Raw genomic sequence first — 568,173 nt, forward strand, 5'->3', positions numbered from 1 at the left:
ATCCCTGTTTAACGAAGTTTGTTGTGTCATCGCTCTTTTTTTATCTTTGACTTTGACAGTTGCTCAAGTTTCATACTGATCATGAAATAAGAAAGTCCCTTCTTTTTTTTTGAACCACAGAAGTCTTCCTCATACCAGTAGAGGCTGGTGCACGATAACTCAGTCTTATCAGACATGCCAGTGTTTATGCACAGCATCACGCCAGCCATCATTCAGTCTGAATTTCCCCACATGTCATTGGATGTCAGGAACATCATGCATTTCCCCCTTCATTCAGTACCCCAGCATCAAAAAAGTGTTACTGCAGTGACTTGTGAATTTGAAGGATTGCCTTGTAAAATGTCTGGATAGCAAGTCTTCACTTTCTCACTAAATGTCAAGTATCATTTGATATCTTTTGAAGAGCTGTCTTCTTTCGGTCTCATGGGGTGTATTCAGACGTCGTATCTTGTATCTGGAGACGTCCAGATTGTAGTTTGCAGAGGCATCTTGCCTCAACTGCATCTTGCATCACAGCCTGAGATCACACTTTGATTTTAACTGCAGTGTGGCAAAGTGGATTGGAGACTCTGTTTGCACACTGGAGGAAAACTGAGCAACAAGTAAACACGACAATCCTCATAGAGAAAGTCTCACTCAGAGACTCTGATTGTCTCTGCTCTTAACCGCAACCTGACGGAAATGTTCAGGACAAAACCGACTCCGCAGAAGCACCAATTGTGCTTAATAACTACCTGCTAAATGCTTAAGTTGCATAGTGACTGTTTATTTGTTGTCCCAGCAACAAAGGGCTAGTGGTCGACAGACAAGAAGAGAGGAGGAGGAGGAGGAAGAAGACGACGAAGAGAACGAAGACGAATCTGAAGAGGAGGAGGATGAAGAGGAGGACACAGATGATGAAATATAATGGGGAGGGTTTGCCTCTATGGAACAAAGAGGTTATCAGAAGGTGTATTACTGTTTTACAATCTGAAAGAAAAGCCGTGTCATTGCCAAAATCACCTGACACAGGTGGTCTGAGCAGTATTGTAGTGCAAGTGTGTTGTAGTTGAGTGATGCTTTGTTTTGTCCTTGAAATTCCAGCTTGGTGTTGTCTTAGCTATATTTTTATAAAACACACAATGCCAAATGTACATTACATATTCACTAGTATTGTATTATTAGTGAATGCAATTGTGCGGCGTTATTCATCTTTATAAGTAAAATAAATCCTTTTTCACATTTTGCATCGCTCCAGTGAGATGCTAATCTATAATAAGCACATGGTGTACCCTCAGTCACTTTGCATAGAAATGCCAGCAGAGAGGTTGATTGTTATTTTAGAAATTGTTCAGAGTGTGAATCAGTCTAAGTGACAGTAGTTACGTGACGACTGCAGTTGAAAGTGACTCATCTCTTCCACAGACAAGCAGACAAGTGGTACAAATGAAGCCGGGGACATTTTGCACCACGCTGTCTGTGTTTTTCATGACATACGTATATGTACGCGTGTTACAGTATGCTTGTGTTGTCTGTCACTGTGGAGGCTGCTGCTGCTGCTGCCACTGTGTCAGCTGATGGCTCCTATGTCTCTCTTGCATGAGTCATTCAACACATTTATCATTCCTCGGCTGCCCATGTCATGATGAATTCTTTTCCGCGTCTGGGCTTCTACAGACAAACATATTACAGGTTTATATCAGTATCTTTTTAAATATACGCATGTTTACACACATGCACAAATGGAATTCATTCAATCATTGTGCAAGCAGCAGCAAGATTTTCATTTTTTTGGCACAACAAATATTAGGGCTACCAAAACCTCCCTTGCAGCAACACTGATTATCTCAGTGACTATGAGATAAAAGCTGTGTAGGTGGTGTGTCATCAGCCCTCTGCACAACAACACCTTAATGCATATAAAGGTTAATGTGTATGCAAACACAGTCACGCTAACACGCACTCACATACCAGTTTGACTTTGGTGCGCTGTGGATCTGAATGGCCTATGTTGCGATGAGTCATCACCTATAAAGTGTGTTTGTGTGAGTGAGTCAGACAGTTTTTCCAATCACAGATATACCTAAAGGCTCCACTCCCTGATCACGAAGTCGAAGAAGGGATGGTTGCCGGTGAGAGGAAAGAGGTCTGAAAGAAACAAAAAGAAAGAATCGTGTGAGGTGAAAGCGACGTTGGGCAAGAGTCAAAGGTACAAAAGGAGGCAAGGTTTACTCATGAGTCATTGACTGTAAAACACAAAGGCCGAAAAACAAACAAGGATACCCATGCAAAGAACCAGATGTGAAAGAAAAGGATGAGGCGTATGAGGGGAAAAAGAGGGACAGAGGAGGGGAGAGGTCAGCCATAACCTCAGGTCCTTATCGTTGACTCTGACTCATTGCCCCTTAGCGTCACGCCACTCATATCAAATCCATCACCCACGGCACATGTCAGCCTCTGCACAGCCTCATGCAGCTGCTTTCATATGCAGTACCTTTCCCCTTGAGCCTTATGCCACTGATCTTACTTTGCCAGAAGCCTCTCGTGTGCCACAGGTTTGTCTCCCTTAAACATCAAACCAAACTGTGAGTTTCTTCAAGTATACTTCTGCAGATGTCTCCCGTAACCACCGATAAGTGCAAGTTTTTGCACCTGGAATCACCACAATGAAAGTAAAAAGCAAACCAATGAATAATTCTTTCTCCTGGGACTGAGACAACTTGTCTTTGAACTGCTGGTGACAGACTGTACACTTCCGCTAAGCCGCCACCAGAGGGCGATCTTTAAAAGTTTTCTTACCTGGGCTGTTTAATTTGGGAAACTGTGATATGGAGACATGGTGTTCTTTTCAACCTGTAGGTAGCTCCAGTGTTTGTGTGTGTGTCTGTGTGTCGTCTGTTATCAGTTACCTCTCGACAGAAGCAGGCTGATTGCATTTTGAAAGCCTCAAAACTGAGCTTTGAACTGCGAGACAAAAACATCCGGATATGTAATATACTTCTGGCATCTTAAAACTTGACTTAATGGCTGAATCATTCTGGCCTGGGTTGATTCCACCAGTGCATGCAAGTTGGTCAGTCCTTTTGATCCATACTTGGCATCCACCATGCTGTACCAGCTAATGTTTTGTGTCTGCTTTCCCAGTTTAGCACTGTCAAACAGGTGGGCATTCAATATCTCCCTTCATAGTCTCACATAGATCTAAAAACATGTCTTGATGTGACATTTTAAGAACACACATTTCTATATTTTCCTGCTAAAGCTGCAAACAGTCTCCTGTGAGAATGAGTAGGGGAATCATTTATTGGTCAAGTCTAATGGAGTCAATATGTGTGGTGCAGAACCCTATGATTAGCTCTTCTATAGATGGAGATAAGAATTCCCTCCTCTCCTCTTCTGACTCATCTGCAGTCATTCCCAATGGCGAGTGTGTGTATGTGTGTGTGTGTGTGTGTGTATGTATGTGTGTGATTGAATGAAGGGGAAAAGGCATGAAAGTGAGTGTGTTCTTTCTATACCTGAATATAACTCCTCAATCGTATTTGTGCAGGCATGTTTGGCTTAAGGAAATATTGTGTCTTTGCATGTGTGTCAAAGTATGAACAGTACATCCATACGTTAATATATGTGCATGCGTGCCACAGAGCCCTACAGTACAGTTGTTTGGAATATTAAATACAGTGCCGTGCTGGCGGCTGTTATAAAATCGAGAGGCAGCATAGCCGGAGTGTGACTCACACACTGACTCACTGACAGCGCTGCCGTGGCGTGTGTATGTTGCTGTGCATGTGTGTCTGTGTGTCTCACTCTCTGTGGTTCCTCTGGCAGACCCGCCGTGTGTTGCTGGTGTTCTAAGAACTCTGAACCCTGCCACAATCCCTGGATTTCACACCAGCAAACAAGGTTACGTGTGTGTGTCTGACTGAATGTGTGTGTCTTCCCTCCTTTTGTAGCATATGTGTTGTGCATGTGCCACCGTCAGACAAAAGATCCACTCGCAGGCATTGTCAAATAAAGATCACAAAGCAGAACAAGCAATATAGGCAGAAACACCCCATCACACATGCGGTTGTGATATGCTATCTACGCTCAGACTGGACCAATCAAAGCAGAGCTGAATACCACTGTCTGATACCCCCATACAGGGCACAAAACGTGCCTCTGTTGAAAGAGCAAAGTAGAAAAACACATTAAATCTAATACATTACAAAGATTCAGAGAAATGCAATGTGTGAATCACATAAACTATTCAGTGAGCATAGAAACTGCTATGTAGAAAATCCAGCAAACAGGGAAATGAACAAAGAACAGAGGAGAATAAAAGAGGGGGATGCATCAACAGATATTAACTCCTGGGAAAGGCAATCAAATTATATCCATATGTATAAAGGAGGAGGAAGATCTGTTAATCACGCTTACAAAAAATGTTTCTTCCAGCAAGACACATTTAAAAAAGTTTAAACCCTTAGGTGAGAGTGTGTTTAGGGTAAAGATATAGAATTCCTCCCACTCGCCTTCTGGTTTATGATTAATGTTGCTGCAGGACCATAACTGCAACTGACCAGTCATGTTTTTGAGATGCTATAGCTTTGCAACTTGCATTGGTGCAGGCTGAATTCTCCCTTGTGCTTATTTTCCACTCTTTTAGCCCTCACCATGACCTCACAAAGACATGATTGCTTAGTTAGTTTTGATGGAACAGCACCACCATGGCAATATCAGCTCATGCCTCCTCTTATGTTTTTTGCATGTGTGCATTTTAACAAGATCGCATGTTTCCTTGCGAAACTGCTGAAACTTCCGTGCCACTGCTCTGTATGTGCTTCCAGTCACGTGTTTGCTGTTACCAAGATAGGAGACCTGGAGCTGCTCGGGAATGTCTTCCCACCATATATACAGCCACTGCTCATCCTCCCAATTCCCTGATTTATGCACCAACACGACAGGCACTGTACCTGCTGTCAAACGCTGTAAGTCATAACAGTTATTGTACAGTATCTGTCCCGCATTCCAGGATCACAGGTACAAACGTAAATCAAGGGATGCCTGCGCTTTAAACAAGCGTACAGTACTGTAAATCTGTATGTGTGGTGTGTGTCAACCTTGTGCCGGTGAGCTCTGCTCCACTATATCATCTGATGATGATAAAGCAGAAAGTGGCTTCTTATTTACTTTCCAGCGGCTGATGGTGGCGTCACTTGGATATCCCCGTTCAGCATAAATCAGCGTTTGCAGAGGATAAGAGGGAAGTGAGAAACCTGGTGTGTGTGTGTGTGGGTGTGTGTGTGTTCTCTACCGGCTCATTTTGATGTAAGGTGCACAGTAAATCAAGTCATATACGTCCTCATGGAAACAAAATAAAAGGCCAACCATGCTTGTAAAAATGGTTATTTATCCAGTTGGAGTCTGTCTGTCAGTGTGATTATGAGGTTTAATGTCACATTCATAGTTAGTTGCAGAAGCACACAGTATGTCTGAGAGCATGTGTGTCTCTGGAAAACAAGTGCATTTTGTGTGTGTTCATTCATGACATGTGCTTCAGATTTGTGTGTGTGTGTGTGTGTGTGTATGCTTTGCGAGTATCTACTGTACGCGCTGGACCTGATATCCAACTTTGGCCTCATACTCTACCTGATTATCTACCCCCTCCACCCTCTGCCCCACGGCTGTTGTTAGTGATTTCGAAATCAACCGCTTTCAAAGCAATGGGAAGCGGCGAGAGAAAGGGAGAGCGCTCGCATCTATGTGTTGCGCAAAAGGCTTATCAGGCAGAGCCGTGTTGTGATCAGCGAGGGCGGCCTTGGCTCCTGCCTGATCGGGGACTCGCTGTCGCTACAACCTTGGTGTGTAGCTCCATGCGTGCATGTGTGTGTCCGTGTCTGCCTTGTTTTTCTGTCCCATGCCTCTCATCAGCCCAGTATCAGCGGCTAAGGCTGCCAGGTGAGCAGCGAGCGTGTTAACAGTCAACCACTTCCTAGTATAACACTACACTCCTGTCAGCCATAAACTGCAACCTATTAGCATTACTGTATCTCTGCTACAGTCTATTATAATATCAAAGCTATTTTGTGAACCTCGTTATGTGAGCCCTTTTGCCTGCTGATTAAGAAAAAACAACAATTAAAATTACTAGATGAGAATTCACTCCATAAAGCATCCCAGCATTGCTGAAAAGAATAGCTCAAGCTCGTCTTCGCCACCTGCTCCGTCCTTCGCGCCATACTTAAAATGTGCATTTATTTAAAGTAGTTTTGATCGCAGCCACCTGGTGTTTGTTGCCCACTCGCTAACAGATCCTCCTGTGAGTCAGGAGCCGAAGATGTGAAGCAGAAAGACAAACAGACAGGCTGAACACACGGTGACTCTTCTTTGTCGTTCATCTTATGTTCATAGTAGAGCCGAGACCCACACAGGGACGAGATACCATGAATACAGTTGTACTAGAGACATATATTATTCAGAATTAAAGAATATAGAGTAGGAATTATTCAGATAGAGGCCTGGTTCTTACAGGCTAATACACTGAGGTAATATTGTCTTTTCTCTGCAAACAGAAGGCAGCTACAGTCTTCGTGTCTCAGGTAAGTTACAATTCACAAGAAAGTGCGAAGTGGCTGAATGTGCACACCGGGTCATGAGGAATGGAAAAAAAATATTTGTCTGCCTTCTTGCACAACAAAGACAGCATTCTCCTTCCACATTTTGAAAAATCAGAACAGAGTGTTTCCCTTGAACACCGCCCACCGCCCCCCCTCCTCTCACTCTCCCCGGGCCGAAAAATAAAGTGAAACCAAAGACAAAATGTGACATGAGAAGCTGTCAGGCCCAGCTCGGGTCAACCGCAGGGGGTCAAATCTATGTCTGGAACCACAGAGTCACTGAGTGATGTGTTAAGTGTCTCTCAGGGACACTTTAGCACATGACAGCGTGGTAAAAGGAGAGGACGGAGAGAGAGTGTGTGTGTGTGGGTGTGCGTGGACCATTTTTTTACTCATGTTGTGGGGACATAAAGCTGTTTACACAGTCACATTGTGCTGACCGTGCTTCACCTTCCTAATGGGGACAAAACGCAAGTCCCCATAAGATAAATTAAATTTTATCTTAATAATTTTAAATTTTAGGGAAGACATCTTGGATTGGTCGGGGTTTGCATTAGGCAAGTAGTAGTTGTTATTAGGTTGAGTAAATGACGGCAAGCCTATGTAATGCCCCCATAAGTGATGGATACGTGTGTGTGTGTGTGTGCATTTACGATTACTGCAAGGTTGTCCATCAAGCAATCTAGCCCCTTGAGTATATTTCATCCCCTTGCAGGCTTTACTGACCTCCCCATGGTCCCTTACCGAGCGTCACACATGTCAGAGCACAGGCAGGAGGCCGGCTTCAGCCGTCTGACCTGTCTTTTGAAACCACACACAAACACGGGACACAATAGGAGCTTCACGAAAATGACAAACAGAGAGGAAGACACACGGAGATTCTCATAAACAGCCACAAGAGGACAAAAAAAATGTGTGAACTTGTAAACAAGTGCTTTCACCTACACACACAGAGAGAGAGAGAGAGAGACACACACACACTGTAGCAGTGGCTATGAGACAGCCTGGGAACAGCTAGTCCACTAATGAGGTCTATCCCATGAGGATTTAGTACTGCACAGAGGAATGCAGGCTCTCCGCTCTCATGACTGACCTGCCCTAACGCACACACACACACACACACACACACACACACACAGATGGAGCTGCTTTACTCTCCGAGCGCTGCCCCCTTACACATGTATGAGAACTGATAGAGGTCATCCAAGAATAGGACACTTGCAGTTTGGTAGGTACTGCATTAGAAACAAACATAACAAGCACACTGGGGAATTTGACACTGCTTTGAGACGAGAGCGAGTGGAGGCAGGAGGAAGGGGGAAACGGGCTGAGAAAACAGAATGAGAAGGAGGAATAAATAAACAAGGGCACAGAGGGGTCAGAGACAGAAAGCAGCACAGTCAGAGAGAGAGACTCTGACTTATGAGGGTATGAATCTCAGAGTTTTATTTGCACTTAACATTTGTTCTCTGGGATTGGCTCGCGCTTCGGATGCGAGAGCCAACTTTAGTGAGTTTACTCGAACAGATCTGGTGTCTGAGGCAGACAGAGCCCGCGGCTGGTGGCCTGTTGGCGCCTGCTGCTAGCTGATAGACGGACAGCACGGGTGTCCATCTCTGTCACGACTCTCTCCGAGAACTCACAAAGGACTGCTCCGCCGTCGAGATGAATTGGTTTATTGGATCGCCAGCAGTTACGTGGCCAACCCGAACAACTTAGAGTGTGAATCCATCAACCAAAAGTACACAAACTCTACTGCGTCCAAATATGAGTATAAACAACACGAAATGTTAATGCTTAGATTAAGCGAGTTAAAAACATTATTCATTTGAGACAACAATGGACATTTTTGGTTTTATTGTTTGAAAATCATTTGTTTGCTTCTATTATTGTCTCATGACTTCGTGTTAGCATCTACAGCCATGCTAGCGGCTCTATGAGGCTGTGTTCAGGCACAGCAGTGCTTGGGGCTAAATGCTAACATCAACATGCTTACCAAGCTTACGGAGGCGATACGAACATGCTGACATCTAACAGGCATGTTTGCCATGGTCATCATCTTAGTTTAGCGTATATAAGCCTAGTAACATTTGCTGGTCCCACCTAAACACAAAGTACAGCTGAGACTGATGGGAATGTCATTACCTCCGAAAGTATTTAGTAAAAAAAAAATTCAGATAATTTACTGAGCAAGTGAAACATTTTGACATGCTGGTGACGCTGGATGAAAAATCAAGTCTTATGAATTTGCCCTCAGTTCTGCATGAATGTCTGTACAGAATCTATCCAGTAGTGGTTGAGATGTGGCGTAAAAAAGGGTATACGCTATAATTTAGGTCCCTCTGTTCATCACAGTGGCCTGGTTATTGTTAATTACGACATGTTTTATTAATGTTATACAGCATGCTCTGTGTGCTGATGACTACCCTAAAAATGACAGTATGCCACCACGGTGCACCCGTCCCTAGAAATAAGCAGAGGGCCGCTGCTAATCGTCCCTGTGTCAGCCATGCGTAACACCATGTCACAGCCGCCGCGCATTCTGAATGCCTCGCGGGCCTTTGTTTTGGAAAATGTTGCAGGGGTTGCCATGGAGCATGTGTTTGATCTATTGTAATTAAGCGAGCCCATTGATTGCACAATGCTTCCCCCTGGCTCGTCTCCATCAGCGGGCAGCCCTGACTGGACGTCTCATCGAGCACCACGTAAACCACCGTTTATTCAGCCGCCTCCCCACAATGATTTGTCCTTACATGGCCCAACAGGGATGAAAGGAGCACAGGAAGTGGAGGGAAGGCAGGGCAGTAAGGATCATGTTTGAAATGCGGTTTGATTCTGAACTCAAGAGAACTGATAAGTGCTAGGTGATTAATGTTGATTACACTCTGTGTGTGTGTGTGTGTGTGTGTGTGTGTGTGTGGGAAGGCTAGTGACAGTAAAGTTGGGTCACAAACTAAACTTGTGGAGCAAAATCATCATTTTGCTTTTTATCCAATTTTACTTATGATATAATCTTATTAGGATTATTATTATAATATTTATTTTAATCTTATCTTGCAGGCAAAATAAGAGCCTGCTCCCTCTGTAGATACAAAGAGCTCAGGTAATGAAAATGTGCCGATTCTTTTTTCAGGTGATTACTCTAATGAAAACATAATTAGGAATATTATATTATATTATATTATATATATACACGCTGGACCTGTAAAGCCACAGACGTTTTCATAAATATGTTTGTTTGCTTTCCTGATGAGAGTTCCAAGCGACGATCAGTACCACTCTGATACTCACATGCTATATACATCCATTAGCTTAGCATAAACACAGCAAGGCCTTTTCCCAGCAGGAGAAAAATCAGCATACAAGCACATTTAAAGCTGAAAGTCTGGCACATATCTCCCTTACAAACACAACTTGTTTTTATCATTTTGTTGTACGTACAAAACAAAGTGACACATAACGCCTTCATTTGTGAGCTGTATGCTAATGCTAGACAGACTTTGTCACATTTGGACAGAGCTAGGCTAGCTGTTTCTCCTTGCTTCCAGTCTTTATGATAAGCTAACTATCACCTGGATGTAGCATTTGCATTGTAGTGAACTCTAACTCAGAGAGCTATTTCCCAATATGTCAAATATGTCTTTCAGTTGCATATTGGTGGACTTTCTTGCTAATTCCTGGTACGATTTAAATATAACCTTTAGTTGTATTTTAATCTTCCTGTAGACACAGTGTAATATCATGGCTCTAATTCCTCTGAAATTCAGTCAGGTTATATACTGAGGAAGTTCTGGTGACCACATCCCTCTGTAAATGTGTCCTTTGTCCCTTGTAGTCCAGTCACTGTGTCCTGATGCGTGTCATGCAGCCTGGTTTAAAGTCAATTAGCCCTGCCTCCGAACCCCAGGGGTGACAATCTGTGGCTCACATGTCCCGTCAGGGCTGACCTTCACATGAGGGACTGAGCCAACATTCACATATGGCCAAGCCCTGGGGTGGGAAACTGCCTCCTCTGGCCAAGGGCAGGACTGTGCGTGAAGGGTGGAGGGATGGATATGAGAGCAAGCGTGTAATCTCTAGACAGCACACTGATATGGCAACTCTCCTTTGTTTTATATTTTTTTTAACATACGAGTGGAATCAAAAGTGTAAAAGACATAAAAGCTAAATTCACACAGTAAGATTATGTTTTTTACTTTTTGATCTGCTACAAGTGAAAGTGTGGGGGTTTCCAGTTGAATTCCTACTACATCTGGGCTTGTTCTTTGAACCTGCTTGTAGTGTGGTGCAATAACCCAGCCGCTAAATTTATATCATAGCTGTTATTAAAGCCATTATGTGGAATCTAGACTACGTAGACAGTAGGCCCCATGACTGGAGTCTGGACTTTCCCAGAGCCGCTGCAAAAGCAACTTCACTTTTTTTCATTTCTTTCTTTGTAATCCAAGGTAGATCAGGAGGGGTGTATCCCCTGAAGCTACAACTAAGATCAGCTCCATGAATCTGAAGACTGGGCATTAAATATGGAACAGAGGACCACCCATCATTAAGCTACTAGACACGAGGGGGTCCACCCAATGCAGCTAATCTGGACCAGATTTTCACAAATGCATATTTCAGGATGAATAACAGGATCTAAAAGCGGTTTATCCTCCAGAGGAGATTCCTGTGATGTAAGATGCAAACAAAGTTAAGATGCATAAGCCGCAATACATTTTCACAAGCTTTGGTGGGGTCAGTAAGCAGAGACTTCTTATGAAACTTCTCCTGCTGGTGCAGTTCAATAAAAGCATGGGAATAGGTGTGTGAGATGGCTCAGTGCAGTAAAACAAGGTGTTTCTAATTTGAGGGTCTGTTAACTGAACTGAGTGGAAAAACAGTCCTGTAATGCAGCTAATTGCCTCGGCTAGCTTTTCCCAACAGCATTTACTGCACTTTGTGTGTGTGCATGTGCGTGTGTGTGTGAAATGAAGCACTGGTGGCTGCACAGTTGTGCAACAGCAGCCCATTTGCCTAAAGCAAATAGCAACATTCTAAGAAAGAGGAAAGGGGGGTTGTGCTTTAGCAAAGTTTTTCACATGTTTTGTTCTTTATATTTTCCACCAATGTCATTCGCGTTTATAATCTGGAGGACTTGCACAATTTTCTGTTACATTTGTTGTTGAGCAACACATTGATAAAGGTCACAAACAGTCGTGGCACTCCTTTTTTAAAAACACCTCATCAAAATGCACTGCGGCACGGATATGAGTCCTGCGCAGAACCTTTTCAATAGTGTTTAATCATACTCCATAATGACAGGCTACCAGTGGTTCTCGGGATATGTGAAAAGGTCATCTGTTTTGCACAAATGCCTTGCTAAATAGGTGTTGGCTCAACTTGTAAGAGCCTGTAAGTCTGCTTGCATTCCTGCATAACCATAACCTCCAGAAGCCACAGGTTTCCAGGTGAAAGCCTCAAGCTTTAGTCAGCTCACAGGTCTGAAAAGTAAAAACATAAGCTATAGATCAAAATGACATGTGACGTGAATTTGCACATTTACAAAATGTTGACCTGTGCAAAATAATGTAGATGCATTAAAATGATCAAAATTAAATGCTTAACTGAACTAGAACAACAAAACTCTAAAAGTCTATTTCTGATCTAGTTTGCTAATTCCGCAGAAACAGAAAAGGGCTTTATCTGCAAGGCAAAAAAATCTCAAAAGCAATAAACCTGCATGACACGACTGTGAATTAGATTTATTTTAACCTGCAGTAAAACCTGACTCAACCACAGCAAACAGGAAAGCGGAACACCTGTGTCGAAAGACAAATATGAAGGGTGATGAAACAGATGTTTCAGTAACAAGGTAACCCTGTCACCACAGAAATCAACAATGAACTGTGCACAAGCGTATGTGTATCATGACAGGGTGATATCCTCTAAGACTTCCTGGTAAATCTGTGTTTACCGACAGGACTGCAGTCAAAGGCATTTTACCAGAAAGCTAATGGAAGGAGGCGTGTGCAGGAGCGTTGGGGAATACCAACCAGATTCTGATTTCAGATGACTTTTTCAATTTCCACTCCAGCTGTGGAAACTTGGTGAGGGCAAGCTGACTTCAGATCTGTGTCAAGCGGTGACATTTTCCCCCCTGAGCCACTGTAACTGTTATTACCTCGGCCAGTGGGAATCCTGTGTTTACTGACCACACAAACACCAGCCAGCGCCTGGTACCAAGATTGCTTACAGTCACTAAGCATACATATGTCAGCCTGTTAGTCAGTGCACTTCCCCATGCGGTGACATACGGATGTCTGCTCCTCCTATAATCAGGATGTTAGTCGGTCATCTGTTCAGTGCCTCTCGTTCTGCCCAGTCTAATGCTGTTTGAAAGTCACACTGTTTAGTCGTCACGTGTCCGTAATTATTGTCCCGTGGTGACAAATAAGAATGGCTTCAAGAGGGAAGAAGTGCAGAAATGAGCGATAGTGGTTTTGCAGTGTAATTATAGAATCTGGCTTTGAAACCAGCGCTCACTTCCACTTGCACGACATGAAGCCTAATGTTTGTTATGAGGAAAAGCACAGTTTTGTGTCTGAAAGGTTGAACGGTTAAAATTCTTGTAAACTGAAGAATGAGTTCCTTCTCATTTATACACATCAGCTGAAACGTGTTGCTGGCATCAAATGCAGAATGAGCATACAACATTACATTTATTGTCTTTGAACTGTTTTCAGTTGAGTATATGTCAAAAAGGATTGGCAAATTATCACAACGTCCCAAATGGAATCAGGGTTCTAGTTATTGTGTAAATGTGCTCAACAGCATGAGTCCTTCATCGCATTGTTTGCATTTGTATGTGTGTTTATGATTGTTTACATTGTGCCCTTTTCCTTACCTTTCATAAATTCCCTTTGCTTTCATGTTATGCTAATTGTTTTTGCAAGTAGCTCATCTCAACTCAGGGTCACACGCCACATTTCCAATTATTCAACATGTGATGCAAAATATGTCTCATATGTAACCCGTTCCAACAGCTGAAACCCAAGGTCACATTTTAATTGGCTGTAGCATAGCTCTGATACTCTCATATTCCCAGTAATGATGGGTTTCCAAGCTGAGCGAATTCCTAACCACCCGATTGTCACTTGAGTCATCTCGGCCTGTGCAATCCTTTGTCTGCCAGCCCTGTGCAAGGCATAGCCCACAGACAGTGGGGCTTTTGAAATGCAGCAAATTTGAAATGTAAAAATGTTCCTTTTTTGTGTGTTTGATTAATGCCCGAGACCACACACTGTGTGGGGGAGCGGTGGAATGTTTCTCCTTAATAAGCATGTTTCAGGTCAAAACAGGCTGCTTTCCTTTCATTCATATTCATGTTGCAGTGTCTGTGAAAACAGACATGTCTGAATCATCACAGCACATCACAAGGCAACTGTGCATGGGTAGTTACTTCAAAGTGGATGTCATTTACCTCCCGACATCAAAATCACGGAAAATTACATTCATTATCTGACTGTAAGGAGCGCTGGGTTTTCTGAAGCTTCATTACGCCGCCATGAGGAATTATTCCTTTGGTTTGTAGTTACAGTTCACGCAAATCTGTAGCTCAAAACTTTTCTGAGTAACACCAGAAAACCAGACCATCATTTCCCACATAGCTAAATGAACACTTCCCCATGAATAAAACAAGGTTTTAGTCTTAAAGGCATCCTTTCACCAATAAAAGCATCAGCTATGCAGCACCAACGAGACTTTTTTCTTTTCTTTTTCTGGTCGGTCTCTCTCCAGCTCAAACACCTCTGCCATGACTCTTGGACAATGAACTGACAGTCTGTGCAAAGAAATATTACCACTGGACAGCATGCTCATCACTTGAATTACACACTTCACTTTCAGGTATCTTATCTGGACAGATGTGCCATTGCTAGCATTTTTCTGACAACTCCAGCCTATATTAGGGATGGAATGCTGGCCTGTATACAGCAGGCAAGATGAAAGAGACACAGATTTTAAAGCGTTTAAACAATAGACGGTTGCAGCTCACCAACAGCTGGCTTAAAGCGGGGGGCCACGGGACTCCTGCAGGGGCCACACTGACACCAGAGAGGTTTCCGTTGCAGTGGTACTTGCTTCTTCGTATTTGTATGCACTGTGTTTGGCAATATATTATTAACAGCTAGCCCTTCCACTATCACTGAAAAACTTCTGTTGTAGAACTCTGGATGATCAATGATTGTGTTTACTTAGGACGTGAAAGGATATGTTCATGTTTGCCTTTTTCCACCAGAAGTGCCTTGCTCATGGACACTTCAGCCTTTCCTCTGAGCATTTCCCACACAACACCACGTATGAAAGTGATGAATTTTGTTTTAAAAAAGGTGCGAGTGATCTATTTCAGATATCTGCTCCTCTATTTTCATGGCCTAACACTTCTAAAAATACACATTTGCCTCAATCTGCTAAAAAAGAAAAGAAAAGAGAAAAAGTCGAGTGCAGGTATCTCCTCAATTTCCACATTAGGAGGTAAATAGATCCAATGCTGAGTCAATATCTATTCAGAGTGACAAAATGGGTGAATAAATCACTAGAATCTCCACATGAAACCACGAAAACACTTACTTTGATCACTGCAATCATTGGTTTCAATCTGCTAACTGCTCCTATTCCTGCTGTGAGAACAGATACAGTACTTTAAAGTATTACACAGCGAGTCCTCTCTGGGGTTATATGAGGAAACATCAAGGCTGGATTAAAGTCATGATTTGTTGGAGGCCTTTTCTGTGACAATCTGAATCTTATAAAACTCTCAGACCAACAGCGTAGCCTCTACAGCTAGTTAAACCATTTAGGCTAAAGATTTTTTGCAGGTGATGTCCCCACACACTTTGCATTAGTACTTTAGCTTGGATGAGTGCAGCCATTACTTCACTCTTGCCTTTATTGTCTCCTCAATAATGCAACACTATACTATGGCTCGGATTCTGAAGGGAGGTGCGTGCGTTTGATCTATGGCTGCTTGGAACATGTTCTGTCTACTCAAGGTTAGATTGTTTCATTACACCCCATCAATCATTCAGTGATGTAAACATCCCCTGAGCACAACGTTTTGCCAAATGCCCTTTACCGAGCGAGCTAGCGGAAGGAAGAGAGGCAGGAGGAACGAGAGAAGAAATGCACGAGGAAGAGGGAAGACAGATGACAAGCAGAGAGAGAGACAGATGGAGTGAGCAAGAGAGAGACACTGAGTCAGAATGAAATATCCTGAATGAGAAGTATGAAGAGATTTGCAGAGTATCCTGTTCTCACAGTGAGGGACAATTTGTTTGGGCTGGTCAGGATGCGGGGGGTGGGCGGGTACATCTGGAAGGCTCAATCCAAAATACATGTACAGCATCTCTTTCCCCCCACTGTGTGGGACATGGAGTACTTTCCTCCAGAGACAGTCGACTCTGCAACCACAGCTTCACCATCTAGTGAATGTCTTTATCCTTACGCTAGAATTTGAGGTAGAATTTACTTTTATACATATATTGCACTTTGACCACCCTTCCTATCATTAATAACATTATCTTCACAAAATAAATTGCTGACAACTTTGCTAAAACAAATATGGCAAAGCAAGAATCATGAGCAGTTAGACGATCAGACAGCAAAATTATTACCTTAACTGTTTGTTGCAAGCATGCCTCACATTTTACACAACTTACTGTCCACAAGCAACGTTTTTCTGTGCGACAAGATATTATTATCAACATATCAGGCAGAGCTGACACCAGAGGAAAATAAGTGGATCGGCATGGTGTGAGCACATTTTCCTACTTTTCATGGTGTGAGCACATTTTCCTACTTTTTCAATAATGACACAGCAAACGCCGCGCTCGTACGTGTGACTGACAGTAAAATTAGCCACTTTGTCATTTGTGGAGAAACAGCAAATGGGACTCAACAACATGAACACATTGACTCTCCTATCAGAGAATGAAAGAGAGTCAAAAGCCGCAAGTGAGAACGGCACAGCAACAAATAGTCACAGCGTTATAGAATCTGCTATTTATTTATTTATTTATATAAAAAATATTATGTGCAACTAAACCAGCTACAAACATTAACACGTCAGACTGAGCAGTTATTCCTTAAACGAGTCTGAGGTTTATTCATTCTCACATGGCAGACATCTCATGCCCCTCAACTTGAAAAACGGGCAGTTAATAACTTTGTTTTTGTGATAAAACAAGTGGAGGCCCATTGGCTCTGTGGGCAGCAGCCCATTCACCCCTGGTCAACATCTGCACAGGTCAAAGAGAAAAGTAAAGAAAAGGAAAAATTGTTGCACAGTTGCATCTTTACAACCTTTTAGCCATATTATGTTGACCACTCGTTCTTTTGCCACATTGGGCATCATTGTAGTAATGTTGTGTTCCAAGGTCTCAGCAATTCTGTTGGTGAGTCATTAACGACGGGAAGCAACTAATAAAAAAAAGGATCTATTGCTGAGTGAAATAAAGGTCAGCACGATAGCATCAGCTATCTCTTATTTGCTTGTTTTCTCTGCAAAAATCATGTTCATTTAACTTCATTTCTCTCCATACTTTTCCACTAATCGCCCCCCAATTTGAGAAGCGCTTGTCACAAGTCCAATTTCTACCACAGTAGACATTAAATGATACTGTAATGGGACACAAGTTGCAGTAATCTGGAGTTAAAACCTCCCATGCAGTACTGTAGCCATTTGTTTGAATAATTTACTGTGTGTATTAAAGGCCGGCAAACCATAATGTTATTGGAAGAACTCATGACATGAGCTTAGTTTAAGGTTGAGTTCACTCACACAGGACTGGACGTGTCAAAATGCTTGTAAAACTTAAAATAATAATAATAATAAGGGGAATGTTAACGTGAGCAAAGCCTGTGGAGGTAAAATGAGAGATCACGGTGGTCTTGTTTGTGATACTGTTCTCGTATCTTTATGAAGTCGGCGCTTGAAAATCATCTGGAGAACGTCGTTTCTCCGTCGGTGTTTCTCTCCTTCCCCTCAGTCCGGCTGTTTCCAGTTACCTTTCAACCGGTGCAAAATATTTACTCCTGAAAATGAAGAGGATAACTTTCCATCTCCGACGTTGTTCCAGCAGACATCTGGCTTGTGTTAGAGGAGCTTCGGTGTGTGTGTGCGTGCATGCCTGCGTGCGTGTGTGTGTATGTGTGTGTGTGTGTGTCATGGAGAATGATAATCATAAGAGAAGTGTATTGTTTCACTGTCTGTGCTCTCCCACAGGGGAAGTCAGCTGCAGTGCATTCCACACGCACACAAGCCACAAAGTATCCCAACAAACAGCAGAGGAGCACACACACACACACACACACACACACACACACAATGGACCTCCCCGGTGTGTGTGTACTGTGTGTGTAGGAGGAGGTTCTTGTTATACTTCCTCCTCTCTTATGAATGTGCATACACACTTACATGCAGGGAGGATCCTGCCGGTGGAAAACCTCCCATTCATACGTATACCACCAACCTCTGTGGTTAAACGCGATGTGTGTTCCTCTTACTTGCACTGGGGAACTGGCTCCGATCCTTCCCTTGTCTGCCCAGTCAGCCTCTGGTATACGAAACCCAACCTTCGGACCATGAACCAGCTCACAGTGTAAACCACATGCTTGAGTAAGTCATAGTGTTGACAGCTTTCAAATAAACAGAAAGTCCAGCGCTGTTAATGATCTGATCGTCCTCTCCAAGGATTCACATGGTGTGTTTATGGTGATCTTTAGTGACACAGATGTGATCTGTTCATTGGTTTGTAATCGTAAAAATAATAAACTTTCAAGATTTTCATAGCCATGATTGTAACAGTCAAAATTCCTAAAAAAAAAAAAAAAAAGAGTAAGGTTTAGATATGGCATTGCTCCAGGGAGACTGAGTTGAGAAGGGTGATAAATAGCAACAGTGTGCCAGGGTTTTATAAGGCTATTTAAAGGTTTTACATAGACCATCATGCCTTGCTGCCACGTGCCAGCAGTAGTGTCCTGAGCAGGTGGTGGGGTTGCCAGTTTGGCACAACGTGCACACATATCAGAGTCCAGTCAGATGAGAGGTTTGATACCACTTTGTCTGTTGAAAATTCAGCTGGAGCCAGGAGACAGTTAGCTTATCTTAACTTAGCTTATAGCTAAGCATAAAGGCTGGAAACCGCTCACCTGGTTCTTTACAAAGGTAACAAAAAGTGCCGGCAGATTCTAAGATTTCTAAAGTGATTAACACAGTATATTTCATTTATTTAATCCGTACAAAAACTGAAGGGTAAAAACAACCGTTTGATAGCTGCCAGGCAACCGGCAGAGACGCCAGGAAATTACTGGTCCCTGCCAAGAAATCTTCCAATAATGTGCTGGACTGATATGCTTTATAGCTTTTCAGCTGGTTCCATCTGATGCCAGTCTTTATGCTAAGCTAAGCTAACCCACGTCTGGTGGAACCTTCATATTTACTGTACAAGAGGAAGCGTGGTATCAATCTTCTCATCCAGCTCTTAGCAATGAAGTCAATCAATGCATTTCCCAAAATGTGTAAGTATTACCTGGCAACCTCATAATAACAACAAGACTCCATGAAATCGCTGTGCCCGTCCAAGAAATAGTCAGGCATTTAACTCCCTGCAGAACCAACTTGTCTCTTTTATACATCGGGTCTTTGTACACCTGTGAACTGTTCAGTCCTCCTGTGCTCCACACCGTGAATGCATCACCAATCTTTTCTTAGCAGGCCTCCACACTTTCGTTTAGGCTTTTATAGCTGCTGGTATATGGATTTTTTCCCTCTTTGGACAGAGCCAGACTAGTTATTACCCTTGTTTCCAGGCCTTGCGCTAAGATAAGATAACCTCCTGCTGACTGTAGCTTCATATTTACCATACAGGTGTGAGAGAAGTATCAATTTTCTTGTGTAACACAGAAAGAAAGTGAAACAAGCCTATTTCCCTATATGTCAAACTATTCATTTAAGAGAAAGACATTTCTCAGCAAGAAGTTGAAAGAACACTATATTCTGTTTAGCTGATTTCTTTCTTGCATGTCAGTATTTTTTGTTTTGTTTTTTTATGACAATCTCACCTTCTTTCTTTGTTTTGTTTTTTTGTGGTAGCACCAATTTGGAACTTGCCACAGCCACTACTGCTGGCAAGTCATCAGTAGACATAATGGACTAAAAGCACCACATTTTTCAATCCAGTACAATTATGCTAATTTAATGAAAACTCAAGATTACTAAGGATTACTACAGTCACTATCGACTCTCAGGTCTTTGCAAACTGTAACTAGGCAGAGATACATAGCTTCCTCTTTCACATGTTGCAGGCACCACAGCTGGAAATCAATTTATTTGGATTGGAGGTAGAGCTGTTTATGCTTCTGAAACATTAGATTGACTGGTAGCCTTCAGAGACCTCAGCAGCTACCAGTGAGGTGCAAAAATCCCTAAAGAGAGCGGTTCCCTCCTCCTCCTCCTTCTCTCCACACCGTGAATACTTCCCCCATCTTTTCCAGGCAAGCCTCCACGCAGGTTTTCGCTGTTTTCTCAGATGCACAGCCAGGCGCGGTAAAGAATAATAACATGTCAAAGACGCTCACAGCGGCACAGACCACAGAAAATGGAACACGCCTGAGGGTGGAAAAACACTTCAAGATTTCTTGCACCGCTCTTGAATTCATTAAGTGCCAAGACCTCTACCTACTGTTCAGGATCAGGGGACAACAAGTAGAAAAAAAAGCCCCACAGAGGCAAGACTTCCACGATGACCTAGTTATGCCCATTAGTTAGTTAACAGGACCAGAAGGAGTGTCATTATCTCAGCATTATTGCATTAAAACTTTTGAAAAAAACATATTTTACTGTTGTCTAACACCATAAAAAGAAACATCTGAATTGCATCTACATTTTTTCATTTTTCCAAAGAATCTGTTTTTCATCTCACAGAACAGAACAGAAAATTACAGATGATGTATTTGCTGCAGGTAGTGGCTACCTTGCTGATACTCACTGTCAGATTTGACAACAAAACTAAGAACAAACTTAACAATTCATTTGTCTTATACAGCATTATTGACAATGTCACTGGAATAAAACATGCATAGTTTAATCTTGCAGTAATGTGTATGTATCATCGGAATTGCTTTCATTTGTAGCTAATTTGAAACCAGATTCTTGCACCTTTTTTCCGGTGGAGTTTGGTTTGGTCAGTCAAATGTGAAAACAACTTTCTCTAAGCCCACAAAAGTCTCTTGTTCCATTTATTATACCATCACTCAGCCTGGATTTAAAAGGACCGGATCAACCTAACCCTTTCAGAATTTACCCAGAGGGAAAATGACATAACACTAAACACTGAGGGAAAATCAAAACTAAACACTGAGTCACAGCCTGGTAACTTGCCTAACACCTAAGCCCTGTCTCAACACTGTAGCACAAACAAGCCTGGCTCCTCTTCAGTCCACCGAGCCACGAATAGAACATTTCTGTCCTTGTTTGTGTGACGGCCCTGTCACGACTACACTCAGACTGTCCCTTGCAACGTGCCTTTGTTGTAGTTTGAATGGCAAAAATGACCTTGCGAAACAAAGCAAGATAGTATCAGAAATGGAGCACATACTAAAATACATGCGTTCTCAGTTTCACGACACAAAAGCAGTCGCAGATGCATGCATAAAAATAAACACAGCGCATACGGTATATCTGTAGTGTGATTCTTTTTGTCAGAGGAAGCAACTTGCACAAAAACACACGAGAAACACACGCACACACACCCCAGGGCTGTTAAAGCGGCCGGGCATGACAGATCACGTTGCCTCTCCATTATTACGTCGTGTTACGATTAATAATGCATGTTTCCTGACACCTTAATTACCTCCGCCCACACCCTACAAACACACACAAATACACATATACAAAGCTTCAGTCAGCGCCAGCTCTATCACATCAACACACATGCACACACACTCTCCCCCTGTGGAGGGAACACATCAACAGCACCCATAGCTCTGGATGTGGTACGAGAAGTAACTGCAGCTGTCTGTCCCTGAACACACACTGCAGGACGTGCTGTTCACTCAGCTGTCACGCACCCATAGTGATCCCGTCACACTGACTCAGCGCTCACTGAAATGTGCAGCTCTGAAGACAAAACCTGTTTCCTGCAGGTCTGACTGACTGGGTTAAATTTGGTGCAATGAATCACCATTCAACAAAACTACGTATGACTATAATCTCAATGGGGACTTTTGACCTGGAGGTTGAGATGTACGATGAAGGTCTGTATACTGCAGAGGTGCATAATGATGGCAGCTTCCCAGTTTGACAACCCTCACTAAATGATTGTGAACACTTTACTTCTGCAGGTCCAGGAACCACCAGGGAGCCCAACATTATACTTAAAGATCCAAGACTGACTGATATTATACCCGTTAGATGCAATCCATATGTACCTTTACACTTTATCTTGTGTAACTGATAGCGTTGATGAATTGACAGTAAGTGATGAGAACTTGAGAGACTTCTCACTTCCTAAATCAACATTATGCAAGAATTGGTAGCTTTTGCAGTTTGGCAGCCTGATTTCTTAGTGCAATTCATTCATGCATCACTGTTGTAAGTATGGACAGCTGTACACAAGCATTTGTTATGAGTGCATTTCTTCTGATCAAAAACTACAAAGTACAACTTTGCTACTTCAGCCAAACATCAAGCAAGACAAAAACACAAGACATAACTTAGCAAGCCAGCTAACAATACTTAAAGCAACAGCAAGAAGGCTAGCTCTCTGTTTCTCCTCTTATGCTAGCAGCTACAGCTAGCTTTAAATTAGCAAGTACAGTAAAGCTTTCTATCCACTACAAAACTAAACTGAAAATAGTTGATACAGAGCAGCTGGAGGACATCAGAGAGAAAACCAGACAACCTTTTGTGCAATCCAGATCCAATATGATCCAGTTTCACCAAAATGACACATTACGCACTTCTCGCGGGAGATCATACCTCCCGCCCAAGTTATGCTAATAGTTCTTAGCAAGAACCGGCATTCAGGGCACAGAGTGGGATAGAGTGGTGACACCATTCTCCCTATTATGAGTCAGTGTACCATCAAAATACGTTTGAAACTGTTATTTTAAGGTAAAATAATCACATAATGTTGCTTCAAGCTCTACTTATGTTTAAAACGAGTTCGTACAACATGTTAACCAACCATATCTTGAGCTACGTTGTAGCTGAGGCCTTTATTTACCGTAATAAATGGAAGTGAATACAGTTTTATTTGCTCTTCCTCAGGGTGTGTTTTTTTGCAGGCTTTTTACCTGAAGATAATGCTGAAAACTATTCACAGTAAAGCCCGCAGAATATGTTATGTAACCTGGGCACTTTTTAGGAAGATACGTCACTGTTGTGATTGTCAGATGTTAGTTTTCACTGGTCTGACCACCACAAACAAAAGCCCTTTTATATCCACTGTATTGGGTTAGTGACCAAGTCTCAGCAGCAGAGATCTCTCTGCGATATCACCAAGCATAAGCAGAAAACTATTTAAAAAATTTTGAGTGAACTTCTCCTCACAGATCCGGTGCACAGATAGATGATGCACTGTTCAAACAGACCACAGGAAAAGATGTCTTGCAAAACGTCTTCAAATATTTGAACAAGTTCTGGATCAACAGTCTCAAGCTTTTGAACAGTTCAAGATGTTTTTGAGAAATAGTTTGCCACATTCTTGGTCTACTATCTCCCTTTAATTAGGAAGTTGTACCATCAAGATTCACCAGGGACAAGCGCCAATGAATGAATTCCTTTGAAAGATTTTAGTGCCTGTTTCAATAACATCATGTGTACTCCTTTATGATGACATTCTGCCATCGAAACTCAAACACAAACTTCATGAATGTTAACCCACATTTTCAACATCCTTCAAAACTGATGAAACGCCAAGAAACGCGGGGCCTAATTTTCGGCAGCCACCGAGTCTGCAGTTAATGGAGCAACACTCTGCTTTCATCTTTCTCCCGTGAGTTGTAATGCAATCATATCATTAAAAGCTCCGCGTTAGGTAATTTGTGAAGAGTGACAGGTTGTTGTTGCTGGCTGAATAGTGAGTGTGTATGTGTACACACAAACACTTTCTTGTCTTTTCCTCCTGCTCCTCGCTTCCTCTTTCTCCCGCTGGCCTAGCCCTGGTTCAGGCAGTGTGTTCCAATGCATGGGAAATAATTGGTCATCCCTTTCATCATGGGATTATGAGAATAAATCTCCTTTTGGAGCGGAGCAGCGCTAACAGTCATTGAAATCCTGTTACATGGGGTATTATCCTGCAATTAATTGCTTTTTCCAAACGCTAAGCTCTTCTCTCCCTCTCGTGTTTGCACACTTTGATAAATTTACTACTGGTTGACTCACTCTGGAACGAGGTTGGGGGTTATGGGACTTGTAGAGGGGATTGGTAACAAATAAGTTTTTTTTCCTCTGCAGATCTGTCGCACGCTCTCACTAGACGTGTCATTAATGATGATCCAGCCTCTTATGTTTGGGCTGGAGGATGTACTTTGTGTCCTCGCTCACTGAGATGAAGAGGAACTGAGGACCTGCTCACTTCAGAATTTAATTTAGTGTAGGTATGTCAAACGCGGATGCCCCTTTTGAACAGCAGCTGTAGCTTATCTTTCATCAAGCAGCACAGAGAAGATTAATGTTGGATGACACTTTCATGTGTCACCCTCTAAGGCACTGTTTGTCAAAGAATACTTTTAATGGCGCAGATCAAATAAATCAAAGGAAGCGACACCGGGGGAAATTATGTCAGAGAGAACATTAAGTGGAGAGAAAACTGGAAATGCAAGTGTGAAAAGCTGTTGTGCATTTTTAGCCATGCCACTTATAGATGAAAATGTCAGCCAGTGGATCCATCACTCTGTTTCAGACTGAAATATCTCAACATTTGGTATTTGAGGTTCCCAGACCCAGATGATGTATCATGATGATTCTGGTGATCACCTGACTTTTCCTCCTGCGTCACCGTGGAGATCACTTTTGGGTTCAAGTGCAATGTCTTGATAACTCTTGCCATTAAATTTCATGCAGATCTTCATGTTCCACTCACGTCAAAGTTTTACTTTCGATTTATATTTGAACATGATTCCTGATCAGATGAAAGCTTAAATTTGTCCAGTAAATTGCCAAAAGCGCTAATCAGCTAATGTTCGCATGCTACAGTGAACATGGGAAAAAAAAACTTTACCTGCTACACTTCAGCATTTTAGCACTGCCACTGTGAGCATGTTAGCATTTAGCTCAAAGCACCACTGTATCTAAGTAGAGCCTCGCAGAGCACAGGTGGCTAGCACTAGCATGGCTACAAGCTCAGTCCTGTACTTTTTTGTGAATTATTTACAACTTTTCACAGCATCATCCATCAAAGCAGCTGGACTCATGATTCACAATTTTGATGTTATATCTTTCTCCCATATATTTTCTAAAAAAAGGTGAATGGTCACCAGAACCTCTTGTTTTGCTTTTCTCAATCGATGTTTTCTCATTCCACTGAGGGTGACATCATGGGCTAGGCCTGGCCGAGCGGAGACAGCTTGTGTAATCTCACTGATGAGCTGGTGACAGTATGGTAGTGACGTGTGTGTGCACACATGCAGACACAATTGCCATCCACTTCCCATTAGCAACAGGAAACCCCTTGAGTCATCCTGGAGTGAAGCTCTGAGTGTAAGGCGAACTATTTCAGTGAAATCATGTGTTGGTGTGTGACGGATAAACACAGAGTTATGAAATGGTGTTCTTAGGACATGAAGGGAAGTGAGTTGATCTTTTCAAGTGAAATTCTGCTGAGGACAGTTTGAGGATACCTGGTATATAAATGAACTCTCAGTGAAATGGTGTCATTCCTTTTTTTCTACTTTTTCACTTTGAGTTTCGTGGATAAAACTGCATTTCCTTATTCTGCTGCAATACAATAGAATAGCCTAACGTTCATCTCATCAGAGAGCATCTTCAGGCTAGTCATAGTCGTAGTTGTGCAGGGTTTGTCTGGTGTTTTTGTTTGTGTTGTCAATGTGTTCGAGGAAGGCCGTCCTCACCAGATAAGCGGCCACATACTGTACGCCGTCTGTGTAGGTAGCTTATTACAACTCGTTTTATGCTTACTGTTAGGCTGCGGCCTCTCATGGCTGTAGTAATTATGAGGAGGAGGAAAGGAGGAAGTCACATGACGAAGTATGAATAGCGAGAAAGTGTGAATATGGAGGAGGTGGGGCGTATGATTGGATTAGGACTTTTACACAAGAGACCACTCTTCATGTCTGCAAAACCAACAGACAACTTTGACTTATTCTAACGTATTTAACATACTTAAACCAAACCAGGATCTTTTCCTAAAGCTAACCCTAACCAAACCGCAACCATTTCACAACGTTACTCATGTGACGATGAAGGCCCTGTACGCCTGTCCGCACTGGCAGTTGACCTCATCGTTTAGGTCACTTAGGTGTGAGGACATGTTGGTTAGAGGGCCACAATGTAAACTGTGTTTTTATGTGTGAAGCAGTGCTGAATAATTTCATCCAATAAAAGCAATGATTGAACTGGCTATTTCAGGTAAATCATGTGTTTGTGGTATTAATAGAGGTTGGGTTACATAACTGGTTGTGTCATTATAAACATGTTTTCAGGACATGTGTAATAAGTGGAAAAACATAATGAATGTAGATGTTTCCATACAGGGAACTGTATGATGTGAATCATATGCTATGACCTTCACAGTCACTTGATCTCAACCCAAGATGAACACCTACAGGAGATTATATTGTAAACCAAATTATGGGACAGCACTCCCCCCCACTATAACTATAACTATAGTAATAACACTAAAAGAGGGAATATCCTTTGGAATAATGGTCTAGAGACTTGTAGAATCTATGGCAAGAATCTTTATGTCGGGGGTGGGCAAAGAACAGTTCATTACCAGGTACTGCCAAGGCCAGAATCATCAATATTGATACCAATACAGATGCATGCGCTTAAAAACGCAATCTAACATAAGAAGGACTCTTGTGTTAACCTGCAGGGCAGTAAAGGAGCTGCTCCTCCCTACCTCCACACCACGGTCAAACCCTGCACCCTGCTGCAGCCACTGCTGACCTCTGTCCCTGCACGATTGGCCGCCCCATCTCTCCGTGGACTTTGCAGTCACCCATCTTGGTCAAAACTGTTTTCTAATCTGGCCCCTCAGTGTGGGAATGAACTCCCAACTAAAGGACAGCCCCCACCTCTCTGAGGTGGGTCTATATGGGAGTTTGGGGGTTTTGATGACATCCAGCTTGTGTTCCTATTGGATATAAATGGAATCAATGTAATTCCCTTTGGACAAAAGGGTCTGCAAAGTGAATGTAATATAATGGTGGTTTTTCTCTTGGTTGGTGTCCAGATTGGACTATTTGGGTAAAATTGTACAATTCAGTTTTGAAGGAGAAATTGATTCCTAAAAATATATATATATTTCTAAAGATCAATGAAAAACATTTAAAGGATCAATTTTTGATCTGAATGTGGTCATCAACCTATCAGGTAATGGCATCGTGAATTATTTCTGAAGTGTGACAGCATTGGCATCATCAATAGGACCCAATATTTGATTCTTAATTTTATTTTATTTGCATTTGTCAAAATATTAATATTGGTTATTCTTCTAAAGAGAAATTGATTAGTCTTTCAGTAATAAAGGCAACATCTCCACCCACAGTAAATGCATTGTTATCAGTGTGTCACCACATTCCACCATTATTCATGGATACTAAGGAATTTCAGCTTTAGATAGTATACTCTTTCTTTGGTTGCAATGAAGGCTGACAGGTAATTCTATGAAACAGCTGTGAGCTCTCAGGATGGCCACTCAAACGAACACAATGTTGATGATAGATGAAGAATTTTACTTTCAGCAAAACCTTTACAAGTTCTGAGAAGACCTTTAGGGAAGTCTTTGTGCTGAGTATGTGCAAACATGACAACTCCCCTGTGTGTGAAAAAAAAATGCTTCCAATCAATGGGGAACCATGTGAACTCGAGCTCGCGTTCCCATGTAAAAACAATTAGCGGTCATGTGCTGTAAAATCTGAGCACCACACATCGTGAAATTTAAAAGTATGTATTGAACTATGTCTTGAATTGCACAAACCGCTTGTGTTGCCAAGAATCCGGACTCTCTAATCTAACTAAGCCTGACTCAACTGAACAGATCAAAGAAATCGTGATTGACAGATGGGGATGACTACAAGAGGAAGGCAGACATTTTGGCCAGACTACAGTCTGGAGTCCATCCACATGAAACAATCCCCCATTTCAGCTCCTGGTTTGATTGATTGTCCTTGAGGTCAGCCAGGGTTGTGAAAATATAAAGTATATTCAGCGGAGTTGGTTAAAGTGGGCTGATGACTAATTTTGGATGAGACCTCAACACTTGAGTTCATTAGGTTCATAGTGACTATGTTGCGTGCACAAAATATTCCCGTTTTGCCCTTTTACTACTAAGCTGTTTGCATAGCTAACGAACATGAAAATTCCACTAATATAGGTGGAGCTGACCGTAAACAGGCAAGAGGCACATGTTCCAAGTGCGATTTATACATGTCCAAAGAATGCTTCTAAAACCCAAATAATATTGGCATATCCCACATGTCTTAATCGGAAAATGCTCCATTCCTAATAAGGCCTAATTTGGAAAATCCAACTACGATGTGCTCTTTACCCCTACGAAATTTGGAAATGATAGTGGAATATTAGTCTGCATGGAAACAGTGTCTATGAGATGTACATTATAAGACATTTTTATTTGTTCTAAAGGCAGGCTTTACACCCTGACAGACAAGAAATTCAGCCATTTTCATTGCTAACATATAGCCGAATATCCAATGGCCCATTTCCATCTCCCACACTCTACTTCTACATTCATAGCAAATTGTCAGCTGTCCAAAGACACAATGGTAATGGCAGACGACCAGACATTTGCAGGAAACAAGTTCTACTTTACAAAATTCATGAAAGGGAAAGTGGCAGCAGTCAGTGTAATACCAATAGAGGAAGATGACGGACCTGGACAAAGACTACTGTTGCATACGGTATCTTTACTTCCTTCTATCTTGAAGTGATCTGCTCAGAAATGGGGTCAAACTTCAGCTGTAGTTATCTTCCAGTAAACATCTTCAGGATAATCATTAATCAGTGTGATTTAATTCTAATAATTAAACAATAGGACATTACATACAGCAGCTATGAACCTGATATATGACTGGTCTCTGTGTGGCCAATGTGCTCCTGAGGACATAAGTGAGGACTATTCGTTCTGAAAGAGCAACAGCCAGTAGGGAAAATCCACCACTTGACTGACCAATGGTGCAACTTCACTGCTCACAGACTTTCACATTTATAGGGCTCACCCTGCTTTGCTGCAGTCCAGCCAAAAATACAGAAGCATCAATAATCCAAAATGGCTGCTAAGCCTTCATCACTGACAGTTACAGCTAAACAAAATACAACATTAGATCAAATACAACCGATTCAGCTACTTAAAGGATAACTTTCGTTTTTTACAACCTGGACTTTATTTGTAGCATTAATTACGACCATTTAGACACCCCGACAGCCCCAGAGGAGCGGCGCGTATATCCGTATAATGCGAGTTATCGGGGCACCCGTGCGTAGCCTCTATAAACGCATAATCTGCAGCGAAACTCGTTCATATTCCAATATTTTGATAAGATATGCTGGTGCTATTCCCCTCTGAGCCCGTGGTGGCATGCTATCAACATCCAGTGTCTCTAGACAACTACTTCTGACATGGATGACGTCATTTTCGAGCGCCACGCGCTGCGAGCAGCCAGCCGCAATACGGCTAAAGTGAACTGGAAGACCCAGCCAAAGCCTGCAGGACCTAATGGGCACCTTTCGATTGAGTAAGTAGCTTACACACATGTATAGGTTGTTTATTTGCCTTGGTTTTGTTTGCCAGAAGTTTATCATTGCGCGGAAATCCTCCAGTGTTGTGATACAGACATTTATTGACACATCCAGATGCGTATCTCCTGGCCGCAAGTCCCACTCTGAGCAACAGAGGCATTCCTCCTCAGTTGTCATCGATGAACATTGTCCACAAGAACACCACCAGTTACCGTCTACTCGTGGACGCGCAGCCGTTTGTTGTTGTTTGGCCAGCTGTTCCTCTCTCTGCCTCCTCGTCCGTGTACTCTAGCTCAAAACGGTAAGGACGTCCATCGTAAACAAAGTCATCGTCCACCATCTCAGAGTCGGAAAAATATTCATCCATTTTGTGAAAAATAACAGTCGCGAACTACAGCTAAACTAGCCGACTGCCGCAGAGTTAGCCGTGTTGTGGCTGGCTGCTCACAGCGCGTGGCGCTCGAAAATGACGTCATCCACGTCAGAAGTAGTTGTCTAGAGACACTGGATGTTGATAACATGCCACCACGGGCTCAGAGGAGAATAGCACCAGCATATCATAACAAAATATTGGAATATGAACGAGTTTCGCTGCAGATTATGCGTTTATAGAGGCTACGCACGGGTGCCCCGATAACTCGCATTATACGGATATACGCGCCGCTCCTCTGGGGCTAATTTCTTCAAAACGACTTCAAATGCCACCAAAGTTGTCTGGGTGTCTAAATGGTCGTAATTAATGCTACAAATAAAGTCCAGGTTGTAAAAAACGAAAGTTATCCTTTAAAAAGAAGCTGTACCATTTTAGCAACAAGCTTTTCCCACTATGACATGAAAAAAGGCCCACTGATCAATCCACACAGGTGAATTTAAAGGACCAGAGAGTGGGATTTAGCGGCATCTAGCAGTGAAGGTGCAGATTGCAACCAAATGAATACCCCTCGCTTCACAAAGCACCTCACAAAGGTGCCATGTGGAGTGAGTGTTCGGTTTGTCCTTTCTGGGCTACTGTAGAAACATGCCAGTGCAATATGGTGGATTTTTTTCCTTCTGTAGACATAAAGAGCTCATTCTGAGGTAACAAAAACACAATGATTCGTAATTTCTGGTGACTCTACACTAACTAAAACATAAATATGAATATTATATTCTATTTCTGCCCATAGATTGCCTCGAATCTCACACACTGGTCCTTTAACAGCTGTACTAGCCCGGCCTGGTTTATAAAGTATTGTCAAGGTTTCATCACTGTTGCTTATTTAGATCAATCCCAGAAGTGAAACTCTTTATTCTTCTATTTTAAAGGGCATCCATCATCATCTTCAGTATATTAGAAAAAAAAAAGCAGGAGCACACATATGAAAAGCTGTTCGCTGCTTTCTTTTAGCCAACTGGAACAGCAGGCAGTATTTTTTTGTGGGAACATGTACTGTTCTTTCTTATTTGCTTGGTTCATCTCATCATAAGGCATCCATCTATCACATTATCCAATATCTTCTCCAGGAAAACAGACAAAGCGTGAGGCTAATCTCGGCCCGTGGTCAGGATCACCGGCAAGTAATTTCACTCTTTCGAAACTAATCAAGATTTGACTTTCCAGTCAAGTCTTGAGGCGGCAGTCAAGTTGCAAATGTGTACGTCTGACTCGAGTCACAAGTCTGCAGCTCTGTTCAGAGCCGCTCAAATGAAGAATAATTAACAGCGATGGCTGGCTGTCAGCCAGATCAGATTGAACTATTCTCAGAGCAGATCAATTCCCAGCCTCTCTTTACCGCTGCTGGTGGTGAGTGACTCAGCTAATTATAACAAGGGAGAGCATGCCCTGAATACTGTGTTCTCTTCTAGCTCACTGGCATGGGGATGCAGCCACACTCCTACACAGACACTGTATACACACGCATAACACACACCCACATACAGCATGAGGTACACACTGATTGACCGGCTACGTAATGCTACAACCTGCAGCCCAGCAACATAAACTATCTTGTATAAGAGCAACATGCGGCCTACATATGTCGTCTGGCGTGACCTTGTGTGTACTGATTCCAGCTTAATTACTCTGGAGCAAACTGTCATATCACACACACGCATGCAGGCATGATGTGTTTATCGCAGCCAACACAAATAAGTCAGTGTTTCCAGTGTATATCCAAACGCTGTATCACAAGTAAACAAGCTACAAACGTGCATCATCACTTTGATGCACTGACACACCAGGTCAGGGCTATTGTCAGATAACAATAAACCTTTTGGCCTTCCCCCGCTCTGCCACCCATTCCCACACTGACTGTTCATCCTGCTTTTTGAACTTCGTAAAGAGAGAGAGAGAGAGAGAGAGAGAGAGGAAACCTGTTCCTGTGCCTGCTCGACGGCATGACAAACACACTTGCTCACAGGGACGCACACGCATCAATCAGTTGGTGAGTCACCTTATTCATAGGACGACCACTGCACAAAGAAAGACTGCGAGGCCTAAAAATAACAGCCCATCATTCCTATGGAATCCGCAGCTCATCCATGTTTGGACGGCGTGTGGAGACAGGTTCACGTGACCTTTCTGAGTCAAGCTGAGCCGGGCTGCTGTGACCTGGTTAAGCGTGTGACCTCTTGTGGAAGGAACTGTGTTGCAAATGTGAAAAGAAATGGTTTGGAACGGCATGCTTCTGTTTGGCAGGAGGGATTGTGCAAAAGAGGGGCGATAGTGTGTACACACACACACACACGCAGACACACACAGGCCAGCTGGTGCTCTGTGTTTTAGTGAACGCTCGCTAAGCCTTGACTGCAGCCACCACGCTTGCTCGACATAAAGCAGTGGAAAAAGGAGAACTCTTGCGCAACACACACACACACACACACACACAGTAGTGCGTGTGAGCGCAGCGACAAACACACACAAACATGCACATTCATAATTACCTCACACCGTCAGCTCATATCGACACTCATCATCACAGGAATGTTTTTCAAACTGACTTTATACTGTACTTCACCCTTCAATTTCTGGTTCCTGCATTCTTAAGTAACAGTCCATAGTTCACTGATTATACTTTTTTTCAAGAATATTGCATAATTTTCACACAGATTGCACAGTATTGGCCTGCTTGTTTGTGGTAATTGGGTATACAAGCAGTTTCAGCCTGGGATCAGTGTCTGTCTCTGGGAGCCCAGCTGCTATGATGTTGTTTATGGAGCCGCGCTGGCATATTTTATGTGAATGCTTATAGCCCAGCACCACTAAGGCTTTATGGGGGTGAGTCATATCCACATAACAAACAGGCTCCGCATGGGAAAATATCGTGGCGATGTTAAAGCCAGAGTTAAGGCTCACACACTGGAGCTCTGTGCTGGCCAGTTCACACCTGAGGCACAACATTTGGAGAGCAAACACTTCAGGTGCCATGTAGTGGAGGTCTGTGGGGAGATTGTTGCAACCGGTAATAAACGGCAACAAGAGCTGAACATGGAGGAAGAAGTGAGTCAGAGAGGGAGTTTTAAAGATTGTTAATTATTGTCTAAAAGCATGTGCATGCTTGATGAGGCAGCCATGATAAGTAGCAGATGATTTCTTCATTCCTCTCACATGTTTTTTTTTTCTTTTTCAGTGAAATCTCAGAGCAGGGATTCAAGACACCCTGACAAACACGTGAAAAAAATAACGTTAATGTTTGCACCATATGCTCACGCAGCCCTCTGTGAAAGGTAATAGCAGGCAGTTTCATCAGAGCCGAGCTGAGCTGGAGTCGGTGCCGTTACAGGATTGCTCAATGGTTGTGTCACCAGGAGGCTGGACTGGTCGGGCGGAGTGTTTGAGCTCTGATCTCAACATCACCGGCGCTCACTCACACTGTGCCTCTCTCCCACTGCGAGGCGGTCTCTCTTTCTCTCTCTCCCTCTCTCTCTCTCTCTCTCCCCCCTCTCTCTGACTTTCTTTCTCTGTCTCTCTCCCAGTCTGGACTCTGAGGGATCGGGATTTTCTCACCAAAAAGTACACAGAGCCACGAGCATCCGCTCTCCAGAAGGACGTGGCTTGGATTATTACCAAAAACTCGCCGTTACTGAAGTTTCATTTGTATGTCAGATGTGATGAGTCTCACACGGAGAAATGGAGCGCGCATTTTGTAGTTTATTTTAACCATCAAAGTACACATCCTAAACAAGTCAAGGGTCTCTGTATTTTTTTAAAGCTTTAAATCGGTCTGTCAGGATGAACTTGCAGTGGAGCAGCCCGGCACCCTGCATCCGCACCGGGAGAGTCGCGCACAAGCGGCTGGACTCAGACGACCAGCCGCCGGCGAAGTGCGCCAGGCTGAGCGCCGAGGCGGGGGACACACAGGGACTCCTCGGCGCCTCTCCCGGGTCCCCGGTCAGCCCCGTTTCAAACCCCGTCCCGGCGACCCACCAGGGGCCATCCAGGATAGGACCGTTTCTGCTTCTACCTCTGGCAGACCGGGAGAGCGTGCACAGCGCGATGAACACCGACACCGGCGATGAGCTACTGTGCAAGGTATGCGCAACCCCGTCATTGTGCAATTTCTTTGAATGAATGGTGTTTCAAGACGGCGCGTTGCTCAATGCGCTTGTCTGACATGTCATCAGTATTCAGCCGACTTTTTCACCCAGTGTCGCTCTCACGTGAAATGTGGCGCCCTTTGCGCAACAGCAGCAGTGTTGCTCCATGATTTTTAAATCATACACAGGACTCTGCGATCATTTCAAATCTGTTTACAAATACGCCAAAAGAGCAGGCAGCCCCATACCCAGCGCCGCGTTGTGGAAATGCAGCCTCGCCGATCCGAGCCCACCTATCCTCGGCTTCACACCGTGTCTGTCAGCTCGGCTCATTTGCATACACGTCACTGCAATACGCCACGGCGTGACACACACACAAAAAAAATGCAAACATGTGAGACAAAGAGAGACTATCATGATAAGCATCTGCCGTGATAACGACCGGGCCTCGCGCTGCTCCTCGTCCGTGTGTTTATTTTGCACGGTAGACCTGCAGGCGTTTGGCTTTTGTTGATTAATAAAGTTAATCGCTTCACGCTTTGGGGATTCATTCGTCACGCTCATATAAAAGCGCCGTATTGAGCTGGAATCAAAGCGAATCCCACGCCTCTTTTAGACCGGCAGCCAAATTTGCATGGTTGTTTCCTCAGATGATCATTAAGAACACATTGACCCATCGCCCCCCCCTCACACGCTCTCCCTCCCTAACTCCCATCCTTCGTCCTCCTCTGCTCTCTCCTCTCTCCTAGGTCTTTGATATGGGGGTGTACCAGGAAAAGATCAGACCCTACGGGATCCTGCCAGCCCACAGGAACGTGGCCGGCATCAGGGACATCATCCTCGGCGAACGCAAGGCCTACGTGTTCCTGGACAAGGACTTTGGGGACATGCACACCTTGGTGAAGAGCTGTCGCAGGCTGGACGAGGAGCACGCCTGCAGGCTCTTCCGTCAGGTGGCCCTGGCCGTGGCGCACTGCCACCAGGCCGGCATCGTGCTAGGCGACCTCAAGCTGCGCAAGTTCGTCTTCGCCGACGAGAAAAGGTGAGAGGCGCTTTCGAGGAATCAGGCTGAAAATCAGATGACACCTGAAAAGCTTCTCCCAATGCACCTGGTCGGCGTCACATTCCACTCAGCCAGTTTCATCTAATAGTGTCAGTTAACTTTCTTCGGAGGCTCTCAGACTTAAATGCATGCAGTGTAGTAGGACGTGCCAGTGAAGGCACAGAGCAAACATGGCAGCAGCTGATACACACAGGCCATGTGTGCAGATATTGATGTGGGCACAGATAGAGTAGGAGGTTCTGTACTTGTGGAGGCAGACTGCATTGCTTCCCAGATTTTCGCCCTCTCTGTCTGTCTCCCTTTCTCACTCTCTGGATGTGTCTCTTTGTACTCCTGTTGTGTGTTTGTTTTGCATGTGTGTGTGTGTGTGCGTGTGCATGTGTGAATGCAGTGGGTGGTAGTTTGGCAGAGCTGCTAGACGAGGCTGGTGAATGAGACAATCATCCCCCTTCTGCGGTCTATATCTTAGAATATATTTATTACTCATTATTTATTAATAAATTACATCATAACTATGCTGCAGAATAACTGATGCTTCCAACAAGGATTCATTCAAATACACTTTCATCCACAAAGGACCAGTTCAAAGCGTTTTGCTTTGAACTGGCTCCCACACACACCCACACACACACACGCACACACACACACATGCCTTAATGTCTGCATCTCCGAGTACTGCATTCTGTTCAGGAAGACACACAAAACCCCTGCTTACAAAACTATTTGTCGCCTCTTTGCCCTTGCGTCACTGTCTTTCCTGTAAGGGCCTGCTCATGCCACACACACCACCCGCCCCCGCCCCCTCCGGCTTTCCAAAGGCCCTTTTTCATGGAGACATTTCAACAGTAACATTCTCCAGCCGTGACCTCTGGGTTTGCAGGGTCACACTGGACGAATGAGAGCAGACAGCCTGTGAGAGAAGTTGAAGTTGGTTGTGTCCCTCTGATAGCTATACGGCTGCAGAGCGATGAGTCACAGTGTATATGTGCAGAGGGGAGGAGGAGGAGGGGGGGCTGCGTAGCTCATTTTCCGTCTTTGTGTGCGTGTCCATACGTGCATGTTTGTATGTGTGCCGATCACACATACGGAGCTCTTGCAAGCCTTTTTGCCTGTATTTCAGCATTTTGTTAGCTGGTTGACAACATTGCGACACTAATGCTGGTAGACTGACCCACAAGACACACTTGACCCCGGATGTTCTTTTTTAAGACTGACTTCTCCTTATGCTTTGCCTGGCGACATCCTATAGTGCCGCTACGAATGATCGCGCCGTGATGTGACAAAGCTGCAGATTCTGCTGATAGCGTTAGATGGCTGTGTGACATCATGGAATTTGTTTTTTCATGTCCAGGGAGTGTGGCGTGAGACTGCCGCCTCTGTCCAATTACAGACAGACTTTTTCGGCGTTCATCTCCTCGAAATGTTGCGACTCTGCATGACCTCATTTGTTCTGTCATACAATCCTCCGAATTCACAATCAGGCATCTTTCAAACCCCAACAATCACGCTGTGATGCAATGGACCCGGCCAACAATGCAGCAGCCGAGCCAGCGACAGAGAAAGTCACAACAATTTGACAAATGAAATCTCCATTCAAACACACACACACACACACACACACACAAACACTGTGCTGTTGGAAAAGCCAGTTTAGGGAAGGTGACTAGCACTATGAAGCATGCAGAGCTTCACTGCTGGGCCAGCCTTCCCGTGCGTCACTGATGTGGCAACAGCCATTTGAGGGTAATTATGGGATGGCTGGCGCCGTGAGTGTGGGACCCAGGTGCAGATAGCCTCTGCTCGAGAGAGAGAGAGAGAGAGAGAGAGAGAGAGAGAGAGAGAGAGAGAGAGAGAGGGGAGAGAAGATATGTACTCTCAACAGAAGGATGAGTCACTCTCTCCACCCCTCTAACTCTCTCTGTTCTGTTTCCTTTTCTGTCTCCAGCTCTCGTTCTCCTCTCCTGACTTATCTCCTCCACTATCTTGGTGTTTAAATATCTGTTGCTTTCTATCTTGGTCCTTTTGGCCGCCTCTCTTTTCATCCTCTCCCCGGCTGTCTGTTTCTCTCCCTCCAGTCTCTCCGCCTGACAACTGAAGTGTCTCACCGAGTCGACCCTCTGAATGTGAGCTAGAACAGCACCCTCTCATGTGCGTTTGACTTCAATCGCAGAGCAGATCTCGAGGGGCACAAATAGATTTTTAATTAAAAACACAGCACGTCTGCCGCTGTGGAGAATGAGCCACTCTTGAAATTATTTGTCGATTTTTTCCGGCCACCCAGAACAGCAAAAGTTTCCCATCCTGCGCTCTTTATCTTTGTCCAATCAATCATTTGGAGTGTGAGTGGTAAAAGTCTCCTTCCACAAATTCACTCTCTCACAGTCTTAAATGTATGTCCTGTCATTAACATGGTTAAATATAGCAGCGTGTGTGTGAGTAGGGGAGGAGGGAGCTCGAGTTGTGTATTTATACGCGTGTTTATGTGACCATGTGTGTGCCAGGAAGTGACTGGAAATTTGCTTAGGCAGCTCTGCTTCTCGAACGGGATTCACTGTTGTGCACTTAGGTCAGAGTAAGTTCACTGGCGTCTGGTGCGTGTGTGTGTGTGTGTGTGTGTGTGTGTGTGTGTGTGTGTGTGTGTGTGTGTGTGTGTGTGTGTGCGCGTGTGCGTGCGTGTCCATCTGTCTGTCTCCTGTGCTCACTGCTTACTGTAAGGCTAAAAGAAGAACGGTTGTTTTTCCATGATGCAATCAATGACTTACATTTAACAGATCTCTGAAATGTTTGACATTGACTCATTTGACATGAGACTCTCCCTCACACACACGCACACGCACACACACACACACACACACAGTAGTATACTAGATGAAGGAGTGACATGTGCTTTAAATATTCTTTTAAATGGAGACTCTGAGAACATAATTTCCAACAACAACATGACATTCTGCAAAAAATATTCTCCTTGTGAAATGTGGATTTGGATGGGTGGGATGAACATTAAGTTCTTAGGTTTCGCCACAGTGTGTGAAGCTGCTTTCTGTGTGAGATACTATCATGACTGTCACATCTCTCAGCTAAAGGATTCTCCTGTCCTTTAAACAAAACATGTTTCAGTATTTTCTAAGCGTCTTTAAATGTCCTGACCTCATTTGACTTTTTCTCCCCAGGACACAGGTGAGACTAGAAAGCCTCGAGGACTGCCGTGTCCTAGAGGACCCCAACGACGACTCCATGTCAGACACCCACGGCTGCCCCGCCTACGTCAGCCCAGAGATCCTCAGCAGCTCGGCGCCTTACTCCGGCAAGATGGCCGACATGTGGAGCCTCGGGGTCATGCTGTACACCATGCTGGTCGGCCGCTACCCCTTCCACGACCCCGACCCGGCCACGCTGTTTTCCAAAATCCGCAGAGGCCAGTGCTGCTTGCCAGAGGGCCTGACGCCCAAGGCCAAGTGTCTGCTCCAGAGCCTGCTGAGGAAAGAACCCTGGGAGAGACTCACGGCGACGGAGCTGTTCGCTCACCCGTGGTTCCACCAGCCGCCGTCGTCGCAGGAAGTGGCGCCGGGTGAACAGGAAGTGAGCTCGGCAGAACAGATGGTGCCATCCTTTGACGTGGAAGAGGATGATGATCTGTTCTGCTGACGGACTCAATTCAGCTGAATCTGGCTGAGGGACCAAAACAAAACTTGCTATGAGGGACACATTGTTGTCGTGTTTTGTTTTTTTTTTGTTCTTGTTTTTTTTACATTGGCACTTTTTAGAAACCCATTTGTGTACTGTCAAGTGTACATACACCCTCAAGCTTTCTACAAAAACTTACTGTACTGTATTTTGTTGTCGTATGTGTTACTTGCTAAGGGCATTTTTCACAATGATCATTCATTGTGTTTCTTTATGTGCATTTTTTTTAAATAATTCGGTGCTAAAAGAATAACAAGGACTCAGATTTTTTGCCAGATCATGTTCACAAAATAATCTCTGCAGGCTACTACGAGTATATCACAGAAAATTAATGCATGGCAAACAGCAGACGCCAATGCGTGCTCTCAGCCAGGGCTCACGAGGCTTCAGAAGGCATTAGATGGAGCCTGAGCGGGAGGTGAGGAGAGCGGGATGTTGTTCCTCTCACTCTCTGACCAGGCTGGAGGCTTCGCCGGCTGACTCACCGGCCGGCTCGAGGAAGGCCTAGTACAAGCTTGACGTCTCGCAGCAGGCGGTGTCACAGAGTGAGAAAGATGGCTAGCAGAAGACTGATGTGTCACCCTCAGCGGGGACGCTACGAAGGTGTTTTGCTGCCAATCTGGCAGTGTCTCAGCAAGCGGAGAGCATTTACAAATCTCACACCATGCGCAGAAGGTTGAGAAAAGCAGGGTGTTACTGATGTAAGACTCACAGACAGAAGAGTTTGTCACACACACACACACTCAACAATAAGGCACTGGGCTAACACGAGTCTTTGTATATGGCTAACAGAGAAAGATACATCTTAGTAATTTTCTCATTTTTGACTGTCGAAGCTAAAACATTTACCCTTTGTAAACACATGAGCAAAGCTGAATATATCAGATAAATATGAGATATCAGTTGCATCCGGACAGGAAGTGTCTGTTCACAGGGTCTGACCTCGCAGATTTGTCTGCGATCAATCCGTTCGGCTCCACTGAAACGCTGCATGTGCAATTAGCCGCAGCTAAACCCAACACTAATGCCTCTGTTTAAAACGCTGGAAGGAACTGGTTTTAAATATGTGGTCACATGCCTTCGCAGCAGCAGAGATGTTTGGATAATTCTCACGCCCGGAGGCATGCTACAGCAGGATTTCAGCAGAAAAAGTCAAAATACAGAGTTCAGCTGTACATCTGACTGACGCAGCATGAATCCTCCCTCAATCCAACTGCGTTTGTTCTTGAGAAATGTGTCAAATATCCAGTTAAAGAGACGTCAAATCAGGAAGAAACACATTTCAGAAAAATGAAGATTTTCTCAGTTGAGCAGTTGAACCTGTTTTGTTCATTTCTGTCGGAACATTATGTCAAACCGTGTTGCTTTAACAAAGCTGAGCTGTGCTGAGTGTTGTGCCCGTATCACTGTGTTTCATAAACTGAATGGCTCTGAATCAGTCGCAGTCGGGCGATATTTGATGTTGGTTGTCTGATGATGACTCAACACTTGAGCGCGTCTGTGGAGAATGGTCCTGACCTTGGCTGGAAGAATCTGTTCTGACTGTTTCACCTCTTTAATGGTACTTTTTTTTCCCTTCCTTTCAATTTTTTGCCGTTGAAAGCTGTGGATCCGTGGAGACTAGGCGTCATATTCAGCGACATGATGTGCCATGTTCTGAAAGATGTTTTGTCTTGGACTGGGACAGGAGGATGCAGCGCTTCAGTGACGTTTGGCCTTACAGGCTACTGTGGTTCTGCAGCCAGCTATTTCACTCTGGCAATTGTTTTGACAACGGTACTAAATCTGACCATATCTGAGAAGCGCTGTGCATTAAAGTTTTGGGTCACCCAGTAGGAATAATAAAACATCTGTTGCAGTTCTTTAATTTTTTTTATCTCATCTGCTTGAGATACCAGATGGGAGCAGACTTGTGACAATCTGAATTGTGTCTTGCAAAAACAATTAATTTAAGAGATCTATGGTTTTGTTTCTGGTTCATACATGTAGAGTGAGTCACACATTCACGTGACATGTAGAATAAACTGACACGGGTGCACGAACTTCATATTGCACTGTGAATTATGTATTTGTGACACAACCTCAAGGCTATTCGTCCAGACAGGTTACACAAAAGAGATATATTCATTGTACAAAAGATGTAAATATGTATATTTGAAATATGTGTGGAGATGTTGAATAAAGATCACATTTTTTCATATTCACATGGCTTGTTTTGTTCATTACTGCTGCTTGTCTTCCTCACACACACACACACACACACACATCCACGCAAAACACCTGCACATTACACAGCTTGACTGCATGCCTCGAAGGTTTTCCTGCAAGAACTCTCTCCGCACGGCTCTTCATCACTGTGAGAGAAAACAATACACAGTCTCATTTTCCTCTGCGCTTTCAATTTCATCCTTGCAAGGGGGAAAAACTCTCCCTCGCTCTCCATCTCTGCCTCCAACCGTTTACTCTTCTCTGACCTTTGCGTAATGTAACATTTAACTCCTCAAACACACAAATGTCAATAGTGGGTCAGTGTCTTTTCCTGGAATACACAAGGGGGAGCATATACAGCGTCCTTTTATCCTCAGCTTCAGCGGTAACCGGTGGAACAGAAGGTCAACTCATCAAACAATGAACACCGGCGCTGTGTGAACCCAAATACATGCACTCTTTTTCATCCAATCCACTTTTGCTTATGAATCATTGTTTGACCTATAAGAGCTTGGCATGTCTCCCATCTGTGTGTTATGACTACCCCAGGCACGGCTGGCCGGGGCTTGCGTAAGAGTCGTGTGTGTGTTCATGCACATACCTGCCTGCATGTCTACATTGGTGTGTGAGCACAGGAGTCAGATTAGGTATCAGCAGGGTAGCTGGAGTGTCTCAGCTGCTGGGATGCTGCCAAACCAATGATCACCCAACACGTCAGAGCTGGGCTTCTCCGGGGATGACAGCAGGGCCCCGAAAAGTAGGCCCGTAGCAGGGCAAGTAATATCTGGAGAAATGTCTGCGTGTGTGGGAAAGGGTGTGTTTGAGAAGGGAGGTGGCTGCGGGAAGGTGTGTGAGGAAGTTGGTTTTGTGTACATGACGAGCTCCGTCATTCAGGGCTTACACGATTAAATGATAAAGAAAAAGACATCTTTATGCGCTGCTTATTCACTGTCTTATAGCCAGTACGATGACATGATTGATACGTTTTTCATGAGAGTGCGCTTAATAAGAAGCCAGTTAGCTTAGTTTAGCAAGCATTAAAGCTAGAAACAGGGGGAGCAGAGAGTCCAAATGGCACGGAGTCTGCCACATGGCTCCCTGGAAAACCACAACATGTTGTTTTTACAACTACAGGCACCCGACTCACACACAGACTCAACTCTTTTGTTGAGCTGTGATTTTTAGCCCACGGAGGTCGAGGGTTTGTGGGAAATGGGGTTTGTTTAAGGCCAACTACTGAATTCGTCTAAGTACTGAAAAAACAACATTTTTCTTTTTAAATTTATTTTACCATGCTAGCAGTTCCCCCCTGTTTCAAGTCTTTGTGCTAAGCTAAGCTAACTGGCTGCTAGCAGTAGCTTCATATTTAATGTACGATCATGGCAGCGGTATCAATCTTCTCATCTAACTCTCAGCAAGAAAGTGAATAAGCATCTTTTCCAAAAAGTCATGTTAGCTGAAAGTTATCGTGAAGAGTCAAAGAGAAGCGCGTAATGGTGAGTGGTAAAATGAGATTAGGTGGCAGAAAATGTACTCAGGTAGACTGTGCGTCTGTGTGATCTCATCCTGTCCCGTGGCCACAAGTGTAAACTTTATCCTTCCTTGTGATCCAGGATCATTAAAGTTTCCCAACCACATAAAGCTTTAAACAACAGACCTCACAAACTTCCTCCTGGGTGGATGTCACACACACACACACAGATACACACACACACCAGAGCGTCATCAGATATTTCCTTGATCCTCCATGACCTCATTTGATAAAGTAGAAATGACAAAGGAGAGTATTTGGTGGTATTTTAGGGGATGTTTCTGACGTTTGGTGCTATTTTAAGGATAGTGTAATGCTACAGACACATATGGAAACATCGCTGAGGAATTTAAACTCCTCAGATGAAAACTATGTGGTTTATGACAACCAGTGTGGACCATAAAGGAAAAGGGTGTAACATATGTGTCACTGCCCTGTTTTTCCCCTCACAGGCCAAACATGGAAGCGAGGAAGCAGGTCTGATTTGACAGCAAAGCACCTGCTTCAGTCTCTGATCTGAGATGATGTTAAGAATTGTGCGTCTTCCTGGAACTCTTTGGCGCTGGCGAGCGCTGATGCCCCTGATGCAATGGAAACTGTTTAAAAGACTCTCTGACTGGATTTATTTGATAAAACAAACCCCCGAAGGAATGTGAGGTATTGTGTTGATCGTAGTTGAGTGAGTGAGTTTGAATGCTTGCAATAAGGTTGGTATTTTCAACTGTCATCTTCCACCACAAAGGCATACCTGGAATTCATGTGACTGAAGTCATGTTATGATCTCTGCTGCACCCTTGTGGAGTTACAACTAACTGCAGCTTTGGAGGTGGTAATGTTCTCCACTGAAATACACACTCTTGTAGGGTTCACTGCTGTAATAATCCTACTTAGTTTTAAAAGAAAACACTTCATAATCTAACATCTGAGAATAGCAACTTATTAACATTACAATTCCAGACTTGATGGATCATTCTAGTAGAAGAGCCCTTTAATAATCAATTACTCACAGTTAAAATGCTTTTTAAGGTGAGAAACAAGTGGAGAGGAGGTCATGTGGCTAAATACAGATGTACATTTGTAATTTGTGAAATTAGGCTGCAAAAATGAAATTGTGACATGAGCCTTTATTGATGTAGACAGTCACTAATGTTCATTTTGTTAATTCCAGTCAGAATGGTCTGCATCTCTTCTGAGTAAGAGCCCACCACAAAAGACAAGGGAGTTATTATGAAAGAAAGATACACATCAACCAAGGAGGTACAGAGCTTGGAATCCTACATGTTGTTCTTATTAATTGTTTTTACAGATCTGTTAAGACTTATTGTTGATTTCTTTTTTAAATGGCTATATATAGAGTCATTAGTTTCAAAGCCATAAAGTATGAATGCTTTATAATAAGTAACTTACTGATAAGTATAAGTAATTTTCTAATTAAGGATGCCTTATTGGTTAATTAGATACTATTATCTAATGATGCATAATTTGTTACTTCTTAATATTAGCGTGCTAAGAAGTATTCCTTATGAGTCAGTGCTTCAGATATTTTCACATATATGACAATTCTCTCATTTTTTAAAATGTAGTCAGTAATCAATTAGTCGACAGAAAATGTATCAACTATTTTGATCATCAATTCATCAACAGAGATTTTTATTTAAGCAGAAACAACAAACATTTTCTGGTTCCTGCTTCTGAAATGGAAGCAATGGCTAACTTTCTCTGTTTTATATTATGGTGAATTACATATATTTCAGTTTCAGACTGTTGGACGGAGAAATCAAAACACCTGAAGCTGTCAGTCCTCTTCTGCACAGCCTTTTTGATTCATTGTTTCGCTTCTTTGCACGTCAACGCCACCTGTCGACTGATTGAACAGTGTGCGCCACTGACAGGAATGTGCGCTGGGTGAGCCGCGTGCTCGTGTGCGTGCACGAGAACAAACAAAACAGGGAGCCTCTCATGAAAATGTTGTTTTGTGGGATTACTAGTGTTCAAAAACTCCTTGGGGCGCCTTTAAATGAGAAAATAATCATCAGATTAATCAGCAATGAAAACAATCGTTAGTGCAGCCGTAGTGAAATGCACGTTCCAAAAAAACATGTAGAATAATCACGTTTCTCAGACAGCATGGGTCCCCGCCGGAGGTAAACGAGAGTCTTGAATGTTGTCTGGGTCAACAGGCTCTTAAGCACAGACAGGAGGGGGATGAAGAGCATTTCTCTGATGAGGTTTCAAGCAAAGCAGCCCCTCTGTGTTATCATCATGACTATTTTCTATTCAGACAAATAAAGTGAAACAGAAAAACATTGTTAACATATTCAGATATGCTGATGACGTGGCCCTAGGTGGCCTGATTTACAGGACTTGTTTATCATGGCTTCTCTGACTGATGGAAAAGCGTTTGTTCACAAAGACAAGAAAAGAAATCAGTTTTATCTGCCATCTGTCATCTGCCCTCCTATTGATAGATGCGCTGAATCTTTTAAGGCAAGAATTCTCTCTCACTGCGACTCCACAGGCAACAACTTGTGCTCTATAATGTCGATCATTTTGATAATTGGCGTAAAGTCCTTCCAGCTCCAAAGTCAGAACAACTGATTCACCATCTGTGAAACCTTTGCTCGCTGCATGGCAAGGTCACCTGTTTCTGATCCCCAAATCCTGAAATATAAGTGCCGTACTGGCGCAAGCTTGTTCCTCTCACACAAACATTAAACTACGTGTAAGCTTACTTTATCTTGTGTTTCATGGACAACAGATCATGACAACCAAAGCCCAGGAGAGGGCAGTGTTTTCATTCACCTGCCCAGGTTACTCTCCTTCTTTGTGATGAAACTATCCTCTTTCAAGGAACAGGTGGATCATCAGTCTTTCTGTATGACGGTACAGGATTGAGCATCAAGAAGAACATTTGTCTTTTTCACAGATTCACAATGCTTCTTATAAAGTCCACAAAACATTTCTGATCGCTGAGGTTTCCATCATGATGTACCATTTGGCTTCGTTGTTGCCTAAACAACAGACAGACCCATACTCATGCATTCCCACTCATATTTCCACTTTAGGAGAGCAACATGAAACAACCTCACATTCGGGTTTTTATGAGGTCTTAAACAGCAGCAGACCAAAATTGTTTAAATTGTTTGGTAGTAAAATCGTCCATCTGCCTGTGAAACCAATCAGCCTTTCCTGGCCTGAACTCAGACTGTTAAAGATGTCGCCAAATTAGCCAATCAGAGCAAAAACACCCGTTAGCTCATAAAACTTGAAACGTGAAGCACTGGGATTATCCTAAGTGGCAACTAAAAGCGTTGTGCTGCACAGAAACCTGCACTGTGAGGATGTAAGGATGATTGTTATAAGAACATCCACAGATCTTATGGTACAATGTTGCTTTGCAGTATTTGATTAGCAGTTCCTCAGCTTAGCCTTGACAAACACTCAAATGTCAGATGAGTTGATTCATTTTTATTATTATGAATAATCACTATGAATTTTCTATGAGATTTTACCTTAACTGACTTGATATTTACTGTATCAAACTGAGGGTTTGACTTGAACTTCTAACATCTGTGCAACAAGCATCTGCTCTACAATTACAATCACTGAATGGAACAAATCTGAATTGTGCCCTCAAAGGGTTTGTCATATTCTCAACAAGAAAAACTCTCCGTCTGCCATTCCAATGATTATATTATCTGTATTATTCAGTTGATTTCTCGGATATGAAAGGGCACTGATGACTGCGCTGGTTTGATTAAGATAAGTGTCTCTCCTCCAGTGATCTATACAGCATGTGCTCCACAAGCTCACCATTACATCCATTTATCTCTGATGGCTGCAGCAGAACAGGAGATAGGCTGCATGTCATTTCATCCATGAGTTCCACTGTATGTTTTTGCTGCGGCTTCCTAGAAATGTGCTATTCCGCCACCGGCTTTGTGCACTCAGGCTGCAGTGTTAACACTGACATCACTGACTCACGGCTGCTGCTAATGGGGCCAATGGAGCGAACCGGAGCGTTCTCTGAAAGCTTTGTGTCATTCATGAGACCCCATCGAGAGTTCTGAATAGTCTGGATTTTTAATTCAGACGTGCTGTATTGACAGCGGCAGTTCTGAATATTTCTGGTCAGAGTCATCAGGGGCTTGAGCCTCATCCCAGCATGCACCAGGCAGAAGGCGAGGAAGCATCATAAAGAAGCTGCAAGACCATCACAAGACCAGACCAGATATACAATCTTACATACTCTAATCTGGCTAAATCTTTCAGCTGTCAGAGAAGCTCTGGTGCAAAAAAAGAACAAAAAGCATTCAAACTTCCCACAGGAAATACCAAGATCACAATCTTTGTTACAGTGAAGCTTACAGCTGTGATGCCATATTTTCCTATTTTCCAAAAGGAAATAAGTATATATATAGTATAGTATATATACTGAGTCTTACATGTTTATTTTAGTGAAATAAAGACAAATTAAGACATATATCAACAAGGCAAAAACAAAACGTTCTAGTCCTCACCTGTCCTACAGTACATTTGATTTTTGTCTTCTGGGAAATATTGAAATGGAGCAGTACTTTGCTGTCACGGTGAGTGTTTCCACTCAAAAAACACCCTCTCTTGCATGTCACTCATGCTTCAAGGGGCATGCGGTAGCTTGTGCTTTCAGGGCTGCCTTGTTCAAAAGGCACAGTGTCAACCTACCTAATTCCTGACTTTTTAGTTTCCCCCTACAGACCTGAGTGCTTGAACACAATCACCGCCAGCCTCCCTGCAATAGACCCGCGTCTGTGAGGAGAATAGAAATTAGGCGACTTTGTGTTTTTCATCATCCATGGTAGGAGCTGGAATTTGGCCAAGCCAGGAGTTGATTGTTTCTTGCTGGAATGTAAAAAGATCATCCAAAAAATATAAAGGTCATGATGAAGAAAACCAAACACTGATCTACACAAATACTAAACCAGTAAGGGAGACCTGACATTTGTATTGTTAGGTGTGGGTGTACAGTATATACATGTATAAGCAGCTTAATTCCTAACCCCCTCTGAAATGATAAATCAGCACTTTTCCTTACCGATGGCAGAGAAGAAAGTGGTGCCAAAGAGATTAGCTGAAAATTAAACAAAGGGCACAGTGTAAGGGGATTTGCTCTGCCACACGGGGCCATGTTGACGTAAATGAGTATACAGTGGCTGTGGCTGCAGCCTTTGTGGTCTTTCATGCCACTGAGCTTTGTAATGATTCTTATTCTCCAAAAGTGCTCATTAGCCAGCTTGGTGCTCACTTCAGGCCCGTGGATAAGATGTTGAGTACATAGGTCCCATTGTCCAGCAGAGAACATGCACAGATCAGCTGGACCCAGCAGCAGCATTAACCCTTGTCCTGCATGTGTGCTGGCATCCAAAACTGCCCACTAGAGAGAAAAAGAGCTGTATTTCACACATATCTTAATCTTATGCTGCTTTATTGTACTTCTACGATGTAGCATTTCAGAGGGAAATCAACTTTTTTCTGCACCACAGTTTAGGGGGCCAACCAACACTAATTATTATCACCTTCTACAGCTGATATGGTGAACGTGTTGGCAAACAGTTGTCCATTAACACATTCAACATCTACAAAGCAACATTAGCCATTCATTCATTGGAGTCATGTTTCTGGCCGACTGACAAATGTAAATCCCTTTTAGCTCTGTAAGTACACTTTGCTGTTAATATTTATATACTTTAAGTACATAAAGTATCTGAAGACTTCGTTCACCAGTGTACATCATTGCTGCATGCGCTCGCACTTCCAACAATGTGCCAAGCATGTTGTGTCTAATTGGACTGAACCTCACTCATCCTCAAGGGAGGGATCAAACAAACACGTTCTCCTGACGCCCTGTCTGCACTCACCGCTGATGCTTGTTCTGTTGGCTCATCACCATGCCATGTCCCCGCTCACTGGCCGGTCAGCTTGTCGCTGAGTTGGAGAAATTCTAAGCAGTTGCTCCTAAAACATCCTGTCATTAGTTACAGCACAAGCACACACGCGCACGAGTCCGTGTACAGCGTCTGAGCTGTGCCAAACATCAAAAGTTGAAGACGGGATTAAGTCACCAATCCACATAGTTGCACAATGGCCTCCTCCCTTTTTCTCCATTTACTCTGAGCTCCCCACAGGAGAGCCAGGGGGTTATGAACAGGGGAGCAGCGAAAGGGGTAATCTTTCACTCCTTTGCATAGCATAAAGGCTTAGCCAGAGATAAGCTCACACTCTGCGGCACGGCAAGTAATATTAGATAGACGCCGCTCGCTTTAAAAGGAAAGTTGGTCACAGTCACACATCTGCGAGATCTGAGAGGATGTAGATGAGCCAATGAATTATACATGCAGGGAAACAGGAAAACACATACAAGAGATGTAAAGAATATAAAGTCTTTACTTTGTGTTGGAGCTACAAAAGTATTTAGACAGTAGCAAAATGACTTACAAAAGTGCACTGTCAAAGAAAAGCTGCAGGTGAAGTCGCTCTGCTCTGGAACAAGCTTGTGTGCAAGCATGCATGTGTGTGTGTATGTGTAAGAGTGTATGTGCCTGTGTGTGTTGGCACTGGGTGGAGGGATGCTGTGGTCCATTCATTCACTGCTTTTCACATAACAGATAGCTGCTGCGTTCATGAGTCAGTGGGTGATGGATGGAGAGGAGTAAAAAAACACTCATAGGTTGGAGGATTGATGGACAGATTGAGAGAGAAGCAAGACAGGGGTTTGGGGGGGTAGCTAAGGGTCAGGGAGGAGGTAACAGAAATAAATGCAGCTGCAGGATGTGAGAGAAAAAGAAAACAAGAATGGGGGAGAGAAAAGGAGAGGGAGAATAATAGAACTGTGAGAAGTCAAGAAGGGGTGCCACTGCAGGCTGGAAGTGCAGTTTGCATGGCTCCACTCTGCGGGTGACTTTAATTACTTTTCAGCGCCACTGCCTCTCCTGGTCATGAGCTGCATGCTCCGATCACCAGCCTCTGATTATTAGGCCTTTGTGAGGGCCTCTGCCTGCTGTCAGGCTGTAATTACGTTTGTGCTGGTGAGCATCTCTGCATGTCAGAAAGCTTACAAAGCCATTATCCAAGTGCTCTCCTTCCCTCTGGGCTTGAACTGCATGGTGCAGTGGAACTCATAGGTTAAGGTCAGTACATACATAAATTGTGTGAAATTATGTTATTAGTGGAGTTAATTTGTACTTATTCGTGTTTCCACGTATTCACCGCGGGTTAAGGTTAATAGCGGGTCAGTGTTCAGGCTGGCCCGCAGACATAAGGATAAACAAAAATACAGGAACTGATTGCGAAAATAAGCGTGATGGTTCATAATGAGACAGCACAATAAAGCACCCAATCACCCAGTCATTGTGAAACGCTTAACTACACTTCAAGCTTCTTCTAACAAAGGGAAGCACTGACTCACACACACACCCAGCTTCCTCCGCTGGGTAAGCAATGTAGTGGTGACATGATGAATAACAGCTTTGGAGGTGAGAATAAAGCACTTGCTTCCCGTTAAACACAGCTGTCCCCATGGTCACAGTGACTGGGCCGCATGGACGCAAGGCGTTGATCTGTTTCCCAGGTGCTGCACTGTGACTCCCCAACCTTCCTCTCATCCCACCTTTTAGAAACCTCTTCACTTTCTCTTTTATCTGCCAGTCCAGGTTCTGTCTGTCTTTCTCTTTCCCGACCTCATTCAAGCATGCTGTCATTCAACCTGAGACTGCGTGTAATGCAATAACTTGCAGCCAGTCGAAAAATTGTCTTTTCACATCTTTTCATATCCCAACAGAATTCTGGACAAATTCCAGACAGGTTTTGGGATGCAGCACAGTACTGGGTCAGCTCTTCTAATGGTAACACATGACCTACTACTGTCTTTAATTCAGTTGGTTGATTGATACAGCCAACCATTCCATACTGCTAAATCATCTGAAAAGTGTGGTAGGCATTCATAGGCACTCTGTTTTTAGAAAATACAACATAGCTAGTTGATGCTACGCTGATGACACACAGCTATATTTCTCCTTAAAGCTGCAGTTTATTCATGCCTTTGTCACCTAGCTCACAATGCAGCTGTGAGACTCACTTGTGCAGAGAAGAGAGATCATGTCTCTGAATCTAATGACTTCCGTGATCCGCTGACTTTTCCTGTAGCACCACATTTTTGGTTTTTATTTGAATATCTGGACTTTCGGAATGGATCATTTCTGTTTGCCCAATACTTTGGTTTATGACCAAATACCTGTAAAACTGATAGCCTTCCCATCAGCGTCAGCATGCTACACCATAAACTAAGATGAACATTATAACTACTAAGTTCAACATGTTAGCATGCCGACATTAGCATTTAGCTCAAACCGCCTCACAGAGGTGAGCTGCTGATGCTTAGTCTTATTTAAATGTGGCATCCATAAATAAATGACTTGTCCTGAGTGTCACTCCTGTCCTTTGTCCTGCCTGTTTTTAGTCTGTCTAACATTTCTTCTTCTTTTTTTGCTCCATCTCTGTCCCTACATCTGCGATGTCTGCAATCTTTGTTTCTCCCCTTTTTTCCCCCCATCTCCCCAACGTTGCCCTCCCTCTCTCCCCTGCAATCACTCTCCACTGAACCAAAAAAGAGGGAATGAGATGGCATGAAGAGAGAGCTGCAGGTGTCTTTTGATGTGTTGTCCAGTCAGGCAGCCCACCTCCAAGCATCCACATCCCACAAGCCCACCGTTGCCTGCATTTGTCTGAAGGTCGCATCTCTCCGAGCCATCGCACGCAGCTGCTCCGGGCCTCTGAGCCCCATTCTCATTTGCAGTCCATTTCCTGCCTGCTGAGAAAAATCAAAAGAGCTGGGACAAACCTTCAATTGCACCAAAGTCAAAAGATTCTGGGCTCGTTGTGCATCTGTCAAGAGCGGAGTTAAGGAACATCTCTGCAGGGCACTGACCAACCTGATATCTTTCTGAGATGCTTTTTTGTCTTCTTTTTCACTCACTATACCTCAAGTTAATAAGAAAGAAAGATTACAAGCAAAGGAAAGTAGAAAATCTTTTGCAGAACCTGACAGAGAGAGGACCACAGGAATATACACTATCTGCCGGGTTATGACACTCTGACATTGCTCCATCTGAAAGGAAAGCAGAGTGTGGAAACTCCCCTAATACTACTATAGCTACTGTGTCAGATGCTTGAGATTCAGCATTAAGTGAGAAAAAAGTAAATCATTGCTTTCAAATGTCAGTGGCGACTTTTCATATGTTTGCATTTATACACAATTCACCAGCTTCAGGCCTTTGGGCCTATAGCCGGCTCAGTAACTAGCTCTTTAAGTCCGCCTGCAGGCGCCACACTCTCTCTGGGAGACAGCGGGGATGTGATGATGGACACTGACAAGACCTTAGATTCGTTCTGCCAGCCAAGACCCCCCTGCTATGAGATAAAGATGAGGTCGGCCTTTAATTAACAGAGTTACAACTTCAAGGTTTTGTACCGTAGGACAGAGAGTCTTTGTAGGTCAGTCACTACTTTATAAAGAGAGCTTGCATTCCCTTTATGGCAGCTTTAAAGGGGACGGAGGAATGTGAGTCTCTCCATGCACATTGAGGCCATTTAATCCCGGAGCAAACACCGCTGTGAGTATTAAAAGGTCTAAACTAAGCAGAGGTCCAGGTAAGGCTGGGTTATTATTAAAGTAGACAATATTTCCAAGCAGTTGTAGACACTAACTTTTGCACAAGTATGTCTTGCTGTCGACTAAATGAGATGTGAGAAAACATTTATGATATTAAAAGTAAAATTTATGCAGCATTAATAGTTTTTTTTACCCATCAGGTACAGCAAAACAAGCTGAAAACACAAAATTACCATATAAAGTCGTCCTCCAACAGTTCAGTCGGCAATTCAGGTGTGACATCTTAGTAGTGGCTAATTTAGCCTTGAGCGGCTAGCCTCAAGCAGAGAAGATGTGAGGTCCTCAGAGGACTAATCTGACATATCAAAAAGGTAACAGGCTTTACAATAAAAATTGTCCTCACCAAACCAACTTTCCACCACATCTTAAGAAAATTAGTTTCAAATATGTCCGGCTAACTGACAAGGAAGCAAACAGACAAAAGCGACAGGAGGCATGACCTCCTTGCAGGAGTTAAAACAGGAGAATTAGAAGGAAGGTGGTTAACTACCTCCCTGTTTCCACTGCTCGGCTCAGCTGTCTGTTCATGAAGCCTGAGTGGAACCACTTCCTTGCGTGAAGGTCTGTATCCTGGCAACCATAGAATTGGCCTTGAAATGTGATTGGAAGTTATCCATGGCCTGGAGCTAAAACATCTCCAGGGGAGATTTCTAAGACACAAATATGTCACATTTCAAACCATCTATTCAGTCATACATATCCATTGTTAACAGCAATAAAACTCCCGGCCTGGCCTTCCCTTAAACACTCTTCATTATACCTACAATTTACACCACAGCTGTTGACTTCTCTGGGCACTTGGGCGGCAGATAAAAGCTTCTTGTACGACGTAGTTAAATCAACCGAAGCAAATATCGTCAGCAGCCTTTGATCACTGCTGCGCCTGATCGGAAATCAATCCCTTTCATGTGCTGTCACGTTCAGCGTGTGTGCTTGCTTTTCAGAGTGGCCAGCCATCAGAGGAGCGAGAGCCTGCGCTCCCCGAACAAACCTTCCTGACACATGGCAAGATTTTCGTCTCCTAGAAGGCAGCGATGCTACCAATTACCTCCACAGAGCCAGCCAGCCGTCTCGCTAGTTTGACAGATGACTTTGACCTCAGCAAACACGAGGACCTTCTCCTGGTTGACACATGCGCCTGCTGTTGAAGAGGTTGATGGGTTGAGGTACGGAGGATGCAAGGCTTTTTCTCCGACTGCATCCTGTACAGTACAAGCCTCGGGCAGGCAAGGACAGGCAAATTACCTTGATGGCATCGTTCTGCGCGACCCCTACGAATGCACCTCCACGCACGCGTATGCACGGTGACATTTCCCCCCAAATGATGGGGTTCATAACTTGCTTCCTGCTGAGGCCGGGTGCTCGGCCGTACTCTCGGTGGGCTGTGAGCTGTGAATGCAGCTTCCTGCGATAAGAGGCGCTGAATGCGAAGACCGACTTAGATGTCGACAATGGCCACAATGATAATACAACGAAAATGATGTTTATTTATATGGCAGCGCTCATGAAAACAAAAACTGCAAACTGCTTCTCATAAAACTGAAGCAAAATTACAGGAATAAAACCAGAAAGGCTCCAATATCAACAAAGCAAACAATAACAGGACATTTCCTTTTTGCTTCCAAACAATTTAGATGTCTGTGTGGCTAACTGCGCAGCCTCGCAGGCTCCCTTGGGCCTTTTGATTAAGCAGATATGACTCCGCAAACGTGAGAGCTTCAGTATATCACTTTAATATCAACATTAATGTGCAGCTGGTGCCAATCATAGTGGAACATGTAACATCAAAGTAAACTCATGTGAATTACATGCACTTGTGTAACTGAAGCACATTCTTGTTGTTTTTTTAATCGTGGCACTGCGTGACTCTTCACACCGTTATTAACATTCCCTCCTATATCACACGCTGCTGAAACACCACTGTGTTAATCAGAGTAAGGCTCTCGAGCCTTACGCCCCCCACGCAACTGACTTGATCCTTTGTTTTCTGCCGTTATTATCGTAATCAAGCCTCTTGCAGCAGTGGAATTTCCTCTGCTTTGCCTGACCCACCACCAGGCAGAGGGTGATGAAAATGCACCTCATGAGTGTGAGCTCATTATTCTCGGCTTTACACACACTGTGAATACAAATACGGAGCGGGCGTACCTGGGTACCCCACCTCTGGTAAATACCAAAGTGAGTTATTGTTGATTTTCCGGGTTGCTGAGGTTATTTGGTTTTGCTCACTTTCCGGAGGATGACAGCGAAATCACAATGTGATTTACATGGCTTTTCTCCTTATTTACCACTGTTTTCTAATACCATCTTAAATTCACCACTGGCACCGTTTCTGCTGCAAACACAGAACCTTTTCAAATCCTGGATATCTGAACACATGATTTTAAATTAATAGTGTCCTCACAACAGCAAAATAGTTAACATACTAACATACTGAACTCATGCTCTCTTTTCCTTTTCAGGTTTGTTCACAGGAGCACAGAAGGAAAGAAACCTTCCATGAAAAAACTTCTGACAGTCTCGCTCTCATGGTTTCAGACATTGTCTCAGTAATATTTCATCCTGAATATTGGATTACTTGACTGTCTTTTAATACCTCTAAATTTGGGTTTTAGCTCGTAATTTCCTTTCATCTGTTACATTATTATTTCAGCAGTGACCTGCAGATATTGATGTTTTTTCCAGGTTAAGTATGATTGTCAGACTCATTTCCTCCATCATACCTGCCTTGGGTGAATGGTGTATTTCAAAGTCAGGATTTGAAAAGGTGTCTGCGCCTGCCTGTCAGCAGCTGCAGTGCAGGCATCGAACCACATGGTAAGCACCAGAGGCACGAATCTGAAAGTGTCTCTGACAATTTATCCTCTACCCTCTCTTTTTACACAGTTTGGATTAGGAAATAATGAGGTTCACCCCTCTCATTTCACCCAGCGATGTTTGAAAGAGATTTAAAGCTGCAATAACAGATTTTTGGGCCAATTGGGAGCAGCAGAAACAAGCTGTGAACACCACTCTGTTGTGTTGTCACCTTTTGGATCGACCTGGCAACCTTACGGTTGCCTATTTACACATCCAGTGGTCACACAGCAACACTTGCATTCATGTGGAGTTGTGTTTCTGGCCACCTGACAATATAAGTGCAATATTCACTCTCTTTTAGCTCTGTTTTTGGTCTCTACCAACTCCTGCTGGAAATATCTGGCTCTTCATGTCTGTGAAGCCTGTGAGTCTTCCAGGATGTGGCTGAGACTGATTCAACCCTCCTGGATCAGGCTCTTTAGCTGCTAAATGCTCCACTATGTTCATCAGCCAGCCACCAACTTTATCTACAGTTTGCTGCTGGACAGGTTGTTTTTGTGGGCATTTGGATGCTTTTTGTTGAAAACCTGCCTGCTGCATATGAAAACGACATATTGAGAAGGTTGAGGGTGAACCACAACAGTAGTGTGGGTAAGTTGTGTGCAGAATCGGGTGCTGACTCTCTAAAAAAAATAGATTGATTGACAGATAGCGGCTTTTAAGTAAGGGATTTGAAAAAATGGATTTACGACACAGAGACACTGAGTTGGAGCCACAGCGGAGGTCACAGTTCACTCACTCGTGCTGGAGAGGTGGCACATCCAGCTGTTAGCCCTGTTAGCCTCATTCCTGGCATCTGGAAGCAACACATTTATGCAAATGAGCAGCAATTAGTACGTGGATACTCATTTGGCCTAATGTGTTCCCCAGACACGACCTGATCAAGGAAGACAGCGTCGAAGGGTCTAGAACGGAGAGGGCAAAATTTCATGAATACTGATGTGTCATGCGACGCGCTGGCTGACCTCCCTGCAGTGAAGCTCTGCAGAATTATGTACCACACCAGAGGAGTCAATTCTCTCTTCTGGCAAAGCGGTTAGTGGCAGCACCTGGACCGCCTGTGGAATCATTAGGAGAAGAGGCTCAGCACACTGACACTCTATCTGAACAAATGGCCTCTCTGAAGAGACAGGTAAGGCAAAGCCCTTAACTCTGTGGAGGGAGACCAGGCCGCTAGCTCCGGAAGCTGATTAAGTCACCAGGGGCGCCTGAGTCCTGGGTGATTATCAAGTCCAGAATTCAAATTCTCCTCTCTCTGTGCACCATCAGTCTCGGGTTTCGGGTCACCTCAGCTTCCATGAATCCAGACCTCAACTGCTGAAGTGAGAAATGAAAAACAACCCGACATCGGCTTCTGAGTGTGATCGATTGCCATGCTGCTACAATGAAGATGACAGTGACACGCATTTGGAGCAACACCTTGGTCCCCAGATCTCCAGACAGATGGTATGTGCCAGCTCGAGCGTGCCCTCAGCTGTTTGCAGCAGCCGGCCAGAGAGGGGCTGTCACTCGGCAATCTACACCCCATCCACCATCAAAATTATATGACCAATATGCTCCGTTTCGGCGGATGCTCGGGAGAATATGCCATTATGGCCTATTTGCATCATGTGCTCTTCCAATCTAGTAAAACAGAATGTCTGAAAAGCAGGATAATAACCTTGAAAAACACAAGATGAATGTTATGCTATTAGGAGTGTGTACTATTCCTGATATCTGTTGTTCTATCAGTCTCAACAGACATCCCTCATCACTGCAAATAGCGAGAAGCCAGCTGATGTAACTAGAAGTCACTCAGCTGAACTCCAAAAATTACCTTTTGTCTGAAAATAACTGCAAGTGAGTAGATGACAGTCGATACAAAGTCTCACACACATTCATAACTAATATGAAAATTGGCAATGTGGCGCAGTATAATTTTCTGTGCTTTCAAAAGCATCGAACTTTGAACACTTAATTACTCAGGCAGCCTCATGAAACTTGCTGTTAATTTATTTGCTAAGGGGAAATTGTAGCAGCGCCAGGAGGAGAGGCAGAATGCAAATCGATTTTGGAGTACCTCCTTCCTTCTCATTACCCTTTCTTCTAAGTTTTTCTTTTCTTTTAACGGCCTCTGAAGGCTCTCAAAAAGGCTGATTATTTTAGACAGTGGAACAACCGTGGCCAGGAGGGATTCAAACCAACACAGCCTGTGCAGGCGCCGTCACATAATGAGGATGTTAATGCAGGGATGGAGCCGGAGCAGCATAGTTCAGCTGTAATATGTCCCCAAGATCTGGCAGACGCGCTAACATATTGCATATTTATATATGATTCACACATAGATAACTGTTCTGATCTCAGAGGTTTTTATCTGTAAGCAGGGTAGACACATCACGCTCGGTGTGCCTTTGCTTCACACAGTCTGGAACTTATGCAAAGCATTGGTTAATGACTCAGAGATTTGATTCATCTTAGGTGCTGTTCAGCACCAGCAGCATGTAAATGTTTCAGTTTGGACTTGACGCTTATACTGCATGAGCACATATCAGCAAACAAATTACCAGCTCATGTTTGTCTGAAACATATCACACAAGGCTTGACAGAACTAAAGAGACATTTTGAGTGAATGTAGGACTCTGCAAACAAGGATAATTAGATATAAGGTGAGTATTTTTTTTATTTTTATTTTATTTACTTTACTAATCCCAAACTGGGAAATCATTCTCTGCATTTAACCCATCACTGGTTTACTGAAACACACACATGCACCATGCAACATGCAGTGAAACACACAGGAGCAGTGGGCTGCATTCAAGCATCCGGGGAGCATATTGGAGGGTTAAGTGCCTTGCTCAAGGGTACATCAGCCGGCTAATGGAGGGGGAGAGGATACTCCACCACACCCAATTTTTTTCTGCCAGTCCAAATGATGTGAGCATCCAGATGTTCAGAGAGGAGCTGTTACTACGTGTAAACAGATGAGGGAGCAATGAAGAAGTTGTTGGGCGTACTTGGGCTCACACGCTCTGCTCGAGTGCCCTCATATTTAGCAGCTTTATGGTGCGTCAACACTGAGGAGCAAAGCCTCCGCCGCTGGGTTACAGTATGTAAATTTGCTTTTGATTTCCCTGCCTCATGTCATATAGCAAAGTGTTCCATAACATGACTGAATGTAACTGCTGCGAGACATAACATGTAACACTGACGCAGCTACAGCTCATGTTTGTCGAAGGCGTGCGGCGTTCACAGACCTGTTTGCTAAAAGCTTTATATAAACATGACTGTAATAGCTCGTGTTTGCTTAGCTGACGCAAATGACCTCGAAGCCAATTGGGATCATTTAACACGACTCAATAGATGTGACTTGGGTGCCCCCCAGCAAAAGCGAAGCCCTGTCATCTCAAAAATGACCAGTTCAGAGAGCCACAGCCAGCGAGCGCTGCCATGGGAGGGAGCAGAACAACAGCGGAGGTAAACAAAGCCCGGGCAAACAATGAAGCCACCTGCCTCTTCGGCATTTCCAGCCACTCAGCTGTGCCACTCGGCTGTGGGCCTCAAATGAAAGAGCACAGCCTCGGGCAACATTTTGGGCAAAGTACTCAGGCAGCCTTACCGGTAATGGGAAATGGAAAAGTTTAGAGGAAGACAAATCGAACCCAAGAAAGCGTTGTCAGTGCATCAGAGGCTACAGGCGGCTCATTGGTGAAAATGTATTGCAAGCGCTTTAATGAATCCTAAAATTGATGCCTGGAGACACCGTAGCTCAAAATTAATGCATGGAGAAAAAAAAACAAATAAAAATGTTGGTGGACAGTCGTAGAAGAAATGATCATTGTCTCTCATATTTCACTAAATCTTAAAATTTAGCTTTAAAGCAAGACTATGTTAGCGAATTTTACATATCAGTTTAAGTCAGGTCACTGACTTTTTGCTGTTTGTGCTACTGTTACACTATGTTTTAGCTTTCATCCTGTAACTGTTGTGGACACACTGGCTGCTCTTCAGCAAAGATCTTCCTCAAAGTGTACTTTGGATCCATATCAGAATGACCACCTCATTATTCACCATGTCAGTGATTAATCCTCTAGTTTTGCGTCACTGCATTTCAACGTTGTCATTTTTGTTGATTTTTTCCCCCAACTGCTTAGTCATTCCTTCTTTTTAAAGCGTTTCACATCATCCGACCAGGACAAGTATGGCATCACACCATAATAACTGTCCTCGAGGCACTGGGGAACCTTCTTGGCATCTCTGCCACACAAAGAGAGGCTGCGGTGCTATTGTGGGTGGCTATTACTCACCCCCAGCATGGCAGGTGTAATCACCCAACATCCTCGCTGTTCAGGCAGGTCATGCCACGAGGAGAGCGCGACTTGAATCCTGAAATCCTGCGCACGCAGCTGAAACTTTTTTAATGAGCTTACTCACTCTTGATTACTTGCGGGGAAGAAATGGGCCTCCATGTTGTGCCCTTCCTGCAGAAGTATGAGTTTGTTTATATGTGTGTGTGTACTTTTGTCATTAATTAACTGGGATGTAGTTGTAAGGTTGCAACATAACTTTGATTTTATGGTAACAAAACAAATTAAAACAAAGTTGAGCTAATAACAATAGCATTACTTTATTACAGTCTGGCATGATTAATAATTTTTCTTGACCATTAGAGGAATAGTTCAGAATTTTATGAAATAAGCTTATTCACTTTTTAGCCAAGAGTTAGATCAGAATATCAGTATAACTCTCATATATACATAATAAATATGAAGCTAGAGCGAGCAACCAGATAGCTTAGTTTAGCATTAAGAATGGAAACAATACAAACCAAAGCATAAAAGCAATGATATGCCATGTTACACAGGGTAATGTGCTGGGACTGGCTCCAGCCTCATATTACATACAGATAAGAGCGGTATCGATCGTCTCATCTAACTCTCAGCAAGAAAACAAATAACTGTGTCTCCCAAAATGTTGAACTTTATCTTTATGTGACTGAAAACAATGTCATTAATACAGCATAAAGCCAGGCTATGTATATGGCTCCGTCTTACTGATGGAGAGGGATGGAGCAGATTTTCTTTCCACACCACAGTGGACATTAACTGAACCGACAGAGAAAACCCTGAGCTCAAATGCTGACAAAAAATGAACTCTGTATTGTCTTAAAAAGCCTTTTCGGGGCTTTTCGTGAGGAAGCATCTGAAGTATTATGCTACATTGGTCTCTAATGGTGTGCTGAGTGTTTTGTTAGTGTTTGGATAACAGACTAGAAAATTTGAGCATCTCCCTTTTTCCCAGAATCACCCCTGTGTGGTGAGAATTAGAAAGAGGCCGCCTGAAGAGGAGCCTCTCAAACAGGCGACCGTGTGTATAAAATTTTGAAAACAAAGCTTGTTGAACCGTTGCCTTCTAGTCCTCATCCACTGCGTTCCAGCACAACTGGAAGTGAATTCTCACTCTCTTACTACGCGACTAATCTCATTATTTCATCAACATCCTACGGAAACAAAACCTACACAGCCACAGCAGCAGGCTGAGGTACCAGTAGGCGAGCGCTGACAGTTGATTATAATTGGGTTGCCTCTGCTATGTCTGAGCTTTCACATCCCATCAAGAGGAGTGGCCTGGGAGACACTTAATGCTGGATTGCTGCTGCTTTTTCACTGCAAGAGCACAACACACCCTCCGAATATACTAATGAGTAAAGGTATGCATAAAAATAAAATGCAGTTACTGACATTAACTTAGTGGGTGTGCAGGTCATACAGCCTATTCCAGCATGCAGCAGGAGGCAGGGAAGCAACCAGGATGTGTCTGTCCCCGGGACAAACTGCAAATGTCACTCATACAGTCATACCAGTGTGCTATTTAGTCCCCTACCTGCCTGACTTACAGGTTTTGAGGAAGTTTACTTTACACAGCTTTCCATGTCATAAGTGTCACAAGTGCTTCCCAAGTCACTAAAAACAAAACACACAAGAGCAAGAAACACACACATACACACAACATCCATGAAAGGCCTGTCTGTACAGATGGTATTTAAAACTTTGACACTGCTGGCTGACCTTAACTCTGAAAAGGCCACACGCAGCAGAACAGTTTCAGTTTGAGTGTTGACAGTGTGGTACGTGCCATCAGAAAGTCTCAGTCAGATGACTTCAGTGTGCTGCTTGTTAGCAAATAGCTGCTTATTCAAACACCCAGCAGTCATATTATCATTCATTTTTGGTCGTGTTTCTGGCCAGCTGAGGCAGTCAAGTCCAGTAGTCAGTGTCTTTGGCTCTGTTTGGCTTCGTCTTTATTCTTGTTTCTATTGAAACTGACTGAAACTCTCACTGTACCTGAAGATATTTTTTGACTTGTTTTAGGAAAATGTGTTTTTTGGATTTTATTATAGCCAGAAATGCCTTGATAAGATGATTGATGAGAAATTTAAATGCTGATGTGAAAGTGAAAAACAAAATTATGTTCAAATGATCTGCCTTTTTTCTTGTCACACACTGGATACTTGAACCTCCTCAGGCCTTTAAACATCTGAGGAAGGAAGCGGCTCACAGCTCATATCTGCACTGAGGACAGAACCTGTGACGAGGGGTTGCAAACAGACATGGCTTCATTTTAAGGGGCTAACAGGTTGGGCAACACAGCGTTATTGTATCCGGAAGAGAAAACCAAGTTGAGGGAACAAACAAACACAATCCACACAGACAGGACCAGGCGCTAATCTGGCCTCCCCACACTCGAGTTCATCTTTCACAAAGTTCAAATTAAACCTCGAGAACAAAGTCAGCTCAACTATCTGCACTGCACCTCACATGCAGGATGCTCCTAGATTCACACACCAGAGGATACAGCTACAGCAGTAACATCTGCACAGCTGCCCTCCTGTCTTGTTAAATTACTCTTGGTTCAATATAAAATTGTCTAACAGACTTAGGAAAGGCTGAATTTGACAAGACCCCAGGGAAGACTCACCATGTCTTAATTTGATTACAGTGCTGAGAGGAACATTAAAGTAGCTGCTGGGAAAATGCAGGACACAGGGGCTAAAGCAGGGTATCATACTGTATGGACTGTACCATTTATAGCCTGTCTGACGGCTCCCTGTGGTCATTATGAAAGGATATTCATAGATTTGACAGACTGGTCGTAGGCAAGGCAGGTTAAATAATCTGATTTCTTTGGAACTGTATGTTGGGCAGTTACAGGTTTCAAGCTGTGGCTTTTCTGTATCTTCATGTTTGCAATTCAGTGCAAAACTAATCGTTGTTTGAACAGTGGCGGATGTGAGTCCTCCGCATCACAGTCACATACACATTATCGACATTCTCCTCACGAGTCACCACACCGCATTTCACTCTGACTGTACCTTATATGTCCACATGTGACAAACAAACTCGACTGACACAATGAAGTTTTATTCCTTTGTAGGTAAAGTGAAAATATCTGCACGATTTTCCCCATTACTTAACAATTAGAATGAATGAAGGTGAGAAAAACAAGACATAACAGTTAGAAGCAACAGTTTCTGATGCTTTGAGGGAATTACTGGTGGAGCGGTGCAGACAGTGGCCTCTGCAACTACAGCTGCATAAGCTTATCACTGCCATCATCAGGGCACAATGAGCATTCTTTCCACTGATTCAATGTTGTTTCATCACACTGAGGATGTAAAAACACTCTGCATAGCGATGTTCCCTCGAGTTCTTCAGGGATACAGTGGAAACAACACACTGTCTGGAAACCTGCAAAAACGATGCAGCGGAATTTATATGCAACAACAAATTTAGTTTATTGCCGTTATGCTCAACTGGCCACCTGCTACTTGTTTGAAGACCTGGTTTTAATACTCAAGGGTGCAGATGGTTTAAAAATGCTGCAAACATTAGTGTTTCTGTCTTTCTGTATAACGTTTTTTCGTCCATTAATTCAGCAGGCTATTTTTTCCTTTATGACTTGTCACTTTTAACTGAATGCAGTAATTTTGTCCATGTCTGGATCCTGTAAGCAGGGCTGCACCTAGGAGCTGTGGGTCTCTCAAAAATCAACTAAATATGGCAACAGAATATGAAGAAATAACAGTTTTGACATTATGTCAAAGACATATATGTGTTGTGTGTTGCAGAGGTATCTAGTGAACGCAGCATGCTAACCAGGTAGCCCATCCTGTCTCGTGATACCACTTTGTACCTCAAGAAGTGGCAGCATCCAATCCGCCTTCAGTCCGACATGACAGGATGAAGAAGTCGTGCTGCCCTGAGGCACTGCCCCCGGTTAGTCAATGAACTGAACAGTAAACATGACGATGACTGAAGCTCTTGGCAAGCGACCGTCACCCTCAACCGCTCCCAAAATATTTGCTCAGGAACCAAAGATCTATGGGAGGGGCTGTGCGGTTCCTGGATTCTTACGACAGGGGTGAACACCCCAACTTCCTGGTGATATGCTGCCTGCACTTTGCATTGCATTTGAAGAATAAAAGGTGGGCAAGTCTGACACAAAGAACAAATTGCATATAGCATGCAATCTGCATGTCTCTCTCCAGATGTTGGCCCCTGGAATCATCGCAATCTCTTACCCAATGACAGTGACGGACTGTGGGATTACATATGGCTGCACCTATCCATTATTTTCACTATTGAGTCATCTAATCATTATTTTTTAATTAATTGATTAGCGGTTTAGTCTAATAAATGTCAGAAAATAGTGGGAAAAAAGCCCATCAGTCCTTCAGAAATCAAGGTGACAAAAAACATCCATTTAACAATGATATAAAACAGAAAAGCAGAAAATCCTGAAAAAGATTGGTGAAGTTTTTCACATTTTTTCTTAAATGCCTAAAGCGGTTGGCGATTATCAAAATAGTTGTCAAATCATGCTTCTGTCTATCGACCAATCGATTAGTCGACCTGTTGTTTAAGCTCCGCAGTAGAACTAGCCACTCTGTTCCTTCAGAGAGTTGACTGATGAGGAGGCGGGTGTTCAGGAGTGAGCAGCACTTTGTTTCTTTGGTAAAAGTCAGACAAATGAAAGGAGAAGAAAAATCAACCAATCACTTACTTCAATAGAGCAAATAATTAAAATCTTATTTCCTCTGTTTTGACTGCAATTAAGAAATGTGTCTTCTGCAGCAGGTCAAAACAATTAACCTCTCAAACCCATCAAATTATACTCATTTCTAAGACACACATGAAGACGACAGGAGGAGCATTTTAAATCCACAGATGATCCGCATTAAATGACCACACAAAAATGGTGTATTCAGCTAAATCTTATTCTTGGGCATGTAAGTTAAAACAACGTGACAGAGGACTCGTTTCAAAAAAGAGACACGGACGGTTTACTTGACCTTTGGGTACAGTTAAGACAGACTTTGATCAGTGTAGCACAGACCAGCTAAACATCATTTTCTTCAGACGTGCTGGTGTGAGAATTAGCCTCAAAGGCGGACAGAAATCCTTCTCGTACGCGGCGAGCAGCCCTGATGCTCTGCTGTCTGCGTGAGCTGAGGGATGAAGTTAAACCACACAAGGATCGAGTAACAGGACACGCTATGAATAAAGAAACGTTCACTCTGCTTGCAGAGTCGTGACACTTTAAGACAGGCGGGCAAAGCTTTCATAAAAAACTATACATTCTGGGCGGAGGGGCTGGTGGAGCTACAAACAATTCAGCCTGATACAATCGACTCCATGTCTCTCAGATAATTGAATTCATAATTGCTAAGGCCATTGAGCATCAGAGGATGTTGAGGGTTGTGGCTTTAAGGCAATAACGTTGTTATAGACTCATGAAAACATGAACCATAATTAAAGTAGAAAGGGTGACATGTGGGCTCCAATTTAAACTAAAAGGACGGAGTGGAGGCTTGCTATAGATTAAAGCAGGGTGTAACAGTTTGTTTGGTAAAGGCTACTCTACTTGCAAAGCAGTTATTTTGAAGAGCATCAAAAGGGGGCAGCCATCAGTCAGCGCCAGGCTCACTTTTGATCTCCTCCACGCTGCTGAAGTGAGTGGCCAGCTCCTGCAACACGGCTGTCCTGCCCAGGTGGTCGTTCCTCCTCTTCTCCATGATCATGTCCTCCAAACTCTGAAACTCCAGCACGTGCGCATGCCTGTCGGACATGAATATTTTCAGCCTGTAGGGCTGCTTGCCTATCCGTATCTCCCCACCCATTTTGAACTCCCTCTTGCCGAACATGCACCAGGCTGCGAAGCACTCGGAGTTCCTCCAGCTCAGCTCCCGGTCCTTTAAGCCCACTTGCTCCATCGCGTTCTGCACCACCATGTCCGGACCCAGGGGTTTGAATTTGTAAAAGTCGTTCACGATCCGGCACCTCCTCCCTTGACTTGCATCCGTCAGAAAGCTGTTTTTCACCTCAGCCCTGTGCAGGTGCACCACCTGGAAGTCCCCCACGTACACAGCCCAGTGCGGGTACTGACCCGTGGCCACAAACTCCACCAAGTCGCCCGCTTTACATTTGTTGAGCAGATTCTCCGGGGAGTAAACCTCCAGGCTGGCTGACTTGACGCTCTTCTCGTAAATGCATTCGTCTCTGTTGTAGACGGCGCACTCCACCTCGTCGCGCTGGTCGTAGTGCTTCTCTTCCTGATTCGGGTCCCTGTCTGTGCCATCGACCGCACAGCCGTCCTCCAGCTCGTCGTCGTCGTTCGAAAATATGTAAGAGACCCCGATCCGCGGACCGTCCTCCGTGTCCACGCCGTTCGGGTCCACTGTCGGAACTTCCGCGTAACTTAAATGTGACAGCTTGTCCATCTGGTTCCCCATGCCGCTGCTCACCTGGTAGCAGCCTGTGTAATGCGATCTGATGCCGAGAGCCGTTACCGGCCGCCAAACATCACCGCCATCTGCCACAAAGCCTCACAGGTTAAAACTTCGTCCTCCCTGCCGGCGGACAGGGGGTTTTATCCAAATTACGCATAAGAATATCTCCGGGGTGTGACTAGTGGGACAGCCTGTCCGTGGCCCATCAACAAGTGGAGTTACAAAGTGGCTTGAGAATTATCCCCCAGGTGCAGCCTCGTCGACTCACCTGCTGTTTAGCTGCGTAAAGTTCCGTCCGCCGGCTGCCACACAGCAAACAACGAGAGTTCAAATATCCAGATCCTTCACGCTCAGGAGCGCTCACACGTTCGTCTGCACCGCAGAGACTGCGCACTGTGCAGCAGAGATCCGGCCGGCGGCGAGCTGAAGGCAGATCTGTGGCTCGGCATCGCCTCAGCTTCTCTCCAGCTACACACACACACACACACACACACACACACACACACACACACACACACACACACACACACAGAGCTCTGCCCGTAAAGCGGAAGTGCGCGTAATTTTCATCACCACACCTTTGATATCCGCCCCTCATCTCCAGACAACTTTAACGCTGTTTGACATGATTGTTGTGCTTTTGTCTGGATGCTTTTGATCGGAATCATTTTTTCTGCTGGATGCTCCGACTGTCAGTCTGTCTTTAATTAAAATGAAATACAAACTGAAAAACATTCACTGTTTGATAAAAAAAACAAGCTTTTCTTTGTTTGCTATAACGTATACAGGTGGCCTATAGGTTATATATATGTATAAATTATTCAATATTAAATTTAATTTTACCAATTATTGTTGTTATTTTATTGTACTGTAATTTACAGAGTTAAGTATATTTGTTGGATTTTATTTATTTATTTGTCAGTAAGTTAGCTAAATTTTCTGGTTAATATTCTTGTTATTTGTTCTTTATTTTATCTTACTGGGTTTTTTGTTTGTTTGTTTTATTGTTTTTTATTTGTAGTCACTTTTATTGTATTTCATTGTATTGATTATTTTTATTTATTTATTATATTGGTTGCTGTTCACTTTGTTGGTTATTATTAATTGTATTTATTGATGTATCTATGTTTTAATTTTCATTTAGTGTGTTGTATTTATTGTACTTCGTTTTGTTTCATTCATTTTATTTATTTATTTATTTCATTTTCGTTTTGTTTGTGCCTTTTGAGTAGATTATATTATTTGATTATATTTTCATTCTCTGATCAGAGGCTCACTGTACAGCAAAAAAGCAGAGTAGGCAAACATCTGTCCTGGTTTTAGTGGCTGACTGTGACCACAGTGAGGAGGACTGTGAGGGGTCCAGCATCTCTCGATCTTTTACTGTTTTGACCACCTGTCTGTCCTTGAATGAACTGAAGCTGTGCAGTCATTTGCTCCCTCTCCATCTCCTGGTGGGACTATAATGTCTCCATTATGTTTGTAGTGGCTTGTGGCCTGCCTAGACTCGCTCTCAGTTATGGGCTATTTTCTCGCCCGTGTATCCCACAGGCAAGGGGAATGTGCTCAGTATGCCCCAAAAATGGCACATGCTGCAGCAGCCACTGTGTGAAAACACCTGTCCTCGGCTGCGAGTGAGAAACTGAGAGCGATGCAAAGGGGTGTGAGCGTGTTTGACAGGCTGTAAAGGGAAACAAACGTTCGACTATGTGAAAAAAAAAAGAGACACAGACACAGACTTTAACAGAGGGGATGAGCCTGAGTTTGACCCCAGCACTGAGCTGGATATCCACAGGAGAGACCGATTACAAACTGACTGCAAAGTCATCCAGTGCAGTAGATACAACAGAGGACACATCTCTACAGAGAAGTACTCTCTTTCTTATCCTAGTTTAAGGAGGCAGAATGGCCTCATTGGCCACAGTGGACTCAGCAGATTAGCATGGAGGCCTTTGGAAAGCACTCTGTAAGACTATCAGGTTAATTAAGAGACAGATTTCCTCAAGCTGCACAGGATCACACCGTGTGATTTCCAATCCTGTGTAATCCAGATTGAGCGTTTTCCCTCGTTAGCTCGGTTCAGCCTGGGTCACAAGGCTCAAATCACATTTCTCCATGCAGGTTTGCAGGTCAAGAGGAAGCCACTGCTAAACCATTTTAGCCACACTGGCATCACGGCACTGTGGCAAGATCTGTCTGTTCGTCCACAGCTATTATATGGATAACCATGAAATTTTGAGGAGGCATTCATGGTCCCCAGAGGATGAACCCTAATGACTAAACTTGATCTTACTCACTGAAAATTCGCCACTCATTTCATCTACAAGCATAAACTCTTGTACGGACATTCACGGTACCCAGATGATGCATCCTAATGGCTTTTCCTCTAGCACCAACATAAGGTTGACATTTGTGGAGTTCAATTTCTATCGGATGGATTTGCATGAATTTGGAACACACAGTCACGTTTCCCTCAGGATGAATTATAATAACTAATTAACTATAATAACTTTTTAACAAGCACAATCCTCTGGTCCAAAAGTTTAACACTCTGGTTGACTACATACATGCAAAATTATTCACACGCCCCTCAGCTGCACTTTATGATTACTGCTAATTAGCAGATGTTCCTGTGCTAACACACTAAAAGATGGTGAACATGGCGTACCTGCTACGCCTCAGAGAGCTCCTAGACTGGCTGTAGACTCGTAGTCTTGTTAAATTTAATACAAAAGCAGGTATGACAGTCAAGAAGGATCAACTGTGGCAGCTGTACCACTTTCACTTGAAATGAGGTAAAGATAATAAAGCATGCAGTGTGCAAGAGGCCGGTATAATTTTGCCATCTCACTCACTGACCTTTCATCAGCTTCGGCTGAAGTTTCTGCATGTGCTGTGTATGTGCACAACCATGCACACAAAATCTTTTTTCTATTTCAGGCCATTTTAGCCCGAAGCCTTGCAGCCGTCTCAGCTTGACAACTCATATGATGGAAGTCAAAAATAACAAATCTGCAGAATGAATTCAGCAGATGTATTACACCTTTCCCAAGCATCAGTGCAGGGCTGAGGGTGTTAGGAGAGAAATGAACTGTTAGAGTGGTGACATGCAGCCCATTTGACCGCATCTTGGAGCTTCTTATCCTCGGGTGGCATGACCCAGTTTACGCCCCTGGTGCCCCCCTGGTGAAACACTGTAATTTGTGGTGCTGGGAAATTACTGGAGCAGGGAGGCCTGGGAGACATAGTCAATTAGGCGGGGCTCCACCTGTCCGGTGGGGGCACTGCCAGCCACTGACTGACACCTTAAGCTTCGTCCCAAAAATGTGGGTTTTTCATAGCTTTTCAAAGGCTCCACTTCCACGTATCAGACATTGTTTTTCAGCTCAGCGTCCATTTAAATCTACAAGGATAGGTGAACAAGTGCGTACTTGAGGCAGATGGACACAGCATCCGGACCGCTGCGTCTTGCGCACCATCTGTTCCACCTGGCTAGGAAAACATCCACCGAGGACGGCTTAATATCGTGCAATGTGATTGGCCACAACTCAGAGCCGGGAGGGGCTGGAATCAGTGATACGAAACCACAAAGTATGATCAGGAAAAACAACACCGGGAGACATTTTAAGGGAGGAAAAAGTTATTACATATTTATTTATATTTTGATATACTTTTTACATATTTATTTGTAATTATAATATGTATCCGGAGCAGAGGGGAGGAGGAGCGAGGATGGAAGAAGGGCATGTTGAAGGAATGTCACTTGTTTTGTTTTTTTTTAACCCATTTAATTACAAGAGCATCATCATTATTAACTCAGTCAATGATATTCACAGTCCCATTAAACGAGCTACAACAAATATTTCCTAAAATATAGGCTGACATATAAAAGTAGCATTTTTTTAAACACTGTGGCGGATGTATACCTGGGGGAGGATGGGAGATGTCTGGGATGACTGAGTACTGCAACTATATAACAGACAGGCAGGATCAGGGGGAGGATTCTTATTGTGAAAGGTAGGCGTGTAAGAAAACACACCGAGAGTGAGGTGTACAATACACACGCATACACAACACACGCACAACAGTTTCTACACAGTCATCATGCTTCAACAGGACCTCATGTTAAGTCTTTTTTCGTCTATTTCAGCATCACATTATTAGAAACAACAACCACAAGTGGGTCAAAAACTGCAGAAGGCAGATTCCTTCAAAAAAAAAAAAGAAAAGCAATGAAACTCAGCAAAATGGGTTATCACTCTAAATGTAATAAAAAGTATTCTTGGAGCCACAGTGAAAATTCACGACAGACTTCATACACTTTTTGGGCCATCATCTCTCTGAGACGCTGGGCAAAGCATTAGCATTCCCATCCCATGGGTCTGTCACAGCCTTCGCAGCGAAAGTTGCCTCCTTCTCTCTAGACTACAAACCCCATTTTTCAAAACATGGTGTAAACAGAATCCCATGGAGAGTGTGCTGTTCTGGCCAAGAGTGCACGGCACTGCATACAAACTGGAGTCGATCCAGGGAGAGATACTGGCAGGCAACAGTGGCAACAGGCCTGGGTCAAACACACAGACCTGACTGTTCCCGTTCTATGCAATTAGGTACACTTGGTTAATCTTGTTGAATTCTTGAACAGAGTTTGGTAGTTTGTGACCCAGTGTTGTTGCTTTTATTGGTTACATACACGCATTCAAATGCACATAAATCATTTGAAATTACCATTTGTAAAATCTAAAAAAGGCAAAAAGAACTAAACAAAAGCAAATCAAATCCAGAGATTTGATCAAAGACCTGGTAGTTTGTGATTGGCTAACAGCAATAAGGCAGCAAAATAAAAGGAAGGACACTAAAACAGATTAAGAGCGAAAGACTCATTGTACAGGAAAAGAAAATGGTCTTTGGTGTTCTCTTGTGTAGAGAAAGAATGATAACAAATGATTTTTTAAAAAAACAGCAGTTTCTCTGATGCCCAGTCAATTTGTAACCCGTCTGAGTTTCCAAGAGGAAACACTTTCTTGTGGTAAACGTGAGCTAAGATCATGTGCACACTATGAATAATCCAACGTTTGAAAAAAAAAAAAAAAAAAAAAAAGTACATGACATTACTTCATCCACAGGTTGAAGAAATCCTGCACAGTGCAAATAATAAATGCCCCCAATATTGACTACAAGTAAAGAGGAAAGTTGTTTTTTTTTCATGGTTGTGCGACAGTATCATGCATCAGATCACCTAACATGAGACGACACAGGGAGGCAGCAGGGCTCTGTGTTTGGACTCCAAAGACTTGGTCCTTGAATATGCATACTGTAAAATGTTTCCTGAAGAAGTCTGCCAAACGCTTTGTCTATTTTGTGGGTCGTTTTTAGAACATCTGTAAGATATCAACCACTTAACACTCCGCTCTCGAGGATCACAAAACAGCCACTGATTGAAGGGTTGGGCAGGGGGGGGCTAGTCAATGGAGAACAGTGCTTGTGTTTCCAGTTAAATGGTGTTCCAGGTTATATGCTGTTTGCCTGCATCACTGTTATATACTGTGATAATAGCACCACTCCAACAGATAACACTGCCTTGATACGAATACGAGTAATCACAGAGGGTAACAGCGCGGGGGGTTGGGGGGCAGAGGTTGAACTAGTGTTGGCGACACTGTCAGAAGGACGATTCCTCATACAGTAGGTAAATGACAAAGTGCTGGCGAGGCTAATTCTTCCATGAGTGGACACTGATGGACAAGAGGACGAGGCTTCTGAGCGAGTGTTTCCTTGTGATCGGACATGAAGATGCGGGGCTGGACCTTGAATAAGAATTTCCTTGTGACCAAATCTGGAAGTTTTGGGGGCTTATGTGGGTTGGTCCTTCTGCAGAGCTGAGATGTCCAGGGGAGGAGGGGCCCGCCCGCTCCACTCCTTCAGCTGCCCGTCCTTGAAGAGGAGGTTGAGGGCGGGCAGGGGGACACCGGACTCGGCCGGGGGCTGACTGAGAGGGTTCGACACGCCGCTGTCCAGGTCAGAGGGCTGGATGCCGTCCTGCCAACACAGGGGCAAATGTCACAGAGCAGAACGCCAGGCAGAGCAGATGCTATGTGGTACAAGGATACACTTCTCTGGGAGATGTATATAAAAAAGGTCGGGAAAGGCGAAAAAATGGTAGATTTACAGTCTGAAAACATCCAAACACTAAATCCTGTAGCTGAGAATTTGTGTATAAAACATTCAGACAGGGGCAGAAATTTTATCTAAAACTACATATTTACCATGCCCTTTCACTTTCAATTAAATTGTTTTTTTGCAAATCAACACAATACCTCATTTTTATCTCAACCCCTCTCTCACATAACCTCGAGTTACTGCACTGAATTCCAACTGTGATAACTGCTTGTTTTGCATGTTTTTTCCTCACGTGTCATTCTCTGGTTTCTCCTTTCAGTAAAACACACACGCCTTTATGCTTTGTATGTTGATGCTCTGTGCTTCATCGTTCAATTAAATAAAACACTTTACTCCTCATATTCACCCTCCATTAGAAGCCTATTCTTCTGTGGCTCATCTCATGCTAACGGTATCTTTATGGGGTTGACAAATTTATTAAGATGCCTTCTACAGAAGCATTAACTGACTGGTGCAACAATAGTTTACTGTATTATCTAATCACAAAACAAAAGGTTTAATGAAAGAGCTGCCAGGAGCTGATAATTGTTTTAAGCTCATTATGTCAAAATCATGACTTTGTTATCTCATTATCTCAAGAGAAAAAATACACTTTAGTGCTGCTTGTATTTATAATTACACTGTTTTCTCATGTGAAGCAATATGTCCTAAAGATCACAGTTTAAATATCTCATTAAGTGAGCAAATTTATGTTTTTTTCCCCGCATTGGACTTCTCATTTTGACTAAAACCGACAAGTCCTGCCCAAAATCTCACAACACCAAACTGCACACGCTGTTGTGTCTAAACCAAATTAAACCAATAATTCTGATTTAATATGTTTCTAAATTATTCAGCAGTCTTGATGTTGAGTACTTCTAACAGACTCAATCTGTAAATTTAAACTGCTGATATTTTCACTGGACATTGGTATTCGTCTTTTCTGTGAGTATTCTCAAGTGGCGACTTGAAGAGACAGCAGAGCGTTTTTACCTGGAATGACTGAACGAAGCTCAGCACCTTCAGCGATAGCTTCCGGCTTGAGTGAAGCAGCTCTTGAAGGCTGGAAAAAAAAAAATGAATAAATAACAACAAAGCTAAAGTCTTGCACTGCTACAACACTTTTCTCCATGTTTTCAACAGAAGTGCCATTTTTGAGGTTGCTGGGTGGGTTCTTCTTTTCTTTCTTTACCTTTCATTGCTGCACAGTTTGTGCGAAGCGATTTTTCGACACACTTTGCGGTTGAGCTCGGAGCTGAAGAGGGGCATGCCGAAGCACAGTTCAAGAGGCACCCACTCATCTTCAGACGACAGAGCTGAAAGAAAGAGATTGTAACATACATTACAACATGAAACACATACCATTAACACAAACATGCTGGTTTTGAACCTGACGTGGGAGTTTGGTCACAATTTCCTAACCTCTTTCCCATCTTTACCAGGCCTTCAAACTCTAAAACAACTCTTCAAAGGTACTTGAAGATAAAAAGTAGACATACTATCTGTCTTTGCTTTGCCTTCCCCGTTGTTGTCTTCTGTCACAAGCTCAAAGGACTCAGTGCTGCCGTTGGTGTCCAGGCCTGCACCTAAATGGGTATCCCCTAGAAGAAAAGCGGCAAATGTTCATCAGCATTCAGGTTGTTTCTGGGAGACTGATCACAGCTGGATTACAGCTTGAATGCCCTTCAGTTAAAAGGCTTCATTCAACTTTTTAAAGAATTCTGAATAGATATCAGAAGTCTGTCAATTTAAATCAGCTGTTCACTGCTCTGTGGATGAATATCTAAGCAAAAATCTGTGATCGCTTACGTCAGCAAGATTCAATCAGTGAATCTCAAAGTAAAGGCTAACACTGTTCGATCCACGCCCATTAGCAAAAGGCTATCACAATGAGGGACACAATTATGCGGACAAACGGCATAATTAAACTGGACTGTGAGCAATCTTTATCTAATTTGCACCATTAGCGCCAATGGCCATCAGAGGCAAGGGCATTGTGACTAATTCAACTAAAGGTCCTGTCTCTCGAAATGCTCACGTACACACATTAGATTTAGCTCCCCTACCTCTGCACTCAGCACTGTCGCTGGCCCTGCGACGGTGCCTGTTGTTGGAGTTGAGCATGGTGACGTAGCCGCACTGGTGCTCCAGGTCCACCTGCTCCTTCAGCTTCTGCAGCGCCTTGTGCGTACACATGTTGGAGTAGGAGAACTCTGCGCAGGGAGGAGAGACACGACACAAGCGATGGGAGTGATGCCTCGAGTGCAGCACATGGATACTTCTATGACTATCTGCATAGCACAGCATTCATACAAAATGTGTTTCTCCAGAGGATGTGACATTCTGAAAGCAAATGTATTAAGGGGATGAGACTTAGGTGTTAAGCTTGACACACAAATTCACAAAGAAAAGGATTTCATAGGATTCGAGTCCTTTTTATGATGTTTGACGAGTTAAAACCCTCAAAGCCAAAAACTGAACATTTGAGTCACTGGAGAAAGCAGCACAGCTTGACTGAGGTTATGTTAATCATTTACGTACAACATGGCAGTGACAATGTACTAATATTGACATTACTAGTGTATGATTACAGTATAATCAGTTAATAAGTGAATCCTGTTCAGTGAAATAACGTTCCTCATAAGTCTTTGCATATTAAATCATTTACATCGGCTTTTCATGAGGACATGCATTTGCAAAACATATAGCGTGTGTGAATAATGTGAATTTACAGCTTTATCCACATATAATAACTCACCTGCTTTCAGATCTTCCTCATCAAAGGGGAACGGGATGTGAACTGTTTCTCCATGACCATGCATACCATGACCCTAAGGGTTACAAACACACACACACACACACACACACACACACACACACACACACACACACACACACACACGCACACATTTTACTTAATATGATACAGTTTATATATCCACACAGTGAGACTGAAAACACAGGAAGAGCAGATACATAACATTAAATGATGCAGTGTTCACAAGTGTGAGTGTGTTTACCTGGATTAGTACTGCAGAGTGTGTGAGGGCGTCGTTGAGCATGGTCAGCACGTTGGATGTAGGGACGACTCCGGGGTCGTGACCCCAGGAGGTGATCAACAACCTGTCGTAGACCTGAGCAGAGAAAAACAACACGTCAGCGAAGGATTCTTCCACAGCTGCTAATCACTGAATCCATCAGGACTCTGGTGTGATGGTGAACAGCATCAGCAGCTCATCACTCACCATACAGCAATGATGAACAATAAGGATGCTTTTCATATACTGTATATAGAGCTCCGAAAAGGAGGAATCAGCACCACACAAGTACAAAGAAATGCTTCAGTACCTCTGTCCGCTACAACAGTAATATCATTTATAAGTTTTTATACGTTATACATGATCTCAACAGCACTATTTATATTCGTTGTGGTTTAATCCAGCAAGTGGAAAGCAAAATTGAAGGAGAGGAAACGTCATTCAGACTGACATGCCGACTTGCTCACCTTCTGCCTCTCTGCTGCTGATTTAGTCACGACGATAAAAATGTTTTTCCCTACTGAGTCAGAGCTTTTCGGTGGAATTAAGGTGTTATTCTTTTCCGTTTTGTCATTTCTTTTCAGCTCTGAAAGTGCCCAAGGAGTTACCAGTGTGTTGTTACTACAGTTCGCTGTGAAGCAAAACGGTTTAAATGAATAAAATGAGAAGTAGACGACAAGTAGAAAAATATATGCTGCTATCTAAGTGACCCATTTACATGATATTATCCATCCTCCCCTGAAAACGTACTGCGTCAAACTCTCTTTTGTCCCGTCTCACATTCCCAGGATAGTTTAAAAATTCCAAGACCCCTGGGAAGCTTTTGAGGAGGAAAATGCAGGTGCACAGTGTGGCGTGACTGTGATTGTGATGCACCAGGTGCTTTGTCGAGAAATGAAGGCTGACGAGGGAAACGGCTTTGAATTTTACCTCCAGTGCACTGATTACCTGTTCCTCAAACTGAAGGGCAAGGGCAAAGTTTCAAAAGGGCAGGTGTCGAAGCAGAACGAACGGTCCAATCACTTCGAGCTCAAAGTATTGTTTTTCTTTTCACATGTGGGACTCTTCTTATCTGATTTCAAAGACATTTCTTTGCCTGTACAGTGTCTGTATTAACACACATTGACTTACTCAACCGTGTGCCTAAACTTGATTAATTATTACTTTGGACAAACCTGGAATATGTCCGGCAATTTGCGGAGCCTGGAGCCTTTGGAGAGCAGCAGAGACGGCGGGCCTTGGCCGGTCACATGGTACAGGTAAAGCTTGAACCAGATGGAGCTCACCTCGGGGATGGCCGGGCCAATGTGCTGCAGGGCAGCAACAAGCATGTACATATATGTAAGTGCACAGGAGCAGAACTAATGCATGCACATGTACAAATTCACAGGCGAGTTTCCCCCATTTAGTTTCTTACATAAACACACACACACATAAAAGTGACACATAACAGAGACAAAGGAGAAGAACTGTGTCTGTGTTGTTCTTCTGCTCGAGAAGCCAAAATTGAAGCTGCTATTAGAGATGTGAGCAGCAAACAAAGAAAGGAATTCACTGAATTCCACTTCACTGAGTCCCAGCAGTGTGCGAATAAACAGCAGCGTGAACGGCACAACAAGAGTTTAACTTCTTTCCCTCCGTCTCTCTGAGCTCAGCTAGAAGGCTGGACTGTGGCCAGCCAGAAGAATTACTCATGAGCCTTGCCTCCCTTCCTCTCTCTCCCTTTCCCTCCCTCTCTCTTTGTGTAGTTTTGTTGTCGGGGGCAACTGCAGGCTGGGCGCGCACAAAGCATTCGCACACAGTCCCAAATCACCCTGGGCGCACAAGTGTGTAGACACAGCAAGCAGGCAAACACGACCAAACATGGCACACACACATAAACTGTTGATGAAAATACAAACACACAACTCAAACACAGGCAACACTTAATCCAACATCCCACCAGGCTATATAGTATCCCCCTCTGTTCTCCCTCCCTCCAGACGTCATACCTGAGGCGTGCAGCTGCTGATGGGTCTGATCTCGTTGCTGAGCGGCGCCATCGAGACCAGCAGCTTGTAGTTCTTGTTGAGGACGCGGCTGCAGGTGGCCTGGTCCAGACCTAGCAGGCTCTCACAGCGCAACATATCCAACGGGAAACCTAGTTGAGGAGAAAAACAGGAACGATCACAACCTCCAGGAAAAATAGGCCAGAACAAAGTGTGATTCGGTGCATGCATGCAGTTCGCATTCTTGTGTCTTCTGTCACGTGACTGAATTATCCTCAAAGAAAAGTATATATCTCTTGAAGCAATAGCACAATATTTTGGCTCACTGTTTTGAGTCTGTATGCTAAGCTAAGATAACCAGCTGCTGGATACAGCCTTAGCGTAAATTTACAACACAGACATGAAAGTGGCATCGATCGTTCCATCTGACTCTCAGCAAAAAAGTGAATAAGCTTATATCCCCAAATGACCAACAATTCTTTTAAAAGAAGTTCATCTGCCAAGTGTGGATGAATCAGTAACTTGGTTGAAGAGCACTGGATCACATCCAGGAAGCACAGTAAAGATTCCCTCTGTCTTTATAGCCGTGGTGTTAAGAAGAGTGCTCTCTCCTAGGTGACTTGTAAAGGCCGTCCTCTCAAAGGACACAAGCGTCAACTTGCCCCCTAAATATAAATCTAAGAAGCAAGAAGTGAGAATGATTTGAGCACAATAAGCAGTGAGAAGAATGTTTTGTACAGAAGATTTGGATGTTAACTTTTATAATCTGATTATAATTTACCTGCATACTTTGCATCACAGTATGCCATTAACTCTCTAAGAGTCTAGTGTTCAGTGACGACCGAAAGCATTTATCAGTCGACATGCTGTCAATCAGAATTCAGCTGCCTGTTATCATGTGGTGCTGCACCGAAGAGTTGCAGCAAAGAAGAGTCTAGTCTGCTGAGAGATTTGTTGGCAAGATCAATTTTCCTCACTTCCTAAATGAACAATCATCAGGATCACCACTAGACTCTTGTATCATTGTGGGCTTAGTTTAGCTTCTGCCAGCAGGCTCTCAGTGCGCTCGCTCCTCAGCAGAGGCCTGGAGCAGCAGCTGAGGAGGAGGACTGAGAGATAAGACAATCAGAAGTGAGGCGCGCAGCCAAAACAAACAAACGGCATCTGGTGGCACAACGGTGGCTACATGGAAACCCAGAGCTTTGCTTTATAGTCATTCGAGGAATCGCTCTCTGCTGCTCCCCCTGGAGACACAAGTAGAACACTGCAGCTTTACTCTCACAGTAGGCCTGTGAATCAAGAAATATGTGCCCAAACTCAAGAGAAATATTCAGACACTGGCGAAACAGAGAGCCAAGAGCGACACAGAGATTTGCTAAAAGCAGCACAAATAGAAGATCCACTTCCTCTCTGTTGCTTCAATAAGATTTTCCAGCCGTATCCAGAACTTTTAGATGAAAATAACTTTCAATGGCCTCATTAATTATTGATTTTGCAAGACCACAGAACAAGTTTGAGTAGCTGCATGGGAGTCGTTTACACGCAGCTGTTTGCCCCAGCTGTGGTAGTGATAGCTCAGAATATCTTTTCAGAGATAGTGTGCAGATGCTTTTGTGCAGTCGAAAACAAAAGCGTTAAAGAGCTGCTGATTTACTGAAAATTATGCTCGGTTAACCCTCATCCGCCATTACTATTTTTTCACCTGAATCTCACACTGTTTTTAATGCTTACACAAACAGATACATTTCTCTTTTTCACTGGAAATAATGAACCATTTGTGCTTGGAATCATACACACATTAACACACACACACACACACCTTCCATCACGTTCACTCTGCACCGACACCTCCCCGCTCTCTTGAATTTCTGTCTGACTGATATTTGCAACTTTGAAAATGTTCTTGAAACAACGACTAGAAAACGTCAGCTGCATTTTTATCAGTGATGATGTCAGACAAAAACATGAGCTTCTATTCTATTAGTTTCCCCCTGAGGATGGGAAGGAACTTAAAACCAAAATCACATGGCAGCTATGTAATAATAGACAAAAACAAATCTCTTCTCTCCATGTATAGACATGTACAGGTGTATGACATCTTTATCTTGCATGTAGTTACAAATAAAGGGAATTACAAAGAAGGTGAAACTGTATATTTACCTATATTTGGGATATCAGGTCCCTGGTCCTGAGTGAGTTCTTTGTTGTAGCGCAGGAAAAGGATGGTATTTTTGAGGGTCAGAGCGTGGTCAAAGTAACGCTGAGCCTCACCCTCTGCTGTGCTCTCCACCTGGAGACGAAGAAACCAGGATAGATTAGAGTGTTAAAAATAAAATAATAAAATAAATCACGTTCTACGTGGATTTTGTATCCTTTGGTGTTTCGTGACAGAAGCTTTACTAAAAACTCTAGTAAATCTTTATTTTCTTTGTTTCCTCTGCCGGTCTCACCTTCTCCAACTCAGCCAGGAAGCTGTCCAGAGTCTCATCCGACAGCTTACCCACCTCAAACATGGTCACTGCATGACTCTTCAGATTCTGACAGAAGGACAAAGACACAGAAGAATCAAGTTGTACAGTCGATGTTTAATTTTTATTGTGATTAAGAGAATTCCATCTCTATTAAGCCTTTTAACACAGAGAATCTCTGTGTTCACATCCAGTTACTAACCGGAGACAGGTTGCCCATCATGAGGAAGGCTGTAAGGGTGGAGTCGAAGAGGAAGGCAATCCTCTTTGTGGGTGCAGCTGGGATGCTCAGGCTGCTTATGCTGGCTGTGTCTGCTACAGAGAAGTTACAGAACGTTAATGTATGTAACAGCACAACTGCCTTGCTGCATCATTCTTAAGTTTAGGATGTGAGCTTTTGAGTTTCTGAAAAATAAATGTATTTACAAGGACAAGCCCAAACCACGTCTCTTTCTCTTTTAATTTTAATTGATTATTAGCATGCAATTGTGGCTGATGAACAGCCACTTTGAAAATTTGATAGTCTTAACATGCATGACGAAGTTAAAATTAGACCAAAAATTAGACCATTTTAGACAAACGTTATTAATGTGAGAGTGACTTGTGGGTGGGTGTGTGTGTGTGTGTGTGTGTGTGTGGGGAAGAGGGACCTTGGTCTTCCAGACTGGTGGTGTCTGTGTCGGTGGCTGAGGAGCCTCCCTCCATGACAGGACTGCCCTGCTCCCAGGACAGCAGCATTTTCTGAGGGTCCATGGTGCTCCTACCGCAGACGACACAGTGATTGAAACAAAGAGCAGACTCACCACATCGAACCAAATGTAGTGGTTTATTAAGATCTGAGATTAGTTAATTTCAAGATTTTGAGAAATTTATTTTTCCTGATGAGGCAGATTTTGGACACCCCAAGAAAAATTACTCCCCAGATGAGAGTAGGTATCCTAAAATGTATATAGAAGGTTGAATCACTAAAAAAAAGCTTCCTTCAGTGTCCATTGTAAACTGAATTGGGAAGAAAATGCTTCTAAAAACATAAAATAATGCAAGTTAATGGGAGGGACAAGCATGGTTCAACACATGACAACACTGCCATGACAGGATGGAGGATGGTTGCTGCCCGCACAGCCAGCACATACTTGAGTCTGTTGACAGATGGGGCGTTCTTCCAGGTTGGGTGGAGCTGGTCCGAGCTGAACACCTGACCTTTCTTAACAGCGAAGCCGAGGCGGCAGTACATGGAAACTGCATTCTGATAAAACACAGTAAAAACACAAGACGTTGGATCCATCTCTGACATCATTAGTCTGACACTGTTCTACATCCTCAAACTGTGACCTGTTGGCAACAGACGACTTCCTGTATGATTGCCGCTGTAACATCAACTGAAAATGGCGATGGCTGCTCTTGCGTTCAAAAAGTCGATGCCCAAACCTTATGCTTACTGCGGACATTTCTATCACAGATTTTTGTTCTCCTTCAGAACTCCTGCAGTGAAAATAACTGTGTGTACAGGAATTTTAAATAAATACATTACAATACAAAATACATGCCCATGTTTTGAACGTTTTATTTATTGTGAGGGTCGAAACGAGCCTAAAATCTACCCGAATGCTCTTTTGGGTGATGCTCTTTTAATGCCCAACAGGATCTACAATACAGCCATTACTCCATGTGTGGTGACTCAAACTGACAAAAAAGATAGAAAAAAAGTAACACTGTGTATTTTCCACGAAACTGCTGGCTGTTTTTTTCATTACTTACTATTAATTTATACAGTCATCAACTTGCTATGCCATTAAATCTTTTATTCAGACTGAACAGGTCGCCTCAGTTAAGTATGGAGAGCTTGATTGCTTTCTAAACTTTAATGCCCCGGTAGTGCAAGCTGAGGTCAACTCTCAGCCACCCTCTTATCATATCAAAAGAATTTTTTTTTTCAAGTTACTGAGGCCATGAGGTAGTCATTACACAAGAGATAGTTAAACTCAAGCCACAATGGGAAAAGTTCTACACAAAGGAGACCTCTCAGACATCTCAATCATCTCTGAAGTTGCAGGGTTTTCTCCTGGAGAATCGCTGCCTTCAGCCGCTTCTCTTAAGTGCTGCTTTTCAGCGGCGAGAATGAGATGAGACCGAGGAACAGGGGGAGTTCAGCTCTTCACACTGGAGGTCATAACACTGAGATGGAGTTTGGCTCCGTGTCGGATCGAGAGTGAATAGGAAACTGGGGAAAACTGGGTCAAACGTGAGCACCGATTCAACTGGAATGGTGCTGCTCAGCCCTCTGATAGAGTCATGGGGCATGATGAATATAATCTGAAACAACTGAGTGTGTGTGTGTGTGTGTGTGTCACAGTCTACCTCTCAGGTGTGCGCCTGTGTGAGGAAGTATCTAGAATGAAACTGTGCAGAAATATCTACTTGCTAGGCCACATAATATCTTTGCTTCTCTCTCAATTTGCACACCATTTCATTGGAAATGCCTACAAAAACAACAACAAACAGCAATGCCAATAAGTAAAATCCATATATATATATAACACATTTCCAGCACAAAAAATGAATAACAACGTAACTTTGGAAAGCAAATTCAAAGAAACAAGGAATATTATTGAAAAATAGTTTTAATTTCTCAGATGTGATGTCAAACTTAAATCTCAATATTCCAAAACGTACATTCGCAAAAAAAAATATTTTTTGTTTTCTCTTTCTACTGCTACACTGTGTGCCTTCAAGCATACAGAGAGGGCAAATAGCATGTCTCAAAACCACAGAAAATTACCTCCCAGTGTGTCAGCATCAATTCTGAAAGGGGGGCCTCATTTCCCAGATCTACCATTTTTCCTCCCTCTTGTGAAAAACAATACTTTAGTCTATACATTACAATTGGACATTCTGCAGCAAGTGGATACTCACCTTCACTAAGTCCAAGTCGATCTCCAACACATTTGCCAGCTGGGAGGCACAGGGGGAGGAAGGATGAGGAGTGGAGGGAGAAAAGAAAACAGGACTTGGTTAAAAAGTTGATCTACAAATACACACAGGCATATTACACTCAATGAAAAAAGCAGGCGAGGACAGTAAAACACATATCTAAAGGTTACCTCTGCTACGTTTGTCTGCTCATCAATGGACACAAAGATTTTGTAGAGAAGCGTTTCAAAGTAATCGCCCTGGACGCGGTTCATGACAAAGCCTTCCAGCGGGGGGACTGCAAGACAAAAAAAGTGAGGAATTAATGTGAACATATTCCCTCAGACATTTAATTTGGGTTTTTTTTGCAATCAATTATTTATCACTACCTTCTTTTTAAATACTGTATGTATATGTAATGACACTCGAAGGCATTGTTTTAGATCAGGCCATTACCCATAATGCTCGCTTACAGTGTTTTGTCAAGGTAATCGCTGAGGGGACGATAACAGCAGCATGTTTAAACACACACACGCACACATGCGTGCACACACACACATGCACAGATGTACCTGAGATGCAGCTGTCATCAGATATGGGAACATCCAAGTAGATGAAGCCCCGGTTGTACAAGCCTGGAATACAAAACAAACACACAGTAATAAAGAATAACTGACATAATTGGCATAATATCCATTAATATCGTAGTTGCCACGTTCACAAAAACAAATCTTATGATGCGAACTATCTTGTTATTAAACTACTTCTGTGTAGAACAGAAAATTGTACATACGAGAGCGGCAGAAAAAATTCAAGCCAATCAAATGTCATTTAAACAGCTACTTGTATTCAAATTGCTCTGCGTCTCTTGCATTTAATTGCATTTGTTCCCACTCAGTCAGCAGCACTCCAGAGGCAGAGGTTCATCACTGTCAAACTGTGCTCTAATTAACATTTAAACTGCATGGACACATCCTCATTCCCTGTGCTTCATCTTTGAAATTCAAACCAGCACGTTGATGAAAGACATTAGTGTCAGCATCCATGTTCTTCCACGTTTCTTGTGTTCTATATTAAAATCCCATTACTATAAAGCTTTGTAGGTTAGTTCATGCTTTACCAGTAGGCAGATATAAAACAGTGTTTCCCATACATTGATGTATTTGCGGCGGCCCGACTGTTGTTTTACGACTGGCAGAATTCCTGAATAGAATCAATCTGGAGTTGATGAATGGTTAGTCTCAACATCCGGACCCAACTCTTCAAATAAGTTATTGGCAAGCATGTAAGGAGCCTAGCTACTATGGATAACTGTGGTTAAGTGAGCCATCATTTGCAAAGGCCAGATTTTGACGGGTGTCAAAGACAAAAGACTCACACTTATTTGACACAAAGTGAAGCAATGGAGCACTTCATGTATTTTGTAATTTTTATGACACAAATATATTCAATAATAGTAGATCTACTGATGCTGTTGCCATAAGGAAACAGCCCTGGAGGCAACCTGTATCCGTAATTCCTGTTGAAACAGGATTGAAAAGTAGGACAAAATGCAAGAGGAGACTAGACCAGAATCCATTCTGAAAGGATTTGTGCACACACTGGGTCGGGGGTTGGACACCCAAGATGCAATGTTCCACTTTAAAGCATTTGGATAGCACTTTTTTTTATAACAGCTCTGGGGGGTCAAACCGCCAACTCTGCAATTAGTGGACAACCTGCTCTACCTCCTGAGCGACAGCCACCCCATAACGATGTGAAAGTAAAGGTCTTTCATTCAGACCTGCTGTTTTCAAACGTTTAGACCACCTCAATTTACATACAGGATGGGGACGGAATATTCTAAACATCTAAAAAGGCAATAAACAGGTATTAAAGAAATAAACATGTTATTATTTCGATTAATAGAAAATAGGATGTTAGCATCGTTTATAATTTGATGCATGCAGAAACTGTTGCTTTCAAAGGGAACATAACATGTGACGCACAGTATACTCACTTAAGACCACATTGTACTCCACTGATCCAGCCAGCTGTGGACCAGAATCTATCATCTTGTCAATGGCTTTCTTCTCTGCTGGAGAACAGATCTGTAATCGCACAAATCAAGCACACACGTACATGTGGGTTTGTTTCCATGCATGTCAAAACAGTAGTAAGTCCATTCTCTGGGAGAATGAATACATTTGCATATAATACTGTGTGTTTTTTCGTGTGGAAGGGAGAAGAAGTGCTGGGAATTTGGCACGCACTTATTTTTAGTCAGGTGAAATCTCCATGTGCAGTGCAGGGGCTCATGGGATGAACAATTGTAGCTTTGTGGGTAACGTGCATGAATTTCAATGACAGCTCAGGGTAAAAAAAAATAAATAAAAATCACGCTGACACATACCATTCTCTCACTTATTTTGAGGGTAAATGATACACGCAGTGTACATAAAAGGCTTTTTGACAAAAAAGTTTCCCCTGTCCTCTCTCCTCCCACCGTGTCCGTATGATCCATCCCAGCCCGCAGCCACTAACTAGAATTATCTCCTTGCAGTTGTGTGTCTCTGCCAGCCAGTCAAATTGCGTTTAACAGCCATGCCATGACTCATATGCGTAGAGAAGCTGACCTTTGGCCTTTTGGATATAAAATGTCATCACTTCAAATGTGTTTTGTGAGGTCACAGTGAACTTTGACCACCAAAAAGAGTTAATTCTTGAGTCCAAGTAAACATTTGTCCCACTCTGAACTGAAATGTGGAAAAGCAAAGCTCTTTTCTCACCCTGATGTCGTCCTCGGTGATGTAGCCTGTCTGTGCCACCCACCACGGCTCAACAGAGATTTCCACTGGTTTGGCGGGCAGCAGGTCCCGCGCCGACTTCCTCCGGAAGAATTTCTGACAAAGTAGACAGACGGGGAGGCAGGTGAGGTGCGATCAAGTGACTAAAATCTAATAAAGATTACTGCTATGTGCTGATATTGTGATTTTGAAGGGAATGATGGAGAATATTTCCAAAATATGCAGAACATTATCTGTTAGTGGTGTTTCAGCTTGAGTGTGCAACATTTTATGGCTATTATGGTTGCATTTATGAGGATGTGTCCGCATACTGAGTACTGCTATGCAGTTTGTTGTTGGCTGGTCTGAAGGAGATAAAGCTGGAATAAATATTCAGTTTTCACATTAAATGTACGAACATGAACACATCTATGAACTTAATGATTGAGGTTTTGATCATTTCAAAAATAAGGAACAAGTCTTACTTTGGAAGACCTGCACTGGTTCATCAGGTCAATGTACTGGTTTCTCCCAATGCCAAGCAGCCGCAGGCCTGTGAGAAGATGAGAAATTAGCAAGTAAAACTCAATCATGCCTGAGTAACTGACCATGAACTTATAATCACTGCACATTAACGCTGCGGCAAATATATCTGCAGCTGCAAAAGCGTCTCTGCCATTTTTCAATTACAGCCTCTGAGGCTTTACAAACTAGAATTACCACCTTGCGGTCGTATGCCTCCGCCAACCAGTCAAGTTGCAGTTTACATGCATGTCTGTCCAGAGTCATATAATAATCACGGGTGCGGAGGCATAAAAAAATGAGAGACAATTACAGCAAGAGGGAAAGTTTGAGAACTACTTTTTCCTGTATATTTCCAACTTCATATTGGAGAGATACTTCAGAGTAAGAAAAACCTTAAGAAGAGGTAACAGTGACTCATCCAAACTCTGCTGAGGGAGTAAGTCCACACAAATACCCAAACACCTTCTCTGAGACAATCCTCTGACACACACACACAAAAGCGAAAGCACTACTAAACCATCTACACAGGCTTCTCTGAGAATACACGTATACACGTAATTAAATTGACATTTATATACTGGGCCTTACAGCAACTTGGCCTTTACAGTGGAAAGGTATGTAAATTTGGGCTCCAAATCACACCGTGTCACCTCCTCTAGCCTATGATGCACTGGTCTGGAAGGGCCAAAGCAAAATGTGCCAGGACGGCTGCCAATTCAAACAGGGACCAGTAGGGGATGTTCACATTTTGGCCTCCTAACGCAGCAGAAACCTGCACACGCATCATGCCGTTACACCGAGACACAGACACAACACACAAACATCCTCCCATGTAAAACTCTGTCTCACCGACTCTCCATCCACCCACTTCTGCATGACACACTTCCAAAGCTCCTCCAGGGAGATTAGAGGAGAGAGGCCCCTGCGAGCACGGCGGCCTGCCGGCAGCCTTCTGCCTCCTCAGCATGGAGGTCCTGTACTGCCAGGACTCAGTCACTCACAAGCCAACACCAAAGCCTGTTTCACAAAGAATGCCACAACTACCCCGACACTCTGGCTGCTTTGATGCAAACTTAATCTGCTTTTGCAATAATAGCTGAAGGAGACAGCTCTTCAGTGATTCAGTAACACACTGGAAAAGACGCTGTTTTGTTTTTGCAGAATTTTGATTTACTATGAAGTGGGATTTATAACAGTCAATCCAAAAACCACTTGGCCAGTGCTCTGTTTGGGTTATGGGAATACAAAGAAATGCTCTATGTTTATTAGTAATGCTACTCAGCGTCTTTTGAAAACATTTGAAGCATGAAAACATCTCATCAAACATCGAAACCAGTGCGGGATTTGGTTGTTATTCAAGAGAAGGAGTAGTGGGCTTTCCTCGCATCCCTTCAGTATTTGAAAACGACAAAACAGAAACAAATCAGAAACACTTGGAAAAAAACAGATTCATCTGTTAAGAAATCTGGATAAACAACAGACATCCACAACACCTGCCAAAAGGCTTCATCAACACAAACAAAGAACTTCTCGAACTTCCTAAAAACCATTTAGACACATTTGAACTTATGTTTTAATCAATTATTTTGCCAAAGCTTCAGATTGCTTGTTTTGTCTGACCAACAGTCCAAAACCCAACGATTTTCATTTTTATAGTGATATGAAACACAGAAAAGCAGAGAATCCTCACAGCGGAGAAGCTCGAACCAGTAAATGTAAAAGTGTAAACAACTGATCAAAACCGTTGCCAGTTAACTTTGTCAATCGAATAATCTATTGTTTCAGATCTAGTTTCATTAAAGTGTTGAAAAACTGATGTGCACAATGAATAATACAACAATGTCATATGTCCCTTAAAGACATTCAGTTTAAAGTTTAAAGTGTCCCTCCAATGACTTCATGACCCTAATTCAAATCCCTTAGCTTCCTGAGAAAAACTTTGCATCTTCACAGTGTTACTGTTCTAGCACCACATATACTGTCAGGCCTTTAAAAACAAGAAACAGAGAGAGAGAGACCAGAGAGGCAGAGAAAGCAGGAGTGGGAGGTACACAGAACCCCAGTAAAGTTGTTTCAACAGTGTGGGAGGGATGGGGGGGTAAAAACAAAACAAAAAAAGAAAAACTCACAGTCGGCAGCAGTGAAGTTGGGCAAGGAATCGTAACTCTTCTCACTGTTCATAATATCCTGGAGGTGCAAAAAAGAAAGGAGAAAGGGAAAAGAAGAATTAAACTCATTTTTCCTCTCACCATTTCTACATCCCCCTGCCTCTGATTAATAACAGGATTAGCAGATCTGGGCGGCCGTGCTAATTTCTACTCCCCATTTTCATTAAGTTCTTAAAACGGATTATCAGAATGTGACATAGCCTTTGGCAATTTAGCGGCCACAATTAAAGCTCAGTTAGGTTTGGTTTAGCATGCATAGGAAAGAGGGTGAAGCCTTTTTAAGTGTGAGCTGAAAACTAAATGCTTTGTCTTTATTCACGTTTATATGTTAAGTCCTAAAAAAAGAACACTGGGCACATTAGTCATGTCTGTTCTGATGAAATGGGAAGTATGCTAAATGTGGAGCAATCAAATGTGGCACCCAGCATCTGTGCTGTAGCAGTAATGCAAATACATCTGAGGGCATCATGCAAAGAAATTACACAATCAATATATCTGTAATCAGCTTCAAGTGCAACAAAACAGATTACAGGTGCATTACTTTCATTTAGAAATCAGAATTATTATACGTAGTATGGATTACTTTTCAGAAGCAATGCTCCCAGCCATGAAAAGTCACAGGCTCAGTAACCTAATTGAGAATGTCAGAAGTCAAGGAGAACCCAGCTGTTCAAAGTCTCCCGACAGACTGGTTCTCCGTGAGCCCGGATGTGCCAGCCTCAAACAACACACTGAGCTTTATCGGCGAGAGCGAGCCGTCACGCAGACCAAGCCCAAACTGACTGCAGAGCAAACAGCAAAGATTTTCTCTGGCTGTGTTCGTCCTGTGATCAGTCCTTCGTGTCTCCCTGAGCTGGTACACGAGGCTTCAGCAGACACTGACTGACACCTAGTGCCTGACTGATGGTGAATCCATCAGCAGAAGAAAACACATTCCACCACGTGATCTTCTAAAACCACATAATATTTTATACACTAACTGAATATATCTTGTATTTAAATGCACTCACTCCATGGTGAGGTAATGTATGCCATGTCACTATCATTTCCCTCTCTGTTTATCACATGCAAGTGAGATGTAAGTTCAAGTGCATGACTCACTCATGCTGGCGAGTGACACACACAGGTTGGTGTAGCTAAACAAAAGAGTATATTTTTAGTAGATCCCCTCAGGTGCACCATATAATAATGAAAATTTACATTATCCACGTAAGAAAGAACACATTACACGTGACAGCGCTCCGATCCTTCTTATTATATAGGGTTCTTGGACTGCCTGTTTTGTCGGAAACTGTTGTTTCTGCAGTGGTTTCCAGGGATGCTAAAATTGAAGACATTGTTCAATTTTAAATTAAGAGAGACATTTCCAAACCAATTAGAGAATCTTTGCCGCCGCACAATAAGAATTCCTGCTCTGCGCCTTTGAGTCTGCCCAGCTCATTGTTCCGAAGGCACAGATGAAATTACGAAATCACCATGTTATTGTCTTGGGTTTAGGACGGTTGCGATGCTACACATCTGAATCAAGCTGAGCTTTTCAGATAGATGCTCAGGTGTATGAGAAGCTGCTTACTGAGATAGAATGATAAAAGAAAATAGGGCGAAGCTTAGCCTTCCCACTCGAAATGCTGCATCTTCCCTATTCTGTTGTGCAGTGCAGCAGAAGTTGCTTACCTCCATGATTCCGATGTAATACGAGAATGGAGTGACCCGCAGCCCTTTGACCATGATGTCTGACAGGTGGTAGGGGTACAGCATCAGGTGGTCCCTGCTGTACTTCAGGAGCTCCTCATAATACTTGCGCTCATCCTTTCTCACGTGGCGCACTGCTCATAAAACACACACAGCAGTCAGGTCACAGCCAGAGGTGACTGTTCATACAGGAACACTTCTTAAATCTATACCAGATCAATCAAGGTTAAAAAGGGAGTACTAATCCTGAACAAGCTCCAGGAGCTCACAAACGTGGTTATTATTTCACAGCTATTTAGAGATAATTCAGCACTACTTTTAGTGCCATATTAACTAACTGGTAATACAATCACTTTCTTGATTACTGAAGACAGGTAGGCCTCAGGATAGTGTCAGTATCACTAAATCTGCTTTACCTGTTCATGCACAGTGTACCAATCAAGTATTACTGTAATCTCAGCAGAACCATGTACCAGAGATTCAATATGTTAGTTGCAGGCTGACCTGGCCTGGTGAAGCTACAATTCACACTGAACTACCAAGTTTCTGACAGACCTAGCTAAAGCTAACACTGTCAAAATAATTAGATTTATTTGACCATTGACCAAAACAGGATGCATTGCTACGCTGTTGTACTAGAATGCACTCCTTTTAGCTAAATGATAAACTGCACACCGAGCGTGCTTTCAGCCAGTCCTGAGACATACTGACACATCTTATTCTTGAGCTATAAAATGCAAGAGGATTGATCCGCCCTTTGTCTTTAAATCTCGCACCTCATCGTGATATGCCCTAGAGTGCCAGGTGTGTGTTTAGCACTGGTGTGAGGAAAGAAAACTTGCTCACCTAGGTTATTGCGGAATCGCAGCTGGTTGCGGATGCTGTACAGCAGGACATGCTTCTCATACTCGCGCTGAGAGTTCCCCAAACTCTGCAGAGGAAAAAATACAGAACACAGGTGAGGACCATGGCTGGATTAACCTGCGAGGTGGCAAAATGAGCTACTGGGCCCCATTTAATCCCACTTTCCTCTGACTGATTGGGCAATATGTATCATTTGTGAGTGCTGCAACTCTACTCTTGATATTGTGCTATTTCCAAACAAATCTTCTAAGAATGCACAGATTGAACACATCAGATGGGTGCCAGCACCAATACTGACCTTACCAGAAGGATCAGGTACATTAAGTTCAGTCTCTTTATCAGTGTCATTATAAAATTCACTGTTTTTGCCATCAGTTACTGCATATTTATTCAGTGACAGCAGGCCACGGTCTCAGTTTTCAGCCCCACAGCAGTCTCTGTCTACTGGAACTTACATGCACACAGTGAGGAATATAGAGTTTCATTTCAAGAGGAAACAACACTGATACCAGATCTACATTACAAAGAAAAACTTGGAAACGTGGTACATCCCTTCGATTTTAAAATTACATTAGCACAAGCCAACTGACACACAATAATTGTGGAGATCTGGGGCCCCTGGTCGGTTGCCCACTTTTTGTGGTTGGTAATCCACCTTTGGTGACGATGCACTGGGATGCAGGCAGCTTAAAACAGCAGCACAAAGCTACTGTAGAGACATACACCCGCCTCCACTTCACCACGACATGTTGGCGTAAAGGTTTATGCAAGAGGACGGATTTATGTAGACTATTAAAAGTCAAACAGCCTTTTTTCGACACTGTATGTCTATCACACATCGTGCACAAAGGTGTGAATGCAATATCTGCAGGTGACATCCACGCGCTAAGATCATGTGGCGCCATTTATCAAACAATCAGTCATGTGATGCCAGTGAAGTTAAGCTGAGGCAGCGTCGCTTCTATGGCTGTAATGTAACGACGGTCCGTTATGGCTTCGGCTCAGCGGTGGGAGCCCTGCAGAGGAGGTTAGCGAGCTGTGCGACCCTGACAGCTGCCTACATGACAGAGAGCACGGCGGTGACATTGACCGCTTCGCCCCCACAGGACACAGCGGTGCTTCCTTCTCAACCTGCCCCACGGACACGTCAAGACACAGTACCTGTTTGACATTAGCTGGGAGCTTGTTCCACGGATAATTCTGCCTGATGTGAAATTCCACGTCCGTGTTCATCGCTAGCTAGCTAGCTGGCTACAAGCAGAATCCCTCGAGACGATCGGAAACGGGCTCTCGGGCAAGTCCACGGTGACTTTACCCCCCCGACACCCAACAACCGAGCGAGGCGTCCCCCGGTTTGAAGAGATGTTTTATCCGGTGATTATTTTCCTTTGCAAGAAACGGACACTTCCTTGTTGTATTTTCGAACAAGCCGTTCGTCACGCTCGTGGCCACATTCGTCACTTCCTGTCGAGGCGTGACCGTGGATGTGAATGGAGCTCGAGAGCGAGGAGACAAATCAGAAGTGATGGGATTATAATAAACCTCATCAGTGTCATGGGGAATAATGTCCCGCCTCAGATAATTGCGTTTATTGTTATAATTATCATTATTATTATTATTATCAAGACACGCACAGGCATCCACAGCGTACAGAGCAGTCACAGGAGGATTAACCTGCTTCTGGCCCACAGGGCAACAATGAGCTGCAGGGCAAGCAGACGGATGTATGATATGATGTGTTTTTTCTTATTATCAATAAATATAATGGAAAGACAACGGTGTGTTAGCCCATGTGCTCAGAGGAATAACATATTGTATATCAGGCTTTGGATTATTTGTTCAGTTTGTCTGGAGTGATATTAACCTGGCCCCCAATTTATTGTGTTATTATTTGATTGAACCAAAAATGTATTTAGGAATGCAAAAAGGAATTTCCAGTTTATGTAGGAATTGCTAATATAGAGATTATTTTTGAAACTTTCAAGGTCAGTTTCAAGTTCATCTTTATTTCTTCACTGACAACACATGATTATGATCACGATCATAATAAAGTCTGTAATAAAGCTATATTGAAATAAATCTTTAAAGAAATGTTTTTGTGGAATCTCAGTTATTATTGCTACACAATACCAAAGCAAACATAAACCATTCACAGTCCTGCAGAACAGAAATGTATTTTTCATTTGGTTTCTCAAATAGCTTTCACTTTCAGGCCTGAGCTATGGGTGGATTTAAATAAAAGCCCCCAAAGCCATGATTAGATTTCCTGCAGTCAGAGTATCACTGGATCAAGAAAGTGAGGTTTTTACATGGTAAGGTAAACTGAGAGTGGGAAATTCTAATCTTCATGCCTCACCTCAACCTCAATGTTTTTTTTTAAGAAACTGACATTTGTCAGATTTTTAGCTTTGCCCCCTGAAGGAGCCTGTCGTGCACACCGTGACCTATGAGCATGTAGCTGTCACTTGGTAACTGGCAACAGAGTGTAGGATTTCACTGTGTGACAAAGTCCATCAAAGCTTCGTGTGCTCACATGTCATGATGTCTTACTTGCTGACAGCTCACCTTCTTGCAGCTATGTTATTCAATCTGTCCAGATGTAACCCCAGTTCCTTGTCATGTGCTGCAAAACAAACATGACAATATTTCATCTCACTGCCTCAAGAGCTGCAAGAAGTGTAAGTATGTAATAAGGCCACCCTGTGAGATAAAGCTATGACAACTTACACATATCAACTGTGAGGAAAAGGAGTCTTTAAATGCCTCAGAACCATATCTGTCTCCAGGTTCCACTTTATCATTCAGCAAGGTATGAGGATCTGTTGCTTGTTGTTAAATCCTGCAAACTCTGAAAGGAGAATTCAGTAATTTTCTACAAATGACTGTCTGTGTGCTGGAAACAACAAAAAAGAACTCAAGTCACCGCTTATAATGAAGAAAAACTTGACTTCTATAAAATACAAAACATATTGAAATACACTGAAAGTTAAATAGAAATATTCTCACTGCACTTTTTTCTCTTGTTCATAAAGACAGACTTTACAAATATACAGTGTAAAGGCCCCACCTCCATTGCCACACACACACACACACACACACACACACACACACACACAGGGCATGACCAAGCACGCTTGCTCCAGCATATGCGGACACACACACTAATATAGAGCCAAATAAATACTTCAGCACACAGTGGGCTTCATGACATGTGAGAAACAAACTCTACATCAGCACTGTAATCAACTAATCAATATACTGCACCATACAAGTATTATATATAGCCCTATATATTATCAGAGTTCTATTAAGTTACTGAATTAATAATGCTTATGCAAACTAAACATTTCCTCTAGCTGCTAGTTTATATTAGCTACTGGTGAAACATGGGTTTAACTCCAGTTACCGCATTCAGCATGGGGGGTCTTGTCCGACCCACAGGGTGGGAACCACTCCTCTATATCAGCCAAAGAGTTCTGAGTTGTGCTATTCCTTTTTGATGTTGTATTGTTTTTTTTTTTTTTTTTTTTTAAGTATTGGTGGAGTAAAAATACTATTAAACTAAAAATCTATGGATCATCAATCCATTAATGGACTCATCAGAAACTAGATTTCATCAGGCCAAATATGCTATGCCACTGAGACCACAGTACACACAGTATATCTCCACTACATCCAGGACTGAAGGTCACGGATGCTATATGACAATATGAGACACACATCGCTACAAGGTAACTGGAGCAGCGACAGCAGCCATCTCCAGTTGTGCACACTCACAAACAACACAGTGAAACCCCGCCACACCTTGAGGCAGACTGAGCTCAGTTCTTACAGCTGTTTCTCCTGATCAAGCTGGCCCATCAGCGCCGCTCTATATTTACCTTCATCCCGGGTTACACGCATGAGGGAGGAGGAGGAGGACTTAAACAGCACAGGAAGATAGACAAGGGTTAGCAGCTCGGGGACACTTTGATTAAACACCGGCCTGGGTGGGCTCAATGGCTGAGTCAGGACCCTGCGATGATTCTCCCTCCCCTGGCTATTGTAAACACTCTCTCCACTGGACCCTGGCAGAGCTGTTAAGCCGGCAACTGGGTACCAAACAGCTCTGTGTCACATGAGAGGCCTGGCTGGAGTCACAGTGGCCCAGGATACTATTCTTAGCGGCAGGAATGTATACAGTGGCCTCATGGCGAGCTCCACAGAGCCTAACTGGAGAGCCTCGTCGTTTCTCTGTGTCATGCTCCTTTTCTCTCCCTGACCACACCACCCACTTTCTCTACGGATAATGTTTTGGTTCTCGTTTGATTGGAACTGATATTTGTCCTGACCAGACCGACCAGACATTTTGGATGTTATTGATTTTCTGAAGGCAGGAGGTAAGGATTCACTCACTCACAGATGGCAACAGGTTCATCAGACACACATTTTGACACACGTATAATATTTATGTTCTTCAGTATTAAGTTTTTGTGGTGTAACAGCACAATTTGATTTGCTGAGCAGTAGCTTCAATAGCTGCGTCAGTCGTATCCTCTTCTTAATCGATTTGATCATGCATGCTTTCTTTCAGGTGTCAGGGAGTCAGACAGCACTGATAAGATCCAGCTGTGCCTCATTTTCAATTACCTGAATGATTATCAGTGTAATTCTTCTATAATGTATTTAGAAATCTGCTTTGGCATGTGGTTACAGTATTAAGAGTTTTAAAATATAAATTCTATTAAAACATAATCACAAATGAGCAGACAAAGCCATATTGGTTGCATGATAGATGTTCAGAAGCATTACTGATGACCAACTAGGAGTTAAAGTGATTGAATACAATCTATATAATGTATGAATGATGAATGATGTCGCAAGTTTCAACTTCTGATTCAATTCATCATAAGGAGCTCTTGGTCTCTTGTTTAAGATCTGAGGAAAAACTGTGAGTTGTGAAAAGTTGCTCACAGTCGCTGTCATTTCATAATAATGATCAGAGGCCAAAATATATCAGACAGGCTGGGCCACATTAGTGGGAGTAAATCAGTAGCTGTCGCAGGGGTGATTAGAAGACTTAGTGTTGCTAATAAGGCAATGAAGGTCCAGCTCTTTAAATGGCAGGATCATCGCAATCCCAGCCCAGCCCGGGAGGGACGGGCTGAGACCACGAAAGAGGAGGAATCAGGTGGAGGGAAAAACATAATATACAGAAAAAACACCAGAAATGGCGAGGGGGAGTGATGTCCAGGGAGAGATATTCAGGGTGATGGAGAGACAAACACAGATGGCCTGTTGACACAGTTCCGTTAATGTTAGCAGTGATGGGCTGCCTGATAAGGGACATGTGGCCTAATGCTACATGGATGCATCAAGATAATTTAGAAGGCGTAAAAATAGAAATCTGTGAGTCAGTAATGGTCAAATTAAAGACAGCTGCTCTGCATGAGTTTTGGTGGGCTAATAAATTAAAGAGTCTGCTATCAGATGATCATAGTTAGTCTGAGGGAAAAGGTGTAAACCACGTTACAAAGAAACCCTGTATTATTAAGTCATTCTCCAGTACATGCTGCGTTGTTGTAAAGATATATTTTTAAAGTATACAGATTTAACTAAGAGATTTCTGTTATGTATTCAGTCAGAATTTGCTGCAAAATACTGTGACAACACAATTTAAAACAGTCAGCCTTACCTGCATGAATGTAGCCCTTAATATCATCTTTGGAAACCATGGAAGTTTGTAATGGAGCACAAACTGCAAGGTGTGCCACCCAAGTTTCAGATGGAAAGTAGCATTTTGGTTAAATTAGCCTTTGGTGGCTTATTGGTAGGTGCAAGTCTTTCTGTAGAAACGTCAGGATCTACTTTTGGACCTTGAAGGAGTAGTTTGAAATTTTGGTGACTTCCTGGAACCTCTGCCGTTTGCCTGGAAACCTCAGGCTGAGACTCCACGAGGTCACTTTGCCTGGACAAGAAAGAGTCCAGCACACAGCGTCCCGTGAAGCCACAGCATATATATATGCATATTCATGCTCTGCTCTTTGTGTATATTAAATAAATTACATATAATTTGTTAATTAGTGAGCTTTACAAGTGCAGGTTTGAAGATTTATTACATTTGGACAGAGTATTGCTAGCAGTTTCCCCCTGTTTCTAGTCTTTATGCTAAGCTAAGCTAACTGTCTGCTAGATGTTGCATCATATTTAACTTACAGACATGGGAGTGGTGTGAATCTCTTGCTCCAACTTTTATGGTAACTTAACTTCAACAAAATACCACCATGTTTTTCTCTAAATTATCAGGTTATCACTTTAATAGAGCTGTGTAATGTCCGCGTATAGTCATCAGTACCCATGTTTTGGCCAACCATTTCTTTCTGCTGTACAATAGAAATGCAGCACTATGATCATGGAGTCTCTCTACATGCTTTCCACAGAATGGCATCTAGACCACGAGAAGTTTTCTCCTTCAAAGACTCAGAACTTCCCTCCCACCTACTTGCCCAGCTCAACATCCTCCGGCAGGAGCGCATCCTGACAGATGTCTTCCTCTGCACGGACCACCAGGAGATCCCCTGCCACCGCAACGTCCTGGTGTCCAGCAGCCCGTACTTCCGTGCCATGTTTTGCAGCAACTTTCTGGAGAGCAGTCAGGCCCGAGTGAATCTGAAGGGAATCTCTTCAAATGTCCTCAGTGGCATCGTGGACTATGTCTACACTGGCTGCATCACCATCACCATGGAGATTGTGCTCCCGCTCATGCAGGCAGCGTCCATGCTTCACTATGGAGGTCTCTTTGAGGCCTGCTCCATGTTCCTCCAGGAGCAGCTGAGTCCAGAGAACTGTCTGAGCATGATCCGACTCTCTGAGATCCTTCACTGTGAGAGTTTGAGGGAGAGGGCAAAGGAGATGGCTGTTCGGTGTTTCTCTGATGTTGCTGCTACAGAGGACTTCTGTGAGTTGTCGCTCCCTGAGCTCATGTGTTACCTGGAAGACGACCGACTTTGTGCTGAGGAGGAACAAGTGTTTGAGACCCTCCTGGCATGGATCCACCATGACCCGTTCTCACGACGCGGTGCCATCCACGATCTCTTCAAGAAAGTCCGTCTTCGCTACATCCATCCGACTTACCTCTTCCAGTTTATTGCCAATGACCCACTGGTGCAGTCCTCCACCCTCTGTACTGAGATAATCGAGTCGGTGCGTCGCCTCATGCTTACAGTCAGCACAAAGTGTAGCAGAGAGCTCAAGCCTCTTTGGACCACACCACGACGTTACACCTGCAGAGAGACACTGGTGGTGGTTGGAGGACGCAAAAACAATGAACAGACCTCACGAGAAGCCCTGCTGTATGACGAAAGGACTCATCGCTGGCAGTGGTTGGCCAAGCTCCCCCTGCGCCTCTACAAAGCTGCATATGTGTGTATTCATAGCATCCTCTATGTGCTTGGCGGGCTCAGCCTCTGCATGGCATCAGGTGACAGCTCAGTCAGCGCTACAGTTTACACGCTCTCCCTTAAGACCAACCAGTGGCGAACTGCTGAGCCCATGTTGGAGCCCCGATACGCCCACCAAAGTGTATCCTATCTGCATTTCATTTTTGTGTTAGGAGGCATTGGGGTACACAAGAGAATTTCCCAGTCAGTAGAGAGGTATAACAGTATGTTTAATCAATGGGAGGCCATGGCACCAATGCCCACAGCGGTGCTGCATCCAGCTGTGGCAGCCAGTGATCAGAGGATCTATGTTTTCGGAGGGGAGGACGCCATGCAGAATCCAGTCAGGCTGATCCAGGTAAAGAAGACTTTATTTTAGCAGTATCAAATGAAAAGATCTGCAGAAACAATAAGATGTCACACAAGCAGACAGCAAACCACAGTCTTTCATGCTGTAGGAAACAGGCTGACTGTTCATGTCCGCGGTTTGTCAACAGGTGTATCACATCTCTCGCAACCTGTGGTCCAGGCTGGAGACGAGGACAGTGAAAAATGTTTGTGCTCCCGCCGCCGTCATTGAAGACAAGATCTACATCATAGGAGGTGAGCTCAGCGAATGGCTGCCAAATAAGTCCCCAGCTGTAACAGTTTTGGATTAAAAATGTAGCCAAGAACATCTTGTCAGTAGCCATGACTTTTAATTGATTTTTAGATCAAGCAGGATGTGCATCATTGAAGGATAAGGCTGGTAATTTACATATATTTTTCTTCCTTTCAACAAATCCCATGGAAAGACTAAAACCAACAATGTGTTAGTCTGTCTCTCTACTTTATAGCTTCCTGTGGCTCTCAACCACAAGACCCAGTTCCTGCTGAAGATCTAAAGATCTAAATCTTAAAGAAAAAAAAACACTTAACAGTTATATAGTTAGTTTTTCAAAGGGGTCAGTAATTTCCTAAAACAGCTGGGAACTGTAGCTTTTAGCAAATGTTGCTCAAACAGGAATAAACAGAGCATTTGTTTGGGACTATTTTCAGCTGCAGATTAATTCACATTTGTTGCACTAGTGAGTATTTGCAGCAGTGGGGAGGATGTACATGGGAGTGACTCTAAAAGAAATACAGAGCCCAAGTTCACTGTAATGAAAGAAAATGTCTCCCAGTGCAGCTGTGTGGCTCAGTGATGTGTCTTTAGTATCTTTCAGACAACTATGGAGCTCTATGGCACAGAAGAATTAAGCTAAATCAGGCTTAACATACACAGATAATACAATTTATTGTTAGTTTTGGTCTTTTTGTGTGAAATATAATCTACCACAAGACTTACTCTTTAAAGTTGGCTCAATGAAGGTCTAATTTGCAGGATACACCAGGCGAATGATCGCCTACGACACCAAGGCCAACAAATTTGTCAAGTGTGAGAACCTGAAGGAGCGGCGGATGCATCACAGCGCTACAGTGATCAACAACAAGCTCTATGTCACCGGTGGACGCATCCTCAACGGCCACGACGTCATCGAGGACTCGGACTGCTTCGAGTGTTACGATCCGAAGACAGACGTTTGGACCTCCAAAGGTTCTTTGCCGTACAAGCTATTTGACCACGGCTCACTGCCGCTGGTCTGTGTTTCCAACAGACCCAACCCACCATGACCCACCATCCAAGCAGCCACTTGGCCGGATGCTGTGCTACATGTTCCTCACCTCCCCTTTGCCATGATTTATTGGCCTCTGTCTACACAAATGGGAAACCATTTCAAACTGAGTGCATTCCTTCACGCAGCTCAGTCTCTGCAACAACTTAACAGCATTTTAGCCCAGGCTGACTTCATCTGAATCAAAGGAGAGCTCAGCTGACAAGCAGAGGTGTCATGTCTGAGGCACCTGAGGGGAAACTGAAACCAAGAGATGACGAGAGGCAGAAAATACTTATGCAACAAGCAGCTGTTCAGACGCATATGTAATCCAGAAAGCTCTCTCAGCAGGTGGCTGCACTTGTTTGATGGTGACTAAAAGTGTTAATGCTTTAATTTCCCAGACATTTATAGCCTACACAGCATATCAGTGCCTGGCAGCTGTAGTTGACTTCCCTGTAACAATTAAATGCATAGGGTGTCACATGTCTGGCTGCTTGTTAACTCTATGAGCTCTGCTTGTCTTGCAAAATTAAAAATGAGAGAGCAGAAAGCAAATAAATTTGCACTTTATAGAATATACATTCCTCATTGACCCGCATGCTTCTATCAGAGCGCACTTGCTGACATGGACGATTGCGACAAAACGTGGACAAACTCCCCGTGCAAAGCACACTACTATATCACTAAAGTGTTGATGAGAAGCAGAATTATGCTTAAATGAAATGATCTGGGCCAACTTTATTCCAGTTCAGTTGCCTTGATCCATGACTTCGAGAACTGCTCCTGCAACCTGCAACAAAGCGTGTTCTGCATTGATTCATGAATGTTTTCACTTGCAACATATGTAGTGTATGCAATAAAAAAACGTGATGTTTCAGATTGACTAAAGCACTGAAAACACAAAGTTGAAGTCATTCAGAGGTGCAGAAAGCTGCTGTTGATGTAAGGACATGTGACAATGCTGCCTTTGAGGGACAGTACGGGGGTAGGGATGCACTGACCTGCTAAGGTCAACTATGACTGGAAATGCTGATGGGGAGATTTTCAGGGTTTGCAGGCAACAGCGGGCTCATGAACACATGTAACCTGCAGGTGGTTTCTCACAAACGTGTCCACTGATCTGAAATCTGTTCATCCGAGAGAAAGAGAACAGAAGCTGCAATGTATCGCAAAAAGATGTAGGACAATGAGGCTGTGGAACATCTCTTGCCACCACTACGCCTCTGTCTTGGCTCTGTAGCCCCCTTGACCCTTAACGAGCATAAAGTCACTGTTGTGCTCCAGCTCCTGGCAACAATTGCCATGGCAACCCTATCATCACCCCATCGGATCATCCATAGTATGCATCCCTGTAGTGAGTCTATCTATTTAAGACTGCATCACTGATCCAATGCAACATATGTTGCTGCTACTTGCACAGTCGACTTTCTCTTGCATTTTTTCTTTAAAATGTTTTATTTCTGATTATTTTATTTTCATTATTATGTACAATGTGCTTAAACAGTATTTTGTATATTAATTTCCCTGTTTCTGACTTGATTTATAAAGGAACACAGTTATGAATGTGTATGTATGTGGTGACACTGCAAAGAAAATTCAATTTCTAATTCGATGCTTTGAATTTCTCTGCACACAAGAACAAATAATGGAATCAGTTTTGGACAATGGTACAGGTTTGGTTTTTCTGGTACTGGGCTGTCTTTGGTTGAGCGTGGCGCAGATTTAAATGGTTCTCAATTTGTCTGCGGACTGGCTGAGTCATGCTCCCTTCATATTCAAGGGAACATTGTTGACACGGACACAGAAACATGTTCACTGGCTATCAGGTGACACATTTGTTCTCCATACATTGTTAAGCACCACTGCAACGTCCACAGAAATACTGCATTAGATTCAACTTTGTGTAATATTATGAGAGATGATAAAAAGCCAAATCAGCTTGTCCAGCATGAAATGAATACCTACATTGTTTTATGTAACAGTATGACTGGCATGTGCCAACCTCTTGACCCTTCAGACATTCTCATCATAAAGTGCGTCTGGTAAGAGGAGCTCCGTAAGTAGGCTAAATATCTCGTTACCAGTTTCCCCCTGAGAGGCACTCTGTTTGTATGGTATGGCCTACTCATATGCAGCAATCCCCTGAAGTTGGGAATAGGGGAAGTGACGCGCGATCAGATTTCACTCTTACGTTTTAATCCCTGCCCATTAGTGGGGAAACATTGAAACCTGCCCAGGAGCAGTGACCAAAAGGGACATTTCATTACACTCTACATTAGCATAGCCGGACTGTCACTGAATTAAATTGCTCCTTGTTAGCCTGGTACCTCCGAATGCCTCACAGTAACCCTCTGTGCATGTGTCTGTGTGTGGATTCAATACCTGATGCCTGATGATGATTTGTTATCAAGACGCACATGCATGCATGAATGCATAACACCCAGGAGACTGTCTCAATCTGTAATCCATCAGCAAAGACTGTTAAGAATAATTTGGCAGACGACATATGCTTGACTCAGTTAGCCAGAGCCTTTTCAGAACAACACCCTGTGAAACGTTTTATTGAGCTGCTGCTAAATACACAGCCTGTTCAGACTGTTTATTGACTGTGTGTTTGCTTGCTGCCTTTCCATAGAAACCAGTGTGTGAGGGTCACCCTTCAGGGAGGCTGTGGCCTGGCAGGTTATTTTCAGTGTCTGTTACTAACCCATCAAGGGATAGCATTACATTGCTTGTCCATTCTGTGTGCATGTGCACACATGCAAACGTAATGTACAGCAACTGTGGTTAGAAAAACTACATACACGTATAGGGCTAAGTCTGACTTATCCATCAAGTCATACACAGTGCCCGTACTTCTGTGTGTTCTAAGGATCAAAAATCTAAAGTATAACCTAAAATCAATCTGTCCTTTTTCAAGCTTTGAAGACGCTTCAGTTCATGATTACAGAGTCAGATCTGAATAACCTGAAATATACAAATGAGAGCTTGTTGTTTATTGTTTGAAAGAAACAACATCCTGCCACACCAACTACAAGTAGTTTTAAACACTAATTGAGGGGTTTCCCTGAGAGGGCCTGTTGCCAGTCTGTAACTCTACCCCCCCTGTGTTAATGTGATGGACAGGGGGATTAAGAAAGTTCACACTTATACAGTCAGAGGTGCCCTTTTCTTTAACCATACCAAGCTGAGACACATCAGCCTCTTCAGATAAAGTATGACTCAAGCACAAGCTACAAGCTGAAGTTTTTTGTTTGATATAGTTTAGGCTGTAATGCTAAAGATGCTAGATGAAATATAAAGTGGCGTTTTACTGAAGATATGCAATTTCTAAGCACATGAGAAGAATTGAATGCATTTCTATCATTTCTGATAACTACTGCAGCTGGTCAGTCCTAAAGCCAGTGTTTGCATGACAAGACCCCTTCATGGTACACTACTCAATCAGCACAATCACATGTATCAAAGAATATTTCAAAGCAATATAACCTGACATGCCTGCAGTACACACATTCCACCACCTGATGTCCCTACAACCACACGGTGATCATTGCACCTCTGTTCAGCTGGAATATGACTTGTGGGCTCTGTTACATTGCGCACGCACTAAACACCAGGCTTCAGATTCTGTAATAGAAGCTCACCGAGTCAAACTTAAGAATCATGATGATTTTATTGTAGTTTCTTTGATAAAAACAAACAGATCACAGTACAGCATGCATACATTCTTTACAGAGGTCTAAATTAAAACTGGTCAGATGTATGTTTCACTGGAACATGGCATCAGTATTTAACAGGCTGGTTGCGCTTCTTGCTCATTTGGTAACAACTGTCACAAAACAGACTAGATGAATGTGTGTCTGTGTGAGTGTGTGTGTGTGTGTGTGTAAGTCTTGAAAGGGAATAAAAGTTCATAAAGCATATTCAATTAAGTTATACACTTAAAAATGCCTACATTCAATTAAATGGAGTGCTTTGTTTTGCTTCGCCATTATTCCATTGTTACAAACAACCTGCAGCCATTCACACTTACTTTCATTCATGAGGAACCCTGGGAAATGGCACTATGGAGCCCCCAAGAGGAGAAAAACAAAGATTTTAATAATTATTATTAAGACAAAAACCCAACATAAACAATAACTTGGTCCAGTAAAAGTGCGATTTGCAATTTAGACGAGTATCTTAACACTGAGGAGTTTATAAACTATACAACAGAAATAAAATCTTAATATTACATTGACACAAACATAACACTAATAATAAAGGTTTCAGAGAAGAATTTCAAATAAAGACACTCCAGAGGCAGAAATCTTAAAACATGGTGAATTATACTTCTACTTAGTTAAGTTTTTTTTATATTAAATTCAAATTTGGAACAATTAAGATATACAGCATGTACACATTTGTAATCCGACATTTCTGTGCTTCTTCTGCCCGGCTTGGAACGTGGTAGGGCAAGAAACCAAATTTTGGATTACTCTCATATGTCTCCCATTGAGTCTATCACACATATGTACAATAGGTCCGGAACTACAAAGGCATTCAAAGAAAGAAATTACATTTTGGCACCAGGCACAGATTTGAATATACATTACAACTAATAGCCAAAACCCACCCAGAAAAAAATAATCTGACTATTCTCACCCCTCAATGTCTCGTCCCTAAAACATGAGAGAACAGCAAATATGCATTTAAACTGGCTAAAAAAAATTAATGTAACATTTGGCATAATTGTTGCTGGAAGAATAAGAGAGGGGCAGAGGGGAGTGGCAGAGATCTACCCCAACAGACCTGACAGCAGGATCTACAGTGCATTTCTGTCAAAAGACAATCTGTTGTTCTTCCTGAGTGCTAGAAGTAAACAGGAACTGGAAAACGTATTCAGAGCTAATATCAGGGATGGGCCTTTTTACTATTTACACATCATTGCTGCAGCTTTTGGCTTTCTGTATCATCTTTCCCCGCTCTAATGTCAAACATACATTCTCTTACCTGGTTCACAATCGCAACATCAGCGGCTCAATCTATCCATTCAACCCACCGTGTCCAGAAATATCACTGACTTACAGAAACATGGCTCTCCTTTGTTATCTGGCAGCTACTCTCAAGTCCTGACCAGTCATGACCAATCATAGCGTACCAACTTCCTGAGACGGGCTAAGGTATAAGAACCTTTACTAACTTTGGGGTGGGATGGACTGGATTCATCATCACAGTGAACCAGTCCAGGTCAAAGCTAGACTCAGATTTTTATCTATTTTCTTTTTTTTATTGAATGATTAAGATCTGGGAGAGGCGTGAACAGAAGTGCCCAAGGTGGTCCCACTTCCTACACCTCGTTGATGGTGCGCTCAGAGGGCCTGAAGTTGACCGAGTTAGATGATGACATGTAGAAGGATTGGGTTTTGCGATTGAGGCGGGCGCGCTTGGTGGCCACGCACAGGCTGCGCTTGCTGGAGGAGATGATCTCCGTGATGAACTTCTTGCAATCTACGCAGATCTCCATGGTGACCCAGTCCTCAGTAAGCTCCTTGGGAAGCTCCGGCTCATCCTGTGACCGGCCATCTTTGCTGCTGCTACTACTGCTGTGCTTAGACAACCTAAGGACAGAGAGAAATATTGAATAAACTCATGTAACAAAGCATGACATTTTGACCGCAGTTTCCTCAGTACAGAAAACGAAACGAGAGTTTGACAGTGACATACTTGTAAACACTTCTACGCAGGCTGTGTCGGCTATGTCCAGACCCAAATGGATGCTTCTCTGGCTCAGCAGGGGCAGACGATCCGCATGCCTCTTCTTTAGCCACAGCACTGGGGCCCAAAGAATAGATGGGCAAGGTGGAGTAGGGCTTAGATGGCAGCCGCATCTTAGATAAAACGATATACAAAATTCAGTACATGCAGTTTATGGAGTACCTGTTGGCATGCATGGAACAGCAGACAGGTGACAAGAGGGCCAAAGAATTTCTAGAGTGAGTGTTCAAAAGTAAGTGAAATATAAGTCAACAGCCTCCTACCTTTTTCGAGCACTGGGAACACACAGGCCTGGAGAGGATAAAAATGAACTGTTAAGTTGAACATTACTGAGCAGATGCTAGGCTTAAAAGAGTACGCCACTGATTTAGCATTGCATTCCTATAACGCTGTTGGACTCACAATGGACAATTTCAAACAAAAAGGATAAAAACTGAGGCAGCAGAAAAAGATATTGTCTTATTTATTCCATGCATTCATCTTCCTTATCAAAGTCTGGCACCCACATTAACCACAATGCAACAATTCGACTACAGACAGCTGGGTCAGAGATTCGGGTGTGTATGCTCGTATCTAGTGCAGCCTTGAGTCGCTAGCCTCAAGCAGAGATGAGGAGCGGGGTAAAGCTCACTTCTTTCTAACTTCACACCTGCAGACGTATTTCACTTCAAACTTGTAGTTTAGACCCAACTGATGTCGACTCAAGTGACTCACTTCAGGAAATCAACCAGATTTCACACAGCTCCTTCTGAAGCCACTTTATTCATCATTATGCACAACTACTGCCCAGTAATCAGACTATAAGGGGTTCCCCTTTAAGTTCAGTAGTTCCAGTAATAGTGATTTACATGAATTTACCTTTTGCAGAACTGGCAGGTGTAGGACCACGTAAAGAGGGAGAACTTCTTGGTCCGACATGAAAAGCAAAGCTAGAGAGGAAAACATGAGGTGAGGTGAAGAAGGTATAAATTTAAATGATGACTGAGTTATCACTGTGAAGTCATGAGGCGCCTACCTTTCCTTTCTTGAGAGCGGTGTAGACATCTTTGTACTGCTGAAACTTCTCCAGCTCAGCCTTGACCAGAACCTGCCGGATGTGCATCACCTCCTCCACCGTCAGAGCCAGACACTCCACTGGGTAGCAGAACTCCTCCTGGAGGAAAAACCCACACACCACGTCAACAAACCAACACGTACGGAGATCAGGAAACAGACGGCCCAAAACAGTGCAACAGCAAGACGTGATGGGATCTGCTGCCGATGACACCAACACCGTGTTAATGTGGCTAAATGCACAATCCGAGCAATGGAGTCATACTGATTCCACCAAACTAAAAACAGGCACTGCGCACCACTTTTCCAGAAGACCAAGCATGCGATGAGGTGGTGAAGGTGAAAACACCAGTCTTCTTCACTCTATGTGAACCCACAAATGATGCTTGTACTGACATGACAGTGTGACAATGAAGAGAAATACAAAGCATCCTGGTGACGTTACACACCCGTCATGGTGGTGGTCCACGGCTTTTGGCAGTCAGTTTATCTTCAGTGATTCTCTTACCAAATGTAGGCACCATATGCTTTATTTTAACATCACTCAATGGACTTATAACTATACTATGACTGTTTTCCATATACATTTTTGATTGGTTTCCTTGAAAAAAAATTTGCAAGTGGACCCCCATCATGGTGCAATCTGTGGTCGCCAGGACATCTGTGACATACTTGAGAGTCTATTCACCACTTTCAACATACTAATCTCTTTTTTTTTCCTCATCTGAATAGCTAAATGCGAAACTCCACAGGAGTGAAAATTGCTCAGGGAAATTCCTCACCGATCATTTACTTCTACTTTCATTTGGCTTGGATTAGAAAATGTGAGCGGTGGATGTTTACAGATCATTTCTCAACTCTTGTCTATTTCCTTTTTAACTCTCCCTGAGCTATTTTCACTATGCCACAGATCTCCCGTTCACACAAATGGTCCCATTCATCTAAAACAAGTCTATTGAATTATACGGTTTTCTGGATCGGCTCCCTACACAGTGTTATGTGCCTTTGATAATGTGCAGTAACAGTGACATACCGTGCCCTGAGCACCACTGGCAGCTTCCACCTGACCAGCAGACAGAGGGAACAAGACATTCAAACAGAAGCAGGTCTTTACATTTCGACAAGCTAATCACATACAAGAACTACATGAATCTCTATTCTCTTTCACACGTAGCTACCGCTAAATTACTGGGATGAAGACGCTTGGGATTCATCAGAGGGATGTAACCCTTTTCATGTTTGTCCCTGCAACGTTGCTGCTTTCATTCACAATACAGCCATACCGGCATGTTTCCTGAAATGTTGCTTATATATCAATCTCTGCTCCCATTCACACATGAACCCATGCAGAAAATTCCTAAACATTTCAGGAATGAACCTGAGAGGGAGAGGCTCCCAATTACATTATTATCTGAAGCCTACTTTGATAAAGATATTAGAACAACAGAACAAAAAAACAAGTGTTTCGTGTAGTTTTGTAAGAGTCCCAAGCATTCATACATTATTTCACAATCTTATCTTTTTGCATCATCTTATGACATTAAATCAACTGTTATTTCAACTCATGTGTGGTATGAAATTCAATTTCATATGAACGTCTTAACAGAAAGTCCCATGACTGGAAAATCATCTGATAGGATCCGACTCAAGAGGAGGAGATGGAAACTTTCTTCATCTCATGATTTCGTTCTGTCTGCTGCTTCATCAACACCAAGGATCACAGCTGGGGTCTACTGGTGCTGCAGACCTACATCTTACACATTCTTGCTTCGCCTGTCCCGCTCTCCGGTTTTCTACTGTTCCAATATAGAAAAAAATGCTACTATGAACCAAAAATTTCAAAATGGGCTGATGGTGACAGGTATACAGAAGGTTGACCATGTTACCTTGGCACTAGGGTCCTTTATGAGCTGCGGCATTTAATAAAACAGGAAATGACTGTGAGTCAGTCTTTGGAATAAGACAGCTGACCAGTGTAAACATTTTAATGAGTTCTAACATGAATACCAGAAGGGGCAGGGAACTGCAACAAGGATCTTATTGTTTTACATCGACTCGGGAGGCTGAGCTGCGAGTATCTATGCGACGGCAAAGCATGTTTGAGCATGTGCGTGTTTGTAATAAAGAGAGAAAAGGGAAAAAACATGATTTATGGTGAAAGAAATTACTTTGTATCATGAAAAGGAGGACTAGAAAACTGTAAATGTGTGGCTTTTGACTGCCTTAATCTATCACAAAGAAGTTTAATTATTAATTTACAAGGCAAGATGGCAGGAAGTCATCACTAACATGAAAAGCATAAAGGTTAAAAAAAAAAAAAAAGAAGAAAGAAATACTGAAATGGTGTGATGTGTCCCCAAGAGAGCCATCTCCTCAAGGGCTTTAAGAGTATTTCTTCTGATTTGATGATCTTTGGGTAGGGCCTCTGGTTTGGCGCCAGATGTCTGCCATTAAACTAGCGAGTGGTGAGAATGAACCATTTCCAACTACATCCCCTCCATACAGTGGCCTGTCCTGTGGTTTCAATTACATCCATCAACCTCACTGGAATCATACGACCGACACAGAGTCACCCAGAGAGCCAATGATCTCACTGCAAACAAATCACCAGTCACTGGACGGGACCAGCTTCAACAGATATAGAATTGTATGACCACTGTTGGCAGATTAAACCAGAGTTCATTCACATTGTGATCTCCACGTGTATGATTTGTTATTCCACAAACTCTGCAATTCACATGTTTGTACTTATATCACCCTCTTCATTCTGTCAAATTTTATTATTGTGCAAACTGATTTACATTTGACTGATTAGAAATCCTGACAGCAGTGACATTTAAGGAAAATAATCTTAGTTGTACAACCAAGAATGTGATATACCATCTTAGTTTAATCACCTAACGTTGGTATATTTATAATTGACGTAGCAAAATCTGTTATGTTTGTAATGCAACGTTTGTTAAACCAGGTGGGATGTTACAGATCTGTCATTGAGCTTAGAGGCTTTCGTTCATCCATCTATACAGCCCTCTATAAAGAATCCAGAATAGCTTCTATAGCTGACATACCAAAGACTTGGAGGTCTGTTTGGACGGAGGTGCAAAGGGGTGGACACTGGTGGGTGCCTCCTTCTCGATGGAGTGCCGCCTCTGTGGCGACTGACGCTTGTCCGGCTGTGGGGTGGCGGACATGGGCAGGAACTTTGGAGGAGCTGGAGACACAGGACAAAAAAAGAACAGCACGTGAAGACAGCTTAAACATTCTGAAAAGCTGACTACTCAAAGTTTTATGTGAACAACTTAGATATGTTTGCAGTGGTCGACTGATATATGGCAACATGTTCCAGGCATGCGCTTACCCTTCTTGCCTATGACAGACTCGGGTGACGTGTCATCGATCAAAGACGTGGACATACTGGAGCTGCTCCGTGTGGGCTCCTCCTGTCAATCAGAACACATTAAGTTACATGATACTGACAGCATTCAATGACTTTGAACATTGCTGGGCAAAACAAAATCCAGTTCAGTTCCCTTAGACATAGAAAAGCCTGTTTCAAAAAAAAAAAGACAATTAAAGCGAATTCAATTAACATATTTTGAATATTTGGTTAATGATTTTTGGGCTGATGTAACAGAACTGAATCATGTTTTTGGAAATAAAAAGCTTTACTTGAGTTATTGCGATGTGTCATTTTTCTACCTTTTGCTAAGCTAACTAGCTGTGCTGATTGTGAGCTGCAAGATTCTGCACAAACATTTTTCAAGTTGCTAAACTGGAACTGGATCAAGAATCATTTTATGATCAGAGCCAACAAGAGTCAGACATCTTACATCAGATTCAGAGCTGTCCAGCTCGGCCAGTGTGGGCGCTCTAAGCAGCCTCTTCCTCTGGCTAAGGGGCTGCACTCCACCTTGATTGGGTCCCGTGGTGCCACTGGCCAGAGACTGCGTACTGACAGCCAACTTCCTGGGTGCATCAGGAGTGTCTGCAGGGAAAAGATTTTGGTTATGAGCAGTGTTGTATGGTGTGCACCATAAATTCTCATGACCTATTTCCTTATCTTTACAGGCGGTCATCATGCCTCCTATGTAAACTATGGGTGTCTTTGTTTTGTTACTGCTGGATACCACAGAATCAGTATACACAGACCACATGGTGAAAATAAACCCCAACCATATGCTTATGTTACAGATTTTGAAGGAAACTAGACTGAAAACACCTTCATGACAAAGGCCAATACAAAGGATCATACCAGTGTTGCTGGCTTCATACCCACGAGACATCGCTTCATGAGTGCTTTACCTGAGCTGCGGAACAAGTCCTGGGGCGTGCTGATGCTTTTCCCTGCACCTGTAAATGAATTAAGGGAATATAACCTTCAGGAGCACCACACACATTGATATTTCCATCCCTGACAACAGATTGGTACCACAAAGAGGATTTGACAACAACAAGCATCTGTCAGGCCAGGTGTGAATTGAGGGGATTCTGTGTGATACATTCACACATAAATAAGGGACAGTAAGGGAAGGGAAGTGCCAGGAAAGCAGAGAAAGACGATGAGTGCAGCCACAGTGCAAAAGGTTATTACCGTACATCCATGTGGATTATGGTCATCCGATGAGACGGCAGTGCTACATTCAGACTGTGATCTGCCATTCAGCTATTTATCTGAGATAGGCTGCTGATACGAGTGTTATGTAATTTCTTCATATTCCACAGTGAGAGCAGATTAGGGCAACAAGCAGGGCAGAGTGATGATATGTAATCTCACCCTACTGGCTCTAACTGTGGCTATCCCTCATCACCTAGACCACAGACAGCCCCTGTCAGTAACTACCATATACAGGCCATACTGGTAATTTATATCATAACATGCCTTAAATGTAGATTTTCTGCTCTGAAGCAGTTTTTATTTTACATCCCATTAAGACCTTGCAAAACTGAATAAATACTAAGATGTTCATGCAGCCTAAGATAAGGTTGCACTGTGTTGACCCATTTCTTCCTCAGGTACAGGTGTCTGTTTGACAACAGCCAGTAAAACACAGTAGTGTGTCACAGGGATGGAAAAAAAGAGGGTGTGTGTATTTCAATCAGGAGCCAAACCTAGAATAGCCTGGAATGAAACACAACGTTCAACAAATCAAGAAACACAATAGGTGATGTGAAACTTTACCTGATGAATCAAAACTGTAAGACATGCTAAGAGGTCGCATGACTGACAGATATGCCCATGGTTGTAAGGGGAAAAAAAGGAAATGGAAGCAAATAGGAGAAAAAAGAAATCCACAAGAGTTAAAATGGATGATGAACTGAATGAATCATCCAAGTTTAAAAAACATTCTGAAAATCTAAGATTATAAAGGACCATATTATTTTCAGCAACAGTTTAAGACAACCCCTACAGCTGTCCATATGTGTGATTATGCAACTGCTCCATGTAACACTGTTAAGTCCCCTAACAAAAGGTGTCGATTAAACAGCAATGTATGGTATAGACTGACAACATATTTAGTTTTGATTTGATTAAAGCTTTAAATGGTTTGAAACTTAAGATCCAATTGGCCAATTATGACGTCTGCATAGCAGAAAGATTATCCACCTCTTGTGACCATGAAGAGCAGCGTTACATTGCTAGAATTACATTGACTGGAATTACAACTTATCAGTAACCACAATTACTGCAGCACTGCAAGCTTAGCAAACAAATGAAGGCGCACAGCTGCAGTCCAAGTGATCCTTGTTTAAACACTTCGACACTTCTGACAACTTGAGAGATCGATGTAGGAAGAGGGCTGTTAGAGTAATCATCATGGATGTGGTTAAAAATGATCAAGTCATGGTTAATGTTTGTTTTTTTTTCCCTGGTAGGGCTCATAAAGAGCAGCCATGCAGAAAGTCATTGGAAGGATTCCTTCCAATAAAACAAAAAGGTTTAGGTTTGATAGTTTGAACAAAACGTCCAATAATTTGTTTAAGTTATACTCAGGTGTTGCAAAAAATCCATTAATCTTTAGCCACTTGTGCATGCATGTCAGCATATAAACATCAGTATATCTTTCATCAGCTGTTAGTGGCTTACCCAGGCGGCTTCGGCGGATCATGTCCGGTGAGACCGGCCTGAGCTTCCTTTCAGCTTTGATGTCCTCCAGCAGTCGCTCGTGGAGGCTCCGGGGACGTGGCGGGTGGGGTTTCAGTTTACGGGCTGAGACCTGACATGACAACCGCACAAGTGAGCAATCGATGGCCATCTCCGTGGAAACCGAACAGAGATTTAACCCTCACACCTCAAGAGAAAGAGTGCATGTTTTGACATTGCATTACGTCATCTAACTACAGCATTCTGTTCGTCATCACATGGTGGTGTGTGTGTGTGTGCATGTCACATCATGTTCCCCGTCCTTCACACCCAGTCATTTGGTATTTACAGTGAATGTCAATGTAATTGAATAATAAGAGACAACAAAATATTGTTTTGACAACCAGGTTAAATATGGAAGATATTTATCATATCAGTCATTTCTAGTCATTCTCTTCACAGGTGAGAGTTTCATGATTGGGTATAAAAGGAGCATCCTCGAAAGACCCAGTCCTTCACAAGCAAGGATGGAGCGAGGTTCACCACTTTGTGAACACATGATTGTATAAAGGATGTTTCTACATAAGCTCAGGGACATTTCATTAAACTGTTGTCAGTAAATACAGTTTGTTTGCAAATTAGCATACTCTTTTTTTATTCATGTCTAACACAGTGTTGCAACTTTTTTGGAATCAGAGACTGTCCAGTTTGTTCTCCACATCTCTGTTTCATGTCAGGTTGTTTTCCATCATTAATAAATGAATAATAAATAAACTTCACTGTTACTGCTGATCTGATGACTGTATACTGACATACTGCATGGGGTAAAACTAACATTATTCTGTACTTCTTTAAGATTGCAGGCTTAATTACGCAACAATGAAGAATGTATCCTGTATCCTGATGGATTACTGGCACCATGTTGTGTGTAACTCACAGGGTTGAGAGGTGGTCGAGACCTGATGAATTCAAGAATGATCTCATGTGCGCTCTTCTTTAACCTTGGTGGGATGTCCCCATTCACCTGGAATGACATAGTCAAACTTGATGTAGCTCATGTTTTTGTATTTTTTAAAACTGCACTGAAGAGGCTAGGGTTAGCGGGAACATACTATGAAGACATGCAGCTTATGAAAATGTAGGAACATGTATTCCAGCCTTGGTTTATTCACAAACACAGAGGTAATAGATAAATATAAATATCTGCTCAAAGTGGGCCTGAAGGTTAATAAAACTCCTTACCATGACCTTCCGCAGCTTGTAGCGTTTGGAGCGGATGTCGTCCATCAGCATTTCGTAAGGTGTGAGCTGGTATTCAATGGGCAGTGGGTTATACTGACGTTCCTGAACCTTCTTCAACTTAACGCCATCCCGTAGATCTCGCATCACCTGCACCCAGAACCGTGCCTGGTGGAGACAAAAAAAGATGTAATGTCATATTTAATGCAGTTGAGGTCAGAAAACATGTGCACAGAAGTTATGTGATTACCAACACATGGTCACAGTGTTAAATCTAGTGGTGTAGTTAGTACACTAACACTTACCCAGTCTGCATTTTGCAGCTCATTGAGGTCTTTAACAGGTTCCTGAGTCTCACCCTCCATTTTCCGAAGGTTCTAGACAAAATAAAGACATTAAAAATGTTGTCATGATTTTCAGTTGGTGCACCACTGCATTCACAGCACTGGGGTTAAGTATAGGTCAATGGCTAATTGCCCATATTTTTTAAAGTATTCTGGTTAATTCATCAATGGATGTTGTTTCACATGAGCATGTCGATATCCATCCAATATTGGCAGTGTTCCAGAGGGAAATGAAGAAGCCAATAGTCAACTACTGGCTGCTGTTACTGTTTGCCTACTGAACAGTCAGTGCACAAGCTAGTTAGTGAAATTTCTGGGTGACTAGTTCAAATGTCAAACTGAGTAAGGCTAAGGATCACCCTCCTTGTTGACATATTAAAGATGTGCATCCTTTTTCATAAAGCTTACTCTAAATCAGCTGCATGTAGCAAATATTGTACTCACAATAAATACAAATCTAAGAGGCTCGAGTTAAGTTCTGGTTTATCGAGTTGTGTCAGGGCAGATGCATCTAACATGTCAAATGATATGGCTCTGAGATTAAACACAGTACCTAAAAGCTCCTGCTGACAGCTACTTTCCTTTTTATCTCCACATCTATTCATCACACCCTTGTTTACTGCTCAAACACCTTCCTTCTTCCTAATCTTTTTTCAAATAATCTGAACTAGTTCTTTTCTTATATCCAAATGCAATCCTGGTGCCAATTTATCTTCCACCTATTCTTACCCAAGACCCAACATTTAACATCTCGCTGACGATTTTCGGTTTATTGCTAGACTGGCAGATAAGATGGGGGGAATCCAATGACAGGAAGCTAACACACACTGACAGGGAAGAGAGAAACATAAAAACAGTGAAACACACTGAAAGAGAGACTCACTGACCAACCTCCTAATTTGTAAGCATGTGTGATGAATGGTACTGTGTATGGTTACTCATTAGCAATTATCCAGTAACATTCAGCTCAAGGAAGTGCAAAGCAGCCCCTTTGGCCTGGTAGTCCCCCTCCTGTAATCTTCTTAAATTGCCGTAATGAGGTTAAACTTGATTCTATAACCATATGTTACATAAGATTGTTTGCATGAATCATAATTCCTGCAGAACTCACAGCCAGCATGTATCCTGTGAGTGTACGTACTCTACGGTAAAGCTACGCTGTCTGACAAGCTATGTAATAAGTCATGTGGCTACATCTTCTCTCCACTCAACTCAGAGAACACAAAAAAGTAGAAAGATTTGTCATTTGATGTCTATCTTGAATGCTTGCATGGGGTAGGGCATGGATGTGTAGCAACCAGCTCTATACTGCACTTTTTAGAAAGACTTTATTAAGAAAGACTTCATAAGAAGGAAGAATGCATACATTTTAAAGGACTATTATTAATGTCAGGTGCACATTATAAGGATAACAGGACATTTCTTATCAAGAAATTGTGCAGTCATTTTAAGAATGGAGGCCATGGGTTGTATTTTGTGTCAATAATTGCTAAAACAAATTGCATTAACACTACTTTCTTAATTGAAAATATACACTGATCTATAATATCTGGGTCTGCTCAAGCTGCTTGCCACATCTTACATGGTGTATTTCTATCATGGTATTATTATCTTTATTATTATTATCATTAGTATTATCATGCTAACATTTTCAATGAATTATTTCAGTTAAAAAAAAAAGTGAATTCCAGCATATCTTGGTTGACGGTTGGTTAACCGTTAACATTCTGTCTCTAAGAAGTTCAATGGGGAATCCCTCACTAATCGTACTCTATTACTGCAACACCAATGCTCCACTTAACAGAAGTAAATCTGCCAATTTGCTAGTATACCCACATGAGAAACCAGATGCCAAATCACATCCATGCAGAATTAAGATCATGCCAAGTGTTGAGTTCTCGGCTGGCCTGACCAGGGGGTTAGACAGGGACACCAACACAGTCTCCATCTTCTGGACCATTAGGACTTTGTGGGCTGCTTTGTTGCTATTGTGCATTTTCTGGGCACCACTCTGGTATTTTCTATTCCCAGCTTTAGAGGGCCTCTTGGCCTAACTGATCCTAATTCAACCAACTGAATTGTACACAGTAAATCCACGTATCAAAGCGTGTGGTAAACCCCGGGGACAAGACAGTTTGGTTCTTTCTCATATCCTCTTATCTGATCTATGTCTCTGAGCACAGTTTTCCCCATCCCTTGCGTTCATATTTTGATAGGCTTGTGATGTGCAAATGAATCAGATGATTTGAGTTATGACTCATGGACAAAAGTATGTGACTTTGGAAATGGGAATTCTTTTTGAAATAGGTTTAGGTGACTCACTTCATACGTAAGTTTATCAAGAACTCGCTGAAGTCATATGCTACAGTCTTACCTCCTTGGCACTCTTGATTTTCTCCAGAAAGGTGTGTAGTTCCCTTGTCTCGGCATAGAGAGCACGACACACAGCCTGGTAATGGTTGGGGGCATCTGATGGGCTGGGCAGGTGGGAAGAACATAGCTGTAGGGGAGATAAAGGAAGGAATGTGTTTTATATATTAAATGTTTTTTTGTTGTTGTTGTTTTTGATTGCATATATAAAATCGAAAGTCCAACAGGTTGACATTGCTATCCATAGGGCCATGGTGTGTCTAAAAACATGAAAATGTGTAAACAACAACTATCAACATGAACCTGATTATCCAGTGGGCGTGACGTCGCCTGACTAGCATTGCTTCTGCACCATTTAAAGCTCTGACCCTTGTGGTATTTGACTGATTGTGATGATAATAGAGGCTGCCTGTCGGAATAATGGATGAGCTGTCAAATTATCTCCAGTGACAAAGGAGGAAACCAGATCAATGACATATTTCCATGTTCTTCTGATGGGCTTGGCTCACCACAGGAATGTCAAAAAGAGTCTCTTTCCTCATCCGCTTAAGAGAAATTCACAGGTAAGATGACACCTGAGCAGTGAGTGTTTACTGGCATGCTTAAAATACAGCTGCATCGGTGGTTTCCACTGTTTCTGCTCAAAACAATGATGTGTATCAGACTCAAAACTTTATCTCTTGCAGAACCTGAAAGAGAGCTGTATGTATTTATGCATGTATGTATGTATGTCACAGTTTGGAGATTTGGTGTAAAATACAACAATCCAAACCTCCAGAATGACAGGTTAGGTAACAGGATGACAGCTAACGTAGCCACTCCTCACTTGATGACACCCATTCAGTGCATTCAACGTCTAACTATTCCTGTCTTAGTGGGATGTTTCACTAGCAAGTTCTTTCATCTTCTCGTCTCAGTGAGCCCTTACCGACCCAGCCTACCTCTGCCTGACAAAACAGCAAAATAAAAGTAAAGGAAGGTGGTCAGTCAGGAATGTGTAGTTATCCAATCTAGCCATGTCATACCAACGTATAGCAGTTTACGCTCAAGAGAATGATTGTTGGAGGAATTAGGGGCCAGGCTAGACACGCACTGGGCAGCAAACAGACCTAATATTTGTGTTCTACACCAGGTTCATTATATGGAAGGAACAGGCTGTGAAAGTTTCTAAGCCTATTCCCCAAATACCAGTGTGTTTACATAGCTATAATTACCAGCCTCATATTTCAGAGGCTGCTTGGGGAATTTACAGTATGATGGCCCCTATCAGGGGAGTTTGTTTGGAGCAGGAGTGATGATGGTGAGTGGATGAGCTGCTCTGTTGATGTAAAAATGTGGGAGGAAAAAACAAAAATGTGCAAACACCTAATGCAGAATAAAGGAAGGAATATTCAAAGCAAAGGAACAATCTGTGCATTTAACAGGCCTATGATAACTTCAATAATTCGCTGTGCCACTTCAATCCGGCATGGCTCTTCATCAGCCTGATCCCTCAAACCATGACTGATCAAACTGCTGCAGAAAATTATTATTGGTGTATGACAGAGAGTGACGATTCTACTTTTGCCATCTGCACTGATCACCTGCAGCTAAGCACTGTGTGTCTTCAACCAGCATCTATAGAAAAACAGAAATCAAGCATTTATGAAATGCTCCGCAATCCCTCCAACGACCTACCGTGACGATGTCTCGATAGCTGCGAATTCTAACTGAGCTGGTGGTGGTAGCAGAGACGGGCTCCTCCTCCTCCTCTTCTTCTTCTTCACACTCGTCCTCCTCCTCTGTGGCCTCATAGCCCTCGTCGGGACAGGGATCGCTCTCAGTGTCTTCGGTGTTGGTCATCATGTCGATCAGGCGCTCCAGCGGCGGGCTGAGTTCACGCTCCTCGTTTTCTTTGAGGCCATAGTCCAGAGCTTTGTAGATCATGACACCCAGCGAGTCAATAATCTGTGGGACAATGGACAAATGGGATGAAAATTTCATTGCTTTGCTTCGGAAAAAAATAATAATGTAGGATGAGTTTAGTTTTTACAGGTGAATTTTATCATAGTTACAGTCTCAAAGGATTCATTTATCAAGTTAAGACCGACAGCCAATGCCTTTGATAAGATCAGATCTTTTACTGAAATGAAAGGCAGGAGGAATAAACAGAATATGAATATTATTACAGCAATCATACACTCCAATACCTGCTCAGTGCTACATTTTGTTATTGCTGATTTTGGTGCACACATGGTGAATTGAGTCAAATTATGAATTCATAAATATCATTCAGGTGTACACATGACATTAAATGTTCATCAGCTTGACAATTAAGTAAACATATTTGTCCCAGCTGGAGGGACATTTCTAATTTAGCTAAGGTATTAAAATTATTTTTTTCCTGTCCATTGACATTTTGTTTACTTCCTGTTATGTGTGCCAAAATTGTGTTCCTTGCAGCTGACAGACTACACTCCATTTCATGTTCTCTCTGCCCCTGCTGCTTTATAATTAATGCACACCAGCACATCCTCATGGATGAGACCCAATTTCATTGCACCCCTGTCTCAGATAAACAACTATCCACAACAAGCTCAATTCACCTGAGCAGACAAGAAGACAGTTCATGTCCTCAAACCAGATGTGAAACAAGGCCACAGTGTTCATCCAAACAGGATGATTATTACCAGAATCTGGGGATGATTTCATTTCATCACTGCTTCCCCTCATTAATAAACAGAGTATGACCTTTTTTTCCAACTCATCTTAATGTCTCAAACCATCACCGGGCTAAGACGAGGCAAAGTTGTTTTTTCACTGCAGCATGCCCAGTTGGCAAGTCCTCTACATGGCACAGCAGAGCCAGACAACTTAATCCAACCAGTTCTCTCAGATCAACAAGAGTTTGGAAGCAAGATGAACCAAAAAGCACTAAATGCAGATTCTGGATAACACCTTTAAAATATGAATCCAGAGGGCAGGGGTCACCAACCTTTTTGAAACCGAGAGCTACTTCCTGGCTACTGATTAATGCGAAGGGCTACCAGTTAGATACACACTTCTGAAATAGCCGATTTGCTCAATTTACCTTTAACTATATGTTATTATTAATAATTATTGATACCAGAACAATGATTTAACAAGATAGGAAACAGATAAATGTCAATATGCAACACTTTATTTCTATATTTTCTTCAAGTGCAAGTGTTTTTCCAAATTTAACTCTGCAATCTGTAATTTTATGTGAATTGAGTAATTTAGTCAGGAGCAATAACTGGAAATGATAACTGACATCACAATAACTAAGGAAGTTTGTTTTTGTCTGTGACCCCAACATTAGTTATGTAATGTTCAGCACCTGCTACCACCTGTAATATTTGTATTTTCCAGCCTATAATACAATAGCTCCACATTGCACTCTCAGCCTGAAAGAAATATATAAATATATGCAAGGGACATGTGTCAGTCTGCTGTGGCTGCAAGGTTTGCACAGGATTTCAATGTGGATTTGTGCATTTGTCTGTGTCACTGTGTGGTGGACTAAGTGTCTGTGTTTGCAATGTGTAACAGGCTTCAGTTCTTTAACAGAGCACAATAGAGCATGTCCACAGAACAATGCAATGGTTTGCAAAAAACAAAGGATCGAAATTCACTCAGAATTACTTCATACAACAGCCAATGCTGTTCCATTCAAGAAATGTCATTATTAGCCCTAATAGCAATTCCAGCATATCTTTAATTATGAGAAATCATTTGAATACAATTCAAATTTCAATTAATTTGGCAGCTTTGGAACTGCATTCTGTCATCTTTATAATTACATGGCAGCGCTGCAGGTCTAAACGTGGCAACAACAAGCAATACCTCAAAGCTATTTTGAAATGGCTTTGTTAAGGTAGCAAAATGATCAGCTCACTGTTAAGTATGCTATCAAGTGGTGCATACTGTGAGCCAGTACTGTACTGTGTGTTCCTATCCAGACAGGGATGGAGTGGCATTGTTGAAAAAGGGAGTTGTCCATATAAAGCAGAGAGTCGATATGGGTGAAGCAGGTACTGATGGGCATGGCTGGTTGTGGTCGGGAGCGGTGCCAGGAACAGCACCTGGCTGTCGTGTCTGGGAGTGTAGCGCACAGAAGGGAAGGGTGTTGATTGAGCATGTTTGGGCCCATTGACTTCAGCAACTGAGGTGAAAAACCATTACAGACATAATATAACTGGCATGCCACATAAACTTGAAGCACTTACGTTTGGACTAAATTCACTAAGATGTTTCCCTAGTTTCAATAGTTTTTTGCCACTGATCTCTCTGAGAAGCATGGTGTCACTGTCCTATGAAAATCAGTTATCAGTTATAGTTTTTGGAGCCTAAGACTGATTTCAGCAAAAATGTGGGGCTATTCCATTCAAAAGTTCGATTTAGATTTCTTCTTCAAATCCCTGGACTGTCATTTTAACTCTATTCAATGTCTTTCTATCAATAAAAATATGAGTCCTTAAAACACCATGAACGTAGCAACAATCTCTATTCTAAATTTTCCAGTACTAACCTATTGATCCCATTCTTTCCTGGAGAGAGATTGGTTTTGTTGTGTTGTACCACTATCATTCATCAACCATCTCTGTGTGTAGCTGAAAATCCTGGTCCAGGGCTAAAATAAATACTCTATTCCTTGGTGTTTTATTATGTAACCTTATAATCCATCTGTAGGACAACATGCGCCACAGTGGGCAGAGATATGAGGGAATGCTGGAGCGACAGACAGCAGAGGGGGGTCTTATTCATGGGCCACAGGGATGCAAAGGTTTACACTGGACTATGTATAGTAAACTAACATCAACAGTCCTCTTGAAAATCCTCTTGTATCCATGTATAGTCTAAGCAGTTGCATTAAACTAGATTTTTAAATGAGGGACATTTGCCACACTGGCAAGGCAAGGTTAGCCAACAGTTACTGTTCAAATCCATTTTATCCCTGCCAACAAAAAATGGCTTGTGATAATTAACTGACCAGTGGTTCAACAGTAGCTAGTGCAGAAAGAGCCTGCTCAATACATCATTAATTAAACCACTCTGTATAATTATCTGGTTTACTATCTAAGCTGTCTAGCTTGGACTCAATTTGCCAAATATGCCCAGACATAAATGGCTTGAAAAACATACAATTGAAGGCTGTAGTCACTGAATGAAGGCCAAGATGAGTTTACTGTTTGTCAGATGGAACAGGGAAGAGGCATCTTAAGGATCAACAGCCAGAACCCAGGCTGAGCGAGGGGCAGGACAGGAAAGAGGAAGAAAAACAGCTAGGTCTTGTAATTGCCCATCACTATCTCATTTGAAGACTTGTGACTCAGAGGAACGAGGCAATGAGGCAGGGCAGAGGAGCAGGAATGAGGAAGAAGGAGGAGCAAGTATGCGGATAAAAAGTTGGAAAAGATGGACAGAAAATCCCCCCGTGGATTTCTGGCACGAGCAGGAATGTTTGGTAGCAAACCACTAATTGAAACCAGGCTCTACCCAGGATAGGTGGATGACTGCCATGGTGGATGAAACACACATATGTTCCAATAGCTGCGGTCTTAGCCGACCACAGGTAATGCAGCAAACTGCCTACATTTTCAAATGTTTCTTGAGGAAATGCAGCGCGATGAGTCAGATGGGTGTAAAAGGAAAAAAAAGGTTTCGCTGAGATTAAATCTGGCTTTAGTGTTGTGCATCACTAACATGGACTCAATACTTACTGTTAACTAAATACACAATTATCACAACCAGTGTGTAACATAAAAACTGTACTGACGATCCATCCAGAATATACTCCATCCTCCCTCACAGGCAATTTTTCTCACACTCCACAAACAAATAGTGATACTCAGCTCCTGCATGACATCACTGCCCGGGGTAAGAAGTGCTTCGGGCTTATGTTTTCCAACAATGAGCTGTTTTATACTAGAGGCTTCTCCAATGAAGACCAGTGTCTGAGGCATCATCTTGAGAATCAGTGACAAATGCGAAGTGAATTTTTTACTCATGGTAACCTTTGTCTGCTGAGGGAAATCGAGAAGTTCATTGACAGAGCTAGTTCCCGACAAGCAGAAAATAGCAAACATATTATATGACAGTAAGACTTCAGAGGCTGGATAAAAATCCTACAAGCTGATACTGAAAGAAAATCTTCATGTATGAAATGGACCTTTTTTCTCCAAACAAGGTTTGTGCCCACTCAGCAAAATTAAGACTAATTTTTCCACTTAACCAGTTAAAATGGGTAAAGCTGTACACTTAGCAAACACTTGCCTTTTGATGAGGAAAATAAAATTAAAAAGGGGCACATAATTTAAAGCATCTGCTTGGTCTCCTTTCGGGCCAAACGGCTCAGACAGGCAAGGGAGGGAGTTCACTCATGAGTATAAATTCTTCCTCTGGTGATGCTAAAACTCATGCGACCTTTGGCCCCAAGGCTGTGCTTTCTTGACCAGAACTTGTTAGGAAAGGTGATTCATCCTAAATGTGACCACCCCTGGTTAGATGACGGTTAAATAAATGAAGTAAAATAGCACTTTTACCTTCTTTTGCTATTTACCTCATATCAGGGAAACTGTAACCAGTCAGACAAATAATCCTAAAAGACGAGACTGGGTTGAAAAATGGACATATGCATATTCTTAGCTGTACAAGAGGAGCATCCATGATGGGGAAAGCATCAGTGAGTCAGCCAGTACGCAGACGGGCAAAGAATGAGTGGATTGTGTCAAGGAGCACCACTAACACTCACACAAACCCACGAGAAAGGAAAAAGTCAGGCTTATGTGCTGCTGAGTGTTTTCGCACACAGTCAGTCAGTCATTATCAGTTGTCAAGTTGATGTCTATGGATATGCCAATATATAAATAAAATAAAATAATAGAACAATATAATGTAATATTATAATATTCAATTATTTCTAATATAATAGTCTGTATTGTTTGTGGTCTGACATGATTTCTGGGTGTGAGTTGACACATTCGCACTCTTGCCTTTGTAGTTGCGGCCCAAGGCATCACTGTGGCCATCACAGAGTTCACAGAGCAGTCAGCTAAGAAGCCTTCAGCATTTGCTGCAGGAGTAGAGCAAAGCTACCACAACACAGACAGTTACATAACCGGAGCAAAAAATCCAGAGGAGCGGATGCTCAGCCTGCTGCAGTCTGCAGCTTCATTCATTCACTACCGTAGTTCATAGTGGGACAGAACACGATGCTGCTCTTTCATATCCGCTGGTCAAATACTGTTGAGCTTGCACTCATCTGTGAAGCCGGCCGGAAAATTGCTGAAGACTGAGAAAACGTCCCTCTGGATCGAACAGCCATCACTGACATCATACGTGCTCATCTCAAGCCATCAGGGTGACGGACATAAAAGCTGACAGTGAAGATGCAAGTAGGATAGAGATTTGTTCTTTAAAACAAAATATATCTCCACATTGGCTGCCTTCCAAAGACTGAGAACACTATTAAGAATTAGTGTTTCAGGGCTAAACAGCCTTATGGTCCAGACGGCAGTTATTGCATGTGCCAAAAACAAACCTACAGAGTTTGGTGTATTTCACATCAGCTGCAAGCTTCTTCCTGCTGAGTTTGACCTAAAATGTTGACACAGTCCCCACAGTGGCCCTAAACACTACACAAATGTGATTGGCAGCTTCTAAGAGAGAGGAAAAAACAACTCTGCACACAAACCCCATTTGTCTCATTCCAAAAACTGCACAGGACTTTTTAACAGCCACTGGAAAGCATCTGCGACAAAAGATCTGACAGCTTCATAAAGCTGACGGACTGAAGAGGAAACACAAACCATCTCTCAGGCCTGACTAGACCAGAAAAAAAACGAGAAAAAGATTTCCTCTGTGATGGATATAAATAGAATACCCTGACTACTCAATAAATTGCATTTTGTGGCTTTGTGCTTGCTGTGAATATCCCTGTATAGGCAGAAATGTAACCTTGGGGGGTGTAATATGAGCTGCATGTGTGCTTTTAAGTAAAGCTGTCAATGTCATAAAATCAATTGATTAGGATAAAAGCAGGATGTAACAATGAGGTCACTGGTAAATTTCAGTCATACAGGGATCATAATGGGTGGCTATCACTCCAGGGAACATGTCTGAACTCAAAAGCCACAGACGACTGACCCAATAAAATCTATGCTTGTTTGTTACTGAATACACGGCTACTTCTTTGTATCAAATAAGACACATATATTCTAAACAATCATACCAAAATTATACAGCCATCACTGTTTACATGCAAAAATACTCCACTGGATCTGAGCCTGCCAAATACATGTAACCTCTAACCATCTGGAGAGAGGATAAGTGAGAACACACAGGAGGACACACAGGTCTGTGAGTGAACAGCATAGAACATGATGGGTCCAGATTATATGGAGAAGAATGAGAAAATAACCAGTATTTAACTGCGATTTGTGACTACGTAACTGACAACCAAAACAAAATCTATTAGGATCCATTTCAAAATCCAAGGCTTTTCATTTTGCATGATGCTAATAAACTGTCTTGGGCCAAAGCTGAGCTACGGGGACCTGAGCAGACCTGGCAAACTGGAGAACCTGCCTGTAATAGGATACTACAACTAATCTCACCTTAATCTTCAACTGATGACAAAGTGGGTTAAGCTTGTCCTAAAGGCCACAGCAGAAGGTTCAGGTCTGTCTTACACCAATTATTTTCCTAGAAGAAATAGTCAGTACTGACTGTGTAGATGACAGAAGAGCACCACAAGAGAAGGGTCAATTCATGACCAGTTTTAATGTAAAGTAGCACATCATTATCTTGTTTGACATCACAGAAGATCATCCTAGCTCAGCTGCTATGGAGTGAGTGAGCGAAAGTGGGTCAACTCAGCACAAGCTGCAGATAAACTCCAAAAGACTCAAGTGTATAGAAGCAGAGATGGGCATGAAAGAGTTGTACAGGCTGATTGGCTGACTCACTCACACAAGGGACTGAGACACAAGACGAGATGCACGCACACACACACAAGTGCACACACACACAAGGCCAAAACATGAGGAACACCAGACTATGGCCAAAAAGTGTGAGAGCATTGCCCTGTCTTATCAGTTAAAATGGTACGTTAAATCAATTGATCCCTAATGCTCTGAAGATAATTAGGTCAACTGGAAGAGGCAGGTTGAACTGATAGTTCTTGTTAATGAATGTTGTTAAAGAGACTCAGAACATAAAATTGCATTAAGAAGCAACATTCAACAAATCAAACAGGGCAGTTGTTGCAGGACTAAAGTTTAGATCTATGCTACGTCCAGGGCTGCAAACTGCAGTTCCTTCAATGGCCACTTCAATCTCAGTAGACTCCCATACTCAAATGCCCATCTTTATAGCAGAAGTAAGTTTACAACATAGGAGAAAGCACAGTTTTGCTCTCTATAGCTAATTTCTCCATTCATGACAACTGTACAGGCAGTGAATTGTGTATATAACACACTCGTTTAAATTATATTAAGGCTTTAAGTTATGCATAATTGTGGGCATGGCCACTTTGATTGACAGCTTGCCACTAGGTTTCAGCAACCAGGCTTCATTTGGTCTGCCTCAGCTCCACCCACACTCCACCTATTTGCCTATTTTTGGATTAGCAGGGAGTTTGTCAGAGTCAGGCACTGCCAAGATGGCGACGGCCAGAAGCAGTGTCACTTAACTTCACAATGCCTCTTCAGAAAACTATGAGTAACGTCATGGAGACTACGCCCATTGTTTTATACAGGCAATAGCTGTGACGCTCCTCTTTAAGACAACTGCGCTTTGAGCTAAATACTAACTTAGGCATGCTGAGATGTTCACAATGACAATGCTGACATGCTTACTTTTAGCAGGTATAATGCTTGCCATGTTTGCAATCTTAGTTTAGTATGTTAGCAATGCTTACATTAACTAATCAGCACCAAACAAAAAGTACAACTGAGGCTGATGCAAACTTCAGTTTTGCAGCTATTTGGTCATAAACTATTTTGGCTGACGGTGGTGCATTATTACAAATAGTCCTGATGTGGACATGAATGTCTGGACAAGGTTTCATAGCAATCCATACATTTCAGTCTGGACAACCTGGTGGACTGACATTGTCATTTTACTGGCTCTAACAAAGAGCTCACACAAATGACAAGTGATTATATCTGTGTTTAACCTATCAATCAATGAGATTCAAAAATAAATAAATACATTTTCTTTCAAACAAGGTGTGCCTTTAAGGTTCAGCCAAAGATGTTACGTATTACCAAAGAACCGAACACACCCTGCATATTCGTAGTAATGCAGTATAAGCAAAGGCTTATGCTTAGATTTAGACTGGGCAGCCCAAAGCTTACCCATGTTCTGACAGTCAGCTGAGGGCGAGGAATTCTATTTCTACCTAAGCCATGCAAAAACACACACACATACTGTGCATTCCTGTGATCACATGCACTACAAGACAAACAAGGACGATCAGACTGCTCGGACAGAGTTGACAGAGAACTCTCTGTGTAATTAGTCTGTGTACACGTTATCAAGCTCTGAGGGAGGCTTCTCCTACTCCCAGTGTTATACAATGTACCTTGCTTGGCAAAACACACGCTGGCACCATGTCACATGGTTTTGTTGATGAGTGTGTAATAGTATAAAAAGTTATGCATTTATGAATAAAAAGAAAAGAAGACCAAAGATGTGCTCTCTTTTAAGTGCTCTTCTGCATTAGCCTGCAGCACACACAATAACTACAGAATAAAGTAACGGGCACCTTTTGTACAGAGCTCACTCCCACTCACTCATAGTAAGTGCATTACTGGCCAGGGCTCAATCTCTGGGACGAACAATTGGAAGGATGCAATGCATGTTGTTATATTTGGACGAGTAAAAACATTTTTTATGGATACAACTTAATGTGCAGGAACTGGGATCATGTTCTTTTCGAGTAAGGGGTAAGTTTATTTTGTGCGTGCATGTCTACACAGAGGTAAAATCAGAGAAAGCGCATCCTGTTTCCATCTGCGGGCCATATCCACGTTTTGTGAAGAAAATACCACCACTTTTCACCAGCGCTGATAATCAGTTCATGTTAATCTCAAATGTCTCCCTTCATTGGCTCGATGTAGAGGATGTTTTTCTCAAGGCCAAAGCCAACAATATTGCAACACAGTGGCCGCATCACCATGTGGTGTAGTTCCTCGCTAATATCATCATTGGTGGGCAAGCTGTGAAAACAGATTCTGGAATTGTTTTGTCTGTTAAGATGACAAGTGAACTAAAAAAAAAGAGAGAGACTTGGAATGAATTTGATGACTGAATGACCCATACTTAAAAAAAAAACAACATTCTATTTTAAGGGTATTAGAATTGCAGGAACTTGGAGTAACGTGGGAGACTGTGATGTGAAACTCACCTCTAATGACGTCGGAGCTGATCCATATTTATCTACAATGACAGAACAGAGAGAGAGTCATTCACACTAAAATACTGTTGTTATTAATTGTGCAAGTGGTAATTTGGCTACCAGCAAAACAAACACACCCTCTGAATCATTAATGTGCATGTGTTGTACAGTTATGTAACACATTTTGAAAACCTATACCTCACACAGTGTTACGGAACATAAAATATTAAACTTCACGCGTTATTGAGTCAAGAGTAAACATAGTGGGAGCTGAAAAGCACAGTGCTAAACATGACTGTAGAACTAGTGAGTGAATAAATTATGTTTTCTCTGCAGTCAGTGCCTGAAGCAATTCGAGCTGTCAAAACCAGCCACTGGGGGCTGGTTATAGTAAAATGACTGTTAATTCAAACCACTGCACCTATTCATTTCCATAATGGAAAGCTTTTCTAACAAAAACAAAAACTGAACTTTCTCTTTTGCTTATTGGACAAAAGGTAAAGTAAACATGAAAGCTTTGACAGTCTTATCTGTTCTCATACTGGTTTTCCAACACACCTGTACTTTCAAGATTTTCATGTATGAGCTCAAATGTACACATCATGAGTCTCTTTCCCACACTGAATAATCTGCATTCCCCAATTGAACAATATTACATTTGTTACATTCAGATTCCACTTTCACTTTTGACAGTTAGTCACTTGCAAATAGTGACTGAAATACAGGGTAAGTGCAGGTTAAAAGTAACAGTCAGGGGTGAAAGTACAAACAGAGCAACACATCTGCGGACTTTAACACAAGTCCAGACTGTAGTATTAGGTCACTGCATTTAAATGAGACACTTAGTTCGGACACGTCATCTCTCCTAATGCTTATATAAATGCCATTTTAGTTGAAATTCCATTAACTGAGGAAGTAAACTTTCGATTAAAAGTGGGAGCTGGAAAATACTTGTTTCATAGTGTAGCTCGTTTCCACATATGCCACCATAAATTACAGCAAACAGACGGGAGGAAAAAAAAAACAGTCATCCACCAACGCTCATCTAAGAAACACTAGATCCTCTGTTTGTCCAAGCCAAGAGGAGATGACTTTGCCAGTGCCCTTGTCTCTCCTAGGGAAAGTAAGCCACAGAGGACATATCTGGAGCAGGGTGCAGTGTCACCCGGACTATCCCAGTCACAGAAATACCAACCTCTGAGCTGCTGAAAGGGTTTCACAGAGAGTGGGGTGGGAAGATGTTTTTCCTCTATTATAATGAATAAAGGCAGAGGAGGTGTTATATTCCTTATTTCAACCCATTCAATGATACAATTAACCAGATCAACTGTGTGAATACCATTCAAGTTAAAATACTGCATGCACCAAATTCCTCTGTACCACTGTACTGTGCTGTAGGCATGAATCATTGAAAATCTTGGGGTAAATAAGTGTCTCATCTTGATGCAGCACTCCGGCTTGGCCCTTCTCTAGGCAACGCAGAGTGGGAGTGAACATGTACTTCCCCATGCGCCATGTGAATTGATCTGACGGCAGCAGGAGCAGTGTGCATCTCACATCAATCTAGCCAAATCTATTCCAACTTCGTGCTGCTTATTTAGCCTGATTGTGCTAACTGTGCATCACAAAAATACACACTTGTGAGCCCCTGCTAGCTGACCACAGCAGCAGTTTATGAGTCCAGACAACAGATCCATGCATCTTTTCACAGACTCATATGAAGGATATAGCAAGATTGCGTAAGAACTGATTTTCTGCTGGGGGAGTAACCTCTTAAACTAGCCGCTGAGCTTCCGAAAGCTTAATAGGTCTCACGTAGCTCTCATTGCCAGGCCTAATAAGAATCAGGACAGCTGTCCCAAAATACCCCAGCCACCAGCCAGAGGAGCAGCAAAGGACTCTTCACCATAATCTCCAAACTCATCTGCAGTCAGATGTCTAAAGTCTGTGCATCTAATCATCACGTTTATTCTATTTCTGGCAGTGCCAAGACTCACAGCAGCACTGGCTGAATGTGTTTTTAGCAAGTGTGTAATTTTCCACACACAGCAAACACTACTGGCTGGTTACATATGCTGCTGAAATGAAGGAGAGTTGGACTGAGGGGTTAGCTCGAGAGAGCAATCGGGGGGGAGGGTATAAACAGGGGAGAGGGAATAAGAAGAGAGGTGGCTAATAAGTTCCCAGGAGAGACAGGAAATAACCACAGTGCCTAAGGCAGTGCTGACAGCCACGCCTCCTCCTACCACACCCAACTTTATCCCTCACATATTAATGGAATGCAGTTAAAAAGCATACAAGGCTTTGAGACACTCTGTACATGTACTCAGTTGTAGTTCTTAGTACACAGAGCTGTGGTGGTTTTCCAGTGTTGACATCTAATCTGGAAATATTTTACCCCAGAGTTACCAGGTGATCCTTGAGACCCAGGTGCAATGTTTTTCCAGTACCTGACTGCTTTCAACTTGCATCCCAAATGTAAATCTATGTTCAAAAATACTGACAGACAGCAGGGTCTACGTCATCTGGACTGGAATTATTTAATATAGTCAATCAACTGCCTACTCCTGTCCACGATGCCAGACAGCTAACCTGTTGTCACGTAGATTAGGGGGGAAACAGACACGTGAATTCATTGTTTGGACTATAAAATGTCAGAATATAGCGGAAAACCTGAGGCGACGTCTTTATATTGCCTGTTTTGTTCCAGTAACAGTACAACAGTCAATGTCATTCAACTTCACATCGTAGAAAATGATCAAAATAAGCAAATGTTCACATTTGAGAAGTAGGTAGAGGTGGAATGTCAGCATTTTTACTTAAGAAAATTGTAACAAGGCTCAATGAAATTGTCAATCAACTAATCAATTACACTATGAATTGTTTCAGCTATGAGTCAAGGTGGAAAATAAATCTGCAGGAAAGTGGACCTCATTGACCACAGCTGAGTGGATCTGCTGCATGCTGGAAGTGAATACAAGCTTCCACCTTACCATTTTTAACATGTTTCCATTGTGTTTAAAATCTCCCTCTGGTGCATGCTGCCCGCACAAAGCACCTGCACTGATCCTCCCACCCCCACCCATTTAATTTGTGCCTTTAACTAAATGTCATAACACAAATAATGGGGCTGTTAGCAGAAATGTGAGTCATCTGCGTCTGGCTTTTTGCCACTTATTCACTGTAGCCGTGATGCTGGCTATATAGCTCTGCTCTGGACTGGACCCAAGGTGCTCTGCAGTTTGAATGCATCACATGGTTCATTGTTTACTGTAGCTAACCGACCACTGCAGGAGCAGAATTTCTAACACAAACCCAAGGCCACTCTGAATCAGCCCTGCTAACACACCCGTTTGACTGAGGCAAGAATATGAAGCACGTTTATAATGTAAATACTAGATTCTGTTGTGAGAACAAACCCTGTCTGTCTTAATAATTGATAATACAGCTTCATTCTTTGATCCCCAGCAGCTATGCGGTGATCCGTCATGTATTATTAACAGCCGCACTGGGCGTCTGTAAACAAATTCACCACATGGCTGGAAGCAGGCAGCCACAACAATATGGCCTCTTTATGAGGATGCTCCATTGGTTAGGCCTGCGAGTGATGAGAAGGAAAACGCTTCACTGTTGACAGCCTGTTGAGGTGCCACTTCTTGTCGTCTAGTTTGGCTGCGCAGTTACTCAAACCAGACAAATGTTTGAGAGGATCCAGACACCTGGCTGCTGTCGGTTCGTTTACCTGTGCTGCCTTCAAAGTGCAGTCCGATAGTCCCGTCTCGCCAAATCATCACATCCCTGGGTCCCTCAATCCTCCTCGGGTAGTCGACAGCCGACGCACCGGCAGACGTGGAGCTTTTCCTCCGATGTTTTTGCGCTAAAGTCCGACAACACTGATAACACACCGCCCATGCCTGTTCCTCGTTTATCGGCTGACCGTACAATTTCAGGATATCTTCCAAGGAGACCTCGGCGGCTCCGTCGCCGCAGTCCATGTTCACGTCCCCGGCGTTCAAATCGTCTGCGAAATCCCGAAGAACGGTCGGCGAAGTCACCATCGCGTCGTCAGTCCCCGGTCGTTTGGCCATCCTCACTTCATTATAACCACATAACTAAAGACGAAACAAAACGAAAGGGGATTGTCACTTAATATTCCAGAGCCACTCAGCTACACAGACACACACTTTAACCTCTCAATCAACTGTTTAATCTCCAGTGAGAACGAAGAGCACCAACGGCAGAGAGCAACTAGCTGACAGCACGTTCCGCTTGGTCTCAGTGTCCGCCGGTTATACGCGCGTGGCTGAATTGTCCAGTCAATTTAAACTGCACGCGGAAATCGTCATTTTATATACCACAGAGCTTCCGCCATCAGGTGTGGAGGCCAAACTCCATACAAAAAAATCCCCAAAATAATACAGCACCTACATCTGGAGGATGCCATCAGTTCATATTTGAGAATACCGATGGAATATCTTACATACAGATTGAAATCTAAACTAGATTTTTTATCTTTTTACATTTGGCATTTTTTAAAAATACTGACTTAATAAAAATTGTATTAAAAGGTATGGAAAATTCCAGTAATGAAAATGGGTGCATCGACATTTTTGGATTGTGGTGGGATATTTATTTGTTCATTGATTTATTCTTTTATATGCTGTTTTTTTTTTTCAAAAACAAATTAAAATTATTATTCATTTTCCCTTCTCTCGCTCTTCAGATTAATTACGAAGAGAATAAATATAGTAATACAACATTCTGACAGGGAAAGGGGCAATTCTTCACAATATGGAGCAGAATTTTGCTTTTGAAACTTTAACTGTTACCACCAAGTTTTAAATGCACTTTTATTTGGTATTGAGAATATTATTTACTACAATATTGCTCTGTTTAAGTAATTAAAGGATCCTTATACTTCTTCTATCATTGCCAATTATTAATATCAAGCTGTGCTCCTCACTTTGGAAAGTGGGGTGTTTCCTGTACTTTTCATCTAGCTACACACATTTTCTTTACCAGAGCTCCATCTCCTGCTGACTGTGTATAGCTCACATGTGATTATCAAGATTTGTATGCCAGTGTATTGAACAAAATTGTCATCAGCTATTCATCTTATCATATTACATTATCAGTCAGAGCCTACAGACAAATGGCTGCTATGTAATGACTGATAGATCCAATTGAGACCCCAAATTATTAATATTTTACTGGCAACAATTTAAAGAATATTATTATGTAAGGGTTAGAATAGCACAAAGGTGATGTAAGGTGACATATTTCATTAAATGGGGAAAATACTATTATATACTATACTCTTGTTTTTGCCATTTGTCAAATGTCGACATGTTTTCTGAAGGGATTTAGGTCCAACCTACAATGAATAAATAAATCCATACTAATTTAACTGATTTTGTTTTTCTTGCTTTAAAATGACCATATTCATGCTTTTTATACAAAAAAAAGAGATGATCAAATAGATTCGTTGTGTTTTGTTCTTATAGTAGACCTATTAGCAGTGATAGCAAACAGATATAACTACTGTAATCAACTCACAATAAGATCATATCTAAAAGTATTTAACTAGGTTTTTAAGGCATATAGAAATACATCCATGAATAAACAGAAAATAACATAAAGCAAGATACTGGTCTATTCATGTAGGCTGATTAATTCTGCTGTAAGATGATGAGAAATGACTGCATACATCACTCCTTCCTTCACAACTTAGGAAGCTGACAGCAATTTTAATTCAAACAAGAAAAACGTGGCAGATTCTGTGTCATAAATTGTTGTTTCCATCATAAACGTTGGCCTGTACACATTTCAACTCCTGACAAGCAACAGTCATCACAAGCATAAAGGTTAGGTCAGAGTCTAAAGTCAATATATTTAATATAGATTGCCTTTCAATTAGTCTCCAGCAAAGCTGACCTCTATTAAACGATCGGTTTTCTTAAAGTGGTTGTTGTCATGAGCAATCCCCCTGAGGCCTTCAATTAGTAAGATCCCAGCTGATCAACAGCGCCATCTGCTGGCCATGAATCTCACTGTCCTGATGTCCCATCCTGAATCACTTGAATTTATGTGTAGTTTTTCTATTTCCATGTGTACCAGATAGGCAAAATGCTTTATTTCAGATAGCTTGATTGCTAGAATGTTGGAGATGTTGGAGACATTTTGTCACCAATGCTGAATTAGTCTGAGATGGATCATACATGCAGATCAGCTTAAGCCACATAAAAGATACATCATAATAAAGGGCAATATCATATAACACAAAAGAAGATAACACAACAGAACACGTGATACTGAATAAAGTTAAAAAGAAAAAAACAGAAAGAGAAAGAGAAAACAGGAGCAGTTCAGATCAAGATGAATTGTAGGCACATGCGGGTGTTTCTTTATCTTGCAGAGGCTGGAAAAGACAGTCTTTAGCCTTCAAGCTTCAAACCTCCAATTTCTGCATTTCTAAACAGCACTTCAGGGTCTTCTGAAAAGAACATTATTTACAGCATTGACTGAGATTCAACAGCATCGTCATTGGTTCCCACACTAATGTTTTTCATCCACAAGAAAAGGAATATACTTGCACAAAGAACTGAAGCAGATTCTTTAGGAAGGCCCCACACAGAAAACATTTGATGTGCAGATTGTGATTATCATGTGCATATGGGACAGTCTGTTCTTGTTTTCTTAAAACTGGCTTAGCACAGTGACACATTCCCTGACTGGCACCGTAAGCATGGGAGAAAAGCATGGTGGAGGGCGGGAACACTGTTTCTCACCCACTCTCTGCTTCACACATGCATTTGCAATGGCACGACAAAGATGCAGCATCCCGAGATCTTTGGATGGAGACATATGCAGGTGCTTATGTTGTAACGCACTGACATCGACGGCCGAGATCTTGCAAAAGTCACTCGCGAACATCATCCGCACACTTTCAGTAAATCACCATCCCATCTTCTGGTGAACGTCCATCTTTCTCTTCGCAAAGTCTTGGCTCGTCTTCATCTTTCATCACACGCATTCCCAGGTTCAGCGTCTCCACTGCTGCTGATATTGACAGGCTGCCCATCCTTAGCCAAAGCACTGGCCTCTTTTGATGCCCTCCTTTTGGAGTCGCGAGTGGTTTGCTGTGGAAAGATGCAAGATTTTCGAATGTCAAGTCATTTAAATGTCAGCACACTGGACACACAGCGAGTGGACATAGACGTCCAACTGAGACCTGAGTCACTGAAGCTCTGCCCATGAGTGGAAGGTTAAAGAAATAAAACACAATGGTCGTTCCTGAGTTGCTGAAATGAGCTTTGTAAGGAACAAAAGAAACATTTGCAACTCAGTCCTCAATTACAATTTAAAATAAGTGTCCACACAGTGTCATCTGTCTGTCTCTATGTGCTATTCATCATCATTAAAGCCCGTGAATTTGCATTCATAACAGTGTCTGCACTCAAGCTTTAACGCAATTAGCTCTTAAGATAAAAGATTAGGCGAACAGAGAGTTGCAAGAAAACATTATGGTAGACCATGTTCCTAAGAATCCAGAACATTTGGGTACAATTTATTGTTCTCAGTGCTGTTTGTCACTGTTTGGACTGTTTGGACTGTTTGGACAGGACTCAAATATTTAAAATATCAAGGAAAATTGTCAGACTTTTCTATAATAAACATACTCTATCCATCATTGAATGCACACAAGACTAATTATTTTCATTATCAATGAATTTTATTCTCTAAATTGCTATTTTTTTTATATAAAATGTAAGATAGATAGATAAGGTACCTACCCATTAGAATTTCCTAGCTTTTAATTCCTTTTTTTGTCCGATCATCAGCCCAAATTAATTAGACATTCACTTGAGTTTACTGAAATTTAACCATTTATTCAATAAAATGACAAAAAATAGTGAATCAGAAGTTCCAAGACCCCAGGGTGACGCCTTTGATTTGCTCCCTTTGCTTGATTAACAGCCCAAAACCAGATATATTCAGCTTCCCGTCATATATGACAAAGAAAAGCAGCAAATCCACACATTTCATCAAAATTCCTACTCCACAGTCTGCATGTAGCATACAGTGACACTGACATGTATATGCTGTAGATGCAATATGGTTTTAGTCCAGCTCTAGCCTGTGAATAAAACTGTTGCTCATCTTTTGGCTGGGCATGTCTATATTTGCATCTTCCTAAAAATGTTGCCTGTAGATTTATTAAGCCATTCTGGGCAAACTTCAATCATACCTCTGCAAACGTGTTTCACAGAGTTCATCTTGCAACCATCACGTCAGATTTTAAGACATATACCTGCCGTTCGTCCTTCCTTGCCTGAAGCCTTTGTGTTTTCTGCAGCAGTCACCTGTACTTGCCTGGCCTTATCTTGATTTGTATTGCGTGCAACTTTTTATGCTGCCATCTTGGCTGCATCTTTCTTGGAACAGAGGTTTCCAACTCCATTTGAACTTACTACCTGCTCAAATAACGGTGCACTCGGTATATATACACTGAAAGCTACTGAGAAGCAGAGTCATATGAAGCTGATTCGTATTCTGCAGAGCAAACCTGACTGCACATGAGATGCAACATCCTGTATGTCACAATGTGTGCAAAGGCAGAAGCTGTCGGTGTTCATATTTAACAGTCGGACACAGCAATACCTGCTACCAGTGACACCTACATCGCTCAGGGAGCGTCTGGGTCTCCTCTGGTGGTTGGAGCCAGTGGATGTGAGGGCCTGCTTCCCACACTGAGTGCCTGTGTTCACCATCCTCTTCTCCCTCAGACTGGCCTCCAGTGCTTTACCTTTGGACAACAGTTACGAGCTTTAGTGTTCACCTGAAACACAACCAGATTCTTGTCCTGGCTTCTTCCTACATGACGACAATGACAGAGATGGTATGAAACTGATATGTGAGGGAGTTGACAGCTGGTTTTTGTGTTCTGAGTGGTTCATTAGCTTTCTTGTGAACCCTATTTGCACATCTTATCATTTTTGCCATTAAAGGAGCTTGTATTTTGAATGTAACGTGGCCCTTGGGACATGCAATGAGGAATCTTGTATTTTCTGGCTAAAACAGACCAAAATAAAGACGGCGAAGGTTCTTACTGTTGGCTACTGGCAAAGAGGTCTCAACGTCCGTGTTGGTGAGCCACGTCGATTCCGTTTCTCTGGTCCAGCTCTCATGATACCTCGGCTCGATGATCGCGTCCGCCCGACTCCCTCCACAACCCATCGGGACAATCATCCACGGTGGGCGCAGCTGACACGGCTCGACTTGTCTCACAGCAGCCGCAGCATCCTCCCCGGATCTCTACTGCAGCTCCGTCCGCGTTTCCGTTTCCATCGTCAGCCCGTGCTGCTGCTGCTGCTGCTGGTGGAGGTGGAGGTTGATGCTTTCTCTCCACAGACAGCAGCTGACCAGCAGCAACACACACCGGAGATATCTGCGTCATCCAGAGAGGAGGAGAGGGGAGTCAAAACTGCATCCAGTCTGACCGCTGATTGGCTGTGAGGGAAGTCAGCTCCAGCTACTGTCACCATCATCATCATGCAAATATGCACTAATAGGCCACCAATCAAAATCATCATCATGGGAACTTTTTACTTTAAATTCCCCCGTTAAACATTTAGAAGCAGTATATTAGCACTGAATAACCAGCAACAGTAAAGATGTTTTTAAATGTTTATTAAAGCACAGTATTTTGTCAACAGTTATAACTTATCCTATGACAATGCATTTTATATTATTACAACTTTCACTTATTTATTGACTTAATTAATTATTCACTTAAGTAAAAGTGCATGTAAAAGTTCTGCCCTCACAACCATATTCAGGCAAAAGTATGCAAGTATCATCAACAAAATGCAAAATGTAAGTTATCACTATGCAGCAAAATGTTCCCAGTCAGTGTGTTACTATTATATCTGATGCTTTATTTATATTACAGCTGCATTAATGAGGGTGTTGCCTTTCACTGCTCTATGTTTCTCTCTATGTTTCATGTTGCTACTACTGTATATACTGTTGGGTAGTTTAATCTACAGTGATGCATCATATTCATTAAGATCATCATATGCTATGTTTCCTGTGACAACCACATATCTCAAAAAAACAGCCCTGTTTTCAGTTTTGTGACAATGCATTTTCCATCTAATCCAAGAGGGGTTTAAAATACTGTATACATCTTTAGAATTAGGGGGATTTTGGCAGCTCATAAATGAACAGTTAATCCTTCAGTTTATAAAAAAAATAAAAACAATCTAAATTCTACATCATTTGGAGATACATGGTTTCACCAGAGAGGAAGTGTATGAAAAATTGCATTCGGAAAGTAACTAAAGCTGTCAGGTAAACAGTGAATTAAAAAGCAGGCTACAGTATTTCCCAGTGAGGTGAGGTGTGTAGAGTGTAGTTGCATAAAATCGAAACACTCGAGTTAAGTACAAGTGCCTCAAGTTTGTTCTTAAGTAGAGTACTTGAGTAAAAGTACTTACAGTTACATTCCACCACTGCTTATGGGGGACGACAAGAGGAGTTATAGCTGTTGACAAATTACAAACATTAATAAACCCTTGCATTTGCTTATAATTAAATTATAGTGTGTTCATTGTAGTCATTGATTAAATGTTATTTATTAAATGTTTATATGGTCTTATAAGTGCTTCATAGAGTTACTTAAACACTTAAAGTGTTTATGTTTTCAAAATGTTTTTTATAATGCAAAAAAGTTATACCACTCACTAAAAGGCACTCTTCATACATTATTTATAAAATAGCAATTACTGGCTCTATTAATGGTTACATACATAATGGTTGCATTAATAGATGTATAGATTAAGTTCACATCAATTCACTAAAATAAAATTTCCAATTGCCAGGTTATGAAAAATCCCTTTGCAGGGTAGTCATCCATCTAATTGGTAATAATGCAGTTCTAAATGTTGGTAAATCCATTAATTAAGGATCAGGAGTTTTTCCCTTTTTAATTAGCCACAATATCTGCTGTCATAAAATGTTAATAGCCTAAGTTATTAAGATTAATTATATATCAAGGATAATAGTAAAGTTTATTTATACAGCACTTATCAAAATCAATGATTACACAGTGCTTTACAGAAGCCAAACATATAACGATAAAAAATAATAAGAAAAATCAAGTCAACAATGAAAATTTAGGCCAAATCACAAGAACAAAGCTTTATTGCTTTATTAGAAAGGAGTACCATTTACTAAGTATTTAATGGAGGAATACTGTCAAAAAGAATATGAAAAGAGATATAGAGTCTAGGAAAAAAATGATTTCACATTCCTTTTAAATTAAAAGCCTTATATCTCTATGAGCATACATGGCACTGATAATGATTTTGATGCTGGTTTATATGAGCCTGAGAAGGTTTGCAACCTTGATACTGCAGTTAAAAAGCACAGTGAGCCAAAGTGAAGTATATTCCATATAGAGTATTTATTTTTCACATTTATTTTAAATATGTGGTTCAATTTTCAGTTGCACTGATGATACAGTATTTGCACATAGACCTATAATTATTTTTTCTCAAACTGCTTAATATACAGATATTATAGAAGCATACAATCAGTAAACATATTGCTTCTTTAGACTGTAAAATGACCTTGTCTCAGTATTTCACAGAATTAGAGCTTGAGTGGGGTCAACATCTACTTGTAAACAGACATTCCTCACAAGGAGCTAAAACCACATCACTTTCAAAAACTGAACAAACAAAAACATGTTCACTGATTTGAGAGGCCTTAAATAAATACTGTATTTAACATACATTAAGTTTTCTCCCCGTTTCCCCCGTCATGTGTGCCGTTTTCGCTGCTTTAAATAAAGTTTGGTGACAGGAGAAATAAACAACAATAAAAATGTAGCATTTTTACATGTCCTTTGACACCATGAAAGAATGTCAACCATTTTGGTGGGAGCAAACTGGGTATCGACTCACTTTTACAGCTTGGTACAACGAGGAAGTAACGACAAAGACGACGGCCCATATTTAGTCTCAGGACAAAAGTTCAACAACTTATTCCGTATGGACCCAGGAATGTATCAGGACCAGGAGCGAGGAAAAGAGGACGAGAACACAGAAGATGGAAAAAAACAGGAAATAAATTAAAGCTTGGGGATGTGAACGTGTCACACCACGACACTACCGCACACAATGAGAGTGAGATGATGATGGCAATGTATCTAGACTTTGAAGTCCAGCAGGTTGCAGTCGATCTTGTAGTAAACATAGGGGTAGTACTCCTGCTGGCTCAAGTTCAGCCCTGGGATGTCCATAGAGGCCTGGAGGCACAGCAGAGAGACAGAATTACACACACACAATTCTTGCTTGTATCCATGTCAGTATCCTTTGATGTACCAAATAAAGAATGGATTTACAAGCCTACAAGGCTTCTTTGTTTCCCTTGCATGATGACTGAGCCAGGTTTTCTGGCCTTCTGAAAGAAACCTCATATTTTCAATTTCACGGACATCTGTTTACAAAAAGCACTTGGCATGCCTGACCCAAAACAGGAAATAATAAGTTGCAGAGAATCAATCAAAATCAGAGTGGGATCAGTCAGTCAGCAATGGGAACGAGGGGTGGTTTAGTCCCTTCGTCCTGATGCGATGATCAGGACAGGCCAGAATAGGATTATAAGAAGTGTCACAGAGCTGGACGTCCTCCACTAATCTTAGACTCACATCAATGATGGCAGCGCTGCTGTCCAGGTGTTTGTACAGGTCGTACAGCACCTCCCTCAGCTTCTTCATGTTCTTCTTGTTGGGCTGGAGAAGCATGGCCTGGAAGTTCACTGGCAGCCCATATCTATGAGACACAACAAGTCTGTCAGGCCTGCTTTAAGACATTAAATAAACAATATATTAAAGCTCCTCTCCTGGCATCGATTACACTCATAACCAACATGTTTGAGACTGTCATTGGTCCACTTCAGTTCCAAGGTGGAAATGCTCAACTATGGCGTCAGACTAGTTCTCTTCTGATATGTCTTGCTGAACAACATCCCATGGACATGTTAACAAGATTACAACCCTGATTTTCATCCAAGAAGGTCTTTAAAAGGAATTATGGATGAATGTGCAAACGATTGAAAAACAAAAAAGTAGTTGTTGCCAAAGGACAGAGAGAGTAGCAGGCTGATGAACTCTCTGCTGGGTCTTCACTTGCTCACCTCAGTACTGATTCCACGAACACACGCAGAGCTTTTATGTGAATCCACGCGATGAAGGCTTCACTGAAATTCACTTTCAGCCATCGGACCAAAGGCCCCTGGGTGGACAGACACAGCATTTTAATCAGTTCTAATATTGACATGTCAACTTGCTGAAATAGAGCATTCCTATTGTGGGTGTTTGTTTGTATTTATTCAGTTTCCTTATGAATTATCAGTGAGCATAATGATAATACAAACGCTCACAGGTTTCAGTCTTTCAGCCATTATTTAAGATGAGTTCCTGCGGCGTGTGTGGTCAAATTAAACACTGAATAACAAAATAAACATACATCTGAAGCCAAATATCCATTACGTGTTGCATTTTTAGCTCTTTAACCCCCCACACAGTGAGCTCTTCATCCTTCCCCGCTTAGTCAGTATCATGATTTGTGAGGAAAACAGTCGTACAAACTGTTTCTTCTTGTCAGTGGACAAACGTGTCATCTCTTCTTTGTCTGCCTTCATCTCCTCCTCGTTGTACTGGAAATCACGCACTGTAAACCTAGGGCAGGACACACAGCAGAGGCCTGGCAATCAGCTGTCAGCAAACACACACATGCACGCACACACACACACACTCAAGTGCACTCCTGAATATGGGCCACATGCAAACACACATTCACACACACACATATATATAAATAAACACACACAATGAGATCCCTCTGTCACGCTATTAGAGTGACTGTCGAGGGTCAACAAAATTAGGTCTGTTACAGAATCTTTTTTTAGAGCTTAACAAGCCAGTTCCTTTTTTTTTTTTTTTTTTTTACAGTCAAACTGAGAGGGAGTAATGTACTTGTTTTCTCTGGCCTTGTGCTTGAAGTCGTCTATGGCCTTCCTGAAGAGAGTGACACTGAACAGGCCGCTGTCGTTGTCTTCAAACAGCAGCCTGGAGGAGACACGAGACAACCAATCAGCACGAGAGCTGGAGACACACACATACTGTATAAGCACAGTATTACCTTCTACCTGATCCTTTTTACTGCACTACAACTATTTGACAGCTTTTATTTCTGGTTACTTTACTGATTCAGGTTATTAATACAAAATATAATCAGCCAGTGAATTACGATGTATTGATTAAGCTACCCAGCAGTACACAAGGCAGTTAAAATTAGCCCCACCGTTACCACCTGCAACATTAGTGATGCACATTTATGCATTAATAAATATAAACCAATGATCCAATGTATGCTATTTTAAAATGGGCTATTCTGCTAGATGGTGAGACAAGGCTAACGCTTACTCCATTTTGGAGTCTCCAGACCTCTCTGCTTCCCCCCATCAACACTGTGAAGATGCTTGCGGATTGGTCAGTAGCCCAACCTGCAATTGTCCGCCAAAGATAAACTCTACGCAAAATCCCTGCGCAAATTTCACCTCCACAAACAAATCCACTGTTCACGCAGATTCCACTGAAAATGAAGTGATTTCCTTCAACACATGGCGTCACCAGCTCCTTCTTCAGACACTAATGCGGCAAAAAAATGACAAGATCCCTCACTGGCTTCCCAGTCAGAGAGCATCTGCACATTAAGGATCAATTCTGCAATACCAAAGCACTCGATCTGTTGCGGGCTTTGAATGCAGCTGCTGACAATGAAATTCAATCACACAAAAAAAATCTCAGTTAAGGACAGTCTCCTCTGTCCAGGTGGCTCCAACATACGATGCTTCCTATGTCCCAGTCACCGGAACAGACGACGCTCCGTATCCCTTCTGGAAACACAGGTTGCTAGGTTACCACACTGAGCCGTGTCCGTCCAAAAGCCCGGACATAATGCCTCAAATCATCTGGCCTCATTGGCAAAAGGTCAGTTGCCTTCTACAGGTCAACCAAATAATGTTTTCTATTCTAATAAGAGTCAATTGCTTTTTACAGGTCAACCATGAAATGCTTCCGGTTCTGATCAGTCAAGCAAGAGGCTAAACCATCTGCAGAGGACACACGGTTGACAAAGTGAGAGTGCAAAGTGAGATGCTTTTCAAGAAAATATAAGTGTTCAAAAGTTAAACCTGTTATATTGATGCTTTTCCTTCCTGTATGGCTATTTTAACAATGATAAACATTTTGGCCCCAAAAGAAGAACAATTTAATGATTAAAACTTTTTTCCCCAAAATACCCTTTAATTGCCCCCTGCTTTTCTTTGGCCCCTCTGCAGTCTACTCAGTGGTTAGATTGAATAGCTTCAAACTGTGGTGTAATCTTACTTAGTGGAGCGTGGCACCACCATTTCGGCCAGGGTTTCATACGTCTTCTGCCAGTCCGCGTAGCCTGTCCTGGTCAGAGTGGAAAGGGAAGGATTACAGCAATGTGTTTTACATCTAAAAATGAAATTTTAAAGCTGATTCCAAAGCAGATGCATTGAAATATAATTCCTGACAATTTGACCATTCCTATGGCTAGAACGTATGGAGTTATGAGGGTGATGGAGCTGCTGGGACGCCACACCACAGCACAGAGGAAGTGAAACTCAACTGAACAACAACTACACATGTAGCGCTCATTGCACCTTAAAGAAATGTACTTTTAATAAATACATTATTAAAACAAGATGACTGAGGGAAACATTTCTATCTGCCATGGACACAATAACTTACAGATACTGATGTAGGCGAACTTACTTTGGTACAACCACCAGCATGGTAATCAGGTACTCTGAGTCCAGTACAAAGTCCTCTTTCTTCACTATGTCAGCCAAACTCCTGGTCAACAAGCTCCCCCTAAAGGATGACACATGCAGTTCAGATTGTCAGACTTGAGTCCAACTACGCGACACAACACAGAACTTCTGTACAAACTAAACCAAACTGCTACTAATTCAATCCCATCTTCCTTAGTGATACACAGAGTTGTGATGTTATGCAAAGAAGGCTGCAAATATCTATATTTTGGTAAGAACTAGTGTCAAAACTCTGGAAGCACCAGCAGGATATACACGTAAAGACCATTTTCTTCAGTGGTGTCAGCATTATATTACTCACGCATTCTTCCTCTCCAGGTTCTGCAGGTTTCCCTTCAGGTTGTTGTAGGCTGAAGCTCGGGCCTTCAGGTCGTTGTCTATCTGAGTGGCTTGCTAAAAACCGTTTAGGAGAAGATGAACACTACAGATTGCTTCTTTCTTGCACCAAACACATATAATTATCCCTGTTGGATCAGTGGTGTGGGCAAAATCAAAGTATGCCCATATGTGATTGTAAATTCTGGTATAAATGATCACATTTAAATGATCAAATGATCTCGCCTGATTAAAACAAAAATCATATATATATATATATATATATATATATATATAAGCAGGTCAATAATCAAACAACAGATTTTCCAACATACCTTTGAGATGATCTCAGAGATGTTTTTCAGCGACTGTTTGATTGGATACTTGGCCATGTCCCACTGAAATCTGGTGATATAGGTGACCAGGTCAACTGTAGAAAGTAAAAAAAAACAAAAAACAGATTTGAGTCATCAGCATTAGTCGCCCTCATTTCCATAGGCTTTGTCTTGTATGACGATTGTATATCTGACCACATCAGGTCTTTCTTAGAAGACTTATCAACAGCTTCACGCTGGCTTTTGTTTTGGACCACCTCCTCCACCTCGTGTCTGTGAGCTATTGAAGAGAGCGACTGTCTGCTGAATAACGGTGATTACCTCCATTAGCAAGCAGATTCTCCTGGACTTTGTCTCGGCTGTCCTCCAGAACATCGGCCATGTACTGAGCGACCTTTTTCACCACACTGAAACGCAACGCGGGGTGAGGAGAGGCGTTAAGAGACCAACATGAAAGCAAAAACAGAGGTGCACATTTTACAAACTCAACTGAGAAATAACATGCAGATCTTGGGAACTGCAAAGTTCACCTTTCCACAAAAGTGTCCAGTTTAGCGAGTTCATCCGACAGCCCCACTAAGACGTCTAGTGTTCCGACCTGTAGGAGACAAAACACACGAAATATTAACTACAACGACTGCTCGTGGGTGGATTCCCTGTGGTGGGGCATACAGATGACGGTTTAACCTTGAGATCAGGGATGTTGAACTTGTTGTTAGTGGACAGGTTGTTGGTGCGTGTGGTGGCCACCATCAGCTTGTCCCAAGTCTGCTGGCACGTCTTCTCCCCCGGAGCAGAGATCAACCAGAATTCTGTCATGGCTGCTGGTAAGAGGTTTGTCCACTGGGCCTCTAATGTAAGGAAGTCACTGAGGGGACAGAGAAAGGGTACAGCTCTATTGTGACTGCAGATAAGATTAGATAGTTTTAGGGATGGGTGAGGATGACAGACACTGTGAGACAATAAAAACTGTCAGCCATCAGAAATATTGCTGTATCATTTATACAATGGTAAATATTCATTAAACATCTATAAGTGTGTTAGGTAATTGTAGGCAATATTCAAAATCACTCCTTCTAAAATGGCTGGTATAAATAATTCAACAATATCATATATATGATGCTGTAAAACCTTGAAAGGAACGATTTTGCATAATGATTACTTTCACTTTTGATATTTAAGTTCATTTTAGTGATGTTCCTGTTTCCAAAAAAGTTGGGACACAGTGCAAAAAGTAAATAGAAACAGAATGTGATTTGCAAAACACTGAAACTCCTTATTTAATTAAAAACAGCACAAAGACAACATATCAAATGTTGAAACCTGAGCAATTTCACTGTTTTTGAAAATGACATCCTCATTTAGAATTTGATGCCAGCAAAACATTTGAAAAAAGCTGGGACAGGGTCATGTTTACCGCTCTGCTGCATCACCTCTTCTTTTACCATCACTCTGGTTTGGGAACTGAGGAGAACAACTGCTGCCATTTTGAAAGTGGAATGTTTTCTCATTCGTGCTTGATGTACGATTTCAGTTGCTCAACAGTTCGGGGTCTCCTTTGTCATAGTTCACGTTTAAACATTTTCAATGGGTGACACGTCAGGACTGCAGACAGTTCAGTTTAGCAGCCAGAGTCTTTCACTTCGAAGCCGAGCTGTTGAATACGTGCAGAATGTGGTTTGCATTGTCTTGCTGAAATGACCAAGACCTTCCCTGAAAAAGAAGTTGTCTACTTGGCAACATATGTTGCTAAAAACCTGTATATTTCAGCATTAAAGGTGCCTTCACAAATGTGCAGGTTAGCCATGCCATGTGCACTAATGCACCCCCACGCCATCAGCTGTGCTGGCTTTTGAACTGTGTGCTGAAAACAAGCCGGCTGGTCCCTCTCCTCTTTAGCCCAGAGGATGCGGCGCCCATGATTTCCAGAAAGAATTTGACACTTCGACTTGTCAGACTTCAGGATAGTTTTCTTCTTCGCCTCAGTCCATCTTAAATGATCTCGGGACCAGAGAAGGTGGCAGTGTTTCGGATCTGGTTCATATACGGTTTCCTCTTTGCATGGTAGAGTTTCAGCTTGCATTTGTGGATGCAGCGATGAACTGCATACACAGATGATGGTTGGTGGGCGTGTTCATGAGCCCATGCAGTGATGTCCACTACAAAATCGTGTCTATTTTCAGTACAGTGCCGTCTGAGGGCCTGAAGGTCACGGCCAGCCAGTATTAGTTTTCAGCCTTGTCCCTTGTGAACAGAGATTTCTTCAGATTCTCTTTATCTTTTAATGACATTATGTACTATAGACAATGAAATACCAATTTTACATTGGGAAACGTTATTCTGAAATTGTTGCACTATTTGCCAGCGCAGTCTGCCACAGTGTGGTGAAGCCCTCCCCATCTTTGGTTGCACTATTTGCCAGCGCAGTCTGCCACAGTGTGGTGAAGCCCTCCCCATCTTTACTTCAGAGACTCAGCTGCTCTGGATGCTCTTTTTATACCCAATCATGTTACTAATATGTTGCCTGTTAACCTAATTAACTGTGAGATGTTCCACCAGCTGTTTTCCATTTCACAACTTTTCCAGTCTTTTGACGACAATGTCCCAATTTTTTTAAACGTGTTGCCAGCATCAAATTCTAAATGAGGATACAATTTTTAAAACAAACAACCAAACAAAAAAAAAAAAAACATTACATTTCTCAGCTCCATATGATATGTTGTCTTTCTGCTATTTTCAATTAAATATCGGGTTTGTAAATTTTGTCACATTTGTTTCTATTGATACACAGTTTCCCAACTTTGTTGGAATGGAGTTGTTCTTACACTTTTACATTATGCCATTACTAATACTGCTAAAGGGTATGAGTACTTTTCCACTGCTGCATAAAGAAGACTAAGCTATACAGAGGAGTAAGTATGCCTACATGAATAAGAGTCATATTATGTAGCCATTTGTTCCTCTTTTGAGTTCTATTTTGCCTCTGATTCATGCACTTCCTCACATTTCCCAATAGCTGTAATATGGACAAACACATAGACACACACTGGTTGATTGCATCAGTAAAGCACAGTAGAGACAGACTGGTCCCCATGTCTGCTGATTGACTGTCATATGATCAGTTTCTGTTCTGTAGAAGACATGCTTAATACTGATCCTCCTCCTCACTAAACACCAAGAACATGATATGATTACGAGCTACTGCTTTCTGATTTGGTGATCATTCTTTAATAAAAACCACTGACAGACGGCAAAATCAACCTGGTTCAGACATGGTTAAATTATGTTAGCTTGCTGCTGACACTAGCTTGTTTGCATTGCAGTCCCACGCTGTCACGACGCCAATAATCGGTGTATTTTCGTACTTACCGATGTGTCTAATGGCTTGAGTATTTGGTCCACAGGTCCACACAGTGTAATTCAGTTAAGTATTCGCAGCTTCCCATACATAGCGTATATAATAGCAGGTTTTCGACTCAATGGTCCTTCAACAGAGCATCTCACTCAGTCAGCTGATCAGGGCAATAGTTGTGCGCCTGCGTAAAGGTTGCTGCGCAGTATAGTCCTCGTTACGTTCAGTGTCTCAGTATGAAGTCAGAAATAGCAACAGTTACTGGGGGATCGTTTTAACCGTGGATTAATGAAATACTTTGCTAGAAGTAATGGATATATGGTTAACATAGCTAAAAGTAATATTAATTGATACATTGTTTAAATATGTGGCTAAAAGTAATGAAGTAATTGCTACAATATTAGCTAAAATTCTGGATAAATAGTTAATCTTCATCCCACAGCAGTACCATTACAGCAGTCGTGGGATGGAGAAGAGAAAATATGTTGTATTAATTTCTTACATTTATAATGTCTCGATAGGTTTTTATCACCTGCTATTTGCTTTCTTGCCCTTCACCTGGTACAATTCTCCCGTATTCCTATTTATTTCAGCTGCATAATTTTTTGATAAATTAGTAATTTTAGTATTTCCGATACTACGCGAAGGTAGCATGGTTGTTTGTTTCGGTAGCTCAGTCATTACTTCTCAATATTGACCTCTTCTGGTAATATGTAACTACTACATTACTTAACAGCAGTGAACCAGTGTACATAAACCCAAACATTTCATTACACGGGACTGTTTTAGTCGTTTTTTTGGGAGTTTATCTGAACTATCCCTGTCCACTTTCCTGATATGAAGGGCAAAGTTAATAAGGGTCTAATATCCTTTACACTTACATAAATTGCCATACCAACGCTTCACAGTTTCAACATTTCTATTTCAGATTTATGGGAATGCTGGGGGTATTGAGAATCGCTTATATATGCTGTTGTTTTTTTTATATATTTTACTTCTATCTGCAAATGTTACTAAAAAAATGTAATTTTTTTCTACCTTCTTGGACCCTGATGAGAACCTTGAAACATACTTTACTTTATTACTTAGCTTTATACTTTACACTTTGTCGCAAACTGTGAACATATTAAAGACAACATGATATCTAATTTGACTTAACTTAAACTTAAATTTTCTTTATTTTTTAAAGTCTCCATTACTATATTTATAATACATAATCCAAAACTCTTATCTGTTAACTATAACTGGAAAGAATGCAAGCATGACATTATGATATTTAATGATAAACATCATGTTATAGACAGAGTATGAATTCTTAGCTCATTTTAACGCACTCCTTGTTTGTTTTGTAATCTGTTGGTTTATGGCTCTGTTTAGCACTTTATCTTGGATCTTATGTTGCACACAACTACTTTACAAATAAACACTGATTTGACTATCCCACTAGTCCCAAATAGATTTAGAAGCCAGATAGAACTTAGCAAGAAGTGCATTTTTTCTCAGAAACGACAAGGTTAAGGCCCAATTTGATTAGCTATTCCTTTAGTTTGAACCTCAGGGCCATTAGCGTGACTGTACAGCATGAATCCATATGTTTAATCCAGTCACTTGGTTTCTAAACATAGTAAAGAAGGCCAGACAGCTGAGAGCCTTCAAAATATCTGTGTCAGAGTGCTTCCATATAGGACTTTCCTTGTTGTTTAGAAGCCAGTATTTTCAGTGCCAAGTTGTTTTGTGAACACAGTGTCCTTTGGTGTGTCTGCCATAAAACAGAGATAAGAGCAACAGGACATTGAGACAGCTATAGACACACAGAAGCCATGCAGCATGTTGTTCCAGTGCTCCAGTCCTCCAACACAAGTCATACGACTAAGTGGCTGCAGGCTGATCTGTTTTGCTCATCTTGCCAGTCATTCAGTGGTGTACAGAACTCCTGACCACCACGCTTAATGACATTAATTTTGCAAAACATTTTTTTTTCCTGAATTGCATAAAACAATAAACTTTCAGAGTTGAAATGGGACTAGAAGTGAGTGTGACAAAGGCTTAAGGATTAATCAACAAAATATTCAATAAGCTCTTGAATCTTAATAATCCCCCAGATTTGAGAAACAAACAGGAACACAGTGAGTGTCAAAATAACCTGGATAGAGGCCTATTTTGTATGTTTTCTGTTTGACCAAGTTTGTCAGTGCCACACCATTGTTTTGAAATTGATCAAGAGAGTTCAGCAAGGCTGTGAAAACAGAAATAACATGTAATTAACTGTGATTGTTGTAATTAGAAGGCTTTTGACTCACTGACTTTCTCAGCCTCAAAAATTTCCCAGCCTGTGCTTATACTCACAAATGTCTTCCGTGCTCATGAATACTGTTTGAAAAAAAAAAGCAGGAATGAAAATGTTGGTTTTGCGTGTCTATGAAAAGTATTGAATGACTTATTAACATCACAGTGGGCATAGGGCCATATTATCCTAGATGAAACAGCTGCTGCCAGCATGTGACTTAAAGCATGTTAATGGTCTTTTAGCAATCTCAGACAGTTTTGGAGAAAAGGAAAATACATAAACCCTCAAACCATCCAAGAAGGTGATTTTCAAGGATCTTTATTTGTTTTATATTTATTGGTGGTCAAAGATCATGGAAAAATAAACACCCATCGCACTAAACTGAACGAGAACTCCTGTGTTGGTAAAAAGAATGGAACAAAGAGAGCACAGATAAAATGGAAAAGGAAAAAAAGATGAATAATTACCGAGTAAACGAGAAAATAAATAAGTTTGAAAATAATTCTAGATCAAAGAAACCAAACTAACTAAATAAAACATATATGAAATATAAAACAAATGAATGAATACATGACCGGATTTCCGGTAGTGGAGTGTTGCTGCTGGGCTTCTACCACAACAAGCATATCTGATTTGTCCCATATAAACAAAGAGCTGTGGAGGTCTTGGCCTGGTTGACCAAGGCGAATGGCCATCTACGGAAAGTTTATGGTTATGTAATACGCCATATCTACTGGGGCCAGTGTGGTACTCGGAAGTACGTATTTGGTGTGGTCTCAAAAATGCTGAAAGCTCATTGGTGGAAATGAACATGAAGCCCCACCCACGGGCCGTTGATTACCTTTTCCACTTACCCCTACTCGGCTTCGGTAGTTCTCCACCCAGCAGCGGATAGAGAAGACGCAGTCAGACCGACGCTCGTCCCCTCATCTAAGCATATGGCAAAAACAGCCCTCTTTCTTTCTTATATCGTTGTGCCCACTACTCTTTAAAAATTCCGCCGAAAAAGAGAAGACGATTTTCCAAAACATTCTGGCCGTTATCTCACGTAAGTAAAGCGAAATACTTCGGTTGAGTTCCTTGGGTTCAGCAGGCGGACGTAACATGGCGGGCTGGTCTTTCTGCATTCTTGCCGCACATGACAGACCGATTCATTTAATTCTGAGTTTTTGCCATGTATGTACGTTAGATTAAACCGTATCAGTAATTTTGTAAGCTACCTTAACACTTTAGTTTGGTGTTTGACCCCGTGTTGTATTGGTTTTGGGGTTTGTTTGGGCGTTATTAGCAAAATACAGAGCTAACATGAGCTTCTTCCTTCGACGTTCAGTCGGCAGACAGCTCAACGTTAGCAGCTCTTTCGCTGCCAGCAGTCTCTCAGCGACGAGTTTCCTCGCAATGGCGTTCCCTATGTCCCCTGCAGCTGCATTTCTACATTTTAAATATACTTAATGACATTCGTGTGCTACAGGGGTTTATGTTTTGTTTTGGTGATGAATCGCAGTAATAATATCTCATTTGTTAGGTAGCGACACGCCGCTTGCTCAGTCGTTATGTTTTCTCTCGCCTAACGTGGCCTAATTGTGTTTAGAATAAGGCGTCTGAGATGAGGATTTGGTCAGACTTAATATACTGGGTGTTTATTGGGTTAAAAAAAAAAACAACCCACGTAAACGGGCGCGAGGGTTGCTGAACGTATCGATTGTGTCGGTGAAATTTTGACCACAGTGACAACGAATCCATAGGTGCGAGCGGTAAACTTTTTAATGCTATAATATCATAGTGACTGGCTAGCCAAGCCGTGGACGTTGCATCTCATGTGATTTCGCTAGTGGTTACGACAATAGTGGACGACTTCCTTTTTCCGATGTCTTTTTCATATATATTCCTATCTAATGTTATTTGTGTCTGTCCACCAGGGCTCCCCTGTCTCTGCACAGGTGTATGAGCGCTACCCAGAGGGCCTAGGGGCGGCTCTTTACCGGGAGCACTTTGACTTCAACGCTGAGCCACCTTGGGATCCTAGCTGATAGCGGGACAGGTCCATCTCCTGACTTGTCCATGTGAGTGACCCCCCCCCCCACCCCCACCACCACCACACACACACACACACACACACACACACAAAAGGCAAAGTCCAGGATCACTGTGTTCTGGATAGACTTTGACATATAATACATGGTTTGATCATTAAACAAGTTTGTATTGAGATGGAAGTTCTTTATTTTTTATCGCAGGTCAGTGGGCTTATATAAAATATCAAAGATGTGTCTGGAATATATAAGAGTTGTTTATTTTTTGTTTGTATGTGTTGGGTTTAGACACTGTAACTGCTCTATGTAGAAGTTCATCAGCGCTGAGCCTGTGTGTTACATTACCCTGATTAAATTTGTCTCTCCCTCTTTTTTCCCAGTTTGTTGCATACCGGCAGGACCCCATTGGCTCAGTGGTGACCCCTTGACTTGCTTATCTGTTCTTTATGATTGTCGGCTTAGCGGAATACGGTTGAGATGAAAGGACTCGCTGACAAACCCAGCTACGTTATTGAACTCCTGGAGGGAGGAGTAACCCTTGAAGATGTCATCAACGGACACATCTGCGAGCAGGCTCTGGTCAGTTAGGCTTGCAGGCCTTTTAATAGCTGCAGGTTGCAATGGCAGAAGTTCCTAAGATGTTTCAAATCGCTTTCATAACACTGTCATTAGCACTGGACTATTGTCCATATCTGTTAGCTAGGTGTGTTTTTGACCAGGTGCATTCAGTGTAGCTGTTGCCTCGTCTTGTGTTTCCAGGTGGAGAAGAATGCATTTGTGGTGGGGGACCTTGGTGCCCTGATGCGGCAGCATGTGTGCTGGCAGAACGTAGTACCACAGCTGCAGCCCTACTACCCAGTCAAGTGCAACAGCAGCCCGGCAGTCATCGAAGTACTTGCCTCCTTGGGACTGGGCTTCGTTTGTGCTAACAAGGTAAGCATTGGAAGTTCACAGAATCAAATTCTGGTAACTCTGATTGTGGTTATATTTTTAAACTGCACAGTGCTTCATCCTCTTATGAAGGCACTTGACATTTTGGGGCAATTACATTACAAGCACTCCATTTATTACTAGTCAGCTGATGACTGTGATCCTTTTGTTTTATGCAACATACTTGGTGCCTTTTTCATTGTTTTGATGGGAGCTTTTGTACTTTGTTGCATTAATTTCTCAAACGTGTATATCATCTTTCCTCCAGGCTGAAGTAAGCCTGGTGCTGGAGCACGGCGTGCTACCAGAAAACATCATTCTGTCGGGCGTTTGCAAGCAGCTGGCACACATCAAGCACGCTGCCAAGAACAACATCCAGCATCTTGTGTGCGAAAGCGAGGCAGAGTTGTCCAAAATTTCCCGCCTGCACCCTAATGCAAAGTAAGAGGTCAAATTAAACAGCAAACCATTTTCCACATCTGTAAAAAGAAAGTACATTAACTTTGTCTTTGGGTTGAAAATAAAGATAAAATTGGGAAAGCCTTCCTTAATGTTTTGATAACTGGCTGATGTTTTTTTTGTTTTTGTTTTAATCTCTCCTAGGTTGCTGCTGCAGCTGACCACCCAGGCCCATGCAGCTGAGACCAGCATGTCGTTCGGCTTCTCTTTGAAGAGCTGCCGGCACCTGCTGGAAGCAGCCAAGGAGCTGGGAGTCCAGGTGGTGGGGGTGACGTTCCACATCCCCAGCTCCTGCCAAGATCTGCAAGAAGCCTACACTCATGCATTATCAGATGCCCGCTGTGTGTTTGACATGGGGGTAGGAAAATGCCTTTAATTCTAAAATGATGATTTGGTAGGAATTCTGTCAACTCAAGATTTATTTTAAAATATATCCTCAATGCCCTTTTATCTCTTATATGTTCTCTTTCATTAAGGATAACACCTGAGTGTTTGTTCTTTCTGTTCAGGTGGATCTGGGCTTTAACATGAACATCCTGGACATTGGTGGTGGATTCACTGGCTCAGAGTTTCAGCTTAAACAGGTAAGTGGGAAAGAGTTGTGATATGAAAGTGCTATAGTTGCGTGCTGCTTTTTTTTCTCTGTAGCCGTCAACAGATTAGTAAAGATATGAACAGTTTACTGAAGGACATCAGTCGCCTCTCACTAACATCTTGTGTAAAGTAATGGATTTCAGCTTTAAGATCCATTAATGCCCGAAACCTGGAAACGTTCTCAGAGTGCGTATTCGCTCCAACTTTGTGTGCGCAGGTTGAGTCTGCAGTCAGGCCACTGCTGGATGCTTACTTCAGCCCACTGTCCGGGGTGCAAGTGTTTGCCCAGCCAGGCAACTTCTACGTGGCCTCAGCTTTCAGCCTGGCTGTCAACGTGATCGGCAAAAAGGTGGTGACGGACCACTGGGACAGCCTAGCTCAAGGTGAGTTACTTAATTCTCACAGAGGCTCTCTTTGTCCTCTGTAGCCCATTTTATTCTGACCGTAATATCTTTGTCTACTACCTGATTGTCAATATGTGCAGGCAGCATGGTTTCTGTTCTAATATTTCTTGTGTCGGGATTTTTTTTGCACTTGGGTGTTGCATAATCTTAAAAAGCCATCACAACCACGTCCCACTCTGTGTCCCCAATTTGTAGATAGTGCAGTAGATAATGCAGTGTGTTCTATATATCTGACATGATCACCCACTGCTTTTACACAGATGAGAACAATGAAGATACTGAGTTCCTGTACTACATGAATGAGGGTGTTTATGGGCCTTTCAGCCGCAAGCTGCTGGGAAACTCCATTGCTGCCCCATCAGTTCATAAGGTTAGTAGGCCTCCACCCAAGAGAGTCAACCCCATTCAGGACTGAATGAAGCATCTGATAGCAGCCCTAGTTGAGAAGGGAAAAGGGGTCATGCATTATGAGTTATTAAGTAAGCAGGATCGGAACTGCTGTAGTGACTTAGCCAACATACAGTGTTTAAACATACAGTATTCACTCGAGGTGTGACATTAATCAAAAAGGTTAATTAGTTAATGATGGGCTTCCTCTCCTGTGCTGTGTTTGTCACAATCAGAAAATAACTAAAAGTGTTACTACACAACATAAAGTAAAACTGGAGCTGTAGTTAACTCTTAATGTAACAATTGATTAACGACAGTCGGGATAAGAGAAACAAACATGAAAATTGATGTAGAGATTGTATTCTTGTAATTCAGGGCTATTGGAATTCATTCCAAACAACCCAGATCCCTGTTGCTAACAGTTCTAGGCTGTGAACTTACATTAGTCAGTTGATAGTGGTTATCCATTGTTAGTTTGCTTCTTTGCTAATTAAAAAAGGATTATAGGTTGGAGATATCATTTCTGCCAATCCATGACATTTCTACTGTTCCCTCCCCAGCATGTGCTGTGTGCTGAGGAGGCAGTGTATCCTAGCAGCCTGTGGGGCCCATCACTGGACCAGCTGGACCATGTGGTGGAGCGCTGCCTGCTCCCTGAGCTCAGTGTAGGAGACTGGCTTCTCTTCTCCAACATGGGAGGGTGCAGCCTGGAAGAGTTCAACTCGTCCCGGCTGCCCATCTACTACACTGTCTCCACCTCTGACTGGTGAGTATGGAGTGAGTTAGCATGTGGAAGTCGTAAGTATATGATACATTTAGTGAGAGCTGACTCTGACACTCGGTGTTGTCTCCAGGTACGAAATGCAGGAGGCCGGTGTGGCACTGGACAGTGCCGTGAAGAATTTCTCCATGGTCCAGTACAGTGCGTAACTACCCTCTGCCCCTGTCCCTTATTATATTGCACAGATCCTCCTTAGCCTCTGCTCTCACAATGTGAGAGTAGCGGTCAGTGAGGTATTCGGGACAAGGGGCTAAATGTGGTCAACATTCCAGCCACCTTGGAAAATGCAGTGTCCTATTATTTCTTCCAGGAATTTGACTTTTTTTTTTTACGTCTCAACATTGAAAAATTGGTTTGTTCGATACCTCAGTAGTCTGAAATTTAATCTTGAAGGTCTTCAGTTTTGCTCCTCCCTCTGATGGACTCTATGAATCTGTCAGCTAAAAGAACTGCAGCCCAGGCTCAAATGACATTATGCAACAAAATGGACGACTCTTTGGAGATGGGACCCCCCAGACACGTTTGGGGCGGTTTGTTTCCTAAATCAAATCCAGTTTACAAAATGTACAATTGATTTAAAACATCTTCTCTATTAATTACCTGTTGACAGTCTTGTAAATGCTTTGTCTGTTCAACACCAATACATTCTGTCTGTAGATGATTTTTGAAGTGTTTCAAAGGATCTTTGCCTCATGTGGATTCTGTACTTAAGACCCCTCACTTTGCATAGTTTAAATTAAATTACAACAATGATGTAACCTCTTTCTTTATTGCAGCTCACCTCAATGCATTTTTATTTATTGGATTCAGATATTACTGGGGCATATTTTAAGCTCCATCTTTAAGTGTGTTTTGCCCAGGTATTATGCTGTGGCCCATCTAACAGTGTTTTCCTGATAAGATATTGATGTGTTTTTTAACACTACATGGATTAAGTGTGCTGTGATTGCCATTTGTGACCTCGGTGGTTTCCCTTTACTCGAAAGGCATGATACACCTTAACGCACTCCTTGCCTCTAATAGAAAGAGGTTCATCTGGTTTTAATGTGCACAAATCTTTTGTAGGTTAAAGAAATACTGTGACATTTAACAATGCAGCCCTGATTTTTCAGATCTTCAAATTGTATTGTCAAGGGATTGGTCCTTGTTGTCCTAGATCTGAAAAACCAGCAAAGGAACTATTTCTAAATAGTCTCAAACATAAATTATCTGTAAGTGGCAGATGTGGACTTAGCATGTCTTTCAAGTGAAAGACATGCTAGTTGTACACAGCCCTCTCTGAGGCAGTGCAAATGACATGCCAGACTTTTCCTCATGCCTCTCTATAGTTATGAGGTAAATAATGCACAGTCTTATGTAAAGTTCAATGTCTCATGTCAAACAACATTAAAGATGACCTGACTTAACTGCAGTTTTTAAAGAATCCTGCCCTCGTGTGTTACAAATGACTAATGTGTTAATTACTTGCTTGTCTAAGGCACTAATGGACCATAGCCTGTTTTTGACTGTAAATTGTGCTTGTTAAAGTAATGAAAGTGATTAATTTAATACATTTCTGACTGAAATCATCCGTCCTGTGTATGTGTGATCTTTGGAACCATTTAGATTTCAACATGTGTTCTTCATAAAATATTTAATGTTGGCCAAAATAATTGGAAACCATATGTTTCTGATCTGCTGTGGGTCTACTGTGTGTTCTGGTTGTACAGTAGTTAAATGTTCTGGAAACAATCTGTAATCCAGATTGAGGGCTGCCAGGAATGAGATCCTGCTTCCTGCTGTAACAAGTGAAAATAGTAAACGTCATGTGCAAATGTTTGCAGTCTATTACTACTTCTACATCACAGCCATTAAAGTAAGGTGATGTTATTTCTATAGCCTTTTTACTTTGACACTCCAATATAATCGTATTAACAAAGCTCACAGTGCAGAAATAAAATATAAAACATTTTCTGTGTTGATGGTGCTGGTGAATACTTCAGATGTTTCAACTTTGATGGATGTTCAGTTGTAATGGCTTTTAATTCAGCTTGCCTTTACACTGGTATACTGGTGGAGTTTTTTAATGATGTTTTGATTTGAAGTACAATTGCCCAAAAGAGAAAATTAAACCCACTTTGTAATATACATCAGTTTAGATGGATATATTACATTACAGCATTAGAAGAGAACATTTAATCAGTCAAATCATCTGCTGTTTTCTTGTAATGAATGAGTATGTCCTCCACCTCTTTGCCACTGTGCATTATGTGATAACTTATATCTACGGTCCTGATGCCCTTTTCAAACTAATCAGACATCTTTAAATTCACTAACTAAAGAAATTTAGAAGTGAAAATTTAGAACAGGTTGCTAGGGCAGCTTGCTGGCTAGAGAGTAAAAGGGACATTTTGGCCATTTCCAGTCCATGTCCTATCTGTCCCCCTGAACAAGACACTCAACTCTCACCTGCTTGTGTGGCTCCCAAAAAGATCCTTCCCAATTGTTTGATCTAGTGCGATTTGTTGCTAATATTTATATTTTACCAATGGCAAATATTGTTGCGGTTAGCTTTAGCCATTGCTCACTGAGCCTCAACATTAGAACACCACGGAAAGATGAATGTATACACGTCTGATGTGAAGCTGTTGATTTCCGCTGGAGAAATTTGTTTCAAAATCAATTATGGCTACTGAAACATTTCTTTGGTGTTGTATGTGAGAGCGGGCACCAACGGAAGGGAACCACTGAGTCATTACAGCTCCAATAAGTGTCCAAGTATGTGTCTCATGTTAAAAAGTTGAGTAGAGGTGAGGCACATCCATAAGATTAAAAGCAAGACAAATAGATCAGTGGAGCGTTCGCACACTTTTTGTTTGCCACTTGCTGCATGTCAGCGTGGTCAGAGAGTGGGTTACACGGTGTATTTGAGAGTGGTGCTGATGATAGTAACAACATAGCAGACAATTTACTAGTCTGCCAGGAACAAAGCACACACTTCTGAATGCACAGCATGACACAGCATACACACAGACCGACTTTGCAATTACAAGGTTACAACACAGAGGTGATATGTTTGAAGTTACATGACTGATGAGTAACCCTCTTGAGTCACAGCCTGTTCAGTATGACTGAGTGAGCATGAATGAACTCTAAGTGGTTGGTTCTGATTGGTGGATCGCTGATTGGTTTAATCGAATAACCTTGTATTGGCTTGACAAGAACGAATCTCCCAGTGAAAAATCCCCTTCGCTTTCTTCTCTAATGGGTTTAGAGATTATGTCATCTAACTTGGTTGTCATTCAGCAGTTTTGCTTTGGGATGGCAATGCTCCAGTGCAATCAGCTACAGAGCAGCCATCATGGATGTTGGCGCTTTACTGTCTTATGGTTTTTCCTCTGTTTTGCCAAGGAAATGAGATCATCCAGTTTGCATTGTTTGACCAGAGGCCTCAATGGTAGATGGTATTTTAATGAAGCTGTTAAATCATCCTAACACCAAACTCATCCATGCTACAGAATTTCGAAAATATTTCCATTGGTCAAGTATATTATTTATAATATTTGACAGATGAGGAAGGTGTTATCTGTGAGGGAGTTGTAATGGCCAATTACAGCATTAATTTGTGTGGATGCAGGATGGTATAAACATCTGGGCTCGTGGTACTGTGTAATAACTGATCAAATGATTCAGTGTTAAAAAATGGTACACTAGATTGGTGATGGCAAGAAATAATACGTCACAAGTTAACAGCGAAGAAGCTTTGGACTGGAGTAATGTCACATTGACACTTCGATGAATTGTTAGTTTGTTTCCAACTTTTGTTCGTAAAGGTGACTTGATGGGCCTAATTCAGACAGGTGACTCGGGTTTTACTCGACTCATGTGAGCGTGAACAAAAGTCAATCATAAAATTGTTAATCTGAAAAAGATTTGAATCGACTTTTACTAGCAGGCATCACTTAGCATAAAAATCAAAAATGAAGCTTCGTTATTGGTACCAATTACTATGCAGTGATAGCTAGCCATTTTGTTTTTTGCAATCGTTAAACATATCAAAAATTCCTATCACTTTATGCTATGCTAGCTAAAAGACATCCAACCTATCAATTTCACTTCCTCTCCTAACAAAATGATGGTTTAAGTTAATTGGTTAAAAAAAGTAGCATGATATGATGTCACACCACAAGCTCCACCCATTTAGCTCATTTTCTCGACAGCTCATTGGTTAGCCTTACTCGTGTACCACGTGACGGCTGGGGGGGGTCGCAGTAGCCACGCCCCCAACCTAGCTATCTGTTGTAAAACACAAAAGTGTAATTAACAGTCAGTTATTGCATGTCATTCAAAAACATAATTATAAAATGCACCACCTGGACACTCTGGAACAATGGCTGACAGTCTTGTTAAAAGAAAAAAAAGTTTTTCAGTTTTTAGGCTGGGAAGCCTCCTATTGGTCAATTTGTGCAGTATGCAAATAAGGATGGCTACGTCAGATCCTGAACTTGAGCGCCATTTTTTCCTCAACAGGGGAAGAAAGGGACAAAAGCTAGACCAAAAATAACTTCTCTTCGGAGAGGGCTCGCAAACGTCACTTTTAATATTTGACTACATTCTTCATACCGCGCTGTGTGCAGACAGAGGATGCTGCTCGGATGAGTGTGTGTGTGCAGCACCGGGAGCAGACGCAGCTTACCGACACACACAGTTGAGGGCCGGTGGAAGTGGAAAACGTTAGCCCTGTCGGAAGGTGGCACAGCGACAACTAACGTTAACCTACACTGAAAATCGGACGAGGTAAATATCTGTGAGGAAGCTGTGGGCATCCTCTCGTAGGAGGAAGCGGCGTGGCCCGCTTAGTGACCCGGCTTATCGCTTTCAGCGTGCTGCCAGCGGCTTTTTAATGACCAGTGTGGCCAGCGCACACAGCAGTTTTAGCACGGATGACAATTGTGTGAAGGGACAGGTTTTAGTTTTAAGTGGTTCAAATGAAAATGCGCACTTAAAACTCGCAAAGTTTTCCTTGTCCAGCCGTAAACGGCTGATAATCGTGTTTTATTCATGTGGAGACTTGCAGTGTGAGAGACTCAAAGTGAAATCAGCTGTTGCACAGTGACTGTTGTGACTGTGTGATGCTTCACAGACATAATGTCCATGTGCAGTCCCCCTGTGCTTTCCATCCTGCCATGTCATACAGCAAAGTGTCATTCAAGGCGAGGGGTGTTACCTTCATGCTGCAGTTTATTGTGCTACTACTTCATTCTTATTACAATATGTTCATCATTCATTCTTTATGCAAGTTTTGCTCTTTTTTATGCAGCATGACTTTATCAAATTACACACCTCCGCCGTTTAAGAACTTTATTTGTCCACAGAATCAGTTGATAGGCTGGTTGAAATGTATGTTGGCTTGTTTGTATGGGTATTGCACATCCTACCTGGCCACAGGGAAGAAGCACTGATTGTGTTTGCTTTGGCCGTTCTTACCTACATGTGCTTTTTTTACTGTTGGCTTTTCTCCATTCATGCGGTCCCACTTCACCGAACAGGGCTGCAATAGAAAGGGGAACCCTGCAAAACCATTTCTGTCATATTTGATCAACAACATCAACAATTACCTGAAAAACCTATTGTATACAATCTGACACATGTTAACTGCCCTCTAGTGGATTGTCAGTGCAATGCAGGAGGCAGTCCTTATTTACCAAATTCAAAATGGCTGCTTCCATGTTTAGACTCACATGATTTACCAATCTACTACGTCTCTACTGCTTATCTGCTCATTTAGCTAATTTGCTAGTTAGGTTAGTATTAAAATATATATTTTTACAAATTATTCTAATATGATGTTTAAAAGACCTGTGTTACGATACAGTAGGTATTTTAGGTCATTTTCAATGTAAATATGTAAATAATCATTATGCACTTGTTATAGTCTTAATGTCACACGCTTGTAGGTATTTAAGTACAGCAATCAAAAATTCAGCAAAGACAAAAAAGGTTTATATATATGTATTAACCTTCTCTGTCATAACTACAGAAAGTAGTGACATAAAAAGTGAAAAGGAAAGAGTAAAGGTGGAATAAAGTAGAATTTGACACTATTGTAAGCAAGAACACAAGCACGAGTGACACAACTCACAGCTTTATGCAGATACAACACACAATAAAGAATAAGTTGTATTTCTTTATATATGTGTAATATAAATATAGTATCTACATGCAGATATATACTGCATGCATAATATATACACTATAATTAAAAAAGATAAATAAATGAGATGTAATTCATTCATTCAACCTTTATTTAAATCTGGAAGAACTAGTGAGTGCACGTCTCATTTCCAATGACATTCAGAGTGCAGTTCAATAAACACACGCAGGATGATTTAAGAGACAGCAAACAACAGAACACGGTGAAATATGCTTACATTCAAGAGCACAGTAGTTGTAGTCATGGCTCTTAAGTTGACCTGTAGGTACGTTTCAATGAGTTTCATAAAATGTTCCAAGAGTGTGCAGCACAAAAACTGTAAGCAGTTTCAGTGGAACAGAGCAACTGATGACTGTTGGACCAGTTTGATAAGGAAGTGATGTACAGCTATGATGGCCTGTTGCCATCGAGGGTTCTCTAAATATATATTAAGCAAACCTGTCACGTCTTACTGTGAGAGATGCCTATCCAACTTTTTCATACAGGATAAAATGACGAGCGAGTGATTAAAAATTTAAATTTTTGTTTCTATAAAACAAAAACAACAACAGAAAACAATTGAGATCAATAAATTGGCATAAAAACCAGACAGATCTGGTGGATGGAATTGAAATTTGATGTTTCTCCTATTCTGTCAAAAGGGTCAGGCTTTAGAGGGTTATAGTATTTTACTCAAACAGTGATTACTGTGGCTGGGAAATGTGATGTCCATTTGATTGTGCTCTAAATGCATAGAATAAAAAGTCAATGATATTTCTCATATCTTTAGAATAATTATGTGTGTTAATGCTCCATAACATTAGTACTTGTTTTTCTTTTTAGAAGGCTTGTGAGGAATAATGTATCAGGTTCCAGTTGGAAACATTGAGAAAATCCGAAAGGCTCGTAAGGCAGTGAAAAGCATCTTAACTGAGATCGGCCTGGAAGACTGCCAACACCTGCTGGAGGTATGTTTGATCCTGTCATATAATTGAAGATGCCTTTCAGATTTGGGTCTGACCTAAAACTAGCGTAAAAGTGTAATTAACACTTGGCTTAAAATAGACCCATCACGTTAATAAGCCGCTCACTTTTTCACAATCGCTCAAAAAGTTGCAAACATTATGCTCGTTCTATTACATCTGCACAGACTCTGACAGAATTGGTCGACATATTCTCAACTGAAAACAACAAATAAGATATATTTCATGTTTTATCTCATATACCTGAATTTGCTGCAGCAACACGTTTCAAACTAGTTGAGACAGGAGCAACAAGAGAGTGTGAAAGTTGTGGAACGCTACAAAAACACCTGTTTGGATCATTCCACAGGTAAACAGGTTGATTGGTAACAGGTGATAGTATCATGATTGGGATCCTGGAAAGGCTCAGTCGTTCACAAGCAAGGATGGAGCGAGCTGCACCACTTTGTGAACACACGATTGGACAAAGGATGTCACTACATGGGCTCAGAAACACTTTGTAAAGTCATTGTAGGTAACCAGTTTGTTTGCTAATGATTGCATTCTGTTTTAATTTTTAATTACACAGCGTCCCAACTTTTTTGGGAGTTCTATTAGTCCCACCATTGTAATAATAAAAGCAGTTTAGGTTTACAATTTAAGAATAACAAATGTGTAAAACACGGGTCAAGAATTTTATACATCATTAACTGATCACTGGTCATTTGGCTTAATAGATGCTTAATACTCATTAAAGGTAATAACATTAGTCATGTTTCCACATTGTGATGATTTGGCAATTAATGCTGATTAATGTAATCTCTCTACAGCCTCACAGTTTTAAAGTGATGTCATTCAGTCTGTGGTTAAAGTCGTGGTAAAGACATTTCAATACACCAGAAACATTAAAATCAGACTTGAATGTGATGTGATGGTTCACATTGGAAGAGTGACATTTAGAGGGTTTTTTTTTCTGTGGTTGTTATGGCAACAAGTGAAGTTGGATGATATGACATCATGTCTGCTGATTTTCTGTGGTATGAGGATAATGTATGTTGCAAATGAGAAGGGCTGCTTTACGGACGTGTTGCATCGGCAGGATTATTCCAGCAGTATGAGGACGTACCTTCATTTGTCAGATATTTTCATACATTTTGGATATCCACGACTCCGCCTCCACCCATAGCAACAAGTTAGGAGACAGATGGCCCGTTAACCACAGCAGGGCTTGGCTTGTTTAGACAAGACTGTGGAAGCTTGTGGCACTATTACTACTAAAATCACCTGTGTCAAGTGTTTAATTAAGACCACTGTTACTATGACTATGATTACTAATTTTAACAATAATAACGAAATACAGTGTTGAGGTGGTGGTGCTTGATTATTTTTTCCATTTTGTGTGCCTTTATACTTCTACACTTCAAAAGGAAACACTCTCTTTTTACTCCGCAGTAATTTATCTGATGGCTGTAACTTTTCAGATGAAACTTTTATGAGATATGCCCTCAGTTGTCAGTTAAGTGTGTCCATTCAACTACATGTAAAACTAATGCAATTAATCCTGAAGCTGTTATAGAGCGATGTTGATTCAACTTTAACTGCTATAAAATAGTATTGCATGATACAGAGAGGCGTTTTTACTTCACACTCAACGATACAAGCAGATAAAATATTAGAAACATCTCTCAGCATAATCCAATACAGTTCAACACAGACTGCAGCCTCCAAAATGACCATACAGTTGAATCAGCACCTTTCTAAACCAGTTGCATAACCTTCATGATGAGTTATTACTGTCTTTTTTAAATTATACCGCGATCATTTTAGCTTGCTGCACATTCTGAACTGGCAGCTGCATGTATGATTCATTCATACTGTATGACGCCTTACCATTTTGCACACTCAGTTCTTCTGCTTATCTTTATTTACTGTGAAACAACCTTCAATGTAGGGCCTTGAATGAACGCGCTTTACGTCATGGCGCTGCTTCAGATAGTTATGATTTGTTTGGTTGTGTGTTCACTGTACAGGATCTCAAAGAAAACTCGGAGAAAAACTCAGAAGAAGACGAGGCCTTTCGGGAAACTGAGTGGGTTGATTTCACATATGGATACAATGGCAGACATCAGAAAAAGGTGAGTATGACACTTAACTCCTCTTGACAACTTGAAATGATCAACATCTATCAACAAAAAAAGGTTGTTTGCTAGTTTGAGTGTTTGATAAATAATTAAAAATGTTTTCCTTCTTTCTTTTCAGTGGCCCTATCGGTCTCGATCTCTGTGCTGTACCCTGTGCAAGTACTCTTCACAAAACATCTACAACTTCAGGAGCCACGTCTCTCGCTGCCATGGGTATGTGCAGTCATTCTGTGCGCTGGCACCCTGTTCGAAGTGCCTCTTCATCGGCCACCCCAAGGTCGTCAAGAAGCACATGCTGTTCTTCCATTCCAAGCTCACCACACATATACAACCTCCAAGGGAAGTGTCTTTACCCACCCATCACGGAAATGAGAGGTATCAGTGTCGAAGATGTGGATTTCCAAACTCGTCTATCTTTGCGATGAAAAAGCACATCATTCTCAAGCACCTGGAGAGTTTGGCAGAACAGTTTATTGGTTACAGATTAAACCTTCAAGGCACCACGTCTGTAAAGGTCTACTGCTGCAAGGTGTGCAGGGTGAACACTGGAAACCTAGACCAAATGTTGCATCACATGCTGGTTGAGCCATCACACTATTCAGTCAGCACACAAGTGCAGAGTATGATTTATGAGAACAAGAACTACACCATTAAATCAACACCCAATGGGAATGGCCTGTTTGTGACATTCCCAAGTATTGCTCCTAAACCACAGCAACCTCAGTTGTTCAACAGTAAGTCCTTGGTTTTACCTAGTAATGGCCAACCTGCTGGGACTGTGGTGGCATTACAGCAGTTACAAGGAACTACAAACAGTACTACTCTGATCTGTGCCCCCGGAACCAACCAAGCTTTTCTTCCCCCTCAAGCGTCAGCGCTAGTGCAGCTCGCTAGTGCTGAGGCTAAAGGTTTGCTCCAGCCTGGTGCCACGATTGCCCTCCGAAGTGCTTTGCCCCAAGGACCATCCATGGTCCAACTTCCCACGGTGTCTAATGTGTCTCTGAAACAGGCACCAGTGACTTTAACTCCCACTTCTGTTCAACCACAACAGACTCAACAAGCGCAGCAAATTCTTCTTCCGTCAGGACTGCAGGCCAATATGGCAGCTGGACCTGGGACTATTTCTAAGCCTGCCATGATTACACAAAATGTATCAACGAACCAGATCACCCTACAAGGGACCATGCTGACTTCACAGTCTCTGCTGAGTCACCTGATCCCGACTGGCAACAAGATGAACGGCATGCCGACATACACTTTTGCTCCCCTGCAAGTAGCAATGCCCGTCTCTCAGAGTACTCCTCTCAAGACTGTTGAGCAAACTAGTAACTCCTCACCACAAACTAAGAAATGGATTACCTGTCCCCTCTGCAATGAACTTTTCCCTTCCAATGTCTTTGACATGCACACAGAGGTCGCTCACCAGACCAAATCCAATACAAACAAGTCAGAAAGTGTGGCAGCACGAGCAGCGTTCCTGAAGAAAATGCCTGACAAAACTGTCAAATGTCTATCGTGCAAAATGCTACTATCAGAAAAAAGTGTCTTCCAGCACCTGCTGCATGGCCTGAATTGTTTGTACTGCTCGGCTTTGTTCTTTTCAATCAAACAGCTCGCTGAGCACGTTAAGCAGCACAATCCCACGAGCAAGGCATACTGTGATTTTTTGAGGCAGAAGTACAGGGTCTACTCGAAAGGTGTCGGAGGAATCCTGTTCCCTTACTTTGACGTCCACACCACGGCGCCAAAAGAGGTCCTAGGAGAGACCGAGGTCAACCTCGCCCTGGTCACAAATTCCCTCGACTTGATCTTCTTTAAGTTGCAGCCCAGCAGCCAGCCAGAAATCTGCCCGGCACCTGTGAAAATCAACAGCTCGTACTGTCCTTTCTGTGACGAAAAGTTTCCCAATGAATCCAAACACCTGGAGCACCTGAAACAAAAGCACTTTGTTGCGCCCACCATCCATGCCATCCTCAAGACGGAGGCTTTCAAGTGCATATACTGCAATGGAGTGTACACAGGAAAGGTCACCCAGCAGGCGGTGATGCTCCACATTCAGCGATGCCGGTGTTCACCAAAACAACCACAGCCCCCCAAAGCAATAGGACCACCACAGCAGCCACCAAAACCAGCTCAGCAGCTCAATCAGCCCCCTGGACTCTACTTTATTCAGGTGCCACAAGGGCTGACTATGAAACAAACTATAGCTCCAGCTCGCGTGACTCCGGCTGCACCCACCCCACGGCCTCCAGAATCCGAAGCAGAGCTGCAGTCTAAGAAGAGGCTGGAGGCTGCATGGAAGGAGGTCCTCGAGGCCAACAAACGAGAGCGGGAAAAAAGGGCCGCCATACGAAAGAAGCGAGAACAGGAAAAGTTGTTGCCTCCGCCGGAGCCCGTGGTTCAGAGCGACCCCGCTGTGAAGCTGCTGCTGGAGCCCACCCCTGTGGAGCGCCGCTGTGGCGAGGAGCGCAGAGACTTCATATCCAAATATTTCAACCTGAACCCCTACGTCACCAAAGTGGAGGCTGACGAGCTGTGCAGGAGGCTGTCCCTCACCAAAGCAGAGTTGGCAGCCCACTTCAGCAAGAAGCGCAGCAAGTGCATGAAGAGTCTGAAGAGGAACACGGCCGCCATTCTCCTCGGCTTCAACATGACAGAACTGAGCAAAGTCAAGCACAATCTCTTCATCCCAGATCAGCAGTCCGGCGACACTGCAGAGCAGGCGCCCGCTGATTCCACAGAGCAGATGGACGGTGAGGATGCACCGGAACCGATGGATCAAAGTGGAAATGAGAATGCGACGGGTGGGAATGAGTTCAGAAATGTGTGAACAATGTGAAAACATCAAATTAGGCAAATGCAGATGTCCCTGATTTAAAAAGAGAATAAAACACAGATACTTTAATGTTGGCCTTTTGTGTTAACAGTTACTGGAGAAGGTCATCGTGCAGTGCATAAAATGTATTTCCTAACATACCAGTGAGGGCAGTTTCTTAATGTAGCCTTCATTAATAGTGCTTCATTTGACTTCAGTATGTTGTCAGTGGTCCATATTCTGATTTCCACATTAATGCAGAGCCTTGTTGTGCCGCTCCTGTAGAACATATTAATAAAGATACAGATGTATTGTCTGTGAGATATTCTGGTCTCAGACTGTTGAGTTGTAACAGTATTTAGCTTGTTACAATTTCTCTGTCAATAATGGCTACTGACTTCACTTTAAGCACTGATTTGCTCTTGGTAGCTGCTTTCTTTCTCTTCTCCACTCCTTATTTAAGCCCATTTGTACAAAATAGCAATTCCTACATTGCCTGTCTGCTAATATCAAGACTTCAGTGCACCCTTCAACACAGACTTGATTAAATTAAGATTGTATTAAAGGGTGCTGAAGTTATGAATATAATAAGTTTTTTATTATTATATTATGCTTTGTTTTATAAATTGATGTTTGTTTTACATATTTGGACCTATTTCTGTCATGTACACAGCTTTGTTTTTTTTTTATCAGCTAAAAAATGTGTTCACATTACTCCCTCCTCTACAGTTAAACAGTTTAAGGGGAAAACGTGTCTTGGTCGTCAGCTCCTGCAGATTGCCTCCGTGAATCAGTTTTGAAGCCAAATTCTCAAGAATGTACAATGATCGAGTTGTCTGGTTTGCTGAATTCCCAGAGTTGATGAACAGTCGGTTATTACAAATCTCTGCCCATGTTGCTTGCACGAGCCTTTGTTTTTTTGTCAGATGAAACTATGATTTGTGCCATTGTGAAGAATTTGCATAGACTTGTATAAATTTACTTCAGCATGCAAAAGTCTGAGCACCCCTGGTCAAAATCTCTGTTACTGTGAATAGCTAAGTGAATAAAAGATGATCTGATTTCCAAAAGGCACACAGTTAAAGATGACACATTTCTTTAAGATTTTAAGCAAGATTATGCTTTTATTTCTGTCTTTTACAGTTTCTAAATAACAAGAAGGAAAAGGCACTGAAGCCAAAGTTTGAGCTCCCTGCATGGTTAGTATTCAGTAACTCACTCTATGGCAAGTATCACAGCTCTCACCCATTCCTCCCTGCAGAACGCTTCTAGTTGTGCGAGATTTTTGGGCTGTCTTGCAGGCACTGCTTATCTGAGGTCTATCCACAGCGTTTCAATGATGTTTAGGTTGGGGGAGTGGGAGGGCCATGGCCCTAAGCCCAAAGCATGATCGATCCAACTGTGTTTTCATGACATTACACACCCTTTTCTCTCCAGACAAAAAAGTTATAGTCCACACAAATTCTTTCCAAAATGCATCAGGCTGGTCTAGATGTGTCTCTGCAAACTACTGATGCTGAATTTTGTGGCGAGGACACAGGAAAGGTTGTCTGACTCCTCCATGACGCTCATATTTGTGCTGGTGATACTGCACAGTAGAACAGTGTCTGTTAAATCCACGCGAGGAGCTTTGATTTGCCTTAAAAGCTCTGAGCAATGTTAGCGACCTAACAAGCTAATTAAACGCTATCTGAGAGATCAAATAGTTTGAGGGGACAAAACAAAATAATACACTAATCCTGCTTAAAATGTTAGAGAATGTTTCATCGCTATTTTTATTACTTTCAGATCATCTTCTAGTCTAGTCTAGATTTTTCATAACAGAAATTTCGACCAGAGATGGGCAAACTTTTTAATGCCACAGAACCTAGAGATTCAACAAAACATAAAACATGTTATGGGGGGGGTCAACATCTATCTTATGTTCTCCTGAGAACTTTTTTTTTGTACTATACATGTATTTTCTATAAGTCCGAGTGGATCAAGAATGTTGGGAGAGGTACAAATTCTCATTCTGTTCAAGGCCACTGTGTTGTAAAGAATAAAGTGGTTTCCTTTTACGTAAATGATCATTTTTATTTTTCCATTTGGTAATAAAAAGTGACATTTTTAATCAAGCATCATGAAAGCACCCCAAGGTATATTTCTTTAATAATAACCTGTAAAATCAGTCAAAACCTCAGGCTTCTCTTTCTTCCTTTGTCAACAGGGACAGATCATAATAGTTAGTCATAACAAAGGCAGTGCAATAAAGGTCTTACGGGTGTTTCATCAGTGTTCAATATTCCCCTGAGAAATTCTGGAATTAAATAATTTTCTTCCTGCAATGCACATGTTCAATTGTGATGCTCTGAAATTAAATACATTTGTCAATATACCTCAAATCACAACTCAATTAAGTGCAACAGTCGTATTGCAGGAGCTGCAAGTTTTTGATGAAGGTCAAATTTGTCACAGCGTACCATTTTAAAATAAGTCCCAGCCTACAAATCATTTCCTCCAGACAGAAAGGGACCATGCTTGTTTGCATGAAAAAGGACATTTTTGTGTTTTTTTTTCAGTGAAAATGAAAAATGCAATGACTATACACACTAATCGTGACTTATTGCAGTACCTGTCAATATAATAGCAATATGACTTTTACATATTGTTCAGCCCTAATAATGTCTCTGTTGGGGCCAGCCGAACGTTTCATTGTGAAGTGCATGCACTATTAACTAATGGGCACACAGTGGTGCCAATTCAGTTTCATAACTGAGTATCAGTCCTTCAGCCTTCACTTGTTACTAGCTTTTTACACATTCTGTTCTGTTCATAAAGTCTCAGTCTTGAACTTTGGATCTCTACTTCAAAACTGGTCTGATTTGATCAAGAATTGAGGGGCCACTGTAGTTGTTGGTCTGAATGGCCTCCAGCCTCTTCAGGTACTCCATGGGGAGCCCATTCTGCTCTGCACCCAGACACACCACCTTACATGCAACACAGAGAGAAAGATGTTGATTTAGCAGCAATAACATGCTAAACAGGAAGCAGCTTGTCTATAAGTTGAAATGTGTCATCTATTTTTTTTTTTTTTTTTTACAGCTTTCATAGCAGAAGTGTGCGTCTTTGTTCCAGTGTTTGTGCTTACATGAACACACCTGTTTGTACTGAGGAGAGGGAGGACAGGCATGGAAATTGTTCATCTGGTAAGTCCTGCAGAGCATCATTCCTTTATCAGTCTCCACTGAAACCTCCAGGGGGGAGTACTTTCCCAGGTTCACCCCTTCCTGGCTGAAGACACAGAGAGGTGACCCCCGCCATGCTGGTTAAAATGACAAATATAAACTGCCGATCTGAGAAACAGCCCATGCATTCATGTGTCTCACTTGTCGAGGCTCTCCAGGTTTTCGATGCTCAAAGTCCAGACCACCCCCCACACTTCTGCCCCTGGATGGCACTCAATGGTGGCGACTCCACCATGCCAAGTGTTGTCTGCATGTTTCTCCCACAGGCCAAAATTCAGCTCATAGTCCTGCACACGCACATAGGCAGACACAAACGAGGGGATGGTGATGGGGTAAGGGCTGTAGGACAAAAGGCTGTGAACAGTGGAGAGGCACTGTGTATTTTAAACAAAATGCCTTTTATTTCACCGTGACGTAAAGAGGGTGTTTGTATTTTCAGCGGTGTCCCCAGTGAGCCTGCTTGTTGTTGGTCATCCGAGCATGGCCAGGCCACACTGCACTCTGTTGTTACAGCTGGTTCTTTAGTAATTTAGTGGGACTAGTGAAAGAAAATAACGGACGAGGTCGTTAACTCACTTGTTTTCAATAGTGGGACGGCGTAAAGTGCATTATAAGGCCACTTTATCAAGAGGAAGACGCGTCGTGTACGTCAGTTTTTGGCTAGGTTCAGAGACGAGACGGCGCACTTCCGAATCGCTTCCTGTATCTGTGTCACGTGGGTTTCCTTCCTGCCCCGGCACCTGTCAAAAAAAACCCGAATATAATCCCTGGCCAAGTAACCACAATTATCTTTTAATATAGGTGGTTACAACGATCTTACGACCTGTAGTCGGTAGTGGTAACGTTAGTCACTTTCCCTTGGTGACACTATGGTACATTCACGGGTATTAAGATAACTAAGCGAGCAATGCAATGCTGCGTTCACGTAACGTTAGGTGAACGGCCGTCATGGTCTCGACTCAAAAGAGCTTATACTGTCGGACATGTAACGTTAAGATAAGCGTTGACTAATTAATATAACTAATAGTTAGTTAATAGCCATTTAGCTAATCTGCACATATAAGATGAGCGGGACAGACGATATACAACGGGAGCTCATCATCTCTTGGGCGTTTGGTAGTTCTATATGTCACGAGCTTGATATTGGTAGTAGGGAAAACTACACAATAAATCTGTTTTACTCTAAAAACAGATAAGTTACCTTCAGTCGGCCAGTAGTGCAGAATGTCGCCGAGGGGTTTGCCAGTTGCAGTCTTTCCTTCAACAAGTTGCTTCCAAAAGCGAAATACATGAAGCGACCGTTTTCAGCACCAGACATCTTTTGTTCTTCGTGGATTTCTGCCGGCTGGACGACACGTGGGAGCAGAGCAAAACTCGATATTTACAGGGCTGTCAGCGTCGACATGCTTCCCACAGACTGTCTTTGTGTCACTGTCGTCGGGGCAGAGATTGGCCGGCTGGCTGTTAATCAACATCCAGTGAGCAACTTGGTCTGCTGTCGCTCGTTTGCGGCAGCGCTCTTAGTTGAAAGCGGAAAGGCCGGACATTAATCAGAGCAATATATTAACCTGCCGAGCATTTTGCCCACTATAACTATAATATGCACCGCGAGGAAATATATATGGGTTGCAAATTGTTTTTAGCCATTTCATTTGCAATATTTTTCTGGATCATCTTGATTTACTTCCGGGTCAGACACGGATCTTTAGCGCCCCCTCTGGAAGTTTAGTGCTTAACACAGCAACCCATACATCTTTGAATTTTTTCTCCTAACGAAAAAGGTCACCTGTTTAGGCTCAGTAAGCTTTTATAGAATTACAAAAACGTTTTTAACCAAACTGTGCGTTTCGTGGTTCTCTTAAAGAGACTGCCATTTAAGGGAGGTGAAATGACTGCTGTCCTGGATGTAATTTGATCATTCTAAATAATTCAGTTCCTAAGTTCCCATAGAAATAATAATTATCTCTTAATAAAAACATGTTGTTCAGTGATTCTACTCATGCTGATTTGTCAAATTCCAGTATCAGTCACCTTATGTTTGGATCACTTTATTTTTAGAGGGCCCCTATACTAAAACAAAGCAATAACTTTCTAATTAGCGCATTTCAATGCAAAGATACTTTATTCAGCCATGTAATTTAAACATAACATTCAGTAAACAAAGTGACACACAAATAAACCCCATCTCCAACATGGCAATAATACACAGAGTCAAATGTATCCTTTTCATAAGGATTTTAATGTACAAAATAAGGGGGAAAAAACTTGGACAAAAACACATGGAAATTCACAAAATGTTTCCTCTGACAAAAGAAAAAAAAATCCTGTACAAACAGTGGGGTGGTGGCCAGCAAACGTGCGGCCTGGTGATCATCTCCTCGGACCGCCGCGGCCTCGTCCCCTTCCTCTACCACGTCCTCGTCCTCTGCCTCGTCCTCGTCCAGCCACTGAAAAGACACAGATGATTGATGGTCAGCAACATTTGTCAAACATTCACTGGTATGTTGAGTATCACAGTATCTGGGCCACTCAACGTTTAGACAGTTCAACCAACTTGGGAATTATCAACTCACCACTTTCTAAAAGTACACAAATCCCTGCTGGGCATGAAGGTAAGGAAACAATTTGCCTCACCTTCAAGTGTATAATTTTACAGCTAAAGTACACTAAAATAAGTTCCTGAAAACTTTTTAGGTGAGAAATAGGCCATGCAGACGTCTTGATTCATACTTAATCAGCACTACCTAGTTTGACAGATGCAATAAATCTTTTTTGGTTCCATGGTAGTTGTGTTTCTTGTATTTCACGCATGTTGAACAAAACATTGTAAACAGCTTTCAGTGCAACGCTACAGTGGCCAAGAAAGCGTAATATACTAACACTTAAGAAAACACGCTCATCACCTCCATTACTTTGAGTGTAAATCCATAAATAACGTGTTAAATCCATATAAATAACTTGCAGAGAAAGATTCTTCTAGAAACTTCAAAAGTCAATTAAAAATGTAAAATTTTTATACCAAAAGTACAGAATGTAATTATTTTGGTGTCCTAATGAGGTAAAAAAAAAAAACAACACTGATGCTAGCCTTCTGGTAGTCTCTCTGCTGAACGTTTCGATCATGTTTCAACATTTCTCACCTGCTTCCCTCTTCTTGGACTTGATCTTTGGCTCAATGTCAACGAGCAAGGTGTCCAATGGGAGGCTGTCGGGAAGGATAAAGTAGCGAATATTGTTGCCACGGATACTCAGAGATTCCAGCTGAGTGGGCTCCCTGTTTTTCAGGGTCATTTTCACCGCCTTCAGGTGGGTGTTCATGCTCACATCAACACCTAAATGAGAAAGAAACGGGGGTGAAAAACTTGAACACATACGAGCCAACATTTATTCTAGTTCACAAAGCTGAAAGGGAACCAAGACAAATAGGATGGCTGACAAGCCCATCCAAAAAAAAACTTCTACAGGTGCTGGATCCAATATCAAACTAAAGGCAAGACAATTATCTCTACCCTGTACTAGTAGCACCCAGCAATTTTAATTGATCAATGTGTCAAATCTTCATCACAAAGCAGAACACGCAATTTGAAGACAAAAACACATTCACCACTCGGATGATGCATCAGTGTCAATCTACTTTCAAGCTGGACCAATCAGAGCAGAGCTGGACAACACTAATGGGAGACAGAGCATGCCCCCATGAAGAGGGAAAAGCCAACTGGAGACATCAAGCTCAATACTACACAGACACAAACTAAATCAACACATCAAAAGTGAAGCCAAATACACATTAAGAATTATGGAACTGAGACCAGAGGTTGATAATGTCCATACGATAAGATGGCTAAATTTTAAATTATTTCCTTGCTGGTTCAGCCTCTAATCCTCGCTAAACCAATGTTGGCACAACAGAAAATGGGAGCATTTCCAGAACTTTCAGCCCCATCTTTCAAAATATTGCCTTTTCTACAGATTTTGGCTTTTTATGCACACACAAATACTTTTAGGTCACTGAATATGGTACTTTGTCGAAATCCTTCCAGAGAGAAGATATTCAGAAACTTTGGCAGCAAACCTGTAGGTTGGCGTGCTCTTGACAGCACTACAATTTCCAATTTACATTTGGATGGAGCTGGACTAAACCTTAGTATAGACAAGCAAGAATTAACTTCTAGAAGTGGTGACACAGCCGTGGCCAGGAGCTGTGTGGCAGCAAAACCTAATAACTTAACACAAACCAACACTCAACACTTAAAAAAAACCCCTTTCAATAACAACAGAAAATTATAACCTATATGAAGGCAGAATTCAGAGCTGCAATGATTAATTGATTACTTGTGCAACTCCCGACTCATTGTTACAATGCACCGGCTGTTCCTTACCTGTGATGGTGCCGTGGACCTGGGTGCCATTCTTCAGTTCAATGGTGACCGTCTCATGGCTGAGTTTCATCAAAAACCTGCGAATATCGAACAAAATTACAGTGTAAACACATCTGTATTTGAGCTCAACCTCTTCAATTCTACACAAACATTAATTCTGCAGTGTGCATCAGTTGAAGTTGAGATTAGCCTGACGTTCTCTACGTAGCCAACGTTAGCAACTGTCTGTGCAGCTTTTAACACCAAAACAAAAGTCACGTAACTCTGGCGAGGGGTGTTAATGTAAAAGTCGACCCATTTAATTTAAGAAGTAATAAGGCAATGAACATACTTCTGGCTACGACTAGTTTTTAAAACTAAGTCGCTAAATACTAACGTTAACTGAACTTTGCAGAGATGAGCAAAACACAGATCGGGCCTGTGAATAAGCTAACATTCATTGTCGATACGTTTGCAGAAGCTACTTAGCAAACATTGCGGCTACAAAACGTGCGTGAGTTTACAGCTTAGTCATATTTAAACAATCAATAAGAACACGACGCGTGTACATGTTAGTAGGGTTATTTCAGAGACTGGCGCCCGTTATTGTAACACCGCCAAGATTTCATTAAGTTCATTCATCGCTTCCCGCCTCATCTCCGTCTCTCGGTTTACATCTAAATCCATCCATCAGGACTGCATTGATTTTATCATCTCATATCACAGCACTCAATAAACGACGACTTTTCACGACTACTTACCTGACTAGTTTCATGATGGTGACGGATTGTAGAGACAAATCCCCCACCAAAGAGAAAAATTACAGCGCTCAAGTGCTAACACAGGCCGCTGTTGTACGCTTTACGTTTCAGTCGCGCCGATAAGACGTCACTAAATGAGCTACAGCAAAGAAGAAACGCTACTAATGACGACACCGCCGCCTATCGGTGGAGTAACGAACCGCCAGTACCGTCAGTAAGTAAATATCAAAGTGGGAGATGCAGTCCTTTTCAGTAATATTCAGTAAAACTGTACAGGTATAGCAAACACCTCTTACTGTGTATCTGGAGTGCTGTATGACTTCAGGTGGAAAAGTAAACATATATATGGGAAATATCAATACAGAATTTGCTTTCAAATGACATTAAGATCGAGGAAAACACTCGTTTATGGCATTGTAGTTTCCACTGGAGATGTTGCTAAAGAGTCATTTAACTTGAAAAACAACTTCATAGCGACACGCTTTCAGCTCTTTTTATTGAGAGTAAACTTTGCACTGACACTTTCATTTACAGTTTTGGCCACACATCAAACCTCTCTTATGGACCAACTGGGAATGTATCAAGTATAATCTATGAGAGTGCAATTTCACTTTTGAACTCTGAAGTGGTTGGTTGAGGGATCGTTAATATATAAACATTATATGTGGAGTACAAAATGGCACAGGACCATTCCCTTGACACCAATTCTAAATCAAGAAAACAAAAAAATATAATAATAATAATAATAATAATAATAATAATAAAAAGCCGCACTCATCAGTCCCCCATATCTTGCCTGACAGCACTCCGTTTGTTTAACACATTTACAGCATGTTTGTGCAAATTAAAAGACCCTGGACTCAGTGCTTCCATTGTGTTGCAACCATGCAACCTAAAAGAAATGTGTGCAGTCGTGTTAAACAAGCCATTCCTCAGGAGAAAAATGTCTGAAATGTTATGGGCGTTACCAGCTGCCCTCACATCTCAGCAGGCTTTATGAAATGTCTTCATCAGCACCTACAAACTGTCTAGCACCTTCACAGTTTAATGTTCAATACGGGGAGGAAAAGGTGTCATTTTAGGTGGAGCACTCCAGACCTCACACTTTTAAACAAGCTTCAAACTCAAACTATCAATTTTAAGTAATGCAGTTTCGATTGCATATCACTTTCTATATAACTCTCGTAAATTAGAGGGAAATTTCAACTAAGAATTTGCTCTTGGACAGGATATCTTTATAATTTTCTGGCCCGCCATGAAAGTATGATGAAGCACTCTACAATTATCATTTCAGTCTCAAAAGCACCCAATCGTATCTCACAGCAGGCAGCGTTTAAATCTCTTGTAAACATTATAGTTGGGCAATGAAGTTTGAAGATAAAGCTGAATGACAACCAAGGATCGAGGTTCAAGATCCTAAAATAATAATAACAAAAAAACAAAACAAAGGCCAAATACGTTGAACAACTTTCTGATAAAGTGGTCGTTAATTATAGTGGAAACTCTAACAAACAATTGCCCAATTATTTCACATAGCTTCAAGCTGTTTTCAGTAAATTAAAGTGGTCAAAACTTCTCTGGGGATAAGATAAAGTAGGAAACACCTGGGCTGTAAGGACAGACGGTGCTAATGTGCATCAAGAACTTCAGTGTATGGTGGCGTGTTTTCCAATGTCGTTCATTAGCATGTTTAAAAAGCAATGACACTAATAAATACCAACAAACATACAAATATGATCCAAACAAAAAGGCACACAGACCCAACAACTCTGGTCGCAACTTGAAGAAATTTCTTCTCTATAATAGGAAATCAATTTAAAAAAGGATAAATTACAGTTTAAATCCCAACCCATCTCTCATCTATAAAAAGCACACTGTGCTAGCCGTCAGTAGTGGAACAGATATGATTCAAATGAAAGAGTGTTTCCATTTACAGTATTGTCTGATTGCTTTGGCTCAGTTTTCACAACAGTTTTAATGTGCAAAGAGACAAACACTTAAACTCGACCCTCAGAATACAGACACATCATTTTAGAACAGGTTTTAATTCTCTTTACTAAGCACACAGACTTCTGAATGAGTGTGTTTGCAAACATTTCTGCAACAAAACTGCTCTGCAAAGAGGAGAACAAGGAAGTCGAATGTCAAAATGTCGCCATGTATTGAGTTATAGTCATGTAATTTGTGGTTAATGTTGTGCGTTTCCAGCATTACAGTCGCGTACTGATGACAGAATTTGTCCGAAAGCTTTATTTTAAAATTTTAAATTTCAGCAACAAACACAATATTGTGATGCTCTGATACCTGATTTGATAAAGATGTTTTCAATGTCAATTTTGTGTCCAAAATTCTTAATATAGCAGTTAGTGTTAAGATGGTTGTTGTGAAAAGTGAGCAAAAGCAAGTGCAAAATACAGCAATGTGGGTGAAGGCTCATCTCTGATAAACTGTTTGGAATGGGTGGCAGGGTGGTGCAGTAAGCAGGAAGAATAGAGGGTTCAATTCAACAAGCACCCATGTTGCAGAGTTCCTGCCGACTCTTAAGGGCTCCGCTCTGTGGCTGAAACTGACCTCTGACCTGCCTTTGCAGAAGGACAAGACCATTTCTCTTCTGTGGAGATTTACAAAAGAGTTATTACAGTCATAAAACCCAGATGAGCATGTTGTACTGGCATGACATTTTGAGCAGACAGGAGTACTGTCCGTCTTTACAGCCTACCAAAAGTCAAGATCAGTAGTGCGTTGGGCTCTCTAACAAAGCAGGCACAGTGTGCGTGAAGGTCCAAAAATCAGAATTAGGCCCTCTGATTGTACAGTACGCTAAACGAGCTCCGTGGTTACAGCTATCATCATATTTGGCTCTAGGAGCTCAGAACAGGCTCGTGGTTGGGTCAGTGTGTTGATAAAGTGTGGTTATACGAGGCAAGTCTGGATTCCAGCATGGTCAGCACCAAAACTTTCACCCCGGACAAACGTCTGTCCAAGCTAGAAGACAAATACAGGAGGTGGGGAATAAATAAAATAAAATTAAAAAAAAAAACAGAAACATGTGCAGCATTTGATGTGTTATGATATCAGTAGCTTTCCATTGATGTACTCTGTTTTAAACACTCATTTGTTTCAAAGAATGGTTTGTCTGTTTTTACAGCAGACAAAAAAGCACTTAAAAAAAATCAAACTGCGTATGACATCATCTTTACTGGACAAAGTCCGCAGGGGTTTGTGTCCTCTCTAGATACAGTATAATACACACAGTAAACACTCAACTCCCAAAGACCTACATCTTTCATTGAGGCATCACTGTTATATCTTTTACTTTTCCATCAGTGCTTCTCTCTAGTCTTCCTCATGTTTGATTTTCTTTCCTCTTTCACTTCCATCTCTCTCCTCTCTCTTCCTGTACGTGGCTCAGCCTTCTCTCTTTCTCCACATCGTTCAGTCACACCAGGTGTACTTGCTCCTCCCACTCCTCAGGTGATTGGTCCCCCTCTAACTGAAGGATGAGGTCTAAGTCTCTCTCTGTGGCCGAGGCAGTGTGTGCAGGGCTGTTACCGTGTTGGGAGTGTGAGCACGGGTGTGTGCGCGCTTCGTCCAGCGACAGGTCAGCCACACACCCTGCGTCCACTCCCTCCTCGCCAGCCTCTCTGTTTTCCAGGGCCAGAGTGCTGGGCCTCGACGTCTTTGGACCCTCCGCGCCAGCAGCACCTACACGGGGGCTCGCCGACCCTCTGCACGCTTCCAGCTCACCCTCCAGGGGCTGCCAGATCGGGGCAGGGGTCACGTCTCTGGAGGTCTGGCTCTCGGACTCAGTCTCAGTGTGTGTGTCAGGGGAGGAGTCGGTTTCTGTGGTGGGTGGGGAGGGGATGAGGGCCAGGCTCTGGGGATTGTTCTGGGGGTTGATGTTGTTGTTAAACCAGGCCATGATGTTGTCCAGCAGCTGGGCACTGGCTGTGGGGTCCAGGGGCTCCAGACTCTGAGGGTCGCTGGGGGTGAAAGGGCCCCCCGGCGGGATCACCGGTGAAAGCAGCAGCTCCGGCTCGAGCTCTGGAGATGGGAGGCACAACTGGGCAGGGGGCTGGGGGTCTGATTTGGGTGGCCGTTCAAGAGCGTAGGCGGCAGGACGCTCCTGAGTGTAAGAGCTACTGTGTTCTGGGCAGGGGCTGTAAGAGCTGTCTGGTTTCGGGGTGCTGTCGTACGAGGCTGCGTGTTCCCGGTTATACGAACTAGGATGGGCCGGGTTTTGGGTGCGTTCAAGTGCGCAGGAGGCAGTGTGTTCAGCCTCAGCCAAATAACCACTCGAGTGGCAGTAACTCTGCTCTTTGCCATCATAGCGAGGATCTGTGATGGTGATGTGGTCGAGCATATATGGAGCGGTCAGTGCATTCTGGTCTTGTCTATGGCTGCAGTCGCTGTAAGCAGGTTCAGTGGTGTAGGGAGCAGTGAGTGTACTGTGGTTGTATGTGTGGCGGGAGCAGAGCTGCTCCTGTGTGTGTGTGTCCAGGTCATAAGGAGTGGTTATGCTCCCTAGTTTCATAAGGCTGTCTCCCAGCTCCAGCAGCTCTGCACTGAGGGAGGGAGGTGGGGGAGGGAGGGGGAGGGAGCCAGACATGGGAGGCTGGGAGGTGGAGTCTGTCCTGTTAGGGGGACGAGGAGGATCGAGGAGAGAAGTGGGGAAGGAGGAGCCTCTGGCTCCCGGAGGACCGTCTGTGTTGAGAGAGTGCAAAGCGACATCACCCAGGTCTCCCACGGGACCTGGCCTCCTCTCCTGTCCTCTGTCCAGTCCACGTTCCAGCTCCACTCTGCCCTCCAGCCCTCTCTCCAGGTCTCCCTCCAGGCCCCGCTCTCTGCGGGACTCCTGAAGGGACAGCTGGATGGCCAGCAGGATGTTTGGGTCATCTTCATCCAGCGAGCCCAGCGCTCTTCTGCGGCCCTCACCTCTCTCTGGAGCTTCTGGAACACAAAATGTCGCATTAAGACAAGGACTGCTTTGTATGGCTTCATTGTAAATTGATCTCTGTGACCAATGCGTCTGTGTGCTTCGACCAGCCAAGATTCATGGGGCAATAACTTAAAATCTCATTTACTGGTTGTCTGGTGTAGTGACAAGTCAAAATTTATTGATGGAGGCAAAGAATGGAGGTGATATAGGATCCAGAGTTTGGGCTAATACATCGGCATATACATAAACATTCTATTGTTTATAGTGTTCAAATGAAAATGGTGCAAAATTTAGTTCATTTCCAAACTGCCCCACACTGTATACACCTTTTTTCCTTTTGCATAATCTTTTATTGAAATAAAGGGCTTTGCATACAGTACATTACAGACCTGTGTTGTCACTCCTCCTGCTGGTCTCTGGCGTGTTGCTGCTGCTTCTAAGGCTGTGCAGACTCAGCATGTCTCCTCTGCGCCGTGGCCTGTGTCTGCGACGGTACTGGATGTCAGCATAATCCTGCGAAAAGCGATTCAAGCTGGGTTATTACACAACCAACTCTAAAAGCCGTGCTGTAAGTCGATTTGGTGTTGAGTAGGTTTGCAGTTTTAGGCAAAGAAAATAGAATTTAGCCCATGCATTTGTGCAAAATGCCAGGAACTGTTGTACGTTACCTGTGACTGTCTATCTCGTTCTCCTGCGGCCAGTACAGAGTGACGACTCCCCATCTTAACACACACAAGCAAACTCAGTCAGCTGCAGCCGTAGTCATGCATTAGGTCACTAAGTGCAGGTTTAGGGAAAAGCATTAGCTGGGCATAGACCACAAAATTGGCTAAACAAAAAAGGCAGTGTCTCAGTGTCTGGTGTTGCAGGAGGAGTTTCTGTTTACCTCAGGGGAGGCAAAGCCAAGGTACTCCCAGTCCCACGATCCTCCAGGGTAACTGAAACAAAAGCAAACACAAGAATATTTGATAACACTGACACACATGAAGCAGATAACTTCACTTCAACATTCAGTTGCTGTGTAGTTTGTCACCAGATGCTTATACCTTTACATTGTCTTCTTCATCCCTGCAAATGGAGAAGAAGCAAACAAAACCAGGAACTGTGAGTGTTTGTCCTTACTTCCTGCGTGGTGGTTCAGGAGAGTCGTTGGGAGCGACGCCACGAGCCACCGACGCCAGGAATTCTTGCCTCTTCTGCTGCACCAGACGGGCCGCGCTGATTATCTTGTGGCAGGGCGTCCTCAGGTACGGCCGATTGACCTTCTGGGCCAGATCCTCCACTACCATCTCCAGGTCCGTCTGGGAAGAAACGTAAGACAACATGTTAACTTTCATCGGCTCAAAGACTGAAATTATAATTTATGAATGGATTTGTAACAAATATTTAACTCCTGATATGAGCTGAGTATATTCTGAGTATTCTTTGTCTCACAGGAGACCTTATCACATTTTAAGCCTGTTCAAGTGTCTGAAAAACAGACGAAATGGATCTCTGGTGGTGCCAATGCTTCCTCTCTGCTTAACCGTACTTAATATCAATCACCGCAATCTCAGCCTCTTGTATGACTAAATGAAGCATTATCCCAAAAACCCTTAAAGATATCTTACAAACACACATTAAAAAACATGCTGTTTCCTTCACAATGTTGCAAATTAGATTAGTTATTTAAAATGCAAATAGAACACATTAGCAAATAAACAAAAGCCATGCATTTCATTTTGAAGTTTGTTATTTTAGAAATACGAAACCTTACAGGCAGATTACGACAGGAATTTATGAACAGTACTTTGTTTGAACCAGTTTTAAAGAGCACAGCAGTCTTTTGGGATCACTTGAGGGGTTTTAAAGTTGTTAGTCTTGTTCTTGCAGAGGATAGATAAATGTCACAGATATATATTAGATTACCTGCATGAGTTCAAATATCTCCTTCTGGGTGCTTCCTTGTTGCAAGAAGAAGCCGTATGGGTAAGAGCACTTCAGGACACGTCGCGTCTTCAGCAGCTCACACACACCGTCCTCAATGAACCGTGTGTCTGGAGGAGTGCCTTCACCTGGACCACATGAGAGGGCAAACGCACACAAAGTTAGCTGTGCGAAGATTGTGTATTTTTATTTTATTTTAATGACAATCCCAATCTCCTCCTTTGTCAAGAATAATACAGTCTGGTGCAGTCTATTAGAGTCTCTGCATTTCCTGTAGCACTAAGGCTAGGTGCTAACAAAACAAAATTCTCCAAACACCTCGTATCAGCTGAACAGACTAAAGTAGATCACAAGCAGCTAACTCAAAATCCATTCTGGTGCAGATCTTCCCAACAACATGCGGGGCTCAGTATGACAGAGACTTACGACAAATGAAGGCTCTGCTCAGCTGCTCCATCTTCTCTTTAGCTGTTTTCAGCAGTTTCTGCTCCAACTAACACGGGAGAACAGAGAATGCACATGATCATCAGATTGTGACGTGTGTCTCAAGAAGCACTGTAGAAATTCATGCCAGCTTTGCACTGTTATTAATGTGTGTGCATGTGTCAAGGATGTATTACCTTATAGCTGTGTTCATGGTTCTTGAAGCGAGTATAATAGTGCATGAAACGATCCAGCTCCTGAAAACTTTTGTGCTTCTTTTCTGCCTGTAACAAAATGGAACTCGATTCAATTTAGATGGCTTTTGTGTGAATATACTTTAAGCACATGTTTATATCAGTGAGAGCTTGTGTGTGTGTGTGTGTGTGTGTGTGTTTGTGTTCATACCTCTACAGTCATCTCCTTGGACTGCTCCTCTAGCTGTTGGATGACCTCATAGCGAGTACAGCGATAGTAGCCTCCTGTTGATGAGCTGTGCTTCTTCCACTCCTCCAGACAGATCCAACAGAAATCATACTTACACTACAGAGACAGAGAGAGAGCAGAGTTTATGCAGTAAATAGTTGAATAAAAAAATAGAATTATTAATACTCATTATCTATATAAATGATGACACACAGTTGAGAGATTAATGCGTATACCTTGGCACACTGCATATGGTTGCAGCCCTCATTCTTCTGAATGGGTGACTTGCAGTTGGCACACGGTTTAGAGTTGGTCAACAGCCACAGGCAGTTAGCAGCATCCTCATAGGCCTCACTCACACCTGCCACTGTGAAAAGTACACACAAACAAACAGACACACACACACAAGTTTTAGCAGCATCTCAGCTGTCCAACAGCTGCCCTGTAGATGCACCCTCCAGCACATTTGCCAAATATATCAATTACCTGAACACCTGCCTTTACCTTATAAAAATACATTAGACACATTCTGGTAGGCTGTCCTGACAGCTGCTGTCAACTGGCTTACTGAGGTGCAGCTAAAATGATCCCTGGTAACACTGAAAAAACGGGAACACAAACACAGAAACAGACTCACACTCCTCAGGCTTCATCTCTGTGACTTTCTGGAGCCAGTTCCTCCACATCTGACAGTCACATGGCTCATGGGCCTCGCCAAGGCACTCCCTGGAGACAGGGAGGGTGATACACAGAGGATTAGGTGCAGTAAAATACAATGAGACAAAAACAACATAACTTGTTACTCATTCGTAGAAAGAGGAGTAGGAAGAGAAGAGCAGGGAAAAGGCACAGACTTACTGTAAGTTTCTGAAAAAATAAATATTTTGCTGGCCTAGAAAAAAAAAACTACAAACTTTTTAGGCTAATTGTGTGCTGTAATAAATAAAACTGGCTTTTGTTTTCAAACAATATTAGTTAATACTCTCAAGCACTGAGTGAAAAATAATGTTGTTCAACACAGTGGCCTCTTGTTCCAGCTGTGGAGGCAGATAGTGTGCAGTTTAAACACTACACTGGCCTACACTTGAACAAGGGACATCTGTGTCTGAGTAAAATATGACTCTAGATTTGCTAAATGATAATGTCAGCAACAACATCAGTGAAACACATTTGTTTTTTGATTGTGAGAGGTGCATAATTGTTTGTGTGTATACAGCTGATGAATCATAAAGTGTACCAGCAGAAGAGGTGACCCTTGCCACAATCGACAGCTGGGGAGGGCAGCAGGGGGAAACTCTGTGGGTCACTGTCCCCGGGGCCTGGTCGGGTGAGCCGCACCGCTCGCTCACACCGTGCTGCGGGACACCAGCGGATGGCAGGATTGTTCTCCACAAACGCCTGCATCAGGGAGGGAGGAAAGGGGAGAGGGGAGAGAGGGATAGGACACAGATTAATGATAGAGCTTATAGCGGCAGCGGAGGAAAATAGAACACAAATGCAGAAGTGATTGGGAAATGCCAGAAAACAGGAAACAAAGAATATTTCATAAAAGTACCCAGCAAGAAAACAGACAAGGGGAAAAGACTCACACAACATAAATTTACAGTCGTAAGAAAAGCATTTCTTTATCTGTATTGAGCTTTAATGAGAACATGAACACCTATATCTGTATGAATGTATGGTGTGTGTTTTTTTTACCTTGATGTCAAACTGTAGATATCGCTGGTCCATTTCTCTGGAAACCACACTCTCAATCACATGCACTGGCACCAACTGGTAGCACTCATAGGCCGGGCAGAAGATATTGTGTGCGTCACCCTCCTGTATCTTAACATTGAGGAACCTGAGAAACACACGGGTATGCACACAGGAGAACTGATACCTAAATACTCAAACAGACAGAAGCATGATGCATGTGTGCACAAACTGCACAGGTCCCTACCCTTCCCAGCATGCTCTGCAGAATTCATGTCCACAGGACATGTCCACTGGATCCTCAAACACTGAGATACTGCAGAGACAGATTCCACACTGCCGAGAGACAGAAGGCAAACACATCGCACGGTATTCAGATGTTATCTGACATTTAACACAGTGCACATTCCATTAACTTGAGGTTGAATACTTGTTGCTGTGTTGTCTTGTGAAGATTACAATGTTTAGTTGAACTTAGTCCATTTTGAGGCCAAATTTTGAGGTTGCTTCAAAGTTTAATATGATATTATCACCAACATCTTACAAATTGAAGCTTAGCCAGGATTTGCAGGCAGACCAGTACCAGTTGTGTTAATACACCTGCCTCGACAGCAACAGTGGACAAGAGGCTGATGCTTATGTGCAACTACAAAGAGCTGAAACACAAATCACTGTTAGGCAGATGGACCATGACCTCCTTTGTTCTAGTAAGATTGAACATTAACCTGCAATAATCAAACCCATGAAACACTTGGCAGTGTGTCAAATATACAACTAGAATAACCTTGTTTTATGTAGGACAAGTTTGCAATATACACAGTCCATTCATTCATGTCATCCGGGTCCTATAATGTTTCACATTTCGATTGAGAGATCAAACAGGACATTGAAAACTATATTATTCACTACACATGGCTCCTAAGGGAAATATCTCTATTATTTTCAGTCATCTTGTCACCTCAAACTACCTAGTAATCTCTCACTAATCAGCTATATAATTCCATTCACAGATGTAGGTTTAAAAAAAAAAACAGATATGCTGCATCTTCAAAAGTTAATCAAAGGAAAAAGTCATCTCACTGTAGACAGGCCCTCCTCTCCAGGTGTGAGGCAGCTGTCGGTCGGGGAGGTGAGAGTGAGTGTGAGGGGTGAGCGCGGGGTCCTGGGCGTGCGAGGTGAGGGAAGGGTGTCCCAGGCGTTGTAGCCGCTGGGCGGTGGGGTGGGCATGGCCACGCCTGAGCGCTGGCAGCAGCCCTCAGCATCTGACATCCAGGCTTCTAGAAGCTTTTCTCTGTCCCAGTCTGAAAGAGGTTACACAAACAAGTTTAGGGGGAAAATTGTGTAATTTCTTGTGAATGTTGGCATCACAATGACAGTATTGTGAGGATTTGTGAAGGTCTCATGAATGTCAGCTTTCTCCAGTAGACAAACACACACCATGTGCTCGGAGCAGGGCCTCAGCAGTGAAGAGGGGGGCTTGCAGCATGTCCGCCGTCTCTACGATCAACATGTCCTTCAGCCTGCGCAAGTCCTGAAGCTTCAGTCCTTCATAAGGCTGAAAGGACAGAGTGGGAGAAATGTTAGTGACGTACAGAGATGAATAAAGGAAAAGGAGGAAGAAATGAAAGTGAGAAAAGAGGCAGCAATGGGGAGAAATGGGAGGTGAGGGCAAGAAATCTCAAGACAGAAACAGGAGAAAGTTCTTCAACAAGAAACAAGAAAAATATCAGCTTGAGATGTGTTTAAGGAAGTGAAAAGACAGCGTGAGAAAAAGTAAAAAGGACAGGGATGTGGGGCAGTGGGGTTGGGGTGGCGGTGGTGGGAAAGAGAGATTATGTATTAGCATAGATTTGGCTGCAGGAAGGAAGATCAAACTGCTATCAGCTGGCAGCAGCTGCTGCTAGAAGACTGTGCTGGTGCCCTCTGTGTAACTGGGACCCTGAGAAACATGAGGCGAGGTGTGTGCATGTGCGTGTGTATACTTGTATTACTAGACTTGTAAAATCCAGTGTAAACTGCAACCTATGAAGACAGAACTTTGTGAGAAAAAGAAGGTATTTTGGTGACAAATTAGTGACATTTGAAGGTGAGTGGTGAGATTCTGTAACAAGCACTGTGCAGCCATTCAATGCAGGTAAGTGAGACATTTAATCTGCTGTTTGTCCACTAAGCACTAAGATGGACAGAGAACACAAAAAAAGCTTGGTTAATGTACTGTTCAACATTTCTTGGCTGAACTCAGCAAAAGTACATCCCATCTTGGATTAAGTTGAATGAGTGATATTCATCTGAAACATCTTGAAAATATTGATCACACAAATCTTTTGTTGTAATGTACACAGAATTGTAACCACGTCACCAGTCCTAACCCTGAATGTTACAATCTTGGATCCTTGTAGAGGGTTTTCCTCTCTGTATGTGTGTTTAAGAAAAGGCAGTTGTTCATTGTGTTAATGGTGTGTCCATTATCACAATTCCCTCTGTAAGCACAAGCTGACTTATGGCACACATATTTTTTTTATTACTACATCAATATCACACACTATTAGGGATTAAAGTTAAAAAGAATCTGCATGATGAAGTGACATTGTATAACCAACAAGGGAAAAATCATTCCACGTTGAACCACAAAATGAATCACAAATTAACAGGAGAACACTGGACTCAATGTCTCCCACCACTGTAAGGACATTCCCTGTGAAGTGAAATTATCAAAGTTGCAACACTGACTTACTAAGATCTGTGACCTTAAAATCATAAAAATAACACATTCGTTTTACAATAAGCCAGCAGGAAACCCCCAGATCTCATAACTGTGGTCTCACCTCCTTGTATTGCAGCAGATTCGTTTCACCATGTGTGTCTGTGTTTGACTGCTGAGCTGAAGAGGAGGAGAAAACCATCTGTGACTCCAGGCTGAGGGCCAGCTCGGTGTGGTGATGCCGCTCGGCATGGTCACATGGCGTCAACTTGTCCTCATCCTCCACAAAAAGGTCCGCCTCGCTCTGGATTAGCAGCTACAGGGAGGGACGGGGAGGAAGAAAGGACAGAACAAAAGGAATGGGAGGAAAAGGAGAGAAGTGGATAATGGCGGGGAAGAAGAAATTGAAGGGACTTGCAACAAAAGAGAACAAAGAAAGCAAGAGGCGAGAGCAAGTGGAGCAGACAAAGAGAAAACAGGAGGAAGGGGAGAAGAGAGAAAGAGACAACAAAGATGTGATTGTAGAAAACAAGAAATGGAAGTAGGCAGTGAATATATAAAGGGAGGAGAGGGAAGGCACAAAGTCAGAGGGAGCAAATACAGTTTATGAAAGAGGTGAATAAAAGTGGAAAGAAGACAGGGAATGCAGTGGTGAAGAGAAATGTGTTCAAAACTTTATCTTAAAGGATAATATCTGGGTTATTTTTCCCCAGGCTGCCCATATCAGAATTGAGCTCAATTTTCTTTTAAGTCTGGAAGTGCTTTTTCTTCCTAATTCAAAGGCTGTAAAATCTTGAAAAAAACAAAGGAGGAAGCACTACTTGGATGTGGCAGTAATGAAACACAAAGCAGATGCTCCTGGATGCAAGGACTGGCATAATACTGTCAGACAGATTTTACTGGCTGTAAAATCTTTGCCAGATCCAATCACACAGAGCACAGACAGATCTGCCACACAGAAAGTACAGCTCATCCTAATGTGAGATTGGTGGCCCACACACTTTCTCTCACCTCCACACAGCTCTTCATGCCTGCAGCGGCAGCATAGTGCAGACAGGTGCTGTGGTGATTGTCGGTGGCGTTGACATTAGCCTTCTCGTACTGGCCTCCCTCCAGCCTGGCCCCAGTCCAGCTCAGGATCATCTGGCAGTGGGGTAACCCACAAATACACACACAACATTATTCACATGTCAACTTTGTCGAAAGCAATGACTTTATACGATACAATTTTTCCAACCGACACTAAATTCAACTTAGCCTGTTTGTACCTGCAGGCAGTCGGCGCGACGCTGCTCGTCCCTCTGGGGTCGGGCCAGTCGAGGTGACAGTGCTCCCTCTGACAGCAGCAGGATCTGTGGGCCTTGGCACAGCACATGGAGGCACGTCTCATTGTGCACATTACGCTTGTTGGGGTTCCCCTCTTTACTGAACAGGAAGGACCTATGTATATGATGCAGGCAACAAAGATGGGATTAAATAAAACTGAAGAAAGCTTAAGGATAAAACAAGTTCAGGATGTTCAGAGGCGGGGTGGAAAGAGGAGAAAGAATGGACATAAACAGGAAGAAGGCTTAAATCAGACGGAGATGAGGAAGGTGGAAGAGAAAAGTAAAGCATACTTAGAGAGATTGGAGAGAGGGGAAGATGGAGGGATGGGTGGAGATGACTTAAGGATAATGTTCAATAGTGAGATGGACTGTGAGATGGGTGTTGGTGGGTAAGAAGGGCAGCAAAGAGAGGGGGGAGAAGAAAGATGGCAGAATATTGACTATTTCTGTTTAACATCTCTGAGATAATGGACATGCTGGCTGGCGGGTGCACACGCACACATACAGAGACGATGATGGATGTGCCAGTTGCGCCGGGAGCCAGGCTGTGGTTGCAGTTCTGTTTAGTAAATAGTATTTCTCTGCTCTTGTCAAATCCTCCATTTACTGATTAGCTTTCCACTCTTTCATTTGGCTCCACCTGTTCTGCTTTTTCCTCTTCCAGTTTTTTTCTGCATTTCCATCATTTTGATGAACTTCTTTCATGTTTCCTTTTCAATCCTATACTTGCTCCTTTCTCCTCTGTGATGCCCCTTTCCATTGTCGTTCTTCCATTTCACATCCTATACTGACTGTTTAACTGTAGAGAAAAACCTGTTTCTCTAGCAGTGGTACAACATGAATAGTGGTGCATTTGAAAAGACCTTCTCACTAATGCAAATTCAACAAAAGAGAAGAAAATGACAGGATGTCATTGGAGTTCCACTGGTTGAGTACATACAAAAAATGCTGCAATATCTCTCCCTCTCTGCTTTGGAGGACAGATTTGGACACAGCAGCAGCAGGAGTCACTATTGAATTACTGTTTGAATGTTTCCTTATTGTGCAGCCTTTCAGCCTATTCTTCCACTGCTGTCCTGCTCTTCCACTTTTGACCTTCTTATCCTGTCAACTACAAGCCCCTGCAGCCTCCCCTAATGACAGTGCATTGCCAATTCACCCACACAGCAATAATTACTAATTATTCCCCTCTCAACTACAACCCAACCCCTCCTCCACATTCGCAGGGTATAGGATGTCCAGGATAAATGGCCCTGATATCAGTCTAGTAGAAACAACAGGCCGGAGGACGTCACGTTTTGCTGCACTTGTCGAGCACCAAAGCTGTAGACCGTACAGTAATTTAGTGGAGAGCAGAAACCTCAGGGGTGAGTTAAAACAAGACAATTCACACTGAAATTACGAATTAGTGTGCAGTGCATGACCAAAAAGGAACTAAACATGTCCTACAGCTTGAACACACACACACAAAAATAAAAAGGGAAGTTATTGGGAAGTTACTGTATGTCTTGGCTGTCTTCAAACAACAGGAAATCAATTGTTCACAATGAGCAACCGAGCCACTGTTGTTATTTGTATATTTCTAAGACTGTGTTCTCAGTTGTTTTGGAGGAAGGGTTACACTTCCTGAACTACACCCATTTTACAGTAATAGGTCTACTTGAGACTTTCCACTTTGCACATCTCATGGGAGTACTAGCCAATCCAACCCTCTAGAAAACTAGAGAGCAAATAAACATGGAGCAGATACATGTTAAAAATAATCTAAAAAACATTCTCCACATCTACCAGCCCACGCTTGTCCTCTATGACTCTATATTTTGTCTGAGATTTCTTGGCCGTCTATTTGCCTGCCTCTGTCCAATCGAGCTCCTGGAACAAAGAAGCATTTCCTCTGATACTTATCAGGGGCAGAGAGCTGCATTCAGCACGCCTCTCTGGTCCATTATAGGTTAGTAGGAAAAGACACAAATAGCACACCATGATTCACTGTGTTATATTCACAGACTCGGACACATTAAGCAGTTGTGGAGTCACAGTTTCCCCCTCAAAACACACGCACGCACGTGTGCACACATGCAGATGTACAGATAATCGACTGGTCTTTTCAAACAGCTTCCTCTGAGCACCCCACCCCCCATAATCATGGAAAGAAAGGGCAAGAGAGAGGAAGAGTGCGAGGTGAGGATGGCTATTGAGTCACTGAATCAGCTGTCTCGGTCATGGCCTGCAGCCTCATTATCCCTGCAGGGGGTAAGAAGACCCACCGGTGTCTTGCTCTCTGTATGTTTTTTAGTTTGACCCCTTTTTTTAGGTTGTGTTAGATTCAGTGACTCCCCTTTATTGTTTCTCTTGAAGGAGGGTATGTTGGTGTGTAAACACATGTTTCAAACAAGTATATGTACAAGGAAGCAATAACCATGGAGTAAATTCAAATCTGTTAACACTTTTGCAGGTGCCACTTAGCTTAAACACTGCACTTTCATTATGCTGGGGGTCACAAGAAACAGATTAAAAAGCATCTCGGTCAACATCTACTCTAAAGAGACAAGTTCCAGTGCAACTAGTGTTTCTTTCCTCCTCCCCAATTTGAAACACATGTACTCTTCATGATGAGTACGTTCAACTTCATGAGTAAAACTGGTGCCCCTCTCATGTTTGCTTTTTGTTGAGACCCTCATAGTTTCTCATTCTAGTAATTGGTCCTTCTTGAGGCTGTAGTTTGCAGTTTTGTTAAATCAGTGTTGGTGTTTCTCACGGCTGATACACCTTTCCTGTGTCTGACATTTGTCACTATGACTTTTGAGACTTTGTAGCCCGTAATATAATTTCATATGCGACTGGCATCTTTGGACTTCAGTACTCGCAGAAATCATTGAAAGCTGACATACAGCAAATTGTTATCCAATATTAATATGACTCACTTACATAACTGCCTTTGTAACTGCACTGGATAACTGCTCAACAACATTACAAGCGGCAGCCTCAAAAATGACCATTACATTCAATCAGTGCTTCTGCCATTCTCAACCAAATTCAGACCAGAAAAAAAAAAAAAAAAGTTTTTTTTTTTTTTTACCTGAGCAGACGAGTCATGGCATGACGGCAGACGTAGTGCAGGGGCGTGTTGTGCTGGTACTGCTCTCCATACGACGCATTTGGGTCCAGGCCGTCCCTGAACTGAGGGTTGCCCTCATACAGCTGCCAGGCCAGGGCCTCGTCACCACCCACCAGGGCCTTGCGGAACTTGGTGGCTGTGTTGCCCATGGCTTCAAGCTTGATTAGGGCTGCCTAAAGGGAGCTGCAGCAGATGCCTGTCCGTCTTCCTACCTGCCTAGACCTCCCTACTCCTCCTCCTCTTCCTCCTCCCCCTTTCACCACAGGTCACAACTTAGAGCAACATGGTTCAGTGTTTTCCTACCCTGTAAGTAAACGAGAGAGAGAGAGGAGGAGTGATTAAAGTAAATTGATGGTGGGAAGAGAGAGATATGGGAAGAGGAAAGAATTAGAATAAGACAAGACAGAAATTGGAAAGTGAAGAAGTAGTGAGATGGAAAGGGGGAGACAGAGAGAACAGCTCAATCAAAGTCCATCCATCGATCAGCTGATGTGCTGCCACGAGAATGTTATCTTACCGGAAATAGAGGGGGAAACGGAGGGACAGAAGAAAGAAGCTAGACAGAGATAATTATAAAGAGGGCCGACGAGAGGGGAAGGTTAATGATATCCAAGCCATCGATTTGTTTGTCAGTTGATGAAAGGCACAGTCAATATTACCACAGCTGGACACTGTGAGTCCAGTTAGCTTGCGTTTGTGATGAATTTGTATATTTTAGGCTGTTTACATGCGTGTCTGTCACTGGAGAGACGAGAGTCTGAGTGTGTGTTAAACCATGCAGGGCTAACACACTGGGTCAAAACCAGTTTTACTTTGCCTCGCAGGCACTAAACCAAAGAATCACAAGGAGAAAAGCTATGGCCACAACAGCTGTGTTTATCAGCAACAGCTTCTAAACCTCCTGTAGAGTTACAAGCTATCATTATCTTCCTGTCACTTTAAAATTAACTTTACTCGTATGACAAGCATTTTAATACCACAAAAACAACACTACAACATGCAAAACAAAAGTAATAACAGCGTGCTGAAAAGGAACATATATGAAAAACAAACCCACACTCCTCATCACATTTTGTACATAATCACTATTTTTATCGATGTGTTCTACTTCATTTCCTTCCCCCATCACTCCCTTTCTTTCTCTCTCTCACACACACACAAACACATACGCAGTTTATCCTGTCTTTAGCACCCAAAAACACACACAATTGCATCCTGTAATGAGTGGAGTTGGTATGTGAGTGCATGTGTCTGTGTGTTGGGCCGTTGAGGGTATCATTACAGTCTTCATTCTATGGCCATCTGTCTGGCCCTCACAAAGAGCCTCTTTTAGCCCGGCTACAGTTGGCTGCTGGCTGGCCGGGCTCTGGAACATTTGAATAACGTGGCTGGCTGCCTCCCCTCTTCTGCCTCCCATTTCTATGCAGTGACAGACAGGGACACAGTCAGGGAAAACACACACTGACAGATGGAGACATACAGGCCGCACAGAAGCTGCTACCACTGGCGAATAATAGCCAACATCTTGTAAGTTGTGCTCCTGTGATGCATTCAGAAGGCTGGGAGTTGTGTGTCTGTGTGTGTATATCTGGAGGGGTGGTAGTGGTGGTGGTGGGGAGTTACTATAGTTAATAGGTCAGTCTGTCTGCTTGGCTCTCTGTTTTGTGCACACTGGTTTACTTCCAGTTCACTTCACTCCGCTGTGTATCTCTGCCAGTCTCTCTCTGTCTCTCATACTAAATAAGGACGGGAAGTCGGGACATGGAGGAACTTTGGAATTCCAGAGATCGCAAGTCCTGCTATTTGCACTTGGCAGCGACAGCGCAATTATGCACTATTACGAAAGCTCTTTGAGCCAACACGTCATTCGGTGGTCGGGTGGAGTGAGCCTGAGGGAAGTGTTTCACTCCTTGTTGACTTGACACTTGTCCTATTAGCCTGAAATCCAACCAGGAACAAATCGTATCTGAATTATGTTCGAAAATGAGCAACTTTATGTTACACTCATACCGCAGGCCTACACAGAACAGGCTTCTAGCACATATGGTATTTCCCATTTTAGGCAATGTGATAATCGAGACTTAATGACTCATAAACTCAAAAATCCTGAACACATGAATCTTGTCTGGTGATTCCTGCTGACAGGAAATCAAGTGATGGCACTCTTGGTTTGCTGAAAACCCAGCCAGCAATGCACACATTTAGACAAAGTGAAACATCACAAGGTTTTACAAGCAATATTGCAATTTATGGTGATATTTTGGGTGTGACTGTCTTTGTGCTTTTCATATATGCTGTATACACACTATTGTATATTCTGTATACAATATATTCAGTTAGACCTGAATAAGTTGGTCAATAAATTGATCAACACAATCTGCAACTATTCAAAAACTTTCCAAGCAAAAACACACAGAATTCTCTTGTGCCAACTTTAAACGTGTGAACATCTGGTTCACTTAAAACTGATCATTCAGTTTTAGACTGCTGGTTGAACAAAACAAGGCATTTGAAGGCTGAAGAAAATTGTCTGGGGCAGTATTATCTGGCATTCTATTGACTAAATGAATAATTGATTAATCAATAAAATAGATTTAGTCAGATTAGTGCTGTAAAAAGTCTTGCTCTGCTGGACCACCAGTCCAAAAACCCCACAGATCTTCAGCTGAATGATATGAAACAGAGAAGAGCTATGATACATTTTAACAGTCCTGCTATGATCAGCTAAATCAAAAACGAACACCTTAAAGTCAAATATACTGTTGTTATTTGACTTTATATAATGTTACTCTCACTGTTCCATGTCTTTAAAAAAATGGTGCCATTACAGTTTTCAAAACTTGCTGTCAGCTGATACACATCAACTCATAACACCTCAGTCCAAGTATGGGTGGATCAAGCTGCTGCGCACACTGACAGTCAGGTTGTCAGAAGAGATATAAAACTTACATGAGGGAGCCAAAGTCTGGCAAGAGCTGCATAGTTACTTCAACAGCACCCCAGCATTTACCAAAATTAGCTGGGTCACCGTGTATCAGCTAAATATTCAGGTCAGACCTCGTGTGGTTACCCCTGAAGAAGTGTGTCAGCATGAAATGGAGCACAAAACAAACAGCAGCCGACTTCTCTCTCTGTTTCTGTCCATGCGGCCCCTCGGTTAAAGCTCCTTTGTTCAACACACTGACAGTCTGTGTGAATTACTAGCCCAGCTGGAAAGCGAGTGTTAGGTGTAGGTTGCCCGAAATGCTGCCGACAAAACGTGTTAGCTTGGGTGTTAACGTTTTCCCTCGGCTGCCTGGGAAAACGTTAACACCCAAAGCAGCCTACCTTCGTGCCGCTACCGAAGCTAGCAAACCGCCTGTTCCAGGTTTACGTTAGCGCGTTAACGTTATGTTAGCCTCAACTACCTTCCCCACAGCAGGACATCAATTCTCCGCCGTTTTACTTACACGGTCGTTTCACTTGGTCACCAGGCGCACATTCGGGAACCTTCGTAAATCGAAGGCCATTATCTTATCACTGTCATTCGCATCCCCGGCTGCTTTTGGGCTGAACCATCCTCTCTGACACCGGACCCGGCGGGGACGACGATGATGCTGCTGAGAGCGGAGGGGCGAGACTGACTGGGTCTCTTCAGTATGTTGTTGTGGCTGCCAAAGAGAAAAGCGTACTGCGCATGCTCCGCGCCAACTGTCACACGGAGGGCTCGCAGGCTCTCACCTGATTGGTCGGTTGTGTGGTTTCTCTGGTTGGTTTTGTTTGGCGTATTGTGTATTAACGGATTACCTTTCTAACAGGTAACACTGTAAAACTGCAGTTATAACAATATAGCTTTGCAGCTATAACAGGTGTGTTTTAGTTTTTATATCTATGAACATGAACTGAATAACTGAGAACTTGCAGAAAATAATGCAGTCAGTCAAAAGTTTGGACACACCTTCTCATTCATGTTTTTTTCTTTATTATTATTATTTTCTGCATTATAGATTAATACTGAAAAAATCAAAACCATGGAATAACACATATGAAATTATGTGGTAATCAATAAAATGTAAACACAGCTTTTTTTTATAATTTAGCTTGCAATTTAGCCACCTTGTTCTTTGATGATATCTTTGCACACTGTTGGCATCATCTCAGCCAGCTTCATCAGATAATATTAGTATAATATTTAATATTATTATATCACCTGGAATGCTTTTCTAACAGTCTTGAAGGGATTCACACCGATGCTCAGCACTTGTTTTGCTGCTTTTCCTTCATTCTACAGTCCAACTCATCCCAAATCATCTCGACTGAGTTCACATCAGGTGATTGCGGAGGCCAGGTCATCTAATGCAGCACTCCATCACTCTCCATGTTGCTCAGGGAGCCCATACACAGACTGCAGGTGTGCTTTGGATTATTGTCTTGTTGAAAAACAAATTATGGTTCCACAAAGCACAAACCAGACTGGACGGCATGTCGCTGCACAACGCTGTGGTAGCCATGTTGGTTAAGTGTGCCTTGAATTTTGAATAAATGGCCAACAGTGTCACCAGCAAAGTACCTCTACACCCTCACACCTCTTCCTCCAGGTAGGAACGACACATGCAGAACCCATCCATTCACCTTCTCTGCATCTCACAAACCAAAAATCTCAAATTTGAATTTACAGCCCAAAGTACAGATTTCCACAGGCTTTAATGTCCGTTTCTTGTGTTTCATGGCTTAAACAATTCTCTTCTTTTTGTTGGTCTCCTTCAATAGTAATTTCTTTTCAGCATTACGACCATGAAAGCCTTATTCATGCAGTCTCCTCGCAGTCCTTGATGTTGAGATGTGCCTATTGCTGTCTTGTACAGCTTTTATTTTGGCACTAATCTGTTGTGCTGTTAACTAGCAGTTCCTGAAGCTGGTAACTGTAATGAACTTCTTCTCTGAAGCACACTACTCTCGGTCTTCCATTCCTGTGGCGGTTCTCATGAGAGCCAGTTTCACCATAGCGTTTGATGGTTTTTGTGACTGCACTTCAAGATACATTCATACATCCCACATATTTAATATTATATTCATCATCTGTTTTCCATGGAAAAGTAAGGAGCCACTACAGCTATCAAATAATGTAAAATATTTGCATCTGAAATGTAGAAGTATAAAGTAGTATAAACTGTGGGTAAAGTAGTTGCGTAAATGTACTTCGTTACATTCCACCACTTGTCCTCCACACGCCAAGAAATAATCATGACCAAAAATCAAAGAGTGGTCAGACTTTATTAGTAGCCACAAAAATACAAAAAATTATACAAACTGATTTACATACTATAACAATCGCTTTATTGGTCCTGACAGTATATAATTTTCATAACACACAGTTAACCTAGCACAATAACATAATGAATCAACCAACAAAATCAGGAATATCAGGAAAAAAAGTGTAAGTGCAAACGGCCCAGGAGCATCTCAACCAGCACAAAACTGTCAGTCTGTCTCTCTCACTCACACACACACATAAACACTGTTCTGTCCTTGTGAGGACACTCACTGACATAGTGCAATCCCTAGCTCCTTACTAAGGGTAACCTTAATCGCAACTAAATGCTTAACTTCAAGCCTGGGAGTGAGGACTGGCCAAAGTGTCCTCACTTTCCAAAAATGTCCCCCTCTACAAATATAGCTGTACAAGTATACATACACACACACAAAACCCTTACCCAGGTCTTCATCAAAAAATTTTATGATTTATATTATGAGGACTAGCATTATGTCCCCATAAGGAAGGCGAGTCCCCAAATCTGACAGTGGAAACAGGTGTATGTCTCCACAACATGAGTAGTGCACATCCACACACTCCCACACACTTACTTGCACACACAAACACACTTCTAGTCATCATCCTGACAGCAAATTCCCATAATGCAGGCCTCACACAGGGAAGACTCATGTGGTTTGGTCCACACCTTGGTAGAGCATGTTGACGAGCCACCATCATCGTCATCATCCTCATCTCCATAGCAATTCTTCCGGATTTTGCTGAACAGCCTGAGCAAGGCCTCTTCCACCTCCCTCTTGGAAAAGCCAGGGAGATCAAACTCATCTTCGCGGCAACGGCGGCAGGCCTGTCCAAAGGGCCGCATGATCACTGTCCCCCGGTCACCCCGCAGCCGGTAGCGGAACAACACCACCACCCGTGCCGAAGGCCACGTCTTGTGGCAGGATTCACACTGGAAACTGTGGGAAGAATGAGAAGACAATTGTTAAACTAGCATTTCAATCGAAAATGGTCTGTCGTCCCATAGCTTTGTTGGTTAAATTCAGTGGTAGAATGTGACATTATACTTCTACTCCAATACACTTTGATGACAAATATTGTACTTTTTACCTCACTACACTTATTTGACATTTGCTACCAGTTATTTTGCAGATTTATATTATTAATACAAATTAGAAATCAACCAAAAAATTATGATGGATTATAGGTTAACATACTCAACAGTATATACAGTATATTAATTAAGATTACTCTCACTCACCAGCTGCAACATTAAAGCAACTTACACATTAATGCATCAGTAATTATAATGTAGTAATGTAATATAATGATGATTCTGAAATGGGCCGTTCTGCACCAGTACTTTTACTTTTAAGTATATTTTGATGCTAATGCTTTTATACTTTACTACTTTACAGTGTATTTTTAGTTGTAATATTATTACGTTTACTCAATATCTGAATACTTGATACCAATCTTCTGAGTTGCCTGAAACCAGGATGACTTGCCCTCTTTACCCAGGGTGCAGTACCAGATTTCTCCACAGAATGACGCTGTTTTAATACTGCATGTGGCCTGCTCCCTGTCATACAATTATTTCATCATATGATCTGGAACGAAGTTGCAACAGGGAGGAGTCCGAGAAATTGTAGCAAAACAACCTGTACATCTAGCCAGCTACTATAAAAAATAGTATTTCCTCCATCACTGCAAGCAGTTTGGTGTGATATATACTCTGAGAATATAGGACAGTACATACTTTCCATATGCACAGTGGCAGTACACCTTCCAGCCTCTCTTTCTCTCCTCCTTGGTGACGGTGTCTGTCTGGGTGTAGTTAAAGTTGAGACTCCACTGGTCTCCATAGTCCAGCTCATTGTCATCGTACAGTAGTTCATCGAAGGTCTCCATCCACAAGGAAGGAACCCAGTCTGCATGAGTGGAAATAGAAAAACAAAAAAAAGTCTACACTGGTGTTCATGGAGGAAAAGGGCAAACTGTCAGCACGTACCAGGAAATACAAAGAATGTCATAGATGGAAAAAAAAAGAAATAAAGAAATAAATCGATAAATATGAGTGTGTGTGTGTGTGTGTGTGTGTTGGACAGGGCTGCCTTTTGGAAATTAGGGTCACACCCTGCTTCAATCTTTTTGAATTACAATTTTGGCGGAATTAACATCACAAGCAACATAAATAGGAAAAAAAACGCAGCTATGAACATTGAAAATGCTGATGCTGCATCACTGGGCGTCAAATTGATCTAAACAAACAGCGCAGCACCAAATCAAACAGCACATTAACGTGTTACAGGGAAAGCATTTTGCGTTACCTGTGGATCTGCTCATGCTGTCTGCTGGTCTGATACCGAGTTTTTCTTCCTGTAGATGAGACACGACGTTTGATTTCTGAGCGTCGCCCTGCAGACTCTCTGTATTTATTGTCCGTCAGCAGATGATAGTCTGGAAAACGAAACTTAGCAGCACACTTTCATTTTCCATGTAGCGCGTTCAGGGCGCACCGGAGCAACATCATCAATCCAAACAAGTTGCAACACTTGGAGGGAATGCCCTTCATTATCTTATTTTACTGACCACAGGTATTTACTTAGGTGTTAGTTCATGAACAGGCATTGCATCATGTGTGAAATCCCACAGGAAGACAGTAATGGATTATAGCACAATAACGAACAGAATGTCATCTAATCTCCAGGTGGTTGGCCAGGAGTCGAATCAGTTGAAGTACTTTACTCTTCAATTTATTCTTTAAAGAGCTCTTTTTATTTCCATCTTCTTTGTTTTTCTATATTTTTGGTTTTAGGAGTCATTGCATCATACATCTATTTAATTCCCCCCCTAGCAGCATGTCTTATTTTCAAGCCTTCACTTATGTCCATTTGTTGTATTTATGTAGGTTTTGTTTCTTTCCCAGTAACATCATTGCAAGTGTGACGCAGCTTTCAGCGCGCACGCTTCGGCTCAGTTCAGCAGGGGGCAGTATGAGACAGCTGGTCAGGACGCATGCTGAGGGTGATGCATCTGCAATGCATTTGGTGGCATCTTTTGGTGCATGGAACAAGCATTTGAAAGAGTCCTGGGATTTCCCACAAGCCACTACATATTTCTCAGAGAGACTAACTACATTGGCTTCGTGTTAATAATAAGTAAATATACTTTTGATATTTGAGCACTAGAAACTTGAGTTACTGCCAGCAATTACGGTCGTCCCGGTGACCTGATGAGATTAAATTCTCAGCATAATTGCTGCAGGATTTTTCTCTCATAAGAATGTGTCCCTTTATCTTGCCGTAGGTGAAGTAATGGCATACACACGAGTCAATATGTGATCTTTAATTCATGCTCAGTAGCCCAGAGGACCAATTTTGCCATGTCAGAAAAAAAGATAAATAATACACCTGTCGCTCAACCAGTTACTCAGCTGAAAAGAAACAGTGTCAAAAATCAAACAACAATCATATTCAAGTTTCACCAGTTTCACATACTTGGACTGTACAGTATGTGTTTCTGTGGCCCGATGTATTTAACTAATAGGCACATCACAATTTACAGAAACCATTCTGAAAAAATAAAGATGGATCCTGCATGATGACCATTTGGAACAAGTTTTTACAGCTTTGTCAGCCTTTCCGGTTGGTGACTGATACCCATCAGTCCTCTCCACCTCTGGATCTACAGGTTGTTCTTGCGGCCCACATATGACATTCTTGGAAATGTAGGCCAAGAGTTGTTGGTGTAAACACTAATTCGAGTCACCTGTCTTCTCAGAAAGAGGCTTTGACTGTTGTTGATCTTTTGCTGTTCCTCTGACGAGCTTTTCACATCTAAACCTGTTTTAGGACTTCATAGAAAAACAAAAGCGCGTGTGGTTTCAACCTCAAACACACAGTTGTCATCTGAACTTCCTGTGAGAGCCAAGAGTGCTCCCTGAGGAGGTCGAGCACAGCTGGCCTGCCTGGTGAAGTCTAGAATAAAGCTCTGTATTGAGTGACAACCCTTCAGAGCTGAAATTATTCTGAATAATTCATTTTTTATTCAGATATTTTACTAAGAATCAGGAGCCTTTCTTGAATGTATTCATAAAGTCTCCATGTTTGTTCTTGCATTCATGAAATATTTGTTGCTGTTTCAACTTAAATTATAATTAATTACTAGTAGTAGCCGTGGTAGGTTTAATTTAGTTGTTCTGTAGTAACAGTATGATGGTGTCAAGCTGGTTTGTAAGGCTATGCTAACAATCGATCATAATTATAGCATCAAAATGACAACACCTGTCACAGGTATGCAGTCAGTTCTCTCTCTCTCCCACACACACACACACACACTTACTTTCAATAAATGAAAACCTTACACACACTATTGGGACTTTTCTTCTACCAGAGGAGTTTACGGTTCATGACGATGCCCCACCTAGTACTAAAAACTGATCAGAATGCTCGTCAGAGTCTCCTGACAAGTTTTTGAGCTCTGGTCGAACACACGCACACACACACGCAGATTGGTCTGGTTCATTAGACAAATCTCATTTAGAAGTACTTGTCAGTGATTATTTAGGTCGTATCTGTGCTAACGACATAATGGCAATTATGTAATCTGGTCTCTTAGTTACACACACACACACAAACTCACATACTGAATATACATTCTAGCAATATTGTTTTACCTTGTTGCTTGTTAACAGCTAATTAGCAGAGTTGTTTTTGCAGGATCTTGTCCTTTGCAAATGCACGTTGAAGGTGAAATGTCATTATATGGTTGGTGGTAATAGGAATGTGATGTTGTCTCATTGGCAATGTGAGTCCATGCACACACTGCCAACCCCACCCCTCCCTTCCAACACATATACTGTATACTACTTCAGGGCATATGTACACCTTTCCTCCCGGCACAGTGGTGTAAAGATGACCTCACTGCCACAGGCTCCAGAGAGTCACCTTATACTCAGGTGTGACATTACAGCGTGAGAAAAGCATGCTGGGAAAGCTCACAGGGCCAAAGAGATGCATGCAGAGAGGCAGGCCAGAGAAAGAAAGAGAGACAAGACAAGAGAAGGCTCACAGAGTAACCTCTTTGTGCCAGCGCTCTCCGATGCTGAGTTAACATTCCTGTTGGTACAAGTAAATGGTGATTAACAGCTCAGAGACAACAGCTACATCAGCTGTCGACACGCGGGAAGCACATTCAAGCGGAGGAGAAAATCTACAAATAGCTTCCAGTACAAATCTGACATATACATTCTGATACGTATGTGACAGGGGGCAAATTAAACTTGAATAAACTGAACTGACTTGAATTCAGTCATGCAGTATGCTATGGCTCTATGCAGTCACCCAATTGAACACCTATGGGAGATTGTGGACTGTTTTGACCATCATCAAAACACTAAATGAGGAAATATATTTTGGATTCCTTGAGTTCATCCCTCCTGTGGAACTGCAGACATTTGCAGAATCTGTGCCAATGAGCGCAGAAGCTGTTGCAGAGGCTCGTAGGGGCCCAACACCTTAGTCATGATTTGAAATTCTCTATAGTTTGTGCTCTGCATATATACAGTAACTGCATTGTCAACATTGAGCCCTAACTGGCATGTCAGTAAAGCTTGTTTGAATTCAAATAGTGCCAGATAACAGCAGACTCCTCTGCCAGGCGTGCTGAGGTGCAGGCCAGGATTTAGCTGCTGCCTGGACCCTTGTCTGGACCTGTACACCTGTTCAGTGGCTGCCAGGTGACTCAAAGAGGGAGGAGCAAGGAGAGAGAGGTCTGGCCAGATTGAGGAAGACAGAAAGAGAGAGAGGGAGGGGGGAGGGGAGGGGAGAAGGACGTTGGGTGTGGTAAGATGCCTTGAGCACATTCCTTGGAGCGGCCGCACCCTGCATTTCAGCGTCTGTATACCTGCTTGTGCTTATCAAAACTTCTTCGTGTATGCAGACACTTGTGTAACTTTCTCCCATGACACCCACACTTCTTTCAGTGAATTTAATTTCACAAACACACTGCTCTCCTTTTTTACTTCTTTACTCTTCTGCCGTAGTCTACTTGTCATGCAAACACAACAGCTCTCATTTCATGTCTCTGTCATGCTGAGAGTTGCACATTTGCATGAATTGGAAAGAGGTAAACGACAAAGAGAGAGAGGTCAGAAGCATGGCTCCTGCAGTGTGAGTGTTTAACAGCTTACTAGTGCACGAGCGCCAGGCAGATATTCAAACAGGAGGCACACCCTTAGGAGCAGGACTGCACACACATACTCATAATGTGTGCTTGCTATCAGGCCGTGAAACAAGGTGTGTTCTGTCTGATAGACACGTTTCAGGACAAAGGACGTCCCATATAAAGTGCACACACACTGGTGTATTTGAGTGCAAGGGACACACAGAGAGGGAGACTGAAAGTCAAGAAGTGAAAGAGTCAAAGCAAATAAGGGACACACAAAAAGAAAGAGAGTTAACAGCAGAAAGATTGAGGCTGAAATCGTTCTCTTCATGTTACACAGTCAATAAATGTTGGAGTTAATCAAATAATCATTCATCTTTTGGCCACAAGTGTGAGATCAATCTGCTAAATCTGGTGCCACCTGCAAATGATGATTTATGGATCTGTGTGTCACTTGACTTGCAGTGTGCCTCTATGGCCTCCAGAAAACAAGCCTCCCAAATCCAGCCCATATCATAGAAGGAGGAGGAGGAGGAGGAATGGAGCAGTGCAACCTGCAGCGAGGAGGCTTTACAGCATGCATACAGAAAAAGGAAGTGGAAATGTGCTGATTCAGCATGGAGAAAAACAGTAGGTGACTCATTCACACGATGTTTTAGTGAGTGAGTCTATGCAACAGGTAATATCAGCCCACCATAAACTGCAGGGTGTGTTGAAGTGAGAAGTGCTGCGTTTAAGTGACAGCAAAATCAACTTTTTTGTATGAGGAATACTGTGTTATTTCCTCTCTCACAGGTTACAGTGCAGCCTCAAGCTAGCTCCACAGCTGTCAGTCATCCAGGGACTCAGACTCAGGAGAACTTGACTGTTGACTCGTTTATATACAAGACACGGGAGGTATGAAATTTCGTTTTTTCCAGCGCTGTATTTAATATTTAAGTAGTACAAACAAGGACAAAGCAAGACAAGTGCAAAGTTGAGACAAGAACAGTGTGAAGAGTCAGTGACAGAAGGGTGAATTATCCTCTCATGTATTGGAACAACGCTGGCTGTTGAAAGAGTTTTGCGTAAAAGTTTGGCGACGCGTCCCTCTCTGTTTCAAGCTAAGACACCAATAAGCAGCTGTGGGATGAAGACCAGCACTTTTGAAATATGCCACTGGGAGTGAACTTCCAATGGCTCTCTGTTCCCAGTGATCAACGGGTTTGGGAGGAGTCACACCGGTGGGAAAGCCCTGCCTAACAGGAGTCGCCCCGCTCCTTCCTCATTCACCGCGCGGCTCGGTGCCCTTCAGTGGCGGCGGCTCTGGAGCTTCTCACACCGCCGAGGGAAGCGCTCAGCCCGGGCCTGGTGTCTGCGCTGCCTCGCCTCGCCTGTTTTCGCTGGTCGGCACAGGAGGGTGCGCGCCGGGGGTTTGGGTGGAGTTCGTGGCCCATCTGAGGAATGTGACGCACCGACGGGAAAGGAGACACATCGGCCGTTTCACCGTCGGTAGAAAGACAAGATAACAGACGAGCTCTGCTGCACAGTTAGGAGGTACGGAGTGGGAATAAAGGCGAACTTTGCAAGTACGAACAGGAACAAAAGAACAATTTGTTCAGAAGGTCTATTCTATTGTGTCCTGTTTTATTATTTACACTATTCTACTCTATTCCGTTCCGTGCGCTATTACAATTGTATCTTGTTTTTTTCTATTCTAATCTTCTTGGTTCAATATCTGTATCTAACTTCTATTCTATTCTATTCTTTATCTCCACTAATGTGAGTGGAATAAACCAGTGAAATGCCGGCTACTCTCCTCATCAGGAAGTTTATAGAGGATTAAGTCATCCAGGTCGTTGCTGTGCATTGCAAAAACCTGAGCAGTGTTGTTATTATAGTCTGGGCACACAGACTAGAGGGCACTGACAAACCGCTGAAAACATTCACATTTTTTTTTCACACTGTGTGAAGCTTTGTCTGCATCTGTGTTGTAGGGAACTACAGGTAATAAATAATGCTTGGAAGGGCAGAGACACTTTAACAAGCATGTCTTGGTTGCACAGTGCAATGTCCTTCGGCGGTCATGCCATTAGACCAGCTTGAGATCCCTCTAATTTCAGGGTCCTTGCCTCCTTTTCATACATACTGTCTGCTGAGCAAGGCAGACGCCTACCACATGACCTCTCCCACAGACTTATGGATCTATGGACTCTGACTGTATCTTTATTGCAAACACACAGATCGATTTTGTTTGCAGCTTTGACCCAAACAAGCAGCGCACTGATTCAAACTTCACCTCTACAGGCTTTGCTTCGATTCATTCAAAGTGACTCACTGGATAGGAATAGTCCCACATGTGGTTATAATTTGAGGGGGAAAAGTTTGTAGTGCCAGCTTTTCTGTGGTGTGTCTGTGCCTGTGTGCTTCTCATTATAGATTCCATCTTGTCACACTAGCCATATGGCCGAGGCTGCATCCCATTCATAGCTTTGTTTGCATTGTATGTGTTACAAGGGGCTACTGTCTTTTTGTCAAAGGGTTGTAAGTCATGTATGAGCAATATTGTGCTTCAGGGGGAGACATGAGGCAGACTAGAAACATTTTTCTTTTTATCGTTGGCTTTTCCAGCGGTAACCGCAGACATTAAGGCAGTTGGAACAAATGACGAGGGCCTCAGAGGACCTGTTTTTCTAGCAGTGCTGCTCCGTAAAACACATTTGGGAAAGGATCGGTGTCGCCTTGTGTTCTCGCATACAGTATGTGTTCACCTGACCTTAAGCTGCCTTTGTTTTTTTTTTTTGTGGCAGTCAACAGTTGTGCTGGGGTGTAATGAAGAGACAAGTGGTGCTCTGTGTTTGCTCTTATCTATGTTTCTGTGTGTGAATCTGACTGAAGTGGCACTGAAAGGTTGTGACAGGAGCATCAGCAGATTACTGGCTCATCCCTCCAAACCTGTTTTCAGGTGTTGCCTTCTCACTCCATTCACACCGAATTATCGCACAAATTGAAGTGACCGGAGAGGTATGCGGGATCAATCATAGTGTTTGTTTAGCGAGGTGTGTTCAGATGCATGTGTGAAGAGGAATTTTTTTTTTTTTTTGGACTTTGTGCTTGATAGTTTGTGTCTCCTCAGGCTTATTTCTCTGTTTCACGTGTTGAGACAGATTAAACATATTTCCCCTCCCACATCTCATTTTATTCTCTGTTATTCTCTCACTCCCTTTTTCTCATGTCGATGTTCATGCAGCAATGCAGGGAATGAACCATTTACACGCTTAGTGAGCAAATATTGGCCACATCTGTATATTGGATTTATCGGCTTTGAGGAGTCCGTTGCCTGCCTGCCTGCCTGCCCTGCGGTGGTTTAGTGTTTCAAACTGGTTTTGTTAATGGTACATTTAGGGCAAGCTCATCCTTGTGTGGGCAACAGAAAGCTTTCTAACCAAGGGAGGAACAGAGAGAGAGAGAGAAATGAGAACGAAAGATCTCTATTATCATGTGTCACTATCTACCATTTGATGCTTGCTGCAGTTGCTATAACAACAAACAAAGCAGCAGTATTTGTTTGAGTATCCTACCAGTCGGCCAGGTGAGAAAGTCTGTCCTGCTTCATATGTTCATAATCTGCAGTGACCCAGAGGTCAGGAGGGCGAGAAAGAAACCCAAGGCTATGTTAACTGCGACTGTCCTCTTGAGTCACCCACTTAGCTCATATCCACCTCAGGGTCGATTTGCACCGGTTTGGTGCCTTCCTCTACAATGGAGTGTTTTAACAGCGCCTCTGCTGTGAGAATTTGCTGCTTTTCTTCGTCTTATGATCTTTGGGCTCCGGACTGTTGGTTGGACAAAATAAGCAACTAAAACGTCACCTCCAAATCTGTTGTCACTGTTTACTGAAAATTAATCAAGAAAACTAATCAAAGATTAATCAGTAATGAGGAAAGTAACTGTTGATGGCAGCTTTCTTTATTTTCGTACCTGAAAAACAGTAACAGCAGTGTTACGATTTCATAATTTGAAAGGCACTCGTAGTGTTTTTTTTTGTTTTGCTGTTGTTGCATGTTCGGTGGCTTATCTGAGGTTTAAACATTATGACGGGTGCATGCAGGTGCACATCTCTCATTTTATGGCCGTCATCACAAGTCCTCAGGTATACATGTTACTACAGTTCACTTTCATACAGATCAAGCCTGAGGGTGCTAGATTTTTTTTAATAGAGAGCGAAGCAAGACAGATCGAAGTAGTTGCGATTCTTCCATTTTAGAAACTTGGCAGGAGTCAAATTATTCCATGCAGGCATGTGGGCGCCTGACGTGCCTCCCTGACCACCGTGGAACTTTTAAATGGGAACAGCACACCGCAAAAGGCCTAATTTCTAGACTAGAAAGGAGAAACGAAACAGGATGTCAGCCATTTTGCCAACAGATGAATCACCGCTGTCCAGCGTGTTGCAAGTTATCTGCAGGCTAGGCCAGGCAGGGCTACCCGATGACTCACCAGGCCTCTGAGTAAACCGGCTTCTCCAAGTGATTGCAGGTTGTAACACAGGCCCTTTGCGAGTGTGCCTGGAAGTTTACAGAAAACATGTCTTACACACACTTCTACGGCAGGTACAACCATGCACATCACCTACTCACCCACCCACTCAAACCCCACATTACACACACATTCTGATCATGTACGTACCCAGACTGCCAGTCAACCATAGTTCCTCAGGCTGCACATTTCCATGGTGATATATCCACACAGTCAAAAACTCTTCCTGTTTTGACCACGGGCTGTAAAGTGCAGAAGGAACCCATGTATGTTCCTGAGATTTACCACCTTACTTTGGTTACTTGAACAGTTAAGTGGTTGTTGACCCACATCTCCACCAGCAGATGACCCATCCAGTATGCAGCAGTCAGGACCACATTAAATATCAATGAGGGGGTGTTCTGGTTGGCTCAGTCGATTATACGTGACACATAACTTTGTTGTGGGTTGGAATCCAGCCTGAGACCTTTGTCGCATGCCTCTTCCTCATTCTCCTCTCCTTTATCTAATGCCAAACAAACTCTTACAAGTGGCCTTGATAGTTCACTTTATCTTTTAGAGGCAGACACAGTAAACCATAAAATAATGCACAGATGCCAAATAATGATGACTTAACAGCTACTGTTATTAGAGCTGAAACTAGTTGATAATTAATTAAAATTATTCTTTAACTTTTTTGATAATCAAATAATATTTCAAACAGAAGTGCCAGATGCAACCTCGTTTCAGCTTCTCAACTGTGATCATTTGCTGCTTTTCTTTTTTATTTTATTTGATGGTAAACTGAACATCCTTTGGTTTTAAGAATAAAGTGGACAGAGAAGCTATTTGATCACCATGGGCTTTTAGGAAATTGTGATGTTTCTGACATTTTCTATGCAAATTATTTATGAATCGTAAAAATAACCTTCAGATGAATGAAGAAAATAATCATCAGTTGCAGCCCAAATTATTATGCCCTTCCTGGTTGTGTCCAGTTTAGTTGTCTTTGCCTTCCATCTATCTCGTTTTTTGGTTGTGGCTTGTTGTCTTGTAACAATGCTCCATTCACTACCTTAAATTAAGTGTAAGTTAAATTTGTGACATAATTGCTTACTCATTGTGCTCTCCTAAATCAATTTGTGTTTTATGACTGATGGCTTTTTCAGGACAAGGTCTGAGTAGCACCTCGAAGCATGAAAATCTACTGAGCGGAGATATGGGAGAACCTGTCTATACACCCCTTCATGCCTTTCCTACCTCTCCCTGACATCTCCCATTGTATTTTTCATATCCTGTTGTTTTTCTTTGTGTATGGTTTTCTCACAAGCCAGCTTGAATTTCAGTTAATCACTGGTGCTATCGCAAGCAGGATGTTCCACTACTGAATACCACTCTAATCACAGGGGCAATTAAGCAGGGTGTGTGTTGCCATAAAATAGAACTAAGTCATGTCAACTTTGAATCACTGTCTAACTACAAAAATGGAGGTTATGGTGAACTATGAAGGACTCTTTGTATTAGTCTTTATTATTGCCAAGAGTCATCCAGTCGATTTTATATGGCATCGAGTTGTCAGCAGTCATTTTTAGTTTAGTGAGAGTGCCACGGCTACTTTGTATTTGTATAATTTTGATAGTAATGATAAAAACAAACCATCAACCTTGCATTAAAATACATCAAACACAACTTAATAATTAATGATTCATACAAGAATCTTCCTCTTTCTCCTCTTAACTGCATTCATTTGCCTTGTAAACATTGAAATGAAACCTTTAGTTGGGAAAGAAAATACTTCTGTGGGAAGTATGTGATGTGATATCTGTCTCAACTACTAACGTATGCCAGAGAATAAGCCTGTGGTACTGCGTGCCGGTAAAGGTGTGTTAACATGAAAGGTGTACTCATTAAACTTACTATACAGGCTTTGACTCAGCAACAATAGACACTTTGTGTAAAAGGTTATAGGTAATCTGTCTGTTTGTTTTTTCCTGACACAAAGTGTCACTAAAGTGTGACTACCCAAACGAATATTAAAGTCAATAATGAGTATTGTATACAGGCGTCATACAGGACCAAGTTGCACCGACAGAAGCAATGTGACTGAACACATGAAGATGTTTAATCGTGTTGTGAACCTGCGTGCTATTTTCTTTGCTTTGACATACATAGAAAAAAACACAAAACAGGCTGACGTACATGTGAATAAATGAAAATAATAAGGTGCTTTTAATAGCATTTGTAAGCCTTTTGCATCAAATTTTAAACTCACCAACATGACCTTTTCTTTCTTTCTGACTTCTCTGCACAGGTTCAGATTTCTCCTCCCTTACCTCTCCTCACCTCTGAGCCCTGACCTTTGACCCCACACCTTTCTCCAACCATGGCACACCGATCTCAGAGTTCATCAATCGGTGATAACCCCCTTGACCCAAACTACCTGCCTCCACATTACCGTGAGGAGTACCGCCTAGCTATTGATGCTCTGATAGAAAATGACACACAGGTAACACTGCTGTTTTCTACTTGTGTGTTTTTTGTGTGTATCTACTGAATACATATCACTACTTTAAAGTGACATGTTATGGTGTAATGATGTGGCTGTGTCTCCTGTCACACCAGGGCTACTATGAATTCCTCCAGGCCGCAGATGTGGTCAGTTTCTTGGCCCAACCAGAAATTGAATTTATCAAGTCCACAATCCAGACTCCCAAGCGGGCATCCAGCGTCCTAGAGCTGACATACCATGAGGGAGGTCAGGAGGCTGATGGCTCCTCCGACACCTACTGGCCGGTACAGTCCGACCTGGCTGCCCCGGGGCTGGATCTGGGCTGGCCGCTGGCACAGCACAGCTTCCTTGGGCCCACAGAGGTCACCACTCTGGTAAACCCCTCCGACCCAGACATGCCAAGCATCAAGGAGCAGGCCAGGAGACTCATCAAGAATGCACGCCAAGTAAGTGAAAGGGACGGATAGGGAACATGGACATGAACCTATGGTTTAATAAATTAACTCCACATTTCTTACCACCCTCTTTCTCTGTCAAATGTTCTACGACTGCCAGTGACTAGCCTGTGTGGGTTATGTCATCTACATTGTTAGTTTCATCTTAATTTTTATCTGCCAACTTTGCCACTCCCTTGCAAATAGATTTTTTCCGTACTGGCCTTTGGCTAAATTAAAAATGTAATCAGCACAAAGTGTTGTTGCCAAGATGCCAAAATGCCACAAGCAGTCAGACCTGTTGGTGTGGTGGGCCCTGTCATCCATTTCTGTCAGAGTGTTAACACAGCACGTGGCTGTCGCTTTTGCTGTGACAAAACGTATAAGAGACTCAGGAGAGTCATAACACATCAGGTGTTTGACCATGCACATAGAAGACAGACAGGTTCAAACAAACTGGAGTCAGTAATCTTTCTTGACCATGTTTGCTATGTAAATTTAGTAGAGATTCATTACAGTGTATTGCTGACACAGTGAGTGTGGTTAGATGTACATTTTGTCTCAGTTGCTATAATTGGTTGAGAGGTGTCCATTGTGATGTGCATAATTCTTTCTTTCTTCTATTTTAAGTCAGTATTTAATTTTCCATACAATCTATAGTAAATATATTAGTCCAACATCCAACTTCATTTTCACACTTACAGCCGAACCCTTTTCACAATCCTGTGCCATTAACATGTACACATTATGTCCTGTCCATTTTTGAAAATATGTTCTGTGTACAGAGAACAACTGCCAATGCCAAAACTCCTTCAAATTATGTAAATGTTCCAGTTTTGTAATTTAAATCACCTTCTCACTTAACCAGCTGAACCAGGGCTGCGGCAAAATGGTTATAAAACCAGACTAACAAAGACCATATTGTACTGACCAAAACTTGACTAGGTTTCTTGGGTTTGCTCTTCCTCTCCAGGTTATTGCAGTAGTGATGGACACGTTCACAGATGTTGACATTTTTGCTGACCTCTTGGATGCAGCAGCACGCCATGTTCCTGTCTACATTCTACTGGATGAGCAGGAAGTCCATCACTTTGTCTCTATGGTCATCAACTGCAAAGTCAACTTGGACTTAATTCCTGTGAGTTTGCCTTTTCATTGCATTGTCTCAAAAGACTGGGCTGTTGCATTTACTGTATTGTGCAATTAATTCTTTATAAGACATCATTTTCACCAAGGCTCGCACGTGTCTGTGACATGATTGAAATTTTGTTTTACAGATGATGCGTGTCAGGACCGTGGTAGGAATAACCTATTATTCCCGGACGGGGAAATCATTTAAGGGGCAGGTGAAAGATCGTTTCCTATTAGCTGACTGCAGGGCTGTGCTCAGTGGCAACTACAGGTGAGAACTTTAATTTGGTTAATTAAATTGCCAAGACCAAATTTCCATTCATTCTGTAAATGCAAGCACTTTAATCACCATCTCCACTGTTCTCTTATTTTCTCGTAGTTTCATGTGGTCCTATGAGAAGATCCACCGCTGCATTGCCCACCTCTTTCTCGGGGAGCTGGTTGCCACCTTTGATGAAGAGTTTCGCATTCTCTTTGCTCAGTCCGAGCCACTAGTAATTGATCCATCTGATGGAGCGGTTGCCCTCTCTGACACCAGCAGCACCAGCAGTTACTTTAGCAACCAGTTTGGTATGAAGAGGACCCAGTCTTTGCGTAACCCCATAGGTTACCGCAGGCCTGAGATTACCTCTGCCTTCCCCTATGGAGATTCAGAGCGCAATCTGGCACTTCCTTTCCGGAGGAACGACCCATTTCGTCACACCGTTGAACCTGGGGCAGGAATTACAATTGGAAAGTATTCCCAGCAACAGTTTCGTCTGCAGCAGTCGTTCATGGAGCAGGGAAGGTCCATAGTTTCCCGGCAGATGGAGATGAGTGCCTACAAGAGGCACAGCTATGCAGAGGGAACCCAGGAAAACTACTCATCTTCGAGGCAATACATGAAGCACAGAGTCATGAATAATCTGGATGAGACAGACTTCCACAGGTAGTTAAACCTTTAACACCTATAACTGTTTGAAATCATCACATGTATCAACATCTTATGTGAGCACATGTTTTTACACATAATGAACAACTAAGAGCCACTGTATTTTCTTTACAGGGAGCAGATCCAAAGTAGCCATTACTACAGTGAAGGGCCTGGGTCGGGTTCTGGCCACGGACACTACGACAGACTTCAAGGTCGTCCTTCACACCTCTCCATTGACCAGTATTCAGAGTCAAGTTTTCGCTCAGATCAGGAGCCTCCACCTGGAGACTACGGCCCCAACTGTTTCTCATCTGAGGACTTGAGAGGTCCTGAGGGGCACCAGGCACATCCGTTAGCTGGGAGGTATGGAGGAGATTCCTCCCATAAGAGGCCCAGCATTGGTCAAGCATATGCCTGTCAGAGCTCACCTACACAGCTCCACCCCACCCAAGAAAAGAAACAGTTCCCTAAACAATCTGATAAAGAGCATGATCAAGACGCAGATGCTAGGCAAGGCCTGAGGAGTTGGAGAATCCACTCCTATCTCAGCACTTATGAGGAAAGTGGAGAAGAAGGTCTGAATCAGCCTATGGGGTCTGATGCATTTGAAGATCCTCCACCGTCTCAGCAGCCAACAGCCACTGGGAGTTCAGCTCCCCGCTTTGGAGTAAAGGAGGCACCAAATGTTCCCCCCAAACCCAGACCAGATATTCTCAGACCACGATTTGGAAAACCAAGGGTACCTGAGAGCACCAGTAAAGACTCTGCCCCAACAACCAAGGATTGGCCTCCGTCAGTCAGTGACTTAAAGCCAGTTTTACCAGAGAAAAATGAGATGGAGGTGGCAAAGGAAAAGGAGAAAGAGACAGACAGGGGTGCAGCCAGGGAGGTGGGTGTGGATGTGGAAGCAAAAGAGGCTCCAGATCTCTTCCTGTCCAAACATGACTCATTCCGTTCACGTATTAACCCACTCCTTCAGCGTAGTTCTCGTCTGCGCTCCTCGCTCATTTTCTCATCTTCCAAGGCTGAGATTCACAGTAGCAGCCTGGGCCTAAAACCAGCCACAGAGGAAGATGATCAGTTAGACTCAGTACGCACTTCCTCGATTGTGGCCCAGATCCTAGAGAAGAGGAGGGCTCGTGAGCCTTTTGAGTGGAGAAAGAAGGCTGAGGAAAAAGATAGTGAGACACAAAAAGAGAAAGAACAAGAAGAAAAAGAGAAGGAGAAAGAGCCACAGCAAGAGGAAAGGGAGATTAAATTGAAAGATGAGAATAAAGTAAAAGAGGAGCCTCAAAAATTGAATGAACAGGTAAATATAACGCCAGCTGTCGAGAAATCTGAAGTCACAACATCATCCTCACTGAACATGAATGACCCAGCCAGTCGACTGCAGTATTTCAAAGATCTGGCTTCCAAGAGAAAAGCCTCAAAAATGGGAACAGAGTCATCGCTAAAAGGCCCAGAGCCTGCTGAAAAAAAGCCAGACCTTTCTGATAAACCTTCCCTAAACCCTGCGATGACTCCGAAGATCGAAACTGTCCCCGTTAGTCCGGTGGAAAGTGAACCAAAGAAGCCAGACATCTCTGCGAAACTGGCAGAGCTCAGTCGCAGACCTTCAGTTAGTTCCTCAAAACCACCCATAAGCTCTGCCAAGCCTTCTGTGAGCCACCTAAAGCCATCAGAGACAACTCAAACTCATAAAGAGGAGAACGTGTCAGAGGGTCAAAAGAAGGATATTTTCAAGTCTCTGAGGCCCCTTCCTTCGCCTAAGATCTTCAGGAGGGATCCGTTGAAGCTCAAAGGACTGAATCCCAGACGTGTCTCCTGTGATGAGGAGATTCTGACCACAGACGCTACAGATGCAGAGAAGAGTGAACTGAAAAAGAGCCGCTCTCATAGTTCTTCAGCTATGCCACGTGAGGACTTTAAGGAAGGACCGCAAAAAGTTATGGGATCTAACACATCCATCAACACGCTTGGTGAGGGAAAGGGTGAGGGTAAGACACTCGACTTCTTAAAGAAGCAGACTCAGAGGCTGAAGGGATTCCTTGGGCCCAAGGATAAAGAAAAGAAATCTTCAGGAGATGACAGGGGCATGAGCACAGTCAGAGAGGTCACTGGAGATTCAAGCAAAAAGCAGAGTTCATCAGCTAAAGATGCAGGACCTACCACAACCGACCAAACTACAGCCAATCACAAGACATCAACCGGCCTGTCAGGCCCGTCTCGATACCAGGCCCCAGGCAGCTCCGTGCTGTTCAGTAGTAACCTACGGGATGACACCAAAGTCATTCTAGAGCAGATCTCGGCAAACAGCCAGAAGAGCCGACTGGAGCGTGAAGAAACGGGAGGGGACAAAGATAACGCCGCCGAGGGGAACGCGCTGGAGAGACAGAACTCCATAAAAATTCACCGATTTCTGCGACCGCAGGGCAACGTCCAGGAGCGGGAGGGACTGCTGAAGAGGATAGAGAGTTTGAGGAAGGAGAAGAAGGTCTACAGCCGCTTTGAGGTAGTCTATCACTGCAAGGGTGCTGTTTGCAGCGTGGATGGGAAAGAGATATGACCAAAGCACAAGTAGTGTTAGGTGTAAAACACAAAAAGCAGCAATAATGCTAATGTTAACGCTAATTTTTATATGCATGGTCTACGTAATTCCAGAAATGAATGATGCTGTTTGATTAATGATTGAAAGTCAGTTTTTTTCCGAAAAAGGAACTTAGTGTTTGATATAGAGTCTGCTTTTAAGCTGTGAAAATACATTTTGGTGGACAAGCTAATAATCATTGCTTTGTATATATACTAAAAGTCCAGTAGAACTATAGGATTGTTATTAATTTATTTAGATACTACTGAGTTTGGTTTTACCTTTTCTAGCTGTATTACTGGTTAAGTTAATGCATCATCAAGATAAGCAGAGAACTGTTCTCAGGACTGTCCCCTGAAGCCTCGAAGTATTTACAGAGGGGGGAAAGGACAGACAAAATGGATTGGAGTTCATACTTTCTTGCATTCACTGTTATCCCTGTTGTTCTGTTAACAGATGGGGAATAACCTGGGGTAATGAAAGATGGAGGATCGACCTTTTATATGGAAACTATTTATGCAAGATGATCAAAAAGACCCATTGCCCCTATGTGCCAACGACACTGTCAAAGTACCTCTGTGGCTCTACACTGCAGCCTTTCCTGGATTTTCATACGAAGTAATAAAACTTGAAAAGACAATATATAAAAATGCTGAAAACAAACTAAAGTCGTTGAGTTTGGAATGTGCCTGTTTGCCAAGACCTGGTACCACTTTTACCTTATATGGTGAGTGAGAGAAAGAAGAGTGCCTCTGCTTGCTACTGGTTTCATGGCCTGATGTTTCACCGAACAGAAAAAGGTAGGGCAGCGTACCTATAAATGAGCTTGTATGAACGTGACTGAGGGATAAGAGAAAGACAGTACATATTGCACCTGAGGGAGTCAAGAAAATGGATACATGCCAGTTACAAAACCTGGTAATCTATGACTGCACTTGTATACTAGCAGTGATGTGTGTTTCTGCAAGTCTCTGGCTGAATCCAAATGACCCCCTATGGAAAATTTCTGGGGGCACCACTGCTGGGCTTGTGGACTGAGTCCTTGCGGACTTCAGTTGTCCGTATGAGACATGATGCAAGAAGCAAACTGCAAGGCTATATAAACCAATGATAGACAGGCCTACACACTACAATAATAATGCATATAACACATTTCAATGACCCCTAAGCCTATACTTATATTTCTGTGTCACAATGTGGTTAAATATTATTTCTCACCCACATGATGCAAGAAAGGTTCTAATAAATAATTGGTTTACACATTCATAATAAGTTATTTTTGTTTTTTTAGTAGGCATTTAAGTATGGGAGATTAAATCCTCCTGCACCACAGTCTGCACCACAAGCAGACTCTCTGGAAGTCTCCAGGAAGTCTGCTTGAAGCCTCTTGTGGACAGAGAGTCCGGGAGTCTGCCATAGTGGTGAAGACCATTCATTTGGATTCAGCCTTTGTGTTGCTGGGACTTGTCTGAGAGGGAAGAAAAGCATCCTTGTGGATTTATCGTGTGCCAAATGGCCCACCAGGGGCATTACCAAAGCTAGAAGGACTATTATTGACCCAGACCAGAAAACAAAACTGCGAAACTGAAGCTGAGAAGTAGAATGAGATGAAGAACTGATGAAGGGTGAAATTTTAAGGGCAAATCTGTGAGATTATGGAGAATGAAGAGTGGGAGAAAATCTGAATCAGTAAGTAAGAAGTGTTTTCTAATGCCTGACTATAATGAGCAGGGGAGTTTCGATTGAAAGTAGAGCCTGTAGTGAACTTTAGCCTCTCAAGAGAGCGTTATGTACCTTTCTATTCAAGCATGGACCCACCTCTCAGGGCTGAAGATGTCAGATAACCATTCAGAGAGGGGGACCATCAAGCCTTCATAGTTAGAGGAGAGGAGTTTTAAAGATGTGTACGTCTTTGTAATGTAAATAAAAATGTAAAGCATTTACAGTTGCCCAAAGTAATTGTAAAAAATAGACAATTTTAACATTCTAAATTAGTCATCACCTTGAAAGGAAAGGAAGAGAAAAAGGATGGCTACGTTTTGCAGTACTGACGTCTGGCACCTGGCCATGCCTCCTTACATAAGTCACCTAACTTGTGAGACCTACGCCCTATGCTTAACTCCTTTGTTACTCTGTAAACACGATTAAACCAAAGACTTAGTTATATATTACAGTTCCCAGGCTACTTGACAACTCTGCTAAATAAAAAGATTGATCAAAAGGCGATCTATTGCTATGTGGACAATTCAGGGATTACAGTTTTCTTTATGGGATATATTGTACATATTTATATAAAAAGGGCTTGGTGATATTCTAAGCTACAAATTAGATTATGATCACCGTCACTGTACCATCAAAGTGCCTTGTGTTTAATATTAACTAATTGTAAGTATGTGGTCTTAGCTGTAAAAAACGAATTGGCATTAATTAGAGGGAAATCAGTTGCACAGGGTCAGTGTGCATTTTTTTTAACCTGAGATAGTATTACATTGTATTTGAAATACTGCAAAAGTCTGTTTAAAGCTGAAGTTGAATGTGGTTGTGTGCATTTATCTGTATACAGTGTGTTTGTAAATTGTAGTGAACGGTTGCACTCCTGGCATGTATAGGCTCTTTAACGTTCATAAAATAAAACCCATTTGACAACAATGTGACTTGAATACTTACTTGAATAATTGTATATTTTTTAATATTGAAAATTTATATCAATACACAATATTAAAGTAAGATGAATATCGTACCATACAGGATACTACTACTGGTAATACCTATCTGAAAAACACCATTGAACAGTTGTGTGAAACATTTCAGATTTCATGAATACATCAAATTTGGCATAAATTCCAGCAACAAACTGTTTGATAAAACAAGCCCAAGTCTTACAGAACAGTTAATACAAAAACATCAAGTACATGGAGAAAAATAGCCAAGCACAGAGGAATAAAGACAGTTTGGCAGGAAAACGTTTTCCATGGATGTCATCGATACAAATCAACAAATTGTGACGGAAGTGTGGATTATTTCAGTTTAGCTTTGAGCTGAACTTAAGTTTTAGTTTTCGCTGTACTAGGTTGGTGGGATTCTGCAACACTTCCAAGCTGACATTTGGGAGATTCACCTGACAAGACTATTACAACTGATTTTTTACAAACTACCTACAAACACACACTTTTAGTCTCCCTGAGTGTCTGTAGCTGTTGTACCTGTCTGCTTCTGTTTCTTCACTTCTTCTACCTCCTCACTGAGGCGGTGAAGCTGAGCCAACTTCATTAGCTCTGTAAGAATCACAGAACAAGACCAGATCAAAGGAAATAGAAAAACACTATATTCATGCATGAACAAAAACAGATGTTTTACTGCATTCATGCTTGCAGAGGAATGCGTATAAATTATGAGCAGGGACTTACCAGCTGATAACAGCTGACTTTTTGTATTTTCAGCACTCCCTACTTCAATTGGGAGCCTTTCTGGATTCTAAATGACAGTATGAAGGACAATAGCCAATTACAATATCAACAGCGAGACACATTCTCATCATTCTATTTTAGAGATGTGGGAAAAAAACAGTATAGAAGGGAATTAAATTCCACAATACATAAACTTACAAAGATAGAGTGCAGATTCTTATGCTGCTCTATCAGTTGATGGAGTTGGTTTTCAAATTTCATCCTGCAAAAAAGGCTGAATTTAGGAAATGTAATTATATAAACAATGTTGTTTGTTTTTTTATTTTTATTTTCTTTGCAAATATAGCATTGCACTTTAAAAAGGTACCGCAGCTTCCGGTGTTTAAGCTTGAGTTCCTGGGTTTCACACCTGTACTGTTCCAGCAGTTCGTCACTTTTCTTGTTCTGCTTTAACTGCCTGCAAAACCACACAACTCATCATCCAGTCCCAAGAAACTGTACAGACATAGCTAACAATAAATTTCCACAGTACCATTATTTCCCTTAACTTTACTGTGTGCACAGTCTTGACTGGGCACAAGGTTTGAGTGTTCATTCACCTCGGTGGAGATTACTTTAGTCCAGGGGTCACCAACCTTTTTGAAACTAAGAGCTACTTCAAGGGCACTGAGTAATGCAAAGAGCTACCACTTTGATAATACACTTCTGAAATAACAAAGTTACACAGTGTACCTTTAATTTTATGTTATTATTAATGATACTCTATGTGAAGACACTGATCGCATATGATCCATCGCAATAGTTATTCAGAATGATTAAACAAGGTAGGAAACAGATACATTTCAATATGCAATATCCACTTGTTTCATTTTCAAATGATCACTTCCACAACATTTTGCAGGAAATCTATTTCAATTTTTACTAGCCACTAACAGTTTTTATTGGTAGCTTTTGTGACATGTACTGAAGTGTCTCTCCACGTTGTGCCGCTTAACTGTCGCCACAGTCGCACCGCAAATGAGTCACACAGTTTTCTTTCACGTTAGTAAAAAAGAACTCTTCCTCCCATTCACTGTGAAGTTTTCTTCCTTTTTTCTGCCATGTTTTTGTGGGTAGAAAATGCGTTCGTCCCCTCCTCTTTGCAGCGCTCACGAGCTCATCTCAGCAAAGCTGGTTTGTCATGCGCACTAGACTGACCTCCAACCCATACTACGTCAGAGTTCGTATATTAAACTTTTTTTATGATATACATTTTTTTACGTTTTTATGTATTCGTTTTTAAATTTACATCACTGTAAATGTAATTCAAAAAGAATAGCAACACAATTAAATAAAATTTTAGACAGAGCTAATTCGTGATTAGTGCTATTTTTAGAACTGACTTACGGGCGACGGGCGACTCATGTGGATGCTGCGGGCGACCTGGTGGCCGCGGGCACCAGGTTGGTGACCCCTGCTTTAGTCAGTATATGCCACTGAATTGAAGATTATTATAAAAAAAGGTACAATATTATGTTCAAAATTATGTCATTACATAACTTGGACATTCAGACATTAAAAAGGGTCTTAAATACAGTACAAATCCAAAATTGAAGACTGACTTGTAAAAACTGACACCACCAACAGACTGAAGAAAACAAATCGAAGGCAAGGTTTGACATCAGATGGAAAAAATATCCAGGATTCTACCATGATACGTCACTGCCATCTAGTGTTACAAATCACTAACACGCAACTGAGGTCTGTTGATAGTCATGTTCAGACTTCAGACACCGGCACAACACTGAAACACACTGCTTACAGCTGAAGATGTTGAATAATATTTTTTGCCCGTATTGTGTGGAGCTCACCTGGTAGAGTCCTGCTCAGACTCCCCACACTGGAACTGCAGCTTCCTGCACAACTCTGGAGAAAAACATCACAGCTATTATTCTCCTCATCTTATTCATATTTATTCTCTGCATTTACAATAAATGACAAATTTGTATTAAGTTCACATTCAAACAAAACATAAGCATGCCATTAAATCTGAAAACTTGCTAGACTCTACATTATTACACACTGCAGTTGTTTGCTTGGTTAATGTGTTTGTACCTTCTTTTTCTTTATGGATTCCTTCCAGTTGGTAAGCTTCAATTTGTACTGTTAAAACAAATGTCTAGTAATAATATATAATATGCAATCATAAATTCAATGTAATGTGTGATGAATAACAAAAATTATAAATGATTGCCTAAAGGATAGCTAATACATACTATATAGATACAATACAGTTACTATCAACTTTTAGCAGGTCTTTGATTTCATGGGAGTAACAGGTACATGCAGCAGGTACAATAACTGCATTGTATGTGAATAAAATCAAATTATTAGTGATGATTTTGCATCGTACAAGTTGTCAGTTCTTTCTGCAAAGACTCGCTGACTGACTTCATCTCCTCAATTTCTTGTTCCAGGACTGTTTTACCTGCAATAAAACACAGTGCAACTGAAACATTGCAACTGTAACGCTTATAGCAGTGTGAAAGCATTAAAGCTACATTCAGGACAAATTTGTTACTTCTTTGACTGTTTTTGAATGGCGCTACTAGGTCATTCTCAGTTCATCATGCAGTAATCACAACGATATAATCATATCATACATATACCAATATTATTTTCTGTTTTCTTAATGTTCCAGACAGTATTGGTCAGAATGGGACATGAAGGGTGTTGCTGTTCCCTTCAAGCCGGAGATACTAATCATATCTCATTAAGCTCCATTCATCATGTTCTGATACTCCACGGATGGAGTAACAGGTAAGGATGTACCTCACTGACGATATCAAACCACTGGTGCACGAACTGATATGAGCAGTACCTACGGTAGTCTTACTTATGGTTCTGTTTCCGTGGCTGTCTTTAATTTCGACTTGTTATATGCAGTTGTATGTGTTGTTGCTTAAATTCGTATCCTTACTATGTTAACCTGTAACGGTTTTTGTTTAATATGCAATTCTTTCTGTTAACCCTAAAAAGAAACGCGTGCTCATTTGCATATACTACCAAAAGCAGCGTTCTCATTGGTGCACTTTCACAAACCTTTCTGTCGACCTGTGGGATGACATGTCGAAGCGTTTCACATTGTACGAGCAGCTGACCTCTTTCAGACACAATATATGTGCTTCACATGGTCATTTCTAGCCAGTTTCGATGTAAGTAAAAGAAAAGGACAGCTCGACTTACCAACGGAAGCGGAAGTGAAGCTTCACAGAGACTACTAAAATGTCAAGATGTTTCCTTCACATCCTGCTCTGGCTAAGTTACGCGTTTAAATTCGCGATAACTCGTACACAATGGCGAATAAATAACTACATTTACAAACGTCATAGTTATAAGATTAATGATGACTTAGTGCGAGGGCTAAATAACGTCCAATGCCCTTACTACACCGCCACGCATGCGCGACAAGAGCGCGCAATTCAACACGAAGACGGAAGGACGCGTCGGTGATTTCTCCGACTTCACACGTCCCATTTGGTTGACGGAAATGCTTTAGGGTAGTTTTCAAATGCGCAAGTACAATTATCCTGTAGTTATATTATGCCAATATAAAATCAAACAATCAGATTTTTAAGTAAATATTTAATGGACAAAACGGCATACCAATAAAGGACAGGTTTCTACTTGCATACAAAAGTCATCTTCGTAGGATGTCACCATTGAGTCTGACTAGGTCAAAGGTATACCTTCCATGTGAACAAACTTTTTTCTATGTAACGCTACGTAACACAATGTGTACATGACAATTCAAAATATCTGATCAACTAGCAATTTAAAACACTACCTTGTTGCAGCCTCGTTAATTTGCCCATGACCTGTTCAACTTTGAGCTCCTGCATATCTCCACCTGACAGCAGGGTATAAACATTCACAAGCCTTGTGTTTAGGGTTTTCAAGACCGGTTTCATTTGTACTTTGTGCGACTTTGACTAGTTTACCTCCTGTCAGTGGTGGAACATTAATGAAGTCCTCCATGTTGAATCCTGTTACACAAATGAAAAAAAATGTTAGATAAGTGAAAAGTTGTTGTCTTTCCATCAGGTTCCACTGTGCCCAAAAGGAAGTGTCGGCTATGTGCACTATTATCTTCAAGGTGTCCTCATTAGTTACATGGTTAAAAGTTAGGTGGGTTAAAGTAAACTTACAAGCGTTACGCAAAAACAGTGCCGCCATTTCAGAATTTAGCTCAGAATGAGATAACCTTATAGTAGTAAGGCCGAAAATAAAAAACAGCAGATTGAAAAGCTCAATTGACATGTAACGTTAGCTAGGCTAGCTTTGTAATTAGCAACGTTAACATTTCTCGTTTAGCTAACATCAATGACTTTTCTAAATTAAACGACGGTCGTTTTAACCTTCTTAACGATTATTCAGCTGTAAATGAAGATACTGAATACTGTCTGCTCTGCATAACAACCTTTTAAAGCAACCGTTTAAAAAGCGTTTGCTAGTTAATGGTTAACGTTACAGGGCCAACAAGTGGATGGTAGATCGTACTATTCGCAGTAACTATGATCTAAAATATTAATTGAAATTCAAAATCAGCATAAATTGGCCACTGTAGTGGCTCATGATGCATCTTAAGTCCACACCGTCTAACCTGCCGATTCGCTCATGTTCAGCCAGCAAGGGGACGCTTTTCCTCAACTGTCCAAATGGCCGAAGTTCCCACTTTTTCCTGTCCTGAGTGAAGGGACGTGTGCAAGAGGACGGAACGCGACAATTGGCGCCAAAGACAAAATAAAAGATGCGCGTGCCCCACAGACTAATGCTTATTTACAGGAAATGTATTTACTGAAAACTTACGGTGACAGATAGAAGTTATGGTTAGAAAACAAGCAGTGACACGGACCTGTTGTCGCCACTGGTTGTAAGAAACTCTATTACTGCTTGTCTATATGTTTTGACAACATTGAGCAGGTTAAGGACAACTTCCACTGGGCTACCACAGGGTTTATTATTGTATTTTAAATGTGCAAATTTACGGTTGGAAACTTAATGTAGAACACGTGTAATGATATTTTTGCGGACTGGAAATGACTTGTTATCATGATCATGGTCTTAATTTGATCACATTTCGATGACATTTCATTTTTTAAATTTAAGTTTGCTCCTGATGTGTAACAAAGCATTCACTATTCATAAGCTTTAAATCTTTCCAAAACATACACTCATTGATTTTTTGACTTATTTACTGGCCAACACACTTTATATACTGATATTTAATTTGTGATCAGCTAAAATCAGCTGAAAACCATGCTGATTTATTGGTCAGGCAATTGTAATCACATCAGCTTATCTTAATGACAAAAATGTCATTACAGGTGCAGGGTATGTTTCACTTTCTTTATCTGATGTGTAGTTTCCTGCCAGATTGTTGAAACATAAATTCACACAGTTCGACTAATTTACATTTTATCAGTTTTAATGAAAAGCGAACAGCAGTGTAATGTGGTTCCACTTTGATTTAATGCAAATATACAATGCAAACAGACCTACAAAGCCCCAAAATTACTTTATCTATACACATCAAACCACTAAGGAGTTCTATATACACACATACACGTTAGTTAGATACAAACACAAGAGTTTAAAAAAAAAGTCTAACAGGGCTGCCAAACAACACTGTGTCTCTCCAGAACAGGACTACCTGTACAGTGTGCATTATCAGCACATGCAAATGATGGAGTGTGTCATGCAAGAGGTGAAAAATAAAAACAGAAGTTACACAATAAAAAATGCTGTTCATGTTAAACATATCATTCAAATTGTGTGTTTATGTGTAGAAGGATTCTTGCTTCCACTGCATGTTGGTTCCTTTTGCCTGTTTCACATTGTTGAGCTAGAGTGCAACCAGTATGTCATGGTTTCAGTCAACTTAAATAATAAAGTATTTGTAATCTCCAAACAACAGTCTGAGTTTGTATTCGTCAACAACAGCTTATAGCCACTTCAAAGCAATCCTGTTATTAACATAAAGCTCAATAAATACATGTTATAAGTATTATTTCCTTCAAGTCTGGCGTCCATCAATTCAGAAGAATTGAAACTTGGATCCGCTTGGTCTAAAAGTGATCACAACTTCCAACATTACATTCCAGCTTCATTTCACATTGATTGTTATGAGAAAAATAAATACAGCACTAAACCCTCACTTTACACTGATGACCAGATGAGAGGAAATTAATGAGGACAGTAAAGAAAAAAAAAAGGAAAAGGTAAGAGACAGCTCAGTTTTGGAATCAGAGGAATAATTTTAGAACAAAATGTTTCTTCCTCTCTAAAAGATATTCTGTTAGAATATATTATTTATAAATATTTATTTATGTTCATGTTTGTCACATCCAACATTGATCTTCATTCTTTTGCCATTAAAAGATTTTAATTACTGTCCTGGGTAAGCGAAGCTCTGATATCAGAGCATATTTTTTCCAAAAAGCTACACATCCATACGATCACTCCAGCATGCCTTTCAGGGATCAGGGATATATTGGCATCATATACAGTAATACACTTAACTATTTACAGCTGTGAGAAGCAAGCTAGAGGTATTCCTCCAGTAGTTCTAAAGAATCATATCACATCTTTACTCGTGTTTCCAATGTTGCCATGCAGAGTTACTTTACACCAGCAGGCTGAAAGGGAGAGATAAGTTTGGGAAAACATACAGATTGAAGGCGGTGGGTATTTCTAGCATCTTCTTCTCTTCAGGCAAAGCTGGTTTACATCAATATTAAGCGCTACTGAGACCTTCCCCGCTCTTTTGGTGTTTAATCTCTGCAGCAAGGCAAGGCTGAGTGCCAAGCACCCACAGGATAACATGTTTTATACTGCATGTGCCGAGCCAAACTGGAAGTTGGGTGGTCAGTAATGTAGACATTATGAAGTCATCTGTGTTAGTAGAAGCAGAGGACAGTTACAGCAAGCAGAGTGCTCAAATTGAGGAAAAGACATTACTTTCTGTAATTAATGGAAAGTTTGTGTTAAATAAATAGTGTATCTCTCAGCTGCATTTCATGGTGCTGAGAGGCTGCATCTCCTCGACAACCCAAATACCTGTTTAAAAAACAGACTGGTGTGTGTGATGAGAGAGGAAACGAGTATCATGGAAAAAAGTGGAGAAAAAATTAAAGGAATTAGAGGAAAAAAATGGTATGTTAGCAACATTTCACAATTAAGGGAGGAATTCTCTATCTCCCGCTTGTGTTTAAGGTGCAGCCTCATTCGCGGGAGCGTCCCACAATAGCCAGAATGTAGAGGAAAATGTTGATGATGTCAGTGTAGAGGTTGAGGGCGGCAAAAATGTACTCCTCTGGACTCAGGGCCAGCTTCTTGTTTCCCAGGAGAAGCTGAGTGTCCACAGCCAAAAACTACAGAGAAGAAAAAAAAAGGGATGGCATTAGTCATTTTAAGAGATTTCTACACTTAGGGTCTAAGATTAATGACCAAATGATGAATTTTATCAGCTATCGTTTCACTTTGTAACATGTAGCAAATATATTCATGTACTGTCATAAATGAAGGTCGTAATGTACAGCCAACATACATGAGTAGTCTTAAATAGCATGTCAATGGCAGAATTTTAATTATGAATATTACAGATGCAGATGTTTATATTTGGTGTATGGTAAATACATTTCCATATGCAGTTTAAGATATTATTGTCATACATATCTGAAAAACAACAAAAGCAGGGTTGTCCATCAAAAAATGCATTGTCATTTGGCAAAATGCTGCAATGGTCAATCAGACTTGTATGCATCAGTTATAATTACCACTGTACACAGTGAAGCCATCATATTTCATCTTATCATGGGAACCTAAAGCAACACCAGTGCAGGGCTGTTTTCAGACACCCACTTAGGCTTTGAGACAACATGGGTGCCACAAGGGATGGTGTTGGTACCAACAACCTTTCATGTTTTCTTGGTTTTTCCTTTCACTCTCAACACTGTCACAAAAAATCTGCGTTGTCTTCTTGATCCATTATGCCTGTGAATATTCTCATTCATCCAGGTCATTGTAAGCTTTAGGGCATTCAATCGTTGTCTTAGACAAACTAACACCCACTTAGGCTTTGTCTTAAACATACTGATGAGGTCCAGTTGCGAACAATTGAATGCCCTAAAGCTTGATCCATAATGTTTATACCCTTCTAGCAGTGGTATGTTAAAGGCCAATAAAGCCCTTTGTTCTGCTAGGCATCAAGAGCCTTATCATATCTGTCCCTTTGTTTTCCTCTGATTGGATTTTACACTCTTTGGAGTTTTCTATCTCTTCTGTTGCCCCAAAACACTTATTTTACCCTCTATATAATAAACAGTTCAAAGTATTTTAACAGCCGTTTTGGTTGAGCTTGGTTCTCATAATGCATGATCATATATTCAGATCTTAATAACAAAGTTAGTGTGTCCCATTTTCCTCTTGCTAAACAAGAGAACATTTTCCTACCCGGTTTGTGCTTTACTCTTTAACGTTCTGCAAATGTAATTATCCCTTATTGAGCAGAATTAAGTTCAGTGGAAGGTGGAAAACTGTCTATAAGCCAATGGTGATGACTATCTAGTAACTGTGTCCAGACAACTGTGTGCCATCCCCCACAAATCCTACCCATGTGGATAATTAATTCACAGATCAGACCTTTGATGAAATGAACTGTCCTTGGTCATGTAATGACATTCAAGTGATCATTACTGTAACACTAAATCTGAAAACAAACAACAAAAACTGAATACAAGCAACAGCCACTGAAATTATTAATGGGAAAAGTGCTGCCATTTTTCAAGGACACGGTATGAGTGTGAAACTTACGCAGGTGAAGAGCAGGGCTCCCAGTGAGGCATAGACGATGTGCAGGATCCTGTGGCGGATGAAGATGCAGAGGATGGAGAACAGCAACAGCACGATGAGGCACACAAACAGCACGCCCCGACAGGAAGTGAAGTCATACTTGCTCTGTGGGGAAGAGGCAAAAGACAAGAGGTTGGAAATAATGAGCTGTGATAAGACACAAGACCCACCACTTTAAGGACTTATGGAAATTTAAGACAAATGCAGTCTTGATAACTCATAATGAAGACACACAACTCTTAAACCTCTGAAGGCCAGCTTGATTTTGGTTCCATTTTGTCACCTTTCTATGCATTCAGAGAACCCACATGCACAGTATCCTTCTTTCCCACAGCACAAACTCAGCTATCAATCTGAATTCCCTTTTAACTTTAACTTGGTACAAAGCAGCTAGGAACCCAAAATACAAGAAACATGACAAAGGCAGATATAAAAATTACAAATGTTTAGTCATAAATCACTCATATTATTATTATAGAAGTTCTAATTTGTAAGAAAAATGCTGTTTCACTATTTGTAGACACACATACAGCCCAGAAATGTAAGAAATAAAACTATAATGCAGTCTATTTACAAGTGATTTATTCCACATTGTTTTTGTGTCTTTTCATTGAAAGTCTGTGCATGTTCTTGTAAATCACTAAAAATATTTTAAATTTCTTTAAATAAATGTTTTATGATCCTGAGACTTGAATGCAACACTGTGTGAAAACCCCATATCAGCACTTTCAACTGGCTTTTACAGCTTGTCTCTACATAATGTGTAAATAAACTTGTTACTGTAAATAAAACAAGCTCAGTGTATTCACCCATAAACGGACAGACTCCAGAGGTTTAACAAGCAGCTGATTCTGAAATAACTATTTTCTTGTGTAAGAGTGTGCCTTCAGTGGGCAGTGTGTGGGACTGGCTAGGTTGCACATCTCACTGTGAAAAACTAATCAGAGGAAATTCTCACTTTTGTTTCCATAACAACTCCAAATAACAAAGAACCAGAGGGATATGTCTGTGTGCGAGTACACATTTAAAGGCATTTACTCAAGCAGCTGCTTGCATGTTCTGACCTGTAGCGAGAAGAGGACGACAGTGAAGCAGACCACCGCAGTGATTCCCACGGCCATGATGACTGTCTCTGTGTCATAGAAGCTGGCGATCATGCCCACCATGTAGGAGAGGCTCAGGGTCAGGATTGACTGTAAGACAAAGAAAACATGCAGCCAAATTAACACTGTGTAGTAGAGTCAGGTGACAATCTTTAAAAGCAGCTTTTTAAAATTTAAAAAGTTTTAAGTTAGATTTCAAATGTATGTAATCTGTACACTTACAAGCACAATTTTGTGGTACAACTTGGTGCAACATGGGAATGAAAGTGTGGCAAAAAGTATATGTAGTTTATATTTGCATATCTGGTGTGGACCAAAAAAAAAAAAAAAAAAAAGATTTTGTACAAGGTGTACAAGCTAGGTATTAACTGGCCTGAAATGTTTTTATTCATTCTATTTCACATGAAAATACACTGAATGTTTACGGACGTTGAATCACCCTATAGTATAGGCCTTTTTCACAGCAGACATTTTTGATTTGTAGGAAAAGAGCAGGTGTTACTAATAACACAAACGATAGCTCTGTTCTATTTATTATCCCAGTGAGTCATGACAGTGTAACAGTAAGCCAGCATGCACTATATAAGAACGCTGAAAGTGAAGCAGCTGAAAGGAACTGAGCAATCATTAATTTAATTATTTACACCCATGCTTTTTCTACTGTGATATGTCAAAATATCTACTGTGAAAAAAGCCTATCTATATTTGCACTGTGTTTTAATCCACTTACCTATGCCAATGGATAAATGCAGATAAAATTCTCAGAAATGACAAGTTGCTAAATTAATGCAGTGTCAACATTCTCTGCAGCTGATACACAATAAAAGCCAATTCTGGCTTCATGCCTTACATCAGGGCTGTCGTGATGAAATAAAAGGGTGAAAACGTTGTCTTAATTCATACAATTTTATGATGGGCCCATGAGGGCCAGGATGATGGAAAGATGATCCATTATTCTGTCTCAAAAATTAGATCTACATAGTCTTTATTATAGATCTCCATGTTGATCAATGTTTGAAATATAGCAGACTAAAAAAATTGAAAATTGAAAATTGAAAATTGAAAATTGACAGAGACGTGGAACTAATTTATTTGACTTAAAGCCAAATTCTATGCATATGTAAACAGTTTGGGTTACAGATTGCAAAGCATTTTGTGCTGAACTGTACTGTTTAAGAAATGTTACTGCTGTGTCCACAAACATGACTGATATAAATCCCTTAAACAGCTTAAGAAAACTTGTATAATGCTAGTCCCTGTATTAGAAGACCTCTCTCATTGCTCTCAATCTACAGCTTTCCTTTCAGCTTGTTTTGCATATTTTGGGATTTTGTGTCATTGTACTTTAATATGACACACACTATGTGTACATGTCAGAAAGTATGAATCTATTTATTGGGTAAATAGACTTTAAAATGGGTAATCCATACTTTTTATGATTTGGTATTAGGTCAAGTTCTTACCAGTGCAACCAAGTTCCAGGGGTGCTTGCGGCGGAAGTCTCCACAGCAGCTGAGGACGATCAGAGCCACAAAGAAGACTGCATAGGACACATAGTATGTCCATGGATTACGTCGCACAAAATACTTGGCATCATCGACAAAGGTGAAGACAGCAACAAAGGAGAAAGTGACCAGCAGCTGCACTGTGAGAACCATGAACACCTGGTGGGAAAGCAGAATGAAGCCATATTTAGGTGAAATTAAAAATTATGTTTTGGTGGCATTTCATACTCAGTTAATATTTCCTGCTGCTATATTTTCTTCTTTATCAGATCCATTGAATCTATTTGACACACAGTTGTAAAGGACCTACTTTTCTGATGAAGGCTTGTCGGATGGTCTTGTCCTCAAAGCCAGAGTTGGTGAACTCCTCATTGTCATAGTAAGATGGAGGCCCATCACCATGGTAACCAGGGCTGCCGGCAGGTACTGGTGGAAAATAATAACAGGCCAACAAATAGAGTGTAAAAAAAACCAACAACTGTCAAATAACTAGGCTAAACAAATGGACACATGTCTGTGGTGTTTTCAGCGCACTCTGATTGCAGTATTGATCATGTCATTGATTGCCAAGTTGTTTGTGTTAAGTCTGATCTAAACTGCAATGTGTTTTCTTGCTGGATAAAAAAATGTGCTCACACACAGTTCTTCTAGCCTTTAGTGTGTGAATCCATTTACAGAGAAAATTACATCAAAACTGTGACCTTTCACATGGAAAACTATAACACATTTTTGGAGCAAAGTTCAAAAGTTTTGGAAAAGTAAATGAATACGACTTTAGCTGAGGACACTGGCTTTTGACAAAGTAAGTGAAAATGGAGCATAAGCATGTCAGAATGACTTTCATACGGTTTCAAGGAATGAGGTGGCCTATAAAGGGAAAAGTCTACTCATAAATGCCTCAGATCTTTAGATAAACTCTCACCTGTGGGGTCGCCGGGAAAGCCTGGCTGTGCGAGTCCTTGCTGATAAGGCCCCTGAGGATAGGGTCCCTGTGGGTAGGGCATCTGAGGGTAAGGCATCTGTGGGTAGGGACCAGGGGCAAACCCGGGGCCCGCCTGGGGGAAACCCGGCTGTCCGTAGCCGGCTGCTGGTGGGTACGGTCCCCCTGGGGCTTGGCTGTAGTTGGGAGGGGGCATGCCGAAACCTGGCTGTGGGGGTCCATAGACATTGTTATGAAGTGGGTTGGTCTCTCCCATAACAGGGTATCCACTCTTGTCCTGGGACATGGTGTGGGAAAAGGTTCACTCTGCTGCTAGAACAATCTGTGAGAGGAGAGAAGAGAATTAGGCCTAGTTTTTCTTAACAAACAAACATCTGTATCAAGCACAACAATTAAACAGGTAAGGAGATTTCAATATAAATCACACTGTTAATATTCATACAATTTCATCATCTTTACTACAGCTCAGAGGTCCCAGAAAGAGGCAGAGAAAAGCAATGAGAGTACACTATCTAGGCCAAGCTGGCAAAGACACAAACACTGCATCTGCCTGATTAAAAAGGTGACGGGCAATCAAACAATGCAGCAGGAAGAGAGGACAGAGATATGAAGCAGAGATACTGCACCTTTTCCCTTTTTTGTTAACTAAATTCCAGCTAAATTATCTTTTTATGCCATTTTACCTTCCTTTTTTGAATTGACTTCGATTCTCCAAAAATGTGCCTTTCATTCACTCAGTAGAAAATAAAATCTAATTTGACTAGTCAAAGAAGCTAAAATGGACATTGATGCTGAATCTTGGCTCTACATGCCGCTTCCCCCCGCTGCTTCTCTGATGTCGGCCTTCACTCTCACTCCTCTCCTGATTCAGTGTATTAAGGCTCTATTTCATCTAATACAGAGTTGGTGGTGATTGTTGGGAGAGTGGCAGGTTAAACCAAGATGGTTTTGGAGAGTTTTATTTTTTTCTCTCAAGTTTAAATGTAGTATGGTTTACAAAGATAAAATGACTGTTTCTGTAAATGGAGTCTGGTGGTTTTGGTGAAAGCGATATAACGGCTGTTTGTGGTTTAACAAAAATGATCTTCTTTGTTAACAAAAAGGTATCTCCAAAGGGATCCTTTCCTCAATGTTGTCAGACACTTACAATAACAATCTGAGCCTGTCAGAGGCAAAAACAAGCACTTTTAGTGGACGGACATTTACAGTTCAACAAATGCTTGGAGGGATTACACTGTAGCCCGTTTTGTGGCTGACAGCTGCAGTGCTCTCAATACTGGGCCAATTTAACCTAACCATTAGATGTCACTAAATCCTACACACTGGTACTTTAAAGTGATTTCATGTTGTATTTCTCTATCAGGCCAGTAGGGATGCTAAAAGTAATTAAAGGCTGATTCTGCTGGCCAAGCAGAGAGGAAATGAGAGACAAGAGGAAAATAAGTTATAAGCTATTCATGAGTTTTACACTTTTCACTGAAAAGCAGTTGGCAGCAATAAGTTATCCAATGTCAGAAAATAGGCCACAGCTTAGAGGGTGACTATAAACACATAAGACACTAATGTTATAGTGCTATAAGAAGAACAGTTAGGGGAGGGGCTTTTAACTGTTATGGCTGACTTTCCAGGCACATCTGAAACCGCTCTAGCACTGGCCACTGAACCACTAAAACCCTACAGATTTTATCACGAGAATGGGATGTACGTAAGGATGTACAGATGTAAAGATTTACATAGGAACAGAGGGCTGGACAACTCAAAAACATAACGCCTCCGGCCACAGCTGTCACTGGCGCAGAGGCATAACACCCCATCAGTTTCCTCTTGTCCAATATGACATAATTGAAATGTCCAAAGCCCAAATATATTCAGTTTACTATAACATAAAACAAAGAAAAGTGGCAAATCCACACAATGGAAAAACTAGAACTAGGTTGATTAATTGTCTTGTGATTACATTAGAGGATTGATCCACTTGTACAAATTGTTTCAGTCAATTTTATCCAACCAGGTGGGGGTGGTGATGGCGGTAGTGAATTTGGTGGCAGAAATGAATCAACCCCTGAACTGTGGATTTATGCAACTTTCCCCAAAACAAGGTTCAACCAGAGGTCTACTGCAGTGAGAATAGGGGATTCCTGTGAATGAACCTGATCTCAGTGGAAACTTCACAAGCAATCACAGGCTACATTCATACCTACATAAAACTGTCAATACCACACACTGGCTTTATGGACTTTACGACCAGCAGAGAATGTGAGTAAGGGATGGACGGTGTGAGAAATGAGGAGACAGCAAACACTGGCTACTCAAGTGCTGACAGTGTTACCATGGATGCAAGTGGTGACCTGGTAACTCAATGTATTATTAATCTGCTTTGCTTCAGGAAGAGACCTGCCACATTGACCATTACTGCAGTGTCCCTCCCCCAACCAGGCCCCATTTGCACAAGCCTGGTCAACATGTTTCTGTGCCATTTACATTGCAATCTATACTACTCATGATGCATGTACACACATGACACAGAGCTGTGCAAAAGATCTCTGCGTGAAGTCAGATTTACAAGGTTGATTTCAAATGTTCCATGCAGGTTCCACATAAAGGCCTGCAGTCTCCAGACGAAAACTTCTGCTTAGCAGGATGGGAGCCAGAAGCCATTCTGCTAATTGCTGACTTCAAAAGAAGAGCGTGAGTAGACAGCAGACTGACTTCACAGTGGTGCATAGGCCTGTACTATTTACTGTACTGTACAGTAATGTACTACAGCTACTGTATTTATTCAGTACAGCTGTGTAATCTGTACACAAGCAAACACAAGCAAACTCTCATACCTATCTCATACCATTTATTTTTCTCTCTCTCACACACAAACACTGCCAACCAAAGAAATGCATGAAAGTACAAAAAATTATTCCATTCAGTGGCAGATTAGATAGCTAAAAATCAAGCTTATGTTTCTCATACTCACGCCATCCATCCATCCATCTCCTCCCTTGTTTCCAGGCCACGCTGAATTAACAGTGAGCATTATGCAACACTGCTCTATTTCGCCCTGGCAAACACATCAAAACTCCAGTGTGTGTCCTCATGATCCCCGTCTGTCCATCACTAGGACAATGTCGTAAGAGACTGCAGACAAACAAGCTGGTTCTGCTTCACACTGACAGTCCCCATTAAGATCATAACAGATTACAATCCTTATCTGAGGAATCAAATCCCTCCAGGCTCTCTGGACAACAATGGTTGTGTAAGAGGGGCATACAGTACACTGAGTACAGCAGTTTTGCTGAATTACTTTAAAAACCAATTTATCCGTCAGTAAAATGTTGCACTGTAGTCAATATTGCTCTACCTTAAAGGATTATTCACTTGATCTGGATTGACAAACACCCTTCTCAACAATTCTGTAACACAACAAACAAAGGATATGTTTGCTTGTATCACAAAGACAGGCATCTGTCAATTGAATGCAGAGAGATGTAACTGAATAAACGAGGAGTCTTTAAATAATCATGTGATACACACAGTCACAGCATGTGATCCCCTCCCTGTCCAATGTCCATGTAAAGCATTTAAGTTTAGAATTCTGGAAAGTATTTGCCGTCCATGTTAGGGCTAGGCAAGAAGACTGAAATCAAATATAACATAATTGTACTGGTATAAGAACTATGCTATGGATTATAGTTATCTTACAAGTTTAATGTTCAACAAAAGTGACTTCACACTGAGTGTTTTTAGCACTGAATAGATCTGTACTGGTCTGTTCGTCGCTTTTTATGTGTGTAGGATGGATTAACTCCATAGTAACACACCACGCAGTCAAGAGAATGTGACACTGATGTCGAGCAATGTGCATCAAGTCACAGCAGCTTGGTCTGTAGAGATGGCCTTCTCTTTGAAAACAAATGTACAGTATGTGTCTTAAGACGCTGGTACTACACATGCAGCTATAACCACTGAAAGTATGAAGTATTTGACTTTATTTAAAGTCAAAAAGTGTGAAAAAAAAATAAATAAATAAAACCCTGGTCTTGCGCAAAGTAAACAGATAAACGGACCCTTTTACAAAGAAAAAGAAAGGCTAACCCACTTCAGTAAACAACTATGAAAACTAGTACCCTCTCTGCGAGCCACTCATCTCACAAGTGGTCAAGATCAATTCAACAACCACAACAGTTTCATTTCCCATTTCATGGGAAGTGGTTAGATTGAATACAGTCAATATAGCTTTTTTTAATTTTTTTTAAAGAGTGGTGAGTCAGTTTGAGGCACTGTTTGGACAGCTTTACAAGCATTACGTGGGAGATTTCAAATCCTCTTAGAAAAGACGCCCCGATGCTGTGGATAAAGACAGTGCCACTATCCCTGGCTTCTGCTGATAGCTATCACTAGGGGAATTAGGTTAAAGGGGGGAATTCAGTGGGCTAGCCAGAGAACCATGCTAACACAATTAGGCGAGCACAATACCTCAACAAATCCATATACAACATGCTATGTGCATGCTTGAGCAACATCAGGACACACAGTGACAAAACAGGAACAGCCACACAAAGCAGTGGGGCCTAAACAGAGGTCACTCAACATGCTAAAATATGGTGCCAAAACTAGTTTAAAGTGAGAAGTTGTGATCTTGAACTTTAAATGAAAATAAAATGAAAAGATCATGAATTATACAACACTTGAACCACACTTTCTAAAAACTACAACCAACACCGTGGAATTCACTGAGTGATATCATCAAAAATAAAATGCTGTTTCACAGTGACAGGATGTGGTTGCACAGTATTGCAACCTGTGGGGGGGGGGGGAATTACGATGGTTGTTTCACACACTGTACCAACCACTGAACCAGGTGAATCTTAATCAGACTCCTCAAAGCACTCAGCACACAATAATAACATTCTGAGTCCTCTTACGAAATTGTCATTTGGACCACCCATAAGATAAATCCTACACTGTGTCATTGTCAGCTTTGCTTCCAGCCAATGCAGCAGTCTGGCAAGATATTGTCATCGTGACACGCAGTGTCAGCAGCAGCTCTGGCTATGTCAAACCTGCATACACCTCGCCTTGGGACAGATGGCTGCACTTTGGCAACATACTCCTGCCACCAGGAAAGAGACTGAGATTTCGCTTTGTAATAGTACAGACAGACAGAAAAAAAGGAAAACTAAAGAGAAAAAAAGAAAGAACAATTTCAAATTGTTATATTTTTCGTGTTTTCTTGTGTCTTTCTCATTAGAGCAACATGAAAGCTTAAAATTTTAAGACAAGCTTATTTTGTTCGAACAAATTTTCTCATTGTAACACCAAAATGTCATATATTATAATAAGGAGAACAGAAACAAAATAAGGTGGCATGTCGTAACAACAAGAACTAAAATTGACAGTATCTTGTTTGAGAATAAATGTGGGAAAAATGTTTCCCTGGTGGCAGCAATACGCTGCTGTAGCAGAGCCATATCTTTGACAAAGCACAGCTAAATTATCACTATCTTAGAGTTAAAATCAACTATTCACTCCCTACAATGTGTAAGCAGTTGCCAATTTCAGAAGGTGGTGTTGGCAAGATTGCACAGGTTTATTGCTCTGGTAAGTCCACTGATCCCTCCAAAATCCAAATCTCACCAAACAGAACTCAAGTGTAAGCAAAACAGGCTTATCCAAAATGTTAAACACCCCCCTTCTCCAAATCTCTCTAAATTTAAGTCTGTTTCACAGTCAGATTGTGACAAAACAGCAGAAACATCCCCTAACCTTGCATATTGGAATGCTCCTTACCATGTTCTTCCATTAGATAATGATCCACAAAGCAATACTTTTACTCAATATTAATAAAAATCAACTAATTCAAAATCCCTTGCCCAACAAATCAGGAAGTTGCAAACAGTTAAGTACAGGAAATCAACTTAAAACTGTATTATAAGGAAAGAAAACTAATTTGCTCTGCATGGCATCATGCAAGTCCGAGCAACAAGCTGTCAGGGACGAACAGAGAGGCTGTTTGTCTGAATGTCATATGTATTCCTTTAGCTACAGTCAACTAAGGACAGCCAGACTATAAATGAAGAATTTCAACCAATATTAGTGGAAACCTATGAATAAAAAACATTTATAGGAGAGCTGATGAGTACATAGGATCTAGGCTGTAAAGAACAAAGGACTGTTTTTGGTTATGGAGACAGTATATATTTGGAGACGAGTGGATTATACAGTACATGGAGAAGACCTTGCACTGAGCAACAGTTCATAGAAACATAGAAACAGGATAATAGTCCCAAATTGAGGTAAGCTGATTTGTCAGGTATTTTAATTTACTAGTTTTGCTAAAAACTGACAGGTCTGGTTATTTTATTGATGAACAGTTTCTCATTTGGTTTCCTGTAAAATGTAGTACTATATTAGGGATGCAACTAATGATTATTTTCATTACCAATTAATAAGCACATTACTTTTCTCTGTTAATCAATTACTCAAAAATGTTAGAAAAAGTAAAAACTGACCATTGCAGTCCAAAACTGAAACATATAGTCACTATAACCAGAGAAAAACAGCAAATCCTCACACTGGAGAAGCGGAAACTAGGTAATATTCAGTATTCTTTATTAAAACATTATTTAAAAGATTAACACAGTTACAAAATAGTTGCAAATTAATTAAATGATCAATACAATAATTATATTATGTCGCCAATATCTGCTGGGTCAGGTGGAAGCATGAATCATTCACAGCGGGAAAGTATAACAGACATTAATTATATAATGTACAGCGATTTAAAACACATCGAAACATAGAAGAGCCTACACTAAAACTGCAATCTGGTTCAAATTTGATGGAAAAACATTTATTCGCAGGCGATGCTCGACCCGAAACCAAAACAGAAACATGAATCCAGTATAAACAGTGAGCCTCGTTTTCATGCTGCACCTGCAGCAGGCGAACCTCCATTTAGGCCTCACCAGCGCAGATAAATGCGACACTGCGATCTTCTGTTACATCAAACTCATAAATAATAACCCCAAGATAGAAAGACTGTCATTGTAGAAAAATACGGATAATCTGTCGATGATTAGGCGATAGATATCCAGTATCGCTGTTCGCCATGATGAAAGCTTTAAATAAGTATTTTTTTAGGACAATGACCACACGCCGCGCCCCCACAGTGCAGGACTGTCAGCCGCTTTTAAAGCAACATATATTTTCTTCTTGGCTTACTGTGTCTAGATGCAATATGTACGGCTCTGCTAATAACACATATGTGCTTTGTCAATTTTCCGCTTTCTATCTTTACTGACGTTCAGCGGCGCCTGGCGATAGGCAGTTGCTGACCACGGCTAACGTTAGCCAAAGCCGGGCTCGCTAGCTAACAGCATATTTGATGAACACGATGATTTCCACAAACGAAACGCGCACACGCGCCGAGCATATCATTACAAACTGTAACACACTTACCGTTAACGTGTTTACCTCAGCGTAGCTGCCGTCACAAACTTTCCCTCCTCCTCCTCCGGCTCCGGACTCAGACTGAACAACTGGGTCGAGAGCTGCTTACGACACCACACGACGTCGTCACGTGCTGTGTGGGAATCTCCGGCCGTTATACAAAACGACGCGATTTGTCTCGGCTCATAGTGACGCAGTACTTTCTGTAACGTGCGCAGTTAAAGGTCTGCGCTAGCTTTACAGGCAGAATACTGCAAACGAAATGTCTAGAGAGTTCCAGACAGCTCTGCAGTGATGCATAACAAAAGTACTGAAGTACAATTTTGATGTAGCTGTGTTATACTTCTACTTCTCTGCAGCATTTCAGGAGGAGATGTTGTACTTTTTACTCCATCACATTTGACTGAAAGGTTTGGTTACTTTTCCGAAACTTTTCATAAAAAAAAAACAGATGACAGGCGTAAAAAATACAACGCATTATTAAGATTAAACCAGTGGGTTCTAGCCTGTTAGGCTTGTGACCCCTTACAAAAACAGCATCTACTCTGGGCCCCCTTGTCATGTTTCAGATGAAAATATGTAAAAGGCAAAGATTAGAGGTACGTTTGAAAGATGAATACAATTTTGTTTAGCAAAAATGTGTTTTTTTTCTCTCGTATTTGCACTTTCACACAGGCAAAGGATGTGAGTATTTCCACCTGCTTATTATTAAACTTTATGCTGGTTTGCTGCATCAGTCATCCATGTCTGTCAAACATTATAAACTGGGTTCAAGAAACAGTAATCATTTTCTTTCTGTACACAGTAGAAGAACAGGGAGGCTTATTGTTGCTGTATTCACATGAAAAATAATTCCTTATTGCATATAATCAATTCAAACTCAGCTGCATATTTTACAGTTATTCTGAACCCGACTGGCCTAATGTATATAAACCATTAGGCCTAGAGGTCATTAGCTACATAGATCAACTTGAAAAATCATGGCTGGCAAAAAGTATTTGTAGGCCCCTATTGACCCCCTGTACACAAATGTATTCAGGAGTATTTAGCATGTGAATGTTAACAGGCAGTCTCTCTACAGATACAAAGGTAGACAACTCAATATATCAGCCGATAATGCGCAAAAGTTGTACATATTCCCAAATAAAATTTCAAATTTGCACAAAACTATTGACACATCTAACTTGGGCCTCCAGGGCCCACAGACACTTGCCCTCTCTACCTGGTGGGTAATCCAGCTTTGAGAGAAATGCTATTAATTGAAGCTTGTTAAAGAAACTACACACATCCATATTCTCATGAATTGCTGGTCCAATTTTAAAAATGTAAAATTAAGTTGCACTGTATTTTTTACAAATATGTATCAATTGTCACAGACAATAGGTGCAATCTAGAAGAGGTATTTAATCTAAAAGTTTCTTCTTTTTCATGTGTCTAACATCCTGCAACAAGGCAAACTTTGTGTGCTCAAACAGACGCGTCATCCAGCCCCTATGTAAGCACTGATATGACAGCAGCTACTAGTTGTAAGGGCGGCTTCGAAGCAGATTGTCCAGGTCAGTCTTGCTGATGGTACCGTAGGCCTGGGAATAGCTGCCCAGTTTGGCTCGAGGGTCGCCTGCAGCCGCTACATTGCAGTTATTCTGAAATACTTTCTTGCTGAACCGTGGCGGTGGCCGAGCCTGAGCATTTGAACGCTGGTTCTGCATGGTAAGAAAAAGAAAGTTAGATACGCCATGACAGCCATTCCATCTATCTTAGTAAAGTCACCCAGCTTTCGAATATCCATATATTTTCATGCATTCTATGTTTAAATCAATATCTTATCAAGCATGTCCTGAGTTGTGATGGACTCACCAGGCGTGCAGATGTGACCTGTAGCTCAGCAGGCAGGCATGGCTCATTTTTACGAACCAATGGGTTGTTCTGTGTTTGATTTAAGGTTAGGGAGAAGGAACGGTTGTGGATAACAGGGGCTGAGCAACCACGCTGGAGAATCTGGTCCATGGTCTAGTGAGGGTAGGAAGAGGAGACATAACAAAAGTACTGGGTGAGCCACAAAAAGATCATGGTAAGGAGAGAATGCAAGTAGCTAAAAAAAAAGGGCTGGTGAGTAAAAACGAAAGCTAACACAATTACATCACAGCAAGAGGAAACAAAACTGAACAGTAAGTGGACAGGGGTATGCTGCTTACTACGTTAGTGTTGGTGCCCTCTGTTGGTGATGATGCTGCATCCCCGTTACTGGTCTGCTCCACTAGTCTCCTGCTGGCTGCGGTGCAGTGGTAGTAATGGGGAGGACCACCTGGACTCCGAACAAAACCATCTGAATGAAGAGAAGACAAGTTTGTGCTTTCTACCTCAGCAAATGTGTATATATACTGTATGTTTGAGAGATTCATGTGAATTCTATGAAGCTGTATTGTTTAGATTTCTTTTTCAAGGCGTGGAAGTCAGGGCTGGATATTGCTCAAAATTTTTGATACCTCTGATTCTGTACTGATACCAAAACAATCCTATTTGTACCTCATTTTAAGAAATCTAAAAATATTTTCCATCAAAATCTTTTTTTTTTTTCAATTAATCAAAGAAGACAGAGCTCTAAAATTGAGAATACTTGAAATCTGAACAGACAGCTTACAATGTTTTCTCTCTGTGCTGTATTACATATTTTGACCAACATATTTTGGTCAGTGCCAAAAAAAGTGCTGAGGTTTGATACCCAGCTTTGTGTGGAACCTGTAAAGATAAATTCACACCTACTTGGGGCATGTGTGATGGGGTTATATGTGAGTTTTCCCAAGCCGTGGCTAGCTAATGGACTCGGAGTCTCCAGAGCAAGCGGGGCTGACACATTCACAGGCCCAGGTTTGGTCACGCCTGTATGTGAGGGCACATAGTTTGCCCCATCAGTCTTTTCATGCTGTGTTTTCCCCTCATGCTCTTCATGCCCACTGCAATTGGCTGCCACTGGGCCGTTTTCCACTTTCTCCTTCACACTGGGCTTCTCCCCACTACTGACACAGCCTCTGTCCTTTGGCTGGATCAGCCTTAGCATGCCCTGATTAGTCCTCCTCTCCAGCATCATCTGCAGGTAAAGAAGGGGAAAATCAGTGTGATCAGATAAAAATCATTCTATTTTTGCAATACTCTTTCTGACTTATTTTGTACCTCATAAAGTTTGTTTCGGTACTGAACCACAGATAATTGTACATCATCGTCCACTGGCAGCACTACATCATAGTTAAGAGCTGGCTCCTTGGCTGGACTATGAAACCTCCAGGGACAGAAAACACAGATATGGATAAATGACAGCACTTAATGGTAGTAACAGTGTCTTAATGATACAAACATTGATCTCTCTAATCATGATCTAGCACCGGCAGCAAAGCAAACAGAGGATCTTATTGATTCTAACTGTTCAATTAAGTACACAAAAGAAAATAAAAAAGACATATCTACAATGTGTTTGCTGTGAGGAAAAACGGACCACAGCTACTAATCCCTGAATCAGTTTGAACTTTTGATCTTTATTACCTGGCTACGTATGGGTGTTGGAGGCCTTGCTCAGCAGTCAGCCGCTTGTCTGGGTTGAAAACCAGCAAACCTCTCAGCAGGTCCAGAGCGTCAGGAGGCACAGACGGCTGGAGAAGATCCTCCAAAGGCACTTGTGGTCTGATGAAGGAAGAAAGAGCAATATTTTACAGACTACTTCAAAGATTTAGCTTGCATTCCTATAACACTGTTGGATTCACAATGGACAGTTTTTTTTTAAAGGATCAGGAAAGATACAGCAGAACATGAGATATCATCTTTTTGTATTCTATGTATTCAAAACCTGGTGCCTACTTGACCCACAATGCAACCCAACCATAAACAGTTTGTTCGGCGATTCTGGTGTGCTATGCCAGCAGCGGCCAATGTAGCCTAAAGCCTCTAGCCTCAAGAAGGAAGGAGGAGCAGGGCTAGAGAGGTCTGGTAAGCTCATTTCTTTTAAACTTTACACCATCAAATTTCTTTTATTTTCAAATTTGTAGTCCCAACTGAGGCTTTATAGAACCTCACATGTGCAGCAGTACTCCTGAAGACATGTAAACCAACTCTGATGTGTAAAATAGGTGGAGTTCCTGCTTTTAAGTACAAAAAAAAAGAAGAGGAAGAGAGCCAGTGGAATGTGGAATGGATATAAACAGGAAATAAGAAAATATAAGGCCAAATTTCAGTATCCAATATTTAAGTAGAGATAGTAAAAGATAATTCACTAACAATACTGTTCCTTTTAAAGTACAGAGAGATATTTGCTATTCAAAAACTGTTTATAAACTGCCCTGTCCTGTGCAAAGATCAGGATATATAGCTAAGCCTGGAAGCTAGTTTGAGCAGACAGTTCAACTCTCCCTCCACCCTAAAACATCTCATCATCCTCTGCAACATGTATCCAACACACCCTTTTCAACAAGGTGGTCTATGTAAGCTGTCATTGCTTGCATGATTTTGCTTTGTCGCTGCTGCGTCATTGCATCTCCTCAATAATCACTGCTGCGGCTCCCTGAGCATGTAATCAACCTCCGCCTCCGCCTGTAACCTCTGATAATGATCGTCCCAGTAGAAAGGGAAGAAATTTGTTATTGTCACTCCCTAAAATAGCTCTGTGCCAAGAGTGACGAGGTCAGAAAGAGGCCAAGCATCAACTGTGCGTACTCTATAATCACATATAAATAATCCTCCTGAGTTGAAATGCAACAGGTGCATGGTTGGTTATTTATATTTCCACGTACACATACAAAATAATCTCTCCATTGTTAACTGTGTATAGTAGGATTTTCCCTGCATAAATGATATGAAAGAAAAGATTTTCTTACTTCAATAACATCCTCTGAATGACAGAGGATCCATATTCAGACTTGATTGCGAGAACATCTGAAAATTAAAATGCACTTAATTAATTCATAGTAATGGATTCTGCTCATTACTAAAAGTGTCTGTGTGTCAGGGGGTTAAATAAATTTGATCTGGAGTTCTTTAATCACCTTCTGGGCTGGGGTGTGTTATGGCACTCATGATCTTCTCTATTTGGTTGATGGTGGAGGTCCCAGGGAACAGGGCTTTTCCCAGCAGCATCTCTCCCAGGATACAGCCGAGGCTCCACATGTCCACACCTTTAGTGTACCTTAGGATAAGATGCACTCCTTTTACAGTCTGGCACACTCATGAATAATTTTCTAAGGAAGTATTCTGTGTCTTGAATTAAAATGCTGTCTTCATCTCCATCAAATCAATCGCTGTGAAGAACAAGCACAAGCAGAGGCTGAGGTACAGATACTAACAACAGATGCTCATCACAGTTGATACCTTGTGGATCCCAGCAGGATCTCGGGAGCTCTGTACCACCGCGTTGCCACGTACTCTGTCAGCGCTGGATTCCCACTGTCCTCTTGGATCTGGTTGAGTGATCTGGCCAAGCCGAAATCACACAGCTTGACTACACAGTCAGTGTCAAGCAGCACGTTGGACGGCTGTGGGAAACACAGACAAGACAAACATTCTTCATAGGGACAATAACTGTTTAATTTGCACTTATCTACAGGTCAGGACTGAGGTATGAAAACAGAAATAATACAAGTGAGAAGAGGAGGAACAACAGACAAGTAGGGGCATAGGACGGATGAAATTCTAGTCTCTAGAGTCAGAGGCCATTATGTGTGGATGTGTCAGCAGACTTCCTGCAGACTTGTGCAAGCTTTGCTGAATATGATTACATAAACACAGTATTTTGGACATAATGGCTCAGATTTTTAGCTGTACACTGGAGCTGAAACAATTAAATCGATTATCTGATGGACAAAAACTTCATCCGCAACTGTTTTGATAATCAATTAATCACTGAAGTCACTTACTCTAACAAAAATGCTAAACATATGTTACTTCCAGCTTCTCACTCGTGAGGATTTTCAGCTTTTTTGTGGTTTATATCGGCACAGACTGAATATGTCTGGGTTTTTGGATTGCTGTCAGACAAAAACTGCTATTTGAAGACCTCAGCTGGGACTTCAGGAAACTGTGACTTGCATTTTCTCTATTTGTCTATTCTATAAACTAATCAGCAGATGAATCAATATCAAAATATTAGTTGGTTGCACTACTACTTTACATACATGAATAAATGCCACATTCCAAATGTTACACTGAACAACATTTACAAATGTAAAGGAAATCATTGCTATGCAATACAGTGGAAGACATTTTGTTACTGTGTTTATGTTTTATGACTCAAAAACATGCACACTGTAAATATTAACTGTCCATATAAACTGATCCGAGACTAAGGCTTAATGTTCTCCACATGTCGTACCTTTTGGTCCCTGTGGATAACATTTCCTGAATGAAGGTACTTGATGGCTTTGAGGAGCTGGTACATCACATAACGTTTGTGGATGTCCTTCAGCAGGGTTCCTTTCTTTATCACTGCATGCAGATCAGTATCTTGCAAAGCAGAAAGCAGAAAGCAAAAAGTGATGACAATACTGTATACTGTACTATAGCAGTCTATAGTAACATCTACCTATGACCGGAGTGCAAATCATCCTCAGCTGTACTCAAAATCATCCTCAACCATGATTTTGGCATTGAGTTGCTAATCTCATGCTCCTCTGTAATCACACACACAATGATTTCAACCTATCGGCATCCTGTAAATGAAACACCAGAGAGAAACAGTGGAGGTCTGCACTGGGATGCTGGTGTACAGTTATGGATTGGACTGCAGAAAGGGGGAGGCCAATCTGTGGACTCAGCAGTAAGACAGTGCAGCTAGCCAAGAGAAGCAGAGGCCCTTCTGCACAGACACTCTCGCTCTCTCTCTCTCTCGCACACACACACACACACACACACACACACACACACACACACACACACACACACACACACACACACACACACACACACACACACACACACACACACACACACACACACCTTGGCCTTTTCGGTGCCAAGTTAAACTGCTAAGAACCACGTCAGCCTTTATTCTTCCACGTGTTGATTTGTGTGTAGTGCTATGACCATACAAAACTTCCAACACTCACCCATATATTCAAAGACGAGATAAATGTCTTTATCATTTTGTGCTCTGATGACATTTAGAAGTTTGACAATGTTGGGATGATCTCCAAACTCCTGCACAGAGAAAAGAGATTTTTAGTAACAGAACACACACACACACAGGCATGCACGCGCACACACACACACATACACACGCATGCACTACTGTTTGACCCATAATAACTGGCAGGTATTGTGTCGATGTTGTGTAAACCTACAGGGAAAGTTTCAACACAGGTTACATAATGGCCAGTGTATGCACAACAACATCTGATTAGGGGGCAGTGGCACAGCTGAAGATCACATGAATGTAGGTCAGCAAATAAAGAGTGAAACAGGAATATGTTACATAATGATATAAAGCACAAGGTCAGCAGTGTGTTCCTCTGACCTGTGAGCTTAATTTCTACACACCAAATTTCCTTCAAGATGATAAAGTTAAATGAAAACACTATTTAGAAGACAAAATTATTTTTGATATTTTGATACTGATGCACAGGAAAGTAATTTGAATTTTCAGCAAAGCGTATAGGTAGTACTTCAGCCTGTGTGTATCATCAGCCATACTTTTTTCCATTTAATGTGATTTTAGATTAATTTTTAGATAATTTTCCACTGTGCAAGTGGAATTTCCCTGTTGTTACATGTATATAGGCTTGTTTTTGTAGAACATTAGGAATTTTATGGGGAACTGGCGATGGATTCACTGACTCCCTGACACAACAATCACTACATCACGAACAGATCAATTATTGTTACCTGGAGGAACATGATTTCCCTGAATGTCCGCTGCAAAAGGAAATAAAATCATAGTTAGGTAATAAACTCTACAAGCAGCATGCAGCCATAAAGTAGGCACATACAAGAACAGGAGTTCTGTTAAACCATTAACCAAAGACATCATTTCATTGAAACAGGTGAGGGAGCCAAGTGAAGGAAAACACATGTTTTCAGACCTTCCTTTCATTGCTGTTTCTGATCTTGTGAATTGCTGGATATTTTTACCTCTTCTGACTGTAGAAAATCATTCAAATATTTTTTAACCATTAGGCTAGATAGCAGATGTGAAATAAAGTTAACAGGATACAATATGATGACTTTACTTCATTGTCACACATATCAAGCACACACCTGGGCATCGGTCCTGTTCCTGAAGGCATCAAAGATCTTCTTCACAGCCACAATCTCGCCTGTCTGTCTGTCAACTGCTTTCCACACAATGCCATAAGCCTGAGACAGACACAACACACTGGTAACACAACATGCATGAGGTGGCTTATATCCAGTCAAACAAAGTTTTAACTGCAGGAAAATTGGGGAAACACTTTGGTCGGGACTGTAGTTTTGGTGTGCTCCCAGTAGACCACACACCACACATTTAAGGACAAATTTAAGGACCACCTTCTAGGGATAGCAGTATGTTCCTTTTGTAAAGTCACTATGTGCAACTTTTAATCATAAAACATAATTTGGATGTCTGATCACTGTAACCCTAAAAGACTAAAAAAGGTAAGGACATGACCTATGGTAGCTACAGCCCTGACTATACTGAAGGGAGGGTCAAGGTGCCGATGTAGACGAAGTCTACAAAAGAGGCAGCAGTGAGGCGTGAGAGCACACTGGAAGCAGTGGATCAGATTCACGCGGCCCCTTGTGACTCTGCATCTGTGAAAACTCAGGCTCCAGAGGAAGAGACAGTGATGCACCTTTACAGAGGAGGTTTCAAAACAAAACAGGTTATTCAGAGCTCCAAAAGTGCTTTATGACTCTCTAAAGCCTGTTGACACAGTGCTTATCACTACTGTTTGGCTCCCTGAAGCATCACTGCACAGGACACCACCATCCCACCAGTCAACTGTAAACAGGTTCAGCAGCTGTGTAACATGAGTCACAGCCAGCCTCAGGTAGGTCTAGTTAGCCAATGTGACGTGAGTACGTGGCAGTTACCACCTGGACACTTCAAGCAGAGCAGCAATTTGTGAGTCTCTGTGGACAGTCTATGGAAAGAAAACTAGGCTGTTTTTAGTCATGTGGCAACCAAAGCAGTGGAGAGAAAAACAAAAGGGTTTGGCCTCTGGTGTGTCCTCACACATCAGCTGATCTGCAAGAAAAGCGTTCCTCCTGCCAAAGTAAATAAACCCCGTGCTGCTTACAACAGTGGTATTCACTGAGGACCTTAAGTCTGGATAATTGCAGGAATTTCTCTTAAGGTTAAAGTACAGAGGGGGCTTAAAGATGTGGTAAATATTTATGTGCAGGTGCAGAGGAGGCTCTAACAGCGTTTTAAGTGTTTGGAAACTCACAAAACTTACGTGAAATGGTTTCATGCCAAAGGTGCATAAAGGAGTTTTGTGCCTGGGGTCAAATTAACCTCCGTTTCCATTAAATCCAGCAAAATGAAGAGACAAAAAGTCACTCACCCCTTTTCCAAGTCTCTTCTTGATTTCATACTTCAGAGAAATGTGTTCCTCCACCTCGGACACGTTTGCTGAATCATATTTTTTGCTCATTTTCTTTCGCAGCTGGTTCCTCTGCTCATGCACAGAGCATCGCCGTTCTCTGTTTATTCCTCGGTAATGGTCTTAACGTCCGGAACACAGGTGTCAAAACGGTTGGGAGCGAGTGTCAGAGGTGCAGCATCAAACTTAACGCTAATGTTTGATGGAAAATGAATGGAAGCAATGGCAGAGTCCTCGTGTAGCTTATCTGGCAACCCACACGCGACCAGGTCTCTCTACTTGTGAACAAACGTCGCGTTGCTTGCCGTTCAATCAATCACTCACTGTCGGTTGAAAAGCAGCAGGTTCGTCTTCAACTCCACGGATTGAGTGAAAAACAGTATTTAAGTTGTTCCGCACAGAATCTGTTGCTGTTCGTTTTGCTGATAGTTTATTCTCTTTGCACTGAGTTTGGTTACTCCCACCCCGCTGCTGCAAACAGACGAGCCGCGGAGTTTTGTCATTTCTCGTCGTCGTGGCAACGACTACGCTGCTGCCTGCTCCTTAAAGGAGCCGCCGCCCAAACACTTCCTGATACGCTCCTTCATACGGGTGCCGCTGATGGACGTATGGTGCCGTCAAGGAGGATTAGTTAGATAATAAGAAGACTTCCTGCAGCAGTGTACAGACACAAATTTTCACTTTTTGCATCATGGCCTCCATCAATGAAATAAAATAAATGAAGCTCCTCATGAAGTCTGTTTGATGAGGCCAATGCCATTTATTCATTCTATTGGTTTTTGGTCTGCAGCAAACTGGCGCCAGCCCTCACAAGCAAGAGAGAGAGAGAGAGAAAGAAGGTGGATCGACTATGGCCTCATCGGTGGCCAACCCTGGCTAATCCATGAATATTTAAATTACGCTTCGGAAAAGAAACAGCGGAAAATACAACAGGCTTGAAAGAAAAAAAAGCATGTATAACAGTGAAGATTATGGTCGTCATAAATAAAAAGAGCAATAAACAGAAAGCAAGTGGCTAAAGACCAAAACCGAATGGCCGAGTGACAACGTTATAACAGAAACCTGATCTGCAAACTGGGGACATCAAGTTGAAGGAAGCCTGAGGTTTAAGGTCGAATGGAAGATGCAATGAACTCCATTGTGGGAAATATAGGCTCCAGTGTTTGATCCATGCCAATGCCTCTGCTACATCAGGTTTTATAACTATTCTCCTTCTTGTAAGTCTCCCAACTAATATATAGTAGTATACACACGATGCACAGAGGGACACGGGATGGGTGGTCAGCAGGGCACAGCATATTTGCTGCCACCTGGGCTATTACTACAGCAAAAAAACTATCCAGCTGGAGATATGAAACCATACTACAAATGCATACAAAAGGTAGTCAAAACAACCATCACCGTCACTCCCTCTTATTATATTTCTTAAAATGTCAGATTACAAGTTAAACAGTTTTGGACAATGCAACATTAAAACTGTGGACACATTTGAATCTTATTCACACACATATGACACAAATGAAGTTGGAGGTAGATTTTTCATCTTTATTTCGAAAAAGGTGTTACAGGCTCTTATTTAAAAATCAAAACTATTATTTACAATGATAAATCTTAATAAATATGTTCTCCCTAATGGTGCTTGAAGGTTGAAACATATTTAGCAAGCAAAGTCAGGAGGGGGTGCGTCCACCTCGCTTTTGCCCACTTAATGTGGCCAAACCCTCACTTCTAAATGAAATATGGATTAGCTATGTTAACAGAAAACAGGGCTAGAAAATGTACACAAATAATTCCTTTCATAATTGTTTCATATCATTATCAATTTGAAGTGGAGTCAAAACAATTACTTATTAACCTATGTCAGTTTCTTTTACTCTATTGACAAAAACTATTGTATGATTCTACAGTAGAAACGTGTAATAGAAAAACAAATATGGTATACAGAACAAAAAATGCTAATCTCACCACAAGTGGCAGGTAATGGATAGAATAGGGGTAACAAAAAGAAAAAAAATCATCTTTCCAATAATACAAAGGCTTTGGCTGTTGCAACCTTTTCTTCATGTGCAGACTATGCCGAATATAACTGTATCATGCTTTTTTGTTGGTGCTCTGCAAAACTTAAGTATAAAATTAGACCTTTTTGATATTACAGTACAAAGTTAGAAGTAAACTGTTTTGTCAAGGGCAGAATAAACAGCCAATGTAGGATTTATCACACAAGTTTGACTAGAAAAGAGGCCAATGGAGCATCTCACAGCACAGGGCAAGCCTGGTGGGCAAGGCTGCAAGCAGCATGATATACCAGACATAGTGGAGTATACAAGGCGGTGATGTTTGAATAGTACACAACATTAATGAGGGAAACAAATGGAAAGAATTTGGGGGATATAAGACAGAAAAAAACCCACCCATACATAAATCCACTCCCTGTCAATAGCCATAGGGAGAAAGTAGAGTGTTTATTTTTAACTTAAGAGATAGTCAGAATTTCAAACAGATGGACTCAGCGATGGATAGATGCTTTAGGAGGAGTGGAGGAATCGGTTGAAGGCATTGTACGCCGACTCCAGATCAAACAGCATCTGGCGCACCTGATTATCATCCAGCTCATCTGAGGCTGACATGCTGCTGAGGGTGGTCAACCTGGTGGGGAAAAAAAAAAACAAGGTAAGGTGGCAGGTATGACATCCCCAACCGAGTTTTTACATCATTTTATTTGTTCTTGAAGACTGCCGCATGGATGTAATCAAAGCAGGTTTAAACTTTTTAGAAATATTGGTTTTGAATATATTTTATTAGAAAGGAAATACATTCACCATGTTTGCTGGACCTCAAGGACACACACAATGTCTTCTAGTGACAGTGAATGTAAATGCAACTTTTGTGTGTCTACAAGACTAGACACCACAGGGCACTTTTCATATATTTTTAAATATCCACTGCTAAGTTATTGCATGAGTTAACAGAGTGAGCTCTTAGAACCCTTTCAGGCCAAAGCAAAGAAAAAACCATGGCTGTCATGTTTTCCGCTGGTGCAATGATTCAACACAAGTTATCTGATTTGGCTACATGATTTAAACAGGTCTGACAATGCTTGGCTGTGTCATGAAGAGGTAAACACCAACATAAGACAATAAATATGTAGTTACTATAGATATTAAGTTGCATTAATTAGGTACTAATTAAACTCACAATAATATTCCTACAATTAGAGGTATATATCAACTTGCAGCCAACTTAGCCGTAAAATGTTTTCTGAATTGCAAAACATGCTTTAAGATAATAAACAGTAAACGGTGCTACATGACCCACTCATGAGGGAACAAATTAGAGTCAAAACGTCTAAAAATTTCGACAGACTGCCAACTATCAGTCCCAGACCAAATAGTCTTCCACAAATGATAATACATGAATTAAATAATTAAAAGCAGTATAATTTCACCTTGTGGACACAATCATTCCCAACCGAGCAAATATATGTGTGTCGCTATGACTGAAGTAGTACTAAATAAACACTGTAAATTGAATGGAACTAACCAGAGGCTGACTTTGTCCTTAGCCTCAGAGTCTGGAGGCATGTTGCTCATTCTGTTCATGGTTTCCATCAGTTCCCTCAGGTCTGGCTGGATCTAGATCAGTGGAACAAAATCAGTTAAGCAAATGTTTAAGTCTGTCCATTATAAAAGTTTTACGCTTTTTTTTTCTTTTTTTTTTTACCTCATCCATGGCCCTGATCTCCAGTCTCAGCTTGTCCATCACAGTGATGAAAAGCTGAAGGTTAGAAAAGGTTATAAAGTGAGACAAAACTCAACATGTTTTCCAACTTCCACTTTTTTTTGCCTGGCAAAACAAACAGGACACACAGTCTCTGCCAATATTAAACTGTCTGCCCACTGATTTTATTAGTTTGTCTGATTTAATGTTCAGATCAAAGTTAGCAGTGGATACCACTGGCAACACCCATTCACATTCTTCAATGACTGACCAGAGGATGAGCCAAATTAAGTGAAATCAATTCAGCCACTTAGTGCTTGAACTTAACACACTAAATCATTTTATAAAAATGTGACTGCAACAATTTGTATTCTGGCAGGCATCCAAAATAAGCCTCCCATTTGCACTGACTGTTTAATATGATGGAGGGGAGAGAGGACGTACAGAAACTATATCTGCAATGCAGCGGTTCAGGTTGCCCTTGTCATCCTTGATGGTGATTGGCCGATCCTCCTTAATCCTTTCCATGGCTAGTGGGCAGTCGAGCTAGTAAACAAAATGACAGAAGCAGCATCTTTACTAAGAAAAACTGCACAGCCCATCTGTGACAATGTTCACAAACAAAGTCAAATAGGTCATAAAATCAGTTGCGCTCAAAATAAAAACTCACTCTGTACTTCCTGCAGAACTCATCGATGGAGCCCACATCAGAGCCCTGCACCTGTTTGAAAGCAGCCTTATACTGAACCAACAATCTGGAACAGGAAGCAGTGTACCTGAAACAAACAACTCTTGCATATTAATAAAAGAATGCAACCAAGGTCATGTGAGAAATGTCAAGTCATTTAAACACAAAATATGAAGTCAGTGTAACTCACTCATTTGGCGTGACACAGTCCTTGATGTAAGCCTTCTCCAGGGCCTGAAGGGTCTTGACGACAGCAAACAACTCTGCCATGTTATCATACCTTCAGAAACAGGATTAATAATGAGGTGGCCATATTATAAGACCCTGGGTTACTGTGTGTTTGTGCTTTGCTCATAATTAGTAACGCATATGACACTTACTTCTCTCGTTCTCTTGCATTTTTGTATAGTTTCACTTCCTGAAAAGACATGACTTATGGTGAGGGTCTTGCTATGGCTAACAAGCAGAACAGCACATATTTCTGATTTCACCCCTTGTTTTAGTTCAGTTTTAATGAAGCTCTTATTGTAGTAACAACAGCCATAAAAATTGTATGTTTTCTTTAGCATAAATTTCAGTGAACAATTTGATAAAATGTAATAATCAAAGAATTGTAATTCCATTAATTACTGTCTTTCTTTGGTTTCTATCAATTAGAAATCCTGTTTGCAGAATCTTTATCATCTTAGACATACAAAAGCAGTTGCATTTACCTCATACAACTCAGGCTTATTGGCCGGAGCTGTGGAAAAAAATAATTACATTCATTGAGTGACATTAACTGTCATTTACCGCTAAAAGGATGATGACTGCACAATTTGAATACCTAAATTGTAGACACTAGACTTATTTGAATCTCTTACCTCCTCCCACGCTTCCTGTAACTGGTATCCCATGAAACATGATGATCAGAACTTGATTTGGAAAAAAAAATTATGTTACAGTTTGTCAAATAACTGACAAATAATTGTGTGTATTACAATCGTTTCTCTTCAATACATATTTTTAATTATTCCAAAGACTTTTATTCTCTCAAAGAATTATTGATGTAAGATGTGCGTCCAGTGTGGGAGCTGCTCTTTCAATACTGCAGAGTGTAACAACAACAGCAGTGCTCAAGGGTTTTAGAGTTAATAATATATATTAGAGCTTTAGTGTTTAACGCGACTAAGATCAAGAGAGAGTAATGTTAGATGAAAACAATGTAAAAACAACCTCTAGCTGCCATAAGATTTGCCTATTCTACTTGGTGTTATGCTTTTTTTTCTGACACACATGTTCCACACTTGTAAACCATCAATTAGCATGATAAGAACACACTTTTGCGCCCTAAAACATTGACCTTCAGGAAATAATAGCATAGGCGCCATTTGCCAAATATGTAAAGCGTGTGGCTATTGTCCAGGTCACAAAAGATGCATCACGATTCTCGGCTACACAAAGAGGGAAACTGAATCAACTGTTCAGAGATATTTATAGCACTGCGACATAATACTTGATCAACGATTACAGTCAAGTTAATATAATATTTCAATAACTTTAAATAAGGACATATCAGAAATATTTTTGAACGCTTCGTTTATGCTTAGCTTTAGTGGTGACATGTAGCGGTTTCTCACTGATGAACACCATATGACTGTATAACTGCCATATCTATGAAAAGGCAGACTTTGTTCGCTGTTCAGAGCATTAGTCCGGTAAGTCCAGGTTGGCCACAGTGGCTAAACAATACCAAAGCTTGCAGTGCTTCCACGCTGAGTTTAACAATACATGAACATTACTCGAAAAACTTGACAATAACCTGATCCACTGAGAATCATAAGAAAATCTTCCCGCTGAAGAAAGACCATCATCAGTCTCCAATATCTTGTTTTGCCGAACTAGCTAGCCCGAAGTTAGCTGTCGAGGCTAGCTCGTAGGCACCTCAATGATTTGTTTTAACTGGGCCATATAGGTACTTGTTTGCACACATTAAACTTTGTATTGGTGACCAGTATGGTGGTAACAGGTAGGACGTAAACAGAACTTTACGTTATTCCAATATCACTGTTAAATCGACGAAATTAAAAGACTCTTTACTTACCCTTTCAGCAAACTGCTGTGACGTCTATGTAAACACACCCTCTTGCGAGGACCAGCGGACGTCAAAATATTAGCTGTCCTTTGTGCCTCACTAAAAATGTATAATTTTTAATATTAATGCTTACATATAAAAGATAGACGGTTTATTTTGGGGACTATTTATATTCCGCATCTTAAAGGAGTTGTTGCCATAAATAACTGATTTAAGGCCTAAACACATTTCGTCATTTTCACACAAGCAAACGTCAGTGGCAGCCCATCGTCAAGGCGCCAGACTCGAACAAACAGTAGCATTAACGAGGACGAATTTCTGAACTAGAAGATAGTAAACTAAGTGGGGATAAGTAAGTTGTAGTAGGCGCAAAGGAAAGCTGATAACGTTCCTGTGAAATTCTGTAGGGTAAGTTCAGAGATGGTATGATCATTGGCGTTATAGGTCGAACCTAAATAATGCTATCGTTACTATTACTATAAATACTACCTAGACTTAACTGTTAGAGAAGGTGGCAAACTGGTGAGCCAACACCAGTCTTGTTACTAAGAATTGTGGTAAAGTAATGGTGAACTATATGAATTAATAACAAGAAAAGTCTGATAAACTCACTAATAAAACGCTCTTATGTATGTCAGATCTGTCCTTCACTTAACACAATGAAGAGCTCTAAACCAGCCCTGAAGAAGGCTGCTCAAGAGGAATGTGGCGTTTGGCTGGACACCGCGCAACTGAAAGGAAAAGCTAAACAGGTAATTGTGGAAACTAGTTTTAAATTCTGGCTGAATGGCCATATTGTTACCTCTCATTAAAGTTTTGAAATAATACATTAACTTGTACACAGCAGATGTTCGTAATACACATCCACCACATTCAGTATATCTCTATAAGTAAGTATCATAATCTTATCGGTGGTGTCTTACTCTGTTATTGCACTCAAATGTCTCAGTAGGATGATGTATTATTGTGCCCATTTTATGTTCCAGAAACGACTCGCCCGGCCCATTTCTAAACTGCTGAATCCCTTTGCTAGAGGTGGAGGATACAGTTTGGCTGTAGCACTCAACTTTACTCAGACTAAACTGGAAATGCCAGCTACCAAACAGAGCTCTATATCAGCCTTCTTCACACCTCAGCGCAGAGGTAAGTTGCAAAAACTCTGCAGCCATCGAGGTTGTCAAGAAACATTCTTGGGAATATTATCATCTTCAGTGAAATGAGTCACAAGCTGATAAAGTTGCAGAAGACTTGCTTTTGTTTTAACGTTATGCCTTTTTTATGCCTTTTGCCAAAAGTTCTCAATAAGATGTCTGCTCATGAAGTGCCTAACATGGATCCAGTGCTGCCTTCTTCATCATCCTCTTCGTCCACATGTGCCTTAACTGCACCCACATCTGTACCATCAGGGACAAAACGAGGACGTGAAATAGATCCTGACTTACATAGCTCTGAGGTGGGTGTGGATCCTGAGTGGAAAAGTGAAAATGTGTCAGATGCAGCAGTGTGGCAGGAGCATGCAGCAAGGCATGAATTTGAAGAAGAGCAGTTTGAGGAGATCAACCCACCACAGTGTAAGAGGAGGCTCACTGCAACGTCCTCGCTAGCAGGTGACAGTCAACCCCTTCCACAGGCCTGGAGTCAGGACCCACTGTTTACTTACAGCCAGTATTCTGAAGGTGAATTGTACCCGACTAACCAGAAAAACACCACAGCAAAGAACTTCAGTGACTCTGAGCCAAGTTTCTTTAACAGTCTGCACAGTGAGGAGGCCTTTGGTGTTCATATGGATGTGGAGATAAGAACCTCAACTCAAAAATCCTTTAAACACTTTAATTCTTCTCAGGTGGATGATGAGAAAGAAAACAGTAGATTTGCGTCTTGTAAGTCACCAAGTAAGCACTCAATTCTTTCTCACATTGAACCTCTTTCAAATCATAATTCGACAGAACCAAAAACTGCATCACCTCGAAAACATATCCAAATGCAACCGTGGAGAAAGGCTGATAAAGAAGACTGCCATGACTCACAGTTCAAATGGATAAAACATAGTAGCTCTGCCGTAAAAAAATCAGCACCGCAGCAGTCATGCACAGCAGTTGATGAGGACAGTCTTGCCATGTTGTTCACCCAGGACTCTGAAGGCTTCAGGGTTATAGCGCACAGAGGTCTGCAAGCCAGGAGTCCACTGAAAGATCAGAGTAACATAATCCCCGGGATGACAAGAACTCACGCTTACAAATCTCTGGTGGAGGAGGACGAGGAAGATGAGATGCTCTTTACCCAAGACTCTCAGGGAAATCTGGTCATCAAACACTGACAGGAGCCTTTGAAACTCAGTAACAGGAGTGTTATTACAGTTTGGATGTGGGTAATTAGGGTGTTGCCATCTCTCACTTTTTACATGACTTGAAATCAGGTGTTTGTTTCCACGTGGACCTGACTGACTTACTTTAAGCTACTTTAAAACTGAAAATATAGATGTTTTTTTCTGTGACTCTTACCTTTTTCATGTGTAGATCTTTTGTATTTTCATGGGGGGAAGTCAGGGAGAAGAAAGTCATACAGTGTTTCCTTCCTGTTTTTGGTGTCTGATGCTGAAATGTCTTGCAAGGTGCAACTCACATTTGCAACAACACCAACAAGCAAAAACTGAGGGTTTCGATTTTATTTGAAAAATGATACACAATTAAATCAGATTGTTTTCATGTAAATTAAAAGTTTTGAAAAGCATTAGTGGTGTGCATGATCTTCTCTCTTATGCTGGTGCTATGTGCTACAACTTAGTACAAAGTACAGTGTACAAAGTAATACAGACGCTACAGGAGGTGGGTAGGAAGTGCTCAAGTGTGAAAGTTACAACTACTCTCAGTATTTTAAGGTGTACAAATGCAGTGCTTGTAACTTATATCTAAATATTCAGAGAAATTAGTAGCCAAGTATTTACTTAATTATTTTTGATAAAGTTGATTTAATGTCTCCTGCAGCACCTCACATTGCTACATTCATCTGAGTTGGCTTGACAAACAGTATTATGCAACAGCAAAAATATCACATCTGCTATTAATGCAAAGTATTGTGAACACCGTCGCATAGATGTCACTCACTAAGTGAAACGTGTACTACATGACTATGCATTTAAAAGGTAACTAAGATAGTCTTCAATAGATAGAAAATATATCACATAGTTCTAAACTTAACTCCAAGTTATCATTGTCTACTTGGCCACTGAATGTCATATGTGCATGTTATGTCATCTTTAGCCTTTTCTGTAAAATAATGTGTTATTGCTGATGTCACAATTGTGCTTCAAAACTCATACAATAAAACAACAATAGATGTAGATAATGTACAGTCATAACAATGGAAGTCCAGAAAATATTTAGAGGATAATGAGATTTTGAAGTTGAGAAGACCTTAGAAGATTGCTTATATTTCAACAGGTATATATTCTTACATAAATGCCTTTTTTGCTATGGCACAGTAATGTAAGAAAAGGTAAATCCATTGGGTCTGTGGAACTTAAACCTGAGATGTCCATTTATTCTGTGGGTGTAACAAAGTGCTAGAGAGACATCATGAAGTCACAAATACAGAAAGCTATCTGTTGCAGTGCCTGCGTATATAATCCCTTTTATATCTCTGAAACCCAATGAAATCAGGGGGACAGAGAGATTATTAAAAAAAAAAAACGTGATGACAATGAAGCATCAATCAGCCTGCGATCTCAGTGGGTTCTGTCACCAGTTTGGACCCATCCCAAACAGTCTTGAACTGCTCCGGTACTGGAAACTCTCTCTGTAGAACGACCGAGAACATCGACTGTAAAACAACAACTTCAAACACACGTGAGTGATTCGGGAAAATGCTCTCTTATTTTAGACACTCACATAATCGTCATCTCCTTGTGGTACCAGGATGTTCATCTCAGAGCTCTTGGCACTGACGATATCACAGTTGAGGGAGTCCTTACTCAGGTAGACCTGGCAGCCCTCTGTCTTGTTGATGGAAATGGTGGGAACTGTTCCCAACACCTGTACAGAGACATTGTGTGTTTACTGACTGGTATGTGTGGCACAATTTGCACTTAAAGGGATCTTCAGAAAATCCTTATTATTAATTGCCAGTGCTTGCACTCAATAGGCACAAAGTACTGTAAAATTACACTACTGGTTCTGTAGGGGAAAGGAGGAGATGCAAGGCACCCAGGAGCAAGAAGATACTGTAAGATATAAAAAACTACAAACTTAAACTCTTTCAAGTGATGTTTTACCACTGGATAACAGAAAAATATGTTATACCAGACTCCAAAATTTTGAAGCCAACAACTCAACGTTTTTTCTCACCTGTAACTGAATTGACTTGGAGTTGATGATCTCCACGATCCCAACTGCGTTCTCAAAAACCAAACCCAGCTTCTTACAGTTGTCTGGAGAGAGTCAATACACGTAGAGTAGAAAATCAGAACAGATGCATTAAATCACCAAAGCAATACTTTCAGTCAGCTTTCAGGCAGCTCACCTAGGATGATGGAGTTAATTTTGCCCTTAATCTGCAAGGTGGAGTTGCTGCAGTTAAAGACATAGACCACTTGTTTCAGCTCCGTCTCCTCGATCACCAGGTCATGTTTCTGCTCAAAGTTCTCCTGCATAGACGAGGGAACAGATTACATCGATAATGTGTAACATTGGCTAACCACAGTGGTAAAAAAATAACATCTTCCTTTGGGAATAATTAAAGAGAAAGAGAAAGAGAAAGTGAACACTTCACATACCACCCGCCATTTTTTTCCCTCCAGCTCCAGCATAGGGGGTCTTTTCTGGACGGCTGCTCTGGGTGAGTTCACCGTCCCTGGGGACGTCGTTTTACTCTGAGCTGCTTGTGAACGCAGACTGGGGTTCTTATGGGTCTTCTGGTCATCTGATACATGCTTCAGACCTACAGGAGAAATTATTTATGCACATGCAGGGACATAGGAAGGGTTGCAGACATGCTGAGGTCATGGGTCTCGATTCACCATCACCATTATCACCATTTATGACTTTGTGACTACATAACAGTAGTAGATACAGGAAAAAGTTGTGTTTTCTGCTTTCAGGCCCTAGAGTTAACCCACCTTTAGTGATGTCCATGCCCTGGTTGAGCTGAGCAAACAGCGCTGAGTGCTGGGCTCCTGCACCACCCGCCGGGGGCTGGGAGTCATCATCAGTAAAGACTGGAGGAGGGCCTGGGGGAGGAGGAGGGGGAGGTGGGGGACAGGGAGCGCCGGCGACAGTCGGGGGGTCAAAGAGAGAAGGAGGAGCAATGGGGCCCTGGAGGGATGGAAAACGTCAAATGTTAGATAGCAGCGTTGCATTTCGGCCTTGTGATCCCCTCATGAGAAACACATAACGGTGCCAGGTGTTTTTTGGATTACAGCTGTAGTAACACATTTCTCCAGCAGGGGGAGTATTGCACAAGAAATACCTTAAAGCTTGGTGGCAATAATTGATTCATTTTACCAGAAAAGGACAGAGTTTGGGATGGACATGCCATACATAAAGATAAAAAAAACAAAAAAAACAAAAAAAAAACAACCACTTAATTTCAATGCCAAGAGATACTTTGATTTTTACCTATCTTTAAATATCTTTTAGGTTGTAACTATAAAACCATCTTATTCCTCTCTATCAGTAACACACAGTATAATTTTTCATTGAAGATATGTGACGTTTACACTGGGTGAAATAAATAAATGCACATCTCCATGTATTACATGTTAGCAGCAATTCAGCAAATGGAAAAATTCTAGATATGCTTAATTTATTTTTATAGACACTCCCCCCAAAATTCAGCCTGGTCTCTTTGGAAAGTTTAGGATCTCCACTATTTCAAAGAAAGTTTGGTGGGTTTGAACAATGTTTTTCTGAGCATGATGAGTTTTGTCAGGTGCTGTGGGTAGTGTTTGATCTCCAGTCTGCTATAATAATGAGTAGCAGTTTTGGTTTAACTGATGAGCTGTGTGCAGTAAAAGTCCATCAACTACTACAGTAAAGAGACACACACACACACACACACACACACACACTCACACACACACAGACACTCACTGTCTGACGACCTTGCACAGCTGCCGGACACACACACCTATCACAGGGGCTGAACTGTCACTTTACGTGCTGCACAAGTACAGCTGAGACTACTTGACCTTTGACCTGAGGCACATGTGTTGTGAAAATCATTGCTGAACAATGCTGACCTGTTACACTAAACAGCTCAGCGCATGCCACTGGATTATAACCAGCATACGTGCTTGTGCGTGTGCGTGTGCGTGGCTGTAAAACTGTCTGACTGCATCTTTGTGCTCAGGCCTGCTTGTGTGTTTGTGCATTTATGGGTGTACACAAACATGTTTGTATGAAGTGGAGTAATAATCCACCTTTTTATTAAAGGATACTTCTTTCCTTTCTTACATTTTGAGGGGCGTTCGGCCAGTTTTGTCCAGCTTTTGGTTTACAGATAACTTGTACCACTGAGATGAAGAGTAATGATCAGAGACTTTTTCTACTGCTGAAACGATTCATTGATTGACAGGAAATTAACTGCCGACTTTTTTGATCATTGATTAATCATTTAAGTCCCTTTTCAAGAAATAATACCAAACATTCTCTGCTTCCAGCTTCTCAAATGTGAGGATTTGCTGTTTTTGTGTTTGCTGCGTTATGTAATAGTAAATTGAATATCCTTGGTTTTTAGACTGTTTTGACTTTTAGATGAACAAAACAACATTTTATTGACCAAATAATGAATCAATAAAATTGGAATTGTCAGATTAATTGATAATGAAAATCACTACTTGCAGCCCTGCTTTGGACAGTATTAATTACTTTTCAGTAAAAAGTGACACCACTGTTCTCATCCAGAATGTACTTAACCCGTCAGAGGCTACCACAAATGGCCTACAGGAGCACACAGAGGACAGATTGAACAAATACTAAAGAGCTCAGTGACACAAATTGTAAAAAAATATGCTGTACAATGAGGATTATCTGGATTTGCAGAGACAATTTGCTCACTTGTTTTTAATTTCAGTCATGTTTAAATGAAAATTTAAATAACTTTTTTTTTGCCAAGAGCCTGATATGAAGCATAGGTACCAATGTGATTGGTAGTGTGTGTGTGCGTGTGTGTGTAAAGCCACCTCCATATGTCAGCCTGTGCATGTCAGAGTATAAGCATGTCACTAAAGCCCGATCTGAGCAGCAGATGACGGCTGCGTTGAAGGGGGACCAGCCCTGCAGTTTAGGTTACAGCCGAGGCTGTGTGTGTACACAGACTCTTTGTCGGGGTTCTTCTGTGAAGAAAACTTCCATTCAAGTAAACCCTGAGGACCACCTGTTAGTACCACACACTCCCGGCCTTGTAGGCACACACACTTCAGCTCTGTCGTCTGACAGCAGGAACAACAGCTGACACACACAGCCACTGCAGGCTCTCATGTTTCTGTGTGGGGAAAACAGTTGCTCAGCATTAGCTCCACCTCCAAGGTTTTAACCCAATCATTTGACGTGAAAGAAACAGTTGAACATTTTGGGAAATACACTTTTTTGGCTTTTATTTTACTTTATTTCGCACTTTCTGAGAGATAGATGAGAAGATTGTTACTGCTCTCATCTCTGTGGAGTCAGCAGCTAGCAGCCTGTTAGCATAAGCTGAGCATCAAGACTGGAAACAGTTAGCACGGCTCTTTCTAACCAAGAGGAACAAAATCTGAAGGTCACTAATAATTTTTATCTTGTTTGTTTAAGGCCTTAAGTACAACAACATGAAAACAATTCCCCATTGTACATGGACATTATTTATCAGACTATTTCTTGGCTGGGACTATTAATTTCCTGGAGTCTCAAATGGTTGCCTGGCAACTGCCCACAGCCAAGAAATAGCTGAGCACATAATCCCTCAAAAAAACTCAAACTATTGTTTTACCACTTCAGTTTTTGTTATTTATTTAATTAAATAAATGAGATACCACACACTAAATAATGAGCTTTAGAGCTGCAAGTAGCAGAATTTTGTGACCTTTGGACAGAGCAATGCTACCTGTTTCCTCCTGTTTCCAGTCTTTATGCTAGGCTAAGTATGCTAACTGTCTCATGTTTGCATATTTGCTGTACAGACGTGAGAGTGGTATTGATCTTCTAAGCTACCTCTTGGCAAGAGCAAAACACATAAAATAAATGCAATTAAGAGTAATTCACAATATGTTAAACTTAAGAAAGAAATTCCACCAGGACTTTTTTTAATATTAGCTGCCAAAACGCAGAGAAGCCTGTGTCAGCTTTTCCTCAGCGAATAAAGATGAGAAACCCTCCCAGCTAACAATAAAAGGGGTCAAGTGTGTGTTGAAGGATTTGGTTTCGCGCCATCATAATCTCTGGGATCTGGTGTGTGTGTGTGTGAGTGCCGAGGAGTCCCACAGCAGACATCCATAAACACAAGAGTGTGTGGGAGTGAGAGGTTTTGTGAGCTCTCCGGAGAACCGCGGGGTGCAGCCACTGGAGAGAAGCTCATTCATTCATTCATGCTCTCTGCACTGGTTTACGTAACAAGCTGCTCCATAACTAAAAATGGAAGTGGATGCAGTGTTAATTTGGGCTCTGATATAAAAATATCAAGGCTTGCGAATGGAAACTAAAGGAAAACACAGCTAAAATAACAAATAAGTTGTTATAGGAGTAATTTGTTTTTTTTCAGGCAAGTGTACTGTTAGAGAAGAAGAGTAGCTGACTGATGGCTGTAAGTGCAAACATACTTGACATTTACATTCTCATCCTTATACAGGGATGGTGTGTATACATGCAATAATAATAAAATGTTTAATAAATGAAGAGATGCATGTTGTACTCACGGTCTTGCTCCACACCAGGCCTGTAGTGTGGTGCTGTTTGATGAAGGACTGCATCTCGGTCCAGATTGACAAGTAGGAACGCACCCAGTCTACATGACGTCTGTCGCTGGGAGAAAAGGGGAGGTTGGAGACACAGATAGGAAAACCGAGAGGAGGATGAGGACAGGAAGTGTCAAGCAAGGAAATAGAGTTGAAACATCACTTTATATTAAGGTACACACATTCACCATTAACTATTTACTTATTTACTGATTAGCATGCATATTAATAGCATATTGGCTCTTCATTAATCATTATAAAGCACTTATGAATGCCTTATTGTAAATCTTGTACAACAACTTCCTACAATCAATAAGCAGTAAGTAGGAGGTCACTGAGGGAAAACTTTTAGTTACCGGTCTAGTTGTAAAATATGCTCATTCAGAATAAGGCATCGATTAAAGCAATAAGCCTCAAGGTGCCATTGTTTACAGTGATTTTAGAGTTCAGCTCAACTTGGTGATCGGACGCGACTCAGCCAATTATGATCAAGAACTGGACCTATGCGCTTTATAAAAGTGCTTTATAATGACTCATAAAGAGCCAATATGATACAAAAATGCATGCAAATGAGCAGCTAGCTAATGGTGTGTACTTTAATACGTTCCCAAAAGTGTTTATGAACTGTTACCGTACTGTTATTTTGACAGAATATAGGCAACTCAAGTTTTTCTAATTCGTACATTTCCACAAAAACAATATCATGCTAACTAAACAATCTAAAGATTATCCTTCAGTGACATGTGCACTTATTGTGAAGAACTCGGTAGATACACAGTGCTTACGTTTCCTTGTAGTCCTTCAGCACTCTGTTGGTGTAAAAGGTGGCGGCATCATTCATCTCCTTCACATAGGGACCCGGCTTCTGGCTCTGAGAGAGATGAAAAGTTATCTCACCGTCTATGTGACAGACGCACTGTGAGGTCCAAACTGTCTCACACACAGGCCTTTGGGAAAGTATCTGACTATCAGCACATTTGTCTTCATTTGAAAGGATGAGGCAGAGAAGCTCACAGAGACACTGTGAAGTCCTGGAGGGAAAAGTGCCCTCATGACAGCAATGAACACTGACCAGAGCCAGCTCCAGAGGCTGAGTGGAAAAGCTTTGATCTTAATGGAAATGATATTCATCCCTAAACTTAGAAGAAGAGATATTGCTCTGATGGGAAACAGAGACCAAGAATATGACAGAAGGACAAATAGAGTATGTTGTTGGAGGGACAAAAACATGTTAATCTGTGTTTACTTTTGCTCATCAGTCTGTATGCAACATTATTATAGTTTGTATGTATTTACTTTATGTGTTTCTATAGCTCAGTATACATCTTGTTACATGTGTTTTCCTGTATACATGAGTGCATAATTGTATTCTTCCTTACCACAGCCACCCAGCCCAGAGCGGGGATGCTCTCGCTGATGGCCGACAGGTGGTTGAAGAAGCTGCTGCCCCGGTTTCTTTCTCTGAAGCTCTGGATCTCCTGGATGTGATCTGAAATTGGCTTCAGCAGGTCATGAAACTCCATCTGCAGAAGAAGAAGAAGAAGAAGAAGAAGGAGAAGAAGAAGAAGAAGAAGGGAGGGGTTAGGATAGGACAGCAGGAGGATGCAAGGATGCAGGAGAAAAGGAAGAAGTGTCAGTGTGAGAGGAGAATGCAAGAAGATGAAAGAGCAAGGGCGTGTGGTCGGAGACAGCAGATTTAAATAAATTCTAGAAAGCCCTCATAGCTTAACAAGCAGAGTGGATAACTTCTTTCACATGCCGACTTCTCTTAAACATGTTTCAGATACTTTTGATTTTACAACCCCAGCGTTGTTTTGCTTGCCCACCCATACCCAGCCTCAGTAATTCCTAAACTAGGCTACAGGACAGAAACTAATTTTATTAGCCAGGGTCTTTTTCCATTGGAGCTTTCAGATCCCAGCTATAGCTCGTCTCCCAGCTCTCAGCTCCCCTCCCCATTGCATCGTTCCTGCAAACATTCCTCCGTTCATGGGGAGATCCCTCTGGCCTTGTAAGGCATACCGCTCCTCCAGTGTTTACAGTTTACCTATCATGCCCCTGCACACGCACAGATTCAGGAACAAAATGTTTCATTGGTGGATTGCTTGCAGCTTTCTGGTTCTGATCGACTGTTGCACAATGTCATTTTGCACAACTGCACTACTGTGTTGATAATATCACTTTATGTACACTGCATATACCCATGTGTATTGTAAGCATCACTAGCTGTACAGTGTTTGTTTTATTCCACAGTCCACAGTTCATTTGTGTGTGTGTGTCCTGTATGTAAGTGTACATGAGCATATCTGTTTCTAATTGCGTGTTTTTTCTTCAATATATGTAGATGCAGGTGTGAGGTGATGCTGTAATTTTCTGCTTGCGTGCAACGGAGCAATAAAAACAGAAGTAAGCTTTCTCATTTTCTTTTTTCAAACAAATTCTTCCCTCAATCAGATGCACATGATCTCCATAAGCCGAGATAGACGCTCCTTTCTCTGCTCCTCTGGCTTCTCACTAAATCCGGCTAATACATGTGTGCGGCAATATATCTCCCCTGTCCAAAACAGATACCACGCTGCTGCAAATAGGGATGCACTGTGTTTGCTGAGGAGGAATTTACAGATGATTTGAGGTAACATGAAACTGAATGTAAATGTAAATTAATCTAAATGTAAATTAATAAATTCCAGTATTTATCCATTGAACCATTTGTTGAGCTGTTTCTTTCTGAAGATTATTTTCACAACTGATTGTTCTTATGATTATTATTCAATTGATCGATTTGTTCAAAAATCATGGAAAATGCCCGGCATGGATTCCCACAGTGCAAGTAGATGTCTTTAAATGCCCAACCAACTGGCAACCCCCCCAAATAATCAGCTTATTATCATATATGACAAAGAAAAACATTAAATCCACACATTTAAGAAGTAAGAAATAGCATGTATTGCATTTCTGCTTGAGGAAAATGAATAAATCAACAAATCGATTATAAAAACAGTTGCAGATTTGACTACTTTATGAATCAACCGATCATTTCAGCTCTACAGTCTGTCCGAAAGTTAATAAAGAGCAAGGGCACATTCTCCAACAACTGACTGCATCCATTAAAGCTGTGTGGCCCTTTCTACATTTCACAGCAACGTCGTCATGGCTCCGACTGAAAGCATGACTTGTATTATATGAGTCAGTCAGAGTATGGACATCCCCTATGGGATATATGGGCTCAGTACAGAGTAAAGAGAAGAAGCAGAAGGTGCAGACGGGACTCATTTGAATAGAAAAACTGTAGCTGTATTCCCAAGTGCACTTTAACCTAGAAATGTTCTGGCAAATTTACATGCCAAGTCAGAAGGAGCAAGAGTGAATTTTTCCATGTAAGACCCTTCAGCAATTTGCCAATGAAAACAGCTACACTCCTAAGCACAAATAAATCTACATTGTTGTTTTGTATGGCCTTGTTGCATGGAGCACCTCTCAGAAGGTCCAAGGTTGAGACTTCTCATCTCTTAGCAGTTCATATACATGTTATATGTTACAGGAGAACAAAAACACAAGCAACAAGCAAACGTAGAGCGATGAAATGTGAAAGTTCTAGTGTCTTACATTAAAACAGCTATACATAGGTCTCTACAGTAAATATGCTACACATGCTTTATTTCTAGCTCCGTTGTTTTCTCCTGATATGAAGCATATTAAATATGAAGCTACATCCAGCCAGTTAGCATGACTGAGCATAAAGTGCCCTGAAAACAGGGGGAGACATTATACACGTTTAACCTGTACAAAACCCAAAATGTACAAAGAACAAGTTGTGGTTTTAGGGTTGCAAGTTAGACTAAAGCTAACAACTGGAGAGAGCCAGGCTACCTGTTTCCCCCTGCTTCAAGTTTTCATGCTAAGCTAAGCTAGTCATGTAATGGTTGTAGCTTCACGTGTATCATACAGAGGTCTTTTCATCTGACGCTCAAAAAAAGCAAATTGTTGAACAATTACTTACAAATCTTACTGAAAGAGAAATAAAGCAACACAAACAATCATGATGCTATCACTCGCTATCAATCATTAGTGGTTGCTGAACTTTTTTAATTAGCCAATTTTGGCCAATTTTGTACTGCAAAACAGTTTAGAGGAGTAATTTGACATTTGGTGAAATATGCTATTTGCTTTCTTCACGAGAGTTAGATCAGAAGAGTGATACCACTCTCATATTTGTACCCTAATAGCTAGCTAAATATGAAGCTGGAGTCAGCAGCTGGTTAGCTTAGTTTAGCATAAAGACTGGAAGGAAAGGGAAACAGCTTCTAAATGAAATTTGTCCACCAGCAGCTCTAAATGACATATAACATGTTATATGTCATTTGTGTAGTTCATACATTAACCAAAGTGTTTTTTCCTGCTAGAAGCAAAATAGCTAACATTTGGGCAGAGCTAGAGTCATAAAGCTAGAGCCAGCACACAGTTAGCTTAGGACAAAGACTGGTTTCCTATTTACTGTACAGGTATGAGAGGGGGATTAGAATATAGTAGAATCAAAGACCGAATGGAAGCAGCTGCTTATAGTCACAGCTGTATGAAATGTAATTGTTTACTGATGTGCCTTTGAACTACACAGTCAATAGTAATCTCTGAACTGAGCTGAACAAAACATTTTGAATCAGCAAAATGATTCATAATTTTCATTGCTCCTCAAAAAAAAGCAAATGTGCACACAACTACATGGATAAGAAGTCAGCTGAGGCAGACAGACACAGAGAGAATGAGCCGACAAAAGGATCAAAAACGTCGGCTCACATTATTTGATGCTCAGTGTGTTACAATAGCACAGCGTTCAAGCCTTGACTTCCTATAAAAGCAGCGGATCAAAGGTAGAGAGTGGAGGGCGACAGTGGGAGAACAGCAGGAGGGTTATTTTAAACTGTGAAAGTCCACAAAGTGTGTGCCAAAACGGCCAGAATCTGCAGCACAGACCAAAAAAACCCCCACTCTCACAGTTCACAGGCCAACTTGAGGTCGCATGAGAGAGAGAGAGGCTCACTTTCTTTTGCTCTCTCTCTCTTTGTCTCACACTTTATCTAACTCACACACACACTCTCTTTCACACACACTGACAACAGGCTCAAATATAGAACATGCCCATAAAAAGTCAGAGAGCACAACAGGGCTGTGCTGCAGAGAAAGAAAGGCCAGAAGTTTGCAAACTCTGTGTCTGTGTCTCTGATTTACCCTACATTTGGGGACACATTTCAAACTAAAGACAAGTTAATTGGGGACGGATTGTGGCTTGGGGACAAAAGCTGTGTCCCCAACTGAGAAAAGGCTGATTTTTCGGTTAATGCTTAGGGTTAGGGTTAAGGTAAGTCTTGAGGAAATGAATGTAAGTCTATGTAATGTCCATCAAAGTGATGGAAACATGACTCTGTGTGTGTGTGTGTGTGTGTGTGTGTGTGCGTCTCTGTGTAGCACTGACCAGAGTCACACACACTTTTCTTCTCTGCCTCTGCCTGATCTGTATTGAGGACTACAGATATAGACATGAATGAGTCAGGTCGACAGATGTGTATGTGTGTGTGTGTGTGTGTGTGTGTGGGTGGGTGTGTGTGTGTGTTTCTGAAGGATTTTTAGGAGAGGGTTTGTGTTGGGTGTGCCATTGCACATTATTTTCAACCCACACACGACCAGCCTCACATTCATACAACCATCTTGCATTGTCCACTGATATGATCGCCTGCGATTTGTAAACATGGAAATGTGGCAGCAGACAGCGGAGCAGTGTGAAGCCTTTTGGGGTTAATCTCAAGCCGAGTCACAGGTTTTCAAGCAAACTACCCATCAAGCGAGACGTTTTTCAGCTTGAATCGCTCGAAAACCTGAATCCTGAGCATTTAAGTCACATAAAATCTAAACATTTTACACACAAAACCTGTTTGTGTGTTTTTATGTACATCTAAAACCAAGTCCTTTCAATGTGTAAGCATACCTATTAAATGTGAATTATTATTTTGATAAGTAGTTACTTGGAAAGGGGACAAGACATAATGGGAGTTCATGAAGTTCTTTTTCGCCCCTTCTTCCGTATTTAGCTTGGGGCTTACCCGTTTGGCTGAACTTCTTCTCCTCCTCCCTTATATCTCACCCCACACCTCTCTTGGGTCTGTCCCCCTCTCTGTGTGTAAAACCCTCACTCTTTCCTTGTTTGCATTTCTGACAATCACTCTTTTCACCGCCCCTCAACCAATGACCTGACAGATAGGGAGTAATCACTTCCTGGTGGGCTCTGTGGACGCTGTAACACACACACAACACAAACAGAAGGCCAATGGGATGATATCATATCAGCTCTCTCTTTCACACACACACACACACCCACACACACAGACAGCTTTCTCTCCCACCCCCCCTTTCTCTATACGTGAACATGTTGGGAATGTGTTGTATTAGCGTTTTCTTAGTCAAAGAGCAGCGTAATCCCTCTGTGAACGGCCCGGCCTGCTGGGGAACACAGGAGGGGAGGACACAGACTGACACGGCCGCTGTGAAGTGATCTGATGCGATTTATAACTGAATGTCATGAGAGTTGCACTGTGTATCAGCTGCCGCAGCTCACTGAAAGGTTTTTGTGCAACTTAGCTGTGAGCCAATCATAATGACGTAATCAAGTCACATGATAGAATTACTTCAATCACTTTCAGCTGGGTTCTAATAAAACCAACAAACAACAACAACGGTGGGACAGTTAGTGATGTTGCGTTTTTTAGGCGGCGTTTTTGTACCTTTATTCTTACTGTAATTCAGCAGGAAAACAGGGAGTCTCGAACTTCCAGTATTACAGTGGAGCACAGGCCTAATAATAACTGGCACATTGACACATTTTCTAGAGTCACAGTTTCTGAACTATTTTTGTTCCTAAATGTGAGATATTTGAGTTTTGAATGAACAATGAAGCCACTACTAGCATTTTAAAAAAAAAGTTTCACTATCCATTTTTTAAAGTTTGCTTTTTTTTTATTATGAATGAATTGTAAGTAAGTACGGTAGAATATCAAAGGATATCAAAGAATCAGTAAAACTGCAATACAGGGAGTATTCATTGCACACTGGAATCACAGCTTCCTTTAATATCATTAATCGTATTGGCCAGATTTTATATGTAGGTACACATAGGTACATGCATATTAGTAGCACACTGGCTCTTTATTAGTCATTATAAAGCGCTTATTCATGCTTTACTCTGGAGATTAGGGTTATTAAGGGTCAGGTTATTAAGATGAGAATTCGTGTAGCTCCCTTACATCCTCACAGCTTCCTTACTTACTATCAGTGAGCAGTAATTAGGAGGTTATTGAGGGAAACTCGTAGGTAATGTCCTTGTACTTGTAGAATATGGTCATGCAGAATAAGCAGAATAAACATTAAGAAGTGCTTTTTAATGACTAATAAACAGTAAGTATATGCATGGTAATAAGCAACTAGCTAATGGTGAATATAACTTATATAAAGGGTTATTGTTGCATTCCAACCAACTACAGGTCTTCCTCTGGCAAAAGGTTCTCTGAGTACTTCTTGTATTACAATATACCTGACTGCTAGTTAAGCAACCAGTCAAATAAAGTGGACCACAGCAGCTGTCCAGCATTAGGGTTCAGTATGTCATACCTGTGCAGGTTCCTGGTGTGTGGCAGCCATCTTGAGCAAAGTCCTCTGAGTCTGCAGGGCTTTGTTTACCATCTCGGCCTGTTGATCATAGAAATCAAGTTCGGATAGGTTAGGGTTATGATACATGACACACTTCATGGAATCTAATGAGACGCATGTTACTATATTGTGAGTATTTTGAATATGGACAATGTTACTGTGTAAATAAGGCCCATTCCTTCCTTCTCTGTTGTTTACGCTTTACCACATTCTCTCATGCCTATGGACATGCAGTCAGTGAATATGTCTGTCTTAGACTTAAAAAAGAAAGTACACACACACACACACACACACACACACACACACACACACATACACACAGAGTCTGGGTTAGTCCCAGCCAGCTGTGTCCTGTGTGTGTCTGAGACTTCCAGGGAACCACCAGGGAGGCTTTGTCCATAAAAGGAGCTCAGCAAACTTAAAGAAAGTACCTCTGGCTCTCGCTCACACACTCCCCCTCCTCCCCATCCCGCTCAGTGATGGGACACAGAGATAGAGATATTCTTTCAAGGCAGAGAGGAAGAAATACAAGCATTTTTAAAAAACAAATTTACTCTGCCTGCCTTTACTCCTCTGTTTTGGAGTGCTCCTTGTTTTTTTGGATTCATTCCAAGAACATAACACAGCTACTACTGCCAACTGGTTTACCACAAAACACACTGACAGTCCTAATCTGAGTACAGGTCATTACCAAATAGGAAAAGGTGCTCCACTAGCAGTTTGATAAATGAACGTAAGGTCAAAGGTCATACTCCCATCCTTGGCTTTGTAGAGGACAGGAAACCTTTTCAGCTACACACACGAACACAAGTCGCTGCCTTCAGCTTTCCAGAGCCCTGCATATCTTCGTGGATCTAAAGTCGGACAAGCCATGCTTACAAATTTATCAAATAAAGGCTGGCACAGACAGACTGCACAAGTTGCTTCACTGGTATCCATCTGTGCTCCCTTTGGAGAGGAGCTTGACGAACTACAAAGAGCTTTTCTGCACAATCTACCTTCATACCAGGGTACAAAACACAAAATTTTTGTTATTTAGTACGCAAAACATTTCAATCTGAGGATTTCTCAAAATCAGGGGAAACGTCTGGACTGCAAGGAGGGTTTAATAAAGTAAGAGCAACTTTTCCAATTGGAATGTCATTCAAATGAGATGCATGTTTTGAGTTATCAGAGTTATATAGTGCTCCAGCTATTGCTATTGCACTAGCATTAAGTTGGGGGAGTTTCCAGAGACAGATCTTTTGTAAAATTGAGACAATAGGACTCCTCATGAAGAGTAAACTGAACTTGGTGTTTAGAATTGGTGGATTAAAAGATGATTAATAGTTGCTTTTGCCAACAGCAGACTCACAAACCTGCACTGTGACAGCAGATTGTTCGAACAGCAGCTGTGGTGACATCTGTCTGCTACAGAATGTGCATGAGTGTGTGTAAGAGCAGGTGTTTGTCTGATTTTCACCATCCACATTGTGTGGAATAGTGGGACTTGTATTCTGAATATGTAATGTAATATGTTTAACATGTAGGCTGAACGTGTGTCGTGAGTGTAGGTTTAGTTTCAGAAGTGAAATCAGAGGTTCATCAACCAAAGCACACAAATGCTGTTTAATGTATTCATTTAAATGTATCTGTCAATATAGTAAGCAACTATGATTTCCAAGGTCAATAACGAACCTCTAGGCTGAATGAATATTGTTGTATTACCAGATTTACTACTAAGAGTGTGGCCTTTCACTGCATTTCCTGTTTTTACGAGAATAGTCTGCAAATAAAAGCTCATTCATTGTTTTGAAGGATTGATTGTAGTGCCTGCCATCTTCCTCCACGCCGGCAGCTTGTATGTTGGCAATCTGGATTTTGATAGCTGAACAGCAAGAGGACACTGTTTAAAGACACTTTAGTGAATTAATCAAACACAGCTTACGTGTTTCTCCACTTCGCTTCCTAAGGCTCGGCTGTTGTTCAGGTAGTCTGACACTGGACCTTCCAGTAAGACGTCGAAGGCCTCCACACACTGAGACAAACCTGAGAACAAGGGGGCAAATCACTGCCAGTTAACCTGAGAATATCGCAGAATAAAGCGGTTTCAGTCTGTCTCCCAAACCTCTGAGCCAAACATTACTGAAGCACAGACTTGCCTCCATCGATGCCGTTGACACAGCCCCCGTTCGCCATGCCGCCGGACGGCTGCATGGTGACGGACAACTTCTCCAGGCGATTCACAGCTCGCTCCAGCCGCTCCATTAAGCCTTCCATGGTGACAAGCCTAGAAACAAAAGCAGGAATGGTTGCTTAAGCTGTATGGCAGCCTTTCTAATCTGAGGCGGATGATTAGTTTTGTTATACAGTATGTTTTAATTGCTTTATTGATCCCAGAAGAAAATTGTACGGTGGCGAGAGACTAGACCTGGGTCCTGAGTGACAGGATCACTGTTCAACTTTCCCACCACGCTGCTCCCTGTTTTCAAAAAGCCAGCCCATGTCATTACAGAGAGAAACAAAATGTAGCCAATGAAGTGGCGTTTCTATGAACACAGTCTCTGTTTGAGCTGTCTGGCCCTCCGCCACAGTCACAACCCCATGAACATATCACACAGTTGGGTTATGGAGGGACAGAGACCAGAGCCAGGCTGAGAGGGAAGTCAGAGAATTTAGCGCAGTGGAAAGAATGAATGCTGGGAAAACCCGATGAAAGATAAAGTGTCTTCAGATACAAACAAAAAGAAGGTACATTTTCTGTTTCAGACTATGTGAAGACAAAAAAAATTAATGAAATGGCAAAACTGTGAAAGACTCCAATATGTCTCAAAACTACGGGTGCTGAGAACAGCCGAGCTCACATTTTATTTTTTAATTGAATTATCTTATTGTGTTAATCAGAAAGTGCCGTGCAAGCACGCACAGATGGTGTCTTGGCATCTGGAGCAACTGATTTAAACAGAAAATATCAGATCAAGGAGTACACCGTATAATATGACTGTGACTGGAAGCCACGTCTTCTCGTGATAAATGATCACGTTATCATGAGAAATCAGCCTTTTGTTTTCTCCAGATAACAAGATAAATTAACCCACTGTAATGACAAAATGAGCTCTGTAATCTTGAGATAACAAAATTATTTAACTCATGATCTTGAGATATTAGAATTTAAAAAATAACTGCATGTTCTAGGCTTCCATAAAAAAGGTTATAGGAGGTAATTTTCATGCAGGATGAAAAAATATTTCATAATAATGACCTGACTTTTAAAAATTCAATGCATGATTTCACAATTATTGATTTATTTACACAACTATTTATTTAAAATTGAGCACCATAAAAGTTCCAGGTACGGCATTCTGTAGAGAAATAGTTTGGAGCCCGACTAATTTCAACTTCAGGCCTACAATCCATACGTTATCGTTTCCGAGTAACTCTAGCAGACCTGTGCTGATGCTGATCACGGAGGGAGTGACCTCAGTCACCCTGGACATTCCCCCTGATGACATTTCCACATGTTAACACAAACAAGCCACTCTAGGAAAGATGCTGATTGGACTGCTCAGGTAAATGTTTTTGCCTCAGAATATATGCAACATATAGATACATAGTCACATTGTGACAAAGTTATCTTACTGCAAAGAGGTAAACAAACCTCCAGTTGTAATTGAACACCACTGAACCACATTGGAGGTAGAGGCTCAGACCATATTGAATCTCATCTTGAACACTGACAAGCCATAAGCATCATCATGAGGCAACGCAGGCCTGCTTCCAATATTTATAAGTCAACAGAGTGGAATTCAATCCAGCAACCAACTGCATGTTTATGCACTCCTACTAGGTAACACGCACTTTCTAATCTAACACCTGCTACCTTCACATCCAACACACTGCCCAATGGCATTAGTTATAATCTGTTTCATTTGCTTTACAAATGATCTATAAAAAACATCAGGAGGCTCTGCATTAATATGGCAGCTATGTAGACTGGATTGTGTTCCCTGCCTGTAATCTTTGTAAATTATGTCTACTAATTATGTGCTGTGAGCAGAAAACATGTCCTGATGGGCGCCATCGAGTCATCTCTCTGGAGAAGCCTCTCAGCAGTGCCAGATGCCTGTTGCAGGACTCAGCTGCTATTTCTGCCCTCTGGGTCACAACAGCTCTTGGGCAAGAAGTGTAGGTTGATCATGTGCAGCAAGTCACAACAACAGGCAACAATGTCAATGTCGATTAAGTATTTTGGGTACCACTTATAGGTCCTGTTTACAAGATTTATAGACACCAAATATTTGGCCTTTCCCACATTGGATTCAAAGATATCAAACATCAGCGAGACATTTTCTGGTAACACATAATGCAAAACCAAAACAGAAACACGTAAAAACTACAAAATTTCAGGTGATGTGTTTATGCGGAAAATATCTACAAATTCTGCATCAAACAATATAAGAAAGAAAAGAAACGCAACAAGCCAGAGTTTATACTGATGACTTGCCCATCTTCCATTGACATTGTAACTAAAGGCCTTATTCACGGTTAAAAAAAATAGTCTACTATTGCTTTACAGAGCAAAAGCTTTGACAACAACAACTTTTGGGTTGCCAGGTTGTGAAAATTCCTCTTTGGCTGGTGATTATTCTTCTCAAGCATGACACTATCCTTTTTGTCAGCATCTGGACCAAAACACATTTTATTAACAGCATATTAACATGTTCATTGGTAGACCTCAGTGATTATTGTAAGAACCCTCTATTAACGACTTATGAACATATATAATACAGCAGGTGACTTCTACTATTGGTAAATTAGCCTGTGACATTTTCTTAATGACCTAATAACTTAACAGCAGCCTGGATGACTCCTTATAAATGCCTTATAATTGATCCATAAAGCATGTGATTTATTAATGATTTTTAAAGCTATCAGTCACTAATTATAAACCTTTTTTAATAAAGGGTGCCTTATTAGGAAGTGGTACTCTGGTTGTTTGGATTTAGATAAAGCTGTGTTCCTGAACAGTCTTGAAACTCACACGCAGTTTTAATTTTATGATGTTTCATAGACAAAACGATGAATTAACTCATGGAGAAAACAATAATCAGATTTCAATTCTATACATTAAATAGAGGACAACGAATCCACTTAATCACTGTCCAACTCAATAATAATGTCTTAAAAACCTTGAGACAGAAACAGCCAGCGTCTGCACTGATTGTACTGTCAACCAGCCAAATTCTCCATGGCAATGCAAAGACAAGGCCAGTGATGCTCCTTTCGCTTTTCATATACACACAATAAATTCAGGCCAGCACAGAAACTGAATGGGAAACAGCCAGAACCGTTAGTGGCCAGATTATAAAGTGCCAGACCAACAACAAAATGCTGCAGCCAATGGAATTCATCTGTGAGTCATTTCCAGCAGTTATATTAACCCATAAGAACCCACGGTGACACAGGTGTCACACATCCTTTAAATGTTCTGGAATGCACCTTGTACAGGCTTATCCTTGACTTTAACTCATACAGTCCCTAAGTGACGCATCCTGAACAGCCTGGTGGGTCATGTGACAGGTCATGTGATTTTGTGCTATTTAGTCTGTCTTATGTCCCCCATAATTTTCCTAAAAGCGGAAATGGGTCTGGGTTCTTATGGGTTAAGGAGACACTGGCAGACTTCTGCTTCCAGAAAATGAACACATTCCTTCCTCTGTTCCTGCAGACAGGTGGGCAACAGTGTCTGCCACATAAAGACCCTAACCAACAGCTGAGAGAGCACACATGTTGCTGCAGTGGAAAGATATCACTGACTTCACCCTGACCTGCATGTGTCTCCTGCACCCTGCAGCCTGGTATCTGATCTTTGGGGCTATATTGGGCCACAGCCTGCCGTTTGCTGCTATGGGCAATGCTACTGTAAGATATTCTAATGTAAGTCTCAGTGTCCTGCGCTGTGGTGGACCCTGTAAAAATAAAGTAAATCTTGGTAAATTCACTGCATTTCTTCTTTTTTGGTAGTGTTTATGGTAGAGCTGCTACAGCTGTTCACACAGCAACTAAAACAGGAAGCTGAGATATCATCAGTATAAGCTGTTAGTGAACATCTTGGTATTTGATGCTGTGGCATCTTGGTTTATTGTTGTTGATTTGATTTGAATATGACTGAAAGTAGGCATCATAATTTAATCATTCAAATATCAATATAGATGATCTATTGAATAGACTGCAGTCAATAAAAAATAGCTATGAAATCATGTTATATGGGCCTTATGATTAAGACTGAGCCTTTGAACAAGATTGTATAGGCTTGCAACAGGTGTGGATGTGTTTATTGGCTTGTAAGAGGCAGTTCATCATGTTATCAAAAAATCAGGACTTGATGAAACAAAGTCACCTCAAGGTCCGCTTAGTAGCTGGACCTTTCGATCATATTGCATGATCTTCATCAGGAGGCAGATTCATTTTAATTTAATTTATTATTTCTGGACAGTTAAGGAGTTTCTGTCCATGCTGGCATAAAGGTTAAACTGTTAAGACAACATGGAGGATATTTGATATAATGAAAGCGCCAAAAGCTAATAACTGGGCTTTGAGGTGAGACTGTTGTGTCCACTGGTGTTTGGTCAAAAACTTTAAATTAAAAAAAAAATCTACATCCTATTATCTCTAATCTATGACATCAATAGGCTGCTTTGAACCTCATGGTGGGTGAGTACAGGCGCTCATCACGCAGGCACTCAGTGGCCAAAGATGATCACGCTTCATGATAAAACATAACATGGCACTGGCATGCTTTCACCGCCCCTCAAGTCTGACGCTTCATGGTCTGCGCCACAATATCACCGCTGCTCCAAAAGACAAGAAAAAAAATCAGTACAAAATAAATCAGAACAGTGTGCTCTTATACCGCGCCAGTTTCATGCCAAGTGCATTAAAAGAAAAACCCCATGGCGCGCAGGAGGCAGGTGAAGATGACTCTGTTTGGACATTTCTGCGCACACATTTCTGTCGGACCCCCCCGACTGCAAGACATTATCCCCTCCGGGCAGGCCCGAAAATTAACCAAACTTGACATTGATTTAAAAACTCATGAGTCTACAAACAACTTACCTCCCTCCTCTGGTCCGCGGTAAGTATCAGTCGGGGTGCGTTGTCGGGATTGTCAATATTCCCTCGGACGGATTGGTGCTGCGCGCTGCGGCCGTGCGGTCCCCTCCTGCCTTCGTGCCCCGTCACTCAGCTGCGCACAGGACCGAGACTCTTCCGGGATGTCCTAATTAAGCAACACGGTGAACCTGAGAGCCGCACAGTGTGCACAGACCAGGACCGTGAGTCAGTGCCGCAGTTTAGCTCCTCTGGGCCGGCTGCCTCGCAGGCAACATGGCAGCCTGAGAGAGCCCTGCTAAAAATAAACGAGTGTTAGACGCTGTGGCATCGTCTGCAAGGGTCTGTCCTGAAGGACTGGACCTGCATCTGCTGAAGAGTCCTCATCGTCCTCATAGTGTCCATGGGAGTAAACAAGGACCAGGATTTGACCCCCATCTCGGAAATCCCCCTTTCCATACCTTCGCTAGACATGAGAGCTGCAGTTTTATATCAAATGTAAGTAGGTTGTACTCCCTGGATGCTGAGAGAAAGAGAGATAAGAGAGAGAGATAAGAAAACAGGTGCACAATTACAAAAAAACCCTTCATGATCAGTCAAGTTTAAAGTCTTGCACTTTCATTCAGTTCCGGGATTTGTGACAGACAGAAAAAAAGGTCAAAATTGGTGCAGCAGAGGCCGGGACATTTTGACCAAACACCACAAACATAATGCAACTTGATTGCATCAGTTGTTATGCTGCATTCACACAGGAGTGGAAAGAGAGCCTCCTGCATTAGGAGCATTCATGTATTATTTTCATGATGCAGGTCGAGCCACTGCTAGCCTCCCACACCAGATAATTAGCCAAATTTGCTTTTTTAAATGATTGTTTTGGCATTTTTGTGCATTTAGTCTATATCTGCATTAGAGAGGTGACATTAGCTTCTTTTAAATTAGCTAAATTGATTCTATTAATGTGAAATTCAGTTTTGTTTATTTGCAACTGTCAGCGGTAGAGACGCTGCAGCCATGTTGCCAGTCACGTTGTCAAGTCTTGTTTTCACCAAGTGGGAGATGTCACTGCTGCCAGAAATCCTGGATATGTCAGATTGTAATTAAATTCTAGTTAAATCCATTGTCTGAGGAAACTGTCAGGTACTTTTTCAGGACTTGACAAAGTTCTTTGAGAGCTACAGAAGTTATTATACAATTGTTTTCACAAGCAGAGCCACACTCTTCATGGCCAGCAAACTGATTGGAGTAGGCATATAAATCATTAATAAAGGGGTTTTCATTAATTAATTTACTGTTTGTTAACAAAGCCACTACATACTGCTATGTTAGAAAGTGGTACTGACTTGAGACAGCACCTTCTTGGGTGCCCCTTTTAATTCTTATCAGAACTGTATGATAATTCTGCATCATCAGTACATCTTTAATTTCATTATATCATGAGGTCAGATGCTGTGATGGCTTCTGATTTCACCCATAAGGCTTTGCTGCACCCATGCTGTGTCATGATCATCCACCTACACTATGCAGGCCAGTTTCATGTTTCACCAGGAACCAAAATACTCCCTGGAGCCGAGTAAAAGAAGGCAGAGGCACGGCAGCACGCTCTTTATAACATGACTTATTGATTAGAGAGCGGATGAATCATTGATACTCTGAGCCCTGAGAGACTTTATTATGTGTCTGTGGTATCCATGTGAACTGTGGGTGTGACTGTAATGAGAGGGTGTTTCAAATAACAGCTTCTCTGGATGGTTTCACAGTGCGGAGGAGCGGTGCAGCATCTGGCATGTGTGATGTGTTTGTCACCTCGCAGGCAAGGACACATATTCCAACTCACAGACACATCCAGGCTAAGAAGCCCCAAAGTGCTCAATATTAAATAAATGAATAATTCTGACATAAATAATTACATGAAACAAATATGTAAAATGTACTTATTCAGTAATTGCACAGTAATTTGTACAGTCTTTTCAAGAAGGTGTCAAGACTTTATTCATTTTTATTTCACAAGAAAATATGTTATTTCAAAATTAGCTTTTTTAGACTTCAGTTTTTATTTTATAATAGCATTTTGTCACACTGTTCATCTCACTTCTTATTTCATAATCCCACTTTTTATGATAGTGGTGTTGCCCCAGACCGGCTCACGCTACCTGCCTCTTCAGCTAGCGAGCTCCACAAATGCTTCCACATTTAGACAATTAGCATCTGGTAGCTAGACTAACAATAGTGTCAGCTATCAGCTGTCTTGCTCCTGCTGTACATACACAGGCTAACCTCTGCTTTCATTTAGCTTAGGAAAGCTACACATGCTATCCACTTAGCTAGTTGAGAGCTTGGTTTATTACTGAGTTTCAAACAGTTAACAGTTCATAGCTAACTGGCTGTGCTTTGATTCTTAAGAGGAAGACACATGACTGTTCAGAGAGAAAAGACAGACTGACTATCTCTGTGGTCGCTCTAGGCAACAGCTAGCAAACACTGGCTCGTCACTTTGATTCAAGCTCACAACTCAGCTAGCTAGTTAGCCGCTAGGTAGGTAGCATTGGCAGTCTTGTTAAGCAAAATAAATAAAGAGAAAGGTCAAGTTATAAAGATGTAGTTATAGTGTGTAGTTTTCTCTGTGTATTGTGTTTAATTTCAGCTGCTTGTAGTTGGTTGATTCAAATTTCCCTTTGACATTGTTAGCTAAGCAGCTAAATAGCATTTGTTAAGCTCACTACCTTAAGAGGTATGTTCAAGGGATATGTGATTGGCTGAAAGGTGAGGGGTCAGTGATAACACCAAAGTCATGAAAAGTGACAATATGAAATAAAAAGTGTCATTAAAACTGACAAAGAAATAAAAATGCCTATAATTAAATAAAAAGGACATCCAATAAAACTCTATTATTATGAGAATAACATTTCATAAAAATGACTTGATTTTCCTCAGTTTCTTTGCAAATTGTTGGTTAATTTTTGTATATTGCATTTATGTTATTTACCTGTATGATTATGATTATGTATTTGACATAGCAGGCACAAAGGAAATAAATTAATTATATTCATATGTGTATGTATCGAGGGATGAAAGCCTTCATATGGAGGAAGATCACACAAACGTGTCTCGGAGAAGATCAAACAGCTCCTGGACATATGCAAAAAAAATCATTATTTGAGACGTGTTTCACATTCAAATGACCTGACATGGAACCTCAGTTTAATTGCAGTTGTCACAAAAAGAAATGTCACCAAGCTTTTTAAATATAGAACTTTTTATTCCAATTTTGAGTAAATGGTGTTGAAATTCTGAAGTAAAGATTTTAATATCAACAGGACCTTTGCATTTAAATAGTAACACTTTACATGCCTTCATCCAGTGACAATGAAAAGCTTCCTTAAAAAGTTTTTTTGTCATTTATTTTTCATATTTCCCTTGTAAGAAATAGTTCAAGTATAAAAATTCCCAACAGTGTAAAATAGCCCATCTGATGAATATTAAGCAAAAGAAGCACAGCTACTGAAACCTCGACGACGACTATACATTCTAGTGGAGAGAGCAGCATTTTCGCTTGTTTTTTGTGAAAATTATTATTATTTTTTCCTCTCATCGAAACACAGAAGAGGCAGAGTACAATATGCATGCAAACAGGCCTGCATTTAAATAAAGTTTCTTCCCTACAAAAGGCATAAAGGCATTAAGCTAATATGTAATGTCATGTTCTAAAGAATCAAAAAAATAAAAAATAAAAGTACAGTGCACATAACAGTATCTTAAATAACTCCTACATCAACATTTTTGGTTGAGTATGTTAATAATAATAATTATAATAATATTATTACTAAAACTAATCAATAACTTATATATGCCTTGAGATGAGTACATAATGATATTAATACAGTACCGCCACTAAGTCTCTACTCTCAGAGCGTCAACATAGTCAACCCTCAAAAATAAATATCTTAAATAGTAGATTTCTTTTTTTTCTGTTTTGTCTTTTTTCTCTTAAATAGCAGTAAAAATGTAAGGCACACAGACCAACATAATGTCAAAGAGTCAAACCCCCATCCTCTCCACCCCTGGTGTTCTTGTCTAACATGAGGCAGGCCATTTGTTGGGGTGGCTTTGGTAAAAGTGTGTGTGTGTGTGTGTGTGTGTTTGTGAGTGTGTACCTGACACTAGACTACAGCAGCACAGAGGTGGAAGTGCTGACAGCTGCAGGGCTGAATGACTGGGGGGCTCTGCTGTGGGGCTCTGTGCTGGGTGGAGGGGTGTGAAGTTGGTTCCCAAATGGGCCCAGCCAGGGATTAAAATGTGACAGCTCAACAAACGAGCACAAGTGATGCGTTCTTTCCAGAGTGATCTGTCTGTGTGGCGCTGGAGCGGCTCTGTCCACCCCCACCAGCAGCTGCTCTCTCCCTCTTTCTTTCTCTTTTTCTTTCTCTCCATCCCAGAGCCACAGAGAAACACAACTGTGCTGCCTTTGTCTTTGACTTCTATGTGTGCAACTCTGGATGCATGTGTCAGTGTATGTGTGAGTGAAACATGTGGAAAAGCAACTGATTTAGTGTTTCTCATTGTCTGAAGCCATTTTCAACCTCTCTCCTTTTGTCAGTGCGTTTGTTTTGTTTGCCAAGTCCCTCTTTAGTCCAAGAATCAAGTCAGAGTTGATGACATTTTCAGTTTTTTGCTTCTTTTCTTAGTTGTTTTGTCTCCTGGTGATTTGTTTGCTTTGCATAGGTCAAGAGGTCGAGACACAGAGTAAAAAAAGGGACATTCAGCATCAGGAAGATAAAAGGTAGTTCTTCAAATATGTGTGACACGACGAGTTACGACTCTTCGACTTCCTGACAGAGGTCACATAATAATAGCCAACACGTTGGAAACGGTTCCATTTCCCTGATTATCAGAAAATATTAACTCCAAAAAATGCACTTGAAAAGACAAAAAGAACAAGAAGAGCCCCCAATGTGTAACGATAACAATAATAAATATAAATGTTATGAGGGCATCAAATAACTGAAAACACTTGTGGAAAACCACAAGTGAAAAAAAGAGAACAGTTTCCTAAGCTAACGTTAAAGACAGCAATAGGACTTAAAGGCTTAGTTTAACACCTATACCAACCACAGGGATTAGTTCCTGCATTTCTTCTCTAGAAATAAGTACTCTACTACAATGATAGTAATGATAATAATAATAATAGTAATAACAACAACAATAATAATAGTAAATCACTTTCCATTATTTGTTCTGCGACTTTTTTTCATTTTCTGGTTTTTTGGTTGAAGCACAGCAAGTTGGAAAGTTACTGTAAAAAGTTCCCACCTCACCATCATCATCACTACCACCACCATCATCACCACCATCATTATCACCACCTTTTTAAAGCAACTCTGCCTCTGAGTCGCTGACAAGCCCACCCTTAAGGCCACTCCCTCTTCCTTTTCCTTTGCTGCTCCTTCACGTGGCCAATCAGCTGTGGCCTGGGTTGGGCCTCCTCGCTCTGTATGTCCAGTGGTTGTAGTGGCTGCTATTGCATGCGGTCGGCTTGCAGCTGCTGAGGCTGGTACTGACCGAAGGCTGCAGCTGCAGCGGCGGCTGAGCCCGGGGCAGCGGTGGCTAAAGGCTGCTGGACTGCATAGCCGTAGCCGGCAGTAGCCACGTAGCCTGCGGCGGCAGGGGATGCGGCGTAGGGATACTGCTCGTATGCGGCGGCGGCGGCAGCGCTAGCTGCGGCTGCAGAATACTGCGCGTAGGCAGCTCCGGTGTAGTCGATGTAGGGGGAGGAAGCGGTGGCAGGTGCAGTGGCTGCAGGTTGCACATGCGGGATGACCACACTAGGCTGTACGAAGGCCTGAGGGTACACATAGTGGGCCGGGATGCTGTGAAACAAACACATGTGGTAGGTTAGTATGATTCACTCAGTCTGAGAGTGATAGCACCCACCCTAAAACCCAAACCCAACTCCATCACACTGCGGCCAAGCGCCCTCCCACCTCCCAGCCCCAGTCCAATCCACCAGTCAAGAACACCAAGGAAATGCCTGCTAGTAGGAATTAGAACAATATAGGGTTGCCAAAATAGAAATCTCTCTGTGAAAAGAAGACTAGAAGGTGAGGAAACGTTTGAACTCCCAGAGGTTTCTGACCTCTGGGTCACTCAAATCTACTCAGAATTCATTTCGATGATCACATTTGGAGGAAGAGGCAATGTCATGATCTTTATGTGATACAACATGGGAACAGGTTTTGTATTTCCTGTTTTGGTCAGTTTGAAGCCTGTGGTTGTGGAGACAGAGAAGCAGAGGGAATGCGAGATGAAAAGGAAAAGTTGGGGATCTGTAACCTGCAGCTTGTTTGTCCGTCACATGTGGATTTGGCTCTGGTGCCATCCCCCTGCCTGCTGGAGGGCGAGCGGGTGGGGAGGAGAGGGAGGGGAGGCTTTACAGTGCCGGGGGCGGGGGGGTGCGGACAGAGGAGATGAGCCCAGGGAAGCATTGTGAAAATGTCACTGCCACTTTGACAGCTGGACAGTTTTCAAAAAGGGACGCTGCTGGCCATTTCCCCCTCTGTGTCGGGACAAAGAGACGGGGAGGCAGCGGGGGGAGCCGGGACTAGGCTCCGCACCCAGAGGGATGTTTCGATTAAATAAACAATTATGAACAATGAGCACATTCTGCCCTCCATGACATAGCCTTATCCCGCCCCCCCACACTCTATAAGGTCTGGAAACTCAGTCGGACAGCAAGCGCGAGGGGAGCTTTTGAAATTTGCACTACTGGTTCAGAGAACAGTCAACTCTTGACCGTAGGTGGAAGCAAGAAGAAAAAAACGAAAGCTTTAGATCTTGTGTGAATTTCAGTTTTTGATGTACTGAAAAAACCTCCCTCCCTCCACTTTAGAGATAAAAGAAGAGTCAAATTCAATGTGTAAATCAAATGGAATGAGAAGCATCACGCTCCACAGAAAGCATTTGATGCTTGTTGCACAGGTCTCCGACAACAGCTATCTGACTGTGGGTGAGTTTGAATGAAGGTGGCACAAAGATCTGTTGAGAGAAAATCAAGGAAACCAAATATAATCAGCCGAGTCTGCGTGAATGAACATCGGGTGGTCACGTTTTTGAGTCTGGATCGGGAGAGAGAAGAGAGGAGGTGCAGAAAACGTTAAAGGCTGGAAGGCAGGATCTATCGTGGCAACCCTATTGTCAGCACTCCATTATCCAATCCAACCCACATCTCAACCGAAAACAGTGCGCCAGGAGAAAAACAGGAAAAACAAAACAACAGCAAGGCGTCAGAGAGGAAGAAATATGTAAAAATAGTCCACCTAGACTAGACTGATTACAGAAACAACGACAACAATGAGGGCACAGCACAATCACTCGACAGACGACACAAAGAAGAAAACGGAAGGTATAAACTGAGTGAAAGGGTATGTAGAGGTTTGGTGTGGCTGTCAGAGTAAAGAGCAAAGGTCAGTGTTTTTACTGTCAGATGCCTACACATAAACACACACACACACACACAGACAAACACATACACGGGTTAGACCAACCGCTGAAGGCCACTAACTAAAATGTTAGCATTGAACAGAGCTCGTGCTCTAACTGGAAGATCTTCAGAAACAGCCCTCTTATCATCATGTGACACTGAAGCTGTCCTGTGAAATCAGCACTAATGAAGCTCAGCAGTGTGAGGCAGGTTTCCAGGATGATTTCAGAGGATGCCATGTCTAAAACCTAAATGTGAAACTCCCACACAAACCAGCGGAGAGACATTCTCCGTCTGCTGTCTGAAATCAAAAGTGAAATCACTGATTTATTCACTTCCAGCAGAAAGGGAGGAAAGTCCTCATACTGGAGGGGGATGACACACCGACTGGCCATTACCCAGTATGTAATAAAAAGCTAATATTAGCCAGATTGGTCCAATGCCAATACACACTGCCACAGCAGCTCTCGTGGTTACACATTTACTAGACTTACAGTACAAGAACATTGTAACTTAATTTTTGTAATTGAACAGTTATCTATTAAACTTTGTTCCCGAATCAAATAAAATGTGGCCAACCCACATTAAACTGAGGATTATTGATCAGGTTCGAACTTTTTTTGAAATCATGAATCATAAATATTCCATGTTCTGGTGTGCTCGTGCATGCTGTGTTGCAGATGCGTACTTTTATAGGTACAGTAACAAAGATGTGTGTGTGCAGTAGAGGCAGCACGGAGGCGAAGATGTTAGGAATAATGAGCAGCAATTTAACTGGATTCAACGAGTGAATTTACAATGACTGTATGATCTAAACATTCGTGCCCGAGAAGTTTGCTTTAAAGTCAGACCAGAAATGATGACTTAAAGGGGAACTCCACCGATTTTACACATTAAAGTATGTTTACAGGTCTTCCTGAGCAGTACTGCATAAGAGAAAGAAAGTTGTGTAAAGCTGCACAAAGTCTGATAAATTCAGCGTTAGTTGTGGTGCCGCTCACCTCTGCCTGAGGCCAGCAGCTCCAGGCTACATTAGTCGCTACTAGCGATGTCTGACTTAGCTGTTGGCAGTTGGGGTGCATTATGGGTAGTGTAGGCACCAGGTGTTCAAAAGGAAGAAGAATGTATGGATACAAAAGATGATGCTTCTGCTGCATCAATTTTATACTTTTTTTTAAAGCAAATTGTCCACTGTGAGTCAGACAGTTTTATACATGTGTGCAATCACTGGAGTATTCTTTTAATAGAGCTGCTTGAGCTTTTCATGAACCATTTTAAGGCTCAAGAGGTGATTCTGCATAAATGACATTAAGGAAGTATCTAACATTGCAGCAGGCTGTCAGTTACACAGTTTTTACCAGCAGCTACTGTATGTGATTGAGTGTAGAGGCTGCAGCTCAGACAGTAACTATTTGTGTAACATTTTAAAATTCCACTGGGTATGCACCCATCTTGAAATTGAACTCCTCGCTCAGTGCATTTTGGGTTGTAACTGCTGTCTCCAATTCCCCGCTACCACTGTATCTATGGGATAGTAAACTAAAACACACACACACACACACACACACACACACACACACACAACATGAGCAGATTTTGGCCATGGGAAGAAAAGCTCTAGCTGACCCATCCCAATTTGCCCCCTATAAAAAAGAAAAGAAATTAAGAAAAAAATGTGTTTTGTTTGTGAAGCCATGCTGGTATCTATAGTGTGACGACTCGTTCTCTGTGTGTACATGTGTGTGTCTTTACTGGAATGTCATGTTCACACAACCCAGCGGTCATTAAAGTTCAAGGCTAAATAAAGGTTCCCTGCCATCATGCATGCCGTCTGCTGAGGGAGAGAAGTACAAACGTACACTGAGAAGAGAGGATGTGATGTGTGTTTGTGCTCGGTTGTGTGTGTGTTTGTGAAAGTGGGACAGGTTGACACTACACACAACTGTCATAATCCACATAAAGGAGGCTACCAGGATCAGGTTAGTTTGTGTGGATCCTTCACAAGTCACTGCTTATTGAAGTTTATTGATGACAAAACTACCGACGAAGTACAAAACTAATTCAAGCTGTAATCAAGTCAAGATTAAAGAGTACGGTGAGACAGTTCTCGTAAGTGCAGAATAAGCTTCTCAAATCCTGACATGCAGATGCTACATATGAAACCCGCTCTCACAATTCTTGATTTTGAGTGAGTTTTGAGGATGGGAGAGAGTGATTAGCAGCACATTTTTGGAAAAACGGGACATTCCCATATGTAGCTGTTAGCGTCACATCTTCTTACAGTTACAGTCTTTGAGACATAATATCAGCCACCTTTTCATTTGGCTGATTTTTGTGATGTTTAGCAACATCACGTCCTTTAATTTCTCTCATGAGATGTGCTTGGTTCATTTTATGACATCTGTAAACAGCTTCCTTTCTCTCATCTATGGTGCCAATTCTGCTAGACCAAATTAATTTTACCTGATGAGGGTCTAAAGAGGATCTCCAGGATGTTATTTGCCGTATAGATTTGAGGAGGCAAGTTTATGATTTCTGATTTTGGGCTTCCACTGGAGTTTCCATCAGCAAACATTCATCGTGAGTTTGCTCATGAGGAATACAAACTGCCAAACCCGAGCATACACGGCTATGGAGACAGTGAGCAATGGATACTCTTTACTCTAGTTGATAATTTGTCTTGCATCACTACACTTACAATTGTATCCTTGTTCTCCACTTAACAATGTGTCCCTGCACACTCTCAGACCTGGACTTCCTCTGTCAATACTTTTGCCAATAAGTGACAAATTGACAGACACTTCTGGTTCAAAGACGATGATTTAAATGCACGTATAAGCACATGGAAAGGCTGAATGTTCCTGTGGCCCCTAAACGCCCACTCTGACCATGTTTAAATGGCCCCTGCTCCGCTCTTAGGTGACTGAGACAGACGCTCTCGCACCCAACATACACACACACACACACACACATACTGAGCTTCATGCGACTGCAGTGTCAGCATTCGGGGCTTTGTGTGGCACAATGGGTGCGCTTGTTTTCCTTAACACCACAAGCCCATGTGACGAAAGCTCGCTCTGAGAGAATGAGAGAGAGGGAGAGGGAGAGAGAGGGAGAGAGACATCCAGACATTTGTTTGTGTCACACTGGAGACTTTGGCGAGCTGAGCTGAGCTGAAAATGAGCATGCATGTGAACGTACAAAGACACATACACACATGTAAAACACAATAAGAGCACATACTCAGCCAGACATGTACGCACATAAATACAGATATTGCTATAACTAGATTTCACATGATATCTGATAGGCTCGCCATTCATTCATAAGACATCCACATCCACATTTATGACGTAACCACCAAGTCTTGCACATGTGGTGCAGAGAAGAGCAAAGACAAAGAGAGACAGAGGCAGGGAGGAGGACAAGAGAGCTGTAATGAATGGACAGAGTGAACCAGCAGTAATGTGGCAAAGAGACACACTTTCATAGTGAATTTGTTGTTGCTGCATTGCGTTAATGTAAGAAACTGCTAGTAACACCAGGAAGATGCCATAAGCACACACTATGCACGCATTAATGTGAGGAATGGGAGTAAGGAGGTGATTTAGGGGCGGGGGACGTAACATCACACAGAAAATTCACCACTCACCCCAACAAGACACATGAAACAGCACATCCTGTTGTTAAACAACACAGTTCAACCACAAGCTAAAAGCAACAAAATAAAGAAAAATCAAATCAAAAAAACTTTGCTCTTCCTTGGCAAAGTTAACACGCTTCCACAAAAAAAGGAAAAAGAACACCCCAAAATTCAATCAATCCAGCTTTTTTTTTTTTTTTTTTTTTTTTTTTGGTCATTAAAGTAAGAAAGCACACGGTTTAGCTATCAACACCACATCATAACCGCACACAAAGCTCTAAGTTCTATTCAAATAAAATAAAAAAAGGTCAAAACCCACGTACATGCATCTATAATCACCATTTCGAGAGCTTGTTTGTGTGTGTTTGAGTCTACAGGTAATTCCTTTCTCTGATCTGTGATTATGTTCGCAGAACTATTCCACAAACCAGCACAGTTAGCTTAACCGAGAGCGAGCCTGTCGAACCAGAGAAAGATAGATAACATTGAGTCAGGCTGGAAGTTTCCATCATTGTCCACTCAGCACACACACACACACACACACACACACACACACCAGTGTGTATACACACTCACACACATTTTTACAAACAGGCAAACCTAGAAAAGGCAGTTTGACAGGCTGTTTGGTGGACAGTGATAAAGAAAAAGGCTACACACAACTTTAATGTCCACCTCTAATTATCAGCCATCAATTATGTTTAGGGAGAAAAAAGGATAAAAGACAAAAAAAGACTGATTGTATCAATTATCACACATTAAACTGAGAAAAGATCAAATTAACACAAGCTTGAATGATCTAGTTCCTACATAAGCAATGTGAACGTCCCAGCATTCCTCTAAAATACATGTAGACTCATCAGTACTTACCCATAAGGCCTTTGGATGAACGCAGGGTGAATTTGGGGAACACCAAAAGTAAAGCCTGCAAAACAAATGAATTCAGACAGCATTAAAAAAAGAGTTTGCTCTCATTTTCTTCACTGATACAGTATCTAAACCCTAACAATGTCCTAACATGCTCTTATATCAGCCACAGCTTCCAGACAAACAAGCAAACCCTGAGGTGTAAATTTGGAAGGATCGACTTGATTTTCTTGTTTGCTGCTTCGCAAAACCGACTCCACACTCCCAAACAAACAGTGTGGGAGCTTTAAACAACCACATTTTCTCATGTCTGACAGCCAGTTTTGATTGGGAAAAAAATGATGTTGCTTGTTGAGGGAAATTTAAGTATGTGTATGTTTTTAAGCTACTGTATTGATTCCTGATTGTGTTTACCTGGCTGCATCACCCGAGGTTTGGCCCCCAGGTAGGCCAGGTTGACATTGGCCTTCCTGCCGTCGATGATTGGGTTGGGGTCCTTGCAGGCCCGGTCTGCAGCCGAGCGGTCCGCCATCGTCACCTGACGGAAGAGGACAAAGCATGGGATAAATGTGGATGATTGAAGCAGGTGTGCTGAGTGAGATTCCTTTCCCTGCAGAATCAACAGGCTGGCTTAACAGCACATAGTCACATCTAAGAGCATCACAAATCCAAAAACATCATTTTGGATACAGGCGTGGGTGCAACAGCTGTGTGCATGTTAATCCTCTTCTGTGTGTGTCTCTGCATGAGCGGCCTTCATTAACAGCATGTGTTTGGCAGCACACACACATCCATCACCCTCGTGTGGATGTGTTGAAATTATCAGCAGTGAATGGGAGCCAGGCCGAGATGACCGACTGAGCATGGCTCCATTGTTGCTCTCATTACAACAAGCAAACTTCATGATTCCGCTCAGCCGCTGTCTCTCTTTTTACAGCCTTTTGCTCGGCAACCCAGCCAAAAGAGTGAGTTTTGAAAGTAAAAACAAAGAAGATGAATAATGCAAGATCATGGTGTCTCTACGATGCCAAAGAGAGGATTTAGGATAAAAGTTGGAGTGAAATCTCAGTTTCACATGTTAGAAATGATAGATTCCACTGGCAAATCCAGATGTTTGTGCAAATCAAGGTGCAACTTTAAATCATCTTCTGGTGACAAAGTAACTTCTCACACATCATTACCTGAAGTGGCCGAATGAGATTTGCTCAGTCCTCTTACATGTACATTTATAAATCCATCTGTTAAATGCACGAATGAACAAGGCATCTAAAGGAGATATTTTAAAACGTACTCTTTGAGTGGCACTGTGCTGCTGGTTGCTTCATGTCTCCACAACTGCGTCTCAAATGCTTTTTGTCTGTCAGCTTTTATGACATGTGGGAGCAAAAAAATTTTGTACCAGCACTATGAGCAACGTTGTAAACAGCTCTGGAGATGATGAAATCGCTCGAGAAAACCGCCCTGTAATATCAAGACATCTTTATGAGATTTCACTCAGCCCACCGGAGCTGTCAGAGCGAGGGGCAGCTCACTTAAAAAACGTGTCAGGGCGCATACCAAAGCGCAACAGGCTGGTGGGTGCCAGATTGCAACAGAAGCCAGCGACAAATTTAAGTTGAAGAAAACGTAAACACCCCGTGACTGCAGATAAATTAAAGTTAGTCATGGTGTCGGAGGCTCGCGGACAGCAGCTTTCACAGCATTGTTTCCTACATGCGTAAAAGTGTGAGTTGAGTTAAATGCTGCGTAAAACGGTGGTATTACGAAGCCATACTTACGAATCCATAACCCCTAGACTTGCCGGTCTGTCTGTCGGTGATGACCACCGCTTCTTCAATCTCACCGAACACCTCAAAATATTTCCTGAGACTTGAATCCGTGGTGTGGTAGGGAAGACCCCCGACAAAAATCTTCGTATAGGTCGTGTCCTTTTGCGTGGTGTGCATCGTTAGTGCAAAGTACAATAAATAAGAACAATAAAAAACAATAGTGCAATGTCTCCTTATCAGTAATTCTTTGGATGAAGAGAGAGAGAAAGAGAGATCAGCGGGCTCTGTGACTTTGTCAGAAGAGAAAACAAAACAAAAACTCGACAAAAAATGAAGCGTGGAGGTAGATTTATCTTCCGACAGTTAAGAGCGGAGTTATATGGAGCGGATTGTCCCAGAGAGACCATCAGGTGTTTCCAGCTCTTCTTCGTAACTCTGCTGTCTAACTAAATAGGTTTGGGACCCATTCCTAAAAGCGCTGCTCCTAACTCCACCCAGCTTTCAGTCCATCTCTGCCCGCCCACCAGCGCGCACAAACAGCTGGGAAACCTGCACAGTGTGAAACACTGGAGCTCCTTCACGACAAAGATATGGCCCGTCTTTGCTAGAATCACGTTTAATTAACCATCAAGGGCCGACAAAATCTGATTCCAGGGTTGGTGACAAAACAGTAAATGGCTCATTAGAGAATTAGTCTTACAGTGTGAGTGTTTGAGTGGTCTTGACTACTTTCTTGATCAATATTTGTTGATTTTAGACGTTTCTCTCTTTGGGGAGATGAAACGTGGATCAGGATTGGACTTTAGAGTCGACTAGGTCCGTCCTGCCTCTCTTTGGGCTTGCATGGATAAGGCTTCCTGCAGAAACAGCCGGTCAGAGGGTGGACACGGCTCAGGAACAGACACACTTCACAACAGCAGCAGCAGGGAGCGGACAGACAGGTGCAGCTTTGAGGCTCCACTGGAAGGATCAGCCTTCAAGGCAGCCCACTTGTGGGGGGTTGACAGAGTTTTGGCAACTTTTCCATGCAGACAGTCGTACGGCATGCAGCTGGCGCGGATGGTGCCCCGAGTTTAATTGTGTCGTGAAACTTGATTGTCTTTAAGATGTTTGCTGTGTTTAATGGTTCATTCACTTAATGTTAATTGAAAAATCCAATTTCTATCTCTTATGAGGCCCTTGAGATGAAAAGGTTTTGCTGGACAAAACCCATAATGTATTAAAAAGGTTTCAATAATTGAATCAGGTGAGAACTTCAGGAGTCATCAAACGCGCCGTGCGTCATAGAATTACGCAGAGCTATTATGATGGGGAAGGATCAGGTAGAACAGTCAGAGATCAATTCAATTAGGAGTCTGTGGACATCAATGATTAAAATAACTCGTGAAGCTCTTCTGCACTGAGCTGACTGCTGGATGGATGTCCTTTTGAACAGCCAGGAGTAATTCACCCCCAGTAATGTGAGAGGGAGCACTGCTGTTAATCATTCATGGCGGCTGCAGCTTCTGTGAGCGTCCCACATTCAGTCTATATCTGTGTCCCCACGGAGCACGGTGAGTGGACACAGTTGCACACGGGGCCATCATTGTGTTTTCCTATTTGTTGGAGAAAAAGATGCTTATGATGCTGCGTATTAAATCGGGTCACAAAGAAGTTGTCCAAAATGGCCCTCACATTTGCTTTTCAACATTGTAAAAAAAAGAAAAAAAAAGTTTGGCTGATTGATTGTCCCATTTGTAGGCTGATAATAAAAACTACAAGGACAATATTAACGAGGATTGGCTGCCACATGCATCTGAATGTGAATGAAGGAAATGTAACCTGATAGAGCGTCTTTCTGCGGCGTCTCCGCTCACTCACTATTTTATTCATGCGGCCGCACGCGCTTTAAAGTCCGAGTGGAGTCGTGAAAAAAGGGGGACCAGTGTCGAGTTTCCCAGGCTCAACAATGGGGATCGGCTCAGGTCGCGTCCAATTGTTGTTTTCTGTTCATGTGCAACATGCTGACTAGTCTGAATCCTCTTATACAATAACAGGCTGTGGCCTCGCTGAAAGGTTTGCTTAATTTTCAATAAACTTCAGAAATACCCCACGTCACATGCACAGTGAATGTGTCAGCGATACACACCAGAAACACACTATAAATGTGCTTCTCTTTTTAGATTGAGCCTGCCTGTACATTAATGTCAGCATGCACATCAAATTGTGATTTTTTTTGAAAACTTTAGTCAAGACAAAAGCTGCAGTGCTTCAGACCTGAAACCGTAACTTTGTGCTGAGCAACACCTGTCAGGCAGAGAAAAGCCAAAGGTCGAAGGTCACTGGAACAGCTGAATACTCACAGCTCAGTCACACTGAGGTCGCACTGAACACCCTTCAGCCTCTCAGAAAAATACACCTAAAAGTTAAATTGACTCTGGTCGGTGAGATCCTTTTATAAAGATTTTCACTCTGACACATGACTGAGCGTCCTCAAACAACACATAGGGAACAATGTGAACTTTATTAATCAATAAAAGCCTCACCTTACACAAAACAAGGCACTTCTTCACATGTTATCGAAACCTCCTCCTAATAACTTATTTTAAGGATGAGGCGCTTTTTACTTCAGGGAGCTCCAACCCACTGAAACAGCGCCATCTTTTGTCCAACAGAACAACTTCAGTATTCGCATGCGAAATGAGACATTGAGACAAATAAATGTAAAAGAAAAAAAAATCGCAAATGAATTTTGTCTGCAATGTTGGCAAGAACATTAAGTCTTGTTCGTGTTCATTAAAGTTTTCACTGAGGTAAACCGTATTGCATTGGAAAGAAAACCCTCATATTCCTCTGTGCTTTTTACTGAGCTGCAATATCATTACAGCACTTTATGGGCCTCCCTGCCATGGAAATTCATGAAGGCACGTATTTTCAACTGTAGGGCCAATCATAGCTTAATAAATACTACAGCATATATACTTCTCTTCATATTTCTTTTGACAAGCCTCTCATCTGTGCAAAAGGATTTATTTTGGCTCCCTTCCCCCTCTCTCTTTCATCTCTGTCAGTGCTGATTCATGGCTCACGTGTAATAAATTAGAATATCTCCTCTTTGTCCTCTGCACATTGAAAACTATCATCATTCTCAAGGTCCCCCAAAGCAGCAAGGAGCTGATCCTTCTTGAGCTCCTCCACCTGGGTCAATTCCTCCTCCTCCTCTGCCTCTTCTCTGTCACCATCCTCACTTACTCTCTCTGCACCAACCTCTCTGTTATCTCCACTCTCTCCTCCCTCCTCTCTCCCTTCTTTCCTCTCTGATCTGCTCTTTTCATCTCTGCTCTCCCTGCCTTCACTTCCAGCCCCTCGTACCCACTCTCCACCCTCTGCCTCCTTGTGTGCAATCTGGCTATGAGGCAGTGGATCTAGGGGGTCCTGTACGAGAGGATGATGTAGCCGCTCCACAGGGGTGAGGTCCACTTGCAGGTCTACATCATCGTCCTTCTCTGTGTTGGCGGTGGGGGCGGGACCACGAACGCGGGCCGACTTGGTCCTCAACCGCGTCTTGAGCTCATCTTCTCTTAACTGAGAGAGTGAGGAGGGAGCAGATGAGAAAAAAAAAGATTAAATGTGAGAGGGAGATGGAGGAGAAGAGCTGAGGTGTTCAGGTACATGATGACACACACACACATACAAACCCTGTACCTTGCGTCTCTCCTCAGCAAGTCTTATCTTCTCCTCAATCTCTTCTCTGCTGGGGAGACTTTGCTCCTTCTTGGCCCTCAGGGACTCCAGTCTTGCAGGAGGTCTTCGCCTGACCCCCGCCGTGTCATCCAGCTGATACACAACACACACAAAAACCCCAACACACAGCAGGGGGAGACAGAGAACAGACAATCTCAATATTACAGGTGGATGGACTTGTACATGCTGGCTCACTGGATTGGCCTGTTGGGACATTTAAATGGAAAAAGGTATGTTATGTGAGCACCTACTATCTGTCATTAATGCAATGCACAAATCTAAGCAGACATTGAACAACAGCTTATTAGATGATGTTAAGAGGGCTGCTCTCTCTGTCCTTAAAATGGCTATAATGAAAGTTTTCATATTAACAACTGATGATGTGACTACTTGTATGTGAAAGTGGTCACTCATAGCTATGAACCCACAGAGATTTATCACTGGACTCCACGCAGCTACAAACTGTTTTGGTTTTGCAGCCTGCAACTTTAATGTTTTGGTTCACTCTCATAGCTTTGTTTTTGGCCACAGTCGGCAGCTATATTCAGTGAAAAAACTCTAAACACCCACTGTGCATAAGCTGCTCAGCACCAAACAGCAGATAGCCACTAGCTGGTGAACACACTGTAGCATTTAGCAGCTAAAGAGGCAGATATTTCCCTCCTTAGCTGGTACCAAAACAGAGCAAAGCGACAGAGAATATTGGATTTACGTTCCTCGCTTGGATGGAAATACACCTTTAAATGAATGCTAATGTTGCTGTGTCTGCTAGATGCTTAAATAGGAAAGTACTTGCTACCAAGCTAGGCACATCAACTTAAAAGGAGATGATATGTCAATGTTGCGTTCACAACTTGTTTCCGCTGCACCCAAGTGGTCAGAAAATCAACTATGGCCAGTTTAAGTAATGTCCTGCTCATATATCAGACCTGCAGGTAAATTCAATGCTCTCGTTCATTATAATTTGTTCTGACGCTGGGGTGTGTAGCATGTTTCACCTTTGACCAGTGTTCACCATTTACCCACCATGATGCTATAGGCCTCTCCTGCCCCGCTGCCCCTCTCTCTGGTCTGTCCCACTGGTATGATGCCCTGGTTCAGCAGCTCCTCCAAGATCTCACTGGACTTTGGGCGCAAACCTGGGAAAAATAAAAAATAAAAACATTTTAAGTGGTGTGCACTGGACTTTCTGTGCAGTGTGACATGGTCTGTTTCATCAATGTGATGGCAACATACTCACCGTCTTGTGTAACTCTGTCCACTTCACTTTCTCTGACACACGTTAGAGGAGGGAGTTTTCTGGGCACTGCTCCAGGTAACACAGGGATCTCTCTGCTCTCCATCACCACTCCGCTGTCTGCGGTGCCCTTTGACACGGCCGAGTCTCCACGACCATCCAGTTTACTTCCTGTCTCATCCTGACAGCACAGGGGCACAATGTAGATGCAGAAAAATGGAACAAGACATTTTTATATCTTGACCCCATTCTGTGTGGTGTTCCAGATATAAAGTTGTCATGGTGACATCTGTGTGTTGACATTGTCATGAACACAGTAGCTCAGGAACAACGATGATTCACAGCAGGTAACACCAACCAATTGCATCATCTCAGAGTTGGACACCTAACTACAGTGTAACAGTACATTCTGTGACCAGTGAAAAGAAGTACTGTACTGATGCACAATGTTAAGACACTTCTGATATTTCCATTTTATGCCACTTTGGTAGCTCTGTGGCTTCACAGCATGAAGGTCCTGGGTTTTTTTCCTGGCTGGGGCAGGGCCTTTCTGTGTTAAGTCTGTATGTTCTCCCCATCCCTCGATTTCACCCACCATCACAAACACAATGTATATTAGGTTATTTCTCTTGTCAGCGCCCTTGACCATGTCACTAGCTAAGAGCTGGTGTTGGTCCCTGGGTGCTGCACAGTGGCTGTCCACTGCTTCTCAGAGAAGAAATTCCACTACGTTGTACTGTGTGTACAATTGTATGTGACAATAAAACCTGATTTACATTTAAAGCACTTCTACCCTGCTACATTTCAGAGGTAAGCAGCCTATATTTTACTTCTTTACATTAATCTGACAGCTGTTACTTTGTACATCAAATATTATCATCTTATATCTTCCAACACGTTGTAGTTGAAATACCATAGATTAACCTACACAACAGTATATGAAGTAGTTCAATTTAGTTACATCTTGAGCGGCTACAGCATGAAAATACTGCTTACATGTCAATGCATCAATAATACTAAACCTATAATACAATATTTATGATATTTTAACACTCTGAGTGGAGCATTATTAATTTCTGTTCTTTTACTTAAGTATTTTGAATGTTCATACATACTTTTTAATTAAGGTGCAAATACAGAGGTTCATGCCAAATATGTAGATAATTAATGGATAAATGCAGGGATTATAAGGTGCTATATTTTTAATGCATTATATAAATGGTTTAAGAGGTTTTAAGGGGTTTAAAATTGATGTTTCCTCTTATAACAACCCCTAAATCTTAAATTCATCACAAATACCTTAATACTGCATATTGCAATCCATTTATTTATTTATTATCCCTTTAAAATCCATTAAAATATCGACATTATATCGCAATCTCTGGAATTATATGGCAAAAATAATTATGAAATTCAACTTCATAGCATGAAAAACACTTTTGACGTACATTTTGCTGACAGTATGCAAGACTGTTTCTTGTAATAAAGTATTTTCACATTGTGACATGTGCTATTTTTACTTCGGTTAAGAAGCTCAATACTTCTTCCACCAGTGTCTATATTTTTTCATGTTACACCACGCTGTATTTTGATAGTTATTAACACAAACAATGGTTCAGTAGTGAGATACACAGACTAGTAGCAGTGCAGTAGTCAACATCCGGTCAACTCTTCCTCTCCAGGGTCACAAAATTTAACGGGACACAGATTTCGGCGTAACACCGGTCTTAACACTCTTAACTAGAATTCAACGTCTGCCTAAAAGTGTTAACTGTAGCTGTAATATTCACCATTGTAGACTGCTAGCTAGCCTAGCCTAGTGATATTAGACCAGTCCTGACTGCTAATACTCGTTTTGAAGTCCACTCCACAGTTTTAGCTAGCTAATTGAAAGCAGCGGGAGCCTACCTCGTCTTCGTTCACCTCTTCCGGTCTCAACGGGTGGACCGCGGTGTCCGTGGAGCTGCCGCATCCCATATTTACCTCACAGCAAAGATGTGGAACAAGTCCTTAAAACTGATAAAATGTCTGCTTTAATTACACCTCGGTGTGTTTTTTCTCTGCTATTTGACCCGTGTAGCCTCGCATTCCTTCACACACACGCAGACTGTCTCCATGGACCCGGTGCGTTGCTAAGGGCCGTTGCTACAATAAATCTGACCCGGTTGAAGAGGTGACACCCAGGAACAAGCTGTGGACGACAGAGTCAGGACCCGACAAAACACCGTCCTCACACTGCACTGACCCACTTTAGAAGATGGGTTACTGACACTTTGGCCTTCAGACTCTTAACCACCAGGGCTGTATCCAGGAAGCACTTTTTCTGAGGTCAAACTGAGGCCAAGGCCCCAGCAGCCCATTCTCAAACAACACCACAGAGTCCCAACTGGACAAAGCCAGCATCTGTCCTAAAGGCTGGTTTGTGGTAATGACATTAAAAAAGTCACAATTTAATAATCATGAGTCATCTCCTCACATCCCCCACTTAAATTAGCTTTGACACTTTAAGCCAAATTCAGTGATGATGCTGGAATATGCACCTAAAACACAGCATCACCTGAAATGAAAATGTCTGTGTGGCAAGACTTTCCTGTTTCATGAACTTGTGATCAACCAAATAGCAGCACCCTGGGCTCCCTTGCAGGTTGATCTGGACATGAATTAGCCTTGAAAATAACCACCAGGGGTAAATTCTTTATTATAGAATGTGAACGCCCTTTGGAGTTGCTGACATTTACACCTGAAGAGGGTGGAAAAAATAAAGAAAATGGACAGGCTATGTGATGTAATTTTAAGTACACGCAACCAGGGACAGATTAAGCTGAGTGAGAACTGGCTGCATTCATCAGCTATAAAAGAGGTCTGTTCTTCCAGCAGGTTGATGTGAGCTTTCACAACAAACAGAACTCTAAAGAGACCAGATTACCAGTCCCTAAAGTGCAGGTAATATGGCCACAAAGCCATCCAAATGACAAACACTTGACAAAGGCCTGCAACTCAATATGAGCCATCTTTGGATCAGTTTGCACTGGTGATTATATTTCATTTTTTAATGAATTCTAGCCCATAGACAGAAATGTGTTTCCACTGTCCAAAATATTTCAAATGAATGGATGAACACATTTATTGATGACTTTTTCGCAGTATGGTCAAGGTTACAAAGCAGATTTCGGCTATTCTTAATACTTTTGATTGAGTTTAAACAAGGACCAACACAACATACAATATCTCACACCCCAGGCTGCCATGTAACACAACCAACAAAAACAAAGAAATAATTATAGATTTTAAAAAGTCACAGAATTAAATCTTAAGGACTTCAAACAAGTATGTTAATTACTCACCTGAAATAAAGTAAAGTATTGTTTCTCATCCATTATATGGCTGTGTGTGTTTCAGGTAACCAGTCATCAGTATCATGTTGTGAGTCTCATATTTGGTGTTACAACCACTCAGAATAGTGCTTTCAAGTTTTTCAGGTCTGCAGGTAAGTAGTCTAGAAAAGGTGACCAAATGCACTCTTTAGCAATTAAAAGAAGCTTCTGAAGATGTCTGTAGTGTGATGCAGGGAGATGCAGTCCCCCAGAGGGGACATCTATTTTAACTCTCCTGCAAATTACTTTGGAAATGAACGTCCTGAATCTGGACTTCAGTTTACACTCCCAGAAGCAATGGCAATACATCCCCCTGAGAGAATGCAATTTAGAGGAGCATAGAGGAGAAAGGGAGCAATTTATTTTGTGCAAGGTAGCAGGGCTGATATGCAGCCTGTGAGAAATCCTGTGCTGAGTCTATAACTGCCTGTCAATCATTTTCAGTACATTCACAACCTAAATCTCTTTCCTATTTATGAGAAATATTTTGTAACTCATGTGTCAGATGAATAAAATGTAAAATGATCAATCAAATGTTTTCCATTTTGGTGCCACGAGATAAATCTGTCAATGTCACTGCAGGGGAGGTTAACAGAGAAGGAGGTAGCCTGAGATGATTTTTAATGGCTCATTTGCAAATATGGGTGCAGTCGAGCGCTAATGCACTCAACCAGACTCTACTGTAAGTAGCTTTGAGTGCTGGAGGGGCCTGTTACTGTGCAGAACCTGGACTTGTTGGTGAGGATCACAGTGCTTTTGAATGCAGACAGGAAACTCTGGTGCAGGTTGTGAAGAAAATTGTGAATAGACAGACACACTAAGAGCACATCGGTACTGCGTGACGTTCAGCTGCCATCTTTGCCAGGTCATGTTTCTCCAGTGTGAGGCTGAAGGAGGTAAAACAGAAAAAGAGGGTTAAAACCACATGATTCTACAGAGAAAACATATATAAACTTTCATATCTTACCTGGTCCAGGCAGAGCTCATTTCTGGGTCTCTAGCTGAGGATGTCCAGGTGGTGGGTGATCTGATAAAGATCATTCCTGATCTGACTCAGCATGTTCTATGTATCCATTGTCAGATCAGAAATCTCATCTTCTATATGCATATTACAGAAACATCACAAAAATCTTTTGAGGTATGGTCAGGTATGTCTTTAATTAGCCAGGGTAGAGCGCAGGTCCCCCCTGACCGAATGCAACTCTATAAGGAGTTATCAGCCTTAGGTTCTTGCAGAGCAGCAGCCACTTGTCACAGCTCATGTGGTTGGGCTTGTACAGACCGACAGGGGGCTGGGAGCTTGGGGTGTACAGGTCATGGGTGATGAACTTGGTGATGAACTGCTTGACCTGAAAATCTTCCAGCGCCTGTGTGTATGTACCTGCTGTATGGCAGTGATTTCCTGGTCCACTCACCCTGCCACTGACTGACCTCCATACACCGAGAGCTGTGATGCTCCATGTTGCAACAAGTGGCAGAGGAGATCTTAAAACTTAAAAAGTAAAGTATGTCACAGAAAATTGACCATAAGCACCTGGAATTATGATATCAACCGAATCAATAGATTTTCAGGATTTTTAAATTAAAAAATTTAAAAGTTTATGATATACAATGAAATGATAATGTTTTTTAACAGGTACTTAATATTTATTTAAGGAGCCATCTGATTAGGTTATATTCAATATGGGCCTATAAAGATTTATTTGTAATATCAGCCAGCTAATTTATCTATTGAGGTCTAATATATACTGTGGGGTCCTGTATGAAAAAAAATGAACAGAAAACATTAATTATTTTTATAGTTTTATTGATGGTAATTACCCATGGTTTTTAATTTTATCACTCATCCAGTAATAATCATGGCTTTAAAATTAAACTGACTTCCTTATCATCCAAAGTCACCCTCGTCCATTTAAACACGCAATAGAAAAATATATACTTAATACTTTGTACAATACTGGTTTTGGTCCAAACAAAAGTGGATCAGAAAAGCCAATATACCTTTAGTCATTAAAGGCTCTCCAATTTGCATTTAAGCTCCTTTTAAATGGATTCGGGCAACTTTGAATATAGGAATTTACATAATAAATTCTAAAGACAAAAATGCTGAATGCGGAGTTGGTAACACAAAAATTCAACTTCACAGATTAAAAAAAAAAAACATCACTATTTACAGGTTTTTATAATAATATTCAAAGGCCAATTAAGAGAGAGAGAGAGAGAGAGAGAGAGAGAGAGAGAGAGAGAGGGAGGGAGAGGCAGAGAGAGGTAAAGGGAGAGTATAAGGAGTTAGGAAAAGAGAGGGAACGAGAGACCGAGAGAGACAACAGGGCACGAAAAGCAGAGTAGTGGAGCGAACCAGAGAGGTCAAAGAATCAAACATATAACAGAGTTTTGAAACTATGCATTTACAAAGTCCTAAAGGAGTTGAACGAGGGCGTTAGCCTCCGGCCCGGTCCATCCTCCACAGTGCATGGATACGTTTTCCCCTCTCCCAACCCCCGCCCTCCTTCCTTCCTTCCTCCCCTTGTTTGTGTTTAAAACATTCATTTGCTTGCTCACCTGTGGCGGCGCCCGCTCGCGGCCCAGGTGCTCAGTTTTCATACGCACACCGACACTCAACCTCAGCATGTACAAAGAAACCAAACACACCTCAAGTCTGTACATAAGAGGGGAGAAAAAACAAAAAAACTAGCACGCCGCATTCGCCACAAAGATTACACGCTCATCCCTGTACATACAGCACACTGCACTGACACCGTGGCTACATCTCCAACGGCACCTTGCAAGAGGAGCAGTCTAAACAGTTTTCAGGATAACCACTGGAGATTTGCCGCACAGCTCTCACTACCTCTCTGCATATAACAGCTCATAACCTGATCACCCATACTAATCAATAAGATTTTGTGTACACTCACAACTCTTTACATTTGCAGTTTTTGCCTTTGTAATTTTATTACAAAAAGTCATGCCTAAATTCTAGCAGACATTTGCCGGTGTTGAAAATATAGATATGACTGTCTTGCTTGTTTTTCATCATGTTCAGCAGGGGTCCTTGCTTGATTGTTGTTGTTTTCTAAGTCAGTGTCATTGTTCGGTCAACAGTTCTTTTAATGGGGAAGTCTCGTGGGATGGTCTCACATAATAACGGCTCTGGTCTACACGTGAAAGGCCCGCCTACAGCTAAAATACGTCCACCTGTCCAGCCCATAGGAGCACATAGTGGGCCCAAGCCTTGGCCCAGTCACATGCCAAGTCATTTCAGTGTTTGTCCAGTTAAGACCTTCCAGGACTTTACTCAGAGGGGATACAGTCAAGTCAAAGTCAAGTCTACTGTCCGGTCGAGTCCACAGGGCTCTACTTTCTGCGCCGCACTGCTGTCTTGATCTTGCGCCCGGCGATCGCTTGCTGTCCAGCAGGAGAGGCGCTAAAGGATTTCGTTGACCTGGAGGATAAATTACATTTCCATTATTATAAACATCACAACTGCCAACAGAAATAGCGGTCAAATATGCACAGTCTTCATTATTAGTTTACTGACAGTTATAAGGCTATATTAATGCTGTATTAGTTCTCTGTCTGTTTGTCATAGTACTTTTTTGTGGACAACAGCAGAATGAAATATGATTTTTCAAAAGTTTGACCTCAAAGTCACCATTGATGCCAATCTGTAATATTATAGCAACACTAACATTCTGCTATTTGAGCACAACACAATGAAATTAGACATGATGTATGAAAATGCAAATGTTCAATCCTTGTATTTGGTATTACACGTTGTCTCTTAATTGTGGCCTGGCCTGAAGACCAGTTTTTATGTGCAGATATTAAGAAAATACTGGAATGAAGGTTAACTCAGAAAGAGCTCCATACCCAATATTAAATGCAGGGGGTTGTGCAAAGTTGAATCCACCTCCAGGTGCTCCTGACTGCGGTGCGATGGAGGGGTTGGCAGGGGGAGCAGGAGACGCTGCTGCTCCTGCACCGAACGTAAACACACCTGAGGTGTTGTTTGTGGCTCCAAATGCACTGGCTCCTCCAAACTGAAAGCCTCCACCTGATGAATAATAACGCACAAGTTCATGTTAAAACTCAACTAGAATTTCACCTACTCAGGACAACTAGAACTTTATAGTGTGAGGAGTGTAAGTGCATCATACTACAGACAGACTGAAAGGAAACCTGATTAAACCATTACGGTCACACACCTGGTGCAGAATTAGTAGTCGCCCCGAATACAGGTGTGGAGTTGGCCTGCTGTCCAAAGACAGGGGTGGTGTTGGGTTTGGCTCCAAAGGCCGGGGTCTGGGAAGGCGTGGCTGTGAAAGGGGATCCAAAGGATGAGCCGAACGAAGGAGTCTGGTTGGCTCCGAATCCACTAGAGGGAGCCGAGCTGAATGCAAATGGGGAGGGGGCTGCAGATGGAGCTGTTACTGAAAAAGAAAGGGTCGAAGATATCAATAACTGGACAGAATATGAATATTAAAGACAGATCCAATAATGCAAACGTTTCATTGTCATCAAGGCTAAAACAGACATCATGCGCAGGTGTATTATCTGAAACAACCACCATGAGCAAATACAGACCTGAGGATGAGGCAGCAGAGGGTGCTGCTGCTCCAAAACCAAAGGATGGAGCAGCAGCAGGAGGAGCAGCACTGGCAGGAGCACCAAAGATGAAGGGCTGAGCTGGGGCCGGAGCAGAGTTCAGAGGGGCAGCTGACGGGGCAGGTGGCTGGCTGTCCTGACTTTGGCCAAAGACGAAGGCTGCTTTAGCTGGAGGAGCATCACCGGAGCTTGCAGCAGGCTGACCGAACATGAAAGTGCTAGGAGCTGCAGAGGGAGCTGGAGCCTGAGTGGAGCTGCTGCTGCTGCTACTGGTGGTGGTGGTGTTGCCGAACAGACTTGGGGTTGGGATGGAGGAGGACGAGGTGGTGGACTTGGTGGTGTTGGTGGGATTACTACCCATAAAGGAAAATGCAGGTTTTGGAGCAGCGGAAGAATCTGTCAGGGGGAGCAAACAGCTGATTATGATGTGTGGTGATGTGCAGCGATTAACTAGCAGGCTACATATTTTATTCACAAAAATCAGTTTACAGGTGACCTGCAATACTACTCGGGCTGTAAAAACAGTGGCACGGCATAATGTCTTTGTTATTTAGGTCATCAGGTTATCTGCTCATCTCTGCTGCTTTGATTTTGATGACTATACAAAGTCAACAAAGTATTAAAAAGCAATACTAAATTGCTGGAGCACTCCTCCTTATATTTATTTCTTTAGGGACTAATTGTAAAGTTGAATTCCAACCTGAGTCTCTCATTTTTTTTGGTTTTTACAGTTGTGGCTGATTCTGCACACAGGGTTCAACTTTCAGCTATTATTTCAGGTGTGTGTTTATCTTTTTTCCTTTTTTCCTTGTCACTTTTCCCCCCACTATTAGTTCTGCTAAAGTTAACTGAGAGCAAGGCCTTGTCTGTTAGTCACTGAAGGGCTCCACTAAATCAGCCACCTGTCACAAGTCTGCGTCTAATGTTTTGTATACCACTACCTCAAGTGTTGGTTCAGGTGTTTAAGACACAACATTTGTGATGATGTGTCACCCACATCTCAGCAATTAACTTGGTGAGCAACTGTTCTAAACGATACACTACAAATTTTTATTTTCCTTCAAAGAAACCAGTAAATGAAAAGTCATAGAATAATAAATCATCGATAGAAAGCAAAGCAAGTAATGAAAAACAACTACAGTATCTATATGTCCAAACTCACCTGTAGCACTTTGTCCAAAGGTAAAAGAGGGCTTCGGGGCCTCTGCAGTAGATGTTTCATTCTTGTCTGCAGGCTTGCCAAAAGTGAATGCGGGTGGAGGTTGCTCAGCTGGAGCACTGGGCTTGCCAAAGGAAAAGCCTCCTGCTGTGGCCGGTGCTGGCGCAGCATCTGCATCTTTACTAGCAGCACCGAAAACGAAGGCAGACGGAGCAGAGGACGCAGCGGCTTCTTTCTTTTCCTCTGGCTTCCCAAAGGTAAATGTGGGAGCAGCTGGCTCTTTGTCTGCCTGTAAGGATCCAAACATAGAGCCTCCTTGTGGTGTCGTGGTCGTCAAAGTTGGCTCGCCCAATCTTCCAAATACAGACCTAGTGGTGGTAGTTGTGTTGGCGGTTGAGTTGCTGTTTGTTGATGTGGTGTCATTTGATGATGCCACAATGTCACTCTTCTCTTGAGAGGAAGCAGAAGGAGTGAAACTAACAGAAGATGAGGTGGTGGTGGTGGTGTCTGATATTTTCTCTTCGGGTTTTGACAGTCCAAAGGTGAAGCCGCCCTTAGAGGCGGTACTTTCCGTGTTAGATGATCCAGTTCCAAACACTATCCCACTGCTGGCTCCAAACTTAAACCCAGTACCTGCAGCAGGTTGGTCTGACTTTTTGTCATCACTAGAGGCAGTCCCAAATTTAAAGCCCTCCGATGAGCTGCCGAATTTGAACCCTGAAGTAGTGTCTTTAGAAGTGGCTTCTGAAGAGGAGTTTGCAAATGGCACTCCAAACTTGAATCCACCTGACAATGAAGAGGAAGACTCCGACAATGAGCCTCCAAACTTGAAACCTCCAGATCCTGATCCAGAGGTACTGTCTGATGTGCCAAACTTAAAACCTCCAGAACTAGAGGTTGAAGAGCCAAATGTAGATGAACCTGAAGTCCCACCAACTGATGAACCAAAAGATGAACCAAAAGCTGAGGAGACAGGATAACAAAAAATCAAAATGGTCAATGTGTGGATTAGATGTACTTCAAAATTCTCAGGTTTTTCAAAAGCAAATATCTGAACTTTGTTATCTTGAGAGTTCACTATAATGCAAACAAGCAGATTCAGCAACGCATGATCAATATTATACTGATACACACTTAATCCATCATTGCCAAAGAGGATACTTTTGATTTATATAAAAATGCTAATTATTTTTGGCATGCTATTGCAAGAAATCAAAAAGTGCCCCACTGTTGCTACCTTTGGGCTCCACTTTAGCTCCAGGTTTGGCTGCTTGACAGGCAACACACTGTACATCAGCAGCCTTATTCTGCACAAGACAGACATCACAATCCCAGGCACCCTCTGGCTTCTTGAATGCATCTCCCAAACCAAACACTGGAGCAGTGCTGGCTGAAAAAGATGATTCAACTGAAGCTCCTGTTGATGCTCCTGTTGTGAGGAAGACAAAAGGAAGATGCTTCACTAAACCAACATTTGCCTTTTTAAATATAGCTTAATGGAATTCCACTTTCACAAAAAACAAAACCCAAGATTCAGCACTTTGTAGTACATCAAATACCAATATTACCATGGTCATACTCTCATTACCTGGTTTGGCGGTCATGCAGGCAACGCACTTTGTGTCCTCTGCCTTGTTTTCTACCATACACGTATCACATTCCCAAGCTCCTTCAGGTTTTTTGAACTTGTCTCCAAATCCTACAAACCCTGTAGAAACAGGGGCTGTGGGGGTGGGTACAGTCTTAACAGCTGAGAAGGCAGATGGAAGAGTCAGTGAGGGTTTGAGCCCCGTCCCTGGTTTGGCCGTTTCGCAGGCCACACACTTTACTGCATCGGGTTTGTTTAGAACAAGACACGTATCACAGTCCCAAGTTCCTGCGGGTTTGGAGAACATTGTGCCAAAACCTGTGGTGGTTGTGGTGGTGGAGGAGGTGTTCGTGCCGCTGCTCTCTAGCCCAACCGAGGTGGCGGGTGAAGGTTTACTGTCTATAGATTTGGATGAGGACAAATTGGGCTGTGGGGACATACAGCAAACACACTTGGTGTCTGACAGCTTGTTCTGCACCAAGCAGACATCACAGCTCCAGCCTGGTGGGGCTTTGAACAAATCACCAAACCCTGTCGATGAAGACAGGGAGGAGGTGGTTGTAGAGGAGGAGGGGGCGGTGGATTGTGTGGAGGTCTGCTGCGGAGTGTTGTCTGGGCCTGGGGAAGTCCGAGCAACAGGAGAGGCAAAGCCTTGACAGAACAAGGAAAGGATTAAAACAGTGAACAATGTCATAAACCATAACACTGCAGATGTGTAAAAAGCTATTGATTCTTACCAGGTGCTTTGAGAAGATCCAGCACACTGCCCTGCTTCAGGGTCTTAGCTGGTTTGAAAGGGCCGTCAAAATCTTCTGTGCTTTTGCTTGCTGCTGGCTTTGCTGTAGAAAACACAAAGATCAGACTTCCAGTTTTCTCAGGAAAGGCAAAGAATCAGCATCATACCAACTGTAAGAAAACTCTCTTACCTGCTGCCACTATGGGAGTGGCCAGCTTCCCGTTGGACATGGAGGGACCCAACTTTGCTACAGGGGCACTAAAAGTGAATCCAGCCTACAAACGGGAAAAGCCAATAGTTATTAATGTTCATAGTTCATAGTTCATATGGTTGTCCAAATAAATCAGTAATCATTAAGAGACGAACTGTACTTACTGAGGGGGAAAAGGAAGGGGGACTAGCAGCAGTTGCCTTGACAATAGGGGAGGAAAATGTAAAAGGTAGACAGGGAGGTGTGGAGGCTGTTGGTGGCTCCTGGAAAAAACAGATAAATAAGCAAAATGCATAAATAAATGTCAGTAACCATTAGACATGTAGGAGCATTGTAGTGCAAAAAGACAACGTTAAGGTCAACCTCGTTTGTAGCTGTTTCCTTAGCAGGAGTTAGAGGTGTGACATTGGGGGTGGTGTTGATGGTGGTGAGAGGCGGAAGAGGGGAGGTGAAGCTGAAGGTGGGCAAGGCGGAGGTGCTGATGGGAAGTGAAATGGTTGGGAGGTCTGGTACCTCTGCCACCTAAAAACAAAAGACAACTTAACTTCAAGGCACAATGCTTAATGTTTCTTACCACTTTCATACAAAAGCAGTTTGCGTATCAAAATGACAAGTGCTGGAAAACTAGAATCTAGAGTTAATTAGTTTGATGCCTTACTTCTTCCTCGTCAGGGCGTTTAGAGGAAGGCCGTGCAGTGGTCCTTTCTCTCTTCATCTTGCCTCCTCCAAAGCTCACGCTGCTGGCTGCAGGCGTGCTGGACAGAGGGTAGGCTGGGCCACCGGAACCCATTGTGCTAGTCATAGAGGGGTAGACAGGAACAGGTACAGTCAGTAAAACAAACTAAATATCATTTCAGAGGAAACTCAGGTTTGCAGTAGCCATTTTGCAAAGCACTGTTGTGAAAATGTTAGACAAAACAAGAAAATAAAAATGATATTGAAGGCAGACGCTGTTCCATTCATTTATCCTAGAGACAGAGCAGGTACATGTAAACACGACAGTAGGTTTATTTTTCTTGCGTCTTATCCGTTGATTGTGATCATAGCTGATGTTTTCATTGAAAAAACTTTTAAATAAGTAATATGAACAGAGATGAGCCAGGAGAGGAACTTTAAGTAGTAAATGGAAAAGCCAGCAACACAGTTGACTTTCTATATCTTACACAAAAGGTGTAATCTGTAATAAATTTTGGCCAACTCCAATTGGTGCCTAATCAATCAGAGGTACCCGGTTTTACCTTTGAGATGGACCTGGGGTTGTTTCAGGTAGTTGCGGTGATTGTCTTGTCGGCTGAGGGAATAAAAGGGCAACAAATTTAGCATCACTTTTTCATTAGACCCCATTTAGCTGCATTTAATGCAGAGGAACAATACTGTAGTGTGAATACTGAGGCACTGTGTTTCTGACCGTCTCTCTTGGGGTCCTGTCCAGAGGTCGGCTCACTCCTCCAGGAGTCAAAGTGGGCCTGAAGGACACGGAGCGGTTTCCTGACGCAGACACTGCAGCAGGAACCACCAGCTTCTGTACCGGTGGGAGGTTGGAATCCATCTGAATGAAAGAAATAGTGGTAAAAAAAATATATATAGACAAGCGTAAGATCAAATGAAGGTGGCAGAGCTTCATTCGTCATCTAAATGTGTTTGATATAGCTTATGCCACTGAACTCAGTGGATGTACAAATACTACTTAAAAACACACAAGTCATATCATTGCATTTAGGTAGCATACTGACAGATCTTGATAGCAGGATAAACTAAATTGTTGACAATAAAAAAACAAAACACAAAGTGTCATCCTTTAATTCTTGGCCTTAAACTGGGCAGAGAGTTTCTGTTTAGAAGAACATGAAGTGTTTAACAGTGAATTGCAGTTTAATGAGACAACACAAGAAATTTACGATAAATAAATAGATTTTGAACACAGCTAAGGTAAAACATCAAAGCAACAGTTAGCCATAAAAGGTCAACTTATACAGTGAGCCCCTTGTTTTGGACCTGACGGGGTCAATACAGCCCTTTACAAAGCAGCTGTCGCAGCTGGGAATGCCTGATAGCAATACTGAGAGCAAGTTCAGTCCAGAGCTGGCACAGTTTAACAATGAACTACACTTCCCACACACTCTCACACTTTCATGAGCCAAATACATCATAGAGCCTAGTGCACTTTTGCACTCACACACAGGCACTCGCACGTACATGCATGTATAAAGAAAACCACACACACGCACAGAGTGGTGAGCAGCTGTGCCCCAGCCAAGGAGAATCCTGTTAACTGTGTAAAGGAGGCCAGCAGGCAGTGGAACAGGAAGTGACAGGAAGACAAACCACAACAAATGCTGCTGGGTTCGTACAATGATATCACTGTTCATATCACAGAGCCTTGTGCTAAGCTACAAACAGACCAGGCAGAAAACGAAGTGAAGTTTGTTTGCTGATGTGCAAAGACAACCTTAAATTCAAACAGGGACTTTAAGGTATTATAAAACCAGAAAAACGTGGCTAAATGTGGATAATAAATGCATGGTTTTTTTTGACAAACCAGACATGAGAGGACATCGTCACAAGAATTTCAAAATCTGTATTTACCCGTTTCTTTTTCGACTGGAAATGTGAAACATCGAGATTTGTACCATCCATTGACTGCAAAGGAAAAACTCATGTGAGAAAGCTGCCTTTTGTTGTTCAGACAAAATCAGTAGTATAGGTTTTCAGGTCGTTTTGATGTCAGCATTTCAACATTTGAAAGATACTTTTCATTACAGAATAGTACTAATATGACACTTTTTTCTTATGTTTTGGGGTGTTTCTGATGACATATTGTAAAATGTCTCACTGAAATAAATGCTTATATATAAATATATTAAAAACACTTACTGTTGACAGAGGGGACGAGGCTGCTGCTGGGATTCTCCGGGCATCCTGGAGAAGATTATTAGGAACATTATTAGGGTTGCAACTCACAACTATTTTGATAATGGATTAATCTGTCAACTGTTTGATTAATCGATTATTAATCTGATAACAAAACAACACTTTATTATTTCCAGCATTTCAAGGCAAGTACAGACAAGGCCACTACAATAATAAAACAGAGGAAAGTATTTGATCAGATATTTCCATCATAACATAGACCCAACAAATGGATGATGAAATTCATTGTCAACGATATTTATAATTGATTTTAATTGATTAGTAGATACAGCCCGAAACATTATTGCCAAGTCTAACCACTGTTAAGTGAAATACATTTTTAACATAGGAGAAAATGGTGTGCGTGTACGTGTATACTTACAGCAAGAGGGCTTGACATGCGCTCCAAAGACTGCAGGATGCGTCTGGCTGTAGCACTGGTCACCCCACAGGGCTGAGCACCAGCAGGCTTGGCCTTGATCTGTCTCCTCACTGGGGCCTACAAACCAGAAGAGCTAATTTAGTCTCCAATTAAATTAATAATATTCACACTTCAGTCATGTTCATCACTGCTCACCTACGAAAGGCTGCTAAACTTTAACAGCCAGGAACAGCAAATGCACGAGTGAATATTAATACTGTGTTAAACCTAGTGGGCACGTTCACCAAATGAAACTATTCATTACATTGTGGCTATTGATGCTTGAGTTTTAATTTCTGCACTGTATGACCCACACTAGCTGACCTGGTACGGTGTTCCAGGACGAGAGCGAGCACTCCTGACCGCAGCTGCCCCACCGTACGTGGTCTTCCCGGGGTAGAAGGGTGAATCTCCAAGCTGGCTGGAGTTTAGCGCTGTGTTGTTGAATGTCGACTGGAAGGGAGAGGGTTACAAACAGGTTTTTGTAATGCATAAATTAAGGGAAAGTAGGCTTAAGTAGTTTAACAAAACAGTGCAATGAGCAAAAAAGCCCATACATCCTACAATCTTTAATAATATAAATCAATAATTCACCTTCTTTGCCCTTACAAATGTTTTCATCAGTAAATTAGTCAAATCAAATATTTCTACCTAAGATGCAAGTACAACACCATCCAATGGGGTTTCATATGGAAACTGTTGCCAGTCATTTTTATGTAATGTTAACCTCTGACAAAACAAGCTCAAACTTGTATTGTCACTCTGAAGTTTGTTTTGATCACTTCACCTGGCAGAAGTCTGAGTCACAATGAACACAAAGGCAGACTAGTTGTTGCGAGTTGCTAGACTGAGCTGTAGTGTCTGGCACGTTGTTATGGACATGAAAAGTAAATGTACAGCATGTGATCACACAAATGAAGTTAAAGATAATGCATGACTGTGAACAGTCTGATGGTAACATTGATTTCCCAGATAATTTGGGTTGATAGACAATAAAAATCTTTTAGTTACTAATTATTTTTAATATTTATCTACATGTAAAAAGCATTGGTCAGTGTGAAATGTGTAGATGTCTGTGGTACACATGGCTTGATTGACAGATACTCACACTGGAGGAAGTTCCAAACACAGACAGGTTGAAAGCAGGCCTTTTCAGACTGGACTGAGCAGACTGAGGCCCAGAGTTTGTTCTGTCTGTCTCTGGGGACCAAAGTTGGGGAAGTGATGCCGTTTTGGAAGTGGGGACATCTGTAAAGAAAGAAGACAGAGAGATTTTTCAAACCTTTTTAAGAGAGCACCAATGCAGACAAAAAGCAACTTTTGCATATTGCGTGTGTAGCTTTCTCTCTCCAGAGAGCAACACAATCTGCTTTGCCTAGGTTTCAAAATGTAGATAAATATATTTATTCTGTACCTTTACATACACCCCAACTTACATATCCACATACAAAGAAAACACTTTTTGCTAAAACATCTTTACCTTTGTCAGAGGCGCGGGAGGAGAAGCCGCTAGTGGTGGAGATGTTGTCATCTTCATGCTGCGAGAGGTTGTCCTTAATTTCTTTGACCAAGGAGAAGCCTGTGGAAAAGGGTCCATGCGCTGAGGAGGTGGAGGGCTGAGAGAAAAGGCTGCTGGAAGCCCCCATGGTTCCAGAGGCATCCAGCGGGGGGAAGTGGAGATGGGAGCGACTGAGAGGAGGTCGAGAAAGCACATACTCCTGAAAGTTCAGGGATGCCCGGCTGGTTGAGGGCTCTGTACAACAGAGAAAGACGTCAGAGGTGAACATGGTGGTACAGCTGACAGCACCAAAGAATTGGCCTGCAAAACTTTGTTTTAAATGTAACAGAATTAAACTCAATTCTCATGAAAGGGATACAAAATTCACTTGCCAGCCTTCTGATGACCTAAGAGACTGAGTCCCTCACCTGTGTTACTGGTGCTTGGCTCTGGGGAGTCACGTCCATCAAGGGGAAGAGGTCCCTCTTCGCTGCCATTAGGAGGAGGCGGTGGCAGCTGGCAGTTCTGGTTTGTCCCCAGTACAGCTCCTCCTCCTTCAGGAACATCTTCATTCTTAAAGTATTTCTGCAGCCAGGATGGAACGATGCTCTTTACTGTGTCTGTCACTCGACTGATGAGGCCTGACTGCTGGTGATAAAAACATGAGAGAGAGCGAGAGGAAGCCGTGAACAGAGGAATGAAATGTGTGAGGGGCAGAGACGAATGCATATCGACAAAACAAAGACACAACTCAGGCCATTATTTGTGGCCTCCTCATTAGAAAATTCCCTTGACAATCAGCATTGGATAAAACTGAATGCATGTAAAACAACGCTGCATTTTAAAAAAAGTTTTACTAGATGAATCTTGCTCATTTCTTTTGAACTACACCAAGGAAAAGAAGATACAGATGCTTGTATATGTGGTGTTCAGAAATATAATGAATTTGTGTCAAAGTAATTCCCCATCATTTTTGCTTAAGTCTTTCTGCAATCATATAAAACAGTTTCACTCTTGCGGTTTACACAATACAGCAATCAAGGCTCCATTTTATTATTTGAATCAGCTGCAAGGCCCCACTTGCAATGAGAAGCCATTCGTCCTCCCCAGTGCAAAACAAAACACAAGCTCAGTATGACAGAAACTGGGTCAGGCCCTGTGTATGCTTCTGTGAAGCAGTGAGCAAGTGACGCTCATCTGCACTGTATCGAGGCTAGTATTGGATGCTCTGGTTGATAAGGATGAGTCTTGTCTCCTACACCACACTTAAGAAAGTAACACAATTTAATAGTTATTAAATATCAAGAAACCGCTTTTTTGTAAAATCTATAAGTTGTAGCAATTTAGTGAAAAAATGTCCTCTACACTGAGTGCACTTTCCAGGTCTTAACTGGCTAACTGGAATACATCCACCAGCTTTGAAAGGGTTTAGAGACCCAGAAGGTAGGTCAGCGGTATATTATGTTCACAAAAGTTGTTGAAATGCTACAAAACTTTGTGCCTACAGCAAGATTTGCTCCACAGTAGGAGAGGACAACAAAGCCAGAGACAAAATCTAAAATGCATGAATGCAATGACCAGTTAAAGCAAAGGGTATATTGAAGAACAGTTAACAAGGCTGTGTATAACTTTTGTTCAGCCAGCTAAATTTGGTGCTTTTCCTGTAAACGCGCCAGTTTTTATTCATCTAATTATTGCTTTTGGTCTTAGAGAAAGGGTGAGAAAAATGGCTAGCTAGCAGGTGCATCACTTAATGTACACGCTGTCAAACCCATGGCAGCTTTCAAAACCCGATAAGAGCCATATGTGCCTCTTGCTTTCTGCTTATCTATGAAATACACCTGTGGGCCACTCTACACTTTAACCCAAGTGCAAATACAAGCAACTTAACCACTGAAAGAAAGTGTCATAACCACCACAGTGCATGTTTGCTTAGTGCTACATAAGCCATTGTTATACGGATTTAAGGGTGCTGCATTTCTGCTGTGGATAGGGTCACGTGACTAAGTGGCCCAAACTACCCCTGTGGTAGTTTCTGACCTGACTGCTCTGTCTGGGGGCTATCATGTCAAACTGAATCAAAGTAATTTTGATTGAATATACCAGTAGATCAGTGCAACTAGTTTTCAAAGCAAAAAAGTCATTTGAATAAATGTGATGTGCATGTATCCTTACACATGTTGAGTCAGTTATATCCCTACATTTATGCAATGTGGAGAGGTAAGTACTGACGAAAAAGACTCACATTTTTATGACTTACAAACAATCCTGCAAGTTGTCAAATAAATCAAGACAGCGATGGTGCAGACATTACATTTCATTTCACGCTTCTTCAGCTTTTTAACCATCACTGTTGTGTAAACCAAGCTACTGAATAAAAACTGAACTCATCTTTTAAGGACAGCAGTACACAAGATTTGGATAATAATTTGTTTTTGGCTGACTTTAGTCCAGACTTCAAACACTTCTGTGTTATTCGCCACTTCTGCATATGTATGAGTATTTCAAGATATAATCATGACTCCCATCAGCATGACAGAGGCACTATTCAACTCATATTTGCATTTATTCAAACTACATATCACAAGTTCATATTTGTCAGTTATCGTATTTGTTTGTTGTTGCCATGAATGCATTGTAACAGTCAATTTCTCTTCATTTCACCACTCAAATATGTATCTATAGAGTTAGAAGCTAATGAGCAAACATTTTGGATTGTGATGAAGTGGGATTTGAGACCAACAATTTAAACATAACATGATACTGATACTAGATGTAAAGCCAGCAGCATTTGTAAGAAAAATGACATGACTATGTTGTGTATACACTCTGAATGGCAACAAACCACACTAAGCCCAATATTCATTCTGTTGATGGTTAGATAGATCAGCCTACAGACTGCTAAAACTAATGCATGTAAACAATTCAGTTTAGTTTTGTTCAGATTTATAGACGCCCTGATTCGGCTTACTGAGAGTGATGTTTCCAATACTTTTTCATCCCATTTCTATCAATAAGAGTAGACCACAGAGTGTGACATGGTCCAGCCATAGCAAAACTAATATTGTCAATCATAAAACTGTCACATTTAAAACACTATAGAATCACTATGTAGTCAGCCTAAGTCAGTATAAAATCTGAATTATGTAACTTTTTAGGTTTGGCGAAATTGTGTATGCTACAAAGTGGCTCAAGTCACCACAAGTGTGCAATGTCAGCCACAAACAATGACTATCCATCCAACTCTAATTTAACTTACTAGATATACATTGTAAGATGGCAAATGAGCATCTAAGTGATAACCTTTAGCCAGTCACAATGATCAGCTGGTTGTATAGCTATCAATACTGACACTGTTGCCAAAGAAAGTCATTGGCACTATTTATAAAGCAAGCTTTTCACTTCAGTTGCCTCTCCAGTCAAATTACACACTAGTGGGCTGACATTCATATGATTTAACTCTTCTAAGATAGTTCACCAGAATATTCTCGGTGATGGCCGACAAAATAGGTCAATGGATCTGCCATGTATCAGGACGTGTCTTGTCCACTCTAAACATTATACAGTGGCTTTAAAGGCAACATTAGTTGGTGTCCAGGCGGCAAGTGAACCCACTGAGGCAACCATGTGGGTTCCCAATCAGCCAATGCTTCCTGCGCAATCCAGCTGGCTGAGATTTGGCTAACGTTAGCTAGCCTACTATCCAAAATGATTCCCGACAGACCAGGAAAACACTATCGAAATTTAACTGCAAGTACCAACAGCTGTGCACAGGTGCAATTTAGAAATGAATGATCATGTCTCTTCTACCGACGACGGTGTGATGCCTCCAAACTTAACAACAGAAGACAACAATGCATAGCTCGCCAGTGCTAACCTGTTAGCAAGCATGAGCTGCATTAGCTAATACTTAGATTTCGACTTCCTTGCCTTCCGCTAACCAGCTAACAGCTAAGAACTTACTAATAGAGCTAAGACTGGTGTGCACCTGTACTTTACCAAATACTTGCTATCTAGTCTAAACGACTCATTGTGCCCTGGTTTGATCTGTCAAGTCCGTCTGATTTTGCAAACCTATAAGCCAGCATGCTAGTTCACTAGCATTTCCTGGACATGCTAGCAGCGCGTGGAGGCCACGAGCGCTAACAGCAGGCCATAAAATATCTCCAACAAAACAATAACAATAGCTAAGAGACAGTGGCACCGCAGTCAACCTACCGTCCTCGACGCGGGCTTTTAACATGAAAACTTTCACTGAATTTACCTGTTTACTCTTGGCGTAAGGTTTAGAGGCGATATGATATCTCCTGCTTCTAATTTTCCCTCCACCCATGGCCGCCATGGCTCTTTCGTCTGAGTGTCTATCGGTGTTTCGGCGCCGGATAGCTGTCATCCAGCACAGCGGCCACAGACAAAGTGACTATGGGAAATGTAGTAGCTGAATATAACAAAGAGGTAAGGTTTGGCAGGACGTTGTACCACATGGCTCCAACGTGGGGTTATTTTGTGTAATGTGACTGAAAAATATTTCATAGCCATGGTTTTTATTTATGTTTTTTTGTTTATACTATCAATGAGACACAGAATTTATTAATTATACGATATTGTAGCTGAAATTTTTAGTCGATCAATCAATTAGTCAACCCAATTTCTTTGGATTTTACACTGTTGTTCGGAAAAAACTGGATGCAATCTTCAGTTCTGAAATTTTGTAACAGGCATTTTTTAAAATATTTTATCATATTTCACAGAAAAAAACAATCAATTAATTAATGAGAATATTAGATGAAACAAAAAGGAAAATGATTATTTGTTGCAGCACTACATTTAATCTTTATCCACTAGAATCAGATCTTTGATGAATCACAAAATCAGAGGGTATAATGAAGCTATAGGACGTCATTGTGGTAGTTTGCAGAATCTGATCTCAGGTGAGGAATGACACTTAACCATTGTCTGTACTCTACCATGGAATATGAATTTGGCATTCTCAATATATTGTCAATATATGTAGTCTGATTTGTATGTATTGTGAAGTCTGCCTGCATCATGTCAATCTGAATTGTCTTTATGTTGTAATATTAAATTAAAACTTTGTTTTAATGAAAAACCAAAACCAAAACCAAAACCAAAACATACTCCTGGAAAGTTTCCATTGTTTTGTTTCAGTTGTTTCACTTTTGTTATATTGTAGGTGTGAAACACAAATCATAATAATAAACTGAAAAAGACAAGTGCAATATATTACTTAAAGCACTTCAGATGCTGCAAACATCTCCAGGAATGGCACAATGGAAAACAAATAAATGTTACGTGATAATTTAATTGTGTGTACAAAAACAAGCAAACCCACCCATATAAAATCACAAATCAGTAATATCAAGTAATGCATAGGAGGTTACAATGAACATATTAGAAACATTTTACATTGAATGTGGTCTGACTCATTGTGCTTACCTGGACTCACTGAGGCAGGTGAGTGCTAAAAAAGTTTCATCAACACAAATTCAATCAGCAGTCACTATCCAACATTGGTCGAACACATGGGAGGTCATAAAACCTAAATATGAAACTATATTTCATCTTTCAACAATGTTAAGAAAAGCTAATATGGAGCAGTCACTTACTGTGTTGTATTAATGTCACAGTTCATTAATTGGCATCACAAAAAACTTTGAAAAGGATCATTTCACACACGTGATTATCCTCTGCTGTTGAATGTCACAGTATTCTGTCAGTACATCTATCACACACACCACTCGCTTCTCTCTCTGATTACAAACACAGGCAAAAATAATGAAAATAACATACATCTCAGCTGTTCAAAATACCACATTTATGAAAGCTAAAAAGGGTAAGAATAACATGTAAAGGCTACAGTTGGTGTAGTAACACTTGGTTGCTCCTCTCATTTGAAGTAGACAAAAACATTTTTTCCTGATGATGCAATTTTGATTTGAAGAAAAGCATACGGTACTGCATATGCCAGTACTTTACTGCATTATAGTGCAATTTTTGGTAACCTTTGGCAATTATGATACAAACACAAATACACTAAATCAACAAATAATCATCACCAATTCCAGTGACTTACAAGCAACAAAAGTGTAATGTTTTGTTTTGTAGTAAAGGTATTAAATTTAGTACACAGTAATATTCAAAAACAAAGAGGTGTCAAACAGTTGAAGTCCAAAAAAAGTGCCTGTAGCATATGCATATTCAGTGTAGTGGTGTGGACTGATTTGTAAAGGCCACCCTTGACTGGACATGCTTAACCTGTCCCACAGCGCAAAGCATCCAAACAACATTCAGTAGTTTAAGGTAGAAAATGCTGGTTGTAGGACAATGCTGTAGGCCAGCATGCTAGTTTTTACAGTGCAAATAAGGCCACCTTCTCTGTCATAATCCAGAGCACATTTCTAGGTTATTTAGATCTGTTTAAATATATCTTTGACATTAAACAGAAAACCAATTCTGTCCTCGTCATACGGTATTAAAGATTTGCTAGTAAGCCGTTTCTGCAGTCTGCAGGTCTGTGAAGCTTGAAGCTCATTGGTGTGTTTTGCCTCTGACTTCCACGGCCATTATAACTTCGTAAGTTGAAAGAGTAAAGCAGGACTGGATGTCACTTTGTTTTGGAGTCTGATTTCTGCCTTCTGGCATTCATTAAACCCTTGATGCACCTTTAACAACAGTTATTCGTTAGATTTAAGTGCCTACTGGGGAATCCTTGCTGGAGAAGGATGGATTCGCAGAGGATATAAATACGGAGTGTCACCATTGTTTATTGTTTCTTTCCTCCATGGCCATTCACATATCTGTTCTTCCCAGAAGCTCTCCTCCGTTTTGCAGGTTTTAAACTTCTCAAGGAATCCCTCTGAGCTATGGAGGGAAAAGACAGAACTGTGTTAAACATTTAGGATGGAGTTTATTCAAGAGTTGTCACCAGTCTGGTATGAGACTGACCTGCGACGCCATCTGGGACAAAACCACATGAGCTGACAACATTGCTGTCATCACAGTCCTCACTTTGCACAGAAGTGCTCTGCAAACAGAAGGAAGCTCAGAGTGAATGTAATTTTTGTGATCAGCAATAATAAGATACGCAGCTCGAAAGACTAATTGCCTATCAAGCTAAAAATCACTGTTTCACTGACACTCTCTGGTTTCACAGGTTTAAATGGTAAAAATAATTTACCATGAATTTAATTTTCCTGCTCAGTTTCAGGATCCTGGTATTGTGCATGGTGGCTCACTGTTACACTGTCATTACTTGACACAGTTGAACAAAACAGAATTAATGTATAGTTTCCTCAAAATGTCCGCAGTGAAGTTCTACTGTGGCTTTAACTTAAACAACATATCAGTGAAACAACATTTTCAGCTGGTTATAATTTACTGCTAGAACATTTGTGAATGAATACTTAAAATCTAATCAACACATTCAATGAATCATCTCACCTTAATCTTATTTTGCTCGTACCACACCATCCCGTACAAACACAGAAGTGTGATGAGTGCCTAAAAACGAAAGAGTGGATGCAAAAAAAAAAGTCTGGTCAAACACAATTTCTGTTTTTTTTCCAAGAACATGGCAGAAAATACACACAGTGAGCATAAAAATATAAACCCTAAAGTTGCATATATATATTGCAACATACATTGCATGTGAACAGGCTCGCAAGGACGGACTGAAAGGTGGCACATTCAGTAGTGTTCAATACCATCAAAATAAACATGTACCTGTTAATACTGGACAGTTGTGCCTCATGTCTGCATGGTCAGCTTTAATAAAAATATGCTGCAGGTGATGACTGTTTCAAGGGCAAATGATGGTCCAATGCATCCTTGATATCTTTATGAGGCTGGTGTCTGTTTTAGTGTTTGGTGTCCATCTTTGAAAAGGCACATAAGGGCTCAAAGACTAACTGAAATGAAACACATCCACTACTAGTCCTCACACACACACACGCACACTTGTGTTTTCTTACCAGACAGAGGAGCCACTGGAGTACATAGCGAATTTGTGTCTTGGAAAACAAGTCATGACCGAATTTCACACAAGCAAGAGCCTCAAGGAAAGCAATGGCCCTGGAGGGAAAAATAAGAGCGCTAGATAAGTGGTGTGTTTGCTCTGGAAAACACGTGTTATTGTATTTAACAATGGCCCCCTCTCTTGGCAATGCCATTTCACTGCAATGGAGCTTCTCTATGGATGTGTAACACTTGTTGCATAAGACTCCATATGCATGTGCTCTGTATTATTCTGCAGCCATTCATACCCATTGTGATCTTCACTCACCATACTGCTGGGGAAAACTCTTTTTCAGTCTTAAAGGTTACTCTGCAGGGGTAAACCTCAGACAAGAGAGCTGCCTCAATGTTAAGTATTTCATGCAGATGGAAGTAGACTGTCTCGTTGCTATGGAAACTAGAGCACACTGAGGGCATTGGCAGCTTTGTGTCTGAGATGAGGTCAATAACTGCATTACGTTATGAGTTTAATCCACACTCGTGAAGCTGAATTTCAGGAAAGCCTCTCTAAAACTACACATTTCAGTTAATCTGATTTTTATTCTATCAATAAAACCATGCCTGTTCATCTGTGAGCTACACTAAAATGGCTTGCCGACAAGATCAAGGAAAACCTAGTGGACTCTGGACAAAGTTCAGTGTCAGTTTGCCTACTATACTACTGCAATCAATGCTAAAACCACAGTTGTGATTTAACTGACAGGTGGATACAACCAAAGTTGGCCCAAAATATGGCAAATGTAATGGAGACAAGAAATTAGTCACATAAAAAATGTTATGATGGTTCTTAAAATAACTGGGGGCACATCACGTTTTCAATTAATGCAGCTTCCAAATTGCTTCTATACCAGTGAAAAATGAACTGACAGGACAAAAAGTGCTTACCCAAACACCCAGCATTGTGTGCCCACTCGCTTACACTGAGTGTCAGTCAGGTATGCATAATATTGTCTGAAAGAGGTCAAAACAAATGTATATGCATCAAGAACAAAGTGAGCATTTAAGGTTTCCACAAAGACTTAAATGTCAGACACAATCTGAAACAACCACTACTTTATCCCCCAAACCAAATCCTCATGTCAGGATTAAATTCTACTTTACAAAAAGGCAGTATTTGTTTCAGTATCATTTAAATCTAGTATATCACATTTATTATTGCTCATAGGTAGTGTAAAGATGTCCTTTTGAAGGTTTGACATACCGCACAGTGGGCGCAGTGATGACTCCAACTAGGAGGATACGACACCAGCTTAGAGGGTGAGATGCCTGGAAGATGAAGATGTGCTTGAGGAAGAATGTGTTCAACTCTGTCAGCTGTGAAGATGTATGAAAAGACAAGATTTTGAAGGATTTTTGGTGCATGTGATGTATATTTGCTGTTATGCTGTACATAAACAGTGAAAATAACTGTTAGTTAATACAGTCTTTTATTTTTGAGTCAAAGGTCAAAGAATACAGTACCTGCCATAAGATCATAAATAGATAGATGCCTGCTAGCCTCTGAAAAGACGACTTTGGATCAAACCAGCGCACATAAGTCCAGCTTGCCGGGGTGAACTGGAGCACGGCTCTCTTTATCTTCCCTGTGGTGGTGTGGATTTCCCTGAACAGAGTATGTGCATTTTTTGGGATGTTGACATACATACACACATGCAAAAGGGTCCAGAATTCAAGTATCATAAACTACTTTATGTTAAATACCAACAATCAACTAAGTGATTCTTATTTTGTGGGTTTTCGGGACTGTGGATTCCAAGAATATACAAAGCCAGAAAATAAAAAAAACACAAGCTTTACTGACTTGATGCTGGCCCAGCGGTAGGTCCTCATCTCCAAAAACTGACAGGCAGTCATACCCAGCCAGATGCCTCCTCCGTTACACAACAGTATGTCCAGAATCACCTGATCCCACCAGCACTCCGCAAAGTTTGGTAGCAGGTGCATAAAGAACAGCTGTGAAAATACAATTCATTTATGTGGTGAAAGAGATAAAGTGCTTTTTCAATCGAGGGGCTACATTTCTCTATCACTGTCGTTTGAATGACTCCGGGATTCGAGACGCAGTCGATTCTGTGATGAGTAAATCGGGTGTTAGGCAAAATCCTGTAATCTAATCCCTCCAGTCAACTGCCAGCAGTCAAGGCAACAGCACTTGTTATGTGCTGAAACTCCTACTCATACTGCTGCTTTGTTATGAAGAGTTTCTCCCAAACAAACAATCCTTGTTGCCTGCACAGACCAAGCCAAGGCTGTTTTTTTTTACATGGCCTAGTGACCAAATTCCTGTTTAGCTCCTTGGACAGCTGTGAGTCATGTAACAGACTTTACCGTGGGCAAATCCCACCTGACCCCTTCTTGAACACATGCATGTTACCTCAGTGAGTTCCCAGGTGATGCTGATGGTCCAACAGAGGCCGTAGCTGCGGATGAGCAGCGCCTTCATGGCCCAGCCTGCAAAGTGGCCGAATGCGAAGATGTCGAAGTGGCTCAGGATTCGCTCCCACGTTATCGTTGTACAGTTTACAGCATATTCCTGGTAAGGGGAACGGTGACTGAATTTAAGAAACACCATGGCAACCAAAAACAGGAAACAGATTTAAAGCTGGAAATGTAGAGCTGGAAGTGTACTCATCTTAATTTACTATAGCCCAAAAACTGAAATCACATCAGAAAATCATTGTTTTCTCCTCATAATCATGATCATGAAAGCACAAACTAGTTATTAATAAATTAATTTGCAATAATCCTTGCATGCATAAATTTGTCTTAAGGAAGCAGGAAAAGTTATATAAATAATAGAGAACCATCCTTCCATTCATTCTGACATCTTCAGACATTAGATGTGGTATGAACTATGTCTGATGGTTCATTATGACAAAGTTTCGAAACCATCCTTACCATGCAGATCACACTGACATTATTTGGTCATGACCATGTTACAGCCTCTCTGAGAAGATGTTCAAGCCACCACTGAGGGTTTTTCAGGATTTTCATGCAGTTTAAGATTACAGAAATCAAAGGGAGCTGAGTATGGGACTAAATGGGACACATACCTAACTACAAAGCATCAGACAACTGAAACTAAAAAGTGAAAAGTGAAAGTGTACAATTCTGTCACCAACACCTCCTATGTCCTGTATATCATCCAGTGTAAATGGGTTACCTAATGTTTATTGTACTACAAAAAACTGAAAAATAAAAGTATAAAAAAAAAATTATTTACCATGATATCAGCTTCCCGTGTGGCATAGCGCAGGTTTGGGTCTAACCAGTACATCAGTGTTTTTACTTGGTCCCAGTTGAGGAAGATGAGGAAGACAAGAAACAGGAAGTACATAACACTGAGACCTACCCCGGGACAGGAGAAAGTGAGTCAGGATTGAAATGAAAACTGGATCCAAGCATAAAACACAGGTTAACGTGAATGCAAAGTGAGTGACACACTCACCAAACACCATTCGCCATATTGCAGGGTGAGGCCTGGTAAAAGGTCCTGATGAAGAAAGCATGACAGTGACTTTTGGTGTGATTGCAGTATTCATATAATTTATCTGAAATTTGTGTAAACCAGTGAAGCAGAGCTGAAACTACCAATTGTTTCTGTAATCTGCTGATTATTCTCTTCATAAAGTGAATAATCATTGGTCAAGAGTCAGAAAGCTTACCATTAGGAAAGGCCAGGACACTGATGACCAAGAAGAAGGAGACAACCACGACAACACCAACTCGGAGGTTGTTGTCAGGGTGCTCATCATCCCTGAACAATACATTATCACATGTTAACAAAGGGAAGCTTGTGTTCCTACATATTTAGCACTATGAACATTACATTCAGTTAAAGGCAGCTAGGTACTGAACAGGAATGACTTTTTATGACAATTTATAGCTTTTAAAACTTGTAGTATAAAGCACCTTGCAGAAAACGTTCACTTTTCACGCTGAAGTTTACCTGGTAAACGCAAAGTACATGAGGCTGAGCACAGTTACTGTTAGGAGAGTGATGGTGTGTGGCTTATAGAAGAAATCAATGCAGATATCATCCACTTGTTGCTCGTTTATCATTCGGAAATGTAACTTATAGCTGGCATCATCCTTCCGATGTGTTCGGGGAGCCACGGCGGCGGTCATGTCGCTGTTTTGGGCTACCTTTTTTTATTTTTAACCAACTAAATGTTGACGGCTATAACAACAAGCTGTAAAATCAGGCAGGCGAGATGGTGCGAGCAGAGCTCCTCAAGAACTAACCCTGGAGATGGACTGAACCATAGAGCTAATGGGGGTGTCTTGTACGTTGCAATACGTGTTCTAGCATTCATCAAAACAAACTGTATGGAAAAATACAATAATGCAATTGATTCAATGGTCATACCACTCTTATTCAATTACATTCAACTATTTAGTTGTTTTTTATCTTCAAGAGTCTATTATTTGAATTTATTGTACCCACAAATATGGCATTGTGGTACATCCCACACTGTAACACTTCCGTGAAGTCCTTCCGTTAATATACACGTGAAAACGGTTGACATTGCGCGACACCTTGGTAAATGATGCAGCCAAGTTGAGGGTAGTTTATTTTGGATTAGAAATTGTGAGTAAAAAGTTAACAATCCAAAATTGCATGTTGCTAGTACTGTTCTTTTTCTCCAGGATAAAGGAGGCTTGTATACTGATACCTATGTAACGTGTCCAATAAGTGATGGATTGTATTACATATCTATTTTAATATATAGTATAGTGTGGATGGTTTATGGTTCAGGTGCGATCGACAGGCGCCTTAAAAAGAAAGTGAAACAACTCGTCTTCCGTTTATCCTCAATACAGCAAAGCCACACACAGTCTGAGTTAAATAATAATAATGATAATTTAGTCAGAGTCGAGTGGTGTGTTGGTGAAAGCTGAAATGTCATTTTTTTTGGTACATTTACTCAGGTTCAGTACTTAAATACAAATTCGAGGGACTTTCAATTTTAACTTGATCCAACTTAATTTGCTCAAGCTTCAACATCTACAGCAGTAAAATGCAAACTTAAAGCAGCAGCAATATTAATCTGAAACCATCAGAAATAATAGTAAAACACTGACATGGAATATTTTTTTACACAAGTATTTTCACTTTTACTTTGAGTACATTGTGCTGATAATACTGAATGCAAGACCTCAGGGTGGTATTAGGACTTAAGTGAAGGATCTAAACGTGTCTCCATTATTAGTCAGTTGCCTTTATTATTAAAAATACTTCAGTTCTGTAAATAATACTCAGATACAGGGATCAATCACAAGTATGTAGTTAAATCCAGTGTAAACTCCATTACATACAATATGAAGCTTCTCACAACACTATTTGGACCTGACACCAGATGGCAGTAAAGGGACATCTGAATAAAACCTGTTTATTGGCCATTGTAGGATGATCTTAAGGGTGATCCTTTATTACCCATTGTTCAGTAGTCACACAATTAGATTGCAGTCCTAACAAAGCTTTTTAAGCTGTCTGTTGTCTGTTGAGTGTCTCTTATGTGTGAAACACAGTGATTATGTTCAGTAGAGGAATTAGTCGGGTTTGGATTCTTTGTTTTTGGGGTATTAATCAGCCTAATAATCGACTAGTTGACTATGCTGTGAAACGCCTACAATCCACACTATTCCCTTTCCCCTTCAGCATTTCATGGTCTGCATGTTAAGCCCTGAGATGAGGATTGACCCACACTTGTATAACTTTGTAAAGAATGGTTTGATGTGCACAGAATACAAGACTTATATAAGCTTATGGAATTTACAGAGCAATGCTATCATAACTGCACAGAAATATAAAGAAAAGTGCCCTCTTCTCTTGAATCATAAGATGATCATTTTTCCACTGGTGATTTTCATCTGGCCATCATTATTAATCACAGTCTCTGTCTCTCAGGTGTCCACATTTTCCAGAGATTGAGTGGTTGTGAGTGGGATGATGAGACCGGAGATGTCAATGGTTTAATGCAGTATGGTTTTGATGGAGAAGACTTCATATCATTGGACCTGAAGATGCTGACATGGATTGCTCCGAACCCGCAGACCTTTGTCATTAAACTGAGATGGGATGCTGAGAAAGCTGGAATCACTTACAATGAGAATTACCTCACTCAGATTTGTCCTGCGTTCCTGAAGAAGTATTCTGCCTATGGGAAGAGATTTCTGCAGAGAACAGGTAGAATCACATGACCTGACCTCATCTCTCTGGTGTGAAGAACAACGTCATCACCAGACTGGACAAAGCAGAGATCAGGAGCAAAGAAAGTAAGAATGGGATCAGAATTGAGACATATGAAAACGTTGTTTTCCTGCAGTTCACAGTTTTTCACCTTTTTGGTTCTGGATGGGACTGTTTGTGTCCCCTGTCCATGCTTGTACATGGACAGATAGACTAATTTTAAACATATTTCAACAATACCACCAACTCCTGTCTCATAGCTGACTGCTAATCATGCCTTTTCATCGAGCATTTAACAACTAACATTATAGCTTCCTTCATTTTGGACTCTCCTCCTCTCCGGTTCTTCGAAGGTCTATGATGGTTTGCAAATTTCACGTCAAAGCCGCTCAGCAAAGTTAAGCTCGAAGCATAAATGTGGTTTGTAGTTTGTGTTTTCAAACTAATCCAAGCAACACGTCACAGGACAAACCAACGTCACATGTCATTAGGTTATAACTGATCGAATGTGTGTACAGCGGGTATTAATAAACAGGTGGTTGGATGTATGTCTGTCCTGACCTGCTTTGTCTATATGGTCTCAGTTTTTGAGTTGTTTTTTGTTGACATGACCGTTCCCATCACTGCTGGAGTGGCTGCTCTGGTCCTCGTCCTGATGGCTGCTGCTGCGTTCATCGTTTATAGGAAGAAGAAAGGTAACCGAGGAGCGTCATCAGTTTTAGACCAGATTTCAGTCATTCACTTTAAATGTTGATCTCAAAAGTGAAATTTTTTGGGTGAAATGTTCATTCAGAGCAGAACTCACACTGATGCTGTTTTCAGGGTGGAGCAGCAGACAGACTTCAGCTGATTCTCGACTATCTGCAGGTGTGCGTTGCTCCTGCTCCAGCCTGTGGAAATTTTAGTTTGAAGTATAAGTTTTCCATCTTGCAATTTGTTCGACATTATTTCTTCAGTTGTTGTAAGAGACAAAACAAACAATCTGTTTTCAGCCTCTCAGAGGCTGCTCTGCTAATACACACTAACATTCCAGTGAGCAATCCAATCACATTCCAGCAGTTTGCACATCACTCCCTCAAAGTCACACTTGTAACCTTTTGTCCCACATAATGACAAAGGTGATTTACATCAGTGATCCTCATTCAGATGCATCAGCACATTACCTGGACTGAGTGCTCTGTGCAAAAACAAGTTTAAAACTGAAGCAGCTGATTTCACTTGTCTTTGATTGAAGCTGTGCTACTCAGCTGCTCTGGGGTCTGTTCCGAGAAGCAAATTCAGTAAGGTATCCAGGTAACACTGCTGAACCTGGGGTGGGTTAATTCAGATTTTAGGGGGGGTATAGGTTTTAAGATAATTACAGTTGCAGTTGCATCCATGATGGTTTTGATGAATCTGTAATTTATCGATTACTCCATCTAAATCTCCAAAAAAAAAAAAAAAAAAAAAAACACCCAGTGGTCACCAATTGTGTAAAGTGAAATGAATCAGCAATTAAACTTCTGCCAGAATAAAATCTACAAATAAACATCTGTTACAATAAAATTAGACCACCACAGAGAAGCAGATCATTGTAACATCATTGATCGTTGCCTCTTAAATGTAACAATTAACAATATAGATCTATAATTTCAGTTAATTCAGTGTTGTTAAAATAAACACCATCTCAAGACAACTGATGTAGAAATTTACACAACTCTTAAAAACATGTTTCCTGTTTGTTCGTGGAATGTCTCAGTTCTCTGCTCACTCAATTGAATGTAAATGAAGCTCTGATGTGTCTAAAGGCTTTTCCAGTTACATTCCAGTCAAAACCTTTGTGTTTGTCTGCGATCGCCCATTTAAATGGCTACATTCCAGCAGTTATCACCTCTTTCGTTACAACCTTTGTGTGTGAGGGTGACTTACCTGTTTGTGACGGGCCACACTGGTTTAAGCTCCTAAATATTGATTATGTGTTCTTTAAACCATCTCTGTCCAAATTATTAAAGAAATTCAAAACTGTGCTCGATAGTTAAAAATATCTATAAATAACAGCTGACACTGATTCGAGTGTTCTCTTGTTGATTAAGAAGAGCTACTCTTGTCTGTGTTCAGGCGTCTTTGAAAATAAGATTCAGTTCATTCATCAGAAAATAAATCACATTAATAAGACTGTTACCTACCTGCTTCCTTCAAATACAGCGTCAACATCTTATATCTTAGGATATTTAACTGTTCTGAGACAGAGAGCACTGTTTGATTCTTGGTTAATAAATTCCATGTCAAAATCTACCTGTATACATTCACTCAGTGTGAGTACAATACGGACAGACTGCGATGCTGTAAAGGACTGAATCAAAGGAGAGTCACGCTTTCATATGACAGAGGTTTGGATGTCAGTGAATGGCACGTTGTCATACACGTTTTCTGTGTTAGGAATGTGCATGACGATTAATGACGACTGTCACCTGGCAAAATGCTGATTTGGCCATTACAAATTATACAATAAATGACTTCACTAGTAATTTACATGTGAGCTCATGTTTAAAAACAACTAAAGAACAAAAAGCACAGGAACAAGTCCATTTCTCCCCACCCATGCACCTCCACCACCACACCCACAGCACTAAACAACTGAGGAAAAAAAACATGAAATGGAAGTTTAAATTTAAGATTGTTGCAAGGTTTATAAAAACATATTAAGAAGAATCACTTTAAACGTTACATACTGTGACATTTAAAACTCATATTTTCATCTGAGTATGACATCATGTGCATCATCAGTCTGTTAAGGAGGCCTCAAACTGGACAATGCATTCAGGGAATTCTACATATTTTAGTCTTGTGATTACCAAATAGGACAAATGACAACAACTTTACAGTTTGAGTTATTTAGTCTTTAGGGGTTCATTAAAGAAATGTCTACTCTAATGTGAACAAAGTCTCAGAACAGCCATATGGACACACATGCTGATGAACTTTTGGAGCTGGACCATTACTGTGATCACTGGCTCCACCTCCAGCAGGAATGGCTCATTTACTCATCAAAAGGTCCTCATTAACCTGCAGTGCACACCCTATTGTCCTATTGTCCCCACAGGACTTAAATCCAAAGGTGACCCCCTCAGGTCCACATCTGCACTGATCTTGTGGTCACGCTGCTCTGTGTGTGGGACTCCACTGACTCTCCAACAAACAAGATGCAGAACAGGACGGAGAAGTGTGGAGCTCAGCTGCCTCTCTCAGCTCCACCCAGCAGCTCTCAGCAGCGTCTGTTCAGGAAGAGCAGCACCTACCTGGCTAAGATCGCTGTCGTCCTCCAAGACGCTCCACACAAGATGCTCACCTTCACTCAGGTAAGAAAGAGTCAGTGAGCATCTGCAGGAAAACTGTCACATGAAACACAAAGTGTCTTTTTCAAACCTTTCATTTCAACTTGTTTGTTTTCTAGCTGATGGACAAGATGGCACCACTCATTTGTGAGGACAGAAAATCTGTTGAGAACAACATCAGAGTCTGTTTGTCAGCCAACAAATGTCAAAAGGTCAGTTTTTATCCCAAACCTTTTCATATTTCACATGATTCTGTTATTTCATTCAAGGGGAAAGTGAGACTCTGTCTTTAAAGAGCCCGTGTTGTGTTTTCAGGTTCCAATGGTTCCAGATTCACTGGACAGCAAGAAAAACTACTGGAAACTGGAGCCCAGTCAGATCACAGCAAAGATGGTGCGTCGTCACTTCAAAGGGATCCTGCAGCTCTTCCCTGAGTTGGCCTCCAAAGTGGAAACTGAGAACATGAGCAGAGCATCAGAGCACCGCTCAGCTCTCTGCTCTCCTGAGCCTGCGGCCTGCAGAGCTGTTCACATCACATGTGAGGTGAAGTTCAGCGGTCCTTTCTCCATCGAGTCCCTCCTGAAGAGAGACAGCACCTCCGCTCGGGCCTCCGCAGCCTCTCCTCTGTCCGGCGTGCCGCTCGGAGCGGAGCGGCAGCCTCGGGCCACAAAGAGGAACTTCAGCTGGGACTCTGAGGAGCCTCTCCTCCTTCAAGCTGCAGCTGGAAGATCCTCCATCTGCTCAACAGGGGGCAGCACACACCACGGACTCACTGCTGATGGAGCTGCTCGGCCCATCAAGAGGATGCATGTGTGCGCTGAGGCCTCGTTCCCCGTCTACACCAGAGCCAGCACTGCTCCTTATTTCAGCAGCCCACACAGCAGTTACATCACTTACTCTGTACCCACCTTTACCCATGATGCTCTCCGTTTGTGGCTGTGATGTGTGTTGCACCTGACATACCAGCTTTCTGCAGCACTTTATGTTTTCAATAAAATGTTATAACAAATTCAGCTTTTGGTTGTTTTCAATAAGAGGTCAGAAAAAGACACTAATGTTGTTTCTCCCCCACCAGAAGACACTGACGTCTTGTCAAACATTTTCTCTGATTATTTAATGCACAACATCCAAACAATTTTAGGAGTCCCAATTAATTATTTCTGCAGGTAAACACATTGTCACAGCAGACATTTTGACTTGTTTGTCTGTAACATTTATGATAGCTCTGTTGTTTCCCAGTAAGTCAGCATGCACAACACCTGGACCCTGAAATGGGAGCAGCTAAATTGAATTCAGCCATCATTCATTCATCAGTAGGGGAAAAAGCCAGTAGCTGTCAGTTTATCACTTTTCCTGCCAGAGCAGTACACTGGAAGTAGTTGGGTTTATATCAATATGACAAGTTTTATTTTGACTGATTTGAGGCATCTGTTCTGACATGACACACACATCTTTTCTTCACTACAACCTGTGACAGTGTTTTGGACCTGACCTTAATTTATTTATATACTATTAATATACTTCTAACAGTAGCATAACTAACAGTACAAAAGTCTTAACAGCAAAATGAACTTTAATGTATCAAAAGTATTCATTATGCAGAATATTGGAGTGGTATACAATATAAAGTTGCTGTTATGTTGTTCTGGCTGATGCATTGACATGTAAGCAGCATAATGTAGTTGGTGGAGGTGGAGCTAATTTAAAATGCTTAAATACTGTACTTATACATCATTTCTATCAATGTATCATATTTCACAAGCTGATCACAATTTATTTTATGTAAAATCTTAAAATCTAGATCTGTTATCTAGAGTATAATGGAGCATAAATTGGAAATATTCAAGTGTAGTACAACAACCTCAAAATTGTGCCTAAGTACAGCACATGAGTGAAAGTACTTGGCTACTTTCGGTCACTGCTTGCTGTATATTTATGATGAAGGATTTATCCCTGCTTTCATATTTCTCGATCAGTGTGAGACGATGGAGTGTGTGTGTGTTGTTTCAGTCCAAACAACACAGCACACACTGCAATGACACAACATTATCTGAGACTCCACACAGCTTCGCTCATACATGTTTACATGTTTACTGTGGTCAGTGAAATGCTCCTGCTGAGCTCAGATGAGGTGAAAATCACTGCAATGTTGCCCAAAGGTTTCCACTAGAAACTTCAATTAACAGCATTGTTCTTGTTTAATCACCCGCATTCCAGTGTTTGCCACCTCATTTACTACAGCTGCTGTCTCTGATGGTGATTTCTTTGTGGGAGGACTTCTTTTTTTATTTTTGCATCTACTAAAAGTTTCCTCTTGAGCAAAAATAAACTGGGGGGCAGTGAAGTGCAGCTATTTCCACTCAGACCTGCAGGTTCTCACATGTTATGTTATACATTATTACACAGATTTTATTTTAATGAAGTCAGTGGTTATTATTATTATATAATAATTATATAATAATATTATATAATAATACTTAGCATAGCGTTCTTTGGCTATTTAGCATAAAATAAAATCCACACAATAATTTCAGCAGAAAAAGAAGTTCTTGTCTAAATCTCTCCTGTAGACAATTTTTACATAAGAGGAAGGGTAATGTGTTATTTATCAAACTTCATTGAAATATTTACCGGTCAGAACAGTCTGGACTGCTGCTGTTAGACAAGACTTACTAGTTTTCTTTTTTTTTTTCCATTTCATTTTCACTTCTTTTTTAATTTCATTCATTCATTTCATCACTTGTGGTTGTGATTTCTCACACTTGATAAGATGATGAAAAAAATACATGCATGCTTGAATATTATTGTTTCTTTCCTCAGTCAGTCTGGTAATGAGTTACATAACGTGATGTTTTTAGTAGGCTTTTTTGCACGGACTGGAAAAAAAACAACTACACATCAATCATTTGTTATAACATTTTATTGAAAACATAAAGTGCTGCAGAAAGCTGGTATGTCAGGTGCAACACACATCACAGCCACAAACGGAGAGCATCATGGGTAAAGGTGGGTACAGAGTAAGTGATGTAACTGCTGCGTGGGCTGCTGAAATAAGGAGCAGTGCTGGCTCTGGTGTAGACGGGGAACGAGGCCTCAGCGCACACATGCATCCTCTTGATGGGCCGAGCAGCTCCATCAGCAGTGAGTCCGTGGTGTGTGCTGCCCCCTGTTGAGCAGATGGAGGAACTTCCAGCTGCAGCTTGAAGGAGGAGAAGCTCCTCAGAGTCCCAGCTGAAGTTCCTCTTTGTGGCCCGAGGCTGCCGCTCCGCTCCGAGCGGCACGCCGGACAGAGGAGAGGCTGCGGAGGCCCGAGCGGAGGTGCTGTCTCTCTTCAGGAGGGACTCGATGGAGAAAGGACCGCTGAACTTCACCTCACATGTGATGTGAACAGCTCTGCAGGCCGCAGGCTCAGGAGAGCAGAGAGCTGAGCGGTGCTCTGATGCTCTGCTCATGTTCTCAGTTTCCACTTTGGAGGCCAACTCAGGGAAGAGCTGCAGGATCCCTTTGAAGTGACGACGCGCCATCTTTGCTGTGATCTGACTGGGCTCCAGTTTCCAGTAGTTTTTCTTGCTGTCCAGTGAATCTGGAATCACTGGAACCTGAAAAACACAACACGGGCACTTTAAAGACAGAGGCTCACTTTCCCCTTGAATGAAATAATAGAATCATGTGAAATATGAAAAAGGTTTGGAATAAAAACTGACCTTGACAAAACATTTGTTGGCTGACAAACAGACTCTGATGTTGTTCTCAACAGATTTTCTGTCCTCACAAATGAGTGGTGCCAGCTTATCCATCAGCTAGAAAACAAGAAGTTGAAATGAAAGGTTTGAAAAAGACACTTTGTGTTTCATGTGACAGTTTTCCTGCAGATGCTCACTGACTCTTTCTTACCTGAGTGAAGGTGAGCATCTTGTGTGGAGCGTCTTGGAGGACGACAGCGATCTTAGCCAGGTAGGTGCTGCTCTTCCTGAACAGACGCTGCTGAGAGCTGCTGGCTGGAGCAGAGAGAGGCAGCTGAGCTCCACACTTCTCCGTCCTGTTCTGCATCTTGTTTGTTGGAGAGTCAGTGGAGTCCCACACACAGAGCAGCGTGACCACAAGCTCAGTGCAGATGTGGACCTGAGGGGGTCACCTTTGGATTTAAGTCCTGTGGGAACAATAGGACATCAGAGGGTGGGCACTGCAGGTTAATGGGGACCGTTTGTTCCTTTAATGAGGTGGAAATAGTGGGGTGGGGCCTTCAGCAAGAATATCTCTTTTTTGTGGCCAAGTTAGCAGTTATATGTAGGGGAACATGCATTTCTGCCTTTGTAGATGCTTTATTGATAAAAAACAATTTCATTAATCTCAGTACATTAAACCAAATATAATTTAAAGGGAAAAATAACTGATATGTTCCTTTGTTTATTGTCTATATTGTGTATATTTAACCCCAGACCACAACAGAGTATTAACATACTCACACTATTATTATTATGACTCACTGTTTATACATTGATGTTCAGATTATATATGGCAGATGAAGACAGAATAAATGAATCTGAGTGCAGGGACTGTTGAATCCTCCTGGTTTGAAGGTTCTTGGCTCATCATTTAACTTTGTAAATCTAAGGATCAACACATTCACAAGACCACTGAACAAGATCTATTATCATGTGCATGAGCCCACCGGAGCATTCAGACCTCATTTACACTGCAATGTCACATTCAAAGGCCTGCAATGATAGGTCAGTTCCAATGAAACTACCAGAGTCTACACCTTTTCACACCTTTCTGAGGGCATGAATTCTTCAGAGAATTACTCTTTGAGAACTGTAGACTTGTCTCTGAAACAGGCCGATAGATTGTGGAATGTTTATGATGTCAAATGTTTCCTCAAAAAACTGTTGACCTATTTGATAGATCATGAATTTCTGCTTTGTTTCAGTCTTACTTTACATCTAATAAGTTTTTTTTCATTATTATTACCTCTGGAAAGCTCTTCTACTTGTTTAATATCTTATTATTGTAACTATTTTGAGCTGTGCTCTAAACGTAAAGTCATGCCAGGAAAACTTACTGAAATGTGATTTCTATTTTTTCTGGCTCTCATAAACCACTTCAAACTTTTTCTTGAGCACCTCTTTATCACCCTCACTCTTATGCATTACTGAAGCTCTGTAGCCATGACTCTTGCTCCTGTTCGGGGTTTTATGAATCTTGATATTTGATTTTCTTCTCTGTTGTGCTCATCTAAACATGTACACGAGTCTCAGCTGAAAGTCAGAGGTTAATAAAGGTGAAAACTCCTTCTGAGGATGGAAAGCTTTGAACCTGCCTTCTACACGAGTCTGTCAAGTGCTCTTTAAAAAAGGAATCTTTTATGTCCACTCAACAAGTACCTTCAGACTACTTGTCTCAGGAAATGAGTGGAGGCGAAGTGATGATCGCAAGAGTTTTAGTCAGTTTGCCTTCAGACATAACGTATGTTGCATTTGAAATCTGAAGCTTGAAAACACGGGCCCGTCCATCAAAGAAGTAAACTATCGCTTCATCACACGCATGGACAGAAGACACAGGAGAGAGACCAAATGAAATAAAATGCCATTTTATTGTTCAGCCGTGTCATAACCTCGTCTCCAAAATAAGCACAGCAGGACTACAACTGGTTCATCAACCTAGCTACCTTTGATAGCACATAAAACTGGGTTTTATTAGACCACCAATGATAGCGTTAAAGACTTTTCTATCAGACATCCAATGATAGCATACAAAATAGTTGTTAACCTACCAGTGATACTGTATATAAAACACTTGTCTCTAGATTTATCCCCGACCCACCCTCAATTTCACCCATACCCCTCTTTAGAACATTTGTGACACTGACATATTTTATGCTTAAACAAGCACATATTAAGAATGCATAATTCTCCATTTTTGAGATTATAAAAAAAACTACACAATGTTACACTTTAAGTCAGAGTACAATTCAACTGATTATTAGTGTTCTACACATTCGGCCATAAACCAAAGGAACATTGTATAATATCACTATAACTTAACACTACATGTAATATACGTTTAAAAAAAAATTACAAATGATTAGCATTGAAGAGAAAATGAAGATGGCTAGTGCGAAGGCAAGCTGGGTCAGTACCATAACAGAGAAGGAGTAATACAAAAAGAAATAAAAAAATAGAATAAGAAAAATAGAAACAAAAAACTGATAAGAATACAGGCAAGGCTAAAACATTATGTGTTTCAAACTTTTAAGATCCACCTCATGTGCACTCATCCATTTAGGTAACCTGCTCCAAGACCTCCATTGTGTCTCTCTGATACTCATCTGATACCCCCCCACCCCCCAGCTTCGACTTGCTTAAAACATTCCCGTGGCAACCATCTTCTTTGTTTTCTTGTGTCAGGCACTTTCCAAGATCCCTTATTCCTCTCTTTACCTTCAACAACTCTACAGGCCAATCATCATCCTGATTCAGACAAAACAGGCCAATCACAATGCAGGTTCTATCAGAATACAACTGAAAAAAAGAGCACAAGAGGACATTTTGAATCAGTGTGTTGCCATTTAGAAATATATTGCTTTCACTGTGAAAGTTTTCTGTGGAGGTCTGTCTTACCAATCCTACAGGTCGGTGTCAAACCAGGCCAGCTGGTTGCTGTCCATCAGGTCCTGGGTGTGGCCAAGGTCTGGCAATGGATCAGTGTGGTGGCCCAGGTCGGGCAGAGTGTCAGCATGGTAGTCCGCACCTTCCATCATGGGGTCCAAAAGGGAGTCCTGGCCGTAGGCTGCTGGGTAGGCCCGGTAGGCTCCATCTGAAAGGCAAAAATTGAAGGAAAAGGCAAAAAAAAACATGGTTGGTGTAAAAGGTTCCCATCACATAGACAGTCGAGGATAGCTTTTGTTTTATTCTCAAATGTGCAGTTATCAGGTGTCATTGCTGAGTAGCACTGAACGCTACAGAGGAAGAAAGATGTAGGACGCCACCTGTTTCATCTAATGAGATATTTGGAGTTTTTTTTCAACTGAAAAGATTCAATTGTCTATGCAGAAAAACAACCATTTTGTCACACAACATTGAGTTATAATTTCTCCATCAATATCAAAAGAAAACACAAAATCAGATGATTTTTCAGATCAGATTCCACAAACCAAAGGATGATGACATAAGAGGTGAGAAATGGAGTAGGGATTGCATATGAGATAAAAACAGACACTCACCATCCTGCCTGTAGGCCAGAGGGTCTCCCTGAGCTCCCATATCCAGTCCCAGGTCTCCAGTCTACAAAAAGGCAGTACAGCAATGAGTAAAACCTGATATAAGACAGCCTATGAGAAGGAGTGGATGTCTGTGTCCTTATTCTGTAGTAAATTACCAATTGTATGCAGTAAGAGCAATAAAATACTGATACTGTTGAGTGTACTTTTCAGGGTGAAGACATTACATACACAAACGTGAAGTCTACGCTGTATGTTACCATAGTTTGTTTGACTGTGTGTGTGTGTGTGTGTATATATATATATATATATATATATATATATATATATATATATATATATATATATATATATATATATGTACCTCATTCCAGGCCATAGGCTCAGTTCTGAACAAAGAGCTGGTCAGCTCCACTGACAGACGTTTCTTGTAGTCCTGGGGTTTGTCCTCAGACATGCGGAACAGGACAGCTGCAGCATAGGTTGCTACAGGAGACAATACACAGCGATGCTATTCAAATAATCAGTGTGTTTCCAAAAAATGTCTGCGCAAACTTGGGGTATAGTCACACTCTCAATTTTTTTTGTTTGGCTGTTGACTTTTTAGATGTGGGTAATATGAGATTCCAGTGTGTACTGGTCACGGTCTTGAACTGACCCCTGTGATCCTCACAACAGTGTCACACGCAGCACACTGTTGTATGGAACTAAATCTTTATGGTTTCATTTATAAATTGATGTGCAGTGGCAAAATACTCTGTTCAGTGACGTAAAAGCTGCATGAATTCCGATAAGGCTGACAATTAGAACTGTGTGCATGGTCCATTTGTACATGTATATACTCACCAACGCCCTCATTGCGGGAATGCAGGAGCTCAGTGAGGGGAGCAGTGGCTCCTTCAGCTTCGATTGCCTCTGCAGCTTCCTTGTCCTGAGCCAGTTCACACAGCACACCTGCTGCCACACGCTGGATATTCTCCACCGGAGAATACAACAACTGGAGGTAGTGAAATAGCAGAGTGAAAGGTTAGATTTAAACAAATACATTTACATGCAGCTCATGTGTGACTGTATAAGCTAGTCTCCATAGTAAGATCAGGGGTTTAGTTTCACCTGGACAAAAAGTGGAATGGTGTTGAGCCCTCTGATAACAATTCTGTTGTGGACGTCCCGGGCCAGGATGTGCAGAGCTCCTGTGCAGCCTTCCACTATTTCCTCCATGCGCACACCCTCCTGGATGCGTTTGAGTGGGGGGAAAAAAAGGAAATCAAATCCATGAAAAATTCAAAATGTTCACATAAAGAAAGTCTGAGGGTTTTTTTGGCTTGGTTACACACCACAAACTGCTGCTGGTTGCCTCCCATGCTGGTGCGCCTCTGGGTGTCCTGGTGAGCCCTGACAAGCAGCTGGACCAGTCGAGGGATGGCTCCCTGCTCCCGCAGAGCACTGTGGTTGGCCGGGCAAAGGGCCAGGTTGCGGATCAGACCAACTGTGGCCTAAACAGGGGCAAAATTAAGCATATTTTCACTAGTTAATTAATGAAGTCACTATATGCAAGGCTGATCCGAAATGATGCTGTTGGTCTGGGAAAATGTGTAGTTACAGAAAAATTGAGGTGTTAATGACCTTGATGAGTGGCCAGTGGGACGGAGGGTGCAGTAGTTTGACTACGACAGGCAGGCCGTAGTGAAGGCGCACAGCATTCTGGGCCATCTCAGCATCCTGGTGACGGGAGGTCAGGTGACGCAGAGCACAGACTGCTGGCTCTGTGATGTCCTCTCTGTCGCCAGCTCTAAGCACTGTTCGCACCAGAGCCTCAATACCTCCAACCTAACATGATGAGATAGTAATGTTCAAAAGTGTATAATGTCAAGTGTCTTCGTTTATTGTACACAAAGATAAATGTCCAAAAAGCTGTGCAAAAAATGCGTACCTGGCAGACCATGAGTTTGTTACTGTAGTTGTTGCAGGTCAGGTTGGAGAGGATGCCAGCAGCACATGTCACTACATTGATGTCATCACTGCCCAGCAGCTGGACCAGGGTCCCCAGGAGACCCTCCATTCCCTCCTGGAGTGAGAAGAGGACAGGACAGAAGAAACCAAATGAGCAGAGAGGAATGCATGCACTCTAAAACATTTAGCATTTTGTTTTAGCTAACATGTAAATGAGTTTCAATGGATGGCCAACATTTACAGTTCAACTGTTGTTATATTGTTTAAAAAATATATGTATTACTTGATATTATGGAACAAGTGTCCTATATTTTTTCATTTTTTGCTACACCCTATAGACATTTAGCACACTGACTTTGAGCAGCAGTTCTAAACATTACATTACTGAGTGTGTGTGTTGTACCTGTTTAGTGGCAGCATCTGAAAGATTCCTCAGAGTCCAGAGGCAGTTCTGGACAAGACGCTGGCTGGGGTCTGTCAGGTGAAGCCCCAAGGCCTGCATGCCTCCTACACACACAAGCCAAAGTACCAAAAAAACAAAAAAAACCCCAAAACAAATTCATGATATCAAAGGACTTTCATCCTGGAAGCAAATCACAACTACAAAATGTATCCAAGCCTCTAATAATACCCACAGTTGTACTGCAATGAGTGAGACAGAACATTTCTATCATGTATTTTTCATTGTACTGTGTTTCCATTCCATTTCTGTACCAGGAGTATGTACGTACCAGCCTCTACGATGGCAGGCTTGTTGCTTGAGCAAACAGAGAGCACCTTGAGCACTCTGCTTGTGGTCCACAGCAGTTTCTCATATGTGAAGGTCCTCATGATGTTGACCAGGGCCTGGGGACCACCGCTGGCCAGAATGATCAGCTGAAAAAAATAAAAGGTTTATGTTAAGACAAGCTGCAAACTACTGCCAGCCAAGTGTGAAGGGAAATTAATTTACTTAATGTAAGTCGATGTTCCAATACCTTGCTTTCCTGGTTGCCATATGCCAGGATCTGCAGGCAGTCAGTAGTGATTGCCAGGAACTTGACATTGGTATTAGACAACAAGGCGACCATCTTCTGCAGTCCTCCAGCCAGGCGCACCGCCATCTTTGCCCCTTCCTGATGCAACAGCAGGTTGTGGAGAGTGGTGATTGCGTAGAACAACACACTGTCCACTGGCGAGCTGGAAAAATACAGAAAAAAAAAAATTATCAGACCACTTTTAAAGGTAACATTTTGGATGTTATCAAGGACTCAAGCTCGTAAAACTGTGTGATGGTAAATATCGAGCGCAGCAGGTAACAGTGACAGGACTCAATGATCAATGGTTATTGATTATGTTTGCCCTCTCTTGCTTCTCTCCCAATTGCGTGAATTGAAGGTGTATTCCACAGGAACCAGAGTTGGTGGTGATTGTTGGAACAATGCAAAGACCAATAAGACAGCTTTGTGGAGTTTTATTTAGTTTCTGACCAGTTTGAATGTTTTACAATGACAAAATAAGTGTTTCTGTAAATGGAGTTTGGTGGCTTTGTGAGCGGCTATTTCTAGTTCGTATTCTTTAACAACATGGTCGGTCTCTGTAGGAATCCTTTCCATAGTGATGTCAGGCAGTTACAATAACAATCTGTGCCTGTCAATGGCATAAACAAGCACTTTTAGTTGACGTATATTGATGGCGTGCCAATGCACTCAGGGATTATTTGTGTCTTAATATTGGGCCAGTTTCAAAAAGTGGTGCTATCAGTCACTCAGACAGAAAAACATAGGGGAAAGGGCCCATAAACACATATATTTGACCAGAAATTCTCCATCTGTGCCAGACATTGTAAACTTCTAGGACACAACTGACCGGGAGATGAGTCCAGCATGCTCCTCCTTAATGGCTGCTGGGCTACTGAAAGCAAACTTAACCAAAACTGACCTCCCTTGTCTGCACAAAACAAAGAAAACCTACAATATCTATATTGAATCACAAGTCAGAGACACTTTGCCAGAAAAAAAGAAAATCATCCATGAGGGATTCTTGAAAAATTTCAAGTTATGTTTAAGACCAACAATGAAACTTGGCACCACATACAACACATCATGGCAGAAAACCATGTTGTCCCCAAAGAACAACTTACTGTTCTGACCTGCTACTCACAACCACTGTGCAGACATCAGCAAATTACCACAAGTACTTTGGAGCACCAGTATCAGTATAACACCATTTGCCATACTTAGTCAATATGATAACTGCTCCTTGAATCTTGGCATATTAGGGTATATATGAACACAAGTTTTTTAAGAGTCAGAGTACAACAAAGAAACTCAAAAATCAATAGTGATTTTACAAATATATAACCTGTAAAACTTTACTAGATTAAAAAAAGATTTCAAAAAGATGATACTATTCTGACTCAGGGTAGTTAGATCATGCTACAGTTCCATCCTGCATTTAAAGTGTGGTAATATGATTCCAGGTGCAAATTCAAACACACGCTGTGATATCCAACAGGTCATGACATGCCAGCCAGGTAACTGTTTTGGCTGTGTGCGCTTTGGCTTTTCATGGAGGATACAAAGAGTAAAGTGAGGAAAGACATTAATAGTTTAAAATGTGTCTAATTAAGGGGCATTCCCTACTTTGCGAATGTAGCTGCTTGGTGAAGATCTGGAGTTGGTTATTTGAGAATCACATAAGCAGTAAAGAACACCAAAATTTTATTCTCTTTTGTGTCTCCTTTTAAACTCATGCTTCTACTGCTGCTGTCTACAACACTACAATTTTCCCATTAGGGGATTAATAAAGTTATATTTTATCCTCTTCCAGTTTCCTACCCCAACATCTTGACCAGGGCAGGGATGCCTCCAGATTTGAAGATTGCAAGAAGCCCCTCCCGATGGTGGGAAAGGTTGTGCAAGGTGCCAGCAGAGCAGCGAGCTGTTTCCACATCACCAGTGTTCTGCATGGCACGAACAACGGCCGAAACCATTTGTGGAGAGCGCATCAGGGCGTGGCGTGATGCCTCCTTCTTTGACAACTGATGCACCATTACAGCTGCTTTATTCACAACAACCTGCAACAGAGATGGTGTTTATAAGGAACATATTGTTTAGGAAGGGATGTAAACTGCACAAGTAATAACTTACATGCTACACCACATGTTACACAGCAGGTACCATTTAGGTGTTTGCATGCGTTCTTGTGATAATCTACTCAATTGTACACGTACTTGGTCCTCGTCGTTGAGCAGTTTGGTAAGCTCAGGGATGGCACGTGTGGCCAGTTCAGCATCATCTTGATAGTTAATGAGGTTGACCACAGCATGCTTCAGCATCTGAGAGGGCTCTGCCAGGCGCTGTACTGCTGTTGGGTGGGCAGCATCCAGCTGGGTAGGTGGTATCTGGATGCCTTCCTCCAAGGTCTCTGGGAACATGGCAGCACGCACCCGCTGGGCCCGGGTCATGGCATAACCCTCAATGTCTAGATATAAAGCAATATGATGACCATGAGATTGTACAGATCTTGACAGATTTTGTCGAACCATTTATGCAGTGGTAACCTGATATAAATCAGTATCTCGTTTACCTGTAGCCTCAGGAGTGAAGGGCTGGTTGAACTCCCAGTCGTAGAGAGTCGGATCATCCTCCTCAGCATCAGGGTTTCCCTTGCCGCTCAGAGATGGTGCTGTGGTGGTGACTCCAGACTGGATTCCTGAATCCAGGTAGGACTGCTGCTGCCACTGGCTCACTGCAGCCTTGCTGTCTCCCATCGCCATGTCCAACTCCATCAAATCAGCTACACATGAGGTGAAGCAAAAGGATTAAAGATTAGGAGGTAGGACAAATGCAATCTTTACTTCAGTTTGCTTAAAGAAAGTTTTTCAGCGTAATCTCAGTAATCTTATATCTAATACTGTAACATTCATAATCTTAAATCAAAGCAAATAGATGTAGAAATTAAAGAAGTTGTTAGGAAAATTACAAGGGACACCTAAAATAAGTGGCAAAAAATATAACCCTGTTTAAACAAAGTGAGACAAACTGAAAAGCAAATAAAAACTTGTTGTTCTACACCTGATACTCTGCCGTACTTAATCCAGTAAACATAAAATTTGCCTTTAAATCCCCAGACACGTTTTTTTTTCTGAAGAAGAAATTCAGATGTGACAAAAGACGAATGATAATTACTTGGGATACTGTGACATGTGCTCACCTAGCTCCCTTTTTTTTTTCAATTTGCACAGTGCCTCAAGACTTTCAGAAATTCGTGTTTTTATATACAGAGAAACTCTTACATGTGCACAGGCAAATATACATTATGAATGACCGTGTTCATCTCAACTTAAAAACAAGTTTTTCATACTTACACTGGGTAGCCATTGTTCTTGCCTGCCCTCAGCCCGCACAGCAGATATGTCTGTGTAAAAGGAAATAAGTACACAAGGGAAAATAAGACAACTCACACTCAACTTTGAGTTGTTGTTTGCCAAAGCCAAACCTAATCGTACTGTTTATGCGTTTCTCCTACGTGGTCTCAATAATAAAACCGCTGTCTCCTGCGCTACCTGTGCCAGTTCCCTCTGATTCAGGCTTGTTTGCCTTGCTAACGCAGCTATGAGGGGAAATGCCGAGCCTCCACCTCCAGCCGAGAGAGCAAAGCGGTGGGTATTTCCAGGCCAGCATGAACACAATTCACCATTCAGCGGCAAAGAACATCAAAGGCATATTTCTCCCCCTCCCCCTACCACGGCCAAGTTCCGACCTCGCAGCTTGGGTTTCCAATGAGAGAAACTACCCCCTCCGCCCCGCAATTACTTCCATGACTCCTCCTCTCATGGTCGGTCTAACTACGAGCCTTAACAGCCTTCCTAATCAAAACTAAAAGTCCCAGATAACTGTATAAGTTAAGCTCAACCATCAAACATATTTAAAGGTATATAATTCAAGACCGAAGCGCTAACGTGTATTAGCCGCCACAGCTAGCTAACAGGTTGGCTAGCTTACCTTGAAAGCTCGCTAAGCTAACGTGGCTAGCTAAACCCTCCGCTAGTCAGCTAGCTAGCTAACATAAACAAACACTGTTAAGGGCTTCACTCATTAAGTCAAAATTGTAAAGACTTCTCCTGACACGCAACCAATATTAGAAGTCATTACTGTTACAAATCAATTCATTGTTGGAATCGTGACTTTCAAGCGAACCCTCCAAATGTTTAATTCTGGTTAGATTAGCTTAGCTAACCAGGACGTATGAAAAGTAGATCCAAGCGCCACCGTACAAAACCTGCTGTGCTGCCAGCCAAATCAGAAAACCCCACCGGAGCCCCCTCCCTGGCCAAAGATGATTTTCTTTGGTGAAGCAAACATTGACGCGCTGTGAATCCGTTGTGTGATAGATGTAGTAAACATACTATCTTTACCAGAGTCGAGCGGCTCCTCCGTGGTTCCTGCCAGGAAAATTTTCTCCTTTCTCTTGGCTGAAAATAGGAAAAGGGCTGCTAGGTGAACCACCCGTAGAAGTCCGAACCACACCCGCTGTTGCTCCGCCGAAGATGTTGCTTCCGCCTGTGCGATCGAACATCAAGATGGCGAAGGAGAAAATACAGTATTCCGCCGCACTCGGAAAAATAGGGCGACGTTTTAAATAAAGTTTTAGCATCGAAACTATTATTTTACAATTATCGCCAGAGAGTGATCTCTCTTTATGTTACGCGTAGTCGGCCGTTTACAGTTTTGAGATGTGTCACCTATGTAAGATGTGTGATACTTGCCGTAGCGGTGGGGAGGGCGAGGTGCATTCATTAGAATGGAATGTGATTCATGAGCTGCTGTGATATGATGGAGGGGTTTAATTAACAGAGATACAAACATTTCCCAAAACAGCTCTAGCTATTTCATTCATTCGTCTCAATCAGTGAAGTCAAAATGTGAAAAAAAAATTATGATGGCTTGCCAACTGTTCCTCACATCAATGTTTCACACACTTGCACACTTATTTTACAATTGATCAGATGCAGTGACAATAGGAAGACAAAAACATACAGAGACAAAACTGAAGCTGCAGAATATCATTATTGAATTTCTACAGAAATACCTAATTTGATCCCATGTCATATGCTGTACACAAGTATTGACTGTAAGGCAAACATGAAATGCCTACAATAGCATTAAACTGCGCTGTGGTTTAAATGGTCATTTGTCAGCATAGTTTTTGTTGTGGCATGAGCTGCACAACTTGAGACAGCTGTGAATTAAGTCCATCAGTAACTGACTGAAGGCTGGCAGTAAAAATCAGACACACAAGGTTACCTTTAAACCACACTATGTGTCTTTTAAACCACACTATGTGTCTTTTAAAGGCATAAAAACATTTTGATTTGGGACAAAGAGACAGTCTGATATCTGACATCCACTTAAATGCATCTAGTGTTCTTGTGCATCTACTTCTTAGCATGAAACACACAAGCACCGCACCAATCATAGTTAACCTCTGTCAAAAGAGAAAGTGTCACACATAGTACAGTGCGTGTTCATGTGTCTGACACGTGCTATTGACTAGAAAAGGTCAAAGTCCAAAGAGTCACCGGGGTGCATGCTGGTGTTGCTGCAAGACATGGAAAAGGAAACTTAGTGTCATTTATTACACCACAATTATCAAGTGGAACATTTTCTTTATCATCTCTCAAAGAGTAGAAGAAATGTGTAGTAGGCTAATAAAACAGTGTTTCATCATATATCTGCAAGAGGTATGAAATCAGATTGAGAACAGTAATAAGAGCACATGCTACCTGAGCATAAAGTGTGATTTTTCTCATAGACTGCTTAAAATGAATCTATCATAAGGTGATGACACCTATTCCAGTGACTGCTTATGAATTTTCGTTATCTCTGCTTTTTTTTCGGTCTGTATGTGGGACTAACATCAAATCCTCTCAAATAAAACCATACAATGCTCATCTGCAGTTTCCGGCTGCAGTGGCAAGAGGAGCAAGTGTATTTCATTTACCTGAGTAATGACAAATACTGCATAGTAAACAGAAAAGAGAATGAAAAGCACAACTACTGTATGTCTGCAAGGTATCATCAATAAAATACACTAGCCATCAGAATCTCCTACAAATTACATACCCAGATTTATTAATAGAATAAAAGTGCATGTATATTAATTTATTTGGCAAATTAGTCGCTTTTATGCCTAGAGGTCATGCAAGTGCACATTAGGTTTGAGATTGTTATTTCAGTCTTCCAAAGATAGTGATCTGACCTGTATTTATCTGCTTAATGCTCATGACAATACATGCAGAATGATGCTCTGATGTAAGTTGTCTATACACAGTATGTACATAGATGTGCCCAGTCTCCCCTTCAGAATGGTTAGAGACAACAGCAGCCGCAGTGACTACACAGGGTGGACAAAATAATCAAAACACACACAATGTATATTAATATATATTTACTCTTTCCTACCTTGTGCTGTAAATGCTGCACCATTTCCCTTGAGATAAATTAAGTTCTACCTTTTCCCTACAGTACATGCCTTAGTGGTGAGGCTCATAAATTTGATTATTTTTAGGTTAGTGAGTAGGCCCTCACCAACACTGATTGAAAGAGTTAATGGCATCCTAACTGGCAATTTAATTGAATCAATATGTCCAAGAACCAACAAAAAATGTAAGAAGGCGTGTTGCTACTAATGATATTCAATGTCTTGTCGTCCATTAGCCTTTTGTTTTTCTGCCTAAGGCTGGCTCACAATCGTGAGCGGGTTCAGTCCTTTGTAACTATTTCCCATCATAGTGTATACATTTTTATTCAGTGAGGAAAAGAAAAAACCAAAGGGAAGCCAGCTGCATGAATCCGAATAAATACACCTTTTATTTGACTGATTAACAGATCTGATTATACAAACGCCAACACAGAGCTCTGAAATAACAGGACCAATCAGCGAGACAATGACTGTACATTCTTGGTGTGACCCTCCCTTGTTCTGACCCCCTTGACCACCCACCACCCCGCCCACAGTAACTATGGAACTGAATCACTAGTGCTTCTATCTGTACAAGTAAAGCTCAGCTACCCACCCCTTACTACCTTCTACCACCCTCCCTTTCCAGTGCACGCAGTCTGTTATCTACAGGTCTGAGCAGAATGTACCATAAGGGGAAGTTTGGCCAATTGTAGAACTGGGTGCCATGATGGACCTAAGGTGCCCTCTACACATGACTCGTGCTTGAGTGTGAACTCTGAAGTGTGTATATCTATATATATGTTTTTGTTATGTTTGGTTTGTGTCGTGTAGCAGACAGAGCTGTATGCACTGTTTAAGAGCTCGTAGTGTAAGAGCATAGTAATGTTTTTTTTGCCTTTTGGTTGAAATGCAAACAGCCAAAAATCTCTCCACAGACAGTTGAAGTAACTTCCTTAATTTTCTTGATCTGCCGAACTCTCTCTCTTACACACACACACTCACACCCTCTCTCTGTCACACGCGCACACACACACAAATACTGGTATGTTTGTCCCTTCATCTTAAAAAACAAGACTGTTTACAATTTCGTTTCAAGCATTTTTTTTTTTTGTTCTCATCAATCTCTTCCTCTGGCCAAGCGTGACTTGCCTCACATACATTAATCACACACTCACCCCTACAGTACCTAAGTGCAGATTCTTCAACATGCGCCCTTCAGCAGTTCCTACAGTAAAAACACTAACTGTACCATCACAAGAAATGGATGGATAAAACGCCCTCACTTTCATTCCTCAATCAGTCCCTTTCATCCCACCGTTCACTTCTTCTCATCCCAACCCCCACACCCCCATTGGTTCCCCCATTCTCATTTACTCTCATGTAACAGACAGTCTTGTATGTAACAGTGACAAATACTCGCCCTTGGCGAAACAGCCAGGAAGAGAAGGGAAGGGAGGCAGACGAGGTGTGGGAAAAGGGGTAGGTGAAGAGAGGGTGAGTTCTTCTCCTTGAGGAGACAGTGAAAGACGAGCGGGAGGCAAAATTTTGTGCCCACCCCCCTTTTCCCCCTACATCCCTCTTTCTCCCTGCATCGCTGTGATGGAGTGGAGGATGAGAGTGGGGAGAGTGAGGACAAGGGAGGTGGAAGATGACTGAGGTGGCGGAAGGGGGTGGGGAGAAGGAGAGCAGGGCGAAGTGTGTTGGTCTTCATGTGTCCTGACCATCGGTGGCAGGCGTCTCGTTGGCATTGGGCAAGTCCGAGTCAGTCTCCCGGCTGGATATGCGGTCCAGCTCCGCCTGTACATCTCCCAGGCCCAGCTTCGAACCTGCATTAGATACATGCAAACATACAATTTAGCACCACATCAGAGTGAAAACAAGCAAATAATCAAACAAACATTTCAGCCAGTGCAATAAATAAGTGCATTTTCACAGCATTGAGCGGCTAAGGCACAATGCAGTAAGCACAAAGGCAATTACACATGGTTAAAATAAGAGCTGGGTAAAACAGTTTTTGCATATTATTGTACTAAATGTGTCAACCATGCCTTTAGTGTAAAATTGTCCTTATTTTTTGCATTTGTCCAGTGACAAAGACAATTTAATCAGCATGGAACTAGGTTTCACTCAGGATTCTGTGTTGTACCAGTAAACATTTCTTTTATTTCAAGTGACCTAGTTTAAAACCGACCTAAGTGGAAGACAAATACATTTCTTTCCCATATTTTCCAGCCTTAGTTAGAATCATGTGCAATGTTTGTGGAAGATGTTAATTTTGACAAATGCAATGCAACATGCCAAAAAAACATTGAGGAGCAGAATGGAGACAGGGTGTTAGGAGGGGAAACTTTAAGGGCGCAAATGTCATTCAATCATTTGCCAATCAAATTAAATGATCCTGCCATGGCTTGTACTTTCTCCCCCAACCTAACAGGTGAAACGAAAAGAGTGCAGCCTTGAGACATGTTAGCCTTTCTGCTCGTGATTTTTTCTGTATATGGTTGCCACAATCATAAAATCAATACACCTTTTCTGATACGTATACAGTAAGCTAGATCCAGTGAAACCTCTGAGGTTTCCTTCTCACAAGGTTAAGACTGCTGAAACATATAAGGTGCAAGCAAAAGTAATTCAGCAGCCATGGGATCATCTCCTGAACCACAGCTACAGTTCTCAGATCGATTTCCATAATCTAATAGTCTAAATAAACAAATTAGCATAATTTATATTCCAAAGACAAGTCCTTGTGCATCTGCATAAGAAGTAAACGGGTGATACAGGAGGCTTGATCCCAGCATTGTTCCTCCTCAAATGCTGGAGACAGTTGGAAGCTCAGGGGAGGGGGCGGGGGTGTCAAAGGAAATCAAAGGATGCTTCTGAGAATGAACAATGGCGTACACAAGCAATAATAAATTAGGAGTATCTCTCTCACACACACCTTAACGTGGCCAGCATCCTCTGACTAGTGCATACACACACACACACACACATTATGAATGATGTTAACAGCGAGACTGCACAACAGACTATGAGCATAGTTAAGAGTGAAAAGATGTGATGTGTAGTCATATTGTTTGTGTGGTTGGTCGATGCACTCAGACCCTTTCATCATGCTCTTTACCATGTGTTTTGTACGTGTCTGGAGTAGAGGAGAGTGAAGAGGTGAGAAAATGAGGGATGGAAATTGGGAGGTGAAAACCAAAAGAAGAGGCTGAGTGGTGAGGACTGACTGAAGATGGCATTAAATCCCAAAACACAAATGAATAAATAATTACTATTAAACTATCAGACAAAACCACAGCATCACAACAACCTCGAACATCTAGGATGCATTCTCACCTGACTTGCGCACTGTTCCGGGAGTGTTGTTACCCCCACCTGGCGTCCCGGGCCCCCCTGTCCCCGCTTTCTTTGTCAGTAGACTGTTGAAGAAGTTGGCCAACACACCCTCACTGGTCTGACCTGCAGCATACAGGGACAAGAGTTAAAACACAAAACACACACAAAGCCATGCACTGACTGAGGTCATGGGTGACGGTGATGAAATGCTATGGCGTACCCGACTGTGGCATGGCGTTTGCTACGTTGGCCGCTGCGGAGCGATTACTTGTCCTGGGGGAACCGGTAGGTGCTCTGCTGGTGGTGTCCTACGAATAACAACAGTTCATTTCACACATATGGACACTGGAGGGAGGCTCTCTTTATCTTAAGAGAGCCATAATGAGAAAAAAGAAAAAGGAGCACTCACCACTGGCCGCCCTGCTGTCACAGCGGGCTGTTTGGCGAGCAGCGACTGCAAATTAAAGCACAATGTGCACACTCACTCCAATTAGACTTTAATTAACATATCAAGACCCTCAAGTCAGATTTAATTGGGAGTACCAACTGGCATCAACAAAACAGGAATGTTTTCTGACCTGCAGTTTTACCAGAAACACTTGGTCATCTTCTGCCTGAATCTCCTTTTCATGTACAATCTGGAGACAAGCAAGGGAAAATAAATCATTTTTTAAAAGTTTTTTTCATTACAGCTCCATAACAGCTCATAAATTAGATTGGATGAAACTCTCATGATCTCTGCAGGGGATATTGGGTAAAGCTTAGTGCGCTGGCTGTGAAATATGATGTGGACAGTAATGATAAATAATATTATGGCAGTAATCAATGTGTTGCGCTGTAAGCTTAGCTGGCCTAAGAGTATCTTTCCATGTTAGCACTTTAGTAAGTGGGAGCCTGTACCTTTCTGACTGGCGGTTTGACAACTACGTCCTCAAAGCTGTCCTCTGCTTTTACTGTTTGGAAGTTCTCGTGAAGTATGGCAATCTTCTTCTCATTGTCCCACCCTGATGGACTGATAGAGCAGAGTACGGATTACAAACCAGACGCAGGTAGTCCTGGTTCGCATGCACGGAGACACAAAGGCAGACTCACATGAAGACGGCATCTCTTTCCACCACTTGTGCCGGGCAGTGGAAGGGAAAGCCGTAGAGTCTGTGCACCAGATATTTGTACAGAATGTCCAGGTTCTTCATCTCCTTCACTGATGTGTAAAGCAGAGATGCCCCGTCTGAAGTGGCTGTTAAGGATGTTTTCAACGCCACCGTCTCTAAATGCAGGAGCAAAAATAAAACTAACACCATAGTGACAAAAAACCCTACGTCTCCGAATAACATTGGCCCTACAGAAAAACTTCTAGCTCTGACAAATTGCTACTAGTACACAGAGAAGAACTATGGCAGTGTGCAGCCTGACCTCATTTGAAACACAATAACCTTTGAAACTTTAATACTGTTTCCACTCGGCATTGACTGGAGATTCTGAAAAACAAACAATTTCAAGCAGTAGTGGGTAATCTGTGACTTTTATCGAACTCTCTTTGCAACAAAGCAATATCCACTTCAACAACTGTTCAGATAGAGCTGACAGTGGCCAAAATACTGAAATAATATTACTGTCGGGAACTTGGCCTTTGGCCTGAGAACAAAACACCTTGTAATAGCAATCACTCAACCGTATCAGCATCCTTCATCACCGAACAGCTGGACGTTAGGCCAAAATGTGAACGAATGCCTTAAATCTCAACATCTGACAGGAAAATTTGCAGTCAGCGGTATTGATCTAAAGCCCCTGTGCATACTGCACTGATCAATAGTGTCATAGCTTTCTGACACTATAAATTTGTTGTTTGTGCACCTTTTAGCTCACAGCAGCAAAGGGCAGAAGCAATGTTCAGTGAAGGATACACTGCAGACAGAAATGTCTGATGTGAGACTGGATGAAGTCCAGGTGTTCGTCTCTGTAGTCGTGCTCCTTCTCCAACGTGCTGATGGCGTCGCACTGAGGTCAGATAGGTAGAAGTCAGACAGACGTTATTGTGTGTAATGCAAAAAAGTACAATTATGAAACAATGACTTTTCCTTTAATAATGACTTTGACAGCACACAGAGAACCATGTACACTCAGATTTTAAGGAATATGTGCGAGTGTGCGCACCTTGGTGCAGACTACCACGACTGGTATTCCCAGATTGTGTGTGAGTGTGTTGTCTCCTAACGGCAGCAGCACGCTCTCCTCATCTTCACTCCTCCTCTGTGGGGTGCCATCCTCCCCACTGCCTGGCTCTGTGTACTCCTGGAACTGTTTCACAACTACACACAAACAATGGTAAACAAATAGTAAGACAGGCAGGAGTTAAACATGTGGCGTATTCATTCTAACAACTGGGCCTCCTAAGACAAAGCCACTAGAGTGTTTTTGGTCCAATGTAAAGCTTTTTACAAAGGCTGTGATGAAGAACTGTTTTCATGCTGCTAAGAGCCTTTCCATGAAGAGATGCTGACAAATACTTTTGTTTTCAACTTTATCTATGAGCCAGCCTGACTGCTGTCAGCGTGACTCACTTCTGTGCTCCAGCTCCCGCAGCGTTTCCGGGGCGACCCGGAGTTTGTCGATGTGTTCCCTAGCGACAGCTGCCCACTTCTGGAGAGAGTCCAGGGCGTTCCATGGCCGCGACATGTCAACAGTTATCAGCAGCAACGTGTTGCCGATAGAGTCCACTGGCACTGCTACTCCCTGCAGACCTTTGTGGTAAAGGTCTCCGTCTAACACCCAGGCATTACACCTAGTGTGGTCTACACACACACACAGACATACACACGTATCAACACACAACAGATTAAAATACTTCTCTACAACAAAACTGCTAGATTGCTTTAGAGGAACTCTTTCGTTAATAAAAAAAGAAAACTCCAAGCGGTTGCTGGTTACCGTCAATGTCGTCGTCATGGACACTGAAGTAGAGGTATTCCAGGCCACGCCCTTTCATGTACTCTTCAATCCCCTGTAGCTTTGCAACCAAGGTGGTCTTCCCTGAACCCACCTCACCTAAATACATACACACGATCAGTAAATAACAGAATTATGGATGGTACACTTATCCACGATTTTGTAATTTAGTGCTTAAACCATAAATGCTTTCAGTTTAAATAAGAAGTGAGTGCAGAGTGAGCAAGAATTTCAATTTGGCTAAAGGATGTTAGGTAACTAACTGAGGCCGGCCAACACACTGCGCCACTGCTGAAGGTGTACTATTTCTCCATGCAGTCCTCTGTCATGCTATGAGCTGTGTTAGGTTCACACTGCGGGGTTAACAGATAGGTGGTGTGCACCATCACTATCAACATGAGGATTGCACAAACTGCACACAGGACAGCATATGATGATTACTTTCATTATCAATTAACCTGTACATCACTTCCTTCATTCAATTATTAATAATGTGGTCCATGAAGTACCAGAATATAGTGACAACTGCCCATTACAGTTTCATTAAGCCAAAGGTGACATAATATCCAGCCAACAGTCCAAAACCAAAATGTATTCAATTTTCTATGACACAGGACAACGAAAAAGCATCAGATCAAAACTTGTGAGAGGCTGGAACTAAATTTAGGAAATATTTGGCATTTTTGCTCAAAAAAATGACTTAAATTATTAATTGATCAACAAAATATCTGCAAATTTATTTCCTGTCCATCACATAAATCAATCAGCTAATCGTTTTAGCGCTACACAAATGCATTTGTAGTACATGTACACTGTAAACAATCCAATCCCCCTTGACTAGAGCCATATATTCATACAGAGCTAGCAGTTTTCATTAAGGATCGACAGCCTTAATATATACACCTCCTGACAATGGGCTGCATTTGTCCTGGCAGTTATACTAACCACAGAGCTGACGGCGTGCTGTTGTTATTGTTGATGTGTGTGTTAGGTCAAGGCTGGTTCCAGTCTTGTTCCATGCCATATTAACTTAACCGACAGGGGGACTCAATGCATCATAAAGCAGAGCTTGCTGATGTTGTCATCGAAAGCATAACAGACAAATGGCTTTACAGCCACAATTCACATCGGTAACCAGCTCGCCGATTAGCTGGAATGGGTAGCAAGCTGCGGATTATCTCAGGCGGATGTGCAGACTGTGTGTGTGTGGCCAGCAGCGTTACACGAGGACCGAGCGAGACAGGGAGGCACCCTGTCTGCTTCGGCCACATAAAGCACCGTTAAAAAAAACACAGGCTGATGGTCTGTCCCGTCCCTGCAGCATCATCTCCACCGAGCTGCTACTAGCATCACTGGATGCTAGAATGACTTGCAGTGTTTCAAAGAGGCCCGATTCACCCTCATGAGACGAGGCTCTGTGTGTGTGTGTGTGTGTGTGTGTGTGTGTGTGTGTGTGTGTGTACGTGTGTGCGCGTGCCCGTGTGTCTGTGTAGGCGCTCAGAATAATACACCTGCCTCTCTCTGCTAGCCGACGGACCAGCTCCCAGGCTTGAACACAAAAAGCACCATCAGTCCAGAGCAAGCTAGCTTAGCTATCGAGCAGCATTAAGTCTGCCAGGATGATATGATCACCAGCTCCTGGGCTATTCAAGCTAACGATGCTCACTGGCTAGCCAGGAGACTGCAGACACACACAGATACCCACCCATGACCAGGACATTTTTCCCAGACGGTAGCTTAGATCTTGAATGGGTTGACACTTCGCTCAGGATGGTGGACCTGCAGACAGAACAGCCCCGTTACAACGCGGCCAAACAACGCTTGTTCATTCATTAACAAACAACGGCTGACAGCGAGGGGCTAAAGCGAGCTAGTGCTGGTGTGTCACCAGTTCCCAGTCAGCCTGGTGCTGATGCTAGCTAGCCCCGTTAGCAAACTAGCTGTCAAACCATCCTCCTCCCAGCACAATGGACCGTCTGCGTCAACAAACCCTGCTCACAGAACCCCAGCTCAAATAACATATCGCCCACCATAAATCCTGCCCGTCATCCTCCTCTGGGTTGGAGTTCTCCAGTGTGCTCTTAGGTCCAGTTGAGGTGGAGGATAATAATGCACTCCTCCCTGAAGTCGCCATCTTCGCAGGGTTTGTAAACCGAGCAGAGCGCCCGGATGTAGCAGCTGTGTGCTAACCTAGCCTGGTGCACCGCACCGCACGCCGGGGCCGGGGCGTGGTCCGCGCGCACAAAGCTGGGGTCCCTGCCCGAGACATGGAATGATCTCATCCGCAAGTGACAGATCTGGGCTGACCATACACTGCAAGTGATGAGCAGGAAGAGAGTCTACAGCTGAGTTTACTGCTCATGGCAAAAATAAACCTGCAATAAAGAGCCGGCATTGATTTATTGGCATTTCGTGTTGCCTAATGTTTGTGTTAATTGGGTCTGACATATGAATAATGAAACAAATACTCTGGTGGCACCAACCCTAGGCTATTATGACAATTCTAAACTATTATGAAATATGTTGCTACAGTGTATGCTTGTCCTGGATGAGTTATCTGAGCAAATTATCAGGATAAATGGGCTTTCAAAATAAATCCTTTTCAGACAACATATCCTCTTAAATTTAAGTATGCCTGCTAAATCAGTGTTTTCATTTGTGCTATTACAGCACCAGGTCTAAGCCTACAGGATAGAGATAAAGCTGTAATGCTATGTAGGAATTGGATCCACTTCATATTGACTAGCCTGTTGTGCATAGACTACTGTTTATCAGAGGTTTGGCAAAAGAGCGCCAGTGATTGTAGAACAGGTATAGACAAGATGATATGATTACACAAGTAATCAATTCAAGAAGTTAGTCAATCCAAAAAGTGATGCAGCCCGATTAAAAATCTATTTAATCCCCTTGGTCATAATATTGGCCATAACAAACTTTTCAGGTGCAAGGCTCCAAAAAATGTTATATTATACATTGTTAAATTATAAATTGTAACATGACAGAGCTGTTTACTGTCTGGTTGCCTCGTGGGAAGTGGATGGCTGGAACAAAGTTGTTCAACTAAACAATCTCTTTGTTACTAGGGGATGGAGAGGAGGGATGTTAACATGGGGGATGCATTTTGGTCATTTTACTAACAAGGGGGATAATATCCCCCCTCAAATCACCTGGATCTAAGTGACCGACAAGACAAGGCATGCAACATTGCAGTTATCCCTCAAAATGAGAGAGATGCTGTCCTCTGTGGTTGTGATAGTGATGGGTATGCGGGCAAGACAGGCCATTTGCCAACCGGGCTGCTGGACGCATAATGTGCTGAATTTATGCAAACAGATCATGACAGGAACAAGGTTATCAGTGACGATGAGCTCTGGAACGATGAGGCAAAATCGTCTGTTTAATGTGCCATGTAAGCCACTGAAGGACGTTATGCAGGGTCTGCTCCAGCCATTTTGGTGTCCTAGACTAGGATTTGGTGTGTGTCTATCTATCTATCTATCTATCTATCTATCTATCTATCTATCTATCTATCTATCTATCTATCTGTGTGTGTGTGTGTATACACACACATACATATACATATATTTATATAGTTCAGTCTAACTACTTAAATATATTTGCGGCTACTCAATGTAACTGCATCACAGGACTGCTGTGACGTGAGTGTTGCACTGAAATGTCAAAATGATAATGTTACAGTGAATATTGCACTAAAGTACAAGTTTAAATCTTACATTAAAGTTATAATATGAACATTTAGATAAGTGTACAAAAGTAACAATGCTACAATGTATGTTAGAGTAACAATGTTAACAATGCTGTTGTTGTTTTTTGGCTTTGCTGTCAGTATTCATATCAGTGTTGAGTGTTGATATGTAAACCAGTATGAAAGTATATATACTTTTATTTGGATATTTTCATGTCTGGGAAAAAATCGGGATTAAATTGGTTAAATACACTGTGAATCATTGAGAACGATGAAAAATAAAAAAAAAGTGACCCAGGAGCACCCATAGGACTTTTTTTTTGTTTGTTGCAGCTGCAGAGTCGCCTCACACACTGTGTTGAAACGTTTTAAATTTATCTGAGCCGACGGCTCTGGTGAACAGCGTGAACTTTAAATTATACCAAGCGGTCTCAGGTGTGTGGTCATTGCTTATTACAAAACCGGTGAGGCGCATCGCAGCCAGTCAAAGCCGAGAACCAGAAAATCAATTTTCCAAGCGTCAGTTAACAGCAACAACCACGAGATGGCGCTGACGGACTGTGCCGGGAGGCCGGTGGTCCCTGGGTACGGTGCGCTCTATGCGCCCCCGATGGAGCCAGCGGATTACAAACTCCAGTTAAGTGGCGCACCGTCCTCCTCCTCCACCCCATCTTTCACCCAGAGTAAACCCAGGCGGACGGAGCGCATCCTCACCGTGCTCGCCCAGTGGGAATTAGAAAGCAGCTCTGCTTGGCTGTTAGCGCCAAACCGGCTGAGCTCTGCAGTGTAGAGGATAGAGGGAAACCTATAGACAAAGAGAGTGAGGAGAGGGAGATGGGTCCGGGAGCGGTGAGGTATCCGTGATTGTCAAGTAAACGGCGGTGAAGTTCTTCGGCTCCGCTCGGGTCTTTTCTCCAGGTCATTGAGGTGAGTTTTCTCCCTGCAGGAGATAGAGCAGCCGGGATGATGCATGTCTGACAAGGTGCATGAGAGCTTTAGAGGCTATTCCAAACATCTGCACTGGACATTTTTCTGCTTTGTGCCATTAAGTGAAAGATAGGATGACATCAGATGTTTATCCTGATACAGCTGCAAGAAAAAAGTCTGCTATTGTTTAGCAGCTTATGAGACTTTCTGGCATTTATGAATTATTCTCTAAAATAAAACAGATACAAAGTCAGCCAGCAAAATGTTATTCACAGTGACTTGGGGGATTCTTTCATAGAGAAGATAAAGGAAAATACCTTATGGACTACTCTTAGAAAGCCCCTGCTTTAATTTTATTCAGCTGGAGTGCTATAAGACAAGATAAGCCCTGTGAGAGGGGAAGATCCGCTTCATTCTCCGTCCCCCTCTCCCCTCTGCTTTCTTCACTCTCACTAGCCTGCCTTTCTCCAGCTTTTCCTCTCGCCCCATCTCTCTAATCCCCCCTCTAACAACCTCTGTCTCCCTCACTCTCGCTGGTTCTCTCTGTCTGTCAGCTCTAATAACACCGACAGTTCACAACGGCAGACTGCTTCACTTGTGATACTCCTCTCTGTCTTTTCTCAGACCCAGCTGCCTTTTATGTGCCCACTCTTTCAGGGAAGCATATTGGTGTCACCAGCTGTGAATATTATTCCATATAGGGTTGCATAACATGCCACAGAGTTCTTCAGCATCTGCCTGTCCTGTAGCAGGAAGGGGATGTTAGTCATCTATGTCTGTTAATCAATATGTGACCCATCAATTACAGTGTACTTGAGTGTTACGGACCTTCCTGTGGCTGGATCATTAGTGTCACGTCTGTCACAGTCGCTTTACACACGTGAACATGTGAAGGTGAACAGTCACATACGTATACACGTTCACACACACATACACACGCACACACACACTCGAGGGGTCATAGCAATCGAGCTCTGCCATGATTGATTGTCACAGTGTGGAGAATAAGAGCTGACAGTGAGGAGCCTTGCAATGATTTTAAGAGACCTCACACCGCCCACCAATCAATCATTACTATTCTGGTTTTTGTTTGGGTGTTGTTTTGATTTACACACACGTTTCAGAGCACACACTCCACACCGCTCTTGTTGGTGAGCGTTCAGCCTCTCATTCTGCAATTTTCTCTTTTTTACAGTGGAACATTGCAATTTTCTGCAGTCGTGTTTCTTGACGTGCCCTGTGAGTGAGTGGGATGTGGACAGATTGGGTGTGTGTGTCTGTGTGTGTGTGTGGGGGGTCTCTACAGTCAGGGGTAGTACAGTCTCTAATACTTAAACAATCTTCACCAGTGCATTTGACTACTATTATTACAGTAGAGAAATGTCAAACTAAATCAGCTGTCAGCCTCTGCATAACCACTATTTGCCCCCCCCCCACCCCCCCGCCCAAGAAGCTATTACAAGATCCTGTGACGAAGCGTGACATGAAAATTCTTCGTCACCTCTGACAACGTGAAACATATGTGACAGCTACTGAGCTCTTATACATTAGCTGGAGAAATCTTCCACATCCTCCGTCACATTCAGTGTCATCTGCTGTCAACTGGAACAGACAGGCATCTGCTGCGTCCCACACACACACACACACACACACACACACACACACACACACACACACACAAAAGTACCACTGTGCAGTGGTGGTGGGGGGCACGTGGGGAAACACAACTAACTACACACCACCTACACACAGGTCTGCTGTATGTTGCGCACCTGCCCCGTGGCCCTCTGTCCATTTCTCTGTATGCGGCCCGCTCAGTGTGCTTAGCTAAAAATAATCACTACCAGCCAACACACACATGGAACATGAATTATGGAAGACGTAGGGAGAGAGAGGGAGAGAGAGGGAGGGAGAGAGAGAGACATTCAGGTCAGAGTCAGACCCAGTTCCGAGAGCTCCGCTCCCTAAGGATGATACTACTAGACCGCTGCATCAATATTCAGTTTGTACCATCCAGCACATCAGATCTGCGCTTATCCTTTAGATTGTGCTAACTGGACTTGAGGCTACCCGAGGTTTCAACCCAGTTCTCCAAATGCACTATGGGATGGGACAATAGATCCATACATTTTTAGATTCATTATACATGCAATGCAGTATTCCCAATGTAATAACAGTGCGTTTATAGCTTGGTTTAAGCATCTCCTGGCTCCTGCTTTAGAAATTGTAGGCTTGTTGGGAGGGTAGTAAAGTATTATTGATTGACGCCTCGATCTTAGCTTAGCATAAAGACAGCTAGCCTGGCTTTGTCTAAAGGTAAGAAAACTATTATTCAAACTATTCCTTTAACGGCCCTGCACACCCAACCAGATGTTCTCAGTACATCTGAATATATACATCTCTGATCAGGTTGGAGGCGGGTGGGGTCACACTGAGAACATTGTTATGTTATTCCGCTCAAACAGGTGCAGCTAAACTAAAAGGAGAGCGAGGAAGATGTCAGTCAAGCTGAGTCTGCACACACCCACGCAGTCCTGAAAAGAGCTCTGATTAAGCAGAATAATTAGAAGCACCTGTGTGGGTGGTTGATGGATGTGTGGGACCTTTAAGAACAAGAAAGTTCTCCCTTGTAACATGTTAAGTGTTACTGCCATGCGTATGTGATATTGAGCATCATTGTTCCTGTGAGATGGTTCCTACTAACACATTCCCTGGATTGAAAGGGATGCGTGATTTACTTTAGCAAGATACTAGTCGGCGTGAGAAGACAAGAACTCTCACCTTGAACAAATGAAACGCGGTTATTTTCAGCCTTTATTGTGACGATATTGTAATATACGTTATTGTAAAATGTGATTTTGGATGATTAACAGTTCATTTCACATTATCATGGGAAAACTCTGTGTCACAGCGATTAGATGCTTGACAGCATTCTATTCAGGGACTGTGAACATTATACACCCTGTAGAAACCTGATAAGAAACCTGGTGATTTATTCTGGTTACTCAGCAGAGCACACTCTGTGTGTGTGTGTGTGTGTGTGTGCGTGCGTGTGTGTGTGTGTGTGTGCACTTGTATTTGTTCTTATCTGTGCACAGTATTGGGACATACATCCAAATGACTGTCTGCACTGACATGTGTAAACACGTTATCACGTGTGTTTGTGTTTATATGGTTCTATATGTGTGTGTTTGTGTGTATTTGGGGACCTTGTCTGGTATTCAGTGGCTTCAGAGTCCTGACCTTGAACAGTTTGAGTGCTGTCTGCTTAGTCAGGGCCACTGCATCTGCCCAAGTCAAAGCAAACAACAGTTCGAATGTGCTGCAGTGCATTGGATTTCTCCATCTATCCATCTATCTATATATCTATCTAACTCTTTTATCTTTCCTCCCTCTGCTTTCAGTGTGCGATTGTGTGTTCAGCATGAGCAACATCTACGAGTCTGCAGAGGCCACGTTGGGCTTCATCAGCTCTCCGTGCCTCACCAAAGTGGAGCTGAGAGTTGCCTGCCGGGGCATCTCGGACCGCGACGCTCTCTCCAAACCCGACCCCTGCGTGGTGCTGAAGATGCAGTCACACGGCCAGTGGTTTGAGGTACGGTGACGGAGGGCGGGACGAAGGCTTGACGTGACGCATGTTTTAAAACATTCTGAGTGAGAGCTGCAGGTGTGTGAGTCTGCATGCATGTGCGTGTAGTCTGATATGTACACGCTGCATTCTGTTGCTCTATTATCTATTAAGGGTTCCATTTGAAGTGCTTTTTTTGTCACTGTGCAGCAGGCAGTATTATGGTGTAGAAACTTGGACTTTGAACCATTTCACAAACAACTTATCTGAGTTCTGTGGGTTTTTTTGTTTTGTTCTGAACTACAAAGTTGATCCAAGCTCCAGTGTCAGTTTAAGTGAAAAGAAGTCTCTCTGAGGTGACTTTATTGTAGATTTTCTACATTATTTTCATAATCCTCACCGCTTGTCCGTGACCTGACGTGCAGCAGACTGGGAGCGTAAACTTCATCTGCTCTTCAGGTTCCGTGGCAGATGATTCTTTATGAATTTCTCCGTAGGCAGCACTTGAAATTATCCGAGCGTGTCATTGGATTCATGTTTGACTAAATGATTGTGTGTAATCAAGGACCTACGCTATCAAGCAGAGCTGTGATTGTGTCTCTAACCCTCTCACACTAAATTGCGGCTTATGTTTAGTTCTAAATTATGGATGCTAATTGTCGCGGAAGGCCACAGAAATCAAAGCATGCAAGGATTAGTGTATGGATTGCATTTTATCTATCCGGATGCTTTTGTCGCCTTGAAATGGAAGGTGTGCTGCTTTTGTTTCTCTTCCCGACTTCTCCGGGACCAGTTGTCTGCCCCAATCGTTTTGATACACTGAAAATAATGAGAGCGCCAAACTCCTTTTCTCCTGGAATCATGGGCGGTTTTAGGGCTCATTGTACTCAATAACAAATCTCAAATAGATGGAGGCAAAATCATCCTAGAAGAGATTTTTTTTAGCACTTGAAAAATGTAAGAGGAAAGGGAAGTGAAATGCTAGTAAATGTTCCACTTGCTCAAGACCCAACCTGCTCTTTCAGGGCTTTGAGAAACCTCTTATTCCCATTGAAGTCTCACCGGTGGCGCTGGCGCATGTATTAGTTGAACTTTGGAAAAACGCAGCATGGGGGAAGAGATCAGTCTAGAGGAATTTTATCCGTCTTCTTATCTTATGCCCTTTTTTTCTGGGAAAGACAGACATATGCCGCTGAATTGTCCTTTTAAATATGTACGTACACACACCCACGCATGCACAGTGCTACAGTGACCCACGCTAGCAGACGTTTGTACGCGTACATGGTTTCGCACACATGCTGCTCGTTTACTGGCACAGGTGCGAGCTCTACTCACACACACACACACACACAGACACACATACACACACACACACACACACACACACACACACACAGTTTCCACAGGGGCTCAAGATCAAGTGCTCAGAAAGTAGTGCAGCATTACTCTGTCTTTGGAGACTCCACAAAAAGCTAATTTGCACCATAAACTGGTGTGCATGTGTGCACGTGTGCATGTGCGTGTGTGTGTGTGTGTGTTTGTGTGTGTGTGTGTGTGCCTCTTTGTGGGAGTGTGGAAATTTACAAATGTTACCGCTACCCATCAGATTCAGAGTCTCTTAATTGGATAATTGCAGAGAGGGAGTGTTCAAGCCACTGTTTGTGTGTGCGAGTGTGTGTGTGTGTGTGTGTGTGTATGTGTGTGTGTGTGTGTGTGTGTGTGTGTTTGTGCATTTATGTGTTCTTTTTGCTTTAATGAGATGCCAGCCTATTGAGGTAAGTGTCAGAAAAAGGCCAAATCTGTTTGTGTGTGTTTGTTGTGTCTTCTGGTGTGCCATTCACTTTTGAGTCTACTCAAAAGTGTGTGTGTGTGTGTGTCTGTGCCAAAGGGTTATCAACAATAAAAGGGACCCAGTCGTTGCTGCTAGTGTTGGATATTTTTGTTGGCAGCTCTGAGACAGACCTTTGTTCGGCTTTCTATTCCTTTCTGTGTCAGGCAGTTAGAGAGAAGAAAATGCGAGATCAATGTTGCAACTATAGTCACTTCTCTGTGTCGTCAAACACCCTGTGTGATTTTAGCTATCAAGAAAAATCCATATTCCCAATTCTCAACTTGATAAGTGTAAACAATGTGGTAATGGCTATTTGTGCTGATTGCTGCAGTGCTGAAAAGTCTGCTGAGGTTCACAATCAATGTGCAGTGGCAGTGCGTCGGTTGTTGAATGAAATCTTCATACCTCAGTCCGCTTTGTCCATAAAAGAACTCTATTCAAAGTGAAGCTGACAAGAATGAAAGAGCAGTTTTATGAAACAGCTGCTGTCTCTCGTTATTTGAAAAAAACATAAAATGATATGAAAATATTGACTCCTCGCGTCTGTATAACACAAGAATAGCATAAGGTTTAGTTGTTTGTTATTAGATGTGTTGATCAATATGTATGAAGGTGGTCTTACAAATGGTCATGAACTAGTAAGTAAATGACAATAATTAATTAGAGTTTATAGATTAATGAATCAATATGTAAAAAAATGAATTCCATCATAAAACTATTTATTATTTTCTATCTCATTGGACATTGGAAAAAACATTAAATAGCTTGATAGATGTAGAAATCAATAATGGAATTTTTAAAATCAATTTGACAGTATCATTTATAAATTAATGTTTGATGCTGGTCCATTTACCAAATCTCCTATCACGTGTCATGTATCATGTGATCCTCTGGGCTTTTTGCTTGGGCAAAACTGAGAACATTGAAAATTGAGTCTTTTAGATTCCAAAAAGTCCTTGACTTCAAGGGTACCTAACCTAGTTGTATGTGTTGTGTGTGTGTGTGTGTGTGTGTGTGTGTGTGTGTGTGTGTGTATGTTTGTGTGCGTGTGTCCATGCACTCCTGCCTCTGTGCACGTGTTTTTGCAGGTTGACCGTACAGAGGTGATTCGTAGCAGCAGCAGCCCAGTCTTCTCCAAGATCTTCCTGGTGGATTACTACTTTGAGGAGGTGCAGAGGCTCCGCTTTGAACTTCATGACATCAGCTCTGGCAACAATGGCCTCCGTGATGCTGACTTCCTGGGAGCCATGGAGTGCACCTTAGGACAGGTCAGTCATATGTGGGTCATAGGAAGGAAACATGCAGATTAGTTAAGAAGAGTGAGAATCAGAAGAAATAAAAGGTGTGATTCTCCTGGACACTCACTGTAATCTTTCACATGTGATTAATATCACTGTTGGATGTTACACTCGCCATGTCTCCCTCCATTGTACACTGTTCAATATAACATACATCTCCTAGCACTCAGGCTTATAGGACTGAATATGAAACAGCGTGTTTGGCAGGCCACTGCACAAGCTAAGTGGTGCTTGTGAGTGAAGTTTAGAGTTCACATGTTGAGCATCTGCACACGTTACAGTGAGTTCACTGTAAGAACCACAAATGCGTATGATGAGCGTATGCTCGTGCAGGTGAATGCATGGCAGGAAGGCATTTGTGTGCATCAGTGCAGCCAACAAATTGCATGTAACCAGTGTATCACATACAGCGGGTGTTATGTTTAGCTTTGTAGAACATGCATGCATGAATGCAGCCTGAGTGTGAGGACTGGAGAGTGTAATCCTTTGTAAGGTGCATTGAGCTTGCTGGGATATTAAATGTATGTATCAGTAAATGTGTAGTTTAATCGGGGTGAGAGAGCAACTTTAAGATTAGAGAGGCCAACTTTAGCCGTGGGTGGAATCCTAATGTGATCTTTTCACTTGAGGTCGGCTACTGTCACTATTTGCATTTACACTGAGCTTTCACTGTCCTTGAGCCCTTAGTTACATAAAGCCCTGAGGGTGCTTCAAACTGTTTTTTCAAAGCATGTACATGTGCATATGCTAATAAATACATCCTTCTTCCTCCCTTAATGGTGTTGTTTGCCCTTAATGATCTTGCTGTAATCAATATTTAAAGATTTGCTTTATTCATGTGCTTCATAAATATCCCAGATCATTTAAAAAGGAACATTGTAATTGCGTGACACTCATTAGCACGTTGAGTAAGTTGATTTCAGGAAATTAGCAGTTAAGTCACACTGAGTGGAAGGGAAAGCGAAAGCAGAGACTCGAAAAAGTCCCTGTTTCTGCTTCTCTTTGTCAGAGACGCTATCAGCAACATAAAGCTGGTGGATTTACAATAGTTGGGAGAACTGACATAATTGACATGGAGGAAGAGGATTGTGAAAGTGCGAGCCAGGGAGGTTTACTGGAATGAGATAACATGCTGCCAACGTTCTGGATGCCGCCTCTTATCCAGAGCATTGTTAAGAAAAAAGACAGCATTATATCAGCGCTGTATGAGAAGCTGAGTGAGTGATAGCAACTGATCAGTTAATATAAATCCACTATTGTGAAAATTGAAGTTGATAACAGAGAAGCTGTGATAAAGCCACAGAGAATTATCCCCTCAGCTCCACACCGCTTTATTGTGCCTTTCAACTCATTGTTTCGATCAGCTGGTGGCCATATTTGAGCATTTAGAAGCTGAGGAGCCAGATATCTTTCTCAGGAGCTAGTGGAGAGACTATGTGAGTTACACTCATTTTGTAGCCAAGGACGCGGCTCCAGATGAATGCTAATGCAGCTCCATGTCCGCTGGATGTGGCAACCTCATTTTAAGTCAGCTATATCAACTTAAAAGCAGCATGTAGCACTTACAAATGTGCTTCTGCTGCCTCCAAGTGGCCACGAAAGAAATGATTGCAGATTTGAATAACGTTTAAAACAAGGAATTTTTCCTCTGTTTTACCTTGTAATGATGTTTGATTTTAAAATTAATATATTTAAAGCTTCCACCAACTGATTTTTACATCAGAACTGAACACAAAAACACTCAGATCTGTGCACTGTATGTATACATACAAGCTTCCAGTCATAGAGCTTCTTTACGCTAAGTAGAAGAACGTAAGTGTATATATAGGCACTCCAGTAATTATCCTCCAGTGCGAAACACCTGCATATGAATCACTTTTGCTCTTTGGATCAAATGACTCCCTGTAATTTTAATGAATTTTTAGCCCTGCTGATCTCACTGAGACCACCAGCATGTCCAACTGTTTGCAGCTGCCAGGTGCTTTAAGCTCATAGTTTCGGTTCATATGTGCATGTGGTTGACACTCAGTGGATCTCACCTGCCTCCCCATGTTAACCTGAGCAGCCAGTCTCAAAGCTCATGTGGTCCAACACCTGGCCAGCTCAAAATAGTAGTGGGTGAGAAGCGTCAAGGAGCTGGCAGATCAAAGCAATGATACAACACCATGGGAAATTGCATTTGGCAGGTACTGATAAAGGTGACTCCACCATGCTGCTTTACTTCCATTGGATGTGTTAGTAGGCAGCCGTACGCTAACAGTGGCGATACCGGGGTGAAACCAGCAGGGCAAGCTGCCCCTCTGAGGGGAAACACTGCGAGATGTGAGCTGATTTCGTGGAGTCTGTTTGTTTCAGATCGTCTCTCAGAGGAAACTGACCAAAGCTCTACTCAAGCAGGGAAACACTGCTGGAAAGTCTTCAATAACGGTATGACACTGTTTCAGCCCACCACTTACACACACGCAAACCCCGCACGCACCACTTTGTGCACTCAGACTCTCTGAAGATAATTAATTTGATGATGTTGCCAGTTCAATCTGCTCTGTTCCTCATTTCCATCTCATTTTCTCTCACCTTCTTCTCCCACCTCTCTGTGTGTCTCCCCCTCCTCCTTTTCTTCCCTCTCACCCCACCCCCCACACCCCTCCAAAGGTGACAGCAGAGGAATTGTCTGGCAATGACGATTACGTTGAACTCTCCTTCAGCGCTCGCAAGTTAGACGACAAGGTTCGTGTGCGCCTCCAAAAACACTGAAAGTGTGTGGTTTTCCTGTAAATTTGAGCAGCATTAATATTCAGAGATATGAGTTAGTCTGTGTGTGCGCACAGTCAGGCAGGTTTATGTGTGTGTGTGTGTGTGTGTGTGTGTGTGTGAAGAAGTATGTGGGTGGATGGCTGTGGGATTTCATGAAGAAGCAACTCACACACAATGCACAGGAGTGCAATCTGGCATTAGAGGAGGCCTGCTGAGATAGGTGGGCACCTTCCCCCTGACTCCACAATAGCCCCCTCCTATCTCACCCACCCCACCACACACACAGATAACTATATTAATTTTCAGCCTCCACGCGCACACACATACACGCACGGCCACGGATGACTAATCCAAACAAGTTGTGCCTTAGGGGGAAAGATGGAAGAAAGCATGGGAGGGGTGGATAAATTGGAGAGCACAGGAGAGGGATGGGTGGAAGAAACAAGGAAGAAAGGGAGAAAACTGGGGTGAAATAACAATTCTGTTATTATATGAATGATTTATGGTGATCAAAGGCAGTTCTGAGGCAATGCCTTACGTGCGTGTTTTCCCTCTGAAGGATTTTTTCAGCAAATCAGACCCTTTCCTGGAGATCTTTAGAATAAACAATGACGGGACCGAGTCGCTCGTCCACAGAACTGAGGTAAGCACAAGCACACACAAACACACACGTGCGTTACGCGGCGTAAGATGTGTTATTTACCGCTTCATGCCTGCGATTAACAAAAACTGTGATGTTGTGTGCACTGTACGTTGAAGACGGTCATGAACAACCTGAGCCCGGTTTGGAAATCCTTCAAAGTTTCCTTGAACACACTCTGCAGTGGTGACCATGACAGGGAGCTAAAGGTGAGTCTGAACTGTAACTACTTTTCTGCAGGTCAGAGTAATAGCGGCATCATTTTATTTAACCTTAATCTGCAACAGTCTGAGCGCCTCGGCCACAGCACCCTTCGTTGTTTGAGTGCCCCCAGGGATACACGTGCTTATTTAGAGGTAAAGGCCAAACATCACCTGAAGGCCCGCGGGTGTTTCTTTGCAAGGTGTCTTTTTTGTGCAGCATACAAATGATGAGATTTGTAAAGCACAAGCATTGCCAAAATCCCACATAGCCTCAAGTATGCAACTGAATCAAACCAAGTCACAAAGCGCCCTCAACCGTCTCCTCCCATTTTCTTCTCCAGGAGTTGAGTTCAGGTCATGTGCCGCCTTTCCTGATGTCAAAGTGATATTTAAAGAGCCGGACGGGTGTGAAAGAGCTCAGCGGTCGTCCTAAACTCTCACCTTTACTTGCCGGAATAGATCTGCGCGTGCGCGTCTGTGTGTGTGTGCGTATGTGTGAAAGTGGTGGCCGCACATCAGCTCCAAACAGTAATTCTTTCCCATGAATAAACATGAGCTTGTTCATTAAATATTCAAAGGCGTCTTAACTCTGCATGGCTCCTGACGGCAGGAGAAAGGGCTCGCACACTCGCGCTCACAGGCGCACACACAGGCACACGCGCCACACATCGGCTATGGTTTCCAGGGCTACCTGTTTGAAGCGTCAGAGCAATAGTGAGAAATGGCAGGGCAGAGATTTCTATTCAGACCAGTGCTTCCTTTTCACCGGGCTCTTAACTGACCAATGCATAAATGCATAACCCTCCTCTGCAGAGTCTGTCTGTCTCCCCCTTTGTATGTTTCCCTCTCTGGTTCTCAGCCTCTCCACTTTTCTTGCCGTCCCTCTGTTCCTCCCCCCTCTTTCTCTGTCTCACTCTCCGTCCTACAGTTAGTATTCAGTGAATGGAACGGAGGTTCTTCATTTTTTCATTACTCTCCCGCACAGCTCGCAGCAACTTGAAGTGGAAGCAAGGCTGCAAAAGCCAGCGCACGCTCCCTCACATGCAGAAACGACAGACGGACACGCACGTGAACCACAAATGATCACACGCGCACACACACAGGCAAAAAAAGCTGGCACTCAGCAGCTTAAGTGGGGGACAGGAAATAAGGGGATTACTGACGGTCATTGTTTTCAATCAAGCGCTGTTGGATTGGTTCCGATCACTTGTTGTGGGTGACCTCAGGCAAGAAGGTCACAAGGCTCAAGAGCAAAATTACTCATTCAAAGCCATTAAAGCTTGAAGCATTTTTGTCTGTGTGTGTGTGTCAACATATGTCTCTATTGGCCAACTTTATTGAATATTATTGATTGTACAATCTCTGCAGGGCGGTCCATATATTGGTGCCTTTTGTCACCTTTTGAAATGGTGGGATTGTTTCGTTATCATGTGCTAAGCCTTGGCCCCCTGACCTGCACTTTTCACTGGTGATTGAGGCCATTTTTCTTGTCTAGTAGCTCCTCTGAGACAAAAAAAACTATTACGCCTAAACACACACACAAACGCACACACACACACACACACACACACACACACACACAAAGCTGTCTCTTAAGCCACGTCCCTCTCAGCATCCTCAGATTAATATTTCACCGCTCTATTGCCCCCCCACCAACACCGCCTTATCAATCATTCAGCATGGCATTTCCCTGCATGCCATGCGTGCGTGTGTGCGCGCGTGCGTTTAGGCGAGAGTGTTGCAGCTACGCTCTAACCGAATGGCTGTGTGCGATTGTGTATGTTCTCAGTGCACAGTTTGGGACTGGGACTCTAACGGCAAACATGACTTTATTGGGGAGTTTCAGACCACCTTTAAGGAGGTGCGAGCAGAGCAGGAGGGCAAACAGGTAAGCACAAACACACGCAAGTGCAAATTTCCACACACGGCCATCTGAATAAATTGATGGATGTTCTGTTTTGAGCCCACATGCGATCCTCCCGTCCTCGCACCGCACCCAAAGCTGCACCAGCATTAACATTAAATATGTGTGTGTTTGTCTAGATTCAGTGGGAGTGCATCAACCCTAAATACCAGTTGAAGAAGAAGAATTACAGAAACTCTGGTGTGGTCATCCTCAACCACTGTAAGGTAAATATCCTTCTCCTTCCTGCAGTCCCTCCCTGTTTGAGTCACACGTCAATAGGGCTGCAAATAATGACTACTTTTTAAAGTTTCCCTGTGGAGTTTTCTGAGAAATCAACAAAATTCATGTTTATATTCAGCGTTTCTCACCAAAGCACACAGCTTGTTTCCTTGTGGCGTATCAAACAAATTGAATTCTCCATTCATTCAACATTTGCAAATTATTTTTAATCCTGCACGCCCATGTTTGCTTGCTAGCAGCCTTCTTCTTCTCTGCCTTCATTGACACATTTCTACACTTCCTGCTGTATTACTGTCACCAACTGTCAATTAAGGGAGTGGTGTGAAACGAGTGGCAGTGACGTGTGTCACGTTGTGTGTGTGTGTGTGTGTGTGCATCCTCAGGCACGACCCACTTCTTAAATTATCTGCTCCACAGCGCTACTAGTGGTCAAAAAACTGCACACGGTGCCTTTAATGTTTTGTTGATTAGTCGTTTGCTGTTTAAATGTCAGATTACCATGAAAAATACCCATCATACCATTTCCCAGAGCCCAAGGTGACACCTTCAAATAGACTGTTTTGTTCAACCAATATTAAATTTGCAAGGAAATCAAACAATGACAAGCAGCAAATGCTCGTATTTGAGAAGCTGGAACCAGTAAATAGTTGGCATTTTTGCTTCAGCTGCATCGACAGCCACATCCACCTCGTTCAGCTTTTATCATATTGCATCTTAAATTTCTCCATCTCCCCCCTGACAGATCATCAAAATGTATTCCTTCCTGGATTACATCATGGGAGGCTGCCAAATTCAGTTCACAGTGAGTTTTGTCACATATAATCTCCTCAGTATTAGCAGCAGCATGTCGTCGTTCGTGCCTACTCACGCTGCCTGAGCGCATGCATGTGTGTCTTGCTGTCCCAGGTGGCGATAGACTTCACAGCGTCCAATGGGGATCCCAGAAACAGCTGCTCCCTCCACTACATCCACCCCTACCAGCCCAACGAGTACCTCAAAGCGCTGGTGGCGGTAGGGGAGATCTGCCAAGACTATGACAGGTAGAGCTCACTCCATCAATCATCGTTTAGCTAATGCCGACACACATTCAAACACACACATGCAAACACACGCTAGATTCACCCTCTGAGGACCAAATCATTTGATGAAAGTGTGCATGAAGAGATTTCCACGTGTTCTTCATATAAAAAGTTGCATAAATCTCAAAGCCTTCATCCATCACTTATGTTTTCTCTCCGATTCTCTCTTTCTCCAGCGATAAAATGTTCCCTGCGTTTGGTTTTGGAGCTCTGATACCACCTGACTTCAAGGTAGGACACGCTGGATGAGTGTACGTGTGTTTTTGCAGTTGCAGGGGGAGCTCTGGCTACTTAAGATTTTAGATCCCGTCCAGGAGGCACAGCTTGCTTTTGATCAACATGAAAAGAGAATGCATCTGTCAACCAAAATTGGACTAACATGTTCTGCTGAGTGTTTGGTTTGACGTGGCGGGTAAGAGGCTCTGTGTTCTCTGCCCCACATGAAGGTTTCGCACGATTTCGCCGTGAACTTTGATGAGGACAATCCTGAATGTGCTGGTGAGCTATCAAACACACTTGACTCCTCGACTCACAGAAATCATCACATTCATACATCACAGGACCAGAGCAATCCTCCAGTATCGCTACTGCATGCCTCTCATCTCTCCCTCGCTGTCAGGCCCATATTTCTTCCTCTATATCTGCCCCCTCCCTCCGTTAATTCCTCTCACACATATGAACACACACTGGCATGCACACACACACAGCTGGGAGAATTGTCGCTGTGCTGCAGGAAATATTTCCGGCTCTAAGATACAGAGAAAAACAACACTAATCTGTATGTGTGAAATGGGCTTCTGTGCTGCTCTCCCCACGTAGCTGCGTTCCTGCCGTGAAGGTGTGTGTGTGTGTGTGTGTGTGTGTGTCCTATACAGGAATGAAAAATGCCCAGTCACGTCGGAATGCAATCACATGTGCAGAGTCTGACGTGTTTTAGCAGATACTTTTGCAAGTACGAGAACTTTGACTTGGCGAGGTCAGCAAAGTGCACTGCAACACACAGGCAGACAGTAAACAAGCAGCAAAATAACCTGTGTGTGTGTGTGTGTGTGTGTGTGTGTGTGCGTGCGTGTGCTGCAGGGATCCAAGGCGTGGTGGAGGCCTACCAGAATTGCCTCCCCAAGATCCAGCTGTACGGGCCCACCAACATAGCCCCAATCATCCAGAAGGTGGCCTCGTCCGCCTCCGAGGAGATGCACACCAAAGAGGCCATGGTGAGAGAGAGAATGAGAAAGTCTGGACCGTTTTATTTGTGTCGTTGTGAATGTTGCAATTTGCACTGGTGGACAGGGAGACAAGGGGAGACAAATAGCTGTGACACAAAGTGAGACATCAGTGGAGGATAAAGATGGGACAAGAAGAGGCAAAAGAGATGAATTGAAATGCGGGAGGGGGTGATTGATATTAATTTAATTCCAGTCATAAATTTTACAGCACAAATTCCTCTCTGCCTTAATGCCTCCCGCTTCTCTCTGGCTCTCCAGTGGATTAGAATGAGTTTTATTCAAATTAGCCCCTGAAAAGAAGCCACTTTTAAAACATAAAATTCATCGAACATCTATTCCTCCTTCCCCACATCCTCCTCCCTCCCACCCACAAATTTCTCCCCCGTCCCACCAGGAATACTTCATCCTGCTGATCCTGACAGATGGCGTCATCACCGACATGGCGGACACGCGAGAGGCCATCGTGCACGCCTCCCACCTGCCCATGTCCGTCATCATCGTCGGCGTGGGCAACGCAGACTTCACGGACATGCAAATACTGGACGGGGACGACGGGATCCTTCGTTCACCGAAGGGCGAGCCGGTCCTCCGTGACATCGTCCAGTTTGTCCCCTTCAAGGATTTCAAACACGTGGGTGGCGGTTGGGAGGAGGGGTAAAGGGCGAGGGATACAAGTCTTGAATTTTTGGAAAGATCACAGAACTAATTCTCAAGGGAAGTCCGACAGCATCAAGACATACACAAATGAGGCACAATGTAAGAATGCAGAAGGACGGATTTCTGCACTAGGTGCTGTTTTTCACCTATTTTTGTACCTTGTGTTTCTACTTCTTCACAGCAAGCATAAGTGTAGTGGATACCACAAAACTTCAGAGCTCTCTCAAGCTGGGGAACAACATTAAAGAGAATAAGAAATTCGAGGTCTAGAGTATCTAGTCATGAAGGGTTAAGAAATTTCATATCAGGGCCACAAGCTTAAAACAACGGCTCTAAGTGGGGCTAAGTATCGCTTTAAGTGTTTCAATACCGTTGCCAGTGCAGCACCTGAGGTTATTTTTCCGCTTTTCTACAAACCTCCTTTTCTCTTCCTTTGTTGAAACCAGAAAAATGATGGTGAAGAGCAGCGGCAGGCTAATAGCGGCCTGTGGGTTAGATCTTTTTTTATTCTTAAAACTGCGACATGCTCTACTGTAGATAACGCACACACACACGGCTCGCAAGCATGCAACCCGTGGCTGCTGTGCCTCGTTCAGCACCAGGCTGCATGAACGGCGTGTGGTGGAGACATGAGGTAGAGTAATCTTAAAGATACAATCCACTTTTTAACTCGCACTCACAGTTATTCTGTAATGGCCACTTGCTGCTGTTCAGCAAACTTACACAGGATAGATTTTAAATGGAAAAATAACCCCTTGAGTTCGAACACATTTTTAATTCCTCGGCTGTAGCCTAGGTCCCTAACAGATTTAGGTCTCACAAGCACAAATAGGTGTCACTTGACATGCTGGAGACTTTTTTTTAAAAGATGATAGCAACAACAACATTTTAATTCAAGCATAAACCAAGTAGCTTTAACGTCTGCCGCTGGATGCAGTCCCAAAACTAACCAACACATCAAAACACTGTAGAGGCCTGTATTTCCACCATCCTGTGAAATTTTGTCTGCCAAATGAACACGCTCCAAAACTTAATTGCTGAACTGTGATTTAGAGGAAATGTGTGCAAATGTGTGATCAAAGTAAACAGACTCAGAAACGTTAGATTCCAGTTTTCAAACCTCAACTGATTTCAGTACTCAGTGCTGCAGAGTTAAGTATTTTTTTCAGTTACTCAAAAAGTATCCACTTAGGGCAAGTGACGGCATTTAGAAAGTTCCACTTCAGCAGTATCTGTGTGTCTGTGTGTGTGTGTGTGTGTGTGTGTCGGGTGGGTGGCACGCAGTGCTGCATCAGGGGGTAACGTGTGTAAATGTGTGGGTGTAATATGCTTGGTGGACTCGTCAAAACGCATCAGCTATCTCCTCCTGTGTTTGTGTGTGTCTCTCTCTGGTGGCATTAATTTTTTCCTGGCTTTGACAGAGTCTGTTTGGCTGGGGCTGCAATGGTGAGTCAGGTCTGTGACAGGTTGAGAAATCAACCAATTACCTCCCAGCTAAACAGAAAGAGAGGGGGGAGAATGCAGGACGGAATTGGAAAGTATAGTTTACCCAAAAGTACACAGAGAGAGTCAGAGAGGAGAGGTGAAGAATAAATCTGGAGGAACCAGAGGAGGAGGGCGGAGGGAGAGAGGCAGCGCCCAGTGGCGGCGGCGGTGTTGGAAGGGGGTCAACGGGAGACCGGAGCTAAAGACAAAAGGGAGCGAGGGAGTGTGTGACAGAGGTGGAGAGGTGATTTTCTGCTCTGTCGTTTCTTTTCAGAAGGGATTAGCAGGACGGAGCTGCTGTGTGACAGGCAGAGAGGGGGATAACAGGTAGATAGGAGCAGAGAGAGGAAGAAGGAGGGTGGAAATGAGAGGGGGGGTCGCGGTGGGTGCACTTTGATGATGCATTGTCTCAGGGAATTATGTGAGACGGAGTACGACAGACTCTCTGACTTTGAGGATTCAGATGTGTGTGTGGTGTGGGAGTATGTGAGTGCATGGAGACAAGTGGCTGTCCTGTACGTGTGTGTGATTACAGTATGTGTTTGTGCGTGCGTGTGTGTGTCTGTGTGTGTGTGTATAGGAATGTTTTCCCTCTTTTTTCCAGTCCTGAGTATAAGTATAGTTTTTAGTCTTTTTGTATTATCTCAATATTTTGCACTTTTACTGTGCATTTAAAATGGATGGATTACTGTTAATTCAATTCATCATCATTTCGAAATCTAGAGAACATAATAGCTCAGAATTGAAGATATCATAATAAACACTCAGCTGGGATGAGATATAGACTACAAGGCTAATATGATTTAAATTTTACAACATGCATCCTAGCTATGAATGGCTCCCATTAATAATGTCAAGAAAAGGGTTAATCTATTGGTTTTAATTCAGTGCAGACGTTTCCAACACAGTTTTAAAATGCAGTAGTCCCTGTTAGGAAAACATACCTTTTCCATGAAGTGGTGAGCCTTAAGTTTTGTCAATGCACCAAAATAGGAGCTGGACTTTTTGAAATAATAGCAAAATCCATCGAGCTAGGACAACTGGACAACTTAGCATTGCCTCATACAGCATAAACTGCACCAATAGCTAAAGCACATAATCACAGTGTAAAGAGTCGTCTTTCATGCATGTTTTTTCTCTTTATAAATAGACAAGATCTGATGCGTTTCTTTTCCTTGAGCACATACAAGCATATAGAACCCAAGCCAAGGTACTACGGGGCAAATACGTGAAAGCGGGGATGTTGTGAGGTTGTCAAATGAGCTTGTCTGATCACATCGGCCTCACTGGTCCAGACCTTTGACAGCATCTGGCCCAAAAGTAAATTCTAGCATTGTCAAGTCACGCATGACCGGTGAAGTGTGTGCGTTTGTGACCTCTCTCCTCCTCTCTCTGTCTGTGTGTGTGTTTCTAGGCTTCCCCAGCCGCACTGGCTAAGAGTGTTTTGGCAGAAGTTCCGAACCAGGTGGTGGATTACTACAACGCTAAAGGCATCAAACCCAAGTGCATGTCAGACTTCGAATCCACAAGAACCTTCAGCCCCTGACGATGGAATACATGCAGACATACACCCAAATACACACACACATATATATATAACATATATATACTTTATGTACTGTATAATACATATACACATTGCAAAAGCACAAGCACACATGCACACAAACATGTACACATAACCATACTACATACAGTAGTCTAGCTCAGAGAATTAGCTCGTTCTGGTGAAACAATTTGAACTATTCCATTGATTACTATTGCATGTTTGGCCACAGTGGCATCACCTGGGAAATTATTACTATCTACTGTACATCTGAAAGATGTTTATAGAAATAAGAGCCGTCTTCTGAACCAGCATGCAGACTCAGACAATAGCCCACCCAAAAAAAGAATGACACTCCTACCTTATTCAGATAACTAGCAAGTACATAGGCCAAAAGATTTGTGGATAGGAAAGCCAAAATATGTGATTGCATAGCTGGAAATGCTTAGAATTAGCATTGCAAATGTTATTTATGGAATTGGTAGTGCCCCTGTTAGTGTACTGCATAAATGCATGCATAATTCAGCTCCTGCTAATATCCAATCTCCAGTAGCTGCTTGCTAGTTATGAAATAAAGTATCTCTGTCATTTGAGTGACATTCAGGGTTGTATTGGGTGTTTTGGGTTCTTTTCTACAGATTTTGTTGGAGATTTTGCTAAATGGAAATGAACAGAATAATTGTAATAATTTCTTATTAACCTTCTTACATTGTAAAGAGTTTGGGGAGGATAGCAAAGCGTGTGTGGTAGACACTCATCTGTGAGCTGAAAACTGTTTTTTTTCTGTATTCTGCATGTTGATTATAATAAAGACACTTTGGTTTTCTCATTTTAGCGTGATCTGAAGTTTGTGTGCACGTGTTAATCATGTTGTATTTTTTGTTCTCACACCATCACAAAAGGTGGTTTACCTCTGTTTTGGGGACAAAAAGCTGGTCACCACAAGGCAAACCATAAAATTTTCGATTGAGACTTGCTCCTTGGTAAATGTTAGAGTTAGATTTGGGTTTAGACATGTAGTGATATGGCCACGGTAAGATTAAGTCTCCAAGGAATTTATGTAAAAAAAATGTACTTTCCCAATTGACAAAAGCAGCGTTGCCTGTGTGTGTTCAGACATGCAATTAGGAGGTATAAAAAATAACAATGGCAGAGCAGGTGGCTGTTTATTAGTTGATTTAGTTTCCTCTGCCCCACAAGCTTCTGTCTCTCTGTTTACCACTGAATATGCAGACTATTTGTAAATGCACATCTCTCACGGACAGCCCTGCCTTGTTGTTGAGTGAACCAGCTTCCCACAGTTACCCAGACAGACATTAAAATGCAAGAATAAATTATCTCACTAATCTCCATTAATTAAGGCCAACCAAAGTTGGGCTGTCCTGAGAGTACACTCCATACATGCCTCAGTCTCTGGCAGATCAGTATTCAAGGCATGAGCATCCTGATATCTCTTTCAAAGACCACCCACATCTGAAGAGTTAGACATGGACAGAGACTGAGAAATCAGCTGTGTAAAGGCTGAGAGAAACCAAGGAAAAATCATGCTACACCCTCTCTTCTATTCGGTTCTGTCCTGTTACATAACATATTTCTCTGAAGCTATATTCTTTATCTTTAATTTAATTAAATTAGACAATGAGACAATAATTCGTCTAATTCTAATTCTTAATTGTTTAATGTATTTGTATATTGTTATAATGCAAGCAATATCATCAATTGAGAAATCAATGGGACTTGTTTTTCTCAATAACTGCTGTATTAACTTGGTCAAAAATAGAGATTTAAACATCAAGATTTCTTTGACAACTGGGCAAACTCCATCCGTTGACGAAGAGCACCTAATATAACAGAAAGCTCCAGAACTGCTAAATGGATCTTAAGGTGAAACTGTTGTCATTTGCTGTTCCAAGGTCATGAACTTTGAAACTCACCACGTATTATCGTTGTGTTGCCGTAAACAAATTTTATATGAACATGCAAACTTAGTACTTATCACTTTGTGGATTTTACATTTAGCAGCTTAAGGTGCTGGCTAAAAATTATGACTGGTGGTTGTCCGGAACCTTTGGCATGAGCTCCAGTGCTGCGGAACTGTTTTGGTCAGGTACCGGAAGTAGCCAGGGTGACATTTGGGATAGGAAAGCGAAGGCATGGTTGTGCTTAAGTTGTGAGACGCCACGTCTTTTTAGTTCGTGTAGAGGTTTTTGATATTTATTCCTAAGTGTATAGATTAAAGAGCGAAATGGCGGCGTGGAGCTGTCGGTTTCTTCTTCAGCGGGGGACTCAATTCGTTTCTCTCCGAGCAGCAGCTGAAAGGTGGCTAATGCTAACTGGCTAGTAGTGCTAATGTAACTGAGGTTAACTTGAGCATACTTTTTAGCTAAGCGAGGTTGATGTAGAAGCAGCGGTACAGTTTTGCAGATAAAGTATTGTCCTTGCTGTTTTTACCGAAGCCTGTTGCTTGATAATAAGTTAGCTAATGTAAACATTGTCTCATTAACAAATACAGTAAAAGCTAAATGAATTGTCTCTGAGTTAATAACCAACGTATGCTACTAATTAATTGCAAATATCTCATACGGTTCATCTAGATTTGTGATTTGGAGTAGCTTTAAGGTTAAGCGCGGTATTTGTATCATGTTAGTGTTTTCATTGTGTAGGAATATTGATATTTTTCGTGAAATATTTGATGATTAATGTAGAGACTGTTCAAGTGGCCAACACTGATGAACCACTCCACAGTCCCTGTCAGTACACTGACAAATGAGTCATGTTTTTTATAGGCAGTGACATTTATGCACCTTAAAAGCCCAAACTGTCCGTGTGAATGTGTGGACCTGTCTGTTACTCATCAGCTAGGACACTGCAGTGACTCTGCAGCAGCAGATTGCTAAACGACAATGTTGAACTTCAGTAAACTAAAATGAACAAAACGTTAGCATGAGATCTGAAGCAGCAAAGTAAATTTCAGTGTTGGTTATGCAGTGAATACATTAGTGTTGGAAAGATGATTCTGACATCAGCAGACCTTCAATTAATTTAGCAAAAATGCCAAGACAGCTTTCCAAATGTGAAATTTTGCTGCATATCTCTGCTTGATATCATTGTAAAGTGAATATGAGTTTGGAGCTGTTTGTCCAGATAAGACCAAATAAGCTCTCCAAAGTCATCACCTTGAACTCCTGGAAATTACTTTTTTCTGACATTTTAGTGACTTAAAAAAAAACATCAGTTGGCAGTGCAAAATAGTTGGTAGTTGCAGCCCTAAAAGTTTGTGCATATGTGTGTATTTTACGTGGTACTTGTATTGGTTGGACACAGTTGTGAGTATGTGTTCGGCCATCATTAGTGTAAACTATGGACATAACTGATGGTTTTCCTTGTAAATAACTGTGCTTGTTTCCCTAAATTTCTTCCAGTCCTGCCCATTTGGTGGGTTGTATTAGGACAGTAAAGACCACAACGTGGTTTGAGGAACACCTCACAGAGGATAACCAGGAGTACATGAGGAAGAGCATGGCAGAGGAATACAGAAGGCAAACAGCTGAAAAGCTCAACCCACTGAAAGATGAGCCCTGGCAGCGGCATGAGTGGACAGAGGGTGGGTGTTGTGATTAATGAGAGCTGTGTACATCATGACTCCTCTTCCCATTGGCCTTTAATCGACTTTTCATCTGTTCCTCTTCCCAGGTAGTCGAAGAGTTGGGTTAATAGCCGTGAAGCTGGGCATGGCCCCTATCTGGACAAAAACAGGAGAGAGACATGTAGTCACCATGTTACAGGTGTGTGTTTCTGTTTTGCCTTAGCTTTGCATCAAAGCAACTACAGGCATTCTTCAGGAATGATAATGTTTTTGTATGATTGTCATCCAAGATGACATGGCCAGCAGGTCAGAAAAGAAGTCAGATAAATTGGATTGTTCTGTGGATTGTGGCGGAAGAATAGCAAATATTGAACACCCGCAGGCTTTGATCGTGCATCTGAAATGCCTCAGTGTTCCTCAGCAAGTTCCTCCTCCTTTATAGCAAGGTGTAAACTGGTGATATGTGATGTCAGGCTTATTCAGATCACGTTTTAATCACATCGACTAGGCTGTCAGTAAAGTCAATTGAAAGCAAACTGTGGCTGTGTGTGTTCACTCCACTCTTTATTGCATAACAAAATCCTATTTCAAATTCAGTAAATGTCAGTGTTAACACAAACAATTAATCAGATTCAAGGCCATACAGAAACTTCTATTCCCATCTGCTGATTCACTTTTAGTCAGATACAGGCACGATCTGTGCTCGATGAAAAGTAGAACATTTAGATTTACTTTCTTAGGCTGGGAGCACTCCCACCTCTTTGGTATTTTTGTATGTGTGAGCTGAAGTGAAACTGAGAGTCTTAATGTAGCAAATAAGCAAAGTACAGATTTAAGTGTTATTGTTTAAAAAGAAATTTTGGCTTTTGTGGGATATATTTTCCTCTTCTACCTCCTCTCCTTTCTTGCCATATACTGTGTATTGCAAAAGGGCTGTGATTTCATCCTATTGTATTTGGCTAAAAATGGTGTCAGGTTTTGTGAGTTACCCAGTGGCCTCATATTAATATGTTTCCCTCAGGGATTTTCATCTAATTGAAATTTTATTTATGTTGTAGGTCAGGAGGAAACGGGTGGCACAGTGAAAACTGCAACCAGACTTTGACTGCTGTTAATCCAGCCTCTGTTTTGTGTTGTTATTTGGTTTGATTTTTAGGTGCAGGACTGCCACGTAATAAAGCACATGGCCAAGGAAGAATTTGATGGAAACACCGCCGCCCTTGTGGTAGGAGGGAAAAACGTATCACCATTCTATGTAAGAAATAGCTGTATATCTTAGATATATAATTTATGTATAATATCATAAATATCATAGAAACACACTTGTAAGGTTTTTAGCTTACCTGTGAAATTGGATGTGTTGACATTTTATGATGTTGCCTAAAAATTATCTGGTAAGTGCTGTTGCAAGCACATAATAGTGGCTGTTGTTGGTTCAGATTTTCATTACTTTTAAGTTTCAGCTCATTATGTAGCTGTCCAGCCTCCAGCTTCACTGTTTTGCGTCACTCTCGACATCATTTATGGTGTCGTTTTTAGATGCAGAAAGCAGCTGTTACCACTCCACACTACCTTCACTCCACCAAGCACCAGACAGACAAAGTTAGCGAGTAGCTGGTGAATATAGTGGAGCGATTGACAGATAATGAGTCAGAAATTTCCCCCATGAAGTAAAAGTAGTGTCAAAAATCAGTTAAATTGAATTTAGGAAAATTGAAATATTGCTTGGGTTATTTTTTGCTAAGTAATAAATCTATGAGGACGATCACAGAAAACAGAAAAAAAGTAACCGGGTGCTGTTTTTGATGTATTAGTGAGGTGGAGGGGAATTACTGTTAAGCTTTTAGCTGAAATGCTGAACGACTGTATCAGTAGCACAGTTGGAGAAGAATCATAAAATCAGCAAACTGAGTGTCTGTTAAACAGCTTATACAATTAGCCATTTTGCTAACAATGGCCACAATAAGCTACTGGTCATACTGGCCATACCAGACCAAGTAAGGATCTGGCAGCAAAACCCCTGAGTGTAGTAAACTCAGCAATGGTCCATCTGGTTTCTTCTGAATTCACCTTTTCATTTGTAAGAGGAAGAATGTTTTATTCTCTCTGAAGTTACATAATCTCGCTTTGAGCAAAATAACATGTTTTGAAATGAGGTAGAAACGATTCTTTGAAAACATGAAATTTTGGGGGGAGAAATGGTAATGACTGAAAAGACATTTTTGTGTTCAGTAATGTGACGGCAGTATTTATAACCAGCAGCGGCCCTGGCACAGGAATGTCTTTTATATCTTGTGTGCTTATCTATTTCTTCCTTCCAATAGCGCGAGAAATTGCCAACATTACTCGACTTTAAAAAAAAATCACAAAGCCTGTTTATTTGCATCAGCGAAGCTGTGGACTGTGTTTACAGAAGGGCTGAGCGATGACAACATTTGTACATCATGAATTATTTATTCAGTTGACCATGAGATAAAAATCTCCACAATTTAGACAATTAACATTTAATTGTAATTACACGAATCATCGATGTGGCTGGAAGTGTTGGCTTGAACTGCTGAATTCGTATTTAATTGTGACATTTGAGAATATCATATGTTATAACAGCAGTCACAATACTGTTAATACCAGCAGAGCAAAAGAGCAACTCGTCAGCCAGTAACACATTTTGCTCATTTTACTTCTGGCTATGTTTCTTAATCACGCAAAAAAAATCAAATCAGTGTGACAGCTTTATGGAAGCATGACTGAATTTTCTAATTTCCCTATAGCAATGTGCTCATATCAGCCCTCCCAGCTCCAAGACTTTTTATGAATACAGACCCAGAGTCAGGAAATTATACTCACCCGTTAACCATCACTGTATTTCACCATATTTCATCTTAGGTGTCGAAATAAATGGCATCCAGTAGATTTCATTGCTGCCAAGTCCCCACTAACAATGACAGACACACACACACACACACACACACACACACACACACACACACACACTCGAAAACTGTCTTTCATGCTCGTGATAAACTCTACGGTCCCATCACTACTCAGCCTGCATATCAGGACTCTATTAACACAAACACTGAAACCTGAGGTTACAGACAGCACTTCACTGGCTCTTCAGCTCACTCTATACCTGTGTTGCCTTCTCAAAAAGTGAGGAAGATCATTTTTAGAAAATCTGTTAATCTGTTAGTATGCATGAGGGGAGGTTGTCCTTTAAATGTTGCGTCCATCTTTTTAAGATAAAAAGCTAAAGAACAAGAATGAATAAATCAAGGTGTAATTTATTCATTGAGTGTGGATAGATGCTTGATGGGCCGGTGCTGGGGGTTTCACACACTCAATGTGAAGTTGTTTTGAATCCCCCTCACGCAGCCACAGTACTCTGCAGTCAAAGGCAGAGTTTGTCGGGAGTGTGACGCTTTGGCAGGCTGGTTTTCAGTCAACAGAAGGGGAGAGAGAGAGCTCTTAGAGTGACTAGAGGGGCTGGGATGAGAGTGAGCCGAGTGAAAGCAAATGTCATGAGACTCGCTGCCAACTGTGCGTGCGTATGCATGCGTGCATGTGTGTTTGGCTGTTGTACAGTCAGAACAGGCCCACGGTTAATTTTAAAATGCCAAAGTCCAACTGCTGCTCACTGTTCGTGCTCGCTTCAGCACTTTATTTCCCTCCATCATTATCTGTTTTCTCTCTTTCCGTCACTCTGACTGACAGAGGTCGGAAAAGCAAATGGAGATGTTCAGGAATGCGGGAGTTCCTCCGAAACAGAAAATGACCACATTTAAAGTCAGCGACAACGCCGTCATCAAGCCAGGTATACACACATCCACGTCACATGCTGATATCTCATGGCGGCCGGGTTTCAAGTTCTATGCAAATTTAGTAATGTAATCTTATGTGTGGTGTGTTCAGGCACTCCCCTGTATGCAGCACATTTCCGTCCGGGCCAATATGTGGACGTCACAGGCAAATCGTAAGTTCTGCTCTGCCAGCTTTCCCTCCTCATCGACGTCTCTCCTCCTGGCTTCCTTTCCTACTTCTTGCCCTCTCTTAGCTCTAGCATCTTGTTTTGACGATAGATCAGTTATTGACTTAAGAAAGTGCAAACCTCTCTTTTTATATCGTCAACAAGTGAATGCAGCCTGAAAATGTGAGTGTGCAAACATCAATTTTCTCGTCTTTGTAGCATTGGTAAGGGCTTTCAAGGCGTAATGAAGAGATGGGGGTTCAAAGGTCAGCCGGCAAGTCACGGTCAAACCAAAACTCATCGCAGACCTGGAGCGTCTGGACCAGGAGGGGTAAGACACACATGCACACACAATAAAAACTGTGAGCCTCCACATTCTGGTTCGTGCCAGACATGAACAGTTGGCTTCCCGTAATCCAGTAATATGAGCGCGTGTGTCATTCATCATCTGCGTCTAGGATCCAGCCAAAGTTTTCAAAGGGAAAAAGATGCCCGGCATGATGGGCAACATCTTCATCACAGCTTATGGACTGAAGGTATACGCACTTACAAGGACACACACACACACACACACACAGTTCTGAACTTGTTTGTCCTTGACTGCAATTTCAGTTCAATATTCTCTCATCTGCCTCCTCTCCGCCTCTCTCTCTCTTCCAGATATGGAGAGTCAATACCAAGTATAATGTGCTGTATGTTCACGGCTCTGTCCCCGGCCACAGGAACTGCTTACTGAAGGTAAAAATAATCACACACACTCACACACACACTCTGAGTGAAGTTGAAGGTCAACCCTAGCATGCTTAGTGTTCTGACCTTGCACCTGTAAAATGCCGTCGCACCTGGAAGACAGTGTGATCTGTCTTCATTGACACTGTGCTGCTTCAGCAGTGTGCATATGTCCCTGTGCTTGCACATGTGTGTATGTGTATGCATCTGTTTGTGTGTCTCCCGGTGAGGGAATGGGAGTGCGTGCCTCAATGATGTTAGTAATATCCACAGCATCCATCTCCATACTCAGCATGTTGTGTTCGCCTTGTGTGTGTGGGCGCGGACACACGCGCAGCCTATTATTTGTTTTGCAGACAAGCGATAATGAATACAAATGTGCGTTGTATTTCACCCAGGTCAGCTGTCTTACACACACATACCTGGATCCACTTCAAATTATATTACCTTAAGGGGCACACATGCAGGTTAATAATGCTTGTTCATTTTTGTTTGTTTTTATTATTCTGTGCAGCCCTAATGTCCCTATGTAAATGATTAACACTCATGCTTTATTGATTACAATTTAGACTAGGGCTGCAACTAAGAAAACTTTTAATTATTAATGAATCTGTTGATTATTATTTGACAGTTAACTGATTAATCAGCCCAGTGGTTCTCAGACTGGAGGTCAGGGTCCCAGGAGGGTGTATAGTGCCACTGCAGGGGGGGTTGGGTGTATAACCAAGGAGGAAAAATGTTGAGTGAATGAACCTGGAAACACTGAACAAACACTGAAAATAACTTGTCTTGTTTGATTAGTAGTTCCTCAAAAAATTAAAAAGTTGTAATCTTTAGGATTTCAGTCTTGGTTGATTTGGCGACAGCTGTGGTTACTATGGTAACAACAAGTTCAATTTATAGCAGTCTTGGAGCAGCTACTTTGTCAGAAATACAACTGAAGAGCAGCTGGTGTATCTGTTTACAGTGCTGCCAAACAAACTCAGGTTGTTTTTATAAAGCACTGGTCAGTAATAATTGTAGCTGTGGTCTGATTTCATGCTGCACATGACAGTAAAATTGGTCATGTTGCTGAGGAGTTGAAAGTGTGCAGCCTGATCTTCTCTTACAGCTCACTGTGGCCGCTCCTCCTCGTTCCATTACTCCCTCATTAGAGGTGGCATGCTGAAAAAAATCCTAGAAATGAGCATTTTAATTTTTTGGGGCATGTTTGATGAATGGTCAGAACTAACCTCTGTGACGAATACAATGCGTTTCCTGTGGCTGCTTCACAATTAATAAATGTTTTCCTGCTGCAGAAGGGGGACACGACAGAAAAAGAACTGCTGATTTGAAAAAAAAAATAGTGGCAAATTCCTGTCACACATTTTCCCGTGCTGGTTCTGTTGGACCAACAAAAGCCAAAGATATTAGAATGAAGCAAAACACAGAAAAGCAATAAATCCTCTCCTTTGTTAAGCTGAAATATGCACATATTTGCTTGATGAATGACAGTAACGATTATCAAAGTTTTTAGCAACGGGGAACAGATTTTCATATAATTGTTTCAGTGCTAATTAAAACACAATTGTTTTAAATATGTGTGTGTTGTGTGCGTGTTTGTGCGTGTTCCAGGTAAGAGATACCGTACTGCCATCCAAGAGCTCCACCCTGCTCAACCCTCCTTTCCCTACCTATTTCGAAGAGGAGCACAACCTGGATGAAGACCTGTACGACGACAACTTGTTCATTCACACAGAGCCGTCATTATCACTGACCTGACAAAACACACACACACACACACACACACACACACACACACACACACACACACACACACACACACACACACACACACACACTCAGGCGCTAAACACATCTTTTCACCTAAGCCCACAAACTATGTCTGGATCCTCTAATAAACTGTAATTCCATTGAATGTCTTAAGCCCCTCTTGTTCTTTTTTTCTTCTTTTATGTGTGAGATACAACAGCATAGAGCCTGTCTGTTTGATCCAAACAGTTATTACAGTCCCTTTCCCCTGAAACCATGGTAACTGTAGGAGTGATGATGTCACTAAAGGATCCCCAAGCAGAGAGACGGGAGGAAACAGACAATGAAAATAAACAAGAGAGAGGCCGAGATTGTGGAGAAATGTGCAATATCTTTGCAGGACGGAGGATAGGATGAGGGAGGAGGCGGGGGGCAAGGGTGAGCTGGATACAATGAGCTGCAGAAAGCAAAGAGTAAGAGAATACAGACAGGAGAGAAAGGGTATGTAGGTGGGGTGGAGCAATGAATGGGGTAGAAGGCATGGAAGCAAATACAAAGGAGTAAAAACAAGCAGGGTGGGAGAGATGAGTTGGTGGAGGGTGACTGAAGGGGGAGAAGAGGAGAGTCAGGGATGGAGGCTGACAAAGGTTGACATTTGTGCATAAGAGGATAAATGAGGACATTAATGTTGCAGCAGGAACCGCTGGGCGCTTAAGTCTGTGTGTGTTTGTGTTCAGCAGTATTTAAATGAGTGCTGGGGAGGGCTGCCAGATCCCCTCCTGCACCACGTGGACCCCTCCTCGCCTTCTCGGGCAACAAATAATCAAATGAGAATCATGTCCTCTAAAGTGTTGGACTCCCGTTTATTGCAAACGTATCCTCAGAGGGCCGCATGTGATTCGGTCCTCTCTGTTGGCCTCTGCTGCATCATCTGCCGTAACTGACAGCAGCAGCAACAACAAGGCTTTTGTTTGAACTGACGCGAGGCAGCGATGGCTCACAGGATACCCTGCAACAGCTGCACATGCAGCGCCGATGCCTTTTTCACTGAAGCGACACACAACCGTTCACTTGTCATTCAGGCGAGAAAAAAAAGACGTAAGGTGATGATTTCAGTTTGTGGCAAACAACGTCCTGCTCTATGTAACATGTCACAGCTTGTAGGTCCATAAGGCAGCAGCAGGTTGTTTGAAATGGTAATGATATTGTTTGAAAGTCCTGCTCTGTGGAGCCTGCACATCATCAGGCTCTTGTGGGGGTGGACGAGAGGAGAGAGCAGAGCAGAGAGGGGGGCGAGGGAGGGGTCTCAGCCTGTTAAAGCAGCAGAGCAGAAAGAAGATGTTGAACTCCAGTCTGGTGTGTGTATGTGTGTGTGTGTTTGCAGGTGGTAGAAGCTAGTCAGTTTTCAATGAACTAATGACCTGATTCCAGGAAGAAGCACCTGAAAAACTGATTGGATTGAAGCGCAGTATCTGTAGAATGTGATCATGCATTTGGAGGGATGTGCTTTGATAGCAGCTGCTGAGGTGGAACTCAGCCCACTTTCAAACACTAAAATCAGGGTCATTAGGCCAAAACATTTGACAGCTAACCTCGCCTTTGCATTTACCTGCGTGAGAGATGCACACTTGAGGTCACTTAAAGGTTCTGAAAACCACGTTGTTGTGCAACCAGTCATTATAAGTGATTGCAATTACACCACGGGTGATGCTGTGTGCGCAATTATTGAGATTTTCACACCTTTGACCCATGACTCGATGCAACATTGATACAATTAAGTTCCAGTAATCAGTCACATTATCTGAAAACTTAAAATGTTATTATAGCATTGCTTTCAAAAGAACTTTCAAATCAAATCATCAAATCAAACTTTATTTATATAGCACTTTTCATCCATTTAAAATGCAACACAAAGTGCTTTCAAGGTTAAAGGCTTAAAATCTTAGCTGCAGAAATCTGCCCGTATACTGCGCTTATGACTGTAAACCCAAGTGAAGCCACGTTTGCAATTAACCTTAAGATACACTGACCTCTGCAGGGGTTTAGGTCATTCCCACAGGACACATTAGGACTAAACCAGAGGTGCAGTTTAAACCACAGCTATGGGACTAGAGTGTTCCAGTAACTTACCTACATAACACAGGCTTAAACCAGGCTTAAACCTTAAACCACAGCTAAGCTAATGACAGAGCAAGAGCCCCAAATCTTATCAAACAACTTATGAAGCAGATCAGCATATTGGTTTAAGTGTTAATAAATATATGAATACCTCACCATGGTTATTTTGTTTGTTTTTTTTTATAAATTGTGACTGTTGCACCAATGACTTGGACTTAACCTTGACTGCCTAAGACATGACTTGACTTTAGATTAGAGAGCAGCAGCATTTTGCGAGGTCACGACCCACAAAATGCAGTGTCAGGTCGTGACCCGGTAAAACCCCAGAGCAATAAAAAATAAATAAGACAGTGTCGAGCAGGCCTCGTACAGCCACACATCTTGAATATTTAAAATATAATGCCTGCGGACTGAAAGGACCTGGTCTCAGCTAGTCTTTTCATGATAGGTGAATCTGCTGATTATTTTTGTTGATTAATTGATGTGAGAAAACAAGGGAAACATGCCAATCATAAGTTTACAACCTAAAAATTCTTGTTTTGTCCAACCAACAAGCCAAAATCCAAATTTTAACTTGAAAAATGGCAATTATTTACATGTGAGAGGCTGGAACCAGAGAAATTTCAAAAGAATAATCTGATCATTTTGATCAATCAGCAGAAAGTGGCAATGGTGATCATTTGATAAACTGACATTTAACATTTTTTACACTGACTAAAAAAAATGCAGCTTCGACAGAAATATAGTGTGTATAGTGTGACATTCTGTTGGTCAGCATTCAGGGCAAAGACCTGCTGCTGACTTTCAATTTGTTGGTGAACACGTTCGTCTTGACTAGAACTTGATCCCAGACTTGCTTTGACAAGACTTGAGAGTCAGCTTGACCCGAAGCACTTAAAAACAGCAGATGAGTTGTTGAGCTGCGGGAGCCAGAAGCAATTTAAAGACAACATGCCCAAGCAAGCCTCCGTGTGGAAGCCCACTGAAGTCCCCACTCAGCGGAAAACACGCAGGTTTGCAGATACTGAAGTGCTCCCACCAACCCCGCCCACCTGTTTTCTTGCCTGTCAAACTGTCTGTTGCCTGATCCCCGGATCACGTATTTGCATGCGCTAATTGGTTGAGTTTTGGCGGAATCTAAAGGTTTTTGGGGAAATTACTTCTTGGAGTGTTTGAGGGGAGGCCGGCCGTCGAGTTTGACCCCGGTGTGCCATGATGGATCTGCTGCTCTTCTTCTGCTGGCTCAACACATGAGAGATCTGATTTCAATTAGTAAAGAGGAGATACACACACACACACACACACACACACAAACAGCCTCTGTCCTATTGCCATCCATACTCCCTCTCCCTCACACACACCCACACACACACTTTTATTGCCTCCTTAGCAAGCAAAGATTTCGAGCCCGAGACTGGTCAGCACTTATGTTGCTACTTCCTTGCCAAGTTTCCACAAAAAAAGTGTTAAACTGACCTGCGTCTCAGCACACACACAGATCAGTGGGCGTGTGTGTGGTGTGTTCCTTGCAATATGAATTATTGAGTGCGTTATTTGAGGGACAGCTGGCTCTTGAACACATAAACTCCTTTTGACAGCCAGTCGTAAGTCCACAGTGGCGGGAGCGACGCCGCAAACAGGAGAGAGGAGGGAAATGAGGGAACGCTAATGCAATTTCACGCTGACTTCAGTATCGGCAGGCGGTGATATTATAAAGTGTTTATATAAGCTCTCAAGTCAATTAACATGAGGAATAAAATGAACTAATCTTTCCCCCAGAAAGAGAACATGAAGTTATTTTTATTAGCCTGAATGCAATCACTGTCTGCAAACAGAGGCGCCTGAGTCACATTTGAAGTTTAGAATAAAGTCACTTGTGAATTGATTGCTCTTGCACTGTATCATGTATTGCGTAATGTTTTGTTTCTGGCATGGCACATTTCTCTAAGATAAAAGGCTGCATGGGTGACTCAGATCCTCAGATGATGTTCGTACTTTTCTTCAAGCGTTCACAGCTCGATGGCGGACGAGTAATTCCTAATGATAGATTTTTGCATTTATCTTGTTTATTATGATTTAAGACAATACGAGCGTTTAACTGGGGAAAGAGAGGAGAACCCTGCTCGGATTTACATTATCACCCCTGATCCCTCTAAGCCTCACTGCCGGTGGTCCTGCTGTGGCGAGCCCCTCCTGATTGTGCACACCTGCGTCTCCTGAGTGTGTGTGTGTGATGCCCCCCAGCCCATGTCGGCAAATTTGGGTTCCTTCCTTCCAGCACCATTGGGTGAGAGCAGGGTGCAGCTTTGGGTCCCCACCTTTCTCTCCACAGGTGTTGCTATCCTGCCCTCAGATATAATTTGTGTGTGTGTGTGTGTGTGTGTGTGTGTGTGTGTGCTCGTGCACGTACTGCACCTCTACTTGTCTGACCTTACAAAAGCAGTCTTTCTCATTACCTTTTACTGTCTCTTTCTGTCTCTCACTCTTTCCCCTCAATTAAAACCCACCTTGGATCTGAGACATCTCCATGGTAACAAGGACCAGTGGGCGAATGGGAAAGTAGGGTTGGCATGAGAGCCGGGAAGAAGGGAAGGTCTGGGAACAAAGATCAACCAACATGTCATAGTTCAACATAGTTTGCTAAACGCGCTCAGGTCTTCGACTCACACCTCTCAGACATACCAAAGTGACTCGTCCCATCAGATGCTCAAAATGTCTGCAATCATGCTTTAGCTTTCACGCCATCAGCGTGCACCGTTAAAGCGCGCGCTATTCTGTGGGGTTTAAATGAGCCGTGTTGTGACTGGGAGGTAAATGTCAGCGGTTTTCAGCCGGAAACCTTCGCCACAAGAATGTGACCGCGGGATATCGAGTAAATCAATATGGAAGCCAAGGGAGGAGGCTGAAGGTGGGGGGTAAAGAGAGAGGGACGTTACCGCAGGTGGAAAGCAAAATGACAGCAGCAAAATGGAGGAGAAGCGGGAGAGGAGAAGGAGGAAGACGAGGGGCAGAGGAGACCGAGGGAAGTAGGTGATTTTGAGAGGAGCTAACTTCTCTTCTTGTCTGACCTTTGAGACTCTGGGAGGAAGTTAATCTCTGACATTATCTGTGTGTGTGTGTGTGTGTGTGTGTGTGTGTGTGTGTGTGTGTATGTGTGTGTCACAAAAACCCATGAAAAGACCAATCCCAATAACCCCCCTAAGGCCTAAACCCTCACGAATTCGCTGTGTTTAAGTGAGAGAGGCTGCAAGGGCCCAACATGGTGTTAAGGAATGGGACAGCACTTTGCAACATAGTGATATGTTGGTACAATCGTGGGTTTGGGACTTTATATTTAACATGTTTTACTCTCTTCACGGTCTAGACACCTCTTGAACCGACTGCCTGATTTGAACGTCTTCCAGGCTCTTGCCTTATAGAATGGAAGAGAGGTATTTGTCAAATAATCACTTTACTTGTTTTTGTCCAAACAAAATCATACGCTTACATTGAAACTTATTTCTAATTGTTCGCTGGGGACTGTGGGGTATTCCCTCAGGTAAGGTCTGCAGACGTTGTGCATGAAAGGCTGAAAAAGTGTGCAAGAGAGCCGTCATGCATTTGACAGCAGTGGGGCAGCCCTTACCCTTGTGGACTTACTGAGGACGTGCCTCAAAGTCCTCGAGTCTATGATTGTGGACATTGGGATTTGGCTCCTAACCAGTAATGTGTTGGTCTGCTAGTCCGTCTCTCAGCTTGCCTGTCTGTGTCTTGTAGTCCCCTTTTGTTCCTACTGAAGACTCAAACCTTCCAAAATGCTCCACAAATATATGCTTCATTTTTTTGTGTAGTAAGCCTGTTTCTAAACCATCTGGGCACTGCAGTTTTTTAGCAAACGCAAACCGTGCATTTGTTGGGGACTATTTTCTGCTGTTGATTAATACTCATTTTCAGAGTTTATCCCTCCACAACACAGGGTTGTAGCCCTACAATGAAGCTGTAGTCTCTTTATGTTACACACAAAACAAAAAAACATATCATTTATGGTGGATTGTGGAGGAAGAGTTGACAAGTCTTTCAGCGGATACTCCTGTATTGCTTGGCAGAAGGCAGCAGGATGAACAGGGTGCTGGGATAATTAAGGAATGTCACCTGGTGCAGCTGTGTGGATCAATGATGTGACCTCAATAGTTTTTGGAGAACAATGGAGCTCTATAGCTCAGAGGAAGAGGATAAAACAGTCTTTTCATAGGATTTGTTTCCAATAATAAAGATATGGAATATATATTTGTTGAGGTTTTGGAGACGTGCTGCTAAACTCCAACACAACCAAATTCAAACGAATAAAACCAAAACTCTTTGCACGGCTAGATACCAGCATGTGTAAGTGGGAAGGCATCGTTTTTGTCATTTGGGTGAAGTGACCCTTACGATGTCGTTTCTCAAGAAGTACACACTCTCCTCTTGCACACACCCACACATGCACCCAAAGTGATGACATTTCTCACTCCTGAATAGAAAGCCATTTAGCCTGACTCACAGAGAGAAGCAGACACAAAAGCAGCAACACAAAGAGAGAGGGAGACAGACAGTGAGTAGGGGGTCTCTTAATATTGTGGAGAGTAAAATGCATTAAAGACCATCAATTTAACACCTGAAAACCATATAAATGAATTAATGAGTTTATGTGTCTATTGAGGGTGAACAGTAGCTACATTACCTTTGGCAGAATATCCAGATTGCATGTATTATTATTGTCTGTATTTTTGATTAGGCAGAACTTTTCTTTGCTGCTGAAAGTAAACAAACAGATGAATCAAAGTTTTGCCAAAAATGATTAAAAATCAAACTGGGTTTTGTGTGAGAATGGAGTCAATTCACTGCACTGTGTGGGTATTCAACTAATTATAAAAACCTTCATCTGCTGTGAATTCATCTCAGGAGACGTGTGCTGCCTGTGTGTGCGTGCATGGGTGTGTGCGTGTGGATGCGTGTGTGTGCGTGTATGTGTGTATCACAAACACAAGGGAGGGCAGAGTGGGAGCAAGTGAGAGAAAATTACATCTGTTTTGGGTCAGCAAAATTTCTTTATAGCCTTACTTAAAGAGGCAGTAACGAAGCTGCCAACAGGCACTGCACTCAAGTACTACACACACACACACACACACACACACACATCCTCAGACACAGGAACACCATAGATATATATTCTCATCAACCCAACCAGCACAATATTAACTGCAGATCACATATTATCCATCCGGCAGACACACACACACACACACTCACACACACACATACACACACCTGTGCATTATCCCAGCTCTCATCTCCAGCCCCTGCAAATCTCTAAATACGCCTGAGATCAACAGAGATCATCCAGATATCTACATGATAACAATATCAATTATCACAGCATCATGTTGAATCAGCACACATTCCCTCAGTCGACACAGAGTGAATGCTAATGAAGATGCAGATCAGTGGTTTCAAAGTGCCAGCGGGTCTTATCTGTATCTACAGTAGCTTCGCACACCCAACTGTGGGACAACGCTGCCGCTCTGTGGTTCATACAGGAGCTGCATACACACACACAAGTGGGGAGTGTATAGGAAAAGCGGTATGTCGCTTCAAAGCATCTGTACGGTTGTGCCTCTGCATACAAAACGCTGACTCAGTATTTCTTAGGAAAACTGTCCGTGGACAGAAAAGATCGTTTTTCAGGTTTCTTCACTTCATCGTGTTCTGAATAGTTCTTCCAGAAAGTGTGTCGTGTTTTGTTGCCCTCTCTGGCCAAACATTCACGCATGGTCATAAGTGTCCTCTGTTGCATCCGTAACCACACCCAACAGTGATGTCACAATGCACTGACACACCCAGGAGCACACTTCTACAACGCTGGCTCTAGAGAGCGACTTTCATGAGTTTCACAGCCACCGTGAGGGCAAAGGGTATTCAATTCTTGCAATCTGCAACAGCACTGCTGGATGCCATTAATGCAACACACTGGCCCTTTAAAGGAGGGTCATTCCTGTTCGACTTTTATTGCAGTTATATAGCAAGTAAAAATGTTGACTTACATGTTCCCTAATGCACCCATATAAAAACACAATTTCCATTATATTTCTAAGTGAAATTATTTTAGTTTCAGAGTCACGCCAAAATGAAACTTCTGTGTCCTTGTAGAAAACCTGCTGGGGCATTTTTTGATGTTTCAACAGTTGGAAAAAAAAGGAAACCTGACCACTGAGGGCACACTGCAGTCACCTTGCAGGTGGAGCAGCTCTTCAGAGGCGCAGAGTGTCACTGAGAGATACACTCCACTTTAAAACCTGTCAATTACTCTTTTCATGTCAACACAGCCTAATTCTGATGAATGAGAGCTGCAGGAAGGAGAACTTCACCTTCGCCTGCTCCATGTGGGACAGGAAGGTGCTTTTCATCCGGGGGAACAAAAGAGCCGAGCCACTGCAGCCTGCAGCTGTTAACCACCGTGGAGGAGGTCACATTGTGGGAATTATGTTAGATTTTTAATTTGAATTGCCTAAAGAAACAGAAGCACCCATTTCCAGAGATGAGCAGATTCACGTCCTCCACACCAAAGTGGATAGAAACACTGTCCCTCGCAATATAAATAATACAGTAACAACATGAGGAAGAAGTGCAGGAGAAACTCGCAGGGTATAAAGGGATTCAAAGGGAATAACAGATTCTCACCATTCTGTGTCTCAGCTGGATGAATACTGACTGAATCAGTTCTTTAGTCCACTTCAGGTGGTGAGTGTGTTTTATCTGTCACATTTGAAAGTCCAGCTGAATCTAATCGCAGATTTTTGTCAGCTACAGCACCGCATGTCTGCTCGTTAAATCCCACCTGCTCTCCTCTGAGAAAAAAAATCAGAACATAAAAGGTAGAAATTTATATTTTATATGTTTTGGTTTCATGATAGGGCAGCAGAAGGTCATTTCACAGCAGCTCTGAAGGTGTTTTCAAAATCTTCAAAGACCCTTCTAACAGCCTGGGTTAAAAAAAAAAAAGTATTCTGTGTGTTGCACGATAAAAAGGATTTTAGCCAGGATTCTCAAGACATTTATGTTGGTCAAAAAGAGCAATAATGCATAACAGGCACAACGCTCCATTGTATCAAACCTACAGACATGATCACACATCTTGTCCTGCACCTCAGCTTGTTGAATATGCGACCACATACGTGTTCACCCAGGAGAAGTGCACCGCTAACTCAGATAGCTAATCAGCTGGTCAGCTGCAGCGTATTAAAAACTTGCCTACTTGGTCAGCTTAGACGCTGATGTGGTTTTCACTCTTCAACATCACTGCTAACCAAACAATGTTTGTCCTCAAAGTTTCCAGCAAATGTGTTTTACCTTTGTTTCTTTGTATTCCCTGCTCAGGCTCGACCTGCAACTCAGCTGTCAATCAAACATGACCACCAGCACACTTCTGCAGAGGCTGAGAGAAAAAGAGGATTTCTGACATTTCTAAACAACATTTCCCCCCCCAGTTTCTTAAAGCAATAGTGGATGACCGTTGAAAGGAGAAACAACACATTTCTCCTCTTATTAAAAAAAAGTTGCATTCATAAGACACACGTTTCCTCAGATCATATTTAGGGGTTTTGCCTCTGCAGCCGGAGGCAAGCTATTCTCTGGTATGACCAGTAGCTTATGGTGGCTAATGTTAGCAAACTTTGATGATTGTGCCACTGATATTACTTTGCAGACTTTAGGACTTTTCTCTATTTATGTCACTATTACACTTAACACAGTGTAATTCATACTGTAGACAGGCAGATTAAACCCACACAGAAAGGGCCTTTCAAAAAGGTCACTGTAATAGCAAAGGGGCTAAAGCGTGATTTTAACTCTGTGCTTTACTGCATGTGCATCACTGATGATTTTCTACCTGATATGTACCTGGGGTGCTGTGTCCACAAGGGGGCAGTAGAGCCCCTTATATTTTTGTAACTTGGCAACACCGGAGGAAAATCCCTGTCTCTTCGCTTAGCATTGCTGTCTGTTTCAGTCTTTGTTTGCTTTGTTCCTCTCAGCTCTCTCCAATTTCAGAACACAATACCGCACGCATTGTTGTATCATCTATTTATTGAGGATTAGAAACATGAAAAACATACCAAAAAGGCCTGTGAAAACATGAAATAATCTTACACACTGAATAGCAAAAGATTTATATAAACCATTGATAACACTAAGGCTAATTTAGTGAACCTGTATGAAACCTTTACATCCTCAGCAGACGCTGACGTTGGCACCATGCTAGGAGAGTGTGTTCACATGTAGTGGTTCTTTTTGTGCTTGTGTGAGCAGCAACCTGAGCTTTGAGGGGTTCTTTTTTACACCAAGGTGTATTTGGCTGCAGTGACTACGCAGTGTTTTATGTGTGCATTTCGATGCATCCATGTCTGAGTCTGATAGATTGTGGTGTACGCAGTGTTGTCCCAATTCTAGTTTTCTGGCTCCATGGACTGAGACCAGGTGGTGCGCTCATCCTCTTGGTATAAATATGGGGAGGCAGGGTGCAAAGATGGATGATAAGATGGATTTAAATGATCTATAAGTCACTAATAGAACAGTTAGAGCCATGATGGACTGATTGCTGGATAGATTAGATTATGACAGATGTTGTGGATGCCAGGCGGGGTGGAGGCTCGGTCATGAGAGTGGTGGCAGGGACCGGGTGCTGACCGGGCTGCACTTCATCCTGGATGGTGAAGGAGGCGGCTGGGTGAGGTGAGGGGAGGAGGGGGATGGACGAATGTATCCACAATGGTACTCTCTCCCTGTACCAGAGCGCTCTGAGCTCTGAGGTGCTTGTGATCGACCTCTGGGCCGGCGTAACTGAGGCGGGGTAGAGGAGGAGGTGGGCATGCATTTGTACTGGGAGGGAGAGTGATGGGCGGATGGATGGCGGGTGGGGGATGAATAGCACCCAGGTGCAGAGTGACGACTGGGTGACGGGTGGCGACCAGGTGAGGGGTGACGGCCAGGTGAGGAGTACCTCCCAGACAAGGGTTCACGGTTACTGGGCAGGTGTTCCTTGGTGTGTTTGGGTGATTTAGACACCTTGGGCGACTTGGGTGTCTTGGGTGTCTTAGGTGTTTTGGGTGATTTGGTCATAGGATGAGAGGAGGAGTAAGAGTTGGAGCCGTGAGTGGGAAGGGCTTGGCTTGGAGAGGCGGAGTCTCCATTGTTGGCAACCTTGTAGAGGAAGACGTCATACTGAAGGGGCGGGCAGGTCTCTGCGTGGAGCTTGGCGTCTTTGGGGAGGAGCACTTCCAGGCCTATAGTGACTCCATCCTGACGTGGAAATATGGTAAGTAGAGAAGGATGCAACAATGTAGGCACAGTCACAGAGTCAAGAATGATGAAATAAAAATGTTCAAAGAAACACAGGCAGACATGAGTTATGAGACAATGAGCACAGACAATAAATCTTAAATCTGCAACAGCTGCTTTCTTCACCACTAGGGGGCAGTGGAAACAAGCTGTGAACACACCACTGACATGTTGCCTGTTTGCATGTCCAGCAGATACGGAGCAACATTAGCATTCGTTTGGAGTCATGCTTCTGGACACCTGACAATATTCACGCTCCTCTTAGCTCTGATTTTGCTCTCCAGTGACTCCTGAGGGAAATATCTTTAGCTTCAAAATGCTCCACTGTGTTCATCAGCTAGTGAGAGGTTTTTCACCATGTTAACCACGACTCTAAGGTTCTGATGTTGATTGAAAACTGTTCCTGAACATCAGCATTTTGTTCATACTCCATATCCTCACTGACACACCTCTCTGCAGACATCATACAAAATAGCAGCAGACTGTACAAAATCTTCGAGGAAGCCACCTAAAAGAATCATGTAACACTGATTGTGTGTTCTTGAGCAGGGCTACACATCTCAATGTCAGGAAAAATCAGCATAAAACTGTGGCCTGTGGTCTGTGACAGGACATGAAAACAGCAACCCCCTTGGGGCTGTGCCCAGTGGGCCCACTCATGGAAACAGCACAGAAAACAAGTACAAATGCTCAGCATTAGACAAATGGGGGAATAAAACAGGACAGCAAATATAAACACATATGCAAGAATATAAAATTTAAAAAGTCACAGATAATTAGTGAGATGGGTTGTGAGTTTGAGTGGAAGTGATCATGGCCACAAGTGAGAACACACGCAAAATTGCACTGTTACATAAAGACATGTAAGAAAAACTGCAAGGGAAACAAAAAGAGATCTCTGAACAGATATTTCACCGCTCCCGTCTGTTTCTCATTAACAAAGACAGACGCTGCAGATTCTAAATTGAAATGGAGTTACTCCTGTGGCTTCTGTTCATGCTGGAGAGCTGTCCGCGGTGCTGAACGGGCACACAGTCACCATTGTTTGTGTGGCGTAATCTGCGAGCAGCCTACTGTAGCACAAAAGCAGGGTCAGCCGTGCATTCAGTTATTATTAGCATGGGAGCAGTTGGGCAGTGGTTAGCTTCATCGTGAGCAGACATGCAGAGAAAGAGAGAGAGAGAGAGAGAGAGAGAGAGGCTGGAGGGAAAAGAGAGCCCATAGCAACACACAGGGACAAGCTGGATAAAATTAAAAAGATTTATTCCAACAACTGTGAACTATAATCCTCCATGTATACCCAAAAAAGTACAAAAGAACCTCAAGTACATTAAAGTATTATAAATCACATTGAAAACCAAGACACAGCGTGTGTAATATATATAGATAGATTCAAATATCAACTCCAAGCAATTACTTTGACCTCATGTAATCTAGACAGATCCACTTATTAGCAATGTCGAACATGAATATTTCGCAAATACAGAGTCACTTAATTTCCACTTACTTCGTTTGCAAATATTACGTTTTCAGACACTTTTCGTTGATAACACCAATGCATGCGGGCAGGGGGAGACAGTAAGGCGGGGCAGGCAGAGGCGAGGGCAGGCTTTGGGGAAACGGGGAGAGGAGACAATGAAGGAGCGAGAGTTCATTGGCCAAAGAAGACCAAGGCAGGGCATCAGTTGAGAGGAAAAGTCAGTCATTAGTTGGTCCAAGCCAGAGATTTTAGTCCAGCGTAAGATGCGGATAGAGGAAAGAAAGGAGGCAGCGGCGCCACTATGTGATCAGCATTGGCATGGCAGCCGTGTAAACAGGACTATTGTGCTTCTCAAGTTTTATCCTTAAATTCATGTTGTGCTTACTTTTGACATTAGGCCAGATTGGACTGTTTAAAATACACAGTATGCACTTTGCAAGCTGTAAACAATGTTAGCCTGTAACCATTTCTTGTTGTGTGTGTGCGCGTTACATATTTTGGTCTGATTCTCCTGCAGCACACTTTTGCCAGACGGTGATATTATACCAGGTTGTTCTGGAGCATGTTTACCTCGGCGTTCTCCTCCGTGTTGTTGGGGGTGTGGCCTAAGTCGTGGACGACAGAGGTCGGGCGGTTGTTCTCGTGTTTGGGGGAGTGAGAGTTGAGGATGTTCATTGACCCCTCCTCCTTGGGCTGGGGGGACTTTGCTGGGTCCTCCTGCTTCTGAGGCTCATCCTGTGGGAGAGTTTGGGACTTTTTATGCATTCCTGGCACTAACACACAGTATACAAACACACACTGATCCACAAACACACAGGACACAAAGGACATGTTCTGCAACCATCAGTCTGTATGTGTGCATGTGTCTGTGCAGAGCTTTAAATGCTTTTGTACATGTGCCTGAGTAGCAGCATTTTCCATCCCCATTTGTTATCATTTAATTTCTTGTACATCAAACATGTTTTCTGCGTCATTTGAAGGGACACCTTCTTGTTGTGCTCTGGCAAGCGCAGCAAAATGTGCAGACAATAGAAGGATCACATAAACTTCTGTGGCGCATTTCACTCTCACTGGTCAGCCCCCAGCCAAAAGGTGAAAAGACGAGGCTGGATACTCCATGTGCATTAGAGGAAGCACACAGGAGTCTGCACCCTCCCCAGATAATAGCGGAACTATAAATGTTCCGGATATTGCAGGGGCATTGGTCATAACGAATTGGAAGTGAATGTAAAGTGAAAGTTAAAAACATGCAGTTCAGTTATGTCCAAAGCAAAAATCTCCCGGAAAGCTCTCCTCTGTGTTGAAAGGAGCATTGTTGAAGTCACAGGGGTCACTGTATGGACTGCCTCAACAAAATACCAACAGGACCTCTGACATTTAAGCAACTGCATAGCAGACCACGTGTCTGCAGGGGCTGTTTAGCCTCCAGATCTGACATTTAGAGCATCCGGAAGCCACAGACACTATAACCACTGCAGCTGAAATGCCAGCATAGCTCTGAGATCATGGCTTACATTAAAAAAAACCTCACACTTTGCTCCCTTGATTTAGCCCGTTGCAGTATGGGTAATGGAGTGAAATGATTAAATGAGTTTGAACATACATCAGTGTTTTGGCTGCGTGCAATTACCAGTCGGGGAGCAGTGTTTGCATGACGACAAGACCGTCGTGTCTGTGTACATCTGCTGCATGCGTCAGTTTGTAAATGTTCAAGCCATCGATTGATTGGCTTGTCACAGACATGTGAAGGTCATGAGCACAGCGGGCAGGAAGTGGGGCACCATCGATCTGCCACACTGGCTACTGCTGGACAAAACTCGCTAAGTGCCCTTTGATTACAGGAACAACAACAACAAGTTCAAAAAGCAAGTCATGGGAGCAAAATTCTTTTGTTCTGTCAATCACTTAGACCTGATTTGCCGTCTGTGGTTAATCTCTGTTTACATCTGCTTCTATCAGCAAGATTCCCCATTGTTTATTGACACTGATTGGCATTATATATTGTGTTGTCTTAGTAACCCAGTACGTGAGTATGATTGATGAATGCCAAACAGGGGCGCACATAAATCTGGCTGCAACTAGCCCCCCCGACCCCCCCCCCCCCCACACACACACACACACTAAACATGGATATAAATTAATGCATCAGTGCGTACACACTCATACTGACAGACACACATGCAGCTACAGGATGAAAATTCTGAAAATTCACTTCATAGAAGCACTACATGCACAGCTTTCGGAAGAGATCTGGGTAGAAGAGGAGAAACTTGATGCACACAGACTAAAATGGATGCTTTATGGGCACAAGCGAGCAGTTAAAACAAAATGGAGGCTGGCTTTCTTCATGGAACTTCTCAGGAAGCTGCAGGGGCACAGGTAAGAGAGGCAGCGACTGCGGGAACTTGCTATTTATTCACACAGCGGCGACCGCGCAGCACCTCTGAACAATTGGTCGCAGGGCGCCTCGCAGGAGGCGATTAATCATTTCACCTACAAGCGCCACGTGGTACGTGGCTGACACGAGATCAGATGCAGGAAGAGTCTGAGGAAGTGAGGTTCGCAGCAAAAAGGAGAGCCAGAATCTGGCATCTAACGGTTGCACAGTGGGTAAGCTCAAAGCAGAGGCAAGGAGGGGAGACTGCTGCAGGCCACGTGGACGCTTCCTTTCTGCTTACCTGGAAGTGGTTATAAGGGTTTCTGGGTTTATATTCCCAGGTATAGCTGGTTGTTGATCGTCTCTGAGTGTGAAAATCATTAAAAACACACACACACTGTACATTCACAACTGTAGGTGGAAATCCCAATGAGAAGTTACTGATTTAACAAGGCAGGGGGGAGTTGTATGAGTTGCATAACACTAGATGCTTAGGTTAGTAGTTGGGGAAATAGAGCAGATGGATGGCAATGCACAGAGTCAGAAAGACAGACAAGGATACAAAAATCAAATCAAAGAGGACAACAGGTGAAGGTTGCAGCAGAAAGCAGGAGATGATGGGGCGGAAAGGGCTCGACGGAGAAGATGAATGGCAGGAGAGAGAGAGGGAGAGGAAACATGAGGAGAGTTGGGGCGTACCTGACAGATAATGTTGTCATAGTACGCCAGGTTGTGAGTGTGAGCTTGGGGAGCGGGCGGAGGCGTGTCACACAGTTTCCTTACGTTTGGCTGCGAGCCGTCGGCGGTTGTGGAAACCGAGAGGCCGTCCGTCTGTGGCTCGCTGCTCTGTGGGCGGTACTTACTGCGGCAGGGCGAGGAGAGAGAGAGAGAGCCATCAGTGATTGGTAAATATTTGCAGTCTCTTAATAGCATTCAGTGCATTGGTATCTGTCCAGGTCCACGCTGCTCTGCGCAGTGTGAAGCTGGGGTTAAAACATCCCGCACACACACACATCTCACACAAATTTATCATCACAGTGTAAGAACGTTAATAATTCAGTGGATACTAAAGGGAATTAGATTAACTCTAAAGACTACAGTGCAGCCGGTGACTATAAAATCAAATTTGATTTGATTAGATGGGTTTTCTCCTTTCCCCTTCATCTCCATTCAGCTCCCCTCTCTTCCTCACTTTCTCTCTTGCTCGTCCTATATGCTCTCTTCATCATTTGATTCATCAGCCGTCAGGTTGTAAAATCTTCCAGGAAGTAGACTGGCACAGACATAGCCACAGCCACCTCTGTCAGCACCCACCACACTGTGTAACTCACAACACACACATTTTTACATTCTCACCTCACCTTGTCACACACACACACACACACACACACACACACACACACACGCACACACGCGCACACACACACACACACACACACCTGCGCTTGCGAAGGCGCTTGTTCTCGTTCTTGAGGTGGTGCAGCCTCTTGGCAAAGAACACGACGATCATGAAGAGGAGGATGAGCACCAGGGAGGCCACGCCCACCACCACGCACATCACCTGGAACTCAGTGACCGCCCAGTCGCAGCGCGTGCCTTTGTTCCAGATGTAGTCCTGCACATTGCACCTGGATGTGAAGCGACACGAAGCGGCAACGTTGGCCTTTTTGATCGATGCAACAGCTTGTTATTTCTGTCAGAGAGCAGCACTAAGCATCAACACTCCTCTCTCCTGACCTGCTGTATAAAAAAGCCAAGAGGTTTTTTTCTGAGTGTGTACCGACGGCACTAACCATTTACCACGTTTATAGCTACTGCGTGTAAGCCAGAGTAAAGGGTGTAAAGTGGTACTCGGAGCTGATGACATGGTGTCCTGAGGTCTGTCCAGCAAAGCAGGGATTCAGCCTGCAGCCTAGCCTTTAATGAGATCAAAGGATCAGGATATGTGTGTGCATGTGTGTGTATCTTTTCCACATTCCTGCCTTTCCCTGTGCAATTGCATGCAAGTGTTTGAATGTGTGTTGGAAGTGTGCCGGGCATGTATGAGTGGATGGACATGTGTGTGAGTGTTTGCTCAGCAGGTGTGGTGAGACGAGCAACAGTTCGCCTCTGAGCTAACACTGAGGCTGCGTGATGGGACAGATGGTGCCACCAAGGCGTGGTGTACCGCATGTGTCCGTGTGTGTGTGTGTCCCTTTCTGACCTTACTGTATTCATCTCCTTCAGACTTTCTATGTGTGCATAACTGTGTGTGTCTGTGTCCATCAGCTGTCACCAGCCTATGAACACACACACACACACTGTTTCCTCCCTGCCCCCGAAACTGAGCTAATCCTTTGGCGACCCTGCTGTGATCCTGACGAACCCTCATGGCACATTAAGCCAACCTTCTATCTATGTGCGTGTCTGTCTTTTCAGTGTCTGTGCGCTTGTCTGAAGCGTCCTAAATCTTTTCTTTTGTGTTGGAGAGGGAACATACTGGAAATCATCCCAACAAGACAAATTAAAAAGGGGAATGGTTGAGTGCCTAACAGCCCCCCCCCACAACCCTGCTGCCTCTCACATATGCATGCGTACCACTTGTCCTTATAATCCTTCTTACAATTTACCCAAGGACTACAAACCAGCCAGTTTGTCTGTAAACCAGCATGTGTTTGGGTTTTTCTCACCTGCAGAAGGCTCCCATCCCTGCCACCACGGTGCACACTCCTCCATTGAAGCAGAAATTGGGTTCAATGTCACACTGAGACACACAAACCCCAGGTCCAGAGCGCACAAAGCCCAGCCTGCAGCCGTCAGCCCCCATGGCGCCACCTAAGTCGAGCCCATCGCCCTTCTCCAGCCCCGGCACAGGAGGAGCTGATAAGGAGGGCCCGCTGTCGGCGTTAGGCCTCACGTTGTCCGGAACGGCAGGGGAGCCGGCCAGGAGCGGATTCTCATCCTCCATGTCGGCCGGAGGCGAAGGGGTGGGCTCAGGTGCTGGGGTCGCATCTAATGCCGAGAGGTCGTCGTCAGGGGACAGGTAGTCGTAAAAGTCCGAAAGCGTCCATGCAGTAGGATCCCCCCCTTTTTGCTTCTGGGGTTTCGGGGCTTTTGCCCAATCTAGAGCAGCTTCAGAGGGCACAATATCCGGCGCAGGGCTGTGAAACTCCACGGTGATGACATCATCGGATAAGGGGTTTCCTGGCTGGTCTGGACCTGCCCCTCCAGCTGTGAGCTCCTCGCCCACAGGCGGGTCCTCCTCAACGAAGTCTAGGTGGGCGTGTTTATGAGAATGGTGGTGTTTGGTGGAGCTGAGTGGAAGTTTAGCCCCGAGGCCGAGCCCTGCTCCGATCAGGTGCTCCCTCTCTGCCGAGTCATCACTGAGCACCATCCTGGTGCTCAACTCCTCCTTGTTGACAGATGATTGGTTGTGGTGATGATGGCGCCTGCCCAGCGAATGCCTCCCTGTCAGTAAGATACAAAAAGATATTAAAGAGGCTATCCAGCAGTTCAGTGCTGTACTTCAATAAAGTTGGGGAACACGCACAAGTGAGATTAAACAAAGAATGGTCAAAACCAGAGGCTGAGATATCCTGACTTCTAGTCCCATTCATGAATCAAGCTCTACGCTTAACTTCATGCTGCCCTTCCTATAATTCAGCTTGATTGTGTCTTTTGAGCAGACTTTATCTGCCAAAGAAATGCTTTGATATATTTGGAAATGTAGTTATTCACTTTTTTTTGCTGAGAGTTAGATGAGACAATCGATACTACTCACATATCTCTCTGTTCAGTATGAAGCTAAAACAAAAAAAAAATACACAATTTACATGCTGATGTACAATTAATTAGTGATCTTTATAGGTTCTGGTTGGTTGATTCTGTTATACCTTCAGACAGAGCAAGGCTAGCCTTTTCCCCCTATTTCCAGTCTTTGCGCTGAGGTAAACTGCCTGGCTGTAGCTACCCGTTGAACAGTTTGATGTTACAGTGGTGCCAACCTTCCCATCTAACTCACAAGAAATGTCTAATTAGTGCATAATGCAGACTTTCCATTAAAAACTTGTGTCCAAGCCCGTGGCGAGAGATAACCCTGACGCCATCACCAAGGATTTGACATCACCAGGTTTCATCAAGAGCCACTAAAGACATCATGCAGCTGCTTTCACAGGCTGAGTGGTGCTCCACATGACAAGTAACCTGACTTTGAAGTGTAAAATCAATTGATTACCCCTTTAACATAACTTATTGTCAAGACTGCATCAATGACAAAGGCATTTTCTGTGATCTCGTCAAACTGCAGACGACAAAATGAGAAACAAAGACTTGAATGCACACATATAACATTTTTTTTGTATTGGAACCAATCCCAAGGTACCAACTCTGTTTTCTTTGATAAGGATTGTGGCCCAAGGAGGAGGCATGAATAATTTAAATCGTTCCCTACAGTATTCTGCAGAGATGCTGTAAGATTGTACCAAGCTAGCTTTCAGGGAGAACACTGTTCTGTCACCATATCCTTCACTGAAAATTCACTTGAATTTGACAAAGACAAGACAATATGCAATATGCACAAAATGTGTTCAGCAAAAAACAAATTGCTATGGTTCACATTTAAGGGCTAAGTGATTAATTGTCAAAGAAATCAGAACAAGCTGAAGACTGCTGTGTAATCAGACCATGTAGGATTAGGCACATTGAGTGACTGACTAATGTGCTCTGTTGACCGAGACTGGGTGAGGATTAGATTAGGATTTAGAGCTATAGGTTAGAGGCTGATGGTCATGCACTTCTCCTGCACTTGGCCATCTGCAGAGGAAGATGCACACTCACAGAGTCACAGAGGCGGAGAGACAGAATGAGTAAGAACAAGAGAGAGGACAGGAGCTCCTGAAACCTGTTAACATGCAGCAGGCCAGTCCTTACAAACTCATGCTGCGCAGCCGGACGTCGTTAAAGCCCGCAGAGCTCTGTTAAATACATGTAGAGATCACAGAATTTCCAAACATACCGAACCTGTCTGGCTGAATTTTGGGGAAGTTTTTGATTTGGTCAGAACCAGGCTAGCTGTTTCCAGTCTTTTTGCTACGCTAAGCTAACTGGCTGCTGGTGAAAGCGTCACATTTATTGTAGAAACATGAGAGTGGTGACAAGAAAGCAAATTTGTGCATTTCCCAAGATGTCCAACTGTATCTTTAAGAAGAAAGTAAAGGGGACAAGAAGGAAAGAAAACAGACTCCGCTGTTGCACAATTTTAGGAAAACTTGTCTCTCGCTGGAGGTAATATTCCTGCAGTTGACTGAGTTTCAAGAACTCACTTTTTCACACTTTTCCACTGGCCTAATACATCTGCACAAATGGCCAAACTCAGCCGAATACTTGGCCGGACGGCCTCTCTCCCACTGCCACCCTGAAATCACCGTGAGATGAGATCACTCCTTTCAGCGTCTGGCACTTCATTCAGAGCTAATACTAAAACCATCTGAACGTGCCTCGAGTCACGAAGACGAGCGGTGGCTGAGAAACCATGAGATTCACCTCACACACACACACACACACTGCAGTTGCCATGGTGAGATGTAAAGAGGTGCCATGTTGAAAGGAAGAGCGGAGCGAGGGAGTTGCAGTGGAAACAGAGAATCCAGTGTTTGCTCTCTCTCTCTCTTGTTTTTCAATCAATCAGCCAGCCAGGCGCTAAGTGTTGATATGCCAACTCCATCTCTGGGAAACCTGAGGTGGACTGAACTAGAATGCTTCGCAGTCTGCGAAAGAGATGGACATGCTCCACCAGTGTAAACTGATTACAGCTGATTCCGATTTCATTTAAAGGTTCAATCTGCCAATTTGTTCCCTGTCGAGACTTGGATGCAGCATCCTGTTAGCAGCTGGCGCTCTTGTAGCGATTACAAGAGAAAAAGAGAACATGAAAAGATTACAAGAGCAAGACGGGCAAATTGAAAGCACGAGCCCCTGCTCAGCTACTTGATTTCCATCTCAGGAATGATGTGATTTGTGACTTTAACCGCTGCTCAGCGCTTCACCTCTGGCCTGAGGTCTGTGATTGGCTACAGTGCAAATTCCCAGCACTTGCTGCACGCAGCCCTTGTTGGACGGAGACGCAACCAGTCCCACTTTGTCACAACCCACATCCACACACATAAGCCTGTTCACAGACAACTACATGAGAACGAGGCGTTCACTCCAACCAGTTAATGCACACACCTGCAACATCCACCCATTTACCTGTGTGCACTTCAGGGTTTTTTTTTAAACTATAAATAGTGTTCTTCCTCTACTTGTGTGTGTGTGTGTGTGAGAGAGAGAGAGAGAGAGAGAGAGAGAGAGACAATAAGAGTCAGGGAGATGCTGATGATCTGATCTATTGTGACATATCATGAGCTTTCTGGGGCTACAGGGCAGATGGACCTCACAGTATGCATTCACTCAGACAGTGGACACACAAACACACTCTCACATGACGGAGCACCAGAGGGTCTGGATCTGCTCCATATTGCTTTACATGGCTATGAAGCACGAGCTATGTGTTTTTCTGTATGTTTGTGTGTATGCCTGCATTGATTTATTGGTTTTATGTAGTAGCAAATTTTATGTGTGTGATGTTGAGGCTACATAAAGAGAATTACAAGACAATCAAGATGTTTGAAGATGTTTATAGTCCAAATTATGAAGATTAGATTAGGGTAAATTAATCTAGACTATAACTGGCAAAATAATCACTAATGCAAATAAGATGCAGCTCTAGTTTTTTTTGTTATCATTTATTATGACAGGCCTGTAATGAAAGCAAAATTCTGTGCATGAGTTGCAGCGTGTGTTAAAGTTAGCGCTCCTGAAAAATGAGGTAATCAGTTTACTGAGTTCATCATACGCCTTTATTGGAACATAAAAGGAAAATTCATCTCTTTCTTACACTTCCCTTAATGTTCTCCACGGGTGGCCCGTGAAAAGGCTTGACGATCCACGGATACATCGCTCCTAATGAGCCCAGGATCGACAGCCACGTGCTCCCCGGGCTTTAAAGTGTGAGAGACGGGACGCCGGGCGTGTATTTACCGGTCAATATGTCACAGCGTTAACGCTTGGTTACACATCGAGGGCGCGAGATGCGGCGCGAGAGGAGGGGAGAGCTGTGCGGCGCGTGCCCACGTGAACCCCGGCGACCCTCTGCGTGCACGAGCCACCCTGTTACTGGGCAGCGGCGGCAGCGCTCGCTTTTACATCTCCAAGATTTTACAATTTTTTTTTCGCACTACTCCCAGCGCGCGCGCTTGATTGTGTCCGTGCGCGTGTGTGTGTGTGTGCCAGACAGACAGAGCAGAGACTGGTTGTCAGATTTTCGTTCCCACACTGGCCGTCTCAAGGGATGGACGGCAAATGAGAGGGCGAAGGCGGGGAGTGGGCCCGGTTGTCTCGGGCTTCCCCTGAATGTCTGGAGGAATGCAGCCCTTTAAGCGTCGTGAATAGGCCTCCTGTAGCCTGGCCACGGTGCACCTAATCCCGCCTTTGTCTGGGCCACGCACCGCCGCGGCGAGTCGCAGCTGCAGTACTGAACTGTCAAACGTCTCTGTCGTTCTCTGATCGCCCACAGGCCTGTCTTTCTTCTTTATACAGATGGACAACACTAGAGCTTTCTAACATTAAGAACAAGTCAGTTACCTTTGTATTAAATAGTTAGAGAAGGGAGATGGGCTTTACCCCACAATGAATGCACATGAGACTGACCGGGGCAAGTCCACAGTCAGTGGTTCAAGTGTCATTGATGATCGACAGAGACAGAAAATATCAGATCATGCATTGGATTTGTCAGCACAGCCTTGCGATTGATTGACAGTCTTTTCAATTCAATTCCATGTGAGAAAAACGTGCCCAATTAAAGATAAAACACAGACATACAACGGATTATCAGTGCATTTCCAATATCAGTGTCTGCAAAAGCAGAATTCAAAATCAGGCTGTCAGTGGCCAGCAGGTCACTATCAATAGGCTTAAAGACTCAGTTCTGGCGATGAAAGGATTGTTGAATATTAACCATCAGTGCCAAAATGCTAAATGGCAGTTGCCGCATGCATTAACAATTGCACGCTATTTGTCATTTTCCATATCATTTCAGTGCAGGTGTGATTTGAATCACGTTCGCGCGCGCTTTCTTGCACGCGCACACACAGCCTACACACACGCACAGGGTGGGACTCCGGTGGACTTACCGTGAGCGGACGTGGGGATGATGACCATTGAGATGGCCAGCAGCACCTGCCAGGTCCCCAAACGACTGTCGCCGCGCGCCATGCCGCAGACTATCCTTCTGACACACCGGCGCTGAACTGTGATCCCGCTCCTCGCTGTAGCCTGCCGGTCACACTGTGGGGCTGGACGATAATCCTCACACTGGATCCTCCAAAGTTCAGATCTTGCCCGTTTTCGCCATGTCGCCGTCACCCTCCTCAACGTTTGGCTTTCCTCGCAGCTGCCGTGTGCGTGCGCGCGTGTGTGTGTGTCTGAACCGTTTAACGGCTTTGGTTCGGTTCCATAGTACCGAGCGGGTGGCCTCTCCTCCACACCTTTGGCGCGCGCGTGTCACTCTGCGCTTCGGGGTCCGTCGGTAGCACCGCGAGGAGCTGTAGTAGTGATGCGCGCGACCGGCGGAGGGTCTGCAGAGGAGATTTTAACGAGCCGGGTCTGTCGTTGCCTGCCTGCCTGCCTGCATGCGGTCCGTTAAGCCTTTCCCTTTGGCTACGCAGGCGATGAGTGGCGAAGCACACGCACGGCGCGCGCGGAACTGTGCGTTTGGGTGTCAAAGTGCCGGCACACACACACACACACACACACACACACACACACACACACACACACACACACACAGATCCGAGTAAATGCTCGTCAGTGTCCAGCCTCAGCCTGTTGTAGCTGATGTAGAATGGGGCTGAGTGGGGGATTTAAACAGCGTCTGTTGTCACTAGAAGTCAATATGCTCCATTTTACACCACAACTAATGTGTGTGTGCTTGATGTGCAAGAGTCTCTCCCTCTCTCTCTCTCTCTCAGGGTGGTGTTTATATGTCAGGGGGTGATGCATGTTGGATGCATGTTGCCTTTAGCATGCAAAGAGGTGTGTGTGTGTGTGTGTGTGTGTGTGTGCATGCGCGTGAGTGGAGGGTGGATAATCCTCTTATTGTTACATTGTGATATAGGCTTCAGACAATGGCAATCTGCTGCTGCATCTCCCCCCTTCGCGACACACACACACACACACACACACACACACACACACACACACACACACAGTGTCCTGACCAATAAAACTTAGAATTTCCATTGATTCATCCATCTTTCTCCCCTTCCCACAAGACACATTGACAACACACACACTTTTCACACTGCTTTTGCTCCACTAGCTTTTACTATCTTTCCCTCTATCACCATAAATCCCGTCATTTTTATTTGTATGTAATCACTGCTCTGCCACACTAATCCATTTTCCTGTCTCTCTGTCTCCTTTACAAAATGGCCTCTGGAGGGCTGACTGCCCACTCTCCTCCTTAATGGGATTATGTCAAATACATTATGAGATAATTAAGACCAAATGCTCTGTTCTTTGTTGGGCAAAAAAAAAAAAAAAAAAAAGCAGTTTCACTCATCACTCGCTGAATCGAGGGTGAATTGATCTCAGCCCCTGCTGTGTGCAGCATCCCGCTGCTCCCCATCCATTATCCTCCAAAAAACCTCACCAAATTTAAAGTGGGTCCGCACATCAAGTCTCCACTCTCAGGACTGGAACAGTGAGATTTTTTTATTCGATTTTTTTAGGTGAGGAAGCGGGCAGGGGAAAAATAAGAGAGGGGCCGCCACCAGAGGGGAACAGAGAGAGAGAGAGTGAAAGAGAGAGAGAGAGAGAGAGAGAGTGTGTGTGTGTGTGTGATGGGATTCAGAGGATGGACAGACACGGGCGAACGTTGAAGAGAGGGAGCTGGAGATGGAGGAAGAGAAAAATGTTCACTGATGCACTGCCAAACAGAGCAGAACAAAATTGCATCCGCACCCGCCAAACCCCCCAACACACACACACACACTACACACACACACATATCTCTCATGATAAATACACACAAGCACTTACATCCTATCTTTAAACTCTCAGTCTTCCTATAGCGACTGAATTAATTCCAGTGTTTGGCTTTTTGCAGGCGGGATAGGTTAGTTGTCAGACTGTACAGGGATGAAAGGAGAGGCTTTTTTGTGCAGGATGAACAGATGGATCTCACTGAGAAGCAGAATGGAAGAATAGCACACCTTAGCCAACGCCAAGCTCTGTGCGTGCATGTGTTTGTGCATGTTGTGCTCAGGCCACGTCGGTTTTTCCATCCTGTTCCTGCGTGGAGCAGTGAGGGGTGGACAGGATGTCCAAAACCTCTCCAGTGCATTCCCCGTGTGTGTCAGCGAGTGTGTGTCCAATGTTGCGACACCCACCCCGGGACGAACAAGACGCTGCTTATGAAACTATATCTGCACCCATGAAGCCTTCATGTATGTGCATTTACGTGTGCACGGCTGACAATGAGCAGGTAGCAGAGAGTGGTCTTTCCTGAGCATCATCCATCGTAAGGCCTCAGCTCCATCTTTTCGACATGCACATGTCCGACTTTCTCTTCTGGACCTCATTATAAAAGCCTCTAATCTTTCACTGTCACAGCAGAATTGTTGCACCATATCTTGGTAACCCGTTGATGACTCTCGCCTTCTTCGTTCTTCTTTGCATTTAACAATGTTCACATGTCTGTTGTGATTATTTGTGCACCAAACAGGAAAAATGCACAGGGTGGTGCTGACTCTGACTGGGTAGTTCTGTAGCTGAGGCTGGTTGGTTGGAGTCCTGGAGTCCCTCTCTTGTTTGGCAGGCACTGAGATGTCTCTCAATTTCGGTTTTTCAGAATTTTTCTGAGCTGGGCTAACAATTGAACGTTGAATCTTCTTCCTGTTGATGCATTGTGCTGAGAGTCAGGAGAGCAGAGGGGGGAAACATGCCAATTCTACATGTCTAAGTTTAGAGACAGTAAATAGACCAGAGGCTTATTCTGTTTGACTCAGCATAAGATTCACAGTGTGAGATGATAACAGGGGGCGTCAGTCTGCTGGATAGACACAGAAGATGAGGGCTCTTTGACAGGGGGAGCGGAGCTGCCACTAGATGGTGACAGAGCTTGTGAGCGTCTTATCTTTCCTTCCAGTGAAGGTAATAAGACATCTGACACACCCAGACTCCCAGAGTCATTTTCCATTTAAACAGTGGAATGAAAACAAGCAGATTTTCCAAACCAATGAGATAAGGCAGAGCTCTTTGCTTCAGTTTCAGTTTAAAACTGAAACTAAATTCAGATCTTTATATTCAGTCTGAATAACACGGCTGTTCCCAGGACACCACTATTAAGAGAAAGATAAGGTATCGAGGATGGGTTTGGAAGTGTAAGTAATTTCACCTTCAGCTATTGGCGATAGGGTTCTGTTTGTAAAGGTGGTTGAATGATAAAGAGACAAATAGTTTATTTTTAAACAGTGTTAATGGGTGCGGTGCCAATAAAATTGGCAGTGGGCGTACTGCCCATAGCTCTTACTTGGATATTCCAACACAGGAATATTCTCAAGATGTACAAGCCTTGATTTAATAATTGCTACATGATTTTACTGTTAATTTACTGTAATATCATGGTCTCAATTTAGCTGAACTAGCAGTGTTTGAGTCTACAGCCACAGTATCAGCGCTGTGAGGCCATGTGTTCGTATACACATGATGAACTATACGTTAGGCTTCACTTTCTGTTTGCCACACTCACGCGCAAGAGCCATAAAATATATAATTATTCACCACTTTTTATGGATGTGCAAAGTTTTTGAGCATGGTTCACCCATGTAGCCCTTTTAGCATGTTTAGCTGTGATTAATCTGGATTAAGAATAATAATTCCCTGCTGTCTGCACTCAAGGTGCTGAGTGAGTACAGACACTGACTGTTCTCATTCCTTTACAGGAAAGGTTTGCTTTGGGGGAGCTTTGTATTGCAGGCTTTGAGTGTGTCCACTCCTGCTTTGACCCTCCTGGTAGCTGGCGTTGTCACGGTGGTGGTGGTATCGAGAATGGTAGGGGAGGTGCACGCTGATCAGGTAAGTGATTCAACAATCCAGATTGGATTGCGGAAGTAGCGATGGGATCATATCTCTACAATAATAAAAATAAAAATGGCGAACAATCTGTGGTTTTGAAGCACACATTTGTTTGTACCAATAGTTTGCAGATGGCTGCATTCCAAACTTTTATTGAAGCTGTGGTACTGATACAAGTGCAAGCTTGAGTCGCTGCTCACAGATGACTCTTCTCTGTGTCACTGTTTCAGCTTCAGGCTGGCTGACAACACTCACTTGTTATTGCAGTAAAATACATCATATTGTAGCTGAAGATATTTTATGATTCAGTGGCTGCTGTGAGTTCCGCCAATGCCATCCTCCATCTCCTCTAGGAAAATACCATCTGAGGGAGAGAACAAAACTTGTTTGACTTGGTGAACAGGATGTTTGTTTAATGTAGCTACATTGTCCTGACCTCAATAATGTAGCATCATGCAAACTGAAAGTACAGGATTCTTCTCCTCTCCGCCTTTCATTTATTTGGAGCTATTTAACCCTTTAACGGTCTTCTCTAGTTTGAGGGCACATTTTTTGTTGTGATATCTTTAGAATTACCCAGCCTGATTCAGCCATCTCTGGAATTCAGCTAATTCCTGAACATTAGGGCCAAAAACAAGTCTTCGGGGTGTACTGTGGGGTTCAGAATCAGACCTTTGGTGGTGGATCCGTTCAGGAAATTATAATTTGCCAGGGTTAGAGTTTGTGGCCTGTCTGTGTCTGTGGTTTTCAAAGATAAGCATATTTCTTTGCATGAGGTCTAGTTTCAGAGGGCTATCTCAGCTTTTTTAGGCGAAGGGAAAAATGTATTGCTCTTTCCTAGGTGGCACAGACAGACTTAAAACTGAAACCTAGAACAAATCAAGCAACACCTGTCTTGCCACTTGCTTGCAGACTGATAAGATACTTTGAGACAGAAACTATTCATTCACCCGCTCATTGCCAAAGCTGCCTCAGTTACACCTGCTGACACAAACAAGAGGCTTTCCAAAGATGATCAGTCCAGTCCAGTCAGTTGCTATGCTGGAATCTGAAATATTAGCTGGGTTTGATCGTTCGTTTTGTTGCCACTTCCTAGGAAAGATTTATATCTTACACTGGGTTTCACATCAGTGAAAGCAGCAAACGTGATAATTCCATCTTATGATGGCGTGACAGTGGCGGTAACAGTCTCGTTGTTCTTCCTTGGGATCTACATGGTGACCAAAAAGCTTTCTTCAGAGTGAGTCTGCATGTATTCTCCCTGTCTCACTGCTACACCCTGTTGACCCAGCCGTTACTGTCACAGCCTGTGAGATATTTATGAAGCTATAGTTAAAAGCTTTGTCTATTCTAAACTCATCTCTAATTAATTACTCTTCCTGTTATTCCAGCGATATCATCAAGATCGTCATCAGAATCATCGCCCCGAACGTCACCGATTTGCTCAAATTGGAAACTAAGCTGGCCTGTGGATTCAATGCTTTTGTAATACTCATGCTTGCCCTTATATCGACAAACAGGAAAGAGCAACCAGCTGACAAGAAAGAAAAATAATAACAAGACGAGCTCAGAGGATGTAGAGACAAAGAAAATGTTTCAGTTAATTTACTTTCACTGCGAAAATCTGACATTTTGATAAGCTTGTTTAACCAGACCAAAATGCTGTGTCTTACTAAAATGGAATTAGCTTCTTTTGTTGAATGGATAATTCTGATTTGATTAAAAACAAATGAAAGTAACTGGATTCTCTCATTGTGCTTAATGAACGGGCATTTCAAACTTTTCTTTATTGTACAAAGTCCAATCTCTCAGAGCGACGCAGGGAGAGCTCTCATTTTAATTGAACAGAAATTCTTTTAGAGGTTCTGCACAGTCTTTCTTTGCATGTTTTTAGAAGTGAACAGGAAGGGTCACTGACATACTGAACATTTCAATTCCTCTGTTCAGTGACAGAATCAGAATCCGAATACTTTATTGTGTTGAGGGGAAATTGGGTCAGTAGCAGTTGTAAGACAAGTCAATAAAATAGAAATAGGAAATAAAAAATAGAGAACATGTCAAAATATGTCAATATATACATATACATATATGTATACCACAAATAATAAACAATATGAAATATGTAAATGTTTATGTGTAGACTATGTGTGTTATGCTACAATAAATAGCAACCATCCTCATAGAAATATATCTGTTGTGCAGTACTCTACATTAAGTAATAAGAATAGTAGAATACTTGAATACTACAACTGCCAAGACTAATAATGTGATAATAGCAATACTAACAATAGAGTAATAGTAGTGGTAATAATAATAGTAATAATAAGAAGAATATTGACAACATAGTAGTACTAGCAGAATAATGCTATATGAATATGCAGTATAAGTAATGTACACATACACCACAGTATTGCACCATTGAATTATTGCACATGTTGATGAGATTATTATAATTATGAGGTAATGCAGTAATGCAGCTGCTGACAGGGCTGAAATAAGTCCAGTAAGTCCAGGGGACCAGTCTACTGAGAATGACTGACACTCTGAGGGAGGACTTTAAAAGTTTGACGGCCACAGGTGGCACTGACTTCCTGTGGCGTTCTGTGCTGCATCTCAGGGGGATGAGTCCTGCGCTGAATGAACTCCTCTGCTCCAGCGAGTCTGGAGTGGGTGGGAAACATTGTCCTGAATGACACTTAACTTGGACAGCATTTATCTTCCCCTCTGACACTGCCTCCAGAGAGTCCAGCTCCACCCCAACAACGTCACTGGCAAGTGAATTTCTGAGGAAACAACATTTAACAATGTTTGTTGTTAAAGTGAAGGAGTTAATGTTCCTTTATGGGCTGAGAAAATCCTCCTTCATCTTACACTAAACAGACTGATTGAAACAGGGCTGTTTTTTTTCTGAGCTCATGGAAAGTTGTCTCTTTAGAGATGTGTGGTTCTCACAGGACAGTAATGCTTCAAAAAATATGATGATCTTACAGAATATCATGCAGTGCTGTATTAATAAACGACCCGACAGCACACAAAGTGGTTAAAATGAGCTCATCCTTAAAATGCAACATACACACTGGTGTCGAAACATAAAAGACAAATGAAACGTCAGAACTCACTCAGACAGCATCACATCAGAAGGTATTCCTCCTCACCAGGGACTTGTGTGTCCTGTGTTTTGAAAACAGATGCTTCGCTCTGTGATTTCAAATTAATGACGAATCTTCTTCCTGTCCTTTTAACTCCTGCACATTTTATGCTGATGCATTGTGCTGAGAGTCAGGAGAAAACCAACCATTTCTACATGTCAGTGTGTGAGTTTAGAGATGGTAAAAGGGCCAGAGGCTTATTCTGCTTAACTCAGCACAAGATTCACAGTGTGAGATGATAACAGGGGGCATCAGTCTGCTGGATAGATACAGAAAATAAGCTGAAAGCTCTTTGATAGGGGATCAGAGCTGCCACTAGGTGGTGACAGTGTTTATGAGTGCGTCTCACAGCAACGTGCAGTTGACAGTCTCTCCACAAGATGAGTGTTTTGTCCGAGAAATTAGTAAATTGCAGTATATTTACATGTTAAATGTAAATGTTAAAGCATGTTACTCTGTCACAATATCAGCTTAAGTGTCAACAATTGTTTTTCTTTCTTTTTGTTTGGAGAGAAAAGAAGAGAAGACTTACGAACCTGAGTTCAATACTCTGGACTTCAGTGGAAGTCTATCTAATAGTCTGCATTTCAAACGTTTTGAGCACATCATTGAAGCTGTGGTACTGATTCATTTTAGCCTCAGTGTGAACTTGAGTTGCTGCTCACAGATGACTCTTCTCTGTGTCACTGTTTCAGCTTCAGGCTGGCTGACAACACTCACTTGTTATTGCAGTAAAATACATCATATTGTAGCTGAAGATATTTTATGATTCAGTGGCTGCTGTGAGCTCCACCACTGCCATCCTCCATCTCCTCTCATAAAATACCATCTGAGGGAAAGAACAAAGGTTGTTTGACTTGGTGAACAGGATGTTTAAACCCTGACCTTCAATAATGGATAGTTATGCTTGAATCTGAAAGTACAGGATACTTCACCTACCAGCCTTTGATTTATTTGGAGCTATTAAATCCTTGAAGGGTCTTCTCTCATACTAGGGCATATTTTGACTTGTGATACATTGTTTTAAAAGCACTCAACCTGATTCAGCCATCTCTGACAGTCAGTTAAGAAATGAGGGCCAAAAAAGTCCTCAGGATGCACTGTGGAGTTCAGAATCAGACCTTTTCAGGTGGCTCCTGTCAGGAGGTCATTGCAGAAGCAGAAGACGCAACCACACAGTCATTGTCATAATCAGATTTCTTTACATGGACTCTGATGGCCAGAATCTAAAAAGACTCAAACACAAGGATCACGCAAAAACACTGAATTCAAGTCCAAAATGTTCCAAAGTCAATATAAATGCATGTCCCTGAACCCCCAAATGGATATGTCCATTAATGATAATAGTGAATCTCAATTGGTTGAGATGTCTATTCATTGGCAACAGCACCAAAACTGCAGACTTCCTGGAATGTGACATTTTCTGATTACAAACAGTGATCAGTCTAATAAATCAAATGATATTCCACTCGCTATGTTTTGAAATTATTAGTGTGATTTTTTTCATGTTTTAAAATTAAATTACAGTCAAGTAAACATCTCAACCTTTTAGTAGAGTCTCAAACAAATAAATAAATAAAAGTGGTCTATTTTCAGAGGAAGAGTAAGGGAATCTACAATTATTCTCCCTGCTTACACACACTTTTGTTTCCTCATTAACGTATTTGGATCTGGTAAACACAAGCAACCCCAGCACAATCACAGAGGACAGTCTCACCGCTACACCCTGTTGACCCAGCTGTTATTGTCATAGCCTGTGAGATATTTTTGAAGCTGGTTAAAAGCCTCATCTTTTCTAAACACATCTTTAATGAATTACTCTTCCTGTTTGTCCAGAGAATTTGTGGTGATGATATTTTGAGACACCTTAAATCACACTGATGTGCTCAAACTGGAAGCGGAGGTGGCCTGTGGATCCAGAGCTCTTGTAATGTAACTCATACTTGGCCTTATGTCTGAAACAGAGAGAGCAAACGGCTGACAAGAAGAAAACACAATAACCCAAGGAGTTCAGAGGATGTAAAGTTAATTTACCCTCACTTTAAAAATCCGACATTTTCTCACACAAACACACACACACGCACACACGCGCTGAAACAAGTTGGACTACAAAAAAAGAAACATTTAGTTTCATGTAAAACAACTTTAATGAGTTGAGTTTTCAACTCTGACGTCAGAGCACAAATATTTCACAGATATAAGACGGACTGAGCCGTTGCCAAATACACATTAACTGTGTCTATGTGCTTGTGTGACTTTCAGTCTATAAACAAATGACTACTGAAGAGTTACAGACATCAATTTCTTAACAGTTGTTCCTGAACATTTATGCCAGTGTTACATTTCTACGTGTGTGTCCTGTTTGAAAGAGGACTGGTGTGTGTGTGTGTGTGTGTGTGTGTGTGTGTGTCTTGTTTTCTGGTCAGTTCAGCTATGACTGGATGCTGGAGGACCCGGCTGAGCTGGTGCTATCCCATCAGGCTGTGAGGACGGGTCTAAGACAGTAACAGAAGAAGTTAGTGTCATCACACCTTCAGAATTTCACTCAAAAAAAGCACAAAAACAGCACTTTGAGCCTGTGGCAACAGAAAAGATTACTCACACATGCCATTGGGAGCTCCAGGGTGTCGAGGGGCCATCGCCTGGGCACTTCCTCCTCCGGGTATCATCCGGTTGGGCATGGCCTGGCCTGAAGGAGGAGGCAAGGCTAAAATGTAATGAGAGAACATCAGATGTTAAGTTTAAGAATGGACAATGATTTTACAGATCAGAAATGATTGATGAGTGACACTGGATGCATTTTACTGTGCAAATCTGTCTGATTTGTTAGTGTGTCTTTTCTTAGAGGGTGTGTGTGTGTGTGTGTGTGTGTGTGTGTGTGTGTGTGTGTGTGTGTGTGTGTGTGTGTGTGTGTCTGGTCAGACCTGAATGCTGCACCGTGTATCCCGGCTGACCCGGCTGCTCCCTCTGCTGGCGAACCTTCATCTCTGCCTGTTTGAGCTGCTCTGTGTGGAACGTCTGTCTCTCTAACAGGAGCTGCTGCCGCTGCTGCTCCAGCTGCATGACATACACACACGCATGCACACACACAATGTATTAATCACACCGGCTAGATTCGAGACATGTTGCTGTTTCTGGATGTAAACAAAATACCAAACAAATGTCAAAAACTAGCCATTAAAGCCTTTTGGGAATTTAAGCTCATACTACAGAAGGACTTAGGGTTTAGATGGGCTATAGCAGATATAATGTTCACTCACAGCCTCTTTCTCACGGTCCATGATGGTCTCAAGCTCCTCAAAGTGCCTCAGCTTGATCTCCAGCTTCTTCATCTGAGTTTCCACCAGCAGAGCCACCAGGGACTTGATCTTCCTCTCTTCTACTGCCGCCAAGTGCTGCAAAAACATGAGGCCAAAGTTAGAAGAGATATTTTAGCATTTTATCCTGTGAGACATCTGTGTGAAATTTTGTCATAACACAGAAAACATACAGCAACCAGTCATACTCAGAGAACCAACTTAAAAAAGAAAAGCCAACTTAAAGAAATGTGTTTTTAGATGTCTTCTGAAGTACCCAACAGACTCAGCTGATCTAATGGGAGGAGGGAGACTGTTCAAATGTCTGGGCGCTAGAACACCAAAAGAGCAGCTGCTTTTGGTTGCATGTGACAAGAAGGAAGGAAGTGAAAGGAAGGTAGTGGAGGGAAAGATAACGGAAGGAAAACGCCGAGGAAGAAGAGAAAATGATAAGAGGTGCGAGGAGGGTAGAATAAATTGGGTGTGACAGAGCGTGGCAACAAGGGAGAGAGAAAATAAATGAAGAGACTGAGTGGGAGAAAACCAAATCAGTCATCGGTAACTAAGTGTGGGACAACAATTGATTGAAAAACTCTACATCATGACAGAAAAACAAGTCCAACACACCACCAAAGGTTTATATTGTTGCTAGAAGCATCTTTAGTTGATGGTCATGATTGTGGGTGGGGACACCTCTCTGTCGCAGAGTCGACAAAGAGACATAGGAAAAGTGGGCTTACATTGAGACCTTAGACACCTTAGGCGGCCATATTGAATGTATGAAATTTTATGAAAAACTATAAAAAAAAACCTATAACTCCACACATATTTTTGTTTTAGAATATTTTTACATTGTTGTTTGCTTTTTAAGAGGAAACTGATCCTTAACGTCTGGCAGAACTGCCCATTTTTCAGTAGTAAATTTGTCAGCCAACTCAAGTGCCCTGATCACTGTCTTGTTAGTACATCTGATTGGGAAAATAGCTAAAAACCATCTGAGCAGATGTTGCCAAAACCAAAACATATCAAATACCTGAGCAGCCAAATCAACATATCTTCCAGCTCATATTGCTATGTGTAGCGACTTTTCAGATAATCTCTTAATCCGTCTCTCTAGATATACAGTATATCCTATGTATACTCAATTATATGTGCAAAGTCAGGTCTTAAAGTGATCTCCAAGATGGTGCCTGTCTGGGTTGGCTAGAGGACCAGTAACGCAACTTTAAAAAGCGTCTATTCAAAATGAAAAGCATTTCTTCCTGCAATTGGTCTGTTTTGAAGTTGAGGGGCGGGCTTTACCTTGGCCTTGGTGGCAGCTGAGGCCAGAGCAGCTGCCGCTGCTGTGGCAACACTGCCCTCCACCAGATCCTGCTCCATCACTCTCCCCTCATCCCCATCCCCCTCCCGCCGCCCTACGCTCTCGTCATCATCTCCCCTTCCTGGATCAGAGAGAGAATTTCTTTTAATATAGACGGACGTGCACATTTACACACATAAAGTAAATACACATAAATACAAATACTGTACATATTTATATACCGTCTCGCTCCTCTGCAAGTATATTTTCAGCAATTTCTCTTTTGACTTGTTCTCCCTCCACTTTTGCCCCAATGGGTTCCACCTTGAGCCTGTCTGCCCTCAAAGGAACCTGAAACAGGTTCACACACACTTAACGAAAGCCACAAAAACCACCAGCAGATACAATGAGCTGAGCTCCTATTGTTGCTTTACCTGATGAGAGGTGGAGTTAGTCTCGATTTTTTCTGCGTCCAGCGATTCTGAAGGACAGAGGAGGACACAATGAAAGATGCATCAGAGACAGCATAAGGAAACAGATTCACTTGTGTGTGATTATGTGCATATATACTGTATTTATACATCAGAGTCTTACCTGTTTTATTGGGCTGGTTGGACGCTTCAGAGATCTTATCCACTGAGTCCTCCTGCACTCGGGAAAACTCCTCTACAGACAGAGATGTAGAATCACTACACACATAATGTCCACACAGTATACTTGCTCAGAGTCACACCAACACCTAGGCTACACACAAATTAACCCTCCTCCCTCTGTCCTCTCACCCAGTGCGGCCTTAGCTGCTGATGACGCCACCCGTGGGTCCACCACAGATGCCAAGAAGGCCACAGTGCTCATGACGGGGTTTTCCGATTGGCTGAAAGGCACGGGCTGGTACGCCAGAGGGCCGAGGGAGGCTGAGGAGTCTTCTAGGTACGGATCTTCTATTGGCAGACGAAGGAAGTGCAAGATACACTCGTCCTGCGTTCTGGAGCCCACATGCTCAGATACTTTGTTCCAGTCATCTCTGTAGACCTCTAAAGCCTGAGAGACACAAAGAGGAAAGACAAGAAAGGCTGAGAACAAGATACAAAACTCCAGGGCTTATGTCAAGGAAAGCCATGACTTAAGATCTATGATAGGAAGCCAAAAATATTAGTGAAGGTCTTACCTCTAAAAGCAAGAGCGTCTCTTGCTCCGTCCACTCCCTTCCTGCACTCGCTCCTTTAGTCTGTGGCAGGTGTCATGGGAATTATTTAAGAATCATTCTAACTTTACAACTTTAATGTAGTTACAGAAATTTTTAAAATGCAAGACTAGTAAAATAAATGCCAACAAATAAATGTAAACTCAGACCAGTGTATGAAGCAAGATTAAAGCTGTTGAGGGATCAAAACAATATGTCTTTTTCGGTATGTTTGCATTTTGTTGGGATACCTTGGGGTGCTTCTTGGTGTAGATGTCAGTGCGCAGGCCAAAGTTCTGGCAGTCTGACGGCTTCTCTCTGCTCTTCTCTGGGAAATACAACATGTGCTGCGAGGCAGACACCTGCAAGAGTGAGAGCGAGAGGCAGAGCTGATCCAGAGGCACTTCAGACAACACAAACGTGTGTTTCAAATACATCTGTGTTGAGCAGTTATCATGTGCTCTGCATGTGTGTGAGTGTTCTACCTGCAGGGGTTTGTGTTGTAGGGGGGCTAGCCCGGACGGTGTGTCGGCAAGTACATTGAAATGAGGTGTGGGTGGGGGTCCCATGGGGAGGGGTCTGCTCTCTGCATCCACCTGGTAGTTAATCAAACCCCACTGCTCCAAAAACGCATGAACCCTGGACACAAAGTAAAGTATTTTTTCTGTCTGTTCATTTTACTGTGCTGCAGCTGTAAACTGCCTCCACCGATGAAAAAAGTTGTAAATACACTGACAAAACAGCATGTGTCACATTGTAATTAAAATCAAAAGCTGCTTTTGAACTACAGGCTCATTAAGCACACCACATACCGCATGCTCAACATTAACAGATTTCATTTGTTAACACATAAACATTACAGAGCACCCACACACTGCACCTAATTTAGCAGATGCAGCAGACACTGCATGGCAGCAGACACCCACACATGAACCACACATATACCTCATGACGGCACAGACGTCTCCAGTGAGGTTGCGCCTGCAGGACGTTGAGCTGAGGTATTCCTGGGGGTTCAGCCGGTATGTGTCAATCATGAAGTTACGGTACGCCAGGTAGCTGCAGCGTACAGGAAAGATTATGTTTTTAGCGACGGCACCTCCATTTTGTGACTTGAAAAGTAAAAAGTGAAATCTGAATGTGTGCAATACTTACATTTCTGGAGATTTGGACTTGTTCTTTCCATTGAAGAATTCAGGCAATGCACGTTTCTCTATTGAGTGAATGCTGGAATACATGGATAGAAAGGTTTTTAGGCTATGAAGTTGGGCATGTACTGAAGAAAGCTAAGTTCGAAGCCGATGCTACAAGTGTGTAAATCTGTGTATATTTATTAACCTGTTGTAATTGAACCAAGATGTGTAGCTTGGGATTATGATGTGGTGGGTTTGTTCTGTGATGTTCTCCTCTCCCTCTGACAGGCGAGGTATTTCCACTCTCCCCTCTTCGTCTTCCTAGACACACATGTACACACAGAGCAAGTGTGATAACACCGACACAAAGACACCAGCTGAGACAGACTAACCGACCCTCCTGCACCATTTTGATTGAGGAAAAAGGCGTCATATTCACCCTTCCTGGGAAGTCATCCTCCTGTTCGTCTGGAAAAAGGAAAAGTAAAGGAAGGGTAAAAACTCAAGGTGCAAGGTGGGTTTTTTTTTTCCCAATTCTTAATGTTTTAAATGGCAAGAAACGTTTTAACATGCTACACTCCTCCTTAAAAATTAGCTATAATGAGTGTAAATCTACCCAGGTCGGCCATGGTCCCTCCTTTGACAGGAGTATTCTCACTGTCCTTCTTCAGGTTGACTGCAAGAGAAGGAGACACATTAAAAATAGTTTTAAAGAAGAAATGCTACTTTACTGAATACTATTATGTGACAATTTTCTAATCACTACTTTTATTTTTAGTGTTTTACCAATCTTGGGCAGTATAACCTCCTCCATGTTGGGAACAGGGGTAGGGTCCTCCATGTCTTTGGTCAAGTCTTCCTCTGGCTCCTCCTCCGGTTGTCCACGCCTTCTTCTGTGAACACACACACAAATCGATGCTGAGACTGCACACTGAATGATGTGTCAACTGATGTCAACCCAAGACAATACCCTCCTGTTTATTTAAAACTGGTGCTTCTTACCCCTTCTTTCCTTTCTTCCTGACTTCAGAGGAGGGAGGAGAGGGGGAGCGTCTTCTCTTTTTGGAGGGGGTGGATTTGGAGTCCTGCAACAAAGGGTGGAGGGTAAATGGTGCCAAAGCAAGAATTTCAGTGTTTTCAATTGAAACATCACAGATCAAGCATGCTCACATTTTGAAAGTGACAGTCTCGGGGTTCACAGTTGTCTCCATTTCCCACGGGAAACTGTAAGATCGGCCTATCTATAATTAAGAACACCTTCCCTTCAGGGGCCCTCCAGCCTGTCTACAGCTTCACACAAACCTGGTCGTCTCGGAGGTGAATACGCTGGCGGAGAACGACTGGCACATTCCTCTCATCCACACAATAGTCTTCTTCGTTCATCCACTCATTGAAAACATCTGTGTCCAGAACCCAGCCAGCATGGACCTGGAGTGCACACCCGAACACAAAATGAGCATTAACGTGGAGCATGCTGGTTTGTCTCATTTGGTGTCCACAATGAATGCACACCACACCATATATCACCAAATACTAGCAAAATTGACTTTGGTATGTAAATCAAAAAGCTTTACCTGTCAAGCTACCTGTTGAATATTTGAAATGATATCATATGAAAGCCTCCTTTATACAAAGTTTCAGCTCTGTTCCTGTACTAAAACTTTGCCCCTGCTGTCTACCAAACTGTGAGCAAACTTAAGAGAAACATTGGAGTTGTGAAGTGTAAAATGTTGATGTATGGCTTGATATAGTAAACTTAACAGGAAACAGGGTTATATAAGTAAGTATGCAGAGCCTCTGGGGTTGCTTTTTGTATATGTGCGGCTGAACTAACCCGCCACGGCCTTTCTGAATGTGGTGGCTCTTCAACCTTTCCTTCAACATCACTTGAGGACAGCCAGCTGTCATAACTGTTGAAAAGTGAAAAGAGGCATAGTAAGTATTCTGTTTGTGTAAGAGCATCTATGTGTGCGTGCATGCTCGTGCATTACCTGTCAGGGTGCATGCCCCAGTGTACCAAGACATGTTTGTCTTTCCGCATGACGGGACGCATCCATTCATCTGAAAATAGATGTGTATGAAAAAAAATTTTATCAAGTTAAATTAGCACTAGGCATTCAAAAAGCTAACAAACACACGTGTATATGCACACATTTTACTGACCTTCCTCTGTAGAAGCAGGTGAAGGGCATATGTGGTGACTAGCGAGTGTTCGGTCCTCAGTTAGTGTACCCTGTGAAAGGACAAACGGTGACCCCAGCAGCACTAAAATTTAACTGTATTATCACATCTAGACTGGATTTCATATTCTCACGACTTTTCAAATCGTCCCAGTGTACTTCAGCCTATAAAAATCCTATCCATCTGTCCATCTAACCCGCTGTCTGCTAAACATTAATGCTCTCTGCAGCACTATACCTGGTGTTTGGTGATAATAGCTGTAAGTCTACTAGCCAGCTCCTGGTCCAGGGTAGGGTCCAGATATACCACAGGCTGTGACATACAGTTGTTCTGTGGACACACAAAACACAGAAACAAGTTCATCAGTGGCGAGTCCTCGGTGAGCTTATGTGTGTGTACTTATATGTGTATCAGTGTCACCTGGATCAGCCCTCTTTCAATGGTAACAAACATCTCAACATTCCTCTCGGTTCTGGATGGATTCTGCAAGTCAAACCTCCGCCTGTACAAGGGTGGAAGGGAAGGGAAAAAAGATGATATGAAGGATACTGCTGTGAAAATGCAAAGGCACTACAGGCCTGAAACTCACCAGCCTTGCTCAGCCTTGAACTTGTAGGCAGTGCCAAGAATGTGGCAGAGTCCAGCCCCTGGCCGCAGGTCCAAGAAGCAATGTGCCTGCAGAGAAATGGTTAAATCACCTGTTTTGTTGCTTGAATTTCATGTTTTTAACCCATCTTTCTCGCACCTTTCTCTTTAACCTTTCCAATGAGGACCACAATTGAAAGGAGCTTTGAGAATTATGGTGTTTTTATCCGCCGTTTAAGACACCATAAGATGGTGAAAGACAGACTCACAGGCAGTTTGGTGAGAGCAGGACTGGCAGCTTGTCTACCGAAGGCATCCTCTTGGAATTGGAGAAGCTGCATGGTCACTGCAGCCAGAGCCTGACACGATGGAGCATCCACCAGCACATACTGACACACACACACACACACACACACACACACACACACACACACACACACACACAAACGTTTCAATGAGTTTGAGGAGAATCTTCCCTTATTAAAATTTAATGCAACCTACGACCTACTGCATTTTACCGACAGTCTCACCAACTTCACTATTGTATTGGACTGGCTAACTTCTAGGACTTGGCCATATTTGCAATTTCCCCTTTTCTGATTCAGTTTAATTTAATATATATAGCAGTCCTTAAGTTCATCACACAATTATTGCTAGCCAGTGTAAACCTAACGTTATCCAGCATGAGACGTTTGTTTACAGTCTGAGCCATTAGACTTGCTAGCAGGGGGCGGCTAGCTTGTTGGCTAGCTTTTTAGCCAGCTACCTACCTTTTTGTAGTGCTTCCCGATCCACTGTCGGACCACCTCCAGCTGGGCTACAGTATCCGGACTCTCCCAGAACCTAGCGGACGGGCTACTGTCTTTTTTCCGGTGTGCGAATGTTCCGGAGCTGGCTTGGCTTGTCCCGGGAATCCCAAGGTTTGCCCCTCCGGACATTGTGGCCATAATAAAACGAGATTAATCTCAAACGTGAGAACAAAACTGGCTAGCGCGCTCGCTAGCTTTTGCGTTCTCGCTTTCTCTCGCGAGATGTGACGCCACTGTCGCATTTCGGCATAAGTGTTTTCTAATTTTGAATGTTTAATTCTCTTTCATTTTTAAGTGCTTTTTAAATATAATTGTGTGCTGTTTTGATACATTATATCATGTTTAAATTCTGCAAAAAAATATTGCATGAACAGCACATTACACGCCTTTGTTTACAACCCAGGGCTTTTACTTTGAAGTGTAACATTATAAGGAAATAACTGCGCAAGACATCTAAACAGAGGTAAAGTGAAGTGAGTTTGTTGGTGTGTAGCAAATTATTTATATTTAAATGCTCTAATTCAGAACTACGTTTCGACTAATTGTTAAACGAACTTAACATGCGGCCAAATCACTTGCCTTCAGTTTATATGAAATGTTTTATTGCAGTAATTTCTGTTGTCGTAGTACGTCCTACTCCAAACACCAGCACCCCTGCGAGGAACTCACTCATCTTCTCACTCCATGTTTTTCTAGACCCTGAGGTCCTATGGGTGTCCATGGTCTGACCACCTTTGTGGAGCGGCACAGAGACTTCCTCCAGGATGTGAAGTTCAGGGACAGTCGCCTGGTCATTGATGGCTGCAGTCTGTATTACTGCCTCTACTTTAACAGCGGTTTGGACCAGCGGCATGGAGGGGACTATGATGCGTTCGCTTGCCTCCTCACCCAGTTCCTCTCTGCTTTGGCAGCCTGTAACATCGAGCCGTATGTGGTACTGGATGGAGGTGAGGATGTTTTCGAATTGTAACGCCCCGCGAACTTCTTTAATTTAAGAAACTTGTCGGTAGTTTTTAAAACGATATTGTATACACATACATGTCAAAGAGGGAAATCTTCCAGATCATTTCTTATTATCAAAGCAATTCACACACACAACACTTTTTTAGTTAAATAATAGAATAAAGTAAGATGTTCTGGTCATCATAGGCAGTTCTCTGATGAATGAGTTAGATCAAACAAAAGGCAGTTTGCTCGTGTTTGTAAAACAAAAATGAGTGGGCAAGTTTATTTAAGCGTGCACCAGTCTGTTTTTCTGCAGTTGCAAGACCCTGAAACATTTCATTGATGTTTTTCTTGTGATTACAAGGGATTGACCCCAGTGACAAGAAGTTTCCCACTCTGCGTCAGCGTTTGCAGTCCAAGATAAAGGAGGCGGACAGTCTTTCTCACGGTCGCAGCGGCTCTGTTCTCCCTATCCTCACAAGACACGTCTTCATTCAGGTCCTCATCCAGGAAGGAGTCCATCTGGTCCAGTGTCCAGCTGAGGCTGACAGGGAAATCGCATGTTTGGCTCGCCAGTGGAACTGCCCAGTTCTGACCAATGACAGTGACTTTTATATCTTTCACCTGCCAGGTGTGGGTAGCAACAGGATTTTTGTAACTGTACTTCAACAAGAATCGAATAGGTCTTTGTAATGAATGGTAGTGAGAGTGTCTAGCTTGATTCTGCTGTTGTTTTACATGTTGTATATGTGCTTTGTTTTCTTATCGTAGGTGGTTACCTGCCACTCAATTTTTTCCAGTGGACCAACCTTAACGGTAAAGCCTCTCACCGCTACATCTCGGCTCGGTTCTACACCACTAACAGGCTGTGTCACTGGTTTGGGATCACGAACCATGAGTTGTTACCCTTATGTGCTGTCCTGACTGGTAATGACTATGGTGCTCCAAAAGATGGGGAAACACTCCTGGCTCTGTTAGATTTGCGTGCACCAAGGAGAGGTAGTGGCAGGGTTAAAGATAGCTTTTCCAGAATTGAGAGCCTCCTCTTCTGGCTGTCCACTTTTTCAAATCCAGCAGAGGCCCTGGAGGAAGTGAGTAGGCTAATGGGGGAAGGCAGAGATGGAGGTGGTAGAGGTAAGAGAAGGCTCAGTTTTCAGCTGAACGCAGCTATGCAGGAGTACCACAACACCCAACAAAGCTCCCTGGCTCCCTGGTTCTCTGGAGGTAAGGCAGCTCCTGGAGGGGGGATCTCTGGGCTGCCAGAGTGTCTATCGCTGGCTGCAGCGCAGGGGCTCTTGACCCCCTTGGTGGTGGATGCTTTGGTGATGCGCCGGGTCCTCCTCATTCCACAGGTGGAGAACAGCAAGCTAGCTAGCAGCCACTGTAGTGCCAGAACAATACGGCAAGCTGTGTATGGGATATTACTGCAGAGAGTCCAAGATGTCCAAGCACAGGATATAAGGGCGCAAGAAAACATCAGCCAGGATGCGAGAGGTGGGAGAGGGCGAGGGGGAAGAGGGGTGGGAGGTGGACAGGTAGGTGGAGGTTGGGGTCAGGGCATCATTTTACCCAAGCAGCAGGGTGTACATGGAGCAGCTTGTGCAGCTACAGTTCAGGCTCAGGGCTGTGGCGTCCCCATCTGTGTAGAGGAGTACGACCGTATGGATCTGAACTTGAAGAAAAACCAAGAAGAGGCACGTCCGCCCAGAACCCCCCTGCGTCTGGATACACTCAGCCAGGTAAACATAATAATGTATGTTTTCTCTGATTGCAACAATTTTGCTTCACCGTCTGGGAATTTTTGTTTTTTAAAAGAAACTTTTCAAGTCACATTTCCCAGTGTTCTCCCTTACTGTCATCCAGGCTCCTGTGGCAGTTCGTCTTGGTGTTCTGTTGGATGTCTTGGGGGTGAAGGAGTCTGCCCTGGTGCCTTTTCCTCTCCACCTGAGGCTGGCTGTAGCAGTGACAGGCTTCTGGCTGCGAGAGGCTATACCAACACCCTCGCAGCTCCAGCTCCAGGCTTTGGTGCTGGGCATGGTTTATGGAGAGCTGTCCTTGAACATGCAGCCTGGAGCTTCCCACTGCCAACATGCTGGTTAGTTGTACTTTTGTAACATGTTACAAAACACTTAAATGTATTTCAGCAAGAAGGCAAACAGTTATCTATCCCATATGATCTAAAACCCTTCGCCGCTGTTTATTGTCCTAGTCCCACAGCTGAACTGGGCTGCAGAGCGCAAGGTGTGGGCAGGGCTGGATCAACTTCGTGTGAGGCCAGGGGAAAGACGAGGCTTGGATCTCGGAGTAGCTCACGGTTTCTGCCAGTGGCAGGCCTGCCTCTGGAGTGCACTATGTCTCAATCAGCTATTGCTGTTGCCATTGCCTGAACCCCTGCTAGCATGGTAAGGCTCAGTGACACGAAAGAGGAGAGATAATATACGGCTTGCATTTTCCGCCTATGAGAACTAGAGTGACAGCCGTCGACCATTTTCATCATCGATTAATCTGTCAGTTATTTCTTTGATTGTTTAGGCCATAAACTGTCAGAAAGTAGTGAAATGCCCGGTGACATCATCTAACTGCTTGTTTTACCTGAACGACAGCTCACGAGACTGTTCAGATATTCAATATACTGTCATGCAAAACAGAGAAAAGTAGCAAAAATTCACATTATTAAATCTGGAACTGACAAATATTTGCTGGTAATAATCATCTGAAGTGACACCATGACAATCAGTCATTCACCTAGAGATTTGGTTCACCACACTTCCAAGGAGTCTTCCTCACTGTCATGAGTGAGGAAGACTCCTCAGTGGTCATGCACTTAGTTATATTTCTGCTTACAGAGATTTTGAGATATTTGTCTCCATTCACCTCCATTATATTGGGGTAATAACATTTAAAAATATTGGCAGATGCCAACATGGGGAAGTGAGAAAAAGTTTATTTTCTAACTTGGTTGCCCCCCTCTCCCTCTGTGTGTATGTTTTAGGTTGTTCAGTGGTACCCTGGTGCATGGCCTCCTTAGGTATCTGAAAGGGGGCCGAGCTGCTGAATCCCTCCTTGTCGGGGGTTCCCTGTCCAGACAACTGTACTCCTCCCTGCTGGATGCTGTGAGGAACTGTAAACCCCATCCTTCCTCATCGACAGCAGGGAGGAGGAAGAGAGGTGGGGGACGGGGAAGGCGAGGAAGAGGCGGAGGTGGGAGAGGAGCGTGGGGTGCGGACAGAGGCACTGGGGAGATGACCAACAAGTTTGCTCTCCTGATGAGCAAAGGAGAGTCTTATCATGATTATTGATTAGAGTAAAATGGAGAGATTAATATGAAGTATTTGCGAGGGGCCAAAACGAGGGAGGACATTCCAGAGTTTCATTAAACACCCTCAGGGAATGCTACAAATAGTCAGTGTCAAGTCAAGAGCTACACCTCTCAATGTTTACCACCGTCTAGCTTTTATAACTGTATTGCACCTATTTAACCTTCCACAGTAATATTTACTGGCCGTCTCAGATCAAGAAGTCAGATCAGTTTTCCCAAAGCACATGCTTGCCTTATTTTAGCAGATAAACAAAAGCTTTTATGAATGTCACTGTAATTGATGCAACAGATTTCAACATGACAGTTTTATTCAGTAACACCAACACAAAATTTTAAACTATGAATGTAGGGGCATCTTAATTTATAATCTCTGTTTACTAGAAAAACATAAAACAAAGAGCTACTTTATTAATGCCCTCTTTTGTATGGCAGCTAGTGTCATTCTTAATGAGCTACTCATGAAATCTTAAGTCATTTTAGTATTTGCCTTAATGCTTAGGAATTTGGTGCTCCAGTTTACTCATCTTTGTGTATTAAAAAATAGAAATTAGACTCGACATGTTTTTAAATGTCACATTCAGTGATTTTTTTTAAACTTGTAATCACATATGGCTGATAATAAAATGCAAAGCACTCTTATCAAATATATACACAACACAACCAAGATTCAACTATTAGTAAATGCAGTATATCCACACTCTGTAACAGCACGTAATTCACTTGCTACAAAAACATAATGTCAAGACAAAGAAATCAAATTAAAAAATCCGACTGTATTCGTCAGTCTTTTTGTTTTGTTTTTGGATTTTTCCTAAACCAGTCTGAGTATCCAAACTAACAACCTTCTCTCATTAAAGTCTCCTTGTCCCTTTAAATACACATTTGTGGATAGTGTCCCACTGGCACTTTAACACAAGGACCTACAATTCTGACACAGCTAACGGTTAAAGAGAAATGTAACTGCTGGACATAGTTAACAAACACCACCAAGTTACTGCCTAAATACACATAAATATTCACATTAGTATGAGCTGTCAGGTCAGGCTGCGCCTTATGTAAATCAGCGCTGTAGTCTCTGGAGACCTAGTGCAGTAGCTGTCACAACTTAATACAACACTGAATCTTCCTCTCGTCCTACGAGGATGATGAAGTTGAGGCAGATGAAGAGTCGGCAGACGCCGCGTGTGGCTGAGAGTCTATGAGGTCCATGTCTTCGTCTTCGTTGACTCCACACGTGTCGACCACGCAGATCAGGCAGCTGGTGACGGGGAACGCTCGCACCTTGCTGCAGGTCACCCACCTGCATGCACAGAGGAAAACTGATTCAGAGGCAGCATGATACAGCAATAAAAAGCCAAATTTTCAGTAATGGCATAATTAGATTCAGGGTTTAAATGACATTATTTTGTGAAGAACTGCCACTAAAATGGTGTATACAACAGTCTTTATCAGTATTTCTTTACTATTAAGGATATTGGTGATACAGGTATTATTTACATCTAATAAACACACAAAATAATTATTAGTGTAAAAATTTGAGATAATTAACAAGTAAACCAAAAACAGCCAGAGCTACAAAACTGAAAAAAAACCCCCCAAAAACTATTAGTACTGATCCAACAAACAAACAGGAGAGATGTTTGTGGTTCTGTCTGTTAAATGGTTTTAAATCTTCACACTACTGCCTACAGTACCAGTGACATCAACAACGTCTATTTATTAATTTCTTTTATTTTAGTGATATTCATTTCATACACCAACCTGTCAGTATCAGTGTGGTACTCCAGGACGTGCCCGAGCCGCCCCACACCTTGGAACCCTGCCAGCACATAGATGACCTCACCGACCGCTGCACACTTCACCGTTACGCCTCGCCACGGCATCGCCGAGGCAGCACGCCACTCATTGCTGGTGATGTCATAGTACTCCACCGAGTCCAGTCCACCTAGGAAGTACACACACTCAAAAACTGTATCATACTGAGGAATCTGGGATGGTACCCAGATATCATATGCAACTGCTACTGTGTTCAGTGGTGTTATTGCAGCGCTATTCATTCTCCAGCACTGTAGCGGTTATAGCAATATCCATTTTTTCATACCCAGTGCCCCCTGCCCTCCAACAGCATAGATCCTGTTGTCGACAACCACCAGCCCATGGTTCTTCCTAGCCTCCCTCATTCCGCACAACTCCCTCCATCTGAGGACAGAAAGATGAGAGTATAACGGAGAGCGCAAATAACTGTAGCAACACCACACAACATCATGTTGTTAAATGAAAAAAAATCTGTCAAACTATAAAGAGGGCCATTTGTTGCCATTTTGAGATGGATGGCTTTCACCAAACAACACTAATATGAATATACAGACATGTAAATAAATAAAATAATTTCTTCTCATTGTCGTTGTACTTCCCACTGTTTTCAGCCAGTACATATTAATAAGGCAACTGTCTTCCCCACATCTTCCTTTCATTATTACATCCATAAACACTGCAAACAAGCCAGTGGCCACAGAAAGTCCCAATCCTTTGGGTAGTCCAGTTCTGAGCTGAATGTTTATGCAACTCACTGTTGTGTGTTGGGGTCGTAAACCTCACAGTTGTTGAGGACCCTGCCCGACACATTGTTGCCCACCGTCCCCCCGCAGACGTAGATGAGGCCGTTGGCCTCCACTGAGCCGTGGCTGCAGCGGGCCATCAGCATGCTGGATTTCACCTGCCACGACTCTGTTCTTGTGTCGTAGCATTCGAAAAGGTCGAGGGCAGAGCTGCCTGCAGACACACATACAGTACAACACCGTGATTAAACGCATCCAGGTGACTGGCCTTTCCTGCATGAAGGATCAACAACGTAATTTTCCCCAAGAATTGTAAATCATAATGGAAGTATAAACCACACCAAACTCCAAACTTAATTTAATCACCCCATACAAGCATTCTACTGTCGCCAACCCACAAACTAGATACTTCCCCAGTCTCACATCCCACGTTCATCCCTTCCACCTCCCTGTGCTCACCCACTTCTGACCCCCCAGATGTGTAGATCTTGCCCTGGGCGGCACAGGCAGCCAGGCTGTCACGAGGTGTGGGTGGACCCAGCTTGGAGTACCAACTGTCCTTCAGGACGTTGTAGCAGTCCATGCGCTTGATGGGGAAGAGCTGTGAGCCACCCAGGATGTAGACCACATTGTCCCAGAAGACGGCTGTGGCATCCCGGCGCTTCTCAAAGGGGCAGCGGATGTCTGTCCAGCTGGTGTCCTGCATGGAAAGCCAGACTGTCACTTAAATGCTGGCAAATGTGATTTCAGTAGACTTAATTACACAAAACTATAGCTTTAATATTTGTTTCTGCAATATCTAATCTGATTAAGATTTACTGTACTGTTGAAAACACTGTAAAACCCAAGAGGTCAAATATTTTTTTCAACTGAAACCAAAAATTCAAGCTGTGAAGTTTCATATTTTAATACTGAACAAGAACAATCCAACATTTACTGACTTAACTACCTCTGTGGGTAAAATCTGTTTGCATGTGGAGCCCGGTACCTTGGGGTTGAAGTAGCGGCAGGACTGAGGCTGGGATCCTCCAAACAGAGCGATGCGGTAGTCGTGCTTCTTGCGTCGGGGTCGGCTGCTCTCTCCCAGATCCTCCCGATCCTCCAGGGACAGCAGGTGGTAGCGCATCCCACCTGGGACAAAAGCGCAGGCTGTCTTATTCTTGTTTTGTGTGTGCGTACTCCTGTCAAACCTGCAGGCCTTAGCACTAAAGCCGTTTTAACGTCAATGTGTTCTCATGAATCTCTATTATCTATATTATGAGATAATGTATGTAAAATCTATAGAAAGGACATTAAACCAGGGTGGTGGATTTAGGTGAGTTAACACCAGAGTTTCTATGGTAGTGTGCTCGTATGTTATACGTCTGTAAGCCCTGCTAAAACCCTGAATTTGACCTTTTATAATAATGAACATTTAACCTTTGACCACCATAATAGTGAAGCTAAAAACCAAAGTAATGCAACATTTTCCTACACATATTAGACATTGTCAGTCATTTCCCAGGGCTGTACCGAATGTCACTTTTTTACATTCAAAGCCACTATTGAGCTTTTAAAATGAAGCTCTGCCATATTTTATGTCATACCCCTGAAAAGAATAAACACATAAAAAATCCTCAAACAAAATCCTCAATTTGAATACAGTGATTCATTATATTAAATGAGTTAAGAGTCTTTTTTTTTAATAAATCAACTTCAATGAGTACAACTTGTCAGTTCTGTCAACATTAATACACATAAATAGACTTTTTTGGATTTAGAGCTTTGATACAGCTTCCTTGTTCAGTTTCCCGCATCTGATTGGTTACACTTCAAAAGTAACAGTCTATCAACACTGAAGGCTATTGTGCCACAGAACTGACGCACAGACATGAGCTGTTCCGGTGAGTGACCGGAGGGTAAGGCAGCCGAAGCTGAAGTTGCAAGACACATCGCAATCCTCTAAGCTAAAGCTGCAAAAACACCAAAATCAAATGATCAATCGAATGTGGATTCAGAATTCGAAATGTCAATGTTATGAACGAAACTTCGAACCATTTAGTACAGCCCTACCATTTCCTCATTCCACCAACGAGTCTTGTGTCCCTTCACATGATTATGTTACAGTCAATATTCTGTGTTTATTATGTATGTTTGGAAATTATGGTTAGTGTGTGTACGCGTTTGTCTTTCCTGCTACTCACTGATAACCATCTTGAGGCACTGTGGGTTGTCCTGGATGAGGGGCTCAGCCTGCACCGTCTTGGAGAGGAAAGTTTTGGAGACCAGTGGAAAGCGAACGCACCCCAAAACCTCCACGATGTACTGTTGTCGGTTACACACATCGTACTTCAGCCAGCGCACTGCTGCATCATAAATCTAAACACGAATGCAACGGCAAAAATGCAGGAACATGGAGGTTAAAGTAATCATAATTTGCATGTTTCACTTCACAAAAATTTGTTAAGGCACCCACATGAAATTATAGTCAGAGCCTGTGTACTTGTGTACCTGGGCCTCAGCACGGACAGTGAGTTTGTCCTGGTGCAGTAGATGTGTGAGCTGTGTGACATCCAGATGCAGGAACTCGTCCAGTTTATAGACTTCAGTGAAGTGGAGCTGGAAGAAGTCCTCTGCTGCTGCCTTCAGCTCGGGACAGTCCATACAGTCTGATAGGGTGGAAATACCTGTAAGTGGACAAGGATCAGTGGATCTAGTAAGTTATGTATTTGACAGGCCTGACCCAATTACATGTGGAAAAAAAGACTAATATTAAGACATACAAAAATGCTCTTAATTTTACATACCAAGCTCTGCAAGTGAGGTAAGACTTTACCTTGACTGTACTTCTATTCTTACCAAGGCAATTTGTTGCATCAATTTGTCCTTTGAGGAACTCCACACACATTTTCTTCACAGGCTCAATCTGGTACTGGTTGGCTGCATCGAGCAAGGACTGGACATTACTGCTGTTCACCGAGATCCTGGCACAAGCACACACACACAAACACACTTTACCATCAAAGGGGTGTTTCTGATGGAAATACGTGAAAGCAACATTTTGAGGAGGATGTCTAATCTGCAAAGTTTAGCTGCTTTTTTAAGCAGTTTTGATAAGCATCGGCAGGCCAGTGTCTTGATTTCTCACAATTTATGCTCAACTTTCAGACAAGATTCTTACCGAGCCGTGTAGATAAATTCAATCAACAGCTCAATGATCTCAGGCTCAGCACTCCTGAGCTCCACCTCATGGGACATCGACTCCATCATTCTGGCTGGAGGTGTGGAAAAACAGATAAAGAGTTAACAGAAAATAGAAACACACCAACAATATGTAGCGGCATGAAATATATTTCCTGCTATGCTTGGCGGCAGATTAGGGAGCACTGCATAATTAATAATGCATAATCCTACATATCATGATTATGGTTTAGGAAATAAATCATTTTAATATACAAACATTTTGCTTTTTGTATTTTATTATTACCTAAGAACGAATGTATTATTTTTTGGCTGAAATTAAGTTGAGAAAAGTGTGATATCTTCCTCATTAAACTATCAAGACTGATAATCAACACTTAATAATTAATAATCATAACAATATCTAAATATGTGACTGGGATTTTACCTGTAGTCCTCAATCATAGTTGACTCAGTTTCCCTTTGCTTCTTATTCGCCTTTAAATATTTAAACACTACATATACAGTGCAGTAATCACTTATAGGCATTTTTACAACACATCTATGCATTTTTGACGTCCCAAAATATAAAGTTCTAATAGAAATCCCTCTCCCCCATTGCAGCAGAGGCAATTTTCTCACGACTGTGTCCCACTTGGGCTCAGTGTATAATATATGAGGCGTGTCTGTCCTGTCCATGATCATGTGCTTCTGTGTCCACACTTACTGGTGAACATGAGGCTGAAGAAGTGGCTGGCAGCAGCCAACACTACTCTGTGGGCAGGAAAGTGTTTCCCCTGAACAACCAGGGTCACATCACAGAGAGTACCCTGAGGAAAACACACACACACACACACACACACACACACACACACAGTAAGTATCAGGACAAGGAGGAACACACACACAGACAACATTCCTCGTGTGTCCTCATCTGATAAACACTCTTGTTCTGTTGCTTTGTATTTTCTCGCTCACACACCTGTTTCCTCAGGTTGTTCATAACTCCCATGATGCTAGACAGCTGCCTGTACTCCTCTTTGGTGGCACACTTCCTCTCGCTCTTCTTCTTGGAGCTTGGTGCTTTCTCTGGAGAGGCCACCCCCGTCATGTCAGCCTGAATAATGTAACCAGTTCAGTTAAACACTTTCAGCACCACTGCCAGGAGGGTGCAGCTCGTCTCTTTGTTGTCGCTCAGCCACTGACAGTTTACTTGCTAGCAGCAGCCAGCAGTTTGTTGTGATTTCATGAAATAAAACGCCGCCAGTTTGACGACAGATTCTCCTTGAAAACTCGTAGAGAGAAGCTCACAAAGACGTAGCTGCTGTCAGGTGTAAAAATAACAATAAAACGGGTTAGCGGGATGTATTTCTTCAGCTAGACACTTAGCAGAGGTTTGCAGGGGTTGTGGTTTTCTTCTTCTTCTACGGTGTCTGCTAAAGTTGAACACACTCGCGTTCGCCCCCTATCGAGAGACGCGACAAATTACATAGTAACCTGCTAGACTGCGGAACTGATTTATCCTTTAATCGTTATCTCGTCGATCTAGTATTTTTTGGTATTCAGAACAAAAACCCTTCAGTCGTTTCTCCCTTGGAATAGCAGATTACACATTTATTATATTAACAGCAAATGAATTGATACAGCTAACCTATTCGTCTTATCCACCACGCTGCGGCAGCTCACCTGTAGGCGCACCTGTGTGTGACGTTCTTATCGGCACAATAATCCAGAAAACATAACCAGGAAGAAAAGTTTTTCAGGAGTCTCATGACACTGACGTCATGTGGAATGCGGACTGCAGATGCATTGTCACAAATAATTGACCCGAAAACAAATTGAGAGACACCCGAGCCGGAGAAAATGCTCCGTTTTCTCTGCTGTTGCTGCTTCTCAGATGAAAACTCGGACAACGAGGTATGTGTTGAGTTTATCGTCCATGGTAAAGAGATCATAAAGTGGTTTCATTCGCGCTGAGACGAGAAACTTGGTCAGTGCTTTGCTTCAGTGGATTAACCCACTGCTGCTACTAATTGAATGTAGTAATGGTGAGGACTATATCCATTCGATATAGACCTAGTTGGAGCATGCTATACAGTTGCCACAGGAAAACGTCAAATAAAAGTATTTCCATGGTGTCTCGGAAGACAAAAACAATCAGCTAAATCACTGTAATGTTATATGTTCTCTCACAAGCGCAAAGTGCAGTGATACAACCGGATAACAAGGTCTCCATAAAGGCTGTGTGAACCACCTGAAATATTTTTTGTTAGAGATGTGAAACGTGTCCACACAACATGTTGCAGTGAGTTTATGACTAAGTATGCATCCAGGCAAAGACAAGCTTTATTAGTGCTTGTGTCTCCTTCCAAAAAGTCTCAATGAAAAAGTTTCCATGTAAAGAAAACTGCTATTTCAGAGGCAGCCCCTCCTGCAACCCAGACCATCTGACCTGAATGGAGCTGGATCAGCCAGGCAGACCCGGCCAGCACACAGTGGTACATCATCTCTTTAAATGTTTGTCTATCTGTCTCTATGTATACATACAATGCGTGTAGTTGTGGATAAATTTTAATAACATGTGTGCTTTTTTGCATGTCTTTTGTATGATGCTCTTTCTATTCCCCCTCCAGATGCACAGACCGTGAAGCGGATTGGCAGGCTGGTGATGAGGCGAGTGTGTGTGCCAGAGTTGGACCAGAGGTTTACAGACATGGCCGAGACTTTTAACGAACAGCAGGAGCGCTATGAGGCCATGGTCAAACACATCACCAACCTGCAACAGCTCCACGGCTGTAGCCATAATGGCACCCTGGCTATAGCTGAATGTCTGGGGAAAATCAGAGATGAGCATGGTAAATGACAAACTCAGAGCTCCCTGACAGTACGAGTAATGTGATGGCAGCCTCAATTTTCTGTTTCCATTGTGTCTCTGTTTCAATCTCCATCTCTCTCCCCTTCCAGAGGCCAAGTACAGGGTGTCCCTTAAGATAAAGGGCTATGACTTCTCCCTCAATGTGGTTCCTGTGAGGTCAGAGGGGGAAAGTGAGGAGGAACCACTGCCTCCACGTCTGCGATTGGCTCAGAATGAACTGAAGAGCACTTCTGAGAGTGCCAAGGCCACCATCTCAAAAGGTACCACACTTCAAGAGTTAATTGGCTGGCTGCTCCGCAGCAGGGATCAAATGGCCGAGCAAGTGAAGGGCGCTGCAGCAACTTACCAGGAGCAAGGACGACTGAATGAGAACCTGGAGGAGAACATAAAGGAAGTGAGGAGGGCGAAGGAGTTGTCGCTGGAATACAGACAGCAGGCCGGGGAAGTCCTCACTGAGGCTGCACAGATAGCAGGGTCTTATCTGTAGTTCATGCACATCTTGAATACTTTAATTGAATCCATCAATTACAATGCATGTATACGTGGTTCAAATATTTAGAGAGATCATACACACCCTTTGACAATTATGGGTATAGAAAACACTGCCAACCTAGCAACAGTCAGTTTGTGAAAATACACAGGGCTGCCAAACCTCAGCATCAATAACCTACACTCATATCCTAGCATAAACAATAACATGAGGAGTGTTTGAAATGTTACCAAGCAGATAATGAGACATGCACACAGAGAACATCATGCATGTATTTAAATGTGTCAAGTATACACTCTGCTTTGCAGGCCTTTGCAGCCTTTTGCATCATGTTTGCTACAAGAACATGACAACATCATATGTGCTTTTAAATGTTTTATATTAAGATTTTAATAAATATAGCAGAGACTTATTTAAAATGTATTAAAATATCTACTTATATGCACTTCATAACAGTATTTTCCTTGATGGGTGCGATTTTAGCAGCTAACATTAGGGGGCATTGCACACTCACTTAACTACAACAACTTTAATTCATACTCTTCAGATTTAGTCTGTTTTTCAGAGATTGCTCTACGTGGATAAAGATTCCTTAAAATCCCACAATCGGGGATCAGAATGATAAATGTATTACTATTTTTTTGCATATATATTTTTTTATTTTTACTTGATTTCATCATAACGTTTGCCGCTAGGAAAGAATGTAGAAAGTAAGTAAACAAGAAAGAACTCTGGTTGTGAACTGCACTGGATAATACACGTCTTCTATAATGCAATAAAGGACACAATTTCCCATAGCAGCAATGGGAACTGGACCAGAGCTTGTGGTAGTTTTTTGTGTAGTGTTTTGTTATTATAACATTGAGAGGGAGCATATTTGCTGCTTATTATCCACAGAGATCCATGCATTTATTAACTGATTAAAATCTGCAGCTTTCCATTTCCTATTAATGTGAAAGCAAACAAACACATGGTCATATGCCATCTTGATAATTAATTTTGGAAAATCCATTGTTCCAGAGGTCATTGTCATGTGACCATGCATTATTTATTGAAGGGAAACAGTTTTAGACTACTGCTTTTGCCTTAATCTTTACAGATTAATTTGTCATCAAGTGTACTGGATGTGATGGCTAAAACCTAAGAACGAATTATTCGACTCTAAATGAAAAAATCTGGGAATTAAAACAAATAAATTTAGAAAGTTTAATTTAAAAAATGCACATGTTTATGCTGGCAATTTATATTAATAATGTCCTTAATGACTGATTAATTACATGCTGCTTTACAGCAACAATGGTAAAATTTTTCTAATGTATACACATTTTAATTCTGTAATTTCTGTACAGAATTAAAATGTGTATATATTTTAATCAAAGAAATGATTGACTAAATATAATTCAACTGCAATTTATATTCTGCAGTATTGTCAATTATGCTTACAGTGCACTCATATGCCAACGGTCGATAATTACTTATGTATGTGATTCATTTAAAGAAAGTCTGGTTAATCACTCTGCTGTCAAAGAGCAGTGGCTGACTGCGACAACCGACCACGATCATGGAAATGATCAACGTGCACGCCTAGCATATAATGTGATTGGATACTGCTTGTAAGGGGCGTGGTATAAATTGATATACTACTCGCCCATTGGCTCAGACCCCTGTCATTCCGTGGAGACGGAGACCCTCGCCTAAGGTAGTCTGAGTGGAGAAAGTAATGAAGATGGAAGGAGGTGATGTTGATGAATTATTGAGGAGATTTATGGACTAGCGAAGTGATAGCCGTTTACTCGTCTTGTCGGAACGATAGAGGACAGCGATACCAGGAAATTGACAGATAGTATGCCAGTAAGTAAACAGTAACTTCCCCAGTTTACTTGGTGTCGCGCCTTAGCCAAGCTAGCTAATAGCAAGCTAATCTATAAGCAACTGTAATGACAGCCTGAAGTCATTCAGCAAGCCGAGATAGAGAGTGTGTGACGGCGGAGGATTAATTTACAGTCTCTGGCTGATACTTGTTGACTAATAAATTGAACTATATGGCTGGGAAAGCTAACGTTTGCCGCTGAGCTACCAGTGACTCGAGAAAGAATATCCCGGTGTTCAAACCAAAACTGTTAATACCACTTGTCATTGTGACAGAGTAACGTTAGCTGGTTAGCAGTGCCGAGAGACAGGTACAGTTATCAGTTAAATTAGCTATAGAGCATGAAATATAAAAGCAGATGGGAAGGCTTTCCACCGTGACAAACTAACGAGCTTTTCATTGCGACCATTTTGCTACTATAGTAGTTAAAGTCACATTTGTCTTAGAGACAGACTTTGTACCTGACTTTATCCAGTTTAGTAACAGCTGTGGGTGTCTGTGCGGTCTGTCAGGACCTTGCTAAGATAATAGTTGAGATTCCTCAGGTGATTTCTGTGTGTGTGTGTTTGAGTACCAGCTTGGCAGGGGTAACGTTAGATACACCTCTGCAGGCTGGCGTGTTAGATTATGCGTTGTTAAGATTTTTCTGATAGCTATCATGTGATGCAGCTTTCCTCCGTACCACTCACCCAGCACAGGGGTTTCCTGTCTGAGGGGGACTAGTATGAAGCTTTGCTGCAAAGCCCAAGTCAGTCCTGCTGTGTGAAATAAGCTTCTTTGTTACTGTACATGCATACAAGTTGCAATATGTTTTTTTTTTTTTACATTCTCTGTCCATCACAAAGACTGTGCTTCTGATATTGTGCCAGTTATTGTTTAAATGAGATGTTTTGTGGCTTAGTTCATAGTTTAGCCTTTTACTTTTCATACTGTGTGTGTGTGTGTGTGTGTTTTCCTTTGTCATTAGGGAGAGGCTTGCCCTTCAGCAATAGACAGGTTTGTCGGGTGGGTGATTGTGCACTGTTAAAGTGGTGTCATTATTGTGTGTGTGCGTAAAAGGCATGCATCCGTAGCTGCTAGTGTCTCCGGCGTCTTAATGCTCTTTGACAGTGAAGCCCGGCAGGTCATGGAGCAGGAAGATCGTGCAGGCTCTTCTGTCATCCAGCATCATAACTGGAGTCACCCATGCCTGCGGTTTCATGAAATATCCTGACAATCTAAGCAATGAAAACAGCTGCTATCCCATGAACATTAATATTTTACAAGAGCGTTGTCTAACTGTCTAAAGCTGAGACACACGCACTGAAAAGGGGTGATAAAAGAGAGTGCTGGAATTGAAATATCAATCATGTTAATCACTGGTCTCTTCAGACTTAATTGTTAAAGGAGGACAGGGAATTGGAGGGGCGAGAGGAGTGACGAAGACGCATCACTGGCTTAGAGGCAACGGAGAAAGGCGCATTGGCTGCTATAAGAGGATTCCTCCCTTTCAGATCTCTCTATCTGTCTCCCTTGGCAGCAAAAACCACACACAAACCACAGACTCTGTTGTCATTTCTGCTTAGCTACAGGCAGTCCTCTGCTTTAAAAGTGTGTACGAATCAGAGAGAAAACAGAAGCAAAAAAGCAGAACCACCCCCCCATCCCCTTCCTCCAAGCTGCAGGCAACCAGCTATTGAAGAAGACCCAGGGGGAGAGCAAGGTGGGAGGTGGTGATGCAACAGGGTTAACCTCAGGGCAATATAGTCCAAAAAAAGAATATAGCAACAGACAGCTTGAAAAAGATGTGATAGAAACTGAAGAGATGTTAAAACAAAATGCTGAAGTCCTAGGAACAGACTAACAGTGTAAACAGATCTTAGCTGGGCTGGAGATCAGGGCAGCCTGTGAGTTGTGGACATGTTAAAGGCTCTGCCCTTTATGGCCACAGTTACATAACCCTACCTTCACTGTGACTTGGACACCCACAGCTCCTGAAATAGTTCCTTAACGGCTTCTGCTTCCATTCAAGTTGAAACTAGCTTGTTGACAGTTGATAACTGACCCAGTTTGGATATTTGATGTGGAGGCATATTGCTGTAGTGCGCGGCTCTGACATTGGTTAGTGCAGTTAAATAGTTTATTAGTGGTTTGGGTGTGTCCGTAAAAGACTTGAGTCAGCTCAGAATACTTTAGTTAGTTTAGGTTAATTTCAGTTTATTTGATCTATTTTGCAGTTCTTAGTCTCCCCATATCTTTGGGCTTAGTAATGTGGGCGTCATTATCAGCCTAACCAAGTGCTTGTGTGGCTTGCACCCTGTGCCACAGGAAAGAGTAGCTGAGGTAAGTCTGTTGCTCTCAAAACCACCCACTTGGTCTTTCTCTCTGCTTTCTTTCTTCCCTCCACTCAGGCCCTCAGTCTTAGTGGCCCACTCACTTCCTGAAAAAAGGAAGGTTCCAAAGCATATGTGTAATAGGAAATGACTTAATCAGCAGTGAGGGATGTGTGTGTGTGTGTCCCTGTAATTCATTCTGGTATGGACTCACTTCAGTACTCTCTCCGGCAGCTTTCTCATACATGTATGTTCTTATTCCACTACTGAGCACTGTGTTTTGATTGTGCTGATTTCCTGTGGTTTTTCTGTAAATCCATGTGAAGTAGTATGTGTATGGTGTGTTTACTTCAGGTGTTATGCGGTAACTCTGTCAGGACATGCAAGTACACTTGCAACAAGGATTAGGAATGTAAACTCAAAGGAGACCCGTTTGTGTTGGCAGAAGCCTTCGAAAGGAGGAGTCAAAAATAAGCTCATTTAGACTGCCTACCCTGTGTTTGTGTGTCGGAGAGAAAGACAGAGGCGTGGGTGTAAATTCAGAGGGAACGAGCTGTCAGCTCGCTGTTTAGCTAGCTCACAGGAACAGGTTTTGTCAAACCAGACATTCAATAAACACACACTTGTGCAATGCATGACACATCCTCCGTCACTGCTTTTGCAAGTAGTTGGCTTCATCAGAACTTTGTATTGGTGGAAAAACTCAGTAGGCCACAACTAAGCTACTAAACACATTGGTTAGATCCATAATTTCTGGAGCCTGTTGAGATCACAGAGAGGTGTGTTTCATAATGTGCCTTTATCTCATGTGTTTCCCAGAGTCTGCAAGGTTGCCAGGGGCAGCACAGCCTGATGAACTCTCCTCCTTTATTGACCCTACTGTCTCACTCCTTTTTGAGTTATCATCCCTTGGGTTGTCATAGATCCCTCTTATCCCTCGTCTTTCTATACATCCATTTATCTCTCCTTCTATTCATTCAGTCATCAATCTCTGCTGTCCTCCTGCACTGCCTACCCATGTCTCTAATGCATTCATCATTCATCTACTTGTTCATCACTGCATCGGTTTGTTGCTTGTGTTTGTCAAGCAGGCTCAGCCACTTATCCTTAACACTGGTTTATTCATGTTTGTGTGTGTGTGTGTGTGTGTGTGTGTGTGTGTGTGTGTGTGTGTGTGTGTGTGTGTGTGTGTGTGTGTGTGTGTGTGTGTGTGTGTGTGTGTGTGTGTGTGTGTGTGTGTGTGTGTGTGTGTGTGTGTGTGTGTGTGCTGGTCAGTGTGGTTGAGCTACACAGAAGAAGATCACCAGCTTTTGCATCATTTGGAGTGTGTGTGAGTGTGTGTCTGTGTGTGTGTATGTGCGCTCTCTTTGTCTTATATTGACTTCTGTCACAATCTGTGAGTCCACAATGACATAGAGATGGCTAGCAGTTAGCCAACTAAGACGGAAGACAAACCTCTGCCTAATAACATAATTATACTCTTTCCTCCCAGGGCAATTAGTTTTCTATTTTCCTCCAGCAGTTGCTTGTGCCCATCTGCAGTATGTCAGTTGAGCCTAGAAATCTTCGAGTATTGCTGTCTCTTGCGGTTTGAATGCAGTTTCAGATTGAATCATCATCATTTTCATGGGTGAGTAGTCCAGTTATGGATTTTTAGTCTGTTCATGTGAACTAAAATGATATCAATATTAGAGCTGGAACAATTAGGTGGTTAAACAATTAGTGGACAGACAGAAAATTATACAGCAGCTATTTTGGTAACTGATTTATCATTTCATTTGTCAATCAAAAACATTCACTGGTTCCAACGTCCCCAGTGTGATATTTTGCTGCTTCTCTTAGTCTTTTATCATTGTAAAATTAATATCTTTGGGTTTTGCATTGGTGGCGGTCCACTTTGGCTCCAGGAGATAAAAAAGTTTTGGCTATTTTTCTGAAAATTTGAGAATTTATTGGGAGATTAATCAATTAGTTGTTTAAGGGCAAATTAATCAACAAGTTTTGAAAATCAACTAATTGTTTGGTTAGCTTTTTTTTTTTTAGTCTAAAAAACATCTTTGGTTTTGGACCGTTTATCGGACTAAAAAAAAAACAACTAGTTGATAAAGTCAACTTGAGCTTAAGGAGTTATGATGGGCATTTTTCACCTCTCTCTGACATTTAATAGACCGAATAGACCAATACTTGCTGCCTTTGACTGGCACTTTTTTTAAAAACCTTTTGAATATTGAATATTGGATTTTACGGTTGACTTGTTCGGGTTTATATTGTGCAAAATCTCAATCACTGAATACTTTTTAATCTAGTGTCATGCCTTTCAAATTAAGTCAATTCTATTTAGAGCCCAATATAACAAATTACTGTGTGTCTCAGGGGGCATTAGCATACACCACCCTCTGTCCTTTGGCCGAATGCACTCTTGCACTCTCATAAGTGTTACACGACTATGCCATGTTCTACATGATTAAAATACTTTTTAAAAACACTCTTTGATTTACAGCCACATCCTGTTTGTACCCGTGCGTCTGCCCCCTGCACTGCTCTTGTGTTGTTGCAGTGGCTTCTTGGCTTGCTGCTGAGGTAGGAGGCATATATTACATAGATAGGCAGCGTATATATCACATAGGTAGGCGGCATGGCAGGCGGCTGCTGATTTCAGTGTTCAGGCACCTTTTTCTGGATGCAGATGATGCAGATGCCAAGCCCCAGACAGTGTGGATGGAGTTGACTGGTTAAAAGTGTCTCTCTCTGTAGGAGGAGAAAGCCATAATCTTACAGGACTGACTCATCCACACTATAATCAAAGCCTTTTATTTTGTCATTCTGTGAGTTTACCATTAAAATGCACATGCTGCCTTTAGATATCGCTGTCCTCCTTGTTGTCCTCACCAGCGTGAAATAACAAAACAACAGACTGCCACAAAGAACTAATTTCTCTAAATGGAGGCTATTCTGCTTTATAATCCTTCCCCATTTCATGAGTCACTGGCTCCCCTCCCCCCTTGTCGTTCCTGTCATTGGTACAGTCCATAAATAGACACCTGGCTGCCATGGAGGGACCAAGCACCAGAATGATACAGAATAAAGCATTTGGATGTGTCAAAGGCAGATTAGGGAGCAGGGAAGACGGGGAGAGAGAGAGAAGTGATGTTGTGTGGGAGGATGAGCGGAAGGACAGAGGAAGCAAAGCAAGGACAGGGAGAGGATGTTTTTTTTGTTTATTATTACCACACATGCATTAGACATACATAAACACACATTTTGGAGATGAGAAGGTTTTTTCGATTATCATGATTTAAAATCAGTCCTACAATCTTCTGAATCTGCAATCTTTGAAGCGTTTCTTTGAATTCACTTGTAGAATATGTCTGAAATGTTCTCTTCTAATAGCTGGAAAGGTTAATACTTTTGTCTGTATGTGGTATGCGTGTCCATGTGTGTCATCCACTAAGGGAAATTTTGGAAGTGGAAGAGGTTTGAAACATGGTTTTATGGTACCTCCATCTCAGATTTGAGCACATTTTTCTGCATGACAAGCGTGCACATAGAAGGACTTCTTCCTCCCTCTTTCTTTTTCTCAGCCTCTGTTACCAGACACACCAAACATGGACTTTGTTTCTGCATTCAACGGCCAATTTAGCCTTGTGCTCGCAGTTTCTCTGTGCAGACAGGACAGAGCGCAGACATGACATACCCCGCAGTGAAAAAACTGCTAGTAGAAAACAGATAATCCATCAGACACGCATCAAGACTGCGTCCTCCTCCTCAGCAGAAAGCAGGTGTCTCTGTTCAGCCATTGCCTTACGTTGACCCTCACAGTGCAGAGTTGTAGTTTGTGTGTTGAGATGTGTTTCAAAATACAATCTGAGATTTTTTTCTGATAGTTTTCTGTCTCTGTTGCTCTTTCTTCATATCTATTTCCATCTTTGACATTCTCCCATCTGCTGTGACCACGAGCAGCAGTGTCAGATAGAAAGCAGCAGATGCTGTATTACCACACAGAGCAGCAATTAAAATGACATGGAGAGCAAAAGAAAAATTGTCCAGAGAATAAGCAAGAGAAGATATGTGTAACATTTGAGCTTCATTAGAAAAGAAGCTGCATGCATACAAGTTGAGTGTGTAAAGGAGGGAAGAGGGAATTTAAGATGCAGACAGCGTAAGTGCTGTGATGGATAGACGAGAATATCAAATATATCCAAGATGGATGAAGGCAGAGATGGAGAGACCAGAGCAATCTTTTCACTACAGGTAAATGTCAGCAAAAGCAGGTAAGAGCCTCTTCTTCTCTCTGTCTCTGTTCAAAGACATCCGAACTCTAGTGGCTGTTCAACAAGCATCTAAATTCTGCTGTGCCACTTGTTTTCTTCTTATCAGTGCTTCAATAGTGAAGCCAGCTAGGCTTCTCTGTGTGGGTGCTTTTTTATTTATTTTTTTCCTGGCTGAGTTGAGAATAGGTTAGGCACTTGCTGCAGAGATGTGTGTCTGGAGAAGAATACGAGGGAAACGGGAGAGTGAGAAGGACGGAAAGACGTATGCTTCTTCGGAGTATTGAATTGATGCCTGGAAAGTGTACAGTCTCTTTTCACCACTGTCATGGCATTGTTTGCCATTTGTGCCATTTGTAATAGAATATTTTTACCAGGATAGCAAATTATAGAAGGCTGGCACGCATGGAAGGAACCTTATCCAAGCTGTGATTGCTTGGTTGTGTGTGTGTGTGTGTGTGTGTGTGTGTGTGTGTGTGTGTGTGTGTGTGTGTGCGCGTGTGTGTGCGCGTGTGTGTGCGCGTGTGTGTGTGCGTGTGCAAATATACTGTATATTTGCTGTGTGTCTTTAATTATGCAAAATTTGTGTTTATGCGATATTTCTTTCTCTCTCTCAGGTAGAGGTGACTCCACTGCAGATGAGGGAACATGTTGGCTATGGACCAAGGAGTGGTGGAGGAATGGCTGTCAGAATTTAAGGTACTAATTCAGTGTGTGTTTGTGTGTGTGTGTGTGTGTGTGTGTGTGTGTGCGTGGGTGCAGAAAGTGGTGTTTAAAAGCACATATCCATAATCAGTATGCAGTATGTTCTCTGCTGCTTATTATTGGGGTGAAAAAAAATCCACGCACATCAACAAACACTCTCGCTGAAGTGTTTCGTTCCCTGAGAATTGTATGCTCCTACTCAAACATGTGCACTGATACGTGACTGCTACTGAAGCTGAGGCTTGGTGAGGCATAAAAATAACAAGGGAGCCAATGAAATTTTCCTGTGTGATGAGGTCCAACCTGCGAACCCCCCTCAGTGAAGTTGACCTTTAAATGCAACCAGATTGATGAAACTGACGGCTTCTTTAGACACAAAATATAATCACCCTTATTCATATTACATTCCGGTTCATTCACCTGTAACCGTAACATTGGACAGATTTCTCGCCTTAAAATTATATGTGTGCCCTGGAGTTGATGTGAATCAATTGACAGAAAGTGTCAGGTTTAAACAGATCAAATTTAGATGACATCAATTAATGTTTGAGTTGTCAGTACTCACTTTCCAACTTATCACGCTGTGTGTTTATTTTTAGAAAATTTAGTCAGTTACGCCTTGATCCCACTGGGCACAGATATATGAATGTAATATATGACCTGCATCATACCCCTCCATGGCTTCATACCCCACCGCTAGCACTTTAGAAGCAGAGTGTTTTGCCTGCCCGATTTTGTTGACTTACTTAGATTTTGCTGTTTTGCTATCATTGTTGTGCTTCTCCTATGGGTAAGTAGGTTACATAGTTAAATGGGTTTTCTTTGTCTGTTATTATTTTGAAGATTACCGGATTCTCTATGTTGTTCCTGTGTCTAACTTCCTGCCTGGCTTGATCTGCTCTGTGCAGCCTGATGTGGTTTCTGTCAAAAATTGATTAGGCAAATATTTTAGGCAGAGTAGAGCAGAGAGCCGCTTCTGAACATGCAACATATCTGCGACGGCACATCTGGTGGATTCGCAAGCACTGTCTAGTAGCTCCAGCGGTCTGATGGAGTCAAGTTGCTAGTGTATCAAACTTCAGCTGTTGTTCATGTGTTTGTTTCAGACCCTTCCTGACAGTGCTGTGTCCAACTATGCCGCCTCACTAAAAGACAAAGGTTGCCTGGTCCCCGCACTCTACAAGGTCATCCGAGAGAACTACAGCGATGTACGGTCATGTAAACAATATCTGTCTTAAATACCTGACGATACAACACTTTGAGTACTTTGTCATGTTTCCAGTGCAACCATTTACCTGTAATTATGATATTATCTTGATCATCTTGTGTACTTTTTGTCATATTGTTTTTTTTTGTTTTTGTTTTTTTTTTTACTGCTATGCCTCGTCCTGACATTATTGATGCGCCATAAATGCCAAATGCGAAATTTATCACTGCTCTAGTGGCAGTTATTGATGTCACCATGTGCCCATGTTTTTGGCTTTCTGTCCTACCCAGTTGCTGGAGCCAGTATGTCACCAGTTGTTTGAGTTTTACCGGAGCGGTGAGCCGCAGCTGCAGCGTTTCACGCTACAGTTCCTGCCAGAGCTCCTGTGGAGCCTCCTGTCCGTCAGCGCAGCCAGAGACCCCCACACCTCCGGCTGCATCGAGGCTCTGCTGCTGGGCATTTACAACCTGGTAGGGGAGGTGTCTGTCTGTCTCTGTGTGTGTCTGTCTGTCTGTCTGTGCATTTGAATTTTTAATACCTCATTGTGTCACAGCTGGTTTGTTTTATGTATTATCCATAGAGGAGATATACTCTTGTTAATAACAATTAATAGTTTCCAGTGTGATAAATACAAGGTAAGGATAAACAGTAGAAAAAAGTAATTGAGCCTTAGCAAGTGGGTGTAATCGTGCAGTTCCAGAAGCATGCAAGGACTTAACCTCTCAACTATTTCTAGGATCTGCGCCATGTGTTTTGAAAGATTACTTTATACCCTTTCTGCCTTGTTTGACAGCTATGCATGGAGAGTTACAGGAAATGTGTGTTAGAAATAAGGGAATTGAAATCCAATGACTTTGCAAATACACAATATGGATGAGTTGCACTTTACAAATGCCCACAAGCTTCCCACAGAGAGATGCCAGCACGAATAATTATTAAAGCGTGTTGAGTCCCATTTCCATCCATTTTGGCTCTTAATGTCCTATCTATCAGCAAAGTGCAGTGTCCCCTAACTTCCTCTCTGAATAGCAGAATAGGTCAGCTGTCACTCAACACAGTGGCTGGCTCCCATTAATCTATTTGACATTAACATGCACACAGGGGACACCAAAACCCTGGGGTTTGTATGTGTGTGTTCATGCAGTATACTCACATACAACATCAAACTGAGTGGGGAAACAGAGACCCTGAGGTCCACACACACAAACACCCACACATGAGAGATGAGTGTGCTTGAAGAGATAAGCACATGCTCTTTAGAGGTTCAGGGCAAACACACAAAAAAAGGTTTTTGTTTTTTTTTCTCGCCCACAGAAACATTTTCTCATTGTCTTCCTGCCTTTCTCTTTCACAGGAAATAGTTGATAAAGATGGACAAAGCAAAGTATTATCTTTCACCGTCCCTTCCCTCTCCAAACCGTCAGTGTACCATGAGGTGAGAAACACACACAAATCTTTTAATTGGCTTTTGCAGAAATGTTCAATTTTAAAACTTCATCTTCATCTTTCCACCTCTAGCCTTCAGCCATCGGCTCCATTGCCCTTACAGAAGGGGCTCTAGCCAATCACGGGCTGAGCAGGGTTGTGTACAGCGGGCCGCACCTCCAGAGAGAGACCTTTACAGCACAAAACAGGTAAGAGGCTTGATGGGCGCACTTGTTTTAAAGTCTGGTGGGCAGGTGGTGATGTATCAGCAGGGTAGAGTTTGTACGTGGTCTATAGCAGGCTTTCCTGGCAGCAGGCTGTCAGTCTTCCTGCTTAGAATTGCCAGCAAATACCAGCCAATAACCAAAGTTAAAACACACATGAAGGAGGAGGAACAAGCTGACAAAGAAACACTGAGGAGTTCAGTAACCATGCTCTTGTGTGGTTTTTTTGTTGCTTTGAAAGTGAACTTTCCAACATATTGCCAAGAAGTTCATTTATTTAGTTGAATCTACTATAAATAAATCTTACAACTAGTGAAGTTTTACTGAAATGTTACTGTTGAACATACATTTTTACCCACCTACACATCCAAACTGATTCCATTCTTAAAGTATGTGGGTTGATGTTTTGCAGAGAAGATATGGTATGAGTAAACAAATCTCCGGGCAAATCTCGTCTCTCACTGACGATATCTTACAAACATTGACTATTATATTGTAATGTGTCATATTCTTGTCAACCTGCATGTTTTCTACCAGGATGATTGTAAGCTTAATACCAGTCCAGAATCTCAGGCATAAGGCGTTCAGGTACGGTTTTGGATGCAGTCAGTGGGAGGATAAATTGGGACACAAATTAATCCAAAAAAATGTAACTTTGATCTGAGATTTCAAGTTAAATGTAGTTTGACAGCCTCATCACATATGGTAGGTTACCTTAAACATCAGTCTAGTTCCAGTGATTCCTGTCCTCAGACTGGTGATGGGGACTTAAGCTGCTGCCAGGGCCAATTATTTTCTGCATGGCGAACTAACGTCAGTGAAGGCCTGTGGCAGTTCTCTTTGCTTTGTTGCATTTGAAGTTGTGATATTGCTGTTAGGGTTTCCTAAATTAATGTAATGAGGCCAGACTGCAGCCAGACTCTGAAGGTCGTGGTGCTGAGAGTTGAACTTTTTTCACTGCTGTTTTCTTTTACTGCTTCAGACTGACTGGAAAGATTATTTACTTATGACTATTGTGAGAAAACAAGTCTGACTGCTTTTTAAGATCCTGCAGAGATGCTTTGATCTTGGTCTCTTCAATGTTGCAGTAGTTTTTGAAAGTTAACCTGGGTATCTTATTGGTGCATGCTGTAATTTTCACTGGGTAATTTTTAATGGGGAGCTGTACAGGTTTTTACACATCCGAGTCTGTTACGGGTCCTGGTTAAATCTGAAAATGCCTCAAGTGTTATCATTTAAAGCAGCATTGGTTGTGACTACAAGTTGTAGTGAAAAATGAATGAAGTCTGGGGGTGTGGCGTTAGAAAGAAGTGAGTTCACCAAACCTAATACAGCTGAATCTATGACCAAACTGTTGGCAGTTGAGTTGCATTGTGGGTAACGTAGGTGCCAGGTTTTGACATACAAGAAGAATGGAATAAAAAGGCTACCTCTGGTTTGCTTGGAGTGGAGTGCCCCATTGGAGAGCCCCAATTTCGTAATCTTTCAGCCTGTCTTTTTGTGCTGATTTTACCTACAGTATAGATGGTAGTGTAACTGTGTCTGAGAGTTTTGCATCTAATATGCTTTAAATGTTGTTTTGATGTGTCATGTTGGACATGAGGACATAAGAATGCTATTTTCAAGGGTCTGTTTGTGTTGTTGAGATTTGAGGTGCTGACCTTCCTGCTGCTGTGCTACAATGCTGCTCTCAGTTACATGACCTCCACATCCCTCCAGTCCCTCTGCCAGCTCAGCTCCAGGTAAAACACGCACACACACAAACATTATTTTGCAAGCACTTGCTTATCTGATCCTCTTATAGACGTTGGTGCCAGAGAGAACCAAGATATCGCTATTCAACGACGGGCTAAGATGTAGACACATTGCAGCTCAGCAATTTTGGTAATCTGCCAACTGCAGCTGAGCATTGCTCTGATAAGGACAGAGCTAAAGAGTAGTCATCAGCTTTGATTTCTCCTTGACAGTTGCTGCGTGCCAGAAATTCAGTACCTTTAAGTCCTGTGGGCAATGTAGTGAACCAGTGATAAATCATTATGTAGCATGCATTGTATGCACTCCACGTGTGTGCATATTTATACCCAGCACTTATTTGCTCATTACTGGGTTTGATATCAGCTCACAGTAAATTCCCTTGATGCAGCTGCAGCCAAACAGCTCAGTGGAGTGGTTGATTAAAGCTTCCCTTTTTTTCACTTCTATAAGCTTCCTGATTGTGTTTTTTATTTGTTATCCTCCAGGGTGTGTATATGCGGTTACCCACGGCAACAGATGCGGCGCTACAAGGGCATTAGCACACGACTGACAGTCACGTCAGAATTCCTGGTTCAGCTCATCACAGGGATACACTACGCCTTGTGAGTGTACACACATGCCTACATGACCAGACCAGTGCAGCACAGACACACATAACTTTTCGTGTCTTTTTACTCTAAGTGTATGCACTGCTTAACATTTTTCTTAAAATGGCTGTCCTCCCTCTATGACACCATTTGAGTTGTTCTCATTATTTTTTGACATATGTGTTTTTAAATAGGTTGCTCTGTGACAGCACTGAACCTGCTCATTTTGCAGTACGAACCAGTTCACATTGCTGTGTTGCATTTCACAAATGACTTGACATCTTTATCACAATATAGCATAAGCAGCTGACATCAAAACATACTGACTGGTGTCTGCTGCCTCAACCTGCATCTCTAGTTATACTCAATTGAATATGCACAATATGACTGTTACAGCTCTGATGTGATGATCAAGCTATTAAAGGCGCCCTGTGAAGTCCTCTTGTAAACAAGCAGAATGTTTACATTCAGCGTGACTCACCTGTGTGTGCGTGCATGTGCATGTACGTCTTAATGCATGTACACGAAATAAACAAAACAGGGACACGCTCAGAGAAAAACAGCTCCATAGCGCTACTGGAGGTCTAAAAGGCCACTGGGAAACATCAGATTGTATCTTACACTCATATCCTCAATTACATGTTTGTGTTTGTGCCTGTGTGTCTAGGTGTAATGGGGAAGTTGAACTGGGATCCAAAGCACTGGATGATGTTCTGTATCGGGCCCAGCTGGAGCTATTCCCTGAAGCTCTGTTGGTGGGTGCAATCTTTTGGTGTTTTTCCCTGCTACTATCACATCTCCCTTCTCTCTCTCTTTGTGTGTGTGTGTCAGAGAGCATGTGATTTAGACGCACATGCTCGCCTGTGGTTTTGATTCATGCACAGCACACCATGCTGTATTGTGTTGGTCTCTGTGTGTGTCAGAGGCTGCAAGCAGAGTGTAATCCCACTAGATTATTTACATGCTTTCCACTCTGCTCTGTTAAGCCGTAATCCTTGAGGTCCAGGGAGTAGAGGATTGAACCTAAGCTCACAGTATTGCTACACAAGTCAAGGTGTACTCCTCCACAACAATCAAAACCCACAAACTTTGGGTTCACATTCATAAGAATGGTGTTGGGGTTTAAAAATATGTTTTTAAGATAAAGAAAACGCTTTCCGGACACATGCCATGAACACACTCACGCTATTGTGAAAGGGTTAAAATCTCAGCCTTTTTGTCCAGCGTGTTTATCAGTTTACTTGTTGCAGTGGAACGCGCCAGGTGGCTGCTAGCTAAGCGTAGCTTGGTGACGTGTACCTCATGAGACCAGTGTGTTGAAGCCTCACAGACAAAAGACATGTTGTGTTGTGATTATGATGCCTTCCACCTCATGTTAAGTATAAACTGTTACATGATCATTAGTACAAGTGCTGCTTGAGAATTTCCTGCAAGGCCTGAGGGTATTATAGAAAGACTTGTGAAATGGTGTTATATAGAGTGAAATACAAAGCCTTTTTGTTTTTCTTATATCACTAGTCTGTGTACCTCAGTCAGTTTGGACTGAGCTTTTAGGTTTATCCCTGTGCATAAATCTGGTAAAAATGAGGTTATTGATCAGATGTTATTTGTTTGGTCTCATGATTGGAACTTGAGTCTGACTTGAGAGCAAAAAATGTCTTAGAGGTGTCAGAAAGTGTGCACTGGGCCAGTGCCTTTACAGTTGGAGCTTTTTTTGGGTGATCAGTTGGGGCAGTTCTTAATTGAGCGATGAGACAGAAAAACTTGCTCCTTTAGTTGTAGTTGTACTTGCTCAACAGTACTACTATTTTAAGTGCCTAACAGGAAAAACTTAAATCAGATACTTGTACAAATGTAGCATAAATGAAATGTAGACAGTTCATACTTTGTGGCATGCAGCAGTTGATGACTAAAAAAATAAATGAAAAAAGTCCAAAACCTAAAAGTGTTCTCTCTAGAAACCTTTAATATTGCACTGTAAATAGTATCGTTACAGCAATTCATGCATCAGCTTTATTTTTAATGTTATAAGTAATTGTGAAAAGATTATATCATGCCAGATGTTTAAGATGGATTCTTCCTCAGTTTGAAATGTTTAAAAATATAAATATAAGGTCACAACTCAGCTGGCATTTTCAAATGAGCTGCGCTCTTAAGATTTGATGTACATCACATGGCCGTGTGAAAAATAAAGCACTTTCAAACTGTATAGCATCACATCTACTGGAGGACACTGTTCCTCCACACTTAAAGAATACATTTTTGGATTTTTTGCATTTAGTTGAGTCACAAGTTGAGTTATGTTAACTCCACACATCTCTGAGTTCACAGTAATTGCTGTGGTAGCTCAGAGGTAGTGCAACAGACAAGAAGGGGGCCTGTAGTAGAATGGAGAGACAAAAGTAACAGGAACATGTTGGGCCAGTTGATAACTTGTCAGAAAGCCAGTTCAGTTCGTCACTGGCTGAGAGCCACTGGTCACCTTCTGTGAAACTCTCCATCATCTGAAGCAGCAAAGTTAGTCCGTGCATGCTTTTCTTGCCCTCAGGTGGGTAATGCCATCAAGTCGTCACTGCATGGCGCAGCGCTGAAGAGCAACAACAAGGAGGGTGCACGGAGCATCCAGGTAGAGATCACACCGACCTCCTCAAGGATCTCCCGAAATGCTGTCACCTCCCTCTCCATCAGGGGACACCGCTGGAAGAGACACGGTAAGACTCATGCACAAGGGGAGAAGAAGTAAAATGAGACATAGTGACACAGCTGGGGTAGTTGAAGCCGCTGAAACAAAAGAAGGGCTCTCGTGCACACTGTTCACATTTTTCTTTAACAATCGCATTTTTATGGGTTAATAAAAATAAAATTGTTTAATTGAAGAACAAAACCATGCCAAAGGAGAGAGCGAAAAGTTTAGATCTCTTCATCGTTCACTCAGTCTACCATTCCATGTCCTACAATCACTGTGTTATTAAGTGTTGTTGTCATCCTTCTGTCCTCTGTGAAGCTGAATCAAAATCATCTCTGAGCTGTTAAGATTTGCCCAAGTTGGAGACAATACATAGACAGGCAAGCATACATAGTGTGAGAGCAGTCAAAAAAAATCAGAAAGTCAGAAAAATACCAAGAGTGCCTCAACACAGCGCATGAACTAATCTGACAGGAAACCAGCGAGCAGGCAGTGTATTTATAGCATAATACAGATCCGCTTGTGTATTCCATATGTTGTGTTTTATGAAGATTCAGCTCTGTGCCAGAGGAAATTTGTTGCATTTTGATGACGACAGAACAAATAAGAATTATACGTGGAATTAGAGTCAGTGATGACAGTCTGTATGTGGTTTATAATTAGGAGTGCAGCTCTCTTTTCACAGAGTGCAGATAAAGGCAGGTAAATTACAGCCTTCAGATAGTTTAATGAGTAGCTTTCATCTTGAGCGTTAACACCTTTTTCTCATCTCATGGATATCTGCTCATTGCTGCCAGCTACTTGTTTATGCTGTTGTTGTGAGCAGATGATAGAGGAAAATACTATTAAATATTAATTTATGTGTAGGGGTGAGCGGTGACCCAGTGTGAAATGTGATTCCATTCAAAGACTGTGTTCATTTTCATCTCCACATAGCATGTACTTTGACCATGTGTTATGTTCTGATCACTATAATTTTTGTCTTTTTATTTTTCTGCCATTACATTGATTACCTCTGTGTGTCTTGTGTCACTGTGGTCGTGTGTGCCTGTGCACATGGCTGTCTTTTGGCTTTTCATGTATGTGTGCATGATACCTGTCTGTCTGTCTGTGTGTTTGTGTGTGTTTTATAAATGTATTGTCGCACTACTTCCATGCCGCCCCACCATCAGAGTCCCAGGAGGTGAGTGTAGACAGTGAGGCTGCGCTGGGGGGCGTGGCCATCCCCGAGATCAGTGTGACAGGTGTGAGCGGCGAGAGAATGCCCAACGGAGACTCCCTGCGGCTGCGCCCCGACGGCCGCGTCCAGCCCGACTGCGATACGTTGGGCGCCGCCTCTGAGGTCAGCCTGGACCCTCGTGGTCATGACTCCGGCTCGCGGGGTCAGGAGGTCAGGAGGCAGAAGTCTGTGAGGCGGATGGTGGAGAATGAGGGTTCTGGGTCAGCCTCCACAGGGAGGAGCCAGTACTAAGGTCCTGCCCCTCCTTCCCTCTGCCCCACTCCCGGGGTAACCTAGGTAACCGTGTGTGGGGGGGCGTGGTCTGAAAAGCTGCATGATGACTTCCCCCTTTACCTTTTTGCGCTGGGCTCCACCAACCTCTCTTCGCCTAATTGCACTATTCCTGTCATCTGTTTATCCAATGTCATTCATTCATTTACTCTCTCCTTTGTGGCTAAAGCTTCCTCATAAAGATCTCCTGCTGAGACTCCTTCAAATCAAATTAATTGTCTAAGATCTAACTGAACTTAACAGATCAATAACCTAACAAAAATGCATAATAATGAAATGTGCTTGGTTGAATCATACAATCAAAATGCAGTTGAGGTGCTTATGTTATATTATAAAAGCAGCTTCATGAACAGTAAATATGACACACATACTGTAGATATAAAACTGCAAACTTCCATAAAAGTCACTCACTAAAGCCTAAGGTCAGGTCACTGATAACAAAAAGGTCTCATGACCTTGAATCATAAAGCCTAGATATTATATCTCTATTAACAGTGCCTGCACCAGGAAGCTTTTGGTTCTCTTAAAGCACACCTCGGTACGCCTCGACACATTATCCCTGGGTTGCACCTGGAGACAGATTACTTCCTTCTGACTGGTAGCTAGAAGCTGAGGAAAGATATGCAGGTCCTGAATTATTTGAAGCAAAAGCTGCTCAGTGTTAAATCTAGACTTGAATCTGATGACTCCTGACCTGTTTTTTTTTTTTTTTTTTTTTAAACAGGCTAAACCTGACCATGAAAGATTTTAACAGGACCTGCCTATCTGTCTGTGCACCAGCTGTTTACAGGTGTTCTGTTACAGTGATAGCATCAGATCAAAAGTGTGTTTGTGCATATGCGGGTTGTTGGCCACTCACACAGGTGTGGATGCACACCTTGAAGCAGGAAACGTGTTTATTTTTGTATGTGTGTCTTTAGAGTTAGTGAAGAGAAACACGAGTATTTTGGGTTTATTTCTTCATGTCTGTTTGCCTTCCTCTACTTTTTCCCTTTGTGGTCTTTCCGAGGCTTACGCTCTTAGACTCTGTCCTCTCCTGCCTTTGAGACAAAACATGCACTCCTCTGCCAGTAAACAGCTGACTGTTAATCTAACCTGTGTGCTGGACTGAAATACTCAACTTGCATTGTCCCATGTCAGGTGGTGAAATGTCCCTGTTAGCTGAGGTTACAGTGTGAAGGTGCCACCTGCTGGACAGTGATGGAACTCCTCTGTCATGCAGCCCAACACGAAGTCATCACGAACAAGGCATTTAATGCATAATGTACTGTTTTTAAAGAATCATCATTCATCTGAATGATTTGATTGGATCAGATGGGCTGGATGACAGAGGAGCTGTTTCTGTTTTTGTTTTTTTCCTCTGCTCGCTCCTGTTTTTCATTTTGGTACTTGTTTTCTCTCCCTCTGTTTGTTCTGTGTGTCTCTGTCACAGACGCAGTGGATCTGGGTTCCCCGGATGAGCTGATGGATATTTCGGAGGTGGATGAAGGGGTTTGGCCAGGCGGTGTGTGGCCTGACATGACACCACCTACCATCACTATCAGCAACAGTGTCACCACGTTGAACCTGGGGGCCAAGGCCATGAAGAAGTGTCGGCTGGGCGGGCGCACCAGCAAGGACAAGGACAAGGATGCGGGCCCTCTAACAACGGGCCGGGCCGCCAGCGAGAACACAGAGCTGTCTGTCAAGCGACTGACCCTCACTTCGAGCCAATCAGTGCCCAAGGCAGGAGCTCTCACCAGCTTGACACGCACCGCCAGCGCCGTCTTCTCCCGCTCTTTCGAGCAGGTGGCCAGCGGCAACGCCACTCCCTCCAGCAACCACACCGCCTCTGAAGCTGGCCGCTATTCCTGCAGCCTGCAGGAGGAAGGGCTGGGGTACTTGAGTCCGGCGCCAAACCACACGCAGCGCTCTCCCAGCATCAGTGTGCACCTTGGTTCTGACCTGTGAACCCTTTGTGACTTCTGACTACCTGAACCCTTGCCTCTGATCTTGTGACCCTGTACCTGTGACCTGGAACTCCAAGCCATGCCAACTGCAACAGACCACAAACAGATGAACAGACACTCCTGCTGGTTCCCTTGTCACTCTGTTTTAACGTCTTTGACTCTGTGCTGTAAACCAGCCTGCCACCCCGCTCCATTCAGACATCCAGAGCTCCCTCCCTCCCAGCAGAGTCTCCTCCCGGCCTGATGGAGGCGGGATGTCAGGGATGCCACCTCCAGTTTCAACTGTTTTTTGAAACTGGACTCTTTTTTTTTTTTTTTTTTTTACCAGTGCACTGTTGCCGTGAAGTCGTGCCAGGACAAAACTGCACAGAGCAGCCTGTCGTAAATGGTTGCGCTTAAAACTCATTACTAAAAAAAACTGTGTGGAAAAGTATTTGGAAAGTATTTTAATTGGCGTTTGTTGCCCCTGCATGGCTTTTCCATACATCCATCCTGACCTTGCCCAGGTTTGAGGGCAGATGTTGAGTATGTGTGAGCATGCTTGGGTGTGTGTACTGTATGTGTGTATGTGCAATTGTTTTTTTAGAATAAAGGCTGCTGATTGATTCAATGAACAAGGTATGATTCTCCAAGATCAAACAAGTGTTTCTACTCCTGTTTTAAAAATAATAGATCCCCTACCGTAGCAATACAAATCTCTCCTATCCTGTGTTTTCCATCTCCCTGGAAGATTACCCAAACTCCCTCCATTGCCACAAGTTATAGCTATGCTTCTTCAAAGAAAATCTGTATTCTTCCCGTAAAACATAAGGAAAAATGACCTCTAAATAATCAATCAGTGTGATAAGAATCTGTTCTTTATGTTTACAACTGCACAGTATTGTCATTGTGATGGAGAAGCAATATTTGTGTCCCTTCCTCTCTCTCCTTAAGCACTTTCCTCAATTGCTGTGTATTTGATGGCAAAAACAAAACTCCAACTTTGACAAAAAATGAGGATGTTATGACAATTTGGGGGGGGAGTGATGGGTGTGTATGATTTTAGATATTGAATTTTGCACTTGAAAGAGCAAACGAGTTGTGTTCTCAACTTTGGTATTTTCTTATGACGAACAAGAGAGGTTCGACTCTCAACTGTGGTAATTTCCTGTGAGAACGGATCTCTTCGACTCGCACATCTAGCCATTGGTTAAAAAAAAACAAAAAAAAGCTTAAAACCACACAGACTTGAAGTCCATCTACTTGCAAAGAGGTAAAAGAATGTGATAGCGAAACTGTAACTGAACTTATTGCTGTGCGTTCTGCAGTAAGAAGGCGTGCGGGCCAACAAGGCATCTTGATCCACCCACCATTCCAGCAGTTTGTAGTACTTTGGTGATGTGTTTCCTGTGTCCCTCTTCGTTGCTCACATCATCACCTCACATGACATGGTGATATTCTCCTCTACCAAAAAAGGAATTGAACTCCACCCGTCTGCTACATTTGATGTCCTAAAATCAAGCATTCTTGCTGTCCTGCCCTCAAGCAAAAGTGTGTTCTGTTGTTTGTGTACTAGAACTGTTGAGTGTCCATACAGTAGCTTGGTGGGACAACAACAATCATCGTGTTTCTGTATGTGGGGTTTACAGAGTGTGAATGGGTAAGCTCTTGTTGTTCATCACACTGTTGTACTAAAGTTGGTTTATATTGGCCTTTCTATGTCTGAAGATAACTCACTGCTACAACTTCTGGGAATAAAGTGTTTCTATATTTCACTTGTGTTCTCGGTTCGATCCGGTTATATTTTTCTGTCTCTGCATCACCAAACATTGCAACCAGATATATATATATATATATATAGATATATAGATATATACACTGCTCACAAAAATTAAAGGAGCACCTTAAAGAAACACATAAGATACATCAGATCAAAATATGAAGTTGGATATCTATACCAATAATGACAGGGCACGGTTTTAGGAACAAAAGGATGCCAAGTCTTTTAATGGAAATAAAAGTTTTCAGCTTACAGAGGGCGCAATTGCATAGACACCGTAAAATCAGAGTGAAATGAAGATGTTAAGGGCTAGTCCATTTTTTCCAAAACTTAATTTTTGCCACTCAAAATGCTTTTCAGTATCTTGTGTGGCCCCCACGAGCTTGTATGCATGCTTGACAACGTCGCGGCATGCTCCTAATGAGACGACGGATGGCGTCTTGTGGCATTTCCTCCCAGATCTGTGTGAGGGCATCCCTGAGCTGTTGTACAGTCTGAGGAGCAACCTGGCGGCGCCTAATGGACCGAAACATAATGTCCCAGAGATGTTCTATTGGGTTTAAGTCAGGGGATCGTGAAGGCCATTCAATTGTTTCAATTCCTTCATCCTCCAGGTACTGCCTGCATACTCTTGCCACGTGAGGCCGGGCATTGTCGTGCATTAGGAGGAAACCAGGACCTACTGCACCAGCGTAGGGTCTGACAATGGGTTCAAGGATTTCATCTCGATACCTTATGGCAGTCAGAGCACCATTTCCTAGGCAGTAGAGGTCTGTGCGTCCCTCCATGGATATGCCTCCCCAGACCATCACTGACCCACCACCAAACCTGTCATGTTGAACGACGTTGCAGTCAGCATAGCGTTCTCCTTGTCTTCTCCAGACTCTTTCACGTCTATCACAGGTGCTCAGGGTGAACCTGTTCTCGTCTGTGAAAAATACAGGGCGCCAGTGGCGGACTTGCCAATTCTGGTGTTCTTGAGCAAATGCCAGTCGAGCTCCACGGTGCTGGGCAGTGAGCACAGGGCCCACTACAGGACGTCGGGCCCTCAGGCCACCTTCATGAAGTCTGCTCCAGATTGTTTGGGTAGAGACATTCACACCAGTGGCCCTCTGGAGGTCATTCTGTAGGGCACGAGCAGTGCTCAGCCTGTTCCGCCTTGCACAAAGGAGCAGGTATCGGTCCTGCTGAGGGGTTGAGGACCTTCTACAGCCCTGTCCAGCTCTCCGAGAATAACCACCAGCCTCCTGAAATCTCCTCCATGTTCTGGAGATTGTGCTGGGAGACACATTAAACCTTCTTGCTGCAGCACGGGTGGATGTGCCATCCTGGAGAAGTTGGACAACCTGTGCAACTTCTGTAGGGTTAAGGAATCGCCTCATACTTCCAGTAGGGATATTTATGCAAGCCAAAATCAGCACGAGTGGAAAACCAGCCAAAAAAGATGAAGAGGGAGAAACTTGAAATGACCTCCACATGTAAAACCAGTCCTGTTTTGAGGGTTTTCTAATTGTTGCCACTGAAGTGCACCTGTTGTTTATTCCATGAACACCAATACAGCTGAAATTGATTAACGAGGCCCTCAGCTGCTTAACCAACCAGAAAATTATCAGACAGGTTTAATTCAATTCATGCCAGGGCCAATGAAAAAGGTGTTCCTTTAATTTTTGTGAGCAGTGTATATAGATATATAGATGTAGATATATAGATATGTATATATATATAGGTAGATATATATAGATAGATAACATATATATAGATCTACATATATTTAGATCTATAGATATATAGCTGGAAACCATATTTTGTCTACTGAATTGGCTACACAACCTGATTTCTCATAGCCAGTGTAAATGCTGTTAAGTACTATAACTTATGCAACTAGACAGCTGTTTATACACTCAGGGTTGAGGAAAATGTTGTTTAATAGTGTGATTAAAATGGTGTTAGTGGCAAAAGTTCCACTGTAATTAAAGATATTGAAAAGGCCAAGTTTTGTATAGCTAGATAAAATAAGCTAGATAAAAAAAATATGTATATAATAATATATATGTAATGCGCCTCAATTTTAATTCACACTATATAGTTTCCCCAAGAATTCATAACATGAGTAAATATAATTTAAAAATCTGAAATGACTGTATTTTGCTTCTAGTGAGACTGGATGAGTTTGCCTTTAACAATCCAGTATGTGAGCTGCAGCAGACGTGCAGTCAAACGTCTATCCACTAGATGGCAGTCTATGATAGATAAACACTGCCGGTTAACAGCCGGCTCCCTGCGTCACTTCCTCTTACCTTGTCCTTGTCGGCAGCAGGAGAATCGTCGCTGTACGGGATAAACACATGGCTAAGCTGAGCAAAGAGACCAAACAGCGGCTGCAGCAGCTGTTCCAGTGCGGCCAGTTTGTCATCCGATGGGGTTTTATCCCAACCGTGCTGTACCTCGGTCAGTATCTGAATAAGCAAAGAGGGAATACGCCGGGCCGGTAGCCTCGCTGACGTTAGCCAATTAGCTTAGCACACTAGCCCTCGACTATGAGCTGTATTTTTTTTTCTAGACCAGTGAATGTGATGTAGCTACAAGTTTGAACTATTATAGCCAATAATTACCACCCTTTATAGAAACAACACATTAAATATATTAAGAACGCACTGTTTACATTCCGAATGTTTTATTAGCAACAGCTGAAATGGTTCTGTTGCATTCAGGTTCAGCATTATTCGCTCCTAACAGTTAGTACATTTAAAGTGCTCCCTCAGGAGAAGCAGTGTATGGGTGTAAAAGATAAGGTCAACTTTATTAGCTTTATTAATCCCCAGCTGGTGAAATTTATAATCATTTATATACGTGTGGGAACTGTTCAGTCAGTGCAGTAAGCAATGACTTTGTTTACGATCCCCTTATGAAAGCAAGCTGTCAGCCTTAACTGGTAATAATTTAAGATTGTCAGAAAGCGTATTAGTATATGAGAGATGAACTTGGATCACAAAATGTTAAAACTCATGTCCTTAAAGTACTTGATCAATAAATCCTGGGTATAGCTGTTTCTCTGGTTAGTGCAGGAAATGCCTGTGCACTTGTATTTTATTGGCATATTTCTGGGGCCTGTGTAGAGCACTAAAATACCTGGTTGTGGTTTGGAGTAGAGATGGGAAAGTTCAGACTTATGTTTGGCTGTGGTTTGCAGTCAACCTGGGGAAGTTAAGACTTTTGCATGTGTGACCTCACAGCCGGTGGAGTTGCCCCCCTGGAAGTGATTCTTCTCTAACTTCAGCATTTTGGAAAGACCAACACTGATGTTGCACTTTCTCCCCCCTCATTTCACTCTTTCTTTAGCCTTCTTTACATGCACTTCTCTCTTGGAACTCATTTACGTCTCAGGGTCCGAATTTTCTGAAATTACGTCATTTGTTGCTCTTGTGTTACCACTACTTGAATGAGTAGTGTTGTTGATGTGAAGCTTTGAACATTTTTACTTTCTCTTATGTTAAAAATGAACTGAGTGTTTTAACTGGTGGTCAGAAACCTCAGGCTCTGAAAACATGAGCGATGGGCATTTTTCCCTTTTTCCTGATGAATGAAGTTATAAAAAATAAAATACAAGGGAAGTGAATGTGTTTTCCTTTCTATGCGTACATGTGTGAGGCGGAGGCCCTGAGTCAGATGTGAAGCTGGCTCAATTTTGGGCACAGTTACAACGACCCTTTCACTCAATTCCACATAAATCCCATCATCAGCTTCTGTGGACGTCAGAGCCCTCTGATGCAATGTTGGTGTTTAATGAAACTGGGGTGAATGCATCGTAATCTGCTGACAAACTGTAGTGACTCAGTGAAACCGTTGGTAGGGCATCTAGTGCAGGCATGTCAAACTCATTCCATTAAGGGCCGTGTGGCTGCAGGTTTTCATTCCAACCAAGGAGGAGCACACCAGGCTGGAATCAATTAATCAGCTGATCTCAGTCTTCAGCTGATAACTAAGTGATCCCTTGATGTTGATTGGTTGGCCTAGTGTGCTCCTCCTTGGCTGGAACAAAAACCTGCAGCCACACGGCCCTTTATGGAATGAGTTTGACGTGCCTGATCTAGTGGCAAAAGGATACATCGAATAAACAGGGGAAATTTTTTGCTGTGTTATTTATTCGAAAAGTGCACACACATTTTACATATTGTAAATAAATACTTCAAGCTATGTATTTTATGTGGCAGACGATTTTCTGCACTAGAGGCTTGCAGCTAGCGATATGCAGTCGTTGTTGGGTTTTTTTGATGAACTAGATCCCGTTTTCTCTTTCGTTTTTCTGAAATATAAACCTGTATGCTTGAATTCTTCTTTACGGTTTTGATTCACAGGTTTCAAACGAGGAGCAGATCCAGGAATGCCTGAACCCACAGTCTTGAGGTGAGGGCAGACTGGTTTGATTTGTGCTTCCTGTCAAACAGATGAAACATGAAGCTAAAAAGGAGTTTTCACACCTCTGCACAAGGATGTATTTCCTTTAGTCTCGGGGTAGTTGGGGTAACTGCCAGTTAGTCATGCAAGTTGTTTTAATAACTGGCAGCAACGTGAAATCTGTAGGTTTTATAAGTTAAAAAAATATATTAAAAATGAATTTTTATAAAAATGACTAAACTTTTCAGTGATGATATACCAGCTCTTGGGCTTTGTAAGACAGTCATGGAATTTCCAGAGTTAAATCAAACTGTTATTTTTCTTTTTCTCCAGTTTGCTATGGGGCTAAAGGACGTCTACGCACAGCCAGACCCCTCCTCACATCAAGACCATGTGACCCACCCGTCATGGGAAAACCAGGAAATATACCTTATTTTTCACTTTCCTCTCCATAGATCATGCTGTCCAGTGTCCCAGGAGTAATGAATCAGTGTTATCTGTGGCCACATATACAGAGCACGAATGGAGAGTGTCAACTACTTGGACAGAATATATTTGGATCAACAAGCTGGAATCAAGACTTTGTTTGTGAAATCTGTTGTCTTGACTGGACTATCTATCTGTATTTTTTGGGATTATTTGGCGGCGATGTTTGGTTATCCTGTACCATTTGTTCCTCTTTTTTTGTCCATCTTTTTAGTAATAATTAAAATTTTCTGGAGATAAATACACACAGAAATGTCACTCTTGTGTTTACTACCAGGAGAAGTGTCAGAGTGAAACTTAGTACATTTACTCAAGTCCTGTACTTACTACAAATGTGAGGTACTTGTACTTGAGTCTTTTCATGCCATTTTCTGCTTTTACTTCACAACATTTCACAGGGAGATATTGAATATTAATGGATTGACAAAATTCATTGGCAAATATTTTGATAATGGTTAAAGTCATTTTTCCTTAAAACCCTGCAGGATGTGACATTATGTGCGCTCACGAGTGGCTTGCCTCTCTCCGCTCCTCTACAACGCCAATAGCGTGCAACAATTGCCGAGTAGTTTAGAAATGGAGTCTGCAACACCAACAAACGACACCAGGCACCCACAACAACACAGTCCAACACAAAGTCCAAAGTCAAAGCTAACATTAGCTTGCTTGCTAATGTACCAAAACCTGTCTTGAGACGCTAACATCAGCTAATTCATCCAGACTCACAGGGCTGACCTGGCTGATACATTGGCTAGCTTGCCTTTTGCAAATGACTTTTTTAGCTAACATTATGAAGCAGCCAACGATAGATCTGTGCAGTTTAGCCAAGCTGGCTAACTTTAGCTTGCTTGCCCACTAATGTTGTCGCTACAAAATACTGAGTGAATATTTTTGTTGGCTATCTTGCCAAATTATTTCACCACTATACTATCCTATGTATTATGAGAGCGTTGAAATTAGAAAACAGGAGCAGTGCAAGGCAGGGGCAGCCAACTAGCTAGTTGCCGTGAAGTCGTGCCAGCACAAAACTGCACAGAGCAGCCTGTCGTAAATGGTTGCGCTTAAAACTCATTACTAAAAAAAACTGTGTGGAAAAGTATTTGGAAAGTATTTTAATTGGCGTTTGTTGCCCCTGCATGGCTTTTCCATACATCCATCCTGACCTTGCCCAGGTTTGAGGGCAGATGTTGAGTATGTGTGAGCATGCTTGGGTGTGTGTACAGTATGTGTGTATGTGCAATTGTTTTTAGAATAAAGGCTGCTGATTGATTCAATGAACAAGATCAAACTAGTGTTTCTACTCCTCTTTTAAAAATAATAGATCCCCTACCATAGCAATACAAATCTCTCCGATCCTGTGTTTTCCATCTTCTGGGAAGATTACCCAAACTCCCTCCATTGACACAAGTTATAGCTATGCTTCTTCAAAGAAAATCTGTATTCTTCCTGTGAAACATAAGGAAAAATGACCTCTAAATAATCAATCAGTGTGATAAGAATCTGTTCTTTAGTGGCACGAGGCAACGCAAGAGCCACTTGCCTCTATAGCTCAAAGATCTCAAAGAAGCCATAAAATGTTTTTAAAAGTGATGTGGGAATTGGGTCTAAAAGACAGGTTGTTGGGTTTACTTGGGATAAAACTCGACCAAGTGTCCTTGCGTCAACAGGGCAAAACTCTCCAGTGTTTCCTCAGGTAAAAGTAATGGTACAGGTGTGTTAAAAAATAAATTCTGTTGGGGTAAAAGACTGGATCTGATATTATCGATTTTACTTCTGAAGTGGTCTGCAAAGTCCTCACAGAGGGCATCTGATGGGGGTTTGGAAGATTTTTTTTTAAATTGCTATTTGTTAAAAGATCGATGGTGGAGAACAGGAATTTGGTGTTGTTTGTATGGTCTGTGATGAGTCTTGAAAAATGAGAGATTCGTGCCAATTTGACTGTGGTATTGTAGATTTTCAGTTGTTCATGTAATATTTCATAGTGAATTGTCAGTTTGTTTTTTCTCCACCTCCTCTCTGCACACCTGACGTCATTATTTCTCCACAGTGGTGTAGGTTTTGTTTTTATGGTTTTGGTTAAAAGTGGAGCAACTGAGTCTAGTATTGTTTTCAGTTTGCTGTTAAAATTGTCAACAATAAAATCACGAGGTGCAGGTAAAATTTCGGCAGGAGTGCTCTTTAAAATCTCCAAAAAATTTGCAGCCACTTCAGAAGTAATGTAGCGTTTCCTCGCCATTCTCTCCTGGTTGTTAAAACTGATGATGTTAAAATACACACAGTAGTGGTCAGACACAGCCAGGTCAACGACAGAGGACACACCAGTGGACAGGCCATAGGTTATGACCAGGTCCAGGGTGTGTCCTCTGTTGTGAGTCGGCTGTGTGATGTGCTGTTTAAAATCCATGCAACTTAAAAGATTTAAAAATTCATTGGACATTGGGTCAGAGCTATTATAAACATGTAGGTTAAAATCACCAGTTATTAGAATTCTGTTATAGTTGGTGTGTATGATTGATAATAGTTCAGAGAATTCACTGATAAAAGAGGTAGGATGATGGTGGGGTGGTCTGTAAACTGTGATGCAAAGAATAGGAGGACTGCTAAAAACAGGCATGATGCTCAAACGATGTGTAACTGTTAAAGGAGACTTCATTTGAGTTCAGTGTGTTTCTCGTGATAGAGGCAGTTCCACCCCCTCTTTTACCACCCCTGGTCGAAAATAAAAAATTAAAATTTGGTGGGCAAGCCTCGGTGAGAACAACTGGTGTGTCAGTGCCAAGCCATGTCTCTGTTAAAAAAAATGCTGTCTACCTTGTTATCTAAAATCAGGTTGTTTATGATAAAAGTTTTAATTAAAAGGGAGCGCACGCTCAACACGGCTTGATGTTCGTGCTGAACGTGTGCTCTTCATCACAGTGTGAGGAGGATGAAGCAGGTGTGACAGGAACTAGGTTATTTCGCTTGTTGCTGGTCCATGATGAAACTGGGAACACAGGGGAGTCTTGGGTCTGGCTCTCGTTCTGGCCCATCGGTCTTCAGTCAGGGCCTGAGCAGGATTGATCCACGGAACTGTAGCGTCCAGATTTCCGCTAGCAGTGTCACCAGTTGTCACTGCAGTGCTCAGACAATGGGCTAGCATAGTGTCGATTAGCAGCTCGTCCTCTCCAATTTGGTGTAGGAGAGAGACTCTTACCTCCAGTTCAGCGACCTTCTGGTTGAGCCAAAGGCAGGCCTCACAAGAAGCAGATGGGGAGGTGAGTGGTGCCATTCCTCAGATACACAAAATGATGCAAAGAAGAAGAAAGATGAGCTGGAGGAGCTGAAGAAACAACAACGGGAAGAAGAGGAACTGGATGAATGATGCAAACTGATAAGAAAGCCAAAGCTGCTCAGCAGTAGCAGGAAGAGGCACACAAGGAAAGAGAGAGAATTGTCAGACAGGCTGAGATTAATAGACGCATTCGCCAGAAAGAACTAGAGCTTGAATCAACCCAACTTGTGTCTAGTTTCATTCAACAAAACTTCACTGATGATGAACCTGGTGGAGCCGCCACCCTCCTTACTTCTCCTCCTAATATAGCCTCCTTTTATGATCTACCTCCATCCAGAATATTCACCCCTGCTCCCTCAAGAATCGCACATGTTGACAATCAAACTCTCACAGCTTCACAGCCTCCTCTATTCCTGCAACCTGGCCTTCCTTGGGTTCCCCAAACTTTGCCTATGCCTCAGCCAATGGAACAAAATCTAGCCCCTGTCCAGGCTCCTAATTTGCATACAGTAGATGCTACTCAAACAGCTCCCTTGTCCACAGGCTTTATTCAGCCTCACATTTTGCCCCCTGTAGCCACTGCTCAAACTGTAATGCTGTCCATTCCCAGTGTGTCTGCCCAGTTTTCTGATCACCATGCTTCTATCAGTGTATCAAACTCTACCCTTCTTGATCACAATGCAACTGCACCTTAAGTTACTGCCCAAGCTCCTGTTCACACTGTGTCCATGCCTAGTCCTCGACAGTCCACCCAACAGCCACAATCTCTTCATTCATATCTTCAACCCCCCAGTAGTATGGATCTGTTAATAGCCTCTGCATATGGGATACCAAGACCTTCACTTATGTTCAAGAGCGGCTGAGAGAGTGAGTTTGCCCTCCTGAAAATGGCTCTTGATAACCTCCTTGAGAATCACCCACATCTCACTGAACAGTATAAATATCAGATCGTCTTGGACCATCTGCAGCACCCAGGTGCTAACAAACTGGCCAGATCCAGCATGCATGATGCCAGGCCATATTCCAGAGCTCTTGCAGCACTTGAAGAGAAATATAGTCAACCAAGGCTCCTTGTTCAGAGCAAAATTTGAACAATATTGAATTCCCCCATTATTCGCATAGGTGATGTAGAGGCCTTAGATGACTTCTCCCTTTCCATCCATGCTTTAGAGGGAATGTTGCTGTCCCTAGAGGGCCCTAATGGCTCTAAATTAAGATGTGGTTCTCATGTTGACAGACTGCTTAGCAAACTCCCTGTGCAGTACAGAGATGGATTTGTTGAGTACTGCATTAACCATGGCATTATTACTGGGCAGACAAACCAAACTTACTCCCTCCTTGACCTTTCAACCTGGCTGCAGTCAAAGACAAGAGCTAAATGCATATCAGAGAGAGCTGTTGAACTCCATAGACAGGAAAGACCACGAGCTGTGAATGACCTGTCTCCTCTGTCTACCTGTCAACATCAGAAATGGATGCCACACCAAGAGGAGCCTACATCAGCCAAGAAAAGGTACAAATTAAGCCCAAGCCTTATTGTCCTCACTGTAATGTTAGAGACCATTGGACCCCCTGGTGGCCCATTGGCTATACATACCAGGCTAGGATGGGCTCTGCAGGGGCCAGCCAATTCAGTTCCAACCCATCATCACTCTCTATCTTTCAATCTTACCCGGTTCAAGAGTGAATTGCTAAGGAATGTAGAAAGACTCTGGCAGATTGACACCTTGCCCTGTGTTAATGAAAAGACAGCTACACGGTCAAAACAAGACAAGCTAGCCCTCGATCTACTCCATTCCAAAACAGTAAGAGTAGAGATAGACGCTATGTGCTATGCTACTCCACTGCTAAGAGCTCCCAACATTCCTCTCCTTAAAGCTCCCAAAGAGGCTACCCTGCCCCGTCTCTGTGCAACAGAAACACGCCTGTCCAACGATCCCAAACTATCAAAGAAATATCAAGAAGAACTGGATAAACTTGTGCAGTCTGGCTATGTTCGAAGGATCCCCAGTGACACTGGGTACACTGGTATTTCCCACATCACTTTGTTTAACATAACAACAAGTACAGACTAGTATTTGACTGTTCCTTTGAATACATGGGCCAACATCTAAACAAATGCCCTTTCTCCTTGGGGTCCTTCTCAGATTTCGCCAACATGCTATTGGCATATGTGTTGATATTAAAGCTATGTTCCATAAGGTACGCCTTTTGAATGAGGACAAACCTCTACTGCGCTTTATAGGGAGAGGGATGCAACTGGATCAGGAACCTACTGTTTATGAAGGGCAAGTCTTACCATTTGGAATAACATGTAGCCCGTGCTGTGCCACCTATGCATTTCAGAAACATGTCAAAGATCACTCTGAAAGTAATGAGGAGGTCCTCCAATCTGTCCAACATTGCTTCTATGTTGATAACTGCCTCCAAAGTTTCCCTTCCTCTCATGAGGCCAAGTCTCTTATTAACAAAATGAGACCCCTGCTTGCTGATGATGGATTTGACATCAGACAATGGGCTCGAGAATCCAAAAAAAATCAAATGGTCAGTTGTAGCCGTAGATTAATGGAGGAGTAAATTGAGGCTGTATTTAGTTTTATAGGAAACCCTTGTCTTTTTCTTGACCCATAAGAACCTGGACCCATATCCCTTTTTAGGAAAATTATGGGGGACAAGACAGACTAAATAGACCACATAGAACACATTTATGACACACCACCCCCTACTGTCCAAGATCTCAAATGTTACATATGTGTCACATTGCGCGTTGAGAACTCGGATTATTTCATGTTTTAGGAAAATTTGGACGTGTGACACCTGTGTCACCGTGGGTTCTTATGGGTTAAGAATCAGCTGCATCATGGTTGACTCCGTCAGTGACCTGTGAATGAAGTTATAAAAAATAAAATACAAGGGAAGTGAATGTGTTTTCCTTTCTATGCGTACATGTGTGAGGCGGAGGCCCTGAGTCAGATGTGAAGCTGACTCAATTTTGGGCACAGTTACAACGACCCTTTCACTCAATTCCACATAAATCCCATCATCAGCTTCTGTGGACGTCAGAGCCCTCTGATGCAATGATGGTGTTTAATGAAACTGGGGTGAATGCATCGTAATCTGCTGACAAACTGTAGTGACTCACAGTGAAACAGTTGGTAGGGCATCTAGTGGCAAAAGGATACATCGAATAAACAGGGGAAATTTTTTGCTGTTTTATTTATTCAAAAAGTGCACACACATTTTACATATTGTAAAAAAATACTTCAAGCTGTATAGTTTATGTGGCGGATAATTTTCTGCACTAGAGGCTTGCAGCTAGCGATATACAGTTGTTTTTTTTATGAACTAGATCCCGTTTTCTCTTTCATTTTTCTGAAATATACCTACCTACCTATATGCTTGAATTCTTCTGATTCGCAGGTTTCAAACGAGGAGCAGATCCAGGAGTGCCTGAACCCACAGTCTTGAGGTGAGGGCAGACTGGTTTGATTTGTGCTTCCTGTCAAACAGATGAAACGTGAAGCTAAAAAGGAGTTTTCACACCTCTGCACAACAAGGGTATTTCCTTCAGTCTCGGGGTAGTTGGGGTAACTGCCAGCTAGTCATGCAAGTTGTTTTAATAACTGGCAGCAACGTGAAATCTGTAGGTTTTATAAGTTAAAAAATATATTAAAAATGCATTTTTCTTTTTCTCCAGTTTGCTATGGGGCTAAAGGACGTCTCCGCACAGCCAGACCCCTCCTCAGATCAAGACCATGTGACCCACCCGTCATGGGAAAACCAGGAAATATACCTTATTTTTCACTTTCCTCTCCATAGATCATGCTGTCCAGTGTCCCAGGAGTAATGAATCAGTGTTATCTGTGGCCACACTGTTTATGGCCACATATACAGAGCATGAATGGAGAGTGTCAACAACATGGAGATAAATCCACACAGAAATGTCACTCTTGTGTTTATTACCAGGAGAAGTGTCGGAGTGAAACTTAGTAAATTCACTCAAGTCCAAGTACTTTTTTTCATGCCATTTTCTGCTTTTACTTCACAACATTTCACAGGGAGATATTGAATATTAATGGATTGACAAAATTCATTGGCAAATATTTTGATAATGGTTAAAGTCATTTTTCCTTAAAACCCTGCAGGATGTGACATCATGTGCGCTCACGAGTGGCTTGCCTCTCTCCGCTCCTCTACAACGCCAACAGCGTGGAACAATAGCCAAGTAGTTTAGAAATGGAGTCTCCAACATCAACAATCGACCAGCACCCCACAACACAGTCCAACACAAAGTCCAAAGTCAAAGCTAATATTAGCTTGCTTGCTAATGTACCAAAACCTGTCTTGAGACGCTAACATCAGCTAATTCATCCAGACTCACACGGCTGACCTGGCTGATACATTGGCTAGCTTGCCTTTTGCAAATGACTTTTTTAGCTAACACTATGAAGCATCCAACGATAGATCCGTGCAGTTTAGCCAAGCTGGCTAACTTTAGCTTGCTTGCCCACTAATGTTGTCGCTACAAAATACTGAGTGAATTTTTGTTGGCTATCTTGCCAAATTACTTCACCACTATACTATCCTATGTATTATGAGAGCGTTGAAATTAGAAAACAGGAGCAGTGCAAGGCAGGGGCAGCCAACTAGCTGGCCGTAACCTAAGCTAAGGTTTAGCAGCTAGCTATAAGTTAGCTATGCGGCGTGGCTCTGGTGTTGGTTGCTTCCTGATGTTAGCTGATGAAGTAAATTACAAATGAGAAGCCATTTAGTATCATGGAGCCAAGCATATTCTTAAAGTTTCACATGGCATCCTTAACTTTAAATTTTCAATGCAGGACTTTGTGGTATTAGTACTTTTATTTAAGGACCTGATTACTTCCTCCACCACTGATCAGGATTCCTGTTGGTGCTTAATCTTAAGAAAGCCAAATCTTTACTTAAAAATAGTTTTAAAGTATAAAAGTCATTTAGAAAATTCAGAATATGATTGATTGTTGTATGTCTGAGTGATCTGTTACTCTCCACGTTTTCTAGTTTGAAAATTTCCACACAGGTTTGTGTAAACGGAAATAATGATTCACAGATCACAGCTCATAACGCATTTTGGTTTTTTGATCATTGTCAGATTTTCCAGCCTCCATCCAACATCAGTGCATGAAGACACTGATTAAAATCTACAAGTAGCGTGAACAGCTTGTGACCCTGCAGTGACATGAAATGTGTGAAAGGGTTGGAATGGAGACACTTCCTTCTTATCATGCAAATGATTTTATTTCCGCATGTGTACAGAATATTCACAAACTGACACCGTGTAACACATCTTATCACATCTTAATTAAATTAACACCAAATTCAGTTGAATAATAATAGTTCTAAATAAATAACAGTTAACAGTACTGTAAACATAAAATCATTTTTTTCAAAAGTAGTGGAGTTCTGACAATACCGCTCCAGTAATATCACAATCCAGAAATGGATCAGTAATAAAATCAAATCACAATCAACAATAAATAATTCTTTTCACCAAGTATAAATAGATTAAATAAGTTACACGATAGTGGCTAATTGGAGCCCTGAGGCCTTCAAGATTTACACAATCGTAGATTGCTATAGACCCCCTCAGTGCACTCAGAGCATGCACTTTTTTGATATCCCCCTTAACACCACCCAGTCTCCCTAAGGTATTCCTTCATAACCCATTTTGAATACTTTTCATCTTGTTGAAATAGGCCAACTGATGGGCGCCATATCCCTGTTGCTTCCTCTGGACCTCTCCCTTTTCTTCAGCTCTCTCTTGCAGTAGATGAGGAACTGGCAGAACCTGTGCAGGATGCTGTGTGCAGCCATCCTCCTCTGGAAGATGTCGGGGCCGCCGATGTCCCCCAGCTGCTGCTCTCTCTCCTGGCTGCTGCTGACTGCCGTGACCCGCTCAGGGTGCTTCATCTGTGGGGCAGAAGTGACAGTGGTATATCATAACAATAAGCCTCAGATGTATCTACAGTAAGTACATTTACTCAAGTACGGAGTTTAAGAACAGCTTATAGGCACTTTATTTTGGTATTTCTGTTTTGTGTCACCACATTTCTGAAGATGATGTTTGGGTTAGTGTGTATGTGTGTGCGTCTGCAGCTAATCTCACACACTACTGGACCTGTCAGCCTAATATTTTATGAGCACCTGTCATGGTTGCACTGATTCTCAATTTTAGAAAAACATATTTCATCGGCTGCTCTGTTTTATATCATCATGGCTGAGTCCTCCCTCCTCTGAACAAGCAGGTGATCCACAACTGCTCCAGTTTTACCCCGGATACACCTGACAGAGATCTGCATTCTACTGAGTAAACTCTTCTACTTTTTACTCAGCTACATTTGCCAGCTATAGTTACGAGTTACTTTGCAGCTTGCATGCAAAACTCATGAGGAGTGTATAGACTATCCAACAGTACACAAAGAAGGTCAAATTAATTCCACCCTGGCAAGCTACAACTGCAAAGTGCAACTGAGACACAAATGCATCAGCGATAATCAATAATGTCATATTTATAATGTATCACATAGCAGGAGGCAGGACTTTTACTGGAAATGGAGTATTTTTACAACGTAGTATTGCTGCTTTTACTTTAGTGAAGGATCTAAATGCTTTTTCCACCACTGAACATATGAACACATAAAAAGTGATTACGTGAATTTAAAGGCTGATACAAAGCTCACCAGAGTGCATTGAGAAAAACGTCAAAAAAGTATAATTTTTAGTATTTTTTCCCAGTGTTCAGTGAGAATAAAAAGTACGCAGCATCTCAGACCCACCTTTTGTTGAATCAGGCCGATCACGATGCTGCTGTAGTGTCTTATATCAGAGGGGATCGTGCTGCTGGGGTACTCCTTCTGAACATGCTGGAGTAGAGCTGTGAAAGTAAGCAGGCCCTCCACCAACCTGTGGAAACAAGCCTCCTGTAAAGAGAGAAGACAATCACTGTCAAATGAACCCCATCCGTTTGTTCTCTTATCAGGGCCAACAGGGCGACAGAGGAGGCGGCACACCACCTTGCTGAAGTTGGATGTCGGGCACCTCTCCGGAAGCGAGGAGATTTTGTAGTTGTCCAAAAAATCATATTTCAGTTTGTTGTGGAATTCATCTTCAAACTGATGGAGAGGAAATGATCAGAGACAAATGATGGGGGTCAGGAGTGCAGCAGATAGTGAGACGCCAGTCGGCCTACTCTAACTTCAAAAAATGACTTAAAGGACGCAACTGCAAAAACAAAACAAAACAAAACAAAACAAAAACAAACAAACAAAAAACACAAACAAAAACATAGTTTGGTGAAATCCCTCTGCTCACCTGCTTCTGGTGGCGACTGGACACGCCGAGGACCGAATCCCACACGTCTCTCAGCGGCTCGGGGGGCACCTCCTCCTCCTCCTCACCTGAGGTGTCACCTGCCTGGCTGTAGGTTAGCGCGTCCTGTGCAGGAGCCCCGGGAGCGCGCTGCAGCAGGGCGGCCAGCATCACCGCAAAGAGCAAGTCTGCGCTCGAAGGGAAAACATGAATGACCGAGTGAAGGAAAAAGAGGAAGACAGGCAGGAAGCGTGCGCACCACACGCTGCAAATCACTTACTGAGCTTAGAGGGCATGCTGCGCTGCTGGGAGGCACTTGTTGAGTTTCTACCGTTGCAGGAGGTGCTGTCAAGGCCGGAAGAAGTTGCCTTGTCTTGGCGATGTGCCGTCATTTTATATTCTTCAGGAGGAGTTTCCCAATACCTCTCTGCTACTGGCACGGAATAGAAATTCTACGTCAAGTATTCTGTGTCCAACGACGATTCATGGTGATTTTTGGTGAAGTGTCCATCTGCTGAATGACCACAGAGAGCAGGAACTGATCTGAAAACTACTTTGATTCTGATCTAATTATTTCAGTAACTGGAATAATATAAGACCCCCCACCATCCACATAATTGTGAAATTGATATTTTTAGCCATATAATTTAAAGGGAAAATCCACTTGAAACCATAAATTTGCACGGCTGTAGATTTAAATTCAGTGTCAATGAAATGGCCAAACCACATCCGGTGAGGAGAATTCATATGTACGGTGGATTTTTAACATTTTAATTCCACACTGACTTGTAGACTTCCTGGAGTGATTCCAAAAGTCTTTCCAAATATTGTGTCATGTTAGATGTTCTTCCCCTCACAGAACCAGCTGGAAGGATCAATAGGCCTGCCACACCAAACCTCCATTTCTGTTGTTCTGCTATTGTATGTATTGTCAAGTTTCATAAGCACATGCAATCAGTGAATTTCTTATTGTTTCTTCACACTGATGTTGTGTTATTATGTCCCTGTTCCAATATTAGTCATGAAGCTTGATTTTTCCATGTATGAGTTTGATCGTTGACCTGTTCCGTACCTTTGAAGGGATGAGAGATTTTTTTTTCCAAGTTAGTAATAATGCCTTTTGATCTTGACTCTGGAAAATGTTTTAAAGAATCCATTAAGTTTGCCTGTTTGTAATTTTCTACACTATAACCTGCCACAGAGTTCATCCGACGTCAGGTTTATTAGCTTTGTCCAGGGTAATGCCAAAGTGTGCTGCTGCACATCTGAGAATGTCAATACATCAGGCCCTATTCATCGAAGGCTTTCATGCACAGGGTTTCATGCCTACCAATGGATTAGTTTACTTCTCCCCTCCACCATCACCACGGAGAGTGGCGAGTGGCCCCAGGGACACCACCCACTGGGACACTCCACTAACTTCTGATAAAGAGGCATCAAACATTTTCCGTATTAGGGTCAATTTACTGCTCAGTGTGAAACATTTGTAGAATGTTTTTTTGTGGCTCTGAAGGAGCTTAGTCAGATCTGAAAATCACTTGAGTGATCTTGAGCTAAAGCTAACTTGGAAACATTTGCTGGCCTGCAGAATCACAGAAATGTGTTCACTCCTCCAGTGGTCTGTCATCATTTGAAGACACCTAGATACTGAGCTCATCCATGTAATGTCCAAAAGAATGAAATAATCTCTTTGGATATTTTCTTATAATAAACAGGGACGCTGCCTAGTTTGTCAGAGAGTTAAATTTGTCCTGCTGGCTTGATAGAGAAGCTCACTCTGAAGTTACGCATTAGGTTCTTGCTCACGATTCCATAAAACACCACACTGATCAACTGAAAAATACAGACTAGTGTATTTTATTATGGCTCTGACCTTCCCAGTTACATACAATTTAAAGTATTCCAAAGAGTTAGACAGCTAAACATGGTGGAACATCTAAAGAACTCAAGAACTTTCTCACTTTGTGATTGATTACAGCCAAATTTTGCAAGTTAAAGCTGTTAAGACTACCTGCATTGAAGGCAGTAAGAGATTGTTTTCAGAACAGACATTCTAGATTTATTACTTTCGTTATCTTTTCTTAGACAGAAAATGTTCATAGAGAAAATGCTGGGACACCACAAGGTGCAATTCTAGGCCTACTGATATTCCCCCCCATATAAATGCTTCCTCTCACTAAAAAGTCCTGCACCTCAGTTACTGGATATTTTGTCAAATACCCCTCTAAATGTTGGTAATTTTGTCATGTTCCACAGTTACTCTATCAAAAAAGATACTTGTTTTTATTATTTTGGGCTTTTTTTCCTGTCGGCTCTAAGGGTGGCAATGTTGGTCTGTCTTTTGGCCAGTCTGTCCACTATCATCGAGATTCAAGTGGCAGCTCAGAAACAGTTCCTGCAGGAATCAAATCTTTGCATTTGATGTGTACATCCCGCACTGCTCCTGCACTTCAATACTTCCAGCAAGTTCAGGAAATCAACAGGGATAGACAACCAATCCCTCAGTGTGGAATCAAAATTTAAAAATCCACCATAAATATGACTTCTCATCTCCAGATGTGTGGTCTTTTCATCTACGCAATGACAATGCACATGACAAAGCTAAAATGATGATGTATGGCAGATATACTTTGATGTTTACTATGTTTATCATATTCATTTAGCATGAAAGCATGATAATATTTTCTATTAAGCAGCAAACAGAGGCTGATGTCATCAGTTTTGCAGGTATTTAGTCATGAACCAAAGTATTGTACCTGATGATCGAGCTAAATGAAAAGTTCAGGGATCACAAAAGTTGGCCTCTGAGGACCTTGAATGTCCTTGAATACATATTTTAGTTTTAAAAATACAGAACTACTACATTACATCTAGTTATCTGCAATTCCAGATAGATATTTTGCGGTGGTTTTGACAAGATTTAATATCACTAAACCATTAATCACCACTGATTGTGAGGCTTTGACGCCTTCCTGTATGTAACGCTGGAACTAGCAGGTTTCACGTCTCCTGCCTTTCCTGGAATGCTTCCCTGGCACGACAATAGAAGTTAGTCCTCTGATGTGTTTGCATTCCTCTTTAAAACCTGTTTATTTTCACAATCACAAATTGTTGTGTATTCCAGAAGCGACTTGGTTTACAGATAGCTCACAGTTTGGGTTGCTGTACATGGTAATTAGTGCAAGAACAATGCTTGTGTATTTACTGACTAGCCGTACGATACGGCATTTTTGGTCCTCTCATAATTTTGGGCCAGAAGAGGATTACTTTCTGTGTTTCTTCCATTTTTAGTAAGGGTGTTTCTTGTCTTTGCCGAGGATGTAAGATTTTTTTTGTTTGTTTGTTTGTTTTACTTTAATTTCTGGTGTTAATAAGCAAGAACATGAGAATTCTCCCTGAGTCTGCAAAGGTGCACAAATGTAATTTTGACTTTTGCTGTGCATCCTTCATGAATTCAACTTCCATGATAAAAAAAGCATGTTGGTATCTAGGATATTCTAGAGTGTGTCTCTTTCTGTGAAACTTAGCTGGCATATGATGCTCAAAATATGACCCCCAACCTGGATATGAGCTTCCTGCTACACATGTATTGTATGACAATTACTCACACTCCTAAACGTCCCTCCTCTTGACACATTGAAAGAAAAGTCACCTCCCTTCACCAACTTACTCACCAAGTTTTTTTTTTTTCACAACTTTCTTCCTTTCTTCATATTCTCCTTTCAAATAATAACTTGCAACTATTTTGCTTCTATTCACTTGTAACGTATGTGATCATTAGTGCTTTGCCCCACAGGCTCTGTGAGATGCTTTGTAATCACAATATTCAATTCTTTATAATTCCCCATGCTGCTATTTTTGACATGTAACTTTCCCTTTGTCGGTATTACTCATCAGAGAGGAGAACTTCCAAATTGGGTCAAAAAAAAAAAAAAAAAAAAAAAAAACTAGCAGCAGCCTGTATAGTAGCTGATGCTGGATCTGTTGTACGGTGGATGTTGTAAGAACGGGCTTGTGTCCACTTTTGATCGGGGGGTGTTTTTGTACTTCCAGCGGACAATTTGACACTTAAAAATATCTCAGTGGTTGCAGGGTGGAGTCTTAATGGTAAATGCTGATCTGGGACATTTGTGGATATGCAAAGTTTTGAGTAATACATCTGTTTCAGTTCTGAACAGTTCTTGCATTGAGGTGCATTTAATTTATGTGTGATTATAGTGCTCATTTCTCTCGTTTGGGAAGTTTCTTTTTGTTTTCATTGGCTCTTTTGATCTTCCTACGTCGCTCTTTTATTGTTTGCTGTTTGTAACAATTTAATTTCCCTGTTGTGGGATTGACAAAGTTTTATCTTATCATCTCTTATCTTAAAGTCTGGTCAGCTGGAAACAGTAGCTCTGACTGTGCTGCTCTCACTTTTTGTCCAAATTGAAAATAGCTATCTGCTATTTTTTATGGAGTAGTGATTTAAACAAAAAGGTTTTGGTTACATAATCATCGATGAAAAGGAGCAATACAGCAATAGAGAAGATGAGTTCCAAAGGTCACAAAGCAGTCCACAAACCAACCTCACCTTAGGGTTTAAGCTGTTCTGAGCTCTTTATCAGCAGATGCTCTTTATCCCAAGGTTATGTACAAACTTTTGTAACTAACTTTTTAAGCCAACGTGCCCTTTAAAAAAAGAAAGAAAATATGACAATGGTGCAATTCCTGCTCGTGAAGGTCATTTAAAATGAGCAACAACATTAGAACATGATAACTCATGTGAGTTAAAACAGACCATTACAACTCATACTTTTAACTCATACTCATAACTCATACTCAACATTTTAACTCATATGAACTAGGACATGAATGCTGAGAACATTCTTGAAACATTATTCAGCATATTTGTAGCATGGTCATCACGAGCTAGTTTCCTCTTGCTACAGTTTTTGTTCCTCTCATATTTCTACTGAAATTCTTTTTCTTGAGAAAGGGAGGGATTAGGATGGTTACAGTACGTATTCTTGATGGTTTAACTCTCCAACCCTCCACCAGGGTTTGTGGGTCTGCATGTGGATATCTATACATTTTCACTTTATTTTATTAAAGCTATTATCAGTCTTTAGTTCATTTTATGTGCATCAGATGTGCTTGAGATAATTATATATTGCTAATAACCTCCCAGCTGCAAATGTCCCCCTGGCCGTTCCTACGAGCTCCAATCTGATCAAATCTTAATTCCACCATGAAAATGGAAAAGTCTACTATCTAAATTAGTCACATCCTCTTTTGACTCTTTCATTATCAATGATCAAATTCAGGGAAATTCAGGTTGCTTGTTGTGTTAGTTGTATTATGAACACTGACAGTTGTCAAGATGAATGTGTATTTGTGGGCGTTTAGCAGTCACAAGTACGTTAATATTCTGGTGCTTACATCATTTTCATCTGCCAAAATAAGGCATTAGAGAATATATATAAAAATACATAATATATGTCTGTATAGATGTACATTTTTTGTAAAGCCAGTTTAGTACCACCATATGCTTTGTATAAGCTCTACAATATGCAGTGTCTTATATGTCACACACTATAGAACAGTGTGCCATGGGATGTGCAAAAACGCACATTAGATACAAAGTATCCCTCACAAACAATTTACACAAACACTCTCACAGAGAAAATGGGGGGTTGGTAGTGTGGATTAAACCTTATATCATAGTTTATGCGATTTAATTTAACAATATCAATACATGCCATGATACTGTACATTGTCTTTGAACTCAATTGTTAAACCACTTACAGTAATGAGCAGTTGGAAATGTTTGTTTTTGGCTAAGGCAGGAACCCTGTCAAAACCTGATGATGTACTATGACAATGTACTTCACCACATTGATGCAAAAATCCTGAAATTCCAGTATTACCAAGAAGCAGTCCTGCCCACTCATTTGCAACATTACCCCAAAGTTCTCATTAAGTCCATTGAAACCAGAACTGTTCCACTGGCTTTTTGTGACACTGTCTCCACAGCAGGACAGTTCATTCTGAAGTCAGTTTTACAGTTTCACAAAACTGCCTAATAAAGTATGACCCACATTTGACACTGCTTTTCCTGCAGAGCAACTTCCCCAACAAATTTACATAAACTGTATCACCAAAACTAATTGATATGCGGTCAACCAGGGATTTTTGGGTCCCCTTGAGGTCTGGGTCTCGGTAATCTAATTCTAGATATTGCACTACAGATATAGATGTTATATAATAGAGGCACAGCTTTGAGGCCAGCAGATGTAATGGACTGGAAGCCCAATGGATGGATGACTGATCAAAGAGCAAGTTTGACTTTTTATCAATAGGAATATGACTTCAATTTTTGACTTTTTTTTTTTTTCGAAAGGTTTACTTGTGTACTCTTGCTATAAAGTATAAAAAATGGATGGATGGATGACTCTTTATCTTTCATTATCAAAAGAAATGTGGACAATAAAAAAATGAAAATCTGATCATTCCAAAACATGCAGTGTAGTGTACAATTTCACACACCTGTCTTTGGTTGAAAGTGGAACTGGAGAATTGAATGACCAAGTTTCTCGCAGGACCAAAACAGTGCTGTTTTTGTTGTCTGTGCTCCCTGCGCGCTCCTTTGAGATACCTTTTCGGATGAAAGACTCTGAGTGCAGCATGTGAGCACTGGCTTCTCTCTAAGATCTCTACTTCCACCTGTCCCCAGGTGTTCTCCAGTGCATAACACTGTCTGATCTTAAAAACCCTGAACTGCTCAAAGCCTGCACCCCTAGTCACATGCCTTTAAAATCACCCAAGTGTTCAAGGTTCGCACTAACCAGTGTGATGGCAGAAGAGGTTGGAATAAAGTCGTTTACAGTGAACCTCTGTTCAGGCTGCAGTTCACCACGTTCACTGCTAGATGGCAGTCACGCAGCGTCAATGGCGAGAGGCACCTCTCAAACATCCTCAGGCAGCAGTATGGAAAGGACTGTTCTGTGCTTTGCCCACGCACCACAACAATAACATATCATCCTCACACTGACCACAAACGGCTCGAGGGCCTGTGTGAACATGGAAGTGTGCGTTTGGACTCAAGTTTGAGCATATGTACAAATGAGTCATCACACGTGGGCAGGCTGCTGTGGACGAATGTTAAGTCTTCCATCATCTAATGGCTTTTTAATTGTCTCAGCAGGAATGTATCACTGTTGCCCTTAAGTCTGTGAAGAGTTTCTACCATATGTGTTTGCAAGAAAAAAAATGCAGTTCAACCAGTGCAGGTTCTTATAATTTTTCACTTCAAGCACTAAAATTAAAACAAAAAGTTTTGAGATTTAAACAAGACTGCAGTCACGCTGGCAGCTCTGTGAGGCTGCACTTTGGGACAAATTGAAATTACAACTTTATGATGACGTGAGATGAAAAGTCAGGGCATCCTGAAAGTTATTCTGATTCATCCTCTGGGGACCGTGAGTGTTTGCACAAACTTTCATTGCAGTGCGTTTAATAGTTGTTGGGCTGTTTCACTCTAGGCCAAAGTAATGGACAGACCAGCTAGCTAGTGTGGCTAAAAAAGCATTTTTATGATGTCTGTCATGCACTAAAGGTCAGTGCAGTTACAGAACAGTGTCAGCTCTTTCACGGTGCGAGCGTTTTGTTCTTTTAGACTTGGCCTTATCTGTCATATTGTGTTATAGTTTCTAGTTCACTTTAATATGGCAGGCCTCATTTTTCCCCCGTCTGGTTCTGCTCCATCTTCTTGTTCGTGCTCAGTCTCTCCTTTCCTGTCTTTTCATCGCGGCCCAGCTGGTTTCTCATCCCTTTCCCATCCCTCCTCCTCCCGTCCTTCACTCTCTCCACTCCTCTTCATCCTCCTCTTCCCTTTGTGCCGGTTTCTCAGGCCACTGCGTTCTCGCCTCTTCTTCCTCCTTCTTCCACATACGGGGAGCTCCATAAGAGACGGGAGGAATTGTATCTCCGCTTGGTTTGCCACAGGCACTCCTCAATATTTAATCAGGAGTGCGTTTGTTTGAAGACAGCTCCGAATGTGTGTGTGAGTGAGTGATAAAGAAAGATGTCTGACCGTGTGTGTGTGTGTGTGTGTGTGTGTGGATACTGTATTTGTATGCAGGAGCGAGGCAGATAGAAGTGTGTATATTTGCGTGTGCGGTGACAGTTTTGGGATGAAAGGCTTTCTCCAGTCCTATGATAATTGGTTTACTATCTCGCTCTCCCTGCTTCGGCCCCCTTGTTCCCCTCGCTCCTTCTTTCCCCATCTCCTCCTCCAGTCCACTTCCCCTCCCCCTATTCTTCTCCCTGTGCATCATCATGTAACCCTGGTGTACTGTTCAGTACTGTACATGCACTACTATGTGGGGCTCATTCATTCAAATACTGTACAATCAGGTTTGTTTGATTTTGCTGTGTGTGCATATGTGATGGTATGTGCATCGGCGGCTAGTCTCAGCGGTCCTCAGGGACCGCTGAGCAGCATATTTCATCATCCTCCAGACTCGACACAAGAAAGCCCAAAGTCCCCTTCTCTTTTTTTGCGTCTTCAGCAATTCAGCTTACACTGAGTATTTCCCTTATTTCCTTCTTTCACTTTCAGACGGCCGCTGCTGCTGTGAGTCTAAATGTGACTTTTGCTGCCTTTTGTCAGGTTTACTGTTGAGCAACTGAAGTTGTAATCATGTGCTGCAAAATTAGCTTCTGGAATTCACCTCGGTCTTGTCATATACATGTGACACAAATACGCGGGCAACTGTACGATGCCACTTTTCAGGAATTATGTTAAAATGTTCACTGGCTTTGTGTGTGTTTTGGTGAGGCAAACTCTTCAGTGGCATCTCTGCCAGCGTTTCCTACGACAGTAAAATGTCCACAGCTGACCGTAGTTTCATGGCTTCTCCTTTTGCGCTGCCCACCAAGCCTCTGAAGGCAGCTATCTGAACGACGATCTGAAGGGCTGATTGGTTCGGGCTCTCAGTAATTGTCCTTAGTTCTCCTTTAACACTTTGGCACATTATGGCACACATGAGGCCAGACAGGAGGTTTTCCTCTCTGCTGCTGAGTAGATCACAAACACAGACAGTTCATTTAGGACAATTCTTTGTAATTTCCACTTTAACTAACTGGCATCAGTGCTGCTTTTGGACTGCACGTTTCTCGACAAATGCTGCGCGTCAAGCTCTCCACAGAGCATGTGGTGTCTGCAACAGCAACTGAGTAAAACTGCGAGTGTAACCAATATTTTACAACATCTCATTTTGATACTAAAATTCTGAGCCCTGAAAACCCATTTTCTTAATCAGAGTCCTACTATGAGTGAACACACTGTTTCAGAACAGCTTTGGTCGTTCCACATGAGACGTTTCTGCCTTTCGGTTTTTGCTCGTACTTTTCTCACTGGTTGGAGGTGGGCAGAGATGATGTCATGCATTTCTATCTGTCAATCAGGATTTGTTTACTCATGTTGCCTGCAGTGTCATTCAGATCTGACCAACCAACACCCACACAGTCAATATAAAGAAAATTAGCTGAACGTCATGAGTATTTACCCACTGCACGATAAACAAAGTGGAGAAAAACTTGACGACTTGTCTACTTCCCATATCCACTGTGAGATGGTTACAAAAACTTGACTTAGTCGAAGGCCTAAAGCCCAAGAAAGTACTGTTCAGTGTAACACTTATATTAGTTTTACTGTCGTCAGGATCTGAAAATAAATATACCAGGGTGAATGCAGTGAAACTTGGTGCATCATTTCCTTGTGCCTGTATGAGTTTCTAGATTTTGTCAGTGTGCGATGTCAGGGATCTGCCGGGGCTACTCAAGCACGGGCTGCACCTGTGCGATGTCAGTATCGCAGAGGGAAATGTGGCGGCGACACTACACAAGTATGGAGACAGTGGAGAAATCAGTCATAACTGTGCCTGTGTTGAGTGCTGTGGAGCACATCACTGTTCCTTTCCTTCATAGGAGCCTGGATACAGCACCAAACTTGAGTTTACCATGTTAATGGATTAAATGTTGGAGCTAGCTTTTGGTCCAAACAAAAATAAAGAGTTGTCCCTCACACACGTTTGCATTTGTGTGTGTGTATTATTCAGCTGCCAAACGGTATGCATGCTGGCCCATTTCCTCTAACAGCGATGGTGTTGGTATAATCTGAGTCCCTGAAAGGGGCCAATTATCCCAGATTACAAGTCCTATCAGGAAAGCGGACTCGACATCTGAGTTATACAACTGAAACCACTGCACTCATGCTGAACTCTGCTCAGATTTATGTCCTCTAGGGTATCATGCTAAGATCCACTCGGATCTGCTGAATTCAAATTAATTCTCTTTCAGATCATATTCACTTGAAATCTTCAGTCAAATGTAATGCACGTTACACTTTCACTTTAGGTCTGAATGTTTTGTCAAGCCAGTGAATTTCTGTAGAAAAAGAGCTTCTTATTATAATGCAAGGAAAGTGAAGCCACTTCACAGCTGGTTTCAGATTCAAAATAAGATGCTTTTTTTGGTTTACTGCTGGTAAAAATACTTAACTGCAAAATAAAAAGGACTATTGGCCCATTCCTATCCTATCCAGGCCTATCTCCATGCTCATTTTTCCATGACACAAGAGGAATATAAACTTGGTACTTTGTATGAAAATATAAATAATAAAAATGAACACCAATATAGACACAAGACAAGAAAACTTTTGGTTCATGTTGTACAAATAGAGCAAGGAAATATACAATTACCATCGTTCTCTGATTTAGGACACAACAGTCGCTGCAACGTTGGAAGCTAGTTAAAAATCCTTTTTAATTATGCAGTGGACGGAATGGTTTTTCATCCAGATCCAGTGTTGTTAAATGACACCCTGGCTTTCTCAAAGATTGCTGGGTAAAACATATACTTAGCTCTGTGGCTTAAATGTAATGTTCATACTCGAGCCTGAATGATATTCAGATTTTTGATTCTTAGCATAAACAAACACTGCTGATGAGGATCCCATATATTTGGTTGTTAGAAACGCAGGTTATCACAGACCTGAGGGCACTCGTCTTTGATAAAATCACCTTCCAACTCACCGCTCCCTCATGTGCACCAGGTGCCAGGTGTGCGTGACAGTATTGCCCTGCTAATCCTTCCATCAGGCTCTAATACAAGGAAGGCACAACCTGGGGCTCGTTTAAACCTCCACCACGCTGCACATACATACACCCGCTCTAACAAAGGTGGAGGACAAGAGCTGAAGAGTACGCTCTGATGATGACTTCCAGTATTTTGGACATTTACAGAGTGGGGAACCACATGAGAGACACGGCGTCTCATCTTCAACCACCTGCAGCCACGGAGGGTTGAGAGCAGCTCATGTTGCAGGTCACCTGCCTTCTGCCTCGGGTTAGGCTGGAATGCAAAGCTCCAGGCTCCACGGCTTCAAGCCTGAAAAAAAAAAAGACTTCGCCACGTACCACACACACCCTCCCACACACACATATACAATGTATGGCTTCGCTTTGTTTACCTATGGAAATTTGAGCCAGGTAATGTTATGACGTAGCCCTACGGAGTGCCTCCTGCTTCACCCTCCCACCCCAGGCTATTATCTTTAGCACCGTATTAAATTTACAACATTATGGCTTAAGTACCATTCAAATGACACCGAAATATCAACTGCACCTGCGCAACAGTTCAAACGTGATGTTTGTTTTTTTTTAAACGTACCTGGCTCTTTCCGTTTGCCAGACTGGTCAGAGTGCGAAAGGTGGAAGTGATGCAATGTTTCTATGCACCTGTGACCCCCACCCCCCCAAACACGCGCGCGCACACACACACACGTCCACACATCAACCTGGTAGTGTTGTGAGTAGGACGCGCGAGCCATTGGGTGGAGCAGCAGCGTCGCGTGCTGCAGAATACATTCTAGTAGGTCGCTATGCGCGGCTTGGTTGCAGATGCAGGTCGCCCAGTGTGAGCGCGAGGTGGGGGGAAATGGCGAACGGGCGCGGGCGGCGGTGCGCCTCGTGAGGATACACTAGACACCCGGAGCCGAGGCAGGCGGCAGCTCGAGGACAGACAGGAGAAGGAAAGGGAACCATGGAGGACTCCGAGCCCGCAGAGGACGGCTTGCTCGCGGGCTTACGGTGGAACAGGAGCGCACGAGACCAGGCTCAGCTCAAACACAAAATCCGGGATCTGCCGGGGCTACTCAAGCACGGGCTGCACCTGCGGAAGAAGAGCGTGAGTATTTCAGACCGACCGCTGACTGACTGTCCGTCCTTCCGTGTTTTATGTTTGGTGAACGTGAGCAAGGACTGACGCCTTTCCAACCGTCAGTTTTCCCGACACCGCTCTGTGCTGTGTTTCGTAACCCCCGTCACGACTCAGGTGTTTTCATTTTGTTACGAGCATTACTGTCGCAGAGGCTGTGTGTGTGTGCGTGTGTGTGTGTGCGTGTGTGCGTGTGTGTGTGTGTGTGTAGCCTATATGCTACATCCATAATAACCATTTGCTGTTGGACATCATACCTTCACACTCCGGTAGTCAAGGCAACACTACCACCCCCTCCATCCCCCCGACAGATTCACCACGTACACCTACTTGCATAGGCGTACACTACACAAGAAATACACACACACATACTTAAATACATATACACAATTATGTGCAGCTGTACAACTATCTTCATTATTGATTAATCTGTCAATTATTTTGTCTGTAAAATGTGGAAACAGCTATGAAAATACCTATCGAAACTTCTGAGAGGTGTCTTTGAATGTCTGGTTTTCCCATCCAACCATCCACAACTCAATGATATTCAGTTTAAGATGCTATACAACAGAGAAAAACAGCAGATCTGCAAATGTGAGAAGCTGGATGTAACAAATAATTGACATTTTTGTTTGACTAAATGACTACAGTGTTGAAACAATTATCAAAATGGGTAATTTTCTGTTAATCAGCAAATTGATTATTTAACTAATTCTTTCAGTGCTGTACAATCTAGTAAATAGGCTAAACTAACTCTCTGTAGTCAGTATAATGACATTCCCAGTCCAAATGGGGCAAATTTGTAGCTCAGCCATCTAAAATTCATCTCATGGGTCCTGTGGTTCTGTTTTGTGATGATCGGTCTACTAAGCAGTAAATGTGTGTGACTCCGTGTGCCCTGATGTGGAACGAACACACCTGACAAGCCAAATATATCTGCTCAAAGTGTCAGCTCCGCTCATCTTCATCGTCGGTGGCAGCCAGGAGAAAACATGTCCCCGATTCCCTCTGCGGGGATCAGACTTGCCGTCCCGCTGGTGCCAGATGTGATAAAGATATGCAACATTTGTAGACTAAAGCCACTTTTGACGGCGGAGGTGAACAGGCTATGTCATGTTACATCTTGTTATTTTCAGTGATGTTTTGAGGACTTACATTTAGAGACTGCTTCTGTTATCTGTCTGATTAATACGATCCAATTCTCTTGTGGTAAGAAATCAATGATCTGAAATCCTGTAATGGAACAGAATCCAATGCAGACAAAGACATTAAAATAAAACCATAAAGAACGGATGAAAGTATGGATTACGTCAATAGCTCACTGTGTTTCATTCATTGAACTATAGCATACACTGTATCATCTTTGTGCTATTGTTCATTGCCTGTGATTGAACTGAAGAGAAGGAAAGGAGGGAATACTGAGTAGATGAAGAAAAAATGGCGAGTTTTCCTTCTTCTGTCTTCATCTAAGTGTGTGTGTGTGTGGGTGAGTGTGATGAGGCGAGGGTAAGTAGTGTAAAGGTATGGCTGCTCTGTGCAGACTGGTTCTCTCTAGACACTGGCAGCTGGCTTTTCTTCACCTGGCACACACACACTCCTACAGACACACTCTTGCTTGTATATGGACATATAAATTCTCCAGAAAGATCTGAGAGAGGAACTACCACGCTGTGTTTTTGCACTGCATTACAATAGCACTCAAATTAGAAAAGAAAACAGTAACATGATCTGAAAACCATCCCAATAGCTCACAGGTGCACACCTCTGCACGCCTTGTGTCTTTTCTTTGTTGATCCATGCAGAATCCTTAGCTAGATTTTCTTATTTGTTCTAATATTTGGGGTCCTGTAAAAGTGCAAAACCTATGACATGAGCAGTTTTTCACATTACCTCATGTGATTCTTTGATGTTTACTGAAACTAAACTAATCTGTTGTGTTGAGCCATCTGTCACCTTTGGTTCCAGCCTGCAGCGGCCTCACCTTTGACAATCCTGTCTTACATTATTCTCTGTTGTGACTTGCTCTGGTATTCAATTATTGGTTTTAGGAGATTTGCTTATAGGAACACTTTACAACAGGGGAAAACTGGCTAGTCTTTTTCCCCTCCTTCTCCAAAAATTTGACCATAGCTCGGTCAGGTGTCAGATTTAAGAGCCAGTTATTGGTCAGTTAAAAATATGTATGTGTAAGAACCACTATACCCTGAAGTCAGTTTTCTGCGACCAATTTGAATGCAGTTTGTTAGTGTTGGTGGGATTTTGTTGCTGACACCAAATCAGAGGAAGAATCAATGTGTACGGCTGCGTGGGACATAAAACTTCCTTTTATTTAATCTGAAAACAGCTGACTACTAAGGCTTTCTTGACCCTAACAATGTGTTTCCTAATTGTCAGCAATGCCATAATATAGATTGTATTGTAATGCTAACTGCAGAGGTTTAGATGTAGAGACTTTGTCATTTGCACAGTTACGCTGTGACTGAAGGGTTCCTCTAAGCCGGGCATAGGCTGTGTGATTTTAGAAGTGTTGTTATTTAATTCTAACTCCTGCTGTACGAGTAAATCATCTGCCACGTCAGGCCGAAGCTCACAGTTTAAGTGCTCACACTGCTCGGTCAAACCGTGTCAGAAAAGGGCTCAGATCGTACAGCGTATGCCCTGCTTTAGTGAATCAATAAAAACAGACCAACAGAACATGAAAACCACAAGAAACCCCAAAACAAACATTAGACACAACACATATTGTATTAATATGTTGTTTGATATGTGTACATGGCCTTTATGTGCGTATGTTCTCACAGTTGCTCTTTAATGTGTCTGCATTCTTGATACAAGCAAAGGAAATTATGCATGTTGAAGGTAGAGGAGATGGAAATGATGCAGCTTAATTGCACTGTGTCGTGTGCGGTTTCAGCTTCTCCGTCTTTCTTCTTCTAATCAGTTGAATGAATGAAATGAATGGAAATTGTATCGCTGCCCCCACACAATATCCGATTTTTGGATGCGTATTATTAAAAAAAATCTGCTTGTTGTGAACTCAAACCTTCTTGTGGATTAAAATGTCAACACAAACATAGACTTACAATACTTAAGCTCCCCAACACTGTATATAAATGTGGTTTACAGTATGCTGCTCAAAATGCATAATTTAGGCTGTAAAATGAGATTATCACAGTCATAATGCAAGCTAACAGACTTTATGATCACTGTCTTAGAGGAGAGGATCTCATTTCTGCATAATACATGCAGCAAAACAGTGGCTTGTGATGCGTTTTTTTTTTTGCATGCCAGCAATATTTCACATCCATAACAGCATTATACATTGAGATTAGAAAGATGAAAGGGCAATTGATGGGTGGAGAGGGGAGGAGAATCAGCACACATTCACACTCACTGTATAAACCTACACACATCACCAGAACCACTTCATGCCTCTGAACTTTATTAACCACTTGAATATGCATTTCAAGTTAGATGGGAAAAAAAGCACATTGCACAATAATGCTATGAAAGACAACGAGTCACAAAGAAAAAGAATATACAGAAGACGAACATACAAGTGGAACGCAGCAGGGTCTTCATGATTTATTTACCCTAAAATGATGTCTATTTTATTATTATCAAGACCAAAAAAGCTTAAGCATCTGGCATTAGGCCATCCATTCTCTTTCAAAATAGTAAATGCTGAGTCTTTGAAATTGATAAAGTAAATGAAAATTTGATGTCCACTTTGCTGTATGAACATATTTACTCATAGTGTTGATTAGAGTGATTCAATCAGCCATTTATTGATTTATTTTCAAAGCCAAATCTGTTCTCATAATGTCCAAAATGTCCTTGTTCGGGGAAGCAAACGCTAGTAATTCATATGTAGATTACTTTCTTGCTTAATGAAGTGACAGTTTGATCTATAACATGTCAGAATATAGTGAAAACTCTTCATCGCAACTTCCCAAAGCCTTAGTTGACATTTCGATTGCCTCGAACCGCAAGGATGTCCGGTTCATTATGAGTGAAGAAAAGCAGCAAATATTCACATTCGAGAAGCTGGACTTTGTGTAACTTTTGCCTAAAAAAAATAACATAAATGATTAATTGATCAAAACTGTAGCTGAATTATTTAATTAATTATTTTTTTCCCTGTTGATAGGTGACTTTGGAAAGTAGTTTATCAACAAATCCCCTGCAGTGTTGGTAAGCCTAAGGTCGTGTGTGCTGGCGGAGAGGCTTTACTGTCAGTGCGTTTGTGTTCATTGAGCTGTAGCTGCTTTGATGTCTCCATTTTGACTTCCTTGTATGACGGATCTGTCGAGGAGTCGACAGGAGCTTGTGTGTGTGTGTGTGTGTGTGGGAGAGAGAGAGGGGGCTTGCCAAGCATACCGTGCTCTTCACTGTGCTCAGCAATCTAATCTGAGAGTAATCCATTTCTTGCAGATAATGACCTCGCTCTCTGCTGCTCCCGCTCTCTCTCTCTGTGTACACACTTTGAAGTCATCACACAGATAAGCGTGTCAGCATGTGCTCTCCCTTTACAGCCCTCGTCCCTCCTCACTCATCTCCTCTCCTCTTCCTCTGTCACTCTCTTTTGGCCTCTGGTGTACTGACAGCAACGGACTGTGCACCCCTGTTTGTGAGAAACTGAAGCGCAGACAAAGAGATTCACAGGAACATGGCCGGCAGACATTCGTCCCGCCGTGTGATGCAGTATGAATGAAACACCTCCTCTAGCGCTGGTTGTGTGTGTCTTGAGTGCGTTTGTGAGAACTGACAGTGGAGAAACAAAGACCTCTCCAGAGATCTGTACTCATCAGACAGGGAGACAAAGAGATGGAGAGATAAGATAGAGCGACCAAGACAAAAGAGAGAAAGAAGGAGCAAGATGGAGATGGAGAGAGTCAGAAACAATTTATTTAGTCTGTGTGCTTGGCTGGCTGGTGTGCTCTACTTAACCCCCAGTCCAAACACTGCATGTCTTCACAGACACAAACGCAGAAAATAAGCTCTTATCTTCAGTGATATGTCGGCGGAGGACGTCCACACTAAAAACTGAGCTCTTTTAAAAGTCTTTTCCAGTGGGGGTAAATCTAGAACTCCAGCCTCACTCTTTATTGTGAATGAGCACAACTGTGCTATTCGGACTTTCTGTCACCTCCAGCTTTCTCTATAATCTCTCATTTAAAATGTCGGTATTGCAGTTGGGCTGCAAGTGGTGATTATTTTATTTGTCGATTAATTATCAGATTACTTTTACCTTTAAGCGACAAATTGTTTTGACTCTATAATGAATTGGCCATTGCAATGTCCCGAAACCGTAAATGCCATCTTCCCATTGCTTGACGGATGATTAGGGATATAAAGGAAAGCAGGTAATCCTCATAATTGAGAAGCTGGAATCAGAGGAGAGATGTATTAGATCTTGAAAAATTACTCCACTGATTCATCGATTATCATAAGACTCAAGTGTGTTTTTGTCTTTCACAGCACAACTGTAGCAACCTGTGTTTATGAGTAATTTTCCAGACGACGTTGTGAACATAAAATAGTGACTTCATCGACATCTCAGGATGGGACCAGATAAGTGTGGACATAAAGGAACAGTTTGACATTTTAGGAAATGCACTTATTTCCTGAGCATTAGATCAGCACTACTCTAATATCTGTCTCGTAAATATATGATAAAGCTGAACCAGCAGGCGGTTATCTTAGCTTAGCTTAACGCCGAAAATGGGGTAAACAGCTATTCTGGCTTTGTCTGAAGGCATCCTGGAGTCTCTGCTGTTTTTCTGCCAACTTCACGGCGATGATGAAGTCGTTGAGCCAAGCCAAGAAATAATCCCGCACGTGAGATCTCAAATTGTTGTTTTTATGCCCCGTTTTTGTACAGAATAAACAATGCAATTCAATGTGTTAATTAGTGAGTTTTAGAGGTGCTGGTACATTGATTTTGTTACCTGATGACAAAGGCAGGCTAGCTGTTTCCAGTCTTTATGCTAAGCTAAGATAGGCTAGTTGACTGCTAGCTGAAGTGCACACATGCGTGTGTTATGCATCTTCTCCTTTATCTGTCAACAAGAAAACAAATTTGTTCCCCAAAATGTCAACTCTTCCTTGAAAGCGTAGGTGAGCTGTGATGCAGCCACTTGATTTGGATAAGGTGTGTGAGCAAAGTGTATGCTCGCTTGCGTGTGTGTGAGACATCCCAGACAGTTTCATGGCTTTAATGAGGATCACACACACACTGCTCTATACCTCTGTTATCATCCCTCTATTGCATTCTCCTGCAACTCAAAGCCGTGCATTTCTCTCCCTCTCTGTTTTTGTCTTGCTCGCTTTTCCTCTCTTTCACGATTACAATTAAAATGATCTCTCCTCTCTCACCGCCTCGTCTCTCTCCCCCTCCATCTGTCATGCTCATATTCCCTGCCATATAGTCATAGACTGTTGTGATTTGTTCAGCCTCCCTCTCTGCTTTCTCCTCTTGCATGCTAGCTCATTTATATTTCTTCATCTACGTCCGACTTCAACAGTTGGTTAGGTGCTTTTCATTTGTTCCTCATTTTGTCTCTGTATCCCCCTATAATGTCTGCCAGTGAGCGGCGAAGGGCTGCAGCGATTGGCTGCACAGGCTTGGTTTTCTGTGAAGGTTTCCAGAGGGAATCCAACCCACAACTCCATCAGTGTGATCCTGCCTCACCGCCTGAGCTCACATACCAGTTGCACTCTTATTGCAGGAGGTTCTCGTCTGTCTGTCTTTAACGAACGCCGGCAACGTGATCGTCATCCTAATACAATTCTACTGTTTGCTTTTTTTATCAGGGATTTTCAAAGCGCAGACCAGTATTTGATATTTTCTTACCCATATCCACTGATATTGCTGCTGTATTGTTCCAAGACAGAGTACAAATGCAAATGTGAAAGAATAATTAGACTGCTTAAAAAATCTACAAAATACATTCACCCTCTTGGACTTTTGCATACTACTTTTGCATACTTTCGAAAACAAATCTCTGCAAATTGTCTTTGGCAGCAGTGACAGTGTCTGAGCCTGTGGATACAGCTGGAAACTGGACATTTTTCCAATCGTTGCAAAATTGCTCAAGCTGGGCCAAGTTGCATGGACAGCAGATTTAAAGTCCTGCATTAAATTGGCCACTTGGTTTGGCCCTTACAGGACTTTATCGTTGTTTAGAAACCCTTTTAGCCTTGGCTTTGTTCTCTTACTGAAAAATAAGCCTTTTCCCAAGTCAGCATTTTCTCGCAGACAGCAGCAAGTTTTTCTCCAGGAATATTCTACGTTTTTGCTTTCGTTTAACCCTCCATCTTCAAAATGCTCACCTCTGTTTCAAAGAAGCACAAAGAAGCATTGACATACATGCATACATACATAGGAAAAGCAGAGGTGTACATAATAAAATAAGCTAAATTCCATTTAGCTGCTTCGGTTTCAGGATCCTGGTTCATTGTTATATCTCACTGCAACGTTTGAATAGAAGAGAGCTGTGAGCTGCTGAGCTGCTTTTACTACTGATGAGTGAAAAAGTCTGCTGTGTACAAGGCTTAATTTCCTTTTTCTTGGTTATGTGGTTTTAGCCATGAAGCCAGAAACTGGACCTTGCAGTGACCGTGCATTTAACCTAAAGTCACTCTTCACACCTTCATCACACACATAAAACCTACTGGCTACACCAATGATGATTTTAGGCATGTCAGTGTAAAAGGGCTAAATATTTATGCAAACACTACTCATTTTTAGTTAAATTTGTAGAGATTGTTCACTTTGATATCAAAAGGCCTTTGTTGATCTGGGTCAGAAAGCCTCTTCAGACTGCTGTGATTCAGCATCGTAAACAAAACATGAAAACATTTCAGGGAGGTGAATACTTTTATGGGCTCTAAAGGTTTATCTGCTTGGGCTGGAAAGTAACAGATTTAACTTTAGAGATATTCCTATCTTCAAGTGGTGTATTGAAGTCTTTTTACAAAATAAATATTGAATGTCGGCCATATATAACAGTAAAAAACTATTTTCTTCATTAATTATTATCTGAGTTTGAAAATGGGGCTGTGAAGCATTGCAAGTAAGCTTTTAAATCAGCAGCAGAGCAGCCAAGGCGAGGTGTTACTAAATTACTAATGTAGTGCTGTTTCCTCTCTGCTAGATCTCACACTTACTATCATTTATAATCTGTTTTATGACCAGTGTGTCACCACAGTGTCAATGCTGTCATGTAGCTCCTCTAGCGCCGTAATAATCCATAAAGATTAAGAGTTTATAGAGTGGATAGACTACAACATGATGGTAGTAGCCATGAAGATATTTATCATGGGATCAATGTGATATTGTGGAAGTTGGACTAACAAGTGCATTTTATGGCGGAGGAAGTGATAAATGTCTTTGTATCATTGAGTGAATGTGTATCACTATTAAGCCATTTAGGTCAGATAATCAACATGAAATGCATGTCACTGTATATTACAGCACTAAATATCACCACAGAGCGTGTGTATCAGCACTGGTTGTTCCCGCTGTTGGTTTAAACAAAACCTGACTCATGTTTTTGAAATTATGAAACTGGTCTGTCTCACGTCAGAGCCTTGTTTGTTCAGTATATTTACTGTGCGTGTTGGATCTGACGGCTCGTGTCTGTGTTTTGTTTTAACAGCAATCACCTGACACTATCCCGGGACCGAGCACTGGACCCACAGTACATAAGGTAAGGAAAGACACACACACACACACACACACACACACACACACACACACACACACACACACACACACAGGTGATGTCATCCCTTTACTTTTGCTGTGAAGCGAAAGCGTGTTTGTTTTGCCCCAATACAAATGACATCATTACCTTGGGCTTTTTCCAGGCGAGCTTTACCAACTGTATACACACACACACACACACACACACACACATTCAGAGAGTCTTAATTTGTCATGCATCATTATAATGCGATTTGACGAATATTTCAGGACTGCAATTTGAAAAGTCCCCAGGGCTTATATATCTAGCGTGAGCATACTGTTCTTTGAACACTGGAAATATTAACTCAAGAAAAGAGTTTCAAAAAATGAAAGAAATTGTCATCTGAAGCTTAGATGCTGCTTGTTTATGTGTTATATGTAAAATCTTTGTCTGCGGTTCTTTGTCCCACAGCACTGTTGTACTTGTTTATTGGTTGTAGCTCACTAGGTTTTCGTGTATATTGTGCTTCATTGGAACATCACATTGATGTGGTACTCAAAGTATTATGACACTTGGCCATGAACACCTAAAAAGGAATACGCTTGCTGACTTCTTAACTTTGTGATGAGCTACTTCAAAATTATGCAAAATTATGCCACAGCATGACCTATTTGTCCCCTCAGATTGATTCTCAGAAACAACGTTTAGGAAGAAATCAGTTTGTGTGACATTTGACCAAGTTTTTCTACCAGCTTGAAAAACACGTTTCACCAAAGATAGAGTTGTAAATCATTTGTCATTGTCAAAACTTGATCCAATTGCCTGTCAAGTACTTCTGTTTTATTGACAACACCCATAACTGAAGAGGATTCCCATAAAGGCTCAGGAGACCAGTGTGTGAAGGTTTATCCGCAGGCTTGCTGTGTGAGCCTGATTGAGCCAGGTTCTTTATTTGAGGGTCACCTTGTTGCTAAACTGATGATCAGTAAGTCTGCTCTGAGGTCAGAAACCTCCTTTGAGTCCAAGACACACCGTCAAACACTGCAGTGCACATAGACTGATTAGGATGATAATCAGTACCTTAACATACCTTAAATGTACCAGTTGAGTTTTTTGCAGTTATGTTAACATTCCATTTTTCTCAACCAGAGACAGCACATGTATCCCCGCGCGCTAACGAACATGTTTGTAAAACATTTACAAAGCTGTTTGTTTGAATATTTTGAAACCTGCTTTGTTTACATCCATATCTACATCAGCCAGCAGTCTTCTTTCCTGCCTTTAGCTGCCATGGTTCTGCATGCAAGAATAGCATCTGCAGGAATGTGTGTCAGCCACATGCTTTTGCAGTTGCATGTGCATAAGATGCAAACACAGCAGGAATCCACTCTTAGATGTGTTACTAGTGGTCAGAAATTCAATGGGTACCTTTAGTGTTGCAATACATGGGACCATTTAGCTAACTCATGCTCTGCCATCAAGTTATGTTAACCTCTTGCAGTGCAGTCATTTGCAAAATCTGCTCCCATGTAGCCACAAAGCTACGCCACAGAGGCAAAGACAGGATAAAATTTGAGGTTAAGTTGACACTGGAGGGAGTCTCTCGTGTTGAATGGAACATCTTCAGTCATCAAGCCGACTCTGCTCTGTAGCATGGAAACATGAATATGAATGGAACAGAACAAGCAGCCCATGTAAACAGCTTAATTGAAATACGGTCTTATTTACCAGAGTGTCAATAGCAGGATTATTGCAGAGCGCATAGACACAGTCAATGTTTCATTCCTCAGGGGGAAAGAAATCGAGCTGTCCTTGTGAGCCGGTCAATGACAGCCGCATGTCGCCACACAAGCTCTCTGCTGTCTTGATAATCATGTCCAAAATTATGCTGAGATAAGACTTCTGTCATTTTAATCACTTTTGTGAATTTGTATTGTTCAGATTTTAAAACAACAGCAACAATTCATTTTGACGTGCTTCTGTGTGTGTCAGTCTTGTTCCCAGAGTTTTCCGTGTGCTGGCCGGACTGTGAGGAATGCCTTCCTCTCCCATGGACCATACCCAGCTAAAGACAAGATACACCTGGCCAGAATCATACGGTACACTTGTCTCTGCTTTTGTTTGGTTATCTGTGCAGGGCTGAATCGATGTGTCTGGTGAAGCATATACACTGACTCACCAGTCACCGTTGAGCCCCTTCCTGATTGGCCAGTCATGTTGTTTATGCAGTAAGACAAGCAAAACGTGACGTAGGCATCATACAGCAGAGCACATGATGGACTGGGAATACATGCGCTCTCATGCAATATACTGTACATATGGTACATAGAGCTGCATGCATAAACCATTCGAACATCTGGACACACATAAAAATAGATGCTCTTCACTGTCAATGGACACACACCCACATAAACACATGCCCACACACATATATAAGGAGTTTATCCTGGGGGAAAAGCAGACGGAAAGTATTCAGTGTTTCAGAGGAAAAGGCTTACAGAGAACTAATGAATAATCAATGGATATTGATTAAATAAAAAAGACAAGCTTTGTGCAGAGGGAAGAAGTGTGTGTATGTGCACGTGTATCATAGTACTGTGTGGCTATGCTTGTGTGTGTGTTTTAACAGGCGTAGCTATGTGGGCGTGGAGCTGGTGCAGTGGCTGTGCGAGCAGTGTGTGTACGTGCGCTGTCGGACTACTGCTGTGCGTGTCTGGCAGGTGCTGCTGGAGCTGGGAGTCCTGCTGTCTGGTAAAAACACAACCTCACACACACACACACACACACACACACACACAGACACACACACGCACGCACGCTAACAGCCTGGAGGCTTTACTGTGCTCCAAAATTTATGGTAACCTTCGAGCAGCATCAGCAACAGTACACATCTGTAAAGAGACAAACAATGAACCTGTTCACCAGGTAATTTCCAACAGAATAGAGACACAATTTCACTGCTTCATCCACCTGCGTAACCTTCCACAGGGGAAAATGATGCTGTGGCTTTGTGCATCCAAGCCCCTCACTAATAACCCCAAATATCCTCTTTCATTATTTACCAAAGGCCATTTTAAAACAAAACCTTTTGATTAACTGTGGATCTACTATCACTACACCTGCAATGCCTGGGTGTCATTTATATTTCTGTATTCAATAAGAAAATGTGGAAATTTTTACCCTGTGTTGTGTGAAAACTACACTCAGTATGCTATGGATGACACATTGTAAAGAGGGTATTAAATTCAAAGGGAGTAAATGTTTCTTTAAAGACTGAGCAAGCCTGATCCTCTTCAGGCTGCCTGATTTTGAACATTTGCTCAGGTGCAGTCCATCGGTCTGGCTAATCCACCATAACTGATACGAAGAGTTTATCCGCATATTATTTTTGTCACCGTGTTCCTATTATTTCTCTAGAACTAACAAGCATCTGCTATAAACCACTAATGTACATTTAGAATAATTTCTTAAATTTAGGCTCCAGGCACCAATACAAATACAAGTTGTGCATGAAGCAGCGCTTATCCTGTCTCAGATCTTTAGGAAGCCCAAACATAATGTCCATTTTATGCTTTCAAGCTGTCACAGATATCACTTTTCTCAAAGTCAATCAGTTCTTGCCAGAGGGCCTGTAACGAGCACCCAAAGACACACTAAGGTACCTTGCTGTTGCTGGCCAGCTAACTGATGAAAGCTCTGTTCCACTGAAAGCTGAAGACTGATTTGGTGGATGTCATGATATCGTTGGTTGGTTCAAGCTTACGTAAGAACACATAACATTTTGTTTTGTAGGAAGAAAACATGATTAGATTCTGATAGGAGAATACAAAGATTTTTTAGGGGCATATATTGTTAAATAGGTGTACTATATGACTGGTAATGTGACCTAAAGGGGTTAAAGGGCATTTCTCACGTCATCTTGGCTATAATACTGACTTTTTTAAAGTAGTCACACATTGTCATAATGAAAATGATAATGGGAAAAGAGGAAAACTTCAGTTCTGGTGCACAACAGGAGAGGAGGTTGCTACTTCTCACATGTATGTGTCTGTCTGTCTGTCTGTCTGTCTGTCTGTCTGTCTGTCTGTCTGTCTGTCTCTGTCCTTTCTCCAGTGGACCAGCGGGTGGTGTTTTCAGACTCCAACTCTTACTACCAGTTCAGCTTTGAGGAGTGTGACTCTGCCTCCTGTGAGTTTCGCTCCAATGAAGGGGAGTGGCCAGAGGCTGTTAGGCTCCTCCTACAACTCGCCCCATACGTCCAGTTTCGCTCTGGAGGCGGGGCCAACAGCCCGTAAGTGTCCCATTAAGATCTGACTGTTAAAATGCAGTGGATAAAGGGATGGTAGGGATTTCACTTTTTCAATAATACAAGTTTGAACAAATGAGAATTAACCCTTGATTAGTTTGAACTTGCCTAATCTTCATCTAAACCTACTGTCCGCTGCCTCACTTGAGTTACTGGCTAACAAGTAAGTTTAAGTATTTGACAAAAGACAAACCGCCTCAGCTTGATGTTGATTCTGAAACGGTTCACACACATTACATCTCACAATTATGATTAGGGCTGAGACACACCCCTCATGCTACACTTCTGGCAAACATGCATAGGGCTGTTATTTTATGCTTTCATGCTTGCATAATTTATACAACTTTATACCATGTTTTTTCACAAAGAGAACAGCAGTTAGGTTAATGAATGTCTGCATGGACTGCAAAGCACAGTGATTATACATTGTGAATTTGAATTGAGAAAGATTAATACGTATTGAATATTTGATATTTTTCCATGACTGAATAGTTAGCTATTAAAGATATTGAAAGTCATATTTATGGTTTCCAGTGTCACTGGGTCTGTGTTATTCGGGCCAACATGTTAAACCGCTGCAGGACGTTGATCATCGTTGATGGTGAATGTGACTCCAGTTGTAAAATACTGGATGATCTCCATTGACCGGAAATGGGAGCTTTGCTCTGGTGAAATATCAAAGTTGAAGTGACAGCGTTCCCGTTTAGATTTAAGATTGAGGTCATTTGTCTGTCTGATGATTTACTTTGAAAAGTGATAAGCGACTGTGTTTGATTTGGTGAAAGTGTGGAAGAGCACGCTTGCGCGTACATTACTATTTTGCAACACAACATGCACTCACACATACGTGCACTCCCCAAGATCCTTCCTCAAATCCCAGCTAGAAACCTAATCTCTGCTCAGTGTTTTAAAGCCTCTATCTGCTAATGTGAGAGACATATTCATGTGCAGGCGAACACACCTCCACATCCACAGAAGAGATACACTCATACTCAAAAACTGACACATGATGGGATCAAGCATACGCACAAGATTGGCTGTGACACACACACACACAAGCACACACACACGCACACGTGCAGAGTGGTGTCAGCCAGAGTTCCCTGCTTTGCTGCTCCTGTGTGTGGGATTCCTGCTGAGGCTGCTACTGAACTCAATCTGTCACTCAGAGGAAGAGAGAGACAGAGACGGTTCGGCGGTGTGGGTGACACAAAAAATAGGATATATATGAAGAGCGAGGGAACACGAGCACACGTCAACACTTTCATCTGCGTGTCAACTTCTAAGGGTTTTTACAGACACCAGGGAGAGTGCACAACAGCAAGGGGAATTGAATGTCATATAAATCTCATGTATCGTGCTGTACGTACTGCTATGTTCTCCATCAGTTACTTAATATACATTATAGCGGATGACATTGGTACTTGGAGGCACTCCACCACAGCGTCTCCCTACGGTCTATGGTCTCCACACGTTGGCAGGGTGTAGAGGTATGGGTGGAAAAGAGAGAGGAGAGGGTTGTTGACATAAAAATGCCATTTTATCATGTTTGTTTCACCTTTGCATATTTGACAAAGATGACATTATACATCCAATGTGTCCCTTTGACCTCTGCCGCTGTCTGTGACGCTTTGACTGTCGCACCATTTCTCTGCAGGCATCCTCTCTGTCTCTCTGTCTCACACCCTCCCTCCCTCTTTGCCTCTCTGTCTCTCTTGATGGTGTAAAGGAGAACAGTTGTACTGTAGCTGTGAAGGAAAACACCTGATATAACTCCGCTGGCTGCATCCAGGAGACTTGACGATGCCTTGGTTAATCATTAGTTAACGATTCTTGATTCTTGTTGTTAAAATTGCAAAAAAAAAAAGAGATATGAACGTGTCTTCTAGTGACCGTGCTTCTTATCTTTAAAAAGCCTTGATTTAAAAACAGGCGTTACAGAAGGGAAGGGTCATCTTATGTTGGGCTGGTGCCAGCACATGCATCAAAACCGAAGCTGCATGCATTTTCTCTCACTTGCATCAACCTGTGTTGTTGTTACAAAATTTCTAATTGGAGAAATACACCATTTTTGAAGGTGCTGCAGCAAGATTGTAAATGCAGCCAGGTGTAACTGATGCAGACAGTCCTCATGAATCATGGCTCTGTATCTCTCGCTGTAGTTTAATCTAATGAGGCAAGCATTAAATTGATACTGATAACTTGATGGGGCAACATTAGCTGACTGTTGTGCCTCCTTCTAGTGATTTCTACGTTAGTGAAGCCTCAGAATGACAGGCTACTAATTAAATGGGTTATCTCTTGTGCATCTGCATGCGTAGAAGATGTTTCTTAGTGTGCGTCATTAATCAGTTTGTGTCAACACTGCCAGCGTGCCTCCAGTGATTGCTGTGTCTGAACAATAATATTTGCTACCAGGCAGGCACATTGTGGTCATTAAAGTTGAGTTTATTGTTTAGTGCTCACTGCAATGCTCGCCAGAAATAAATGTTGTTTTGTGGGATAAATTGGATCTTATATCAAGCTGGTTTCACACTTCAGCTTCATGCATCATAATGCCTTAAATTAATTCTAAAAATGTACTATTGTTGTTATTTTAACCGAGAGCCAAATATATATGGTATCGAAAATGATATCTTCTGCTTTCTTTTGTATCTCCATCTCCAAATAAATCAAATTCAGTTTCAATTTAATGGGCTTCATTGGGAGGAAAGTCTCTCTGTTTCATTCTCTCTTCCACTTTACCTCGCTTTATAGTTAGGGCAAAACTTGCACACATGGTGCTTTTTAGTCGAGCTGCGTAAGGCATTAAAGATTAACTATGAGAAGATGTCCTGCATACTGCCCCTGCAACAGAGGTCGCTGCAGTCGTTCATTTAAAGTTGCGTCCGTGTCAACTTTAGCTTCGTCAGAGTGTGAATTTATGATGGAGGAGTTCATGTTTAGATATGAACGCCACCCCATCTAGCACACTAAACTGCATGCGCTGATTTCAGTCCTTTACTGTGTATCAATTGCATCCAACTTCCATATAGACACCAAACAAGAAGGACAAAGACAGTAACATGAACACATGCGCAGTATAATATAATCCCATACAAGACCTAGACTATATGCTGAGATTATTTTGAGAATGTTTGTTATTTTCTTCCCTGGTATACAAACAATGCCTTAAACAAAATATTAGATATGTTTACCTTGTAATATTATAAAATGCACTACAAGAGCAATTTGAGCTACTAATTTGATGACATTTTCTCCGCTGTTTGTATAACATAAAGTGAAATTATCATAATTATTCATGGTTTGCTGTTTGACAGTGGCAATTGCACAAATCTTTATACTCTCCAAGAACCCTCTCTCTGCTCCCGCATTATACTGATTATTATATACTGTGCATTACTTGTATACATTATTGTTTGGTGTATAGGAGGTGGCGCAAGGCAATAACAGTTTAATTAACAAATGTTCTGCTTTTGAAATACAGTGTTCTCTGCATATCAGTTTGCAGAAGGTGCAGAATATCCAGGAGCTAAAATATACCACCTTAGCTTGGGAGGAGAATACACACTTGCTTGCTTCGCATGTTGCTCTTCTCCAAAAAGGGCAAAAAGCCAAACAGACTCAGCAGAATGCCGGAACATTTTGACTAGAGAGCAGAGCAACCAAACGGTCACTGGTTTTTACACAGATTACATTCTCCTCCTCAGCAAATCTACATCGCGGCACAAGCTTTAAATCCTGTGCTTGTTGGATGTTGTCATTCACAACCACATGCGCATATGCAGTAGGTACATTAAGGAATCTATATAAAAATAGGTTGGCATATTGTTCACAAAGAAGTGGTAAGGCTTTGATTAGGATGATCTGATAAATCACATCACAGAACATGACTACACCTTGTGGCATACGTTTTTGACGTGGTAGCAATAGGGAGGTGTTGCAAGCACCAATCACGTTAATCCTCTATCAGTACTGCTCTGCGCTGCTTAATGATTGGTGACACACCCCCCACTGTGCCTCTATTCCAGCGCTGGTACATCCAGGCTGATGATGAGTCACCAAATTACCAAATGAATGCCGGCTACAAAAGCTTAATGACCCTGATGAGAATAGATTTAGAACGATGACTTAGAGTAGACTTTTTCTTCTCATCATTCACTAATGGACAACAAAAGATGAAATCAAGCGACTACTTCATCATTTGCCCTTGATCATTAAGCTCGGTCAGAAGTTTGAGTATCGGTAATCATATTTCAAAGGGGGCATTTTGATCATAAATACTGAAAGGAAAGCACAACCACCAAAATGCCTTTATTGTGGCAGTAAAAATATTGTATTTTCACACTCCTTCAAGGCATCTGTCGGTCTACCTGTCTCTGTCTCCCTCTGTCTGTGTCAGAGTCGATAGCTGAAGTGTCAGGCTGAGGGCTGCATGTTATCACCATCTCTCCTGCTTCTGCATCTGTCATTCCCTTATCATATTACAGTGCGTGCGCGCGCGCACACACACACACACACACACACACACACACACACACACACACACTCACACAGGGCCTCATCTTCTTTCCTTCACAACTATTACTAGTGCCACTGGGATCTGCTGATAAAATCCAAATTGTATGCAAATCGGTTTGTGTGTGTGTGTATGCTGCATGCTTGAGAGAGTGTGTGAGGCTTGTGCGGGGGTGAGGTGCTGTGTGGGAGACCAATCCAAACAGTGGTTTTGTAAGAGAACATATTAGATGAGGGGCCCTGGGGTGCAGTCTGCCGCTGTTGAAGACAAACTCTACAACCTTGTATTATTGCTGTGGGAATAATACACAGAGTTTACCCCAAAACAACCACCTGTTTATACACCAAACACACACACAAATGAAGTTATATACAAATGTATTCACAGATGCACTCGGGCCTGAAAAAAAAATCCTCGCTGAGAGTCACACGTCTGTATACTGAACACATGTACACGCAGCCGCCGCATTGCCAGACACATACACAGCCTCACTAACATCAATAGAAGGGTGTGTCTGGGAGCTATTTAAAATGAAACCACATGAAAGAGCAAGGGGGGGGTGCAGAGAGAGATGCTCCACACAAAGGCGTGCAGTGAGGAACTCTAAAGGCAGATGGGAGGGAAAATAAAACAGGCAGATACAACTCTGCTGAATATAAAATAATCACACAGCAAAACACACTCGTCTGCTGTATGATTATCATGCGTTGGGCTGCCACGTTTGATCTGTTTGTTATGTCTTCAATTAGTTGTTTAGTCCATAAAATGTCAAAAAATAGTGAAAAGTGGCCATCAAAGATTCCCGAAAGCAGAAGTGCTGTCTTTAAATTGCTATTTCACATTTAATTTTACAATGTGAATTGGAGAAAAACACTGGAGACTGTAAATTTAATTAGTTGAATAATTGTTTCAACTCTAATTATGTTTCACCACATTAAACTGGCCAAAGACATATTTATCATTATGAAGTAAATGTTGATTGCACAATATAAAGGCTACAGAATAATGACCCCATCACCAGTTAGATGTGTCTCGCTTTCACTATGCAATTCTGTCTGCCATCGGGTACGATCTCCTGGCAACATGAAGACTCGATTTACAGCACAATGGAAGTGCGTCAACCACAGTTTCTAGATCAATAATTCAGGCTTACTGATTGATCTGCTTGTTCATATGAAAATCAACGGACAGAAAATATGTTGACATCGTCTCTGTTGTGCAGTTTCTTCCATTTTATAAAAAAAATAACATGATAACAACGCAATATGCTTTTCTCAACACATAGTGAAAAGTCTCTACCTGCTTTCATGTCTCATTTTAGACTAAATGAATGAGGAATGAGTGAACTCACACTCTTTCTCTTAACGTTTTCCTCCACCCTGACCCCAGCTCCTGCTGCCGTTACTTGTTTGTGCAAAGCAATACTCAAACTATGTTATTATCCTAATTAAATTATGACAATTTCTCTGTACCTCTACAGTGGACATACTTCTTTCTTATTTCCGTTGATAGTTTCTGCACAAAAATTGGAAATCAAGTGCGGTGTGTCCTGTCTTGTTGGTAGTTGCTGGGCTCTGAGGATAGTCAATAGCGATCTGGTTAAGACAGGAGCGCCAACAATAATACCACCTGGAAACACTGGGCGGGGGGAGTTGAAAAGTTGTCTGTTTCCACTTTAAGGATGTTTTAGTACAGGAGTGAGCAACAATAATCAGGTGTTATCTATAGCTGTGTCCTTTCAATTTATTTTGCCATCAGATTTCCTACTGGTTTGGTTTCTGAGAAACCAGTGAGCAACCACTGGGAAGCCACGGTTTTGTTTGGATATAATGTTTCTTCATACAAAGTGTAAAAATAGGAAGGTGGCTTTTATCCAGTTTTTAGATGCAGGCTTGATGTAGAAAAAAACGGTCAGGTCCGCAGGTAAGAACATCCAGCTGAGAAGTTGGATGTGTTTGCAGGCTGTAGTTAGCTCTAGCTGTACCAGGGGGCAGTGCAGGGAGCACCGAAGCTCTGCAGCAAACTTTTTTCTCTGGGCAGTGTCTGATCAGGATATAATGCACTTGTCAGTTGTGAGTAAAGCTCTGTACTGTGTGTGTGCATGTGTGTTTGTGTCTATTTAAGGTCAGAGGAAGACTCTGAAGGCAACAGGGACATCTGCAGTGAGATTCTCCAGATGAAAGCTCTTGAGAGGCTCACTTCTACGGTCAGTGTGTGCATGTATCTCTGTAGACTGGTAAATACGGTATCATCAAATAAGATAAACGAAATCCAATTTTTTATTTTTGTTTCTTGTCTGGTTTTTAACACCTTTCGTGCAACAGGTACAAAGTGAGCTAGCGGCAGCTCTTGCCAGAAAGACTCGCAAAGCTTGTAAGTATGCATTTAATCTCGGAGTGTGTGCGCATTCCTGAGAAGTTCTCCCAGTGTGTGTCTTTTCCAATTATGTTACAGAGTGACAAAGATAATATGTAATAAGGGTGAAGAGCTATCATGAATAACTTGATCCCTTTTGTGGTCTGCTGCAGTATCAGAGCAGGACTCTGAGACGACGGAGATGAGCCAACAGGAGCCTCGCACACCCAGTGAGGAGAGCAGCCCGGTAATACTCTCTCTCTCACACACACACACAAACATATACTTCTGCTTAGGCTGAATAATACCAATATCTGTCATTTTATGTGATTTTACCCCCAATCCTGATCCTTAATTTCCACAATCTGCCAATAGAGTCGAATACAATGTTTATATTTTCCTTAATTTGGACACTGCACACTCACATTTAAGTAGGCCTGAAATAAAATAAAAATATTTCTAAAATCTCTGCACTGAAAAAATAAAACTTTAACTAAATTAAACTTCTAGTTTGGTGTAATATCCGTGAAGAGAGTATTTTCAGTCTGGGATTGATAAAGCAGGAAGATTTGGACAACCTCTCTTCATACGCAGCAAAAACAAAAAAAAAAGGAAAAGGTCAAATGCAGTTTTTTAAGTAGCTGCAGCTTTTTTAGAGGTTTGGTACACCGATGAAATGTTACTGAAATACATGCAAAACGGCTGCTGCTTCAACCTGTGCTGGCAAAACACATGCTGTCCTTGTGAATATCATTATGTGCAAAAGCTGGATGCTTTTTACTTGTTCATGCTGCTCCATAGTTTGCTTGCTTGTTGCAGCAGCGCTGTGTGTTTGGAGGTTTCTGTGCTTTTATAGGGCACAATAAAGCTTTTTGACAGCTGGTTTCTATAGCAAACAGCTGGAAACGGACCAGGCTGAATATGACCAATAGTGGCCAATTAAAATCTAACTTGATCATCTCCGACATGGATCGGCTTGGGACACCCGTAATAATATATCATAACTGGCTTATTCTGACTGCCTTGCTGTCTTTTAAAGGTCACTGAGTGGAAGTTGTGTGTATGCGTGTACTTCTGTGTACCTCCACAAGGTAGCTGAATGTAGAAAATGGGGTCAGAAGAGAGTGCAGTGGGAGGCCTGTTTGCTCTCAGGTCCCATCTCTGCACAGTGGAAACCTCTTTTTCTCCATCAATTATTCATTCTCTGATTACACCAGAGATGAGAGGAGAAGAGAAGAACAGGAAAAAAAAAAATCAACTTTTAAATACAATTACACAAACAGTGCTATAGATCCGAGCTTCACATGTTTTTGGCTGAAACAGTGGTTCATTGCTAGAGAAAAATCTTATTTAAATAAGAGAAAAATAAGCTCGGATGTGCTTTGGTTTTGAGATCCCTTACACCTTATGTCCATTGAATCAAGCTGGATAAATTTCTTCACAGCTCAGAATGCTGCAGTGGATTCAGTGTCCAGTGGAAACCTTTCAGAAGCAGATTGTCTGCTCTTCCACTGCATTTATTATATTGTTTTCTAAGTAGTATTGAAAGCAAATTTGCAGCTCATTTGGATGTAGTCACAGATCCTTTTGGCTGTACTTGAGTATGATATTGATACAGCCGGTCTCACACAGCACAGCTACCATCACTAACCTGTATTTTTGTTTATTTATGTCTGTCGATATCCTGATCACAGAATAAAGATTTTGTCTGCAGTTCAGCAGCTTGGCAAAAACTACTTGCTAACTTAGTCAGCTATTTATGAGGCAAACTCCTCATTTCACACTCAGCCTGTTGTCTGACACCAGAAACAAAAAAACGTTAAGAATTTAAGCAACTTTATCGTTCAGCTGCATTAAAACAGTGTTTGTCATCACAGACAGCAGGAGGGGACAGAAGAGAGGTCTAACAAGCTACGACAGCCTCGCTCCTTTACTCTCGTATTCTATTCTCACACTAACCACAAGTACTAGTAGTGCTGAATCTGTTAAGACAAGTCAGTAACAAATTGAATGCAAAATTAAAACTGACTTCATGTTGCTTATGGAGTTACAACGGTGTGAGAGTTTCATGGTACAATAACAGTCTCAGAAAGATTCACAGTTGCATGATATACAGTATTAGACAATTATTACTATTATAAGTGCTATTATAAGTTTTCAGTTAGTCAATTACCATTAGATATAAGCACTATACACATACATTTACAAATGATATTCACGCTTCAGTCCTGCAAATATACACCTGGCGTGTAAAGACAGCAGAGGGGAGAAAAGAGCCACACATGACCCCTGAAAAAGACGCTCTGTGGACGTAGGCAGCTATGCAACACAGCCTGATTCAGTGGACATGGGCCATAAGACGCATCCTGCAGTCACGTCAAGGCGTTTGGGAACCACTGCAGATTGTAGTGTTAACGTGAGTCTTTGTTTAACTCATTTGACATAATGAGAAGGAAGACAATAAACCACACACTACTACAGAAGATGCCACAATGAAGTCCAAGACTTATTTCCATTGTGGTCCTTGATGTACAGAGTAGAGTAATGGTTTCAAAAAAACAATGGAAATATTTTATTAATTCACCTGCACAGAAACTTAACGAGACTGGAGTCTAATTTAGTTTGTTTCTCTTCAGCCTGCTGAAGGTTTTAGCATACATCACAAGCACAAGAAATCAAAGAAAAATTAAGGATTCAGTGGGAGACAAAAGGAAATAGACGGAGACAGCCACACAATACAAACACACATAGACACAAACAAGCTTAATGTTAATTACACAATGTAATGGCTATAAAACATTGACACCAGTGGTGCTTACATTGGTTGCCACCAGGTACCATCTTGGAAAAATGAAGTTGGAATTATGGGAGAGAAACAGGAGAAAAGGAGGCAGACGGAGACAGTCTTAGAATACAAACACACACAGACAAGTTTATCTTGGTATGTTCTGTGTCTGGGTCAGGAAGCTGAAAACAGGTTAACAGGAAGCAGCAAGGGACAGGGGGCTGTGGCTCTGATATAATGTGTGTGTGTGTGTGTGTGTGTGTGTGTGTGTGTGTGTGTGTGTGTGTGTGTGTGTGTGTGTGTGTGTGTGTGTGTGTGTGTGTGTGTGTGTGTGTGTGTGTGTGTGTGTGTGTGTGTGTGTGTGTGTGTGTGTGTGTGTGTGCGTGTACATGGCTATTCCACCAGATAAGAGTTGTCATTGGGGGGAGTTTTCCTAGTAAACAAAATGAGGCTTGGGAGTATGCCATAATGTTGTGTGTGTGTGTGTGTGTGTCACTGTGGGATAGTGGAACTCACAGGAAGGGTTAACCAGCTCTTAGCCAAATGAAATACCCCTCTCTCCCTCTTCCGAGGAAAATAAACAGACCAGGCTGCCCACCACTGGTGATAACCATCATACGAGCAGCACCTTAGGGAGCACACACTCAGTCATGTTTTCTGTCATCAGCTCAGTACGAGGACAAAGCTGTCAGTTTTTCCGGTGTCCTGCAGCTCTTTTAATGAAATCTATTCTGTCTCTCTCTGTTTCTTATCATTTTTCTTTCTTTTCATTTTTAAGACATCAGTCTTTAAAAATCTTATTTACACACTATGTACTTCACTTCAGCTACCAGGATGGTTAACACAAGTTCCAACTATAGAGGGGAGGAGACACACACACACACACACACACACACACACACACACACACACACCCCAACACACACTCTTCCCACGCAGACACACACTCCCGCCCACTTATACTAGTAATCACACACACTCACTCTTTCTCCGCCAGATCCTCTGACACAGAGCAGTGAGACTGAGACAAAGAGAGAAGTACAGATAAAGAGAATTGCAGACTGTAATAGATAGAAAGAATAAGAGACAAGAGAGACAGAGACACCCAGGATTACCATTTCATTATTCTCTTCACATGGACACAAAAAGGGCAGCTGAAACATCTCATTGCATGCTCCTGGATTATGCCCAGACTGCTTTCATTCTGTCTCGGACCAAAACACTGAACATCCTTGACCTCCGTCCCACAAACACTTTTTGACTGTTTCCACCATGTCCTGGGACTGCGGGTTGAGATATGTGTTCATGCCTCCTGTGTTGCAGCTGGGTGGGGTGTGTGCACTGCGGGGCGGCGGTGGCGGCAGCGGCGTCGGCGGTGGAGGAATGGGGACGTGCGGCCGTGAGGAGCTGACCAGCCGGCTGGGGCTGGAGGCCGTTCAGCGGCTGGCCAAGGACGGCTGCCGGCTGCTGCAGAACCACAACTACCGTCTGCCTGACAGGAACCAGGCGGTGAGTAGAGAGCATGATAATGGAATTTATATTTTCAGAAGTCATGAATATCATGCATTGTATCTAATAGGGCTGATGATGTTGTTCTGCGTACTTGTTGGTGTTTCGCCATGTAATCTGCAGAGCGAGTTGTGGCTCTATGGTTAGCATGAGTGGAGAGTGATGGACGTCATCATGTGGTACATGCTGTCATTATTGTCGTCACTTTTAAGCACACACACCTCAGGTCTGGGTTACTCATGGATTCAGGTGAGGGGAAAATCCTCATCAGGACCATCCTGATTTGTGTTGCTGTCAGTCTATAGAACAGACACACATGTACACATGTTAGCAGCATGGCTGCTCACTTTTGTGCATCATCTGAGCACATAAAGACATATGTGTGCACCAGCACACACACACACACACACACACTCTCGCTTCATTCAGATCACTTTAGAGTAAAGAACCACCAGCTCTCTAGCTCGTCTAATGTGGGTGTTAATAATGGTTAAAGCAATGTGATCTCACACTCTTTTCACAGTCTGTCAAGTACTCTGTGCATGTGTGTCTGCCTGCGTGTGTGTATGTGTGTCATTTCAGTGTGTGTGAGTTTGCTGCCTAAAGCTTATAATCATGTGTGGGAGCTTATGTGTGTGTGTCTGTGTGTGTGTGTCTTCATGCACTCCTGGTGCTGTGGCAGGCTGAGTCAGTGTGTGCGTGTAATGAGTGGGGTGTTAGTGAAGCGTTGTACTGTATAATCCCGCTCCAGAGCACACCTGAGGGCAGGAAACGAAGCGAATGCAGTCTGATTTCACCCTACATCACGATGCGTGTGTTTGAGAAACGTACCACATATTTCATCAGCTCGGTGAGTTTGACCGAAGCCCAGCCTAGGAGATTTTATAGAGTGCGTTTGATTTCACTTTCATCCCTCGTACACAAATGGAACATATTGTGTTATAGAGTGGCATTGCTTCTGTATGAAGCTACAGGGAAATATTTGTGTTGTGTTTTAAAGCAGGAATATAGAGGGAGGGTTGAACTAGACACACACTGCACCCTGAGCCTTTTCATTTGGAAAACAATTTACCCACTTTTAGGTTGACTCTTGAGATACCGGTTCAAGTCCTCTCAAGTTTCTAAGCCCTGTGATCATCAGTAAGCCCACAAACATATATTATATAAACATATATTTTCTGCTGATCCATATGGAATTACAAGAAATGAAGATCGTCTTTGGTTTAAACATAGAAATGATGTAGTTTGAAAGAATCCTTAATGAAAGTGATTTATGTAGCATTATGGTAGAGTGAGGGAACAATGTTTTCTTTCCCTTTAAATTTGAGATTTGGCAATCATGGGGACAGTGTTGATGAATTCATGTGACAAGGTTAATGATGAACTGAACTGAAGACCCTTCAGTCTGCACAAACATGCCCATTCTGTTGGTAAAAGTAAACATCACAGAGTGTCACTTTTCAAAATAATTGACATCAAGCTTCTTATATAATTTTTTTAATGGATAAAGCCTCAGCGGCTCATGAAAGAGTCGTCAAATTATCATTTCTGTTTAAGACTTTGTCAGCATACAGAAATTCTCTTTAAAAAGATGATTTTTTGTGCACCTCTGTATGCAAAAGATATGTGAAACCATGACATTTAAGATGTAAGGTGACATGATGTTATTTGAGGTATCCTTATTTAGAGGAGGAGAGTTAGTGGCAGATGTACTGTATAACAGCTTGATTCAGCGAAGGCTTGTCCAAAAGATTTACATCAAAAAGTCTTTTTTCCTTGGAGGTAATGAGGGAACATTGGGATTAATAATTGAAGGATCATATACTTAAAAAGGAGCTGGACTGCAGTTGATACCTTTAGGTAGTCTAACATGACTTCTTTATAAGTGAGACAAAATAAACAGGAAATTTTATTTTTTGTCTTTTGAGAAATTTTCCTAGGTGTATTTGACTGAATATTGTCCGTATATAGACTATATGTTGGTCTAGGGGAACTTACATATATCCCATGTTTAGTTACTTTGATATGTATACATGATGTATGTATACAGCAGTTATTTTCAGTGTCTTGTTAAGATTTAAAAATCATCAGTCACGTTTCATCAAGCACCCCTCAAATGATTATTGCAGGTTTAGGGGCTTGATAAGAGGCTCTTAGTCTTCTTAAAGTACATAGGGAGCACGTGTTGATTACATGGATGATGCACCACACGTGTCAAGAGATGAGTAACACGTCTGATTATCATTTTTAGCCGACTCATTGCCCAGCTCAGGCTGCAAGATGTGGCAGAAACCAAAAGCAAGCAAACAGCTCAATTCACCACAAAGACCACTTTCCTTTTACTGGGTTGTCATGGTGATTTTTCTTTTTTTTTTTCAGTTTCCTTTTTCTCCATGACAGACAAGCTCTGACAAACCGGTGTGGGCTGTTTCCATAGCGATATAACTCATGTGTCAGTAGTGTACTGGGTGCATCTCTGCCTCGTTGTCACTTCAGACTTGCATTTCCACATCCATGAGAGTTTACCAGAGGTCAACCTGCATAAGGGATTTTACAAGGTCGCAGCATGGATGACACACAAACACAGAGGCAGGCTTTTTGGCAGCTTGTGTTACTTTCTAGTTACACTGTGTGTGCGTTTGTGCATGTTTGTGCGTGTGTGCTTGTACGTATGCGTGCTGCTGGCTTAAAAGCATTGTGTTTTTATACTCTTATCCATTATTTCCAGGAATCGGGCCCAGAGCTATCACAACACAGATATGGCTTGGTGACTATCAAGCACACACACTGACATACGCATGCACGCACACACACACACACACACACACACACACACACATACAGGAACGGGAAGGGAACACAGAGTGCTTCCTTTAGGCTGTCCATGAGGCCCACCTTTCCTCTGCACAATTTGTCATATTGTGTGTGTGTGAGAGAGAGAGAGAGCGACAGAGGCAGGGAAAAGAGAAAAAAGGACAGACAGACTGAGTGACACAGAGAAAGAAAAAAGGCAAAAGAATTCTGATTTTGTAAGAGGCCGAAGAAGTTTTGCATCGTTCTTTCCTTGTTTTCTGTGCACATTTTGAACTCTTTCAATTTGTGTGTGTGTGTGTGTGTGTGTGTGTGTGTGTGTGTGTGTGTGTGTGTGTGTGTGTGTGTGTGTGTGTGTGTGTGTGTGTGTGTGTGTGTGTGCAGTTTATGACCCTGTGAGGGCTACAGCAAGTACACATCCTCTGGTCTTTATTTTCTCCTCCCAAATCTCAAACCTCTAGACCATAAAGTCTGACCATTCAAAGACAGAAGCAGAGAGAGACTTGGCTCAAGTGTGATGGGGGAGAAAAAAGCGTTTCCAGAAGTGAAGAGAGGAGACAGTGAGAGGGAACGGGTGGAGACGAGGTGTAAACACAGATGGTTGAATTGAAGGAAGGGATGGGAAGAAATGGAAGGAAAGGGACTGACGCACCTGTTAGCTGCGAGCAGCTGTCCTGAGAACTGAGCTATGGAGGTTCGTTGGCCTGCATACCGGGCATCCAGCTTTGTCAGACAACAGTTTGGAAGCGTCTTAAAAGGTTCTGCCCAGAAGTTTCCCACCCAACCTATAACCTACTTATGATAGTTTTAAATGTATTGCACAATTGTATTTGTTACTCTTTCTACCAAAGCCTGACATATTGCTGCTTTTGGCTGAGACTAAAGAAACGAATCAATCAATTCTGTCAAGACATCTGTCAGGACATCTCCTTTTCCATCTGATGTAAATGCCACTTTACATTTAAAAAGTTTGAATTAAACCGACAGCTTGGTTTACACTACTTCTCTCTGGCTCTTTCTGGCTCAGCCATTCTTGTACTTCTCACTTTTCCCCCACACTCCTCCATGTCTCTCACTTTCCTTCCCGGTCTGTTGCCTTCCATCCTGCTTTCTTTTCTTGTTCTCTCTCTCTTTCTGTGTTGCATAACTATCTGACCCTTCCTCTCTACAGCACTCAAGTGTGCACTTTGTATATTTTTCCTCTTCATGGCTTGAATTCTTTCTCAGGCTAAATTTATGTTGTTCTTGTGAGCGGCTGTGAACTCTTTAGAGATGATTTGTGTGTGCGAATGCAGGTGTATGCACATATAGTTACATATGCACAGTGGAAATATTGCAAGTTGTGCTGTTGTTTTGGCGCATTTTCTGGATGCTTTTTGATCTTGTGTGTGTCTGTTCATGTCTGTGCGTGCGTGCGCGTGTGTGTGTGTGTGTGTGTGTGAGTGAGCGTGTGCATGTGTGTTGTAATGCTGCCTTCCTCCACTCTTGGCTCAGAGTTGTTTTTCTTGGCATCTGTGTAAAGAGTATGAGTGTTATCGGAAAGATCAACAGTTTGCTACTGTATCAGGAACACAGCACAACATTTTCTCCTCAGCTGTTTTTATAGTAGTTACCATATAATTGGTTACATAATCTGTCTTTTTTCACAGTATTTCTGGGGCTTTACTAGATGTTTGGTGGCGTAGAGAGACAGGACAGGTCAGAAGAGATTAAGGGGAGACTTATGATGAAGCATCCTGGTTCATACTTGAACCCTGGATGATGTGGTCAAATGGCATGTCCCCTTTAGACCACTTAGCCACCAATCTTGTTATCTTCACATCACATCTGGGCCATTGGGTGCGGTCTGGGTGCCAGCCCAAATCGTAATTAATGGCATGCAGTGTCAGATCTCTTTACATCAGCCATCACTGCCTTATTTATCAGCTGTAAGCATCTCTGTCTTGCTAATCCTTGAGGACGTTAAATGTCAGCATGTTACATAATGAAATGGTTCTTTGAAATGCACATTTTCCACAGGTGGGTTCATGTTGAAGACCTTAGTCTTTTATATCCAGTACATTATGGTATGTATAAAACAGTGTGTGGACTTACTGGATTGGACTAAAGTCCATGAGTCAGCTAAAGGCCAGGTAGTTATGCAGTGATATCCTTTGCCTTTTACTTTATTCACATGGAAATCAAATAGAAGTTAAATAATGGTATGTCATTTTTTTGTCCTAAATTAATGATGGCTGGATAGGAGGTTGGAGCATTTAATGATGATACAGTGAAGTGGAAGAAGCTCTAAATCAAGTCCTCAACAAGACATTGTGCCACGTTGAACACCTCCAGTTTTGTTTTTTGGAGTGCTCATCCAAGACGGTGCCTCCACTAATGGGAATCAAACCAGGGTCTCTGCAGAAGTGGGCGAGTGTCTTTTCTCTTTGAACTGATGAACTACCTGAACGCCCCTACAGTGAATCATTATAAGATGTTGAAGTAGATAATACTCGGTGTTACAGATACAAGTGTTATATGATCACTATCATTTAGCCGTAATGTAGACACGGACAGTTAACATAGAGCCTGAAGCTTAAGTTGTGAAATCGGTTGTGAAATTAGTCCATAATCAGAAATTGGCCTCAAAGGGCTCGTACAGTATTGAACACCCTCTATCCTCAGACCTTTGATTCGGGTAAGGAAAAACTTCGCCCCCCAAAAAAAACTTTAACAGGGGGAAAAAGAAAGAAACCAATTTCTTTTCTTATTTTTTCTGATTTAGTTCAGGTGCTGCAGATGTAAAATGAAATGAAGCGATTTGGCAGAGTTGTCATGAAAAGATATCAACCAACATTTAAATCATATTGCATTTAAACAAGTGTATGAAGGTTTTAGCACGCGCAGCAACACACCTGAGGGAGAGAATCCAGTGACCTCAGTGCATTAAACATCTGCATGATACTCTTGTAGAATATGAGTCATTAGGGCATGTCTGCACACACACACACACACACACACACACACACACACACACACACAGAGTCTCTGTCATGGGCTGATGAAAGGAGTTGTCTGATTCTGAGACACAGCAGGTGACGGTCTGACTTGGTTCAGATAAAACAAAGTGCCCAAAGGCTCTCTCTCTCTCTCTCTCTCTGTGTGTGTGTGTGTGTGTGTGTGTGTGTGTGTGTGTGTGTGTGCGTGCGTGCGTGCGTGCGTGCGTGCGTGCGTGCGTGCGTGCGTGCGTGCGTGCGTGTGCGTGCTCGAGTGTGTGTTGTTCACTGACTTGCTTTTGTGTGTTACGGAGGTATCTGTGACTGCGTTAGTAGTGCTCTGAGTTAGGTCTCATGATGTCTAAAGTGCAGTTATTGATTACCGTACTGTTGGTGCTTTCTGTGAACCTTAGGACTTTTTTTTACACAAGCTCTGTGATCACTGTGATAATACAACCCAGATTCAAAAAAAGTTGAGACACTGTGTAAAACATGAATAAAACAGAATGTGATCATTTGCTAACCTTTTTTTGACATACTGAATTGTCAAAAAATCTGTTTGGAAGATTCCACTGGTAAACAGGTTGATTGGTAACAGGTGATAGTATCATGATTGGGTATGAAAGGAGCATCCTGGAAAGACTCAAGCGAGGATGGAGCCAGGTTCACCTCTTTGTGAAACAGTGATTGTATAAAGGATGTTACTACATGGGCTCAGGAACACTTAAAAACACAGTTTTTTGTGCAAATGATTGCTTTCTGTTTTTATTTACATTATTTACAGTCCCAGGTTTTTTGGAATTGGACTTGTATGTAATTGTGGCACCTAGATGGTGATGTGTGCAGTCCAACATCTGTGTCTGTGTGTGCTAAAAGAAGAAGCAGTGCAACAGACGACGGCCCTGCATAGAGAGCTCTGTGTATCACTTATGATTGCTGCTCGATCCCTCTGGCTGCGACGGAGACTGCAGCGAGCAGCTGGAGGAGAGACGTTGCTTCTTTATCTCTCCTCCTGCGCCTGCCTTTGATCTGCCTCTCTCCTCTCCTTTTTCTGTCCTCTCCTCGGGCTGTTTCTTATTGTTCTCCTTTGTCCGTCTGGAGCTCTGTCGCCATTGCACTGTTGCTGCAGGTGCAGGTGCGCGTGTATGTGGCAGAGTCACAGATCAAGTTGCTGCTCATTTTTGGAGCAGGGGATCATTTCAAGTGCCAGCCCACATTCCTGTTTGTCCTCATTGTTATTTATTACACAATACAATTTCTTCTGAAGGTAGGAAATGCAATACTTCCCTTTGATGGTGCTAACAGAATGCTTGTCTGCATATGGTTTAGTGAGTGAGTGTGTGTGCTACATTTGTGTAGGACAAACATCTGAAGTGAAAGGGTAATAACATTTGAAAAGCGGTTGATGGAGACCTACAGTGGTCAAAACATGTTTTTTTATGATTTAGCCGCAACAATAAAGGGTTTTAGTGTTTCCTTCCTCATTTGTTTCATTTCCTTACATTTGGAGCGCCTGGGTTACCTTCCTGTTTGAAGTGCTCTGTTTTTTCCAAGAGCACTCGACATATTTTTGATCTATGTTGCATGATATTATATAGAGCAACCTGTCATCTCTTTTAAAGAAACTCTGACAGTGATATGTTGGCTGTTTTTTTTAACATCAATACATTACATAAGAAACATTTTTATTATGATCCTTTAAACTTTGTGAATTTCTTGTTATTTATTAGAGGTCAAAGACACAAATATATCTTTGTAATAAGCCATAATAGGCCCATAATATCGACCCTGATGTGTCAGTCAGCCTCTACTGGACACACAGGTATGCTGTTTTCAAGCTTAGATTAGGGTTGACCGGGTTTCCATTGAGTCTGAACAGTCTGGACACGCAGTTCGTACAAATAATGTAGGCATATACATTACATTCATTTTATTTCACTCCCTTAAATTACCTTTTAACAGTTTTGTCCTTGCCTCACTTTGTGACATGTCCCTCTGTTTTCCCCCCCTCTCTTTCTCTCTCGCAGGAGGCAGTGGGGAGGGTTTGTCTCAAGGAGAGAGGACGAGACGTGTTGGTGTTGCAGAGAGTGACATCATCAGTGACGTCGCCATCGGACCGGCCCTCACCCACATCATCAGGGGGCGGGTCCAGAGAGGAGGACTGTGACAAGAGGTCAGTCCCTCCTCCCACATAATAAGAGCCCTCTAAAGCAACAGTGGCAACAAAAAACATAATCATAGTACTCCTCCCTCTCTTCCTCAGCTTTTTACTGTTGGATCTCAAGTTGCAACCATGCACACTTGCACGTACATGCAGTATATCAGTAGTGCAGTCAACAGTGCTCTGTGTGTGTGTGTGTGTGTGTGTCTAAGATAATGTATGCTTTAGCTTCTGGCACAGAGCAGGAAGAAGAGAATGTCTTTTTTGTTTTCAGCTGAAAGAGAAAGAAAGATGACACCAAGACTGTTTTTCTGCCTTGTGCAAATCAGTGTATGGGTTTAGGATCATGTATGTGTGTCAGTGTGTGTGTGTGTGTGTGTGCATGTGCATGTGTATGTGCATTTCCTAAAAGTTAGTTTCTTTTGTGCAATGACTGTGTTTGTGTGTGTTTAAGCCAGTGTGTGCCAAGACCTAAGACACAATGAAGGGAGTGTCAGTGACAGGCAGGTTAAGTGGGTGTGTGTGTGTGTCAGTGTGTGTGTGTGTGTACACAGCGTCTTCACTAGCAATCAGTTCCCTGCGAGTGCTACTGTAGGAGCTGTCAGGGAGAGGGTTTTAATCTCTAGAGCTCATAGCTGACAGGGCCAGAAGGCAAGGCAGTTTACCCCACAGGAGAGCACTCTTCCTGGGTGTGCAAAGCTTTAGATGAGGGCTGCTCCTCTGGAAGTGTTTAGATATGAAGATGAACACCGAGCTAGCCACACTTGCAGAGGCAGAGGAGGACATAGATGAGGAAGACGAGGAGGACATTGATGATGAGGACAGCAACCATGATGAAGATGGTAGCCGTTCAGATATCTGTACATTTGATGTTCCCCATTTTCGCTACATCGATGACGATGATGTGGAGGAGAATAAGGAGGAAGAGGGAGGATGGAGGAATGGAAGGGGTCGTACTTTGTGCTCATTCTCTAGTGAGGAAGATTGCTGCGACTCTTCGTCTTACAGGTATGTGGTGGTGTCGGGGACGCCGCTCAAGATCTTAGAGCATCTGCTAAGTGACCTGCGGCTGGACGACCAAAGAGGGGCGCCAGAGAGCAGAGAGAGCGGTAAGTTTGTCAACACTCACCCACACAAGTGAACATTATCGTAAACATGATGCACAGGGACTCATCTATGAGGGGTCATCCCCTAGTAGAGTTAAGCAAAGGTTAGTTAAAATTTAGACAGTTTGTCAAATAAATAAAGCAGCTAAGATGTTTGTCTTGGCTGTTTGGCCAAAGGTGTATTTAAACCTAAGCAGCACCCCACCCTCTCATTCGAAGGAATTTCATTTTCAGCGCCACACAACAAGTTACAACACAGCCCAGCCTGGACCTTTGTCTGTTTCTTTCATTTTCCCCGAAGCCTAGGAGGTATGAACTTCCCCTCGATTATACTGCCTGTGTGTGTTTGTGTGGCTGCATGAGTCAGTCCACGCTTCCACACCACATCCAGGTGCGTGTGTGCAACCGTTCAGCCATGTGGCTGCCTGTAAATATGAGGAGCATTCAAGAGGTTAAACGCTCTAATGAGTTTGTGAAACGACTCCCTCGGGGTGTTGTAGGTATTTCTGCTGAAAGCTATTTTAGTGGCTTGTTAACCGTCAAATCTTGTTTTTACAATCCTCGAGTCTTCCTCATAGCTGCTGGCTTCTTTGACAGCCCAGCACTTACAGTATTACTATACTTTTTTACCTCATGAAAAGTGTTTTGCCATTTTCTTTATAGCCGTGTAGTTTGCACATAGATCACATTGAAAGTTTTGCTGCAATTAATTTTCATTTTGATTTATCTTGACTCATTTTGCACATGATCAGTTGTGAGAAGACGTAAAAAGACACAATCAAAATTGTCTTGGGTTAATATTTTTTTTTAGTTTGCTTGTTGATTAATCAACTAATTGCTTTTGGATTATTTGAAAGCATTTGTGATGCGAGTTGGTTTAGGTTTTTCTCTTACATGCTGTTATAGTTAGAATATTTCGTGCACTGTAAAAAAGAAGAATTGGTAGAAGAATGGTAGAAAAGAAACAATTTCTTATCATAGTCAATGGATCGTAATTTCTTTTCCTCCGATTGAATTCAGTGGAGCCCTGGTCCAGTAAAATGATACTTTTATCACACGGGGACATCTGGATCCCAACCTGCATCTTATAAGACCTGCTCTTGCCCGTTTGTGCCACTTTAAGACAAGGCGTCTTTATGTATCAGCTCCTCAGCACCACCAGTTCCCAGCAGTCCACAGGGAGCCATCTCACTGAATTGCAGGAAGCAAACGAAGACAGAGGGAGAGATGAATGTAAGAGAGACAGAGAGAGAACTGAGATGGTCTTTGTGGAGGAAGACCGCCTGATATTTATTCACTCAAAAGAGAAAAGATTCACTTTTTTTTTTCTAAGGCTCGAGTTGATTTTTTTTGTGGCTGCAGAGGGAGAGGCAGAAGCAGCAACACAGATCAAGAGTGTATGTGCGTGTGTGACTGTCTTTGTCTCTGTGTGTGTGCATCTCTCGGTCTATGTGCGTTGAATAAGCATGAGGTTGAACGTGTGTGTGTGTGTGTGCGCGCAGAGGCCCTCTGGGGTGGTGCTGAGCATCAGTGTGCCGTTTTAGCGGGCTTAGCCGTGCCGCATGTTGAACAGGCTCGAACACGCTTCCACGGAGAAAGAGCGATTACCCCAACCAGCCCTCCCTATGTACACACAAAAACACACACACACACACAACCAGACACACATAACAAAAAACACAGCAGCAGATTACTGCGATTAGTTCAGCACACACACATTTTCTCTCTTTTTCCTGCCTCTCTCACAAGAGATAAAGTCCCCAAGGTCAGAACTGAATGAGTTATTCATCAGGGTGCTGTGTGTGTGTGTTAGGGTGTGTATCGCTGTGTCTATGAGTGTATGCGTTTGACTTTGTGTGTGCCAGCGGGCAAACGCAGAGGGCATATGTTGAAGATGAAAATGGATATTTATCATCACAGAGAGCTGAGAAAGGGCAAGCGTAGGAGGAGAGGAGTAGTGGGAGGAAATGTAACGGTGGAGAAGGAGAAAATGAAAAAATCGGGTGTAGGGAAGGGGGGCGGACGAGCATAGTTTGGGAATGAGAGAGAGAGAGGGGAAATAGAAGGCAGAAAAAAAGACTGATAGCTGGTCAAGAAGGAGCTCTACATCAACTGAATTGAAAAGGGCTCAAAAAAGACATGTAAAATGAAAGTAAGTCAGCAGGGGTTTGAAAAAGTCATAAGCTCAGTCAGAGCTGCCTAAAAATATTTCTTGAGAAAAGTTGTGTTTTTATTTCTAAAGAAAAGACGGTTCATCAAATATTAATGCTGTGGCCTCTGCTCAGTCTTCTATAATTGATTTCTTTGCTCTCTGACAGAGCCATATTTGGGTCACACATTTTCTCAGAGAGAGAGTTTGACACCACACAACACACACACACACACACCACAGCTCCCTCACACCACCAACAATGGCTCATTACCCATCTGCCACGAAGGCTGTTTATATTCGGTTCTTACCCATTGAACACCTGCTGAGTCACACACACACACACACACACACACACACACACACACACACACACACACACACACACACACTCTCTCTCTCACTCTCTCCCTCTCTCTCTCTCTCTCTCTCACACACACACACACACACACACACACATACACTGTCTTGCTGTCTCACTTGCACATTAGCCTGCTCTACTCTGCTGAATTTTACTTGTTCTTAAGTTGTTAAGAACAAGAGCTCAGAGGGAAAAAAACACCTTTTAGTGTTGTAAATGTTTGCTTTTTCTATGTCAGGCTGAATATTCAGGAAATGTGCAGGAAGATATGCACAAGATACAGAGAACATTTCTCTTTGATGGAATGATGCAGCCATAAAAGACACGTCATCACGTTTGAAGTTGATATGGTGTGACGTGTTAGCAAAGACTTGCACATTTGCATGTTCAGCGGACATGGAGCGACATCAGCATTCATTTAAAGTTTCTGGCCACCTGATGAAAGCAAGCCCAATATTCACTCTCCTTTTAGCTCTGTTTTGGTCTCCACCAACAGCCAAAAATCACACCATGTGAGTGAACCAAAACATTAAAGTTGTGGGCCGGAAAAACAAAGCGAGGAGTTAAAGGAAACTATAAAGCTGTGTCGGGCTGAGGGGAACTGCAGAGTGGGTGATAAGTCCCTGTGTTAATCACTATGAGGAGCCCCTTTCACAGTACACATTAGTCTTTTGATTTATTGCTGCATGAAATTATTGATTGCCACAACTTTAATGCTACTTAGGGACAACTAAAAGGGGAAATGGAAAGGAACATTCTAGTAGTTCAGGGGTTAACATCTACATGTAATGTTTTGTAACGTTGCTGACACAAAGCGACTACCATTAATTACTACATAATGTAGACTGAGGGAATCAGAGGTGAAATGAGGGGCGAAAGTAAGACACTTTGACGTGACTTTCCACATCTTAGTTCCACAACGAAGTTGAAATTTTCAGTTGTACCACTTTGCCAGTGAAGGCCTTGGAAGTGACCGATGATATGTTTCCTGTGTTTCAGAAATGCTGCTGGATGACTTCCTGTTGACCTACCTAGTGTTCATGTCCACCAATGACCTCTGTCAGGCTCTGCTGGGACAATATCCTTACCAGCAAACACACACATACACATACACATCCTTCCAGCTTCCACACTGTACTTCGTTGTCTCCTTGACCACTCTTACCTATAGCAGTGTCCGCTGCAGGGGCCAGGAGGAGGGTAAAGACGCCCTCTTCAGGAAGCGCAAGGTACTGCAGCTGGTATCCCACTGGAGCAGGCTCTACAAGGACTTCCTCAAGGAAGAGGAGCATGTCAGGAGCTTCATGAAGGTACAGAACTACTCGCCTTCATCCATACATCTGTTTGTTTGTTTTTTATCTTTCTTCTCACACTATCGCTTGTATTTCAATGATTTAATGAGTCTGATCTTCTGGTGTCCTTTCACATGTGTCACTGAAGAGCATGAGAAGTCTCCATCTTCTTTGTCTCTCTGTCTCGTTCTAAAATTGGGTTTGTTCTTCCTCAACCTCTGTACGACAGGACATCAAGCATTTCGTGGAGAGAGCTGAAGAGCTTTCTGTCTGCCTGCCTGTGTGTGTGTTTCCTGATCTTTTTGTTTAAACTGTGTTTCAGCTTTCTCCCACAGGGGAACCTTGTTAATGTTTTTATCTCCTTCTTCTGACAAAGCAAGCTAATAAGAAAGAGGAAAAAAACACTGGCTCTTTCATGATGTTTCACATGAGGAATGGCGAAAACACTCATCATATGAGCTCTATGTTTTCTTTCTTCCAGTACATAGGACATCATGGACATTAAAAAAGCACACACAGACTCTTTGTCTCACATTATTATCACATTTCTCATGACCAGTGCAGCGTGTATCCACTGCATCCCTACTATATTTTCACATGGTGGGCTGAATTGGATTTGAATCCCTGTGGCAATCGTGAGAAACAGACAAACATACACACATCATACGATCACACCTGTCATCCACTCATCCACATGCTCACCCACATCAAACACACACTCACACAACACGATCACAACTGTAGTCATTCACATGCTCACCCACATCAAACACACACGCACACTCGCCAATCACTTGTCCCTCCATAACCTGACGGCTCCATTGCTCGGTGCCGGGTTGCTATGGAAACCAAAGTGCGAGGGTTGGCATGGGTATAATCTCATATGGAGTGCGTAACCCAGGTGATAGTTGCCTAGTAACAGAGGAATGAGAGGGGAAATGGGATGGGAGGCTACGGCGGGTCAATGACAGCGATAAGCAGGTGTGTGGCGATATGTGTGTATGTGCACGTGTGTGTGGATCCTTGCAAGTTGCCTCATGCTGCTTGCTTATTCTCTACCACGCACACACAGACACTATAGAGTGTGCCTAGTGACTCATTTAAGTACAAGGTACGGAAAATGTTTCTTTAATGCAACTGACCCACGCAGGATCATTTACATGATACTCAGTAAATGAGCTGCACAGACTTCCTTCTTTTCCTGTCGAGTTTCACTAATAAACAGCAGTGTCTGCGGAAGGCAGCATTTATTGACAGTGTCTGAAAACAAACTTTTTGGCTACCTACCATAAGCACTGGTAGGGTTAAAGGGTTGCTCCACCCGAATTACAACTCTGGATTCCAAAAATTGTTGGGACATTGTGTAAACATATACGAAAACAGAATGCAGTCATTTTCCAAACAAATTGTGTTTACTGACAGTTTTACAAAGCATTCCTCAGCCCATGTGGTAACTTCCTTTATTATAATCATGTGTTCACAAAGTGGTGAACCTTCCACCATCCTTGCTTGTGAACGACTGAGCCTTTCCAGGATGCTCCTTTCATACCCAATCATGATACTCTCACCTGTTACCAATGAACCTGTTTACCTGTGGAATGATCCAAACAGGGTGTTCTTGGAGCATTAACAAAATAACTTGGGTGAACCAGTGCTCTACAGTGTAAATGCCTTTTTTAGGCACAATAACTCAGATAAAGTTCATGTGCTATCCTACAGGTGTGTGTAGATTGTTATGACAGGCAGCTAGTCCAACATCTGTTTGCTATGGAGCCAGTGTAGAGTGATGGTTACAAACTGAGCTGGTGGATAGCAGCACCAAAATCTGAAAACATATAAAGACCAAAGGCAAGGCATTCAAAAGTTATTCCTGCAGCCAGTTACCAGCCTTTCTGATCATCAATCAGCAAGAGCTAACATGAGATTGCTGCTGAGCTTTCATGAATCATGGTTTCCTTTTCTCTCTCTCTTTCAGACCCTGTACAGGTGTGTTTTAGAAGATCTGTATGAGTTTCCTACATTGGAGAAAGACCTGAAGGAGTTTCAGAAACTTCTACGTCGCAGACAGTAAGTGTGTTTGTTCTTTGTATTCAATATAACTAATAGCTAAAGATTAAATATTCTTTTTATTTTTCTATCACTACCTGCATCCCTCCTTACTGTTGCTTGTTTCTTTCTGTTAGCACTGTGGAAGACTGCCCTCCAAACCAGAAGGTACGTCAGAGAGAGGGGGGATGGTAGATAAGAGGGAATATTAGCTACATCCACATTGCTTCACACTGTTTGCTGAGTTTTTCCAGTCAAATCAGTATAGTTCCTGATTGTGTCAGCCAATGTTGAGTACCAATTCTTGTACTTGAATTGGTCATTTATGACAATATACCATGAACTTAGACAGAAAGAGTCATGACATTAAACCATACAGTAGACTGTCTATTGTACAATAAGGTGCTTAAGCCCATAAAGGTTCAATTGTAATAAATTAATCTGAGCTGTATAGTACAGATACAGATGCTACAGATGTTATCAGTGCATCACTATATTCGGTGAAGTCTAAATAGTGTATTATACATCACTGTGTTTCTTCTGCTCTCTCTCTGTCAGAGTAAACAAATGTATCAGCAGCTGAGTTTGAAGGAGAACGTTTTGCAACTCCGAAGTCCATCGACTGAGACTCGAGAGGGTGAGTAACAGACACAAATGCGTGCACACACACATTTGTACAACACAAACAAACTGCCCAAGACTGTGCATAATTATGCACAGACTGAGTTTTGCACATGCAAATTACTTAAATACAGTGTGTTGCATTTTTCTGTCTGCTTCAGTACTTGACAAAAGTGAACTGAAGTCTCTCTCTGTAAATACTTGAGTTGTTTTTGCATCTGCTTCATTGTTACTTTACAGCATTTCAGTCCTTCTGTTTTAGCAATTTTGCTGCTCTATGAACATTTTCTATGTGCTTCTAGTTATCTGTTGTGTGTATGTGAGCGCTGACTCCTACCTGAGCGTCCACACGCACCCCTCAATGGAGGCCCATGAGCTGCTGAGGATTGTCGGTCTGAAAATGGACCGAGCAGAAGAAGACATGGTGCTTGCTGTAGCGTCACACACTGGAGGTACACACACACACATACACACAATCACACAAAGAAATGCATGAAGATAAACGTTGACAATGCTCATTTTCTACACCAGTGCTTCCCACCCTTTTCTGTCTGAAGTAGCCCCCACAGCCCTGTCAGATGAGTCAAGTCCTCCCTCATCTGGAAACTGAGTGTTATTGAACACTATTTATTACATAAAAATCAATATTGTTGCAGTATTTTTTAAATACAATTGAATAGTCATTGTTTTGGTTGGTTGGTTTCATTTATCCATTACCTATGGCTATAACTAAACATGTCACCGTTTATTGATTACATTTTGCTAACATTAACTATTTAAACAGTTTATTCTGTACTCTTCGCTCACGTCACCATTTTAACCGTTTATTCAATTCTTTTAGATAACATCATTATTTCAAGTGTTTATTCATTTCTTCTAGTTAGTTTTTACTTGTATCTGTTTTAACCATTTTTCCATTACTTGCCTAACTGTTTAGACTTCTCAGCTTGCATAGCTACCTAGTTTTCATGCGCTCTCATTCACGACAGTGTTCAGGTGTTACAACTGACAGGAGGGTTTTTAAAATCACATTGTAATTTCTGTTTTTTTTTTTAAATAAGATGATTAAATGAGCTACTCTACAGTCATCCCCCTTGGAAACTGCCAAAGTACAAACACTCGTGGTTGGGAATCACTGTTCTACCCTCTTGGCTCTAAATTATTATTATCTCTCTCACTCTCTCTCCATTTTTTCTGTATATATCTGTCTCTACAGAGCGGAGGGTGTTACAGCCCAGCGACTGCGTGTATTCAGAGTCTCTGACCCCACAGGGAAAGCTCATGGCCTGTCGCAGGGATCTCACTGAGATTTTGGTATGTAAATGGTTCTGTGTGTGCGTCGTCCTTTTCGAGCACTCCAGTTTTTCATAAGCATTGAGGCTAAAGATGCAGCTTGCAGGTTTAAAGCAAACCACCACCTCTCAAAGATGTGATCATTTGGGCATTTGTTGCCTCTGATATCGTTGGTAGCCTCTGTATCATCTTCTTGCTAAATCAGGCATGAAAATGAATATTCTAATTCCCCAGCTGACATATTTCACAGTGTTACGATGAGTCATGCATTATAAGCAAGCCAGAAAGGCTCAGGCCAGGTGATTATTATTAACTCGGACTCAGTAGGAGGGAAGAGGTGCAGAGCGTTGTTCTGTGATGGCTTGTTTTTTTTTCAGTTGTGAATCATTGTACCAACTGCAGTTCTATGGAATCTACTGTCCAACCAGTAGGCTGCTTGGCGTGTACTGTCCTAACTTTCCTTTGTGTGTGCAGCCTCCTTTAACAGACAGTGCTGAGCTAAGCAGGAGGCCGGTGCGACTCTTAGGTATTAACACCTGGGATGTGGCAGCTGCTCTCACACACCTGGACTGGAGCCTCTTTAAATCCATCCACGAGGTACATACTCACAAACACACACGCACACAAATGCATGCATATGGTGGTGCACATAGAGTAGAATAAATTCATATTCGTGACAGATGAGTACAGAAAGTCTTCTTGCAGGTGAGCTGTCCGCAAAAAATTGTTCTGTGCTTCCCCATTTTAAAACGATTCAGCAAATCATCCAAAAAAAGATAAATCGATGGCGTCTTTCACTCACACTCTTGCCTCCCTCCACATGCAGCAGGAGCTGGTGTACTACACCCTCAGCCGTGCTCCTGGTACGGGCCACACGGCGGCGCTCTCAGTCCTGCTCCAGCGCTGTAACGAGGTCCAGCAGTGGGTCATGTCCGAGGTGCTCATGTGTGTATCGCTCAACAAGAGGGTACAGCTGCTCAAGAAGTTCATCAAGATTGCAGCTCAGTACGAACACACACAGATCATCAGAAACACACACAAATAAAAGCGCATGTATTAAACTCTTCAAGATTTCTATGCATTAACATTTTTGTGTATTTTTAGTTGTAAAGCCCAAAGAAATTTGAACTCTGCGTTTGCCATTATCATGGGTCTCAACACGGCAGCTGTCAGCCGACTCAACCAAACCTGGGAGGTGAGTGTGTGCGTTGTTGCATTTAGTGCATTTGTACGCATGCATTTTAGGTCAAATTCTGACCAAATGCCTTCCTTTCAGAAATGTCCCGGAAAGTTCAAGAAGCTTTTCTCAGAGTTGGAGCTCATCACGGTGAGACTTACTCAACAGATGCAGAGATAGACACCATGAAATACGTTCTTCTTTCAATTTGATAATGAAATCTTGAAATCTCTTCTCTTTTTCCAATCTGTTCCTTTCACACTGTTTCCTCTCTTTCTCCACCTGTCCACCATCTTCCTTCAGGATCCATCTCTGAATCACAAAGCCTATAGGGAATCCTTCAAGAGGATGAAACCTCCCAAGATCCCTTTCATGCCTCTTCTCCTGAAAGGTATCCCCTCTAACCCCTCCACACACGCACGCACGCACGCATGCACACATATTGTTTTTGGTGAATGAGCCCTTAATATACTTTTCCCCTGCTTTTAGATATCACCTTTATCCATGAGGGAAACAAGACCTTCCACGACAACCTGGTCAACTTTGAGAAGTTGGTGAGTGTTTGTGTTTCAAAATGACACAACAAAGGCCACATATTAACTGAATGAGGCAACTGTTACGCTGTCAACAGGTGACTGATTTAAATGGAAAATGGGATATAAATATTTTAATTTATGTAGCACTTTCTTCAAAGCACTTTACAATTTGGCTCTCATTCACCCATGCACACACACTCACACACCGATGGCAGAGAGCTACCGTGCAAAGTGCTGGTCTAACCAGCGGGAGCAATTTGGGGCTCGGTTTCTCACCCAAGGACATGAAGGAGGGAAGGATTCAACTGCCAACCCTGCGATTAACGGACAGCCAGCTCTGCCTACTGAGCCACAGCTGCTGCCATCAGACGTTTGTTTCACAGTAATTAATAAGGACTGCTTGTCTCCAAAAAGAGTTTTTACAAGTTGGGAAAAGAAGAGGCAAAGATCAGTCACAATCAGGTGCTGCTGTGTGAGAAAGCTCACCGCTGCACTGCAGGTCAGACACAGGCTGAAGTTACTATGACAAGCAGGACACACATTTTACACAGTAGAGTCTGCAGTGAAAAAGCCAAGGATGTTATTACTGTAGTTATTTAGCAAGGCTCTTCATGCAAAGAGAATTTAATGGCATCCATGTTGCTTAAATTCTGTGTTGCCTTCATTAAAGCTATATCGAAGATAATCCAACCTGTTTCAAGAGAGCTAGTAATAATTCGTAGTAGTGTAATGGGAGCAATGTGTAAGGTCAACGAGTAGAAAACTGTTGCAGGAGGCAGTGATCAATAATGAATGTTACAGAGCAATAAGTTGACTGACTGATTGATTATATTTTTGTTCTGATGTTTACTTTCACCTCAGTGCATCATCACTGAAAATGAAACTGTTGAATGTTCACAGTTATATTTCCATGAAAAACAGAAACATTCATTTGGTGATAGCTGACTTAGCAGCGGCGCCTCATTGTGAATTGAAACCAGAGATATTATTCATCTTGTTATTTAGTGCTATGGAGCAATACAAACCTGCCTTAGAATATTAGATCTTGGTTGATTGATATTGCACAGATGTAACATGTCTTCTTTCAAACCAACAGCACATGATTGCAGACACAGTGAGAATGATTCGCCACTGCCAAAGCGACCAGCCAGGTGAGCCGTCTCACTTCTTCAGTTGCTACAATGGTCCTAAAATCACAAATTATAACATCAGTTTCAAGGGCTCTTCAGGTCTTCAGTCTCCCCTCTTATGACGGTTACTGTTGGATGAAGTATTGATGTTTGGATGCATTCATCGTGAGGAATGTACTGCCACCTGCAGCTGAGTTAGTGTACAGCACCTGTACCTGAGCCCCACTCACTTTTCTCTTACAGTTTCCAAGCAACCATTTCCAGACAGTCTTTTGCTCTCTTTGTATGGCCATAATACAGTCTGTGTTCGTAGCAAATGTGTGTGTTCTCGAATCCAGCAGAAAGCTCTTCTGTGCTACTAATGTGCCTGTTTTGTGTCTGTCTCGTAGGCAACGAGGTAATTGGGGTCGACAGTGCGGAGGTGAGGGCGAGCGTTCACTACCTGCACATTATCGACAATCAGCAGACGCTTTTCGAACTGTCACACAAACTGGAGCCACGCGCATAAACACACACACACACACACACACACACACACACACACATTCTCACTCCCATACACACATACCCTCATAGACGCACACACAAACAGCGCAGTGGAAATGCTAGTGCTGAGTACGTGTGACATAGAGGACGCTTTGCACAGCAAAAAGTCACACATGCATACACTGCAACAAAATCACAGTACCAGCAGAGGGGCCAAGTGGACAATAAGGTGCCATGTGTTCTGACAAAGCTGCCTCTTCTCTAAAGGCTTTGACACCCAACTTGTGTTCATTAAGGATTTATGAAGTCCGTACATGCTCTGTGAACTTTCTACAGGAAGAGATTCTGCACAGCAAGACAGAGATTTGCCGAACTGAGACAGAGGATAGAGGAGGCTGTAATTAGTTTGTACAGTATCTATTGGACTGAATATGCCCCTGTTTTGTTCCTGTGATGAGCTTTTGGTTATTTATGAGCCTGTTCAGCAGGTGGAATGTTCCTTTATTTCTGTCATAGTCTCATCACCCTCCTCGGAGGTCAACAAGGACTCAATTGCCTTCATCATTTCAGTTACCAACACAAAATCATCTGTAGAGGAGTTAGATTTGTTCACCTTATGGCTACAATCTGTCCAATCGATGGTCGCACATGACTTCATCTGCATATCACATACCTCGTGAAGCATGTACATCCAGAATACATGCCATAGTTATTTCAGTGTATGATGTGGAGCTTTTCTTTGGTTATTGTGTGGTAGCGTACCAACACCTTTTCTCCTTTTCTCACAGAGGTTCTGTCTTTTAACTGAAAGCGCAGAGCCTCACTGAGGGACAGCAGGTGTGACGTTAACAGTGTATTTTGTCTGGCGTGCACTGTGAGAAGCACTGTTCTAGACTCACAGTGATGTGAAACACTGAAGCCCTCCTGACCGTGCCAGAGCTCGACCACTGCTGACGAATAGTGAACTGTTTTTGGTTTCCATTTTAGAGTCCTGGTTGACTTTTAGCCAAACACTCGTCATGCACTCTTCTCTATGATGTTTTTGTGTGAATAGATAATGAGAATTTTACATTGTATATAATATGGACCTGTACATTTTTCAGTGCCAAATGTCAGATTGAGTCCTGCAGCATAAATGGACTGTAGAGCTCTTGGTTTATTTAGAAATCAGTTTCTTTTATTATTTTTTTTATCAGAGAATTTGATTTCCTTGAACGAGCCCTGGAATGAGGTCTGGTCCTTGATCATGTAAAGCAGATCTGACTCCTCACAGAGATGCTTTCTGACATTATGACGACTGATTTCAGGGTGCATGATGGTATCCCACTCGCCCTGGGTTGCTATGGAAACACAGCCCCATCACAGAGCTATTTTGCTTTCTTTTTTTAATCCTTGAATTATATTACCTTAGCAGATAAGTCAAAGCGCCGCACCACAGACCTTTGTTAAGAAATAGCTTTATTCAACAGCACCATGTTCATGGGGAGATTCTGACGTGGATGATTCATTCTTACTGACTGAAAAGATCATGTGACGCAGAAGTGGTCTTGTGTAAACTGTCTGTGAAAACCAACACAGGATGTGGACAGAATAATGGAAGCACAAGGGCACAGACTTCCTTAGAATAAGACTTTTTTTTCTTTGGTTCATCTATTAATTTAAAAAAAAAACACTAACTACATACTGGCTGGCAAAATTATCCTTTGAACTAAAAAAACCCCCTCAAATTCTCATGTTCTTGTTGGCAAGGCCATGACGTGAAAAACTATTGCTATTCAAATCACTGAGGGACCAGCCTGTCTTAAATTATCACTCTGGCTTGGTCTGTAGTCACAAGGAAAGAAACGCAGCATGTGATGAGAGGAATAATTCAGGAATTATACATGAGGGATGATGATACATACAAATGAAGACAAGAAACCCGCCCTGTAGAATCACAAGCAGTCTTCACATCTAGGAGACATTAACAGTGTTTGTGTTATTTTGTCCTTGCCTTGTATCTGTCTAAGCATAGCCAGTCACTTCAGTGGACCATTTCTGCTGAGCGGGAGGAAACATCCAAAGGAGAGATTCCTGAAAGTTATGTAGCGATGTATTGTTTGGATAGTTCTAAAACATGGGGGGTAAAGTGCAATGCAGTAGAAATGTTGTTGCCACAAGTGCTAGTCATCATTTCAACACAAAGCCTTTCAGAGCACAGAGCTGCTTTCTCGTTTTCAGACTTCTTCGCTTCATCGCAAGAAAAAGATCAAAGATGATCTCGAGGTGGAGACTCACTTTTAAACAGAATTCTTGTGTCATGAGCAACGTAGTCATCGTCTGTGTATTAAAAACTCTTTCAAAGACAAACTCTAACCTGTTGTTGTCACCAACGCTTCCTGTAGATGCTCTGACACTGAATGTGAAGCCAGTTTCTCGGACACTGTCACAGTCGCCCAAATTGATTCATTCTCATCAAAAAGCTAACTTGAGCCATTTCAGTTAAGCTTTTGCTGAACGGCAGCCACTGCAGCCTCTAGAGAACGTTATGGGACAATGCTAAATGCCAAACTATGGTTTAAGATTTAATTAAACACTCATTTAGCATTTAACTAAAACGCTAAGCTGCTGTAACAGTAGCACAATTGGAGTCGCAAAGCTGTCGGACAGCTATGTTTACCAACCTTTACTAACATTTGCCGCCGTGAGCTACTATACTAAACTCTTGAATTGAGCAACGATGTGTTTGCTTGCTTCTGAGTTCAGCTTTTCATTAGGAAGAGAAACACTGTGTAATTTCTTCTCTTCAGTCACACAGTTTTGCTTTAAAGATGCTTTTTATGAAACCCAGTCAGTGATTCTTTGACCGCTGGAGCTGATAAATCTGAGCTATGGTCTGTTCATGTTCAGTGTCATAGGAAGGCCTTGTGGTAGTCATTTTTACTATTAACCTGTACATGATGCACACATGCACAAACACACATCTGCTCATTGTGTTCAGAGAGCAGAATAATTGTGCTCTACTAGTTATTTATTATATTATATTGTTTATTTATGTATTTCTGAAGTGACAGAAGTTCATGTGCCATGTTCAGAGGGTCAACAATGTGGAGGTGCACACTTGAGAAGAAAAGATGTTTGTGGTTTGAAGCGGCAAAGCTGGAATGTAAAAGTATTTGTTATGTTTTGTGGCCACTTGAGGGCAGCAGAAGAGCACGCCATTGTGCGATGACGCTCGTCTCCATCCTCTGGTGTCAAATGCTGTAATGGACAGGAAACCAACAGGAAGGTGTATTTGGTTTTTTATGGGCTGTTATGACTGTGTAAAGTTAAGTTGTTGTTTTTTTTTTTTTTAAAAAAAACAATGTTGTTTAAAACCTGTTTGCATGTTAAAAAAAACAAAGTTCATAATGCAAGAGAGGACACATTGAAGGCTTTGTACTATTGTAATATTGTTGATGTGTAAATATATGCCCATGTTTGGTATGTTGTTATTATTTATCAGTTGTAAATGAAAAAAAAGTCAACCACAAAGCAATACGTCTCCCCTTGTGTCCCCTCAACCTTCTGACAGCTGAAGCCACATGTCTTTTCTAAAGCTGCGTTTTACTATGTCAGAATATGACTGAAATGAATAAATTATAGGTTTTATGTGACATTTTCCGGGTGTGTGGTCCTTTTTGCCTGTCAGACACCGTGTAGTGTAGTAAAAGTGTTTCCCACGTGCATGACCAATGATGTCGCACCAACAGTACAAACACAGTTATGTAAAACATATAACAGAAAGTTAACTTTCTCTGCACAGTCCTGGATAACATCCGGCAGCACAGATCACGTACTCCAAAGACTTAGAGACTATGACACCAGCATGCTTATCGTTTGGTCTGGCTCTAGGTGCCATGTCTCCTTCAGATGACCATCAAGTGAGGCTGCAGCGTGGCAGCTTTCTCATGTTCTGGCACGAATTCAACAGCCGCTGATGCAGAACTCCACTGTGTGTCAGAGGGAGCCAACCTGGTGTCCATCCACAGTCCGCATGAACAGAATGTCAGGCCCGACCAAGAGCTCTGACCACTCTGAGGGACCTGACTCGGACTCCGTGGCATTCACAAAGACGGCAGATGGATGTGGTCTGATGGTTGCACAGTGGACTTTGACTTTTGTAAGAACGAGAGCCAAAGAGTGTGGGAGGAAATGAGCACTGAGGACACAACAAGCTCAGATCTGAAATGGCATGATGTTCAGTGGCTCCTGTCTGAAAGTCCATCTTTTTTCTTTCTTTTCTATATCTAAATTGATACAAGACACAATAATGGGATGATCCTCTAATGTATTTGTTAAATATGATCCAGAAACATCTCACTTCAGTAATAACACTAAGACCCAAGCGCGGTGAGATGTTTGCATGCTGCACCAGTTTCCAACATGTTCAATACAAATAAAACATTTAATACACGTGTAGCATTTTCTTATGTTTTAATAAGGTTTTTACACCGAGCACAATGTAAAATTATGATATACTGTAAATGATAATGTTAAGTATAATTCCAGTGATATATGAGCACACACAGTAAATCATAGGTCAAAACAGTCGTACTAAGTCGTACTAAATGAGCTGTTTAGGAGCTCAACTTTTAGATAAGATTAACTTTCTTGTTGAAAGATAAGATCAACTTTCTTACCTTATCTTAAGGAAGGAGAAGTTAAAAAACATTGTAGCGACGGGAATTACGGCCTTTTTTAGTTCGCCGGATCATTTGGCTCGGCTCCTCAATGAAAGGCGGCTCTGTCAGTTCCTTAGTTATGTTCCTTAACCTGGGGGCTGAAATTGAAATTATGGAGATAGAAAAAGGGAAATCAATCAATTGTACCAGTAAACAAAAGAATTTGCATTGCATGTTTAGTGACGCACTTTTTTTTACAGATTGCCACAATAAGAGGAACTGGGAAAAGCGGCTTCTGAAGAATCACCGTGATTGGTCCAATGGCTGAAGGACACATTGGGCTGAAAGGTTTGTCTGTGCAAATTCTGTGGAATCGATGTCAGACGTAGATATGGCTAATAAAGACTGTGACAGCTGTTTAATGACTAGTAAACATTTAGTGCTTATCTTTATTTCCTTGTTTTCATTTTGGAGTGTGATGTTGTTGTTCCAATAGATTTAACCCCTTGACGCCTGAATTTATTTAGAATTATATTTAAAAATTAATTCTTTGTGTTTTTGCTTTCAAATTGATCCTAAATTAAGAGGAGTTTGTTAATTTCTCTGTAGCACATACAATAGATATAAATTTAGGAAGGTTCCCCAACTAGAATAGGGTTCAAACAAACAGTATATGTCCACTTTTTTAAATGCTTAAATACAGTAAAAACATTTTTTGTGTATTCAAAATTCATTTATTTCATCAAAACAGCCACAAAATTGGCTTATAACCATTACATTGTAACAACAATTAGAACAGGTGTTCTTTCACTTTGACCGGTCCGACGAGAAACCAGTGCTTGCAAAAGGTTCCTAGTTGTGTGTTGAATATGCACAAACCAGCTTTAGACGAATGCATGCGCGATTCAGCTGCAATGTGGATTAAAGCAGTATGATGCGAATTCGCAACAATCGGCGTTAAGGGGTTAAGGCTGTAGCAGCAAAACTCCTGAGTGTGTTGAACTGAGCAACAATGTGTTTCCTTGTTTTTTGAGTTCAGCTTTTCATTTGTAAGAGAAACACTGTGTTATTTTTTCTCTTTAGTTACACAGTTTTTGTGCAACCCAGTCAGTGATTCTTCTGCTGAAGCTGATAAATCAGAGCTGGGGTCTGTTCACATTCAGTGTTACAGGAAGGCCTTGTGGTAGTCATTTTTTATTATTAACCTGTTTATGATGCACACGTGCAAAAACACCATTTTATATTGTACTGTAAAAAATATGATTTCCGATAGCTTCTGATAAATGTTCCAAAGGGTAAATGATTGAAAGGTTCCTGCCACTTCTGTGGAATCAATATCAGCATGTGCTTGAAATTAATAAATAATAGGTTTTATGTGACACCTCCATGTGAGCTTGTGGTCTTTTTTCCTTTTGTGCAGACTCTGCAAAGCTCATCTAACCAATGATATCACACACAACGGTGCAAACACCCTCTCTGAAGCATATAAAAGTGCAGGTCATCTGCAACCAACATCAACCCCTCTTCTACTGACAGAGAAACACCAACATGCTCTTGTTGCTCTTCCTGTTTGGTCTGGCTCTGGCTGCAGTGCCTCCTTCAGCTGACCATCAACTGAAGCTACAGCGTGGCAAGTGTCCCTTGTTCTGGTTCAGCTTCAACGGCCGCTGCTACAAGTACATCTCCACACGAGCGACCTGGGCTGATGCGGAGCTCTACTGTGTGTCAGTGGGAGCCAACCTGGTGTCTATCCACAGTGTGGATGAAGAGAATTTCATCAAAAGACTGATCGGCAATTTTGACCATACTTATGGACTGACCTGGATCGGACTCAGTGACCTCCACAAAGAAGGCAGATGGATGTGGTCTGATGGGTCTCCAGTGGACTTTGCCTATTGGAAAGACAAAGAGCCAAATAATCGGAACGGAAAAGAACACTGTGCTCACGGCATGTTTGGCCAAGGTCTGCAATGGAATGATGGCCCGTGTTCTCTTACTTACACCTCTGTTTGTGCATCTCGCATAACCTGTACTTAGGAAGTGAGACAGACGCATATGTCTGATTCTACCTGTTCACCTGCTGTTCTGTCGGTATGCATCAGAACTCTACACAAATGCACAATTAGCACAATTAATGTGCGTGTACAGAGGAGATTTCACTAAGATTCATTTTCATGAATGATGGACATTCCCACGGGTTTCTCCAGTGGTTAAAAATTGAATATTTCCACACCTTTTTAATAATCTCAAAATGAATATTAATTACATAAGTTATGGTTTTGTGGTTGCTTAGTCTGTTTCCTCTTTTATTTTGAAGGTTACTCTGTTTTGTTTCACTTCCTGCCTTTGTGTGTTTTCCCTGCGTGTTTGATGGGTCATTTGTTTCACCTTACAATCCTAACCCTAAAGCAATGTTAGCAATGAGAAGCCTGAAAAAAGCTATTACCGGTATGCCACCTGCAACTAGAGGTCTGATCCTCCCCATAATAAATAAAGGAGATAAGCCAAACCTCTGGTTCTCTGTGTTTCGTGCTTCCCTGCTTGCATGTGAAGTTGTGTTAATGCCCATGCTGACTGGGTCATACTGTAAACATTTTCCCCTTGGTACAAGCAGCATGATTTCAATAAAGATTTCAGATTTAATGTAATGACTTAGTGTAATGTAAATTAAAAGCTCTTACATTTATGGGCCCGGCTTTCCTCTGCCATTGTTGCTGAGGTCTGCTGTGTTGACTGCAGCGGTAAAACCATAACAAATTTAATAATAACCTCCCTTCATTGTGCAAAATGAATAAGTACTAGAGTTGAAATTAAACAACTCCACACAACTCTATAATGTAACTTTCTCAAAATGCAAACTTGTTTAACAATGCATATAAAATTATGGTTATTATTGCAAGCAGGACCAATAAATGAATAAAAATTATATTTAGATGTATATTTACATTAATAAAAATCACAAATGCTCTAATGTAAAGTGTAAAAACTTTTTTTTTCTGGCATTCTGTGGGGGGTGCTTCGGGAGTATGGAGTCCGGGGCCCTCTACTACGGGCAGTCCGGTCTGTGTATGACTGGAGCAGGAGCTTGGTTCGCATTGCCGGCAGTAAGTCAGACCTGTTCCCAGTGCATGTTGGACTCCGGCAGGGCTGCCCTTTGTCACCGGTTCTGTTTATTATTTTTACGGACAGAATTTCTAGGCGCAGCCAAGGGCCGGAGGGAGTCTGGTTTGGGGACCACAGGATTTCATCTCTGCTTTTTTCTGCTTTCTGATGTTGTCCTGTTGGCTTCTTCGAACCAAGACCTCCAGCGTGTGTTGGGGTGGTTTGCAGCCGAGTGCGAAGCGGCTGGGATGAGAATCAGCACCTCCAAGTCCGAGGCCATGGTTCTCGACCGGATAAGGGTGGCTTGCCCCCTCCGGGTTGGGGGAGAGATCCTGCCTCAAGTGGAGGAGTTTAAGTATCTTGGGGTCTTGTTCACGAGTGAGGGAAAGATGGAACGTGAGATTGACAGGCGGATCAGTGCGGCAGCTGCAGTAATGCGGTCGTTGTACCGGTCCGTCGTGGTGAAGAAGGAGCTGAGCCGAAAGGCAAATCTCTCTATTTAACGGTCAATCTACGTTCCCACCCTCACCTATGGTGATGAACTTTGGGTCATGACCGAAAGAACAAGATCTCGGATACAAGCGGCTGAAATGAGTTTCCTCCGCAGGGTGGCGGGGCGCTCCCTTACAGATAGGGTGAGGAGCTCTGTCACTCGGGAGGAGCCGCTGCTCCTCCACGTCGAGAGGAGCCAGCTGAGGTGACTCGGGCATCTTTACCGGATGCCTCCTGGACGCCTTCCTGGGAGGGTGTTCTGGGCATATCCCACCGGGAAGAGGCCCCGGGGAAGACCCAGGACATGCTGGAGGGACTATGTCACTCGGCTGGCCTGGGAACGCCTCGGGGTCCTCCCGGAAGAGCTTGAGGACGTGTCTGGGGAGAGGGAAGTCTGGGCATCCCTGCTTAGACTGCTGCCCCCGCGACCCGGCCCCGGATAAGCGGAAGATAATGGATGGATGGATGGATGGATGGAAGTGGAAAAACTTCTTTATACCTTTCCAGTTTTGTTTGATTTAAGAGCTACTGTGAATTCACTCAGTCAGCGTTGAAAGCAAACTACACATAATCCTTGACTGTGATGTGACTCATGAAGATTGGTCAAAGCCTGAACAACAGCATTACCAAGTCTGAAATACTGTACATATCCCTGAAATACCAAGAGGATCAGCTTCAGTTGTGGTACGAATGCCTTTCGATCTCTGACATGTTATTGCGAGAGAGGGACACAACGAGAGGGGAGCAGCGAGAGGGAACGACAGAAGGAGAGGAGACCATTTCAATCTGAAAGAATAATTGTGGACTTAGAGCTGAACAGTTTGTGGTGGCAGGGGAGTTGCTGCTCCTGTCTCATCTCAGCTGACTGCAGCTGGCATGAACTGGTAAACGCTCTGTGTGTGTGTGTGTGTGTGTGTGTGTGTGGAGGGGGGAGGTATGGTCAGTGGTGGTTTAGACCCAGGGTGCAGCACTATGGCTTCCTGATGCTGCTAACCCATATCATTTTGCAGTCGTCCTGACGGGTCTTTTACCCAGCAGGAAGCAGAAATGAGGGCAGTGAGATAAACAGAAGAGACAGGCTTGGTGGTGCAGGTGCTGAGTAATTGTCAATTTGGCAGAGTGCTCTTGGAAACTGTGCAGAAATTGATTCAATAGACATTAAAAGCCCAGTGTAAAGGATTTTGCAGCATCTGTTGGCAGAATATGGAATATAATAATTACAATTATGTTTTCATTTGTGTATAGTGACCTGAAAATTAGTCTTGTGTTTTTGTTACCTGAGAATGAGCCGACCGCAGTATGAGCGCCTGCAGCACTGTGTCAGACAGAGTAGTCAGTAACAGTGGGGGCCCGCAGGGGACGGTCCTGTCTCCTTCCTCTTCGTCTCTGAAGGCAGTGTCAGAGGGGGTGATGGATGCTGTCCAAGTTAAGTGTCATTCAGGACAATGTTTTCCACCCACTCCATGACTCGCTGGAGCAGAGGAGTTCATTCAGCGTGAGTCTCATGCCACCGAGATGCAGTACAGAACGCAGCACAGAACACCACAGGAAGTCAATGCCTGTGGCTGTCAAACTTTTAAAGTCCTCCCTCAGAGTGTCAGTCATTCTCACCTCATAATTCAACAAATCTCATTAACATGTGCAATAATTCAAATCTGATTTACTTACAGGTACATATTGTAAGCATCATCAGCAAAATGTACTTAAAGTATCATAAGTAAAAGTATTCATTATGCAGCAGAAAACCCCTGTCAGTGTTTATTGTGATATATTATGTTAATTACAGACTACCCTATATGTATAAACATATCATGTTGCTGATGCATTATTGTAAAAATGGTACTTGGTGTACCAGGTCACCATGAGCTGTGAGAAATTGTGATGGGCACTTTTTAAAACTAATGATCACTAAATGATTTATTGAGAAAAATCACTGGCAGATTAATCAATTAAACACATTTCACAGTGATTGTACTGGATATGATTACGTCTGACAAATAATCTTGATTGATTGGCCTGTGTAAATAATAGCAAATTATCCCCTACTAATAACTACTCTGTAGATTAACTATAGCAGTATGTAGTGTTTTATAAACTGATCATGTGTAAAATCTTAATCTGCAAGGTAACTATAGATAAGTTTAAACTATAAATAAATGTATCAAAGTAAAAAGTACAATATTTTGCCTCTGAAATGTTGTGGAGTAGGATAATAAAATACCCTCAAAATTGCACTTCAGTCCTGTATTCTAATGAAAGTACTTTGTTACATCTACTACTGCTAAAAGTCTGTTTAAAGTCTTAATAACATACAAACAAGTAACAGCAATGGCAAAAATCACTGTCCTGCTGAAGGGGCGCGTTCTCCGGGATCGTCACGCCCATACCATTTTCGCGCGAAAAGACGGACTGCACCATTGTGAGTGCGGGGGGACTCGGATGAGAGACTACGCTAAACTATAGGAAACAACACCTATATCGAAAAACGCTATAGTTTTAAGGTTTAACAGTGTGTAGTTTTTAGCAGAATATCAACATTACAAGTATTGGCCTTAACCACGTCCTCTGGTTTAAGGCGACCATCGACAAAACCCCTATTTTTGCAATCACCGGAATTCTCTACTGGTTAATTTTTAAATACACCTCCACTCATTGGTTTTCCTGTTCCAAAGCCAAAGTTTGTGTTGGACTGAAATTGGCCGCAAAACCGATATAAAATGACTCTCACTTCAAAGGTAAGTGGCAGGGCACGGCGTTTAAATGTACCTCTCTTTTCCACGTTGCTTTTTGTGTTGTAAAAAAGCCACAATGAGGCAAAATGAACACCATTGTTAACGGCTGACGTTGTTGGTTCGGCCGGCCTGAGTCTACTCTTCTGTAAAGATGCTTTCATATCTTTCTCCGGATAATTTTATATTTGTGTAGCTTGTTCAGGTCTGTAGCTCGTGTATGTATCGAACACTATTTGCAACATTTGTCTTCCGTCTTTACTTTGACCCGGACAACCAGCTATCTTACACGTGATCATTAACATTTTGGCTAAATGCCTAAGTACTAACCGTTAAGCTAATGTTCAAAGTGAAGGAGTGCGGGTTCAGTGTTTTGTGAAGCGGCTTGATAGGTGAGCCCAGTCTGTGTCGTCCTTCTCCTGGAAGGTCAGAGGTCAACATCCCTTAGGTTGAAGGGAATGGTTCACCAGGGACATAGTCTGAACTACATGGATCAGACACTATCAGTTACAGGTCCAATATGTCCCAAGATAAAGGATGTGCACTGTTTATTCAGAGGCCATTAAAGAAACGTGTACAGAACACTTAACCCTTATGTTTTTTAAAATCCTCTTTAGCAGCTCACACAAAAATACTTACTATAATTTTATCAGCTTGAAACCTCATGACTTTACATAATTTTATTAATATTGCTTATAAAGATGAATTTGAACTGATGTCATGTTTATAATATCTGCTGGTTTTCATGTGTCTATATCTTTGATGGTGTGTACAGTTCTTCTTGCACAGCAAAGCCCCACCAAAATCCCAAGTAAATATAATCATGCATAACCAACATAAGATACGACTTAAGTTATTATATCAATTGGTGAAATGCTGCAATGTCATTTCTGTTTTTCCTCGTCTTCATCAAATGTGCATGCTTAAATTGCAGAAGGGTTACCACTTCAGAACATTTTTACATATGTAGTTTTCAGAGGAAAAAAAATATAAATGAAAGAGGATGTAAGGTTGAATTCATATTTGTTTATGACACATGCAGCCTCGCAGTGTGTGGGACCTTAAGGATGTATGTGTACTGTTGGCAAAACACAAGGGTTAAGTGTCTGTTTCCTTTTCCACTGCACTTTGGCATTGGTCTGCCCTGGCTGACGAGTTGCACAGGCCTGCAGTGATAAAGATTTAGTTTAGTTCGATAGGGGTTAAGTTTGGTATCTGCCGACATTAACTCAAGGACACAACTTTGCTTGACAGGCTGATGGAATGGTGCTCCCTCCAGTGTTAAGTGTGAAAACTGGTTTTAGGAGATTGTCCTGTGTCTTAGTGGTGCCTCGTGGAGTTTTCCTGTAAAGAAACTGAAGTTCTGGTCCAGTCAGTGTTACTCACCAAAAGGCATTGTCTGTATCCCTGTGGTACTCTAGACAACATGCTGAGTTAATTTCTCTCCATATAAAGTACATCATTGTCACAGTCTGTTATTGTATGATATGATAATTATAATGGAACTACAATGGGAACATGTCATCTATTCTGCCAAAGCTGGTTTAACATTCTGCGCGGTATGTCTGCCCACAGGTCCCATCTTTCAAATCCAAGTTTATCACTGCGGAGCTGGCTCATCTGTTTAGCCAGTCAGACAGTGAGGAGGAGTTTGAAGGTTTCAGCGAGGATGAGGAAGAAGAGTACGCAGGATGTTTTAACCAACGGCTGAAGACTAAGGTATGATGTGTTTATTATCCGCTAAATTATTTGCTGAAAATGTTTGTGATACCACAGTGAAAGCACCGTCTTTTGTCTCCAGATGGTTGAATCGGAGGAGGACAGCGACGTGGACACCGGCTTCTACTCTGATGGTGAGGAGGTCCCCCCATCAAAGAGGAGGAGTCTTTTAGTAGCCCTGAGGTAGGTGTGTGCACATGTTTTTTTTTACTTAAAGATGATCACATCTGATCTGACATCGGACCTTAGGAAACACATGCCTGTTTCATGACAATGGTGTTGATTCTCCAGTGACTGAACAACAATCTTATTTTAATCTTGCTCCTCAGGTTTCCAGTCAAAAGACCGTCTATTCCCAAACAGGAACCGCAAGAGAAAAATATCCAAAAGCAAGTCAAAGAAACTCCGCTTTCACAGAGAGCAAGAGGAAGGCAGAGAATGAAGCAGCAGCAGCAGCAGGTTGAAGACGAGGACGAGGAGGAGGAGGAGGAGGAAGAAGAAAAAGAGGAGGTCTTGTCTCAGAGCCTAAGGAAACGAGACAAGAACATCAAAGAAAACAAAGCCATGGTAAAGAACCCTTACAACCATTTTTTTCCCATATTCTAACAAACTGTCATCTGTATACTGTAATTATATCAGTCCATCCTTTGTCACATGTCCTTTGACTCTGGTCGTCTCGGTTTACTTTCAGCTGGCTAAGCTGTTTGCTGATCTAAGCACCATGGCTGACCTGACTCTGCCCACCACCCCGCAAGTAAGTATGTACGCCAGCCCAGTTTGTCTCAACCATAAACAAAAACAAATGAACATGCTTTCAGCTGGAAATAAACCATTTATTCAAAGATTATAGATCACCAATAACATTATGTCACATTCATTTGGCTGACTGATTTGTGCCAAGCATCTTACAGTAAGTGCATTCAGTTCATAGGGATGAAAGTTCGATAGTTTAGTAAATTAGTAATAACCTGAGTGTCAAAGTTTACTGTGCTTTGTGCGTGTTTAAGGAAAAGACTTGTTGATTGAATGTTGTTTTGTATAGAGACAGGTACTTAGCATGAACCAATGCCATATACCATAGCAATTATAGCCTAGCTAGTTTGCAATACCCATCCCTAGATGGGCTTTAAAAATACACAAAAGTCAACAATGAAATATTTATAAAACGGCACCAAATAAAACCATCATATTATAAAATAAGTATATTTGTTGTTTTTGTCACGTTAGTGATGAGAGATGGTGCACTATATCTTGTGTCAGAGTTATTTTTATTTATTCTTTTTTTTACTCAGAGACATTGTGAGAAGTTAATGCAGAAAAGGTACAATTATGTCGAAGTATGTCTGTGATCAAGGAGAAGTAATCACATGGCTGTAATTGGTAGAAGTCGCCAATATAAACTAAGTGTTCTGGTAACTCATATTTACCTTTCATAGCAAAGTCTATAAGTGTCGGGCACATGTTAAACAGCGGCTTAGAGGAGGGCTGTGGATTTAGGTCAGATAAGATATTTTTCTAACAAGATGTGTTTTTACACTGACTGATTTGCAAACGTTATCTTTGTTTTAATTCTGCAGAAAAAGAAGCGGGCGTCAGAAAAGACAATGCCACGGAAACGCAAGTTTGAACCAGAGATGGGGTCAGAAAGGAGGAACCCGTCCCGTAAGGCTCGTCCTCCTGAGAAATTTGCTGTGGAGGAAAAGAGCGAGCCACTTACCCACCGAAGCCCCAGGACAGTAGACCTCAGGAGACTGGTGGAGGTAACATGTGCAACACACACTTTACACTGTGTACTGGCTCATATACAGCGCTCATGTATATGTAATGCAGTTAAGTTACAGCAGGTTGGTAACGTCGGAGAAACCAGCAAGAGTAAGACAGATTTTAAAAGAATGCAGTTAGAAAATCCTATCTCTCCAAAAAAAACATGGACACACACTGCCTTACTATTTATTCACGAGAGATCTTTGGGGAGAGGAGTAGTTGAGTAGTGATGAGATGACTGATTCATTCCAGATTGGATGATTGTTATTGGACAACCTTTTCTTTTTTTAAATATTTATTGATTGCTGTTGGCATGTAAAGAGAATTTCAACAAATGCACCAAAAATGCTATAAAATACTTAATCCCCTAGCTTTAATAGGAAAGGGGAACTTGCTGGATATAGGAGGTTATAATTTAAAATTTCTTCATTATCTTGTCATTTATGATACTATGTATAAAACTTTGTATTGAAACCTTATTGGTAACACAGCAATGATACGTTTGTGCTGCCTCAGTTTGACATGCAAACTGTCGGCTGTGATTGGGCAGGTGGATGAGGAACATGCCCGTGATGGCCGGAAAAAGAGGAAGAGCTCCAGTTCCAGAAGGAGCCAGTATGACGTAAGGTCGGTCGACGAGATCACCAAAGAGGACCTGGACAACATAGCATACCGCAGCAAGGACAAGATCTGGGACAAGGAGAATGTGAGTGGAATCAGGCTATGTAGTGCTGTCGGTGCTGTACGATACTGTCAGGTCTCCTGGGTTAGTGCAGCTTTTCATTGTGTTTGTGTGTGTGTTTGTCTTCCAGGGCAGCTCGTGTCACCAGTGCAGACAGAAGACTCTGGACACCAAGACAGTGTGTCGCAGCGGTTTCTGCGTGGGAGCCAAAGGTCAGTTCTGTGGACCGTGCCTGAAGAACCGCTACGGAGAGGACGTACGCGCTGTGCTGCTCGACCCGGTCAGTGCTGATACACGTGTTAAGCATTTCATTTCCCATTTCTCGCACTTTGGATTTGGTAAACTTGAGGTGAATGTGGATTCCTCCGAGACTGATAAGACAACAGAAAAGCCACTTCAGGTTCCACAAAGCTAAAGTGGCTGAATGTTGTTGCAAAGCATTGCATGACAAGTGGCAAACAGAGTAATATACCAGTTGTCTGCTTACAAGTAATGATCTTTTATTTATTTATTCGTTTGTTTTGGATCTTGTCACTTTATGTAATAAAAAGCTAGCGCAAACGACAATTAAACTGATTCACTGGTGCTGAGGAGTGACTACACTGCTGGTGACTCACATTAAATTTGGACCTTTTCTTTGCAGACTTGGTCGTGTCCCATCTGCCGTGGGATGTGTAACTGCAGTCTGTGTCGTAAGAAGGAGGGCCGCTGTGCTACCGGCATCCTTGTGGGATTGGCCCGTTACAACGGCCACGACAATGTCCACGAGTATCTGGAGAGGTACGTCACCTCATTCTCACAGTACGGAGCATAGCACAGTGTCGGTGTAAAATCACTGTTGGAAAATGTCTGTGCTACTGCACTGAGCATGGAAAAATCATTTACTAGAATTAAACCAATTCCAATGTTGATATCTGTGTCAAGTGAATATATTCGTCATTTAAACTGTCAGTTTGACAGAAAATTAATAATCAGTACAAACAGTGAGAATTGGCAGTTTCTCTCTTCTTTATATAATTGAAAATTTAATATCTTTGGGTTTTGGACAGTAAGTTGAACAAAGCAATAAATTTCAGATGTTACTTTGAGTTCTGAGAAATCGCAGTGTGTATTTTTCATAACAGGACATTTTAGACGGACGTGTTTATTGATGAGTCGGAAGAATTCCTAACAGCTCAAGAATAACAGCAACCACTGATTGCAGCATGACTGAAAGCTACATTGTATTGCCAGCAGATGGTGATCATGTCTTTTTTTTCTCTCCATCACAGCATTCAGAAGGAGCTGGAATAAAGTCCAGAGAGAAGACCAGAGAGGAGACCCTGCATGTACAGCTGGTACCTGGAGCAGGCTCTCATGCTGCACAGTACAGTAGAACTAATTTTAATACTTATTTTTAGATTCAGACCAAACTTTTACCTAACCATAGAGACTAAAGCAATGTTGTTCTTTGTTTGTTATGTTGTTTCTTTCATGTCACCTTAACATAAGGCACATACACTGTTGATATGTTTTATATATCCTGATATAAGGCTGCATAAGATGCAGAGATGTTATTGTTTTAAAGTCTGTACTCAGTTTTGAGTTGTATATTTTCATTTGAATATTTCTACTCTTGATGTTCATTTGAACAAATTTGACAAATATTTTGTGTGTTGTGGATGCAAAAGGAGCCTATTATACCAACTGCTTTTCTAAAAACTTTGCAATATTCTTGTCAGTCCACTGTAAATTTGAATAAAGATGGCAATATCTAAACGATTTGCCATGTTTTTTTAAGATACATTTATGCAGTCTCTTATCTGTTTGATGCTTGTATCAGCTCTCACAAATGTCTACAGGACACCACAGAGGCTTTTATGGAGGAAGGTCAAGCTTAATATTATTGTACATTTAGGGGAGGTACACACATCCTTTATGCTGCACTGAAGTTGTGAAAGGTTGCTGCAGGAGAACCTGGGTGGGATGAGGCAAGTGGCTGCATTTTCAGTCACATTGTAGGGACTCGCCTTCCTTATGGGGACAAAATGAAAGTCTCCTTACCCTAAATCATTAAATTTTAGGGTGAAGACCTGGGATAGGTTAGGTTAGGTTTAGGTTTGGGTTAGGCCAGAAGTGGTTATGGTTACGGTTAGGGTACGTCTCCAAGAAATGAATGCAAGTCTTTGTAATATCCTCAAAAGTGATGGAAACCTGTGTGTGTGTGTCTGTGTGCGAGTGTGAGTGTGAGTGGGGTGCAGGTCAAGTCTTTGCTCCTGAGGTGAGCAGAGAGCCAGTCAGCTGATCTCATGTCATGACCAGGTGCCATTGCTGCAGAGTGGGGGTCAGCCGTAGGTCACTGGGTCTTCATGAAGCATCATGCATTGAGAGTCAGAAATAGAAAGGTTTATTACAACTTTTATCTAATCACTCTAAATCCAAAAGGTTTTAGCTCAGTTTTTGACACCTATAGTCTTCCATGTCTGTTTTTACATTTTGGTGTTGTTTTTTATTGCTCTTATTTTCTTGGTCAAAATCTAGCCTAACATGTCATTTAACATCCAAAATGATTGAAAATAATGGGGTCAAAACATCAAACCTCTGTCCTTGTTCTGATACTTTAAGAGTACATTAATCTCCCTTTTTACCTTCAAAACTCCAGAAAAACACCTGAGGGTGCAGAGAGAGGCTGAGAGAGTTTTTGAAGTGTTTCAAAGGTGTGACATGTCAGAGGTATGCGTGAGCCGCCTACTACTTTTCGTACTGCGTGACCTGGTGGTGAACTCTGACAAGTTCCACTTTGATCATAGCCGAGTTGCACTTTGGGTGTTTTGTCGATCGTGTTTTCTTAAGTAGACAGTTTATAGGCTCATTATCTGTTGAGGCAAACCAAAAAAAAACCCCAGCAGTTAAAGCAGCTGTGTGTTTTTGAGTGTTAACAGTTTGTCCTGTCACTGAACAGTCACGGGGTCGATCCTCGTAGCAGCATCAGCAGAAACCATAACTGGGAGCAGTAATTGTTCCCAAAGGCAGCACAGATACTCACCGTGGCTGCTGCTACAACACAGCTCAAAGATTACCTGATAACATGGGGGCTGGAGGAGTTATAAGAAGCATGTGTTGAGGTCAAAGTGTACCATATGTTGTGTCTTTTCTATTGGTTTCCATCTGATTAAGTCACACAAATACCAGATCATCAGAGGGGAATTTAAGACAGTTTTAATCACTTTATTGTCAAGTGTTATGCAGGCAAAGCATCTTTTCTGCTTGAAGTTGTCCTTTTTTTCTTTTTTTATTGACATAACACGTTTGTACAAACCAGTTTTAAAAATATCAATAAACTGGAGCCTTTGAGGCTAACCTGGCAAAAAACCCATTATCAAATGTCATGGAGACGAACAAACATCTTTAGAAAAAGATTTACAAATGAGATGTCACTACAAAATATCAAAGAAAGAAAAGTTGGTTGTCACACAAAATATTACCAAAAACATCTAAATTTGTTTGGTATCAACCTTTTCAACTTTAAACAAATAGTAACTTTTTTGCTTTCTTCTTCTTTTGTTATTTATTTTTCTCCAAAAACACGTTATGGCGCAAAGAGGAGAAGAAGAAATGAACAGCAATGGTCAGACGTAGAAAAAGAAAGCCGAAGCACAGAGAGTAAAGAAGAGAGAAGCAGCACTACGGCAAAAAACTGAAACATGCTGTACACAACCTCAGAGTCAACGCACACAAATACACGTCCAGCAAAAGGCAAATAGTACAAATCAAGGATAAATAATAAATTAGCCGTACACACTGGGGTCCTGTGTGTTAACATATTGGGGAGGGGACTGTTTAAAACAACTGATAAATTCTATAAAATAAGTGTCTTTTAATTTAAAAAGAATGTACGCACTGAACTAACACAGAGCAACACCACCAGAAAACATAATATCCACACAGCTAAATGGCCCGACCAACTCCCACCCGCAGCTCTGCCCACTCTTCACCCCTCTGTGCTGTGGTCCGCTCTCCATGTCACCCCCTAATAATGCAGGAGAGCGCCCCTCTTTCTCCATCCACTCAACTCTGAAGTCCCCTCTGTACGACAGCTTGTGTTAAGGCAATTGTGGTACATGGGTCACGTAGCAGGGCCAGAGGTGGAGAGGGGTCTTCACCAGAGCACAGGCGGCAAAAAGCAACATCAGTGAGGGTGCTGTCGTCTGACGAGTCCGTTGTTACATCTGCCAGGTAAAGTCTGATGGCCGTTGATCTTATAAAAACGACAAATTTGCACCGGATAAACTGCCGTTAAAGCCGCCCGCGGTGTCTGGAAAGTAACCGGCTTTGGTCAGTCGACAGCACTGCTTTCAGACGTTTTCCCTAATCTTTGAGCGAACTGGCTTGTTTTATTAACAGAGAAAACTTCCCCTGACAATGTAAACATGGTTTTACTAGGATTGTCATTATAGTATTGCTTTCACTACACAAACAAAGTTGTAGAAAGCTAGATTGTTTTTCTCTATAGAAACCTTTCTTCTAATGGCCACTGCGCCTCAATAGGAATGCATTATTTATAAATCTTTTTATATGTGCTTTTTTTTTTTTTTTTTTTAGAATCATCCCCTCTCTTCTTCCATAACAGTTTATCCGTTGACTGGTCTCGAAGGAATCAACACCTGAATCTGATCTGAGGACTAAACCTGAACCATGAATAAAACTCAAACTAGGTAGATCCTCTCCATGACAGCGTGGGAATCCAAACACACGCTCATTCATACACGTCACATATACACACACGCCATCCCAAGGCTGCCCCCCTGCTCTGTCACTGCTCTGCAAAAGTCCTGTACCATGATTGACCCTCAGCACTGTCTGACAGGTATGAAACAGGAACACAACTTTGTGCATAGAGTTAAATTCTGTTGCGATTAGGAAAATGTATCTCGATGTTGGATGGTTTTAGATTCAGCAGGTCCCCCTGTCTTGTGCTAATCTAGACACTACTTACATTCCTTTCCCCGCCAGGCATGGAATTATTATAGGTTCATTTCATAAATGCCAAACTAATCTTTCATACCTTTAGACAAAATTTTTGTTATTATATCTGTTAGGTTTTTTTTTAGATTGTGATGTTTATATTTTTTCGGTTTCTGTTCATTGCATGATCCCGTCTCTTTTGAGTCCCTTTTCATGAGAGAACATTTTCAAAATGATGTAAAATGAAAAGTTAAAAAAAAAAAAGAAAAGAAAAAGTAGCCTCCCTCACAGTCCCTGCAAAGACTTCCAAACAAACAGGAAGTCAGCCTTCCGCAAAGAGACAGGAGTCAGTTGTTGCCTATTCAAACTCCTCCTCTTCCTCCTCCTCCTCCTCCTCCAGGTGATTAGAGGTGGTGGGTGTGGCGGGGGCAGAGTCACGCGAGAGGGTCGCCACAGCAACAATTTGAGGGGAGGCGCCCAGGCCTTCAGGGGCGTCTTCCTCCATGTCATCAGTGGTGATGATTGCCACCGCAGCTCCGCCCTTCTTGTTCTGGTGGGTCTTGATGTGCTTGGAAAGGTGGTCGCTGCGCATGAAGCGCTTGGAGCACTCGGGACACTCAAAGCGCTTTTCTCCTGGAGACGAGAAGAAAAGGAAATAGAGAAAAGTACATCAACAAACGACCTCTGGCTTTCTAGATACTTTCCAGTTGTGTGCTGTCTCGAGCTCTGTTAGAGAATGGCCTTGTTAATTATAGTAACTAAATATGTGCATAGCTGGGTGTGGGCTGTATATTTTATAAATTAGGAAAATCCAAATCTGAATAAAATAATAAGATATGTGAAAGGAGTTTGGTTTAGAGCTGAAACAATGAGTGGACCCACAGAAAAATGGTAACTATTTTGTCAGTCTTCTAGCAAAAATAGTGAAACAGTGCCCAACACTTTTTAGTTCCAGCCTCTCACATGAGATGATCTGCTGCTTTTCTTTGAACTGAATGTCTTTGCGTTTTTGAATGTTGTTCGGACAACACATTTGAAGATGTCACCTTGGGCTCTGGGAAGTTGCGATGGGCATTTTCACAGACTAAAATTCATTCAGTACTGGATTCAAGCTTGATAAAATGCTGTCAAATCCCCACCCTACCAACGTGACCAGAGTGACCCACATCACCAGTCTACATCCCTGTATGTGCTTCCTACCTGTGTGTGTTCTCCGGTGTCTCTGCAGCTCGTCACTCCTGGTGAACCTCTTGCCACAGAAGATCCAGTTACAGACGAAAGGCCTCTCGCCGGTGTGCCAGCGCAGGTGGGCCCTCAGGTGGGACGTCTTGCCGTACACCTTCCCACAGCCCTCCATATGGCAGATGTGCTGTTTCTTCTTTGTGGGGTCGCCGCTGTTCCTGCAACACACAATGGAGGTCTCACTGTGGAAATGTGTCCTAGCAGAGCTATTTGACTGGTCTTTGATTTTTCTCAGTGTATGTTTTGGGTGCCAGCTCCTCATTACAATGTGAATGCTGGGCAGTGAGAGGTCGGATCTGTCACTTTAGAATACAAGCTGCACTGTGTTCTAACCATCTGTCAAACCAGTTGTCCAACCAAGACATGACGGTCATCAATAAGTTAAATAAGGGTTTGTAAATGTTGAACTTGGGCACACAGAGCCCCAGATTTCTGACAGACAATCAAATTTAGAGATATGAGCATTTTTGCATGAAACTTCCCTGATGCAGCTTTTTTAAAAATGTAAAGGATGTATTATCTAACAAATTTTTTTGTCTAGAAATACTGTATATTCAAAGCAAATATTTAAAAGAAGAGACAAATCCAGTAATTCCCCCATATGAGTACATTAAGTTTAACCCCACCTTTTCCTCCTGCGCCTATTCATGGTGCCGTCTAATGTGTTTGTACCTTCCCTCTCCATCCCTGCAGTTTGGACAAGAGCAGGCGACACGACGAAGCCTCTTGCTTGGTGGTCCCTCCTGGTCCGAAGAACTCTGTACGGAGCCCAGCTGGTCTGGACTCATAGATGAGCCCGGAGCCACATTGCCAACAGTCACCGTCACTGGAGACGACTGAACTTTGACCCCGTCCTGACCCTGTGGTTGACCTGACAGGTGATTGAAAAAGACTAAATGTAAACTTTGAAATCAAAAACGAGAGCTGTATTGTCTGTGGGGTAGTCTGAAGAAAATATAACAATAGTGAAAGCTGCGAAAGCAAGATCCAGAGCAGTCTGGAATACAGTGTTGGACATACAATTTGACTGAGCCAGCAGGACATCCTGGTATAGTTTAACTTTGAATGGTAAATGCACCGTATGAAGTACTGCACCACACAACGGGAGGCTGGAACAGGAAAGCCATTAGAGCTTCATATTTCATCAGTAACCAATAATGCTTCCTCTGTCCAACCGAATTGCTTTAACCACATTTTGTTTATAGTAATGAAAGGGATCAGCAATGGTTTAGTCACTAGACTTTCACACCCTTAGTGTGCCCTTACCCTGTAGACCAGTAATGGTGAGTGGAACGCCCTGCACCTGAACCCCAGCAGTGCCCAGCCCTGCGATGCTGACTGTCTGTACCCCAGACCCCGGGTTGATCTGGGCTGCGCTCAGCGTCAGGGGAGCTCCACTCAGGGAAACCAGCCCTCCACTCCCCACTGTTGTCCCTCCGGCCACCGGGGCCAGTGTTAGCTGCTGTGGCACGGCTGCCCCGAGGCCCCCCTGCAGGGAGACTCCGCTGGGAAGCTGCAGTGTTTGCCAGGTGATCTGCCCAGACGGGGACAGGGTCGGGGTCCGAATAAGGACCTGGGCTGGGTTCTGGAAAGCCTGGATGGGCTGCAAGGTTTGTCCTGGGGCCAGCTGGAGGGTCTGAATGTGTTGAGGCTGCTGCTGGCCCTGAGCCTGACCCTGAGACTGGGGCTGCAGCTGGATCTGCTGCACCAACTGGTGCCCCACCTGGCCCACGATCACCTGCTGGATGGTTCCTGCTGTGTCTGTCTGGCCCTGCAGCCCGTTGGCCTGGTTCTGGTTTTGAGAGTCTGCCTCACTGCTCTGCACTTGGGCATCAGTTGGTACAGCCTCTGATCCAACAGAAACCATTTGTGTCCCATCAGACACGCTGTCACCTTCGGCTACTGCCGTTGAGCCGGTTGATGGTGTAGCAGGAGCTGCCCCAGACACTGCTGTTGTCACCAGCTGGTTGCCATTGGCAACAGAGAATGTGCCATCTGCTGATTGGATGAGCTGCACAGCCCCGCCCCCTCCAACATTATTTATCACAGGCAAAGCCAGGGTCATGCCACCAAGGTTTATGGGTACAGTGGTCATAACAGGAGTCTGGGAGCCCTGCAGAGTCTGCAGCTGCAGTGGAAAAGACTGGGCAGGGCGGATCTGCAGCGGGACCGTCTGATTGGCTGTACTTGTCAGGATGGCCTGCTGGTTGGCTGGCTGGAGGATAGCCTGGGTCTGGCTTGGACTCTGGGTCTGGATGAGCTGGACCTGTTCCGATAGAGCCCCGATGGAGGCTGTCTGAGCTGGGCTGATATGAATCTGCTGTCCATCTGCAGTCTGCAAGTGAGGGATGACCTGATACTGGACCCCGCCCCCGGCATTGGGCAGGTTCTGAACCTGGATGATCTGGAACTGCTGCTGTTGCTGATTGGCTGCGACACTGTTGGTCCCACCTACTGGCTTCACCTGCCCAAATGGAAAGGAGCAGTGATACAGTTAAGGACAAACACTGACAGACCAAACAACAACAACAACAACAACAACAACAACAACAGCAAAAAACATGTGCTCAAACCCACTCTACCCCCACCTCCTTTACCTTGCGTCCACCAGGTGAGCTGTCATTGGCCACGGTGGTGGCAACCGTCACAGCAACAGGCTGACTGGTGTTCTCCTTGGCCATAGTAGGTGCTGTTGTAATGATCTGCCAGCCGTTCCCCGTGAACTGTGCCGGGACCAATTCTAGCTGCTGGGGCACCAGAGCTTGACCTCCAGCTGTGTCCACCACTATCTGACCCTGGAGCTGACCTGCCTGCAGCTGGATCTGACCAGCCTGGACCTGGATCTGCTGGGCCCCCGCCTGGGCCTGGGCCCCTTCCGGTCCCCCCTGCCCTCCGATCTTACTGCAGGTGGCTGCCAGCAGAGCCAACGGAGAGGGCTGAGAGGAATCCTGGAGGAGAGAGGGCGGGGGAGGGATGGAAGGGAGGGGCAGAGAGAGAGAGACGGTTAAACAGGAGAGACGAGGGAGAAACACAACACACGTAAAGAGCTCATATACATAGACAAACAAAGTACAACACGTAAGTTCACAAAAAGTGAAAAGGGAAGGGATGGGCAGGTATCACACAATGTATATTCTGAAAGAATGAAGAGGAAGAGTAAAAGAGCGAGGGGTGGGGAATAACATGGTGCAGAAAAAAGAAACACAAAAAGCTGAGAGAGAGAGAGAGCTGTCAGTGGAAGTGGGCGGTATTACAGGAAGCGAGTGGGTGGGCGTGTGAGAACCACATTTCTCTTTTCTCAGAACACTGGAAGAAAATGCCGCCTTCTCTCGCTCTCCTCCCTTTCAAAGGAACTAGGTCGCAGGCAAATTTTTAATGCTATACACCTCTCAACACTGCACAGAAACAGCCTAGATTCTGTAACAAAAACAACAGCATGGAATAACATAGCAACAATGCCTGTCGAACACGTTAAACAACATTATACGCACTGGCAAATAGCTGCCAGGCTGAAATTCATCTCCAAGATATATACAACCTATAAAAAGCAGCTAAAAATAGAAGTTCCACAGCCGTGGAGTCACATACCAACGCTGCAGGTCTTCAAAATAAATCCATATGCAGAATTAAATCATCCTGACCCTAATTCAAGCAGACAATTCAAAAGTACAGTGGTAGAAGTGTGACAGCCATATAAGCCTGTTCAAGAAGCTTTGGGCTGGCTCTCAGCAGGGCTGCACAGAAGCAGGAAGTGGAATTCACCAGAGAAACGCCCCCAGAGGTGTCTGGCTGGCTGGGAGGGAGTGAGTACATTTTTGGCCTACAGGCTCGGCAAAAGTAATGAACTATATTAAACTCTTATTTAATTTATTATTATTTTTTTTTACCTGCGATCCAGAACTTTTCCCCTTTTTAGATGCTTTCCCTCCTTCAGTTCCAGATGATTCCTTCTTCGAGTCTGTGAAAAGAGAGTCCAGTGTGAGAATATTTCCGGCTATAATGTCATCAAATGAGCATTTTTGATTGGTACAAAGTCCCAGGATGAGGCACGGTCATTTAGACACCAAGTGGGCCAAGTAAAATCTGATCATAATGCAGATATAGCATAACAAAGGTGATCAATAAAGGTAAAGGAGAAACCAGTAACATCATCATCAATATCAAAGGGACTTGGAGCCTCCTATCTGTCAGACAGCGAGAGAGGGGTGGAGACGGAGAGGGGGGAGGGTACCTACCACTCATAACGCATTAATATACCGAGAGGGAGAGGGTGTAGTTCACGGTAGAAGGCCGGCCGGGTACAGAGGCGGAGGACGGCCTATATGTTCGGCGCTGGGCCGTGGCGGATCTGCCCGTTTGACGAAACCACCCACCGGCCAGGAAGGGCGGTGCCAAGCGCAGGCACAATCAAGCGGACCTAAATAACGGAAATAACAGAAAACACAGTGACCGTCCCCGGCCCGTCGGCCCCCTCGCAGCCCCGTTGCACGTCTCTTTCACCGGATAGCCAGTCCATAAACGAGCAAAACAGCGCTTGTCAGAATGATATCCACAGAGGAGTTGGAAGTGTGTGACCGTAGAGGCCCACCCACTTCCATTTAAGCATCAGGACAACACCCTCTCCGCTGCTCCTGCCTGTCGCCGCCGTTTCTCACGCCGCACGACGCGGGGACACCTCGTCGCCGTCCGTCGTGCACCGAAAACGAACCGTCACCAGTGTTTGTATTTTACGAGTATTCCCTTTTTTTCGTGCACAATTGATTTTTTTAGGGGGAGATACGGGGAGATAGCTGTGGCTTTTGTGGGCGGACGCGCTCCTCCCACATATTCAGATTGGACGACGGGGCTCGGCGTGCGAGGGTCGAGATGGGAGTTGTATTTTGGTGAGGCCTCGCCTTCTCGAACGGGATTGGGCGGCCGGGACTACATCTCCCATGATGTTGCGGCGCGGGCTGGAGCGGCCGAGTTGGTAGTCATGTTGGTGTGAGAGCGAGAGGGAAGGGCGGTGACTTCTGTGGGGGTTGGGCGAACGGGAAAGGGAGGCGTGTGTGTGTGTGTGTGTGTGTGTGTTTATTTCCACTTTCTCTACACAGTGGTGTCAAAGGGTGACAGTCCTGGTGAAAGAAAAGAAAAGAAAAGATAAAGCAGTGGAAGTGAAGCGTTGTTTAGTTCTAATTAGCCTACAGTGGAAAACAGTTTGCAATAGTAAATAATGTCGCCTCCATGCTGAAATACTTTTAATTTTGTGCCTCACATCTTTTCCCCATCAGTCCCTGTTCCACTTGTAATGTCTTTAGCAGATGGACAGAAAATTAAGTGGCAACTATTTTGATAAAGATTCATCGTTGAAGATATATGTCGAGCACAAAATCCCACGTGGTTCCTGTGTCCAGCCTCTCAAGTGTGACCATGTGTCGCCTTTTCCCAGTTTGTGTAATTCTAAATTGAATATCTCTGGGCAAAATAAATAAATAAACAAATAAATAAAAAACTGTTTTGGGATTTGAATGGGAGCTATCTTAATCTTTTATTCAGTTCATCAATTAGCCATCAACAGAAATTGGCAACAATTGCTATAGGCCTATATCGAAGGGAAAAAATCACTGGTCCACCTTCTCAAATGTGAATAATTGCTGGCTTTCCTTGAGGTAACTGAATACCTTTTGGGTTTTGGACATTTGATTTGGCAAACTGATTATTATCATTATTTGTGTCCTTCACTTGTCCTTCGAATATTGACCTGTTATTTTCTTCACAGATTACTATTATTTTACTCATATTAGAATTATATGCGTAATGCAGCCTCTTTATGTTAAATTCAGACACACATACAAAAAGCAGCCTTCCTACATTAATATTTGGCTACAAAACTGACTTTGCTGCTGTTCTTTTAGTGCATTTGGAGAGGACTCGTCCTGAGGGTTGAATCGTGGGTATGCAACAGAGAGCATAACTGAGAAAAGTCATTTGTTACAGGAGCAGCAATCACACAGAGAAGTTTCTTGTTTCTGTACCAGTCTGGAACAGAAGTCATGCCTCCCACCCACGCACCAAAACCTCTTCCAATCTCCCAAAGGGAAATTATGTGTTAAATTCATGCCAGCACAAAGAGCTACACGTAGCAGGCCTGCATGGTCCCAGGCAGAGGTTTACTCCTGCCTGGTTTGTCCTCTCCTTCAGAGAAACCCTCCCAGAGCGAGGAGTGACTTTAGCCAAGTGGAGTCACAGGCCCGGTTCACCGAGCAGAAAACATCATTAGCGGGCAGCCAACTGAGGATATGCCCCTGGCACACGAGGGAAATATTCAGGCTTATAGGCTGTCAGCCAAAGCAATGCTCTGCCTCACTAATGCCGTGTTTCCACTGCATGCTACACTTCGACTTGACTCTACTACTCACTTCAAGATGAAGTCAGGAGAATACTGAAAGTTGCTAAGTAGAGGCGTATATTTCAAAAACCTGTTATCATGCTTCCTATCGAGACTGAATGAGTTTAAAATCTGACTTGGGGCCTAAAGAGAAATAACGGTACTCTGTGTCTTGAGACTGCTGTTACTCTCAGCATATTCTCACAACTAAGCTACAGACATACACACACACACACACCTGGGGTGGCCCAGAAACATACATGTAGGTCTATACACACGCACACACATGTAATTACTGCGGAAGCCAAGTGCCTTGTTCCCGCCCCCTGGGCCACTCGACAGGGCGTTGCTAGGCAACGGGGTCTGGTCTGAAGAAGGGTTGTTGTCTCTGTGTGTGTGTGTGCACGTGTGTGTGTGAGCATGCATGGTGGCGATGATGGAAGGGGTTGTGGTTGAGAGAGGGCTATCTGTCTGTTCTAGATGACTGTACTGCTCATAAGAACGCTGCTGTTGCATTGAGGAAATCATGGACAGCAGCATTGGTCCTCTGTAAAGCCACATTTAACCTCTAGTGAGCTGGCTGGAAACAAAAGTTCTGGAGGATCTTTACACATTTAAGCATCAGTATAAGCTGAAATATAAATGAATGTTCCTTCAATGACAGGAGAGTGAAAGTGATTGTAATACTCATTTCCCAGCTGATGCCACTAGATGGCGCCATATACCAGATGGGCCTTTATGGTTATTCACACAAACTGTGAACTCATACCTGCACAAGTATTCCAATACATAATCATGTAAAAGTATGAATACCACAACATGAAAATACTCAGTTGCAAGTAAAAGTAAATAAATACTCTGCAAGTATGACACACAACATATAAAGTTTTAAAGTAAAAGCACTTGTTATGCAGAATTGCCCTTTTCAATATGTACTTAATATTATTGGATTATTGTAATTTATCTCCATGCATCAGTATGGAGATATTATAGCTAATCACATTGGAGCAAATTTTTACTGATATATACTGTTAAAACAATGTATCTTATTTTATAAGATGATCATAGGTTTTCTACGTTAAGTCTTTGGTTTAAAGTATTTGTGTCAATATTTCCCTTTTGAATGTAGTAGCATAAAATGAAAATGCTCAAGTAAAGTACAAGTACCTAAAAATTGGACATAAGTACTTTAGTTAAAGTATTTTTAGTCGTTCGTTCTACTGACCTTTTTGCATCTTTCCAAAGAAAATAACTTTGAGAAAAGAACATAACTCTGTTGAAGCTGCTTCTCTATGAGGAACAGATAAACTAAACAGCTTCTTCCTTCCATCCTCTATAGTTTTTAATTAGACTAACATTGCTATGACATTAAAACAGAGGACTAAGGCAGAAATATATGTACAGCATATATTACTTTTTACTTCAGTACACCCTGTTAGGCTTGGAAATGCATTAATGACAAAAACATGGAGCAAAGTCAAAACGGCAGCAACAGGTTAGTGCTGAAACTGATCTGCAGGTCGAGAATGTGCAAGAACAGGTAAGTGCAGAACAAGTGAGCAGAGGGCAGCTGTGTCGCCCTGAGCCCACATACAAACTGTGTGTATACATTTTAGCAGGCAGTGTTTACTTGATATCTCCAAAGCTTGTCTTGGAGTTTTCTTACATGCAAACTCCAACTGAGACACAAGTTGAGTCTGACTGTGAAAGTCGAGTGTCATCCTGATATGTGAGCAAGTGCCCAGAATTACCTGAAATATTGCAAATTTCAAACTGAACAGCCAAATGATGAGTGTGTATTTTTACATGTTCTACAACCTTGACATGAGGATTGATCAAAGCTGGAATTTATGCAGCAGCCAGTAGTTTTTTTTCTATTAATAAACTGTCTTGTCAGGCCACATCAAAGTGGAAAAAGAGAATGATTTGAGAGAAACTGTCCACACATCAACACAGCACTTCACCATAGCGCTGCCCCTCTGAGCGACAGAGCATCACTTCAAACAGCTCTGATGGATTTGATATGTCGCTTGAAGGTGACTGCATTGATTACGAAACACGAGGGTGTGTGTGTGCACAGGAATGTGAGGCTGAAATGGTGCATCTGTGCACAAGCTTGCTGGCATGTGTGAGTCAGTGCATGCTTGCGTGCAGTTGTTTTTTTTGCATGGTATCCCCAAGCCCTCTGTGCACACGTATGCGTAGGTGTGCGTTTGTCACACGCAGCTTCGGCGTCAGGATGTCTCCCTCTCTTAAAGGTTAGGCTGTAAAGACAGAGATTTATGACTTCAACCATGGGTTGATGTTTTGGCAGAGGCCTGTTGTTCATGTCATCTCTCTCCCTCTCTCTCTTTCTCCCTCTTTCTCTCTCTCTCTCTCTTTCTCTCTCTCTCTCTGTCTCTCTCTCTCTGTCTCTCTCACTCTCTGTGTCTGTCTGTCTGTCTGTCTGTGTGCGTGTGTGTGCGACAGACCAGTAAAACTTGTTGACAAGTGATAACAGACATGTTTCACATAATTTTCCAGCTACGAGCTGTGATGATAGATGGATAAAAAGACAGACAGACAGACAGAGGGATGGACAGATAGACAGACAGACAGACAGACAGACAGACTGAATGAATCTCTGTGGAGGTTGGCAGTGTCTCATGTTAATGATAGTTGAATGACTGATGCTTCCTGGTGTCTGGCTCAGGTGGAAAAAAAACGGTGTGTCTTAGTGGGCACGGTTCCAGTTCAGGTGTGGGTGGGACGTTGTCTTTAAGCACGCATGCTACATTATGATTTCTTGTATCATGTGATGTATCAGCTGTTCTGAAAAGTAAGTTCTAACAGAGCGGTTTCCAACCTTTTAGGGCTTGAAGTAAAGCAACATCTTCCGGCAAAGGATTTTTTTTTTTCAGTGGATTCCTCATTATCGTGGGTTCCTACCTGCCCTCGTGATTTCTGCCTGTTGAATATATCACACTAGAGATCTGCTGCAGACTCTAGGCCTCAGGCCAAAGTCTCCAGGGGGGAATGAGGGAATTCTTTGTGTCCAAATCGTACAAGACAGACAGGTGGGAAAAGTTACGAACTCTCCTGACAGACATTTTCCAAATATAGATAACTGTTTCGTCACATCAGATGCTCGTTGTCACACCCTTCCTAAACTTGTGTCTCTATTGAAATGTTAAAGTTAGGCTGACAGGTGTCTCTGTGTGTGAGTGTGCGTGCATGTGGGTGTGTGTATGTCAACAGGATAACCAATTTATTCTGTCAGTGCCTGAAACAAATTTGATTTGAAAATAAATGTTTCTGGCTGAGTGGGTGTGGGTGTGTGGCGTGACAGTCTAAACTCAGAGGTGAAGTGTTTCTGAAGGAATTCTTTCAGAATTACCCAGAACACCGGAGTGCAGGGCAGTATGTTAACCATCTCAATTGCCTTGGTAGTAAACTGAGAAACAGCCAATCCTGCCTGGATAGTGCCGCATCACAGAAGGCTAAGCATCTACTCTGGCTAAAAATTAAACTCTTGAAGACCCCCAAGGAGAAAAACTTCAGTTTTTGTTAAAAAAAAAAATCTTACAACTTGTTAGATTTGAACTCTCAAACACAAGGATGCCATTCAGATCAAAATCCTTCCCTGTGTCCCTACGATGAACTCCAAGGACAATCTGAAGACGTGTGTGCTTTTAGTCAGATAAGATGTCCCCTCGTCCTCTTTCTGCCGCTAACGTTAATGTCGGGCAGTTAAGTAATGAGTGAATCAGGGCTCTCTGCAGGGGAGCACAGTTTTAATTGGAAATGATAGTTGGCACAAATGGAGACTTCTTAGCTAAAACTATCTCAGTTAGTAGGCTTTAC

At 42.3% G+C, this 568,173-nt stretch overlaps 42 protein-coding genes, 1 long non-coding RNA gene and 1 other non-coding gene across 58 annotated transcripts in view; 18 read left to right on the top strand and 26 right to left on the bottom strand.

Moving 5' to 3' along the window:
• cibar1 (CBY1 interacting BAR domain containing 1) overlaps positions 1 to 1,198 on the top strand; it is a 7,272-nt gene extending 6,074 nt beyond the window's left edge. The window contains exon 8 of the mRNA XM_041955514.1: positions 782 to 1,198. Coding sequence (XP_041811448.1) covers positions 782 to 907 — 126 coding nt within the window. The 3' untranslated portion in view covers positions 908 to 1,198. The remainder of the gene's footprint in view (positions 1 to 781) is intronic.
• Positions 1,199 to 33,400: 32,202 nt separating this feature from the next.
• On the top strand, positions 33,401 to 41,021 carry trib1 (tribbles pseudokinase 1). The gene is made up of 3 exons (XM_041956077.1): positions 33,401 to 34,069; positions 34,824 to 35,116; positions 38,308 to 41,021. The coding sequence occupies exons 1-3, from the start codon at positions 33,770 to 33,772 to the stop codon at positions 38,780 to 38,782; spliced, it is 1,068 nt and encodes a 355-aa protein (XP_041812011.1). The 5' UTR covers positions 33,401 to 33,769; the 3' UTR covers positions 38,783 to 41,021.
• Positions 41,022 to 62,508: 21,487 nt separating this feature from the next.
• Positions 62,509 to 66,322, bottom strand: lratd2a (LRAT domain containing 2a). The gene has a single exon (XM_041955478.1). It carries the CDS (start codon positions 65,891 to 65,893, stop codon positions 65,069 to 65,071), a length of 825 nt encoding a protein of 274 aa, XP_041811412.1. The 5' UTR covers positions 65,894 to 66,322; the 3' UTR covers positions 62,509 to 65,068.
• Positions 66,323 to 69,528: 3,206 nt separating this feature from the next.
• Positions 69,529 to 91,906, bottom strand: fam91a1 (family with sequence similarity 91 member A1). 2 transcript variants are annotated; one of them, XM_041955131.1, is made up of 24 exons: positions 91,629 to 91,906; positions 90,450 to 90,534; positions 89,586 to 89,737; positions 87,873 to 87,930; positions 85,704 to 85,771; positions 85,222 to 85,335; positions 84,453 to 84,543; positions 83,026 to 83,088; positions 82,645 to 82,751; positions 82,457 to 82,495; positions 80,677 to 80,789; positions 80,194 to 80,303; positions 79,746 to 79,855; positions 79,526 to 79,612; positions 79,236 to 79,365; positions 77,079 to 77,227; positions 76,263 to 76,397; positions 75,070 to 75,183; positions 74,808 to 74,880; positions 74,116 to 74,262; positions 73,549 to 73,650; positions 73,242 to 73,365; positions 73,043 to 73,112; positions 69,529 to 71,929 (listed from the first exon to the last, which is right to left on the bottom strand). In XM_041955131.1, the coding sequence occupies exons 1-24, from the start codon at positions 91,698 to 91,700 to the stop codon at positions 71,744 to 71,746; spliced, it is 2,499 nt and encodes an 832-aa protein (XP_041811065.1). In that variant the 5' UTR covers positions 91,701 to 91,906; the 3' UTR covers positions 69,529 to 71,743. The 2 variants fall into 2 exon arrangements, with proteins under 2 accessions (XP_041811065.1, XP_041811064.1); XM_041955130.1 differs by having other exon boundaries at positions 79,746 to 79,858.
• Positions 91,907 to 94,750: 2,844 nt separating this feature from the next.
• Positions 94,751 to 99,538, top strand: klhl38a (kelch-like family member 38a). The gene is made up of 4 exons (XM_041956070.1): positions 94,751 to 94,846; positions 96,887 to 98,243; positions 98,383 to 98,488; positions 99,249 to 99,538. Exons 2-4 carry the CDS (start codon positions 96,888 to 96,890, stop codon positions 99,536 to 99,538), a joined length of 1,752 nt encoding a protein of 583 aa, XP_041812004.1. The 5' UTR covers positions 94,751 to 94,846; position 96,887.
• A 3,644-nt stretch (positions 99,539 to 103,182) lies between these two features.
• Positions 103,183 to 132,024, bottom strand: spire1a (spire-type actin nucleation factor 1a). 2 transcript variants are annotated; one of them, XM_041955536.1, is made up of 18 exons: positions 131,514 to 132,024; positions 127,781 to 127,812; positions 118,045 to 118,314; positions 116,372 to 116,497; positions 113,959 to 114,030; positions 113,657 to 113,821; positions 113,352 to 113,438; positions 112,418 to 112,547; positions 110,635 to 110,682; positions 110,163 to 110,317; positions 109,691 to 109,772; positions 109,401 to 109,543; positions 107,366 to 107,395; positions 106,295 to 106,432; positions 106,138 to 106,208; positions 105,543 to 105,570; positions 105,229 to 105,392; positions 103,183 to 105,122 (listed from the first exon to the last, which is right to left on the bottom strand). In XM_041955536.1, the coding sequence occupies exons 1-18, from the start codon at positions 131,857 to 131,859 to the stop codon at positions 104,852 to 104,854; spliced, it is 2,358 nt and encodes a 785-aa protein (XP_041811470.1). In that variant the 5' UTR covers positions 131,860 to 132,024; the 3' UTR covers positions 103,183 to 104,851. The 2 variants fall into 2 exon arrangements, with proteins under 2 accessions (XP_041811470.1, XP_041811471.1); XM_041955537.1 differs by lacking the exon at positions 107,366 to 107,395.
• Positions 132,025 to 134,425: 2,401 nt separating this feature from the next.
• si:ch211-215i13.3 (brain and acute leukemia cytoplasmic protein) lies at positions 134,426 to 137,077 on the bottom strand. The gene is made up of 3 exons (XM_041956078.1): positions 136,882 to 137,077; positions 136,453 to 136,577; positions 134,426 to 134,910 (listed from the first exon to the last, which is right to left on the bottom strand). The coding sequence occupies exons 1-3, from the start codon at positions 137,018 to 137,020 to the stop codon at positions 134,785 to 134,787; spliced, it is 390 nt and encodes a 129-aa protein (XP_041812012.1). The 5' UTR covers positions 137,021 to 137,077; the 3' UTR covers positions 134,426 to 134,784.
• Positions 137,078 to 139,070: 1,993 nt separating this feature from the next.
• On the bottom strand, positions 139,071 to 147,869 carry atp6v1c1b (ATPase H+ transporting V1 subunit C1b). Its single transcript, XM_041955274.1, has 13 exons — positions 147,724 to 147,869; positions 145,042 to 145,222; positions 144,885 to 144,952; positions 144,676 to 144,761; positions 144,355 to 144,449; positions 144,006 to 144,097; positions 143,646 to 143,744; positions 143,232 to 143,300; positions 141,816 to 141,908; positions 141,425 to 141,518; positions 140,975 to 141,072; positions 140,487 to 140,610; positions 139,071 to 140,084 (listed from the first exon to the last, which is right to left on the bottom strand). Exons 2-13 carry the CDS (start codon positions 145,171 to 145,173, stop codon positions 139,986 to 139,988), a joined length of 1,149 nt encoding a protein of 382 aa, XP_041811208.1. The 5' UTR covers positions 145,174 to 145,222; positions 147,724 to 147,869; the 3' UTR covers positions 139,071 to 139,985.
• A 3,000-nt stretch (positions 147,870 to 150,869) lies between these two features.
• On the top strand, positions 150,870 to 157,154 carry azin1b (antizyme inhibitor 1b). The gene is made up of 11 exons (XM_041954928.1): positions 150,870 to 151,041; positions 151,913 to 152,056; positions 152,407 to 152,605; positions 152,786 to 152,959; positions 153,225 to 153,397; positions 153,560 to 153,773; positions 153,925 to 153,999; positions 154,227 to 154,392; positions 154,674 to 154,783; positions 155,364 to 155,569; positions 155,658 to 157,154. Exons 3-11 carry the CDS (start codon positions 152,504 to 152,506, stop codon positions 155,731 to 155,733), a joined length of 1,296 nt encoding a protein of 431 aa, XP_041810862.1. The 5' UTR covers positions 150,870 to 151,041; positions 151,913 to 152,056; positions 152,407 to 152,503; the 3' UTR covers positions 155,734 to 157,154.
• A 2,944-nt stretch (positions 157,155 to 160,098) lies between these two features.
• On the top strand, positions 160,099 to 169,758 carry adnp2b (ADNP homeobox 2b). Of its 2 annotated transcripts, none has more exons than XM_041955589.1 (4): positions 160,099 to 160,360; positions 162,600 to 162,724; positions 164,749 to 164,853; positions 164,978 to 169,758. In XM_041955589.1, exons 2-4 carry the CDS (start codon positions 162,617 to 162,619, stop codon positions 167,687 to 167,689), a joined length of 2,925 nt encoding a protein of 974 aa, XP_041811523.1. In that variant the 5' UTR covers positions 160,099 to 160,360; positions 162,600 to 162,616; the 3' UTR covers positions 167,690 to 169,758. The 2 variants fall into 2 exon arrangements, with proteins under 2 accessions (XP_041811523.1, XP_041811524.1); XM_041955590.1 differs by having other exon boundaries at positions 162,603 to 162,724.
• On the bottom strand, positions 168,850 to 172,574 carry ggcta (gamma-glutamylcyclotransferase a). Its single transcript, XM_041955591.1, has 4 exons — positions 172,103 to 172,574; positions 171,043 to 171,188; positions 170,815 to 170,947; positions 168,850 to 170,643 (listed from the first exon to the last, which is right to left on the bottom strand). The coding sequence occupies exons 1-4, from the start codon at positions 172,217 to 172,219 to the stop codon at positions 170,518 to 170,520; spliced, it is 522 nt and encodes a 173-aa protein (XP_041811525.1). The 5' UTR covers positions 172,220 to 172,574; the 3' UTR covers positions 168,850 to 170,517.
• Positions 172,575 to 173,121: 547 nt separating this feature from the next.
• On the bottom strand, positions 173,122 to 176,146 carry snrpd1 (small nuclear ribonucleoprotein D1 polypeptide). The gene is made up of 4 exons (XM_041955828.1): positions 176,021 to 176,146; positions 175,281 to 175,357; positions 174,042 to 174,233; positions 173,122 to 173,348 (listed from the first exon to the last, which is right to left on the bottom strand). Exons 1-4 carry the CDS (start codon positions 176,032 to 176,034, stop codon positions 173,272 to 173,274), a joined length of 360 nt encoding a protein of 119 aa, XP_041811762.1. The 5' UTR covers positions 176,035 to 176,146; the 3' UTR covers positions 173,122 to 173,271.
• Positions 176,147 to 176,505: 359 nt separating this feature from the next.
• LOC121619743 (ankyrin repeat and IBR domain-containing protein 1-like) lies at positions 176,506 to 196,182 on the bottom strand. The gene is made up of 21 exons (XM_041955619.1): positions 196,023 to 196,182; positions 192,535 to 192,877; positions 189,396 to 189,567; positions 189,139 to 189,270; positions 188,252 to 188,443; positions 186,864 to 186,981; positions 186,507 to 186,727; positions 185,674 to 185,762; positions 185,430 to 185,574; positions 184,969 to 185,129; positions 184,369 to 184,457; positions 183,968 to 184,098; positions 183,714 to 183,848; positions 183,506 to 183,592; positions 183,312 to 183,378; positions 182,868 to 183,013; positions 182,082 to 182,260; positions 181,846 to 181,897; positions 181,628 to 181,681; positions 181,349 to 181,472; positions 176,506 to 180,970 (listed from the first exon to the last, which is right to left on the bottom strand). Exons 2-21 carry the CDS (start codon positions 192,720 to 192,722, stop codon positions 179,460 to 179,462), a joined length of 3,993 nt encoding a protein of 1,330 aa, XP_041811553.1. The 5' UTR covers positions 192,723 to 192,877; positions 196,023 to 196,182; the 3' UTR covers positions 176,506 to 179,459.
• Positions 196,183 to 197,807: 1,625 nt separating this feature from the next.
• LOC121619839 (receptor-transporting protein 3-like) lies at positions 197,808 to 200,287 on the bottom strand. The gene is made up of 3 exons (XM_041955766.1): positions 200,155 to 200,287; positions 199,584 to 199,755; positions 197,808 to 198,783 (listed from the first exon to the last, which is right to left on the bottom strand). The coding sequence occupies exons 1-3, from the start codon at positions 200,168 to 200,170 to the stop codon at positions 198,438 to 198,440; spliced, it is 534 nt and encodes a 177-aa protein (XP_041811700.1). The 5' UTR covers positions 200,171 to 200,287; the 3' UTR covers positions 197,808 to 198,437.
• Positions 200,288 to 205,251: 4,964 nt separating this feature from the next.
• Positions 205,252 to 217,633, top strand: fam83hb (family with sequence similarity 83 member Hb). Of its 2 annotated transcripts, XM_041955704.1 has the most exons (8): positions 205,253 to 205,528; positions 210,801 to 210,995; positions 211,112 to 211,444; positions 212,406 to 212,570; positions 212,710 to 212,834; positions 212,943 to 213,491; positions 213,609 to 215,988; positions 216,520 to 217,633. In XM_041955704.1, exons 2-8 carry the CDS (start codon positions 210,873 to 210,875, stop codon positions 216,538 to 216,540), a joined length of 3,696 nt encoding a protein of 1,231 aa, XP_041811638.1. In that variant the 5' UTR covers positions 205,253 to 205,528; positions 210,801 to 210,872; the 3' UTR covers positions 216,541 to 217,633. The 2 variants fall into 2 exon arrangements, with proteins under 2 accessions (XP_041811637.1, XP_041811638.1); XM_041955703.1 differs by lacking the exon at positions 216,520 to 217,633 and having other exon boundaries at positions 205,252 to 205,528; positions 213,609 to 216,513.
• A 1,272-nt stretch (positions 217,634 to 218,905) lies between these two features.
• Positions 218,906 to 223,463, bottom strand: si:ch211-199g17.9 (uncharacterized protein LOC108180085 homolog). The gene is made up of 6 exons (XM_041956069.1): positions 223,451 to 223,463; positions 221,321 to 221,375; positions 219,838 to 219,927; positions 219,669 to 219,732; positions 219,471 to 219,537; positions 218,906 to 219,338 (listed from the first exon to the last, which is right to left on the bottom strand). Exons 4-6 carry the CDS (start codon positions 219,729 to 219,731, stop codon positions 219,235 to 219,237), a joined length of 234 nt encoding a protein of 77 aa, XP_041812003.1. The 5' UTR covers position 219,732; positions 219,838 to 219,927; positions 221,321 to 221,375; positions 223,451 to 223,463; the 3' UTR covers positions 218,906 to 219,234.
• Positions 222,160 to 222,292, bottom strand: LOC121620193. Its single transcript, XR_006007568.1, has one exon. It is a non-coding gene; the product is annotated as a U8 small nucleolar RNA (small nucleolar RNA).
• Positions 223,464 to 224,941: 1,478 nt separating the features above from the next.
• grinaa (glutamate receptor, ionotropic, N-methyl D-aspartate-associated protein 1a (glutamate binding)) lies at positions 224,942 to 239,489 on the bottom strand. Of its 2 annotated transcripts, none has more exons than XM_041955379.1 (7): positions 239,363 to 239,489; positions 231,893 to 232,232; positions 231,281 to 231,396; positions 230,929 to 231,129; positions 229,427 to 229,555; positions 228,324 to 228,467; positions 224,942 to 226,882 (listed from the first exon to the last, which is right to left on the bottom strand). In XM_041955379.1, exons 2-7 carry the CDS (start codon positions 232,194 to 232,196, stop codon positions 226,733 to 226,735), a joined length of 1,044 nt encoding a protein of 347 aa, XP_041811313.1. In that variant the 5' UTR covers positions 232,197 to 232,232; positions 239,363 to 239,489; the 3' UTR covers positions 224,942 to 226,732. The 2 variants fall into 2 exon arrangements, with proteins under 2 accessions (XP_041811313.1, XP_041811314.1); XM_041955380.1 differs by having other exon boundaries at positions 239,378 to 239,421.
• A 521-nt stretch (positions 239,490 to 240,010) lies between these two features.
• On the bottom strand, positions 240,011 to 249,405 carry mapk15 (mitogen-activated protein kinase 15). Its single transcript, XM_041955372.1, has 14 exons — positions 248,875 to 249,405; positions 247,586 to 247,684; positions 247,214 to 247,243; positions 246,439 to 246,529; positions 245,706 to 245,836; positions 244,706 to 244,869; positions 244,384 to 244,523; positions 244,216 to 244,273; positions 242,891 to 243,028; positions 242,525 to 242,630; positions 242,117 to 242,441; positions 241,549 to 241,679; positions 241,211 to 241,363; positions 240,011 to 241,056 (listed from the first exon to the last, which is right to left on the bottom strand). The coding sequence occupies exons 1-14, from the start codon at positions 248,962 to 248,964 to the stop codon at positions 240,874 to 240,876; spliced, it is 1,839 nt and encodes a 612-aa protein (XP_041811306.1). The 5' UTR covers positions 248,965 to 249,405; the 3' UTR covers positions 240,011 to 240,873.
• A 1,039-nt stretch (positions 249,406 to 250,444) lies between these two features.
• Positions 250,445 to 255,448, bottom strand: vps28 (VPS28 subunit of ESCRT-I). The gene is made up of 10 exons (XM_041955462.1): positions 255,402 to 255,448; positions 254,182 to 254,232; positions 254,032 to 254,060; positions 253,699 to 253,736; positions 253,509 to 253,598; positions 253,301 to 253,406; positions 253,075 to 253,176; positions 252,634 to 252,687; positions 252,454 to 252,545; positions 250,445 to 251,559 (listed from the first exon to the last, which is right to left on the bottom strand). The coding sequence occupies exons 2-10, from the start codon at positions 254,219 to 254,221 to the stop codon at positions 251,439 to 251,441; spliced, it is 672 nt and encodes a 223-aa protein (XP_041811396.1). The 5' UTR covers positions 254,222 to 254,232; positions 255,402 to 255,448; the 3' UTR covers positions 250,445 to 251,438.
• A 239-nt stretch (positions 255,449 to 255,687) lies between these two features.
• LOC121619541 lies at positions 255,688 to 258,116 on the top strand. Its single transcript, XM_041955327.1, has 4 exons — positions 255,688 to 255,800; positions 256,031 to 256,144; positions 256,379 to 256,535; positions 256,688 to 258,116. Exons 2-4 carry the CDS (start codon positions 256,052 to 256,054, stop codon positions 257,707 to 257,709), a joined length of 1,272 nt encoding a protein of 423 aa, XP_041811261.1. The 5' UTR covers positions 255,688 to 255,800; positions 256,031 to 256,051; the 3' UTR covers positions 257,710 to 258,116.
• Positions 258,117 to 259,040: 924 nt separating this feature from the next.
• On the bottom strand, positions 259,041 to 279,237 carry cap2 (cyclase associated actin cytoskeleton regulatory protein 2). The gene is made up of 13 exons (XM_041955325.1): positions 279,106 to 279,237; positions 274,152 to 274,279; positions 273,938 to 274,038; positions 271,972 to 272,049; positions 265,695 to 265,838; positions 265,101 to 265,186; positions 264,277 to 264,382; positions 260,506 to 260,701; positions 260,164 to 260,327; positions 259,911 to 260,034; positions 259,736 to 259,818; positions 259,280 to 259,423; positions 259,041 to 259,187 (listed from the first exon to the last, which is right to left on the bottom strand). Exons 2-13 carry the CDS (start codon positions 274,267 to 274,269, stop codon positions 259,104 to 259,106), a joined length of 1,428 nt encoding a protein of 475 aa, XP_041811259.1. The 5' UTR covers positions 274,270 to 274,279; positions 279,106 to 279,237; the 3' UTR covers positions 259,041 to 259,103.
• A 3,184-nt stretch (positions 279,238 to 282,421) lies between these two features.
• rbm24a (RNA binding motif protein 24a) lies at positions 282,422 to 293,267 on the bottom strand. The gene is made up of 4 exons (XM_041955498.1): positions 292,862 to 293,267; positions 291,498 to 291,621; positions 291,087 to 291,141; positions 282,422 to 284,963 (listed from the first exon to the last, which is right to left on the bottom strand). Exons 1-4 carry the CDS (start codon positions 293,027 to 293,029, stop codon positions 284,612 to 284,614), a joined length of 699 nt encoding a protein of 232 aa, XP_041811432.1. The 5' UTR covers positions 293,030 to 293,267; the 3' UTR covers positions 282,422 to 284,611.
• Positions 293,268 to 295,102: 1,835 nt separating this feature from the next.
• stmnd1 (stathmin domain containing 1) lies at positions 295,103 to 299,789 on the bottom strand. The gene is made up of 6 exons (XM_041955972.1): positions 299,721 to 299,789; positions 297,816 to 297,993; positions 297,602 to 297,714; positions 296,537 to 296,668; positions 296,204 to 296,416; positions 295,103 to 295,138 (listed from the first exon to the last, which is right to left on the bottom strand). The coding sequence occupies exons 1-6, from the start codon at positions 299,787 to 299,789 to the stop codon at positions 295,103 to 295,105; spliced, it is 741 nt and encodes a 246-aa protein (XP_041811906.1).
• A 3,194-nt stretch (positions 299,790 to 302,983) lies between these two features.
• On the bottom strand, positions 302,984 to 318,696 carry nup153 (nucleoporin 153). Of its 2 annotated transcripts, none has more exons than XM_041955831.1 (22): positions 318,582 to 318,696; positions 314,746 to 314,965; positions 314,300 to 314,572; positions 313,928 to 314,067; positions 313,144 to 313,272; positions 312,781 to 312,897; positions 312,363 to 312,407; positions 312,075 to 312,128; positions 310,897 to 311,037; positions 310,727 to 310,779; positions 310,147 to 310,282; positions 309,852 to 310,010; positions 309,653 to 309,751; positions 309,468 to 309,552; positions 309,279 to 309,380; positions 308,542 to 309,192; positions 308,191 to 308,382; positions 306,957 to 307,916; positions 305,774 to 306,190; positions 305,395 to 305,619; positions 305,060 to 305,243; positions 302,984 to 304,631 (listed from the first exon to the last, which is right to left on the bottom strand). In XM_041955831.1, exons 1-22 carry the CDS (start codon positions 318,657 to 318,659, stop codon positions 304,544 to 304,546), a joined length of 4,548 nt encoding a protein of 1,515 aa, XP_041811765.1. In that variant the 5' UTR covers positions 318,660 to 318,696; the 3' UTR covers positions 302,984 to 304,543. The 2 variants fall into 2 exon arrangements, with proteins under 2 accessions (XP_041811765.1, XP_041811766.1); XM_041955832.1 differs by having other exon boundaries at positions 314,746 to 314,962; positions 318,582 to 318,674.
• Positions 318,697 to 319,597: 901 nt separating this feature from the next.
• On the bottom strand, positions 319,598 to 326,551 carry ptdss1b (phosphatidylserine synthase 1b). Of its 2 annotated transcripts, XM_041955268.1 has the most exons (13): positions 326,301 to 326,551; positions 326,017 to 326,108; positions 325,800 to 325,844; positions 325,575 to 325,699; positions 324,726 to 324,884; positions 324,153 to 324,304; positions 323,813 to 323,954; positions 323,553 to 323,665; positions 323,237 to 323,302; positions 322,309 to 322,408; positions 321,779 to 321,838; positions 321,284 to 321,362; positions 319,598 to 321,199 (listed from the first exon to the last, which is right to left on the bottom strand). In XM_041955268.1, exons 1-13 carry the CDS (start codon positions 326,477 to 326,479, stop codon positions 321,102 to 321,104), a joined length of 1,410 nt encoding a protein of 469 aa, XP_041811202.1. In that variant the 5' UTR covers positions 326,480 to 326,551; the 3' UTR covers positions 319,598 to 321,101. The 2 variants fall into 2 exon arrangements, 1 of the variants encoding a protein (XP_041811202.1); XR_006007533.1 differs by lacking the exons at positions 319,598 to 321,199; positions 321,284 to 321,362 and adding an exon at positions 322,061 to 322,212 and having other exon boundaries at positions 321,795 to 321,838.
• Positions 326,552 to 331,726: 5,175 nt separating this feature from the next.
• On the top strand, positions 331,727 to 332,800 carry LOC121620036 (forkhead box protein C2-like). The gene is made up of 3 exons (XM_041955973.1): positions 331,727 to 331,882; positions 331,978 to 332,070; positions 332,174 to 332,800. The coding sequence occupies exons 1-3, from the start codon at positions 331,727 to 331,729 to the stop codon at positions 332,798 to 332,800; spliced, it is 876 nt and encodes a 291-aa protein (XP_041811907.1).
• A 2,030-nt stretch (positions 332,801 to 334,830) lies between these two features.
• LOC121620159 (forkhead box protein C1-B-like) lies at positions 334,831 to 335,951 on the bottom strand. The gene is made up of 3 exons (XM_041956122.1): positions 335,753 to 335,951; positions 335,563 to 335,658; positions 334,831 to 335,457 (listed from the first exon to the last, which is right to left on the bottom strand). Exons 1-3 carry the CDS (start codon positions 335,906 to 335,908, stop codon positions 334,831 to 334,833), a joined length of 879 nt encoding a protein of 292 aa, XP_041812056.1. The 5' UTR covers positions 335,909 to 335,951.
• A 1,481-nt stretch (positions 335,952 to 337,432) lies between these two features.
• Positions 337,433 to 346,581, bottom strand: LOC121619277 (catenin beta-1-like). The gene is made up of 17 exons (XM_041954861.1): positions 346,432 to 346,581; positions 345,382 to 345,431; positions 344,601 to 344,810; positions 344,245 to 344,495; positions 343,850 to 344,088; positions 342,008 to 342,209; positions 341,762 to 341,906; positions 341,434 to 341,537; positions 341,011 to 341,145; positions 340,704 to 340,907; positions 340,415 to 340,573; positions 340,191 to 340,310; positions 339,924 to 340,074; positions 339,442 to 339,563; positions 339,081 to 339,141; positions 338,479 to 338,674; positions 337,433 to 338,379 (listed from the first exon to the last, which is right to left on the bottom strand). Exons 2-16 carry the CDS (start codon positions 345,392 to 345,394, stop codon positions 338,484 to 338,486), a joined length of 2,307 nt encoding a protein of 768 aa, XP_041810795.1. The 5' UTR covers positions 345,395 to 345,431; positions 346,432 to 346,581; the 3' UTR covers positions 337,433 to 338,379; positions 338,479 to 338,483.
• Positions 346,582 to 348,861: 2,280 nt separating this feature from the next.
• dync1li1 (dynein, cytoplasmic 1, light intermediate chain 1) lies at positions 348,862 to 356,920 on the bottom strand. The gene is made up of 13 exons (XM_041955370.1): positions 356,795 to 356,920; positions 356,470 to 356,543; positions 354,747 to 354,863; positions 354,380 to 354,610; positions 353,973 to 354,127; positions 353,723 to 353,816; positions 352,911 to 353,046; positions 352,719 to 352,830; positions 352,397 to 352,456; positions 352,228 to 352,272; positions 352,039 to 352,126; positions 351,819 to 351,941; positions 348,862 to 350,305 (listed from the first exon to the last, which is right to left on the bottom strand). Exons 1-13 carry the CDS (start codon positions 356,896 to 356,898, stop codon positions 350,187 to 350,189), a joined length of 1,458 nt encoding a protein of 485 aa, XP_041811304.1. The 5' UTR covers positions 356,899 to 356,920; the 3' UTR covers positions 348,862 to 350,186.
• Positions 356,921 to 359,014: 2,094 nt separating this feature from the next.
• Positions 359,015 to 377,830, top strand: cpne4b (copine IVb). Its single transcript, XM_041955974.1, has 16 exons — positions 359,015 to 359,153; positions 362,802 to 362,992; positions 365,885 to 366,064; positions 368,450 to 368,521; positions 368,747 to 368,821; positions 369,408 to 369,491; positions 369,608 to 369,697; positions 371,481 to 371,579; positions 371,735 to 371,821; positions 372,580 to 372,639; positions 372,744 to 372,877; positions 373,093 to 373,147; positions 373,363 to 373,414; positions 373,997 to 374,130; positions 374,537 to 374,773; positions 377,699 to 377,830. The coding sequence occupies exons 1-16, from the start codon at positions 359,015 to 359,017 to the stop codon at positions 377,828 to 377,830; spliced, it is 1,821 nt and encodes a 606-aa protein (XP_041811908.1).
• A 2,117-nt stretch (positions 377,831 to 379,947) lies between these two features.
• mrpl3 (mitochondrial ribosomal protein L3) lies at positions 379,948 to 388,034 on the top strand. The gene is made up of 10 exons (XM_041955401.1): positions 379,948 to 380,149; positions 381,253 to 381,434; positions 381,524 to 381,615; positions 382,573 to 382,671; positions 385,131 to 385,230; positions 385,329 to 385,389; positions 385,603 to 385,714; positions 385,842 to 385,919; positions 386,044 to 386,121; positions 387,727 to 388,034. Exons 1-10 carry the CDS (start codon positions 380,076 to 380,078, stop codon positions 387,871 to 387,873), a joined length of 1,023 nt encoding a protein of 340 aa, XP_041811335.1. The 5' UTR covers positions 379,948 to 380,075; the 3' UTR covers positions 387,874 to 388,034.
• Positions 388,035 to 414,485: 26,451 nt separating this feature from the next.
• Positions 414,486 to 417,082, top strand: LOC121619907. The gene is made up of 3 exons (XR_006007543.1): positions 414,486 to 414,649; positions 415,211 to 415,343; positions 416,735 to 417,082. It is a non-coding gene; the product is annotated as an uncharacterized LOC121619907 (long non-coding RNA).
• A 3,549-nt stretch (positions 417,083 to 420,631) lies between these two features.
• Positions 420,632 to 429,179, bottom strand: smarcc1b (SWI/SNF related, matrix associated, actin dependent regulator of chromatin, subfamily c, member 1b). 2 transcript variants are annotated; one of them, XM_041956140.1, is made up of 28 exons: positions 428,941 to 429,179; positions 428,440 to 428,559; positions 428,175 to 428,260; positions 428,006 to 428,087; positions 427,823 to 427,915; positions 427,568 to 427,637; positions 427,396 to 427,465; positions 427,239 to 427,314; positions 426,707 to 426,832; positions 426,407 to 426,489; positions 426,191 to 426,297; positions 426,021 to 426,080; positions 425,844 to 425,872; positions 425,610 to 425,725; positions 425,427 to 425,498; positions 425,217 to 425,330; positions 424,757 to 424,910; positions 424,523 to 424,633; positions 424,257 to 424,316; positions 423,871 to 424,129; positions 423,683 to 423,754; positions 423,523 to 423,569; positions 423,331 to 423,439; positions 423,091 to 423,230; positions 421,753 to 421,887; positions 421,417 to 421,549; positions 421,095 to 421,199; positions 420,632 to 420,987 (listed from the first exon to the last, which is right to left on the bottom strand). In XM_041956140.1, the coding sequence occupies exons 1-28, from the start codon at positions 429,115 to 429,117 to the stop codon at positions 420,920 to 420,922; spliced, it is 2,874 nt and encodes a 957-aa protein (XP_041812074.1). In that variant the 5' UTR covers positions 429,118 to 429,179; the 3' UTR covers positions 420,632 to 420,919. The 2 variants fall into 2 exon arrangements, with proteins under 2 accessions (XP_041812074.1, XP_041812073.1); XM_041956139.1 differs by having other exon boundaries at positions 424,523 to 424,910.
• Positions 428,965 to 435,598, top strand: aste1b (asteroid homolog 1b). 3 transcript variants are annotated; one of them, XM_041956142.1, is made up of 7 exons: positions 428,965 to 429,090; positions 429,676 to 429,926; positions 430,289 to 430,555; positions 430,696 to 431,663; positions 431,788 to 432,019; positions 432,134 to 432,326; positions 432,917 to 435,598. In XM_041956142.1, the coding sequence occupies exons 2-7, from the start codon at positions 429,689 to 429,691 to the stop codon at positions 433,221 to 433,223; spliced, it is 2,205 nt and encodes a 734-aa protein (XP_041812076.1). In that variant the 5' UTR covers positions 428,965 to 429,090; positions 429,676 to 429,688; the 3' UTR covers positions 433,224 to 435,598. The 3 variants fall into 3 exon arrangements, with proteins under 3 accessions (XP_041812076.1, XP_041812075.1, XP_041812077.1); XM_041956141.1 differs by lacking the exon at positions 428,965 to 429,090 and adding an exon at positions 429,409 to 429,442; XM_041956143.1 differs by lacking the exon at positions 428,965 to 429,090 and adding an exon at positions 429,446 to 429,464.
• klhl7 (kelch-like family member 7) lies at positions 433,540 to 440,680 on the bottom strand. Of its 2 annotated transcripts, none has more exons than XM_041956144.1 (13): positions 440,647 to 440,680; positions 439,943 to 440,077; positions 439,688 to 439,790; positions 438,962 to 439,055; positions 438,640 to 438,764; positions 438,292 to 438,467; positions 437,985 to 438,159; positions 436,790 to 436,932; positions 436,261 to 436,501; positions 435,814 to 436,015; positions 435,345 to 435,442; positions 435,005 to 435,188; positions 433,540 to 434,543 (listed from the first exon to the last, which is right to left on the bottom strand). In XM_041956144.1, the coding sequence occupies exons 2-13, from the start codon at positions 440,069 to 440,071 to the stop codon at positions 434,378 to 434,380; spliced, it is 1,836 nt and encodes a 611-aa protein (XP_041812078.1). In that variant the 5' UTR covers positions 440,072 to 440,077; positions 440,647 to 440,680; the 3' UTR covers positions 433,540 to 434,377. The 2 variants fall into 2 exon arrangements, with proteins under 2 accessions (XP_041812078.1, XP_041812079.1); XM_041956145.1 differs by having other exon boundaries at positions 440,612 to 440,659.
• Positions 440,681 to 440,726: 46 nt separating this feature from the next.
• si:ch73-345f18.3 lies at positions 440,727 to 443,145 on the top strand. Its single transcript, XM_041956147.1, has 4 exons — positions 440,727 to 440,877; positions 441,380 to 441,458; positions 441,594 to 441,815; positions 441,925 to 443,145. Exons 1-4 carry the CDS (start codon positions 440,824 to 440,826, stop codon positions 442,320 to 442,322), a joined length of 753 nt encoding a protein of 250 aa, XP_041812081.1. The 5' UTR covers positions 440,727 to 440,823; the 3' UTR covers positions 442,323 to 443,145.
• Positions 443,146 to 444,009: 864 nt separating this feature from the next.
• On the top strand, positions 444,010 to 464,577 carry fam126a (family with sequence similarity 126 member A). Of its 2 annotated transcripts, XM_041955506.1 has the most exons (12): positions 444,010 to 444,176; positions 451,393 to 451,474; positions 452,587 to 452,688; positions 452,978 to 453,157; positions 454,042 to 454,122; positions 454,206 to 454,321; positions 455,983 to 456,078; positions 456,577 to 456,693; positions 457,346 to 457,433; positions 459,227 to 459,389; positions 460,537 to 460,880; positions 462,307 to 462,442. In XM_041955506.1, exons 2-11 carry the CDS (start codon positions 451,424 to 451,426, stop codon positions 460,833 to 460,835), a joined length of 1,293 nt encoding a protein of 430 aa, XP_041811440.1. In that variant the 5' UTR covers positions 444,010 to 444,176; positions 451,393 to 451,423; the 3' UTR covers positions 460,836 to 460,880; positions 462,307 to 462,442. The 2 variants fall into 2 exon arrangements, with proteins under 2 accessions (XP_041811440.1, XP_041811442.1); XM_041955508.1 differs by lacking the exon at positions 460,537 to 460,880 and having other exon boundaries at positions 462,307 to 464,577.
• A 2,297-nt stretch (positions 464,578 to 466,874) lies between these two features.
• tomm7 (translocase of outer mitochondrial membrane 7 homolog (yeast)) lies at positions 466,875 to 469,710 on the top strand. The gene is made up of 3 exons (XM_041955641.1): positions 466,875 to 467,030; positions 468,938 to 468,986; positions 469,311 to 469,710. Exons 1-3 carry the CDS (start codon positions 466,928 to 466,930, stop codon positions 469,324 to 469,326), a joined length of 168 nt encoding a protein of 55 aa, XP_041811575.1. The 5' UTR covers positions 466,875 to 466,927; the 3' UTR covers positions 469,327 to 469,710.
• An 8,357-nt stretch (positions 469,711 to 478,067) lies between these two features.
• il6 (interleukin 6 (interferon, beta 2)) lies at positions 478,068 to 480,420 on the bottom strand. The gene is made up of 5 exons (XM_041955839.1): positions 480,359 to 480,420; positions 480,082 to 480,266; positions 479,784 to 479,882; positions 479,547 to 479,690; positions 478,068 to 478,680 (listed from the first exon to the last, which is right to left on the bottom strand). The coding sequence occupies exons 1-5, from the start codon at positions 480,372 to 480,374 to the stop codon at positions 478,450 to 478,452; spliced, it is 675 nt and encodes a 224-aa protein (XP_041811773.1). The 5' UTR covers positions 480,375 to 480,420; the 3' UTR covers positions 478,068 to 478,449.
• An 11,602-nt stretch (positions 480,421 to 492,022) lies between these two features.
• rapgef5a (Rap guanine nucleotide exchange factor (GEF) 5a) lies at positions 492,023 to 540,281 on the top strand. 2 transcript variants are annotated; one of them, XM_041955177.1, is made up of 26 exons: positions 492,023 to 492,306; positions 501,000 to 501,050; positions 503,022 to 503,128; positions 503,659 to 503,780; positions 505,143 to 505,320; positions 511,979 to 512,060; positions 512,179 to 512,227; positions 512,383 to 512,456; positions 516,318 to 516,503; positions 524,317 to 524,462; positions 525,459 to 525,559; positions 529,066 to 529,144; positions 529,231 to 529,375; positions 531,333 to 531,424; positions 531,541 to 531,571; positions 531,962 to 532,040; positions 532,327 to 532,476; positions 533,241 to 533,338; positions 533,792 to 533,914; positions 534,144 to 534,322; positions 534,422 to 534,512; positions 534,594 to 534,644; positions 534,798 to 534,885; positions 534,984 to 535,048; positions 536,127 to 536,181; positions 536,550 to 540,281. In XM_041955177.1, the coding sequence occupies exons 1-26, from the start codon at positions 492,163 to 492,165 to the stop codon at positions 536,666 to 536,668; spliced, it is 2,685 nt and encodes an 894-aa protein (XP_041811111.1). In that variant the 5' UTR covers positions 492,023 to 492,162; the 3' UTR covers positions 536,669 to 540,281. The 2 variants fall into 2 exon arrangements, with proteins under 2 accessions (XP_041811111.1, XP_041811112.1); XM_041955178.1 differs by lacking the exons at positions 492,023 to 492,306; positions 501,000 to 501,050; positions 503,022 to 503,128; ... (5 more) ...; positions 516,318 to 516,503; positions 524,317 to 524,462 and adding an exon at positions 524,816 to 525,292.
• A 2,556-nt stretch (positions 540,282 to 542,837) lies between these two features.
• Positions 542,838 to 543,326, top strand: LOC121620038 (lactose-binding lectin l-2-like). The gene has a single exon (XM_041955975.1). It carries the CDS (start codon positions 542,838 to 542,840, stop codon positions 543,324 to 543,326), a length of 489 nt encoding a protein of 162 aa, XP_041811909.1.
• A 4,024-nt stretch (positions 543,327 to 547,350) lies between these two features.
• cdca7b (cell division cycle associated 7b) lies at positions 547,351 to 553,562 on the top strand. Its single transcript, XM_041955917.1, has 10 exons — positions 547,351 to 547,618; positions 549,188 to 549,331; positions 549,414 to 549,514; positions 549,661 to 549,898; positions 550,023 to 550,085; positions 550,909 to 551,091; positions 551,646 to 551,801; positions 551,908 to 552,057; positions 552,421 to 552,557; positions 553,049 to 553,562. Exons 1-10 carry the CDS (start codon positions 547,601 to 547,603, stop codon positions 553,068 to 553,070), a joined length of 1,212 nt encoding a protein of 403 aa, XP_041811851.1. The 5' UTR covers positions 547,351 to 547,600; the 3' UTR covers positions 553,071 to 553,562.
• A 1,403-nt stretch (positions 553,563 to 554,965) lies between these two features.
• sp4 (sp4 transcription factor) lies at positions 554,966 to 562,697 on the bottom strand. Of its 2 annotated transcripts, XM_041955880.1 has the most exons (7): positions 562,199 to 562,697; positions 561,851 to 561,921; positions 560,561 to 560,911; positions 559,230 to 560,427; positions 558,636 to 558,834; positions 557,922 to 558,121; positions 554,966 to 557,354 (listed from the first exon to the last, which is right to left on the bottom strand). In XM_041955880.1, exons 1-7 carry the CDS (start codon positions 562,203 to 562,205, stop codon positions 557,080 to 557,082), a joined length of 2,301 nt encoding a protein of 766 aa, XP_041811814.1. In that variant the 5' UTR covers positions 562,206 to 562,697; the 3' UTR covers positions 554,966 to 557,079. The 2 variants fall into 2 exon arrangements, with proteins under 2 accessions (XP_041811814.1, XP_041811815.1); XM_041955881.1 differs by lacking the exons at positions 561,851 to 561,921; positions 562,199 to 562,697 and adding an exon at positions 561,552 to 561,678.
• Between the last annotated feature and the right edge of the window lie 5,476 nt (positions 562,698 to 568,173).

Source organism: Chelmon rostratus, chromosome 16 (assembly GCF_017976325.1).
Source record: "Chelmon rostratus isolate fCheRos1 chromosome 16, fCheRos1.pri, whole genome shotgun sequence".
NCBI classification, from domain to species: Eukaryota; Metazoa; Chordata; class Actinopteri; order Chaetodontiformes; family Chaetodontidae; genus Chelmon; species Chelmon rostratus.

Coding starts and splice junctions, on each gene's coding strand:
- trib1 (XM_041956077.1), top strand. CDS start 33,770: ATGAACTTGCAGTGGAGCAGCCCGGCACCCTGCATCCGCACCGGGAGA. Junction 34,070..34,823: donor GCGATGAGCTACTGTGCAAG/GTATGCGCAACC, acceptor CCTCTCTCCTAG/GTCTTTGATATGGGGGTGTA. Junction 35,117..38,307: donor GTCTTCGCCGACGAGAAAAG/GTGAGAGGCGCT, acceptor TTTTCTCCCCAG/GACACAGGTGAGACTAGAAA.
- lratd2a (XM_041955478.1), bottom strand. CDS start 65,893: ATGGGGAACCAGATGGACAAGCTGTCACATTTAAGTTACGCGGAAGTT.
- fam91a1 (XM_041955130.1), bottom strand. CDS start 91,700: ATGAACACGGACGTGGAATTTCACATCAGGCAGAATTATCCGTGGAAC. Junction 89,738..90,449: donor GCGATTCCGCAATAACCTAG/GTGAGCAAGTTT, acceptor TTTTATGAGCAG/TGCGCCACGTGAGAAAGGAT. Junction 73,113..73,241: donor AAACTGTGCAGCAATGAAAG/GTAAAGAAAGAA, acceptor TTTTTTTTCCAG/CCTTCAAGAGCTGCTTCACT.
- klhl38a (XM_041956070.1), top strand. CDS start 96,888: ATGGCATCTAGACCACGAGAAGTTTTCTCCTTCAAAGACTCAGAACTT. Junction 98,244..98,382: donor ATCCAGTCAGGCTGATCCAG/GTAAAGAAGACT, acceptor GTTTGTCAACAG/GTGTATCACATCTCTCGCAA. Junction 98,489..99,248: donor CAAGATCTACATCATAGGAG/GTGAGCTCAGCG, acceptor TCTAATTTGCAG/GATACACCAGGCGAATGATC.
- spire1a (XM_041955536.1), bottom strand. CDS start 131,859: ATGGCCAAACGACCGGGGACTGACGACGCGATGGTGACTTCGCCGACC. Junction 114,031..116,371: donor AAATCAAGAGTGCCAAGGAG/GTAAGACTGTAG, acceptor TATTTTGTCTAG/AACCTTCGGAAAATGGAGGG. Junction 109,773..110,162: donor TGGACAGCTCTGAATCTGAT/GTAAGATGTCTG, acceptor TCTGATTGACAG/GAGGAGCCCACACGGAGCAG.
- si:ch211-215i13.3 (XM_041956078.1), bottom strand. CDS start 137,020: ATGATTGTCCCGATGGGTTGTGGAGGGAGTCGGGCGGACGCGATCATC. Junction 136,578..136,881: donor CTCTTTGCCAGTAGCCAACA/GTAAGAACCTTC, acceptor TGTTGTCCAAAG/GTAAAGCACTGGAGGCCAGT. Junction 134,911..136,452: donor CCAGACGCTCCCTGAGCGAT/GTAGGTGTCACT, acceptor ATCTTTCCACAG/CAAACCACTCGCGACTCCAA.
- atp6v1c1b (XM_041955274.1), bottom strand. CDS start 145,173: ATGACAGAATTCTGGTTGATCTCTGCTCCGGGGGAGAAGACGTGCCAG. Junction 144,098..144,354: donor TCTCTGAGATCATCTCAAAG/GTATGTTGGAAA, acceptor AACGGTTTTTAG/CAAGCCACTCAGATAGACAA. Junction 141,519..141,815: donor CACAAGGCCAGAGAAAACAA/GTACATTACTCC, acceptor GTCCTGCCCTAG/GTTTACAGTGCGTGATTTCC.
- azin1b (XM_041954928.1), top strand. CDS start 152,504: ATGAAAGGACTCGCTGACAAACCCAGCTACGTTATTGAACTCCTGGAG. Junction 153,398..153,559: donor CGCCTGCACCCTAATGCAAA/GTAAGAGGTCAA, acceptor AATCTCTCCTAG/GTTGCTGCTGCAGCTGACCA. Junction 154,000..154,226: donor CAGAGTTTCAGCTTAAACAG/GTAAGTGGGAAA, acceptor TTGTGTGCGCAG/GTTGAGTCTGCAGTCAGGCC.
- adnp2b (XM_041955589.1), top strand. CDS start 162,617: ATGTATCAGGTTCCAGTTGGAAACATTGAGAAAATCCGAAAGGCTCGT. Junction 162,725..164,748: donor ACTGCCAACACCTGCTGGAG/GTATGTTTGATC, acceptor TTCACTGTACAG/GATCTCAAAGAAAACTCGGA. Junction 164,854..164,977: donor ATGGCAGACATCAGAAAAAG/GTGAGTATGACA, acceptor CTTTCTTTTCAG/TGGCCCTATCGGTCTCGATC.
- ggcta (XM_041955591.1), bottom strand. CDS start 172,219: ATGTCTGGTGCTGAAAACGGTCGCTTCATGTATTTCGCTTTTGGAAGC. Junction 171,189..172,102: donor GCACTACTGGCCGACTGAAG/GTAACTTATCTG, acceptor GTGCGTGTGCAG/GACTATGAGCTGAATTTTGG. Junction 170,644..170,814: donor CCTCTCCTCAGTACAAACAG/GTGTGTTCATGT, acceptor GTTGCATGTAAG/GTGGTGTGTCTGGGTGCAGA.
- snrpd1 (XM_041955828.1), bottom strand. Junction 174,234..175,280: donor GGTCCACGGCACCATCACAG/GTAAGGAACAGC, acceptor TTTCTCATTTAG/GTGTTGATGTGAGCATGAAC. Junction 173,349..174,041: donor GTCCAAGAAGAGGGAAGCAG/GTGAGAAATGTT, acceptor GTGTCTTTTCAG/TGGCTGGACGAGGACGAGGC.
- LOC121619743 (XM_041955619.1), bottom strand. CDS start 192,722: ATGGGCAACACAGCCACCAAGTTCCGCAAGGCCCTGGTGGGTGGTGAC. Junction 184,099..184,368: donor AGAGATGAAGCCTGAGGAGT/GTGAGTCTGTTT, acceptor TACTTTTCACAG/TGGCAGGTGTGAGTGAGGCC. Junction 182,261..182,867: donor AGATATTTGAACTCATGCAG/GTAATCTAATAT, acceptor GTTTCTTCCCAG/ACGGACCTGGAGATGGTAGT.
- LOC121619839 (XM_041955766.1), bottom strand. Junction 198,784..199,583: donor TGCCACTGTGCATATGGAAA/GTATGTACTGTC, acceptor TTCTTCCCACAG/TTTCCAGTGTGAATCCTGCC.
- fam83hb (XM_041955703.1), top strand. CDS start 210,873: ATGGCACACCGATCTCAGAGTTCATCAATCGGTGATAACCCCCTTGAC. Junction 210,996..211,111: donor TGATAGAAAATGACACACAG/GTAACACTGCTG, acceptor CTGTCACACCAG/GGCTACTATGAATTCCTCCA. Junction 212,571..212,709: donor TCAACTTGGACTTAATTCCT/GTGAGTTTGCCT, acceptor TTTGTTTTACAG/ATGATGCGTGTCAGGACCGT.
- si:ch211-199g17.9 (XM_041956069.1), bottom strand. CDS start 219,731: ATGAAATTTGAAAACCAACTCCATCAACTGATAGAGCAGCATAAGAAT. Junction 219,538..219,668: donor AGAATCTGCACTCTATCTTT/GTAAGTTTATGT, acceptor ACTGTCATTTAG/AATCCAGAAAGGCTCCCAAT. Junction 219,339..219,470: donor AAGTCAGCTGTTATCAGCTG/GTAAGTCCCTGC, acceptor TGATTCTTACAG/AGCTAATGAAGTTGGCTCAG.
- grinaa (XM_041955379.1), bottom strand. CDS start 232,196: ATGTCCCAGGACAAGAGTGGATACCCTGTTATGGGAGAGACCAACCCA. Junction 229,556..230,928: donor CCTGGAACTTGGTTGCACTG/GTAAGAACTTGA, acceptor TTTGTCTTACAG/TCAATCCTGACCCTGAGCCT. Junction 226,883..228,323: donor GAGCCCTGCTCTTCACCTGC/GTAAGTTTCACA, acceptor TCTTCTCTGTAG/TTTTTGGCTGTGGACACTCA.
- mapk15 (XM_041955372.1), bottom strand. CDS start 248,964: ATGAGCAAAAAATATGATTCAGCAAACGTGTCCGAGGTGGAGGAACAC. Junction 241,364..241,548: donor AGGGCACCAACACTAACGTA/GTAAGCAGCATA, acceptor TACCCTCACTAG/ACCATGGACCAGATTCTCCA. Junction 241,057..241,210: donor AGGTCACATCTGCACGCCTG/GTGAGTCCATCA, acceptor CTTACCATGCAG/AACCAGCGTTCAAATGCTCA.
- vps28 (XM_041955462.1), bottom strand. CDS start 254,221: ATGTTTCATGGGATACCAGTTACAGGAAGCGTGGGAGGAG. Junction 253,599..253,698: donor AATGCAAGAGAACGAGAGAA/GTAAGTGTCATA, acceptor CTGTTTCTGAAG/GTATGATAACATGGCAGAGT. Junction 252,688..253,074: donor GCATTGCAGATATAGTTTCT/GTACGTCCTCTC, acceptor TCTAACCTTCAG/CTTTTCATCACTGTGATGGA.
- LOC121619541 (XM_041955327.1), top strand. CDS start 256,052: ATGAAGAGCTCTAAACCAGCCCTGAAGAAGGCTGCTCAAGAGGAATGT. Junction 256,145..256,378: donor TGAAAGGAAAAGCTAAACAG/GTAATTGTGGAA, acceptor TTTATGTTCCAG/AAACGACTCGCCCGGCCCAT. Junction 256,536..256,687: donor CTTCACACCTCAGCGCAGAG/GTAAGTTGCAAA, acceptor TTTTGCCAAAAG/TTCTCAATAAGATGTCTGCT.
- cap2 (XM_041955325.1), bottom strand. CDS start 274,269: ATGGAAGGCTTAATGGAGCGGCTGGAGCGAGCTGTGAATCGCCTGGAG. Junction 265,187..265,694: donor CTCTGGGCTGGGTGGCTGTG/GTAAGGAAGAAT, acceptor CATCTCTCTCAG/AGCCAGAAGCCGGGTCCCTA. Junction 264,383..265,100: donor CTGAAGGACTACAAGGAAAC/GTAAGCACTGTG, acceptor CTTTTCTCCCAG/CGACAGACGTCATGTAGACT.
- rbm24a (XM_041955498.1), bottom strand. CDS start 293,029: ATGCACACCACGCAAAAGGACACGACCTATACGAAGATTTTTGTCGGG. Junction 291,622..292,861: donor AGTCTAGGGGTTATGGATTC/GTAAGTATGGCT, acceptor CTCTTCCGTCAG/GTGACGATGGCGGACCGCTC. Junction 284,964..291,086: donor TTCATCCAAAGGCCTTATGG/GTAAGTACTGAT, acceptor TTTGTTTCACAG/CATCCCGGCCCACTATGTGT.
- stmnd1 (XM_041955972.1), bottom strand. CDS start 299,789: ATGGGATGCGGCAGCTCCACGGACACCGCGGTCCACCCGTTGAGACCG. Junction 297,715..297,815: donor GGACAGAGTTACACAAGACG/GTGAGTATGTTG, acceptor TATTTTTCCCAG/GTTTGCGCCCAAAGTCCAGT. Junction 296,669..297,601: donor GAGAGGCCTATAGCATCATG/GTGGGTAAATGG, acceptor GTTGTGTATCAG/CTGGATGACACGGCGGGGGT.
- nup153 (XM_041955831.1), bottom strand. CDS start 318,659: ATGGCGGCCATGGGTGGAGGGAAAATTAGAAGCAGGAGATATCATATC. Junction 312,129..312,362: donor CCTCGTCCCCTCTGTCAACA/GTAAGTGTTTTT, acceptor TTTCCTTTGCAG/TCAATGGATGGTACAAATCT. Junction 306,191..306,956: donor CTTTGGACAAAGTGCTACAG/GTGAGTTTGGAC, acceptor TCCCCCTGACAG/ATTCTTCCGCTGCTCCAAAA.
- ptdss1b (XM_041955268.1), bottom strand. CDS start 326,479: ATGACCGCCGCCGTGGCTCCCCGAACACATCGGAAGGATGATGCCAGC. Junction 326,109..326,300: donor ATGTACTTTGCGTTTACCAG/GTAAACTTCAGC, acceptor TGTATTGTTCAG/GGATGATGAGCACCCTGACA. Junction 323,955..324,152: donor TACCGCTGGGCCAGCATCAA/GTCAGTAAAGCT, acceptor TACTCTGTTCAG/GGAAATCCACACCACCACAG.
- LOC121620036 (XM_041955973.1), top strand. CDS start 331,727: ATGCAGAACAGGACGGAGAAGTGTGGAGCTCAGCTGCCTCTCTCAGCT. Junction 331,883..331,977: donor AGATGCTCACCTTCACTCAG/GTAAGAAAGAGT, acceptor TTTGTTTTCTAG/CTGATGGACAAGATGGCACC. Junction 332,071..332,173: donor CAGCCAACAAATGTCAAAAG/GTCAGTTTTTAT, acceptor TTGTGTTTTCAG/GTTCCAATGGTTCCAGATTC.
- LOC121620159 (XM_041956122.1), bottom strand. CDS start 335,908: ATGCAGAACAGGACGGAGAAGTGTGGAGCTCAGCTGCCTCTCTCTGCT. Junction 335,659..335,752: donor AGATGCTCACCTTCACTCAG/GTAAGAAAGAGT, acceptor CTTGTTTTCTAG/CTGATGGATAAGCTGGCACC. Junction 335,458..335,562: donor CCAACAAATGTTTTGTCAAG/GTCAGTTTTTAT, acceptor TGTGTTTTTCAG/GTTCCAGTGATTCCAGATTC.
- LOC121619277 (XM_041954861.1), bottom strand. Junction 340,075..340,190: donor CCATTCCACTTTTTGTCCAG/GTGAAACTAAAC, acceptor CACTACCTCCAG/TTGTTGTATTCTCCGGTGGA. Junction 339,142..339,441: donor AGCCTATGGCCTGGAATGAG/GTACATATATAT, acceptor GCCTTTTTGTAG/ACTGGAGACCTGGGACTGGA.
- dync1li1 (XM_041955370.1), bottom strand. CDS start 356,898: ATGGCGACTTCAGGGAGGAGTGCATTATTATCCTCCACCTCAACTGGA. Junction 356,544..356,794: donor GATGACGGGCAGGATTTATG/GTGGGCGATATG, acceptor TTCTGTCTGCAG/GTCCACCATCCTGAGCGAAG. Junction 352,831..352,910: donor GAAAGAGATGCCGTCTTCAT/GTGAGTCTGCCT, acceptor CTGCTCTATCAG/TCCATCAGGGTGGGACAATG.
- cpne4b (XM_041955974.1), top strand. CDS start 359,015: ATGGCGCTGACGGACTGTGCCGGGAGGCCGGTGGTCCCTGGGTACGGT. Junction 371,822..372,579: donor TCATCCTCAACCACTGTAAG/GTAAATATCCTT, acceptor CCCCCCTGACAG/ATCATCAAAATGTATTCCTT. Junction 372,878..373,092: donor ATCTGCCAAGACTATGACAG/GTAGAGCTCACT, acceptor CTCTTTCTCCAG/CGATAAAATGTTCCCTGCGT.
- mrpl3 (XM_041955401.1), top strand. CDS start 380,076: ATGGCGGCGTGGAGCTGTCGGTTTCTTCTTCAGCGGGGGACTCAATTC. Junction 380,150..381,252: donor CTCCGAGCAGCAGCTGAAAG/GTGGCTAATGCT, acceptor AATTTCTTCCAG/TCCTGCCCATTTGGTGGGTT. Junction 381,435..381,523: donor GCGGCATGAGTGGACAGAGG/GTGGGTGTTGTG, acceptor TCCTCTTCCCAG/GTAGTCGAAGAGTTGGGTTA.
- smarcc1b (XM_041956139.1), bottom strand. CDS start 429,117: ATGGCCACAATGTCCGGAGGGGCAAACCTTGGGATTCCCGGGACAAGC. Junction 427,638..427,822: donor CTATTATCACCAAACACCAG/GTATAGTGCTGC, acceptor GTCCTTTCACAG/GGTACACTAACTGAGGACCG. Junction 423,570..423,682: donor CAACCAGCCCAATAAAACAG/GTAAGACTCTGA, acceptor TCTGTCCTTCAG/AATCGCTGGACGCAGAAAAA.
- aste1b (XM_041956142.1), top strand. CDS start 429,689: ATGGGTGTCCATGGTCTGACCACCTTTGTGGAGCGGCACAGAGACTTC. Junction 430,556..430,695: donor TTATATCTTTCACCTGCCAG/GTGTGGGTAGCA, acceptor TTCTTATCGTAG/GTGGTTACCTGCCACTCAAT. Junction 432,020..432,133: donor TTCCCACTGCCAACATGCTG/GTTAGTTGTACT, acceptor TTATTGTCCTAG/TCCCACAGCTGAACTGGGCT.
- klhl7 (XM_041956144.1), bottom strand. CDS start 440,071: ATGACGGGGGTGGCCTCTCCAGAGAAAGCACCAAGCTCCAAGAAGAAG. Junction 436,502..436,789: donor GCCGCTACTTCAACCCCAAG/GTACCGGGCTCC, acceptor CTTTCCATGCAG/GACACCAGCTGGACAGACAT. Junction 436,016..436,260: donor ATCTGGGGGGTCAGAAGTGG/GTGAGCACAGGG, acceptor GTGTGTCTGCAG/GCAGCTCTGCCCTCGACCTT.
- si:ch73-345f18.3 (XM_041956147.1), top strand. CDS start 440,824: ATGCTCCGTTTTCTCTGCTGTTGCTGCTTCTCAGATGAAAACTCGGAC. Junction 440,878..441,379: donor ATGAAAACTCGGACAACGAG/GTATGTGTTGAG, acceptor CTGCTATTTCAG/AGGCAGCCCCTCCTGCAACC. Junction 441,459..441,593: donor GACCCGGCCAGCACACAGTG/GTACATCATCTC, acceptor TTCCCCCTCCAG/ATGCACAGACCGTGAAGCGG.
- fam126a (XM_041955508.1), top strand. CDS start 451,424: ATGTTGGCTATGGACCAAGGAGTGGTGGAGGAATGGCTGTCAGAATTT. Junction 451,475..452,586: donor AATGGCTGTCAGAATTTAAG/GTACTAATTCAG, acceptor TGTTTGTTTCAG/ACCCTTCCTGACAGTGCTGT. Junction 454,123..454,205: donor AACCGTCAGTGTACCATGAG/GTGAGAAACACA, acceptor TTCCACCTCTAG/CCTTCAGCCATCGGCTCCAT.
- tomm7 (XM_041955641.1), top strand. CDS start 466,928: ATGGCTAAGCTGAGCAAAGAGACCAAACAGCGGCTGCAGCAGCTGTTC. Junction 467,031..468,937: donor CCCAACCGTGCTGTACCTCG/GTCAGTATCTGA, acceptor TTTGATTCACAG/GTTTCAAACGAGGAGCAGAT.
- il6 (XM_041955839.1), bottom strand. Junction 479,691..479,783: donor CGACATCCAACTTCAGCAAG/GTGGTGTGCCGC, acceptor CTCTCTTTACAG/GAGGCTTGTTTCCACAGGTT. Junction 478,681..479,546: donor TCGGCCTGATTCAACAAAAG/GTGGGTCTGAGA, acceptor TCTGCCCCACAG/ATGAAGCACCCTGAGCGGGT.
- rapgef5a (XM_041955177.1), top strand. CDS start 492,163: ATGGAGGACTCCGAGCCCGCAGAGGACGGCTTGCTCGCGGGCTTACGG. Junction 503,781..505,142: donor GCTGGGAGTCCTGCTGTCTG/GTAAAAACACAA, acceptor TCCTTTCTCCAG/TGGACCAGCGGGTGGTGTTT. Junction 512,228..512,382: donor CAGAAAGACTCGCAAAGCTT/GTAAGTATGCAT, acceptor GGTCTGCTGCAG/TATCAGAGCAGGACTCTGAG.
- LOC121620038 (XM_041955975.1), top strand. CDS start 542,838: ATGCTCTTGTTGCTCTTCCTGTTTGGTCTGGCTCTGGCTGCAGTGCCT.
- cdca7b (XM_041955917.1), top strand. Junction 549,899..550,022: donor TCAAAGAAAACAAAGCCATG/GTAAAGAACCCT, acceptor GTTTACTTTCAG/CTGGCTAAGCTGTTTGCTGA. Junction 552,558..553,048: donor GTCCACGAGTATCTGGAGAG/GTACGTCACCTC, acceptor TCTCCATCACAG/CATTCAGAAGGAGCTGGAAT.
- sp4 (XM_041955880.1), bottom strand. Junction 560,912..561,850: donor GGAAAAGTTCTGGATCGCAG/GTAAAAAAAAAT, acceptor TCTCTCCTCCAG/GATTCCTCTCAGCCCTCTCC. Junction 560,428..560,560: donor GCTCACCTGGTGGACGCAAG/GTAAAGGAGGTG, acceptor CCATTTGGGCAG/GTGAAGCCAGTAGGTGGGAC.